We start from the raw sequence: 514821 nt of genomic DNA, 5'->3' as shown, positions 1-514821 counted from the left end.
CACTGACCCAGCACAGACTCAGCTGGTGCAGGCAACTCTCCAGGTTACCCCACGGCAGATCTATGCCTGCCAGCCCCTGCTTTCTGACTCTCTGGCTTTTCTCCCTCTGTTCAGACTTTTCTTTTAATCATGTAAAATGCAGCAAAAGAATGAAAACCTTTTGGTTTTGGAAGCTGATGTACCTGGCAGTGATGGTTTATACAGCGCAGTTCTACCGTTGGGTGTATGGAAAAGGACCCTCTGCCCTCGGGGAATTACCTGCTGGGTTGAATGAGTTGGGTTTCCTTGAGTTTCTGAGCAGATGTGGGTCTGACCGTCTTTTCACGGACACAAACAGAAGTGGTGCTGGCTGTACGGACAGAGCAGAAAACTGTGCCCGGGGCCAGCCTGGCATGCAGGCTTGTCCTGGGTCACATCAGGTGATTCCTGCTCTGGTGGAAGCCCTACCCCTCATGGCAGTCAACAGTTCCACCTTGTACTCTTCGAGGTGTAGTTTCAAACCGTGTACCCAGGATGCCGGTGCTCTGTGCCAGCCCTTCGCCACTCACGTTACCAGTTTCTCCAGAAAGGCACGGTAATGCCCAAGGCTTCTCTGTTCTCTACAGAGGTGTCACCTCCTCGAGGTTGTCTGAAGATGATTTGGAGTGAGGCCGTTCATTTTCGGATGGGAAAAGAAAGAAAACACAGGCTGGGCTAGTTTCCCTGGTCCCCATGGAAGAGGGGGACAACCCAAAGTTGTCGCAGGCTGGATGGTTTTCGGGTAGCAGCAGCTCCCAGGTGCTGCTGCCGATGCCGATGCCCATGCCACTGGGTCTTGTCGCAGCTGCTCAGCGCGCCGGCCCGGAGAGGCCACTGCTGATAGCACTCTCCAGGTGTTCAGCCCGAGAACAAAGGGCCTTTTCAGCGGCTGCTGAGAAGGAAGAAGCCTCCTTGCTGGGTGCAAAATGGCTTTCCTGGATGGCAATATTTGGTTACAGTAAGATCTGTTATTTCAGAAGAAGCCCCGCAGAAGGGAGGGTAATTTGACTCAGGCATGTAAAAAACCATTGTGGGGACTCTTGTCTCCCTCCTTCTTCTCCCCAAAGTACTGAAACAACATTGGGTTGTAATGTTTCATCTGAGCAAAGTAAAACTGGAGTCTGGGACCAGAACGTGTCTCATCTCATTATGCCCATTGACATCAGGGTGAGCTAGTTCATCATCCTGAAGATACCGGGCTTCCTGCAGAGGCACAGTTACTTACCTGGCTGGTTAGCATACAAGCCAGTGTCTTCTGAGCACAAAACCGAGCTGAGAAAAGCTGTGTGCTGGCATGAGCAGAGTCCAGGGGAGAGTTCCGCTCAATCTGTGGACCTGAATGTCAATGCTTGTGTTGGAACATCTTAATCAAATGGTTTCACAGCAAAACCTGCACTGTTTGAGCAGGGAAAACTGAAAGATAACTTGATCGTGTGGATGAGGGGAAGGAGGTTGTTTTGCTATATTTTCCAATTAGATTAGTCTTGGTCCGTGCCCTCTGTGTGTTTTGGCTCTGGAGGGATTTCTGGAGGAAGGTACTGATGCACAGGACCATCCATCGCAGCGTCTAGAGGTGGCGCGTTCTTCCTTCCCCACACAGCCAGCTGCCGAGGGAAGGAGCACCCCTTCTGTAAGCACTGCCCTGAGGTTGTCCATGTATTTTCAAAACCTGTGGTCGTAGCACCAGCTGAAGGCTTTCTGTGTTCTCCTACAACCCTCACCATGGTTATTATCTCCACGAGATACTCCCAGCATGGTCCTTTACTGTGGCTGCTCAGTCTGCCCCTACGTTTTCCCTATACCCCATAAGCTGTTCTTCTCCACAACAGCGGGGAGGTGGTGCCCTCTGATATGTAGGCGGTGACTTATTTAAAATTATTTTCCCCGCTTCCTTCAGGTAGAAGCGAGAAGGACAATCCAAGGAAACTTCCCACACTGAGGAGGCGTTTCCCATCTATGAAAGAAAAACAGAGGGATGCTGTGTTCACCCCAAATGCATGTGCTTAGTGGAAGAGCAAGGACTTCTTTTTTTAATATCTGCCAAGTTCACCATGGCAATTCATACCTATATGTATGTATATATAAAGCTGAACTACTCATTTTAAGTAAGAAGAAGAAGAACAACACTAGCTCAGAAATTGCACTTTTCCATCAAGCAGTACTATTTCCTATTAGAGACAAGGCTATCCAAATTCTTCAAATGCACCAGCTAACATCTATACAAATAATGGGATTTGGCTGAGTGCAGTTAAATATATTTGATTACTTCCCTTTTATCTAGTTCTAGGTTTACTGTACTTTTCCTTGGATGGCAAATAAGAAGCCCTTTTCTTCTAAGTGACAGCAGGGAAAAGAATCAGGTTGCTAATTTACCTGAGACCCAGGAGTGTGTAATGATAGATGTGTGCTGGAAAGTACAGAGTGGGCTTTCTAATTTGGGGGGGGGAGGAGAGAGGGAAAGCGTGAGATTCGTTAATCTTTCAAATTGATTGCACTTTTGCTGATGGACTTTCATGGTCATAATTACATGCACAGCCGGGAAGAAATGCAGTGAGGAGAAGATCAGCTGGCAGGAAGCTGGGACCTAACGAAATGCGTCATACGGGAAGCAATTAAAATGGAAAATCACTGTTCTCCAAACAAACAAGGACACATCATGCTCGTGGGTACTTACAATACCTCTCACAAAGCAAAGGTTAGACTTACCTGCAGTGTTTTAAGAAGAAAGCTCTTCAGCAGTAAGCACGCATGTGGTCCAGGACAAGTTTGGTTAAATAAGCAGAAATCCTTGTGTGGATGTTCAGTGTTGGTCTTCACAGATGACCAACATTTGGGTTCAGGAATCAGAGACCGCCCTGGGGAGCCACAGCCCGCGAAGTGGCTCTGTGCCTCTGCCGTCACCAGGTCTGCGTGTCACCGGTGCTTCCAAGGGCATCTGTTACTTGGGTCTTTGCACGTTAGGAAACGGAGCCTCTCCATCAAAGTCTTCTTGGAGAGATGTGAAGGAAAGAGGCAGGTGGGGAGGGAGACGGGAGGATGGATTGCAGGCAGGCAAGGGTCATGCCTATGGTTTAGGTTTGTTTCAAAATGGATGTCTTATCTGCCCAAGGAACAGAAAAAGCGCAGCACATGTCCACATTTCCATGATGGCCAGCTAAAATGGGCTCAAAGCACAAGCAGCTTTGGGTGAAAAGTCATTCTCTAGATAGGAAAAGGATGTAGCAGACTTGGATCTGAGCCTAAGTAAGTTAGGTTTGTAGTGTGGATGTGCTGTTAGTCTGATTTAGGAGGAGCTTATCTCCTCTTCTCCCTTCCTTTGGCCTTTTCTGGGATCGCTTGTGGACAGGCCAAATTCAAGCCATGCTTTCACCTGGAGAGATGCGTTCACACCGGACAAGGGAAGAGGAGTGCTAGAGGGTGAGATGAAGCGATTCATCCAAGTCACGCAGCAGGTGAGGGCCAGGGGCAGTTCGGGTGATCTGATGCAAAATTATCTAATTTAAAAAAAAAAAAAAGTTAATATTGCCTAGGAAATGATACCTTCTTTTTGTTCCTTAGAAGATTCAACATACTTGTTCTTCCCCTGGCTCTTTTTTAGCTGGTTCAGATGTAACAGTGGTTATACACAAATGCAGAAAAATGCCCTAATTTCCTGCAGGTATGTTTGTGTGTATTCTACGCTTCCAGCAGACCCTATTTCCCTAAAACATCTACGGGATCCCCAAAGCAGGCAAGCAGCTTTTGTCTGTCTTTGTTGTTTTGCAGAAAGAAATCGTATCGTGACTTTCAAGTAGAAAAAAATTAGAGAAATAATAACATGACCCAACAGCGAAAATATTTTTTTTCATGAACTATACCAATGAATTGGAAATGCAAGTAGTAAAACGAATTGCCAAAAGTATCAAATATATGTGTTTTCAATAACTTTTTTTTTTGTTACCTAGTAAAATATTTTCCTGGAGAAGGGTTGTTAAACCCCTCTGTGCAATATAAAGGTGCAGTGATGTATTGTCTCAGAAGTGGTTTAATGGAGTTTTGGGGTCCCATTTTTGTACATATTTTCAACACACGCAGTGCGTGATCAATTTGGATTTATAAAATGCTATATATTTCTTTCTAAGCAATGATCTTAACTTTTAAAGAATGTTGCTTAGTTAGGAGTGCATGTGTGTGTTTGCATTTTGGCAAGGCAGCAAATAACATACAATATTTATGTCATTTGAGAAAAGTATTTTGTGCGTTTGCCAAAAACCAGTCCTTTCTGAGAACCTAAAGGTATTTGATCTGCTCTAAAACATAGTCCTGGGAGGAGGATTAGGTGTGCGGGAGTAGCGGGCAGAGGGAAGGTCTGTCCAGTCTTTGCAGTGTGAAAGGGCAGGATTTTAAACGAACAAGCCGGATCTCATTTCAGCTCAACCTCTTTCAGTCTGTTTCTGTGAAATTATTTCAGACTTACCTGTGGTTTTACTGCCAAAAACCTCGGCTTTTGCAATCGGATTATTAATCCAGGTTGGGCTGCACTGGGTAAAAGTCCGACCCCAGCTCTTCTGCCATAGCTACTGTGAACAACCCGGGGAGGTCAGCCCTCCACAGGGAGCCTTATTATAAAATGTACAGAGCAAAGATGGAAAAAATACGGTGTCTTGTGTTACACCAGCATTTCCCCCTCGGTAGCTGACCCACTTCAGCCATTTTACTGGGAAAAAGCAACCAAGAGCTGAGAGTAGGGAGATGGGGAAGATGGGGGCGTTGTACGACCATGATTTAGCCGTATCCTGATCTCTGTTACTCCTGCTTCCTTTATCCATTGGTGTAACGAAGATCAGGATCCGTCCTTGGCTGCCTGGTATCAGCTGCTGCTTATTCATTTCAAAAGGCGAAAGCCTCGTGCCTTGCTCACACCCCAGCTAGCCATATAGACCCATCGCACTGAAATCTTTGTGCCAAATCCAATGATATAATGTTTCATTCAGAGAATTTCTCCATTCCTCCCCCCCCCCTCTTCTCTTTTGCTTTATCTCTTCCTTCGATCTTCAGCCTGTCGGGACTTTCACATACCTGCGGCTGACAGCTAAGAGATCAAGAACTTTGATGTTGTAAGGGATATTTTATCTCGGGTAATTCTCACCAATTCCTACCTTATTGTGTAGGGTATCCAAGGACTCCGAGAGTGAGCAACGCCTTTGTCTGGTAAGATCAGAGCAATTTGCAAGCTTTTCTGGGAACAAGGTCCAATAAAGGGACTTTAGAGATATAATCTGTCAACCCCATTGAGCAGCACTGTGACAGCAGCCTTATGATTATTGACAGTTTAAGCATCACCCAGGACAGAACAAGGCTGGGGGTACGCAGTTATTTGTAGTAAGACATTGTTTGCTGAGGAAGCAAAGGAAACCCTTTATAAGCGAATTCACCAAGTTTTTACCGAGTTTCTCCCTCACACAAAGAACTGACCCTACTGGGAGCTGCTGCTTTTTGCCAGGAGTTTGGGGGAAAAAAACCTCTCTGAGGTGCAAGCGCTAATTCACAAAGGTGAGCTGATTTTGTGGCACTGGCTTCAAAGGGTCAACCCAGTACAGCCAGTCCTGAGCCTGCAGCCACTGGGCTGCCACCCCAGCGTCCCAGACTGTCACCTGTGCTGCGTGGCTTTGGCATCACGGGCAGATGCAGCTGCGAGGACATGCAAAGCCTTTTTTGTTACCAGTCCTATGGTACGTACCGTGTGGGGCAGTAGTAATGAGGGCTGCGATGCCCCGAGCCCTGTGTTTGAAATCCTCTTCTTCACCCTGCTCCTAGCTCTGTTCCTTTAAACCTCCTCATTCCTGGTGAGTCACGCTGAAGCAGAGGTTTTGCCTGAGATCAGCTATCCATCATCTCTTCAAGCGGCCGTGGCGTGGAGCTCCCTAGAAAATGACTCCTGGGAGATGCTCAGCGGGTCTGTCCTCCGTTGTCTTTGCTACCCACCGGTTGGCTGACCTTACTAGGGTTTCACTGTCTTCACCATATTTGATTCTTGCAGAGTTTCCCCATTATTCAATGTATTTCTGAATTAATTTTTCTCCCTCACTAGGCAAACATTTGCTTATTTTATTTGCAAAGACATCAATATCTTCTTTTTCAATAAACACCCAGCCCTCACATCTATAAACGTATTAACAAAGACCCCAGCTCATTTTCAGTGGCCACAGCTTGGTCTCTCACAGCAATTATTTTGGGATAAAACCTTTCTCCAGAGGCAAGTAATGGGCCTGTATCCATCCACCCCTGCTCTGTATCCATACCCTTGTTTTCTTAGTCATCAAGCTGATGTTAATATGTGCTCCTAGTACGTGTTTAAACTTCCTGAGTAACTGATCTCTGCTTACTGATGATCAGGTAAGTGTGTCAGTGTTGGTCTTCATGCCAACGTACAATCAAGCCTTGGATTGTTCCCCAACCTCCTTTTCTCTTGCCACTCTCCGAAACCTTCGGCCATCCTTCACACCATGTTCTCTGCCCTCATCAAGGATGTTGCTGTCCTCATCTAGCATTTTGAAGCCAACACCTTGTGACCTTGGGGTACAAATCCCCCTGTGGCTCAGCGATGGCTTTGCAGAAGGAGTTGTAGCCCAAATGCTGATGATACCAGCCATGTGGTTTTTTTGGGTTTCCGGGATAAATGCTGAACCCGCTACAAAATGGCTGGCAGGTAACCCCTTTCCACTATGCCTGCAGAGCACGTTTTTCCCAGGGGCAGAAGAGACACCAGCAGCAGCAGATAGTGAGCAGGGCAGGCAAACATCTCACCGTCTGGCCAGGGCAAAGGGGCTGTGAGCAGCTAGACCACCAGAGGACAGGATGCCATAACTGCTGACAGAGGTTGATGCTTCGTCCCAGGATTGCATGGGTGCAAATTTCGTGATTTCAGTGTCTCTGCCCTAGGGTTTCTTTATTCTTGTAATGGGTGTCTTGGGCAAAGCAGATGGCAGGAGGCAGGCAGAAAGCAGCTGTGGGTGGTGTAAGAGGAGAATCCTGCCAGCCCACGTTGGGCATGGATCTTGGCTCCTGCCACCGAGAGAAGAGCCGCTCGTGGCCACAGGAGCGAGGTGCTGGCCGTGCCTCTGAGCACCTACCCCACAGCAGGCTCTTGCAACAGCTCCAACGTGTTTCCTCAGTAACAAATTCTGACTTGTTTTCCCAAATCGCCTCGTAATGACTCAGTTTGAATCTAATGATGCAATCCTGAAGGGAATCATTAGCTCCCCAGCTAGGAGGGTCGGCCGCTCTCCAGCTCCAGCCCACATGGTTGCTGATTGCGGCGTGGTTTCATGCAGCTCTACGTCCCCCGGCTCGGCGCGTGCCAGCTCGCGGGTGTACGTTCTTTCTAGGGATACCCCACCCCATCCCATCATAGCTCATGCCTGGCCTTCCCTCCTAGTCATATAGGTGCAGGACGGAAAATGCCAATCTGTTTTTGATTAGATGAGAGCAAACGTAGTGGTGTTACCACGCTGCTGAGCTGGTGGCTGTTTGCAGTTCAGTCCTTCTTATCAGTCCCTGGTAGGGTCCTTCCTCACCGCAGCTCGAGGACCACATGGAGAAGGGACTCGGGGAGAGTTCTGCAGAGCAAACGCCTCTTCTGCTGCCTGCTGCTCATGTAGACAGAAAATCTGACCAAACACACATAAGAAAAAAAAAAGATAGACTTTTCAAGCCACCACTGTCATCGTGTCTGCATTGGGAGACATACAAGAGGTTCACTGCCACGCGAGATCCAGCCCCGAATTAAAACACCTCTCCAAGCGACAGCCTTTCCCACAGTAGTCTGAAGCAAATCATGTGTGGGCTGCTGAAATGACACTAATTTGCACCTTCCAATTCATTATGCGCTCCAGACTTCATGATCCTATTGAGGTAGCAGCCTGGCAGGGACAACTTTACCGAGAGTTACACGCTGATGTCATTTGTACATTTGTTCGCTGGAGTTTGATGTTCCAGATTGTGCTGCAACTTCAGCCCAGGGTGTTAAACGATTTACTGCAGAGAGACAGTGGCAAGGCCAAGAGTAAAACCCAGGTATCCATAGTCCCAAGATATTATGACAACCAACTGGTGTTAGAAAACACTCCCTGCCGCTGCGTCCCACTTTTATTTATCAACAAAAACAGGTTTATTTTTGTTTATTTTATTCTTAACAAGACACTGTTTCACTGGAGACCACTTGAAATTTATCTTCCTTGGAATAACTACAGACTCTTGCATTTGTACTTCATTCCCCTCCCATTTCTAATCTCATTTCTAATGAATGTATTGTTTTTCTTTCCATTATTTATAAAATGAGATCATTAAAATGAATATTGGAACTTGACAGGTTTGGGGCAGCAAGAACCTTCAGTGCAGATACAACCCAAGTATAATACCTTGAGTTGCTGCAGAGCCTTTCTCAGCTAAATGGCAGAAAATTTATGCCATTTTATCCACGTTTTTGTTTTGACATTTTGGGGACAAATGGAAAAAAGAAATTGTGACTCCTGCAGTCTATGGCACTTTCTGCAAGAGGCAACCCTGCTAACACGATGGCATTTACCTGTGTGGGTACTTCAGAGGATGAGGCTGCTGGGCTGGATTCTTCTGCTTACACCGATGCAAATAAGAGGGAGCCTCCCAGCCGACGTTGCCTTCAGTGCTGCACCTTGGGTGCAGAACCCCGACCCCTGCGAGGGTTGCAAGGCTGGGCTCTGTAGCTCCACTGACTCAGCTAAATCCAGAAATAATTATGTTTTGCCTAAAAATAAACACAGAGTCACTCCCTCCTCTCCCTCCGTTGGTATTTCAGTGGTTTTCTTTTGCCTCTCCGTGGGCTCAGACCTTCCCTAGCCTGATAAAATCCCGCAGAGCATGAGGGGGGGTTTGGGAGGGATTGGTGGGTGTCAGCCCCCAGTTTGCTCAGCGCTGCTGTGCGCTGGGGGGTTCCCGCTCTGCTCCCGACCCAAGCAGCGACAAACCTCTTTCCACTCCTTAAAGAGCAGCCGCTTTTCACCCCGAGTGGGCTGGATGTCAGGGATGGGTGAAGCGACTCCTGATGGGAAGAATCCCGAGGGTCCTCGAGGATGCTCTGTTAATGCAAGTTATTCTCTGACTCTTGGTAATAAAGCAATAGGCACCAGATGCAAAGAGGAGATTTGGGGAGGAGGGTTTTGGGAAACTTTTTTCCCTCATTATACTTATATTTGGGAAAAAAAAAAGAAAAAAAAAGAAAAAAAAGAGCAAAGTCTGATCTAACAAAGCTTAAATCTAGAGTAAATCCATTGCAAACTCCAGCTTTACTCTGGATTAATACTGGTGTAAATTAGGCTAAGATTTGGCTGCAAATCCCAGCTCTCTCCTCATTCCTGAAAGACACAAACATTAAGGTCTAAGCGTCTACAGTTATGTATTGCATAAAATATTTCCTGGCTAGGAAAATCTCATGGGACAATGATCAGGAACAAGATGGTGCAAATAATTAGTTTAATTGAAAGTAAAGGCACACTACTAAAAATAAAGAGATGAAAGCGGTTTTTCCTTTGCCAGTTTTAATACGAGCAATATTAGTAGCAGCTGCATTTCAACCCATTTTGCAGATAACTGTGAGAGGGCCATTCTGAAACCTAAACAGTTTAATTGCATAGGCTACCCTTTAATTTAGGGTGCTGAGAATGATATGAGAGACTCATTAAATTGGGGCATTAACCATGGCAGAAAATAAAGTAGTTTCTTTGTTGCAGAAGATCTCGCTGCCCTACAATCACTACAGTAAATTGTTCATGGGAACCGCGGCAGGGTAGGATGGGTAGATAGAGACATGTTGAGATAGAGGGAAGCAAATGAAAAATAATTGGTACAGTGCTCTGCAGATTGTATGTCACTGCAGACAGTTATTTAATAACTCTCCAATTATTGCTGCCAGCTGGGGCATATTAAGACACTGCGAGAAGTCAGGCCAAAATGCCCAGGGCATGGCTCTAACCCGGTCCCGTGCTTCCTCCGCCGGGACGAGGAGGGGGCACGCCGGGGGCAGGCTGCGGCGTGCCCCACAGGCAGTGCTCTGCTTTTCCCCAGGGATTACGGTGCTTCCCCCACCCCTCCTGCCCGTGGCTGAAAATATGAGGTGGTATAAAGCCAGTTTGGGTTCTTCTTCCCCTGGGACACGGGGCGACTCTCGGTGTTTCCTTTAGTGTAGATGTAATTAAGTGCAGCGTGATGGGCAGTTCATTCAGCCCCAGCACTGGTTTAAGCAAACCACGTCTCCCCAGTGCCCCCGGAGCTGACTCAGCTCTCACAGCTCTGGTCTCATACTTACAAAGCCTGGGCGAGGTGCATCCGTGATGGCAGGGAGAGTGGAGCTCTCTAAACCATCTCACCTTGCTCCTCCTCTCACCAGCTGACTTGGTGCTTTGAATATTTTGCTTTCTTGGATTTCACTGTCCCCTTGTCCTACCTGCTGCAAGAGCTCCACGCCACCCGATTCATCGGTTTATTAGGGGACGGCGAGTCCAGGAATTCATGCACAAATCACGGGCGACCAGCAGACCAGAGTCTCCAGTTGGTGGCCAACGGCTGCTAGTATCAGAGTGGGCCAAAAAAAAAGGCTAGCTGCACTTGAAGCTTGGAGCAAGAGTCCACTGGTCACCGTGACATGTCAAAGCAGCCGGAGGGACAGCAGCACACCCCAGGCAGCTGCCAGACTTTTCTGCAGCGAGCCTCGCAACCTTAGGGGCTGTCATTTAAGCTCTGGAGTCCTGTGATTACATGGCCTTCCCATCCTAAGCACAACCTCAAATCCCACAACAACCACCACTGAAGAAAGCTTGGCATCGTGAACCTCAAGGGCTCAAAAGCCCGGCTGGAAACCGAGAGCCCAAAATACCCGCTGCATTGGGTGTCACCAGCACCACGGCTCCACGCAAAGCGGGTAGCACCAGCCCAGTGGGGACAACTGGTGGGTCGTCCCCCAGGTCCGTGGATCCCAGCCCCAAGGTGGATGTGAAGACGGAGTAACCTTGCCCTTATTCCCCAACAAAACAAAGCCTTTTTAATGACTCCTTCCCCAAGCTCAGGATTGGGTCCATAAAACAGAAACGTACTTCGATACCAAATGAAAAACATTACTCACAGACTGTAATTCCTTTCTGCAAATACCGGAGGAGAATATTTCATTTGGCAAACAATTGAGCCTTACAGTTTAGAGCTCTTAATGTGATTAGGGACAGGTTCTGCAACACATTTGTAACTCCAGGTGATTTTGCTATATCTTTTTGGACTGTGACCAGACATAAAAATGCCCTTTTGCTAGATTTGGATCCAACTAAAATTGAGGAGAATCAGATGTCGGTAAGTCCTTTCCAGTTTGATCTTTACCCAGGGGTATCACAACATGCCTCAGCTATGGGCTGCATAGAGAGCTTTGCAATCTCGGGCTCTTTTTTGCGTTAAGCACATATCTCCTCTGACGAGTGATAATTCTTCTGTAGCACATATTCTGTAAATGAGCACGCGCTACTCCTCTGAATTACCGTGATGTACTTATGGGGCTGGGAGAGAGCACAAGTACTTCCATTGGCTCTATGGACACAACTTCACTTCCTAAATTGCTTCAGAAAATGCCAATCTGGCTTAAAATGAGCTGAGACCAGGTGCCCCCTCCATTTAGAAGAGCCTAACATTCAATCCTGAAAGCAAAGCCGCAGCGTTTTGCAGGATCAGACCCCTCTGGGAAATGTTCTGGTCTCACACACTGTCCAGCCAGCGTTTCTGCCTTGGCTACCAAAGGTGGGGCTGCAAACAAATTAAATTAAAAGCAAAATCTACAGTGGAAGGAGATGGAAGGACAGCACCACAGAGAAAACCTAAATTGTTCTGTACGTGCAGCTAGGAAACAAACCCAAGCTTGACCTTTAAACTATCCTAAGAAGAAAATCCCTAGTTTCTTGTTTGTGAGGACTCGCATGGTGGCTTCACCGGCACCAGTGGTCAGGCTGTTCATCGGCTTCCCCGCGCCCCGCTGGGAACTTCTTGTGGAAGTAACGTCCATTGCTCAATCAGAAACTGGATCAATCCCTTAGCCTCAACCAGCATCCTCGTAAGATGATACTATGGAATATTTATGGCAGCTATAAAGCAATAAATAAAAAAAAAAGCAGGGGGAAAAAAAAGAAAATTCGCATTCTACGAGATTTATCACTTTCTAAGAGGAGGAAAATTGAACTAAGGACAAAACCACATCATTTTACCAAGCAGGTAGGTCAAAGAAGAGTCAGCAATGGGAAAACCAGACCAGGGCTGTGCACATTAAAGCCTTGCTTCCACTAAATGGCCATCACAGCCAAGACACAACACAAAGGAATACGCTTGAAGTGTTTTACGATGTCGTTGATCTTTCTGACCCCGATAGCTCTGCTTTAGTAACACCGAGGGAAAGCAAGCTGGTTTGGGACACCTGAGGTGCGTGCTTCGTTGGGTGGTACTGGCAGCCTGGATATCTGATAACCTGGGGCTCTTCACCTCCCTCAGGACCAGGCAGAAGAAGGTCTAATGGCAGGAATTCGAAGTCAGCAGCGTTCAAATCAGAGAAGAGACATCTGGTTTTGAACGAGGGCAGCCAACCGCTGGAACACGTCAGGAAGGAATGCGGTGGATGCCTCGGCCCTTGCTGTCTTCAAAGCAAAGAGTGAATTTCTCTTCTGGAACGATGTGATCCAGTGCAGCTATGGGTTACCAAGGCCGGTGGGGGAAGTGGCTTGGTCAGCCACTCCGAGCCCATGGGGCTGCTGGCAGTCAGACCGAATGATCAAAATCTCTAAGTGTCCAGCTTGTGCTGCGTGTGTACTGGACGCTGTAAAGTTTCACTGAACAGGTCATATATGTGACTAATTACACACACGTGTATGTGTATATGCATGTGCAAACTGGAGCCGGGGAGGGTTACAGAAACCCTAGCATCGGCAGGCAGAGACAAGCCCAGCAGCACTTCAGTAAATCTAAATAAACCAAATATCTCAGGACTTTGTCCTTGTGTGCTTTTCCAGATATTTTTTTTTTTTTTAAATGCTGTGGGACAAACATTAAGGCCAAAACAACATCTCTGCCCTTTACCGCACTTTCACAATCCAGGCACAGGGCCAGACTGCAAAGCGGGACTGTCCAGGGGTGCGGTTTGGTGCTGCGGCTGTGCCGAGGCGATGGCTGCTGTGACCCCAGGGGCCAGGCTGGATCCTCCACCGGCACCATCCCACGGCACCGCCGTCAGCCCAGCCTCGCCAAGAGCCGCTTCGTCCAGCTAAACCAGCAGAAACCCTTTCCCTTCCTTGCACAGGGCTGGGTTCTGGTCGTTTAGGTCCCTGAGCCATCTCACCCTGGGTCAGATGGGTGATGGACCCTTCAGCAGAGCCGCTGCTCCCCTGAGTTTTATGGCTCAGCAAACCCCAACTACGGTGACTGCGATGACGGCCACGAGCAAGGCTAGGCACGAGCTGTCGCTGCGGGGCTCTCCCAGCCCCATCCCTTGATCCTTACTCCTGCCACCTTCCTCCTGCCAGCATCAAGACTTGCCCAGCCCTACAACAAGCCAAAAACCCATCAGGTTTTGGCGTGCAAGATCATCTCTCAGCTGGATCCAAAGTTTCGCAAGACAGTTTGCCACCTGGGCACTGGGAGCTATCACATTCAGAAGGTTTCCTAGCGCACAGATACAGGATCAGTTTCAGATAAAATGCTGCTTTTTTAATTATTATTATTCCTATTCCCCCCCCCCCCCTTTTTTAAAAAAAAAACAAAACCAGCATTTGTGTTATCCTTCTGTACCATACACAGGCACCAGGGCGCTCAGCTGGGATGTGAGAGATGCGGGTCCAATTCCTCCCTCTGCCCCAGGGGTTCTCTTTCAGCTTCTGTCAAAACTACATCCAAGCGCAACAGGCATGAGAAAAACAAAAAAATAAATAAAAAAGCCCTAAAACAATTCAGTAGGTCAGAAAGCAACACACAAATAAGCCAGATCCTGTGACCTTATGGTCATTCCCAGGAAGCAATAACTGGAAAAAGCTTGAGCAGCTGCATGGCCACGTTCATCCCCATCCCTGGGGTTGAATTCTCTCAGATCCCTTCAATTTGCTCAGGGAGCCTTCGAGCTACTCTCTGCAGCGCCTGGCTTCGGCTACCTGTGTTCTGGGGGAGATTGGTTAAAGTCTCGCGGTTAAAAATATCAATGGAGTGAATCCAGGCATAGCCTTCAACAATAATACAAATATCTCAGAAGGAAAACAAAAGCTCCTCTCCTTCTGGTTCACGCTTTCAAGGGTTTCTTGAAACTTTGTGATAAATTCTTAAGTGGTGTACATCACTTAGCTCTACGTAAGCCAAGAAATTAGTAACTATAATTTAGGATACTGGACCAGTTCTAATGAGAAAAGTATCTTCTGTTCATTCAGTACCATAAAAATAGTTATATAAACCCCACAAATGATCTGCTTTAACGTTTGTTCAATAGTTTTTGATTGTAGTGGGCAAGAAGCTGGGTTATTTTTACTGCCAAGAATGAAAAAATTTCAACTTTTTCAAATATTTGCAAAACCAGATGCCCCAGTAAAAATTTTTAGTCCATTTAGAAAAAACTTATTTCTTAAAAAAACATTTTGCGTTGAAAACATACCAGATGTAAGAAATATTTGAGGCACCACATAAGGACCGCACGCTCCCCAGCTTGGCCCGCAGGCAGGACACCCAGCACCGCAGGGACGGACACGGTTCAGACCAAAGTGAATAAGAAGCTCGGAGAGATGTGCTGAATTTGGCCCGAATCCTGCCGGGTGCTCAGCACCCTCAGCTTGCTCAGGCAGCGACGGTGGGGAGCACTGGAGACCTGTAATGAATATTGGGAGAGTCTGTCCCAGTGGGAGCGAGGAAAATCTGACTGCATCGAGATATATACACCAGCTGTCACATCTTTAATCACCTTTGACATTTTTTATTGCCCTGGCAATTGAAAGGTTATTTGCCAAGAGCCTGTGGAGGAAGATGACCCAGTATCAGAGCGCTGTCCCATCCGTGGCCCTCTGCTTTGAACCATTCCTGGTGTCTTTCGAAGGGATTTGCTTCCCAAGGACAAAACCACACAAGACAAACGTTTTAGATGTGGAAAGGGAAAGGAACCAAATATCCCTAAAGGTGCAGGCCCATGTCTCCGTGTCAAAACACTGTAACAGAACCGACCAGCTCCGAGCACAATTACTTTGCAATCAGCAAAGTCATTAAATTTGCTCCATGTGTGTGCGGGTGCAGGCACACGGCAGGGAGGGAGAGCGGAGGAAGGCAGGGGCAGCCCTCCTCGCACTAAGCCGAGCAATTCCAGTTTTAATTAACAAAAGCTATCGCTAAAGGGGGAGGTCAGAACAACAGGCTAATCACGCAGACAGCAGTCTGCTTTTATTGGCTTCAGAGCGTGACTTCACTTCTCAGTGGCTTGCAATTAGAAGAAATAATTACCACTGAACCTGCAAAATCTAAATACAGAGCAAGAGCTGTCTGCTCCCCACCAGCACAGGAGTGCTTACGGCAAGAGCGTTTCTGTAGCTGTAGCCTTCGCTCCCTACGAGCCATCTGACAGCGGGTGAGGATGGAGGTTACACACAGCCTCTCGCAAGAGACAGGCTTCAAGGAGGTGTTTTATGAGATTTTTCCACAGCTTGGACCCTCTGAGAAGCTTCCAGGTGCACTTCCCCATCGCTGTCTTGGTTCCATGACCGCAGGGGCGTGCACGTGGGCGTATGACGGGGGTGACAAGTAGCAGAGGGAGCTGCTAACCTGAGAAATTCTTCCTCTGACTCAATCATTCACCAGAGCCTAAAGAAAAACTGCTACAGGTCACAAGGGAATCCCTGGATAATGCAAACAACAGCACAAGCGGAGAGCTGCAAGCTCTGCAGATGCCTCTTGCGGGATGCCCACAGGTGGCCAGCACCCACCTGCCCCAGGGTGCGAAACGCTGCCTAAAACCTTCCACCCGCCCTCCCGTTCATTGCCAGCTTCTGTCTTGCAGAACCATTAATTAATAAGCTTCCCATCACTGACGTGGCATTTAAAGGGACACTGTCATGTAATATCTGTTTTCAATCACAAATTTGGGAAGAATAAGGTTTTATATACCTTGAGACCCCAGGAGGAATGGATTGGTGATGATATTGTTCCTTTAAATAGCAGCAGATGTCAAGACCATTTTTCTTCCAAAGAAGGAAGCAGTGACAAAAATAAGATACAAAAAATAAGATAAGCAGTTCATTGAGCAAAAACTGCATTTTCTGCCATTGCATTGGCTCCGTTGAGCCAACGCAAGGGAAGAGCTGCGGACACCGCCTCCCATCACTGAGCAAACCTGAGCTCGCCATGACGGCCGCTCTGCGGGACGTCCCCATCTGCTCAGCTATCAGAAGAGACCCAGCTCCTGGAGCACCATGACCCTCGTTTCAGCCGAGCATCTTCGCTCCAAGACACCTTCAGCCAGGACACAGCCAAACCTGCCCTGTCTGCATCTTCTTAGCAAAGCATGCATGGGCACTTCCCTTGGCGTTAACACAGATTTTAGCTCAAGCTAAATGCTTCAGTGGAGAAAAGCCTTCACAGAAATGAAATACCGTGGTTCCCCAGCATGACAGAGAGAGATGTTTAAGGGCACCTCAGCAGAAGGTCAATGCTTAAAATCCTGACCCTGGCTTAGAGCAATTGGGCACTTATTTCCCAGTGCTGCAGGCCTGGTTCATCTTTACCCTATGGTGCAAATCAAGTTTCAGTGCCGTTCCCTTTGCACAGCCAGAGCTTGGGTTCCTTGGCTTAACAGAAGCAGGCTGCGGGTATTTTCTCTAGGGCATCAGTGTAGATGGGTTTAGATCATCTGAAAACTGGCAAAGCAGCTCAGCAGAAGGGAAAATAAACTAGATCACAGCATGAGTTATTAACTTCTTTCTCCCTGCAAGAAAAAACGGCTACCTTCGTCTCCTGGTGACAGAAGCAGGGCAGAGAGCGTGCAAGCTCAAAGCAACCAGAAACAAAGCCCATGCTCTGAAGCCAAAGCTTTGAGTCCATTTAAGTGACCCTGGGCTTGAATATCTGCTCCTGGAGCCCGTGAGACAGAGCCTGGGCTTTGCCTGCAGCTGCCTTCACCGCTGCGCAGCCCCATCCTGGGGCACCGATCTGGTCCCAAGCGACATCTAACTCCTTGCTAGCAGGAACAGGGTACAGTCTGTGTTCTTCCCCCACCCATCACAGTACTATAATCAAAATGCTTTTTGTTTTGCTGGAGCTTAATTTTCAGTCTATGACTCCAAACTTACCCTTCTGGGATTGGATTTCGAACCCAATTCCATATTGGAAACCACTAATTTTCTTAGTACCGTTTTCGATGTGGTAGAACTCTGCTTTTAAAAGACTTGGGCACAGGAAAACTGCTTATTTGCATTATTTTTAATAAAAAAATTTCAAGAACAATGCAACAGATTTCATCCCTAGTGGCTCTCAACCCCAGATCTAGTTTTGACTCAAGTACAACCCTAAAACTTGACCCTCTATTCAGCCTCAAACCCCAAACCTTTCCACGGGCTCTGGGTGGAAAGTTACTGACCCTGTATCTGAGCCAATTCTCAAAAACACAAATAACTTGCCTGATGAAATTTTTGTAGGGAAAAAAAAATATATATACACACACACACGCATACACACACACACGCTGTATATACCAGAAGGGATTAAATCCTCATGTTGCAAGAATTTAATTTAAAAAAGCTAAGACATTGTAGGAATGCAAAAATATCACCTCAGCCTGGTAACCTTTGGCTTAGGCGTGCACTTCCACAGCTAACAAACGGGAACGTTTCCTTTCCAGCGCTGGGAGGACCGGTGCCACTCAGGAATGCCTGGCTTCAGCCCAGTTAGAAAAGGAAACCAGCAACCCTTTACTAGCGGGGCCTCCGCGGGCTCCCGGAGTCAGCCTCTCATCCCACGGGCTTGTTATAATTCCCACTTTCTTCATCCTTTCCAAAGATGCTGCTAAGGAGGACCAAAGAAGGGTCTTTGCAAAATTTTCCCACTGCAAATCCAGATTTATTATTTATTTTTGTTCTCGGGAGGTAATGCATGATTTGCATCCATACGCTGAGCTCCGAGGCGTTAAAAGGAGAACCGTGCGCGCTGCTGTCATCTCACCAGTGTGAACGCCATTGGGAAGAACAAACTGGTGTCTCCAGACAAGTCCATTCACACCGGAGAGAAACGGTCCTTGGGAAATATTCGGTACCTGCACAGGGGCAGGAATAAGTTCATTTCACACCAAGGTCAAGCATTTAATAGGACCCTGTGTATCAGCAGAATTCCTGGCACGTCCGAGCCTCGTTTAAAAGGTGGACAGGAAACTCTCTGCCTTTTGGTCTGATCTCAAGTTAATCACGACAACCAAGGGACTGACCTACAGGAAACAATCCTCTAGGTACTGACGTTACCCAAATAAAGCTAGCAGTTTCTGTAGTTTATTGGCTGTGTTTTTCCCCCCAGCAGGCTTAATTTATGGTAATTACTAGGAACTATGGATTAAATTAATAAAAAGGAAATTATTAAGGTTTCCTGACCCGCAGGCCAAAGGTAAGTAAAGAGAAGCAAATTGCTCTAGATGGGAATGCTTCCCTGCTGCTTTCAGGGCCAGCGGAGAAGGTCTTTCAGCGCAGCAAGAGAGAGGGTAGGTTTTTGGGAAGGAGCTGTCTCACCTTGGATGCTGGGATGCTGGGGAGGACCATCACATCCACCACCCTGAGGAGCCCTGAACCATCACGGCACAACTATTCCCTGGCAGAGCAGTGGGCTGCTGCCTTCTCCTTGTCTGAGCTATGTACAGCGTACGCAACACAGAGTCATACGCTTTACGTTAGCAAGGAAAGAGAGATCTCTGTCGGATGGGAAGAGACTATAAAAATAATACAATGCAGAAATCCAGCTTAATTCAAACTACACCAAAGTCCAGAGTTCTGTTCTAAATCCAGCTCTGCCAGCCGATCAGAAGAAGTAATTCTCTCCTGCCTGGATTGGAGCACATTTATCACTGCTTATAATTCTTATATACATCTCATACTTTAAATTAGCATTTTGAATGCTCTTACGCTGTTGTCAGACCGTTAGTATTTGCCAGACCTGGCCTCGCAATCTCTGCTGGCCTGGGTATAAATATGAATCACGTTCATCAAAGGCAGAGCAGGGCGTACCGACGGCGGGGGCAGAGGGGATGGGTCCTGCTCTGCTTTCCCTGCAAGATCAGTGCAGAAACAAAGACACCAAGTTTTGCTCTCAGTAACGAACCTTGCGTTCATCGCTCCTCTCCTCTGCCGAGGCCCTCGGTGCGTACGTAGCGCGTACGTAGTTTCTGCAACGAGCGCTTTCGGCTTCGTTAGCTCCGTTATCTGTTCCGTGTCCAGCGTGAAGTCTATCAATGACACAACCTGAAATCCACCTCACGCTCTGCAGCCAGCTTTGGGCTCTGCAGACAGCCTCATCCAACGTGGCCCACGCCCTACCAAGAAGTTTCACAATTTTTAATACCACATCTATCTATCTTAGAGGGAAAAAAAAAAAAAAAAAGAAAAAAAAGTCTGGATAGGCTTTTGATACGAGGTTCAAAAGAATATCTGAAATCACCTCCCTCCTTATGCAGATTACGTAAATGCAGCGCACACCTGAACTTGTATTTAAATACACCCAAACTGTATTCAAGAAAGAACTGCTACGAGCTTGAATCCTGAGAAAGGCAGTGAAAAGCTCCTGGAAGCAGCTCCGGCGGGGCAGGCACGAAGAAGCATAACCAACATTTACAGTGGGCAATTGTTATAGTGAAAACAAGCCTGCCAGATTGTATGTCACTGGGGAGGGATATCGGCGTCTGATCTAGGTAAGGACGGGACACGGGGGTACCTGGAGCCTTGTCAAACTCAATGCTCTTATGTAGTACGTTGAATAACAGAACAATGTTTACATTTCCCCTTGTGCCCTAAGTGGTTTGGAAGCTGGGCACCTGAAAAGCATGAATGATTTTTAAAGCAGCGCCAGTGTCAGCTCTTGATCACCAAAGCCTTGACTGTTCCTTACCAGCATTGAAACAAATAAAAAAGAAAACTAAAAAAACCAAACCAACCCCAAGTTATTGCTGCTTCTGAACCTGGACATCCAGTAAAGACAATATAAATGATGGAAAATTCAGCAGCTAGCTCATACCGTGGGTACATCAGCCACGCGGCACAGTGGATATGGCAACTTGAAATGCAACCATTCTGCTGAGAAGCTGATGGATTCCAGCCAAGAAAGAGTTTTTTTCTAGTTTCTTCCATATTAACACATTGAAACATAATATTGAAAACTTCTCTAAATATGCAAACAAAACAATATCCATAGCTAATGGCAAAAAACATAAATTGAAGAATGTAGGAAACAAACATCCTGCGTGCACTGGAGAGCAATAAACGTTGTTACGGGAAGCTATATAACAAATGCACCCGAAATACGGGGTGGAGGTAGTAAAACCTTTAGAGCTTTAATCAAGAGGATGAGAGGTCACGATTGGGTTTGTCCCTCAGTGCAATGAAAGGTGGGGTGACTTGTCTGATACGTTTATCATTTCTCCTTACTGCTGCCCTCTATACAAAGCATGCCACCTTCTTCCATACTCTTAAGACGCTCTTAAGCTTTCGGCTAGCTCTGATCCCCACAAAGCAGACACCTAGGATGCACGCGGCCTTGCGTCAAGAGCAATGCCCTGGGTCACATCAGTCCCTACAAAATGACCATGCTGAAAAAAACAAAAGAGCAAAACACAGATTAAAAAAACCCACCTAAATGATGAGGTTTCTCTAAGCAGAACCCACTGAGCTAAAGGCAGAAAGGAGAATTTTTTCCTCCAGGAACTGATTTCCCATTCACGTGTCTGCTGCAGTCACCTGAGATGTCCGAGCCCTGAACTCTTCCCACCGCACCATCAAGGCGAGCTCTCCATGTGCTGCACCTCCAAGCTTATTTGATGCAATCTAACAAGGTCTCGTCCAGCCTTGGTCACCACAAGACTCGTTCAGTTCTTCACCCTGATTACCAGCACAGTTCTGCTAAAGGTGGTGACAAATGCTGTAATAAGGATGCTTCAGGCGCTCCAACAGCTATCGAACAGCCACAATTTTCCATCATTGTCAAATCAGGGTGACCACTTTGTGGTGTAAAACTCTATTTTACTATTGCCAGTCTGGATCCCAACACACTTCAAAAGCCAAATTGGTAGTTTCAAACTTCAGCTTCATCAGTCTCTTCTATCATGGGCTCTCCAGAACAGTGAGTCCTAATCCAGCTTGAATTGGACCATTTCATCTCATCCCAGGCTCAAATGATTGTCAGTCCATCAAACGCTTCTTTGAAAACTGATTTCTTGCAGATGACCGTGATTGCTATAAAACAGTATTTAAAAACATTTTAATATATGAAAAGAACTTTCCTTTCCTCTTATATCAACCACATGTTTGAGAAAGGGCCTGGGGTTTACCACTGCTTGGTGAGAAAAATAGCAAAAAAGAGAAAGGATAATGGGGTGATAATGACTGGAAATGTATGGGTTGAATTTGGGACCTATTTAAATACAAGAAGACAATTTGTGACTCGGTGGTATACGCAAACACAGAGAAATGTTTGTGGCTCAAGCGTGTATTTGAATATAGAAAAATGTTTTGCGGCAAACTATTTTTCTTTCAGTGCAGACAAACTGTGACCAAGTTGCCAGCTGCTGGAGCTGCGGTACCCACCCCAGTCCAAGCAGATGGGCTGGGGCTGCTTGGGAATTTCTCAGGAGACTTCCTATTTCAGCATCACCGCTGTAGGATGGTAATGGTTTGCAGCCACGTGCTGACCCCCATCGCATTGCAGATCACAGCCAGGAACAAAACTCCTCCTTCACCTTGTGCCTCCCAACTCCTCCCTCTGTTTGACCTCTTCCAAGGTGACTTTTTAACCTAGCGGTAATTAGCAAAAGAGCCAACGTGAATCTACACTTCAACCAGGAGCTTCACTATGAGGGAATAACTTCAATTGTTGGACGAGGTGATGCATTTGGACATCATTGTAGGTCCCTTCCAACCGAAAATATAATATTCTCCTCTCCTCTCCTCTCCTCCATTTCCTACCCTACCCTACCCTACCCTACCCTACCCTACCAAAAGAAACCATAGAGGAACCAGGTCTGGTCCCACTTGACTCAGGTTAGCGGTATCTCGTTGTCCTTGGAAGGCTCAGGGGTTTCTGCTAGTTTTACAGTGCTGCATTTTAAGGGGTTTAGTGACTGGTGACAACACTTAAACCTCAGGTGGAGTCACTGCCAGACTCCCATGAGTCACATTATTTTGATAAACAGTTTGATTTGCTCCACCGGAGGCAAGGAAGTCAGCCTGAATTTTGCTATTAAATACTATAAAATGTTTTACAAAATAAAATTGCCTGAAAGTGCATTGTGATTCCAGGGATGCTGATTTGTGATCCCTTACAAGAAGTCTCATTTTAAAGGGGGTTCACTTTGAGTAGGGCCTCATGAAGGACTGAACTTGTAAATCTCCCACATGGAAACTGAGGCACATTAAAATGAAAATTTAAAAAAAAAAATGGTGTCTGAAGAGTACATAAAGATGTAGAAGACACACACAGAGCCACTATACAAGATCCTGATGGCTCTCGTGATCATTCCTCGATTCACTTGTTCCTTTTCTCCTTGGTGTGTCCCATCTTTCCAAAAAAAAGATGGGGAGCAGGAAACGGGCCAAGCATGAGAGTACAGAGAGGCTTATAAAAACATTCTTCCCTATTAAGTAACTGGGCTGATTTTCACTGTATTAAAGATGAAGTCGATTGAACAAAATGCTTACCTATACATCTCCATTTCTGATAGAAACCCTAGATTGCCTTTGTCACTTTAGCACATGAGCACGAGGCCAAATGAAACACATGTTTACAACTATAATGAGGATTAGCTTTGCACTAAAAAAGTTGAACTACAGTCAAAATTAGATGGTGACATGGGTATTTGCCAACAGCATTAAATAAGAAATAACGGAGTATGAGGTTTCTGGAATGAATAGAAAACGTATTGTTTAGAGACCTTTTTGGCCAAGTATCAACATATGCCAATACTTAAGACTTCTTGTTCTTATTTACTTACCCCAACAATAAAACAATGGTTGTTTTGTGCCAACAGCCTGACAGACTGGTCCTGTACCTTAAGAAATACAGATTGGATATTATTTCTCGCTTATCAGTTTCAACCTACTTTTCCAAAAAAAGAGATGCAAAGTAATTGAGTCCAGAGGAGAGGAAATAAGTGAAGGAGGTAATCGATTTTAATAACATATAGCATCAACACACATTAAGAAAAATACATAAAACAGAGGGGAAAAAAGTGCTTTCCCATCTCAGAAGACCAGACAGTGTTTGTAGCTTCATCCCGCCCCGGGCAGAGGTTATCGGTGAAGCCTCAACAACAGCAATGATTGATCTTCCCCCAGCGCCCTCCGACAGCGCGAGCCCAGAGCAGTGAGGTAACCACCATTGTTCCCATTATAAAAACAAGCAAACTGATGAATTAAAAACCTAGGAAACGTTCTCAAAACCAGAGAACTTGAAATGTATTTGCAGTTGAAACGTTCAGACTCTTTCCTGGTCTAACCGCTTCTCTCCATGGTATCGCCCGCTGCCAGGCCACCCTTGTGTTCAAAATGAACTCACCTTGCAGCATTTCACACCTAGGAGCGTGCCTCTGTCCTCGTGCCATAACGCTACAGCTGGAATAGATAGAGACCCAAGCCAGAGCTCACTCGATTTTAAAACAGATATTGCTAGTAAAGACATCAGGAAAGCTTTCAATTTTGGAGTGATTTTCCCTAACCCTCTTTAATACACCCAGTCCAAGACAGACTTGCTCAGCTGGTCTTCAGGTGACCTCTGCATGGGTGTGACATGATGTGGGGCTGGATGGGGCGGACCTCGTACGTGGCATAGGGGGATCCTGATGTTTACACTGGGACAAGGTTCAGCTCTGTTAACAGTCAGGGGAAAATGGGCAGAACTCTCGAGTTTTGTCACGTTGTGTCCGGTCTAGTGCTCTGAAAAACTGCTTGTGTTATTGAATAAAAAAAGAAATACTTCTCTAACTTGCAGAGATGGAGTAAATCTTAACTCATTCATGTTTTCAATCAAACCACCAGCAATGGGTCCTGAGGGAATGCATGTAGAAACAGCATTGTTAGTTAACCTACTCTTAAGATTGGTTTGCTCTCTCATGGGTGGAACATTTCTGGCAGAAAACAATTTGTCAATGATCAAAGTGCTCCATGAAAATGTCTATATGGACAATGGTCCAAGGGAAAACAGGCAGGGCCCCAGCAGAGCCCAGGCTGCCACACTGACCTGAGTCCTGCCTGCTGTCCCACCAGACCATCTTCTAGGCAGTCTTACGGGCAGGATGGGAAGCATAGAGCCTATGAGTCCCAGCTCCAACGTTCCCAATTTATAGTGCAGTACCTGGCCCTGGTCTGAACGGGAAAGCAAACTATGGGCCTGATACAATGAGCACTTAGGACCTTCCCTCTCCATGGAAGATAACGTCAGCACTACATGCCCTGCAAATCAAATCATCACACCACTTCTAAGTCCTGGATCTTTGGGATCAACCCTTCTGTGGGTCTTATGAATTGAAGAAACCCTATTTGATGTCAGGAGGATCAACTCTGTAACTTACAACACCTGGATCCTGAAGGCAGGGAGAATATATGAGGTCCTGAAGCAATATCTCGGAGCCTTGCCAGTTATCTCATCTGTATTTAGATTGTGGTCTCACCGCCCAGTTCCCTGTCCTCTGAAAGGGGATGATCTCACACCAGCAGCCCCCCGCCTCCCTCTCAGAAGACACAGTAAGCCAGGAAAATAAGGTTTTGTCTCTTTGTGATCACTTACAGCAACAGAATAGATGAAATTTTGTGTTCTGTCACAATTAACCACCAGAGGACTCTTCCAGTGAAATCTGTGTGAGATACAAGCAATTGCCAATCAAATATTTGAGATTAAGGAAAGAAAGATTTATCTCTAAGAATACGTATCCATAAAGAAAAATATACAGTCTGTGTAGATCTGTAAAGAGAGATGTCATGTCTGGGTATCATCATCATGACAGTACCTGGTTAGTTGCCTACAAGAGCCTGTAGCTTTTGGACTACGTAGTCTAAAAGCCCGTGCCAGGAGTCAGTCCCTTACCCCCAAACTCTGCATCAATAAGGAGGAGAAAGAAACTATTTTCAGCATTTTATAGCCTGAGATCTGTGACACTGGAAGCAGTATATGATTTGTGCCATTTAGCCAGGATCTCCTAAATCAAATTTGGTAGTCACAAGGGCACTCACACTGCTGCTTTACCCATCGCATCGCCCACTCTCCATGACCATGGAGACATGATCACGACCATGATTCAGAGAGGAGCCCCTGCACAGTCTTTCACTAATTGCCCCCATGGCACACGTTGTCCTCTCATCCCTTTAGCACCAAGCCACCACCCTTTGTGTGGACACCTTTTGCTGAACAAAACCTCGCAGTAAGGCGAGGGCAGATGCAGAAACCCAGCCCGGCTCCTTAATGCCTGTGGCAGGTAGAAGCACAAGCAGAGGAGAAGGTATCTTTGCATTGGTGACTTGCTAAGAGGATGATTTATCCTTAGAGATCCTGGTAGCTGGGTACAGACCCTTAAAGTCTATGTAATACAATGCCTACAGCATCCACGCATGAATATAATGTGTCTATAGGGGTTCTATAGGTTGACGTCCTCCCTTACATGAGCTGTCCTGCCGTCCCTTAAAAATAAATAAATAAAGGTATTGATCGCTTACCACCTGCGCTCCGGACTACTATCCTGCAAATGTTTTTGCTCTGGGAACATGTAGCAACATATGTTAGCATTAACTTTTCTGCCTTTTTTATATAGCTATAAACAGACCCATTGACTTCCCCCCCTTTTTAATTTTGCAAAAATAAATGCTTTCCTGGACAGTCAGAGTTCATTACCGAGACAGAGCGCAGCTCCCCTTCTCCTGCCCACAAGAGCCAGAGCGAGGAAGCTCACACGGCACGCAGACCACCCATCTTTGATTGTAGCGGGCGGGGAAAAAAATCTCCCATATTCCATATTTTTTTGAGACTCTTAAGATCATTTTCCTTAGGAGGATTTTTTTAATGCATCTTCCGTATCATAAAACCTGTTTATTGTTATTTCTCTGAGCCATTTTTATTAGAGAGGTCTTTTTACTGAGTTTTATATTAAAGATTCTAACAAAGGCAAATAAAATTACATCTATAACTAAGTGCATACTGTTACAAGCTTGCATCCATCCCCACGCCAAGAAGAGGCTTTGCATAGTAAAGATACTATAATAGAGTCAGGATTTTCAGAAAGGCTCGATACTCACAGTCAGGGCCAGGTCCATGTAGGAGCTCAGTTTCCAATTAAGCACCATTAGCAGATGACTTCAACCAAAGTGAACATGATGTCACCCTCCGCTTTGGCTAGATCCGATCAGCCACAGCTTGTGGTCAGCATCACTTACGTGGGAGCTTTCATTCCCTGCGCCGCACGTAAAGGGAACTACTCCTCAGCATAAGACCAGGGAACGGATATTTATGTTCAAAACCAATGGTCATCAGGACTACGAAGTATGAGGACATTTCAGCTTGCTGGGTAATGCACAATTAAATGAGAGGTGAGTTTGGGTAAAGAAACACAGTGCCCGAAGAGGCCAGCTGAAGCGACCGCAGCCCCTCAGCATCTCAGTCAAGCAGCCTCGGATGAACTTCCAAGGGGGCTACAGGGAATTGCACGCAGCGTTCGCATTCTGCAGGTCCACACCCAACTGTGAAAGCAGCAGGGACAGGCAACAAAGGTGGTCACCCAGGGTAAGGGTTTTTGGGTTGTGGGTTGGGTTGTGGTTTTTTTTTTGTTTGAGGCTTGGGTTTTTTTTTTTTACTTCTTTTCTTCAAAATCTTCACAAAGGTGCCAAATGCTCAGCTACAACGGTGAAAGGAAGGCAGAGTGCTGCTCACACCAAGACCCCTCTGGGGTAGGAACCAGCCCTGGGAGGCTTGACCCTGAAAGAAGCTACTTCGTCCTCCACGAGCTGCTCTCCTCCCACACGCTTGCATCCTCCGCTTGCCTTTTGCCTCAGCAGCCTCCAGAAGACCCCAACTAATCTCATTTCATTCACATTGGGTCAGAGCACAAGCTTCCCAAAAACGTAATTGCCTGGAAAACCCAATATTCCTGCAGCTGGGTCTCCAGGAGGGGTTTTCACACACCCTCTGGTTTTGCAGCAGGGGACGAGGACATGGGACCGGAGGAGGCGGTTACGCAGCATCTCTTCCTACTCAATTAACTCCGTGAGCCCGGAGGAAAGCTCACCATCTGCACAGCCCGTGAGTCACCTCGGGACTCAGGCAGTTTACTGTATATATTAGTCAACAAACAACACAAATCCCTAGACATTAAAAGCCTTTTAAATTTTTCTTTTTCCTCCCTCCCCCAAAATTTGGCTCCATATCTCTAATTATAATTTTCTGGAGATTTTAAAATATTTAATTGTGGTTTCTGTAAACACAAAGATAAATTACTGCATCTAAATCTTGGTTCTCAACAGTACCTAATGCCTCTCAGGGGGCTGCTTTTATTTTACTAAGACAGAAAAAATAAGTTGTAAAAGATTTTCTTTGTCCCTCTCGCTCACCATAGAGGGGAGTAGGGTTCGAAAAGATTCCTTGTAATTGCCACTGAATGCTTTCTAGCTGATGACTTTAGACAGCATTATTAAGCAAACTAAAGGGGAAGACTGATTTCCAAGATGATACATTGTAAAGGCATGAGAAATAAAAGCTTAAGCTTTTATTCCAGAAAATGAAGAGGCAGTAAATGTGATGAAGACACTAAGACAGACACTGTACCACCCACCAGCTCCCCTTTTAAAGTTTCCAAGCTGACTGGCAGACAGAGCTGTAATGGGAAAATATGAAAAGTTTTGGGGCTTGGGTCTGGATGAGCAACACAAGATGTGTGAGCATCCCCGAGGCTTATCCGGGCTGTACGAGCTTCCTGGATCTAACTCTTGGCTTGCAAGATTTACAAGGACATGCTGAGGTATCACATGTTCGCAGCTTCTTGTTGGGTTAAAAAACCACCCCAAGAGCATTGTTTGTTCCTATATTGCCCTGTTATGGCTGCGGATTATCAGTCTGCAGGTATGGATGAAGGAGAAAATGGAAAGTGATAGGAGAACAGCCCTGCCCAAACTTTCCCTGAACCGAAGCAGCAGCGTGGGGCTGTAGCAGCTGCAGTTACACGTTACAGAGTTTGACCTTTTAATGTTAAAAAAAGAAGTCCCTAAAAAGGGCGAATCAGGAACCGAGGATGTTATCAGGAACTGAAGATATTGTGATTGTGTCGCCACAGCTGAAATACCACTGCCGATCCTGCGGCTCCTCCAACACAACCATCGGAGGAAACTGTTTCTGTACCACGCGTGGTTTGCAGCCAGTCTCCTCGGGCCATGTCACGGGTGGGAGCCTGGCTGAGATGCAAGTGCAAGGCATCCCATCCCCAAGCATCCCCGCCCCGAGCATCCCCTCCCCAAGCATCCCCTCCCCTCTTGGCTCACAGCATCCCTCTGCCCTGCCAGCACAGCTCTGTGCGTGGCCGGGCTCTGAACCAGCCTGAGGAACTGCTCTCGCTTCAGAATAACCCCGCAAATACATCCCAATTTATAAGTAACTTCCATGGGTTTTGGTTTTTAATGCCAGATCAGTTCCCTGGCCGTGGCCGCAATGCTGTGCACAACTGAGGAGCGGAGGCTGCAGCTTGGGAGCAGGAGCAGATAGAGAGAGGAGGTGGCACGGAGGTTGCTCGCCCACAGAAACCCATCCATAGAGCACTAACGCGTTACCTCCTCCTCCGTGAAGCAGGTCAGGGAAAGGGATTTGTTTTTTAAAGCAGTGACATTTTGCATTTGGCTTTTACGCAAAGGCTACAGCTTAGCTGTCTTGTAACGAGTTTGCCTGGCCCAAAGAAACCGCGGCCCTTGCTGGGACAGAAAAACATACACGGAGAGGCAGAGCTCAGTGACGGAGGCGACAGGAAAGCTCCGTTTGCCCGATTACAAGCCGAGCGGCAGCCCCGAGCTACCCTGCCTCTTCCACCAGCCCATGGTGTGCTGAGCGCCCTCCAAACAGACCCAAGGAGATGTGGTTCCCACCCAAAACCAGCTCCAGGCTCCAGCTGGGCAGAATACAAGGAAAGCACAAACCACATATACAGCTATATTAACCATACATTCATAGACACATACTAATAATAGAGCCCAGAACTGCTCCCAGGTTACTCATCTTGCATGTCAAGCCAGTCCTCATGGTTTCCACAGGCATAGGGGAGAGGTGGGTGTCTTTCTTGGTTTCATAACAGTGCTGCACGCCGATGTGTAATAAATAAAGATGAAATGGAAATAATCCAACCCATTCCTCTTTGAGCAGAGTTCAAGGAAAATATTGCAGCTAGAGACTATAAGCAGACCCAATAAAATTGTTCCCCCACCCCATTCCCCTTTTGTTATTAGGGTGTGACTAAGACTTAGCAGCATCAACTTTAGGTCTTAATTAGAGATTCTTGCTGTGAGCTCAAGGGATATTTTAAAATCATGTTAAAAATATCATAGGAAGTTGCAGCATGCATGCAGACATGACGCAAACCTGTGAATTGGGCTGGCTGAAATACATAGCCATGGTCCCGGGATTTTTCCTTTATCTTAAGCCTTGGATTCCTCTGGTGCTATATTATCTCCTGTGGATATCGTACCAAGCGAAGACAGAGGGGGTTTAATAGCCTGCATCCAGCTGTCCTCAAATATTTATATCCAAAGGACTGCTTGGCTTTCTTGAGTGAAAAGTGGAGAAAGTGGGGCTGTATTATTTATAAGGAAAAGCTTATTGCCTGGGCCACTGCTTAAGACATTATTGTCTGACTGTGCTTTCCACCCAGCACTCGCTGCAGACGACTGAACTTGACCTATCCACCCATCATAAATTAAATTCTTTGATCTCATCTGTAACAACACAGAGCCCTAGTAACAATAGATCAAACCGCGGCAGGGACAATATGCTTATTCTTTACCAACTAACTTTTAATTAGTAAACAGCGCAGGGGAAGAATCCACCTTTGCAGAACAAAAAGGGAAAGAAAAAGCATTTAGTACTTGAAAGAAATCGCTGATAAAGAGCAGAGGCATGTTTCAGAGCTCTACATCCTTGTTCTGTTCATCTGAAAAACCACATCATCCCCAAACCATTAAAACCAGGATGAATTTCACATTGTGAGAAATTGCTGTGAAAGCAAACATCAAAAGGAGCTGGGGAGGAGGAAGCAGATCAGGTGGGAGAGAAATAGCACCATGCCTTTTATCAACTGTTCATACAGAAACATCTCACCCATTATCTGCCTGTATCCTTGTTTGGGCTGTGCTGGCCCCTGCGGTTTGTACAGTAAGCCCAGCTGCGGCCGAGTCAGGCTCCCATACCTCGCAGGGGTGTCTAATGTTTGCAAAGCAGCTGGGAAAAACCACACGGCTCCCATCGTCCTGTTTATTTTTTGTTTGCGCAGGGTGGATTTGTTATTGCAGAGATCTTCGCGGGTTCCCCTTTACACTAAATAGCTTCAGTTGGCTCATAATTTCCAGGTGAGCTTATCTGCTGCTTAGCAGCGTGGCTTCTTCCAGGCAAACATAAATACTTAAATGAAGTTTTCCTATCAGCAGCGGCACTTGTCGAGGCAGGGATTTTCTGTGGCTATGCGTCTCGGGTCACTTTATGCCAACATAGGAGCAAATTCCAAGTCAAACTTCTTTTGCTGGAGGACCCACGGCGTCTCCCTCCCTGGCATCTCACAGCAGGGTGCAGCGACAGCTCAACTGGTCCCTCGGTGGGACGCTAACACGCACCTCTCGCCTCTGCCTAGCCCTCCGCTTTCACAAACCTTGCAGGTATTTTGCAGACCATAAGGTGCAGAAAGTATCACTGGGGAAGAGGAACGTAAACCAATGTAGATGGTGCACTCACATCAGGCTTGTTTCCTTAGGAAAGCAGGCTAAACCCCCAATGCGGCTTATTAAAACCTGCCTGGCACAGGAAGAAGACAAGCCTAAACCAGCCCAAACCGTTTATGTGGTGTGACCACATCCCAAGCAAACAAACCCAGCCTGCCACAGACCGCGAGCAAGAAGCCAGCCCGTGGACAGGGATACTTCACTGAACCTCTCTGAGCAGTAAACTCCTTGAGTTGAACCTCTGCAATCACCCGCTGTGCCAGCAATGCCCTCACCGGGGCTCAGAAAATACCACGACACTCCACATATTCTCAGCCAGGTTTGATATTAAACCAAATACCTGCTGAGCCAAGGTGCTGGGATTTCATCGGCTGTATGTGTCTGGTTGTAAACAGCTAGCTACTACCTTAAAAAATAGGAACAATCCAATTTTAAAACAATAATTCAATTAAAAAAAAGGAAGCTTGCAAGCAGTGAATAAATAAGCCAACTGCAAACCCTTTTTTCCAGCTGGATGTCAGTGTAATTGAGCTATTTTATTAACTGGTCGTATCAAAAAACCCCACATTTTGTTTACCACTGAAATGCAGCCCCTCTGCATTGCAAGGCTGCAGGAAAAGCAAAGAAAACTCCGGGTTTCAGCAGAAATTATGGGATGAGTTTCATGTAGGAAAAATCTTAATAAGCAAACTGGAATTCAGTCTGGACACCAGGGCAAACACTGGGGCTTTTATCAAATGTCAAGTGACCCTTAATGACTACAAGTGGACAAGCTGGCCTCATTTTTAGCTGTCAGCTGCCGATTTCCAGGACCGAAGACACGAAGCGCGGTACGTGGCAGGTCCTCCCTCCGCTACGTGTGCTGTGGGATGGGAACCAACGCCCAGGCAGCCTCCAGGTGCAGTTCCCAAACCAGAAACATTTAGATTTCCTTTCTGTGTTTTAAAACGTCCACTCTTGCAAAGATATTTCATTTTTACAAGACAGATCGTATGCAGACCAATGACAGATTTCATTAAGAGGACAAAGACGACTGAATACAACTGTGGCTATTTCTTTAGATGAGTTTTCAGTTGTTCCCTTAGAAGTTAAAAAATAAACAAATATGGTAAAGCTTTTCCATTGAAGTCTTTGTGAGCACTGACACAGGATGAAATCCTGCCCACACTGAATCAAGTAACTGGCAAACAAGTCAAAGTTTGTGTGGCACGCATACGTACGTGTAAGCCTTAGGACACAGAAAAAGCACAAACCCCTTTGCGAATTGTGCGGCCACAACACCCAGGAATAACACGAAACTAAAACCAGCAAAACCCACCCAGAGCATGGGCAGGACCCCGCCTTCGGTTTGCTCGCAACTGGAAGGATAAAAAGGGGAAATCCACCACCTCACAGACTTTAAAACCACAGTCACAACTTTACTTTGTAAATTTTAAAACCACAGTCACAACTTGCATCCGTTAATTACTGATACGGTAATAGCTGCCGGGCAGTTCTGAGAACCAGGGGTAGACATCTGGAAGGAGACTGGCTTCTCCTTCCATCGCCACCGCGGACGGTGCCGCGGCCACGCAGCAGAAGTCCATTTTGTTCTTCAGTGGAATAACAGACGGCTTTGCCACCTACCACTACTCGCCGCCTTGTCAAAGCCTTGCATATTGTGTGTGGTCCGGAGTTGGGTCATGCAACCAGCCAAAGCCCTCTAACTCCATTTCCAGTTCACATCACTCTAATAGGCCCTCAGTTGGCCCGAGAAATTCCCAAACATCTCTTTCTACAAACAAGGAATTGGATTTCTTTTGTCTTGCAATCAGGGGAGACAAATTCTCCCCTTAACCACAGTTTAATTTATTCCTTTTGGTTGCTATTGCCTCCACCTAGTGCAGCTGTCTAGACTGGGGTGGTGGTTTTTGTTTTGGTTTTTTTTTTTTTTTCCTTTTTCTTTTTAGTTTAGGATTTTTGGAAGCTGCCTTTGCTTCTTTCCGAAATAAGTTTATTTTTAGTGTCACTTTTTCCATTGGCAAGATATTATGGCTGAGAGAGCGGCTCTCAGAGGAACTGCTCTGCTTTCAGTATGCAAATGAAAAAAATCTCCCTGGTTGGAGGGCAGGCACAAGAGAAGGCAGCCGAGGTAACGGCGAGATGGTCCAAGAGAACAGGGTCCCGCACACGTCAATGAAGGTTGGCTGCCGGCGTTGCTGGCAGCACATGCTGCCATCGGGAAGAGCGCAAGTCCCTTTCAAACCCAAACCTGCTTAACCAAGGAGGGTTATGGCATCTTCTGACACCCTCTTGGACTAATGTCCTCCTTGGACAGAGCTCCACGTGGGAGGATGCCGACAGGACTTGCACCTGCCCAAGCCACGGCACTTTCAACTCTTCTCCTGATGGCTTCCAAGAATAAGTAAACACTTGTCAACGAGCCACCTGAGAGCTTTAAATCAATGGTAACCTTGCCACATGAACCTCCAGCCAGCACTAAACAGTTCTCAGGTGATTTCTCAGGAAAGGGGGTCACAGACAGAGCTTAATTTTTTTTTTTGCTGTGCTGTTTACCACCCTCCAACCTCCCGGCTGCCTTGCTTGCTCCTGCTCTTCCAGATCAGTATTTATCCCACTCTTTCTCCAAAATATGGAGCCCCTCTGATCTTCCTGTGATTTTGCTGGTGCGCATTTTCAGAAAGCTTCAGCTGAGAAAGGGATGGCGGAGTCCAGCCCTGAGTCCCCTTCTCAACTGCAGAGTGTAATCCCACCGCAATGGTCACCTGCTTCATTACCACTAATTTACTACCTTGCAAAGAGTAAGGGCACAAAAATCCAACATTACTTCTGTAAAGGAAGAGGTGGACTTGAAATAATTGGATAAAAATAAGACTGGTCCCTTGTTTTTTCAGTGCCACTTTTCAGCATTCACAGCCCCCAGAGCAAAGGTTTTCTAGCTCCCAACATCAGCCCAGCTTCACTGTTGAGTGCGACACAGCCAAAATACAGCAATACTAAGAGGAGAGAAGGAAAGAAAGTAATATATTTTAAAGCAAATCCTGCAGGCTTTTAGATTGGCAGTGAAGAGGTGGGGGAGGGCATTAAAACACACAAGCACACAAAACCCCAGAATTAAGCAAGCGAGACCATTCCAGTTGAGCTGTTTCAGCCATTGTCTTACAACAACTTGAAACCCAATTGCTTCTTTTTAATGAGGTATTTTCTTCCTTTTAACCACCCAAATCTAATCCATGATGTTAGTCCAACTCAGAGAACTTAAAATCAGAACATTGGGGCCTTCTTAATCCTCTTAACTTGCCAAAGGTTTTCTGATCACACACCTCTTCCTTCCTACTTAAGACTGTTTTTTTTCCACCACCCTTTGTCTTCTGTTTACAGCTGTGAAAAATTAGGATCCAAGCAGTAAAATCTCTACATAACAAATGAGCATTTAGAGATGGCTTGCATGTTTCATTGAAGGAAACCAGGCATATTTTCTTAATTATTTCATCAAATGATATGTATCTAACAGTTTTCCCTGGGCTCAGATACTCAGCATTTCTTGAAGGACATTCTTTAATCCAGTCTTTGGTTCTACTGAACAATTACCTTCAAAAGATAAATCCTGTCTCATGCTATGGTCACTTTGCACCTCTCACATGATGCGGTAGGTCAATAAAGCTATTGCGGTGGGACAGGATCTCGCGTGAAATCCTCGTCCTACACCTCTTACAGGCCCTCCCGCCTCCTAAAGCCCAGCATCTCCGGAGAGGACGCAGGGCTTGACCACTGCTATGGTCTGGTCATTCCAGGGCGATGTCAGGGCCAACTGGACTTCTCATATGAAGAAGAAGGAAAAGCTCTGATCCAGCACTGATTGATTTCAGGGCTCACAATCAGAGGCATATAAATACATCCAAGATCTACCGTCCCCCTAAACTTTGATCATCTTCATCAGATCATAGCTAGACTAGCACAGAAGACTGACGCTATTTGCTATCTAAAGGATACCCTGCAATGAAGACAAGGGAGCCATACTGGAGTAAAAATTGCACATCAAGCTCTAAGAGGAACTCGCTGTCCTTCACGAATTTTAATGACCAGAGAGGGCAGCAGGTGACCTCAGTGATTTTTCCAAGCCTATCCACTTTCAGATTTCCCTTAAAACTTGTGAAGTGTTAGAGCTGCTGGCTGAGCACTGGCTCCTGGAGTCATTTCTTGCTCTTAGACTGCACTGAAGAAAGCAATACATTAGAAACCTTTCCTATCACATCAGCAATACATGCTGGCAGCATTAGCTGCTTTCAAGATGAACTGCGTGATAGCGAGTAGGAAGGGTGCTGAGCAATGCAAGAGCCATGAGTAAGCAATTGTCCAAGGGACAATCCCCATCATGTCCTGGTCCAAATTATGTTTAGAAACAAAAACAACGAGAGACTTCCTTCCTGCCCCTCGCTGCACCGGGCTTCTCGGAGGTATGGCTTTTACCGAGTGGGCCACTGAGTTGAGACAAACTAGGAGCCAAGCAAAGGGTTTGAACTAGAACATGACCTGGCACCTCTCCCAAGTTCCTTTCGAGTTTGGTTAATGTTCCCCACCCATCATTTTTCACGTGCACGTGCCACATCACTTCCTGGTCCTGATTTGCCTGCTCTTTGCCCCACGGGTAGGGTGTTACCCATCACGACTCAAAAACCAGCAAGTAACCCCTCCTCCCCCTCCTCATAAACCCCACACCCATCTCTGAGGGATCCAAGCATCCCTAGCAGGAAGGAGTCCAAGAATTCTTTATGCACATAAGAATGTCCCCTTGCCACATCATAATCTTGTTTGCTACCAGTGCCACACACTGATGGTCTAGGTCAAACTCCAGATGTTAATAAACCTCAGTAATAACTGCTTGGAGAAAACACAGATAATTGGTCTCATATCTACTATTAGAAGAAAAAAAACCCAACAAAATACATGTCGAAAGAAAATGCGCAATAAAAAAAATGCATCTTGGTTGCTTTTAACATCCTTTTCTGAAAGCTAATTTTAGTTCTACAGCTGAAGCTTAAAGGCAGATGCACATCTGGTGTAACCTGCCAGCTTCCATGGGTCTGGCCCATGGCACTTCTTTCCTCCTTTGCTGAAAGTGGCCATCTCAGATGGCTTGGGATGCAAAAACATAGAGGGTTAATTAACGGGGGATTCAAGATGTTTCCCTGTGCTCTTTCAGCTTTGGACAAACTTGGATGACGATGGCCTCACTGTGGTCAGGTGCTGACCGTAAAACAGCTTCCTTCTGTTTCCCCCAGCGTTCAGAAAGTGCTTGGGTTGCTCTGTTATAAAAGCATTAATATTTGGCTTGTTGTCACCAGTTGTTTCACTGCCTTTGCTACTACTGCGAGTTACCTAAATGTCCTATACTCAGAAGAATCCACGAGCAACAGGCAGAAGATAGTGGTCTGGGGTGCCAGCCATGCTATCTCTAGGTGCATTTCTTCTGTCTTTGAATCATCACCATTACCATATATGCCCTTCAAAAATCGTTTCCAGGCAGATGTTTATATTTTGCCATTGGATTGGCTGGGGTTCTGAGAGGATCAGATATGGTCAAATTCTGCTGCTAGTGCAGATAATGCAAATCCCCAAAAGATAAGCAAGGCCAATTATCTGCAATAAGTCACAGGAATTACATGCCAAGCAGAGAGTTTTGCATTAAATCAGGAATCAGAGTTGTATGGGCTAAACTCCCCATTAACCCTAGCAATTGGCAACGCTATTGATGTTATTTCCCAGGGTATTTCAGTCTCTGCTCACTTCCAGTCACGAGTGGTTCACGTTATTGGTTTGCAGGAACGTGTTGCTTATCAAGCTTGCTGCTTCATTGCACATACTATATTAACACGCGGCATCAGGGGCCTGCTAGCTGCTCCAGCAATGATATGAGCTGCAGAACACAAGTTAACAACTTTGGACGCATGTTCCTATGTGGGAATAGTCACATTCAAATACCTGAAACACAGCATCCACTTCACTACAGCTCTTCATTTCCATGGTGTGCAGAATAATTCTGCCCAGGGAGCCTCTGCCATGCAGTGGGAGCTTCATCGGGCACCTGAAGGTGAAGCGAGCAGGTCACAGCATCACCAGCTTTGGTGATCTTTCACAGTGTAACCACACAGGGATCCAGAATTGCCATTAGCTTTTTTGGAGATATTTTTAAAGCTCTTCAGGACAGGGCTCTGGAGATGTGCTTCTGCAAGTTTGTTACCCATGCCCCTCCAGGGAAGGCAGGTAAGACTGAATTTGTGAAGCTTCCTACGCACCTTGATCTCTGAGCAACACATTCATCCGGGCTTTCTCTACCTGCCACCACCTCATTCACTGAGTTTGCATCCCTGTCTCCTCGCCCCAAAAGCTACGTGTCACACCGACATATACAATGAGCACCCAGCAGGCCACACCATGGCCAACGCTGCCCTGCTCCGACACTTGGGCTTTCGCCTGGTTTCCCCTACAACAAACATTCATAGACGTCCGCCTTGTGCCCTTCGATCCATCCTGCCAAACCTTCTCGTTACGTGTTGGGTTTTAACTGACAAAGCTGTGAGCGGCACTTATTTATCATGCTATTCACAGGGAGGAAATTTATAAAACGTGTTAAAAACTTTACAAGGAGAGCAAGCCTTTCCAAAAAACTCAGGAGCACAAACTGAGTTTTGCCAGAATTTGGTTGCTTCACGCAAGAAACGTGGTGTCTGCAGGGTTTCGTACCAGTGAGAAAGGAACAACTTGAAGATGAGGAGTGGTACTTGTCCCTAGTGCACATACTTTGGCAATTAGGACTTTCTCCAAGCTTTTTTTTTTTTAATTTAGTGTCTGTGCATGGCCTGTTTAGGTGAAACAGGCTTACCCTAAAGAGGACAGTCAGATGCTGGAGCATGCAATAACTTCATTTACAAGGAGAAAGGAGGCAGCTGGAGAAGAGGGAGAGAGGATGTGTGAAACCCTGAATCAGGCAGTTGTTACCCCAGCATTCTTCGAGAAATTGCCGTGGTCTGTATAATGTGGGTACTTTGGAGGAGTTGTGCAGTAAATATTTTTCCCCAAGCACTTTTCATGCTTGAGTTTTAAGTTTTCAGAGGGATTTTTTATTTAAAAAAAAAAAAAAAAAAAGTTTTTTTTGAAGGAAGATCAACGACTTAATGAAAAAAGTCTGAGATGCAAGAGCAAGGCTATCGCTTCAAGAGTGCTTCCAGATTTACATAAATAACATTCCTGCTGCATAAACATCTTGGCAAAGGCAGAGCATCTAACCCCCTCCTACTCTATTGGCCTCCACTAAATTCTGCAGAATATTAAAACCCCTTGACGGTAACATGTTCTCGGCCAGAAACAAATCATTAGTTTGGATGAGGGCATCAAACTGCATCTGCTCTCTTCCCTGAAGTTCCAAGTACGAGAGATTTAGTAGGGAGGGGAGAGGATTTCTTTGATAGAGGGATTTAGAAAAATGGCAATTGATATAATTTTAAAGCAGATACAGATATGATGGGATGCGTCTTTTACAGACAAAGACACATGGGAATGGTCTGGGATAATTAAAAGTGGAGATGGGCTCAAGCTGTGGAGCTTGGAGGTGGATCTGAACGTTCAAGATTTTCAGGTCAGAGCTTTTGTTCTGCCCGCTGCACACAGCTAAGATGGTCCATAGATCGATTTTACCAAGAGTCAGGAAGGGGTAAACCCAGGCTCATCTCTAAGCAAAAAGAACTTAAAAAATTGTAAGAAGAGGGAAGCTATGAAATACTGCAGGGGACCCTGCTTGGCTGGAAGAAAGCTGCAGTAAGGGAGCTGCCCTCCACGCTGCAGGGCCAGTCCAGCCCTTGGCATGGAGCTAGCAGAGCTTCGAGAGCGCTCCAACACGCAGCAAAAAGGGGCTCTTATGGTTCTGGCCGTTCCTCTCATTGCCAAAACTCCCTGCGAGAAGGCAGCGAAGAGCGGTACGGATGAAGCCGTTGCCAGTTTTTAATTCACCTCTAGGTTTTCTTGCACAAAAGGAATTATTTTGAGGTCAGTTCTACTCTTTGAAGAAAGCACCACTTGGCCAAAGCCACCCAAAGCAGCTCCTCCCCACCAGCGCAATAAGTGACTGATCCTACCAGAGGAGGAAATCTCTTTTACCAGCAACATTAATGAAAATTAGGGACAGTTGAGGGTCTGTCTTCTTTTCAATCCAGTCTGTGGGTCTCGGGTTCTCTTCCCTTCCAGAAACAGCTAGCTTTCTGCTTCCTCAGAGGTTCTTCTTTAAGCCCACAAGAACATCCTGCGTGGATCTGCAGGGACAAATGATTTCTTGAAACATACTGGTCTTAATCAAACCTAATCTTTCATGACAGGACAGAACAGCCTGGACAGCTATTAGATTTAGCACAGCTACTCTGAGAGCACTGTTATGTCAAAATTATGCAACCTAGGCTTTGATAGGCTTTGGGGATTTTCTCAGTGGTTCCTTATGAGCCTGTTGGTGCCCCTCACATTTCAATGACCACAATATGAACATTAAATGTATTTCCTTTCCCACAGCTGGATACTGTCCCATCTGTTCTGAGACAGCCAAAGTGTCAAGTAAGCCAGACAAGGCAGACAATTTTTCAGGCAAATCTGTTGACTTTAGGATTTTTAAATATATGTCTTTTTAATAACCCACAGATTATCTCACAGAAAAACAGGTCATTTGCAAGAGTTCCTCCAGCAGTCCTTGGCATCGTTAGTGAACATTGCAACGAACATATATTATTCTCAGAAGAAAACCTGGCAAAAGGACAGAAAGAAATGCCATGTCTAGTCAAACTAATGGTTTAGCCTGGGATGTTGTATCTGACAGCACTTGGTCTGGATGCTTGAGAGGGATGCAGATAACTCCCTCGACAACTGCACCCTCGAACCCCTCTCCAGCTGTGTAGCACAGGTGGAAGGGGAAAAACCAGACTGAAAGCATTGCACCAGCCCCAGGCAGGGGGATCAGGACCTTGTCACAGACATGGGCTCATTCCCTGGCACCTTCAGCATCCCTGTGCCCTCCTGTGCTAGGGTGGGCAACTCAAGACAACTCTTCAGACAACGCTGCATGGCGTGGGAAGCAGTAGCACCCACAGAATCAGGTCTCAAAACCACTTACACAAAGCCAAGGAAATAATCTGTTAAATCAACCAATATTACAGGTAGCCAGCTCAGTATAAGCGTAGAGCTCACAATTAATTGAATTCCAAAAAGCAGCCAACCTCACAGCCTAGGACCAGCCGCTGCTTAGTGTGCACTGGGACTCATTTACTCATCAGATCTCTTGGAGCAAGGTAGGGATTCGAACAAATAAAGCGTCTTGTGACTGTGAAACACTGCACCACGATGACACAGAAGAGCCTCTGGGTTTTCAAACCACCATTTAAATCCCCTTGATTTTTAATGAGATGCTGCACAATAAAACAGACTGGAAGAAGAAGCTGGCAAAGCATCCTGCGATGAAAGCCGAAGATGTTAATTGCCTTCCCGCCATACTTTATCTGATAACTTTGCCATCAGTTAGGGATGCAAGACCCCTACCTGGCAGGAGAGGGTGCTACCGAGAGGAGGTTGTCCACAGGAGCTTCCAGCCTCTGGATTTCATGCCCCTTTCCTGGAAGAGCCTGCTCTGGTTGGCACCCAGAGCACACCTGGTGTTACCTGGGGTCTGGTGAAGGACCAAACCGAGGAGAAACAGATACCTACCTCAGACAGACACATCCCTCTCGTTTCCCTAAAACAGATGTGGACATTTGACTAATCCAGGTGCAGCTCATTTTTCCATATTTGAGGGCTGATTTAACAGGGCCCAGAATAACGCTGGGAAGCTCACGCAGCCGGGGCAGAACACTTCCATCCTCCGGAATAACAGGAGGAAAAAGGAACTGGCTGCACTGAACACCTCTAACTCCTGCTAGCAGCTTCTCATGGGGCAGCTCTGCAATCAGAGAGAAGGTGCCTGCCCTTCTAGCACCAAAATTACCCTGAAAGAGGCAGTCATGGGCTGTACATAGAGTAAGAAAGCATCACTTAGACCCAAGGCACTTCTTAGAATGTAGGCCATTCCCCTTTCTCTAACACATGGTTTTCCTGGGAATGGAGGGACCATAGGTCTCTGGGTATCTTGGAAACTTTGCCACTACCTCCAATTCCCTCCTTTAAAAAAAAAAAAAAAAAAAAAAAAAAAAAGCTGATTTTCTGAAACTCTGTTTTAAAGAGTGAGTTTCTAAACCCAAAATGCGTGATGCAGAACAGCTGACTTTATGTAAGACCTGTTATTAGAAACAGTTCATTGCTGGACTGCAATTCCATGAGATGCACCTCGTTCAGAGCCCAGGCATATGCACCACGTACGTACGTACGTGCACAACAGCCTGGCTAAGGAGTGCGGAGTTTGCTGCCTTTAAGTGCCTGGGGCAGATCCTGACTCAGAGATTCCTCCACGTTATTTTCCATGGGAGGCAGCAAGAGTTATTTTGCAGAGGGTCTGAACAAACTAGATGCCAGCTTCTTGCTGGTAAATACCACTTCCAACCTCACTTGCAGTCTCCAACAGATGTTTTTGCTTTTCAGAGTAATGGAAATTTTATGGACCATTTTCTCCTCCTTCTCCTGTTCCCTAGGAGGGAGCAGCAGACCCAAAATGCCCTTAGCAACACAGTGGCCTCCTCCTAAAATGCACTTCAGAGCAGTGTCTCTTGCAGATCAAGGAGACAGAGTCAAACCTCTCAGCTGTAGATTAGGTTCATCTGGAGAACCAGACACCATCAGCAACCAGACAGCTGCATAAAGGTTTCACTTGTCCAACAGCTTTCACTGTCCAACACTTTTCCCTGTAGCCCAGGGGTATGCGCAGAGGCGGGTTAAGAAGATTTGGGAACTGCAGCGTTATTTTTATGGCCTTATTTTCGGTTGGCATTCGTTACAGTTGGAGAAACTGAGGCACGTGAAGTCATTTGTTGGAGGATGCTCCGAATCAGAGCAGAGCTGGGGCTGCATCCACGCGGACGAGGTACTGGTGCGCTCATCATGAGACAGCACTTCAGCGAGAGGAGCCAAAACACGAACAGCGTGATGGGACAGAAAGAGGGAAAACCTTTGTCAATGTGGACAAAGTATGGAATAAAAAGCTCTGATGTGCATCCTGAGAATCCACATTTTCCCTTGCCAGACTCTCATGTCTCTGGGCTCACCCAACTGCGTGCAAACGCCAGCATCTCCCCAGATTGCTGAAATAAACCCTGCGTGTTGTAATGCTCCTTAAGCAAAAACCAAACAAAAGTTGGGGAATCCCACTGACTCACACCTGTTTTAATTATTATTTTTTTAAGGGCCCAGGACTTAGTGAATGAGAATATTATCCCATGGGGATTGAGAACACAATGGAAACAGGAAACTTTTAAAAAGCATTTCTGTGGAGATATTATCTCACTGCTGTAGGACACAAGATTTACTTAATTGCAGCCAAGGAAGTTTTAGATTACGCTTTGCAATGTCTGCACGAAAGTCTCAGCTATCATGGGGAAGGCTCCTTGCATGGCTATTTCTTTTAAGATATGTGCCTTTCCCTGAACATGTTAACTGGAGGGGATTTGGTGATAATGCAAGTAGGTTCAGAATACTTCAAAGCCTTAAATTAGATTCAGAGCATCACAACCCATGATAAAGAATATAAAATTGCTTTTTTAGCAGATGACATCCTGCTTTCTCTCAGTGAAACACAAGCCTCTATTCAATGCCTTGGAGAAGTTTGAGAGGCTAACAATCCTGTTTCTGGTTCTTTTTGTCTGCGTAAATATGACCAAGACAGAGGCAATGCCTCCAGGCGCCTCCCCAGCAAAATCCCTCTTAATTTTCCATGCCAATAGTCCCTAGAAGGATTCAAATCCATAAGAAGCCAAATCTCTCTTCACTTAAATAAACTTATAACAGTAAGTCTCCAGTCCTTTTATGTGACACACATCAGGATTTTCAAAGATGGTCTAACTCCCCATTATCTATGTTTGATTAAGTCCACTTACGGAAAATGGCTATCCTTCCGAGTACTTCATTTTCTGCAGGGTCCCCCGGTACTTGAGCCTTTAACAGTATTTGAACCTAATCCCACTCCCTGCCCCTGCTAAAAAATACAAAAAAGGGGAGAAAATTAAGTAGAATAGTCAGTTCTATACAGCCCTAGATGGGACCAATTTCACCCTAACTGGCATCTAAGAATCCAAGTTCCCCATCCTGCAGGAATGATGGAAACTGATTCAGTGCAGGTTTGTCCCACGTCCCCAGTTTTAACTCCTTACCCTTCATATTCCTACTCCCATTGCCTCTGATGTTCTTGGACCACATGCCCAGGTCACCATAGCTTGCTTAGAGCTGGGTGTGAACCGACCATCTCCAGCATCCCCAGCTGATCAGCATTTGATGGTTGAGGTGACCATCTATGACCACTTGAGCTCCTTCAACCTGGTCTGTGATGGAAACACTACAGCTGGGTCCCCATTATACACTCACTTGCCAATTCTACTGAAATCTGCTAAGGACACAGTACCTTTGGGACCTCCATCCCTTTCTTATGTTGTTGAACTGGGTCCAATCATACTAGGAGGAACTGATGGATAGAAACAAGCCCGTTTGAAATTGCTTTCTTTTTAAGGGAAAACTCAGGTCACCTCCTCAGTTCTGCATGGGAACAGCAATGTGCTGTCTTCTGTTTCAGCCCAACTTCTTGTTACCACCATGTGGCCCCATGGAAATCAGATCAACGACAGCGTCATTCTGCAAGTGTCCTGGCAAGTGACTGTGGCAAAAGGGCAACAATGAATGACTAACCAGGTCTCTCTATACCAGGGGCTTCTCCAGTGGACCAGGGAGAAACTGGCCATACCTCCAACGAAGCTGTGCTGAAAGGTGTTCAAGGTAATAGTCAAAATGGTACATTAACTTATCACAGTAGAAGAATTGATTCTAACACTGAAAGATGCCAACTCCAGCCTTTGGAGGCAAGACATGTTGTTTACTGAACAACCCCAAACTAAGAAACCCAACTTCTTTGGATTTCTATTCATTTAGGAAGGATGCAAGGTTATCAAAACAGCGACAAGATGATGGGTTCAACAGCACAAACCCTATGCACTATAGGTTGCATATTACTACGTTCTATATACAATGGGTCAACAGATCACTAGCATAAGCTCCCAAAATCTCCATGTTATGCTCAAGGAATCATTCCATACCTCTAAACACAATGATTTAGTATTCAGAACTTTAAAAAAAAAAAAAAAAAAAGAAAAAAAGACTAAGTTCCAAGAGAGAAAGTGAAGAGATGTTTGTGTTTAGTTTGTTTTGAAGAAGAAGGCAAAGCTTCCCATTTGTATCCAGTGAGTGCTTCGGGATCTATTATTACATCTGTTCTACCAGATTTCCCTGCAACAGTTCCTCTTCTTTCTCCAGAACAATAAAAACCATGAACTACATGCCAAGTGGTGAGCGTCCCGTGACCTTCTCCAGCTACTAAGTTTGAAGCTGCAGAGAGGTTTCAACAGCTACTACGAAATGATGCAACCAATTATTTCCATGTACTAACTTTCAAGGTATCAAAAGAAGAACCATCTTTCAAGTAACATAAGAAGAGTAAATAATGATTAATTTTTCAGCCTCATTACGTCTTTCCTGCTGCTGGAATAGTGAGCTAAAGTGTTTCTACAGCATCCTCTGTAGATTTCTGTGCCTTTGAATGTACCCTCACAGCACGGTGAGGCTTTGATGCTCCCACAGAGGTCACAGAGACCCCAAAGCATTGCCAGGGTTATCTACCAGTAGTTATCCAGAGCATTGCAGTGGCTATTCACATGTTCAGCTGTGTCCAAAAAGGCACCCTTCCCAGCGGCTGGAGCTCTGAGCTTCCTTTCAAACGGTGGCATCACCAGATCTCAGCACTGGTGGTTCTGCTTCTGAACAGCCCTTTAAATAAATTTCTGAACAGCCAGAGAAGAGTTTCAGTTTCTTTTTTTCTAGGACACAGTCCAGTAGGTTGACTCCTTGAATAACACTTCTGTAAGCTGTTGACTTTCATAGGCACTACAAATGGAGCTCCACATTCATTTTAAGCTCGTTTAAGTGCTGCCTGCTGACAACTCGGGCCTGGCCTCACATCCTCCCTCCCTCCCGCCAGCACCAGATCTTGCACAGTTAGACCAAAAAAAATTAAGCCTAGTGCTTACCAGCCCTCTGATGACCACATGGGTACATGGGGTTTAGTGCTGGCACAAGAGAGAGGGTGAAAATCCATGACTGGGGTGAAGAGGGAAAGTGAAACCTTGCCTTTTGGCAGCGTCTTGCCTTTTTATCGACTTGAACTGCTCACAAAATACCACCTGAGGGACTGAAGTCACTGGCTGCTTTTTGCAAACTCAACCTTCTGCAAAGTTATGCAAACAAGAAGGGAGTTTGAATGGAGATGTAAGCAGCAAGTTCACTTCTCCAAGCCTCAAAATAAACAAAAAATTGTTTATTTTTCTTCACGCTCCAAACCAAGATTCAAAAAGGATCCCCTTTCATCCAGTTAATCCTTCCTTGCTAATATGAGGAGATATGGCCTATGGGAAGGCTGCCCTCAATCAGCATACACAGCCCTTTCAATAATATAACTTTTTAAAAAAAAAACCTAAATCAGAAATACCTGGGCATCCCTACGGGGACCTGAGCAGCTTTGCTGCCCTGGCTCACGGTTGCATGGCGTCTATCAAAATTCCCAGTGGCTTTAGACCAGAAGGAAGACACAAAGCTGTTCCCCCTCACTGCTGACTACCATTGACCGAAAGTTACTGGCTTATTTAGCAACAAGAAAGCCAATTCTCATCATTTCAGTGCATAACAAACCTTTTCAGTTGCTGCATCAACATCATACAAGTTCGCCCTTAAAAACGAAGGACTTTCTATAATACTGATCATTGAAATATCTCAACACTTGAGCATAAAACAGCAGATATATTATTAATATAATCTTCATTTAGAGCTACAATCAGAAATGGTAATAAAAATGTAACAGAGTAGTTGTTCGCCTGCAAATCGTATGTATTTTTCCAAAATAAATGAAGCGTACTGTGCTCGCTCTCTCTCTTTCAGCTTCCCCTGCCACAACTCCCACAACCAACCTCAAGCAGGGAAGAACAAGCCATAATGCAGAACAAAACCAAAATAAAATTGAAACCTGATAAGGCCACATTCTCAGAGAGAAGCCATGTGTGAGATATTTTTGCTTAATTATTTCAAGAAATGTATGGCCCCTTGGCTGTCACCAAGGCCGGCCTTGTCAAGCTAATATCAGGACGAACTATTGTGCAGACAATCACTAGATACTTGAAGTATGAGACCCAGCTAATCAGCTCATGTTTCATATTCTTTTTCCAACTTTTACACTGAAATAGAGCCCTTACTGTTTTGTATCGAGCCCTTTTTCTGCTCTTATCGGTGTTAGAGAAACGTCCAGTTGCAGAGATGTGAGACTTTGTTGCTTTGCATGCACGCACTTAACATCGCTACTGTCACTGCTTCAAAAGCAAATTTTCCTAATGCTTTTCAATCTCACCGGGCCTATGGAAAATGCAGTATGAAGTCTGATTGCAGCTAAAGAGTGATTGTAGATTATGGCTAAAGAAATAACTCAGCAGGAGGGCATTCCAGTGCCCGGGTTTCAGCCGGCCATGCATCAGTGCCTTGTACATCTGGTTGAGAAGACAGGTGCTTTCAGTCCTAAATTATACAGGATATTGAAAAAACACTCACTGACGATATTAGAAAGGGAGCTGTTTGCTTTCCAAATAGATCATCTTTGAGCTGAACTAGGTTTTAATATCTCGAGGGAATAATGACATGATTTTTTCCTCTGTTACACAGTGGAGTACATAACAGACATTGTTTAAGTAACCTGCTGTATAATTTAACCCTGCTTCCATGACAGCTTCGGCACTCTTCCTATGGAGAAGGCAAAGGAAAGCCTAGCTCAAACATGCCAGAACACCTTCCTGTATGGAAAATCTCCAACAAACCAGCTTTATAAATGCACTAGCAATGGCAAAACAACGCAAACCATCTGAAGTCTGAGCTCGTTAATGAGCTTTAATGTTTCTAAGTGGAACAAATTAGAAAGGTAAGGGGTAGGGGGAATCATGGCATTACTGAATGAAACGGCAAAAGAGACTTTATCATTAAGTGAGACTTTGCCACTCACGCAGCTGCATTAAGAGCAAAGAGCACTTATCTCTTGGTGAGTCGGGCAAGTGATATTGCTAAGCTGACCCTGGAAATCTGATGCTTGGGATTCAAAAGTCAAGTTAAATCATGGCTTTAGAGCTTTAAAAATCCATTCAGGAACATGCTTGCTCTGCAGAGGATCAAAAGTCCTGTGGTAAGACAGGAAGACGATTGTTGGGAATGACTGCCTGAAGTCAATCTAACAAAACTACAAATGCCTTAAACAAAAAGTTTGGTTTCCAACCACTGACCCACCAGGTCGTGCACGAACGGCCAAAGGAAGGGAGCAGAACAGGGCAGCCGGGGCAGAAACCCCTCTGTCCACACCAGCACACCCATAAATTACAGCATATAGGTTTCATCTCCAGAACCAAGGGGATGTTATCATGTACAATAGCACAGAGATGCCAGCACAGCTCTTTCTTCGGTCCAAACCTACCAGGGACCTGGATGTGTACTACTGCTCGCTCACCCTAAGTAGTACTGGTTACAGGAGACTTGTCCATAAATGTGTAGCCAGATTTATTCTGGTAACAGAGTGTTATGTGACACTGTCTGATTTTTATTTTCTTGGCTCTCACGGTGTCGCTGTCACGATAACTGCCCAAACTGCTGGGTGGAGAAGCCAGGTAAAACCTAGTTCATAGTACATCCAGAAGCGGGATAAACAAAGGCATGCTCAGCTCTTTTCATAAATAGGCAAAACCCACCATAATAAATACTCATTTAAACCTTATCCCATGACAAAAAGTAATTGCTAGGTGACAACTTGAGTTAGGGAAAATATGCATGAAAACCAGAAATAGGGCATCAACTAAGCTGGCAAACAAAGCCATTTTGGGGTAGAAATCTGAGTTCAATTAAGAAACAGAATAAAAATGTTAGTTTGGGTATTTTCCCACTCTTATAATCACTGTAGACGTTATCATCACTTTAGAGGTAACTGTTCACAGCGACGTCAAAGGTGGCATAGTTCATGAAACTGCCTTAAGATGCTGAAGCTCAACAGAAAGACAGTAACAATACGCCTTTACCGCCACATCTTTTTCATACAGACCGATAACCCTATATACTTGCATTGATTAGAAGGGTATCATAAAGTAAGCTATATCAGAAAAAATACTTCTATTACAACAATAAAAGGACACAACCACTGCATTGTCAGAAGCAATGCCTTAATTCCCCGAGGTATCGCTATGCTAAGGTTGGCATTAGTCCTTAGAGCGGGGCAATACAGGAACACATCGCTTTAGAGTTAATAAGGAGAAGCTGCACAGGGTAACAGCAAGGATGAAATCCCACAAGTGAAAACCGAGAAACTTCAGGCGAGCACAGGAATCTGACAGCACTTTTAGATGGAGAAACATAACAGCAAAATGAAGCTTCAGATGGCACAAAGATCCATCCTAAGGAAAAAGAAAAGAAACAAAAAGCAGCGCGCTCTCCAAAAACTTAGTTCAGCCAGCCCGTTTTGGGGAGGAAACATGCCTTGGCGAAGGGAAGCGGGGAAGTCTGTGGTGTTTACAAACAGTATGTGAAGAGGTAGCTTGTAACTGGGGCGGTGCGGAATGTCCCCCGAGGAACGGGACGGGGGAAATGAAGAAATTTGGTAATTTAACTTCCTGGAATAATGCTTTTAAAATCTCTCTTAACAAGGCATAGATTATGCCTTGTAAAATGTGTAAATAATGCCTCTGACAGTAAAAGGAATATGAATACCAAACTCATTCTTCCTACAAAGCGCTCGCTGTGGCAGCTCCATAGCAGCTGCCTGTATAGCTGCACGCACTTGAAAACAAAGCCAAACACAGCTGCCCTGGGTAAAAATTGCATCCTGTGTTGTATTTTCAACCCAAACATTTAAAGAGGTTGCAGTTTTGTGGACGTATTTAATTTCCTTTGCACCACAGAAGGAATACTGGCATTCCCAACTGATACAATCAAGAAATCAGTCTGGTATCTGTGTTTTGTAAAAACGGTATCCCTGGTTTAATGTAGGAGTGGGCTATATTGCTCATCCTACGGGATTATATAAAGATAATAAATGGATCTTGCAGTTAATCAAAGAGCAAAAGCATCTGTCAACTAACAAGACCAAAGCTTAGCAACTCGGGTAACCAATTCAGCAACTTTAAGCAGCTCATTCAGCTCTGCCTGCGTAAGAGCAAGCAGGCACACGGCAAGACCTCAAGCCGCAAGCACACGGCAAGACCTCAAAAGCTCATGTGCAAAAGGAATATCCTCCATTATATACTGCAAAATTCAGGATAACCAATAGTCAGCCTCATGTCTGAGGCTGCATAAGGTAACCAATTCAGCAACTTTAAGCAGCTCATTCAGCTCTGCCTGCGTAAGAGCAAGCAGGCACACGGCAAGACCTCAAGCCGCAAGCACACGGCAAGACCTCAAAAGCTCATGTGCAAAAGGAATATCCTCCATTATATACTGCAAAATTCAAGATAACCAATAGTCAGCCTCATGTCTTTCCAACATAAGGTCTAAAGTTCTTCTACGCTGAAGCTACTGGCGTCATTCTTTCTACTAGAAGCTGGGATAGGGATATGATGATTACCTTTTTTTTTAATGTTTTTGAGAGTCTTCGTCCCTTAAGTTGAGACTTTCAAGCTTCTTAAATCACACAAATATTCCCACTAAAATGTTTATCCAAGATAAAGATTGATCAGTTGTTTCTTCACTTTGTTTTTAAGGCTTCTTTAAGCTACATACGCTCTTGTCTACCACCACGCTATCAGCTCAAGTGGCCGTCCAGAAACTGGACTGGACATCCAGGCACTTGCATTCCGAACTTCACTCCTTGTTCCGTGTACATGTACTTTTCTTGTTTATAGTTCAAAAGATGAATATCCACCCCAACATACATTTAGTTTGTTTATGAGAAACCGCTTCAGTTTGCATGAATTTCCTTGTAGAAGTGAAGAGGCCCTGCCCTCCTATATAGCCTGCTGAATTGCGAGGGGTTAGAGATTAAATTACCCAAACCCTTCCCATTGAACTCTAACTGAATCAAAACAAAACACCCCACTGGAACAGAGGCAGTAGTGCTCGAAGGAGTGGATGGAGCCCCTGGGTTCCAAAAAATATCTTAGCAACTTCAGTGGCTGACTGTAGCTGATGGAGGAAAAACCAAACACAAAGAGCCAGGCATATTCATCACCAGGAGAGCCCATCCCCAGTAGCTGCTCATGGATGCAGGGAAAACGCCTGTATCTCTTCTGTACCTTCCATTCAAGCACATTGTTCATTGCTCATTTGAATGGCAGCCAGCTCCCAAAATAGCTATTAAAGCCACCTCCAGCAAGCCCTGCTTCTGCCCCTTTCCTGAGAGCTGTGCCACTTGTTTCTGGCTCAAAGCACCTCCTCTATCCCACCGCTTGCTCAGAGGCTGGAAGGCCCTGCTCCACTCTGGTTGCTATTAATCTGGCAGCCCATTCCTTTAATACTGATGTGCTCTTACCAAATTGTGAGAAAAGCAAAAACCTTGGCTTTTGAGGTCACTGAGGATGAGACATTGTGTGTCCACATTCATAACTGGCTCGTAAAAGTGAACACAAAAGGCAATTCATCTTACCAACAGCGCAGAATCCTTCAGGGTATTCAAAACTAGAACCTACTGTGAAATGTTGCAAAAATTTATGATACTGTGAATTTCATCTGCCTTTGTACCACAATGGTAATGCAAGCAAAGTCAACGCACATGGAGAAAACCACGACCGATGCCATACAGACAGTGGTGGTGACCAAATTAGCTATTGCCACCAAGAAAAGAAATCTTACCATTATCATGAGTAATACTTTAAAAATGTTCAACAGCTGTCACAAATGCAGAGGGAACAGAGAATGCAACAAAATAAGTGATGCTATTCTGTTTTGTATATCCATGCCCTGAGCATGGCATTCAGCTCTAGAACTGCCCTTCCCTACACCTCAGGAGTTTGTAGTAAAACCAGAAAAGTGACAAAAAACAGGCTATGTGCAAAGAGAAGAGAATGTGAATGACGACTGGAACTGGAGGTGAAGCACAAAGGCAGCTCATCACATGAATTGACTGGAAAAGATGAAGAAACAATTCACTTTTTTTTCTCATAACATGAAAAAAATTAGGGGAAACCCAATGAAATAATCAGGCAGAAAAGGAAAGTATGTTTTTCTGCACAGCAGTCATTCGACTGTGGAACTCATTGTCATGGGATGTTCTGGATGACAGATAAGGGGATTCAGAAGGAGTAGAGGAAGTAATGGCAGCTGATGTGGTGAGGGCTGTTAAAACGCAGGGATGGAGGTGCAACAAGTTAAGAACCGTGAGAAGGGATCGGAGAGCTGATGTATGCCCTTTTATTTTTCTCTAATAACAACCACTAGCTACTGTCAAAGTGAGATGGGTCTATTATGAGTGAAAAAGATAAATTAAGGAAGGAGCTTCTGGGAAGGGAGCAGGATGTCCATGTCCCCTGCACTTGATCCCAGCCAACTGCAGATGGTGCTTGCAACCAGAAAGCTCAACGGTGTTCAGGGGCCTCGTACTCCTACAACCACCCCCCACCTCCCTTCCAACGGGAAACAATAAAAACTGCTGTCAGTTTTTCAAAACTCTCAGAAGATTCAGTCTCTGTGTTGTCCTGATCAGCCCAAAAGGAGCTGTTGCCTCTTCTAGACCCGCTTTTGTTCACTAACCAACTTACAAGATCAAGGAGCACCTTCACAAGACAGGGCTTTTCTGCCAGTATTTTGCTACTACACGTACTTGCACAGTCTGAAATCTGCAGACTAACTCACTCGACCCTCTGACACATTTTGTTTCATTTTTTTCAATGATATGTAAAAATTCAAAACAACTCTATTTTAAAAACTATTAGCCACATAATCAGGTAGTCTGGTTCTTGGCTTTCTACTTAACACTATTTTAGAAAGCAACATGGATTGTTCCAAAGGTGCTGTCCTGGAATTTAAGTGCCACATACCGCCCTCAACTGCTTTAAAAAGAGAGTTTCAAACAATTATTTGGACATTTTTTCCCCATTAGAAGGTGATTAAACTACTAAGCCATTGCCTGACACGAAGGATTACAGTTTCAGAGTTTGACAGAAGGCTGATTTTAAACTCATAAAGATCAAGGTCCATCCTTGCTGCACTTTGGACACTGCCAGAAACCACCAGCCCTGCCCGTGGCACCCCGCGTTCAGCAGCTGTGCTCTCTAATGGAGCCACCTCACTGCAGGGCCCATTCCTCTGCAGTTTCCAGGAACAGATTTACACATTCAGCATATGATTCCAGATCTTGTTTCCTACCTGCTACCTGTTTTAGGGCAATATGAGCATTATTTACCTTGGCTTTCTTCAAGGCTTTTGCCACATCTCCTTACTCCTTCTCAGAGTGTTGCTCTGCTCCCATCTCCATTCCTGCCTCCACCTTGTGTAATGAGAACATCCCATCATTTACTATTTCTGGGCTCTGGTAAAGGAAACCCACATACCCGAAGATCCTATGTGACAATACAGCTAATTTAGTGATAATGAAGACGACACATGAGGAAGGAGAGGGCCAGGAGGTGCCATCTGCCAGGCAACTACTCAGACTGACAAACAGCTGCTGGTTCGAAATGAAAATTTGAAAGTTTTAGAAGGATCCGTTTTCTTTACACCTGCAACACCTAGATAATCCCTTAGGAAACCAGAAGCAGGGCTCATTGCATGTACCTGCCATCCCCAGGCAAGCTGGGATCCCACTACGAAATACACCACTGGGATTCTCCTGTGTGCAGGTCCCCATCCTTTGGGACCAATTTCCTTTGACATCTAGAAGACCCCAATGTATAACATGGATCATGGGGCTTCGCTTTCACAAAGGTATTAATTTCTCAATAAACAGAATATGACTTGTACTTAGTCCTAACCATCTCTCCATCCTCCCTGACCCACATCCACCCACACTCAATGTCTCCTCATAGGAGACGATTTGTAAACACAAAGTCAAACCAGCCAATATCAAGATAATTAGATACTCACTGTTGGCCAACTGATCTTACAAGAATGAGAAAAGATTAGCTCACGTTTGCCAGATACGCTAAGCGCAGAGTACTATTAGGATGAGACATTTCACTGTGGGGGTGGTGGCATGTGTTTATCTTTTAAAGATCCTCCTACGCACAATTACCTATTAGCAGCCCAGACAGGCGCGTTCTATCTTAACATACCAGCACCTTGATTTCAGCAGCGGGATGAAGCATGTACAGCTCTGATTTATTTTTGTCATTCTGAGGATCACGATGGGAAGTTGTTGGATGTGTTACTAAGGTTCACCTGTAGCTCTCTTCATTTACACTGACATTAAGTGTTCTTTTTGCCTCTATAATCCTAATTTTTTTCTAGTCTCTTTCAGTAGAGGAGCTCAAAACAGCTTGCCCTTATGGGAGTATCTGCTTCAGCAAGAGTGATCCAGGTGCGTCTGCTCATGAGAATACTCATCTCGGTGCTAGAGCAATTCCTCCGTCCTCCAAACCTTGTTGTGCATTTTCCTTACATTTATCGCCAGTGAAGTAGATGTACCAATTCCCTGTCCAGTTTTTGCTTCATTTTACATTTGAAAACAAGCAACTGGCAAGTTGGTCTTGGTCTTCTGAGTTGTCTATAATATCCAGAAAGTCTCTTTACTACCTTCCTATTGATGCTGAGCCTCTCTCATAAGGACTCTGTCCATGTGTTACAACCAAATGTAGACTCAGCAGAAGGTAACTGAAGAGAGTAACCAGAAACCATCTTCCCCGCTACGCAAAATGCAGGAGTCACCCTTCCCAAAAGCTCAGCAATGCAGTCTTCTTCTGAACCACCTGTTGGACATGCAAGTCATCTACTGTTTCCTAATTTTCCCCTCCCTTACAGCATTTTTGGGTGCTTCAATACATCCAATTCACAAGTCTTCCTATAGAGGGGGGGGGGGGGGGGGGAAATCTAAACCTAAACATTCTTGTATTCGATGGTAACACAGCTCAGACAACGCTCTCCACTCCCAAAGTGACAAAGGTTAAACCACTTAGTGACCCCATGTTAAATTTTTCCCACATCTTGACCATAGATCTCAGTCCTCCTCTCTTTCCTTGCCTCTAATTCTTACTGTTGCCTACAGAAGAGTTACCAGAAATCTTGATCTTGAGTCATATCTTGCTGTTACTCATCCTTAATCATGTTACACCTGGACTACTGAAATATCTGTTTAAAATATTCCAGGAACTCTCCAGTTCACTTAAGCACTCAGGGTCTGGAATGTTTTGGCCAGAAACATCTCATTTTCCAGGAAACGGATGATATCATCCCATTATCTGTCAGCTGCGCTGCACTGCCCATCATCCCGAGCTTCACAGCTCTCTGCTGATTTATTGTCTCATCCACCCACTTGACTCCAACATTAGCAGACGCAAGAAGTTACAACAGTTTGGATAAAATTCTGCCATTCTCAAGTATTTAGCTGAAGCCAGCAAAACGTACTCCTACAGATCATCTTTGCTTTCCTCGGAGCAGAGGAAGGGTGAGCACTGACTTCCTTCGGGACTCTGGAAAGGCTGTGGTCCCCCAACGTGTTTGATTGAGCAAATCTATCCACATTTGAATTTCAATAGATTAATTGCAACACGAGCTTATTGCATGTACAGCTGCTAGTCATAGTCATAGTTCTGCTGAGCTAACTTCAGGCAAGGTTTGGGGAGAAAAGTAATAATTTGGGGACTGTTTCTTGCCCTCAAAAAAATTTAAGTCAGACCAATAGGAGCAATCTCTTTCCCTACAAATCTTGCCTTGCCTAAATGCTCAGAAGATCACGACTGGGACCGTACTGCACCAAACATGGTTCAGTGCTTACCTACAGCAATGAAAAGCCTGTGACACACTTAGCAGACGTCTCTTAGTGACTGCGCATTTTGCAAAGCTCACTTTTTCACCCCACCGTAGCCTGGACAGCGAGTAGCTGATACAAGTCACAGGCATTTTCCAGTATGCAAACTCTCTGTAGGGCTGATGCATCTGAAAAGTTTCTGCCAAGAAGGGCTTTTGCAAAGGCACAACTCACTTCCGAAAATCCAGTTGCGAGAAAGGCAAGGACATGGGAACAGATCAGCGAGAGCAGGAAATGGGTTTCTAACTTCTTATCTCACAGGGTTATGGCTTTTGGGGACTAAATAAATAACCAGAGTTTATGCATACTAACTTCAGGACAAATAAAATGCAGTATTACTCACAAGAAAGCCAAATGTTCTGGGCTTTCCTTACCTAGTAATAGCAGCAGCATCTGGATTCTTGCAAATACACAAAATGTCAGGGAATAGAGGGGAAGCCTGTAAAGTTTTTTAATTTATGGGTTTTTTTTCCCCTGCAGAAGTGTGTGTGTAGAGAAAAGCACGCCCTGTGGTTAGGGCAAGAAAGCACTACATGCTCAACCAACGGAAGAGATCCTGAACTCTGGTTTTAGCAGGATCAGAGATTAAATTAAAATACAGCAAAACGTCACCAAAGCAATGAGAAAAATGGAAGCGTCACCAGGCAGCCAAATTGGGTCAGCGGGGCTGCTGCACCTACCCCACCGCCACCCTTCTAGAGAGGCTACGCAGGGCAGGAGGCAAGTCTTGGGAAAGCCTCAGGGAAGGAGCGGAGTGGGATAACTCATTCAAAGCCACATGCTGTGAGCACACAGCGATCAAGCGTACCGAGTTACAGCAGTCACTCACGCAGCCCCTGACAGCTAACCACATGGGTCAGCAACATCTCCAGCGCACAGCTACACATGGCAATGCGATTACCGCAGTGTCTCCTTAACCGTCCTGTTTAAGATGACTGCACAACTATCAACAAATAGCAGACTACCACCATATTTCACAGCACACCTAAGGCTAACGTTAGGACAATCTACCCAGCAGCTGTTTTAAGGAGAGCTCGTTTAAATAATTATTTATGGGTGTATTGCATCCTTCAGTTTTTTATTTCGCCCTTTTGGAACAAATTCCTTATTTATGCTCCTACTGTCCACAGCTTATCTGGAAAGCTCCCCTGCCACTTGAAGCCAGCTGGTGTGACTGTGAGCAAAACATAATGACTCCTATTCTGGATCAGCTTTTACAGTCCCACCCTGGAGGTCTTTCTCCTTTATCTCCAACTCTTCCTTACTTCTTTTCAACATCTGGGTAGCTCTCCTGAGGCTCCAGAAATACGCGCACACTATACATCCTGTTTCTCCACCTCCCATTACATATTGTAATGAATACAGAAAACACATGCTCGAGTATAATTTGTTATCTCATGCAGAGCCATTAGCATCGGCTTCCTTCCCTAGATGGAGTCAAGTCAAGCTCATAGACAAGTTTTCCAGGTTGCACATGCCACATGTCTCCTTGCTCCTTCTCTCCCTCTCCTGCCATCAGGGACCATCCTTCCTGCTTATCAAGCTCAAGGAAAAAGAGCCAAACTTAGGAGATCTCTTGAGATACTGATCTGCCTATCCTATAATGCAAAGCAGCTTATTAGAGTCATTTGAACAACTCAAAATCCATATAAAACCAACACAGATTTCATTCATTCCCACCAGCATTACAGCACCTTGCGATTCCTAGTAATAAAAAGGTAACAGCACTGACGGGACATAGTCTGGAAGCTCTCCAGCCTGTCTCAGCTGAGGAATGGAGCGATTACCCAGGGCTCTCATAGCTCGCACCAGACACTGCAGGCATGAGGGATGGGAGAGAAGGAGGGAAATCACCTACTCTGCAAACTCAAGGAATCACTTCGCTGGGAACCCAACAAATTCGTATACTCCACACAAGGAAACCGAGCTTTGACGCACTGGTCAATATGCTTCCTGTCCTCTTTTTTTATTTTTGCCAGAAGCTACAAAAACTGTTAATCTCTTCCAGTTCCAGCTAGAATGGCTGGTTCTTTCATGCAGGCAGTACAGGCTCAATGTTTTCAGCTCCTGAGGTCACTAGGTCAAGACAGCAGCTGATGCAGATGACAATGCAAGAGTTTCCAAAGCTGGGCTATTCTTTGGCTCTTGTGAGCTGGTTTTATTTGTAACACAGAAAAAGCCTTCCTAATACAGGGAAGCTCCTGGTGAAATCGGAGTGGCTGGTAAGATCTTGCTTCTCTCCTGTCTCAGACCCAAGTCAGAAGCCCACCATCGGCAGTGGGAAAAGCCACTGACTTCACCAGGCTTTGGCATAAAGCCTCAGTACAGAGAACTGATGGGGATGAAGTTTTGGAAGCATGGAGGTAGCTGGCAGATCCCTGAACACAACAAACCACTCACAGCATTTGCATACAAATGCTATTTGCTTGCTTATTGCTTCATTTGCTGCTCGTAAGCCTTTTTAACACACCCCTTAATTCTGTTATTACAAAAACAGTGGATGCAAGTAACTGCCTGAAGTGAACTCAGGCAGGGAACAACCCATTAACCACTGTGCCGATATTCAAAAGAAGTGTTAGAAACCCTCAATAAGAAACGGTGGTTTGAGGGGAAAACCCTTCGGATTCAAGCAGCTGTTCTAAAGATGTGGCCCTGAGTTACAGCAGCCAGAAGGCAGAATTCAGAATGCAAATGTTCAAATTAAAACAGACTGCTAATTCAGAGCAGGCTTCATTATAGAGATTATACATCTTTAGAGACTCTCACTAGGCGCGCACATTTTCATCCTCAAGCAAACTAGCAAGCTACAGTAAAATACTCCCAGTCTGAACCCATTAGTTTCTCATCCTTCCTGACCCTAACGGCTATTACACATCTTTTCTGTTTAGTCTACAAAATTCAGGGTCAGCCTTTGCGGGGGAGCCATGAGAAAGGAACAGCCGTCGCAGGGCCAAATGACAGCGGCCCCGTCCCCGGCACGGGCGAGGACCGTGCGGGCGGCAGCCAGCAGCAGTCTAGCACCGGTTCCCAGGCCTCGATGGGGCTCCTTGTTCTATTTAACAGCATGAGAGCTGCAAAAACAACTCGCTCAAAAAATGCCAAAAGTGACCTTGTCAAAAGATTATCTGCAAAATCTCCCCCACTCCCTGTATTTTTAATGAAAAAAGTATTTTCACTAGTAGAAATGTCAGGTTTTTGGCCAGATAAACCAGCTACAGAGACTGAGTGTTGAGTTTCGTGGGTGCAGACTGGTACATAATTAGGGGCAAGTACAGAAGTTACTTGTCAAATTTTAACCCTTGAGAAATAAACTCCAATGTTGATGTAAGAAAAAGTATTTCTCAAGTCGTGGCCTCATTTTACTCCCGTTATTTGCCTTCCTATTGCTACCTGTTATTTTGAGAACTGTTTAAATACAAGAAACACATAACCAAGTGTTCCATAAAGCAGACCTATCACATGTGACATTATTTCTCTACGACTAAAAATGTCTTTTAAAAACATACAGTTAGTCCAGTGTACAGAAACTTGATGTACTAAAATAACTTGACAGCCTGAACTCAGAGAGCTTTTTCCAAACTTCAGAGAATTACCTTGCTGTTGAAAATTGGGTTTCAGACCTCTAGAACTCATGCCCAAAACCAGATAGATGTCTTTTATAGCCACATTAGGTTGCTCTTTCAAACTTCTCTTTCAAGACAGGACAATCAATCAAAAAGGACAAAATAAAGACCTGCCACATCATCCCGAGTTGTATTATCTGAAGAATAAGCATTCTCCTGGAGAAGCTGGCTGCTCACGGCTTGGATAAGTGCACTCTGCGCTGGGTTAAGAACTGGCTGGACGGCCGAGCCCAGAGAGTGGTGGTGAATGGAGTCAAATCCAGTTGGTGGCCGGTCACCAGTGGTGTTCCCCAGGGCTCAGTGTTGGGGCCGGTCCTGTTCAATATCTTCATTGATCTGGACGAGGGGATCGAGTGCACCCTCAGTCGGTTTGCAGATGACACCAAGCTGGGTGGAAGCGTCGATCTGCTGGAGGGCAGGAAGGCCCTGCAGAGGGACCTGGCCAGGCTGGGTCGTTGGGCCGGGACCAACTGTATGAGATTCAACAAGGCTCAGTGCCGGGTCCTGCACTTGGGTCACAACAACCCCAGGCACCGCTGCAGGCTGGGGGAGGAGCGGCTGGGAGCTGCCTGGTGGAAAAGGACCTGGGGGTGTTGGTTGACAGCCTCCTGAACATGAGCCAGCAGTGTGCTCAGGTGGCCAAGAGGGCCAATGGCATCCTGGCTTGTATCAAGAATAGTGTGGCCAGCAGGACCAGGGAGGTGATGGTGCCCCTGTACTCGGCACTGGTGAGGCCGCCCCTTGAGTACTGTGTTCAGTGTTGGGCCCCTCACTACAAGAAGGGCATGGAGGGGCTGGAGCGTGGCCAGAGAAGGGCAACGAAGCTGGTGAAGGGTCTGGAGCACAAGTCTGGTGAGGAGCGGCTGAGGGAGCTGGGGGTGCTCAGCCTGGAGAAGAGGAGGCTGAGGGGAGCCCTTATTGCTCTCTACCACTGCCTGAAAGGAGGCTGGAGCGAGGTGGGGGTCGGTCTCTTCTCCCCAGTAACAAGCGATAGGACAAGAGGAAACGGCCTCAAGCTGCGACAGGGGAGGTTTAGGTTGGATATTAGGAAAAACTTCTTCACTGAAAGGGTAGTCAGGCACTGGGACAGGCTGCCCAGGGAAGTGGTTGAGTCTCTATCCCTGGAAGTATTTAAAAGCCAGGTAGACATGGTGCTTGAGGACATGGTTTAGTGGTAGACTTGGCAGTGATAGGTTAACGGTTGGACTCGATGATCTTAAGGGTCTTTTCCAACCTTAACGATTCTATGATTCTATGATTCTAAGAAAAACTGTTGGTATCAGCCATAGTTCAGCAGAATGAGTTATGGAGAACAAAGTTTGAATAACCTGTGCAATCCATAAAGCATACAGGGACCGCAGAGTCGGGCAGCCTGTCCTGCCTGACAGCAGCACACAAACACCAGCACTGAAATAAGCAGCTCAGTAGCACAGTTAACCAGGGAAAGGTTATTTATTTAAAAATCGCATCTTGCCCAACTAAAACTACAATGCACCAATTGTTTTCTTCTGCACCAAATCACTCCTCCAAGAGTAAGCACAGCCTGAGCCTACGCCTAATCTCATCTCTGTCTTAATTATTGCTTAACAAGTAGAACTCAGTTTGATACACTGACATTTTTTAACCATTTAGAGGTCTCCAATTACCCTACAGAAGATAAAAAAATGCAGAAACAGCTTTTCCATTCTAGTCTTCAGAGGAAGCGTTTGCTTTTGGATGGGAAAGGTGAAGAAGAAAAGGCTCAAATACTCTTCAGGCTGCGCACATGCAAACCCTGCACTGTGAAGAGGCTTCCCTCTGCATGCACCAATGGGTGCTTTTTGTGTATCTTACTGAGCGACTTAGGAAAAAAAAATCTGATTGCATTTAAAGCCTTACATTAAGGAAAACAAAGATTTTTCAGCTGGAGGAACCAGTACCTTTGCTCAACAACTTCTCTTTGCTCGCACAGTAAGAAAAAGTTCTGACAACCGAGTGTAGACCATGAAGCCTCTTTGGAGCAAGACCACATATCTATGGTTTACACTGAACTCAGAACAGGGCTTGCAAATCTGATGGTAGCTTAAATGTTAACTTTTGACAAGGGCAGCCATAGCTTCTCTTGGCATAAAAAGCCCAACGATGCAATCAATGACAGTTTTATTCATTCAGGCGCACCTATTCTATATTCCTAACATAGCTGTAGAACTGCTGCTCTTGTTTTCAGCACGACGCACCTTTTTCACGTCGCACTGAGAACAGAGAACAGCCATTTTGCTCCTGAAACACATGCAGCATGGGACTGAGAACAGACACATTTTCATCTCTGTATCCGTTGGAGACTTTTGCTCTTCTGAGTTATGCTGTCTCAAAGAAAAAGAAAAAAGGAGAATCTTTCTTCTGAGTACATATGATCACCAATCAACACACTATCAAAAATGAAGGCTGAGTGTACAAATTCTTACTTAGAAGAACATCAGAAATTTTGTAAAGGCACAGGGAAATAAGTCATCGCATTCAGCCGGTTCCTTCTTCTCACCTCCGAACAAGAGTAAAGGAGATTTCTGCTGCCATTTTTTTCAATTAGTTAACAGTAATTTTTCCTTGTATGGTAGAGATTCTTACTATTACTCGAGGACTCAGACCACAGAGCATACCCCCAAGAATGAGTAACGGTCTCATTTTCCATCTGTGATATGGCACAAGAGCCAAGGGCAAGCCACCGACACTGGAGTATTTGGACTGGGAGTTTGAGTTTTGCCTTGTGCTCTTGTCAAAGGGCCACTGTTGAAAGCCTCCAAATAGGACTTTATAAAAGTGGCTTTTCAAGGTTCAATAGAAATTCAAATGAACTTATTTCCTTTGTGAAGGATTTCTGAGTCAACTTTTCCAAGGGAGGGGAGAGGAAATATAATCAGAAAAGGGGGTTATTCCTAGTCTAAAAGAGGGAGCAGATCTACACTAAGTCATCCTTTATCTTGTCATCTTCCTGACCACAGCATTGTGAAAAGCCCACAAGCAGAAACAGCAAACATCAATGAAATACTGTGCTCTTCATATCATTAAGTCCTGCAATGAGGAGGAAGGGAAACCATAGTATCTTTCAACCCTGTCTTTGTTACTCACACCACGCCTTCTGGAAGGGACAATACGTAAAATGTTATGCAAAACCAAGTCATTCCTGGTAGCTTAGGAAGAAGTATTCATTATAAGGCAGAAAACTTTCATTTCAGTGTCTCCTTGTTGACTGAGCTGACAAAACCTGAAAAAATCTGCCACAAGACCACAACTGTCCTCGGGTGGGAGGAACATTACATGGAGCACCAAACAGTCCTGCTCCCCTGTCCCATAAACTTCTTCACCGGGGTACACCGCGGCTCCCAAGACCAGAAAGCTGGATGCATGGGGACATGGGTGGTGGGGTTGAGGGAAGGTTGTACCTAGCCCTGGGTCCTACCAACATGCCAAGAGGCATGCAGCTCAGGCAAAGTCGCACACTCAAAGACTCACCGGTGCCAATCTGCAACAGGTAACGATGTTGCTCTGCACTGGAACCGGGGTTACCTTGACAGCTTTTGAACTCTTCCCTTTAAGACACATTTTCTGGGAATCTGCCTATCTGGGAGCTAGCTATCAATCATCACACCAGATACTGGAGAAGTATAGTGCTTTCTAGTGAAAGTTTAAAAACAAAAAATACACTCTCTCAATAACTGAAAGGAAGGCTTGATTTGAATTTCTAGTCTGCACATTTCCTTTACTTTCCATCTAAAAGAAACAGTATTTAGATGCAAGCGTGTCAAGCGATATGAATCATCTTTAAAGTATTCAGTTTAATTAGACAAGGATAAAGAGGTTTAAACAATGTCACTGAAATCTAATTCTCTGTATTAACCTCTGTCATAAAGCAGAAGAGTGAAATCAGTAAAAGTGAAAAAGTGATGGTTTAGCTAAGCTTATTTGTTACAGCCACTGCTCTTGAACAAAGTGATTTTTATGGCCATGAACCTCCGTAAGAGCAGAAGTCAAGGTCACGATAGCAATACATCATTCTGGGGGAAGAACTGTACTGTAACCTCACAACTGTGCACTGCAGGAATAAAAGGCAGCTATGACTAGCTACTTTGAGAATAAATCCTACTTAAAAAACATGACGTATCTACGCTGCGGTATGTTCTGGTAAGACAGACGAGTCAAGAGCTCACGCTCAATGAAGTTCCCATCTCCTGTCTTTACAAGAGATCACACTACAGAGATCAATAGGAAGCTGTGGAGCTGTATCCAGACTTCATTTACACTCTGTAATAAAAAACCTACATTTCTTAATAGTATACAAACCAGATATTTAGGATTTCAATTCAAAGTAGATTTTTTGTTGCAGAATAGTTGACTTTGCTGATGCTATAACATATTTGGGAAAAGGAGATAGGAGAGGACATGGATGAGGACAGGTAACGAGATGAGGCTTGAAAAACAAGCTGTGCATTTTCTTCTGTGTGGACAGAAAAAGATAGCACTTAAATGCTATTTCAATTAAATACCAGTACAGCTTTATGCTTCAACGAGAGTGTTTCTTCCAGCACCACCTCCGAGTATGGCTTTTACGCAAGGAAAAATTTTATGGGTGAGCAATTAGAGCAACCTCCAAGGTTTCTGCCTACAGGGCACTTTCGCTTGGAGCACTTGATGTTCTCTTGACCTAGGAGATAGTCTGGAAGTGGGGGAAAAAAACCCAAACACCCAAAACCAAAGTCCATACATTTTTAATGTTCTTCTCTGGGCAACCAAGTGGCAATGCTTCTTCATTACTTGACAAACAAGAGAATCCTCCAAAGAAGGTTTGGTTTTATAGTGCCTTGTCAGAATCAAACAGCCTCAGTAAAGAACGGGTGGGCCTACACCATGCAAATGTTCGATAAAAAGCATGGCATAAGAGATGACAGCAACAAAAACAATGTGGGGAGTGAGAGACACAAACTCACGAAGTCTCATTTTAAAGAAGTTGTCTGAATAGTAATCATTTACTACCCCCATGATTATGCAAGAAAATGATTGCATCAGCAAAATGAAAGCCTGTACAGAGAGACAGCAACATTCATTACTTCCCAGGTGAAATCAGAAAGACTCAACCTGGAAACAAAAGCTTCAGCTCCTCTGTGGTAGGGTGATTAAGCACAGAAATGGCTGAAGAGTAAAAGGTTTTGATTTGCCATGATACGGACCTTAAAGGTGCATTCAAACATCTTCCCTGAAGATAAACTTTCATCCAGGATAAATTATTTGGCTCAAGTAGATGGAATTCTGAATTTTCCTTCTGGACTCCCATGACCCGTTGAAGAAAGGGGACCTGTCTGTACGGAGCTCAACATTCCCACAATACTTCTGGCTGTCTGTTAAGAGTCAAGGCCGTACCACCTTTGGAGGTTTAGAGCAGCGTTCTTGTCTGTACAACAGCTCTGTCCACAGCAGAAAGGCCTGAGAAAGATAAGCACGGCACGTTTGCTAGAGGAAAGAGCTATTCCTACTTGGTGGCGAGGTACGGTTTCTGACTGCGAGCCATGGGCAAAGAGTCTTTGTAGTGCAAAGTACAAAGTATGATACAGTCCAGATGTAGCCCATAACAATGACAACCAAATTCTCACCGGAGGGATACAGTTTTACATGGCATAATTCCCTACAAGTGAAAACTATGCAAGCCAAGAGAAAGATATAATCTAATTATCTCTGGTTTCTCAGGACTGAAGGAGAGAAATTTAAAAGCAAACAATGCCGTGTTGCTCAATATGGAATGCTGCAATATAAAGAAGTGAAAATTAAAGCACTGCAAAAAACATGTCAATTTTCAATAGATATGGCACTCACATACATTAATATTTCTGACAAGCCAAGAATGTCAGATTTCTCAGCACAATATGAATCACATTAGAATTAAGAACAGCTGAGCCCGCACAACAGATTATATAAGTATTTATGAAGCACAGGAAATACTCCAAGCCAGCAAGTTCAGCTGTATATACGAGTATAACTAGTAACTGTTATACTACATGGATCTGATAAAAAGCCACTTTATTGACAAGATAATTACAACTTAAAAAAGTACTAGATAAGACATTGAACATCTGGGCAAAATGTAGGGGCTGTTAAAAATGCCCTTTAAAACAAGGGGTCTGCTCTCATTAAAAGCTGTTCTCTTACCAAGACAGAAGGAAGGCCGATGAATTACGAAAGCAATTCAAGTTCAGCAATGTTTTTCTTCGCTCAAAATGGTGGATTTCAAAAATTTTGGCAAAATGTCTTGAGGGGGAAAATAATCAGCATTGTACCCAAGCTCAGGAAAAAGAAAACACAGGACAGAAGACTCAATGAGCAGCAGCGATTACCTGAAGCTATTTACCAGACAAGATTGAAATTGCCCATACCTGGGTCATCTTTCGAAGAAGTCTTATTTGGAATCGTTTAAAGTGTTTTCTAATATTGGTTGGTAAGAGCTGATGAGACTCTTAAAGAAAGCCACTTAATTTAATTCACTTGGACGTGAACAAATTAAAAGCAGAGTTACAGGATATAGTACTAATAACGCAGATATGTCACTATAAGATTTTGTTGCGCCCTTAGTCGGTTTGATCCACTAAAATAGTAACTGGTTGTGATGAGAAATAAGTTTGCTAAGCATTTTTGAATCCTAAAACACCACCACAAGATAAATCAGTGATCTGGGATGAAACATTGAAACTGAAGTAAATGAAAATGCAGGGTAAGACATTTTGGTTTTATGAAAAGTATTGATTCTTTAGCCAAGCAAGCAGATTAAAATAAAATAAAAACAAAGCATATAGGAGTCCTGAGCAGTAGCACAAAAACTAGCACCACATTAGACTTCTCACCGAGATTAACAACAGATCAACAGCAAACTCAGCTCCACTGCAACAAAGGTGCGATCTTGCCCCCCAACCACCGCTCGAGGCACACATTGCAATCATCACTGCCACCTCAGTTATCATCCCCGGTCTCCTCTTCCTCACCACCTTTCCTTTTCAAGCTACTCTGCCTTCGTACGGTGAGGAAACGGTGCAGAAGAGGCTGACGCGGTAGGAAACCAATGCCCCTGAGACGGGCAAAGACAGAGGGGACAGCATTAAGACTGGCAAACTACATCCACAATGTCCCAAAGCTGTGGCGATGGCACGTTCCTCTGATGGAAGAACAGGAGGTGTAAGCTGCCAGACATTTCGAAATGACAACAGTAAATGTATTTCAGACAATATCCTACCTCCCCTTCTCAATCCCGCTCTAGACATCTCCATTTACATTTGCTTTGTATCTGCTTTCACGGCATCCCATTTTTTTAACCACACAATCTTAGGTTTGTGCTCCTGGGTGCCAGCTCAGCTGCCCATCCTACTTACACCCTCAACTTACACAAATAAATATGTATTCATTCTTTTCGGACTCAGCCTAAATATCCTTTCATATGCTTCACCCAGACTTCTTCCCTCTTTCAGATGCCTGCAGAGATCACTCCATCCATTCCTCGGTGGTTCTGAGCACTGCCAAGCACTAGATTTGGGACTACGTGACGCCCGAAATCCCACCATTCAATCCACCTGCCAGGGCTGTCTCCTTCGGCGCGAGGATGGTCTCATTCCCTGCCCTCCTCAGTGCCCTGGTGTGGAGGACAGGTTGTGAAGAGGAAGAGGAGGTCAGCACCGATATCAAAGCAGCAGCAGGCGGGTGCCCATAAATACAACCACCACCAGAGATCAAGGTAAAGGTGCTCAGGGAACCAGAAGAGGTCTGAATTATTTTTTTCCAGGTAGATTACAGATAAGAAGGGACAAAAAACCCCCACAAGCATCAGTTGTTTGTTCACACATTCACAAGACCTAAGGGTGAGCTCCATCCAGCTGGGTACCTGCTTTGAATGACTTTTCAGGGTCAATTTTGGAGATTGTGTAACAGTTTTGTTATGCTCTCTCTCTGTGGCACAATTTTACAAACCTTTAATCACAGCACTAAAAGGTGGGAATGCGAGTGCAAATCCCCATCCTTAATTGCTTTGCCTGGTTCGGAGTGGGAACTTTAATTCAAGTCTTCCACTCATCAGGAGGGTGCCTGAACCATCAGAAAACACAGGGATTTTTTCTGGCTCGCTAACCATTAAATAGCTCACACAAAGTAGAAAAGGAACAGACTCAAATACTCCTGCAGATTATTTTATATTAAGGACATTCAAACTTCTGAGCCCAATAACCCACATACCAAACGTTTCTCCAAGATCAAAAGCCACATTTTCTGCTTTCTCACACACAATCCCGCATCTCCACTTCATCCTCCCACCAAACATCCCAGTCACGTTATTTTCAGACTGACTGCTCTCTAAAAATTGTTTGGGTTTGCTTCGTAACAGCTATATTAAAACCCATTATGAGATGAGCAATATCCAGATAGCTAAGGGACATATCTCACGTTGAGCTGCTAGAGACGGGCATAGCTTGAAGTCACATTTCAATAACCTGTGTCCTGCAGCTGGGCACTCTCTGAGGTTTGAAAATCAAGCACTAGATAAAGCTGAACCTAAATTTCTATTGTTCTATGCAAATGCTATAGTCAGCTAGTAACAGATGAGAACCTAAAAATCACACAGAACTGGCTTGTAGCTGAACAGGACGTAGACAAGGAACTTTTCCCAGCCTCGCTTTAGGCTTAGATATATCAGTGGCAAGGGCAGCTCTGGCTGGTTCAGCCACCAAGATGCTACTCAAATTCACAACCTAGTATTTTAAACACATTGTGAATGCAGACTGCGGGCTGCAGGCTAACATGCTTTCAGGAAAGAACAGAAGAACCTGCTGTTACACTGACATATATCAAATTTAATCTGTAATGGCTTTAAAATTAATTAAGCCTTTAAAATAAAATGAGTTTACATTTCATTGCAGATCTACTTTAATCTGCTGTATTAGAGAATAAGCAGATATGTTAAGTTTCTCAAGATACAAAGTGGACAATCAAACTGAAAAGCCTCTCACCAACTCAGGACTAGATATCAAAGCATTTAAGCAACTCTATCAAAACAGGCCATGTTTTTAGGGGAATTGAAAAAAAAAAGTCTACTGGTTGCTTATAAATTTGGCTCCAACTACAGAATCGCTCTTAGTGCTCCTTCACAAAGTGTTTTGCAAATACTTTCCAAAAATACTCTCCTCATTAGGCCATAAAGCAAGGAGCAGGACTGCAAGCTGGCCACCCAAATCAGTTATTTGCTCTTTCACACTAGATTAAATGTTGAGTAACCACCACCTTCGGTGGAATTACCATGGTGTAAGTCAGAAATGAGGACAGAATTTAGTATAATACTTCCACTAATTCTTAGTTACTTGTGACAGAACAGGAGGAGGTGATCTTCTGATATATTTGGAGAGTACTAGGACTGCAAATAAACTCTATTTCTGCAAGTCAGAACAGAAGAGTTATGGCCAATTTTGTGGTCTTTAACAAAGAATAGATGCTCTTTGCTCTACGTCAGCTGCTTACAGACTTAAATTTTCTCTTAAAAGCATTTACCCTTGTATAACCTACTGCCTATAAACTTGCTTTTCATTCACTTTTCCCAGACCTTTTAGGAATATTTCATGGATGCACAGGGGTCTGCAAAATACTGCAACCCATCAAGTCAACATCTGGGAAATACTCACTCTCTGTAGCACCCATCGCTCTCAAACATGCTTGCTATAAGACTATACAAACTCCACTACACAGAAAAACCTGGCAAGTTTAGAGAAGGCATAGAAATGCTTTCAGACCCTTTACAAGCACCCTCTGTAGATGTGTCAAACATCCTACTTGCAAACATGAAGACAAACCTTAATAGCATTCAAAACTTACCTGGGACCTCACAAACAGCAGTCAGCAGCACTAGAGATCCCAGATGTGGAGGAAACAGCTGGAGTTCCGATTTCTTCACCAGGCAGCTGGAGATTTCCCAATAAAAGTCAACGCAGTTTTCGATCCCAACTTTTCGCTGTTCCAGCTGCATGTTGTGGATCCCTGGGGAATGCAGTGGCTGAGGAATTCCTGGTAGCATGGTTTCATAAAGCAATGTATGTATCTGTTTTGTTTCTTATTGTCATGGGATTAAATCACATGTTGAGCTTTACTTTGGCTAATAACATAAGTCAAGAAGTAGAATCATACAGAAGAGATTCCACAATATGCCAGTGATATAGGAAGAGAACAAACTTTAGCCTTTCAATACTATTCCAGTTGCAAAGAACAGTATAAAATCTTTGAGGTGGTGGTAGCCCCAACCAAAGCAGAGGGGAAAGACTAGAGCAAAGAGAATTTAAATGCTTCAGTCCAGGTTGTTTGGGGAAAGACGTGGCAGAGCCTGTTCTTTGCTCGTTTTCATCACCTCCATTAGTTTTACTTTCAAAGGTACAAAAGTTCTGTTATACACTATGGTAAAAAAAGTGTTTTGACATGTAAAATAAGTATGCTTCCTTCTCGCACACTTATGCCAAGATATGGAAAGACTGTATATTCTAAACATGTCATTTGTCAACAGCTTGTAAATCAGGTTTTTTTAAGTAGTAACATTAGTCATTAATTGTTTTAAATTTAACAAGTGAACACTCAAACAGGAAATACGATACATAAACAGGAACAAAGTCTTTAACACAGCATTCAGTAAATACACCAGTTGAAGTCTGGCCAGTCTGTTAGTAACCATCATCAACAGTTCTAAACACAACTGTTGGTTGTACAGCGTAGGTACTCCCACTAATGTTTGTATAGTTTGCTACCGAGCAAGGAAAAACATATTTTTTTTTTTTTCCCCTACTACCCTTTAGCAGTAATGTCTTTATATCTAGTCTCCTTCCTCTCCGAATTTTTTGGGTCCAAAACCTTACTGCAACTTTTGGTTGTACATTACTCTCATGACTGAAACCAAATGCTTCCAGTTCCCATTTGTGTGCCAGGAATACTCACATACATCCCCCTTATTCAACTTTTATTAGTAGTAAATGGACACCAAACAGATTCAACTGCAAAATATGACCCCTATTTGGTCCGGTTTTGTCTCTTAGTCAGTACATGAACTTGAGGAGGAAAGGTGAACCTTTCAGAAATCCCTGAAGTGGCTGCACTGGAATCTGAGCAGGGAAAGCCCAGCTACCCACAGCTAAAGACCAGTTTGTTCCCCCTTCTGAAGTCCAGCTTCTAGAACGAGTTTTATGCTTCTATTTACTGGTAAAAATTACATTACAATTCATGAGACATCTGAACTCCTATTTGCAGGGGCAAATTTGAGTACCAAACGCATTACCAGAATCGTGTGCACCGGAGAAGGGAAAAGGAGTAGAAGAGACAAACATTGAGAGAAAATGTGTAAAGTGGTATTCATGTTATTAAAACATTACATTAGAAATAAACAGAACATAAACCAAAAAAAAGGTTTTAACCAGGTTTAACTTTTTTTCATTTTTTAAATTCGAATTGACCCAAAGCAAAAACTTACATTGCAAAGGAAGAACAAAATACATGATGATATTGGTAACACAGTGTTGCATGGAAGCTAGACCCGTGGGCAGGTTGCTCTTGTCACAATGTCTTTGGGGGCTCTCGACAGATTTAACTGAGAAAGTTAGGATCCAAATTTTTTCGTCTAGCCCAGGTCCACCCTGGTAAACATGTTACATATTCTCTTTAGCCTCTGGGTATTTATCTGATGAGTTTGTCCAGATGTGTTCTCCTACAATTGCCAACTAGAGCCAGAAAACTGAATGTTCCACGTTATCCCAAGGAAGCCAGAGTTATTCCAAGCATAATGAATTTAAAAAAAACCAAAACAAACCCAAAACAAAACAAAACACTCAAGAGCTTTTCAAACTAACAAGTATTGTCTATAATGTAAATAGTTTAGAAATATGGTAATTAAATAATCTAAAAAACACTCTTACTCTGCTGTACATTTATAAACATAAATATTTACAAAAACTTTCTGCTTTGTTTTAAAGGATGAGGTTTGCAGTTTGTTAATGATCAGAGTCTTTTACTCATACTGATTCTTTGGTGTATTTGCCAATTTTTTAAGGTTTATTAAAAGTGTTAAACTGTGAATTGTAAGGTAATGGAACTAGGCTACATAACAAGTCTATATTATGCACTTCTCCTTCCACATTCTAGTCCGAATGAAAAACAAAAGTTCAGTTTGTTCTTCAAAGTATTTGTGCACAATATTTAAAATAATAATAAAAAAAAGACCAGATTCCCCATTATTGAAATTTGGGTAGGATTAACAATGAATAATCATACTTCGCTCGCACTCGAGCACATGTGTAACTGAAGATCGTGAACGGGACTATCAGTAGGTTCAGACACACAGGTGCTGCGGCACTTTGCTGAATCAAGGTCAGAAAAACCAGCTACAAGAGATGGCTTAGCATCGTAAGAGAGGGTGAGGCCTTCCCTCCACCTTGGGGAGGGGAGAAAGGATAGGGTGCAAATTAATTTAAAAGAAAGCCTTTTTACTGGCCTGAAATGTATCTGTGTTCCCTTTAGATGTCAGTTACCTAAAAGAAATAACCAAAAAACAAACCTCAAACAATAAATAATGGAATTACACATTTCTTCATTAAATAGCATTCTTGTTACCAACAAAGTCTTCCATAATTTTCTTCAGTCACAGCAACAGACAGAACAAATAATTTGCCTTAAGATAGACTGCAACTAAAATATACTCTAGATTACCTTAGAAAATATTACTGTAAAAATTCAGTGGGGAAGGACATTGGTTTAGACCAACTTACAAATGTAGTGAATGATACTAAGTATTTTTTTTAAAAAAAGAAAGCAATTTTAAGGTTCTGATCTCATGTCACAAAGCTGAAGATTCATGCTTAAAACCTGCCAGTCAATTCTTAACGTCTGTCCTGTCTCAGTACTGCAGAGCTTAAAGATCACCACGGCTGATCTTTCTTGCTGCAGTAGGAGCCGACAGACACCATCACGCACACAAGCTCACACGTAAACCCCACCCACGCTCTCCGGTTGTTCCTACTACAATGCCACCACCATTACGTACAACCTGGAGGAAGCACTATAAAGCTCTACTGCCTAGAGGTGACCACCGCACAGACCGCGTGGTGTTAAGGTTGGACATACTTGCTCGCTCGTGCTGCGGAGACACGAACTTTTGGTCACTGCTCAAGCAGGCTAGACTTGAACCGATACAAGTTGGAGATAAAAAGGTTCAACATCCCATTACCAATCCTCTGAGCCATGAATCTCCAAAATCCCTTATTGTTTGGAAACCTGATGCAACGCCAGGCACAACAGGGAGAGATAATCCTCCGTGCTTGCCATAGTTCCAGTGCATCCGTTATCAGCGATAAGGTTCGTGCTCAAGGAACTGCAGTCCAGGGTTACAAGATATCAAAAGGAACTAGCACAGTTAAATAATATGAGTATACCTGCTTCACCTTGCTTTTCATGTTTTTAATATTAAATATTTTGAAAGTGACAGTGTTAAACTTAAAAGCCACCATTGTTCCTTTCATCTTTCCGTTTCCATCGGTATAATTGGTACGAAAGCACTCCTGATATTAGAGAGGCTCTTTCGGAGCCAGTAGGATGGCAAAACAAAAGTAGAGGACACCGGCAAGAACCTTATGATGACTCGGTAATCCCTTGAAAATAAAGCGAATGAAACAACTGCACATTTTGGCCCAATCTTTTTTTGATAGCAAGAACTTAATTTTTTTTTTTTTTTTATGATCAGAAACAAAACTCTTCAACAGATCTTTTTAATACCTAGTATGAAAAACACATTCAGTAGCCAAATTTCAGTACTCCTTTCAGTTGCTGCTTTCAGATTAATTGGAAACCACTTAATGTTTGCAGAATTTAAACTTTCGGTATGAATGGGGCTTTTCTTGTTAGTGCACATATAAAATTCATCTTAATAACTTATGTGCACTTCCCACTTTCTAACCTAAACCAAATTGAATTTCAGAGCAACCAAAAAAAAAAAATTCATCACTGCCTTTAAAATAAAAGGGTTTGGCCAATTTCTCTTCTTTTTTTTTGTTTTTTTTAAGTGGACACAATTTGGCTGAGAACCCGTAGATAAAATTTCAACTGAAAGTGAAATAAAGCAGGTTATACATTCATGAAATTCAGGGAGTAATAACGAACAGCAACTGCCGCATCACTTTAGTAATGTCACATCAACACTACAGCGAGGCAGCAGTTCCTATTCTCACAAATAATGCACTGAGACTAAATGAGGAATAGTGTGGGGCGGGGAATCACACATAAAGGGAAAATACATCAGAAAGATTATTGCACAAGAGGCACTGTATGAGAAACAGAATACATTGGCTTCAAAAAATCTAAATTTGCTTACTCTTATGTTAATGTAAAAAATACAGAGGCTACGCCTCTTTGTAGTGTACTGTCACTGTTAAAAATAGACTTACAGTCGCCTATTTAACAGGGAATGTCAGGAAAGAAGAGGGCCTGAATTTTATGGGCATCCCAACTACAGTAATTAGGAAAAGAATAATATAAAAAGAGCCAATGTATAGACCCTCCAATTGAATAGGGCAACTGCATCTTTTCTTTAATTTCCAAATTATATTCATACAGTACCCTACGACATGTTGATTATCAACTCTTTCCTCTATCCTGCAAAAACATACACCCTGGCAGAGACAAGAGTCCCAACAGACAACAGGGCTCCGGAGGTCTTTCTATCAGTATCCTTTTGCAGGACTGGTGCCTTGATTTCCAAACTTTATTTTCTTGAATAATTGCTCAGCATGCCAATTCAAACCAACCACTTCCCTTGAGAGGCTACCTTCCATCTCCACTGCAACTCTGCACACTTAATGTGAAAACAAACAAACAAAAAACCAACAGCAATTTTTAAAATGTAATATTGTATAGAAAGCTTGGACCTTGTAAACTTGGACCAAGAAACCAAAAATTAAGACCTTCTAGCGTGTGGTATAAAAAACCCAAGGAAGTGTATACCTGCCTTCTGACTTCACAGAAAAATCAGAATTTGCATAGGATATACTTTGTGCAAGGCAACAAGCCTCTTCAGTATCTGGAATATAACTAATCTTGCTCAGAGTTCTTCTCTTCATGGATATCAGATATCATCAAATTTGTGTTTTAAGTAGTCTTTCATGACCTTGGCAATGGGTAGTTCATCAAGTAGTTTTAGGTTTTGAAGGCCTATACACTGACGGATTTTAATTCGGCATAGATCTTGCAAGTTTCTGGGCTGCCCTGAAAAGACAAAAGGAACACATAAAAGTAAAATGATCACATTTTAAACATACTGTAAGAGATCATTTACTCAGTAAAATCACAGATGTTTGCCGTTTTCTAAGAGGCAGAGGGAATGGAAAAATTAAAGAGAAAAAAGGGTGGAAGTTAATACCTTTCTAAGGAACAATAATTCAATGAAATCAAGGGATGAATCCTAAAAACATTTTTACATGCACATAATTTTACTGATACCAGTGTAAAGTGACATTATCCATGTGAGGATTCCCACGAGGTGGCAACAATTGTAGAACAACATAACTCCTCCATTTAAATTTTTGTGGATTTTTTTCTATCCTTGTAACACCTGGGGGAAAAAACTCTCAGTCTTGCTTCTTTTCAAATATTAGGACAAAAACTTCTACATTCAACTGTAACAGGACTAGGCAGTCTCCTTGCAGAGTGAGGCTTTATAAAAGTTATTCAAGGATCGCATGGCACAGTCAAAGATTTTTTTTTTCCCTTCTAATGAAAAGATGAAGCCTTTCGGCTTTGGATGCAGCCACAACCTCGTCAAACAGAGAGATGAAAATATGAGGTAACCACTGTCCAGAGAGGAAAAGCTTTACTGACATCCCACGAACTTCAGAATTTCTGGCAAGGGTTTTCCAAAATAACCGGTTCCTTTTCAAACTCATTCTTAACAGGAAACTGCTCAAACACCTTGAAAAACGGTTCCCCATGCAACATAACATAAGAAAGATGAATCTAGCATTGTATCTGAAAGTCGCCAGCAATGGATCCCAAGGAAGACGGAAAGAAAGAAAGAGCAGAACAACAGACATTGAGAAATCCTGTCCCAATATACCCTTCTAGCTTTCAGCACCGGTGCCTTTGGGCCTTCCTAAACCAGAGATTGCATGCAGATCTACATCTTTAATAGCTGTGAATGGCCTGCCCTTTGTAAATCTGTTTAATGTTTTTTGAACCATTCATACTTTCAGTATCCAAAACATCCTGTGGCAACAAATTTCACAATATAATTAGGCGTTGGCTGGAAAACTACAAAGTGCTTTTATTTATTTGAGATCTGCTTCCTGATCTCTTCATTGCGTGCCTACCATTCTTTAAGTTACAAAAAAAATAACGAGTAATTGTTCTCACGCCAGTCATGATTTTACATACCTTTATGTTAATCTCCGTCCTCCGCTCATTCTTGGTACCTCTTTCCAAAGCTGAAGACATTTGCTCTATTTAATAACCTCCCACCACGGGAACCACTCCAAACCTCTGACCAAACTAGCTGCCTGCCTTTGTGCTTTTTCCTCATTCTGCTATATCTTTTTTGAAATTACGCTAATAACACATGGAGGGTGTGCTGATCAATATTTTGATCATCGACTTAACTGTGTCATAGTCTGGGGAAAAAAAAGCTTACACAGTTATGGCACCTGATGCCCGTCCAAGTCAAAATACTTGGCACCACAAACAATGTAGGTGCTTACGCTGGTATCAAGATAATCTGTCGCCAACGGAGCAGCTTACTGCGGTCTTTTATTATCTGTATAATTATTCATGGTAAAAGACAGTGCTTGCTTTTGCAAAGAAAGGCATGGCAATTTTATTGAGCTGACTGCTTGAATCAATCATTTCTTTAAAAAGCAGTACAAAACAACAAAAGCAACTTTAAATAACTTAGATGGGCGTTTCCAATTAGCTTTCCTGAGCTGCCACCAATTACGGAGGACAGGACGTATTTGAAAGAGGAAATGCCTTCTGTCCAGGGCTCGACGCGGGCAGGCTTTACGGTGGACAGTAGTAGGATGCTGTCAGCTCACCGGGCACAGACCTGTTCGGAGGAGACGGGAGGGTTTTCCTCACCTGAGCCAGCCCCAGAGCTGGCTCCAGAGCCCGTCCCTTCTTCCATCCTCCTCCTAGTCCAGCAACAAAGCTTCCATCAGCTAAAGAGATGCTGACATTATGAGTTTATTAGACTTTCCTGGTAAGCACAGAGTAAAGAGATTATGAAACTATTTCCTCTTTTCTACTTTGGGCATTTTGTCCGTGGTTTCAGTTACCCTTTATAGCGAGTTCCTCCTTTTTTCCCCCTGCATGGGTTTTTCTATAGAAATGGACTGACAGACAGGTATACACTAGGATTTATCTTAAGCACTAAAATTATCCAAGGTAAGCTAGCAGAAGTAATGCACGAAAATAGTCTCAGTCTGTTTTTAAAGAAATTAGACTTGAAATTAAAGAACATAAAAGTTTGAGTTTCCTTCATATAAGCTTAAAATACTTTTATTATACTTATCACCACAGTATCTAAATGTCAATTTATTTTTAATTATATCCTTCAGCCATGACTTAAAATACAGATCATTAGTTACTTTGTCCACTGGTGGTTTCTTCTTAGCAATTTTTTTTTTCCCCCCACTGAAGGAGTGAATTTATACAACTCTGACAACAGCCAAATGCTCAAGCTTCTGGGAAAGAAAAGTTACTTTTGATAAGAAACCAAGCAGAGGAATCTTTACGGTCATAAAGAAATAGTTCTAATGCTTTAAATGTGTATGCAAACAGGGTTCAGAAAGGATGCACCTTTTCAAAAGTTAACTGCAAAACAGCAGCATTAGAGGGTATAGAGGACTACAGATCTCTATGTGTATTTTCTGTAGTAGAGTACACAATAATACAGCTATGAGACATTGATTTCTGGTTTCAGAAATGAATGCCTTTTAATTAACATCCTACGGGTTTTTTGAGAACAAAATGGAATCGACAACTTAAAATACCCAGAAGAAATTGGTCACCAGTTCATTCAAAAAGACCCGATTATCAAATGTATGACATTTTCCCCTGATAAGCCTAAAAATATTTCCTGGGAATGTGTTAACAATGGACATTTCCAGTGTTAAGCACCGGTTGCTACATCTAGTGGCTGTTAGTGTCTTAGGTCACGCCTTGCAAATTCCAGGGTTATTAATGCATTTGTGATTTATTAGAAACGGTGTCTAGAACACTTACTCATTCTTGGTTGCATCTGAATGACAAAGGGAAAAAAAAAAAAAGGATTACAGACTGATGTCAGTGAACCTTGGTTTGGCAAGTGAAAAATGTTATTAGTAATTTGGCAAAGTAAGACAAGTTAAATGATGAATAAAGTTCTATTTGAAAACGATTAGGAAGTAGCAACTTTGGTTATATCCTGCATCAAAAGTTTGGAAAGTTGTTTAGGCAAATAAGCTAGAAAAGAATTAAAAAAAGAAACAAACAAAAACCCACAAACATAAAAGGTAAGATTCACCTAATTACCACTATAATGCAAACCGGTGACATAAAACTATTGATCGCCTTAAAAAAAAAAAAGCCCAACACATCCCTGGTCGGGTCTCCAAGGGACACCTTGGTGACGGCAGTGCTGTTATTCTGGAGCAGCGGGGTTATTGTTAGGCTCCCGCACAACCCCAGTTACCATCGGCAAACACCTGCTGCTGCTGTAGAGCTGAAGCTTTGTTAACGTGCTCACCCGAACAAGTTAGATACTTCAGTCGACTTATTTTGCAGGCTTTATAGCGATTATCAAATAAATTAGAAGTAGTAATGACAGGAAACAGAGATGTATAGTTCATCCTTTGTCTTCCACAGCTCATGCTACGTGCTGTAATGGAAAGCAGAAATCCCCACCAACGCACTTTTTGTGTATAGTTTCCCAAACATGACAGAAAAGTTTCTTCCAAACAGAAGAAGTGTAAAACATAGATTTATAAAATAAAGAGGAATTGCTTTTTGATTTTTTTCTCTCTAGAGGCAGCAGACTTCAGTACGTATAAAATTTAAACATTTTCCCAACTCACTTCAACTAACAAAGTAAGTTCCTGAGCTTTTTTTTTTCCTCCTTAAATAATTAATAATTATTTTTCTTTAAATAACTAAATAAGCCTTTTAAATTATTATTAATACATTGGCCTTCTCTGGTAAAGCAAGGGGAAAAAAAAGCATGTTTTAACAGCAAGAAATTATTACAATTAATCCTGAATTTGCACTCAATACTCCATTCCTTTCCTTTTTGCAGTTTCAAGATTTTTCTGCTAGTCTATCTGGCAGTTTGCTGTTCTATCCCAGAGACAGACAAACCTTACATTTAGGATTTGCTCCCTATACAAAGGACTGTATGCCATCGTTACAACTGCTCCGCAGCTTATGCGTTTAGACCTGTGCCTGCCTGTTTTTCCTATGCAGACCATGCTCCCCAAGAAATAAACCACTAACTCACCTAACAGGTCTATATTTAAGGATCATTATGGCGTAATATTAGACCTAGTACCTCTGATGGCACTGATTTTTAGGGACTCTCAGCCAGTTTTAAGCAAAAGCATTGTAAAGGTGGAAAGGGGGAATCCCTACCAGCTTCCTCCACTGAAGATACAAGAGCACCTGTGCAAAGCAAAAATCATGAACTGACCTGTTCTGTTACACAAGAAAAAAGACTTAGGAGTAACTGAAATTAATACGCTTGTAGGTGGCAAGAAGATCCTTTCTGATGTATTGTTCGACCTACTAAAAAGAAGTTCGTTTAGAAGCAAACAATCAGTGTCATTGGTTTGAAGTGGATAGGCAGTTTCTGAAGAAGCTAAAAAATGAAGAATAACATCAGTGACATATTTCGGAAGCCGCCCACAGTTTTCTCTGCAATATTAATACATTTCTCTAGAAAAAAGCTTACAGTGGTATTTCTCAAACTGAGCCTCTGCCTCCCCTGGGAATTGTGAAAGGCTGAAAACAGTAGCAAGAAACCATTTGGTAGTTTCTTTTTAGCTACAAAGGAAACTTAAAAATAAAAGTTTTGTGAAACGTTAAAAAAAAGTTGAAACCAGGCTGACGTATGGCTGGCAGCAGCTCAGTTCCTCTAGAGTATCAGAATAAGTATTTATATCCACAGCTAACTATTAAATCCATCCCTTATTTCACAACTGTGAAGGAACTCAGCTACTGCCAGCAATTAAATTTAGTTACGATTTTGTTGGCTTGGGGGGGGGGGAAGCGGGGCGAGATTAAAAAAGATAATTTAACTTATCAACTGGAAACTCACACCCACCCGCCGAGAAACACATTGATGAGGATGCACAAACAAACAGGATCATACCGAAAGGATGCGATCACCTAGTAAATGGCTGTGCTGAGCTGAACGGGAATTCAGCTGTTCATTGCAATAGGAGTAGGTCTAACAGTTTAGGAAATGCATTGTCTTGTACTCTGTAAAAAACAACAGCAGAATAACTAGAGAGGATATTTAGTTTTCCAGCATTCAAAATGCCAAAAAAATCCAGTATTAAGAATCTGTAAGTCTGAAATATTAACAAGACACGCAGGGCTGAATATAGAAAGAGAAAGAGAATTACAGAGTGTTCATTGAGAAAGTGAACAAACCCCTTGAATCAGTACCTAGCTCAACAGGACAAAGAGAGCTTTTAATTCAACTGGATATCATGCAAGTTATTTTAAAAGTTCTAGTTTAATTTTGCATTCAGTATGCTTCTGTTAGAATACTTGAGCTTGAAGTATGTTTTCATTGCTGTTTGAAAACTAATTCTCCACAATGAGTTTTAGATGTCTATTAAATTTCCGTATTTCTGGCACAGAAAACACGTACCAAGGAGGAGCGTATTTTGGACTGAAAATTTTTATATGGAAAAGCAGAATGCCAGTAAAGCTCAATGTTAAGTATAACAGGTGTATTTCACAATGAAATTGATTTGAATATGCTTGTATAAGATTTTTTTTTTTTAATATTTTGTAATGTTTCTATAAATTCAGTCTTACTGAAACTGCTATGGAAATTCAGCTAGGAATTTCAATACCGTAATGTTTCTCTATTTTTAGGCGACAGTAAGTAAAGTGCTCTGAACAGAAAGACAGGCTTAAGGTGCATTATTACACTCTTTTTACATTATAACAGAGTACAGCATAGGCGTGCAAATGGGAGTAGGGGGTGGCTGTACCTTACATGCCACGTATAAATTCTATATTTTAATTTTTTTTTTTACATAGGCCTCTTCAATAAACTCTTCCAAAGTATACATCTGTATATACATATATAAAAATGATTCAACTGCTTAATATAAACAGTCAACTGCACTACGATTTAGCAGCTACATTTTTCAATATCACACTAGGCAATTCTGAGTTGAGAGTTAAACAATTATTTGAAAGGTACCTTCCCTTTTTCTAGAAGGAAAGAAATTAGGCTATGTCTTTACAAAGGTATCAAAAACTACACTGGTCTTTAACAAATAGGTACCTGCAATCTGCAGAAAGTAACCATGATTCAGATGGTATTTGTTTACCAATGATCCAGCTAAAATGAAAACTATAAAATAACCCTCCTACCCTAGTTCCCTGCATAACTCTGGATGACAAAGCAGACCACATTCATTAGTGCAAAATTTCCAGCAGCACCCAAGGAAGCAGACAAAGCTTGCAATTCCAGTAAAGTTCTTCTATGTTATAACAAACATGAAGATACTGTTTCCTTTGCAATTATCCACGTAATAAAATATGTAGAAAGCTACTTAATTCACTATGACACTTCTGTATTCATAAAAGTTTAAACTATGCGGAGACCCTTTAAAAAACATTCTTCCAGTTAAAAAAAAAAATCCTAGTGAAAAGTTATCTTTATTTAGCAAAGGAAGAGACAAAGAATGTATAAGGATTTCCTTTACAGGACTTCTGTCTAAATTTTTCTGCACATTTACAGTGCTATATAAATTCTAAACACAAAATTACACTCTAGTCAAAGCCAAAGATTCGCCCTTTGAAAAATTAAAGAGAGGAATGCAGAAGAAATATTTGTAGTTTAATTCATTTGGTGACCTTTAGATCTTGTTCCAGATCTGAAATTAGTTCTTCGATACCTGTTAACACACATGTCATATTACACTACTGTGGCCGTATCCATTTACTTAGCTATTTGCCTCGACACAGACAAGCGACTCGCATAGCTAGTCATAGACTCTCTTGTCCGCTACGTTATCTGAACAGTGATTAAATTAAAGGAGAGCTACGGGGAAAGGCTGAAGCTTTTTTTATTCCCCTTTTCGAGATCATAATTGAATTTCTAGTATCTTAAAGAAAAATACTTAAAGGTTTAAATAAACTAATACTTGCATTTTTTTTCTACTGCCAGCATTCTCTTTATAAGTTTTAATATTCTCAAATCCCATTCAACTTCAGCTTCAACATAAATCATTCCATCCAGGACTGTAATTGCACATTTTAATTCTGTAGACATACACACTACCAAAAAAAAAGTCTATATGTATCTCTGTCTTCATATATACTATATACAAGCATCTATTTTAATTTTGCATTAGTGTATTCCAAGCTTAACCCATTGACATTCCTGAAGAGGCAGGTTCAGATCTCATAAAACTGAAGCATTATACTGAACTGCTCCAAAACAACTCTTTATCAGGTGATCTCAGGCACTATGGTGGTTGCCAGTAAATGTTTTTTTGAGTAGGAAAGTGTAATACAGATAAGGAAAAGGAAGGTGATTAATAAAATCACTGAGCAATTTTCATCTTCAATAGTTTTTTCACAGGGAGACTTTACTCATTTTTGTATTGTAAAAAAGAAGGGAGGGGAAGACACGAGTGACCATCTAAACACCAAGTCAACAGCACACTCATTATGAAAAGTTTTGTTGTTCCTAACTTCTAGCTTCGTGCTTAAATCCTGAGACACAACTACAGAATAACTGCCTTCCTCTTGGAATTATTCTAGGAGCAAAGGAATCTCTGTAACCAGGAAGAATATCAGACCTTCAGGTTAAAACCCAAACCCCAAAATCCAATATCTTCTTGCAGACTCTCAGGGCCAATACTGAGTATTTCTGAGAGCTTCGTTTCGTGCCTGTTATTCACAACCGGGGACCTGGGCTAAAGGTTGCGATTATCATCGATTACAATACCTACCAAAACAAAAAGGAATTCACATATGATGTTTTCTGAGGAACCAAAATTGTACAACTATGTTTTCCGAGTATAGAAAAAAAATAGCTACTTGTATCTTACATGTAGACTGCTAAGTAATATCCCATTTATATGAAGCATGCAACTGCTTTCCCTTGAAGACACAGATCGGTTTGATAACTTTCATAATTCACATATATTAATCTTTAAGCTTAAAAATTTTCATCTATTGCAAAAGTAAAAACTAATTCCTGTTTTACTATCAAATATACTCTTCAAAACTTCAGATGCACATATAAAACTTACAGCTATGGATTTCTATATTAAGAGCTTAGTATAATGTTTAGTATAATGTTCAAATAAACAAACTAGAAATTCCCATTAAGCCCTACGACCAAGGCACTGGTACCAACCACAAGAGAGAATTTCAGGAAGACTTCCACTAGAGGAATTCTCTAAAAATTTTGTAAATTTTTCTTCTAGTAGATACATATTGCAATAGACTCAGAAACAAGATTCTTCCCCGAAATGCTACAGCGTGAGGGCCTCAACAGTTCCCTGTACAGTCTGATCTACTTGGGAACTCTGCTACCAAAATCCCAGCTTGCTCTTTATCCGTTTCATCTCTCCTACACCACCTTATTAAAGTGATTATTCATGAAAACCATGGAAGACAGTGTTTGGATATTTATAATAAGGGCAGCAGAGTCTGCTTATGGCTGTTTGTAAACATATATTCATAATAATTTTGCTCAAAAGCATAAAGCTGAAGTGTTTTTGTCAGCACTGGTCCTCCCTGCTTTCCCAGTTCTCCCTCCATCAGCACAAAACTGGGATCGTTCCCACACTGTTACACTGGCCACAAATTTAAGCTACTTTTTTGTAGCAGAATTTATTTCTCACTTAACACGAAACCCTTAAGGTATGGAATCTGCAACCTGAAAGTAAGCTACAGTACCGGTTTCCAACCTTCTGAATTAGTCTTTAGACATCAAGGAAACACTTAAGCAGCTCATGCTTACCGGTACATTCTAAGACTGTGAAAACTCACAAGTATTATATCATCTAATAACAACGCTGGCGGTGCTGCTATATAGTGAGACGTTTCCAAAAACGAAACCAGAAAAGTGTTTCAATGAGAAGGGGCAGGTGAATTAAAACAAAATCTATTAGTTGCTTGTATTTCTTATTATCAATTTCCACCTTTCCAAAAATTCTCTTTAGATTTCAGATAAAAGCAAAAATAACACCACAAATCATGAAGACAAAAATGAAATTCCAAATGCTTATTTGTGTCAGCTACTGACAACAGATCTTGGCTGATTCACCCCCAGCCCACACTGAATTTCAGGTTTTTTGCAGAGTATATAGTGTACTTAATTCTCTTTAAAACTACCACATGCAAAAAAATAAAAGGAACCGTAGGGGGAAAAAAGGATATATGAAATACCCCACCCTCTGTAGCACAAAGATCATTGGATGACAATTTATCAGGCCATCTTAACATGTTTGAATTAGCAAACTCCTGCTAATTGCTAATCAGCAATTCCTAAATGCTTTAGGCAATACTATAATTATGAAACACTACTATAGCATTCAATGTTGAATGAGGAAGAGAAAACTTTCAGTAGATCTAGTACACCAAAAACTGATAATCAAAAGTGACCAGAACATTACGAGCCTAATACTTTTTTTAAATATCAGAAGTCATGACGAGTTCAAATCTCTTTCATATTTCAAAGACATCAACAAAATCAAATCAAAGCCACACAGCACACAAAACCCCTGCAAGTTGCACAAATAAACTATGCCATTTGGTTGTCTGGTGCAGGGGAGAGAAGGAGAGAAAATGTGGGAGAACACAAAGCAGCAAAAGCTCTTTTCTGCCCTAGTCATAGTGCCAGATGAAAAAGCCAGCAACTGCAGAGTATTTGCACGGCAATTAAAAAAAGCAAAAGACACTAAAAAACCCAAACAAACAACAAAACCCCAAACCCCAAACATCTTATGTGCTAAGGCCATTAATAAAAAGAGATTTTACAGTTCACTTTTTTAAAATGAATGCTTCCTGTAGATATTTAAACAAAACTAATTTAAACAAAATATACTTAACATTAGCACCTTTGCCGAGTAAGAGATTCCCAGTATCACAATCCCTTCACCTTCCCAGAAACTTTCTAGTGCATTTAAATAGCATCAAGGGGCAGAGAGGAAGCATTTTTTTCTGGGGCTAAATTCAAAGAAGGCTTTTAGAGGACATTGTGTCCTGTGATTAACTTCTCTTACATACATACTTGTCACTTCTTGTAAGAAATCCAGACAGGGTCGGCTACTTCCAGAAATACTTATTGAAACAGCCAGTGGGGTCTGTCCTTCATAGTTCCTTGTGTTAGTGTCTGCTCCGTAATTATACAACATTTGTGCACAAAGCACATCATCTCTAAGAGCAGACAAGTGTAAGGGTGTCTGTCCATCTTCCAAGCGACCCAAGTTTGTATCCGCCCCTCTCTGAAGGAACATTCGGCAGTAAGAGTGATTGCTTTTGATCACAGCGTATCGTAACAGGAAACCATTTTGAATGTCGATGTTGGCATTGTGATCCAGAAGGATTTTCACACAGCTTGACCTCTCTCGGATAATGGCCAGCTGAAGCGGTGTAGTACCTTTATCACTGAGCGGATCAACCTCAGCCTTGAACTCCAACAGGAGCCTGACAAATGAGTCTCTGCCATAGTGGGCTGCTACATGGAGGGGAGTCCAACCATCGTTGCTTTTTGCATTAATAATGTCACTTCTATATTCAGATTCCAACATCAAGCGTGCAATCCTCGCTCGGCCATGCATGGCTGCATAATGCAGAGCAGTGAAGCCTCCAATTAAGTCCTTAACTGTGGGATCAGCTGAAGTTAAAATAAAATTAAAAAATAATTAGAAGGCATTACAGTAATCCAGTGCTGCAGAAAAATAATCAAACGGTTGAATGTTAGTCTTTTCAGGCATAGCATGACAGGATTTTTTTGCACTTCAAACTAATTCTTGCTTTCATGAACATGCTATTTTTAAGTTAAATTATATTTAAGAAAGAGTTAGGCACAAAAAAAGACTTCTTTCATATACATATGTTTCCATTTGACAAATAGTTTTCCACATCTTCCTAGCACTCTTAGGCTAATTACTCAAATCTTTCTGTCCATCCAGTTTTCCTCCAGAATATTACATTTCTTTCTCAATGTTCAACTTTTTTATTTTCCCTTGTGTTGCTTCTTGGTCTTAAAAAGAAGCATGTGTAGAAACATCTGCTGTCCCAAATTGCGGATGTTTTGTGGTCTGGCAGGATTGTATTGTTTTTAGGGTGTAATACTGTATTAGGTAAAATGTTTCTCTGTGGTCTGCAGGATTTCCAAAGCATGTAGGATATATGTTATTTTAGATTATCTTGATAAAGTCTGGTTTTAATAGATGATAAATCTGTTCTGAATTTATAGTTTTACAAAAATTTAAGATTTTACAAGAATGTAAGCATCCACGTATGGAAGGAGTCAGGAAAAATATTACTGCAGAATACAAGTGATTACACAGATTATTCCTCCCCCCCCCCCCCCCCCCCAAACACAGCACAAAAACTCAGTCTGATTTATGAATTTAAAAATTAAAATAATCAAATCAAATTTACTTAATTTTATTTCCTCAGTACATCCAGACTTCTAAAGCAAGTGACTACTCCCATGTACCATATTAATTACTGAAAGAAAGGCGCCTGCCTCATTACCATTTCTCAGTTAGAGAATAAGTCAGACTGAAAGATTTCTCTGTCCACCATCCATAGGTGCTGCCTGTTGGACACGAAAAGGTACAAACTACAGTTTGGAAGTTTGAGGCACTTTCCTAACCTAAATCTCTTAGCTGGTAAAGAAAGATACTATCTGGAGAAGACACTAGCCTTAAGTTGACATATTTCCAATACTCCTGTGTATCTATTGAAACAACTACTGGGGTCTGTCCTTCACAGTTGCTTGCGGTGTTGTCTGCTCTGTAATCACACAACATTTGTGCACAAAGCACATCATCTCTAAGTGCAGACAAGCGTAAGGGTGTCTGCCCACCTTCCATAACCTTGACAGCCCTACCCTTGCATCCCAGCACGCTGAATTCTTTTTAAATTTCCTCATCTATACATACTGCATTCAGAAGGAAAGTAGCAGTGGTCTAGAAGGGGAGGGGGAGGGAGGGGAAAAAAACAAAAAGGGAAAAAAGAAAAAAGGGACATTGTGACCACACAGGTTTAAAAACAAACTTGGCTGAAGGCTACGAACACCCAAGGCTCACACACACCGCTCAAGAGGAGCACTTGCTCTCCTGTACCACATAGAGAGGACAGAGTTTTCTGCTCAGTTGCCTTCATGCTCAAACAGGAGAGGGAAAGAGGGTGGGAGGCACCAATTTGCGCCTCAAAATTCAGACCTGCTGTAAGTTAAGTTCACAATACAATATAAATTGCAAGCTAGTTTAGTCTGAACACATCCGAACACACAAAGGTACTAACATAAAACAACAGGAATAAGCTTCTCAATATGGACCTGCTGTTACCATATCCAGATAACACACAGAGACGGACATCGTACCAAAATAAAAGGACTGGCAAGAAAGAGCACAGAATACAGCTGCAAAGGTGATCCAGCAACTTTAAGGATTTTTTTTTTTTTTAAATGTAAAGTGAAGATTGAGGGGAGGAAAACAAACAAAACCAGTTGAACATACAAACTGATGCAGCCTGACTACACAGAGAAATAAAATGTGAGAACTGCCTCTCGTGTATAGAATAGGAACCTAGAAATAATGAGAGAAAGATTCAGGAAAGTTTAGTCCCTTAGTAGTGACAGCCCTCCTAGTCTTCTGTGAAAAGCAGAAGTTTCAGTGCTCTGTAAAGTCACACTAACCTGAGTTAAAGTAAGTGATGAAGCATCCACAGGTTGGCAGGAAAATGAAGGCAGTGACTGAATAGGTGGTTCCTAACCTGCACTACGATGATGTCCAAAGCACAGCAAAGAATCAGTACAATCCACAAAGTCATTAAAGACAAAGATACTATTTCAAAGCGATGCTTGCCGCTCCCAGGGTCTCCTTCTTCACACTGCTCACACTATTCTGTATTATCTCCTGACTAGTGATAAATAAAGCGAGTAGCATAAGCGTGAGAATTAAGATGCAGAGGGATGATACATTCCAAGAGACAGAATTAGGGAGAAAGATGTACATAATGGAAAGGAGACAGCAGCAGCCAGGGCCATTTTTCACAAAAAAAGTTTAAAAAAAAAAAAAAATCCATGTTGTGCCTTCTCTCTTCCACGCTGCATAGGGCACGTCAATCATTTCTACCCCCAACGGAGGTGCGGAATACTGCCGCTAGCCTGTTTAGCCTCTGCTATTTCCAAATTCAGTCACATATGCCCCAGCTTTTGCGTGTACATGTATATGCGTTTTTATACAACTTGTTGTAATCCAAACCCAACAATTTACTTGCAACAGAAGGATGCCCTTTACCTATGCTTTTAAGTACCTTGCCATGTCTTCCCTACTCCCAAAATTTCATTGCTTTTGACCACTAAAGTGAACCAAAAAAATACCAAGTCATGTAAGAGAAGTGTCTCAATAAGGACAGGAAAAAAAGCCTCTCAGTTGGATAACAAGCAACGCAAACAACTAACCTTCCAAAAGTAAACCCGGTAGCAAAACCTCATGATAAAAATATTGTAATTCCTGTTAAGATTATGGGTTTCTAGTGAGCTAATAGTACCAGTCTCCCCGTTGATAAGGGAAGCAACTTTAACAAGACCAAAACGCCTGTTGCTATTCAGTCAATATTTTGCTGCCATCTCCTGGAAAGCTTTTGAACTTCACAATGGCTTTTAGCAGAAGTTGGACTGCGTTACGTTGCATACAATTTCCATCCCTTCAGTCCCTGTGTTCGTAAAAGTAACACTACAAAGCTGATGTTGCCTTAACAACTTGGGCTGTTGTGGGGTTTTTTGTTTGTTTGTTTTTTAAAAGGCTTCAGCATTTGTACCATGCTGTACAGTAACCCTCTGCCCTTGAACACAAGCAGGGTAGAAGTGAATCAGAAATGATTCCCAGCTTACCTTTCAGAATCTGCAGAGGGGTAAAAAAAAAAAAAAAGTACCTGGTACCAGCATATTTAACTAGGAAGGGATGAAGCCAGCACTTGCCAGCATTTTTTTATCTTGCCTCCATCCTGACTGTCAAACAATTATTTCTTTTCAAGCTTCCCATTAATTTGGGGAGAGCAGAATCTAGAAACATGAACAGCTGCATTTGGTCACTTCTAATGTTCTTAAATATGAGGCATGATACAACGGCATAAACCTTAAACTGCTTATCAAGGCTACCAAATTACTGCAATCAAGCTCACCTGAGATTGAAAATTTGCAACACTGAATGACATTCAGATTATTTTATTTCATGTTAAAAGTTAGGCACCTAAGCTAGTCTTTTAAACTCCACAGTTAATGAAACTCTTTTCTAATACTGTAATCTAGAGGATATATAGGTTCCTAAACAACAGTCTAACATTTCAGAGTTTCAATTTGCAGCTCAGTGGGACAGTTTCCCTTCTTTCCTGACACTTTCATTAGGTCACTCTATCAGTCTAATCTGGGAAGCCAAGAAAGCAATGCTTCTGGCTTCATAAAGTACTTGTATTATTTCAGGCTTCCTTCCCCCAACTAGGGCTTAATTCTGACCATAAGGTTTGGAAACATGGCTACATATAGCTTCTGTTTTGAATTTTCTAGGACAACATTGATACAAAAGACCTCCAGGAAAGCATTACTGTTCAGACACAGAAACACTTTATGAGCTGGTGTCAGGGGATGAGCATTTGGCATTCTCCAGTTTCTCCAGGATTCTGCGTGACCTTACCAAAATTTAGATACCTTGCAGCCAAGACTGAAAATAAATACGTCTGTTTGGCTACTTCTTTCTGTTACTCTTCAATTTCTAGGAGCTTTAGCGAATCATTTCCTCGCTTTAATACAAGTAACCAGAAACTGTCCCGCTCAATTAGTATTGAGAAGATATCGCCAAGGGACAGCTAACAACTACACGCTTTCAAGACTTCAGCTCGCTGTAACGTTAACAGTGGTGGTTGGGGATTAAGAAAACATAGTTCTTGTCCAGCATTGCATTGTCTGTCTCAATATGGCATTTTGAAAATAAAAAAAAAAGTACACTAAAGGGGAAAAAAGGTTTGTTATGCAAAAATCCAAGATTACTGAAAACTATACTCCTTATTTTTGTGTTGCTTTCCTGTTGAGCTTGGTGACTCTAGATGGTTTCTATGGATGGAAAGAGCTGGCTTCATAGAATCTTAACTTTATTAAAATGAGCAAATACACTAAGGAAGTCAAATTCACTATTTTTCACAAACACTAGGTTTCTCCATGGTTCTGATCAACTTTCTGCACTTCATCACTTGCTAAAGATTATTTATTGTCTGACCTATTACCTCTGTATCTAGTTGGTATTTCTGCTGGCTTCATCCTTTTGTCTGGACTGGTTTTTTATGCATTTTCCCCATCTATCTGTCTCCTTGCTCAGCAGATGATAAAAAGCTTCCTCCTGTTCCACCACCTCCACTCAAATCAGCCAATCTGCATGCACAACGCTGTCCTCTGGCTCTTTTCTTTGCTGGTGAGCAATGATGGAAGAGAAGGAAAAAAGCAAAAGCAGGAGGCGGCCAGGTCATGACTCCCATAAGAAGCTACCTTTTATTTCCAGGTCAGTGACCAGGTTCCTTCTCAGCTTTTATTAGCCAAACTCCATCTCCATCCCACTACCGTGCAAGACTATGTCAGTAGTCTTCCAGCATCTCAGATCTAAGGCACAGCACTCTACCCTCAACAACAGCCCAGTGTGGCTTTCTCATTCCTGTACTATGAAAATATTCCCAGCTCTGCTAAGCTTCATCATCCCTCTAGACAGCCACAACTATCACCAGTCGCCCCTTCCTTCCCACTAACATCACAGTTCCCTCTCTCCCCCAGAACTCCATCCACTCCCTCTCGCTGTCTTCTTTATTACTAATATATATATATGTCAGTTCAATACTGTTTACCATAAAATTCACACTAGAGAATGACTTTTTCCTTCACCCCAATATCATTTTAGTCCACAGGGATTAAGCATCAACATCAAAATAAGCCACTTCTTGAGAGGAAGAAAGGTGGAGACTGTGTGAAGAAAGGTAGACACAAACCTCTCACTAATGAGGAAGGCATGATTAACTCATGCTTTTAAGAGTCAGCTCATTCACTGCTTAATAGCTCATTTGTGACATTATTATGTTTTAAATACTCATTATCTTTTATGCCTCTGTTTTGAGGGAAAACAAGGCAAGGCACAAAACAGTGCCAATTTTCTGAAGTGAGGCTCAGCTACAGGAAAGCTGCCTTAGATGACTAACCCTCACGCTATTTGTTACTCAACTTTCTAGGCCTGGTGATTAAACGCTATACCGCTTCCAGAACAAGAGTCTTTCATTACAGGCAGTTTTCAGGAGGCATGAGATTCAGCTAGTACTTCGTATAGGAAAGAGTAGCAACAAAAATAAAAACAAAACACTGCATCAGCAGCTATTTAATATCAAAAGCTATACAATCAAAATACATAGGAATACACAAGGGTTTGTTTTTTCAGATCATCTTCAAGTTTACAGAGCTAAAACCAACATATTTTGAGATTTACAGCCTAAAACTTTTGAATTATCAAACTGAACGCTTGAGATTATCCACATGTTACATTTAAAAAGTAGAATTTAGTAGCTTTTCCCCACCTTCCAATAAGGACACGAAGGTTTGCCAATATTATATGGTTAGAATCTGTGGTAGGTGTATCAATGGGGCCCAGTTGTTCAGGCTGTATTTCACTACTGCTCTTAAGGAACATACCATTAATTGTGCAAATACCACAGCCTATTAATGCCATTCAATTTTAAGGGTGATCCATACATCTGACAAATATTGCAACACACATAAGGCCTCAGATACGTAAAGCATCAAAAAGATAATTTCAGTTGCCTTGGGACTGAAAACATCTTAGTTCATAATTCATTTGATAAGAACAGCGCTACAATAGAGAATGCTGTTCTTTAAGAGCACTAATCAGAATGTGGAGAACGTCTACTGATTTTTATTTTTCCTCTCTGGTATCACAGTAAAAGATTAAGACTATCCATTTCTAAAACTTTAGGTGGCCTTGAAAGAAGATATAGCAAAAAGAAATTCTGACTGTACCATTTGAAGGGTAATAATCATCACCCAAGCGAGCATATCACTTAAACCAACAAAACGCAATCAGTTCTTGAAATAAAGCTTCACTACGAACAGATGCAGGAGGTGTAAACTCAACTGGACTAGCTGACACTAAAGTCCTTGCACAAAGTGTACTGTTTTCACAAAGTTTAGCAGACTCTGTTAAAGCCTATATGGAAACCTAGTCTTTAAAGCAACTTGTTAACTTGCTTGAGAATTACGAAACAAACTTCCCTAGGATTTCAATTCAAGGACCTGCCTTCCTCTAATAATACGCCCTAAAAGAGAAAAGCCTATAGTGAGTGCTGCAAGTGCATTTAATTTTATAATGACTCCTTCTGCCCTATTTTCATAATGCTTATTCATTCTTTTAACAATTCCTAGGCAATTCTGCGCGGGGGGGTGGGGGGGTGGGGGGAGAGGTATTAAGATATAAAGCTAATCTATTACCTTATTCACAGAGTATGCATCAGAAGTAAATAGAGATGGGAAAAAAAAAAAAATCAGAAGTAGTCTGATACCTAACCAGTGCTGGAAAGCCCTACAATGGAAACTGGGATAGAAAGCTGTGAGATGGGTATCGAGATTTTTCTCTCTAAGCAACTCACCTCCATGTTCAAGAAAAACACGGACACATCTCTCTTTCCCTCTCGCTGCAGAGAAATGAAGTAAGGTCCAGCCATTGGCATCTCGACCATTTGGAGAATATCCTTGCTCCAGCATCTTGCGCACGGTGTGAACATCGCCAGCAGCAACTGCAGCCTGAATCTGCAACTCTTCCTGTAGTTCAGGGTTTCTCCGACAGTGATGGTGTAACATCCTAGCTGAATCTGGCTTTTACAGAAGCGTCATGAGGTCACACTAGTCACCTTGAATCAATATAAAGCATGAATAAATTACAGCTGGAACCAGGAAAGAGATACCTAGAAAAAAAAGTCAGTACTAATGAAAAGCAACGCTAACATTTACTCTCTATATGCAGAGCAAATCTTATACGTAGCATAAAAAACAATCTCACTGTTGCTAGCAAAATCATAGTACGTGGTTCACATCACTGAACTGCAAAAGAAAAGGACACTTACATGTTATAAATAGTAAACATTGTCTTCAGAAACGACAGCATCAAACACCAGTGCACCATTAAAGCACCTGAGCAATAAGCAAAATGAAAAATCTCCAGAACCCAACATTCATCTAAAAATCACAACATGGTTAATATCACTAACTCCAGAGATACTGGTTAAATAGATGCTCTAAACTGTTGCATGAAACAGCACTGCATTGCTAGAGCAACTGAACTATGATAATCTTTTTTTTTCTAGAAATTTATCACCTCTAAGCTTCATTGAAAATATTTTCATATTACTAATATAACCTTTTCCTGTGACCTACTGCACATGAATATTAGTAACACTAATGTTCAAACTGAAAACTTTAATTTTCTTTTTTCTTTTTCTCCCTTTTTTTTTTTTTTTTTTTTTTTTTTTTTTTAAGAGTCTACTGACTGTATTTTGGCTTGTAGACTTCTTTATTAGTGCATAAAGACTGCAAAGAACTTCTATATTCCAAAAATCAAACACAAAGATGATAATACGAGACCTGAAAACACGTAAGTGCAGGTAATATAGCCCTGTCAAACACCATGAGAACATATACCAGAACGATTCAATTTATAATTACCTTGATACAGTATATGAGAGCTGGGCCAAAAGGCTATCCAAAGTAGCCATTGTAAAAGACCCTAGATACAAGCATACATTGGGAAAGAAAGAACTACTATACTCCACGCTCTGTTTGAAAAGTACTCATCTGCAGTTCTACTTGCTACCCAGCTGGGGACAAGAAAAAAATACAGGTATTTAGGGATTCTTCCACAGTACACAAAGTCTGTTAAGTGTTTACATTTTCACATACATTGTGTATCATATCCCATTAACAGGAATTCCTAGAATGGAAAGGAATATCAGAAGAAAGAGAATAAAAGCAGGGTATTAGGTAATGCTGAGCAATAGGAGTCTCAGAAAATATTCAAAAACTGTTGCAATAGGTAATAACACAGAACTAGAAGATAAAAAAGAGAAAGAAAAATGTATTTAGACCCCTGTAAAGTTAACCAAGATTAAAGTACAAGGAAAAGTTCTAAAGACGAGAATGAATTTTAAGCAAAACATAAAATTTACAGCAACCTTGTTTTATTAGGATGTCAACCCACATCATCACCTAAACCTTCTTTTACGTGAATACCATAAGGATTTCCAGATCCTCATGATTCATAGGTCATTCAACAGACACGGCAATCAACTCCCCATATCCCACTGGGCATTTGTTTTCCTGTGATCCAGATATACACACAGACAAGAGAAAAGTAAAAACATCAATCACTGCCATCTTTCCAGATAAAGCCGCAGATATCTATTCACTCTTCTATAATCTAGTTGTGCCCATTGCAAAGAAGTTATTTATCTGCTTCTTGGAGAGATATAAACTCATAATTAACAGGTAGCTACAATGACCCTACTTACATTGCAAATATGGAACTTACATACAGCAAATGCCTGTCTTTGACATTTATAAATGCTTCTTCAATTTACCATGTATGGCAACAATCACTATTTCAGCATAGGGTTATGAAAGAAGACGTTTTGGCTCAATGGGTTATACGTGGCTTAGGTACTGGCTTTGTTTTGTTTTATAGTATGAACTCCATTATCTGACCCTTCCAGAAAAGGGGATTTACAAACCGTCAACTGCTAACTCAATAGTTGAGCTTTGGCAGCATATTCCAAAATCAAACTTGGTTAATCTGATGACAATGGAAGTATTTCTAATGACTCTAATAAGCTTTTGCTAAGCTCTTTTCTAAACTCCAATTAGCACTTCAGAACACGCTCACCTATAAGACAGTGAGCTTGACTTCATTCCGGATCACACCACTGATAGTACTGTTAATGAAATTCCAACTACAAGAACAAGATCTTTCTTTGGATTTACAGGTGAAAACTGACAGCAGAACCTGACTGATAAGCATGAGCCAGGGGGACATCCTTCAAAAAAAAAAAAAAAAAAAAAGAAAAAAAAGTCAGAGCATGGCCCTCTGGCCCTACTTTCTGAATGTATACAAAAGCAAGATATGAAAACTTTTCTCTCAAACTGAGAATATCTGATCAAAAGTTAATATAAACAAACTTTCTACTGCCATTTTTATAGTCCCTTCCTGTAAAAGACTAATACTTGCAAGATTTCACGTGATCCTGAAAATTAAGGTCAAACTAGTTGCTCAAAATGCTACAGAGATAGGATGACTAAACAGATGAAGAGAAATGGGATTTCTCATTTAAGGGGAACAGCAGTATCCCCCCTGGAAATAACCAAGACAGTTGGTTAAGAAAAAGCAAAGCTCTTTATATCACACTTCTCAGCTGGTGGGTATACTTGTAATGCAGCATTATAAAAAGTTGGCATTGGCCCCATATGTTGCATGTGACTAGCAGAGCTTATTCAAATTAGCTAGTACTAAAGTACATAAGTACTAAAACATACAAAGCAGAAGACAAAGTCAGGCGTAAGCAGCTCCTTTTATCACTTGCACAGTTTCTGTAAATATCTACTCTTCTATCTCATCCCTATGGCAAGCAATGAAATTCAAATTACAAGAATACTTAAATGTAACATTAAAGGTTTCAGGATAGTTCTAGGTACACACCAGCTTTGAGAACATTTTCACTTCTGCCTCACAGATCATTTAAAATTCCTGTTTGCAAATCCCCATTTACACCATCAATCTTCGGAGAAGGAAAGGAAGACTACTGGAAGTCATTAGCCATTTGGCACTTAATATTTAATGTTTTGCAAATGTAATCAATCTCATTCAGAACACAGTATGCATTTGGATTGCTACATATTGGCTTTCTCCATGCAAGTAAAAAAGTGAAATGAAGAAGTAGAGGGGGGGAAAAAGATGTACCTATATATTCTTGGTTTTAATGATTGTATAGTGCTATGAAAATGGAGGCCAACAACTACTTAATTGATTTTGCAAGCACAACAGGATAAATTCAATGTGTTCCTGAATTACCTTATAAGAGGTTGTCACTCTTTGATGGATGTCCCACTCTTCATTGTCTTCACTATTCATAATCTTGTGTGCCCATGTGTGTCAAAACCTGCTATCCCTTTAAAAAAATGATATTTCCTATTAGTTGCAAAGAGTAAAAGTGAGGGGTTTACTTACTTTTACTTTGTGCCTGTGCTAGAATGCTACATTTTAATGCAGTTATGCCAGAAAAGGCCCTGAAGTGTTTTTTCTTTCATTATCAGACAGTCCTCCAGAGGTTGGGGTGGGGACAGTTTGTTTCTGCCAGGTGAGGTAAAGGCTACAGAGAATATTTTATGGAAAACAAGAGAAACGAGAGATGCGCTTCCTCTCTGGAGTAAACCTTGAAGAAATGGTCTAAACTCTTCTCTAAGAATTACGCATATCTGCTCCTGCCATGGAACAAGAAGGGATGCAAAGGTGACAGTAGGTATTTCTGCCTGACTGCTCAACATCTCCCTGCAGGAGTCAGATGCCAGGAAAAACCTTCAGGATCCATTTAGCTCCTCCCAACCCATTCTTGTGGGTTTTTTGTTTGGTTGTTTTTTTATTTCCATCCCATCTACGCTTCCCTATCTAAAGAATAAAACCTGGAAACACAAGAGCATTGACTTCTCTGTCCTTCAGCTGGACTTCTAGCACCACCAGATAGTCATCCCTCCCTCACATGACGGATCCAGCTAACACACACTGCGCTTCACAAACAGGTAAAGATACCTTCACGATACAAGCAATACCACCACCTCAAAAAGCTTCACACTTTTCTTCATATATAAAAGCTATCATTTTAGTATCAAAGTTTACCGAATGCCAGTTACAATCCCTATCCAGTTTCCTCCTTCAGACTAGCCCTCCTTATCCTCCTTCCTTGTCATCTGCAGTTAACAGCATCAGGCCCAACGTTTGACCGCTTCTCACAGCACTGGTGAGAGCCCGTGCTCATCAATGTTGTTTCATTAATTCTTTGTACACCTCTATCTGACCTTTCCGTCACTTTGGCTGCAAGCTTCTTCCGACAGGACCCCTTATGTGTGAGCACTGCAATAATATAATGAATAATAAAAGCATTAATTACTTCATTGTATAGCAGACCACACAAAACCAACTGTGACTTGTTTCTCCTGCAAATGAGTTGCGCCAGAACAATTATGTGAAATGTACAGCTTTTAGCTTAAGTTAAAATTTCTGTCACTTAATGCAACATAAAATCTTGCTTTCCCAATGATAGCTCAGAAGAGGAGGATGAAAAAAAAGCTCTCTTCATCCCTCTTGTGCACATTTTCCAAGAGCTTTGCTTCCCAAGATAAAACATACAAGGTCTGCAGATACGCTCACAGCCCTGCACCAAATTGCACTGCCATGACCTAATTTGATCACATTTCTAGCCTTGTTTTTTTGCATAGATGATCAGTGGTTAGTTCACCTTTTTTTTTTTTTTTTTTAATTTTTGCATGATTTTCACTTTAAAACCCACACATTTTTTATTAGCTGATGCAAATTAGAATTGCACTGACTTCACAGACTACAGACAAGGTAACAGATTGCTCCACTAAAAAAGTAACAAGCTTCTTTCCCCCCAAAGGAAAATTAGCTGCATATGGCAAGAGTAAGATCTGCAACTTTAATAAAAATAAGTCATATTTAGTGAAAGTAAAGCTCACTTAACTCAATGACTTAAAGTTTTCTTAAAATACTAATAATTATAGTAGAAGTAGCACACTAAATTAAAAAAAATAAGACAAACATCTTCATTATCTATTGATAATGTCTCATGTTGTCAAAGAGATCTTACTTTTCTACATGAATGTGTCACTTCATTAAAGTCATTGCAAACATCATGTGGAAAATTAATTCCGACATATGCATATACTTACTTTAAAGAAAGTTCAAGGTTGATACTAAAAGCAAGACCTTATATTACGGTATTTTGCTCATTCAGACGGCCTAACAGATAGACCTGATTCCTAAGCTCTAAGATTACACATCCAAGAGCTGAATAAGGACCAGAATTTACTGATGTTAGCCTAACTCTATACAAGGAAAGCATACCATTACACACAACATTCAATATCTAGCATAGACCTAATCAGTGTAGATCCTAGTTGTCTGTGGTTGAAGTATTCCAAGACATTTAAATCAAATAAACAAAAACAAACAAACAAAAAAAAAAAAAGGCAAGCAAGCCCTGTGGAATAAGGATAATCACATTAGCATGCATTATTCTCACAACCCACTTCTCCCACCCATTTCAAAACTCGAACAAGCTAAATGTGTTCTCACTCAAATGGCATTTTAAAAATGGTCAAAATGTGTTTGACAAAGAACCAAATGCGACTATCATCTTCATATGTCACTCAGCTTCCTATTTCAGGAGCTCTTCAGACAAGAGAGTATGGCAAACAGTCATGTTATTATTTGTGTTCTCATATCACAATCATAAAGTTTGCAAATAACGTGAAATATTAAAATTTCACAGAGCCTTATAATCCTGAATATATTTTCTGCTAGATGTTCTATGCTACATCCCAGACAGACATCAAGCGAGGTATCCAAGTGGCTGAGATGAAAATCACCAAGCAACACATGCCAATTGCTGGGTCTGAAAGCAATGAGTTAACAGTGCATGAATCCAAAGCATCACAGAGGAACTGCTACTTCAAAGGAAAGAAGCCTCCACTCTTCATAAGCGATCATTAGAAGTTGCACATTTCTCGTCAGAGCTTCTGTAATGCCATCTTGTAGCTTGGACATCTACATTTAAAATAACTAGAAGAGTTCATCTAAAAGTCCTCCATCAACTTCAGGTGTTTATGATGCTAGATGATGCTGACTGGTGGTGTTATATACTAATAAGCAGCTGTTGTGTTGTTACATTCTGCAGGTGGCTGAAACTGAAGTACAGAGGTATCATTTTACCAACTATTATGCATTTCACAGAGAGGTTGTGAGGTCTGACTTTTGGGCCTGATGGAGAATTAGTGAAATCACCCAGCTCAAGTAACTTCAGGTCTGCAAACCGGAGAGCAAAAGAAGAGACCTCACCTTCAGAAAGCACTGGTAACGCATCAGCTATTAACCATCCCCAAAATTCCCACCCGTACATTGGCAACCTTAACCAGAAGTGGAGCCCAGTGAAGAAAATACCGTAAATCCTTCCAAATCAAGGACCTCAATGCTAGTCCTAAAGCAAGGCCTTACAAATCTTTTTCAGTAGGAAATGCTGCATCAGGTTCGCACAGCCACAACTCTCCTCCCTCAAGATGTGCGCTGACAAACCGCAGGGAGCTTGTGCTCTGCAGCATCCTTGGAGATCCTCTTGTACCAAGCATAACATACAATCTCTCTTCTAACTTACAGTGGTGCTGTTACTAAGTTTTAAACAGTAAAAGTCAGATGAACGCTTAGCCTTAAAAGTAAGTAATAACTCGTAGCAAGTGTTAACGTGCGAGATTTATGTATTTTAACGTGACGTGCTATCATTAAAGAATCCAAACGCCAGTATTTCATAGAATGACAGAAGCAGAAAACAATGCTAGTTCAAACCACATTAAAGCGGTCACTTCAGCCCTACTACTTCTAGCACAGCTGATGAACAAAATGAGTGCTGCTTATAGAGTTTATTTCATTCAACAATCTCTGGAAGACTTATATTTGCTCTGTATTTGTTTTTAATATAGCCTAAAAGAATCCAAGTGGACAAAATTCACTGGAAGACTTCAGCGGACAAAGTAAGTTTTTCACTGTGGTAGTATCATTCTGTAAGCAAAAGCTGGAACAACAGAAAACAGCCTCTCAGTGTCAGCACATTTCCTTTAAGAGTCCAGAATTCACAATAAGGCAAAACAAAACCAAAATGAGTACACAGCCTGAAGAGAAAAAAAAAATTGGATGCGCAACTTTATCTAAGGGGGTAGCCATACTTGCAACATGCTGCATTTCTTCCAGAGATCAAGAGCAGGACTTCAGCACATTGTTTATCTCTGGTCCTTGTTTTGACCATGTGCAAATTTCTGCCAGAAGCTAATTCCCTGATTCCTGTGAACTCAATTCCAGTCTCTGCATCTGAATCAAACTTTGCTGCACTGGCATTTCAGATTAGGAAGGAGCTTCACAAATAAAATGAAAACTTACATTTCCTTCCGTGAATAAATCCTGAAGACCTTATGACTTATCGGCACCAAGAGGTGTCCTGTTGGAGTAGCTACATTAATGCAAGCCCCGACGTTAGATGCGCCGGATGGGTTGTAAAGAGGGTGTTATAATAAACCGAGTTCGGATGAAACAGGTGTGCCATAACTGCACCGGTAAGTTTGTACCAGTGGACATCTGTCTTGCCTATTAGCATAAAAATCCCTCCTGCAATCACACTGGGCATGTCCACATGTTCCACTATTACTCGTGGTTTTGCAGTATGCTATCAAAATAACATGGAATATTTCTTCCCTGTACTTTCAAAATGCATCTCCAAATGTGTTGCACTTGTGTTACGGGGGGGGTTTCTATTTAATCTTTGACATGTAGCAGCTACTTTTTATCATGTGCTAAAGACACCTATATTAGAAAAATCATCCACCCCTGACCAAGATTGTTGGCAACAGGTACTGCTCCTTCCCCTGCAACTACTGCAAAAAAATAATTTCTTGCTGACAGTGAAAAACATTCTGGTACAGTCAATGACATCTCTGAAAACACGACAGAGACCAGGGGGACCTATATAGAGGATATATTTGCCAAAACAACACAAACTCATCTACATTTGAAACGGATTAGAATGGATTCAAGACAGACACTGCATTAAAAGAACACGCAGAAACTCCATTATTTGGAGCACACTAACAGCAGGATGCAGAAACAGCCTGACTGACATCATTCGCCCCCCCACTCTCTCTCCTTCTAGAACCCATCTCTTCATCTCACCACGTAAAACAAGCAATTCTCCCTACGAACTGCTCCCCCCCGAAACCAAACCCTCCTCCTACCAGCAGGATTCAGTTTTTGACGACTCCTTTCATTTTTTCCCTGAAGCACGTAACAGTATTATCTTCTTCTGTGATCTCAACCCGAAAATAAGTACTTGTAAACAAACACCATCCAATTAAATGAATTTCAATTTCTGCAGCTCCGTTACAATACAAAAAAACCTGACCCACGCAAAAGTTAGGTACGACTAAATCAACATAATACAATTACCACGACCTACTCCAATAAAGATTTTAGAATCAGAGCAGAAACAAACGCAGTGTTGAACCCATAAATTTCTGAAAAAGCTTTAGGAAAAGACCCTTTCAACTACTGAAAGTGAAGTCATTTTACGTGATATTCCTGAGATGAGGAGACACAAAAAAACATTACGTAGCCATTCATAATCAAAATAATGTTTGCAGATTAAATTTAGAAAATGACAAAGCGCTACAAAAAGAAAGAGGAACTGTGCTTCAAATGGGCTTCAGAGCTTTCAAACTTTTAAAGCCCGAAAGCAAGCAGGTTTTAAGGGAACAAAGAAATCTAATGCTACCTATTCAAATCCATCAAAAACATAACAAGAGGCCCCAATCCCAGCCAAACCATGTGTCTAGGATGATTTTGAGAGTCTACAGGAATTATCACCTTTCTGGGGGTTTTTTTTGAGTGCTGTTTTCTCTCTTCTGTCTTATTTTGTTCTTTGGAGTCACAATTTTTTAATTCTCCTTTAAGGCAGCTTAAACCTAAAAAATAAAAGTAGAACTGAGCCACACAATGACATAAAAGAGAGAAACGGAGAACAAAAGTGATTAATACCAAAGCAACAGCAGGTCGAAATAGGAAGAACCTTCAAAAATTAGGAAGGAAAGGGTTATTTACCTAAATCGGGATCTCAACTGGAAAAAGAGGGGCACTCTCTCGGGATGCTAAGGAGTTGGAGGGACAACAACGGCAGGACCGCTACCCTGTCAAGCCAGCTCCTCCCGGGAACTGAAGTGAAAGGCAAGTACTGAAGAATGGGACAGGAAGTAACCCAGAAAGCAGAGCTGCTGGGAAATTAAAATCGCTCCCTTGCAGGAGTTCACGCTTCAGGAACCGTCAAGCGCACACACAAAAAAATAAAAGCCGGCCAAGCCCCGGCGCGGAGTTTCAAGGCCCGGCGGCGGGGAAGGCAGGGCAGGGCCCCGCCGGGGTTGGGGAAGCGGGGGCCGCGCTCCGGAGGGCCCCTCCGCCCGGGGAGCCCCCCACGGCCGGCAGCCCCGAGAGCACGGCGGCGGGCCCGGAGCCTGCCTGCCTACCCCCCGCGGCCGGCGGAGACGGCGGCGGACCGAGCACCCCCTGCCGAGGCGGGGGGGGGGGGAGTGGCGGGGACCGGGGGAGCCCCCTCACAGCCCGCGGAGGGGCAGCGGGGCGGAGCAGGCCGGCGGCGCGCCCCGCCGGAGGGGCTGCCCGGCGGCGGCGAGGGGAGGCCCCGCGGCGGGCCATGGGGTCGCGCCCCCCCCCACCGCCCTTTCCCTTCCCCCCATGAGGGAGCCTGAGGGCAGACGCGGCTCCGCCGCCCGCGGCCGTTACCTGTCTGCCGCCGGCGGGGCCTGGGGGGGCCGGCGCGGGCCGGTGCGCGGCCGCCCCCCGCGCTGGCGGCGGCGGCGGGCGGGGGGAGCGGCGGGGCCGGCCGCGGGAGGGGGCCGAGCCGTGTGGGGACACTTTGCACCGAGCCGCCCCCCTCGGCTGGCGGCGGGGTCAGCGGGCAGGGACTGACCTCCGCCGCCGCCAATCCGCTGCCGCCGCGCTGGGCCCGCCCCCAACCGCTCGCCGCCGCCACGTCTGATTGGGCGTCGGGCTGACGGCGGCCCCGCCCATGGCTCGTCCCCCTTGCCGTAAAGGCGCCGGGGGAGGGGGAGGGCTTTGCGACAGGGGAGGGGAGGGGAAAGGGGGCGGCCGCGGCGGTTCCGGCGCTTTGACGGAGGAGTGCTGGGCCTTACGGCGCCCTGTCTCCCGGGGGCGGGTGAGGCGCGGCGGTTGCCTAGCAGCGGTTGCCTAGCGGCGGGACGGGGAGGGGAGGGGCCCGTGTGCGCGGCGGCTCGGGGTGACTAAGCGGGGCGAGGGGCGGGCGGGGGCGAGGGGCGGGGCCCGGCAGGAGCGAGGGGCGGGGCCTGGGGGCGAGGGGCGGGGCCCGGCGGGGGCGGTCGCTCGTCTCCGGGGGAAGGGGCGGGGCCTGGCGGCGGGCGGGCTGAGGGGGCGCGCGGCTGAGGGGAGCCGGGCCGGGGGGCGGCGGGTTGCCGGGCGGGCTGGGGGGTTCGGCGGGGTGAAGGGGCTGGGGACCGGCCTGGGCGGGTGAAGGAGCGCGGAGCCGCGCCGGCTGAGGGGCGGGAGGGGATCAGAGGCGACGCAGAAGGCCTCGGCTGGCCCTGAGGCCGGCGGCAGGGGGTTGCGGAGGCTGACGGGGCCTTCTGGAGGAGGGTGAGGGGCGGAGGGCCTGCAGCTCTCCGCGCCGGCTGTTTTGGGGCAGCGATCAGACACGTCCGTGCTCCCACCTCCCGGCCCTGTCAGACTGCAGCGTCGCTTTTAGCGAGGTCTTCCTACCGGTAACCCAGGGCGGGCGTTTCTGAAACGCCAGAGTGAGAGGTACAGTAAGGGGCCAGTGAGGTCGGATCGGGTCTGTCCGGTCCTGTCTCTAGTGGCTAAAGATGCTTGCAGAAGAGCAGATAAAGCATCTGGCATGCTTAGGTGTCAAGGATAACAGTCAGGGATTGGGCAGCTCGCAGCAGAGGTTGTTTGCAACCTCTGGAAGGAATTGACATTATTTTAGAGGCGTTTACAGTATTTCAGCACTGAGTGGAAGCATATTCTTTACTGAGAGATGAGCCTACGAAGTCATTGCAGGTACAAGTAGTCCAAAGTATGTTTTGTTTCTTAAATGATTCAACCATTGCATTGTAAGGAGATCCAGAGCCTTCAGACCCATACCCAAAAGTCATGGACTGTGGTTTCATTTTGCTTTATCTGATTTAATTTTTTAATGAAAATAGGGGTTTTTTGGATAGTTTGTTTTCTCCTAGTGGCTACTCATGCAATTAACATTTAAGAGTATATATAACAGGGAAAGACTAATACAGAGGCCTGACAATAGCTCTGATCTTCACTAATATCTCTGAGTAATTGTGTGTCATCGTAAGCCATTTGTGTTAGTAAAAAAAAAGTAAAATGTGACAGCAACAATGTCAGCCCAGTCAAATCAATGCTTTCTATGACTGCGCTAAATTAAGTATCCCACCTTGTAGAAATACACATATTCTATAATTGCAACCACTTAAACTTCACTTGCTTGGTTTATGATGGTCCTTAAACCTTATAGGCTTCAGCTGCCATCTGAGTTTTCATCTCCAGTTGTTTGCTTCCTTTTCCATCAAGTTTCTTCTCTCATTCTGTTTGCAGCTCCACATGACTTTGGTTTTGATTTTAAAGCCTAACTAAAGTAGTCATGAAAATAACATATAGCAAAGTATTTATTTGGGTTTTTTCTGTGTATTTTTCCTTTCTGTCTTTTGCCTGATCAGTCTATATTTAAGGCTTTTAGAACTATTTCCTATTGTTTATGCAGGAGTCTGGCACTGTGAGGCGTTACCATAATTGGTTTTTAGATGCTGTCATGAATAACTCAAATAAATAATACAAGTAAGGGTTGGAGTTTGTCATTTCTTGTGTATGAATATGATTGCTTTTCTTTACTCTTCAGCTTTGAGCTTTTCACTGTGCTCTCTTACTATGCCTGAAAGAAATTTAGGCATTGTCTGACATTTTCCCCTTCTCTGAAGTAAATTTCTTCAAAATAAGCACCCTCACATTTCATTTCCTTTAATGACTTCTATTCATGAATCGTTGTCATGTGTGAGTGAGACATTTCTTATAGATGTTTTTGTAAAGTGTTCTGCAAATTAATGATATAATATAAATGTATTATGGTAGGATCAGGGAAAGCACAACCAATATCATGTGGTGAAGGTAAAATCTCATCGTGCATGTCCTAGAGGAGTTCTAAATCTCCTCTGCCTTAACAGCCTTGCTGTATCGTATGAATTTGTGCGTGAGATATCTGTTCATTTACCATGTAGGATGATAATTCAAGTTGATCTTGAACACAGAAGTAGATGTGTTGAGATAATTTTACTTTATTAGGTATTCATTTAGGAAGAAATAAAACTTTAAGATAGGAACAATAGCTATATAAAATATTCAGAGTGATTTCTGAAGAAATTTTACGAGGTTTCAGGTCATAAATTTCCACCTCAAGTAGAATTCCAAATAGATTTTGCAAACGAAGGAGGAATTTATTGTCTGAAGTATCAGATTTATTCTTAACATCTAAAATGTGGACTATAGGAAAGGATGGGGGAGGGTTCTTAGTTCTATCAGCTGAGGGTGAGGTGAAGAACGTACTAGAACATTTTGGAGATGTCAGGTCAGCCGTTGCTGAAGGTGTCTTTAACAATACCACACCAGAGTGAATTGTAGATCACTCCCTGCAGGCAACTTCTTCTTCTCTAATTTTAGACTCTCTTCTGAAGGAAATACTGCCTGATGGTGGAAGAAGTGAGGAGTCTGGGTAGCAGATCTTGGTCTGCCTCTAATCCTTTGTACTTTTGGGAAGCCATTTTGTCAATGCATACTTCAGTTGCAGTTAAAAAATCAAATTGTAAAAATGAAGGTGTAAATATCAATGTTTGATAGTGTTTTAAAAACTTGTGACGATTACAAACTGAAACAAAAATGCCTCATATACTGAATTTTATAGTTTAATTGTTTTCTAATATTCTGCTAAAAAGCAATAATAATTTAAAATATTTGGTGTGATGATAAATGCAGGTGTAACTGATACATAGATGGGAAGATCTGATGTTCTTAAGTATATCCTTTTTGCTTTCTGGGGGGATATATCTGTCTAGCTATTTACATAATCATTAGAAAATTGTGGGTGCTTAGGTGCTCAAACTTTAAAGAGTTATTTGAATTCTTAGTAGCTCTTCTTTTTAAGCTATAGGGAATGTTCCAGTGTTGTGATTGAAAGAAATGTTCCACTGACATGGTGATGAAGATTTTTATACCTTTCCTGAATATGGTTAAGTATTTTTATTGGCTCTTAATAAGTTTTACACTTTGTTTTTTAAGTATTTTTTAATTTTAAACTTCTCGGTCACTGGGCCCTTGAGACCAGCCCTGTGGCGTTGTTGGTCCTTTGCATTATCTGAAAACCTTTTTTCGGTTTCAAGATGTAGGTGCTCAGAGTAAGAGTTCTGCACATGTAGATGTAAAGGAATTCTTTGCTCCTCCTTACTATATTAAGAGCTCACTTCTCCCCTCGTGTATATTCATGCTACTCGCCTTGAGCCTATGTGCAGCAGAAGACAAGACTTGTCCTTCGGTTTCTGTGTTTTTTGAGAGGTGTTGTCGTATCCAGCCTTAGTGGAGCAATAAACATTGCCAGTTCAGATGAAAGTTTGCAGTTGAAACTTTGTGGCTGCTTTTGGAGGAATCTGTCACAAAAGAAATGAGGTTTTAGTAGTTTTAGCAATGTAAAGAAAGATTTGATCCAAGTTCTCATATCTTTCAGAAGTGGTCCCTAGCAATAGTCAGCCTTGACTGGAACTGTAAACTTCTTCATGGCGTGGTAATTCTGGTATCATTTTGATGTCTCACTGGGACAGTTTTGTGCAACTATCACTCTTGATGTTTTTAAGCAGTGAATTTGTATTTTCAAAATAAGTTGACTAATGGTAGTATTAATGCTAAAAATGCGTGTTGTTCTTTTGTATCTTTCTAGTTATCTGTTAAGTTCAGTAATAGCAAAATATTTATTTCTAGGTAACTTAGAAGAGCAATGCCTAATAGTGCTTCTACTTCTCTTACTGGATAAAAATAACTTCGAAGCTGATTTGCAGTGACCGTGAATAATCAGTGAAGACATACGACATTTTCTGGAATATTGAATGTTCTCATAATGAAGATCTCTCTTCTGCAGCAGATGTATAAGGACGTAGTGGGAGGCATCCCACTAGCAAAGGAAAGCCATCATTATACCTCTTTACTTAATCTGCATGTTGAGCAGTCACCAGAAAGAGATGAATCATGTAATCAGATGCATCTGCCATCTACTAATGATGGTATTAGGAGCCATCAGGACACCGATATGTCAGATGTGGTTGTCCCTACAACAGATGATATATCAAATAGCTTTGCAAACATGAACTCCTCATTCTGTCCACGAGAAGTGATGCTGCTTCAGTTAACCTTGATCAAGATGATGGTTGCTAAAGCAGAGTCCCAGGAAATTGAATTCAATATGAGACAGAAGTACTGTGAAATCTTTATCCTTCTTCTGAAGGAGGCAAAAATTGACTCAAAATTGGTAAGCTTTTATAAACTTTTGAAAGATTTTTGTGAAAGGAGGGGGGAAAAAAAAAAGGAACGTGCCTTAGATACTCTTTCTTTCTACATGTCTGCAGATTTGTCTGCTCGGTAGTGATGATCGGCTGTTATCTCACATGGCTTCAAAAAGTTTAGCATCTCTTGTTTATTTCCAGCTGAAGGAAGAGGTGAGTATGGCGTAACTTTTCACAGCTTAAAAAAATGACATAGTGAATATGTGCCTTCAAGTTGTTCCATTTGACTCTAGAGCCAACTTTTTATAGTGTTTATACGGCACAAAAGCAGTCACTATATGACTACTGTAAAATCGAAAAGTACTTCTGAAGAGGCTCCTTTCCTGAGCAGACCCACAGAGCGACACCAGAACTGCTCCTTTCCTCCATCTGTGGCCTGCGTATCTACTCTGCTCTAGCTCTCTGAAAGGCGCGTCTGCAGTCTGCTGATGTGCAGCGCACAGACTGCTAGTCCCCTCAAAACGCCGCGTGGTTTTTTTGAAGTGCGTTTAGCTCCAGTATCAGGAACAACATGAAGGTTATACAAGATCATACGGTGCGATAGTTCACCCATAAAGTGTGTCTTATGGGACTTTGGGTTGTAAGTGATGGATAGGAAAGATATGTAATAAATATTCCAAGAGAGTATTTCAAGTGTATTAGGAGGGGTGTGGAGTATAGGAGGAAAGGAGATCAGATGTGTAACAGAAGTTTGTAATGTGAGGTGGAATGTCTTTATATATAAAACTCTGGAGTTTTATGAAACTATTTTAAGGTACGATGTGTCTAGAGGACAAGAAATACTCTTTTTGAGGTTGCAATAGAGGTGTTTAAAAAGCCTGATAATCTATGCTATCAATATTTTTACAGTTACTTGAGATCTGTTAGATGATGCAGTAGATGAAAATAGGTAATAACCTATTGAAAGTTAATCAAATGTTTTTCTGTATTTTCTTGTTTGAATATTCCAAATACTTCAGGTTTTTTTACTTGCTGTGTATTTGGTGAATACGTATTGTAGCCTCCATAGTAGCATCTCTGAATATAGATTTCTCTCAGAAATGTTTGTAATACTTCTTGCAAAGTTGTCTGGGTCTGGGAATTATGAGTTCAGATGTGGTCTGTCTACAGTATTACCTGATTTTAGGTAGGTCACGTGACATTAGAAGGTTTGTTTTTCCCTTTCTGGAAAATACGGATAATTTCTATTGCATGCATAGTTGACTTCATGTTTGTAAATAGAGGCCTGCATACTTAAAAGGCACTGGACAGTATATTGTTTCTACCCGTGTTTTGTCTGTGCCTACATTTGAATCTTTTTAATGTACAATTTTAAATCATTGTATTATGATTTAATTTAACTTGCATAGCAATTGTAAAGCATACGTGATTATTTTTTTTTTTTAACTCATTTTCTTAGAACACATTAAATGTCACCTGGCTCACCTTTAGTCTGAAGACTCTTTCAGGATTCCCTGTGAATACCCACATAGCAGAATGTCTGTGGACTCTCACAGCTATTATCAAGGACATACTGAAGGATAAAGTTTTACCCAAAGCAGGTACTGTAGCAATTTTAGGATGGTATCGACACACGAGTGCCCACTAGGGGGGGGAAATGTTACTTGTAATCTCATCTAGAGCAGCTTGTCTAAGGAACACCTGTTTCCTTTTTTATAAAGAGGGTGACAAGGTACTATTAAAAATGTAGTGGTTTAAACATGCTGAAAAACTGAGAATAGTCACAATCACCTGTTTCCTGCTTGTTTGATGATTTACCTGACTGTGTTACACTCCAGCTCCATAATGTTGTTTTTGTTGCTGTAGGTATTTTGAAGAAGTTGTTGGCTCCTCTTGATGCTGTGCTTGAAGGATTTTATGATTCCATTCTGTTCCGTCATTTTGACAGTCACCACTATACTTCACCTTATTCTGAAGCTGCAAACAATTTGATCAGTTTTATAGATCTGCTTGAAGCACTTTTGGCTTCCAGAATTGAACTAGAACTACCGCTCAGATGCCAGAGAGTATTGTTTTTGAAAGTTTCTTATGTCCTGAACCTCATTAGCTCATCAATTCACTATTTAATCAAGAAGTTGTTCATTATGCTCCTTAAAAAATGTGTCCTTTACAAGTCTAGAGAAGATGGTAAAAGTGGATCACTGTTCTTACAAAACCCATCTTCATGTGAGGATATGCTTGCACTGAGTAATGCTGTTCTGCAGGTTGTGAATTTGACTTGGCTTGATCAGATCCCGCTCGGCGAAAAGGCCAGCTACTTTGGAGGCAGTGAAGATGCTCAAGGTAGTTCTGACCAAACTGTTCTCAGAGCCTTAAGTCTGGTTGTGCTTAAAGCACTGGAATTCAAGTTTCAGAACTCTGCTACAGAAGCTGAAATCAAAGGTAATAGTCTCTTTTAGTTTTGTTTGTTAAGCAGCAAGACTTTTAAAGCTTTCAGATGTTTGTAGTCACAGCTCATTAAGACTGTAAATAGAATTCAGCTGAATTAGTGGTGGTGGGAGGGAAGAAAGAGAAGACCCACCCAGGAAACCTGCTGTCACTGTGTCCTGCCTAATTAGCTGTCGCCTTGCATTTTATCCTGTCCATAGCCCTGCAGTATGGGGGGCTTGGAACAGCTGCATTTGGGATTGAAAACTTTTCCTGTTAAGAACATGTGTTAATATTTGAAATAGTTGAGCCAGCTTAGGAACACTAGGCTCTTCTCCAGTTGGGAAAGGAGAGAGGCCATAGCACAAGCGTCTACTCTATTGAGGGTGGAGAACTAAAAGGAACAGCAGATATCTCGTTCTGTTGTCTAATGTGGAGGTAGACCTGCAAGTACCATTATCTTGGTTGAAGGCACCAGGTGTTACCGTCGGACAAATAATGTCAGGGCAAAACCCAGCAGTGGTAGAGAAGATAAAAGTAATGAATCTGTAAAGTAAAAGACAGGAAAATTACGGGAGTTGGTAGAGTATAGTGGTTGCGTTCTTCCCCCTGACTTATAGGTCTAATTCTTTGAATTAGTAGGTGTTAGGAATACTTTTCATACCTGCTTACTTGAGTATGTTTCTCCTACTGAATAGATGAATTGGATTAGTAGCACAGCAGATCTGGCTCTTGTGCTAGAGCTATGCCACAAGGCAGGCGGCGGGGCGGCAAGGGAATGCTGTGTAACTTGCATTCCTGACGCGAGAGGATGCGTTGCTGTGTCAGGTTGGTAGCCAGTTAGTAGTCTTCTCCTGTGCTATATTGAAGTGGTGGGGTGAGAGACACCCTTGGAATCCCATCTTTCCGCTTGCCTCTTTACATCTGAGAGGCACATGATGCACATCTGATGCTAAGCCATGTGATCGTGGACTGTGCAAATTCTATGATGAAAGCAGCGCGCTGTCCCTGGATTACAGGCTTCATGGCAAAAATGGAAAGGCCGTTCTGAAGCAGAGTTTCTAGTCAAATACAAGTAAGAACGGTTGTTCCTTGTTGTGAGCCAATTGATGATGTGGCAAAAAGTAAAAACTAATTTATATTTCTTTTTAAACAAGGATGAAATTTTACAGCATCCTAAATATATGGAGGCATTTTTTATACAAGTTCTAGGTGTAAATGTTATTTTACTTTTTATATTTCTACACTATGTAGCAAGCATAAAATCAATTTTTAATTCATCTGACTGTGCAAAAGAGCCACGGACTTCTGCAAGACAGCTTCTGACACTTTTTCCAGATTTGGAAGATGTTATATTTGTGATGCCAGTTGCGTTCTCAGCATTTTTAAAGTATTTGTAGAGAATATTTTACTCCTGAAAAATATAGAGACACTGAGATTGTCTAAGAACAAGTGAATAGAAAAAAATGTAGGTTAAATCTATTTTAGATGTCTCTATGAAAATTCTTTCTCAAAGAAAAAAATTCTCCTTTCTTTTCCAGATTCATGACACAAAAATGAGTACTTTAATTAGATTCAAATACCCCAGCTGTCAAGAGGAATTCCAAATTGAAAGGAATGGTGCTTCTATTTTAGTGACATTAAATTAAGTGGTTAAAACAAGCACCAAAATGCTTTAATCTGCTAACTTCCCTTCCGGGAAGCTGGTTGATCTTATCTTTTTTTATTAACATGAATTACAGTGGCTTAACTTTAATTCATTTCAATTTTGAGAGTAATTTCCAGATAGCTTTGATTTATAGAGAAGAATTTCAGTCTGAAGAGCAACTATTAATAACAAAGATAATTTGCTGTTCCTATTATTTGCTAAGAGGAAAAGCAAATCTTAAAGTCAAATATTAAGGAAAACCACATAATGATGGGTTCGTAAGTAAAATTGATTCCCATGTTGCAGGAAATTTTTCAAAAGCAGTAGTCACTGTTTATATTAATGATGTAACTGTGCTCTTCGAGCCATAGTGTACTTCCAGCAACATTACAGCTCTTACTTAAGGAGCACCTTAGGGGTAAAGGTATACGTCACTATACTTTTTCTGTTTTCTAAATGTTGAATGTATACTGTGGTACATAAAAAATTGATACCTACATTGAGACGTAAAGAATCTTTTTTTCTTTTTGTAGTATGTCATTAGTATTGAAGAGGTAAGTTTCTTGACTTAAGGGGAAGAGTCTGTCTGTCATATGAATACAAAGTTATTTTTATGAGTAAGCTGCTGCACTAAAATGGCATAAATTTTGAGGTGCTTTTCCCATCCAAGAGTGCAGTGTTTAGAGGGAGGGGAAAAATGAAGATTTGCAGGAAAAATGCTGCTTACATTAATCCTTCCGGCAAGGATTTTAGACCATCTCATGAAGATACCTTTATCCCAAGCCTGTATGTACTTGCAAACGTACATCATTCATAAAGAATTTGTTTTATAAAGAATATGGCTATACCACAAGCTTCATACTCTGTTTTATTGTAGAAATGACAATTTATTCCCATCAACTATAGACCATTGCAGTTAAGTTCTACAGTGAATCACACTGGGGGGATTTAGCTTCAGTCCTATCAAAACATTACAGTTATTTCATATGGGAAGAACTACCTGAGATGAAATCTCAGCAAGGTGCTCATATTGGATCGTTAAATCTCTGGCATTGACTTGATTACAATTCACCTTTCTTCAGTTTGTGATGTGCCAGTGAAGCTACCTAATTGGGCACCTAAAGGAAAGTATAAATCCCAGCTGTGTAGGTATAGTCCTGATATTTGCAAATTTTTGGAGGTATAATCTTGTCCAGGGAGATGAAGAATGCTGTTAGATGAATAAATTGTGTCCTTAAGTTTTATCTGTCTTGGGGGGGGGGGGGGGGGGGGTAAGGGGAGAGTCCTATATATAATGAGTAAATTAATTTTCTGCAGGTTATTTATAGTTGTTAACATTGGCATCTAAACATTGGTATGTTTACAGTTTAATAGAGCAGCCATTCACATTTAATTTAAGGTTAGATAATTGCTTATGGTTTTCTGCAAAATATTTCTTGATTTCTTTGGTACCAAGAAGCAAGAACTAATCTATAAAATTTGGTGCTGTGTTAAATCTGTTGAGCTAAGGAACGATAAATGCATTCATGAAATGTTATCCACTGTTAATGCAAAAAATAAAAAGTGTATGTTGTTTAGTAACAAAAAAATGTATAGCAAAATTCATGGTTACTTCTTTTTTTTCAGGAGACTTTCAGAGTTCCATGTCCCAGCTGTTGATATTCTGGAGGAGTCATATGAAGTCTTCCCCACAGTCTCACCCAGTTGTACATCACTGTGAATGGCTCTCCTTGATTTTCATAGAGCAAGATGATGATATGTGGGAAGCTGCTAAAGCTTTATTACTCATTTATTTAAAATTTGATAGGTTAGTGTACATTTTATTTGACAGAGCTATGAAGAATTGTAATTTAGTGAGGTTATTGTAATTTCCATTGATTACTTTTGTATAAAAAAAAAAAAATTAATAATTAAAAAAACCTCCAAACCTCAGGGCAATGTAATAATGTGTGATGTAAGAGCAGTTAACTTTGCTAATATTTTGATTAAGTGTTTTTTGGATTGAAATGAGGGAGTTGTGCAACAGTTTCCTGTTAAATACGTTATCATATCCTGTAATTCAGAATAATTGACTTAACAATCTAAAATAGTGGTTAGACACAGATAAAAGGTAAGACTGTTTTCTTTCAACACTGAGAGTTTGACAAGAATGGCATGTCATAATTAAACTTTAAGAATTCAGGGACTTCTGGCAAAGTAGCCCTCAAAGGATTGGACCCATGTTAATTCTAGCTGGTTGATAAAAACTGCTATTGCTAACAACTGAAATGCGTTCTTCTTGAATTTGCCCTGGACATTCACTGCTTCGTTGTTGTTTAAATTACCATACAAGATATTATCCTTATTTATAAAAGGTCCCTCAAGCTTCAAATGTGAAGATATTGCAAGCAGTATCTTAGATACGCACAATTCTTCTGAGGCACCGAAATAAAAGTAGGCCACTCTCTTCCAATGTGCTTAGCATCCTGCAAGTTAATCTATGTTCGGGTTTACAAAATATTAAAATAACAATTAATGTATTGTAAGTAACTTTGCTTATTCCAGAATGTTTCCTAAGGAGGAGTGCTGTTTAAGAAGGCCTGCTTTAAAAGCTTTGACTTCCTAATCTGTCTGATCTCCTAGCCCCACCTGCCTTCATTCTTTCTCATTCTAATATAAAAACTTCTTTTTTGGGATTTTACTTTTTGACTAAGTCAAAAAAGAGCAAGAATACCATTTTCTGGACATACGTGTTTTTAAAAAGACTGTAAACTTCCATTGAATTTTAATCCATTTCATGACTTACTTTTCAGGTTACGGCATGATGCTGCAGATAACTTAAGCCAAAAAGAGGAGGAAACCTGGAACTTCCTTACGCATGCAAGTGGATATAATCCTCACTGTATCTTTTTATTTTTTCTAGAAAAAATTGCATTTGATTCCACAGTACTTCTAGATTTTTTGATTTCATCAGAAACTTGCTTTCTGGAGTACTTGGTAAGGTACTTAAAGCTTCTTAGAAAAGACTGGCATCAGTTTGTAGATGTCTGTAACCATTTTGATACCAAACATAGCACTTTTCAATCAGTTTCTTCTGTCAAGCCACCCCATCAAGAAAACCAGAGCTGTATGACTGTCGAGAGTTTGCAAAATGCTTGTTGTGAACCAGAACCACAGACGCCGTTATCTTTCACTTCTTCTCACAATTACTCAGTGTTTACAACAGAGCAGGGTGATAATGAAGTTGCAGAGTCTAACCAGTCTAACTCATTGATATGCACTGATAGTACATCTCTGCTGGGTTCTCTTCAAAGCCTTGTTGATTATGACAGCTCAGAAGACTCTGAATTAGAATCAGAGGGAAAAGAGTGCTTGGTAAACACAAAGCAGGTGCCTTTAAATAATGAGGATGAGACGAGGGTAAGGGAAAGCGGTTGCAGCTACACAGATGATAAACGGAATACACTCAAGTCTGAAGTGTTGCCTCTGAAACAAAAGGGATCTAATACCTCATCCTGTTTGACTTCTATAGCGTCTTCGGATAACATCGTTCCCCTAAGAATAATGCTTTTCAAATCAACAAAATGTTTGGAAGAACTGCAAAAAGCTATTTCTAGGTTGCAGAGAAGAAATCTTTTCCCATATAATCCGTCTGCGTTGTTGAAACTACTGAGCCACATTGAGAAGATCAGTAAGAACGTGAATCAGCAATAATCCAAAGTGTTCTAGTGACTTTTTTTAACTAGTACGCTAGGGAATGTTTCCATGAGATTAATGACTTGTAAAGCTCATGCCTCTTGCACCTGTCAGTGTATTCAACCTGAAACAGGATAAATGTGGTTTTGGTTGACACCTTAAAAATCTGCAGTTGCATTCAGTGATGTGATCCATTACCTTAGGGTCCTGGGCTTCTTCATGGTATGTATGTCAGTGTATGGTATGTAAGGATTAATTGTTAGGTATTCAAAATTTGATAATAAATGACTAATGTGAAAGCATATCAACAATATATGACACTTAAAGTGTTGTCAGTTATACTTAATGTCATTCTATAGATCAAGTCATTGCCAGATTGGTAGTGATTTATGGGCTACAGTGCAGTGTTAATGCAATACTTGACTGCTTAGAGGTTGAGCTAAATAAAATATTTCAGCTGGGGACAGCTCTGGTGTTTATACTGTGTTCTGCATCGGTGCTTTGCTCTAAGTGGACATTCAGGTGTGCTGCCACGATCACAATAATCCATGCCACACTCTTCTTGGCTGAAGTGCTTAACTGATGTCTAGGATGTACTTTTTTTAGCTTTTACTGTTTGCCTGATTTAATCAACAGCGCTATCATTTCACTGAAAATTGAATTTAGTTTTCCTTAATATTTTATGGTATATTCCTTTAATTAAAAGGAAAGATAGATGTGGGACTAATGCATATATTGCCTATTTATAGAGCATTTTAGTGGAGCATGATATCTAAAATCAAGCTTGGGTAACACAGAAGTGAAATTCCAACAGAATTCCTTGCATCCATTACGTATTTTATATAACTATAGAATACGTACTTAATAAAATTCTTAAATCAGAAACAGATAAGTAGAAATTAAGTGTCTGCATTGCAGTGAGATGGATATCGAATTTAAATTCTTACACTTACATCTTTTATTAGGTCTAATTTGAATAACCTGAAAAGTAAGCATCTAAGACTTTGCCTGGGGAGAGTTAGTTCAGAACAGGATCCAAACCAGTGTGTGCGCTTAGCAGGAAGCCACCTGATGTTGGTACGCTTAAGGTGCAGCTTGCAATGATCTTACAAGGGTGAGGCAATGGGAAAGTACAGGTGACAGGGACCATTGTACAAATCTCAGACCTCATCAGAACTGTAAGAAGCGGTTTTCCTTTTAGGATCGCCTGTTGAAGGTAAGTGCTCTATTCTGGTTGAGAACCAGGTAAGTTCTGTCTTCCTTTTAAATAGCTATTTAGTGTTAAATTAAAATAGATATTAAGACGAACAGTCTCTGGAGCAAGTGAGACTGACCCCCAAATCTCCGTGGCCATCTTCTAGATTAGTCTTGAGCTCTGAACTGGTGAATCAACACTGTTGGGAGGGGAAGAAAACTAGGTGAAGCTTATGGGATAATTTAGCTGGAAATTCCAGTGCTTTCCAGAGACACTTGAACGGTATGAATTGTCAGACAGGAAGGTTTGAGCCTCAGTCTTAGTCTTTCAGGATGACAGTTACGTAGGAAAGAGTGATCCCCTTCACTGGCATGTAGGAGATCTGAATATTCTGTGTGTTAGTTGTGCTTTGCTTTCTTCATGAGATAACTTTTGTGTATGGGAGTGGGTGAGAATGTCAATGAATCGAAACTTTTCCATTCATGCTTATAGTTACTTTAGTTAGAACTAACCTCTGAGTTGTCCAGGGCAGAAGAATGCTTGGTTTCTCTTTACTGTTTGAACTTGGTTATGCTCTAAATGCCGAGTTGTTCACTTTGGTCAGGAATAAAATGCCTCTGGGCATGTTCAAAGATGCAACTCTAAACGACTTGGGAACTTTCCTGTTCAAACAAGGGAAGTGCATTTGGCAAAGCAGTTGAGCAAGAGTTTCTCAAGATCACAATTTTAAAAGTAGGTTGGTACTTACATTTCAGTGAAATTCTTTCCACTATCCTCACTTTTTTCTAATCTAGCCTTTGCTGACTAGTTTATTTTAACTGAGGAACTTCATTGTTTTCACTGAACAGTATTGTTCAGCATTTCTTGGTCTATACTTTGCCAGTGGGAAGTATCTAAATTACAGTATTTCTCAGGCACTGATAAGATAAGCAGGATGGGAAAGGTAGAATGGGGAGATAATGTCAGTTTTGTTAAGTGCTAGTCATATTGTCAGTGATTACTGCAACTGTAAAAACTTCGTTGAAGTAAAAGTTTAGACATCACAGAACAGTGTGTAGAATTTAGCAAGAAGTGTAGGAGCCAACTGTATTTAATTCTTCCAGGCACAAAGGTGATTATGTGCCCAGTTGGTTATTAGTAGTGATCATTGCCACATGTTTTGCTTCTCAGAAAGCCATTGTTTTAATTCTCAGAATATTTTAGTGGTAAAAATGGGTAAATGTGTTTGTATCTGGCAACTAGATACCTTAATGTGTTGATATTTTACCATTTATCAACTGTAGGACCTGAGATGGAGTAAAACTGATGTGAGTCAACTTTTTTTTTAATTGCACACAAAATGAGCGTGAGCAGTGAAGGTAGCTGGTAGTTCTATGGCTATAGTCACAAAGTCTAGCACAAAGAAAACACCTTGCAAAAGAATTTGTGTTTTAATCCATTGGCGAGTATGTAAGGTGGGGTGGTTGGAGTTTGTTTGAGGTGGTTTTTTGTTTTTTTGTTTTTGGTTTTTATTTTTGGGCTTGAGTTTTTACTATCTAAAATTTTTAGTCAGGGCTGTTACTTCGTTAGCTAGAGCAAATTAACTCAGCTGCAGAACCTATTACCAGTGTTAAATTAGAACTTAGGAAGTAGGTCGGTTATTACTAGGAGGTTGATGTGCCTTACCTTTGGATATTGATATCTAACAAGTTTTCTTGTGTTATTTCAAAGCAAGACACAGAACAAATCAGGTGACCTGTCTGGAGACAGTTTTCTGTCTGAGGACTTACCCTGAAATGTCCACAGTCTCCATTTATGTCTGTGCAGTTGTTTTGAGGAGTTTACCTTCAACATCAATAGAATAAATTATGCTTTAATGAGGTAAGCAGTTAGCACTAGAAGTTGCTTACAGGATGTGCTTTTTAAAAAGAATATTTTTGAACTTGAATATTTGTAGAGCTTGATTGCAATTACAGCTGAATCCAGGTGGTTCCATGCTTGTGGTTCGTCAAACTGGATTTCATCCAATAGTTTTATGATTGCTTTCCATTCTAGTTTTAAGACTTGTAATACAAGTTTTAATCCTGTAATACAAGAATAAAAACCAACCTTGAGAATTTCTATACTTATGATACTCTTGTAAAACTGGGAATAAGGAGCCTTGGTTGTTCCCTGGTTTATCACTGCAGGATAAGCGTTGTTTGTACTTCTTCCAGAGTCAATCTGGGATGGTGTCTGAAGTTGGTATCAAGTATTTATCACAGCCTTTCAGTGTCAGTAGGAGTGAAAATACTGTGGTCCTTACAACTTTACTTCTGTGTATTTTCCCTTAAAGAGTTGTCCAAATGAATTTGTAAATTCTTGTTGTATTTTGCACAACTCTTTTAGGCTGTCTGGTTCACTCTGGAATTTTGTTATGGAAGCCAGTTGTAGGTGTCAGAATGGATGGTAGGTGGTCGTTTACTATCACTAGCTCAACAGCAGGCATGGACCTGGACTTGGTTGAGAAACATCTCGGGGATTTAAGCTTTTCCAAATCCTCAGGTATATTTGAAGCCTATTAATAATCCTGCTCTCTGTTGTGCAAATGAGTTTACTGCTGATAACTGTCAGATACCCTTAATAGATAAGCTGGCTTGCTGCTGGTTTACATATACCAAGGAAGGAAGGAATGCAACAATATAGTTTGTGGTGAAAAGCTTGCATGAAGAATTACAATATCCTTAGTTATTTCTAGTTCCTACTTACCTGTGCTGCAAAAACTTGAGTTTTGTCAGTTAGCAATGTCCTTTCAAGGGGAAGATTTGAAAAAAATTGTGAGATGTTCGAAAAAGTAGCGCACACAGCCTCAGAAGTAATTGCACTGCTGAATGTTGGCTTCCTTAAAAGGTTGTAGGGAAGGTTTGTATGTACATATCCTGAAACTGCGTCAGGAGTTCTAGCAGCTAATCATAGTTGTGCGAAGATCTGCCCCATCTCATCCTGGTGCTAGAGAGCTGAAACCTGAAAGATTTTCTGTGGAGCTTCAAAGAGCTTCCAAATGTCCGTAGCTACTTTGAAGGAAGTAATAGCTACATAGAAAACAATGGATAAGATTTGGAAGCCTATTTTGCAAAACAGCATGTACTGATGAAGTAAAAAAGATTTGTTGTCAAATGACAAAAGCCTGTGTGCTTATTTCTGCGTTCGCAATGTTCATCCTTTGCTTGCTAGCTTTATCTTCAAATGTAATCTTTCGGAGTTTGTCAGCTCTTAGAGTAACTTCGTTACTACAGACCTTTTATAGCTATTTCATGTAGTGATCTACCTGAAACAGAAATTAATGCTTTCTGGAAACTTACCTCCAGCACTTGGCTTCCTTCATAGTATTTATATTCTTCAAGAAAATCATGAATGAAATGGTGTTCTCTTTCTGCTGACACCACTACAGCTGCTGTGAGAATTAGGCAAAGACCTATTATGAAGTAAATGGAAAACTCAACCAATTTTGGTTTTGTTTAGTTTTTTTTTTTTTTTAAATTATTTATCTCCTCAAGGGAGAATCTAGTACTTGATCATCTTCAGCAGAATATTGGTCCCTCTAAACGAGTGTTTCCTCACCTAAGCTAAAAATATTGACCAAAATGATGCCCGTGTTTTCTGTAATTTTCAATTATGAGCTGATGCAGAGCGGGGAATTGCTGGCTGTGAAGCATCAAAGGGATTCCCTTCCAGTTTCACCAAGCAAATGCTCATATTTTGCACTTTTGTTCTCTGTGGATGGATAAAGATTGACGCTCTGAAAGTCTTCTTGTAATGTAATCAAACAACATTTGCAGCGTTGTCTTACATGCAAGTGTTACAAATTGTTGCGGTTTATTTTCATATGGTTGTTAAACCAGTGCTTCTAGCTCCAAGGATCAACAAGGCATCTTTTTTTGGTCCTATATTATTTGAACTGTTGAAAATGAATTTAAAAACTCTCTGAATGAATTGGTTGAACTAATTGTTAAGTCTCTAGTGTTGCAGCCAGAAGATTTTGTGTATTAGTCTCCTCCATCTTAAGATAGTAATAGCACACAGGGGTATTACTTGCATGAATTAGCAGTGCTGTATTTGGAGTGGAAAGGGTGAACTATAGAAGTCAATCCTTAGATACAGTGGTTCTTGCTAAGATTTTGTGAGTAGCACGCAAGTTTTAACACACTGCTTATTATGAATATAAGCAATCGAAGTTACTCCTCTTGCTAAATTTACTTTTTCAAATGTATTAGAATATACTTAGTGAAATTACCTTGTATAGATATGCAGTTATATTTCAATTGCTGTAGTGTTTCTGGTCATTGGAAAGGTGAATTTGACAAGTATGGACAAGGTGATGCTAAATCAAGGGGAAAGAAAAAAAAGTCTACTCACTGAGGATAATTTAAAGACAAAACAGACTAGGATTTTGCATAAAGAATTCTGACCAAACTGTGACCAGATGAATTCTTCACTAAATCACGCATACACCTCTGTGGCTCTGGATATGAGAGCATTCTTAATTGCTGTCCTGGAGCCTTATCGATATGCTGTATGTTCACTATTTAAATGAAATACAGCCAAGAGTTTGTAACAACTTGAAAGAGATAGCATAATCGTGGTATTCATGTCCCTCAGTTGTTAAGTGTGCGAGAGAAATTGGTCAGAAAGCAGTCCCCAGGTAATGTCAATGTCTTTTCCTGGAGCCTTTTTCCTCAGGTATATTTGAAGCCTATTAATAATCCTGTTCTCTGCATTTTAGTGAAGTGATGGCGGCTTGGGTCAGCAGTAGAGTGTGTTAGTGTTCCTTCACTTCTCTCCACTGTCTTTATCCTTCCAGTATTACTACTGGCATCCCCTTTTTATCCAATTGTCATCTTCATTCTTGTTATTAAGGCCCAGACACTCAAAGTATTGAGTTTTCTAATTCTTATTAAAATTCACAGGAACCAAGTTCTGAAACAATAATTTAAAAAGATTTAAGCATTTTGAAGATTTCAGCCTATGTGTTCAAATTGTGTGTATTCCTGATTTAGTTCTGCAGTGGCATTCATGTATGATAAGTATTACCTTAATGCTTGCTCTGATCAAAATCAGGTATCTAGTCTTCAATTATGACAGATGGCATTATTAATTAATTAGGAATGAACCTCTCCTTACTTAAAACCCTGTATGGATTATGAATCAGGTCATACTTCCTAGTAAGAATGAATATGAGCTGGCAGTGTGCCCAGGTGGCCAAGAGGGCCAATAGCATCCTGGCTTGTATCAAGAATAGTGTGGCCAGCAGGACCAGGGAGGTGATAGTGCCCCTGTACTGGGCACTGGTGAGGCCGCCCCTTGAGTACTGTGTTCAGTGTTGGGCCCCTCACTACAAGAAGGCCATGGAGGGGCTGGAGCGTGGCCAGAGAAGGGCAACGAAGCTGGTGAAGGGTCTGGAGCACAAGGCTGGTGAGGAGCAGCTGAGGGAGCTGGGGGTGCTCAGCCTGGAGAAGAGGAGGCTGAGGGGAGACCTTATTGCTCTCTACAACTGCCTGAAAGGAGGCTGGAGCGAGGTGGGGGTCGGTCTCTTCTCCCCAGTAACAAGCAATAGGACGAGAGGAAACGCCCTCAAGCTGCGACAGGGGAAGTTTAGGTTGGATATTAGGAAAAACTTCTTCACCGAAAGAAGGTGAAGGTAGTCAGGCACCCTGGAGGTATTTAAAAGATGTGTAGATGTGGTAGGTAGGGACATGGTTCAGCGGTGGACTTCGCAGTGCTGGGTTAACGGTTCGACTTGATGATCTTAGAGGTCTTTTCCAACCTAAACGATTCTATGATTTTATGATTCTATAAGAAAGGTCTTGAGGAGAAGGTTTTCGAGAGATTATAAATGGACTTCTTAATCCCTTTTATGTAGGGGAATGTTGGTATATTAGGAGAAGATATGAATTCATGTGAAGAAGTGGAGGTTAGCTTTTAAACTAGATTGCAAGATGATGAGTTATGTTATTGATGTCCTTGAACATGTGACTTGGGATGATGCATTTTCAGATATTTGTTGATTCTTGAGGAGCAGAAAGTATAGGAATATCAAGGGTGTTTTACCTTAATCTTGAAGGAATGCCAGATGGCAAGCAGAGGGGTTTCACTGCTGGTAAAAAGAGAATTCAGAGTCCCAATTATTATTATTAGATCAAACTGATTCCTACTTTGTGTATACATATGACTGAGATTTGATTAACTGTCTGCTGCTGAGATAATCAGTTAGCAAAAATGACTAGATACTAATAGGCAATCTATTTAGAACATTTATTTGTGGGCTCTCCAGATGAATTTTACTTTTTTTGTATAAAGGAAAACAAAAGAAACCCTTAGGTTTTGTTTTTCTTTTTTTTTTTTTTCCTTCCCCTAGCAGGTGCCAGCATAGACAACAGCTCTGATTGTAGAAGTTTAAGATTTAATACAGTCTCAAAGATTTGCCGAGAAGGTTTTCTCTACTGAGAAAGTTAACTAATACTATAATCTTTCTTATGTAACTGCTTAGAAGCTCAGGTGAAAGCTCCCATCCAATGTGTGGATTCACTGTAATTTGTGTGTTTAACTGGCTGGAAAACGGAAAGAAGTGAATTTTGTGATTAATTCTTGTTTTGTTCTAGTATTTTTTTCACTGAAAATTTACGCATAGTTTCCAATGATATGTGAAATAATTATTTGGGTCAAATACATGCCTCCATTATCTAGTTATGTTTAATTGTCTTATGATTGAGTAGATGTTATGCTGCAAGTAAGGAGTAGTAACACTTAGATTTCCCGTCCCGTCCCCCCCCCCAGTGAGATGTACGGGTTAAGGTGGGTTTTTTTTGTTTGGTTTTCATTTTTGCAGCATTCAAATTCAAGATACCTGAAGGATAAGTACTATGAAAGTGCAGCGATAATCAAAAGGTCAGTGGGCAGCTTTGATCAAGAGGGTATGGTTAGCTTGTTATTTACCATGCAATATCCTTAATCTCCTAATAGAGTCCTACGCAGGTGGTGACTGCTACCTAACAAATGCTCCTCAAAAAGTATGTAAAAACATTTTTTTTCCCCATTTTATTCTTTGTAGCAGCCTCGCGTTTGCTCCAGTCACACAAATGTGTTTTTTGCAATTTAGCGTAATAGTGAAGAAATCGTGGATTGAGGCATAAGAAAGAGGTGTTTCTGCCAATTACCTATTACATTACTGGCACAGCATTAGCCAAGTGATATATGAATCAGCTTGCTCTAGGCTTTCCTAATTGGCAAAGTGTTCCTAAATGTTCTGCTTGGTTCATACTAGTGGTTCAGATGTGAAACAGTATGGAGATAATTTAAAGCAACAGCATAGCCATAATACCACCTTTCTGAAATAATCCTTCATGTTTAATATTCCTCTTGTGCATCAGTTTATTGAATACAGCTCTCAGTTTTATGGAAGGACTGAAGACTTGCAATAGCTGTAAAATAGAATACCTCAAAAAGAAAAAAAATAGAAAAAAAAAAAGCTGTATGAACAACCCCAAACTTTTCTCTGGAGGGAAGTAAATGAACAGGACCCAAATATTGCCTAGGTCACGTCTTCTTTTATTGCAGTCTTATGGATTATGATGAAAGTTTCAATATACTCAAAAGGAGTTGGGGAAATTAAGGCTGGGGGGGGGGAAACCTCTCCAGTGTTATTTACATAAACACCATCTGTGGTTTAGGAAGTCTGTGAGCCCCAGACTGAAGGCTGGGGGTATCATCAGTTACTATTTTGTCTTTATTCTGTTCTTGTGCTCTTCTGTGGCCATCTGCTATTAGCTTCTTTCAGAGCCAGTATGCTGGGTGAGGTGAAACTTTGGTTCAACTTTGACATGTCTGTTCCTATTTAATGGGTTAATGTTTGCTGACTGCAAGCAGGAAGAAAGGGCTAATAAGAGGTTCTCTGCTCCTGGCTTGTCAGTGAGGTTCTCTCCTTGCTTTCAAACAACATTAAAGTGTCCTGCCCACCAGAACGCTAGGTAATGCCAACGCTTCTGAATGCTGTTACTTATTATTTGAAACTGGGGAGAGCTGGTGAGGAATGACTTATTCCTTAGTCATGGAATTTTAAAAAAAGAAAAATTAAAAAAATCACATAGGGTTAAGTAAAATTTAGATATTTGTATGGTATCTCTAACAAACATACACTCAGTGTATGTTTCTCTCTGCTTTAGGAGTTTCAAAAATTCCACTTCATATCTTGTGAGGAACTAGAACACTTTCTGTAAGCCATTTAGTTGATTGAAGCTGGAAGTATTCCTGAGGCTGGTCAACAGGAGCAGAAACCTTTCTCTAACTTTATTTGAAAACACATACTTCATCTAATAACGCATCTAAAAATGTCAGTGTGAAGTGATGCGTTTGGGGCTTCCTTGTCTGCACAATCAGGAGACGCAGCATCCTCCCGTGCATATATAGAGCAATATAAGTTGAGACGAATTCTCATCGTGCAACAAAATACCATGTGACTTCAAACATTTCTTCATCTACTATGTCGAAACAAGCGCAAGGGAAGGCGCTCAGCATTACTACTCCTGAGTTTCACCGAGTAGATACACATGACATCAGGATTGCCTTCAGTCAGAAATCTTGAAGTGCAGCTTTGCTGGGTGGGTCTCTGAAGAATTTGAAAGAGTTCTGTAGATAGGGCGTGTTTACCTTTGTCGAAGTAGTGAGCGAAATGCCTCTTCCCTGCTAATGTGCTTATGTTCTCTTTGACTGCAACATCATAAAGGTAGGAATTTCTTTTTCTTTCCTTTTTTTTCCTGTTCTGGTTTGTTGTTCCCCCCCCCCCCCCCCAATCAGATTATGGTCTGAATCATTAGCATGTGCTGGTCTCTAACATAATCTGTTTTATAAGGGAAAATCAGAGTAACTCTTATGATAGTCTTCACATAAAGAGTGGAATTGATATTAATGAGATTTTATATGTTGCAACTAAGTATTCCAACCTATGAGAACTGCTTTTTATTTTAGAGATAAGTAGTATAGTTTACGGTAGTAGTTTTGCTTTTGTACTTCTTGTATTATTATTCTATTAAGTGCTTGTAAGAGCACTTCTTTCTGAACTGGAAGGGAGGAAAATTTATTAACAGGAAAAATAACGCTAGCTAATGATGTAAATGCGATTGCATAAAAAAAACCTTGAATTTAAGTTGCTTGAAAAAGCTAGTTCTAATTTTGTTCTTAAAATGCTAAGAAAAAAAATGTTCTATGAGAAATTCGGTTTAACAGAGTTTTTTATAAGACTTACCTGTTGAAGATCTGAAGAAGCTAGTACTATAACTAACACATTTAAACAAGCTGCCAGAAAGGGGTCTTTCATAGTAACGCTGTAACATTCAGATGGAGGAACCCCATTCATTTTTCCCTCTTACTTTTGGTAATGTATACCTATTTTTAGCTAGCTTGGGTCAAATCTTCAGCTGGGGTGCCGCTGTTGATGAAGAGGCTATGCTGGTACACATTTAGCTGAAGATCTTTCTCTTGCATTTTTTAGGACATGAAAAGGATGCCAAAGAGTGGCTGAAATAAAGAAATACCAGTTACGTTCTGGCTCCTCCTCTAGTTGGCTTTGTGGGTGGAGAACGTCTGGGCAGGTTAAACTGCAAGGGAGGGGATAACCAACAGGAGGAGAACTGAGAACAGTGCAGCACAACAGACCTGGTCTGATTGCTGGTTCAGGGCGGTGTAGAGATCGCTAAAGTCAATGTACAAGCTTGCGCCGCTACGTGTACGTGGTAGCTGAAGACCCTGTTTCAGGAAGCCACAAATAGGACAGTTTCCCAGAGCGCAGATGCACCAGCCCTGTCCCTTTCCCTGCCTCCCAAGGGCTAATTTAAAACCTTGAGTCATCCACTGTGCAGGTGGAGCAGCCAACAACCTTTGCCTCTGCACCCTCAGGTCCTCTCTCTGGTTTCTTACTATTCTGCTGCCTTCACATGTTTTGTGGTACTGTTGTACTTCTAATAATGTGCTTGTCCTGGCCACTGTGCACCCATATGCTGCTCTGTTCTTCTCTGCCCTTAATCCTTATCTTAAATAAGTGACCAAGAAGGCTCAGATCTCTGGTAAAATCTCCATTATTTAACTTAGCATTTTAAGTTAGACTTCAGGTTTTTATTTCAACTAAAATTTTGGTAAGCTACAAAAAATAATAATTTTTGCATCTTTCCCCAATAGAACATTTGAAGAAGAGTGTCATACTTAAAAAGACTTTTCCTTACATTCTGACAAGTGTTAGTAACAAGTTCTTGAAGCAACTGGTGTTGTCCCTTTAGGTCTGTTCAGACTTTTAATGAATTAAGCATCTATTAAGAACCTGTAGTTTGGATAGGGCTTTTTTTTTTTAAGAAGAACTATTTTTTTACCTCAAAATTATTGCAGATATTTGAGCTATTTCAGAGCTCTTTATCCAACTCTATCAATGTTACGGATTTTTAAAGCTTAAAAGCAGACACAGTTTGTGCTGTAAATGTACAGTGTGAGAACTGTATTTCACTTTCCTCAGCTGCCTGCAATCGGCTAAAACCATTTTAGCTGCTCAAAAATGATTTACCTTTAAGTAGAGAGAACATGGTAACTTTCGCCCAGAAAATGAATTATATTTCAAACAGGTCTGGTTCTCTTTTTTTCCCCCCAGAGAACAGGGAAAATTATAAAACTCGCTTGCCACCTTAATTGAGATTTATTCAAAGTGCTATTTTAGCCTGCTACAATATAGTAACCAAGTTACAAGGTAATGTGATAGAATAGTAAAAGAAGTAAAATATGCTAATTGCCCTATAACTGGGCACTTAAACTGTTTACAGCTGAGATTTATACAAGCTGGGGAGTAAATTTGAAGTTAAAGGTCTCATAGCAATCTTAATTCAGCTGTTTTATGTGTATGGAGTATTTCAGTGTTTCGTCGTAAGAACCTCCAAGTCCAACAGCTCTTTTATTCTGCGCTGCCACTGGTTGTGTGCGTAGGCTTGGTGAGATGTCGTTCACGCTGTGGCTCAGGTTGTGCGGAATTTAACTGGAATCATGTTTTCACATTTGGACAAACAAGATGAGAAAAGACAAGATGCAAAGCGATGGTAGCATCAATCCGATATCCTTCATTCAGTTCTCTCCTTCAGAAACCGTAGTTCAAACTCTTTATGCCAATTAGGTGCAAAACTGCTCGATCAAATGCAAAAAGTAGTGCCAAGAAGCAGGAACAAGCAATGTCTCCAACTGGCAGATACCTACAGCCAGCAACTGATGCTTGAATAAATGGGTTTGTGTGGAAGAAAACACTGAAGGTCAGGGTTGCTTTCACTGCCTTAGGGACTAATAATTTTTTAGCATAAAAAAAAATTTTTAGCATAAAAAATTATCACTGGAGAAGCTAATCTGGTGTCACATCCTGTGATTTCTCAAACTTGCAAGTTGCAAGTATGTCCAGAAGATGTATAAAGCAGCTGTTGTAGATTTGAAAGGCTGTATGGCACGATATCAACTGTCAACACTTGCACGAATACTAAACCATTAACAAGTTAGGGTTTGTACATGTGGGGGTTTTTGGATTTTATTAAAACTCACTTTTCTGTAGTACTGGGATTTTTTTTTTTTTAAAGGTATCTCTTGGGTAGTGCTTCTGCTATCCTCAGTAGGAAAAAGGTTGCATAACTGTTAGCAACAAAGTGTAAGTCCTATATTTTTTCACCTGTTTCACGGTGGTGATCGCAGTTGGGATTCTTTAAACAATGTGCTATCTATTTTTAGCAGAACACAAATCTGCTGCTGAAACTTGTGGGTTAACTCTTGCATATGTTACTTAGTCTTAAGCAAAACCGAAAACAAACCCTGTGATATGGTGGATCTGATCTTTATTTGCTCTTTTAAACCACTTTGGTTTAATGCTGATGATTAACAGCCTGGAAGAGCTTTGCTATCTCTTTTAATATCTGGGAGACTTGATTTCTCCCAAGAGTCACTGCACCAGCTTTAGCTGCTCTACCAAATGATGAGAGAAATAGGCGAATTATGTTATTCTTGCTTTTTGCTGATTTCATTCTTTCCCTGTTACACCTCTGGCGTCACACTGAGTAGACAGTCTAATAAGGTGTTTAGAGAAATCAAGGCTTCTTTCACTTGCATGTTTGGGTTTTCTAATTTATTCAGTACGTAAGGATAGGAAATCCCCCTAATGCATCCTTCAAACCTGGATGTCGCCTTCTCTTAGTTCTGGTTTTGGAAATGCAGTTTCTGCAAGCAAGAGCTTTCGTGCGGGGAACACAATCAAAGCTTTGGCTCCGTTTCTTTTTATTCATTTCCCCAGACTGCAGCAGCCAGAAATTCTACTTCAAAGCAGCTCCTGAATTTGTTTTTTCAAAATGTAGCCATGCCACTTTTGTCAAACCAAAATTTGCCCTTTTTTGCTTAACAGCATTAAAAATACAAGATTTTCTTTTTTTTTTTTTTTTTAATTGAATATATCAAGGATCCAAGGAACAGAGCTTTGAAAGAAACTTCATGTTTGTACTTCCCAGCTGTGTAGGCTTTCCTTTAATTATAAAGGATGCAGTTCCTGAAGTAATCATTCCTGATTTTCCTGTTTTGCACTAGCCCATTTAAAACTAGATTAGGCTACAGAGGAGATCCTTCTTTAGCAAGGAGGTGATTAGATTTCTTTACTTAGAATATTTAATTTCTAAGATGCAGGGGAACTTTCCAGTTTTCTAAAATATCTTTATTGTTCAACTGATTTTTAGGACCTTCTAGAGCAAGGGCAACAATACCAGTTTTATCAATGAAAATAATATTGGCAGTGCTGGTGTATGGATAGGAATCGGGGAAGAAGCAGGGTTTTTTGACCCTAGGTTGGACAGAATATGGGTCACTCGGCTGTTGTCATTTCTCACTTGACACATCTTGCTGCTTGCTTGGTGCTGTTATGAGCAGTAAGGGGAAAAAAAAAAAAAGCTCTGAGCTCAGCACTCTTAAGCAATAGGAGGTTCAGGCGGGGTAGGCTTTCAAGTTTCTTGTTAGAGCTGGTCCTAAACGAGGACAAGCTGGGCCTTTGCATATGCCGCCCATTCTTTGGAAGCAGTGTGTGTGAGGGGAGAATAACAACTTGTGACTATTTATGCAAAGTAAAAGATCAGCTGCCTTTGAAATCCAGTCTCTACAGCCTGATCCCAGCACTGGAACTGGTTGCCACCACTTGTGGTTACACTGGAACACCTGCCTTTGCGTGGTCACCAGCTCCTGACGAAAGTAAGTGTCCTCTAGTTTACACTGATGTACTAGGGAAACGAACCTGGGTCCCGAGGACTGCAGTCATAGTGCTTCTCAGAGGCGAAAATTTCTCGGCAGCGTAAAATGAGCCTGTTGCAAAACACACTCCACTCATCCGAGTGATAAGAAACTGGTTCTCCCGTTTCCCACCCAGGTTTCGGGCACTGCATGAGGAAATGCCCGTCTGCCTCGCCATCGCTGCTCATAGCCCCTGGGTGGCAGAAGGGACGGCTGGAACACTCCCACCTATTTATTAGTCCTTTCCACAAGAGGACCCGTGGCGGATGCCTTCCCTTTCCCACTCGCACTATGAGCACTTGGAAGAGGCGTGCTCAGTGTAAGATTGTATGGCCAAAGGGTTACTGGCCTCCCGAACCTGCTAGGATTTAACAAGCTGCCAAAAATCTTTGGTTTAAAACCAAAACTAAACAGTATAGACAACATCATTTAAAATACATGCAAGTGCTTGAGGTTGGTCTACATGTAATAGGCCAGAACAATAGCCCTTGTGGGGGCAAAACCTTTTTGCCAGAAAAAGTAGCATGCAAACAATAACGGGAGAGTTTTCTCTCCTATGGCACAGGCGATGTGCCTTTAAGCTGATGTGGTCTGAAAGCGGAGTTTGCTTTCTCTGGCCATTCAGCCTCTGCCTGGTGAATTGACACAGATGGGGAGTTAAGGGTTCAGAGAAGTCACCATGCCAGAACTGTCCCAGGCAGCGGGTAATGGGAAGGAGGAGAGATTGGCAAATGGCAGCTGTGGTTTTTCTAACAGACAAATCTTGCTGGAGACAAATGGCCTGTGTGCTTTCTCTCTGTCTCTGTTTCTCCATCCTCTGGCCTCTTCTCTCATGATTTACACACCCATTGTTTAGGGTCAAAAGGATTCAAAGTAAATAACTTAGAACGAAGTGGTCAAGCCATAATGAGGAGAAAGCTGATAATGAGGGACAGCGGTTGCTGTAGCTGTGGTGAGTAAAGCGTAGAGCTGGATTCTTTGTATCAGTGATGCTTCAGCATTGAAAGAACATTTTTGGCGGAGGGGATGGGATAGTAGATGGGTTCATCTTTAAAAGTATAATTGAGTTCTAATACTAATTTTAATCAAGGTTTCTAGGAAGTAGCAAGTATGTATTAGTGGAGAGGGAGATGATAAATAAAGCCAGCACTGAGTTATTCCCGGTTAGTTTGCTTTGAGTGGTGCTTCCCGAGATGGAGACTTCTGTCAGGTGTCAGCTTCCTTTTCATACAGAAAAACATACAAAGTACGTGTGGGTTTCGTGAGATATTTCTCAGGAAGCTGAAAGGGCCACAGCTTGTTTGTAGTACAGGAGAAAAGAACCTTGCTTGTATGTGATGTATGTGACAAAATAGTGTTTATGGAGTTCCTGCATGTTTCAGGATTTCCATGATTTAAGGAGGGATAAAACTACTTAATCGCACAGCCACAGCTGCCAGCCATTTAAGAGCAAAGAGGGCAGAAAGAGAAGCTGTAAAATGCTCAGGTCACTGCTGCCCAGGTGTGTTTGGAAGGACTTCCTTGCCTTCCAGGTGCTCCAGGAACCTCATGATGAGAACTGAAGCTGAAGGGAGACAGGAAAAGAGCCCAACTACTTAAACAGCTGCTATTATGAAGATGGAAATCTCCAAGATTGCCTGGGGAATGGCCTGATTTGCTGCAGTGAAAACATAGGTTGGATGTAGGGTGAACATCCAATTTAGGAGTAATGAAACATAAGAATAGGCTGCAGACAGGTGTGGAATCGCAACAGTTTTCTAAGAATTGCTTGGACAATGTTCATCAGGGATTGTCTAATCCCCTGCGTGCAAGGCAAGTCCTGGTACAAATACAGGGGATTACAGAAGAAAGAGGAGTTTTGGAGAAGCCACCTTTCCATGACTCTATCTGGTGTTTGTGAGGAAGGATTCCTTCTGAAATCTGTGGACTCTGGGTCAGACTCCAAATCCCAGAATTCCCTTAAATATTAGATGAAGCATGTGCTTATGAGCTTAGTTTAATAGAGATGTATTCACTAATTTAAGACCTGAAAAGGTAGTCATACGGTAAAGCATCTGTGTGTGGAAGGAAAAGATGAATTAGTGAAAAGCCAAGAATTCAATATGAAAATACGCACTACTCTGTTTTTCTGGGGTTTAAGTGTTCTGGGTGCATATTCAGTTAGAACCCATCTCAGCACAGTCCGACTGTTAGCGCTCTTTCCACTGTGTTAGAATAGACTGGCCTATTTTTATTACCGTTACAGTTCGTGATAGTTTGCAATGCACAGTCTGGTTTAAAAATACAGATATATTAGAAAGCAGAACTGTAATGAGTCTCTCGCCTGGTCTTCTAGGGCAGTTTGTCTGCAAGCTGACCTAAAATGTCATGTTTCAAAGCCCTGCTTCATTATCATGGCGCCTGCTAGCCGTAGTTAAGGGTCTGTTAGCAGCCCCATTATAAATCCCTACTTCCAGGGGTTTATAATTCAGCAGTAAAAAATTGCTCTAGGCTGAAAGTTGGCATATAAAGTCGTGGTGCAGGAACAATTGTGATTTCTCCCCCCTTTATTTTTGCATTTACTTATACACACACAATTCATTCAGTAGGATTTTACTGTCCCCTTTTGGCATTTAAAAAGATTAAATGGCTGGGTTATTAATATTTCAATACTGACTACCGTGCGTGGCCAGTGAATTGATTCACAGTGTCTGTTAACCCAGCTCTGTTTGATGGATACAAGTCACTGTTTCACAGACCTGCTGCAAGGCTTCAGCTCAGTGGGAACAGCCCAGCGTGGACGGCAGGGCTCGTTCGTTAGCTGTTGATTGACGCGGGCGTCGGAGCCAGCCGCGTCTGAATCTGAAAAGCCCGTTTGAGCGCACTGAGCTGGGTGTCCTGATCCAGCACGGGTGGTAGCTACGTGTGGCTGCAGGCGAAACTAAAGTTGTGTGGCCCCTGCTCAACTAGGGAGGAACATGAAAGGGCCTGAGCTACGATCTGTCCTCAGCATGATTTGATCTGATTTATATCACTTGATCCTATATAAATGTATCGCTGTGAGATCTTCAGATGGGATTCTAACGTTACGAGGAGACTTGGTTGAAATACTCCCAGCTCAACTCCTTCCTCATCAAAACTAGGGTTCAGTGAAATCGGTTCTTTCCTCATATTTTTTCTGGTTTATAAGAAATTATAGTATGGAAAAAGTTATTTAAATTTATTAGTCCTAGAAATTATAGAAAGATTACTTATTTCAGCCTTATGGAAAACATTATGGTAACTTCTATTTTTATTCAAGTTTAGAATATTTTTATAGGATATATAACATGTTTCTACTGTAAAGTCCTTACAACTAAATGAGGGACATATATTTCTAAATATATAATGTAGAATGCAAAGCTTGAAAATGAGACTTTTACAAGAATGAAATGTTTTCATTTAAGTGAATTTTTTTTCCCTCAAGAACTGACTTTAGACATTTTGTTCTGATCTAGGATTTAGTCACAGTTAAATCATAGTATTTCTTGCAAATCCCCCAAAAAGCTTGCCGTGCACTGTAATTTTTATACTTGGTCCTGTGCACAGGTGTTTGCAAAATCAGGATCAAGGTATATATTGTCATTAGCATATTAAGCAGCAGTAATTCAGCAGTGAAATGTCTTCATTATCATGGAACTGAGTCACCCCCTGGCCTTCCGCATTTCTTTTCCACCCTTCCACCCACTTATATTTAATTTACGAAGGCGGCCAAGGGAAGATCAGTTCTCTTTAGTATCTTCAGTGTATTGGTATGATAGCTTATAAATTATTATTGTGAAAGATTTGATCAGGTACTAAGCAGTCTAGTGTGAACGATTGAAATGAGACAGCAGATGAACCCCCTGCTGCAGATTTCAAAGACTCTGCATTGGTTTATACCAGCTCAATATTCAGCTGTAGTATTTTATCTTCTGCTGGATTGTAATCCCACCTGCGTGCTCTGAACGAAGGGCTCTTCAACTTCCTGTAACTGATGGTGTTTTCCTCTTTTTTTTTTTTTTTTTTTTTTTTTTTTTCCATGAGAGAACTGACACAATTGCACATTTCACTGGCAATGTCTGTTTGCTCTTGATTTAGTCTGGGACACCCGAGCATCTCTACAGTGCCTGCAGTTTCTCTGTAGAGTGCCTCTGTTGGACCCGCAATATCAGTGCGACCCACGCAGGTCAGGACAGCTTGTTCTTGTGGGACCTGAGCATCATCTGCTATTTGCTTGTACCTTATCTTTAGGAAATGTCCTGCCAGCTGGGAACCACTGTTCTACACAACAAGGTTGAATATGTTTTATTTAAAGCATTTTCTTTTTAATATATTAGGAATAATTTTTAATTGTCTTTTTATTTGCTTAGTATGGCGCACATATTAAAGACGCTCAACAGCTGGTTCTGGTGGGAGAATATCTGGATGCCTATCAATGTCACGTGGGCTGATTTTGTAGACCGTGATGGACTTGTCTTTCCAAAACCACATCAGTTATATGCCACAATACCATATGCTTTTGTATTGCTGATTATCCGATTCTTCAGTGAAAGGTAAGAAACATAAATGCAATTTTATGCTAATGTTAATCCTCATTAATGTTCAAAATTTTTGAAAAATAAGATCTCTTTAGATCAATGTTCTTATGCTTTTACAAAGGAGGATTAGTTGGTGGTTTGCGAGAAAGATCTAGTGCAGATAATATGGCAGGTAAAAAATTGGGAAATATTTTCGCTATTAGGTACATGTGGCTGTGGTCCAATCTAGAAGGAAAATATTTCTATCTAGCTTTTCTAGACCAGTGTTTGGATAATTCTAATTATCTCCTTTCACTAGAGATACAATTAATCCAAAACCATTTGGGTTTCCTTTTGCTTTTTCTCCTTTGGCGGAAGGGTAGAGTTATTTGTCCTCCCATCCAAACCTCTCCTTTTGTTTGGTCCTCTACCAGAAGGCTGATAGATCCCAGGTGTCTAGCTGTAGCAAAACTGGGCAGACTGGAGGGATCTCAAAGGTTCATGTGAACATTTTATGGAGATCTAGTAATATTGATTCTTTTTTTTTTTTTTTTTTTTTCTCACTTTGGCACTGAAAGATGGATTGCTTCTGCAGCTGGAATCTTATGGGACAGGCAGAGGCTGGCTCCAGAGAAGAAAGCTACAAATATATTAAGATTTGCAGTGCTTTGACTTATTTATTTGTGCATTTTTTGCTTGACTTTCTTTTTTTGCTCTAAAGAATATGATTAGTAGGTTTTTGTAATTATTTCAGGATAGAATGAGGAAATTTGGAATGTGGTAAGTTGAACAGACTTCAAACAGAACCAGATAAGATCATTCATGTTAGGGATCAAAAGTAATTTGGATCATATGTTTATAACCATTCACAGTGTCTCCTGAGTAAATGCTTGCCCAACTGTGTCTCACTGCGCTGCTATGGGAAATCGCTGGTGTGAATAACTAGCCCACACATCTGGCCTGCAGTGAATCTGCCCATGAATGAGGAAAACTGACCGCTGCTATGAGTAATAAGGAATCAATTGCTGATATCAGCAGGAGTGAAGGGAGGCTTTTTCAGAAAAGCCTGCCCAAATAGAAGAGCGAAGCGTTTGGCGTGCTCTGCAGCGATTTGTATTGGAAAGTGGAAGAGAAAGAGACGCCTTCGGTCTCTGGGGGAGTTGCTGTGTGCCACAAGCCAGAGGCCGCAAGCCAAATCCAGCGTCTTGGGCACTAGTTGCCCGGTGAAGCAATGTACTGAGTGACTACCTGCCACTAGGAGAAAGTATCCCAGTAGCAATCTTTCGGCTCGCATGGAGAGAGCATCTGTTCTTGTTTCACTCTCCCTTAACTGTTGCTTAACTCCAATATGCCTCTGAAAAACACAAGGACACAAAAATCAGGATCTTTCCTTTAGTTTTATAGTATTTCACGACCACGAACTTGAGTCCTTGGGTTTCCTTTTTTGCATAACTGCTCATATGCTATGGTTCTCTCTTGGGATTAGCTAGAGGGAGATTCTCTCACAGTGCACTGTCGTATCCTATGGCAGATTAAATTGCTTCAGATTTATTTTCTTCATATCCTGGCATAAAAATAGCTAAGGTGTAACTGTGTTGTATTTTTAAAGGTTTTCACGGTATCTCTTTTCAGATATGTCGCTATTCCTCTAGCAAAAGCCTTAGGTATAAAGAATGTAAGACGTGTGAAGCCACAGCCTAATCCTGTTTTAGAGAGTTATTTCCGGGAGTGCTCAAAACATCCATCCCAAGTAAGGATTCTCATTCTTTTAAACTAGTTTTGGTTTTGGAAAATCCCAAGTCTTACTGTTTCAATCAGCTATCAGCAATGACATCATGGGATGAGTTCCAGCTGATTGACAGATGACTTAATTTATTTGGGTTTTTGTTGCTGTTCTGCTGACAAGGGTATATGGCATCCAAAACAGAAAATATGTTTAAGATGTTTAATTTTCTGGCATGCTGTTCTAGGTTAGACTGAATATTATTTCCAGTGAAGATCAGTGTTCCATCTTTAACTCATTTTGCCTGGAGAAAACATCAGCTGACATCTGTTGTGGGAAAGTGGTATCGTATTTATTGCAAGCAATAATATTGGAACGCTGGCATGGAAGCCTTTTGATCCATTATATTGCTGCGTTATATTGCTCAAAAAGCAACCTTTCTGATAGCTTGCTGTTTGTTTTTAAATTTGAACAAGAAAAAAAAAAAGCCAATGTTTACCATCTCAAAAAATGAGGCAACTTGGTTTACCATCTCAAAAAGTGAGGCAACTTGATTGTTGATGGGAAACAGGTACGTTGCTGTGAATGCAGCCTCAAAAGGTTCGCTGACCTAAGTACAGATACCAAACGATGGCGGCATTCCTACACTGTTTTTGAAAAGAAATACATGCTTTCTAGCAATGAGGGATACTGATAATTATTGATATGTGAAACTTTGCTTTCTATCCCTAACTGTCCTATTCTCTAACTGTGTCTTTTGCCTGATATCGTCAGGAATAGATGTATTTGTGTTCACGTCTGAGCTCTTCTCTATCTGGGCAAGTATCCTGATCTCTGTTTCACACCTTCCTTCTGCATGAGTACAGTTTGATGATTAATCTCTGAGAGGAAGTGCAGCATTTTTATAGTTGTCAGTGCATGGGAAAGATTCAGGCTGCCTCCTTTAGGTGTCCAGCGTGGCTCCCAGTGTGCCTAAGAATGCATGCCGAGGCCTGGCTGGCAATTGAGGGCACCTAGGCTCCGTTGTCTGTCAAAACAAAGCCGGTATTCCTGCGTGGCAAGTAGAGAGCTCTCCAGCCAGCAGGATGGGCTGAACACAGAGGCTCTTTGCACTCCTGCCCTCCCCGGCAGCTGAGGTGTCTTCGCTCACATACCAGGGCTTTCCCTGAGGGTAGGAGACTAACTGAACTGGACTTACCTTGGTGGAGGCAGCGCTGCGGCCACCCACTATTTCCATACTAGCCTTGCCGGGAAAGAGCTTCCCCAGGGATGAGTCCCACACTACCTCTGCTCCTGCAGCAGCCCCAGGTGAGGTCAGCCCACGCCTTCTGCACTTCAGGGTGGAGGAGAGGGAGGAAGCCTGCAGGCTGCTGCACGTGGGGCGCTGAGCACCCAGAAACGCAGGAGTCGCACTGCCTTGTGCTTAGCACGTGCTAGCGTGGCTGCGCGGCAGAGCCGCTTCACCTTCAGAGCACACGTAAAGCAGAGACACCCGGCTGGTGCACTTGGATGGCTAGATGCATTTCCAGGCAGTGCTCTAGCCCTAATTTATTTTTAGGTGTGAAAAGGCAGTCTGCATTTTCCTCAGTAAAAGGAATTGACTTGCCCTGTACCACAGAAGTAGGTGGGATTTGAGAACAGAACTCAGGTCACCTTAATTCCAGGCCCGTGTCTCACCTGTGAGACTCATTTAAATATAATCTAATAATTAATTATAATTAGGTAAGATATTAGATGCAATGTCCGCATGTGTTGATACATGGCACTTCCTCCTCCAGCCCAACCTCTTGCATCTTTGACAATAGCACAGTTTCTGGATCTGTACATTTCGTGCCTGCTTTATTTATATAAATTAGCATCTCAAAAATCCAGGGTTTCTGTGAGTGTCACTTACAAATTAAACCAGTAAGCCGGCAATAAACCCTCATAGATAGTTAATATTAGTAATATTTTTAAATGAAGACCTTACAACAGCGGGAAGCTGATCTGTGAACTACAAAATAAACAAAAATTACATTGGAGTACATCTTGTTGCTGACACTGTTCCATTTTTTGCAGTCAGAGATTCAAGGCCTTGCCAAAAAGTGCAACTGTACAGTCCGTTTGGTGGAGAAATGGTTCAGGAGACGGCGAAACCTTGAGATCCCAACAGTGCTTCGGAAATTCCAGGAAGCTTTGTAAGAAAAGACAATGCTTTTGATTACTATGGATTTTACTGTTTTGAAAAAAAATTATTGAGGTCCTCAAGCAGCTTTTAAGGGGGACTCGTTTCCAGAAAGCTGGGTCGGTCTGGCTAGCGTTTCAGTTTGTGCATACACAAACAAATTGAAGGGACCTAGTAGCATTTCTCCAAATGATGTGACTTCAAAAGATTAGGTTAACAGCTTCCCCTGAAAAAAAAATCAAAAATATTTTACAGTTTTCTTCATTGTATAATAATGGACTTATTTGTAGGCTCCTGCTACATAGTGCTTAATGAAAACATGCAGAGGATAAGAAAATATTTTTCTGTCTGCCAGTAATCATCAGGGAACAAAAATGCTTACTCACTCTGTTTATATATGTATCCATACTGTCATCTTGGGATGCTATTATGTGTACAGAAGTCAGTTCAAGAGCAGGAATCATGGCATCCTAACTAAATGGTAGGTGTCACAGCTTGAACATGGGGTACTGGGCAAAACACGAGCTTAAGTACGCTGATGACAGTGGGCCATTGAGCAATTTTGAGTGATAATGGTGAATATGTAAAAAGTTTCGAAACCTCCTGCATATAATTGAAAACTGGAAAAGCATTCAAGAGTATGATTTTTCACAAATGTGTGAGAATTTCCCCATACCAAAACATTTTGGATAACACTGGAATAGTTAAATAGTAAAATCTCATATGAATTGCAAATCCCCAAATGGGCATGGCTTTACTTACATAGCTCATCCCTTTTGGATACTGAAATTAACTGTACCAGTGTAAAAACACTTTCCTAATGTCCTGTGTATTTGGATTTTTGACTAGCGTAATTGCATTGGCAAAAATTCGCATGATTATAATATTTAACGTCTTTTAGTGTGGATTAGCTTAAGGAATGAGGGTTAAAAGTACAGCTACAAAGCTCAAAGTTGAGTACTTTATCAAGATTACTGTCAGTGTGAACCAATATGATAATGATTTGATGATGCCCTCTGTTGGGCATAAATCCAGTTGATAGACATCGATGTGTCGCTCTGAAGCCAAACTGAGTTGAGTAAACTGTCCTGGCAAACGACATTCATGGTTTATTTCTGCGGTTGTTTTATGGATCAGTTAACTTTGTTTTACAAGCGACAAATAAGATTTCCTGCTATTGATAAAAGACCTACTTGCCATGGATGCATGTCTCTAGTAATACACAGCCAAAGACTGAAATTAAAACTTGCTTGGCAGCTCGAGTGAGAATGAAGCAAACAGGTTTCTCTTGTGCAATTTTGTGAACCTTGCTCTGCTCTTTGTCAGTGAATTTAATTGGATAGAATTCTCAAGGCAACAAATGAGGAACAGAGTTATTCCACGCTAGTAGTCAGTGTTATGAGCATTATGAAATTTTTGAAAGCCTGCAATCTCCAGGATCATTCTTCTGAATCACAACGAAAATCTGACGAGCCAGATCTAAACCATACTTAAGCTATTAGTGCTCCCAGTTAAGCAACACTGAGGTTTGGAAAGCCCTTTGCATGAAACCTCCCCTGCCTTAAAAAACTTGCCAGCCTTTAACTTCACCTACTAAATTGTTTTTTATTTGACTCAGTTCAAGAGAAAAGATTCCTGAAGTTAAATCAGAAAATCCTTTTGCATAGCTGTTGTTCAATGCTCTCCCTGGTGGCCAGGTTCAGAGCTCAAAAGGCACTTGGGTAAAATTTGGTGAATTTGGATGAGTTTTACTTTAGTTTTTTTTCACCAAATTCATAAAGAAGCTTGGCTAAATGCAAAATGAGGTAGTGCTCTGGCAGTCTTGCACGTATAATGAGTTCATCTGAAGCACTGAGTGTTTATTGCCAAGTACGTTCAATATATATTTGTAGGGCTGGGGACTAATGGCACAGCCTTGTTAGGTGCTCTGTGCTTTGGATCGCATTCAGAAAACGGCTTACGCTTTACAACCAACACAGAATCAGTCCTGCTCTATCAGCTGGACTACTCGCACCTCCCGTGCTTGAAACAGGAGGCATGAGGGCAGAATCAGCCCCTGTGTAAAAAGTCTGTCCCGCGCCATGGTGGTGGTTTTCGTAGCATCTCTTGGCTAACTCTGAGCCAGGTATTACTTGCGGGTTTCACTCTCCCCTTCCATTTGCTCTCCCAGTTTCCACCCTGTGCCTTTGAATTTTTCTGTCTGCGCAGTGGCTGTTCTGAAGTGTTATTTTCAAATCACCTGAGGAAAGATGCTTTAAAGTTGCAAAGTAGAATGATTGTTTATTGCCAGTGTATCAAGTAGCAATTTTATAATTGTTTTATTGACTTCTTCCGCAGGCGTGAGACATATTATCTTGTCTAGCCTCCACCATTCTGTGTCCTCATCTTTTGTTTGTTTGTTTTTCTTGTAAAATGTTGGCTCGGTCTTTAAACATCTCAGTCTTTCACCTGGATATTAGCCTTCGGGAATGTAGGGCTCAGAAAGGAGGGGCTGCTTTTACCAGACAGGTTTGCACCTTCTCTCATACAGCACTTCATTAATGTTTACCACAATCTCATTTTTATACATCTCTCAGTTCCTTGGTACAGTGTTCTTCTTGAGGCTCTCTCTCCATCTTTTTAGCAAATTTAGATTTTCTGGGAGGCTGCTTGCTCTCCTCCGGGATACCTCTTGTGCTAGAAAATGTTCTCACCGGGTTTGGGCCATGTGCCTATCTCTGTGATCACGACCTTTCTTAGCGTGTGAAGTCCCGCCGTGTTTTCCTACTGATCTTGAAGAGCTGCTCTGGGAAAGGTCAGGCTTGTTCCTGCCAAGGAGAAGAGTGGAAAGGAAGAAGTTTTCCATCACCTGTAGAGGTGGGAGTGGGAATGCTCTGGCTGAGTCTCCAGCCGCACCCAGTCCCAGGGACAATACCTCCCACGCAGGCTCCAGAGTCATTACAACGCTGATTGCTGGCTCCAAATCACAGCATCCTGCTCTGGCATATAGAAGCAACAACACAGTTTCGGTTCGCTAAGATACACAATAACTTTTATCCCTTTGCTGACTTACCAGATCGGTGGTGAAAACCTGAAAGTTTTATCTTCCTTGATAGATATCCATTTAAGCCACAAAAAGCTTAGATCAGGCTAAATGCTGGCAAACCTAGTCAAAGATTGAGGTTTATAGTTAATTCAGACCTCTGTAGTAAGACATAAACTAATCCAGTAGTCAGTCGTTAAAGTTTTGTAGGTCTCCCCTGTTTTCAACAGTCGGTGTTTAGAGAGATCAAAAGAAATGAACCCATCAACTGAAACAAGTCGCGGTTGGTGTTCCCAGTGTTCACGGTGTTTGATCGGATTGGGCAGTATGTGCCACGTGGCTGAAAGACCTTCTGGAGTCAGGGAACTGTGAGATGCTCTTGGTCCAGTGTGAATATTCTAGAGGAACTGATACAGTAGGAAAGGTTGGCGTTATCAAACATTAATTTTTAGGGAATTTATTACATTTGCTGTGACTGTTATCTTGATCAGCTCATGCTTGGCTGGAAGATGACTGCTGTGATCATAATCAAGATATCTGTATCATGATAATGTAAAATAATTTACTACTGTAGCAATTAGTCAAAGCTTAATTATTTAAATATTAATAATTCAGATATAGTTAATATGTGACAACCCTTAATGTGGAGTGTTAAGGACATGTTCATGTGAAGATTGTCTGTGATATACAAGGATTTGCAGTAGTTATGGTTCAGGACAATACCTATACAAAATGTAATGCTTTTGTTCTTATTTTTTCATTTTAATTTTGCAGCTGGCGATTTTCATTCTATCTTACATCCTCCATCGTTGGATTTATATTTCTGTACGATGTAAGTTAATTTTTTGAAGGATTGATATTCTTATATTTTTAACAAAAGAAGGACTGATTTCTAGATCTCCTTGAAGGCCATGGAAAGATTCACTGGTTTCAGTGGCTCTTTGGGTTCAGATCTTCGATGTCTGCAATCTAGATGATAGGCTGCAATATGCACTGAGGTTTTACTTAATTTTTAAATTATCTTTCAAACTTCTATGATAAAGTAATTTATGAGTAATCAGTATTTTTAAGGCAAGTTTTAAGAAGTCACACCGATGGTTTTACAACATGCCTTGTTAACACCTACAAATGTATCACATGGCCATGTTTTTCTCAAAGGAGGCCATAAACCTTTTCTGGCAGCACTTTTGGGGGTCACAACAATGGGGTATTTCACGGCTATTTATGGAGGTGTTGCTGCTGAGTCAGAAGTTGGGAATAACAGAGAGAGTGCTGCTTGTAACGATGTGAGCACTGCCTCGGGTGTCATTAATGCTTCTCCTGAGCAACAGAACAGTTCTCAGCCCGTCTACGTTCATCTGGCTCTTCTCCCCAAACGCTGTTTATTATCATGAACCAGTGATGTGTGTGGCTGGTAAACACAGCAAAATCTAATCACTGTGGCAACATATCTTGAGTAATTGCAGTAATGAAACACACACCCACTGCTTTGGATGATGAAATGATGAACTGGAACTTCTTTTCAGGTGTCCTGAAAAGAAGCCAAAAAGCTGGGACCAATATAATAAATCTGAGATGTAACATCGCTTTAGAAATTGGTGGAGAACAGTTATCGAGACTATAGCTTGCTCCACTTCTTAGAGAAGTTTTCAGTATTGAAGATTTTGAGTTAAGATGACTTGTTGCTCAGTCTCTGAATGATCTGTCTTCCCCAGAAACCTTGGTTTTACGACATATGGCAGACGTGGGTTGGCTATCCGTTTCAGGTGAGCTTTTCGGCATTAGGCCATTGGCCTCGAGGCATTCCAAGTATTTCCCCATTGGAAGGGATAATCCGCAGAAGCGCTTCTCCCTCCCAACGGGCACCACCTAGAGGGGCGCGGCACCAAAGCCTTTTGCCCTTCTTTGGTACCTCCTGACTGTTGCAGGACTTCTCCGTGGTCTGGCTGTGCTGCAACTCAGCCCTCCAGCCAGACCACTGTTATTTCCAACATCCCAGGCTACTAGATGCTATCTGTGTTACGGGTTTCAGTGCCGAACCCCTCAGCTTGCACCAGTCCTGACGATGGCTCAGGGCACTGCGGAGGATTATGCTGAGTGCTGGGTGCCTGCTGGGCCCTATTGCTCAGTAGTGCAGGTGGAGGGAGTGCTGCAGTGATTTGCTTTGGCATAATGCGAGTCCCTGCTCTGGGGATCTCTGCTCAATGCTCTGGCGGGTCCCAAGGGTCACAAGGCTCTCATTTCTTCCTAAAATATTTTACTAACAGTCCCACAACAGATGAATCCAAGCAAACTGCCTTCGTGCCCACCTGCCAGAGGTTCTTCTGTGCCCCCCACTCCTGTTTTTATAAATCTGTGGTCCATCACACTGCCTTCTTATTCCTGTCCTACTCAAGAGACAAAAATAAAAAGAATCCTGCTTCCCAGCTGAGTTTTCCCAGCTTCTCTTACTCGTGGGACCTGATAACCAAGCCTGCCTCCTGCCACCTGGGAAACTATTGAACCAAGGGAGCAGCCAAGCTCAGCATCTAGCCCTAAGCAGATGCATAGGATTTTAGCATAAATAGCTGACATTTTAGTCATGGGATGTGTGAATGTTTGAAATGTTAATCGCTCACCAAAATGGAGGGCTTCATTTATTTGCAGTTGTTTATAATTAAATGCAGAAGCACTCTGCGTGTAGTTCTCTGAGAAAAACAGAAAAAAGCATGCTAAAATTCAGAGGTGGGGGAGGAACTGCAGAAACTGAGAGTTTGGTCTGAGTAAAGGTTAAAATATTTGGCTCCCAGAACATCCTTCTTAATGAAGCCCAGAACAGGGATTTAGCTTAGTTTAATTTTTTAAGCAAGACTCAGCAGAGGAGCAAAAGAAGTGAGGAAAGGAAAAAAGAAGTAATTTCACTTGGCATTCACTTTTTGCTATTCTTAGTTAACTGTGTTTTTCTTCATTACAGACTCTGCTGCCATCCCAATATTGGTACTACATGGCTGAGATTAGTTTTTACTGGTCTCTCTTATTTACACTCGGGATTGACAACAAAAGGAAGGCAAGTGGTCATGCTTGTTTGTAGCTAGCACCTCTGTTTCTGTGAGGGAGGAAAAAAAATGTTTTTAAGGAAAAGCACTGTCCTGGTACTGGATTTGGTGCAGCCACATGAGGGCAGCATCAGCCTGTCCCTGGCACACCTGCACACATCCAGGCTCTCCTGGCTGCCAGGGCATCTCGCTGTGTGTCACTTCATCTGCACCGAGACCCTCAAGGGCTGTACTTGCTTGGTTCTATCTTTTTTTCTTCTCTCCCTCACAGGATTTTCTGGCTCATGTCATTCATCACTTGGCAGCCATTGGGTTGATGAGTGGCTCTTGGTGTGGCAATTATGTGCGTCTTGGAACGCTGGTGATGTTTGTGCACGATACTGCAGATTTCTGGCTCGAGGTAACCCTGCCCTCTGTCTTTTTGTTTGTTTTGGGTTTTTTGTTGGTGTGTTTTGGGCGGGTTTTTTTGGTTGCTGCCCAGGTTATGTTCAGCGATGTTTTAGTCTTTTTGCCACAAGTTTCACACAGCCCCTTCCTATCCCCACAGAGACATGGCTTCACAGAATCATGAATTTTAAGATAAAAAAGAGCTTCTAGATAATTTCAGCTGATACTCTGTTACAGAATCCGTTATGAGAAAAGAGCAGAAGAGAAGTTCTTCAGTACAGAATGGGGACTGGAAATACAGCTGCCTCCCTGGATTATTCTTGTTTCACTGTTAAAATTAGACCAAGCTGGCTAGCCTGTGAACAGCTTGTGATGATACCAATTCTCAAGCAAATTTAGCAGCCAAAATTTTGGCTCCTTCTCCAAACTGCTTAATTTTGTCAGCATTCACACCCCTGTGTGGGCCCAAGGGGTACATCTGCATTATACACTTCTGGCTGGAGGCACTCAAGCTGTCCCTGAACAAGATATCACGGGTATCTACTGGCAGAAGAAAAGTTTCTTCCCCTGGACTGAAGGGGAAATCCCTTCCCTGAACTAAATATCAATGTTTAGAAATGTTTCAGATTAAGAAGTGTCCTATTCTGCACACAGCACTGTGGTCATGGAGACTTGCTACTGGGTTTCTTGGAAGACAAATGCACACTGTGTTTCCTTCAATAGAGTTATCCTGGTCTTAAAACACCAAGATTGAGAGCATAGTTTCATTGCCTCTTTTGGTGGCAGTGCCAGTGTAAGCAGCTCTTGTAGGCTGTTGTCTCTCACTGTTTATTTCTGCTCCTGATATTCTATCCGTTGTATTGGAACAACTGATTGTGGGGTCATGCAGTTGGATTCGTCCAGATTAAATGCATGCATACAGATTTTTGCTGGGTTACTTTTAATCCTGAACTGCTTTGTGGCCCAAATAACTGTGTGGCCTTACGAACAGTTGAGCTGACAACTGGTAGGACAGCACTCAGATGGAAATCGAAGTTGGGTACCAGAATAACTTAATTCAGCCCTGCTCCTCAAAAGTTCATCAAACTGCTGTTTAAAACGTAGGCTTGGCACCTGAAGCTTTGTTCACGCTTGAGAACGGCTGTTTCATTCAACAGTGCCCAGGGTGATTCCTAGACGAAGCACGGAGAGTTGTACACTTCAGCTAGGGGAGAAGCAGTAAATACAATCTTTGTTAGTGGGATAGAGACCAACACTAGGATCTCCAGCTCTCAAAAAGGAGAAGACAGAGGCTGAATTAGGCACAGAGAAGGGTCAGTAAGGTGCATGCCCCAGAATGCCTGCAGATAAGGGGTCACTGCCGCTCCTGAGCGTGCAGATGTGGCCGGCAGCTTCTCTTTGATCCAGCCCGTTTTGAATCTGGTATAGGAATGAGAGATTACCTCTGTTTTCAAGAGCACTTTGTGCTTTCATGACCCTTTTATATTCTGATCGGAGAGCTGTTCTTTAGGCCTTTGATACGGAGTCCTTCCCTTTAAGATGAAAGGAGAAATATAAGCAAAGAATCTGGTTTGATGCTGCTTTATTAGGTATCAGTAAAATGATTGCTTTACATGTCAAACAGGGGGGAAATTATCTTCCTGCTTAGGTGGAGGACGAGTCCTTGTTTATGAAAATGCAGAAAGGAACTTATTTCAGAGAATATTTGTAATATGTTTGCTGGTTTTTGTTCAATGCAGGCAGCCAAAATGTTTAATTATGCTCACTGGGAGAAAACCTGCAACATGCTCTTTATCATCTTTTCTATCGCATTCTTCATCACGAGAATCATCCTGTTCCCCTTCTGGTAAGCAATATTTAATGTAGTCACAGGCTTTTATTTCATTCCCATTTCCATTGAGAGGTTAGTATTGGTTGTGATGGGAAAAGGAGAGGAATGGATTGTACTTTAAAGAGCAGAAGCAGAACTTTCATTATTGTTGGCTACTAAAGGCCAGTGAGAAGAGGTGACAAAAAATGTCATTTTCTTTAAAAATCTAATTTAAGTAAAAACAGTTTTTAAATGAGCCTCTTGAAAATATGCTAATTGAAATAAAGGCTTTTGTATATTATTTAACCTGTTTTCATAAGTTATAGTTAAATGCTATGAGCTCCTGCATTTTCAAGGGGATTGAGCTACTTAACTAGGAGAAATCATTTTCCCTTTCATTCTGTCCCTCCTGCTGTAGCTACAAAGTCAGAGTACAGTGCAATTGCTTTATGATTGTAGTGAATTTTTTGTAGAGCCTTCTTTTTGCTACCTAGTTCTTGGGCAGTACCTCAGTCACGTGAGGAGCATTCAGAAAAGTTAAGGTGAACCAATTAATTTATGAAGTCAACAGAAATCATAACTTGCTGAATACTCGCATGACTTCAGAGTGCTATGATTTAATCTGCTTTGGGGTATCCACATGGGTGCTTAGTGTGCTTAATGCTTAACATGTTTAGCTTTTAAAAAGTGTTTAATGTGTTTCACATTCACAGTTTCATTGACTTGCTCTAGTTTGCCTTCATGCCCCTTCCTGCATGTGGACAAACCCTTAGAGACTCAAGCTGGTTAAATTAATAGTTCTGAACATTGATTAACACAAGGTTTTAATTTCCTGTAGTATTTTCTTTCAGAAATCCTGATGTCTTTTACTTTCTTCTTATTTTTTGATTAACTATACAAGTGATCTCCAATCATTTTGCTTCACTGAGTTTCTTGTTCTTGAGCTTGGAAGCAAAACATGATGAGATTAAAGGGACTCAGAAAGCTCCAAATAATATAGAAGTAGTGAAGTCTGAAGATGGACAAAACATATGATAATTAACAAAAAGCCCCATTGCAAAGCCTGTAGGATTTTCTCTGGAGTGTGGATTTCAGATTAGAAAGAATTTGCATTTTAAAAATGGCATAGAGAAGCTCTGAGTTGCATAGTATCTAGACCACACAGAGTTCAAGATTAAAAAAAAAGGGGGGGGGGGGATTTTTTTTTCTAACCCTATTGTGGTGGACTGACCTTGGCTGGATGCCAGGTGCCCACCACGCCGCTCTATCACTCCCCTCCTCAGCAGGACAGGGCACGGGAGAAAATAAGATGGAAAAAACCTCATGGGTCAAGATAAAGGCAGTTTAATAAAGGAAAAGCAAAGGCCGCTGACATAAGCAAAGGAAAACAAAAGTTTTATTCTCTACTTCCCATCAGCAAGCGATGTCCAGCCACTTCCAGAGAAGCAGGGCTTCCCCGAGCAGTTGCTCTGGAAGACAAATGTAATAACGAATGCCCCCCTGCCTATTCCTTTCTCTTAGCTTTTATTGCTGAGCAGACATCATATGGTATGGAATCTCCCTTTGGTCCGTTTGGGCCAGCTGTCCTGGCTATGTCCCCCCCAGGATCTTGCCCGCCCCTAGCCTGCTGGTGAGGAGGAATGCTGGAGAGACAGCCTCAATGCTGTGCGAGCACTGCTCAGCAGCAGCCAACACACTGGTGTGTTATCAACACCTTTTCTAGCTCCCAATAGGAAGCACAGCACTATCAGGGCTGCTATGGAGAAAATTCACTTCATCTCAGCCAGACCCAATACGCTTCTTTAAAATACTTTCTTGCAAGACTCAAATTTCTCATCTTCTGAAGTCTATATTTCAATAGAGACACGTAATCTAGTTAAGACAGGGCTTGTTAATTAATCTATCATCTTTGCAGAGCTTCTTAATATTTTGTGGAAATAGTTAATTGGTTTGGAATGTGAAATTAAGCATAGAGAAGGATTCTTGCACCATAACAGTGACCTTTATTTTTTAGGATTCTTCGTGCCACATTGTATCAGCCTACATACTACTCCACGACTCCTGTCATAGCATATTTTTTATTCAACGGGCTGCTATTGATCCTTCAAGGCTTGCATTTATATTGGGGTTACTTAATTTTCAAGATTTTGAGAAGGTTCATTTTCTTAAAGGTAAGCAATTTTGCTTCTGCAGAAAGACGTGTGAAGTATCAAACAGATGCTGATACTTCCAATAGATTTACTTGGAATTTCTTATTGTTTTCCTGAACTTTTGTGTCAGAGTTTTTGACAGGGATCTGCAAAGTAGAGAGATGTTCAAATGTGCTTTCTACCTCTCGTTGTCACACCTGAGCTCATAGACCAGAATATCAAAACTTCAGCTAGACCCTTTTTTTGCCTGTATCTGATGTTTTGCTCTGTTAGTAAACGAGAAGTGAGCTCTCCCAGAAACTGAAGCCCTGAGATGGTACAGAACTCTTTAGAAATTCCTGTGTTCCGAGTGAAAGCAGGACTGGACTTTGTAGGGGACATACCAAAAAAGGAGAGGAGGGGTGTGTGATGAGATCTTTAAACGCTGCAGAAAACTCGTAGTCAAAGATCTTCAGGTTTGTCTAAATCTGAGGTCAGCTATACCTGAACGCTGGTTTTGGATTAAGAAAACCATATGAAGCTGATCTGGTGTTATATTATGACACAATGAAATACTGTCATGTTCAACTGGAGTAGAGAAACAGTGCAAGTCTGGTGCTGCCATAATCTGCTTTTACCTTGTAGAGAAAATGCATGTGTGAAAAAAAGCTATAAAGGAAACTTTGCTGCAGTTTAGGTCTTGTTTGATTGTCTGAAGTAGTAACAGTTTCACAAGGTCTCTTGTCGTGAAGTGTGCAGTGTGGTGCAGCGTAGATAAAACATTTAGCAAAAAGCATTTAGAAGAGGACTTTGGAGAATGTCTCTTTAGATTTGCCATAACCATTGATAGATATATTTTGCCAGTTAAGGTGAAACTTAAGTTGTGCTATGGAAAAATGGTGTTTTTTTGAGGATCAAGATGCAAAAACATAATTGAGCTAACTCTGTCCTTTTATCTGAAGCAGTTAATGCTGTGAAGTATCTAAGGAAATAGAAATATTCCTTTCTATCCTTATTAATTGTTGTTTGATAACAGAAACCATCCTGTAATTCTTGGATTATTGGATTCCTTCAAATCTTATGCAAATAGACAGCTGGATATCATAGGGAGACCCAATGTCTAGAAGAAAACTGCAGTTACAAACTCAACCCTTGTTAGACAGCAAACAGCTGTACATAAGGGACAAATCTGTAGAAGAAATAGCTTCTAAAACATGCTCATATGTTCCCTTAGACACTGAGACTTTTGTCCTTCTTGCATGTCACCTACCTCTGTTAGATTAATTAGAAAATTATTTCTGGCCTGGCTTATTGAGTCTTAAAGTATTTTACTTCTCATTTTCTTTTTTGATGTTGGCCTTGTCTCCGCGCTGTTCTCACACAACTCTTCTGACAAAATCAAGAGGGACATCCCTCTGCCTTCCAGCCGAGTAAGAGGAAGGCTTAGGTCTCCATCCACGTTGGTTGAGGTTAGGAGAGTACAATGCAAGAAGGTCTTCAGATACAGCGGTGAAGAGGACATCACTAGGCCAGCTATATAAGGCCATTCTGTCCTGCCTGCTTATATGCCTTTGTAAGGGGCAGAAATGTTTTATTTTGAGATAAGAGCTTTTTTTGTATTAGTCATTGCTAAAAAATGGAAAAGCATCAAGCCTGCATCCCTACCCTGGATTTTTGATTCCTTATACAGCTCTCTGAGAAGTCGGTTTCCAAATAACATTTTAACAGTGGTAGCAGCAGCAGCCCTAGCCCTTTTCAGTCTGCATGACTTCAGCTGGCTTGCATGTGCAGCCTGTTTTCCATAGCGGTGGCAAACTTGGCTGTGAAAGCAGCCAGTGCCTCCAAAGCTGTAAAGGCAACGTTGAAAAGAATGGTGTTTGCAAGGCAGCGTTTTTTTTACCAACATATTTGTTATAGACATACTCCATACAAATAGCTGTTGCTATTTTAGTGAAATACCAGTAAACCATCATCCTTGTACTAGAAGGGTTTTGTTTCTCTGCCCAAGACTTTTAAGTTTTCATTCAGAAAACAGGCACTTTTTGACATTTTTCTTGAAGCGAGAGTTAGCTACTTCAGATGGAAAAATGAAGTCATGATGTAACTGGAAATAGGGACTGATGTTGTTGTTTAACTGAAGGAAGCTCTGCGCATAGCAAGGGTGTAAGGAATTTTTTCAGTGCCCTCTGTGCCTTGAGCCACCCTGTATTGGTGGGGTCACCAGGGAAAACCACTACAGCGCAGCGGTTAACGGCTCCTAGCATCCGTCCAGGGGCAGGTGTCTCCCCTGATCGTATCCTTCTGGGCCGTGGCATCGTCCTGTCTGAAAGTTAATGGGCTTGAATGTATTTATTATCAGTGGGAAGTGCTGTTGTCCCTTGCTGAAGGACAAGTTAAAGGACTTGTCTGGGTCAGACATGAAAGGTGGGACTCAGCGGGGAATGTGAACAGGAGGGCCCAAGTCTCCAGGATGCCACACACCTACGAGGTCCACTTTGCTGCTATTCAAAGGGTTACACAGAGCTGTGTCACAGCTTGCCCAGAGCTGTCGGTCTAGATTCAATACTCTTATCTTCAGATTGTGGCAGGAGGCTTTGTTAAAGGCAGGAATTAGTAGAGAAATGACCTTGAGTACTGCAGCCTCATGAGTTGGTATCTTCTTCCATGCTTTACGCTTTCCCCTCAGGAAGAGATGGCTTTTGCCTGAGACTGGCTGGTCAGAAGCTCTTCATCTCAGGTGTCACCTCCCCTCTGCACCAATAAAGGGGACAAATAATCCTCTGGGATAGCTGCTCAGCCGACTGACTTGCTTCAGCAAAAAAGAACTTGGACTCAAAATCTTGCGGTTTCCCTCCTCCCAAATACTGCAGCCAGACATGAACAAGAATGAGGAAAAAGGAAAGAAGGGAGGAGATGATCTTGCTCTGTCCCTCTGTGTCCTGTTTTCCCAGGCATGGGAGTCTCTGGCACCTGAGCTGGTAGCACAGGGCAGCACTGGTCTGCAGGCTCACGGGACTTGTGCCACCTTTCCCCTGGCCCAGTCCTCCAGAAACGCCCTAACAAGGGGGAATTCTGCATCCACAAGCTAAGCTGTGCTCAGCTACTTTGCATTAAGAAGCTTTTTATTTTCTGTGGGGATAAACTTGAGGAGACAGAGGTATTACATTGTTCAAATCAAAGATTATTCTTACTCCTGGAAAATATAAAAATACTCAAAAAGGAACCCAAATGTCCTTTCTCATATGACATTTTGTGACCCTGCATGTGAGTAAGGCATATGCCTGTAAGAAAAGCCCTTCAAGGTCAGACCTGTAGTCATGTACCTCAGATCAGTTCTGCTGCGAGGAGGAGGAGGACATTCTTCGGTGTAATTTCTTTTCAAGTCAGGGCAGGCAATCGCAGTGTTAGCCGCTGGCTGCCATCTTGATGTCCAAGGCCTTTTGTTGCTAGGAAACTCCGTGTGTTTCTGTAATATTGTTCAATTACATGGTTAAATTACCCCCTTGTATCAAGTTTCAAGCACCACTGAAACATGTCTAGTCATCATGTCTGCACATATGAGAATATTTTAGGAAAATTGAAAAAACATATAGAGAAGTATGTACATATGCACCGATTTAAAATATCTCGCCAGGAAAATCCCATGGAGATTAAACATTTTATTTCCAAGGTCAGAAAAAGGGAGCGAATGACAGCAGCTTATAGCCACATTATTATGGCAAATTAAGATGTAAAATATATGTTAAAACCATTACACACTGAGTTAAGGTTTTGAGACTGCAGTGCTTTAAATCTTGAAAAATATGTGTAAGTTGTAGGAAACGGGCATGATGTCCACATGACTCGGATACTTCAGGGCTGATGCAAAGTCCATCAATGGCAGAAGGTAATGGCAGCTTTTTAACGGGCTGTAACGTGACCAGGAATACGCTTGCTTTCTCTTCTAATGGTTTTGTCACCATCAGACTGCCTTCAAGTAAGGCAATGAGCTTCTTACTAATGGTCACTGTTGTCTAGGAGTCATCAGCTGCAGTTTTGTTTGATTCACCGTGGTTCTTTCCTCTTCCTGAAGCAGAAAAGACCCTGCAACGCTGTACAGCAGGCTTTTGGACTTGTCACTCTTTAAAAAAATTAGCTGGTGCCACCTATATATCCTCAGTATTCCTATGGTATTTTGTACTCAGTAAGCAGGCTTTTTAAAGGTTTTGCTTGGGCGTATCCTTGTCCGTGGTCTGTTCATTCCTTATTTGGTCCAAATTCCCAAGGGAACAGTGAGAGTTAGCGTTCAAAGAATGACTAATGACGGAGTAGAGGTAGCTACAACAACAAGAAAATACTATTTTGGGGTTGAAATGAAAGCCGTGAAGTACTCGTTATGATACTTTTGCTGTTTCCAGCAATCATTCTTCTCCTTTAGCATTTTGTTCTGTCTGAGGATTGCTCTTGTACTGAGAAATCTCTGCCAGTTCGAGTTAACGTTCCTTCCTTCTTTCTTATATACTGATACTGGGATGCCAGTAGAGTCCTTGCCATGAAACGTGGTTGGCCATACAAAGACTCCTTAAATCACTTACTCCCTTTTCTCTACCAGAAGAAGACATACGACTAAAACTGTATCCCTAAACGTTGTGCCCATGGACTAGAATATTTTACGTGTTTTAATATGAATGTGTAGGCAAGGCCTGAAAGTCCCTTGGAACAGAGACATAATAAGCTCTTACAAACCATGCCCTCGCTGCTTATATTGAAGAATAATGATTCTTTACACCTGCAGAGGTGCTGGCCTATGTTACTCTCTGTCTTTCTTGTTGTGAATTTATCTCTTTAGAGACTTGCTAGAACCCTTTGTGTGAGTTTTTAAATTAAGTTATACAGTTCCCAGAGGCCACACTACCTGCTCCTGACAGATGCCTTTAGCTGAGTTTAGTCTGAGGCTATTCAGACTCGCCTCAGCTTCTGCAGAATTTTCCTTCCCTGGGATCCTTTTATTGTTTTTCTTCTTACTTTTTTTGTGCTTGATCTGTTTGCGTCAAACAGAACTTTCATTTTTAATAATTCATTTGAATCTTATGTTTATTTTGTAACCATATGGGTCCTGTGAGTATGGAATTTCAGTGCTGAACTTGGGTGAGAATTTTCTTGGTCATGAAACACAGGCCCACAGCACGTTGTGTAAAGCAATGGGGTTTTTTTGGTTTGCAGGTCCTTAAACATTTCCCTATGGAACTACAGACTTCTGTATGACAAATCTAAGCCCCTAGCACTTGCTTTGCTTTCCTTAGGTACTTTTAGAATCAGATCTATATCCTTTAGAATGAGACCATGGATCCGCAGTGGTTAAAATCTACTGGTTTACCTTTATTAAACGAGAGTCGCTCATCAGCCTCCGTTCACCCCGGAGTGCTGGGACTGCGAACACTTAGCTGTTCCGACAGCTGAGGCGGCACTGACTTTCTCATTGAACTGCGCAATAACTTGAGATATTTAATCCTAAACAGAAATCTTATTTTTAAAACTACAGAGAGGAAAAAAAGCTCTGTGTAACATGAAAGTAGAATGGCCTCTAAAGAGATTACATTTTAAATCTCCTTTGTGGCGAATAGAATTGGATCCAGCGTTCATGTGCTGGAGCTGTGGGCTGTTCGGTGTGCGCTAGACACACCGTAGGTGAGCTGAGCCTGATTGCTCCCAGCTAATAAACTCTGACTTTTAACTTGAGCTGCGAAGGGTCATCGCGTGACCCTGATCATGCACAGCAGCGCTGCGCTTCCATACACTGTGCAATTACTGGGATGTGAAAATGAAGCGTGAAATGAAATGTATATTCAGTTTTGGCATGCACGGCAGTTTATTGGACTCCTCAAAAGTCAGATTTTCAGCTGATTTTTCTTTTTCGTCTTTCTGAAGCAGTAAAAAAATCTATTTTCAGGACATTTATAATCAGAAAATGAAGTTTAATGAGCATTAACACATTCAGTGAGAAGTCATTCATTTCAGAAAAATGTCATTCTACAGGAATTAAACAGAGGACGGGGTTTAGTTTCCTAAAGTAGAGGCACGTAAGTTTTGTTTTCTTTTACTTACGTGTTTTGTTAAGCCTGTACTGCGCCAATGGCTATCAGGGTGCTGATAAAATGGACCGAGAGATGTACTTGTCTTAATTCCAAGTAGTTGTTTTAAAAGCAGTAATGTATTTTAGAGGATAATGATAATCTAGTTGGTTACAATTTCATGACTCTGTGGGACTGGAGATTTTGTGGTTACTTTCCAGACTGGGAAGGTCCAGTACACGCCGATGTCCCGCTTCGGAGTTTGAGTTCTCTGAGTGAAGGTTTAGCACAAACACAGGACAGATTGAGCTAGATTAGTAGGGGTTGCCTTTTCCCCATTTTAAAGGAAAATGGGTTGTGGAGAAGTTGAATTTATTGGTTCTCAACAGATAAATATTTACAGCAGATTTTCTCAGGAGGGTAGCTTATTAGGGGAACCAAATAGGACAAATGAAAGTTTTCCCTCTTAGAGATGAAAACCAGTCTATCTGGGAACCTTCCCAGTTGATTCCAATTATTGCCTTTGGGATGTGAGCTTTTTAATAGCCTGGAGATGGGAGCTAGCCAGCCAGGTCAGCAGCGTGAAGGCTCCTGCCCCAGTAAAGGGAAATTGCTTCCTGTTAGGACTTTCTTTCATCTGCATATTTCCCATTCTGCTACAGCAATCTCGTTAAGACCAAAGCCTGGCTACATGTCTCCCTTTATGCTGCCAAATTCATCTGAGGGAGGAGGGGTGAGAGGCAGGCAGAAGAGAGCATAAAAGAGTAAGAGGTTTGCTGGCTGGTATTTACAACGATAGGCGAAAAGGAGAAAAGCCGCTGCGTGCACGCTGGGGAGCTCTGGAGCCCTACCCGTGCTGGGGATTTGAAGTCAAGGCTGACCTCGGTAATGTGTATTGTCAAAGTGTGCAGCCCAGCAGAGCCTGTGAAAGAGGAAAGCCACCAGTTCTTCTCTACGGCCCAAATGTTATGTGCCAATCCAAGAGCACTGGCTGGTCTCCTTTGCCTCAGCCAGTTTGTTTCCTGGCACAGGAAAGGCAGATTGCTGTTTAAACCTTTACTTTTTACTCCAGATTGTGAAAGGGGTCGTCCGATGACCAATGACTTCCAGGGAGGTATGTTATGCTAAAATATACTTCTCAGGTTTTAAAACAGCAACAATGTTCTTGGCTGGAATTTTTTTTTTTTTTTTAAATAAACTCTGTTTAGAATGCCCGTAATTCCACAACACCTTTCACTTGAATATTGTATAAAAATCAGGTAAAGTTTAGAAAACTTAAGGACTGCTATGACCATTACGGAGGAATGAACTAATGAGAAACTAAAGAAAATAATTTCTGAACATTGGATTGGAATGTGAAGGCTTGTGAAGGTAGGCTGGGGTGGCAGCATTAGGACAAAGTACCCTTCCACAGCCCTGTTATGCACACACAAGGCTATGCAAGAGCAGATTCCGTCCTCTGGCCGTAGTCCAACAAATTGGGGTGTGGATGCTCCCTTTGCCTCTCATGTTAGCTGTGCCGTAAATGGGGCTGCATGGTCTCTTCTGTCCTGCAATAAAAGTCTACTGTTTCCAAAGTTGCTGAGTTTGACTTCAGTAGGAGCTGCAGATGACCACCGCCTCCAAGAACAGAAAAATCAAAACTCTCTGTAACTCTGAAAGCGAAGCTTCCAGCCCTGGCCAGTTCAGCAGAAGTCTGCGGCATTGATACAGGGCCAGGTTCTCAGCTGGTATAAATGAGCACGGCTTGACTTGAAGTCAATGGGATTGTGTTAGTTTTCACCAGCAATGGATCTGGCCAAACAAGCACTCCCGCCCCCCTCTCTGCATGTATGTCTGGCACAAGGCAACTCTACTTTTAGTAAACCCCTGATCTAAAGGACTCTTTTTATGTGAAAGTTCCTAATGCAGATAAAAGACAAATGTTGGTAAAGTTTTTGCTTTAAAATGAATCGATTTACCTTGCTGTTCACAGAAGGGCATTTGCTGACATTTTTTCTGGCTTCCCTTGTTAACTGTTCATATCTTTTAATTTTCTAGCAGGATATTTATGACATGTTCCATTTGTTGCTAGTTTTATGTATATATATACCTATATAAAAACTATATAAAATAGTGTGCATATGTATTTATTTTTTCAATTGCCAAAAAACAATTCACAGAGCAAACCCTAGGCCTTCCACAGAACTTTTGATGCCTTCATTTACTATTTTTAATATATGCTGCAGAGGTTTGAATTGTGACTTTGTTATGAGGTGAGTAATTCTCATACTTTCAGAGGGGCTCACAGTACTGCAATCTGCTGAATCGATTGAAAAAAAAAAAAAAAAAAACCTTGAAATAAAACTAGTTAATGATAGATTAATATCAATTGAGAAAGGAAATTGTCCTATCTTGTATGTAAAGAAAATGTTTCCGTAGGAGGACCTGGGAGTGCTCCATAATCCTTATTACATGCGAAGAAGGGAGGAAACCTTAAAAGGAGCAGTCTCTCCTCCGTAACACAATTCTAATAACTTTTGACCGGGCACAGCGCACCGCAGAGTTCACATCATCAGAAAGCAAACAAACCAGCCTCATCAGTCGATCGGTCTAATCAGGCAGTGATGGGTGTGAAGCACGCGAGGGTAGGGTTGGTTTTGTGTAACTTAAGCCGTGCCTAGCTCAAGTTCAAGGATCCCTCTGTAATCAGTGGGGGACGAGTGGTGTCTCCAGCGAGCAATTCGCTGTGCCCAGTGTTGTCGCCCCAGCAGCGGTGGGGCAGGCCACCCTCCGGGGAGAGCCGTTTCTCTTTGTTGGTTCTAGAGCAGTCCTGGATAACAACCTCTGCGTAGATACCCGACTTTCAGAGTGCTGAGCTTCATCGAAGTAAATCCTCCACCAAGTGACTTAAGCACACAAGTCTCAGGGACTTCTAATGCTACTTAAGAAACTACGTTCATTAGGTACCGCTTGAAGTATTCTATATCCAGCCTTGATATCAGGGTGTTTAGAAATACTGTATTGAAATGATTTTAGGTATTGGATATGAATGTCAAATGAGAAGACATGACTTGTTAGGTGAGTGACTGGAGAATTAGATTGATGATGTTTAAGTACGGAGATAACCTTTAGATACACCACACAAGGAATGGAACGCCTCCTGACAATGAAAATAGAGAAATGAGCACCGTAATGGACGCATCAGACAGAAGTGCCTATCGTTTACATGGTTGTATACTTTGTGGTTTCAGGTTAGTTTAATAGTGCTATTAAGCTGCTGTATGAATATTCTTTAGCAGCTGTGTTGTTTCAAAACATTCATCTTTTAGTGAGGTATGACACTGCACTTGTGAGAAAAGTATGCGGTCTGATCAGCTGTTTTGTAGCCAAAAAAACATTTGTAAGGAATAAAAGTGCATGTTCTGATAAAAGTTCGTGCCACTGAACTCCTTGGCTTAATGCAAGTTCTGTCCTAGGGTAAAAAAAAGTTCACTATACAGAACAGCATCAAATGCCTATTAGATTGTTCTTTGTTTCTTTGCCAACTGTGGATTTAAAATTGGAATAATTCAAAAAGCAGTGGGACATTATGACTCACTCAGTACCTCCTGGGCTTTTGACATTATCGTAAAGCCACATACACTTGAGTGCAAGGTTTAGTTAGTGGATTTCAATAACACAGCTAGCAGACTTTATTGAAACCACAGAGTACCTGATTAACTGTAAATGATGATTTATTTCTTCTGAACAGTCAGGGTATTATAGCTCCAGTTACAGGTGTGTGATGCTGAGTGACAATTCAAGTGATTTTTTTTTTTTTTTTTTGAGGTTAAATTTATTCATTCAATCAAAATCAGGGACATGTTCTAATAGTAACATCTAGTTTTCTGAGACCTTGCTTTTCAATATTTGTGAAATCAGTGTAACTTTTCTTTTGATTTGTTTTTCACGCGTCGTCTTTGAGATCTCTCTGAAAACTCCCAGTGGAAAGCTTGGGGAATGGGTATTCCATAGAAGAGAGAGATTAAATAAGAGGAGTTTTGGCCACAAGATGTCCAATACAATTAATCTAGAAAGTCTGCATCTTCATTTAAAGACTGCAGAAAGCAGAGTCCAACAGCACATCTTCCACTGAAGATCAACATTATTTATGTTGCCTAGTCTGTATAAGCTGAAAAGGGAAGTACATTTTCCAATAAAATCTTCCAGGCTGAAAATATAGAACAGTTTGCTTGAATGCAAATGTATATTGCTTAGTCTCTACAGGAAAGTAAAGACGTATTAAGTCATATGTCAGCCAAGTTGAATTATTGATGTTGAATTAAACATGTTGAACTCGGAGATTCATCAACTTTATAGTATTTGCTAGAAAAGTACCCCCTTCTATCTATTTGGACTGACTTTTTATTATCTCTCTTGTTTATTATCTCTTTATTTGAGTCAGTGGTTGCTGACCTGACTAATAGCTTTCATCTTTGTACTGCAAGCTGTTTCCATATGTGCAGGTGCTGTGGAATTTATTGTCTTTACGTTGAAAAATCAAGATCTAGTCAATATGTTTGTAGATATTTAAATGAAAGTATTCTTAAGGTAGAATTAAGGTATAAGATTTAGGACATTCTGATTTAAATGTAAGAGACATTTAAGAGTCAGGAAATTCTGACTAAAGGATAAAAACAGATATTTGAAAATCCAAAAATCTAAATTTCACCAAATCAGAAAAAAACATAATTAAAATTCCAGACTCAGCTGTGAATTGCCTTTAGATACCTGTGCCTGGTAGAAGAAATCCAGTTAACTGTGTGGGCATAAATTATGCTTAACCTAAAAGGCCCAAATGTATATCCTTAAGCCCTACGGTCTTTGTGGGGGAGACCTGGCTTTCCCTGCGTTTATGATAACCGAGAGGCTACCTGTGGGCTCGGTGATTATGCAGAACCATGCAGTTGTAATCCATATATGGAAAAAAAGGAAGAAATATATATTCTGTGGCACCTATTAATTACAATAGCGTCTTCCTGCATAAGCATATGACCTGGCGTATCTCAGATCCAGAATCATTCTTGGGGTCAATCTGTGAGGAGCTGGCTGACAATCTGTTTTTCAATATGAGGTCTGTTAGCTGGAGAGCGAACAGACTAAGCTGTGGTACACCAAGTCCGCTGGGATTGTGCTGGCAGAGTCAAAAAGCCGTGCTCCCAAACAGGTGCAGTTATGATAGCATGAACGTGCTCAGGGTGATGTAGGCATTGGATCCCATGGAGGCTGTCGCTATCTCTGTAGAGTCATGGTGGAAGGGACCTTTAACCATCATCCAGTCCAACCCCCCACCATGGGCTGGGACATCTTCCACGATACCAGGTTGCTCAAAGCCCCGTCCAACCTGACCCTGAGCACTTCCAGTGGTGGGGCACCCACAACTTCTGTGGGTATCCTGTTCCAGTGCCTCACCACCCTCATCATAAAAAATGTCTTCCTTACGTCCACCCTAAATCTACCCTCTTTCAGTTTAAAGCCATTGCCCCTTGTCCTAATATTTAGTCTACTAGCGTGTGTGGTGGTCTGGATTCTGACTGGTGCCATCAGGGCAGAAGCTGCCATTCATGTTGTGATTTATCTGTCATAGCTGCAGCATTTTCTGTGGAAAAGTTACAGTGCTGGAATGAGCAGATAATGTTTAAAATAAGGGCTAGAATCGAGGTTTATTGAACATATTCAAACATCCTGGCATTTAAAGATGTAGAAATCTAGGCTTCAAGTCTTCTAATTGCATTTTAAAAGCAGTATTATTTATTTAAAAAATACATAGGGTACAGAACTAAGAAATATCATTTGCAACAGTGTAACTGCCCTTTGACTGTGACCTTGGTAGGTATCAGTAAGAGGCAGGATCTTTCTGGTTAGTGCACGTCTGCAGCCGATCTTTTTGTTTTATACAATAAGCAAAAAATGAGGGCATCGGTGTACCTGATAAGGTTCCTCCACACCAAGCTCTCAATAAAGAAACAAGTGATCTGGTAAAAGGCTTGGGATTTAGTCAGTGCTTGTTATTGTAAGTCTATTTTAATTAATGTTTCTGTTCAGGTACACAAACCTCTTGGAGTTGGAATTCTTAAGTTTTTATTCTGAGCTGATTTTAGTTTGGTGGCAGATTTTACTACGCTGAAAATGATGTAGTTCAGAGAGAGTTTGTCAGTCGATACAAAGGGCAGCTTCCATTTTGGTTCCTGCATGACTTCAACTCTAGCGGGTGAAAAGCCGGCAAAGCCTGGGGCAGCAGGCTCCTGGGAACGGCAAGGCACCTGCAGTAAAGGAGAGCTACAGCTGTGCTGGCTGCGTCTTCCCCGCCGGTGTCCCAGAGCGCCCAAGAGGGATCAGGTGTGTTGGTCTGCTGCAGCTAGTGGGAATGGGGAAGCTGTTCAGCAGCCTGTGCTGCCGCTTTCCTAGCAGCGAGCTCAGCTTCCAGGATGCATTGCTTTTAGTCTTGTCCAGGCAGGGGCAAAACTGAAATCTCCTTATGCTGCTGGGAAACCTTGAGTCAGTGTTGGTCCCAGCGGATGAGTTAGGCCGGGTACCTCTCCCACCCCAAATTCAGCTTGAACTGATATGGACGGATCTTGCCTACTTTTGCTTGTGGTAAAGCACAGCAAACCTGTATCATCCTCTCTTTTTTTCAGCTGGCTAGCTGAAAAAGCAAACAAACATTCCCCTACCACTGTACTCCCAAACTGACACCATGAATTTGTAAAGTAGACACTACATTATTGTCTTCATAATGCCAACTGAAGTTACTGCGTGCCTCTTAAAAAGCACGTGCCTTTGTCAGGGAGAAACAGAGAGAATCTGGATTGGAAGCTCATTCATGAAAAAAATGTTGTAGCAACTGAACTTCCCTACAGAAACATCTTCGGCTCGGATGTCTCTCAGCCAGATTCTTTTTCTTTTTCTCCATGCTGCCGCAGTGGCTATTTCTGTTTGGGAGCACGTCATGATAGTAACAGCTTACATTCTGAGACCTCGACTTGACAATCTGCAGTAAGCCACGTTGACCCAATGATGCGTTTCGTAGCAAGTGCCCTTCCCCTTCTGAGAAAGCGGAAGGCATGTTGCTAAGGCTTCCGCACTGTTCATAGGATCAATCCACGTCGCTGCAATATATTTTTGCCTTTTTTTATACTGCTTGGCACTGTCTTTCCCTCTGCTCTTACACTTTCCACTGTAAGTACTGCATAGCAGGTATGAAGCCGTGGCTGCATTGCGACCTCAACATGCGTGTGGACAAAGATGCCGTGTGCCCGGTAAGGGGGAGCAGGAGAGAAGGGTGGTGTCCACCCAGCCCCACTTCTCCACCAGTGAGCTCCAGATGGTATCACCAGCACGCAGGAACAAGAAACCCGCCCTTCCCTCTATTTTTCAGCACAGCCGTGTCCTTCTCCCGCTGCTGCCATCAGCTGTAGCAGAAAGAGCGCAGCGCCAACAGCTGATCGAGAGGGAAGTGATTTCCGAGTGCTTTATTGAGAGACAAACTTGCCTAATGAGGAGTAAATTCTCTGTTAGTTTAGATGGAGATTTGACCAGTGTTTTTCTGCTTACCAGAGGCTGGGAAGTGGCCTATGAAGTTTGTTCATCTCTTAATTTCAAGAAGTCTTTTTCCTTGGTGAAGTATCTTGGAAGGTTCTTTACTGTTCATGTAATAAGATGTGGTGCTAATGACTTGAATGATAGATGTTCTAGCAGCAGTGAAGTGCAAGAAGCCAAAACTACCTTAACAAATACGGTTCATTTAACTAAAAGAGGCAGACTGAGCAGCAGGTGGAAGGGTTAAACAAAAGGAAAAAAGATTATAAAAGTTTGCGGTTTTGGCTTCACTACAAATGGCTCTCTTGCAGACTTTATAGCATTAGTGTTGCTTCTCATAAACCTTGAAACCATTCATCCATTTAGAAAGATTAAATTGGTTAGTCATCCAGAACATAAAATATACGCATCCATTTTGTCTGTTACCCTAAACCATCTGAAGTATAATAAATGCAGTTGGTGCCATTAAACCAAAGCATTGAGTATTAATGATGGCCTCAGTTGTGGTATTTACAGTTTGCCAGCTCTTGTGTTTCTGATAGTATATTCATCTGTTGTTGCTCAGGGACAGTAAGAGCAGAGTCTTTGAGTTGGAAAACACAGCTATAATATATGATGTGAGGGGCTCAGAGAAAACATCTTGGTACTAAAGCAGGGAAAATCCTAGAAATGTTACATTTTTTTGTTATTCTTAGAAGGTCAAAGTTAAGAGGCACAGACTTCACTTACAGTATCTTAATATATTTATAATGGTCTGCTAAACAGTTTGCAAAGACAGGTTTGTTTGGTTTTCTAGTTACAGATGAAGTGATTGCTATTTAAAGTTCTGTTCTGTCACTTAAACAAGCTAGACAAAAATGGCCAGACTCTTCTAAAGCAAGAATTTGTAGAGGCACTTGGTCAGCAACCAGGTTCATGACTAAAATAAAAATTTAGATTTGATTTAGCAGCATTTTTTCTTGACTAATATCAGGATTTCAGATGTAGTACTCTTTGCCAGAATTAAGCAAATTTGCAATGGTTGCTTCAGAATACAAAGAAATTTAATTCCTGCTGCTTTGAAATATGTAAGAGACAATCTCAAATGCAGGGATTTCCAGTGTGCTGGAAAAAACTTGGGTTTTAATTACTACATATAATGCCTTTAATCAGAGCATCCAGCTTGACAGCTTTAAACCTGGGGAGCAAATCCTCTCCGAGTTTCCAGTTCCATGCTGGAAATGCCAGCTCATTCCTATAGGAAGCAGGAATCGATGTCACGTATCGGCTGTCATTCAAAGCAAAGCAGATTGCCAGCTATTCTTAAGCATTTGCTTGAGTACCAGCAACTTCTGTGGGCCGCAATGAGGTACTCGCAATACGCACTCACAACTTTACTGACTCAAGGCTATGCACAGTGAGCATAAAAGCACTCCTCCCCCGTCACTGCCGACGTCTGCGGCCTCAGCCGGAGGCTGCTCGGGAAGGTGAGAGTACTTCCAGGGAGTCTAGCAGATTGCGCATCAGGTGCTGTACGTAGGTTTAGTTTGCATTTTTTTTCTGAAACATTTCTGATGGCAAAAAAACAACAAGCCCCCCCCCCCAACATTTGTCTTTTACTGCAAATACAAATGGCAAAACTACCAGGAGCGAGAGAGGTGATCTGAAAGAGGAAGAACCTCATAAATTGTTTGTGTGGGAAAGGTTGTCTTTCCTTTTCTCTAACTGATGGCATGCCAAGTTTATTTTATAGTATTTACAGTAAGATTTGTTTGTTTTGATACCCTTTGTATGTTGCTAGGAAAAAGGCAAAAGAAAATCTCCAGGAAGTTTATAGTTTCTGATGAGACATAGTTTAGGCTTTAATTTTCTTTCTAGTCCTATACGTTTTACTAGAAGTGTAATATATAAAGGGATATGAGATTGCAATTGGATGAGTTATTACTGAGCCGTCATTTATTTTCTCTGTGTGAATTTGGTGCTTAAGAAAGCCCTCAGACCAGCGGGCTGAAAAGGTGAAATTGTGAGCTCGTTCCGAGAGCAGACCCAGGATGGGCAGGAACAACACTGCTTTCTCCTTCCTGCGTCTCATCTCTGACCTTGGCACATCGCTCCAGGAGCAAGAACGTGCAGGCTCTGCCTGTGCAGTTGAGCTCCAGACAGATGACAAGGAGAACAAAGTTATCCATGATGGAGCGGTCCCCGGTGTGGCTGTACAGGCAGCAGATTGCACGAGGGCTAACGTGCCTGCCTGTTTTGATCCTCAGCTACAGGGAAACTCCTGGTTTTAAGTGAGAGGTGGTCTATTAAATCGTGAGATGTTGGAGGGGGAATGGCTATTGCCCATCTCTTCCAACACAAGAACTAGAGGGTATCAGGTGAGTCTATCAGGTGCTATCAGGGCTACCAGGCACCTTCCAAGTAACTGGAAGAGACAATCAGTGGCGGCTGCTAATCACACAGGAAACTGCTGGAGGTGGAAAAGGTTTCTTAGGTGCCTGCTTTGATCTCATTTGCGGTATCGGTCACCGCGTAGGCAGAAGGAAGCGTTTACTTGATTTACAGCGTCTTTAACTAGAGCATCCTACCCTGAGTCTGCGGAGCAGGTCATCAGCTGGTACGGAAAGTCCTTTCGGGGAGGCAGGCACTGCTCTTGTGAGCTTGTTGCACTGAAAGGGAAATAGTGGTGTTTGGTCTTAATGCCAAAGCCTCAATTGTTTGAACCAAACTTCTGAACACATTGTAGGGTCTTGGGTTGTGGTAGGAGTTGAGAAATAAGAGAGTAATGGTGTATTTTATGTGCCATGACACCTAGCACGGAATTGTCTTACCTCCCCCTAACCTTTGCTGTGAAATACTGGGTAGACACAATGTCTTTTCTCTGTCTGGTGGAAACATTCATTAGCAAGTGCCATGTTTGGCTGTCTGGGGATGAAGCATGGTTGTCAAATGTTAGAAGTTGTTCCTATAGAGCTGGGAAGGGATCTTCATAAGGGCGGACGGTCTCGCTGACCCCCTTTCATCCCTGCTAACAGAGCAGCCGTCCCCTCCTCCCCGGCAGTTCCCCTAGCAGGATGGTATACCCAAGGTGTATACGATACCTGTATAGACATGGCCTCCCCTTTGCAAATGTTGACGTGATGTATACACCGTCAAGCAGGGAAGAATATTTTAGGGTCAATAAGTCTCTTTAAGCAAAGTTAATACCAGGAGATGCTGGCACAACTGGTCGCTGTTTAGTTTACACCTGTCAGAAGCAGACAGCCTCTCAACTCCTATGTTTGGGCGAGTATATTCATCATAATTAGCTTTTATACAATATTCTTTTCATCTTCCCTGCACTTCACAATTGTTAATTAATCACACAGCACCCAGGGATTACTAGTAACGCTTTACAAGGGAAAGCAGAAACAAGCAAGAAGAGGTCAAACGACTGGGCCAAGGTCACGGAAGAAATTTTGTCTAAAGAACATTAGGTTCTGCAAGATTAAAGTGGTGTTAACTGGTCTGTCCTTGGATGTCAGCCTCCATTTTGGGGGGAGGGGTTGTTTCTGGGGGGCAGTTTTGATATTGTCTAGTGTATTTAGAGCTCCCTTTTCATTTGTTCTCTTTAGTACTTTTTTTTTTTCCTGAGGCAAATGGAGGACAGAGGAGTTCTGTCTTCAGAGGATGCTGGGGAATTTCCAAGAAGGGAGAATGTCTCATGTTCTGGAGCTTTTGTACACCATCTTGTCATTTTGCAATTACAAATGGGGGCACCTGACGAGTGAAATTAATTGGTTATTTTTTCAAAGTTATTGCAAAGATCCAGATACCCAATTCACTTTAAAAATAAAAGGCTTGCTTGTCTGGCACCGATAGGCCTTTCCGAAGGGTCTGCACTGATAATAGCGATCCGGTAACTTATCTGACAGGAAATACCGCAAGTACAGAATATGCTCACGGTGCTTTCTTCTCCCTAGGATTTGAAAGATGACCGGAGCGATGAAGAGGAGGAAGATTCTGTTACAGATAACGAAGAGGAGCCCACAAAGAATGGCAACAAGAACGGCTGTGGGTCAAGCAAACATCTCCTAAACAGCAGTCACCACTAGCCCCCTCCTGCCTCACCTCCTGCAGTGATTTCTGCTCTGTTTTTTAACTCAACCTACAGGATAGAATTTAAGTCAAAAGGCTTACGAGAGACTGTGATTGATTTATTGTTGGCTACTGGACCTGGAAGAAAGCCCAGTTTAGAGGGGAGGGAGAAATTGCATAACATGACAAAACGTGCTAATGACCCACTTTCTGAATCGTTGCTAAGTGTTTGGAAAGACGTTTGGACACACTGACTGACAGCGCTCAACAAGGTCAAAGCTCAAGAGAGTCAGATCGTTTACTGTCCCATTGAATCTAACGTTGTTTTTCAATCTGATGTAAGATGTTTCACCGAGCAGTTTAATTCACAGATGTTTTGTGGTAGGTAGGTAGTGTGAACTCCATTAGGAACCAAAGTTACCCAGGGTGGGAAAAATTTGACAGCAGTGTACAGTGACTAGCTTTTTAGTCTTTACTTTTCAGTTTAAACCCTCATCAAAATGGCTATTTTTTGTGAGTTAGATTTCATTTCCTTGGAGGCCAATGGAAGCTAACATGGAGGAAGTCAGTTTATTTGCCTGTGAAGAGCTGGCTTCACAGCAGAAATATAGTCTTTCTCCAAAATGTGCTGTATGATAGATAGCTCAAATATCATGTTCTAAGGTTTACCTGTCAAGGAAGTCACTGTTAAAATAGCAAACCTCGGCCCCAGTTCTCCATTGAGCGCCAGGTTTCACAAATGTCTCTCATCTCAGTCATTTTGGCCCAGTGTTAGAACAGAAGGTGCAGCGGGGAGGGAAGATAGTGAATGAAAATTGGGTCTTCTCACAGGTTCTTTTGCACTTCTTATTTGTCCTCAAAACTGCTGAACACCCCCTGCTGCTGACACATCTACAGCCCAGAAGATTAAAAATAAATCTCGTCCATTCCCTTCCTGTGAGCTTGTCTCACGCGGCGGCGCTGGATGGTTGCCTTCTCAGGAGCGAGTCCGCTAAATTCTGTTTCATGGTTCCTGCGTGTTCACTGCACGCATCAGGTCATTGGGGGAGCGTGGGGCTAGCAAGGAACGTCACATCGTCCGTGCTGTGTGTTCGTTTGATATCAGGATCTGTATTTCCATCTCTGCTCTTTTTGAAAATCGGGAATCACATCAGCTAGAGCCGAACTTGGATGTGAGTATGTGACTTAGGCCACATACTGTTGTTTATGCCGTAACAAGTAGAGGAACAGTGGATGTTTTATCAGCTCCTCTTACCAAAAGTGCCTCTATCCTCAGTCTGCACTTTTGTTCTAACGCTAGTCCAGAGTGCAGCAGCATTTTTAGTCCCGGGGCTTTCCAAGGAGAGCCTGGGCCTTTTAAGCGGGGTGGTACCGGTCTCATTTCCAGATGCGTCTAGCTCACAAGGTCATAAATGATTTGCATCGTAAGTTTTAGAGGTGAGAGGCTCTCCGTGTGGTTCTACAGTAGCTGAGATCATCTGGTTTGCTAAATCCAGTCGCTTGGTAGAGACCAGGGGGACCGCTGCTCAAACAGCCCCAGCGCAGAGCTGTCGGTTCGGAAAGGCTCCTTTCCCCTTAAGGCTGCCCAGGCAGGAACTTGGTGACCTACGGGAAGCACTACACGACCGACTTGTTTTCTCAATATTTCCTTAGCAAAGGAGGATATAATTCAGCGACTGAAGCATTTGAAAGAATGGGAAATGTTTGGGATCTCAGATATGAAGAAAGAAGTGGTTTCTGTGCAGTTACAAGAAACCGTAGGAGTACTTTGTTACAGAGGCTGGTAGTATGAAAATATCAACATATGGTCTGTTGAACTAGGCTCTGCTTAATTTTTGACTTATATTTTGGACCATGTAATACCCCAAATGTTTATGTTTTACCACGGAGAATTACACTGAGAAAGGAGTATGGCCTACAGCTTCTGGGAAGGGCGGGAAACATAGAGAGGGGGGACAGGACTCCCGAACCCGTGGCTGTAGTTCAGTAGTGCCGCTCGGGCTGAGCGGGCAGAATTCCCTCAGTGGTTGTTGTAGAGCAGTGTGTTTCCTTACATAGCTGTAGAGAATACCTTAAATACTGCGGTGTGGATTTATTGGAAGTGTAAGTAGTTATTACATCATCTAAAGCAACTGGTGACTTTGGCAGGGTCACAGTTGCTTATCGGGGCCTGTTTATTGCCTACATGAAAAGAACTGGCCTTTCCTAACAAAACGTAGAAACCCGACGTCTTGGAGGCTTTACACTCCCTTTGAGAGCAGCGGAGACAACGATGCTTTCTGTGAGACATAACGGGGTTTTGGGAGATGGCCAGGGTATTATCATTTGATTTTGGTGCCAGAAAGCTTTCCTGCTATGACTAGGAAAGGAATTCAGGGAAGGAAGCACGAAGAATGATGTTGTCACAGGAGCGAGCCTCTGAACAACTACTGAGTTTTAAACTGGAATTTATAGTCTCATTGAGGCCAAATCTTGCCCTTCCTACTCGGACGAGTCTCCCACTGAAGCCAATTAACTCTATTGGAGTTTTGCCTAGGAAAAATTTTGGATTGCAGTTCTCCAACCTAATTACAAGACCTGTTGTTTTAAATTGATGTGAAACTAGGGTCTTAAAGGAAGAGGAAAAGGTAGATAAATACATTCAAACATAAAACGTTGAGGCAAATTTTGGGTGAATACAGAAGTATATGGAAGAAAATAATGTCCTGAAGGTGAAGATTAAGTCTAAGCACAGTAAACAACCGAATAACTACATCCCATTGCGGTTAGGGGTATGGGAGGAAGGCAGGCCGTGGAAGGCCCTTCCGGGGGGTTACTGTCATGGCCAACCAAAGTGATGAGACCTAAAAGTTCTGAACGTAAACCACGAGGTGCTGGGGATAAATACCCACAGCACAGAAAGAAGTGGGAGCAGATTGTCACGGTGGGACCGGACACGTGTCCTGCGTTAACATCGGTTCTGTCATTCCTGAAGTTACAGGCCTTTCGTTTTCCGCTTGTTACTGGTAGAAACTCAGAAACAAGAAGCTGAGGTCATGGGGAACACAATTCATGCTAAAGAAATTAATGTCATGGTGCTTCAACATTTTCAGTCTATTCAAAGCCCTTAACTTTTTTTTTTTTTTAATGTTATCATGAAAAGAGTCTCAAAATGCAAGTGCAGGGCAATTGTACGTCATGATATGAGCAGAGATGACAGACTCTTATGCATTATTTTGACCTTTTCACAAAATGGGTCCTGGTTTAATGCTTGAACACTGTGCATCTGGTTTTGCTACCTCACTTTGACCATACCAAAATATTTATGATAGAATTACAGAATGAAGATGAAATCTTAGTCTATTGCAATCAGCAGAAACTCTTCTGTTCCATTTAATTCCTCTGAATTTTGTTCAGGTCCTCCTGTCTGTGTAGACTGTGCTGCCTCCGTACTTGTTTACTACATAGATTTACCAATCTACTCTGGATTTGACTTACAGATCTCCTTTACTCCACAGAACTCATTTTGTCAATTTGTATCGTTCAGTATAATTATCTTCTTTTGTTCTTAATGCCACTGAATTTGTCTGGTCAGTTATGCTACACACTACAAATAAATATTTTTTAAAAATAGGTATCTATGTAAGGATTTCCTTGTTTTCTCCACCTTGCAGTCTGCTTTCCATTCCCTGCCAGCTTTCCAATGAGGGCTTCTTCAGGAACTAAGTCCTTACTCTCTTCCAAGTTCTTCCCTCGCCTGGAAAAGGCCGGATGACCCACCCCCTTCTTAAGAGGTAACAGCGATTGCTGTAAATGAACTTCTCTTTTTTTTTTTTTTTTTCCTGGACAATTCATGAACGAAGAGGAACCAAAATTAATGGGTGCCTCATCCATCGTTTGTATTATTCAAGATTTATGCTTTGACTAAAGTACTTGAGAGTGGTCCCGTGTACACTGGGAACTACTCGCTGTAGAATGCTAACACAGTCTTGTATCTTTACTCACTTGGGTTTTGTTGTGCATATTAGGGCTGCTTATGAAGCTACGTGTAGTTGAGGAATATTTGAATAATACATAAATACAGAGATATTTCTTTTTTTTCCCGGGAGTGCCTATGCTCATACATGGTCTGAGGTGCTATTCCCGGTTAGGTTGCCGTGGGATTACGACCTCAATGTCTCATCATAAGCATGCTTGAGACAACTCGGACGTGGCTCTGAAGCTGGCAAAAGCAGGAAAGCTCTACTGAAAGCGAGGGAGCTGTGCTGATTTGTGTCAGCTGAAAAGCTGTTCCATATTTCTTATTCTTTCCATTTCTGCCTCCCTGGTTGGGAAGACCACGGAGGTTCCTACTTATCGTCTCTTCCCATGGGCAAACAAACATAAGGGAAGGTGTTTCAGCCCAAATAATGAACTGTAGCAGAATACTTTGATTTTATTATCTGAATTCATCTTTTTAAGCTTATGAGTAAGAATAAAGTCGATGGAAAACAAATCGAACGGGGGTATGTGAGTTTTGGCTACAAACAACTTGCAAACTGTGAAGAAAAAAAAAAAAACTTGCTGATTTAGAAAGAAAAACACCATCTCCACAGGCACTTCCCCCAGCTGTGGGTTTGAAGAACAACAGATAACCAGTGGGCAGAAATGAAAGTCCATGCTGAGAACAAGAACATAGCCCAGTTGTGAAAAGGCCAAAGCGAGTTGGTTTGATGGCTGTTAGCTGCCCCGGAGCCGGGGAGCCTTTCTGCGTGGAGCGGCAAATGAGCCAAGAATGTCCCTCTGCGCTGATTCCGTCGGTCGTGTTCAAAATCACTGAAAACGTCTGTTCCCGTTTCCCAGTCGGTTTTATGGGCTCCCTCCTGCTCTGTCTGTGCTGTGTGGAGCCAGGGGTTTGTTTCTTGCCTAGAGAGCTTGAGCTTTGGCTGCCCAAGGTGTGCACCTTGAGGAGGATGACACCTCTGACGTGTTGAAGGTCACCCAGGACAGCTGTGTTCCCACTGAGAATGTGATTTCTGCTTACGAAACGTATGAAATCCACCTGATGCCCATGGTTTAGAGACAAAGAGTAACCACGGTGGGTCAGGCAGCAAGGTGGCACTGCGAGCGACCAGCATCATAGAGAGGGAGCTGACCTCTCCAGAGCAGAGCTTTGTGAATAAGGAGAAGAAAAGTCAGTAGAGGGCTTGGCCAACTCATCGCAGAGGTTTTTCTTACAGACGCAGGTGTGAAAAACTCATTTAAAGGCTGCTTTGTCCAGCTCTCTAGTGGGGACCGTTTTCTTTTGCTCTGTCTCCATATTTCTGCATGATGCTGTTTGGTTTATAGAAGTTCCCAAACAAGGTCAGAGCAGTCATCGCTCGCTTCTGAGAGCAGCCAGCACCGAAAGCTTGAGAGGTGGATACCAAACCAGCAGCCCAGGGTGATCCCTCTCCGGCTCTGGTACGAGGCTGTGATGGGTGCGCTCGACCCCTTGAACAGACTGGCAGTGGCTTGACGCAGGCTGCGAAAGAGATAAGGGCCTGAGCTGTAGACGGGCCGTGAATTCCTCCAGTTTCAGTTTGTTTTCTGAAAAGCCACAAAGGAACAGAGCGACTCCTTTATCAAGGAAACAACGAAGTAAGATGTGGGTACAAGGAGCCTCCTGCATACCTTTTCTCTCGTATTTTGACTGCAAGTCAACCACTTGATCCTATAAATCTGACAGCCTGAGTGAGCATTTATTTTGGAGCTGTCCCTGCTAGGCAGTGAGGCTGCATGGCGGTGATCTCCCCCCAGGACACCTCTCAAGGTTGCTCCTCGAGGCAGAGAGACCTTTTTCCGACGACAGATCTTTGGTAAGTGACCAATAGCGCGCACAGCCTTTTCTCTTGGTAACTTTGATTGCCTGCTGAAGTGATGCTAACGAAACCTTATATAAGCTTCGCAGATACAATCCTTTAGATATAAACTGTTGGCCAAGTCTGAGACTAGGACTGGGTCCAGCCACACCCAGACTCCTCTCTGAGGAAGGGGTTTAGAAAGCAAGGGGGTCCTTTCTGAACCTTGAGACTCAACGGGAGGCTTCTCCTTACTCTCTGCATCTTCAGTCTCTCTGTAAATCATTCTAACTCGAGTATAACTCGGTTTCCCTTTGTATGATTTTTCCATGCAGTAATTAATAGAGTGAACCTTGCCATTGAGCTTTGTTAATAAGTCGCACTTTCACAACATCACGTTAAAGCCATTTTTACTAACACCTCTGTCAGTGATTCCTTAAGCGTTATAAATCACCCCTCACCCATTCGCGACAGAGGCAGAGGTAGGTTCGTACTGGGACGTAATGGGGGAGAAGGGAAATCATCAGACAGAAAACTAAGCCTCCTGCAGGAAAAAATACAGTTTCACTTTCTGTCCTGTCCTCCACGTGCATTAAGACCTTAAGCAGCAGAGAGGAGGTAAAGCCCTGACATTAATCCCTTGTCAAGAATGGGATTCCCAATCGAGGAAATGGAGGTGATCAAAGCAATGTGATCTTCACCCTAGCTGACTACAGAGAACTTCGCGTAGGGCTCTCAGAGTTTATTCAACTGAAGTACCCTCTGTGGGATTACTTGAAGTTTCTAGCTTAATAGAAGACAAGGCTGAAAGCACAGGTCTAAGCTTCAACATATGACTCTGCAAATACAAAGTCATAACAACCCATGTAGGATAATGTTGTTGATGTTCCAATAGTCTGAAGATTTATGAAAATATCTTCTATTTACTCAGCTGGAAAGAGCCCTGTTCTTCTGGGGTTTTGTTACCCCATAAAGCATTCAGAGGAGACCCCATAATCATTTCAAAGTCAGAAACATTAAGTGGAATAACAAGTATAAACCCTATCCGCAGTGACTTTGAAGTGCAAGAAGCATGTCCTTGTAGCCATAGAATATTACTCTGCTTTGAGCCGGGGTGGGAAGAAACAGCTCCCAGGCAGTTGTTTCAGGTGGTGAAAAGTCCATATTTTTCCTACCACGAAAGAAGCTGGTCTAAAAAAAGTTAAGCAGTGAAATAGATGATTAAATTCCCACTGAAATTCACAGGAGCTTTTCCCATGATGCTGATGAAAACTGGATCCAGACCTCAAGCGACCAGATAAAATGATACGGGCAGCATGGTGCTGCGTTCTCCAGCCATCAAGAGCAGGGCCCAGCCCCGGTGCTTCCTCCTCCTATAGCCCAGGGCAAAATCCTCCCTGGAAAATGAGATCTTCTGTCTGCAGGACACTCACCTGGACGCAGTTCTGCCTTTGCCTCTGCCCAAACTGGGTGTGTATCTCTTGAGGGATATCCCTGCGAAAGCAGTCCCTCCCCTTTCAAGCCAGAAACTTCACTTTCAGCAAGCAGTCTGCCTCCTGCCCTCCGCGCTGTTCAAAATCTCAGCAAAGCTTGGGTTGCTGATGCTAAAGCCTGCGATCCCAGGCCAAACTTACCAGGAGGAGGCAAATGACGAGCTGTGGTTCTCACAACCACCTTAGCGTGCGAGTGCGCGAGAGGGCTGCCGAGCCAGAGGAGAAAAGGGAGCAGAAACTGGAGCGAAATGGCTGGGGCAACACAGCAACAGTTTAAACACAGAACTGACATCACCAAGAATCACAAAGTGAAGCAAGGCAAGGAGGAAAAAAGCCCCAGGAGAATAAGGAGGAGGAAAAAGACGGTAATACTGGGGATCAGCCCTTTCCAAGCAGCAGAAGCCAGCTTCGTCTGGACTCTGAGATGAACTCTGTAGCCAGGACAACTCCTTTTCCCCGAGCACCAGCGGCTTCAGGTTGAGCCCAGCCGATGAGTTCCCAAGGCAGGAGCAAAGGCAGCAGGATCTGGGAAACACTCCTTCAGAAAGTTCCCAGTATGTGAGTGAGGAGATAGGGAGGGACTCAGCTGGGGCTGGGCCAGGGTGGCCACAAGTGGAGGCCAGCAGACCTGCAGCTGTGGCAATGACCCCGTGGTTCACCTCCAGTGGCTGGGCAAGCCTGACTCCCTCTTGAATCTCAGCGTTGCTTTTGTGCTTTTCCTGGCTGACTGAGACTCCCCGAGAGTCCTAGAGGAGCTCCTAGAAGATTTGTGTGTTCACTTTCCACAACGAAGAGCGGAAGAAAGCTGCTAAAAGGCCTTTCTAGTGCTGGCACGTATGGGTAACTTTCTTGGTTATGCCATGGGCTGCATACAATGCGGAAGTCCTAGTATTTCAGGAGAAGAATCTGTGGGAAGCAGGAGCTAAATCTTATCAGGTTGTGCTAAATCTTATCAGGCTATACAAATCCTACCTAGTTCCTTTGCTATTTTAAAGGAGGAATTATTCAGCAACCAAAGAATGTTTCATACATTTCCCTATTGGAAGGGGCAGTGAGGTCAGATAGCAGTTGTATGTTTGGAGCTTTTTTTTCCCCTTTGAATCCTTTGGATCCTGCAAGGATGGCACTTGAGCAGAGAAGAGGATGCTGCAGCCATACCCCTTTTTGCCTGAAGTGAGGACTACCGTATAACCCATACTATACTGCAAGGCACGCACAGCATTTATTGAACTTGGAAATTGCCCCCCACATCCACTTCTGTGCTGCAGTTTCCCCTCCTGCCCCCAGTTGTGATTCTGCTCTGACATAAAATCCAAGCAAGAGAGAAGCTGGGATGCCTACCCTTCCCCTGCCCCGGCACACATGGCTGACACGAGGGAAATTGTAAACCAGCACCGCCACAGCTCTACGCTGTGGATTGCAAATACGGCTGCTCCATCTCCTGTGGGCAATGATTTTTTTTTTTTTTTTTAACATTTAGGGACTTCCCAAAGCCAACGTCAGAGCTTAGCCATGGCTTGTGAGGTTAGTCCCGCATCCTGACGGACGCAGGGTCCCAGCAGCTCCACGAGGCAGTGGAGCTGCCAGCCTGCAGCTGAGCATCCTCGTGCTGGGCCACGGAAGGGCCACGCTCCTTTCACTGAATGTTAGTGAGAGGAAGACAAATTCCTGCTCTGTAACAGTGTTGAGAAGAGAGAAACCTCTAAGTTTCTCCATTTTATACATCAGAGAGGATTTTACTGCCTGCCGAGCGAATGGACGCTCCTCTGTCCTGTTGCACGATAGAACCGTAGGTGCCAGCGCAAAATGCGCAGCAAATGGTGCTGTTGGTCTCCGGGCCAAGGCAGCCGGCACCGGGCACGGAGGGAATCTCACGTACGGGATGTAAGTATGTCTCGGGCCTTCCCCCCGGTTCTAGCTGACAGCTGCCTTCGGAAAGCCCGGAGCGGCACTGCTGGGCTGTACGTGCAGTGATGAGAAAGCTCAAATACTTTATGCCATCAAAAATGCGTGTATTGGTTACCTGGTTATTGCTGCGAGGGCCCACGAGGTGGCAATAGCAGGACACTGCTCCCGTGTAGCATTTTTGTCCATCTTTTTGCCCTTTAAAACAAAGAGATCCCATTGAAGATTGGGGTGCAAAAGTGTTTCTTTCAACTGGTACTTGCCACTCGGTCGGTCTCTAACTGTGAAACAAGTGGTAAAAAAGCACTACAAGTTTTACTGAGAGCGAGTGTTTGGTACCAGTCCAGAGGACCGGTGTGTCGGTGTCCCAAGGGCTGGCATCTACCGGGGTGTCACCAGCGACCCTTTCCCCGGAGGAGCAGCACTCTGCTGCTGGCTCCCCTGGTACCAGAGCTGTACCTGGTGTATCTGGGTAAGAAAGGATGTTACAGCTTCTCTGACTCTGCTTTACTGCTTGTACTTCTTCGTATTGTCTAGTTAAACTATGAATTTGTCAAACCACCGAGTCTGCAGCTGCTAGTAAGTGAAGCCCCCTTCTCATCTAGATCTTTAATGTCTGTCATGCAAATAAGGATGATGAAACTCTCAGAATAATGAGGGTTTCACTGCCATTCCACCATAGGAGACAGACTCTCCACCCCAAGGGTATGAGGTGTTTTGCACCATTGCCGACAATAAAGCAAAGCTCTAAGGGCAGCAGGGTTTGGGCCAGGCTCACTGTGTGCATGTGCAAGGGAGGGAGCAGTGGGACATCACCTCCCAAACACAAAAGGAGATGGAGACTGAGGAGCAGCCGCATCTCCAACAGGGGCTGAGCATTATGGCCAGAGCAACCCAGGGATTTGGGAATGCCAAGCAGTGGCTTTGTATAAGAGAATAAACTGTGACCGTGCACGGGGAGAGCACCCTGCCCCACGCACTAACCCCAGCTGTGCTCAGGTGCCGTTATCAAGGCAGGACGGGAGCTCCCTGCGGACGGCCTGTGCCCAGAACATGGTCCATCACTATACTGCTGAGTAGGTCAACCAGAGAGAGGGGGAACACCTGCGGTCATGGGCTGAGGGCTGTGAACAGCCCGCCTTGCATCACCTGGCAACATCCCCTCCCAACAATTTTTACAAAGGCAGAAGGATTAATTAATTGGGTACTGGAAAAGACGAGGTACGAGGCAAGCTGCTCAGTGAAAGGGGGCTACCTCACCCTGACAGGTACGATATGCAGGGGCACAGACTGAGCTTTGGGTTTTGTGCTCCAAGGACATTGCCCTAAAACACCTCCAAAACCACCACAGCGCGCTGGCAGGAGGCACCACTGAAGAGTGCTCCCTATAGAAAGCTGTTCCCAAATTTCTTTAATGCAAATAAGTAGTGGTCACTGCAGCCCCAGGTTGAAGCACTCATTAAGCAGTGTGAAATGTTGGACAAACTGGGCTTTTTATAAATGCAGAGCAGAGAGACAAACAATTAAGACCAAAATCTAGCAGTTGTAGGAGTTTTCCCCCCAAGGACTTCTCAGGGCGTAGCTGGGGGCAGAGCGCTTACCTCCTCCCTTAGTGCTGCTGTGGCTGGTTCCTGCCGGGAGCAAGTTTTGGGCTTGGGCTCAGTGACAGGTATGCTGAGGAACTCAGCAGCTCCATAGCTGTGAAAACCCCCGGCTGAAACGGCCCACTGAGCCAAGCAAACAGCCTGCGCACTCCCACGCTCCCCTCGAGTGTCAGCAGGAAAAAGGGATCTGTTGGTCTAAACGAGCTTTTTTAATCCCATTCGGCACAACCCTCGTGATCAGGCTGCGCTCAGCTATGACTGTGTAGAGAGCTGGGAACTGATGTGCTCTGATAGCGGGATGAAGTGTTGCCTTGAGCTCTCTCCATGCATGGCTGTGGATGAACGGGAGGCGCTCGGAAGCTGTAGACTGTGGGTGGCAGCCTCCGTGGTTCCCATCTGACCCCAGCTCTTCTCTAGGTTTCTCTTTCAGAGCCAGGAGGCAGCTGGATTTGACTTGACTGTCCCAGCAGAGACTGCAGCTTCGAGGCTGCCTGCCTGGCACTCGCTGTGCGTGGGGTTTGCCGTGGGCTGGTACCCAGCTGCTGGCGCAGTTTCCTCCATCACAGCTCACAGACGGTGCCGGTGGGAGTCCTCGCGCCAGCAGGTTAACTGAAACGCATCTCCTCTCATTCCTCGTGGGTGTCCAGCCCAGAAAGCCTGAAAGCAGGCAGTTATAAGAGTCCTAGAGTGACGCTAATATTTTGCTTTTATGAACAAATACTTGCAACCAAGCCAAAGTCAATTGCCAGCTCTGTTGGGAGAGAGGATCTAGCATCAGAGGAGGATCCTGATTCTGTTCTTGGTTCAGTGTACGATCTTGCAAATAATGACAATATTGGCCCCAAATGGACTGAGATGAGGTATTGGTGGCTGGTGTTGATTAAAGAGCAGGATGCGTTTCAGACTCCAGAAGGGTTGCTCCCTCCAGACCTCGCGCTGGCCCTCCATCTGGCCGGTTCTTACCTAGTGACTCCGAGCAGACTTTGCTGACGTGGGCAGTCGGGTTTCCTTGCTGGCTGTGGAGGAAAAGGCAGCCCTTGCTGTCGTTTAGAAGAGTGTGACTTGCATAAACTCTGTCAAAGTGCGCCGCATTACAGATGTGGCCATGCAACGGTCACAGCACATCCTGCCTGTCCTGCTCCTTTCTCCCCTGACAACAAAGACGCTTTTGCTGTTTCAGGTCAGCTCAAAAGCCCAAAATATGGGGCTCTTTCCCCAAGTAGGTGCTCCAAGTGACTCCTAGGCTAGACAACTAACATAGATATGCAACATCAGTTGACCAAACGTCCCAGTTTGCATCTCCGGGCTGTGGAGCTCATACTAAAGGCTGTGGGACGGCATGTGCTGGAGGCTGAGTGCCCACAGCTCCCTCCCTGCTGAGGGTGTTTGTCCCCCTGGGACAGCGCTGAGGAATTGGTGACGGGGAGGGAGTGCGAAGACTGAGCAGTGCAGAGGGGGGAACTGCAGAGCAGCCAAGTCTGGGGTGAAGGCTAGCAAGACTGGATTGTTAATTTTTAAAAGCTCCGGGCAGCCAGAGCTTTTGGGCTGTGAACTCTGCACTGCTGCTGACAGTGGCGTTACAGTAATGCTTCTGCACAGCTCTGCACGCAAAATGGGAGCAACCAGGAAAATTTGCACGAACTCAGGTAAAGGATTGGTCCTGTGGGGGAAAGTGAGTCTGAATGCTGTTGCATTGTTGATCCTATCACTGCTCATGGATAAAAGGTGGAGGTTTTTCATTGATGAATTTGTGTAAAAATTAGTTAAAGTGGTTTAAGAAACTTTGAGAGCAGCTTGAGTATGATACAAAAGAAGGGTTAGGCAACAGAAGTCCAGAGCAACGATAACCTGAGCACATGGGCTTGGGGCTGTTTGACTTCCACAAGAGAACAGGGTGTTTTGCAGGCCCAGGCTGGGGAGCAGTGGGGCTGGGGGACCTCGGGACACAGTCCTTCCTCAGCTCCGTGCCACCATCCAGTCATGCGTGTGCTTGGAGGACAGCCCTTTCCACCTTGGCGCGTCCTCCTGCTCGTGGCCCTGCAGCTCCAGTGGGCTGCGAGGAGGGGCACCCCAGCCCTGCAGTGCCTGCTTGTGGGCCCCCCTCTCCAGGGACGGGAAAGTGCCTTGCTGGCTGGAGGAGAGCAGGCTCCTGTGCCGTGACCCACCTCGGAGACCCCGCCGCAGCGCTTGACGAGGGCCCCTGACCCCCGGTAATCCCTGCTCGTGGGGATATTGAGTTTTCCGTTTGCTTTGCAAGTGTAATTGGCCAAGACGCTGTGAAGGGAGGAGAGAGTGCTCAAGGGAGAGGTGTTAAAGAAATAGGAAAACATTATTAAGAGTGTTTTAAGTCGGCAGTTTCCCTTATTAGTACTTTCATGATGGAAGGAAGCCACTTTAGGTCTGTGCAGTTGCACTGGGCCACCATGTCCAGGCCCTTGTAGACATCCACGCAGAAGGCTGTGCTGTTTTGTGCATCCCCTCGGCATCACCTCTCTCTCTCTTCCAAGCCGCGCACTGGCGCCTTGGCTTACAAATCTCCTCTGGCTTCTTGCGCCCTGCTGCAAGGAATATGCAGAGAAGGAGAAGTCTTATATGAAATATTCGGTTTGGTGGGGGTGATCCTCGTCCAAAGCAGGTGTTGGATACAAAAGGAGATGTTTGAGAGGAGAAGGGGAACAGCAGATGTGGGATATGACTGGCTGAAGGACAGCGCCAGGGAAAGAGGGAGGTGGTGCCTGCGTGAAGGGCTCTGCTGTCGTCCACTCCAAGCATTCAGAAAATCTACCTCCACACCAAAAAAGAAATCAACGGCATTGTTTTTGTGAGAAAGGATTATTTTAAACAATCCTATGGTTGGGAACCTCTTCATCTGCTCCTGGGCAATAAGCCTCTAGGATTCTCGCAGCTCACATTTCCCAGCCTGTCATGGGGTCAAACATGAAGTGATGGAGTTAAATGAGAAATCTGTCTCATGATTGCAAGAGCCAAGGCCTGGAGAGGAAAAACCCAAACAAACCATAAAACAGCACAAAAGAAAGTGCCAGCTATTCCCAGGTTCCTGATAACATCATCAGAGGTGGCAACACTGGACTTCATAAAAAGCCTCGATGAACTTTAGGGTCAGCCTCAAACAATGACAGCTCTTTCCTTTGTCCATTTGTTCCCGCATGCCTGGGGAGTGACGTGTGGCTGATTATTATTGCCCGGGTGATGGCTATCTATGCGCGGCTCTCAGATACCAAACAGCCCCCGGACTAGCCTTGTCTGTGTTTAAAAATCCCAGCATGGTCTGGATGGAGGTGGTGGTACACTCTCATTTCCGATCTCTCTACACAAAGCGCTGCCTGCACTGGAGGGAGCGGATTCTGCCAGCACCTTGCAGCTGTGTTACTCAACTGGGAGCATGTTCTTTTATATTCCTGGCTTTTCTCACCCACGGTGGCATGCGTGCGATGTCATTTTCTGCTCCCGACAGTGTCGCACCCTGATCCCTCCAAACATCTGCACCAAGGTAGCAAGATACCCTGGGAGGATTCGTGCGGACAGTAGTGGCACCGCTGCGGGGATGTAGCCGGATCTCCACTCTCATGGGGGCAGGTGTGAAGCAACCTGGAATTTTCAGGAGTCCATTCCTCAGCCCCTACCCCACAGGAATATTTTTCTTCTCTTTTCTCTGTATTCCATGGAAATAGGATGTTTTTCCCCATTGCAGCTGGGTGAAGCTGTGAGGCCCCTGGAGACAGGCGGAGGGGAAGTGTTTGGAGGGAAGATCTCCAGGGAAAACCTCCTGCAATGCACTTGCTGTTTGTGAGACAGATGCATCTCAACCAAAGCAAACTCCCTCTGACAAAAGGGAACCCTTATCAGCCCGTGAACAAAGCTTCCTGCTAGGGGAAAGAAAGGGATAGGTCTCCCGCCATGGACTTACTTACCTTAACTGAAGCAGGCTGCGTGCTCCCGTGAGGACCCGGGTGCTGGCTCGGCTCTGTCCCTGGACACCTCCAGTATCACAGTCACTTTTCTTTTTGCTCCTTATCCCCAGGAACTCAGGAACAGGCTGTCCATTTTCAGCCAGGCTTGACAGAGATGTCCCAAAGGGAGTTTTTCTCTCGCAGGCTTGGGAGAATCCAGGCTGCTGGAAGGAAAAAACCTCTTAAGTGCCTCTTAAGTGCTGCCTCAATGGTACTAGACAGTGGAGACTCCACATAGAATCATAGAATCATTTAGGTTGGAAAAGACCTTTAAGATCATCGAGTCCAACATGAAGAAGCACAGCCTTAAACACCCTCTATCCAGGTAAGAAGCTTTAATCAAACCTCTGGCTCACTGTGAAAAGCTGATCTGTAGGAAACCCACTGCTGGCACCTATAGAACTACTTGTATTTATTTGGTTGATAGTTTTAAATGGCAAAAGAGCTTTTCTTGGTCCCTACTTGTCATTTAAACTGTCTCTGGCTTCTTTGTGGGGGCATTTGCAGAGCTACCAGCAGCACCCGCCAGGTCTGCGCCCAGCCAGCCTGGCCAGACTCTGCAGGGTTGGGGCAGGCGCAGCCTGCAGCGGGGAAGGAAATCCCCGCTGCCCACCGACCGCAGCGAGGCGAGGAGCTGCGGGGAGAGCGGGGAAGGCATCGCAGTGTCCCGGGCAGGAGAGCATCACCCACTTAGGACCAGGACAGGAAGGGTTTGGAGAGGGGTGGCTGGAGAGAAGGGAGAAGGCTGAGTAATGGCCAAGTTAACCCTTCCCATGCTGGCATTTTCCAGGCGGCGAGCCAAATGACTGCTCGGGAAGATGTATATAACACATGTCTGCAGTCTCCAAAGGGTTATTAACTGTGCAATAATGGCCATGAAACTTGGCTTCCTCGACGTACATTTAAAATTGCAAAAAAATAAAACACGAGTTTCAGAGGGGGTGAGGGCTTGTTTCCTAGAAACTGCGGGGCCAAATCCACTCTCTGTGATCGTGAGAGGAGGAGAAACACCACCACCGCCCCCCGGGCTGGGGGCAGGGGAGAAACACAACCACCACAACAGGACCACAGCCCCCTCCTGCCACACGCGTTATCCTTATCAGTAACAATTTCAAGACATTTCTGAAAAGCCCATGGTGTTAAATTAATAAAGAAAGTCTGCGTCTCACTGGAGCTTTGGGATTTGGATTCAGTAAAAACACTGCTGCTCCTAAGACAGTTTCCTCTTTTGTTGTGTGGGTACCTCTGCGGGGACTCGTCCCTTGCTCCTGGCTCCAGCCCTTGCCAACACCAAGGCCTGCCTGTGATGTTGCCCCTGTTGTGGGGCGTTGCAGCCTCTTGGGCTCCTGCCCAGATGCTCTGCAACTCTGCGATGCTCAGCAGGAACCAGCCCTACCCCAACGCAGTCTGTGCCGGCCAGCCCAGCCACTGACAGAGTCCTTCCATGCAGTAAGTTACAGACTTCTCTTTATTAGTGCCCCTCTTCCCCCACACTATTAAATTTATTCTTTCTCTGTATTGTTATTATTTTTTTGGCAGAGGACTTTGGAAGGTGGGAGAAAGGATCTACTAAAAAGTTAAGCAAATCTAAGACCCCTCGTCAAGCCCTTTTGAGGGAAGAGATGAGGCACCAGCTTCCGTCCCTTAGCAAATGAAGATGGCTGGTGGTCTGGGTTTAAACATGACTCTTCGGGTCTCAGGCCAGATTTGGCAGCTCACAAATCAAACTGCCTCTTGGTTCTCAGGAGTGGAGGATTGCCACGGGTGGAAGAGCTGTGGGAGAGCCCCTGCCCAGAGCTGCTCTGCCAGCCGGGGCCCTGGCCTTGGAGGGAGGCACTGAAATTGTTGGTTCACAACAGGTCAGGAGAGAAATTCAGGCTCTGAGGTTTTGTTTAAACCGTGTTACATCATTACACTATTGACATACAGCAAGGCAGTCCCAAACTGAGTTTTTGTCTCACTTGGATGGGTTCTGAGCCAGTCCTTTTGCTTTGGTAACTTCTTGTTAGAGAGCAGACTGAGCCTTGAAAGAGACAGGAAAACAAAGAGCTATTAAATCTCACCTGATCTCATGTTAAGAAAGTGAATTTGAGCCACGGGTCTTGGCTTCGCTCAGATTTTGCCTGCTGGGAGCTGGTTGCAGGTCCTCAGTTTCACTCTTGCTGCTGACCGCTGGTAACGTCCTCCAAGTGCCACCGCACTGGAGAGACGAGGAGCTTCCCCAGGACTGCAGCAGGAGGTGGGACGTCTGCGTGCGCTCGTGCCCGTACGGTGCTGCAGAGGCCCTGCGCAGGGGAGGTCTTGCCGAGGCGTTACACCAGCCCGCCGTGTGCCGCAGGGTGTCCCTCGATGCCCGGGAAGAACACGGCCGGCAGGGTGAAAGGCTGGAGGCAGCTCTCGGATTCCAGCTCTCAGACAGCCTCTCCACTTGTCACAGGAGCAGATCTCAAAGAAAACATGGTTCTTGTTGCCTGTCCAGTGCCTGAAAGAGAGAAAATGGTGTTAACCCGCTCACGTCTCTTACCAGTCCTTTTCCTAGATTCAAGCGGCCCTTGTCTTAGCACTACCCCGCTTGCCTGCCCTCGCAGGGACCAGCATCCAAATCTCATTCCCCTTGCTTGCGACTCAAAGCCGTTACCACTGTCAGTACAACTCTGGACAATTCTTGTGTAAGAGCTGCACTGCGATCTGCCAGAGTCATTCGCACTCTTTTATGGGTCTTCCTTTGAATTCTTCTACAATTTCAGGAACAAAGTTGCAGATTTTTGCAGAGGTTTAAACTCTAGGACACTGCTCTGCGGGGCCACAGCACTTTAAAGCTGCTAACACGTTGGGTCTTTACTGCTTTCCACCACTCATCCATGCCAGGAGCACAGGACCCGATCCAAAGCCCACCGAACGCAGCGGAAATCTTTCTACACTTGGAAATCACCCTACTGCTTTCAGCAGCCCCTGGACCAAGCTGACTTCTCCTGACCCCTGGGCAGCCGAGGACACGCAGGAGGTGGCCCAGCCATCAGGTAGGAGGGAGCTCTTGTGGCTGCAGGATCTCAGTGAAAATGGGAATTGGTTGCACCTGGGCGGGGGTGGGAGCGTCCCCCGCACATGGGGTGGCAAGGGAAAGGGAGCTGGCAGGTAGCTTCCTCTTCTTCTTCCTCACCCAAACAGCCCTCTTAACTAGCTTGAGCAACCTGTCCTCCCAGATTTAGTGTCCCCCTCTTGTCCATCACTGTAAAAATCAATTTTTATATCTCCTGAGCTTTATGAACTTGTTTCTTGTTTTCATCCATCTGATGAATGCTTCCAGGAGCATGTAAGATCATTGCCTAAAATCTTTGTGCGCTCATATATTGCAACCTCATTTTTTCATGGTTTTCTTAGTCCTGGTACCAAGACTTCAGACGGTGGCGGAAAAGGCTGCAGGAAATGAAGGAACGGGCGAATTTTGCAAGCGACCTTCCGCAGCAGTGCCTACATTCTTTTAGTAACGAAGAAAAGGATGTGCAGAAAACGTGAGGGAGCAGACCGCCAGTTGGCTGCATTTAGTCCGACCTCCCGTGCCTCTCGCTGGGGTGTTTCCGACGGCTCCACGGGCACCGAACCGGTTGCGGGTCTCGGAGAACCGGTTGCGGGTCTCGGGGAACCGGTTGCGGAGATGCCCCCCCCCCCCCCCCCGCGATCCCGGGGGGCCCCGGCTCCGGCGGGGCAGGAGAGGGCGCCCCCTGCCGGCCGCCCCCCACCCACGTGCGCCCCTCCCCGCGCAGCCCGGCCCTCCGCCCAACCCTTTCAACTCGCAGCCAATGGAGGGGCGAGGGGCGTGGCCCGGCGGGCGCCCGCACCAATGGGAGCGCGGGGCCGCGGGGAGGGGCGTGGCCGGGCGCCCACCACGCCGGGGCCGTCGGCGGCGCTGATTACTTTTTCCGAGGGCGGGGAGGGCTCACTCGGGCCCGGGCTCCCGCCGCCGCCGCCGCCTCCGCTCCGCGCTGGGCCCCGCCGCTGCCATAAAATGTTTGACGGCTGCCTCCTGCCTCTCGTCTTTCCCTGCCTGCTGCTTTGGGGACTGGACGCCGGCACAGGTAGCGCTTTCCCTCCCCTGGCTCCCCGCCGCCGGCAGCCCCCGTCCCCGGCGGCGCTGACAGCCCTCGCCGCGGGTCGTGGCGGGGCGGGCGGTGGGCGCCGGGCCCCGGGCGGCAGCATGCGGGCGCAGACCGCAGGGCATGCCCCGGATCCCCTGCGTGGCCGCGGTCCCAGTCTGCAGGATGAATCGCTCCAGGCTTTTGTATTTTCTTTTCCTGTCCTGTCGCTGCTGCTGCTGTAACGTTTCATGTGGAAAGCTGCTGACTGTCCTTGGCTGCGGCTTCGGCTTGCTCTGCTTTTCCCCTTCTCCCTGCAGATTTTTATTGGGGTTGGTGAAATGCGATGCTTGTGTCTGAGCTATATATTTTTTTTAATGATACAAGTAGCTTTAGCATTCGCTTTATTCCTCTCTTCCCTGCACATTTTTGTCTCTAATGTATGTGTGTATATATATAGGGAGAGAAATAAATCCCTTTCCTCCGCTGGCCCCATTGTCTCCGCAGCCTGTTCACAATTTCCAGTGCATGAGTATCTGCGCTGAAACCCGAGCGCGGGGCTGTCCTCGCCCCGGCCGGACGGGGCCTCCCCGTGGGGAGGGGGGGGGCCGGCGGGGCACGGAGCCCCCGGCCGCCCGGTCGGGCCGCGGGACCGGCCCGCGGGGGTGCGAGCGGCTCAGCCTCTCTCCTTCTCGTCTGCAGCTGGCGGAGCGGAGCTGGAAGTGGTGATCCCGGAGCGAGTGGCGCTGGAGAAGATCCACCTGCTGCCGCCCGCCCTGCGAGGGGATCGCGGCGGCCCCCGGCGCCGGCGGGCGCTGCCGCGGCAGCGGGCGGCGGCGGAGGCCCTGCTGCTCCGCCTGCCCGCCGCCGGCGCCGAGCTCTACCTGCACCTCCGCCGCGACCTGCGCTTCCTCGCCCGGGGCTTCGTGGTGGAGCAGCGGCGCGGGGAGGCGCGGCGGGCGCCCAGCCCCCGGCGGCCCCCGGAGGAGCGGCTCTGCTTCTACACGGGACACGTGCTGAACCGCAGCGACTCCTTCGCCTCCCTCAGCACCTGCGCCGGGCTGGTACTGCCACCCCGACCCGCCTCCCCTCAGCGCGGGCCGCCTCCCCGACCGCCCTCCCCGGGCTTGCGGCGAGCCCCCTCCGCCGCCCCCGCGGGGCTTTTCCTGTCAGCCCCGGCCCCGGGAGCTGCCCGACCCGCCCCGCTCCCAGCCCGGCGGAGGCGGGAAGCGGCCGTCGGGCCCTGCCCGCCCCTCACCTCAGCGCGGTGCGCCTCCCGCCCGCTCCCCCGCCGTGCTGCCCGTCCCCTCGCCTCGCCGGGCCCTGCCCAGCGTCTCCGGTGTCCCCCGTGAAGACTTTCCTGTCAGCCCCGGCCGCCCGCCCTGGGAGCTGCCCCCGGCCGCCCTGACCCGCGGAGGCGGGAAGGGGCCGTCGGGCCGTGCCCGCGCCTCACCTCACCTCAGCGCGGTTCACCTCCTGCCCGCTCCCGCGCTGTCCTGCCCGTCCCCTCGTCTCCCGGGTCCTGGCGAGCGTCGCCGCTGTCCCCCGGGTGGGTTTTCTGTCCATCCCGGCTCTCCGCTGTGGGAGCTGCCCCAGCCTCAGCCATGCCTGAGGGGCCGAGGGCCTCAGCCGCAGCCCGTCCGCTGTGGATGGGCGACAAGGCCTGAGGACGCTGTGGAGGAGCGTCCTGGCTGATGGACCCTCCTCTTGTCGCTTTACTCATGCCATTTGGCTGCTGGCTGGGTCCCAGCGGGGGGCTTGATCGCCTGCCTGCCCGGGTCCCTCTTTCAGCAGGGGTGCACGGCCTCGGCAGCACGGCCTGGGGCAGCGGGGCTCCTCAGGCCTTCAGCTGGCCCCTTCCCACCCGGCTCGTGCAACCGGTGTTGGCGTGTGAGGGCGTTCCGTGGGAGCTGTGGTGTACGGACACCTCCGGCGTGGTCTGAGGAACCATCCCGCCTGGGGATGCTTTTCCCACCTCAGGTGTCAGGATTTCTCTGCCTGAGGTTGCAGCATTTTCAGGTGGCTCCACAGGGCCTGGGATGTCCTCTGATAAGAAGAGGTGATCTTGCGTGGGACAGCCTTTGTGTTTCTCAGTGGTGAAGACTTACTTAGATGCTTAAGATGATGGCTAGCTTGTAATTATTGTTGAAAACTTGAAAGTACTTCGGAAAGCCACCGGGGCGTTAAGCATAGACTCCCAGTACGTAGTCTTAGGATGCGTGCTTAAATTCTCGGTACAGACCTGTTGATGGAGATTTCATCTTAAACTTTGTAGTGCGAAGCACTTCATGTGCTCTGCACTTGGGGCTTGGGCCTTCATCCCTGAACCATTTGAGGGCGCTGTGCCTCACGTTTAAAAAACAAACAAACAACAAAAAAAACCCCAGTGGCTCTGAGATGCTGCATATTTGAGTGGCACTGTAAATTGAGCTGTATGCCACCGAGATCTTAATCAGAGTTTAAAATGGATATCTTTAGTTCAAGCTTTAAATCACTAACAGCTCTATGCCTTTGTCACTAGGCATGTTTTGTTAATCCTGTTCATGAAGTGCTGGGCTTCCAAAGCTACCTACTCCAGCAGAGCTGAAAAGCACAAACAGGCAGAGAAGGAACCTTTTTAAAAAGAGGAATGTAGAGGAATGGAGGAGGGGGAGTGAAAAAGATTGGCGATATTCCCAGTAGAAAAGTTGGAAAAGAAACAAGACTAGTTAGTCTTTGTTCATTACTCTGCAAATATGAGCCACAATATTGCAATATCTGTTTGTATCATGTGAATTCTAAGCAACGACTAAATTGACATAACTGAGCTAGATGAACTTGGGATCAAAAAGTGATCAGTGTCAAAGCTGCTTGTTTGTGGCACCTCTTGGGGACCAAAGCCAATACCGCCACATGTGTAAGAGGCAGTGGTGGTAAAGCTCTGCTCGCCTTTGCCTGGGGATCTGGTCCTGGGAGTGCTGAGGGTGGTGCGGGCAGACGTGTTGAGAGAGGGGTGTTTCTGCATATTGGGATACTCCTTTCCTGTTAGAGGAATCTCTTCGTTTAGATAATCACCAGGAACGGGAAAAGGGGTCAAAGCAGATGCACGCTACGTATGAGCGAGTTAAGGGTTAGAACACCCTTGTGAACTAAAAACTAGAGAACAGAAAACTGAAGTGTCTTTAGCATGAACCTAAACTTAAGATGAACCTCATTAATTTTCAAATGATTTCATTAAATTGATCTACATCACCATGTAGATAGACCTTATTCTAGTTAACTGGACCTTTTGGCTTCTTAAGTCTGTTCTTAAACATGAAACATATCAGATTTTAGCCTGCTTTCAGTGTTTATGCAGCCTTTTGCAGTGGCCACACTACATCAGCATACCTGTAGTGAAAGCTATGCAATTTAGTGGTAAGATGTTTTCTGGGATTAGGGGAATTAAGAGTTTGCCTGAAAATGTCTAGGAAGTCTTGAATCTACCATGAGCAGAACTGAAATCAGGTGGCTCTAGAGGCCAAATCTTTTGCCTCTTAGTCCGGCAATTTAAAATACCAAGACATGCACTACAGTGGGTTTTGAATTTTCCAGTTGCTTCCTTAAGCCCTGTTTGCAGAGGAAAGAATAAGGCTTTGCCCTCATCAGCAGCACAGGACAAGGCCTGCACGCTGGGCTCGAAGGAAGACCTTGGTAGTGGAAACCTCGCAGCCTGTTTAGCCTGGCATTTGTCTCCTGAGCAGTGCTAATGCTGCAGTGGGAGATTTCCCGAAAACTCCAGTGTGGGAGTGCTCGTTGGACTCAAACTGGATGATCAGGACATCTCATTCAGAAAAGCTGGTTGCTAAGAAGTAGAATAGGTAATAATAGTGTATCCTGATCTCCAGCTGGCTCAGACTTTGTTGTAATCGTGTTCCTCAACCATGCTATAAATCACACAAAAAGTGATATAAAATGATCAGGGTGAGTGAAGTTCTAATAAAAAGAAAATCCTTGACACAGTGGCATGAAAACTGAGCTACAACCAGACTGAGCCATGGCTTCCTGGTAATGATACCAGATTCCCAGTGTAGCATCTAAGGTTGTGTGTTGGTTTTTAAACTCTGCTTGCGGATGCTGCTGTTAACCAGTATGCGGTCTGTTGTAGTTCCCTGCTACAGCTTGCAAGTGCATCGAGAAGGGTGGTCACAATCTGGTAGCTACCTTAGGCCATAACATGTTTAGGACTGGTGTACCTAAGGTCTCGTCTGCACAGCTAAAGTACCACATGTGAGGATGCTCCAACCCTACTGTCCCTCTTGGCAGCCTGGGAATTGCAGCAGAGACAAGAGGTACTATGTTCCTGAAAAGCACTTCAACTTGGCAGGGCTGTATTCCGTCTGGGGAATGCGGTTGTGTAAACACTTGGATTCTGACCACACCGCAGGACTGAACTGTCCTGTGCTGGGGAGACACAGGCAGGAGCAAAGTTCTGCAACTCATCTGATCAGCACTAGAAGACAGCAAGCGGTACAGGAAATTGCCTCTCTTTTGGAAAGTTCCAGGTCTGTAAGGCCACAGCGTGCGTTACCTTGAGTTGTGTAGCGGACTAAGGTCTCTGCTGTGAAGTCTGAGATCGGTTCCTAGATGACGTATGTTAGATCTCCCTCCAGCAAGAAAATTCCAGTTTTCTTGACGCATCTCAGAACTACTCATCCATTGCTTTCAGGTGCAATTTCACAGTTATGTTTTGACTGTTGCTCTCTGCATGCTGCCCTTACCCTCTCTAGCAAAGTCTGGCAGAGCAGTGTTACCTTCTGTAGAGCTTTTTTGATTGCAGCCTGGAGAGCACAGTAGAGGAGGCCCTTTCAGCACCGTATATTTGTGCTGTGATTGCAACAATGCTTTCTCTGAGTCCTAGCAAGGCTTATCAGTCCTGCAGACTCAAGGTAAGGAGATAGGCAGGGTCCTGTGCCCTTTGGGGAGACTTCTTCCCCACTTGCACATTGCAAAATGCTGCCTCAAGCTATCTGCAAAATGTGGGATTCCCAAACACTTTGTTTGATATATTAATTTTTTACTTTTTTTCCCTCATACTAGAGTCACTTTCACGTGCTGAATTGCTGGACTGCTATGCAGTCTGTTGGACTGCAATGTCAGTACCATACAGCTGGTGTAGGCTTTTAATATTTCTTGTACCTAAATTTTTGAAACAGTTACAGTTTTAAGAGGGTCACGGGTTCATGTTAAAACGAGCGTTAGGTTTTGACTTAGAAATGAACTTGAAAACTCCTGTCTGTCCAGGAACCTTACCTGAAAGCTGAAAATCACTGGGATGCATTTAGAGGCAGAGGTTTAACTCGAAATAACTTCTCTTTTTTGTTTTGAAATCTGGAATCTCTGACTTTGGGTTCAGGACTGCTCTTTGGCCTGTCTCTAGTTAAAGTGGAATGTCCTTAAGTGCGATAAGAGAAGAGGTTGTGGCTCCCTCCTGTTCAGGCTTGGTCATTTAACTTTTTCACACCAGATTTTCATCTCCTTTGAATTCAGCGAGACTCCTTGTGCAGACTGGATCAGTGGAAGTGGATGATGTGCATTACAAGGGCTCATGGAATGAGAACAGGGATGTTCCCGTTATAGGATGGAATAGAGTAATTGAAGCTACGCCCTAAGAAATACATACTGGAAGTTAGGAAACCTTAAACATTTTGCAGTATTGTCTCATACAATCAACACAGAAAAGAAAAGGGCTTCTTTTCTTCCAAGCTTCATGTACATTTACCTTCGTTAAACCTCATGCAACTCCTGGTGGACGGATCTTCCAGCCTGCTACAATACTTCTGAATGGTGGCTCCTTGTTTTGGTGTGCCCCTTGCACTTCCCAGTTTGGTACCATCCACAAATTTTGTGAGGGTGTAGATGTAGACAAGCTTTGGCGAGTATGGGCACAGAGAGATGGTAGAGCATCCCTCTGGGCTTTGTGTCAGCCAGGTGTTTCCTTTTTTCAGGAACACTGGGCAGAGATGCCGTAGGTCTGGCAGAGGTGGTAAGGGAAAATACCAATTATTATTATAAAGTCATGACTGTGCATTTGGGTACTAAACAAGCTTAAATGCCAGGAATGTATTTTCCAGTTAGCTGCAGTACCTGGGAAATTCTGCCCCTGCTATTGCCCACATTGCTGTTCCCTGATGATGTTGTGGGACCAGGTATGCTCTTTGGATGCATAGCTGCTTCTAGGGTCTCTGAACTCCCACTGATTTCCAGGTAGGTGTAAGTGCCTGCATAGGAACTGGATGTCTCAGTGTGGTTTTGGATCCAATATGGAAGGCCAGTCAGGGCAAAGAGAACTGAGTAGATTGGACTGCAGGCTCCAGGGAATGAGCAATAACTCGAAGGATTCCTAGTGAAATGGTAAATCATCTCTATCCTTGTGAAAAAGAGGGAGAAGAATACAGAAGGGGCCACAGTTTGTTGGTTTTAAGCCTGACTGGTTATAAAGGGGAGAGAGAGCAAGAAAGATGGGCACTTGCAGAGAGCACTTCCCCTGACAGTTCCTCCTGTTTCTTAGGTACTTTAGATTGGTGAATTGTCCCTTTGGAGGTGTTTGCCTTTCTTCATTGACTGTAGAGGGAGATGGTGCCTGTTTTCCAGCAGATGTCTGAAGCTCTTTGAGCTCAATCCCTGTCCAGCGATGGTGTTTTCCATGTGCAATGGGGCGTTGCTGCCCTTCAGGTGACTGCAAAAGCCTCTGCTGTTATGGGAAGCAGGGCAGTGCAGGCATGCTAGGATTATAAGATGATATGATTTCCCCTGAGGAAACCTTCAGCTCTGCTGGATTCTCTTGTCGGGGAGAGGAGCTGTCTGGCATTCATCCATAGCTGGTCCACGAGCTGAAAAGTTAAACCTCTTAAAATTACCGTGCTGGATTTCTTTGTGCTGGGATTCTTTTTCCCCTTCCACAGTGGACAAAAGGGAGAGCGTGTTGTGGTTTCCTTGTTTAGCAGACTCGGAGGCTGGGGCAGGCTGGAACAGAGGTGCAGTTAGATATTTTGGGGTATGATCTGCTCCCATAACTGAGTGTAAACCTGAATGACATTGGAGCAAGACCTAATTTAAAGCTCTAGTTTTAAATTTGCTTGAATTGCACTTGTAAACGATAACTTAAAGCCGAAGTGTGGTTAATAAGGACAGGACTAAAAGCTGTGTGAAGTTTATTAAACTGTATTTGGGTTGTTTTTTGTTCTTCACTTTAACTTCCTTTTAACTTTGAGGAAATGGTTAAACCAAGATTTACAGTGTAACAGTTGAGAAATTGAGAAGGGGTTGGAATTTGTCAGATGTTTAAAACTGTTCTCTTTTCAGCGTGTTCATGTGTATGTAACTAATGAACACTTAGGAGCAAAAGAAAAAGCTGTTAAAGATTCAGCATTTCACAGATCTCGTTCAAAGATGTTGTGAAAATAAAAAGGGCTGGAAAAACAGTGTAACTGTTGGAGAGTATTAACGTGTGGGAAGGTCCAGAACCATGTGCAGAGAACATTGAAGATTTGGATTCCTGTTCCGAGTTAGCCCTCGAGCTGTTGTAGCTCCACCGGTACTACCAGGGGACAGAGACAGAATAGTGCAGCCAGCGAAGCAGGACGATGTGATTACAAATGAGTGCCAGCACTACCAGTCCCGTTGTTACTGTCGTAAGTTCAGTGATATGGTGTGAGGACCTTCCTCCTTTCCCTGCTGTCATTTAGCCTGAGAAAAGCTCGAGTGGCAAGGAAGATAATGTGTAGAAGAAGAGTGAACTACTGGTGGTACATTGCTCGAGTGACCAATGTATATATAAAACTCTGGATAAGAGCGTGTGAGAATATTTTGGTGGTTTCGAGAACAGGGCCTTTTTTGCTAGTGAGCAATGTTGAGCTGACTTTAAGGAAATGAAATATCCTTAATATGAAAGATATAGCCACTGTTAAGCACAGTGGTGAGTGGGGCTGTAATGAAGTGTGGATTGTTTATTTTAATCAACTTGTCAGTTTGGTTGCTTGCCTTTTCGAGGGTGAAATCATTCCAGTCTTTCGTGTTAGCTGAGCTGCATGATTCTGTCAGCTAGATGGTCCTGTCATATTAACTGTAGAATCCAGGTGAGATTAATAATGCAGATGATGATGAACTTCTACTCCCCTCTGAATTCCTGGGCTCCTGATGACTCCTGTGTCTCAGGTGCTCTGCGATGGTGGGGCTGGGCAGCAGCTGCAAGCAGTACTGGGGTCTGGCACAGTGGCATTCCCTCTTCCTACGGGCTCTCACAGCGAAAGAAGGATGAGAGGGAGTATCCCAGCTTTTGATATGCATCTCCCCAGGCAAACGTGAATTGGCAGATCCGAAGCATTTTATTTAATTGGAATGATTTCCAGAGATGTGGGAAAAATAGCTCCGACAGTTATGTGGTCTTCTGTTTTACTTCTTTATCTTCAAAATCCAGCTTTCTGCTGTCCCTGAACATCACATAGACTAGAGAAGAAAAGCATAGAGTATCTGTCTAGTGCCGATGTCTGATATCTCGTGCTGAGATTAGCGCAGTAGAGTATCTGGTAGTTGGAGGATCTGAGGGAGGCAACATGAGGAATGCATTTCTTATGGAAAAAGCAAAATAATGACCAGAGTATTCAAGTTACCAGGTCCAAAAGATCTCATCTGGGCCAACAGGTTTGAGGACTCTTTAGAACCCAACTGGCAAGTTGGGGGAAAATTTTAACTCCCTAGGACTACTTTACAGGCCCGATCCTGCAAATCCTTCCTGCTTGAAACTCTGCTTGGCTTGTCAGATTAAACTTGAGATTGCTTCTTAACCTATTCCAGGGTGAAGATGCATGGCTCTTTCCCTCCATAGGTTTCACAATTCCAAAGCAAATGTGAAACATAAGTCCTTTCCAATGGTTTAAATTATTTTCACACTTGATGCCAGAAAGTTGGGATAATGTCGGGTGGTGATGAAACTGACTTCTTGCATATTTTTGGCACCAACAAAAATGGTTGGCAGTGTTTCAGGAGCTCTGGTGTGGCTTTTAGTACCATGGCACCAGATTTACAACCCTTCTTCTAAATAATTAAAACCTATATTAAAAAAGGGGGCTGGGGCTACCTCCCAGCTGGAAGGTTGGAACAAGGAGGGGAAGTAGTGGAGAGCATCATAAAGGAGGCTGGAAGTCGCTAGAGCTTTTGCTGTCTCTGAAACAATTCTGACAAAGCCCAACTTTAATTTAAATGAAGAGGCAGCCCTTTTGGAAACTCCAGGGCAGAGTGGGTCTTGTAAACTGGTATGCATTCTATAGGGCCAAGAAATAATGTCAATTTTTTTCTTTATAAATGGGAGCCCTTCTGGGAGGTGTCAAGGCATTTTATACTTAATTCGTGACCTTGCCCCAAGGGCAAGGTCTCTTTTGAAAGACCTCAAAAGAGGTATTGCTTGTCTCTTTTGAGACAGGGGACTAATTGTTAACGCTGTGCTTTCCAGCCATGGCAAATAGAGACACTAATTTTTATTATTTTATTTTTTTTTTTCCAACTACACTTTCAAAATTAGTGACCCTTTCTGAGAGATCTTGGTTTCTCCTGAATGCGGTTCAGTTAGTACGGCTGTCAAAAGAGGAGAGCTCTCATTTCTGTTAGCAGAAATTCCTCTTGCTGGAAATACTAGGCCAAAGGGATTTCCTGGGTGTACGTGAGGACTGAATTTGGCAGGGAGGTGTGGAAATGTACAATATACAGTATGTATGTAATGTATATTATAAATCATATTAGTACAGTCAGCTGTTGAATATATAGTATTTGCATGTACGTGCAGAGCATTTATTTGGATGGTTGCCTGGCTGGCACGGAACGTGGCGGGGGGATGACAAAAAAAAAGGTCTGGTCTCTCTTTATATGTATAGGATGGGTGTTACAGGTATGCAACCTAGCAGGACCCCTTCGTAAGCTCCTGTACCTATAAGATGTACCACAGGCACAATCTGGTGCCTCCTGGCAGGTCAGATGAAGCCTTCTGTTGCTCGCAGGAGAAGTTGGATCAGACCTAGAGAGTTCTCCCAAGGGGGTATATGGTAGAGAGCTGTATTTCGAGACTTTGAATTGCAATACAAATAATCATAGGATTAGTATGATGAAAAGTAAGTCAGAAACCCTCATTGTACATATTCACTTTCTCCAATGTGTTACAACCTCAGCGTTGATTACTAAACCTGGAAGCCTTATTAAGTTTTAAGGTGATATCTTTGCTTTCGCTCTTTTCCTTTCATGCCAGATAAGGAGTGGAAAAGGCATAGAAGAACTTTAAAAACTCTGGGTTGCAAGCATAGGAGGCCTCGCTCTCCTGGGGCAGAAGCTGCCTTCCAAAGATGTTCTTGCCAGCCCTGGTGTAAGGTCTGGACTTGGTACAAGAAAGGCAGGGGTTTAGTGCTCTGACCTGTAGCCTATGGATTCTACTGTTAATTAGACAGGGTCTTTGCCATCCTTTTGTTACTTATTCCAGAGATGGTAGAAAAGCTCGTAACTGGGAAGGTACAACAGTCCATTCCTGGCTTGACCCCTGAATCCCAACCCATGGCTTGCAGGGCGAGCAGCACTTACTATGTGGCCTGTATTGTACTCAATAAGAGGTATTTGGTCCCCATACAAAAAAATGTGGGTGGCTTTGCAAGTCATACTTACGACATCACTTCAATTCACTTAGTGTTGTCTGCAAGAGTGACATACGTAGGTGGTCTCCTGTTTGCAGGCAATTTCACCTCTTTGCTCTACTGAGATAGTAAATGCCATTTAATAACAATGCAATTCTAGCTGGCAATTAGAAAGGTGATCATGAAAGGATTTCTGTTAATGGGGTTTATTTGTCCTCGTGTGAGCTGAGCATCTCATAAGACATACATATTTATGCTTCCAGCTAGAGTGGTGCTCTAGCTGGAGGGAGAGGAAGAAGGGAAAGGAAGGGTGTTGACAAAACAGCCCCCCTCCTTTTTTTTTGTACATGTACAGTGCCTTGCACAATGATGTTTCTAAATAGTGCTCAGTGATATAAAAAATAAATATGAGAAGCCGATGAAGTTCTTTAATCTGTATTATGCAGACTGAACATGATCACGATCACTTTTCATTTCCTCACACTAAATAATGATTGCAGTGAAATGGTCTAGGTTGAGGCTGGGTTGATAGACAAGGTTAGGATACCAAACTGTCTGATGGGGTTTTTTTGTTCTCTTTTGTGGACAGGTTGGCTATATCCAAATTGGATCAGAGCACATGCTAATACAACCAGTGAATACATCAGAGACCTCATTTAGTGGAAAAGAACACTTCATCAGGCGTAGACGATCCACAAAATCAAGCCATCCCATGAAGTCGCACATTCCTGATGAGCACTGCAAGGTTGTAGCAGGTGAGCTTGAAGTGGCTCAAGAGAACAGCCATGCGTATGCAATTATATTTTTAACTGTTGTTCTGCCAGATATGTCTGTATTTTGTAATTCAAGTGTTCGGGCAGCTGGAGCTGGTGAAAAATGGCATGTGTTAATGAATCCTTCTGCTACTTCAGGCAGAAGGAGCCACATCACAAATATAAAAATTGTTAGGACATATGCTGTAACATTCAGTTTGTGAGAAGATAAACTTTGTGATGGGTCAGAGTAAACTTCTCTTTTAACCATGCAATGCGACCGCTGCTCAGGAAGGTAGTCACAACGTTTTTAGCAAAGGCCCAAATTTTGAAACTGAAGTCAGTGCTGAGGGGCGCTCTTTCGTCTCGCCTTTCCGCTAGAGTTGTGCCAAGTAGGCGTGGATAGAATGGTGATCCTTGCATTTCAGAATGTGGAGAGTGTCACTTCAGATGGTTTCATATAATTTGATCAGAAGTATCATCTGTGGAGTCCAGCTCCAGAGATCCAGCTCATAACAGGATAAAAAGATATCTGGAGAGGGGAAGAGATGCACAGTTACTTTTGTAAAACAATCTACTTTCTTTTTCAGCTTCTCGCATGTCATCATTTTTACTTCTGTCTAGCAGAGCACACCATCCATAATAGAGTATATCAGGGTACGTGGTCAACTGGGCAGACTTTGGTTTTTGTTTTGGGGGTTTGGGTTGGGTTTTTTTATTGCTTATAGGCTTAGGTGCATTTGAAACTGCCAGATGTAGTAGAGCAAGGTAATTTTTTTAACTAGGAACTTGATTTTGTTTTTTCTTTCTGGTGTTTGACTCGTCAGACTTAAGCTCTAGCTCTCATGCTGTAGGACTTGTTTCTTTGAGTGACAACTTTCAAATTGTTTGCTTTAAGGTTTTGTGAGATAAACTTTTTTTCCTCTTGCTTTGTGTTAGAGGGAGTGAGTTCATGGAGATAGCAAAGAAACTTTTAAGGTCTTTAGCTTTCCTTGGAGATCTGTGAACCCAAGTTTGATGTCTGAGAGTCCAAAATGTGATATCAACTCATATAGATATCCCTAGGCTAACTTTAATCTCGTTAGTTAGATTGGATGTTGAAGGAGCTACAGCTGTAACAGCAGGAAACCTGTGTGTGTTAGGTGGTGGGGTGCTTGAGCAGTTTTTGTCTGCCATCCTGTTACCCTGGCTGTGGACACAGTAGCAGCTGAAATGCAGATGTGCCTCGTGTGTTTGAAGCTATTCTGGACCAAACAACGACCTCTCAAGCAATTTCTAATGCTTTTCTGCTTAAATAGTTTAGCAATATGAGGTATATTGTTTCAATGGGGTTTCTGTAGTGTAACAAGAGTTGGGAGGTGAACCAGCTTCCTGAGAAACGGCAGTGATTTAGATTTTAATTGTGTGTCTGGCAGTTAATAGTAGACATTCTCTAATGCTCTGGATTCAGTTTCCAGTGTCATGCTGACACACCTGGCCAGTGTTAAGATCCTGGGCTTAAATCCTATGCGTCTCTGTGGGTACGGTATGTGCTGATGGCATGTTCCAGATTGTCAGTCTTCAGTTGTGACCCAGTGTGACAATGTTAAAGTTGTTTTTTTAAATTAAAAGTTATAATCGTGGATCTGACCCTAGAGTCCCCATTGGAATGGGAGACTAATAGTAAGGAGATCCATTTCTTTGGTGACAGTCCTCCTGTCAATATTTTTCTCCTGTCTTTCTCTTTCCTCCAGTCAAGCCACCACAGAAGGTCAGCAGCTTTGCTATATTTTTGCAGTTAAAGAGTGTGTGCCTGTGAGGTGCTGCAAACCTTGCTGATGTTCTAATGCTTAGCAGCTGAAACCCTGAAAAAATGCAGCTGTCTTGCACCTTTTTCATTTTGGGGTGGTTTTTCTTTTGTTTGGTGTTAATAATAAAACAGCTGTTGATATTATTATTTCCTATCATTTTTCAAGAGAAAATGTCTAACTAATCACTGATCATATCCTGTCTTCTATTTTTAAAGCCAAATAGTCAGATTGTCAGCTAGTATAAACTAGTCTAGGTTTCAGCTTCTTTGGAGCAATTGAATTTTATCCTTTCTGGAAATCTGTCTGGGTGGATTGCATAGAGGGTATTTTTTTATGAACTCTGCAAAATTTTTTCTTTAGGTTTCAGTGTGCCTGTGTATTCTGTTCCTTTTATTCCTCTCCTGCCCCATTACGCCAGCAATATTCCAGCTTCTGCCTCCTACTGGATGGGCTGCATACTAAATGGAGGCAGCAGGCCAAGGCATATATGCTGTCTTCTACTGGGCTGCCAAGGGGACAAAATGGGAAGCAGGACTGGCAGGTTTAATGGATGCAAGAATAAGACCCACAAGTATGGGAACAGCTGAGTGGTCAGGAACAAGTGCTGTTGTTGGACATAAAGGGACATGGCAGTAGCCGAAGGCACAAAAGGCTTCCTTATTGGGAACAGCAGTGGAAGCAGAGGTCTGAAGGAACTGACTGGAATAGGCAGCCATGAACTTAAAGTTTGCCTGTATCTCTTGGTTTTTGTATTTAACCAAGCCGTTGTACCAGCAGAGATGACCTTTGCTTGCTCATAAGGCTGCGTCCTAGCTGGCACTGCTTGCTGGTAAATCCTGGAGCCAGGAACTTTATTTTCTCTTGTGTGGAGTTGAACTCTTAGTAGTTCAGCAGGTTTATCATTCTCATGGGTTCAGACTAAGCCAATCTTCTTTTTGATTCTCTGAGTATGAAATCTTGGTTCTGGTTAGAGTTACAGATCCCCTATGTCTCTTTTTAGAGGAAACATCAGAACTTAGCACCACTCTGATTTCCTAGCCAAGTACTGTAGGTGCTGCAGTGCTGTGTTCATAGAAAACGTATTACAAAATTCTTACACTGTAAAATAAGACAGTCATTAGTTAAAAGCTGAATTGAACCAAAATCAGTCCAGGAAATCTGCCCCATCCTCTTGCCACTGAAGCTTTTGACCTTCTGTCTAGGGGCAGGGTGCTGCCTGTCCTTGGCAGAACTGAAATTCCCTCCCTGAGAAGAGGGACTAAAGGAAAGGAAATGGGGGAGACACTGGGTAATTGCATGGGATCACAAATGGAAGGAGGAGGAGGTGAGTGAGTACCAAGGTATCAGAACTGTAAAAATAAGACACTAAAAAGCGACACTGGAAAAAAAAGTGTTCCCAGTAGCACTTACTGCTTCCTGAAGGCTTCTGGGGACCCACTACATGCTGCTCTTTGCTTTGTCCAAAAGGGAATGTGAATAGACCCCACAGTTGCTGGGAGCCTCCCTGCAAGCTTTGTCCTCCTCAGGTTGGCCCAGAGGTGATCGCCAGGCAGGTCCTGAGCTTGGGGCACCTCATGGCATGGGCTAGGTGGGCCCTTGGTCTGACATGATGTGATTGCACTTCACTCTGTCTGTCACCCAAATTAATTACATATCTGTTGGGTTCCATGGGCAGCTTGAGGGACAAGAATTCCCTACTGGAAGCAAAGTTGTTGAAGTTCTCTGTATTTGTTGGGCTAAGAGCACACGTGCACATGCATGCACGTACATGCACACACTACTACTATAGCTCAGCTCATGCTAAGGTACTGGCCAGGCCACTTGGGCTGAGTGTGTATCTGAGTTCTGACGCAGAGGAAGATTGATGGTCTGATGTAAAACTTATTTAAGGCTATGGATCTTGTTCTGTGACTGCATTTTTTCCTACCTGATACTAATTGAGGAGCTAAGCTAGGACTGGATTTGGGGAGAGCAAAGCACCTGACTGCTGCACAGTGGGGAGTGCCGCTTGCTCGTGCAAACAGCCACAGCTTCAAGTAGCCGTGTCATAAAATAATGAAATTGCTCATGGGCTTTGCCACTTAAAGGCAGGGTCCTGAATGTTTTTCATTGTTGCGGGAAAGAAATGTAAGTCATGGCCGATAATAGGCTTAGGACGTTAACGACCTAATTGACTCCTGTCTGGTTTGGATTAACTTCTGTGCACATGGAGTTTAGAAACAAAAAAATTAATCCTCTCTGACACACAAAAGGTCCATTCCTAATGAAATTGTGTGGAAATGATGATCTAGGGGCATGCTTCCAGAGTTTCTCCTGGGAAAAGATGTCTTAACTATGGTACTCACCAACATTGGCAGAGTGAAGGACTGATCAGATTTGTACTAGAGGTTGTTTTTCACTGGCTTGTAATTTGGCTCACCCAGGCTAAAACTTGGCAGGAAAGAATGGAGGTTGTAAATACTTGGGAAATACTCACATGCTAGACATTTTAGGTACACATCCTGTATTGTTGGAACAGCATAGACAGAAAAATACAAGTTTGCGTAAATACAACATGAGTATTTTTCAAAGCCACAGAATTGTCACACTTGGGCATTTTCCAGCCCTTTGCTGCTGTTCTTGTATTTTCTGAACAGACAAGAATCACCTCTAAAGATACTTTCTTCTTAAAATTTTGTAATTCAGCAGTACCTGGAATGGTCTGGGGTTATTTGGGATTCAAATAAAGTAAAGTATCAGATGCTGAATTTTTAATGTTAGCTATTGATCATGTCATAAGAATTTAAACAGGGCAGAATTGTTCAATGGCAAATTTCTATTTGCAGCAATGGTCCTGTGATATATGAACTTAATTGATTGTAAAAAAAGATGCATGTTGATGTAATGACTTATGTGAGTATTTGTAGGGGGAGGAGGAAAGCATTGTAAGAAAGCAAAATGAACTTCATCAGGAAGTGCCATGTGTCAGCGCTACTGAGGGGATAGAGAGCACAGCATTCCAAGAGCATTCCTCTTGTGTTCCACCCAGAAGTGTGGGACTTTCCTCACAGACCCCAGCAGCCATGGGAGAGGGAAACTGAGCTGAACAGTTCCTTGGGGCTAGGTAATGCTAGCAGTCTGGTTTGATAAGTGGTTGTTAAAACCTCTAAAACAACTCCTTTAGTCTAAGTGGTGTAACATGTCCTACAGCACTCAAAATTATTTTTAGAGCTGCAGGAGAACTTTGTGGGAGCCAAATTTCTCCTGGAATAATCTGTATAAGAGGATTAATCTGGCTGTAGTCAGAAGTGGGAAAGTACTTAGGGTCTTGCATGACTGGATCTTTGAGATTTGAATCTGAAAGTTGCTACGAGTGGGTTAAAAAAAAAATAAATCCCAGGTCTGTGGATTCAGGGCTGATGTTTTAATTCCTTTGTTTAAATTCTGAAGTGCTCCAGCAGCAAAGGACAGATCCCATCACCATGGGCCAGGTGCTATTGTTAGTCATATGATATGTGTATACGTATTATTTTTATCACCTGTCATCCAGCAGGAGAAAGAGTTCAAGTCACAATGCACATTTCTGCTCAGGAATGAACATGAGCCCCTGTGAGGCAAACAGAAAACCTATTAAAAGGTTTCCAGGTGCATATGCTGTGAGGGGGAAGGAAGGAAAGGTTGGGTTTCATTTGCTCTGAAGCACGGCGTCATTAGGAGCATGGGAAATAGCTTCACACCAGTGATGTGAAACACTTCTTCAGTTCTCATCTCTAGACCCTGGGCTCCATCTGGGGTACAAACCTGCGATCACACACTGTTCTGATTTTAAAGAACTAGTTTGATGATGTTCTTGTCAAAGGTCCTGGACTAGTGGTCTTCCTGGAGAGAGAATGGAGTCATAGGGAGTTTTGTTTGTAGGTTTTAATACACATAAGTAAGAATTTCTCTACAGGTGAGCCAGGTGGGGAGAGAAAGAGGTCTCTTTTAACACATCATACGTGATTTTTGCAGTGCCCTCAGGTTTGGCCTAGACATCCATGAATAGACTTCCCTGTTTGTGGGGACGACAGGTAGTTGCAAGGCTAATCTGTGTTTTGACAGTATCTGCGATTCCCACCAATCTCTGACCCCATGAGAAGAGCTCTTGACAGAGAGGAAATGGGCAGACCAAGAGGACTATGGGGGAGCTGTACCATCTCCTTTATTAACCCCCTGTAGCTAAGAATGGGGGTAGAAAACACCGGAGATAGGGCTTCTTTCCTTGCCCTGTCTCTCTGCGACCTTATCTATACAATAAAGCTCTTTCCACGTGACGGTATCCACCACACCCTCAGCTGCAGTAAATGGATATGGTTATATTAACTATCGTGGAACAACAGTAGTTTAACTAATTTGCTGAGATCTGGTCACATAGTTTGCATGTTTCCTATGCCATCAAAGTCTATGGATGGGAAAAGTTTTCCAGTTTTTCTTGGTGAGACAAAATATCAATGTTAAAGACAGAATCAAACCATGTTATGAAAGCATAGGAATCTCCTCCAACCATGTCATAAAACTCTCTGTTTCTTTGGGAAAAGTAAGTTCTGTTATAACTTTTCCAAAGGTCTCCAGTGATGTATTAAAGTCCCCTTACATAGAAGGGATTTAATATAAAATACAGTCCAGGAGCATGAGAGAGAGCAGTTTGTCTTTGGATGGAAGGTTGTTATTTCATGTTTATGATATAGATCTCATAAATTACTCTTAAACGTGGGATTGCTTAAACGCTTTTGTCAGTTTAAATGAACCGGTTTTCATTTAATGCAAATGTGCTGCATGGAGAGACGCATGTAGTGAAAAAACAGGAAGATCAACATTTTAAGTCACAAAATAATGCGTTGCTTCTCTGTATAGTTACTTCTCAACCTGTTTTAACAATTGATCAAAGCTGGTAATAGTTTAAATAAGCGCTAGTATGCAGGTATCAAATGTAGGGAACACTTTCCCCGAACAGGTATAAATCCTAAACACATGTTACTGCTACGTTGCATTTCCCCATCTTTAGTCATTGTCTTTTAGCTGTGTTTTCTCTGCAGGTTTGACTTGGCCTGAAATAGCAGTTATTATGGCCAAAAAACATGTGCACTAAAAATAGAGAGATGTAATGCAACCTATATTAGTCCATATTAGGAAGCATCTGTTGAATTAAAGCAAGGATTTTAACAATGGGCTATGCAGAAGATGTAACGTGATTAAGTGTTTGCAAGCATAGAAGTATTCCCTGTATCAGAGATTCAGCCCTTTACCCATGGGAGTGTGTCTCACTTGTGCGGGTAAATCCCTTGTTTTTTCCAGGTCCCTGGTCTTCCAAAGAGGGAGTCTGGATTTTCCCTGTACGTGTGTGATTGTTTCCGTATGGTTGATAAACAGCAGCCTTTTGGAGCAGTCTACCATTCAGAAGTGTCTTTTTCCATCACATGTGGCAAGTGAAGTTTTATTGCTGGTCTGTTCTAGATGAAGCCCTCAGCATGAGGGCAGCATGAGTAATGTGGAGCAGGAGGGACTCCAGTTTCTTCTTCCTCTACTGTCAAGGTGCAAAAAAAGACAAAAAAAGAGAACGGGCAAATAGGCGTAGTGTGTGGATTTCTTCCCTTTCCAGAGCAGCTGCATGCAGTAGAGCTGTACTACTCCTTCACTTGGTTCCTAATAAAACTTAGTGCTAATTTCCGTTGGAACCTAATGCAATCTAAACTGGCAGGTGGTAATGAGCTCGGTTGTCAGGTGTACACTGCCCTTGTCTTGGGATGTTCATGGGTATTCCAGTGGTCATTCCAGCTAGAAAGGCAGACAGGTGGCTCCAAGGAGATGAAGGTACATTGCTTGCCTTTTAGCTGTCATCGTTTTTTCCATATTATCATAAATCATAGCTCAGGGTTAGAGCCAAGAGTTGGGAATTGGGACTCTGTTGGCCTCAGTTCCTAATGTTGTTTGACCTTTGACCTTCAGCAGATCCTTTGGGATCTTACCTATAGAAGTTACCAAGTGTTGGGCACCTACATGTTTGTGTGGCCAAGATGGGAACACGTTGGGGCAGGTTTTGCCTCTGTTCCAAAGCTTTAAGCTTCCTAAGTCATATGTGTCTCAAACTGTGAACCCAAGAGTGAAGGCACAGAAAATCAGAGGTCATTTAGACTATAACCTCTAACTCTCAAGCAGTTTCTTTATTTGCACATTAGGGCTTCTAACTCTGAGCTGGCAATGGCACCGAGAGCCTTTGGATCTGAAAGTTGGTCTGTAAACTGACAGTTTCTTTCTCAGCTGATCTGTTGCCTGAGTAGTTTGACATATCTGTATACATTAGGGATTAAACTTTTTACTTCACTTTGACCTGCTGAGCTAACACCGTTATGGGAGATGAACCTGTATTCTTTACTGGCTTTTGCAAATCACCAGAAGTAAATTGCTTGGCTTTCAAGGAGGTCTGTGCCACCTCTCTCAAGGTATAGGTGTAATGGTGAGGCCCGACTGTAGGTGGGGAGCCCCTGGTTTGGTAAGTCCCTGAGCTCTTCCAGCCTCAGCAGAAGTGGTGGGAGTTCAGCTGCCAAAGACCACGATGGGTTGGTGAGGGCGGTTGTAAAAACATTCTTTGGAAACTGAGCACGTTCGCTAAAGACTCATTAAACTAAAACAAACCTGGAGGCCAATGATGCCATTTTTCACAGTATAACTGCAGCCAGGCATTTTGTAGTTTTTAAAGCTCTGAAGTGGATTAGGACGGTGCTTTGTGATTGGTCTCAGATCTGCTGAGTTTAAGTGATCAAAACTGAGAAGTCCGAGTTCAGAGTCTTATGGACATCACTAGGACCTAATTGTATTTGTGTTACAGGATCTTTCCCCATGGCCCCGGGCAAGTTGGGGTCTTTGTGTGTCTGTCACAAACAAGGGAAATCAGCTTCAGAGAATTTACAGCTAGTAACAGAGCAAATCAAATATAGGATGAGAAACCGAGGCACAGAGGCTAAGAGGGAGTGGCAGAGCAGGTATTTCTATTCCCACTTTAATAGTCTTAACATTAAGCTATGCTCACTGTGCCTGCTTTCTGTACTATTAAATTGTCTCATCTGACTGTCTTACATGAGTGAGTCCTTGTTTCTAGCTGGATGGAAAGCCTACAATGAAGGTGTCCTTTTAAAAGGAGATGAGTGCATATAGTTCAGGTGGTGGCAGTCTTTGAAATCCTGCTAACAAATTAAACCAGTGAGCGGATAGAGATGATAGTGCTTGTCCTGTGCTGTCTTACAGGCCTGCCATTAAAGACAAAGTCCTGATGTGTTGTGTTGATGACTGAGTATGTTTTGCAGAAGAATAGGGTTTTAACTAACTGATGTGTCCAAGCCACAGACTAACTTGGCTAACAACATTTGCAATAAAATCTCCGTAGTGTTTTGGGATGCAGCACAGAGTTCATGACTTCTGTCTTAAATTCTTGTTTGCTGCTGTGCCAGACAAATAGTCATGAACTTGTGATTTGGTATGAAAGTGGCCGTGTTAAAAAAAAAAAAAAAAAAAAAAGGGAGATGGATTATTCTGCTATGCAATGATTCTTCCTACCTGTTGATGCATGATTTTGTCTGCCATTCTAGTCAGAAAGAAATTGGAGGTGCATAACCATTTTGTAGGACAAGGCATTAAAAATGAGAGGACAGCTCTCAGCCTGTAATCAGCTGTGATTTGAATGAGCAACCATTTTTAATTAATGAACTTCAGACTACCTACTGGCATCAGCTAGCTGTGGTAAATCTGAAATTCCAAGCTTTTAGTGGAGGTATAAAAGACCAGTGCACAGGGACATGATTGTGCTGTGTCCTGACAGAGGTGAAGGGGGCTCCACATTCCCATGGCTGGAAATAAACGGGGGAGTGCTGGCTGTGGCAGCGACTCCAATAGTGTCTGTTCTTAGTTTCCTTCTTCAATCCTTGCTTGTGGATGCCACAGGAAAGGTGTCAAGGAAGCAACTGTGTGGAGCAAGGCCCCTGGAGCTGAAGTGTGGTTTCTTCCCTCCCCCCCACTTCAGGAGATCAGTGTTTTGAAAAGAACCTCTCTGTTGTTGTATGGATGAAAACTGCAGCTGCAAGGTAACCAATGCACAGAGCTTTGGACATAAAGCCCACAGGAGGCAGTGAAGGGATGTTTCTGGTGGTGTCCATGAATTTTTGAACTGGCCCCCTTCATGTGCCTGTGGTGATCTCACAGCTCTGAGCTGTCCCGTGATGTGTGGTTGCCCTTTTAACTCAGGCTGTGTTAGCACGTATCCTTCAGTGGGCTGACTTCTGCAGCAAATGTTTTGTCATCCTGGAAGTCTCAGAGCTCTAAACCTGTTCAAATTTGTCTTGCTTCTAACCATGAGCAACTTGATCCCCCGGCTGAGCAAAGAAGGTTGCTGACTTGTACAGCTTGTGGGCATCCACCGTGGTGATGCTGTGCCGTCAGTCTTTTGAAGAGTCCGTTCAATAAATGGTTTGGAAGCAGCTCTGCTGTCAGATCCAAACACAAGGAGTAGATTGATTTAACTGTAGCATATTTCTCTTGATGTGTTTGTAAATAATAAACAGTCTTATCTGTGTTTCAACCCAGCACTCCTTGATTGTAATTCAAACTAAGAAGGAAGCCTGCCTGTATTCTGTTTAGGTTTTGCTTTTGCTCTGGTCCTGGGATGTAAATGCTGCTGCTAACTTCCACTTTCTGTTTCACTTCCTTGCTGGGCTCCACCTTACACCTTGCCTTCTTGATTTGAAATGAAATCAAATCATTATGCTAGATTTGAAAATTTCTCTGAAATTAGCGCAGGTTCTAGATTAAATAGCAATGTCTAAGAGACATAGATACAGTGTCAAGATCGTTTAAACACAGAATTGATAGCCTTTTGAGAGGTGTTTGTATCCTACTACTGGCACCAGAGAAACTTTGTGGCATCCTGCCCCTCTGATAATTTCGCAAACTTGCTCTTCCTCTGTTTGAGATATGGGTTTAGGTTAACTAGTAAGCATATACTTCAAGAACTTCCTTTCTTTACTTTTGAGACTTGGTTTGTGTGCAGGATCTCCTTTTTCTTTCTCTCTCTTTTGCTTTGGAGAGGTGATGATTTTTACTTTTAAGTGAAACTAATAAAACCTGCCTAATGTGAGTACCAGTGAAAGGTTCTCTAGAAACTCCTGGGGCATAGGGAAAACTAGTGTTACCTGTTCGCCCCGCTTGCATACTCTCTTCTCCTTTTTCTGCTGCTGAAGTAACAGCGTAAGGGAAAACAGAGCTACCTCTCCATGTGAGGGTATATGGAGATGTTAAAGGGGTCATGGGTGGAGGGAAGTCAGCAGAGGGCTTCCTGAGGAAGAACCGGAGAGGATTTTTAAGGCAGCAATAGAAAAGGGCTTCTAGGGAGAAATCTGGCCTTGCAGAAAGGACTCCGCAATTTTGCTTTTATTTGTGGCTTTTGTTGAACTGCATCCAGAAACTTTCAGTAGGTTTAACTAGAATGAGGTAGCTAAAATTACAAAGGGGAAGATTAGGGAGAAAAAAAACTGGAAGGCTATAGCAGAAGAGGTTGCTTTTCAGATGAGTCTGGGAAATACTGTTGGAAGGGAGGTAGGAGGAGCAGGAAGGGACTCTGCAGTTAGAGCAAGAATGTGCCAAAACCCAGACAGTGCTAGACAGGGCTTTCGGTGTGTAATGGGAAAAGGTCATTTGGGGTAGTTGCTTCGGAATTGTACATCTGTTGGGTTGCCATAAAAAGCACTGAGCATAGGGAGTTTTCTACTGAGGCTTCAGAAGAGCTCTGTTGTGCTTCTGACTGCTGTAGGGACTATGCTTTTTTTTTTTTTTTGCTGTTCTGAGGAAGGTTTCAAAGACTGCTGGACTATGATATGTGGTATGAGCTGAATGTGATATCATCGTGTTCCTTTCCTAGGTGACTAGCCAAGGAAAGGTAAGAGCCCGTAAAAAAAGCCAGTTAATGAGCTTGTGTAATGTTACATCCATTTTATACTGAGGATCTGGGGGTGTACTGCCCTTCTCCCATCACCTAACAGTCCTGAATTTTGTGGAATTTTTGGCCAGATAGATAAACTGTGTAACACACTGTCAAGGTGACTGGCAAAAGACTAATGTCCCTTGTGCCTAGTCACCCGCAGCATATACGTGCTGTGTTGTAGATTGACTGTTTCAGCTCATATTTCACATGAAATTGTCTGACCTCTTAAGCGGAGAACACCTGACTCCTAAAATAGTGTGCCGTTTGGTTATGTGTGCTCCCCGCAATGTAAACTCCTCTGACAGGCTCCTGCCCATGTTTTATGGCCTCTCATGCCTTCAACACTAACACTTAACATCTGCACCACAAAATTTGTAACATCAGTTTGTTCAAATAAAGAATCCACCAAGCATTTAATCCTTGTTTTAATGGCTGATGTTTATTTTAGTTTGGGGTTTCATGTACTCATGGAGGGATTCTCTGCCCATAGTCCATAAATCACACGGGGCAGGAGTGAGACTTCTCTGTGCTGGCTTGTTTCCTAAGTGAGGCTCTAGAGATGGGTTGGTTGGTTTTTTTTTTTTGATACCTCCATAAGGTTGACTCACCTCAGGTATGAGTTGCAGATGCATTTAATCAGGATTTTTACTATTGGTTTTGGATCTTTTTCTCCTTTTCATCAAATGTCTGTGATATGGGATGTGTGTATTTCTTCAGTTCTCTTTGTGATGGTTCATCCATGCAAATGACAGTTGTGTTTTCTCCATGTGCTTGATTATGCTGGAAAATTGTTTGCATGTGCGGTAGGCAGGAAGATGGAATTAGAGACCACTCTGAAAGTAGCCCCCTGCAAGGACACAAAGAATAAAGAAAAGTTACACTCTAGAGGAGCTATGAACTTAAAAAAGCGTGGAGGGGACATGACACACAACACCTCTGTTCACGTAGTTCATGTTGCTTTGCCTTACCTCTCCTGTAGTGTGTCATTGGTGACCACCTGAGCTCTTTGTAGGCTCCCCTGGGTCCATTACATGTTGCCTGTTTTAAATGCTCAGTAAGCTTACACTTGGAGAATGTGAGGGAGAAGATGAGAGTAAGAGCCCAGATTCTCTAAGTTAGGTCACTTTGGCTGTGTTTCTGGGCAAGCTGTGGGGTGGTAGTTTTCCACACACAACCTCTAATCCCTACCACCCAGTGGAAAGCAGCCAGTCCACAGCTTCAAGTAAAACTCATGGAGGAATGGGGGCCAGAGGCTTTGTGTGAACCAAGACTACCCAGCAATTTGCCAGGAGTCCCTTTACGCTGCTGCTCTCCAGAAATCACACCTTTCAGAGTTTTGTACAGCTGCCTTCTGCAAAGAGGTGCCGAGTGGAATCAGCAAAGCCTCGCCAATTCCTTCATCTGCTTCTTGTGGAGGGACGATGCTGGGCAATCCTATGGCAAATGACCATGGCATGACCTCTTCTCCCCAGAGTGCGAGCTACAGTCTAGCATAGTGGGTGCCTCCTCTGACACAAGTGGCCTCTTTTCCACCAAAAAAGAGATTTTTGAAGTGAAAACCCAGAGTACTCTGAATTTATTTTCTTCCACTTAAGCCTTTTTACACAGTTCATTCAACACCAGGCTCAGACTTATTTGAGTTTAGGCCTACCCCCCTCCCCCATAAAAGCAAATTCTCTATAGGTAGGAGATGTATACCAGCTGAAAACTTCAAATTTATTAGGGAATTACCAAAATAAGAATTTGATGGGGAAGCACTGTTACTTCCAGGAATGTTCTGATTGCTAGCAGCAAGACCCAAAAGATGAGTGCTCTTGCTGGAATAATTTGCCTTCTCTTCCTTTTTCTCTGATTTCTACCCTGGTATTTAAACGGTAACTGTGAAAGTGCTGCAGCTAAAGATGCATGGCTATGCAGGGGGAGGGATGGGTGGATGAATGGAATGAATAAACAAAAAACATGGGAGCTTGTTCACAGAAGTTTGGTGAGGTCATCTCCATTTCATCGTTGGCGAATCAAAGGTGCATTCATTTTTCCTTCTTTCTGGTATAGTCACTCCATTTTATTTTATTGCCTTTCTAAAGCAATTAGAAACATACAGATCCCCTGCTCTGTGGCAGCTTTGTTATGATTGCACACTTTTCTGTAGCTGTCTTGCAGTCCATGTGAAAACAAGCCTTGAAACTTGGTTATTTTCATCTTTGCTGCTGGCACATAGCTTCCATTATTTATGAGCACCCCAAGTTTTCATTTTTTGCTTGTCCATGGGCTCCTGTCTGTCTTTTTAGACCCAGGGGGATATTTCCCAACTCTTTTAAAAAAGATTCAAATCAAACTTCATGGTTGTTTTCTCAGTTTGAAATATGTACCAAGTGTTGACAGTTGATGCCTTGGGCAGAACGGCATGTGCAGAGCTATACTAGATGACTGCTAGACAACTCAGAATAGGGATATGGGATGGACATGTGCAAATGTGCATATTGACAAGACAGAAAAATGTATGAATGAGCAGAAGGCAGGGGGTCCATTTCAGGTGGGCTTTGGGGGGCTTACACCTGATGGAGTTTATCACCCTGAATACAAGAGGGTCAGTCAGGGAAAAGTGATGATCTGGATGCGAGTGCTTTTACCAGCCTGGGCAAGAAGGGAAATTCAAGCTGAATTATGTAAGGGAGCTGCTAAACAGGCTGTGTAAAAACAGGATCAGTGAACGCTAACTCAGATCTGCCTGCTGCAGAATGGTGCTTTGCTAAGAGAGGGTCTCAAGTTAAATCTACAAAAAATTACAAAGCGATTCTCTGCTCTGGGAAATGAGCAGCATGTGTAGTGTGACATAAGAGGTATATGTCTGATCATCCATTATGGTTTATCCTGTGTCACTTTTGCATTGAATGTTGTGTTTATGCTCTTTCAGGACATGTTGTGTGTTCTGCTCCCTTTCTCATTGGAAGAAATCAGCATTAATACCAGTGTCGGTATCTTATCCATAGTATATTGCAGGCTGACCAGTAAGCAGATGTAATTTCAGTGAATCTGGGCAGTTTGTTTCTTATTGCAAAATAAATTTGGTTAATGACTTCATTTATTTTTCTTTCATTATACAATTGAAAACACGAATACATTTTTTGTGACTGCAGTGTAGTGAGTAGATTCAATGTGAGATCTGAACGTAACTTCTCCTTTGTTCATGCCTCAGCTGCTTTGCCCATCTGCCTTTGAGCCGTGAAACACATTTCACCTTTAATTTTAGAAGAGGACAAATTACTAATACATTAGTCCCTTAGTTTGGAGGAAGGGAGGTTTAACTTCTGTGTTTTAATTTTTGTGTTAACAGTAGATGACCACTGCTTCACTTTCTAGTCCTTAGAATGGGTCCTTTTCATAGGTTCTTGTAACTTAAGTTCATTAAGGATCAGCTGGTCTGGGGAGTCCCCTGCTTTTGGTACACATACCGCTGTAAAGAGGCGTGTGAGCTCTGCACGTAGGTGGCCGGTGACTGCAGCTGCTGGTGCTGGCGCTCATGCCAATAGCAATAAATGAGCAAAGAAAGCTTGAGAAGGTCTTATCTAGCCTGACCTTCTGCACTGCTGGGTTTCATCCAGAGACTTCTGCAGTTGGCCAATAATGCATGTTCCAAAACAGTCTGACTTAATTTAAAATGTTTGAGACTCTATCTTGTGCTCTATTACAATGCTCTAGTAATGCTGATAGCAAGTAAAAATGCAACTGATGGAAATCTGAAGTCCAGGAATATCTTACAACTTCCCTGGCTAAGGAGAACCTTCAGAGTCTAGTGTGTATATTGCATCCCAAAGCATGACCTCCTATCCTAAGCTTTTCTTCACCAGATTTTTCCTTAATTAGCCCTTGCTCCATTATAGTGGAATGTTACTCCTTTCAAAAGCAAGATTTCAAATTTCTGAAATTTTTGCAGGAGCATGACTTCTTGGTTTGAATTACAGTTAGTCTTTTGGTTTTCTGGACTTCTCTTTTCCCATCCTCTTTCCTATTTGCATGTAATCTGGTGGTCTCATATGAATCTGCACACAGAGGTACAGATGTACTTGCAATGGAACCTCTTGGTTGCTTCTTTTAATCAGCAAAGAGCATTTTAATTAAAGGTCATCGCAATCTGAATGTGCACAAGAATGTTGAAAAGAGTATAAATGTTTTAATATGATCTGCCAGCCTTAATAAGTATTTTGACTTTTAGAAAAGAAGAGACAAAAGAAAATGAAATCAACCACTGACTGGAGGGAGAGAAGAAACGCCATTCGACTTACCAACGAGTACACAGTAGAAACTCTGGTGGTGGCAGATGCTGATATGGTCCAATACCATGGTGCAGAGGCTGCCCAAAGATTCATCCTCACAGTTATGAATATGGTAAGTAGGCACTTTACTCTCAAAAGAAGTAGTAAGAGTAAATAGATCATATCCAGGGTAGGTTAAAGCTGGCCTCCTTGACAGCTGAAATGGGTAACTGTTTTGACCTTGAGGTATGAGGAAAGGTTTTTGTTTTCTTGTGTTATATGCCTTTTCTCCCCCTGTCTGGGTGAGTCCCTGTATTTGCCTAAGGACATCACAATAAAAAACTTTTTTGAAACTGAAATTGCAAGTTTTCAGTTTGGAAATATTCTGTAATTATTCAGGAGTCGTGTTTTCTACCATGTTTTTGTACTGCTGTGATTTACCTTGGAAGAGAGTATGCCGGAGCGGACAGATGGTTTTGTCTGACATGACGTTTCTTGGGTTCCTAAAGATTTCCATGGCACACCTGTTTCTTAAGAGAGATTTCTCTGTGGGTCATTGTCATAGCAGGCAGCCAAAGTGTTATTGAAGATAGCAGTCATATTGATTTCAGCAGAAAACCTGGCTTTAAGTCAGCTAGAAATTATCTCTGATTTTTACATAATGAAAGTGGCTGCCTCCCTTCCTGTAGGAAACGTGGCAAACTTATCACCAAACTGCCAGCTGATCCCATTCTCTTGACCCAGGACCTCTTGTGCTGGTCGTACCTCTGTATAGTTGATGGAGTTGGGCTTTAGAAGCATTCTAGAAATTCTGCAGAGAATCTGCCAGGAGTGAGGAGAGCCTTTTGAAACTGCAAGCTCAGATGAAGTATGGGTGTTAATTTGTTAGCTGTCCTAGTAGTTAAGCCTTCTGTCTCAGCTGATAAGGGAACACAAAGCCTCTCACCGTGAGTGCTCACTCACTTGTTGGCAGTGCCAATAAAGAGATAATGGCTAAATTGGATGTGGACACTGAAAACTGCTCAGAGGCGGCAGGGGTCCTTCCAGAGGCATTTGCACAAGGAAGTCTTGGAGGAAGCTTGTGTTCCTCTGCCCATGCTATTGTGACATTCAGGAACAGTTCATTCTCCTGACTACTGCTCTGTTGTTGTTCATGAGCAGCAAATTGGCTTGCAAAGAAATAACAGTTCTTAATAGTAATTGACTGGTCATGCTTCCCAATGAAGAGCTGAGTGATGGATGCTCAGTGTATAATCCAGCTGTGGGACAACCGCTTTTTAAGAGGTCTTGTATTCCTTTATCAAGTACTGGTGTGAGGGAGCCCTCCTGTAGTGAAAGGCTTTGCTGATTAAGCGGGGAGTTTGTTTAACTAGTCTTTTCCATTAACAAGCTGCTTTTCTGTGTTCCTTCCTCTACCTTTTATTTTGCCTTCTAGCATGCTGTGACAATAGTCACTTTATTTGGATGGGCTTGTAGGAAATGTCGTCTTGCAACAAAGCCATTCATGCCACCATGACTTCAGGGTCTACTTACTGGCTTTCTTACATTTAAGGATGTGTTTGCTGGGGGCACAAGAACCTTATTCTTCTCAAAGCCATGGTCCTCCACCTTTAAATTCACATACCAGCTTTGCAGTGAGCAGGCAGAACATAAGTCATATTCAGTTCTGAACAAATTTGCTTCTCAAGTGACTTTTTGAACTAACGGAAGGAATGTATGTGTCAAGGCTGAGTTTCTTCCTTATGTCAGATGCTTGGGACATTGAGAGGGGTGATGGGTGCTTTTTATTTGCAGTGGCAGCCCAGAGATCCTCCTAAAATCTGTTCTACGCTGATTCATCAGTGAGATAATAAAAATCTGCCATTGTGCCCCACAGTTCTGCTAGGGCTGGGATAGGGCATTATGGCTGTGAGAGCTTTTAAAACATTTGTCTAATCATCTGTCTTGATGATCCAAGTGCCAAAAGGTCAATTATTTCAGTGTAGTCACTAGTGCATCTCTATGTTGTATAGCTTTATCAGGCTGTGAAGATTGTTAGGGTTGAGTACCCTGATAGACCAACTCCTAAACAAAAGATGGCCATGAATGCTGTTGTCTGTCCAGGCTGAGGAGTACTGCAGAACATCTCAGCAACATCAGCTTGCCAGGTGTGAAGAAAGGAGAGGTGCTGATAGATGGGTTGGGTTCTCTAAATCCATTTATTAAACAAATACTGAAACTTAGTTTCCAATGAATTTGGTTGATGGACTTTTGAGCTAGGTTCTGATTCTGTAGTGTGAGCTCACCCCTTTATTAAACGCTAGAGAGTGCACATGGAAGAGGAGTCTTGGCTGAGGAACACATTTATCTGACATCTCCTAAGGTGCAAAGCCCAGCTGAAATGCTTCCCACTGTTAAGTCATTGCTCCTAGGGGCTCACCCGTGTGGTTGTTCTGATGTCTGACCGGATTTGAATTTGTGTTTCAGCTTTTCAGCCTTCAGAAGAGCACTGACAGAGTGTCTCTCCTTTGTCTGGCCACCTACATGCCCACACTTGTAGGAACGTAATGTCTTTCAGGCCTCTACCTCCCTGAAGAAATTGGTTGTAAGTGGCTGGTGAGATCAGAAGATACTGAGGAATAATAATAATAGGCAAACACATAGATGTCGTCATTGCATAAATCCTTTATTCTGAGGCTGTAAAACAAGGTGAAATCAAAGGGGTTTTTAACGTTCCATTTGCCATAATGAAATCTGTTCTTCATCCCAGCAAAAGAGGTTGAAGAGTAATTCAGAAAATATATTTCAGGAAGAGAGATAGGATGTCATGCTGTTTAGGTAGGCCTTGGCTGAGCTCCGCCCAGCCACACTCTTTGGATATTGCCTGAACCAGCCACAGTGCATCTTTGTGTGGTAGTTTCTCATCTGAAAAACCGTGCTAAGAGGAACAGCACAACCCTAACTCCTTAGGGCAGCATCTGTTGCATCCCTCTTTGGTGCAGGATCGGTTGTGCTCTATGTAACCACACAAATGAAGGCCTCCTGGCTGCTTGGGATCTTTGTTTCCTGCCTGCCTCGATACAACTTCTGTCAGCCTTCCGTGACTGTGGGGGACAGGATTTGCCCCATGATATTAGGCAGTGCTTATTCAGCTACACTGCAGGATGGCGGGCTGCCTCTAAAAGAAACCAGAATGTTAATTTTGGCTTGGATGCTTGCATTTAAGCAAATAGAACATTACTGGTCAGGGGTATATTAACTTAACTCCTCTCTGTAAGCCATTACGTTTACTGTCAAACCACAAAACACGCATTAAGAGGTCTTATTAATGCATTTTATATTTATAGACATTTTAAATAAAGTGATTTGCCTTAAAGTATTTAATATCTATTTATGTTACAAGAATTTCTGAAGGAAAAAAAGTCAGCATTACAAAATACTGTTTTATTGCTCCCTTAGTAAATGAGAATCTTAAGGAAAAAAACCCCCACCACCCTCCTCTAGAATAACAGCTAAGAAACCTTTTGCAACCCAGAAATAACAGGTAGTACTTCATCTAGCAAATGCTGTGTTTTCAATGATGTTCTGTCGTTCTGACCATCCCCCTGAACAGAGAATAGGTTCACACTGAAGGTACTTGTTTTTCCTCAATGTCATTGTAGAGGTACAAGCTCTTCCATTTACTAAATTAATATTTGAAGTTGTAAGACAGATTTTTCCAAGATCATGGAAGAATTTCCCTCTAAGGTACTCCGTAACGTATGAGTAGGAACAAGCATGGCTTCAGGGCTTTGGGTTGACTTTTTCTAAGTCACCACCTCTAAAATGAAATCTTTTCTTGTTTTCTGGCAAGGTATTTGATTCAGTATGATTTTCCTAATGGGTGATTCCTGATGGATTTGTGATAATTTTAAAAAAATAAGGCGATAAAGAAGTTGTCAAATGCTACCATGTACACCTGCAGCCTTAGTGAGACAGTGAGTTTATGGGCATGCTGGATGTAAGGACCTGGACAGGTAGAGATATAAGCAAAATTACAGAAATGCTAAACCAGATACTTAATATAGGTGCTGATTTATTTTTCTAAGTTAAACTCCCTTGTTATTGAGCTTTTGTGCGGTGTTGCAGTGTTTGCATTTCAGTTCTTGTCTCCCCTTTGCATCCTTCAGCTTGAGTGCAACTCCCGTTCATGCCCTTCTTCAGTAGCCACCAGCGTTTAGAACTTCCTCTAAATTCCAAAACCAAGTGCCTTTGTGGTAAAACATGCTTATTTTGCTCACCTATTCTGTTACTCTGTGTCTGGCAACTATGATTTCTGATTGCATTTCATGCATGTGGAGGCTGTAGGGATGGATGTTCTGTTTCTTATGAAGTCCTGTGTTGCTCTTGTGACACTTCATGGCTTCATTTAAACTGAACTTCAGGTTTCTCAGCCAGCCACTAGAAGACCAGTGCATTGGTTTTCTCTTTTCCTCTCCCCTGCGTTTCTGTGTATCTGCTTACAATAGCTGCCATTTTGGGCTTGGTTCAAGAGCAGGTTCCGAAGCATGAGGCGTGCACTGCTTTCCTGCAGGAGTTTTATGCTTTTGTTTCCTCGTGTTCTCTTTTCATCTGAGAGAAATGGCCGGTAAGACAAAAAGGAGATTCTCTGTCCTCACAGACAGGCAGACTGCACTGGCTTCTGCTGTGGCTGGTCTTCATGGCTTGTGCTTTCAGCTTCCCGGAGAAAACTGATTCAAATGATTCTGAAGCATATGGTAAATGAGGTATGAGACCCTTTGGAAAGTCTTGTCCATGACCATAGTGTTTTTAATGATGAGGAGTGACTGGTTTCAGCTAGTAGCTGAACAGCAAGTTGTGAATGTTGGCTCCTTGCGATTGTGCAGAGCTTCCTTTGCAAACCAAGTCCCACTCAGACTGACCCTCTGAGCATTTAGGGACAGACATGTCTGAATTTCCAAGACCACAACGTAATTTAAAAGCTGCTTTCTATGGGTTTGAAAACCTAAAAAAAAAAAAGTTGTTTGTTTTTTCTCTCCCCTAAGTGCATTTTTGGGGGTTTTGGAACAAATTACAACTGTGGCTTTGTTTTTAGCTTGCCTTTTTCTGAGAGAATACAGAGTGCAGGGCTAAGTTACTGTCGTACGTGTTAGTTCTCCTGCAGCTGTTGCTAAGCCATGCGATTAGTGTGGAAGCTCTTTGCAGCAGCAAGCAGTGACTTGAAGTTAGTGATCTTTTGGATGTCATTAAGAGGGAAAATTTTTATGTTGTTCTTTAGGAATAATACTGGTTTACTCTCTGAAGCCTTATTTTAGACTCTGCAGATCATTTTTCATTTTGGATTTCCCCTGTGAGAGTTTCTTCTATGTTAAAGAAGCAGATAAAATAATTTTTATCATGCACGCATTGATGGATTTATATCTCTGTGCTCTTGGGGGCTGGCACATAAAGGCTCCAGAGCTGCCACCAATAATTGGCTCCCTTACCATGATCTGGAATTTTCATGATGGGAACAGGGACATAAGGGAAAAGGATACAAGTATTTGATCACTGTCTACAGATTTCTCTTTTTGCTCCAGCAGCCCTAGCAGAAAGAGTTATGTCAACTGTATCTTAAAAAGAGCCACGAATATGTTCTTTTTCATAATGTTTAATGGGATAATTTGAAAGCTTGGCTTTAGGTGGGTGTTAGAAATCCTATAGCACTTTTCAAAACAAGTGAAAGACAACCTCAGTAACCTGACTAATGCTTCTGCTGTCCAAACGTCGTCCAGCAGCCAAGGCAATGGGGAGGCTCTTGCTTGAGTGCAACGCTTAGGGAAGAAAAAAGGAAAAAAGTCAATTTACCCTCAGGGTTGCTGTTCTGAACTCCAAAACATCTGAAACACACACGTCTCCCTCCCGCCGTGCACCTGCAGAGGAAGCTCTTGAGAATTAAAAAAAAAATTAAACTGATGTAGTTTAGTTCCTCTCTTAGCCCAGTTCCTCATGTCTAGGTTGTGCTTTATGGACGCTGGGGCAGGCCTGGGCAGCTCATGCCAAAACTGCATTTATTCTGTCCCTTCCATGTCAAAGCTGTAAGGAGAAAGAAAGGCAGGAGGAATGCAAACAGAAGAGGAGGAGAGGGATGGTTCAGGCTTCAAGCTTTTCTGTTTTCTCTGGGGCATTCTGTGCAGTACAGCTCTGTCAGAGTAATGCAGATGAAGGAGGGAGATGTCAGAGATGGGCTTTATTATTTTTCTTGTTCTGCACTTTTCTATTCTTCTGTCTGCTTTGTATGACTCTTTACCATACCTCTTTCTGTTTCCAAGCCACATTGACAACTTTTCACATGCCTTCCCTTCAGCCTAGTGACCAAGAACCTCCATTGCTCTTCCAGCCAAGCTGCTTTCTGACAGTGTGGTGATGTCCTAAAACAGTAACCCTTGGATTTTGTTCCACGGCAGAGTGTTAGCGGGTTTCATGCAGCTGATGCTTGTGTTCCCAGCTGCCTTATTTTATTAAAAGGTTCTAAAATACCCCAAATATTTTTACTTTCCCCATGTTGGAAGTGGTCACAGCAGCCGCCTCAAGGGTGTGATGCAATTGCAGGCTTGAGGGAGGGTGGCCCGTGGTACTGCGAGTGCGAAGGGAGGTGCCTGCGAGTCAGTCTCTCTCTGAATGCATGTTGTCCATGCAGCAGAAAATCTTGAACATCTGCACTAGGACTTCCCATTCCTCCTCCCCTGGTACCAGTTATCTCAGCCACCTCACTTGGCACCGTTAGCTCACGTGCCGGCGATAGCCAGTTGGACGTGGTGCCTGAACAGCGTTGACACACCATGTCTGTGGGTGATGGTTTCCTTGTAGGCCGGGTGAAGGTGGTCACTGCCATGAAGGAATCCAATTCGTAGCAGGAAAGACTTATGGATTTGAATTCTTTTATTTTAAAGACACCTGGATTCCGTGATAATGCTTCCTTCGGGTACAACCTACCTTGCACAGTCTGGTTTAACACTGGCTGTGTGCTGCCAAAATGGCTGTGAATAACCTGTGCTGAACTCAGTCTCATTTTTTCATGAAGTCATTTAAGGTCTGGCTGTCTTCTCACTGGGGTTCCTTCTAGCCTTAAGGACCATGATTTGAGACAGTTTGGGTTTTCACTTAAAAGGACAGCGTATTGGGCACAGCTGGCAAGGTGCTGGCAGCGGGGGGCTGCGAGACCCCGGGGCCGCCCTGTGGCGGGGACAGCCAGTTCCAGCCACCTCTGCAGTGGCCCCACCACAGGCCCCCGCAGAGCCCATCAGCAAAGCTGTTGGCTCCTCTGTGAAAACGTATTCAAGAAAGGGCAAAAGGCTGCATAGGCAGCAAGGAAAAAAGTGTGAGGAAAAATCGGTGTGAGCACCCTGGGAGAGCAGGAGGAGGGGCAGGAGGTGCTCCAGGTGCCAGAGCAGAGGTTGCCCTGCAGCCTGTGGAGAGACCATGGTAGGGCAGGTGGCTATTCCCTGAAGAATATTGTTGCCTGTGGAGAGGAGCCTTCACTAGAGCAGGTCCTCCTGACAGGAACTGTGGCCGATGGAGAGGACCCGTGCTGCAGTGGGGGAAAAGTGTAAGGAGGGAGGAGCATCAGAGAGGAGCTGCTGTGGACTGACCACAGCCCCCATTCCCCATCCCCCTGCGCGGCTTGGGGGAAGGAGGCAGAGGAGTCAGGAATGGAGGAGTGAAGTTGAGCCTAGGACAAAATGGTGGGATGAGGTGAGGGGAAGGCGTTGTTTTAATTCGTCTTTGTTTCTCTTGATACAAATTATTTTAATTGGCAATAAATTAAATTTTCCCCAAGTCAAGTGTGTTTTGCCTGTGATGGTAATTGATAAGTGATCTCCCTCTCTTTATCTCAACCCATGAGCTTTTTCATCTTAATTTGTCCTCCTGTCCTGTTGAGGAGGGGTTGTGAGAGAGCGGCGGGGTGGGGTCTGGCAGGCATCTAGTCAGAGAAGCTCAAGTGCCATGTGGCTGGTTGCCTCTCAGACTCCGTGCCTCCATTTCACAGTCCTATGTCTGGGCTAAATGCAAGGGCAAATCACTTGTGCAGAACTGTCTTGCAGTTTGTTTTAATTGAGAAGGTCCTCTCAGGATAGTGAAGAAGGAGAGTATACATCCTGTACTCACTTGGTTAATGAATAATTGCTGTTTGGGTGGTGATATTTGCTTGTCCAGTCCAATTTGCAGGCACACTTTTAGGTCTGTTTTCTTGCTAATTTGCCTGCAGATCTTAGCTCATTTTGAAAGACAAGTTTCTTTGTGGGTAGAGTGTGAACAGTTCCCAGCTAAATCTATGTAGACCTTTCTGTATAAAACTTTACAGGGGTCTTTTTGCTAACTGGAAAAGAAACAGAAGAATCAGTGAAGACAGATGAAGCTGGAGATGTCTCCCCATTCTTCAACTTGGTTCATGAAAGAAGATTGGGGATCGTAAATGTGATATTTTGACAGTGTCCTGCAGCTCTGGAACTGGACCATCTTGAATCATAGTGCTAATGTCCTCTTCAGCTGAGTTTATTATGATCACATTTTAAATCCTGAGAAACAGTGCAGAGTTGTATTAAACAAAAAAAGAAAAAGAAAAAAAAAAAAGATTACTTTTCCTCTGGCAACTGTCTATCCATCTCTAAGAAAAATTCTTAAAATTTCATTAAGAAATTATTTACCCCAACATGTGGGTATTGTTAGCTATCGTACTTTCTTGCCTTTTGCCAGCAATAAATCATCTACTTAGAGATTTGTCTTTGTAGTTAAACAACTCATAAGCACGGCCAGAATATGCACAGCCACTTTTGTTTGCACCACATCTTCAAAATTCTGCACACCATCTATCCTAAAACATCAGGAGAAACGCTTCTTGCTAATACACCTGGATTTGTGCCGCAGCATCCTGTCATTGTCAGAGTCTGGTAGGCCAGCACCGTGGTGTCAGGCAAGCTACAGTGTGTTTACCTGTACGCACGATTGCAGTGGAAGGGAACCAGCCTGACTGCATTGATGCAAGCGTCTGCCTTTTAATCCAGTCAGAGCTCGTGGACTGAGAAGTCTGGTTCAGCCTCTGAGGCATTCAGAGTGGGGGATGGAAGCAGAGCTAGCTGGAGCAGATCTCTGATGAGAAAGGGTCTGTCTCTTCTCTAGGTGAGTTGTGTTTGAATGCTTTAGTTGTATTGAAGTAGAACAGCCACTTGTACCAGTCAGGCTTATTTAGCAGAGGAAAAGGTTATCGTTCCTACTAGGCAACACAAACCACCATGAATCTGGGGCTTCTTTGGGCTCCATTTAAGAGAATAAGCAAACAAAGCTTGAATAAACAAGCAAAGTAAAGCCTCTTTTGCATTCCTAGTGTCTCTTTGGTTTAGTATCCAATTGCTGCTGCTAGCAAGGTTGGGCTCTTCTGAGATCACTGATCTCGGAAGACTGCAAATGCAAATACAAATGCAGTCAAAGTTATCCTTAGGACTCGGAGCACAAGAGGAAAGGAAGAGGGGCTGACAGCTTTCAAAATGACATGCCAAAGTCTCCAGCAGCTGGTCGTTGCTCTGCAAGTTTTGCCAGTAAAAACTACCTTTTGAAGTCAGTGGTGTCTGGATCTCTCTGTGCTGGGTCTGGAGGCAGGCAGCTTGTCTGCTCCGATGGAAAGGCAAGCACCATCGTTCTTTAGGCTGAATGATAAGAACCTCTTTGCTGTACTCTCATTTTATGAGCAGAAACTTTATGCAATGGTCAGAGCTAGCAGTGAGCTAGGCAAATCAAAGGCATCCATCACATGCAAATGTTTGTTAGTCTCTGTAGTGGTACATGAGAGATTGACTTGATCAGCATGATGCCCCATTGACCCTCTCAGCTGAATGTCCAGGTCTCCATTTACACATAGGTCAACTGTCAGAGCCCTTCTCTGCAAGTGTCAAGTTTATCCCCTCAGGTTTGTAGCGAGAGGCCTTAGATACTCTACCAACCTACCCCCGAGCTAAGGAAACAGTACCAGCACTTGTATGTGTTTGTATACCAGCCGCAGGGAAGATAAATGGCTTATTGTGCTCATACTGAAGGTCAGTGGGTCAAATACTGAGTAGCGTCTGTCTTGCAATCTGTGCCTAAATTATGGGAAACATTTACGTGTGTGCTTAAATCCAACCCCAAACACTAAAGAGCTTAAGAACACTCTTAACACTGAGCACATTCCTGAGTATTTGCACAAATAGGAAAGATACCAAGTGTTGAAAACATAATATCCGAAATGTGTTCATGTCTTGAGTTTGTTGTAGGAAGTTAGCTGAGCCTGTGTGATATTTCTAGCCAAACGAGATGTAAGGAATACAGCTTACCTGAGGCCAAATCCTGCCTCCCATTAGTCAAGAGTCTGTCTTCAGTGGTCTTGATTTTATTTTTTTGACTGAGTAGGGAATAGAGTATTAATCCAAAGGCGGTTATGGGGTATTTTAAACCTTTTTAAAATAAACCCCTTCCTCACCTTTTTTGATATAGTCTAGTTAAAGCATTGGTACACAGAGAAATGGGTGGAATAAAATTCTGGCATCAATTAAGATCTTATGTTCTAACCTATAAAAATTAGGTGAAGTATCTGAACTGGAATGCAAAATCTGGAGAAAGTAGTAAGGTAGTTTCCGGTGCTATTTTTGTATTTCCTGAGGCTTGTGTCATTATGTGCTGCCTTATTACTATTCTCTTATATAAGATATGAAAATAACAGAGGGAAATTGCTTTTCCATTCTATTTCCTGAAGTCTAAAACACACCATTATTTCATCTTGCATTCAGATATCTCTGATATTTAAATGCTGAAGATCCATATTAGTTGGATGCTTCATAACGCATCTCCATGTTCTGAGACTTTGGTTTATGTTTAGAGTTCCTTTGGAATATTTCTCTCCTTTCATTTGTTGCTCAGTAACCCTTTTTCTCTTGTTTATTCCAGTTAAAAGTATTTTTCTTTCTATGACTAGCTTGTGTGTGTTTTGTTTTGTTTTTTCATGTTTTTTGTCCTTGAATGCTGAATCTTGCTCAGCGTAGTCTGTGACAAATTGGCCAGGTGGTGAAGCCAAGTGCAGTACAGTAGGAGCAAACATAGTGTGGTTTTGCAAGCGTTTTAGCTATGCTGTAGTATGTGGAACTGTTAGAGTGGTAGCATAGTAGCTCTTAAAAATTCTTTATTTTATTGAATGTAGCAGCACAACCCATTTGGGTTTGTTTTGGCGCGGGTTTTTGAAGGACAAATGTCTAACTTTAGTCACAACTAGTTCTTTCAACTATTACTAGTCTTGGTATTGATACTGATATACTGTGGGTGTTTTCTTTGCATTTTAACAGGTGTACAACATGTTTCAACATCAAAGTCTTGGAATTAAAGTCAGCATTCGAGTGACCAAACTAGTCCTGCTCCGCAACCGTCCTGTGAGTTCTAACTCGTTTTTACCCTGCTGCTATAATTTTACTGTCGTAATCTCACAGGCAGAGCAGGATCCTTGTGCTGGGGTGGGAGGGGAAAGTGGGGCATGTCTGGCCACATGATCACAAATTGTAAGGAGTGCCTGCCACACTACCACGCAGTATTAAAGGTGGGAAGTACAGGGGGCTGTGGGAGTGAAAGGAACTACAGTCCTTTTATTTATCCTTCCTGGTAAATCTTTGTCCACTTACAGTTGCGAACCAGTCTCAGGAGTTAACTGTTACAAAGATTAAAAATTATACGGCTCTGGTCTTGAATATATAACTTCCAGACTTACAAGACTTTTGAGTGTAGTGCTGTATTAGAAGCTTATAACTGCTGCCAGCGGATAGAGTTTGTTCTGTAGATCAAACGACAGAAGTCAGTGTGGATTCCAAAGTCCCTAGTTCACCTGCTCAGATGAAGCTGGTTTCACGCTTTTCATTCTGTCATATCTATATTTTTGAGCCTTTGATATTTCATCAGAGGTCTAATGCTTTATGTAAAGAGTGTGACTGATATTTCTTCTTTTGTATCCCTTTTTTTTCCGAAAAGGCGAAGTTGTCTATTGGGCATCATGGAGAGAGGTCTCTGGAGAGCTTTTGTCAATGGCAAAATGAAGAATACGGTGGGGCAAAATACCTTGGTAACAACCAGGTTCCTGGCGCAAGGGATGACACCCCTCCTGTGGATGCTGCTGTTTTTGTAACCAGGTATAGTGAGGTCTGGTTTATCTGTTTACTTCAATCAATAATGGCCCATAGTCAATGATGGGGTTATCTGGTCTAGCAGTAATCCAAGAAAAAGATCTGGTGATGATGATACATTTGCTACCTACGTGCTGTTCGGATGGTTCACATGACTCGGATGAAAGTGATTTGTCTTGTTTCTGTGTATACTTAACACGGTTGTGCCAAAGCATCTCTCCTCCTGAACCAGAGCGTTGTCATGGTCAGCATACAGGCAAGACATGGCTGTAGCACAGGTGATACTTTTTTCTCACACCAGCTGGTATAAGTGGAAAAAACAGGTGAGGTTTTGGAGCATGAGCCCCTCTTCCTAGAAGAAAGAAGCCATGGAGTTGAGAACACAGCTGAGAACAAGTGCTCTCTGTGTAATTAGGTATGAATCAACTGAACAGTCACAGAGCAGAGACAGTTGGTACCTGCGGAGCAGACAGTGTGTCAGTAGTGGGGAGGTGGTGAGGGAGTTATCTCCTAAAGAAAGTGAGAGATGAATACCATAAAATAAATTAATTTTCTCTCTTGTTGCCCTAGGTACCACTTTAACACCTCTCCTGTATCACAGCTGAGATAGAGGAGGGGTGTCATTCTTAATTTGTTTGTATGTTTGAAAACTGCTGCATTTATTTCAGGCACAAAATAATCTGTGTATGAATACTTGAGCAAAATTCCTTGCAGCCCACAGCCCTGTACCTATTGATGTATCAAACACATCAGATAAATTAAGCAAAAAGGGTCTTGTCCCTATTAATCTGTTGTCTTTTATTCCTCTAACTTCACCACGTGAGCTCAACCTCACAATACCATGCAAGTCCCATGTTCCTCACAGTCATCGTAAATTCCGAGCAGCAAATCCATGGTCTTTTAAGTTGACTGCATACTTTAAGATGTAAATGAAGAATGCATTGTTATAGAAATGATCTCTGAATAATTAAAGAGAGCATAAAAATATAGTGTAAGATGGATGCCGTATGTGCTAGAAAAACACTACTTTCTACCCCCTTCTTTCCCAATTTGAGACAGGAAATGTCTGTACTGCAGTTCAGTATTACTCACCTCTTTCACCTTTTTTTTTCCCCTGCCAACAATGTAAGTAGAAATACATGTTTTTGCATAAATTGCCATTCTGATTGTAGTAATCTCTTGTTTTAATAGTCACATTGCAAACTATCCATGGGATTTTGGCGAGTGTTCAGTAAAATAGCTGGTGAGCGGGGCATGGGGCCAGCGAAGTTCCTAAGAATGCACCTTCACAGACATGTGTGCAGTTCCCCCAAATCCTTCTCTCTCCTCTGTATTCAGTGTAGTCCAACCAAGCACTTAAGCAGATACTTAACATTTTAGACAGGGTGAATAGTTCCTTTGAAGTCAATGGGCTGCACATCCTGGTTATAGTTAAGCATGTGCTTCATTGGATCAGGGCCTAAATAAATAACTAACATTTTTGTTAAACTCATCTGGGCATCCAGTTGTCCTGCATGACAAGTGAGGCATACAGAATCTCTTCTGATGTGCTCTAATCATGGGGTGGAGGGAGTAAGCAGAGCATTTCATCTGTGCAGTCTCTCTGCAGCTTATAAAATTGAATGCATAATGTCAGGCTAAATGAGTTGGACTCAGGCATCTGAGGAAGAATTATAGAAAGAATTTGTAGGAAGCATTTGTAGAAATGCTGTGCATAAGAGCAGCATTTTTCCTGTTTGATAGGCCAGCAGTGTGTACTTGTAGTCTTTTTCCTTCCTTCTTGCTGTGTCTTGTCACCCTTAACCCATCCTCCTTCTGCTGCACAGAGGATGCTGCATTGCTTGGAAGACTTCTGGCCCCAGCAGCCCGATTCCTGCATCAGGGAAGTGAGGTTTTCTACTCTTGGCTTTGGAAGGGGGTGTGCGTGTGTCCCTGGACCCTCCCCAGACTGTACAGATGGACCAGTGGCAGAGGATATGGGAACAACAGCATGTCCAGCACAAGCAATTGCGCCAGAAGAAGCAGAAGCTGAATTTTCAGCAGCTGCAGCTGCTTTAGGACTAGAAACAGATTCTGTGGGGTCAGCCTCTGAAGAAATCCCTCTGGTTCCAATCTGGCTGTGTTCATTTGAAACACGAAGGCACGCTTGCCTTCTGAAACTTCACCTCTAACTGATGTTCCCTGTATACTTATTTGTATGCAAAAGTAGATGACCTAGGTGGCAAATATCCCTCCTGTGGGATTTTCATAGTATCCACCTGATTGAGTTCCAGGTAAGAGGCATACTATGCCTGTGAAATAAGATGTACCATTGGCCAGTTCAGTAAATAAATGAGGCAGTGGGAAAAATCCGTTAGAGCCCTGAAGGTCTGAGTATAGTGTTGTGGTCTCTTTAATCATCAGACTTTTCTTGTTCAAATTCTGGTTTTGAACTTGCACAAATTCAGCTCTCTGGCATCTATGGATAATGTACTTCATATTTTAACGGGCAGCTGACCAGAATAACTTCTGTCTGCAGAATCTGTATCTTAGGGATCTTAGAAGCATGTCTCATTTGAAACACATTCCCCCTCTTGATCTTCCGTCTTCTGCATTCCATAGGAAATCTTCAGACGTTCTGATGTTCTCCCCACCTCCTGGCTGTAGGTGTTTGGGTCACTTATTAGACTATAGGAGATGTGATAGCAGAGCGAAGAATGACACAACACTGATAGGAACAGAATTCAGAGCTGTCCTTAAGCAAAGACTTGGTTTTTTCCTGACATGCTGCTGGTGTTATCCCATTTGCAGCCTGCTCCTCCCTTCCACATTTCTCGAGCCCTTTGCCTTCCCATTAAATGGGCAAATGAAGCAATTCCATGTGCATCAAGGAAACTGGGCACATAGTGCTAGTAAATGTATATATGGATGTGCAAAGAGTATTTTTGGCAGGTTTTTGACTGTACCAGTTTCCTCTGTCCTTCAGCTTTATGACCCTGCAGGGTTAAACTGGTCAAAAGATGTCATTTGAAGGATGCTGGGAAGTGACCATTAAACAGAATACTTATTCATGTTGCACAGTTCAACTACTGTCATTCTTTCTTACAGGAAGGACTTGAATTGCAGAATTTAGCTTAGCACAGTTAGGTATTTTTTTCCAGTTCATGTGAGCCAGATGGAAGAGTGACTGTAGGAGGAGTTCTGAGCTCTTCTTTTCTGGCTATTTTTATTGAACAAAACAACTGACTTGTTGTCATTTTTTTTAGAGGAATTGTTTAAGTCTGCTAATGGAAACACTCTGCACAGTACCACAAGTGATAATGACAGAGAATTTCACAGGTCCATAGAAGATAACACATGGCCTGCTTGATTCAGTCAGTGGCTAAAAGTGAAGAGTGAATTTGCTTCACAGCTACAGCGTGTGATTTCAATATATTATCCAAGACTTAGTGCAATAAGGTCAGATCTTGGATTTGAACTGCAGCTCCTGGACTAAGAGTTTTATTCCAAAGCAAAAAAGATTCTGCTAACAAAACTACGTCTCTGTGATAAGAGACCTCTGCATGTGCAATGAATATTAAGATATGTTTTTTATATTCTTGGAGTATCATTATGGTATCGTTCTTGTCAAGCTCTCACTTCAAAAATATAGACGCAGTCAAGCTCAAAAATGCTTCAGAGAGAGACCTATGGTTGAAACCTTTTTAAAAGCAGATCAGTTTCAGTGCCATGATGGGGCCATCTTGCCTCACTAGTGTGACTGATCCACAGGTGAGGCAGATCTTTCTTAATGGCCTTTCAGTCTTTGCCTCCCCTCTGACTGCCAGGAAAGGACTGTAGGAGTTTCAGTATATAGGTTTTGTGCTGGGGTGGCTGCTTGCCTTTGGAAGAAGACTGAGACCCACCAAGCTCATTTGTGACTAAAGGTTTGGATGTGCTTTTCTGTTTGCCCACAGAGTTTTGGTGTAAAATGTTTATAATAGGTCTGGATGATTTAAAGCCCAGCATCTTGGTACAAGATCTTTGAATACAAGGACGGCGTCTCTTGGACTTGTGTTTGACAGTTTAAAGGATGGGCTGAGGAGGTTTCATACTTGCAGGCCCCCATGCAGTGAATTGGGCAGCTGTGTTCAATTCTTCTTGCTGACCTGTTTCAAGTCCTTCCCTGACCAGACAGCATCACAGCACTCTCTTTATAGACGAGGATTGCTCCACCTCTGTAGGAGAGTCTGCAAGTTGTGCTGGATCATTTACGAGACCCTCATTTTATGGCATGGTGGTAATTTCTCCAGGGAGCTGCCTGAAAGTGCCAGACACCTTTCAGTGTAGAACACAGAGTGCAAGGAGCAAAATTGCTGTGCTTTATTTGCAGAGCTGGCCAGCCTCTGAAGAGAGATGCTTTTCTAGCAGTGGCCTCCTGCCATCTGCTAATAGTTCAGCTATCTGTTGTCACAAGAAAAGCATCTGTTTGATTTACCAGTTTATATAACATAATAAGTCCTTAAATAAACCTCCGTCAAGTTGGCTCTGGGAACTCAAGCAGACGCGCTTGTGCCAGCTCCGTCAGGAGACTGTCATTAGTCTTCTTTGGAAAGGCTGGAATGCCAAGGTGTCGAGACACAGTAAGGCTGCGGTGAAAAATGAAAGCTGGGGCCGGTGTGTGGTCGTAGCTTCCGATTTTGTTTTGTTCCTATCTGATTTTTTAACACTTTGATGGTTGTTACGGTTTTTCTGCCTTGAAGCATGGTTAGTTTTCAAGGTCTGCTTAACAAGAGCTGGTAATAGCTGTTGTTTCTCTCCTTCCAAGCCCTTGACAACTTGATTTGTGACTTTCAAAGGTATTTGGTGTGAACGGTTTGGGTTCATCAGCCACAGTCCTGGGCCTTAAATCCCTTTTGCCATAAACTCTAGTTTCATATTTTTCTTCAAGAAAAAAAAGTATTTTTAATCTTTCTCTATTTCTATCTTAAGTATTTTCTTTTTCTAAGTATTTATATTTCTCTAAGTATTCTCTAAGTATTATCTTTCTCTAAGTATTTTTAATCTTCCCCCTGCCAAACTCTTAAACTCAAAATCCCACCGGGGACTCAGGCATTTCACATGACACACTCCAAATGTACTAATGATTCTCTCACTAGCCTCCCCACAGGGTGAGGAAAGCCATAATGATGGAGATTATGGTTCCTCGGCTTCCCTTGGGTTAAGGAACTTCTGAAATGTTTTAGCACATGTGATGCTTTTCTCCAGCTCCTCTTCATAGCGGATAGCACTGCAAAGCAGGTCTGGTGAAGATAGCTCCTAAAGTTTAGGTCTAAGTGCTTATTGAAATCTATTCAAACCATTAATTTAGTTATAAAATACTTTTCCTCCCACACTTGTTTTTCTGTCATGAGGAATCTCATTTACAAAATCTTCTCACATGAAGTGTCATCACTTAGATGGTGAGCTTCAAGGCTTTTTGTTCTGTTTCTGTTTAATACAGCTCCATGGATCCCTGGTTGATTTGTGGGTGCCAGTGGCATATCTTTTCCTGCCTTGGTGAGATCTGGGGAGACTGCATGAGATGTGGGCGAGTAACAGAGACCAAATGAAGTCTCTTGAACCTCTCTGTGTTGGATTCAAATCAGAAAATGGCAAATCTGACTGTAATAAGTTTAGCTGAAGCCAATTCACCTAGCTGTTACCTGGCAAATCCTGAAATACTTTCTTCTTCCTTGTCAACATCTTTCTCTTTTAGTCCTGCTTCTTTCTTGTCCTTTTCTGTTCCAGTGGAAGAAGAAAAAACCTGAAGAACTGAGAATGTCTGGGTATACGTGATCAGTTCTGTGTCTCCAGGCAGCGTCCACGTATCTCCTCCTCCCACTTTTGATGGTGGTGTTGCATCACGGGGCATCTGCTCCTTTTTGTTACAGTTCTCTTGTGAAAACAGGAGGTTCAATTTTAATCCAGTTGCTGCAGAAGTCTGACATCATAGAGGGAGGCAGTACTCTCTTACATGCTAAATCTTAAGTCTGTTAAATTGGACATGGAGCTGATTCACGTAATTACTTGTAATCTTGCAGTAGCAATCAGTGCTGCTATCTGTGTTGTCATCGTGTAGACTGCACAGCAGTTTTAAAAAAACCCACAAACCTCAACACCCATGATATGTGAGTCATGCATCACTGCTTTTTCCTAGCCTGAAGTCTGGAGGCACAGGATACATTTCACTTCTGTTCTGTTTTTCTTTCTAGGACAGATTTCTGCGTACACAAAGACGAGCCTTGTGACACTGTGGGTAAGTCAAAGAAGTAGGGGAGAGTATTTTGATAGCCACCTCTATGCTAAGACGAGCTTTCTGGGCAATCTGTCATTCTTTGGTTTGCTGTAATGTTGCTTTTGCTATTCTGTATACCTTTGTGATGCAAATCTAGATTAGTTGAGCAGGGTATGAACTATACATAAGCCATTAAATATTAACCCCTGCTAAGCACTGGAGGTCTCTGAGTTCAGGAAGCAATCTTAAGTATTTCTACTTCTTTGGAGTGGATGTAGAATTAGATAATTGGAGATTAGGAAGCTGTCTTTTGGTGTGTCTGTATAATGCTCTTTTCAGTGCTCTCTCACCTAAAACAAGAATTTGCTAATGAATGTATTTCCAATTGTAACAACCTCTGTAACCCTCCCAGATCAAACTGGCACTCAGACACCAGAGAAGAATGCCTCATTGTAGGAAAGCTAAGTTAAATCTTTTCTGCCTCCTACTCCTCCTACTTCCTAACTGCCTTTAATCTTATCCAAACCCTGGATACACAGGGTCCTTACATCCCACACATTAAATACTTTATTTATTTATTTAACTTAGGTAGCGGTAACCTTCACTGTATCTGTTCTCCTGGTATTTTTTTTTTTAATCACCACAGTAGCAGCAGTGTTTGGAGGCATAGCTCAACATCGTCTCTATGATGATTGCATTATTTTTTTAGACTTGCCTCAAAGTCAAGCGGCCCCTTATCCTACATTCTATGTAAACTTGGAACGGATCCTGATTTTCACCTAATCTTACACTCCAGTGTTCAGAGAGACACTCACAGACTAGGGCTTGCTATGCTGACAGTAGTGGGTGGTGAAGAGCATGGGGGAAAGTGCCTTCAACAGGAGCTCTGAAACTACCTACAGAAGTCTCATCTCAGAATGCAGGTCCTTCCCTCTCTGTGGAGCCTGATCAGATGAAAGGAGGAAATACAGAGCTGAAAAACACATACATTTTCTTTTCAAACATGAGCAAGGACTGGCCTCTATGTCCAAGTTCTCTTTCCAGTCGGAATCCCTCACAATGCATTTATGCTGTGTCCAATGGAAAACACGCTTCCACTGAGGAAGGTTTTTATACTGTGTACCTGCATCTGGAGGTGGCTGTGGTGAGATACAATAAAGTAGTAAAAAAAAAAAGAGAGAAGCTGATGGAAGACACATGCTGACTAAGGTCAGAGCTCTTTCCATTTTTAACGACAGTATTGTTGAAGATCTCTGTTCAGGGATTTATATTACCATAGACAGCATGACTAAGGAAATATTTTTATGACTTCTTTTCTGTTCTTACAATACCCAAGTACTTTCTTGTGCTGTGACTTGCTCCAGGCTGTGGCTGCAGTGGAGAAAGTGGAAGATCAGAGCAATAAAGATTAAACTCATTTGTTACTCTTTCCAGCACAGTTTTTCCAAGATATTTAGAAGGTGAATGTTCCCAGGACAAAACCAGTCTGGCCTCTTTGCTCTCTTCAATCCTACTTTTCCTTCCTTCTTTCCTGACAGTTTCATTATGTAGCAGCAAAGCACTAGCATCTTCACTTATGCATTTTCTATGCCCCACTGTTTCTGCTGACTGAACCCAGAGGCAGTGTGCCTTATCCCTGAGTACGGATGAAATTCTCCATCATATGATACCATCTTTTCTTAAATACTGTTGCAATAAGGAAATATTTTGATAACATCAATTTTCAAGCATTATTGCCTGTACCCAAATTGGTGAGTGACTGCAGTCATTTCAGATTATCTACAATTTAGGCCCTTATCTATGTGTTGTATATACTGGCTGCATATTTTGAAACTTTTCTTCAAAACCATAAAATAAGGAACTATTCTGGTAGGGCTGCAATCTGAATGAAGTCCGCCCAAGTTATACCGCACTCTGATATCTCATCTGTCCCTGCCTTGAGATATGCGTCTTGTGCTTAGTGGCTGGAGGTAGAGCATGAAGAAGATAACCAATTCCTCTGGTCATCAGCTTGCTAAGGAGTAATGCAGTGGTGCAATATGAAACTGGAAGCTGGATTTTGATGGATTCCTATCCATAAAACAGATATTTCATGTTTCTGAGTCCTTATGTGTGTCCTAAACCTATAGGATAATGTCTGATGCCCTGAATATATCATATACTTGTGATTTGTACAGAGATCATAGTCTCTGCCTTCTGTGGATGGATACAGAATATTAGCTTCATTCCCCTTTCTCTGCCAAAGGTATTGTATTGGTGATACAACTGTGATTTTTCTTTACTGATGAAAGTTTGCCCATATGTAATCCGTTCATATTACAGATGTTGGACCAGAAGGGAATTTGGCCTTGTTGTGTCATTTGCTTATGTGTCACAGCAGAGGAAGAATAAATTAAGGAATGTACTTCCGTGGCATGCCACTGGTTTGAGAAAGTGATTAGTGTTGGTAGTACTAAATTTTAACTGTGTGAAAGATTCTCCAGTTTTCCTCCTTCATCAGAATAAGGAAAAATAGGTGTCAGTTGTAGAGAAGGAGGTTTTTAATAGCCACCATTCTGTGCCTTGTATATATGTATGTGTATATATATATATATATATATGGCCTTGTGTGTGTATATATATATATATATATGGCTTATATAAGTAGCATGTAGCATGGCATTTACCTGGGCTTAATATGAGTGTAACAATCGAAGTAGGCTGATGCCCATTGGTGTACCGTACTGTCTTATGAAGAATTACGTCGGTGTTTCAGCCGTCTCTATTGTTGCCAGATTCCTATTCCTCACTCCAGCTCCCAGATAGTCCCCTCCAAATCAGCAAGTCTGCCTGCAAAAGCAAGAAGCTAGTCCGAAGAGTGACATCGCATTTGGTCTTGATGGTGATGCTGAGGTTATAGCGCTCCCCAAAGTTCTCTAGAACAGCAACTTGCTTTCATTTCTTGCCTTATACTTTGCTTTTATATATGAAGAACGTGGTCTCAGCACATGCGTGTGTGTTTTTATACCTGCTTACGAATGAAGTTAGCCATTGCAATGTGGTACACTGCCATCCTGTAAAGGAAGGAACACCTTTCTGGTGAGCAGGCACTCTCCTAAAGTAGGAGACTGAGGCTACTGCTCTACATAAGGCAGAGAATCTGGACTCCAGACTCCTGATTTCTATTCCCAGCTCTGGCATTGACTCACTGTGTGACATTTGGCAAGTCACATTCTGAATGCTTCTGTCTACCTCTATGAAATGAGGATTTTGAGTGCAAAGCTACAGGAGATTGCATTGCTTAAGAAGTTCTCATATAAAGCAGTGTGATGTCCTTGAGTATACGATGCAATACAAGTCCAGAATCTAATGTTGCTTAGTCATGTTTAAGAGACTATAAAGAATCTGTTAGATTATGTGTACTGAAATAAGAGGACTCAGAGCGCTGTAGGTAATGGGTTTTTTAGTGATGGTGCCTTGATTTTCTTTACCTTGTGAGAAATATGGAGGCAAAACTTTCCCTGGTGGAAGTATTGAGGCCCAGCTGTTGTTCGGAAGTGGGATTATGAAGTTTAAATGGCTTATAAGAGGTGTTCATTTGTGCTCAAAAAGATCCATATTGAAAAACCTGTCTGGAATCTTTGCCTGCCATGCAGACACATAGAGAAAACAGCAGCAGGAGGTTTGTATTTGTATTCTGGCAGGGGCCCCTCACTGAAACCAGTTGCTCTGGGGACTTCGTTCAAATTTTCTTGGCCCAGCTGCCAAGGTAGTGTGGAAGGTTACATAATGGCTGAAACAAGCTCAAAAATGGTGAAAATATGTAGGTATGTCTTTGTGGGGTGATACCCCACTGGCTGCATCAAGAAGCTGAACCATATTTGTTTAAGAAATAGTTTGTTAATGCTCATTGCCCCACTTGGTTGTGTAAGTTAGCCCTAAGAACGAATGAATTCCAAAGGAGGTGGGCAGAAGGAAAACAATGTGCCTGCGTGCAATACATTTGCAATAATCGTGTTTCAACAGCCTCAGTTGCGGGACCTCCGATACGCTCTGCGGTTTGAGCAGGGAAGGTTTGCTGTGTGAGGCACAGCCTTGTCACACACCAGTCAAAAAGTTTGCAGTCTGCTGCTGCTTCAGACTCATCTCTCGTGATGCGACTCCAACCAGATCTGCCGTTTCCTGCAGAAAAATCTTTGTTCCAATTGAGCTGCCTCTAAGCCAGCCAAATTGAGAGTTTAATGTCTAGCTATTAATATCAGGCTGCAGCTTGGAGCCTTGCACGTTGTCAGAATCCAACCTTTCTGTGACATAAGCAGATTGAGAATGCCCCTTTCGTTCAATATTTCCACTGCTAGTGCCAAATAAGCAGCTTTACGGTTAGTTAGGAATGATCCTGCATATTTCAAGGCAAAGCTTGGCCTTGATTCCTCAGTGTACATGTTACCCCAGATCCAAGCTGAAGCTTCCCTGTATTCAGCTAATAATAAAAGTGGGGGCAGTGTGGAATTGGGAAATGGAAAATGAGAATGTGTCTTAAATATCCTTAAATTGCCCTGGTTAAAAATGTCTTTACCTCTGCTGCAGTCACATGTGCTTGTCTGTGGCTTGATGTCGGGGAAAAGAAAGCAGAGTATAGTGTATATACTGCAGATGGGCAGGTTTTGTTGAAGGAATAGCTGTCTGGAGAAAACCGAGCATCAGAGCAGAGGTGACTGAGAAACATAGTTTTCCAGACTGTTTCCACAAGTGAATCAATGTTTTGTGAAAAACATTCCCATCTCCTGGCTGGCTTTAATTAAAGGGCTCAGAGATAACTTACTGAGAGTCCTGAAGATTATAAATCCTTCCATAATTTGAGTCCTTTTTCTTGAGTCTTCCAAACACTGATATGTGAATGGGGAAATTGGGTTTTGGTTTTGTCGCTGCGCTGCTGGGCGACTGCACGGATGATATCCTTCTGCTGTACCAGCGTGTTCCTATCTTAGTCCTTTCCTTCTTTCCAAAGCGTGTAGAGAACTATGGGTGAAAAGTGCTATCATAGAGCTGCATATTATGGTGCTATTAGCCAATTTCCCTGCCTTTGTAGCTACACCCTGCTTTCTTCTTATGAGTTTCTCATAGTAAAGTGTTTCAAAATATGCCCAGGTTTTGCAAACAAGTCATTTGGTCTATGTCTCCAAGTAGATTTCATCCTTTTTTTATTCCATGTAAAACACCTGAATAAAGGACTGCACGTTGTTACCTTTTCCTTGGCCGTTTGCTTGCCCAGTCGGGTGGCCTCCTGTCCACAGCCAGTAACAGTTCTGGTCGGTCCTGCCTGTACTGTGTGCTGTTCATTTAAATCTTCGTCCCTGTGTAATATTGATTCCAGTCCCCTAACGGTGTCACAACAGAGAATTAATCCCCAAGGAAAGGGAAAAGACTAGCTGGTTTGCTGTGAGTGGAAAAGAAAAGGAATTCTCACATTAAAAACATTTTCCATAGTGGTTCGTGTTGAATGTTTCTGTATATTCCAGGGCGGGTTTTTATTTGATGCCAGAATAAATAGAAATACCTGCTGCTTAAAACAATTCATTAGAGAAGCAGTGCCTGGCTTTAGCAAAACCCTTGCTGGGACTGTCCTTCGGACCAGAATCACGCACACTTTAATGCATTAAAATGAACATACTGTAGGTTAAAATGTCCCTTAAAGAAACACTGTCAAATTGATTTGGTGTTTGTGAAAGAAAGGGACCTCGCAGCATTGCAAATTTTTGTCACTTATGGCTTTGTAGGGCAACGGAGACTCAGGCTGCTGGCTTTATGAAACCGAAGGGAGCCATGGTACAGTGCAGCGGAAGACTTTTTCCCTTGCCTTTTGGTTGCTAGGGAATAAATGCTCGGCTGCACAACCCAGACAGTGCAGAACTGTGCTATTGGGCATATTCATCACTACTATCTCTCAGGCCCCACCCTACCCACAACGGCCTTCCAATTTCTTTTCACCAGCTAGCAATCTCTCCTCTTCCAAATTCCCACTAAAAATCTGTGTGCCAAGTGAGTGTAATATAAGATTGCATAAATTTTAATAGAAGCACTGGGATGAGCACAGCCACTCAAGTAATCAGGAATTCCTGCTGCCGTAACCCTTGCTCTTCCTCACTTCAGTGTCTTGTGTGTGCTTTTCCTTATTTCTTGTTTCAGGGACGTGGCTTCAGCCAGGCAGCTTCACATGTGCACAGCTGTTTGCAGGCTCACAGCTAAAGACCATAGGAAAATCCTGCTTACGCTGGACTCAGTGAGAGTTTCGTTAGTGATTTCAGTGGGGTCAGGATCCTGGTCCTGTTCTTATATGTTGTCTGAGGCATGCAACCCTCCTTTGGGCCTCTGTCAAAAAACTGGCTGAGGTTTTTTCTAGAGAGACTAGGTGGTTTGGGGTACCTGAGACATCTTTGGAAAGCCTGATATCCTGAGGATGGTCCTTTGTACTTTCTGAAAATCAGTTGCCATGTCTATTAAGCTGACTATTTGAGCGTTCAAAATCACTGAAATATTTTAAGGTCTTGCAAAGAAACAATAGTCTGTGAAAGCCAGAAAACGAAACCCAGCAGAAACCACAGTGAAGCTGACCAGTCTGCTTTTGGAAAGACAACTAAAATGGAAAATACAAACAAAGGCCATATATACACAATCCATCCAGTCTGAAAAAAATAAAAAAGCTGGGCATGCCACTGTTAACAGACTACATATATTGTTAAATGCATCAACTTTCTCATTGATTTATAGGAAAACTTAAAATGTGTGCAATGGAGTTGGTTGAGTGAAGTGTTGATATTATTTTATAGAGGCTTATTTTCTGGTTTTATTGTTATGGAAAGTAGAGCATTTGAATTTCATTTGCCTTTGGGTTTGTTTTGCAGCTCAGTAGTCTTGTTTAGGTTTGTCTTTATTCATTCCATATACTAAGGGCAGGGGTGGATTCTTGGTCTCCTTAACTGAGAAATGACTGTCTTTCTGGAAGAGACGCAGTAGCCAAACACAAGATTCTGTCCTTAGTTCAGAGCTTATATGGTCCCGTTGCAAGGTCTTGTAGCAAACAGGTGATTGATCAGTCTGTTCTGTTCTTAAAATTTATTAATCTGTGACTGCTATTGACTGAATTTCTAGTTATCTCAACTTTTTTCTTCATTTTCTCTCTGTTGTTTCATGTCTTGCGGGCAAGAATTAACTTGCATAATTAAAATAAATGAAAGCGTTTAGTGGAGGGAGGGTTAGTGACAGATTTTCTGTACGTTTGTCATTGTTCCCTCTTCCATGTGTTTCCAGTCCCTAGCTCTGAAGTATCACAGGCCCTCAGTTGCTCTCATGATTAACCCCCTTCCCTTGCCTTTTTGCCAAGGGTCTATTTCTCTTTGGTGGTAGTTCGGAGCTCTTAGAAGCTCTTGCTCAATTTTGTTCCTTCATCTTCTCTTTGTTCAGCTGGGCCTGGACACCAGGAGGCTGCTCTCCCCGGAGAGGCCTGGATGGTCTGTCTTCCATCACGCTAACCGCACGGCTTGCCCACTGAGGTCATGGAATTTCCCTACGTTTACTACACTTTGTTCTTCGCAAACCTCCAGCAGTTCCTTGTTAGTTCGTCTCCATACATCATTCTCCTTTTGTAGCCCCAAAATGTGTTTCAAGCGCTTTTATTTTCCAATTATTTATCTGTCTGTCGTCTTAGGAAGCACCCATCCCACAAGATAAAACAATAGGCCTGACAGTGGTGGTGTATGTTCGAAGCTAGCTTGTTCTCGGTAATCTGGAACTAAACACTGTCAGCGGGGAGGAGTAACACGCTTCCTGCTCTGTACCTGGCCTTTCGTTTCCTCCACCATCAAACTGCTATTGGTAATTAATGCTCATAGATATTTAAGCTGGCTTGCTGAAATACATGCATAGTCTTTGTCAACTGTAAGGCAGCATGTCCAAAATCTTCTCATCAGCTTGCCACCCTGCTTTTGTTTGTTAGCGTATCTTCGCTGATCTTAAATCTTGCTTTTCTTGTTGCTCACTCAAAGCCTCCAGTCAGGCTTTATGCCAGAGCTTTTGTCTTCCTTATTGTGACTGGCCCAAAGGTGGTGCAGGACATTTAAGCTTATCTTAGCTTGAAAACTTTGCCTTCTCCCATGGTTTTATTAATGGTTCATGGTAATGTGTTTTGGTAAATACAAGAGAACAACTGTCTAAAATGCTGTGGAAAGGAACCATAGTATTCCTTACCAGGCAACCTATTTCTGAGTAAATATCTTTCAGGCCATCGCATCTTGTTGTTGTAAGGGTGGGTGCTGATTACTATTTGAATGAAAGATATCTTCGGAAAACTCACTGGCTACGGGAATTGTGTTATGGTACTTTCCCATCAGGCATCTAGGACTCCAAACTAAATCCTAGCCTAATATCAAATTGGTGTGTAACAGCTCCTTTCTGTTGCCTTTATTAAAGCAAGTATGTCATGAGGCAAAATATTTGCCATGACTTTGTTGATATTTATTCTGATACTCTCTGACTTTATTCTTTCATTTCAGCTCCATGTCATAACTCCCTTTATGCGCTAAATCATTGTGCAGTTTGACTGGTACGGGTGCAAACATGTACTGCATTCCACTCCAGGGCCATTTATGTCTGTGTGAAATTATATAGACATGTACACAAAGCACCTGGGAATTTCAGTCTCCTAGCTTAAAGGGCAGATACCTGCATCAGATGTTCCCTTCCCCGTCTTTTTACCCCTCACCCCCTTCCTATGTCTGGGGCTTTGACATGCAGCTCGTTATTACTGTTTTAACTAACAGTTCCCAATGAATTTATGTGATAGTGTCCCTCAGAAGCAATTCAGTAAATTTTCCTGTTAACATGGAGTAAAAAACAATCAGAAACATAATTTTCTAATGTTTCTTTTTCTTTTGTGCGACAGGCAGTTCTTATGTTTTTGGTTCACCTGAATATACTATGCTAGAATGTCTGAATTATAGTTTTATCTCCTAGAGAGTTTTCTGCCTTGATTATTTTCTAAATTAGAGATGATTTGTGGGACTCTGCCTAAGAAGCAAGGCTTTGCTTATGGCTAAATACCATTTAATCACAATTTAAAGAAATCTCTGCTGTTTATCTCTGAAAGTGGTCATTGTGTTTGCAAACAGACAAGCTGAAGGCAGAAGCCTAATTGATGTCCAGCTAAGCACACACTGCCAAACAACTGTCAAGAAAAGCTCTGGAACTGCTCCTTGCTACTGTGTGTGTGAAGCTAAGAAACCTTTGAGGCAGACATGAGCAGAACAATCTCATTATATTAGGTCTGTGGACAGACTATTTCTGTCTTCTGGGGTTTGTAGTATTTCTGCTGTTGTCTCTCGCCTCATCCCTGTAAATGGAGACTTGCAGATTGCAGATTTTACATGCTTTCTGCACTGCTTCACTAGCTTCACACCCCAGCTCCATCACTTCCCCTTGCTGAGCATTTGTTTCTCTGGGGGATTCTCACAAGAATGAACATAAAGCAAATAAAATAATCTCTGCTGCTTTCATAGCTCATCCTGCTTCCTCCTTTCTCTTCTATAATATAAGGCTGTGGAAAGAGAAATAATGTTTGTTTTCTACAACGTCAAACCTGCTGTCAGTACGCTATAAATAACCATCGCTTGCTATTATCTGTTCTAGAAATGCTTTCTTTGCAGCAGAAAGCAGGATTTTCTGCTATGACATGCCTCAGACCAGGTGGACAGGGAAAACATGGAAGTCATAAAAGCATTTGCTTGTTGTTTCTTATCCAAAAGCAGGGACCAGATTTTGCACATCCTGACTTCCAGTCCAGTGTCTTACCCGTTAATTCACGGTGACTCCCTGAAAGACCTATGCCATTAAATAATACATTGAGGTTTTTTGCATTTTATTTTATTTGTAAAAAAGAATTTCTTGAGAGGAGAAGGAAATGAATTTGTAAATAGAGCTTTTCCTCAGTAAAATTCAAAGCGCTTTACCAAAGAGATCAGAACTATTATCCCCATTGTACTGAGTGAGGAAATGAAGCCTAGAGACGTGAAGGGACATGCCAAAGGACAGAGCTGGCTGGGGGCTAAGCCACAGCTCTTGAGTCTCAGTCCAGGCCCCTCAGCTGGAGGCAATGCTACCTCTTCTCAGGCCTTCCCAGTGGAAGCTCAGCTTCTTTGGGCAGCAGCCAGTTCTTCAGGTCAGTAAAATAATGATTCAACCCTTTAACAGGCCAGGGGTTTGTGTTTCTTCTTTCCACTGCCTGGGTCTTTATTTTTACCTCTGTTTACACGTTCCAGCCTGGTCACTTTGCTGCAGACTGCAGCCACATATTGTTTAAGAAAGCTGACACGTTTTATAATTGAGAAAACTCTGAGGTTTTTCTTCTCCTCCTGTCAGACATAGATGGCTTTTATCCAGTTGACTGCTTTACAGTGCCTTTATCCTTTGCTGGCTTGAAAACATTTCAGATAGTTTCTATTGTTTTATAGACCCTGTAGCTAAAAAACCAAGCTGTGTAAAAACATCTGTACATAGCTGTGCAATAGGCTACAGACATGTAGGGTAATAAGGCATGATTGCATTCATTGGAGCATTTGCTCCACTGGATAATCAAATAGAGGCATTCCAGTTGCACACAGGATATGTAAGAGTAGAGGAAGGAAATGAAGGACAGTTGCCTACTGTACTTCTACATTTCTTTTGTCTTGCAGCTGCCAAGACTAAATGCAATTTTGAGAGCAAGTTTTAAATAACGTAGAAATGAGATTTTACTAGTGATAACCAAGAAAACAGCACTGGGAAGTGTGCATAAAGCTTCCCCCCTCCGCATCCCCAAGAAGGAAGCTTGACTTGCACCGATTTTCATTTGTTTTTTGTTTTTTCAACTTTGGTTAACCATCTGGTAACATGACCTAGTATAATACCTAGCCTATTTTGCAGGGTGTCTGGTCCTGGAAGGATTTTGCTACCGCAAGTGCACTCAATAGATTGAAATTCGGTTTCAGTCCTTGGAATGGTGTTGGTTTTTATTTAACAGTTTTCCCACTTGCACTGCCTTAGCACAAGCTCCAAGCCTTTCAGTTGTGATTGTGCTACAGATAATGCAAATAGGAATTGGGCACGTAACAGGACTTTGCACCACTGAAAATCTTCCCCGTGTTTACCAGCATGCTGAAAATGCAGTAGGAGGTGTGCTCCAGCTGTGAGCCAGTACAGGCTCACTCGTGGCTGTAAATGTTAATGGCAGATGCTGTGGGAGAGATGATGAAATTTGGAGCTGACCCAGGAACGCGCAGACCATGGTTTGCCATCACGTGTTACAGAGAAGCACCTCCACTTTATTAACAAAATCAGTATTTTACAGGGACATCCCACTTCATAGTTCCCACTTCACGGTTCGGCAGAACTGAGGGGCTAAAGGCAATGACTGCTTCATGATCTGTGGTCACAGCTGTATCTAAGCATCTAAAAATACAGTCTTATTTTTAGAAGTTCTGTCCCACACTTGAGTAACGGTTACAATGCAGCAAATTATAAATCATAGAATTGTATTTTATAGTTTCCTGACTCCAAGCTGATCAGCCGTGACTGTTTTGTGCTATCGTTGTAAATGAAAAAGTGAGTAAATTTCACATACTTGGAGGTCTCAACTGGGCCATTAAAAGCGGTATAAATGCTCTGTTGCCCATAGTGGAAGTAAATGTAAACTTCAAATGCAAATTTATCTGGATACCTAACACCTGAAAAGTCATGCCATGTAAATAAAAATCCAATGTATTTCAGCATGCTCTCTTTTTAATCCTTTATATTTGACTGTTGGACAAGGATTCTGTACGTCAACACTGTGAATCCTGCCGTTTGTTAAATGGTAGATCACAAAACGTGAGTGATCAAGGAGCTAAACTTCCTTTGGTAGTTGTTGCTTGTAGAAGTGGAAAAGTCATTTAGAGAAGCACCTAGGAAGTTGAGAAAGAGGATGAAGCAGTGGCAGAAGACTAAGATGATTTACCATGTAACGTTGCATTAACATGGAGGATCGTGAACCGTGGCAGTTCAGGGGGATACAGGATGCATTTGCATTACAGGGATGGCAAATGTCAGGGCCCTGAGTGCTTCCCCAGCCCTCCTGGAATCTGGCTGCCTGGGCCAACTTAGGCAGTGGTTCGGGTGTCTAGCTTTGAGGAAAGCACTCCAAGAAAGCTCTGCTAAGAACCTCTCTGCTCACCTTGCTTGGGTGCAGTGGGACTGGGCGTTTGTCAGGGAGGCCACTGCCTCTGCCTGCCTTATCGTGCTTGACTTCAGCTCCCCTTCCCTTTTGGAGCGGTGCCTGCCTCGGCTGCTCCCTGACAGCAAACCCTAGAGAGGGACGATGCAGAAAACAGGCAGTAATCATGTCAGCCATCCCAGCTGATTCTTTTACTCCGCAGGAGACTGTGTCCAAAGATAAGATGGTAATTTCATAATTTGCTCAGAATTGATGCCTTTGGGATAATTTTGGTCATCTTTTGGCCTCACCTTAGAACATCTGGCGTGGAGATAATGGTCAGCTAAGGATTGGCCTGCTGAATCAGCAAATGCACATTTCTCTGTTTAATGTCGAGAAAATCCAGAACAATTCTTTTAACCTCATTTCTTGGGAAAGTTTAAGGGGGTAGAGGTGAGCAAACAGGCCTAACAGATAAAAAGAGATAAGGGAAAGCCAACATGGTTTCTAGGAAAGGAAGCAGGATCATGGCTCAGTGACTTGTTGGAATTCTTGAAGACTCTGCCTGCCAGAACAGACAAGAAGGGGAGAAGGGGGAGATGCAGTGGGCTTCACATTCCTAGCTTTTTCTAAATGCTTAGGATGGAGTTTCATTGCAGCAGTTAGTGTCTGATGTTTGCGGTCATGGAACATGAGAAATAACTGGTTTCAGTGGCCTGAAGAGTAAGTAGGAAAAAGTACTGATAAAAGGTCCATTATATTTCTGCCAGTTCAGAATTTTTAGTCAGATACTGCAGGGAACAAAGGTTGCCTCTGGGCTTGTGTCTTTTGAGAAATGGATAGGCTGATGAGGTCAAAAATAAGATTTTTGCATTTTTGCACATCCTAGGGAGGGAGGCAGCATTAATAATTTACAGCGCTGGTATACAGTGAAAGATTCAGATTTTGTAGGATCTTTTGGCTTTTCAGCTGTCTTGCAGATTGCATGGGTTTCTAGATGGGAAATTACACCAGTCACCTTCATTAACCCTCAGTGAATACAATGTGGCACTTGTGATCAGTGGCTCTGATAGGCTTAACTTTTAGCTTTCTGTTTCCTCTGAGCAGTTATTTATTTTGAAGAGGTTGGGGCACAGGCTAGAGAGAAATCGGTCCTCTTTCTTTCTTTGTATTTGCTTCCTGGTTAGATCAATGCAAAAATATGTGAATATATCTGTGCATGTGTTTGCATTTCTGTATCCATTTATGTGAACGTATACATCTTTTGATAATGCCCATTCTGGAAAAAAATTAGTCTCTAAATGCATGGCAGAGTACTTTGAATTTTACATACCTGAATTTGACCAGATCTTCCATGTAGAAAATACTGGGTTTTCCTTACCAAGTTCTTGCCAATTTAGATAGGAAGGTGATTGTAAGAGATGGTGAAATTTTATCCTAATTCTCACTGAGATGTGTGTGTGTGTGTGCATGTGTATGTATGTGTATATATATATAAAAACTGTCCTTTGAAGCCCTGGAATTTTATTTGGACCCAGGGGTGCTGCTATATACACCTTTAAATTTCAGGTTCAGAATCCTATAATCTGCAAGGTGTTTGTGTGAATTAGTTTGACAAGTCTTTTTATCTTTCAGATCAGCTGCTAGAAATATGTTGAACTTATTAAAATAAAAAATTAAAAAAAAAATCCCAGACCCAACCCAACAAATACCTTTCTCCTTCTGTAGTCTTTCAGCATGATTTGTAGAATGCTAAGGACTTCTGTGTTTGCTTAGCTTGGAATTAGCCTTGTATTTCTATTTTAGTTAGTGGTCATGAGCAGTCAGCAGGTTGAAGATATTTGTTGGTTTTGTGTAGTTGTGTCATACATTTTTGTGTAGCCATTTTGCCTGATCTGTTTGCATTAAGGCTCTGCCTGATCATAATTAGACTGCTGGGTACACATTAATGTTCTGCTGAGGATCTACTTGTTGGTTTTAATAATGTCATCCATCAAGCTCTAGCATGTACAGCAATATTTGCGCTGTAGTAGAGAAACAGAGAGAACACTGCAGTTAGTTACAAGAAAACTGGCCAGTAAATTAGGAAACTCTGTGTGGATGTTTTTATTTATTGGAAAGTTAAACTGATGCTCAAAAATGAGTCCATCAGTCTAATCAGACTTTGTTGTTCTTGAAACGAGAGAAAAGTAAAAGATTGAAGTTAGATTTCTATTTAGAACTTATGTATCTGTTTAAGAAACCTGTAGACTCATGTTTCCTATCTTCTGTGTCCTAGTTTGCTTTTCTAGCTATATCTGTGGGTCAGAGAGAAAGTACTATCTCCACCTTGGTCTTGTCTGGGTCCAAGTATGGATGAAATTCCTGACTGCTCCTCTCTCCCGCTATGTCTTGACTCCTGACCAGTTCTGGGGAAGTACTGGTGCTCCTTCTAATCCCTTTGGCGACCTCTTACAAGTGTCTGTTGCCTTGGACTCCAGAAAAGCAGCACTGTTCACTGGAGTTGCTCTGTCCTTCCAGATGGTTTTCCCTCTGATTCCTGCCTGACCTTCTGTATCTGGGCACGTACTTAAGCAGCATCTGAAGTAGAGGTGCCTTCCTGAACCTGAGCCTCAGATCCTGCAACACAAAAATATTGCTTAGGACTATTGAAGTCTGAAGCTTTGTAGTTTTCTGTCAGAGATGTCAGTTGCCTCATGATAGTCTGATAACTTAATTATGTTTCAGTTTCGTGTCTCTTCCTCCCCGTGTCCCACTTCTTTCTTCCATAATGTTCTCTGATTTGCCCCAGTTTTCTTTCTGTGTGTTTATCTGTCTCACTTGGATCTTCCCATTTCCCTTCTCCCTCTGTGGAGCAAAGTGAGGAGAAGAGGTTCTCGGCACAGCCCTCTCGCATGTTTGCATTCTCTGCCACGTCTCTCTGAAACGGAGGAATGGGGAAGGGTGCAATGCTCTCGGCTCAAAGGTCCTGGATTCCGAGAGCATTTGGTCCTTTCCATGATGGGCCTCAGCTCTTGACTGCTGTGGTTTGTGTTGCAGTGCAGAGGTGTGTTTGCTGTGATGGTGAGATCCTTGGGATTTTCTTGTCTGAATGACAGATTTAAAAGTGATAACTTTTGACCAAGTGTCTCAGAACAATCCCTCTCTTTTCTATATTTATCTTTATCTGTGTCGCTTTTTGCATTTTCAAACATGGGAAAACTGTAGTCCATATTTGTTCAATGAACTGCTGTGTTTACAGAGATGCAGAATACCCACTCATGCACCAGTGTCTGTGAGCCATAACATGTTCTAAACACTGAAGTAAAAAAAGCTTTTTGGCTTTACAGTGAAGTAAAAAAGACGAAGACTAGCCTCCTGGGGCTGGGAACTATGGAAAAGAAGCCAGGAAGTGGCTTAATGAGCCTGCTTCAAAGCCAGTGGTAATACTCCTATTAATTTCAGTAAGATTTTGATCAAGCCCATGGTGATTTTGATAGCTGGTACAATTAGAGCGGATGTAATCCATATTCAACCTGTTTTCTGTGAATGCCATGAAGCTGTTTATGCTATCATTTATCAGGTGGCTTTGTTGGGAAATGCATCTCATCACACGGCAGCTGACAGGAGGCCACTGCCACTGCGCACCAAAGCAGGCTTGTACAAAAATATCCTATCTGCGTAGCTGGAAAGTACAGCTGTTACCGTGGCAAATTCTCTCCACGAGCCACTTACTGAGTGGGGCTTGACAGCTGAGAAAACCCTACAAACCATGGTGCAGACACAGCACGTAGTTTTCAATCAGGGGCACACAGATTTGATTCAGAACTGGAAATGTCACCCGGACAGCGTACAAGGAGCTTCTGCGCTTCTCAGGGGTGTTTTATTTAGAAGCGCCTGAGACTAGAAGAGGCAGTTCTCCCCTTCTCGGTCCTGATACTTTAGCACAAATACCTGGAGCAATAACATGAACACGTGCGCATGGAAATGTCCCGCTGGCTCCTGCAGGATACTGTGACAGTAAGTTTCTTTAGTGCTGCCTGCAGGTGCAGTCCCCCTGAGCCTCATGTGCTGTCATTTCTGAATTCAGACTGTAAAGGCCTCAGGACTGGGACTGTGCCTTGGCTTGTGTCTGTGAGGCACCAGGGACATTTCTGGCTGCTGTCAGTCATCGCAGGGAGCTCAGCAATATTCATCCAAATTTGTGTTTTCTTTCACGGGAGCTCGAGTTTGAACATGAGAGATTCCTTTTTATTAAGTGTGAGAAAAGCTCGTGCTGGTCTTTTTCTTAGTGAAAATTTCTCTCTAGCTTGTGTTACTTTAAAGGTGACATTTTATCTTTGAGTAATTTAGAGAAAGAGGTACTAAAGAAAGTAGGTTCAGGACATACTAAAAATACCTCCAGCTACATTACCTCTGAAATTAGCCATTACTTCTCTTCTGTCAGGTTGGTGCTGTGATGTGTTTATGTCTGCGTAAAGTACCGTGGGTCCTTCCCTTCCCGTGGGGCGGCAGTCGGAAGGGACAGCTCTGTTGGGAACCCAGAGCAGGGCCCTTTAGGTTAACAGTCATTTTAACCTGATTTGGTGAGTGTGTGTACGCAATGTGTGTGCTTTGTGCTTATGTCTGTCTACCCCAATGGCAGTCTTTCCCTAATAGCTCTTCAAACCATTGGCCAATCTGAGTCTAATTTGAGGATATGGAGCTCAGAAATATTAGGCTTTTGGAAGTTTTCTGAAAACTAGGAAACTGAGTAGAGGAGAAAGCCCTCTCCCTTTGATGCTGCCACTGAGGGAAAGACTGCGTCACCCACATTTACATCAGAAACCCCAAGTGGAAGTGCAAACGTGTAGGAAATCAAGCCATTATTTTTGCAGTAAGTTTAGGTTGGGTTTTTTTATTATCACCTCCTCTTCCACCATACTATCATCCTCTGCCAGAACAAATGTGCTGACTATGGTACTGTGTGAGGAGAGAAGCAGAGCCATGGCACTGCCTTACTCTCCTCCTCCTGCCCGCTGACATGGAAGGATCGTTTTCACTCCCTACTCCTGGCAGCGGAGGTAGTAGCCAGTGCTGAGGCATTAGGGACCGGCTTCATTCTCTTGCATGATACAAGCTTTTCAGCCCAAGTTCTGACTTCAACAGAGTAACTCAACCCTATTAACGTTATCAGGCACAAACCCCAGGTTTGTCAGTTTTCTCAGGTCAGGCAGGCTGTGAGGTTAAATCAGCACTCAGGAAAGAATTAAAACAGAAGGGCTGAACCAAGAATTGCTAAATACGTTTATCAGTGCGTGTGTTGGCTGGCAGCTTGACAAAGTGAAGCCAGGAGCTTAGACAGCCCTGTAAGTCAGGATGTAGGAGCTGTAATTGAGAAGTATCACAGAAGCAATTTGGAAAAGCATCTGTTCAAAGTTTGATTGCTGTGAATCATCCCGTTCTGCTGGCCTGCTCTGCTAGTCGCCTGAGCTGCTCTTATTTTGCCAAGAGAACAGCTTGACACACATACAGCGCCTAAAATAAAATACACTTTAAATATTAACATGTTTCAAAAGTATAGATTCATTCACTTTTTGTGAGTAACAATTGCTTAGTCATTCTTTAAGAACATGGAAGGAATTTAATTGAGAGCCGTGGAAGAATGCCATTCATCAGCAGCACAGGTGTTCGGCCATCACTAAAACTGTCCCGTTCAGCAGACTGCACTGAAACTCTCCAGACACTGAAACATTGTTCATGATACATTGCTGAACGTTGTTGAACGATTGCAGGACTGATTCTCGCTCATGAACCCACCCCTGACCAACACCACGATGGGCTGAGATAGGCATGGCTCAGTAAAGCTCCTGAAACTGTTAAAAGTGTCTTTTAATTTATTTGAATAGCTTCATGAATTTCTTAGTGTTTGCAATTACAAGAAAGAACAACTGGAACTGAATGCTGGACCCTGACTGTTAGCTCTGAAAGCAGATGCTGTTTGGTACAGAGACTCCAAATATTTTTTCTGATTTATTGCCAAGTCTGACCTTTTCTCTTCATTCTGGAAGGGAGATACTGAGGAATTTGCAGGCTCCAGGATCCCTGCTGCTGAATTCCATGTTCCTCTTTGTTTAGCAGTCTCATTAAAAGCTCTGATTTGATCTTTTTCTTCATTCCCCTTCATTCTTTCTGAACTCGGGCCCTCTGTGGAAGCAGATGGCTCAGATGAGTTGCAGGGACAAACTGACAAATTCAAAACTGGAAGTCACAGAACTCATCTGAAAAAGCAAGATGAAAATAGCCTCAAAGCTGGTTTTGGAACCCTACACAGTTTGCAAAGCTGCAGCTATTGCAAGCAATGCCATGGTTGTTTTTCCATTTCTTGGAAGATTATAACCTTCAGATGGGAACCCATCCCGAGAACAGGATGGGTGTTAGCAGACTAACATAGGCATGTGGCAGAGTGGTGAGCGTGGGACATGGTGCTTCCCTTTCTGGTGGCAGAGTTGTTGTTTTTTTTCCTCTTTTGGCAAGTTATTTATTTCCTGACAGATGCAGCTTAGGGGACACTGAAGCAATTCTTGAGTTCAGGCCTATTCCATCAAATAGGACAGGTCAAAAAGAAAATACTGAAATGTTGAAATAATTTTGATTTTTAGTAACATCTGAGAAAGTGAAGGATGAGATTCATGAAGGCTGTTGAGAGAAGGAACAGGTGGAGCTCGCTCCTCTTGTCAAGCAATCCAGCAGGTGAGAGATGTGGACTCATTTCTATCCCGTGTCTCTCTGCTTCAGCCGTTGAAGTGAAACACAGCTATTCACACAGCTCCACAAATGCTGAATCCAGTGCTGAGTCCTCCTGTTGCCTTGGCAGGTTGCCTGTCATATTATCATGGCAATATCATGGCAATATTTGCATGCATGTGAGAAGCGAAGATCCTGCTTAATTCTACAGCAGGTTGTAGAAAGGACCAGCAGGTTCATCTCTGCAGTGCAGTCTACATCCAGTTAACAAAATGAGGCCACCGGAAGACATTCAAACCCAAATGCCTTTGAGCCCCGGGCAGGGGAGACTTTCAAGGGCCAGAATCCAAGTCCTGATGTACAATTTGGTTTCACAGTTGTTGGTGATTGGTTCTTTTGATGTCACAGTCACATGTTCCTGTAGTCTTTCAAAAGCATCAGGTCTCTCCTGACTTCTGCTGGATCTGATTCCTTTTTGGTGTAAGATACACTTGAACAACCTTGTCCCCTATGCCTGTCTCTCTTTCTTTCAATAGCTTGTATCCCACTGATTTCCATTGCTTGTTTCTGTACCAGTTCTAAAAGCTGTCCTTTCCTTATGCTACGTGCCATTTTTTTGCCCACACTAAGGCACAGGTCTCCCTGCCTGAATACTTCAGTGTCCTCATCAGGCCTTGTTGCAGTCCAGCTCCTACTTTTCCTCAAGTGAACACATGATGCCAGAAACATATGACCCAGGGCTGTAGATCCATTTTTCTCCAGCAGTAAGTACACACAGAAGTTCTCAGAGAGCTCATCTTCCCTTCTGATCTTATCTCCTGCCCTTCTTGACCCCTGCCTCCCACAGAAGTGACTCCCTGCTGCTTATGAGATCAAAGTCATGTTTCTTGAAGACTTCTGGAAAACCCATATTATCTCCATTTGCTACATTTCTGTCCCCAGCTCCTCTCAATCCCTAATCTCTTCCCATCTGTCTTTCCCCCTTGTTCACTAAATTTGAATTATGCCAGGCTTCTGTATACTTCCCAGCACTATGTGTTGACTCATCCAGTCAATCAGTCCCTCCCCAGCTGGAGCACTTCTCTCAGATCCACCTCTCTTCCCCTGCCTTTCCTCTTAACAGGAGTACAGCTGTTGTAATATATCTTACTTGGGGTAATTAAGCCCATGTATTTCTATGTGTGTGCATGAGCATGGAGACTTTCAGCACTGTGTAATGATGTCTATAAACAGATGGTGAATAGCTGCCAGCGTTTGGGAATCTACAGTCAGGAATGGTGGTTTGATTTGGACTAAACATCCAAAACTTCATATTTAACTAGAGAAACAGGAATGCAGACAGGAACTGTGTTTTTGCCTGTTTGAGATCCGCATTCAGCAGCAGCCTGGGCTCCTGTCTCTGGGGAGTGTGCGGGAGAAGCTCTCTGGAATGTGGCTGTTAGCATATCAAAGTAGAGTAAACATGTAGATGATACCCTGCTTCCTCTGCTCCAGTTAATTAAGCCACTCCTCATGTCACATTAGATTGAGAGGATTTATTAATGTGCTGTCATCTAGGAAAGCAATGGTTTGCTGAAAAGGAGGAGCCATGTTAATGGCATAGAGGATGTCATGCTGAACAAAGAGCAGATGTCAAATAAACAGGGTATTTCTTTTTATCTCCTTCTTTGCTGAGGTCTTAGATCCCAGTGCTTTATCGTAAAAGCTTAGAAAATTACGGCTAGAAAGAACTTCAGGTGGTCTTTTAATGCATTCCCTCGCTCCAAGGCAAGATCAGTGATACCCGTGTCACTCCTGATGGATATCTGCTCTATGAAGCTAACCAGTATACTTGTTTCCAGCTTTCCTTGAATTACTATGAACGCCATACCTCTCCTCGGGTATGGTCAGTGTGGTCAATATTTATGCTTGTGATCAGAAATCCTTGTTGAATGGCATTGGAAAGGAATGTGGTTTTCAAAGACGCCCATGCCAAACCTCTGGGGGTTTCCGACGGTTGTCTGCTCTTTGCTGCCATAATGCAGCGTTAATAGCCTGTCTGGTGTGGTTTTGTAGGCCTTGGTTAAAGCCTCGTCTAGGCCAAAAAGGTGTTAGAACATCTGCCAGCTTTCTTCATCTCAATGCATTTGGTATCTATCTGAAGCGAGCTTTTACTAGCTTGGGTGAGGACAATTATCCCTAAATTCATGAGAGGTCTCAGTCTCTAGGGCTTTTCAACTGCCTGGACAGCCCCTTGTACACTGGGAAAGGCTCTGCTTAAATCAGTGAATTAGCACAGTGTAAATCCAATGCAAGTAGCATTAGAGTAAGGCTCTTGACATCTTGGGAAATGTCTGTGTGTGGGCAAGTTAGTAAAGGGACAGATAAATGATTCATCCATTAAACTTAGAAAACCATAGGAGGCTTCCCAGGAAACATAAAAGCCCCACAGAAAGCCTGAAAGCTAAAGCTGAGAGTTGGCCATGCTGGGGAAGGGATTCCACATGTTCCATTAATTGCCATCCTGCAGGGTAATTAAACAAAGAGAAAAAGAAGATAGCAAAAGCGGTCCTTTAAGCTCTAATGATTTGCAGAATCTTGTGTTCTTTGCAGGTTTACCCACATGAAGAGGTCTAGCCTCACAAAGGCCTTTTTATCAGAAAGGTATAGAGTAGGGCAACTTGCATAGACAAACCCCGGTTGGATGTCAGCTAATCGGTTTGAAAACGGGGGCAGCGCATTCCTGCACGGAGTTCGGTGTGGGCTGAAAGAGTCAACTGAGAAGTTCTGCTGAGCTTCAGTGGTGCTGTGGCTAAGATTTGGGTGTACCTGCATGAATTGCAGTCGTTTCACAAAGGCTAAGGCACATGGTTGAAGCTGGCTCTCACAATTAGAGCGCTGGTCTTGTGAAATGTTATACAGGGCCAGGTGCTTGACCCTTGGGCGCCATAGCAGTATTTCAGTACCAAATATCTTTAAGTATTCCCAGTAGTCAGAAAAGTATCCCCTATAAAAGCTATTGTGTATTTCATTCATTTGTGCTATTAGGACCTTGTGTTCCGAGGAGTATTACGTTATCAGCTCTGGAAACATCACGGCTAATATTGTGAATAGCAGGGAAAGATGTTATTTGTTAGTCTTTCAGGGTGTGTGTCATGAAAACCAAGAGATTCAGAAAGTAACTACGCTTTGTGTTTCAGCTATTTATTTTTCTTGCTGGTCTTTTGGGATTCTGACAGCAGTTGTGTATACTGGAAGTGACAGTGTTTTCGGAGTTACAAGGAAGAAGAGATTTTATTGGGCACTACAGGACAACAGCAGTCCCGTAGGGGAGGTGTCCAGCCGCAGAGTACACTGAGTTCTGGGAACGCATGCTGCATCTCTGCAGGTCATGCTGGTTTGGGGGCAAGGAACAGAGTTTTATAGAGGTCATGTTGGAATTCGGGATAAGGTAGGTTCTCCAAAGTAAGAAGAGGATTCTGTGATGATGGGCACATTTGCAACAAGTTGGCTAGGTACAGAAAGTCAGGGTCTGATGTGTATTCTCAGAAGTAGTGGTGACTTCTTGTGTGATCTTACCGGTTATTTGAATGTTGTGTCTTAGCTCACTTTTCTGTAAAGTTGGCGTAGTACTTGCCAGTTTCTCAGTGAGGCAGGGAGGAAAATATATGGGGACTTGGATACCAGTTTGAAAACAGTGTATGAAAACAAATGTGTGCTGTAGAGTCAGAGGAGTGAACCTCATGTGCCCTTAGCTAGAGGTTTCCTGGGATTCCTAGGAATCCAGATCATCCTCTGCCTGCAGGAATGGCATGGGCTTACCAATGCTCAAAAAAATTAGTGCTGGAAACTACTTCCTCCACTACTTTCCTCTACCAGCTGAAAGTAGGGGAGTTGTATACACAATACACCTGCCTGGATGGTATTCTAGCTTAAATTCTGCAGAATTACAGACTCCTTTTGAGGACTTTGACTGTTCCCTTGTTATTTGCGTGCCTACCCAGTCCTGCGTAGAGAGTTGTATTTGGACCAGTCCTGTGTTGCCTTGTTTCCTCGATACGGTTCAACCACCTCCCACCCTGGAGGGAATTTAAACCCTCAACAGGGAGTGGATGTTCTGCCACTCAACAAGGTCGAGTGAATTGAACTAATTTCTTCCCTGGACTCATTTTTTTCTCCTGTATGGTGCCAAGAGAATGAGACAGAGAGTGGGTCATGTTCTCTGTCCTTTGATTAAGTACAAACAGAGGAGAAATGGCGTCCCTATTGTCAGCGTAGATTTCTTTCTCAGGCACATAAGAGATTGAGCTTATTTCATATTTCACATTCCCTTTAAAAGTAAAGACATAGTTATGGGGAGACCTATTTGAAATAGGCTATGGCTGACTTCTTGCCGTGTCTGGGAGCCAGTTCCGTCGGATGGCCCATGGCATCAGAAACTGTTCCCATATAAATACTTGAGTTCAAAATATTGTGACTCGCATTGGGTACGGCACTTGGCATGACGGCTAACTTGGTTTTGTACCTGACTGTAGCTGTCTCCCATGCATTGGATGGTTGTACTATAATTCCTGTACTTGTGATTCATGATGAGTGTATTGTTTCCAGTGTGGTTTTCATTAAATACAGTGACAATGAAAATTATTGCTAAGGAAAACAGTTTCCATACGTGAATATTAAACTTTAATGGAAACCGTGTTGTTACTGCAAGATTAACAGAAATTGGCATCTAGATGACTATCCAGCATTAAGCCAAATTAATCTGTGCCACTAAAATTGCATGTCTGGCTTTGAATTAGCACATTCTCATAAAATGAAGGAACAGCTCACCCTGTTAGCTTCGTCTGGATGATCCCTGTAAACCAAACTTGGAACTGGAGGCTCAGTGGGAGAGTGATGGTAACAACCTTAGCCTCTCTGTCTCGTGCATGCTGGAGAGGGTCCTTCCATGGATACTGTTCTTTTTTCACCTGGATACCGCTGACTTCTTGGGACCTCTGTTTATTCAGCTGTAGAGCAGGGATTGTGTTATTACCTATCTTGGAGGCAGTTTAGTAGCTGCTGCTTCTTTAACGTTTTTTTTTTAATTTTGGAACCTTTTATATGTAGGCTTTATAGAAAGGAAAAGTATTTTTCATTTTTAAGTGTCATAAGCACTGAAAGATTCCCTTGGTGACTGACTTGATGTGTAAATACAGGCAGGGCATCTCTGTCAAACGTATCATTGCAACTGAACGGAAAGGCAGAGCATGAATCACTTCTAGGGTTTCCTGATTTTACTTATGTAGGATGTTAAGAGAGGCTACAGGAGTGTAATTGATGGCAATGTGTGAGCTGCACAAATTGAAAATCGTGGGAGGATGAGAAAAACATCAGTTCAACACCAAACTAGTAATGGTGGGGAATGGGAGGTTTGCTCTCTGCATGTGGATATGCAGTGAGTCTCCATCTGTGCCAAGCAGACTTCAGGACTTCAAGTCTGGCTCCCTTCCCAACAGCAAATACATTGAGAAGAGGAAAGCTAGCCAAGTTTTAATCAAGTAAAAGTTCTGTATCCAGAGGTGGCTGGCAAAAGAAGAGATTAAAGTATTAGGAGTGCAATGAAAACAAGACATTAGAGAGTTGAAAGCTGGAGTACCTGGATAAACCACTTGCTGAGTGAATATTCCACAGTCGTCAGAAGGAAGCCCCGGGTGTTTCGCATAGGATGAAATGTGAACCCACGCACCAGAACTTGTCTTCTTCCAGCTTTGGCTATCACTGTGGCAAGTATGTAATATCCTAATGCCTAGCTGAGCTGGTAGGATAAATGTAATCATTCCCCTTAGAGATATTGCTAGCAGAGGGCTCATTAGCTGGCAGAAAGGCCAACAGCTGCAAACTGTTTATGTATGACAACTTTTTGGATAAATCTGAGTTTACACAGTTGCCTGTGTCCTAAGGTTTGCTGTGGAAGTGTAGATAGCTTTGTGTGTTCATACCCAAGCACAGAAGTTATGGACTGTAATTATGCAATTTCTCATGAGAGAAAGGAAAAAACCCTCACACTTGGTAATAGTAAAAATAGTAATTGGCGTTCCTTTCCCTCTACCACTGATGCTCCTGCTTGACCTTTTTTGATATTAAAATAGATTTGTGGTAATTGCTGGCAGTTAGTACTGTATCTGGAAAGATAAGGACATTTTTTCCCTGAAGAAAGCCACTGTCTGTTTATTTGCATAAGCAAAGGAGAAGTGTGGGGTTTCAAAAAAACCAACAACAACAAAAAGTTTAACTTTGCTCCTTATTTTTCATTTTCACACACCTGTCTCCCAGACAGGGCCAGAAGCAAAATTACCAAATAAGAGAAGTTCCTCTTATATTATTCCCAGCCTGGTAAAACCACAACATGCCAGGATTTTCACAAACATATCTGAATTCATGAAGTTTTCTATTCCAGTTCTGCAGACTTGAAAGGCCCAGATAAAAATCTGGAATTTTAAGATGCAAACAACAGTTTCCATTCATCCCAATGAAGAAAATAAATCATATTAATGCAGCTACCAAGGCATTGTACTACTATCATTGTTGCTTAAAAGTGTATTTTTCTCTGCTTATCAATTACATGGATCATTGTATTGGGTTACAAAAAAGTTGCATTTATCTTAATGGTTCAGATATATTTACTAAAGAACTGTATTATGTTTGCAGACCAATAGCGTATTTGCTATTTATGTTCTAATGAAAGAATTAATGGTAAAATGTATTGGTCCAAAAGAAAATTATAGTCTTAGGAAATAGTTTGATAGAAGATATATATTTCAAAAACGTTTTTGAGGCAAGCTTTTTCAGGCTTAAAATGTTATAACAATTTGTTATAACTGGCTTGCTGTTCCAGAATGACTCTTATTAATAAGCACTCAGCAGTTCAGGAGCTGGACTTCTAACTGAGTTCATACCATGTACTGCATAGTTTTTCTTCTCTCTGCTCTTCTAGGATTATGAGTTTCCCTACCCAGTCCACTTCTGTTCCTATGTTGTCTGATCCCTGGGCTCCACTGCAGCAGAAGTCCTTAGTAGTTGTCATAATAAACTAATTTTAGATGTGTACATTTTTAAATTGGTCATTGCAAATATTACAAAACGGCCACACAGGATTCACATTAAGCATTGAAAATAACTAATAAAAATAAGGTGACTAGGAGTCTGTAACTGAGTCACAGTCACTTTTTCAGCCACTGATGGATATAAAAGTCCTCAATCGTTAGTTTTCCACCTTTGAATAATGAGACTTTGAGCACAGAGCAGTGTTATTGCCAGTCAGTTTCAGTGGGGATTAGAACCACTAAACAAAGACTTCAGAAGAATTACCACCTGAGGTAATGTATTTGACATTTTAATTGATATTTAACCTCTTTTAATATATTTTGCTACACCACATCTCCCAAACATGGAAATATTGTCCCCTTCCATCTCCAAGTGACAGCAAACATTGACTCAGCCTCATTTGAAGAAATTTATCAGAAGGAAATTAGCATGAATCATTTCCAGCTAAACTGGCTCGCCTGATTGACCACTGAGCTTGAGATGCAATACTTCTTTTTTGTTGCTTCTCAGGTAAAAGCTCCTGTGTCAGATACAACTGAGATATATATATTGGCACTGGTTAAATGGAAGATAAAGTTGGAATAATCAGGTTTAGCAACAGGAAAGAAGTGCTTTCAGTAAGAACCCTGCTCTGGTCATTGCTGTTGGCTATACCTAAAACTGCTTAAAGGTAACCAAAATATCTCCCCTGTTTAGTAAAAGTATATTTCGGCTGAATTGGGTCCGTTTATTATGAGCTATGTTTGCCTCATCCCCAAAAGGCAGAAGGATCTCCAGGAGCAACTTCTGAGTAGATGGTAGTTGTGCCACAGGGTCATAGCACACCGTTGTGGGAAGAGCCTGGGCTGAGCGAGCTCATCAGCGAAGGCAAACTGAACAGCCCTCACTAGTTTTCCTCTCTCGCAGCTGGGGACCAGGATTACCAGCAGCCGATGGGCCATCACAGTTCTTCTGGGACAACACAGTATGCTCCAGTGGAGAGGCAGCTACGGAGTGGATTAGCAATTTGGCATGAAACGTCCGTCCTCCCCAGTACCCTATTTCATGTGTTCACGCTGGGAGAGGATTTAAGAACTCAAAAATGCACAAAGGCACGAATTTAAAGAAGCAAAGGATTGGCTGAGTCACCTAATTGTTCCTTTTCATCTTCTGTGACTGAAATATTCAATTTTTGCTTCCCTTTAACCAAAATCTGGCAGTTCCTTTTAGTCTCGGACCTTCTGCTATTGGCTTTACAACAAACTAACATTTTCCCAAGCAGTATTTTCCTTCTGCCAAAAGTATTCCCAGAAATTGCTGATCCCAAGTAGGGTTGGAAGCAAAAGACTGTTCTTGGTGAGGGTATTATTATTTGTAAGTCACCGTAAGGGTGCATGGTAGCAGATATAAATCAGGAGAAATATCTACTTCCCTTCCAGAAATCAACCAGAAATGTTTTGTGATCTTTAAAAGAAACAGAAGGCATGTCCATAGCCCAAGACACACTGCAGACACCTACAGCTGAGATTCTGTTCTATGACCCCTTCATTAGGCCGTCAGGTGTGTGGACTGAGGTTGCAATCTCTTTCTCAACATAACATATTACTTCTTGAGCAATTCCTTGTCGTCCTTATGACTATCCTACGAGTAAAAGGCAAGTCAGTTTAAGAGTGCTGGAATCCAGCCTTCTATGGTCACTGATTTAAAAAGATTAAATCTTGATTTCATTTTTTGCATGTGGTATGAATCTGGCCTTCCACAGTCAGCACTTTTAAAGTAAACAAATGTTAATGTCTGATTTCTGCGCCGCCTTCACTCTCCGCTGCTAGTGCTGAATTAAAAGGCTATTGCCCATCCCTTCATTCCATCCAGAATCCCCCTGGCAACAAATATCCATATCCATATTGTTGTCAAAACTCATAAAAACAGAACTGGACTTCTTCCAGGTCTAAAGTATTACATTGTTTGCACCCTGATAAACACAGCTTTGACAACTCTGCCAGAAGAAGAAAAAAAAAAAAAAAAAAAAAAGAGATCACGTCTCCATTGCATGGTTGTGGTCTACTCATTAAAGGCAGCTAGATCCTAGCTACCCCTCTGTGAGAACAGTACAGTGAGGAAATAGATTTCTTGTTTTCTGTTAAATATAGGCAAATATATCTGCTGTGAAAAAATTGAAAGGCATTTGTGGAAAGTCTTTATACTTCCCCTTCTTGCAGCATGGCAGAAGGACGCGTGAAGTGGCAGGATGAACTCAGCATTTAGGTTGCTTGCATGCTAGCTGGAAATCTTGTTTTGTACGCACACTTGAACTGTTTGTGCGGCTTTTGAAATGCGCCCGTTTAGCAGTGGAGGACTTGTGTAAATAGAGACATCCTTAGGCCCCGTCTCTGTCTTTAATCTTTGTGCATTACTCCCAGTGGTTTAACTGTGGTTTCTAGGTGGCAGATGAAACAAAATCTCATCAGCAAATTGTCCTGTGCGTGGCCTGTGATGCCACCACAGCGTTTCCAAGCACAATGGCACTTTCTGCAGGGGACAGTCTGGATGCAGGAAGGGCATATGAGGACTATTGTTTTTCCATAGCAGAAGTTTCATTCCTTTTGACTTCAGCCTACAACCATTTGTGGTGCCCACACAAACAGGCCTAGAGAGTACTGTGCAATTGTCCGTGGGATCAAATCCTAAATTCCACTAAGTCATAGAAGACTTCTGCCACCTACACTGGCTTTGTGACTCACCGACAGGAGTTTGCCAGCTTTTCTGACTCTGCCACTCTTGCTTTCTTTAAGTATGAAAATAAGGGAAAATGTAAGATCTTTTCAGAGAGTCTCTGCTTTTAGTGTTCTATTCCTTCTCCCCAGCTTTATTCTGAAAACTGGGAGAACTCCATTTAAATGCTTGTTAAGGCTACTTCATTGCATCTTCTAACATTGTAATTGGGGGCATTCATAGACAAGCTTAGATGAATTTTTGAGTCTGTATGGACAGTGAAATACATTTTCCAATGAAAGCAGTGGAGGTGAGTGTTTAACTTGTTTCCTGTCTGACAAAATTCTGGACTGATTTTTCAATAGGATGATGACCAAAATACTCAGATGATTTTATGTGCAAACTACTCTAATATTTTTTATACTGGGCACATTTTTTATCATTTTGGTTGAGTTACTGCTGTATGTTTTGAGTGAACGAGCTGTTTCACTGATTCTGATGGGAACATTCTCTGTCTTTCTGTTGCAGGAATTGCTTACCTGGGAGGTGTCTGCAGTGCCAAGAGAAAGTGCGTTCTTGCTGAAGACAACGGTCTCAATCTGGCATTTACAATTGCACATGAACTTGGGCACAAGTAAGAACTTGTCCTTCTGTTTCTTTCTTTACCGATGCCACTGTAGCATACTTTTATTTAAAGCCATACAAGTTAAATTACTAGCGTGGCATGTTTGTTATGATTTTGTAAATCTAGCAGATGATTGATAAATAACTTAATTTTTAGGAGGCTTATGTAAATATTCAGTTCAGCACACATAAATCTTCTGTTTGGTCCTCCCCTATTTTCCACTCTATGTTTTGATTTTGAGTAGCACAAAGAGGCCTCATTCTCTTAAATGATTGATGGTAATAGTTAGAGACAAATTCTGCTTTTGTTTAGGCTGTAGCGTAGGTCCTCAAAACCAACATCAACTTCAAAATCTTTGAACTTGCTAAATTTCTCCAAAGTTCAATTGTCTATGTATGTCAAGGATTTTAATAGTTAAATACTTTGGTAATGGTTTCATCTCTGCACGTGAAGTAATCTACTGTGGCTGAAACTGTAAACATCAGTATATTGGAAATGCCCTTAAGCAGTATTATTTAATCAACAGAAAGAAATCATATAACTTGATTTATCAGCTCAGTCACAGCTAACTAACACACTTTGAACACTGACTGGAAAAAACAGCAAAGAAAGTGATAATTCCTAGTCAGGCAGCAATTTGCAGAATGAGATTACTGGGTACTTTCTGCAGGTGACTTTGAAGACTTTTTAAAGCTGCCTGTAAATATCCCATGGACAGAAGAACACAAAATTGACTGGAAGAGTCACCTGCATCATCTTAGTGCAGTTAATGAGTTAACCCAAAGGTCGGCATCCACATTCACCGCTTTCCAGGCTAAGTGTAATATGCACTTACTCATAATACTTACAAGCTTTTTTCCCTTACCATTGACATCACTCTGGTTGCAGTGTGTCACAGTTAGACAGTGTAAGGTATAGAATCAGACCAGGAGCAAATTTATCCAGGGGCAAGGGCTGTATCTATGGGATTGTCAAGTACTCCTTCCTTTAGCCTCTCTGGATGGAAGGTGGGAATCCCACCACTGTTCCTTTAGTAAGAAGCTGTGCATAAGTTTTGTCTGCACCTTTACGGACTCCTGTTGTTTGTGTGTCTGTTGTATCTTCCTTTCCTACAGTAACAAGTATTTGACAGCTAAGTCAGAGCCAATGTATCGTGTTCAGATTCTGGCCAATCTCATTCCATGACAAATAATTATTTTATGGCAATGTATTTCAAAGTTGCATGGAGGATATTTAGGTTACTACCAAAAATGACAAGACGAAAATGAATCTCCTGTTCACCCTCCAGTGACACCAAAGGCAGCTGAGCCAAACCGAGGGTGGTTTCAGCAGAAATGAAGGACATTTGGTTTTGGTTTTATTTAAATTGCATGCCAAGATGTTAAACTGAGCCTAAACGTAATAACAAATTAACCTGTGGGTAATGTTAAGGGAAATTCAGCACTCATCTTTGGATGGGCCAAGAGCAGGAGGAAAAATACTTGAGCTGCAGAAAATCCAGCTGTGTAAAAGACTGAGACTGGTCTGGCCTGGTGTTTGCCAAGTTTCCCAGCAGAGCTGTCAAGCCTCCTTCTAATAATGCCTTGCAAAAAATCCACAACATAAATAGGGGATGTAATGCTTTCGGATACAGCTCTCCATCCCTGCAGAAAATAGCAAACTCCATTTTCTTTTCTGAGTGCAATTTTGGTGGTAAGACCATAACGTACTTTCTCTGCTGGTTTTCTTTCTTTGCCTCCATCTTGGAAAACTATTTCAAGAGGTGGGTATGAGGTGTCTAAAGGGGTTGACAGAAGGTGGCTTAGGTTCAATACCCTGGAGGATTTGGACAGTGAGTGTGCTATTGTGCAGAGAATTGTCTGCTTCAGGAGAGTCATAGATCCAGTTTGGGGAGAGATGGAGACCTTAAATGGACGCTGCAGGTGAAGAAGGACAAATGATAAAGGAGACTGCGTTTTCTAGCAGAGCTGCCTCATAAGGCGCTTTACTGAGAGAGAAGGTCTCTTCTCCCAAGGAACAAGTGATAGGATGAGAGGAAATGGCCTCAAGCTGCGCCAGGGCAGGTTTAGGCTGGATATTAGGAAAAAATTCTTCACCGAAAGGGTGGTCAGGCACTGACACAGGCCTACCAGGGAAGTGGTTGAGTCTCCATCCCTGGAGGTATTTAAAAGATGGGTAGACGTAGTGCTTATGGACATGGTTTAGTGGTGGAGTTGGCAGTGCTAGGTTAACGGTTGGACTTGATGATCTTAAAGGTCTTTTCCAACCTAAACGATTCTATGATTCTGTGATTCTAAGAGACTAGAACAGGCTCAAGCAAGAGAGACTAGGAAGAGTACTTGAGTACTGGAGGGGCTTGGAGGGTCTGTAAGAGCCAGTCTAGGGACCTAAGGTGTCTGGGTCTGGGGAACGTAGCTCTGAGAAGGCAAGTGAGCCAGTAAGGCTCCAACTGAAGGAGCTAGCTGGGTTAGGTTAGAGCTGCTGGCAGGATTCTGCTACCACAGGTGTTCTGGGGACATGTTCCAGGTTAGCCTGTTTCACAAGGAGCTGCAATTCTCTGTCACACACTGGAGCAAACCCTCCAGCCCTTCTGCCCCCTCTTCCCTCGCTTAAGCGCAGCCATAAGCATGCATAATAAAACCCTACTGTGCCAACTCAAAACAGAGGGGAAAAAATGCCATCTGTCTCTCATCACCCCACCTGAGCATCAAAATCACCCCTCTATACTGTCACCCACCAGTGGCCTAGTTACTTATTTCAAAGTCTGGTCAATTTACTGGTGCCTTCTGGCCTTGAAGTCAACAGGAGTCTTTTTGTTGACCTTACTAGATGTCAGACCTCTCCTTATTTGTCTGTTATTGAACTGCAACAGGGTGCTCTGAGCAGTCCTGTTTCAGCATGTCTTGTGCAAATAGAAGTATTGTTTGCACACTTTACCTACAACCTTGTAGTTTTTAAGTGACTGTGAAATATAAGGAAACACACTGCAGAGATGAAGACAAAGGAGCTGACATGAGCTTCAGGTTTAAAAATTAAAACCAAGGAAAACTAGGTGCAAGTTTCTTAATTAAAAAAAAAAAATCCAATCAAAATTTACATCCGTACTGGCAAAAATATAAATTTTGGAGAGCCATAATTGTGAGCTTTATTGAAGGCTGGTTTCCTTATGAGTGTAGAAAAGCTGAGATTTATTACTTTTTGCCCTAAGACTAACAAATGTCTGTGGAGATCACAAGCCCAGTTTGGCATTCACAGATAGTTTCTGATGTAGACTTTGGAAAAAGTGAATGGATTACTAATTGATGTGTCAGATTCCTAATCCGCCACTAATGTCATTTGGACTCACTGCAAAAAACACTATTATGGACAGCTGCACTGCAAAAACATGGAGACATCATTAAATAGGTTCATTAGGGTGATGCTTATAGGTCCTATAAAAGTTCATCTTCAGGTTTAACGTATAGAGTTGTTGTTGCTTGATGATGCGGTGAGAGATATAACTTTTATCTGTTGTATTTATATCTTCAAATCTGGGGCGATAATTTTGGTCCATGGGACACAAAGGACACAAAGGAAGCATCCATTTGTATTTAGATACAATTTTTCCTACAAAGAGTCCAGGAGAAGAATTTTGCTGTTACAGAAAGGTAACAGACAGGATAGAGACCATTGAATACATGATGAGGCTGCAAATCGTAAACTTCTTACCATACAAGACAGGACCCTCAGCAAGCCTCATTCCTTCGTTCAGCATGGTCAGTAGCAGATGTCTTTTAAAATAACACACTTCAATGTAACCACAGTTAGTTGTTTTTTCTCCAGAGATTGCTGGGTAGAGTACTGTGTTCTGACCTGCACAAAAGGGAAGACACAGAGACCACAGTGGTCCCTGAAGTCTTAAAAAAATATAAGTCCAAGTTCTTCATATTATAAACAGCTTAATATGCTGAACACTTTCTTAGTCTCATCTTTCCTCAGACTAGGAGGGCAACTCCATCAGCAAGAGCTTGAAAATGCCCTACTGTTGTCAACGGGATCCTGAGCGGTGCTCCCTTCCTCCTCCATGAACTGCACCAGTGTGAAGCTGATCTGAGATTCATACCCCAAAGACCACCCTGAACAACTGTGGCTTTTAGAAAAATAGTGCCACTTCCCCTTCCCCTGGTTCTCCTTTTGCCTACAGCAGTGACATTGTTACCATTTTCAAGTCATTCTCCAAAGAAAAAGGCAAATAAGTTTTTTTAAACAAAAGCTGGGATTCATCCTTATATCCGTTATCCCCTAAATGAAGCGGGTGGGCTGTAGCCAGTGGTTTTTCAGGACAACAATGCCAGCTTTGTTGCCATTCCTGTTTCTTTCAACAGCCTCGGCTTTCCTGTTGTGGGATGGGGGGCAGGCTTGGGTGAGGAGGGAAGATTCCCATTCATGAGCTAGCAGAACCTGGCACTGCCTAGATGCTGAGAGAATAGCCGGAGGTGGTATGGCTGGAAGCCACGCCGTGTCAGATGCCCTTAAGAAAGTGAATCAAAATCAACTGACAATAAGCAAGATGCAGTCTGTTGCCAACAGTCTGAAACCGCATGGCCTCAAACTTGAAGCTGAAACAGATGAGGACAAAAACGAGTCCAAAGGTAGAAAGCCTATAGTGCACAAACCAAACAGCTCTGGATTTGGAATCAGACAAGAGAAGAGTTTATAACCGGCAGGTTTCTGTCCAGTGTGATTATTTGCTTTAGATATTAAGTATTGATAGATGTAGCTTGGTTAAAATTACTTTAGACTGCATAATTATTTGCTGCATAATTAGTATGGCCTTTGTGGTGTGTCTCAAGCAATAGTGGTGTTGCAGGTAAGGGAAAAGCACTCTCTGGATGTTCCCTTCGTGGCCTGATATTTATGCTAATAGACTTGTGATTAAACTTACCTCCCCGATGTGTCTAGTGCAGCACCCAGCCGAGAGACTCTGTCACGCAAATAGCGGTAAGGCAGAATGTGAAAATCTTGCAGGCTGAAGGAGAATGTGTCTTGAGCAGATCCAAAAGGTACAGAATAATGCCCTCTGACAACTTACACTAGCAAAGCCAGGTCAGTGTGGGGCAGGCATACAAGCTTAATTCCTAAGAACTAAACAGGAAATTAACAGTCCCCCTTCTCCCCTGCCCTGCAGTTTATAAAGATTTGGTCATAATGCATTTTAGAAATGAAAAGTTTCATGTGGAAGCTGAGGACCACCACAGTAAATGTGACACAGATCTGAGCAGTCAGGTAGTGCTGCAGAGTGCACGCTGTGCTGATATAAAACTGTTTCTTTTTCTTGAGCAGTCTGTTTTGTGATTCCCGTTAGTGCAGTGCTGGCAGCAATGGAGCCAGCCACCCAAATCATGGTGGTGGTGCAAGGGGAGTGGTTCTGGAAACGATACAAAAACGGAGGGACCTTTGCTACAAATTCTCTCATTTTCCCCTGGGATTATAACATTTAGGTGCAGGATGTGGGAGCTGAAAAGCTGTTTTGAAAGAAAAAAACCCAACCACCCTGTCTTTTTTAGAGCAGCTTACCATAGTCTAGCCTTGAACGCATGGCTCTACCGATGTAGGCAGCTGAGTGTAGTTTCTATGCTGGCAAACTTTAAACACTAACCCTCTTTTGCAAAAAAGCTCCCATCTGAGCTTCTTTTTCTGCTCTGCGTTGCTCTTTTGACCAGCTCCGTTGTAACGACGGCAAATACAAAGATTTCTTCATAGCATTTGTAAAGAGCTGTTTTTTATGAGCAAAGCAACCAGTAGGATCCTTGAGTATTATGGTGCTGACAGCGACATCAGTCGCAGAAAAGAAGGCAGACCTTGCAACTGCTGTTTGAAGTGTAGCAGAGGCGTGAGTTGGTCCCACATTTATCAGGCAGGTTCTGCCCGACCTGAATTTCTGTGGAACATTTTTCTTCATTGCTATTGCAAAAGTACACCAATTAATTGCCAGGAAGCAATCTGTCCCCAGATTACTTCTTACCTCCCAAAAGGCATTAAAACCAACATTACTAAAGTTGCGGAATCAAACATGTCGAAGCCCCAAAGTCTCAGTTTCAGGGTTATCTGGACAACTTCAATTTTAACTCTAGTCCCTCTGTCCTGTAAATGAGGCCAAACTTCTATGCATAGGGTAGTATTTCAGCACATAGTTAAAGACTCTATCTTAACACATTTTCACGGGCATCTTACTCACTCCTGTGCCTGAATGCTCTACCAGAGAGAGACCTTGCAAAGAGGTGCCCATCTTGTGGGCCTGTAGGGTAGTATCCATTTATGGGATGGTTCAGGGATGCAGCCTGTGGCTGACAGGATCTGTCTTGTGGCTGGATAAACCTCTCCAATGACACTGCTGGCCGTTTGGATGTAGATTCTGTCTTGTGGTGGAGAGATGTGGCGCAGTTCCCTCTGTGCCTTTGTAAAACCCTCTGTGGCTGTTATGACCATGCTGCAAAAGACAATGTGTTGGAACTCACATGTCTGCATTTCTGGGGTTGAAAATCAAGGTCAGTTGGATCCCAAGGAGGACTGGAGCCAGAGGCAATCCCATGTAAGCTTTACTCTAGCAAGCTCAGGTACTAGTCACTGTGTTGCTGCACCAAGGCTTCCTGAGTTGCTGGGTAGTTTGATTCAGGCAGTGACTGCCCCAGCTATATTCCACTAGTGCCAGCACTCTCCATTTTAAATCTCACAGGAGTACGTCGCTGTTCCAGTATATTGCAGTCTCAGCGTTACTGGGAGTGACTGGCTGCCGTGTAGACATACCCTGAGGCTGGCCAAAAATGCTGGCAACAGTTCGTACCCACCCTGGAGCTGCTAATTTTATTTTCTGCCATTTGTGTTGCAAATCTGTTGTGGAATGTCTCTCTCTGTTCCCAGGCTCCCTTTTCTTGTTCCCCTCCTCCCAGGTTTCATTCTCCTTCCACAGATAATTGCAAGCACATTTTCACAGTCAAGTTGCCCTTCTCTGTACAAGCCCAAAAGGACATAATGGAACACTGCCTATTTCATCATATATGTTTGTACATCAGAATCACTATGATCTAGTGAAAGCAACTATTTAACAACATATTCTGGTTTTGAGAGAGAACTAGGTATAGCCTAAAATTTCAGGAGATGCTTCTTCCACGTTTGGTAACACACTGAGGGATCTGTTTTAGACAAAAAAAATTATGATGTACCTAAGTAGCTTGATATTAGTAGCCTGATAATAGCTTTCTGAAAACTGTGTCCTAAGTTAGTCAAAAGGAAGCAGAGGTCAAAGACAGATACAGATCTAAACATAATGTAAATTAAAAAAATCATTGGAGACTTCTGCAAGCGTGGATAGTTTGACCTGAGGAAAAGGTAGTGATGGAGCACCACTAAACAGAAGGTGTGTTTGCCCAACATAATGCAGTACCTGATACCTGAGTAAGTTAATTTGAATTCCAGAAGCAGAATATCCCTGTTGTATTAACCTTGTCTGGGCAAGTTGTTTTTGCAATGACAGTAGGATATCACATAGAGAAAGATCACATAAAGAAAATCACATACGAAAATCACATAGAGAAAAAGAAGATTGGGAAGGAGAAATGGAGAGGTTTGAGTAGTGTCATGTGCCAGACTCTGGATAATAGGCCCGGTTTTGGGTGGGTTTTTTTAGTTTTATGTAAAACTGCAAGATATTTGCAGGTGCGGTTACGGAACCTAATCCTAGCATGGTGGTGGGATACCTTCCCTCTGTCATGGGTATCTTTTCTCAATGTTGTATCTTCCAAGTTAGCTAGTTTATTTATGGTATTCGAATGTAACCACATTGGAACTGGGCGTGGGAATGTCCACCTCCCATTGCTTTCTGGACTCTTGTGGCAAGCATTAGTGTGGTTCTGAGCAAGGGTTTCTATGGTTTTACTCTACGCTTTGTGAAGGATGTCTGTGTAATCCCTAGTCAAGCAACATTCTCTTGCAGTCCCTCTAATTTCTTTGTTTTTGAGCATCTTGTACAGCTTTACTTAACATAATAAAACTGCACCAAACAGGCAAACGACAGTCATTTATAAACTCCCAGACAACACAATTTTCGTTTAATCAATAGCTTTGTGGCTTTGCCAGCTATGTCTTTCTTTTTGAAGGCTTATTCTGCTGAGTAAGCCGGGGCCATGTTAAATAGCTGGGCCGTAGTGATTTGGCAAATCTTGCATATGCTTCCTGCTACAAGGGTTCTGGTTTCATACTTCATTGGCTTTGCTGGCAGCAGCCTTGTGCACCCAGTGACCCAAAACACAGGGACAGTACAAGTCCCCATTGTGCAGGCTCTACAGTACACACCAACACAGGAAATATTAGGTTTGCAAGTGCCATTTACCAAATAATCATCTGTTTTTATACAAGGGCAGCAATCTAGCTGAAATATTTACTTTTCCACTAGCAGTTGGGTTCCAATAGCCTATATAACCCATGCTGTCTGCCTGGCCTGCTGAGTTCAACAGGTTCCAGGTGAAAATGACTGCAGAGCTGGGGAAGGTGATAAATCCCAGACTGTCACTTGGAAAAGCCTTCGGTAGTAATTCAGCAGCAGCAACACCCGTGGAAATGTTGTTGCCTCTAAAAATGTGGTTCCCTTTACTGTTATGTCAGTGGAAGGCTGCGCTGTAGTGGAACAAGATTGGCTGCCTCTTGGCCAACAGTTGTGTTGGGGAATAAAATTCAGCAAAAAGAGTTCACTAGACAAATGCAATAAACAGGCCTTCTTTGTTCTCGCTGATCCCTTTCCACTTGCAAAATCCTCCCTACATCAGACACTGGGTCTCTTTCCGTTACTGGATCCAACCCAGCAGGGAGTTTTGTCATCTATGTCTTTACTTGAACCCCAGTTTCCAAAAAAGAGAAGAATAATCCACAGTTTTCTTAATTTTCTGCTTTTGTTCCTGTTTAAGTAAAACAAATCAAAGCAAAAGGACTCTGATCGTAATGGTTTGTTCTCACTTGCTTGAAAAGTTTCCTTCCTGCTGGGCTGTAATTAGCTTAGGTATTTTTTACTATACCTTCTTTCTCTGCTCCAAGGTCCACTGAGACACTCATTTTGTGTGCCAGATCTTATCCATATATGGGACAGTTTGACCTTTCAGAAATTTCTAACGCCCACCCTCTGGTAGCTGGCTCTCACCTGCCGGTGAGAGTCCAAAGCCTGCCTGTCTCTTCCACCTGCTACCTGCTGGGCTCCCTTCCTACCACCCGGTTGTTCGCAAGCATCACTCCGGAGATAGCTAATGAAGTGGCAGGTTTTAAATAGTCACGTTAATTATACACATGAAAACTAGACATGATAAAGAAATGCTCCCCAGAAGCAGTTTGCTTCTTAGTTTAGGTAGTCTTTATACTTAGGAAAAGTATCTTTCCTTCAAAGGAAAACCACAGCTTCCTTTCTTCCTCTAGAACACACAACCGCTATCACCTTTCAATGGGTAAGTTCTTTCCTTTCTAGCACCTCCTTTATCTCAAGTAAAGCTGCTTGCTATGTAACGTGGGATAGGTTTAGCCCAAGAGGGCAGAACTCTTCCCTAGTATCCATCATGAGCCACCATGGTCATCAACGGTCAATTTTTGATAAAAATGCAGATTGCCTGGGTTTAGTAGCTTTAAAGTAATGTGGCAAACTGGGTTTTCCTACAGGAGTATTACAATAATGACTTTGTCTTCTGCTTTCCCACTTGTGTGTGCAAGCATCAACTCCCATCTACTCATTTTAAGTGTCATCCTCTCCATTGGGCATATTTTTTTACCTCTTTCTCCATTATTTCACTCTGTTATGGACACCTTTTCAATACTAATCCAGATATGATCCCGGGGCTTCTCTCCATTCAAAGAAAAAACCCAACTTATTTGTTTACAAAAATGTAGTCATATTTCCTTTTTATACCTTAAGTACTACAATACATACCCACAGCTCATTTTGAAATTTTTATCGTGTTCGTTGAAGTAACCTTACCAAATTTGCCAAATGTGTTATTGCAGGCAGCACCTCTGAGTATAATGAACAGAATCACATGAGAAAAACTCCTATGCCGTCTCCAGAAAGCTGTCATCAGTTAAATAACATACATGCTGCACCTCTTATCAGCTAAAGACCCTCTAAAGAGTTATCTTCTTATGAAGATAATGTTATCTTCTTCTTATGAAGATAACAGGCTTTTTTGTTTCTCTATAATTTGTCTTCACATTAACGTGTTCAAGCCAAAGTTATTCAAAGCAAGAGTATCTCTTTTCAAGTTGCTTTTTACTTTCTTCATGCGGCATTCTTAGGACAATATGAAAGCAAACTTGGCTTTATTAGCCTTGAGGTTTGTAGGCAACCAGGCACGCCCACTACCCAAAGAATTCCACTTCAGTATTGGTCTGAACATATCATTTCCAAATTGCTTTGATACCAAGCCATAATTTGCAATGTTCCTGTTTGATATCAAGTCTCTCCCTGCTGATCAAATGAGTGAGACTAAGTGAGATAGCGTGCTGAGCTTTTAAAATCATTTATGAACAGCCAAGGCCAGATGGTTCTGGGATTATGAATTATTTTCCCAGCTGCACCATTATGAAAAATCCCAAGAGTTTAGGGAGCTGGTACATAGGAGAAGCATTATCGGAAACAAAGTTTCCGTAAAGATGGGGAGCACTCCTGAGTGATGGAAGTGGCTGTGACGAGGATACCACTGAAAATGCCATGTCCTTATAGCAAATGTCTTCAACTGAAGCAAATATCTTCAGCTGAACTACTGCAGACTGATCCATTGCTAGATTATAGCTGCAACTACTGGAATTGGTTCATGCGTTTCCTGTGCAACTTTGTGTCTAGACAGGTTTTTTTTCATTCTTGCAAGCAAAAGAGAGCACACAGGTTTGTTACTGTGCACTACAGTCACCTGCTGTTGGCTGAATCAGTGTAAGAGGGTCACACAGGATGGATTTCTTCTTGCACCAAATCTGCAAGCCCTCAGCGATTTGCAACGTAGACCAAGAAAGAAGAATAAAAGAAAGAGGCTGAAAAATATTTGTGTCTGTGAAAAGGACTTCTGCTGCTCTGGGAACCATAAAGCATGTATCCACTGGCTTGCCGGGGGACTTAAGAAGACTTGATGCTGGTAGAGTTATATATATTACAGTTACTTCACGCCTCTTTGTCTTTTGATGTTGGCCATCTCCTCATTCCCACCTCCAGGAATGGAGAATTCATCTCCCAGTGCAGGGCAGGCAGCCAGCATTCCTGACTCCTGTAGTGCATTCCCCAGGCTGCCCCGCTTCCCCCAGCGCTCGGCAGTGGGTGGCTTCCTGATGGGGTAGAGTGTGGGACATTTGTGGTTACTTGTGTCACACATTTGGCAAATATGCTCCACTGTTTCTCCCTTCTCCTTGCATTTTCCTTATAGGATGTCTCATGTTGCATCTCTCTGTTCAGGTTTGACCCCCAGTCATTAACGTAGTTGACTGGAGGCTTCTACTGGTTTCAGAGGAGTTTTAGGGAAGTGCACGCACGTGACTGCATGCAAGAGCTTCCCCTTAGGTTGGTAACACTTTGAGTGACAGACGCGTCAGCCCTTCTTACTGAGCTTTTGTCTCTCTTTCCTAGTGGGTGGGAAATCCCACCCAGCTATCCCAGGGTTTTGTCTTTTTTCCACCCTACAATTTGTATTCCCTTCTCATCTTCTGAGGAAATGCATGTCACGTTTTCTGAGGTCTCGTTCTCACCCACTTCAGGCAGTGCTGAAAGCAAACAGCTTGTTACCCTTCAGCGTGTTACTTCTGCGATGCACCAGGGTGCTTTCTGCATACAAGGAGCTACAGATGGAGCGCAGCAGCCTCTGCTCACCAGAAGAGAGAAATGAGCAGAGTCTTTCTCTGCCTACCACTGTCTCATTCATAGTCACCGTGCTCCTTCTGCAACGATTCCCTGCTTTCTGAAACCAGACTGAAGCAAGTGAGAGAGAGAGCATTTTTTTTTTATGTCCAAGAAGTGGATTAAATCTTGTGGAGGGCAAGGGAACAGCTCAGTGCATACACTTCCATGGGGACATTACCCTTTGGCCCTCAGATAACTTTATTCTTGCTCTGGGGTGATTATGACAAGTAGCCAGTGTTTCTTCATCGATAGCTTGAGAGAAGTGATTCCCAGTAGAGAGTCACTGACGCATGTTTTACAATGGGTGTTTTTTGGCATATCTGTGTTCACCCCTTCAGCAGGAATTGTACTGTTAAAGCAATCTGTGACTCTTACTGATGCTGTTGTGTCAGGAACCTGTTGCCTCTGTGTGTTGTTGGCATGCAGCAAAGTATGTGAAAGGGTTTAGAAATCCTGAGCATCTGGGTGGATGACTGCTGTGGAGATGGGGTAGTGCTCTAGGAATGTAAAGTGGCCAGGAATCTACATGCTGTCTGATGTTAAGGCCCATAGGAACAAAAAAGAAAGGCTGGAATGGAAGCCATTGTGAGCCCTCATGAACACAAAAGACAGTGAAATTGCTACTGTAAGCGTAAGTGTGCTGAGCTCCGGATCTTGTTGGGAGGGTGTGAGGGCAGAGAAGGAGCATGTTTAGCCCTGGGTGTGTGATTGGATTCACTGCATGACCCTTTCCTGTGCCTCCATTGCCTGCTAGGTTCAGGTGAGTCCCTTCTGCATCAGCACGATCAGACCGAACAACCATGGCCACTTTTGAGTCCTTATGCAGTAGGGGAGTGGGCTGTTACAGCCATTACATGCTCACCCCTGATAAGTGGGATTTGTACCTTAGTTTGCATTTTTAAAAGTCTTCCTTCAGAGAGACAGGATTATGAACAGGGCAGGACCCTGCCTGTGCTGAGAGAGTTGGTACTGAATGGTTTACGCTACGCTGTGTAATCACAGTCCTTTCTGAGTCTGAATGCCTACTGCTGGGGTTACTCTGGTTGACAGCTATCACATTTAGACATTGGTGTTAGATACTACATGGGACTTGGAAAGGAGCGACCATTCAGATCAGAAAGAACAAGGATGTTTTCTTGAGGTAATGCAACCTCTTCAATGCAGAGTTTCCACCGAGATTATTTGTGCATATATTGATCAACTTTAGCTTTTTCTAGGACTTTGTGTTTGGTGGAGCACTCCTTTTTCTGCCACATGGTACGCTACCCTCTGCATTCTCAGAACCTGCTGATTCTTACCAGAAACACTGTGAAGCTTTTTCAGGAAAAGGTTGCTATGCTGGGACCACATCCTAGAAATTAGATGCAGCGGAGGCAGGCGATTGGAACGGTAAGTGTTCAGCTGCATCACGACTAGATTCCTCCATCTTACCAAAAGTCTTGGAATACCTCAGGCAATGCCTGCCCTGCTGTGAATCAGCCACTCTGCAAAAGAGGCAAGGATTCTCGAGAGAGAATCGCATGAACAAATGTCTACTGGAAAAGGTCAATAGTGTGGGCACATGATATTATTGCTGGGGAGAAGATCATAAGATAATTCACCCTGTTCTTCATGGCCCTGGTCTAGCTTCCTTCAAACCGTATAAAAGGACCATCACTGGTGTCAGATGGGTTTGGCCAGCTCTGTTACAGGTATCTAGGACCACGTGGGCAGCAAGCTTTTAGCTGAAATATTTGGGTGAGTAAAAGGCCACGCTGCCTGTTCCTGCCATGTCAGTCTCTCGTGTGCTATCTGTCCCTTGCGGCACAAGCTCATACTTGCTGCCTTCCAGATTCCATGGCAAAAGAACTAATTCTTTTTAAATGAAAACCATATCATAAAGGGCTGGATCTGTCATGCAGCTGAATAAACCACAGCTTTCCACACTGTTATTCACCATAGGCGTTCGTGTGTTCTCACTCGCTGTTGTTGACTTCTTGGCTGTTTGATGAGTAGATAACCATATAAAATATCTGGTTACTTCATTATTGGAGAGTGACATAAACTTGGTTATGGAAACAAGAGTCCAGTAGTCATGGCTCCCTTTAAATGTTGTCTCTCCTGATAAAAAAACCCCAATAGCTCAGCACCCATCCTGAACACCCCTGTTCTAAATAACATTATGTAAATAATGACCATCTTTAATTACTTCAGATGCTTTAAGTAGGGTCATCTCCCCCTCTTCGTCACAGCTCCCCAAAGTACCTCCTGACATATTTCAGCTTCTGAAATAGTCAAGTTATATTGAAGCAACTGTGTTTACATGTTTGAAAAGCACAAGGTGAAAAAGCCTGTTTTTGATTAAGCCAACAGTTTTAGTGACCGTTGTTTTTGTAAGAAGGTTACACAAGCTGTTTCATTGCCTCCTCCCCAGCTCAGCTCACCTCACCGTGTTTCCCCAGCATTTGTTAGTTTGCCCTCCATCCAAGCCTCACTTGGACCCCCTTCTGACCCCTCTGGCTGTCTCTGCCTCTCTTTGGTTGCTTTGCAGATGCATCACCTTCCTAGGTCACTCTCTTAAACTTACTGTCCTCATTTTGCACTGCGTCTCCTATTATAATTCCAGCTCTAATGAGCAACCCCATTTCACTCTGTTACGCCTTTATTCTTAACTGGCTGGAAACCTCGTAACTTGCAAGATATCGGCATTTTATATTGAAATGTTAAACATGTTGAACCAGTTCAGAAATAGGCATCTTTCCAGTGATGCAGCTTCAATTTCAAACGTTAATAAAAATTCCTAGCATTGAACTCGATTTGGGACTGGACGGCCCACAGGCTTGATTATGTGATATACTGTCTCCCGCTTCTAAGTTGCTCGTTCAAATCCAGCCCAAGTCAGTAGCTGCTGAGAACTGTTGACGTACATTCTCTGCTTAGTGACCTATGTTGATTTGAGTTTAATGGCCATGTTTAATGTTCTCAGCTGTCAGCCACACACCCTGTATAACCTCCTTCCATACCAGCATCTTCCTTTGTGGTTGAGATTGGATGGACTATAGAGACGGGACTCCCTTCTCAACCATTCATGGAGACCCGATAGGAAGTGGGAAGGGGGAGGAATTTTGTCCTTCGGTTATGTCCTTCATATGGATAAACAAATGGCATTTGTGCCCACAGCAAGTCCAAATAGCAGGCTTTCTGTGGGGCACTGTTGTCCTGCCCACACTGAAATACCAGAGAGGATAAATTACAGCTCCCCTTCTCCCTTCCCTCTCACACTATGCGAGGATGTTGTCTGGTCTGCCCTCCCTTTGCATTTATATTTCTCCAGTGGGGTTTAGAAAGAAATCTTGTGCTTAATCCTGGCTCTGCAGTTAATGCTAGATTACCTCTGGGTGAGTCATGGCAAGCTGGGTCACGGGGAATGACTTCTCTCATATGCTCTTTTTGAGAAGGTCAGTAGTGACGTGCAGCTCCTGGTACTGCATATAGCTCTTAGCCATTCAGTGTTGCCTTGCAGAAACAGCCTTTTAGAGAACATCTGCAGGCTAAGAGCCTCCTCTTGTAAACACAGGTAGAGAAAACATGCTTTCCAGCAAACAAAGATCAGCCAAGAATGTAAAAACCTTAGTGGCCCCACTGAGCTTTTCACTCGGAGCAAGAGATATCACTGCCTTCTCCTGTCCCCCTTCTGTATTTGCTCAATTCTTTAAGCCCATGTTGTTCCGTAGGGCAAGTGGCCCCAAGGAGCTCTTCCTTTTTAGCGTCTTGCTGAGCTTACACAGTTGCAGCAGTTTGTGAGTTGGTGGTCCTTCAAGCAGACTCTCCCTTGGATTTCTCTGTAGAAGTGAGAGCCAGACCACTGTCCTCGTTTCCTTCTTGGTAGCTGGACAGCCTCGCTGTCCTTTGGAGAAATGGTGACTTTGAGGTTAGTGCCAGTTGTGTGGAGAGCAATCAAGCGTGTGTCGTGCAGGAGTTTAATAAGCAGCTGGGGTGACAGCCAGGTCACCTTGGGTAGCCTTGCTGGTCCTGAGTGTCACTCGTTCCTAAAGTGAACCGGCGTTCGACTCACCCTCAATTATTTGCAGACAAATGGAATGGTTTGGCTTTCACAGGGAGGCTATGGAGCAGCTCTTATTAGCAGCCAGCTGAAGTGCTTATTTGAAACAGAGGGATTGTAGAAGCTCATGGTGTTCCCACTTCTGGGTGTGGTTTTTTCAGGCTTCCCTTCTTCACAATTCTTTTTTTCACTTTCTACCCTCTTTCTGCCTTTTTCTGAAGAAAAGCCCTTCTTTTACTACTGATGGTATTTTCTATCAAACTTGCCTCTTGTCCCTACTTCATAATCTCTCCCCACCAGAGGGGGAGTTTATGATAATAATCCTGGGGATTTCTGAAGTGGTCTGTTACCAGCCACAAAGTTGCAGCTGTTGAAAAAATTTAAAGCATCTCCTAAATCAGTTTCCCCCAGCTCTTGGCCTTATAACTCAGATTTGGGGCTTTTAATAGGAAACCTATTGAGAGCCATAGAGGTTCTGATGAAGATTTGTGTACATGACCGTAAGAACTTGGAGGTGCAATGGACAGTGCACTGAAGGCAGTAGGAGGCTTTCCACAGGCTTTGGTGCTCTTTGGCTCAGGCTTTTAAAGAATAACAGGAAACACTGGAAAACACACCAAGGGTAAACAGAGCAGTTTAGTTACATTAACTGTCTAGGGGAGAAGCTCCCCTAATGACCGAAACAAACAAGGCAAGTGCATTTATTTAGCATTGCTGTGGGAAAACAAATGGCTGTTAATTGCATTTAGCTAAAAAGGGTTACACAAGAAATTGGCTGGCTCAGGCCCAGAGTGTAATTTTGGCGTCCTGACCCAGTTCTGATTGCTGTGTAGACTCTGACGGAGAATAGCGTCCTGGAAAGGAGCACAGACTTCAGGGAGGCCAGGGCTTTGAGAGACTGCATACTATTTTTTATTCACAGCAATGCTACTTTAAAGTGTCGTTCTGCGAAAACCAGCATCAAAGCGATCTGTTGTTGCTGCCTCCCTGTGACTCCTGATAAAACTTGCCTTGCTGTGATTGTGTTAACGGTCAGAGCTCAACCTGGTCAGTCAGCTTGTTTCTGGATTCACATATGATAAGCAACAATAAATATGCTGCAGGACTCCTTTGGTGACGCCTTAGTGTCTTTGATAACCAACGCATTATTTATATTAGAAAAGAAGCTGGAGTGTGAAACCAGAGTCCCGTTGTGCTCACTCTGAATAAACATAGAATGAAAGGAGTTTAAGGGCTGACAGTCTAAGCTGTTCTTGCTTGCCTTTGTGGAAGCTCATTGTCTTCAGGAGGAGAATGTGGTGAACCGAAGGCTGAAATTTACCCTGTGCTTAGAATGGAGCTAGTGGCTGTGGTAGCAACAGCACAAAGGGAAATTGAGTCCTGCTCCTCTGTAATGGCTCTGCTGGCTTTGCTGTGTAAAGGATAACAGGCAGCGTGTGTTTGCTGCTCCTCACAAAACGGACGGTTACGACTTGGAGAGCACAGAGGGCAGTGGTTTTGCAGGGTAATGCGGTGAATGTGGTGCCATTTTGACATTCCTGCTTCTAAACTAAGAGCCATTCTTATCAGCTCTTTTTTCAAGATCTGTTCATGTAAGCATAGAACTCCTTCCCGTGGCAGAATATTTTGAGAGACTGATTATCTGCTTCTAATTCCATGTGAACTTCTGAATAGCAGGTAAGATTAGATGATCACAAAGAAAATGCAAAGTACTGAATCAGCACTTGCAGTGCTGTTTAGTACAAATGCATAATGCTCTGTCCGATTTATTTCTGTTAAAAGGAGGGGGACTATTCATTAGTGAAAAGAATCAGCATGGCATTACATTTACTATGTGTTTAGGAAAAACCGATCCCTTTGATGTAGCTGGAGACCCTTGAACTTCAGAAAAGAATGTGTTAGCATGCTAGGGTATGCCTTAGTCCTGCAGGTCATTTAATCCTTTCCTCAAGTGAGTCATTGTAAGGTAAAGTAGATGCTGGGAAAAGTTCTGTACTGCCAATTAAAACAGGCTCCAAAGGTGTTGCTGGTTTCATTCTACCAGAAACTCATCACAGAGAGGCCAGTAGAGGTTGCCTATGTACCTCGAGGCCAGATCCCAAGCTAATATAAACTGGTGTGGTTCTTTTGACTTAGCAGGGCTCCTTTGCTTTATACCAATAGCTCAGGCTCAATTCCTTTAGGCTTGCAACTTTTTAAAGAATTTCTCTTAAGAAATCAGGAATGATTCAGAAAGGTGTCAATTTCCACACATGTAAGAATTGAATGAATTTCAGAAGAAGCCTGTAAATAACTCTGAGAGGTGAGTTCTGACTCAGTCTTTATAGAGAATACGTTCTATATCTGCCTCAAACACCCTTGCAAAATCAAAGCTGAGTAATGAATGCTAGCCTCAGCATTTCTCCTAGGCAGACATCTTTCATGAGGTCAGGTTTAAAATAAAGTTCAGGACAGGAATGTACTAATTAGTAACTGTTGCCCTTGTTGTTTGCCAACAAAAAAATCCTACTTTCAACAAATTTAACAAAGAATAAATGAAGTTAATCAGAAAGCTGAGGCATTAGTCTTAATTAAGGAACTCTAGACCAAACACTAGTCTTTTGTGGAAGAGATAAAATCAGGCAGCCTAAACCACTTTGGAAAGTCAGGAAGATGGTTTGTTTTCACCTTTTTCAAGTGGAACAGCTGAGGTGCCGACCAGGAGGCCATTCAGGACGCTGCCGGAATGGGAGTGCTGCCAAGTCCCTTCCCACAGAAGCCCTGACAGAGTAGAAATCTGAAGTACGCAACTTTGAGTCTCAGCACTGTGGCAGTCACAAGGCAGGCAAGCTGACAGAAATCTTGGAAACCTGCCTCCTTTCCATTAGAAAAATTAACACGATTGCTGCATGCCCACAAGCCTTCTAAACTGGCATTTTTGGGCAGGCAAACTTTCCTCTGGAAGATTTCCAGCAAGCTTACATACTTTGCTTCGTGGTACTTAGCTCTTCCTTTCCTGACTTTTAGGAATACGAACTTTAGATGGGCTTATTTGCATTGGAGGAATACTGCTGGAACTTTCTTCCTAGCATGTGAAGAGTTTTCTCTGTGTGTAGAAACAACATGGGTAAAATATTTGGAGTGAAATCCAGGCTCCATTGAAGTCAATGGCAAAACTCCCATTCACTTCAGTGGAGCAGGAATTTCACTCTTTACTGTTTTGAAGTTAGAGTTACTAATAGACTGTTAAATTATTCCTGCATGCATCAAACAAAATGTGCTTGTTTTAATGTTTCTGCTGTGTTCAAAACCCACAAAGGTTTAAAAACAAGAATAACTATGAACTTCTGAGTCTAAAAATTATGTTAAATGTAGTTTTGCTAGAAATAATAATGTCCCTGGAGATAAACCTAAAATAATAGACTGCACCATATAATCTTCACTTTAAGCTAAAAATAGCATAGATGGCGGTTTAATCTAAGCCATAATTATCAAACTGCTGAAGCTGGTTTTGGTTCATTGCAACTAGAAATGTATGTCGTGTTTAGGCTTTGAACAGTTGACTCCCAAAACTGGAGAGAAGCAAAGCCAAGAGCATAGTCAGAAAGCAAACAGGAGCCTCTGATTTGTAGAGAAATAGTTTGGATTAAGGAGTCCAACACCATATTTAAAGGGACTGCTCCTGGCTTGCTCAGCCCAGCCAGCTGGAGACCTAGTGAGTTCCTATTAATCTGTGTTTTCAGCCCCAAATTGGTGACTCTTATTTTGCTAGAAAGTGACACTGGCTATATGAGGCACCTTTTGTCTGAAAGCCATTTTCCATTTCACGTTGGAATCAAAGGAAGAATGTTAACCTTTCAAAATGTTATTATTCCGTACGAATTAAAAAAATTATTTTAATGATAATTTCAAAGTAGGGTGGAAAACCTTTAGCTCACTTTTGCTGCCAGGCAGCATGGTACGATGGGCTGAGTGTAGGACTGCCAGGCAGGACTTCTGACATTTCACTGATGTAGCAGGTGAACGTGGTCACATCATTTATCCCTTCGCTGCCACCATGAGGGCTGTTCACAAAGGCTTGCCTCCAGCAGAGGAGTCTCACCTTCCTATAGCAGCAACAGAGATTTACTCTGAACAGTGATTTACTGTAGCAGCCCAATGGTAGAGACTCCACTAATGATACAAGGGTCCTGAGTGGGAAGTTGGATGGAGGGTAAAGCAATACTTTTCTATTTCTGAATACTCTTTGAAATCCTCACCGAATGTATTTGAGTTCCTCCATGTATATTTATACTACACAATCCGCTGTTTGTTTAGATGGTTTGTTTTGCTGAGTAGGTCACCTTCTGTTCTTGCTGAGACTGGCATGGGGCGGTCCTGGTGCTCGTTTGGACAGTGCTTGCAGAAATGGGGGCTTGATTCTGCCTCAGGCTCCTGTCTGAGTGTTGCTGTTGTAGAGTCATAGACTAATTTAGGTTGGAAGGGCCACTGGAGGTCATCTGATCCAACCCACTGCTCAAAGTTTGATGAGAGATTGTACAATACCACAAATTTAGAGAAATGTTTTTCCTAACAAACAGTGGAATTATTCCAAATTCACACTGACACAACAAAATTGGCCTATCTCTAGTATTAATTTGTTGACCATTCTCTTTGTGATTATAGGGACCATACCCACTATATTTGGGAAAGCAATCCAAAATTTTCTACCTTTGATAGTCTAGTAGATATCCTTCCGCTGTGCTAAATCACTTCTCCAGGTTCACTTCTCATGAACCCTCAAATCGTTGTATTTCCTGGTAGCAAAGTCCACAGGAAGCACATCTAAAAGTTTCAAACAGACAAATACTAAAACCTTTGTGAAATTAAGGCAATGGATAAATTCAAGGAACCTATATCATTATATATTAATTAAACAGGCACCCAGAGCAGTAGGTGAATGATTCTGTGTTATTTGTGCAGCCTCTTTTCGACTTGTTGATTGCTGAGAGTGTCATTACTAAGTCCAATGGGAAATGAGAAACCCACATCATAACTTGATAGTTTTTTTGTCTTGTTTTGTTTTAATCAAACAGCATGGGAATGAGCCATGATGATGACCATCAACCCTGCGCAGGGAGGTCTCATATTATGTCTGGAGAATGGGTGAAGGGCAGGAACCCAAGTGACCTTTCCTGGTCTTCATGCAGCCGCGATGACCTTGAAAACTTCCTAAAGTAAGGACTGTGCTGATTATCAAAAATCCTATCAGGCAAGAATCCAATGTGTTATTTGAAAGTGAAAGTCTAAACAATTTTCCTTAAAAAAAAGTGTGTGCATGTGTCATTAGGGTGTGCAAGTTTGAATCTGTCTCCATGCAGTAGCCCCTTTGAAACTGAGGTTTGCAGAGATTCAGAAGGATTATGTGCAGTTGTCAAGGTACTGACAGCTTCTTAAAAACAATCCCAGATCACCTTCATTTTACAAAAAATGCCCTTCATGTTTGCAATGACAGAAATCTGTATGTAGGTGGCCTGAAAATATCTTCTCCATTGAAGGATGCTGCCAGCTTTGTGCTGTGGCTGTTACTGTCATTATTATGACTAAATAGCTCTTATTTTATGGAAACTTTATTTTGCCTGGAGGTAATTCTGATGTGTTTTCTCACCCATCAGTGAGTCTTAAACAGTTCACTATAAACTTCTTTCCCGCTGCATCCATATATCAGTTCATCATGTTCAACAGTTCAGGAAGGATTTCTGTCCTGCTGCTTGTGAACTTCCATGTACTGGAATTGTACAAAGCACTGGAATTGTCTGAACTCTCTAACTGTGGTCTTAGACCTACAGTGCAGCTCTCTGACAAACAGTGTCTGGCACAGTGGCCAGTGCTTCTGTTGTTAGAAATAGGTTCAGCATGGAAAATTCCCCACTCTGGGGATTAGAGGTGGGAGAGAAAGGAAAATAATGAACGAAAATGGGAAATCTACTGTTACATTAAAGGCATGAAGTTGAAAAAGAAGTTGCATCTGAACTCACTGATCACTGGTCCCCGATACAGGGGAGATGACAAAGTGATATTCCAATTTGTAAAAGATTGTTGTGAAGGCAAAGGGAAAAATATTTCCTTTATGTCTGTGATGGAAAAGAAAGGAAGTCAAGGGCTTAAAATTCAGCTAGGCGGATTCAGGTGAGACATGATAGAAGACTTTCTAGCTGTCATTGTAAGGTTCGTGAAGCTTTGGACTAGATAGCCTGAGGGCAGAATTGAGTCTCGGTTAGATTTTTAGGAATAGTTTAGACAAATGTTTAGCTCAGAATAATGTGAATAGAGTCGATTCTGCCTCAAGGCGTGGGGCCAGGGATGAGTTCCCAAGGACCTTTCTATCCATAGTTTTCAATGATTTAGAAGGCTTCCAGATATATACCGGGAAAAATCACCACTGTTTCACATGAGGTCATCGGATTCCCTGTTAAAGGGAGGACAACAGCTTCTCTACAGCAGCGATCTAGCACTCCAGTTCAAAGGTGCTTTCCCTTAAAGGCATATTTAATTCTTGCACTCCACAGGTCCAAGGTCAGCACCTGTTTGCTGGTAACAGACCCCCGAAGCCAATACGCAGTGCGGCTCCCTCACAAGCTGCCTGGAATGCACTACAGTGCTGATGAACAGTGCCAGATACTTTTTGGGACCAATGCTACGTTCTGTAAGAATATGGAGGTAAGAGCTCATGGGGTGTACCCGGAAACAAGGTGGGAAGTGGAAATAAAGCTGTCAGACATTGGGGAAGAAAAGGGGTCTGTACTTTCCTTGGAACTGCTTAAGGGGATTTTCAGCTTGTTCAGCAGTACTGATACAAAATCAGTAGTCAAACTCGCATTGACCTTCATGTCAACAGCACATACTCCTGCAGTCCTCCTCCTCTCCCCACATTGGTCTTGTTCATCTCCTAGAGCAGACCCAGAAGAACTTTTGTTTGTACTCGGTCTTAATTTAGGGGCAGTTCCCTTTTGACACTGTTGTGCTGAAGTACTCAGTAGAGATTTTTTTGCTGGATGTTCAGCTGAGATGAAAGTCTCTTCTCACAAGAGTGCTTGCCTACTTCCACAGACTCAGCTTAGATGACTGTCTGGATCTTTCAGTAGACTTCACCTTCAGACCGTTACAATGTTCTTTGGACCTGACTCTAACTCTATACCAAAGAAATATTAAGGACTGCTTGTTTGATGAGGCCATTTAGAGATTTGTGCAGAATGAGGCCCCTTCCTGTGTATTTTCTAAGCAATATGATGTTTAGTCAGGATTTGGGTGCAACATGGCTTATATATCACATGGTTGGTTGGCAAAATGGAAACACTGATTTTTGGTGTCTCTAGAAGTAGGTCGTGTTTGAGATGAGGCTATATCTGACTTGTGCTCTGGAATTTAGACAGCTAAACTTTTCCTAAGGTCTTGCACATCATTAGATGTCTTCATTCTGACCAGAGTTTGTCTGCATCCCGCTTTAGATAGGGACTGGAGAAATGCTTACTTCCAGTGTGGCCTTGGAGATATCCAGAAGAAAGTCATGAAGCACTGTGTCCTGTCACCAGCACCAGCTGCCAGCATTCTGTCCTAGATAGACAGGCATGAAGCACCAGGTTTCGTGGTGTCATTAACTACCCATTTGTATTTTTTAGTTGTCCCTTATTCCCATTCTGAACAATCTTGGGATCTTAAATCAGTGTTAACAAAGAAAATAATTATCAGTGATAACTGAGGTTTCTAAGTGCCAAATTACTAAAACTGTTGAACACATGCAAGTCCTGGGAACATGCTCTTCGTTTCACATTTGCTGTTTTATTTATTTTGGATTTGGAAACTAGCTCATACAAAACAATAAGAAAAGAATCTGGATAGGTTGTATTTTCCAGCTCCATCAAGAAAATGCAGACCACCAGGACTACTGTACTGGAAGCAAAGTATTAGAATACAGGTCTGTAAAGAAAACCCCAGATCTACCCAGGATGATTCAAGTTCTTCCACTTGTGTGGGTGTCACCCAGCTTGACTGCTGTTGGAATAGATATTTGCTATTTCCCTTGTTGCGATAAAAAACATTCTATTTCTGGATAGTCCAGTGCCTGATGAGAATGTCAGCCTACTGGTAGGTGGTCAGCATTTCTCATGCAGAAATTGCATGTCCAGTCTGGAATTGCTTCAGGGACAAGCTGCTTGCCAGACTAACAAGCCAACAGGCACTGTTCTTTGTAAGATACAGACAGCAGGTGTTTGTGTCTCCCAAGATTTTTCAGCAGTCTTATTATTTGACACCTTTAGAACACCATGAAACCTGTGCTTTCTTTCTCCATCACTCCTTTAGTATCTCCCAAAGAAAAGCACGTTTTGTAAGGACTTTAGTACTTTCTAATGAAAAGCCTTGTGGAACTTCAGCAGATTAAAAACAATTTGCAGTCACTTTTTTAGAAGTATTTTTCTGTTACAGATATGTGTTAAGCGTTAGCATTCACACTGTGAAGCTTTGGATCAATTATGTCACATGCCATTAATTCAGGTAATATTTGCATCCTGTTATGCTACTCTGAGTTGGCATTTGGAGGCAACGAAAGGAAATTCTTTATAGGAAGTTATCAGCTTTAATTTTTAAACCTTAGAAGTTTGCGTTCTTTTCACCTTTGTGTTTCTCATGCCTCATCTGCAGAACGCTTGTATCGTAAGTCTCAAAGCTGTCTACAAAAATATGAACCAAAAAAAAAAATTGGCACTAGTCATTGGCATTAGCTGCAGAAATTACTGGCAAATATAGCTGTCTCCTCTTTTAGCCAATGGTAATGTGGTATTTTTAATTCAATAAAGTATTAAAAAAATCCAAATGTAAAAGTAATAAACATTTGACAGTAAATATTTGTTACAAAAAGGAAATAAACTTCAGGAAATGAGCCTCCTCAATCTTTTTATGATTACATATGTCTACTGTCTGTTTTCTTATTTAATAAAAGAGTTACATTATAACATTTCGTTGGAGATAGTTGAGCTACATAATTATATCAGGCAAACTAGAGGACCTATGTTCAAAAATGCCATACAATCGGGTTGTAGAACAAATTTCAGAGATTAGATGAATCCAAAATTTTGACATTTTTGAGAAACTGCAGAAACTTTCTGTGCAGTAAGCTCTTTCCCTTAAAGGCATCAAAGCCCAAATTTTTAAAGGAATGTAATCTCCTTTGCCTTCGCAGAGAGTCAGGTGCCTAAATGCTTGGCAGCGTCTGGACCTCGGACACTGGTCCAACTAGATACTTAATCCATGAATATTCAACCTTATCAGGATATTTCAGATTGCATCTCCAAAATTCTTCTTCCATATTTGTTTTTAATGAGAACTCAGATGCCCTAGTACAAAATAGTAGCCCTCAGAATTATAAGTTTGCCAAACCAGCTATCCTGAAGCTATTTTGCTCCAAATTTGTAGAACAAAAACGAAAACATATGAGGTAGGCTCAGCTTTACATAAACTATGCCTCTTGATGTTCCTTTTTAATTTGCTTGGACACTGCGTCTACACTTTAATATACCAAAATTTTAAAAAATGAACTAATTGGCATCATGAGCATATGATAATCAGCTTAATCATAGCCTATTGTTGTAATCTATGACCTCCAGGATGTATAATTTAGGATCTGGTTCTGTAACGTCAATGTTAGGTAAGATCTACTAGTGCATGTCACCTGTTTAAGGAGCTGTGGAATCAGGCTTTTAGGCTGGATGCTTGTTAGGCAGGGAACAATCAACTTCTATTTATTTGAAAAGCACCACTTCTGTTATGATACTGTATGAATAATAAATGGCAAGATTACCTGCCAGGCCCTTGAGGGAATGCAAGTCCATTTTGGTGCATGCTCTGCTCATTATTTTATTGGTTTGAGATACATCCAGGTGGCTGGTTTTGGATTGACTTTAACCTGAGTGTTAGATGGGTAAGTCCTTGCTCATCATCAGGAAAGCAAATGTTTTCATGGCTCCGTGGAAGAATTAGTTTTGGTCTGAGGAACTGAATAAGAAGATAGAAGTTGGGCAGTTCTCAAGTGAGATGATTTCACGTACGATAATGAATATCTCAAGACCCTTCAGTAGCTCCCCCTTCACATCTGAGTTGCATAGTTTTCTCCGGTAATATGCAAAGGGATCAAAAGTGCTTTCACATGGTGCTTTCTGTTAATCTTTCCCATTCCAAAAGTTAGGCATTGTCTGATCAACGAGAACGCTTATCTAGCAGGACATACAACTGTGCTTCTACCATGCCAGACATGCTGCCTGTTTCCAGGTGGGAGGCTGTTCAGTCATGCCCCTTGCAGTGCTACAAGAGCTTTTGGCCCACCTAAGAATTTGCACAGTGATCTTTATTTTGAGGGAGGTAAATTGCTTTTAGCAGAAATTAAATAGATGACCATGTCATTCTCAAGCTCTGAGCAAAATCATGATACGAGTTGCGGAAAAAACTAAACAGCAATGCACCTTTGACACTGCATAGTGCATTATCAGTGTACCCCAAACACAGAGATTTTTTGCGATTCTGGTTGCTAAATGTTGACGGGAGTCCAGGGCTAACATGCTAGGTTGTGCAAATTACAGGGAATTCAACCTGTCTGACCCCTGTTCTTCAGATCCACACTGCGCTATGAATCCAGTATTGTGGATTCATTTGACCCCAAAGCAAGAGCAAGCAAAAAGCTTCAACCCCACTCAAGCAATGAAGGCTTCTGCAGAGAGCAGACTTTAACTCTTTGCTGTCCCCTTTATTTAGCCGCGCTGTCAGTGAGAGGAATAGCACAGATGGTTTATGCTGAGTCTCTCGCGGAGCAGGGATGGTGTTTCTCCACCAGAAATGCGTAAAAACGCGTTGTTCATAACCTCACATGGAGGTATGCTGTGTGTTTAATCGGAACACTGGGTTCATTTTTCAGACTGGCATGCCTACGAAGAGAGGCTTTTGCACTGAAATTATATTTATGGAAAAAATGTGATTTCTATCTCTTGTATCCAGTGTTTGGCTTTTTGTTTTATATGCCTTTTGGCTTATTTATTATTAACACATTTTTGCGGGTTTTTACATAACCATTATCTTTCAGTGTTGTTTTGAGTCAAAACTGTGCTTAGGCTAAAATGGCATGTAGAAAGAGATTAGCATTGCTACAGAGAGAATTTTTTCTGAAAAAGGGACACTGTCAACTCAGGTGGAACTGGGAATGTGAATTTTGACATGACACTGGTTTTAGAAAAATTAAAACAGCTAGAATTGGCTCTACTGTTTTTTCTTAAGTTCAAGTTGTTTTCTAACCAATATAGGTATGTCCCAGTATCCACAAGCTGCGGAGCAGCAGCACAGAACAAGGAGGCAAAATTGAGTGTAAGCCAAAGGAGACTGACTAGATTTCTGGGCTAAAACGGAAGAGGAGAGGAACCAAAGAACTAAGTGAAGGAAGAGCAACAATTGTAATAATCAAGTGGATTTTACGTACCCCTTCAGTTTTCATATTTGCTGGTATGGCGGTGAATATAATCAAGCAATTGTGGGTCTCTCTCTGGTCTTGATCTTGCAAAGAGCCTGGCAGAGTGGACTCTTGGACTCCATGCATGGGAATCAATGGGCCTCTGTCTGTTTTTTCTTTGTGGGGTCATTTGCAAGATCCAGACGATGATAGTAAGCCCTATTATTTAGCAACATATAGAATATTTACAAGAACATGGTAATTAGATTGAAAGCTGATTTATCCTGAAAATAATAGGTTGCATTGTCATTTTCTGTACCACCAGTGACTTTGTCTACGTAATTTTCCATTACACACTTTAGCTTCTGTGTAAATATAATAATAATAATAATAAAAAATCTGGAAGAGGATGGGTTCAGTTTTCTTGAGGCTTGCAGGATAGAAGCCTGGCAATTCTAAAATAAAATGAGAAGATTTTCTTTTTTAGAAGTAAAGGCAACAATTTACTTAATTACCGTACTATATTTTATAGTTTTCCTAATGTAGGTTGTTAAAATTCAGACTATTTTCACGTTGCCTGTTTCATATGAAACTGAAGTGTCCTATTTCACTGCTTCTGTATGTTGCAAAAAGACCTTTTTCTCTTTATTTTCAGTGGAAATACTTTTTGTTTAAGAGAGAGAAAGAGAGAGAAGCAGAGTTCCTGCCTGGGCAGCGCAGCCCAGTTTACAATTATTGGAATGCTTCAGAAATTTTTGTACGTGTTTCAGTTTGGAAGATGGTCAAAACACATTCTGGTGCAATGGTTTAAAGAAAAATAAAAAGAGAGAGGGGAACCAAAATAAAATTATAAAAATACAATGTGGAAATTTAAGAATATAAAAATAATAAACTCTTAAAAATAATACAGAGTGCCTATTAAGAATCAAGCACTTGAGCTTGGCAATCCTACATTTCTTATTAAGACACAAGGGGAGGGAGAAAGAATTAGTGTAGCCTTGTGATGTGGCATCTACAGCTGAAGTTTGAACTTAACGAAATTAGCCAAAATACAATTGAGTATCAGCCTGAAAATAGTGTATAACAAGCTTGAAGGGCATTCAGACCTCTCCCATTGGCCTTCTGGGAACTTCCCATCTGCAAAACACTTCAGGAGAAAACTCCCATAATCTTCACAACCACATCTGAACAGTGTGTGTACATATCTATATTTATTTTACTGTCCCTTTCTTCTCTTTTCCCATGGCCAAGAAACACAATACGTGATTTCATTCTTTTAATTTCCCAGGTTTTTGTTTCGGTTTTTTTAATGGACAACACTGCCTGTTGTTTAAAAAAATCAATACTTTTAGTACCCTACAATCAGATGTTAAAGCCTGAGGAGTTCACTGGGAGTTGCTGAGTGAACATTCCTCTCTGTGAAGACAATACGAGATGGATGTTGCAAAGTGCAAGGTCAGAATTTTAGTCTCTAAATTGCAAACAATATTAGATGGAAGTGATCAGGTTGATTGTGAAACTTGCCTGAAGCTCTTGCCCTACCTTCATCATAGGCAGATATCTTCTCCTGAGCTAGATTACAGCATAATACCATGAACTCATAAGCCTTGTCTTCGTGGGGTGCGTCTAGCGTGAACCTCAGAGCAGCACTTAACACGACATGTACAATACGATGCTAATATAGCGGCTGCGGTTGTGACGTAGTTGATGAGCTACGGCTCTTTTAAGCATACTGAGGTAGAAATTGGTAATAAGTCAAAGTACAAGATTTCTAATGTTTAATTCAAAGGAGTGACTCTGTTCCAGTGCCTTGTACCGCATGTCCCTACATCTTCCAGGTTTGACCACGTAAAGATACTTCCGTGATTTCTTCAGCTGATGTAACACGTACTGTTGTGTTCTCTCATTTAAGATACTGAAAACTGGGCTCAGCAAAACTGAAGAGCGCATACTGTGAGAAAGAATTGTGTGTTGGTAGGAAAATGGATAAAGCTTATCTTTTTCTACTTGCATTTCTATATGTCTATGAATCCTAGACCCACAGGAGCTAGTTTCATGAATGCTCTAAAGGCACTGAAAAGATTAGTATTTAGCTTAGGTTGCTTTGCCGTAAAATTAGTTTGTGGTCTCATTAATGCTGTCTTTCCAGTCATCTCCTTCTTTTGACTATTATTTTAATTCCAGGTACATGAAAAAATGAAATAGAACTGGTGCTTTGCAAAGAAATACTTTAGACAGCGGAGAAGGCATTTATTTTGCCTTGAGACCACCAGAAATTGCTAAAATTAGACAGTGTTTTTCTGTTTCATTGTTTGCTTCCCAATGTACAGTTAAAAAAAAAAAAAAAAAAAAGTGTTTCTACTCACTTGTGCCTTCTCTGGCAGTATGGGAGTCTTCCACTGCTTGCCTGGCAGGATCCGTTCTTGTTTATCCAGCTCCTTGTGACCAGCTTCTGTCTAGCCCCTCACATTGGCATTTCTGTGCAGTGTCCCTGCCTTTGCTGCTTTTGTCAGTTTTTCTTTCATCCTGGTGCATGGTTAGGAGGTTCAATCATGGCCTAAATTTTCAAATGAAGTTACAGGTTTGAATGTGTCCGTTTTTTAGCATCTGATTTTGAGTCTCAGGGAAGCTGCGTGGTTTTCCAGAAGCCCTGAGCTTCTACCGGCTTTGAAAGGTCGCCCTCCTTGAAGTATTTCCAATCAGGCCTCCCAAACCACTCTTCACTTCTCAAAATATTGGTTTCTTGTATCTCCCCCAGATTGGAACAATTTCCAGATACTGCATTGCACATTTCCAGTATAAAAGTAAGTAATTCCAGTTCAAATTCCTCACAGGAAAGGGTGAAGAGCTTGCAGTAGGCCAAATCCCTCTCAAAAGAAGAATTTTTATGTTTCTCTGTCTCTTACCATCTATCCCACAGAGCCACTCACAGAGCCCTAGGAGCAGTTTTACGGTGAGAGATGATGGCACACTTGGCAAAAGATCCCTGCTGCATCCGCTCTAGAGAGGTCAGGGCCCATCTTCCTGTCTGCAAGTGTGTTTTGGGCAGCTCTTGAATAGCCTGGTTTTGCTTTTGCTAACATTGTCAAAACATGAGAACTCTGGATTTTTCTAATCCTTTGGCTTTCATCTGCTGTTAGAAAGGCTATTTGACTGAAGATTATAACCAGTTAATTTCATTCAGGCCTTAGACATCCAAATCTGTCTGTGGTGAGCAGTGTGTCATGGTAAGTTACTGTTTTGGAAGGTGTCAGATATTTTGTCTTTCTCCCTGAAAGAAGAAGGGGAAGCATTCATACATTTAATTGTAGAACAAAAAAGCTCTTGGTATCACTCCATCTATATATAAGGGTACATTTCATATGGGATCCATGTGCTGGTAGTTGGAGGAATGCGTATCGAGCCATCTAGCTCAGAGAACCAAACCCAGCGTGACATCCTTCATGTTTGCTGGGTTCAGTTTGTTTTGTTTTCTCTGATACAGAACATTAACAAATCTCGGAAATTACTATGTTGAATTTTTTGTACTGTTCTACAAGGAAAAGAGTAGCACCGGAAAGCAGTTAACTCTCAAGGACCATTTCCTTAAGAGTTCTTTAACTGTCAAGGGCCATTTCCTCAAGAGTTAAAACAATCTTGTTGATTTTGTACACTTGTGTCTGATGTTGGTGACTTTCCACTCACACAAGTTTTGATGAAGAGGCCGTTCATTGAGTTAATGGAGTTACATCGATGAAAAAAACTAATATAAAGGGGAATCAACTCTAAATTTGTTTGTTGGCTCCAAGCAGGCGGATTATTGGTCCTGCTCATCTAAAAAGTGTAATGTTGTCCACATGCGTTTCTCTGTGTTCTGAAGAAATAAAGTGATCATCAGGTAGTGGAAACAGGGAAATGTTTTTTAAGAAACCTTTTCTAGTTGCATCTAAGAAGATTATCTGATTGTTCTTTTGTAATACAGGCTGAGATGCTTTCTGTCCAACAGTAAAGAGATCCATTCTACTTTGTCATTCATGAATAAAATTACACATTATAAATTTGTGGGATTGTTGCCCAGTTTTGTTAATATCGGTAGTGGATATCAACCATTGCCTGAATATTCTAGGATAGTCCTTGTGATTCTTTATCAAGCCTTCCCTTGACTTTCGGATCAGGTCTGTCATTTGGACAGATAGACAGATACTTCGACTATGGGACCTACCACTTGTTCCTTGGAATATCAGCTCTAACAGAAGGTCAGCAGCTGGCCACTGATATGTGTATCCAAGCCTCACAGTTATCTTGTCTGGGGCAGTACACGGCTCCTTTTCAAAAGCACCTTCCAGTTTTACAGGGTTCTGATTTTGAGCACTTTTCATCTAGTTTTCAACAGCAAGGAGCTCCACCTAATAGCAGTGGCAAACAACAGTGCTCGCCTCCCTTGTGATCTGTTGTAGATTGCCAGTTGTTTATGCACCCAAGATTAAAGTTAGCGACAGTGTGGAAATTGTGGGCATTGTTTTTCTCACCTGGTTGTGTAAAGAATTCTTCCTCAGAAGCACGCTGTGAGGCTTCAAGAACGTATACACAGTGTTTTGAACAGGAAAGCGTGTGTAAATTGTGTGTTTATTGTACTTAATAGGTGTTAATTAGGATTCTGTTCATAAGGATGTTTTCTCTCATGGTTAGCTATATGCCAAGCCAAAACCTTGGCAAACTAAAAGAGATCTGATACTTCGTTGAAAGCCAGCCTATTTATAAGTGTTCCTGTGTGTTATGTGTTCTCTTGCTCCTCTTCCTTAAGGATATTTACTCTTTCTAAGTCCTTCTTCATAATCGCTTCATTTTGACAGCGAAATTGGTTTCATGGTGGTTAAATTCTGCTGCTAGAAATAAGAGGTTCCTCTTTCCAGTGGGCAACAGGCAGCAGGAACAAATTCATTCTCAGGAGAAATAAGTGTTTCTTTTTTTGGATGAATCCAAGGGGAGGGAGTGAATATGTAGGGAAGGAATTAGCTTCTGTTGAGTTCTTCCCTAGTGGGAAGGATATCTTTATTCATTGGATTCTCTTTATGCTTTGGAGAGTTGGAAGCTCCCCTTGTAGGTAATAATCTGAGGCTTTGAGACAGAGGTGCATTGCGAGCCCTCTCTTCTCACTGAGACCATATGAGGTCATTGGGCAGAATCGTGCTGATTTTAGTAACAGTGGTGATGCAGTAGCTAACCCAGAAACTAGCAGACTCTAGACTTATTGTCTGTGGGCAAAGAGCTGGCTGAATTAATTCTGGCTTCTCCTCATTTCCAGCTGCAGCACTGAGTTAAAGAACCTAAAATAGATTACTTCCCTAGAGCCGCATGTGAGTGGTCGTAGCGCTTCACACGCTGTGAGTCTGTGCTGCCACACGTGTGGGATGGAGTTACACGTAAGGTAAACACCATCTTCAGAAACAGTATGTTTTGTGAAAAAGCGTGGAAAGCTGTGAAAGGTGGGAAGGCCCGCATCCGGACGTGTTCCTGGGAGTATCCCAGGAGTTGTTTCTGGTTTTACCCTGAAGTTTAGCCAGAGCGGGCAGTGCGAGCCTGTGGCTGTGACACTGCGCAGAGGACTGCAGAGCTCTGAGCAGCGTTTTTCCTTGTCTCCCGCAGACTTTCAGCAAGACATTTCATTCCTTTCTGTTCCTCATCTTCCCACCTATAACAGAGGGATAAAGCTTCCTTTATCTCCAGGCTCCCAGGAGTCTGTTTAGATTGCAAGCTCTCTGACGGAGAGAAAACACCTGGCACAGCAAGGCCCCTTTCCCAAATAGATGCTGTTATAATACCTGTAATCGGAAGCGTCGTTCACCTGCCGAGCAGATATCTCCTAGCTTGGGAGTTTCCGGACTGTGACCGCTCTCAGGACTGGTTTCTAACAAACAGTTGTGCAGACAAGTTTTCCTATCTTCCAGGCGTTTTTGAGAGTCTAAAATTTGCACCTTTATCAAAATTCCATTTTTATTTCGATTTTTAAATTTTATTTTCTGTCTGTATAAATTCCTGAAGGGTTCGGTTGAATAAGCATTTCAATTTAAAAAAAAAAAATAATAAATTTTTATTGAAATATTACTTTTCAACAACCATCTCACTTTTTTTAAATTTTATTTTGCTCTTGGAAATATTTCAAGCTGGGAGCTGATCCAAAGAGGACCTTTCCCCACAGACAGTTTCAACAAATCAATATTTTCCCAGTGAAAAATATCTTTCATTGGAAAATCCTAACTGGCACTTTTTGAATGCTGTAGGGAAGACTTTGCAGGCAGAGACCTGCCTTCTAAAAGCTGGTTGCTGAATTTACAATTAGCAGTAATACAGCTCTTTTGATGGCTTCTTCTGTGTCAGTGTAAGCTCTGAACTGCCACTCATATACAAGCAACTGCCTTTCAAGTTCTGCCATTTCTCACTTTGATATTTCTCCTCAAAGCTGGCTATTTAACTATTAAAAAGTCAGTCGCTGCGACTGGTTAGCTACAGGACTGTTTAATGGGGAGTTTTGTTTGGGTTTCTATTGTAGCTGAGGAGGATATATGCTCTCATTTGAAATGAGCTATTAACACAATAAAACATCTTGGGAACATACAATACCAAAGCTGATGGTTTAATCTTTGCTGGGGTATCTGAATGCTGTATTAAATACAGGGGACTGCACTAATGAGTGTTTGAGCTTTGTAGTGGTATGGCACTAGAACACAGAGCTGAAGCGCAGTTACCAGATTTTTCTGTAACTGTTTCCTGAAATATGCTTTGCATTTAGTGTTCGGAATCAAACACAGGGATACTATAAAAATCCTATGTTTTCCATACCTCAAAGATGGGAAATTTCAGAAAGGTTGGTGTTGCTAATACAGATTTTTCCTTTATTTATCTCCCTATAACTATGCGTGTGTATGCATGTGTGTGCGTACATGTATATATATATATGCATAAACATATACATATATATATGCACACACATACAGACATGTATGTGAGTATTTGCAGCCGCTCCATCCGTAGGCAGGGCTCAGTTCTGTAGCTCTGCTGGTACAGACACACCTGTTTGAGGTTACCGGTGCCCATTGCTTCCCCCAGGCCACGGCTCATACCTGGGCACGTTAGCTGGCTTTATCACCTTCCACGTTCTTGTGGGCTATGGAGGAATTCTGGTTGGCAACTAAAATTGTACAAAAAGCTGCTTCATTTTTATGACTTTCTGTTTCCGCCACCCCCCTTCCCCCCTCCCAGTGTTACATCAAAGAGGAGAATTTAACCCTGACTAATTTACAAGCAGCTTACGATTCAGGGACTTGAAGCTGAACCTTAACAAATGCCAGCCTTGCATAATGCGCAGATATTTAGCAATGGTGCTCGTCTGTGTCTAGAACAACTTCTTTAAGGATGTAGTAAATTCCATTCCATCTTCAGCCAGGACGTCTTTCTGACAGAAAGCAGAAGCAGAGGGTTTCCTTCTGGAACCACAGGGCAAAATTTCTGTCTGGGTTATTCAAGAGATCACGCTGGAGGGTTTCTCGTCACATTCTGCTCTGAAGCTTTGTGGTTATGTGTAAGAGAGGTGCTGAAGCCTTGAAAAGTGAAAATACGTGCTATCTCCACCCTTCATCTCTGAAGCTTCCCTTCATTTTATGTATCACTATTCCCCAGCCACAGTTTGAAAGGAGGCATTGCTGATAATGCTTTCACAAGATCACTGTCCACGGTCATCAAGGGAGAAGAGGCAGTCCAGATTGTCAAATAATTCCTGACCCTGGCTTAACACTAACAACATTTATAAGTCATCAATACAATTATTTGTAATGGCAAAGAAACTGTTAGAGTCTATCGAGTTCATAGACTGCATTTAATTGTGCCCTGTAGGTACACGCAGCACGTCCTGCCGCTGTGGTTAGAACCTCCTATGATACCTTCCGCTTAGGTCTGTGACATGCTTTTAACATATTTTAACTGTTTTTGAATCCTTTTTAGTCATTCATATGTGTAGTCGTAACGTAAAGAATCATCACCTTTAGATCCCAGTGAGTTAAACCAGGTGCAAGGGTGCTGTAGCTTTACAACTAGGAAAACAAGCATCCTCTCAGAGCTGAAAGTTTGGCATTTGGGGAAAAGCTTTTTCAGTTTAAATGGTTTATTGCCTAGATTAGTGTTCGTTCTGTAACACTTCTGGACAGTTAATTGATGTACTTTTTGATTTTAGTCCTCTCCAGGGAAGGTGGGGTTTTGAGAATCTGGGAGTTGCAGTGTGGAACAATTGATTTCTCAGTAAGCTCTGAAATCTCTGGCTTGTCAATTCTTCCTCACTATACCTATCTGTAAAAGAGTATGTGATGTCCTTATGGCTGATCAGCTTAAGTGCTTTCAGAGCTGTGGGTAAACCACTAATTAGTCACAGTCATTTACTCAAAATTACTAAAGTCTGATATTTTCCCATATGCTCTACTAGTTGGGGGAAAATGTCTTGAAAATTCATTGATTTAGGCTTCCCTGGTGTATTTGTTGTTGATTGTTTGTTTGTTTGTCGATGGCTTTTTGTGTTGTGGTTAATACAGATGTTGCTGAATTGTGCTGTCTGCTTCTAGTTGTTGTGAATGTTCTTTCCGTTCAAATAGTGCAAAATCCTCTTTCCAGAAAAAAATGTAGTAATAAAACAGGATGCAGATACTGCTGTGATAACTATTTTGTTTCAGTATGTTCTACATCATCGCGCTTGGTATTGGGATTTATCTCGTCTGCACCCTCTGCCGTACAGATCTATTTTATATAGGCATACCAACATGCATGTACACAAAACACACATGCACCCACAGTCTCTTACATTACATTGTGAAAGAACCATAAGTTTGAAGCGTGTTGACTCAACTGTTTAATGAGGTGCAATAAATCTTGACAAGACCAGCTGGCACTTGAGTCAGGCTTCTCATCTTTTTACCATTACATTGAAACGTGAACAATAGTGGAAAGAAATGTAACTCTTCTTTTTCTTTTTTTGGTACTCAGATCCGTAGCACTGTATTGAAATCATCCACTTTCATGGAACACAAAGCACGGTGGATGCTGTGGAAAATGTTAACGATGTAAAGGCCCCTCTTCCTGGTTCTTTTTCTCAAATTCTGAAAACGTTATTGATCTGACAGATCACGCAAGTGTGGTCAGCATTCATATCCCTGCAACACACATGGGCAGCAATGTTGAATAATGATCCCCGGCATGTGTTTCAAGTCTGGTAGCGAGATGTGCTGTACCTCTTGCTGCTCTTGCCCTCACATCTCACTTTTCACCTTCTCTAGCACATTGGTCTCTAGCAGCTACTTCTCACCACCAAACCGTTACTAACTTTGCCCCTGCCTGTCACCAAGCTCCTCCTCTGCTGCACGGCACACCATGAAATCCTTTCTTCTTTCTCATTCTGCCTTAAGATCATCTTCTCCCAAGGGGCGTAGCTGGCTGATTATAGCTACCACCAGATCCAGCAGGGCTGACTGCGTTTCATCATGCTCAGTTACTTGAGCATCTTTTTAAAAAATACAAGTAATTAAGCAGCTTGGACATCTAAGCATGTGGCATGGTTCCACAGCACCCATCTCGGCCTCCCATATAGGATACTTTTTTAATGGGCCAGATTTATTCTTGTGAAAAGAAATCTATTTAAATGATGCACTTCTTGTTTTGGGTGAGTTTTGTTTCTGACAATGGCATCCATCAATCTCTTTTATGTTCTCAGCCCCACCACTTAATGCCAATCTATCCTTAAAAAATAATTGCTCCCAAACCAGCTAGACGCCTCTGGATTCACTTGAGAAAGACTGCCTGAGCTTTGCAGTGTATCCCATAATGATAGCTGACATCTCCAGAAGTAATAACTGCACCTCGTTGCTTTGTGATTACAGCATTTGATGTGTGCTGGGCTCTGGTGCCTGGTGGAAGGAGATACGTCCTGTAAAACAAAGTTGGACCCCCCTCTGGATGGCACTGAATGTGGCGCAGACAAGGTAATCAAAATGCTCAGTAGCAGTCAGTTTGGTTTTTCCAGCATTGTCTGTGGAATAATGTTTCCAAGATGTTCAGTATTTACCATAAACCCATATTTTTTACTGATTCTGTTACAGAAACTGCTCAATTAACAGCTGGATTGGGTTAAGTCTTTCTGATTTTATGTTACGTGTATTTCAGTAGCCTCTGGAGACCTCAGTAGTCAAGTTCTTGTGGTCTAGGCATTCTACAAACGCTGCAGGAAAACCCCATGCCTCACTCTGCTAAGTGCACAGACGGAGTACCCTGCGAGCCGTCTTAGGTAGTAGCTCGCTCCTGCCACTTCTGTTCATTGCTGCCAGGGGTGTTTCATGAGTGAGGTGTTTTTTCAGTGTAAGCTAAGGTAGTAGTGTTTGCTGTATTTGAGGTAGAAAGAGTGGAGAGCATTTAGGCTGGCATTTGGGGAGTGGAGAAAGATGGGGAAAGAAAAAGAGGCTACATAAAAACTTTATAGTTTCTAAAAGTAGCTCAAAATGCGTTGAGCTCAAATTCAGTGATGTTCAGTTATTTTTGAAGTACCGTTTGCTGTACTGTATGTATATACTCAGATGACTAAGGCATATATGGACTTTCCAGAATCCAGGTCAACGTAGAAAATTGTTACAAGAAACACAAACTCTCAGATTAGTGGATCTCCCTCCAGTGAAAATCACCATTCCAGTAACTGGTTTCAGTGCCATAAGGGTTCCTAGCTGACGTACTGTGCTAACAGCAGTTGACTTAAGTGAATGTTTGACCTCTGAGATGGGCTGTGCTAGGTGGTGTGTGGTTCATAAATGTGTGTGGTTGACTCTCCCAGTGCGGCTGATAACTTGTTAGGCTACAAAGGAACTTGACTGGTTTGGTAACTGCCAGCCCCCTACTTACTGGTTTTGGATTCTATTTTGTGTATGTTGTATGGTTGGGGAGGTAAGAAAGGGTAAAATTAAAAACTTTGTTGCTAAAATCAAAGATTAGAGACCTTTACTTTGCTTGCAAATAAAGATAAACAATGACAGGAAAAGTTGGATCCTGGAAAGCATGACAAGGAAACTGAGACAAAAGATTTTTAGATATATGTTTTTCTAACTACAGGAGTCTGGTGATTCTTTCGTAAGACTGCTTAGCAGTGCTCACTCTATCATATCCTGGACAGAGCAGGAGAATAGGCCAAGTTTGCTGCTTGGTCAGGAGCCAGCACAACCTATTAGAATCAAAGGTTGTTTGGGGCTTTAGCCAAGTTAGGTCCAAAATACCTCAATTATTTTGTACATACTGGGAATGCTGCTGATGAAGACATTGCTTTGGGGTATAATTTCTTGGACTCAGTTTCTGTAAAGAGTGTGGCTTTAAGTCTTAGCACTTAGATAATTGTCTGCTTTATAAAGCAAAGGGCTCAATTCTGTGATTATTTTTTTTAATGACAGAACTCCCTTCAGGAGTTTGTTGAGGGTGGCACTTAATTTCTATGTTTCACCTCCTCCCTTTCTCCTCCTCCCACCTCCATCTCACTGAAGCCTTGAATCTCTAGAAACTTAAACATGGGCTTGTTGTAATCTCTCAGACATCCTTTTAAGTCCACCTGTGCAGGAATGTTTGCAAGATCAGGGCTTCTTTCCAGCCTGTGCTAACACAATTGCATTTCAGTGGTGCCGAGCTGGGGAGTGCGTCAGTAAAACTCCCATCCCTGAGCACGTTGATGGAGACTGGAGCATGTGGAGTCAGTGGAGCATGTGCAGCCGGACGTGTGGCACAGGAGTGCGATTCAGACAGCGGAAGTGCGACAATCCCCCGTAAGTCTTCCCGTCGTGCTGATTTCTTTTTGCACGTAGCACTTAGACCATCCTTGCTGCAAGAGTACAGGGAAGAAATAGGCAGCAGTGCTGTGCAGAGGACGTGAGAGATTTCTTGTTCACAAGCAGCAAGGACCAGGTCAAAATCCTGGAGTGACTCAGAGTGAAGTAGGTTCTGTGGAAGTGGCTTGAAGGGTTAGCATTGGAAGTGGCCCGTTGCAATGATTCAAACATAGATACAATTGAATTAAAAATGTGCAGTTTGGCAGAAAAAATGATGCTGTGTTTCCTCTCCAGCACTGCAGTGAATGTGGAGGGGTTGATCTGGATCTACAGATCGAACTGAGCCAATATGTCTTAGAGATCAGTTTTGCAGGGAGTGCTGGCTCTGGGCTTGGGAAGCGATAGAGCGGCTGACAGTGGTCATAGTGTCATATAGCTGTGTTGGTAATGCACCTTGAGATTTTCTGTACATCAGGATGTGCTGCATATGAAAAGGAAAGTTTTCCCACACACAGAGTGCAGTGGGTGCTCTTTAGCTCCTGCACAGTGACTACAAATAATCCTATGGTCTCTGCTTGGGCTTGGATATTTTTCTGATTCAGGAAGAAACATAAGTGGTGTTATCTCCCATGTGCCATCCTTCGTCGCTCAGGTCAATTGAGGCACATCTGGAAGTCTTTTCTTCTTATGGGAGGCTTCTGAGATGAGTGAGGGTGCTCACAATCTTGAGAGCAGCCCTCCAAATTGTGTATCTCTATTCATATTTTAAGGTTTTCTCCACAGACAAAGCACAGGAAACTTCTTTTTAAATAGGGGCTGAAATTCTGGCTAGCAATATAGTCACTTTGAAGACATGCCTAGATGATGGATAGGCACACACTGGCTGCTGCTGAGCTGTATTCATATGAAAGGGATATTTTTGTTTATTCCTCTCCTTAAATAACGCTGAACTGCAATTGCATGTCTGTGATGTCCAGGCTTGATTTTTACCAGCTCATTTTCCTGAACAAGGGACTGAGCTGGTTTCTTTGCTGTCAGCTACAAAAAGTCTCTTTAACCACAGTGCTGACCAAACCTAAATCCATTCATCATCGTTCCTTAAATTACAGGAAATGCTCCCTCCAAGATTGCACACTGATTTTAAAATTCTCTTGCTCGTATACATTCTTGGCTGGGGATACACACGTGATCTTCTTTTGCTTCAAATTCCTGGCATCAGCCCACTTCTGCAGCTGGTTTATTCACTGTCCAAAAATATTGGCTAAGGGATTTATCTTTTATTTTATATATATTTGGTCTTGGGATTTTTTTTTTTTATAACTGGAATCTCTACTCCTGCCAGCTGACTTGTGCGCCTGTGGGACTATCAGTATTTTTAAACCAGTTGCTTCACTGTTTGATTTGGTTTTTCCTCTCTGTAATTTCTCTGAGTATTTGCATGCATTGCCTCCAAACGGTTGTAAGGCAGTGTGTCATGAGCCAGTTTGCATGTCCAGACTTTTGACTTGTACTGCCTTGTGCTCTTGTCTAGGCTTCGGACTATTGTTGTACAGTGGGATTGAAGAGAAAACCACTGGCTTAAACAGAACATCAGAATGAGATCTCCACCCCTTCTCCAGTCCCCTCTTGTCATGTAAAAGGGTCGCGGTAGTATAAATGGGCTTTGATTTCTTCAGTTCCATTAGTGGGTGGATTCTCTTGGCATAAATACAGTGGAAGATGGCTGTGAAGTTGTCCACCAGGAGATCTCGCACGGTCACTGTTTCAGGCATGTGTCAGGGCGGACTTGAATTACACTGTTTGTTGGAAATCCCAGGCACTGCTAGAGCCCATATTATACAGGGCTTGGGACCTGGGATTACAGGGATCTTTCCCTTCAGATTCTTTTGCAGAATCTGATAGAGATGATGCCCAAAGTCTTGGCCTCAGCATTTGGAAAGCTGGAAGGGACACAAGGATGAAGCCAGAAAAACGGAGTGAAGCAGGAAAAGAAAGGTATATGAACAAGTGCTAGGTGACTGTTTGTGGGAGACCAGAGAGAGTCTGTCATTGTTTTTCTTCATTTTGCATGATGGAAACCCTCAGTATCCTGTTTAAATGTGCCAAGAGGCCTGCAGTACTGAAATACTATTACAGAGGTCAATTAAGTACAAGATTACTGCCAGTAATTCTGCATTCCCTACTCAAACAGCAGCAGAGCAGAACATAAGCGGCATGGCAGAGCTATGTCTTCTCCATTTCTCTGACTGCCTGTCCATGTCTGTTTATCTGCTTGTTCCTGAACCCCTTGAATAGATGTTGTATATTCTACTCGTGTTTTACTAGAGTTAGTCTAGTAGAAAGCAGCAACATACTACCAAATAAAGTATGATGCTGTTGGACAGAGGGGAGCTGAGGTGGGAAGGTCTTGTTGGGTGTATTATTTTTTGTTGGATTACTGGGAGTAGAAACATCCCCCAGATCTGTAGGATGTTTTGTGGCTGATGAGGTGAGGGCATCCAACTCTAATTTTGGGAGAAACTACATCAGGAAGAGGCAGTTCATTTTACTCCTCAATTAGAAAGAGAAGACAGGTCAGGCTGCTGGAGGGCCGAGCAGGTGAGTGCAGGCCAAAAGGCACTACGTTCCTGCAGCTCCCACGGACTGGGAGTGGTGGGTGCTCAGGACATCTCTGTCTCCTCATGGATTTGGCTATTACTTTAGTATTGCCAGCGACCATTATTACCAGCAGTGAGAGCTGCTTGCTTCCAGTCTGCATTGGCAAACTCATAGAAAGTCCCTCACAAGTTAATGACATCTTAAGATTAAAGCCAAAGCAACTGCTGATGAACACAGTAAATAGTAGTCCTGCTGTGTCTCCTGTTCCATGGCCATCAGCTTGATACCCTGCTCTCGAGAGAGCGCTCTGTTACTCTTTGGGTCTTCTGACTGCTTTCTTTTTTGTTTCTTTCCCCCCCGCCGTCCCGTGCATGTACACACAAACATGCACAGAGTCACTTACATTCAATGGCTACATCTCTTTCGCTGTAGCCAAAGAGATGGTTCTGAAACCAAAGTTTGTGGATCTGATGTCTTTATGTTGGACGACGGTTGGACTCGATGATCTTAAGGGTCTTTTCCAACCTTGACGATTCTATGATTCTATGTGCGTGCAGGGTTCATTTGGGAAGAAGCCTGCATCACGCTTCAAGTCATCTGGACTGAGTGTCTGTCTCACCCAGTCGAAGACAGCAGACACGATCCTCCCAGAAGATTTCTGCATCAGTCTCAGCACATCTGCTGCCTTGCAGGTGTCCATGGCAGAAAAGAGGTGTTAGCAGTGCAAGCAGGCATTTGTTCAGGCTGTTCTTCTGGTGACTCTCTGTGATGTTACAGTGTCATTGGAGATCAGCATTTCCATTAAAAAAAAATCCAAAGCATTCTTTCTGGGATCAATGGAGCTACTGTAAAAATTTGATCTAGGCTGAAATTTGGCATAAAGCTCTTCTATGCAGAATCAAATGTTTCTGTTGCACCGAATGCTGAATTCATTAAGTCCAGCACAGCTAGGAAATCAAAGATGCAGTCCTATAGTCCGTGTGTAAGTGAATGGGGCAACTCTTGCTAGGACCACTGACAGAAATAAATGATATACAATGGGGGCCTTGGTTTCTAATTAGCTGAGTGATATAACCTGATGTTCATTGCTCTTCTGGGAGGGAGGGGGGAAGAAGCTTTTGGAATGAACTGCCATACTGCTAAAAAGTGGAATTTGGCTGGAGTTGCTTTTTATAGCCATCTGTTAAAGAAAAGTAAGAACATGACTTTATCCGTCTTTGCTGATTACAGCTGGGGAGATAGGTATGTGAGAAAATCAGGAGAGTATCAGCAAGTAGCTAAAGAAATTATCTGTTAGGATGGCTAAGTCTTTTGCTTACTTGGGCTTTTGTTTGTGTTTTTGTTTTAGTTTGCAAAGAAAATATAGGCTATTGTTGAGAGTTCGAGTTTTTCTTCTTCTCTCGGGAATCATAAATAAGAATAAATAGATTTTGCAGGTGCTTAATCCTGATGTTGGATTAGTGGCCTTTCCTGCATGTTTAAAAAACAAATGTGTAAAATGGCATGGTTTTCATGGATGGAGATTATCTGCTGTCCAGATTTGTTTCTGGACACCCTGCTTAGGGTACAGGTTATAGCTACTTTATGTTATTTTTGTTTCAAACTGCTGAAGACAGAACCTTAGAAGACACGTGCTGAAGAGATGTTTGCTGTGTCCCCATTGCTAAGGGTGTTTGAGGCGGGGGCAAAGCAAATGGCGGGAAGAGAAAGGTGAAACATTCTGGGTGCCTGCCTCTGCCTTGGGTATGTGGTGTGATCCTGGGCACAGTAACATCACCATGGTGCCTCTAGGCTCCCCGTTAAGAATATAAATACTTAATTTTGGTATTTGTGATGGAACCACAAATTATCTTCTGAACTACTTGACTGTGCAAATATAAATAATACTTAGACTTCAGGTGTCATGCTCAGTGCACCTTCCAAAGCCTAACCCTCACCAGTCACCATCAGTTAAGAAACTTGTCCCAGGTCACAGGAAAAGTTAGTCAGAGCTCAGGCCTGATGTCACAGCAGAACCCAAAGTTTGGGAGTGCCTTACTTCAAGTCCTGTTCTGGAACTGCTCGTACACACACTCAAACACACACACATTCTCCCCACTTTTTCTCAGTCATTTGCCTGCTCCATCTGAAAACAGGAATGAATTGCTGTTGAAGTCAAAGAAGAAATTTAGGTCAGCAGTGCAAAATGAGTCACACCCCTTGGTTTGTGACCAGAATACAAACAGTTAAACACTCTGTATCTTCTAAGAAGGCTGCTTAGTGCCCACAGGTGAACAGCATTTTGGATTGCCTCTTATCTGAGGTGTGCAATGTGTAGGCAGCTCCTATTTATTGATCTGTGTATGGGATACTACAAAAGAACATGCTTCTGAAGTACTCCAGAGCATCTGGTGTGATACGCAAATCATAGATCCAGAATGGAGCTTGAATAATTTTCTGTCAGAGCCACTGAGCGTGCGATTTGCCCTCCAACAAGGAGCATCTGAGAGGAAGGATCCTTCCTGCAATTTCAAGAGTTGCCTTGGACAGGGAAAATTAGGCAAAAGTGTGCCCGTGAGAAGCTGTGCTGTTCCTGCTGACCCTGGTTTTTCTTTCCCACGATAGCCCGGGGCCAGGCGGGAAGAACTGCCGGGGAGCCAGCGTGGAGCACACTGTGTGTGAGAACTTACCCTGCCCTAAAGGTGTGCCAAGCTTCCGGGACCAACAGTGCCAGGCCCATGACAGATACACCAACAAGAAGAAAAGCCTCCTGACAGCTGTCATTGTTGACGGTAAGTTTTTTCATCTTCCTCTCTAATTCCTTGCTGTTCTTTTACTGCAGCTTCTCAACCCATCTTGATTTCATCTGCAAGACTCGCATTTGTTGGTGAGAAGGCTACAGTACGTTCCCCTTAGCTACAGCTGAAAGACTAATTACAATTAGTTGTTCTTGGTGCTGCCCTGCTGTTCTTTTAGCCTTCTTAACAGAAGATACGGAGCTGGCAGTTCTTTACTCGTCTTTTTGTAATGCTGGGGGAGAGGTGCCTTAACTTGATTCCCAGTCTAAACAGGCAGGTGTTTGGGAATGGGAGTTTAAACATTAGAAAATTCAAATTAATTTGGAACTGAAAAAAAGGATTCCTTGGGACATTTTTGATGTGTGTCAATTCTGGGCATTTCAGCATGATTGCCTATCCTACTTACATTCCTTTAATGCTTCCTTTGCAGGATCTTGCTGTTCATTTATTATTCAACCAGATGTTGGGGGGATATGAAAAAGGATCGTAATAATGTCCTTTCTGCAGGAACAAACATCTTTTGCTGCACTCTGCTGAAAAACAGACAAGGCTAGTTTTATTTGGTCATCTTACAGACGTGCTTGAACAGAGGAGGGTGGTGTTGGAACTGATACCAGAAGACCAGACATTGGATAAGCCCTTTCCTGTGCTAGCACTAACAAATTAGGTCTGACAGCAGGACAAGCGCACACACAGCATTTCAGTTCCCATAGCAGGCCCTCCAAGAGCACAATTCCTTCAGATGCCCCAGGAGACAGGCTGGTTTTGCTTCTTGTTCCCCTCTGCCCGCCTCCCCAAATAGTTTTGCTGGGTGAACGCACAATGCAGAGCTACTTCCCTGACTAATTTCAGTCACAGAAAACTCTCCCAGTTTTTCCAGGGGTGAGCTGTTTCACTCCTTTCTCCATTTCCAATCAGGAACTATGGGTTGCTGAAGGTCCTGTAAGTAGGAGAGAAAAGAAAAAAGAAATGGATGACTCAATGATCTCCTTTGATCAGTACTGCCAGAATTAGTAGCATATTGCAGTGGGAACTTCCTTCAGCCACAGAAAGGGAATATGCCATTTTTTGGCCACCTGAAGACTGAACAAGCTATTGCTAAAAGATAATACCCAACATTGTTCCTGCTCTCTGGCAAAGCCTCACTCACCTGAGTCATGTTGCCCCAGTTTCCATGAATGCAAATTAGAAACCTCTCCTGCCCTGTTGCAGATCTCGCAGCTGCAGAAAGAGAGGCCGTCCAGAGGCAGTCAGACTAGCAGTGTCCTGCAGAAGCTGCTCTTTCAACAGCTTTCCCAGCTCCTCTGTTCACTCTGCAAGTAAAAACAAAATCCAGCCTCTGCGAATTTGCTCTCCATCAGACACAAGGTGGGGAGTTTGAACATCCACAGGGTATGCCTGTAGTTCCTCTGTCAAGCAAGACAGATGGACAGAGAGCAGCTCAGCTTCACGTCTCAGTGTCACTGTTTCTTGAAGCCTGTTAGAGCAGCCATGCAATGTTCTCAGTATCTTTTTTCAGCATATCGAAGCACCACACTCCGAAGCATTCAAATAGACACAGTTCCAAACCAACCTTGAGCTAATCTCCACTGTGCTTGAACTCTGCTTACATGTGTTAGTGAGGTGGGAGCTGATTGCAGGTTTTTGATTGCATTGGAAACTTAGAAAAGGCCTATGCCACTTAGCTTAATGTATTGGCAAACCCTTTCTCTTGTGTCTGGTGAGTGGAGGTACTTGACTATGCAGAACGAAACATGTTTCCATTTGAATGTCTATAGGTTCTTCCTTGGATGAAGTCTGTGGGTAGCAGAGTCAGCTCCAAAGGAAAAACATTACATTGCCTAAATATCTGTTACTTAAATATATGGCAAATGCAGTCAGCAAACCCTGACATCTGCTGTACGCTGCCAGCTAATAATACAAATCCTTGAAAAAGCTTTTTTAACTCCTTCTCTAGCTAAACACAATAGTAGCTTTTCCAAAGTGAGGTCTAAATATATAATACAACAATTGCCATTAGCATGGATGAAAAATGCAACTTTTCTCTACCGATGTATATCAAATTAATTTGGGGGTTCTTTCTCTAGGTATTCTAGCAGCATAGTTTGCCAACAGAAACGTTTGTAGGACCGCAAATATCAGTTAAGGAAATAGTAGGTAATATGTATGCAAGAATGCTTTAAATTTATGTATACAAGTGTTCTTACTGGCAAACTGATGCAAGAAGTCAGTCCATCAAGAGTAGAAATGGCCTGGAGAACTTGTTCTTCTTAAGAATCACTGGCTGTAGCCTGAATTTTGTCTGAGACACTCACACAGTGACTTGGTCATTCGTATCAAGCTGCTGAATGTTCCCTGTAACAAACATCTTTCGTTCACAAACAGATACATAGAAATGTACTGACTAAATGGTTTTCTGTGTCTTAAAAGACTAATCTCATCAATACAACCCTTTGAATGTTGGTATTTTAAAGTGGGGAAATGACAGGCCTAAATTGAACGGTTCATGTTCCTTCAAAGATGAGAATATCGACAGATACCTTTCCAAATCCATTCATGTAGAGATTGCATCACCATTGCCTCAGACATTTGTTTGTGCTGTTCCTAAAGGCAGTTGCTTTTGTATTTCTTTTTCCAGATAAGCCATGTGAGCTCTTCTGCTCTCCACTGGGGAAGGATTCCCCTGTGCTTGTGACAGACAGAGTCCTCGATGGTACTCCATGTGGGCCTTACGAGACCGACCTCTGTGTACATGGCAAGTGCCAGGTGGAGTAACTTTCTCTTGTTTTATTTCTAGTGTTATGTGTAATCTGGGGCAGCTGCGTACATCCTAGAAGAACAGGCATCCATGTGGGTGGCTGGGAGGCTGTCTCTGAGGTGAGAGGGCAACCCTATTTTATAAGACCCATTGCAAGCGCTCCACAGCCCCGTGTCTTGATCTGAGAATTACGATAAATGCCCGAGGTATGAGATTATTACTGAACAGCTGGGAATGTTCAATGATCACATTTGCTTGTGTGTAGTCACCAATTGGCTTGGGTGGGAAGGGCCTTCTGTGAGGGGAGCAGATGGGAGCGGAAATCTGGCTTGCTTAACTGCTCCATTTTTGCTATTAGAGGAATCACTGAAAAAACACTGATGCTGCAAACTGGATTACAAATTGTCACTAGCCTGTTACAAGTGTTACGTTGCCAGCATCATGATGCTTTTCAGATCTACCTGGTTCCTGCCTATAAATATTGAGGAAGTTTTCAATACCAGTTGCTCCTTGGCTTATGCAGCTGCATGAGCCAGTAGCTTCCCCTGTGTGATTTTTGTTGACCGTATTACTATATAATGCCAAGGTGAGTTACTGTAGGGCCCATCAAAACTGTTTGAAAGGCCTGTTTCCCTTGCAGTAAGAAAAAGGTTCCCTTCTTCCCACAAACTAGGTTTTAAAGCTCCACACAATAGAGAATATAGGTTTAAAGGAGCAGATCCTGCAGCCCAGAGCACAGTCCAAGCTGGTTTTCTTTTGCCTCTCATCTGCATTGTCTTGCTTGGGTCACATAAAGAGCAAAGCAGAGAGAACGTAGGGTAGGCTTCCTTCTGCTGTACCACAATGGGACAATCAATGACCCCTTGTTTGTCCCTGGATGGACTGGCCAAACCCTGAACACGCTTGCTTCCTTCTGTCTCTGGTCAGACAAGTCAAGAATGGAAATGAAGAGGACTCCATTCAAGAGTCTTTGAGTTTGATTCCCTTTTCCTGGAGTGAAGGTGTGATGGCCTAGAACCATTGCAATGATGATTATTTTTCTCTAGCGAAGAGAAACCAAACACATGGAACCAAAATTAGGTGTGGGAGATCTTTGTAATACAAAGACAGTGAGACAGTTCATAATGCAGCACGTTGAATGCTTAGGTAGGCCATCTCTTAGAGCTGGTATTTTCAGAAAATTTAGTGGAGTTGTGTAGACCCATACTAACTGGAGATATAAGGTTTGGACAAGGGAACGGAGAGAAGAAAATGTTTATTTAAAGATAAATTACAGGAAGTCATTCGGAATGGATACTCCTAGCAATGTGTTGCAGTTGGAATCGAGTAATTTGTCACGGACACTATGACAGGGCAGACACTTAGTGTTTTTTCTCTCTCCTGATCATGTAGCATGTGTTCAGAGTTTGCTGCATGCACATTAGTGGTGTGAAAGACAGTTGAGTTGAGCTACTGCAACCTTGCCAGTGCTGGATTCTTCTGGCAGTTCTTCCTCTAAGTTTATCCTCATCTAGATTTGCATCCTATGCTAGGAGTTCCTCTTTTCAGTGTTAACCATCCTGTTGTATCCACCAGAACAGCTTTCTAGCATCACCCTTTACTTCCACTAACTTCCCTGGAGATAGGCTGGTTTGACCTGGGGGAACAAGGTACACCAAATTTGGCATTATTTCTGATTTCTGTGAGCAGCGATTAAGAACTACCAATCTTTATTGCTTTGAGCCTTCCAGGCAAGGAGATAGATGAACACTATATTCACCTGGGTATAAGAGAGGCTTTGGGGCATAATGCAGCTTTACTAACAGCAACGCAACGAGATAAGTGAAAAATCTTTGTCTGGATTGAATTTTGCACTGCTGCAGGAGACACTTCTCACTGTTCCCTGCCAAATGCTGCTGAAGAGACGTGTTTAATTCAGTCCTTCTAATTTATTCAGATGAAGAATCTGAACAGCAAGTTGCTGGGGAGCCAGCAGGAGTTTGATTCTTTATATGCTCTTTAATACAAAGTGCTTTGCATAGAGCCAGGTTCATGGTGCATCCCAAGTTACTTAATTTTTCCCTGTTTTCAGCTGTATCTGAAAAAACTAAAAAATCCATTAATAACCTTTTATAGTAAGGCCAGCTGTGCACCTCCAGCTGTGTGCCATTGACCATTACGCTGGGCTGGCCAGCTTTCCTGCTCCAAATGTTCAGATCAGCCACAAATGGTAAATCAGATGTTATGGCAATGTACGTTTCCTTCTTCCAGTGAGGAGCAGTAGCCAGCTCCCCTCCAAATGCAAACCTTTATGAGCACGGAGCTTTGGAGGTACATCATGAAAAGCAAATTGCAGTCTAAGTCGGGGGCAACTGCCTTTAACTGTGCAGAGAGGTGATGACAGCTGCAGAACATTCAGTCCATTTGTATCTGGCTGAGAGAAAATGCAAAATGATCAATTCAAGCCGAGCAGATTTGAAAGCCTTGTGAACTCATTTATAACACTCTTCTGCCTTATATGCAGTTCAGCACTGAGAATTGCCATATGTGATTGTGTACCCCATTTGCGGCAGATACTTGTCTAACTAGCTGCCTATTAAACCAATTTAATCGGCATATTTATTTAATTACTCTTCTTATTTCTTTACCCAGTGTAGACAAAGCCTGGCAACAAGCATTGCAGGGGCCCTGGAGAAGAGAATAAGTGCTGAAATCAGAGGGTGGTATTACTGTTATTTATTTTCTTGTGTAATCCTTCTAGTTAAAGGCTCTCAAAGGCAGGAATGACACATTGCCAGTGTAACAGACAAATTAGCAGTAACCATTGCCTGTGAACATCTAGTCCAGGAAATGTAATAGCTTTTTTCTCTTCAGCAGTAGATGCTCCTAAATGAAACTCGCGCATCGTTGTTGCATGATGAATGAATGTAGATGAACATGGCAAAGAAAAAAATCTGTTCTTGCAAGGAAAGGGGGGTTTTGAGAAGGCAAGCAGGAACGGATTCTTTGAAGCCTCAAAATACCCTAGCTGCATTTGGGCACTAAGGGAGGAGAGTTTTCCTTCAATTGTACTTTGTGAACTTATTACAGTTTCATCTTAAAGCCATGAGCTGAGCTCCAATCTAAACAGTGTGAATGAAGCCTTTTGGTGTCAGCCTCACTATTGCTGAAGCAAAATCATCATAAGCAGCAGCCTCCCTGTATTTATCACTTGCACCTGAAGGCAGCTGGAATGAGTAAATTTGGTTAATACTTTGGTCATACACAGACGCACCAGAGAGCAAAGTCAGCCTTAAATTTAGCATACAGGTTCCTAAGTCTCCTAGACTTTTTATAGTCCTACTCCTTGTCTTGGAGACAAATCATAAGGTCTTCATTCTATTTTGTCCTGTCCTTGTTTTGAGGCTGAACGTTTCATTCTTGATAGTGATGGAAGTTTGCCAGAATGAGGACAAAATAAAGGCTATGTAAGAGCTTCAGGAGTTGGTCTCAAAAACTGAATGGAGCATTATAGAGTTATGCCTTTAGAAGAAACATTGTGGAGTAACGACAAATGCACTTACGCCTACCATCTTCTGAGCAAACTAGATGCCTTGTTCAATGTGTATATAGATCTTTGACCTTTTCTTCTTGAAATAGTCTTCTAGCAAGGAGAATTTCTTTTCTCCTGAGATCTTTCACAGACAGAAAATTTGTAGCAGGCTGGAGAACAAGAGCAGTCTGATGCATCTGAGGAGGAGGAGAGTGAATGCTCATCTAGACTTTGCAGCCTCTCTCTCTTGCCTGCTTCCACAGTTTGCTTTCTGTGCCGTGGACACTGCGGTCATGGTGAAGATGGGGTAGAGCAGCGCAACCTGCAGCTCACATTGCTTTTATCTTCTCATACTTCTCTTCAAGTGACAAGAGGCTTTCAGAGAGAGGATTCCCTGGGGGTTTTGTTGTTCCTCGGGACTGTTCGGTGTACGTTTCATGAGTCAACATGCATGGAAGCAGTGCACTTTCTAACCTCTTAACAGTTCTTCACTCTGTTTGTGCTGCTGATGTTAATAGAAAACTGCTGGCAGAAGTAGAGCTAAAAAAGGTGTCAGATGTCACACAGCAGCGGTGTGGGGAGAAGGCAAGCTGCTCGGCTGACTGTTATGACGCACATGACTTTGTGCTGGCTTTTCTCAAAGGAGAATTAGTCTGAGACTCATGATAGCATGAGAACTTTCCAGTGGGGACTACAGGTTGTACTTCAGGATATAATCTAAGGTCTCTTTGAAAAGAGAGACCTCCTGTATAGCGGAACCGGGCTAGAGATCAAGGGCAGTCTTTGCTGTGATTTAACAATTTAAGAGGTAAAGATGTTTTGGCTCTATCTACAGTTTTCTCATGAATGTTTTGTCATGTCACATCTACTTTTAACTTGCTGATGAATCCACAGTACATTCAGTGATGACAAGGCACACATTAGGCTGTCCTGGCACAACAAAAATATTTTAGAACGACTTTCTTCCAAAAGCAATTGTCATACAGTATGAAAGGGGAGCACAAATTTGAAAATGGACACATTTTCAAAAATAGTTTTTGGAAATTGGATAGGCAGAGTGTCAGGAGAGGGCCACAGGTGGCAGAGGATAAATTGCAGTTTCCTGCTGGACCTGTTGCTGGCATACAGTTTTCTACATACTCAGCACCCACTTTTTGCATTTGATTGATGCCTGCAGTTCCGGCTTTGCCTCCTCGCTTGAGTCATTTCCACGTATTATTCATATTCCTGCATTACAAACTGTGGTACAAGATGTTCCAGACTGGGTAGCTTGTCTCCAAACAACAACTTGGCTTAGCACTGTACTTTGATAAATTATTTAGTGTCTGTGCACAAAATCCAGAAGGATTGTTTGAACTACAGAAACCTGTTGTATAATTGCCTTTTTTTCAATTTCTGGGTCTGTAGCAATGTAATCTGAGGCCTAAAAAGAGTATTAGGGCTTTAGGTGAATAAGGCATAGTGACAAAAAAAAAAGACTTTGTTGGTATCTTACTACTTTTTTAGTGTACTTTACAGTGGGAAATGAAAAAAAAATTATGCTGTTTCCCCCTGTTTCTCTTCTGTGTTAACCTACAGAGAGCATATAATAGACAATTCATTGTGTTATCTACCTTGGAGGCTTTAGATGTTGCTTCAGCAGCCAAGAATCGACCGGAAGAGAGTCTACAGATATATCGTATACTGATAAATATATATTATTTTCAAATCCAGAACTGACATGATAGATGCCTCCTTTAAAAAACAGGCACTTGATATAAAATCCTCTGGTATCTGCAGCCTGTTGGCATTCGTACAAACCAGGGCAGAGGCAGGGTGGAATCAGGTCAGAGGTGTCAATTCAGATGAAGCTGGTTTGGAAGGATCAGAAAGGGGTAGCTGCAGAAAGTGACCAAAGAACAGAAGCAAAGGAGATCCTGGGAACTTGTATAGTTTGCATGTTTGCTCACACAGCCTGCTCAGCTGCCAGAACACAGGGGTTTTGACGCATAACCTTCAAGCCCTATATGTGAAAAAGTGGTTATCAAGAATAATTGTATCTGGCATGAACTGCTAAGGGATCTAAACACAAAGACAGTGGGCAAGTGTAATTGCGTATCTAATGCAGATAAGGTAATGCTCATTTAAAATAGGCCGTGCATATCTCCTGTTTCAGCAGAGCTGCTCTGATTCAGATAAAATCTGAAGGCTTGGGAAATGACAGGAGGATATTTGCTGCACTGACTTCTACATGGACTCCAGTCCATCACAAAATATTAGTTGTGGAACAGAAATAGAAGTAACTTACAGATGAACTGCTTGATTAGGGATCTAGGCTCACCCTCCTGTACAAATCCTGATAGACATCCGCAATCCTCCACGAGGGCAGTCGTGTTTAAAACGAAGAAAAAAGAATTCTCTTACCCTCAGATCTGGATGTCAGTTGCTCACATATGTACATTCCTCTTTCATGTGGTCCACCCCTGGAGGTATCAATGGACACTGGATATTATGGACAAAAAATTGGCAGTGTAGATGAATCTGTCATAACCAGCATGCTCTGTACATGATTAATTTGTAAAATGGCACATGTTGCATCAATATTTATATTTGATCCATTGAGACAGCTAGTTAGTTCAGCATATGGGAAGCATTACAGTTTTGTGAGCCTACAATGTCATTTCTTACACAGGGTGGGTGTATATAACAGAAATAATTGTGTTTATGTAGCAAAACATACTCACGCAGGCTGTATCAATTGAGCTCTTGCACAGCCATTGAAAATACAAATACAAATATCATTAAAAAATATCCAAGCAATACAGAAAATAGTTCACACAGAAGAACCAACCTCAGAAGAGAAGAAGAGTTTTCCTATGCTGGAGCCAGCAATGACTGAAGCTGAAAATACCACCCAACAAGCAGTATTTTCAGATGCTTAATTATAAAAATGAGAAGAAGGGGGAGGGAGAGAAGGAAGGGTGGACTGAGATATCAGCTCAAAGAGAATGAATTTCAGACCTTTGGCTCAGCAAACGTGCAGTTACCTTCCAATTTAAAGGTCAACGGATGGTTCCAAAACATGGTGTTAGAGTAGGAGACTGCCTGGGTTGAAGATCATTAAGAAACCTGTGGATATAGTTGTGACTGTGCATGCTGAGGACTTGAAGCCCCAAAAGACTATCTTTAAGTTTCTTGCCAGCCCTCCCATGTTTTAATATGGGCAAGGGACTGGCTTTGGTTAAAATCTGCTTCCTCTTTGTCCAACTGATGCTGTTCATAACAGTACTGCAGCACTGCAGGCTTTCAACAGCTAGTACAGGCAGGAGGTGGAACTCCTGGGTGGTGTCAACATCAGTCCCTTTGCCAAAGTTATGGATATCACTGTCCAAATCCATGTCGGATGGTACAGGGAAGCTCCAAGAGTCCAAGAACAGGGCTGACAGTGGCGAATGCTCCCACAGACTACTAAACAGACAGTGGGTACACTAGGCTGGCTTTTTACTTTTTATTCTTCCTTCTGAACACAGACAAGCTCCAAGTGCCCTGCTCACTCCTTAATGGATCATCTTGTAAGAATACAAAACCTCTTCCCTTCTCACTAGTCCATTCAAGACTGATGAAACTGAAAGTATCCAGCTATTGCTGGATGGACTGGTCCATGCACTCAGTCTGCTCAGCTGCAGGATAACTCTTGGGTCAGAAAACACACAGGATGTTATTTGCAATGTTTTCTTTCCTTCGAATGTAAAGCTTCCCCTTTCTGCCTTTCTGACTCTTAATTAAAAAAAAATCACCTTACCTTGGTCAGCATGCTGGACTGTACAGGAAGCAGCACAAAACAAGTTAGAGATGGTAAAGAACAAATAACTCCCTTGAACTATTTGGGTTTTAAGGGTTTGTTTCTGCACTATGAAAACTTGACTTTTGAGCAGTGAAACTTGGGATCTTCCCTTTGCATACAGTTAATTAAGCCCTCACTTTTTTGAAAGCTTTCTTCAGGTTGAGGACAGCTCTATCTATTTTAACGATTGACAATATAATACATACAGCATAATGTCAGTGAGAAGCTGATGATGTACAGCCTCCATAGATCTTCCCCCGGATCTGGTGGGGCTCACGCGTAAGCCTCTGGTCCCCAGTGCTGGAATTCAGAGTCTTTCTCACCTTGGAGAAAGCTGGACATATCTCTCAATTAACAGTCCAAGGAAAGTATCTGCTGGCAGGAAGGGTGGTGCTCACTGTGTTTGGCTTCCTCGCCCTTCCAGTGCCTTTGCACTTGTTTTAAGAGCGGCAGTATTTTCAATGTGGGGAATTTTCAAAGGATCTGAGTGAGCGAGGTGGTCACTGTAATATGTTTCTAAATGACTAAATGGAGGTATTTAAAATTGAGGTTTCTAAATGGAGGTATTTAGAAGAAGGGTCAGCGTGGTGCTCGAGGACATGGTTTAGTGGTGGACTTGGCAGTGATAGGTTAACGGTTGGACTCAATGATCTTAAGGGTCTTTTCCAACCTTAACGATTCTATGATTCTATGACTTTGCAGCTCTTGGAATCCATTGTCAAATCTTAACAAAAGCTGTTTCATTATGTACTGGTATTAAATACACTTTTACTTTGGAAATTATTGGAAGGCTTGGGGAGGGGGAAATTCTAATGTTTATGTAGACAAGAGTAAAGTGCTTCCAAGGTATTTTTCCTCATAAAGTAGCAAGAAAGCACCAATTTTCATCTTGAAGCCAAGAAAGAAAACTGGTTTATTCTCTTAAAGATTTTCCTTTGTAAGAAGCCATTTCCTGGCCCAAATCTGATGGGGGCTTTAATCCTCAAGCCCTGGTTTGAAGGGAAAGTCTGCCCTGTGGATGGGAGGGATGGTGCCATTGAAGAGAAGGCCGCAAGGGCCATTCCCAGCTCCTCCACTCACAGGGAATTAGGGTGAAGATGAAAGGCAAAAAACAGCAAGGGTTTTGGGAGGTATATTTGTGGATTCAGTGGGTGCTCTTCCCATGCCTTCAGAGAGGGTCTCTCAAATCAAAGTGTGTCAGTGATCTGGTAAATGTGGGAGGAAATGGCTTGTCTTGAACCCCAGTGTCAAAAGAGAGGGGACTCATTCTTTCAGAGGCTTTGCTGGCTTGCACTGGTTTACATTATCTGGGAAACTACAGCGTAAATGCAAAGCATGTGATTGCTAACTCCCCATTCTTTGCCTGCCTCCATTATAGTCCTACAGACTCCTTATGTAGCACTGGGAATAAGTGTGGTTCAACACTCATTATATTCCCTTTATTCATTTGTGTGGTCACATAGTGCTAATAACAATGCAGTACAATAAAAGATAGCACTAAGGTCTTAAATTAAATGCAGCCCTTCCAGTATCTCAGCAGGGTGGCAGGCAGGCATATATTTCCAGCTGCCTTTCAGCAACCCCATTAATAAATCATATTTATTTTCCTGGAAGGAGAACTGCTGGGACATCCTTCTGTTTTGGGGGCAGAATCACATTCAATATCCCAAAATTATTTGTTGGACATGGGTGTGAAGTTTAGACTTGAGAATTGCAACTGCCAGAAACTCCATGGTCTTCTTCCTACCTTCCTCTAACTCTCGTTTATACAGGTTTTTTCCTGTCATTCTCGTCCACCAACTTACATGCTGTTCTAGTTAATGAGCAGCATTTTCCTTGTATGTGTTTAGGACGATCATCCTTCCTCAGCATGTGTCTGTCTCTAATGATTTACCCAGACAACCACTGCATCAGAACACGTCTGAATGCTGGCAGCCTTTGATCGCTGTAATACATCTGGACTTAGGCAATGGCCAGTGTCTTCTGAAACAAGGGGAACGTTTGTGCTCAGGTCCAAATCACATTGCTTACACGCAGACAGTCTCAGATAAACAGCCCAAGTTCTCTTAATATTTCCCTGCTTACCCTATTTTTCAAAATGTTTGTTGTTTTGATTGTTCCCTAAGATATCTCTCCAACTTTCCTTTGGCTTTATTATAAGACGGCAAGGAAGGGAGAGACCCATCAGCCTTATTCAAATAACTATTATTAGTGACAGTCCTGCTAACTCATTTGCCAAGAAACTGTTTATCTACAGAGAATAAATCTTCAACGTATTTTTAATAGTAGAATCTCTGCTAATAACTTGCATAATGGCAACTCTTATTTCAGTAGAAATTTATGTTTTAAGAGTGAATTGCTGATTATTTTGAGGGTCTTACATGGACAGAAAACAATTTACATAGAGTAATGACAGTAAGTCTTATCAGCCTCAAGATCTGCAAATGTGGAATGGTCACCATCATAACCTGTAAATGGGTTATGAATAAGGGAGATTACCATGACTATATATATATATATATATATGTATATAGCTACAGGGAGAATACTGTGACTATTCTAGTAATACCTGTCTGTGGAAGCACAGCTGCAGATTTTTATTGGATAAAGTTTAGGTAGGTATAGAAAATCAGGAAAATACCATTTAAAATGAAGCTTTAGGTGAAATGTTAGGGTTTGGGGTTTTTTTTACAATTGAATGTCTAAGCTTAATACAGTGCAAGCATATGGAAAATTTTATAATTGTGTAAGCAATCTTATGGTACGGATTGGCCAAATATGAACCTGACCTTCTTCCATTGAAGTACTTTTGCATTGCAGGTATCTTGAGCTATTTGATTAATGAGGTCTTTTTTCAGGTATTGCAAAAGTGTAATCAGAACTGAATGTTACACTCCCCGTTAAGATCCCAATCCAAAGCAGAGCTCATTCAGTGAGCAGCACTGGAACTTGTAATAGCAGTCTGATTTTTTGTGTGGTGAAGGGCTATGACCAGGATTCTGGTTACTTGGGTTAATTTTCATTTAAGGAAGTGACATTTTTCTCTTCTCTAAACTAAGTATCACAGTAGTGGTCCATTCCTCTGGGATGTCTTTGAGCTCCTCAGATGGAAATTGCTATACAAGCATGAAACATTGTTTTAACCTGTTGTGTTTGAAGGAAGTTAGAGTGGGTTAGTATGAAGTCTATGATGATATCTGGAATAACTGGTGTTTGTGAAACTTTCTTCAGTTAAATCTTCTGAATCAAAGTTCATGCTCTTAGCGTTAGAGAAGGGGGTTGCTGAATAACCAACTCAGCATCGTTCCAAGTGAGTGCTCCCCTGATTCACAGTGTCCTCTTCCCGTTCAGGTGTTCAGTCAGATGTCTATTTTAGTCTTGACCTCAATGTTTAGAGATACTTTAACCTTGCAAACAAAATAATGGGGACCTCTGGTTGTTGTCATTAGAAAATTGGCTGCGATGGAATCATTGGCTCAGCTGCCAAAGAGGATCGCTGTGGAATCTGCAGTGGTGATGGCAAAACCTGTAAAGTGGTGAAAGGCGACTTCAACCACACCAAGGGGATGGGTGAGTAACCCTCAGCAGCATTTTAGTGGAGTGGAGCTTCTCTTAATGGCTTGAGGAGAGTTAAAGAGTGGTAGTAATAGCTCTTCTTGGATAGCGTTAGACTCATCAGCTCTAGTAAACACATAAGAAACACAAAACAAAACCCAGCTCAATTCAAATGTGATATCCTGTCTGCTTCTTATTCAGTTGCCCACATATCAGCCACTGCCTCTGTCTGAAATTCAAAATGAAGTTGTGTTTCTCATTTTGAATGCTACCGGTGCTGTTGATTTTAAATAAGAGACAAAATCACGGTATCTTTTCCAGTGGGAGGGAAGTCTGATTTCAGCACCATCTTTGAGCTCTTTGAGCGCTCAGAATGATGCACGTTGCATGTTGCAGATGATTCGTGTTATAATCAGGATATCTCAGCTAAATGAAAGAGCACTCCCCTCTGAATGTTTTTACTGATTCCCTGCCAGCAATAGTATCCAGTATAGGATACAAGAGCTTCCAGTGAGACTTAAGACTTTGCCCTCTCTTGTTAAACATTAATGTATATACAGCTTGGTGTTTGAATTAGTCTTTGTTCCAGAGTTTCTGTATTGCGCTTCTGAGAAACCTGTTATCACACATCCTAATCAGGCAAAGGGAGGGAAAGCTAGATTCAGGACTTGCAAGCTGCTCCAAGAGGAAGGAATTGTCCAGAAAAAAATTATTTCACATTCAGGGAATACAGAATTGCCATTTCTGTATGGAGAAACACATTCAACACATGCTACTCCAGGACTGAGTTCAGCAAAGCACATAAAGGTTCCCTTTAAGCACACACTTCAATTCTGTTTAGTTACTAAAGCAGCACCAGTGCTTAGCCGCTTCCTTGAATCAAGCTCTCAGCACTGAAGTCTGAGGCTCTGATTTTGTTCATTGACCTCTTCCTCTGCACCCTCCTCCTCCTTATGTGTGGAGCCAGCTGAGATCTGCCACCTCCTCTGAGATGCAGGTAGGATTTCCCACCTCCACCACATCTTTCTTGAGCACGTTTGTGCTGTTGCATTGCTAGGCCAACCTGTTGAATGATTTCCTGCATTATTGCCTTTGACTCTTTTGTCCCAGTTGTTTTCCACCTACTTATGTCAAGGCATTTGCATTTGATGCAAATGGTGGGAAAAGTTTCTCATTTCCGTTGAAAAAAAACTGTTCTCCATTTCTGTAGCGGATTTTATAGCTGTTCATGAACTTCTTAATTGCTCCTGAAGAGTAACTATCTTTTATCTTTTCCAATGAGACTATGAAACATCTTGTGCAGATAAATAAGAACTTTCTGGGTCACTGTCAGGAGGTTGCACCCGTTTCCAACTAGACAGACTGCTTGAGGGTGGTAACTTTACAAGGCTGTAGGAACAGAACAGTTTCAGCCTTAACTGGTTGGCTGCCAGGAGTCTACGGGAGGCTTTCACCCCCAGCGCCCTGTAACCTAATAAGAAGAGATGGCTGACTGAATCATGGTCAGTGTTCAAGCATTTATTGACCTTTATTCTTTGCTGATCATCTCAGAAGCACAAACCTGTCAAAATGTTGCTTTGTCAATGCAATGTTTCCACCTTTACCCATCTCACATAATCTGTAAGGTAATTGTTTTTACAATTATAATCTCATAAACAGTTCTTAGATGTTTTGATTTATTAATTTTGAAGGGAATTAAATTTTATGTGGGAATAGTTTTAAAAAGTGACATCCATGATATGGCAAACAAAATCATCTTTGCTTTTTATTTTTTTAAATTATGCTCTTTTAATGAGCATCCTAGCCTACTAAAATGGGAAGAATATTTACAGCCTTTTAATTGTTCACGGTTCTTGTTTTCCTGCTTTTGGATTTCTTTTACGTTAGACACGAAAAGCAGACTTGTTGGTTTCACTTATGATTCCCAGGCCCAATTCTGCAAACATTTTATGCGTTGTGAGTTACTCCCATCGATTTCTATTCATATACTGCTGTTTTGCAGAATCAGGTCTTCAGGTTAACTTACTGAATCTCATGCAGTAGGCAAAGCTCCAGGGTTGGGTCTGAGGTATCACAAGTGAACATGAGATTACTTAAGAAAAAAATTGGCCTTTTATCTTTAAATTGACATTTAAGCAAATATCTACAAAAATCTGACAAAAGTTGGGGCAAAGGAGAATACAGGATATGACTACAGTGACAGATTCAGGGTTTGGAAATGTAAATGATTGCACAGGTCAGTGGCAAATCCCCACAAACCCGCGGCGATCCAAGTCAAGGCCAACACACTGAGTCAAGTATGCTGATTTATTATTTCAGAAGAGAATACACTTCAAATATCAAGACATTGATTTTTTTGGAGTGGTATCTGTTTTGGGAATTGCAGCTGCAACCTTTGGGACAGATCCTCAGCTGCTCTGCACCTGGGACTCCGTTGACTGCAGGATTGGTCCCTATATGTCCTATGATTGCAAATTATGTTGTCGAGCCCTATTAAGTGAACTAAATCCATGCCAACTCCTTTCTGTTTCTTAGTAACCAATAGTCATTGTAAGAAGGTTTCGACATGTGTGATGGCAAAGGCAAAGGCTATTCCCAAGTGTTTCTCGTGTAAGATACTTGAATGCTTTTTGCAGTGTCAGTGGGTGTTGGTGACATCCTTTGGTGTTGGTTCTTTGTCTTCTTTTGGTTGGATTAGATGGGGAAATTGGTATCCAAAGCCATGGATAAACTTCAAGTCCTTTTACTATTTAGCTTGGTTTGTCAAAGGTATCGAGTACAGATCCTTTCCTTTTAGAAAACGTATCTGCATGAAAGAAAGACAAATTTTCATTAACCAAGTAAAAAGAACCGGGCCTATTTCTTTTTTTTCCAACCTTAATGTCACAGGTGAGGTTCTGCCACTCAGGTGGGGAGTGATTTTGGAACATTCAAAGTGCCTCATAGGAGGTCCGGCAGTTCAGGTCTTGCCGCCTGTGATCCAGGGTGATGCAGCTGTAAATGGATTCCATTTCTCTTTTGGGGAGGAGGCCGAAGGCCTTTATTTGTGATGCTAAACCGCATACACTTGCGTGCCGCTGGCTGCCTTCAGTAGGCCAGCTGAATGCACTGGTTAGACTGAGGTTACTTTTGACTGGCAGCATGCTCTGTGCCTATTTCTACAAAACAATTTTTCAATAATAAACACGGACTTGTTCTGAATTCCATCTCCATCTCCCTGCCACTGTACAGGGGCCTAGAAATAAAGGACAGCTCTTTGGCTTGTATCTGTTGGGTAGCTGATTTATCACTAACTACTTCTGTCCAGACTCCAAGGCTGTGCCTGTAATGCTCAGAGACCTGCATTGAGAATGAGCCCTGCATCTGTCTCTCTTGATTTTTCTCCCTGTCAAGATTTTCATTGCTGCCCTTTGCTTGTGATCCAAAAGAAGGACCACAGATATTTGGATTTTTTTAATGGCAGAACATAATAAGGTGAGATATGCCAGTTGTTGTAACTATCATTTTGGGAAATGAAGAACGTATCTTTGCTAGCAATTTTTCTTTTTAAGATGGTGAAAAAGCAGGCTTTTTATTGTGTACGTTACCTGTCCAGCACATATTTAAAAGAAAGAAAGGATATTTGAACAGTGGTGCTGTAGTGCTGGCTAGGAGCACCTTTAGCCAACACAAGAAACTCTTTTTCTGTCAATAGGGTGTACATCTAAATGAAAATAGAGCCCTAGGGCTAACTCTGGGATGTCTTATAAGGGTTTAAGCAGACCATGCAAGTTAGAAATCCAGGCAACCAACTTCACAGCAATAGTAGGAGGCTTTGAAATCTATCCATGGCTCCCCAGTGAAATGATTTTCTTCCAATGAGCTATCCCATGGCTGGAAGTGGACAGGTGCCGATGGAGGAATTACTCTCAAGCTAATAACAAATGAGAATCATCACAACTATTCAGAAAATGGACATCTAGTTACCACTGGACGTATTTCCACTCCACTGCAACAACCAGCACTCAGCAAAAGGTGCAAAGTGGGAAGGGTCATGGAAACTGAGATGCCCAGCTGATACTTATCCCTAAAATATTAAGGAAGCTGTGCTGGCCGTGGCCAGCAGGTAGGCAGGGCGGTCTGATTTCCTTGGCTTCTGCCTTCAGATCTTTGTTCAAAGCACTTTTGGGCAGTTTGATAATGGGATGAGCACTGTTGACTTTCTCACACCTAATTTTCACGTGTGTACAGGGATAAGATGTGAAGGTACGGTGCCCAGAGATCAGTACTTTCAGCCATGGGATAATTTTTCCTTTACCTCGGAGTCCGTCTTTCATTGCAATGTGAACCAGGAGAATAGTTTTGTAGCAAATCAGTGACATTCTGAACTTCACACTAAACTTTCTGTTCTTTCTGGGAATAATAACAATGGCTAACAATGGATTTTCCTGTGTGAGCTGCTTTCCTCTTGCAAATCTCTCCAGCATTTAAATGAAGATACAGTAGCCACTGTTCACATATTAATCTCCTTGATGACAAAGCCACCTCTTTGTTCTGGTGTCTCTCCTAATACGAGTTACACCATATAATTTGTATCTAGGATTTGCTTCAATCACAGTCTTACATTCCTGAGACACTGATGTAATGCAAATTATCCAGAAAGATTGGTGCGTGCCAAAGTAACTGTTCCCAAGGTGGAGTATACTACACACAGCACTATAAATTATCAAATAATGAAGTTCTCCTGTTGTACTTTCAAAGCTTCATCTTAACAGGCTGATTTATGGGTGAAATTACTAGAAATACTGCCTGATAGTTGCCAAATCTCATCAGTCTTTAACCAGTTCCTCATTTAAAGGAGAACTTTAAGCCCAACCTTGCAAACCCCTGCATTGCAGACAATTATCCTAAGACCTAACAGATCTTTGAGAGTCCTTGACTCAGGGCCAACTCTGAGACTTTTTTTGGTCTTACTAGCTGACACTTGATAATCTTTCTGGCAATCTGCAGTTACAGTTTGCTTAATAAAATGTGCCTGGAAAACAATGGAAGTGTTTTTTGATGCAGTTATCTCAAAGATCAGGAATATTCTGTGACCAGAAGCTTCACATTAGCTCTAAGGACCAGACTGGAGTGGTGGTAGCGATCTGAGTTTGTACCTGTGGCAAATTTGCATGGATGTTGTATAGTCTGTTTGCAATGGGTTTTGACCACTAACTCACACAATATTGCTGGAAATAACGAATGAGAGTCTCAAGACACTCCTGGTGGGACATGCCCAAGAGAAAGGACAGGTCAGATCCATATAACTGCAAAGTGGTTCGCAGTTCACTAGCAGAAGAGTGAAGGTCAGCAGTCAGGTTTGTGCCACATGATCTCAGTGAGTTAGCACAGTATGTTTCTTCTTATTCAGGAGCTGTAAATACAACCCCCCAAAGCCATCCATCAGGATTAGAAATTACATGAGGAGAAAAATCTGGTATAAGACCAAACTAAACAGTCTCCAGAACTAATACGTTATTAATAGCTTACACTCCACTATTTACCATTGTAAAAAGTAACATAGAAGTCAACTTTTCCACGTGGTGTTTCTCTCATGGCACAGTGATGAAATGAGAGCCTATTTATGGCACAAGCATGGCTCCACAGCTCGCTCACCTCTAAAGCAGTGTGACACACTCCTGGCTGCTGCTAGGTCAGGGGACGGATCCAAAGTTCACTGAAGTTACTGACTGGCTTTCCACTAAATTCATATACCTTTGTATCCAGCCCCTCCAGGATTTAGCTCTGGGCATTTGTATCTGGCATGTGATTTAAAAAATTAAATAAGTAAATACTCCCCCAGCAGGTACATTAAATTACCTGAAACTTGGGCATGTTCCAAACTGGCTTCCTAACAGGGGTGTTCAGGTGTGTCATAAGGCCTATTTCCCCATGACGGACTGTCATTAATCACACCTTTGCTGTGTGCTCATGTCTGGTGGTAATTGTCGGTCGGGTTTACGTGCGGATGCATGGGGTGCAGTGAGGATGTTTGATTTCTGAAACACTCTGTTTTGACTGTAATTTGGTGTCTCAGCTGATGAAAAAACAACTCCTGGCAATGTCTAGAATAAAATTCAACATGTGTTTGCTTTGATTTCATAACAGATTTCAGTATTGCCTTAAAAAATTGACCCTGGAAGTAATGATTTTTCCCAGTGAAACCCACTCTATAATAGCGGATGGGAGAGCCACTGCTCTGGCTTCTGTACACAGACATGGTTTGCAGCTCTGCTCTCCCTCTTTCTGTTTTTCCTGCGAGTGACGACGACTGTTTATGAGATATCCTGAGTAAGGGAGAAGTAAGTAAGGAGGAACAAGTGCAAAAAGAACTGAGCTGAAGGGTCACATGGAAAGTGTCATTCAGATACAATGATCAGGGAAAGAGGGAGCGTGTCTAGCCTCGATCAGCTGTCCACCCAGTGCACCTGATGAAACCCAAGAGCTCAAGCTGTATTCATAGCACAACAAAGGGGCTGGGCACTCTGCTGGTTCAGACAGGTAGAAATGAATCCGCCATCTGAGACCCCACATCCCCGTCTCACTCCATGTCACAGTGGCAACAGAATCACTTAGTCCCGAGATGCGTGAGGCTGTCAGCATCCTCCTTTGAGGCCCCCCGTATCAGTGTAACAGAAGCACAGCCATTCAGCTGCACTTACCCCTAAAATAGCTCCCCAAACATTGCTGAATGCTAGAGGAGTCACTGTTCCTTATGCCAGCGCTTCTCCAACCCATTGCTCTAGACTGCCCTTGAGATCCATAAAGGCAGGGCTGACACAGAACAGTTTCACACAGCCCTTTAAAGCAAAAAAAGGGATGAGGGAACATACAGGATAAGCTACTTAACATCTAAAAGAAAGGGGAGAGCAATAACCCAAAGAGGTGCCAAGTTATACACTGCAAAGTAAACTGGGTGGCCAATTAGAAGGAATCAAGTCATGGTTGCGATGAGATTAGTGTCATTCACAGGGACCTGATTCAGAGTCCAATGAAGCCAGTGGAAAAACTCTGCCTGGCTCCCAGACCTTTGAAATGGGCCCTAATGTTCCTCAGCTTTATAGTTTAAAGGCACCACTTCCACCCCATGGAACAAGTCCGTAACTCTACATGGCTCCGTGGTGGGGGAAAATAGGCTACATTTCCTTGTAGCTCCTAATTATTCTTACCGTTATTCTGTTAGTCAAAAGCGGTATAATTGTGTCATATGGCTGGTTGTTGAAGGAAGCATGAAAAGGCCAAGAGAGTTTCAGAAAGATAAAAATCAAGAGAATTCTATAAAAATACGATGGGGCGCTGTAAAACCCTACCATATCAGATGCTCAGATTGTCTAATTTGGCATGTGTGTCTGCTGGCAGCATTTAGAGGTGACTGGTGGTCAGTCCTTGAGAAACTTCCAGCTCTGTCGTTGCACTAAATCTGAGCTGTGGGATTCTGTTTAGCAGCTCGATGCAAGGAGACCGTTTCTATTGTATCCTCCAGAATTTTTGTATAAAGCTGAAGTGTAAGTGAAAACAAATTTTTTTCCCCCAGTTGTCACACTAATTCCCACTGTTTACTTTTAGCATTGTCAAAATGTTTTGTGGAACTGAGTCCTTTCTGATACTGATCACAGCCTCGAGCAGGGTTTTTTTCGGAGGGGAAAGCAGGAGCATCTATTGGAAACTTCATTTCAAGTCACAGATGTCTGCTCTGTGATGTGCAGTGTTGCTCCGGACAGTGACGCTTTGCATCAGCTCAGGAACAGTCCTCATGTGTCCCTGCCAGTACCGCAGGACAGCCAGGGTGATTCGAAGGGAGCAAATCTAATTAGGCCCAAGCACAAGCCTTCAGTCACAATTAAGCAGCACACGTGCATTTCTCTCCCTCTTCTCAGGCTGAAATGTTAGTCATAACCATGCATGTCACAGCAGTGAAACTTGGCTGCCAACGCAGGGGTCTCATTTGAAGTGTTTCCCACCCGTTCCCCGACCTGGGCAGGAGTTGATTTTTTCATGGTGAGATACTGAATGATGGATGCCTCTGGCTGGCTGTGGCATGCTCTCATCCATCTGCTCTTTTGTTGCCATAGGTTACATCGAAGCAGCTGTGATCCCTGCAGGTGCCCGGCGGATCAGAGTGGTTGAGGATAAACCTGCTCACAGTTTTCTGGGTAAAAACACAAAAGAAAAAAATGTTTTTATTCAAAACTCAGCTCTGTTTTCTGTTAAAATGACCCTTCTCTAAATGACCTGTAAGATGACGGGTTTGTTGTTGCCAGGACGTGGCTGTTGATTTCATTCTTGCTGCAATCTCTCTCTGCTTTCATGGCTTGGTTTCATGATGTTTGCTTGATGTGATAGTGTGTGATGTTTACAGGCCCCGTGCAACCTGAAAGGACCAGAGAATACTTTTATATAGACAGACGAGTTCCTAAACAGAACTTGGCACTGGGTTGAACACAGCTGCCAGGAGCACACAACACTTTGGGAGGGAGTGGGAAAGAGAACAGTGCCTTTAGAGAAAGGAATGGTAGAGATACAGATAGAAAGGCGCCCAGCTCAGACTGGAGCAGAGTCAGGGCAGGGCAGCTGATATCCTTCAATAACCTGACCATGAGGTTGCCTGCACCATTTCCTGCAGCAGCGGGTTTTCGCTTGATGCTGTATCCAAGAGCTGATCCTGCACTCTGAGGTGGGCTAGCTGCAGCCTCTAGTCTCCTTGCCTCTACGTTCTCAGGCCAAACAATTTGTTTAATCCTCTTCTCATTTCTGCTTCTGCATTCCTATGGAGGGGAACAGGCTTCCTCTCCTCTTTTCCCTGTTGGAAACAAAGTTTTAGGCATGGGTGATGGGTCAGATTTGTATGCAATGTTGTTGTAGGGCAGAGTCTGTCAACAAATTTGTTGTCCAGTTGCTAATTGCTTAGATTAAAGATTGGAAGGGTATTTGTAAAATGCAGCCAGTCAGCTACAATAGGCATCTGTCAGTCTGGTCTTCTGCCTCTTCTTTCCAATGTTAGGGGTGTTTCTTTTCGTGTCATTACTGTGCAATAGATGAAGGGCTTTATCTCCCATCTACTTCTAGGGAGACCAAGTCATAGAAATGCTAATGCCCCATTGCCCTGAATTCACACAGGAAGCCTGTGGCAGATCGAGGAGTTGAAGGAAAATTGTCCAAGGCCCAAAAGAACACCCAGCACACTGAAACATCCTAGGCACACTCAGAGCTGCATGGCCACACATAAAAGGGGAAATTCTTCTGTCTCTCTTAAGTTCTTTATGCTGTGTGGGAAAAGGAAAGGATAAGAGAAAATCCCAAACTTCCTCCTTTGTTCAGTGAACTTTTGCAGCTTATAGGTCCCTGCATTGTCAAACCTAAGTGCTTCTTGCTGTTGATGAGCTCATTAACACATTATTTTTGTCCTTCCATATCAAACAGTGTTTCAGCCCTTCCACATGCTCATATTCTCATTGCAGTGGTTGGAACAGATGCATGTTCCAGCTGTCCCTTAGTCTGGGAAGTATTAGGTACTGTTTTCACTTGTGCGTGTTCTGCTTCTCAAAGTGAGCTTCTCAGAGTGGAGACACTGCAAAGTTTTAGAAAAGCACTCTGAAAGATGGAATTGCTTCCAGAGATATATCAAGCCTGTGGTAGGAACTCTGAGAGGATTATGGAGCTTACTGCTCTCTGTTTTGCGGAAGGGGAAACGGAGGTGTTGCAACTTGCTCATGGCTATGCAGGGAGTCAGTAGCAAAGCTCAGACTAGGACCCTTGGTTTCTGATTTCCGCGTCTTTCACTTATAATCCTCCATCTCTGCAGCCAAAAGGAGACGCTAATATCCAGTACTGGGATATAGGATGCTGCTGTAAACATTTACATAGTGATTGTGTCTTAGGATTTCAGGTCTAGTGCCATTGGTTTTCTGTCTTGAGATACTACCAAAGTTGGCAGCATCACTGGGAAAGATGCATTTGTTCTCTGTTTTTCATTCTGGATTCAGGGGGGGAAAAAGAGGGCAAATCACATCATTCAGCTGCCCTTAGGTCAAAAGCATTGGCATTTGTGCCACTTCTTGGTAGGAAGCACGTATCACTACTGCTAGTATTTCCACTAATGCTGCAGCCAGCTTGCTGGGAGAGGATTACGCCTACACGTAAGATGCTTGACATAGCAAAGCACTGGTGGAACAATGAGAGCCAGTGTTTCCTTGGGTTTTGCAAATACTCTGCCTTCTGGAAGTGAGCCTTTTTGTTTGTCTTGGTGAGATTTGCACAAGGTTTTTGTCCGGGGCTTGGGCTTTGGCAGATAGCTGCAGCACTGAGAGTCTCAGGTGGAGCTAGCGACTGCCCTTCCTTGTGACCACATAACCTTGACTAAAGCAGATATTGCCCCGCTGGGTGGTGAAGATTAGGATTGTGTATACTTGAGAGCAGGACTTGGCCCTGTGTGCATCACATAAAGGTAGATAAAAATCTGGCTATTTGAAAGCTTCTGAATGCTTTTAGCCCTTTGGTTCATGGTCAGGAGCCAGGAGAATCTCTCTAAGCTTTCCAGGGTTTTCTCTTTCAAGGAACACTGGGCACAAAGAAAAGATACCCGATGTCTTGCTAACCTAAGCTGAAGAATAGCAGCAGGAGTGTTCCAATAGGACAAAAAAGATAACCAAGAAAACAAAATCCAATCATTCTCATAGGCTTCGTAATGCATTGTAAATCTAGGTCTGAGTATGAAAGGATTTTCTATTTCAATTACACTGACAAAGTTGAGTCCAATGCGGTCCTATTTCCACTCAGAACCGGGTACAGCACTTTGGAAATGAGCCCAGCATAATTTGGAATCATTATTCCATGTGCTGGGAGCAATGCCTGAAGAATTTCCCTCTACCTACAGGCAACCCACGCTGGCTGCCTTGGCTGGCTGTAACGCTTAAAAACCACCTTGAACAGGAAATGCCTCGGCAGTTTGTGTCCACAGGCTGGGAAGCAAGCTGGAGGGACCCAAGGTGGAAATAAAGATCCGACCAGATGCCAGGTTTAGAAATAGATTGGTCAGTTCCTGTCTTCCAGCCAACAAAAAAAAAAGAAGTTACGGGTTGTTGCTGGGGTTCGTTTTTCTTTTGCTCTTCTACTGTACAACTTTGAGCCAGAAAAAGCTTAGAGATGTAACAGTGGATTCTTGCTACTGCCTAAATGCACCCACAGTGGGGAGAAGAGAAAGAGCTGTGCTTTGGTACCCTGTTTAAAGCATAGGGTCCCAGAAGAACTGCAGCCAGCTGTCCAAGGCAGAATAAATCCTGTGGGTGCTAGCTTAAATCACCGAGGACTGTTTGGCAAAAAGGGCTCACAACTACTTTCCTGTTTGGGCTTTTCCACCACGGTCAGACAGGTTTTGTCAGAGAAGACTGCGTATATCCTGCTCTCCTCGGCTCCTGCCACTGAGCTCTCAGGGAGGTTGGGAAAGTGTTCTTTGTTGCATGCTTTGCCTAGTCTCTAAAATGGCAGTAAAGATACTTGCTGTCTTGCAAAGTGCTTCTGCGATGCTTGGCTGAAAAGCACAGCATTCAATAAGAGCAAAAGGCACAATTCACCCCACTCAATTTAGTACGGTCACCTCTGGGGCTAGGCAGAGCCAGGCCTGCAAGAGTTGGGTGTGACAAAAGCCATTGGAGAAAGAGCAGTACCCTGTGTCTAAGAGACGTGGGGGGGTTATAGCTGCAGCATTGATCCCTACTGATGAGGCACTTGTGTGCAATGAAGACAAACAGTGGCGAAAACAGTTTGGCCCAAATACTCTGCTGAGTCTCCAGTATAATTCCTGCAATCCTCAAGCAGCACCTTTGGGAACAGGGGTGTTTCCAAACTCTCTGTCTCCTCAGTCACTAAGGGAGCAGTGCCTGCAGCAATCAAAATCAAACCTTTCCCAGAGAAGAGGTCCACAAAGATTAAACATTTGGGTTTTCATCAGTGAGCTATCTTCCTTTGATGATGAGCTGGAAGCAAAGCATAGTTTTAGTCATTCAAGCTCTTATAGGCTGTTTTGAGCGTGTGCTGTGATATCTTTACTAGTCAGCCATAGTGCATGGAGATAGTTTTATCTCATCCGCAGTTTTGATTAGTCATGTTCACGGCTCCTCAAGGCCAGTGTGATGGCTGCTTTGATCTGCCTGGAAGCCACTAGGCTTTGGCAGAGGAAAGCAACCTGCTTCAGAATTCTGTCTGAAGTCTGCAGAAGGTACTTTGTAGATCGAGAAACAAAGCAGGAAGAGAAGTAAGCTGCAGGCAGTTATATTGCTGTAGCACGCAAATACCAGGACATCATCATACCCCTAGTCTGTGTGCCAAAGAGAACTTCCCTCAGAAAAAACACACACACACACCCCCCCTCCTCCTGGGGATACCATACCCGCAGTTTCCCTTCACCCTGATTTTGGAGCCTCTAATGGGACCGTGAGAGCTGTCAGGAAGGTTGTGTGCAGCAGGACAGAAGGATGTTCCACCTTTGTCCAGTAACTCCCCAGGTTGCAGACCCTCAGAAAGGCACACACAGACGCAGAGGACGTTGCAACCTCCACCTGCTCCAGACTTCCCCAGAGGTTAGACACTACAAATGGTGCTCAGTTGGTAAATTGAATGCGCCCTGAAATAATCCTGGGCGCTGAGGCCAATGGTCATGGAGCAACTTGTGTATGGACTCTCAGCCCCCAGTGAAGGGGAGCTGCCTCCATACTGCTTATTGGGAAGGGACTCTGGAAAGTCCTGGGTCCTGAGCAACACTGGGAGTTGTTTGGGAGAATTCAAGTTGACCTGGGCCATAAGGTATGCTAGGGACCATTTTAACAACATAGAGGTTCCCAGGTGCCTGGGAACATGTCTGTGCACTGCACGTGGAATAGTCTAAAAATAGGTTTCCACTGTGAGATGGTGCCCTGGGCTGGAATCACTTCAGGTATCAACTCTTACCTTCAGCAGACCCTCTGGAATCTGTGGAGCCAGGCACTCGTCCTGTTGAGCCAAATAGAACAGCTTTTCAGGAAACCCCCTAAAGAGAAATCTAACAGGGATTTCCTTCCTCTTAAACCTCATTTGAGGAAGGGATGAGCTTGGCCTCTCATTTCTTGAGGGAACCTTCATTGTAATAGCTCTATAAAAGGTGTTAGACATGGCCAACTAGAATAAAGGGAAAGTCTCTGTAGAATAGCCCAGTATCGCTACAAACCCTCCCACAGTAAATTAGACCCAACTGGTAAGTCAGCTGTGTTGTGCAGTTGACAAGAAGTTCAGTTCCTTGTCTCCTAAACATATTAGGCAATTATATATAGCCTAAGCACACCTGGAAGGCTTTGCTGGCTATGGGGACTTGATCCAAAGAGATGACAATGGGAGATTTTCCTATTAACTTGAAAAGGCTTTAAATCAGCTCCTCTTACCTTCTTGCAACACACTTAGTTAAGTGAAAGCCAAGGTTGTGTTTTTTACTGGAAGAGAATAAAATAGGCATGAAAAGCTGGAGGTTAAGAAAACATCTTGTTAAAGGCTTAGCCAAAAGACAGAGTTAACCTTGAACTAAGGACGCCCAGTAACACACGGGCTATTCTGTCTGTCTGACGTCAGAACAAATTTGATCATGGTGCATGGATCTCCACAAAGGAGCCTGGAACTTTCTCTCTGTTAGAACAGGGCCTGCCAATTTTCTCTTCCCTCAATGCATCACACAGACATCTGAATAACTGTGCTTCCGTTCTAATGTAGAAAACACATAAATCCCTAAATCAGCTTGCACTGACGAGTCAACAGTAATGTGATGTCCTTATGGCTGGAGTTGTCCTTCAGTGTTTGAAGGATATCAGTGGAATAGGTTATGCTGGAAGAAAGGACGTGTTACTCCAAGTATCTTTTCTTCTCAATATTCATCTGACAGGGCTTCCTTCCGCAGTAGAGATTTCTTCGTTGTCCTTACTGATGCATAGAGGCTTTTCCCGACAGGATGGATGTGATCCTACAGTATCTGACCTTATGCATGTGCGGCCAGCTCATGGACTCTGAAAGGACGGTGGCTGTGGCAGGCTGTTCCTTGCCTGATGATGTTTTTTATTTGTAGTCTGGTTTCCATCAAACCTAGGGGTAGATCGTATCTCACCTGCTTCTGCCTTTTGAGAGCAAAGAAGGCATCAAGAAGTATTCTGACCATAAGCTCTGCTTATTTCTGATGCTGGAGCTTTATAATGCCTATCCATTTTTTTAACTGGCAAAAAAGCTTCTGGAGTAATTTAGAACGACCTAAAGGCCATTCTAAATTATGCCTGTAGCTAGTGCTTGCAGGTTGGAATAGTCTGCCCTCCAGGCTTGAGCACAAGGGGTTATTAAGTTCATCTGCCACCTTCACATTCGGTCCACTGACCAGTCTTGACTTTGTAACTTGACTTCTCTTTGCAGCTATGACAGCTAAATGTTAACTTGTTCAATGTTTGCATTATGGAGCACACACAAACTCAGAAACAGTTTTATTTTGCACTTGCAAATCTTCATGTGTGTATCAACACAGAGATTTGACTGATCTTTTTCTCAAGGAAAGTTTAGGAAAATAGAGTTTCAAAAGCTAGTTGTGCTTGGAAACTAAAAAGAAATGCAGAGTTGTCTTCCTACATTTGGAAGGAGAGTTCAGAGATAAATGATCTATGAATTTTATGTTAACACTTGACCATCAGAATAGGTTTTCTTACACACTGTCTGAATGAGAATCTCTGAACCCAACTCTTGCCAGACTTTAGTCAGTCTCAGGATGGACAGTCTACATAAAAATATACAGAGCTTGCCTTGCAAACCAGACTTCGGTTTACAGCCACTGGTGCTCTCATACTATTTCACCCCAACTACCAGTTTTAATAGCTGTAAGAGTATAACACTGCAAGTATATAAGTGTTTTACCAGAAGTATCTTCAGGTCATACTCAAGCAGCTGCTCTGTGGTATTAGATTCTTACATCATGTCTGCCAGTTTGGTATATGTGTCCGAATTTATGGTACTATCAGTTTTTCTAAGATTAAAATCTAAATAGTTAGATAATCCTAACTCTATTAACTCTATTAACAGAGAATAATCCTTAAAGTGATCTAAGTGTTAATTTCCAATATATCAGCTATTCCAGGCATGTTCATTTTACACGTATGCCTACATGTTTCCCGTGTAACCTTTGACAAATAATATTGAGATTATTCTGGAAAGAATTATGGCTCTGACTGATTGTTCTCTAATTATGCTCTCTGTTTACAATCTGCACTCTGCTCAGCTTGGATAAGGAAAATGGGCTAGTAAGTTTTGCACTTACCTAGTCGGTCACTTCTACTTTGTGGTTCTTGCTTGTTAGCACAACGCTGTAGTATTTTAGTATTACTTTTAAATGCAAATTAAATCTCTCTTCACTGAAAATCAAAGAAAAGCATTTCAGTTGTGCAAGTTTTCCTTTGCAAAAGCAGAGTTGTATATGTAACTGAATTCAGCAATATGCCATGAGTATGTGTGGTTTTTGGACACGCTCCTGAATCGGGTCAAACTGTGGAAGAGTTCTACCATTTAGTCCTAAATCAGTAATATTTTTTCAAGGACAGTGGGTAGTTACCTTTCCTTCCTTTTATTTCCTTTGTAACTCCTTCTGCACACTCTTTTTTTTCTTCCCTTTAAATTTTCTGGCAGTGGAATGGCACAGAGAATGCCTCAAAGTTTTGAAACTGGAGAACGTTGCTTATTCGGAAAGCAGAACATAATAATTTTGGGTAGTAAAACCGAGGCAAGACCAGTTTATATGACATTATTTTTACTTAATAGCAATGTTAATATAATTAGAAATGCCTTCATCAACTGAAATACAGAATATGCCCAAGTTAGAAACATTATGATGAGTCAGCTATAATTATACTTTTTGTCCTTTGAAACTCATGTCTGTTACAAGGCTACTGCATCTTGTACTTCACGTGGGCTGAGACAGAAGCTCAATAGCCTGTATTGTAATCACAAATTTGCTTACATTTCATTCCATGGTGTTTGATTCATTCCAGCTTTAAAAGATTCCAGTAAGAGATCCATTAACAGCGACTGGAAAATTGAGCTTCCTGGTGAGTTTCAGATCGCAGGCACTACTGTCCGGTACGTGCGAAGGGGTCTGTGGGAGAAAATCTCTGCCAAAGGACCAACTAAAATACCACTGCACTTGATGGTAACTTTATATCCTTTGTTTGTGTTTCTTAAGTGATGCAACATATAGGGTTTATATTCTAGCTGAAAGTTAAATTTTGATTGTTTGCTTCCTCACCAGAGTTTTTTAAAGCTATGCTGTAGTGCCTCTCTTTGCATTCTTCTGCAGCATTGCAAGGGCTGGAGAAACCCGGCTCCCTACTTAAAAATGAACGATGCTCTATTCTGGGAGAACATGCAGTGTCCCAGTAGACTCGTGTCCAGTACAGGACACTCCTGTAATGTGTCGCAGACAATGTGACAGGTCCATTCGAGAGGATGTACGTTTCCAGGGGCTTTCTTTATTTCATGGACATACCCGCTTACACACATGAAAGGATATTTGCCGAAATATCTTCTCAGCTTATGCCAGAATGTACTCTGTATTTAAATACACTGTTGCTCAAACAGAAGAAATGCAGATTTGGCATGTACAGATGACACATGTGAATTTGACCCTCTGTAGTGACTTAGTTAAACACAGAAATGTTCCTTGTTTATATTTTTTTTCCAATTTTATGTATTTTAAGGTGTTCTTGAAAGTTTTTCCTAATATTCAACGTAGTCCTTCTGTTAACCGGGCATGTCATTTTATAAACAGTCATATGGCTGCTGTATGAGAACATGAGTGAGAAGTCCACAGGGGTGAGAAGAACAGGATTGTGGTCCCAGTCCTGTCACTAATGGGTGATGGGGTGACTCATGAGCCAGTCCCTTAATGTTGGTGATAACCTTAACGTTTCTATCTGTAAAATAGCTGTAATAACACCTGTCTCGTATATGTGTTACTAGTAGAAAGTGTATAGAAAGCTTTACAGTTTCTATAGCAAGGTTTGCATACAAACATAGAGTATTTTAATGTATGCATTGTTTCCTGTAACTTTTTTATCCATTTACATTTTCCTGTGTGCTGTTTCTTTTCCTTGTGGCTTTTTACCGCACTCGTTCACTGAAGGCTATCTGTAAGCACTGCTAAAAATCAGAAGTCTCTCCCTTTCCTCACCTGAATTTTTTGGCTTGACAATGTTCGTTGTGCAACATTTCATGACCCAGTTTGAAAAGCTCAAAAGTTACTTGAACTTTTCACGCACACATACAAAATAATAATAATACTCCACTTGGTCAGTACTTTCTCTGTGTCAAAATATGCTGCGTAGGAACATGAGGTGTTTTGTCTTTGCTTTCTCAGACAGATGAGTGAGCTTACCAGGTTCACATATAGACCAGCGTAAAGCTGCATTCAAAGAGGTTACTACTGAAATAGTCAGTGGTGCAGGTTTGGGCACACCTGCACCTTCCTGACCCAGCCATGTAATTCAAGGTCTGCCCACACAAGGGAGGTGTATACAGGAGCCGCTTTCATCATCAGAAAAATCATCTTCTGCTTGACTTTAGCCTTAACACAAGTCTTCCCTCCTGAAACCAGGACTCTGACAAAGTATCTTGTACTGCCAAGGTCTTCCTAACCTCATGTAAGAAAAAGGAGTTGCACAGGTACCGTTTGTGAAGATGCTGCGCAGGGTTCCTTTGCCAGCTCTTGGAACCTTCCAGGGTGTTACCTGGTTGAGGTATACTGCAGTAAAATCTGGTACCAGCATTTTGTGAACTTCATCATCAGTAGAGCTTTGTTTTTAAAGAACTCATTTCCCCTTCATTAAGGAGTAACTAACATAGGAAACTAGTGATTATGAGGTTCTCCATCAGTATCCTTTCCAGGTACAGACTGTCATTTTCAGCAGATATGAGCAGAGGAAATTTTCCTTCTTCACCTTCCCCCCCTTGAAATGATTAAAAAGGAGGAAAGTAAAAGTTACCAGACCATTAAAAAAACATGTGGCTTAAAATCACTGCCAGTCATAAACAAAGCACATGTGAAGTCTTTTCTTCAAATCCGATATTAATCTTTTCCTTGATACAGGGTAGTGGGTTTCATTCTTTCAACACAAGAAAGGCAGGATGGTTACCAGTTACCTCTAAATAGAAAACTGTTGTTCAAACAGTGGTGGAATACACTGGACTGACAAAGAGCCAGAAGCTTCAGTCAGTCCATTGTGACCTGCATTTGAAACCAATTATGCACACATACACACACCCCCCAATTATATATGGCTACGAAATTGCATGAAATTGGTTTCATATGGGCCTTTAGATTCACTAGTCTTGCACCCATATTGAGATAATAAGGATTTCTTTTTAGGAGCTGGTTTTTAATACTTGAGGCATTTCTCCAAGTGCATTACTGTAAGTATATTTCTTGGAGAAATTAATGTTTGTGTAACTAGGCCTGTGCTAGACCTCCTCTTGGCAACAGAGGACAACCAAACACTCCAAGAGCATAAAGATGCTTTAGACAAGACTGATTGATCAGTTCTGTAGAACAAGCTGTTTGTATCTCATGCACTTAAAGAAAGCCAGAGTAGGACTTGCATTCTCTGCCTCTGACTGCCTGGTATTTCAAATTGAGTTAAAAAAAAACACATTCATCTTTGAAACTGTAATGATGGTTGGCTAGTTTCAACGTTGATATTCAGTTCTGGTAGTAAGGCTCCCTCTGTAGCTGAAGCAAAATCATATCTTTGTTCCCCACATCTTCTGGAAGATGCTTTTCTGCCCGGGGTTATGCACTGTGCAAAGCAACTCAGGGGTGCTGAGTTTGTGTAGCCCCACAGTGTTCACTGTGCAGACCTCCAGGTTGCCAGTGGCTGCAAGCTGGACCCCTTCTTTCAGCACATGTGGTTATTTTTTTTTGGTTAAATGAGCTTATGACAGCTTTAGTAAGATTAATGATTAAGTAGGAGTGATTTCTGCCAGTCTGAATGGGAAACAATTATTGTTGGGAGAAGATAGCACTTGCAAATTTGCTTTTTGTTAATTGGGCAGCTGCTTGCTTCAGTTACGATAGCTGTACTTAAAATATCTTATTTGATAAGGTGCTGCTCCTATTTCAGTAGGTGACAAGAGCCAGCGGAATTCACCTGTCTAATGCTGCTGAGATTATGGGATAATAAGTATAAGTAAGTCTAAAGCCACACCATCAGCATTACAATAGTACTCCTATGGCATTGGTTAATAGTGTGGTAACTCAGATTCCATGGACCTCGTACTCCATTGGGTGTCTTCTAGTCACTTCTGACTCAAGCCAGTGAAAGTGAGACCCAAAGGAAGCCCAACATGTAAATCAAAACAGGACCAGAATTGTCATCTACCTGTCATGAAAAATTAAGCATTTTTCTCTGTTCCTCTGCCTTTTTTAAGAGTCAGTGAGTATTGGAGTAATAACACTAGAGGCATCACGTGTGACTCCATGGGAAATAATAAGCCTGCTGTTGGAAGCAGGTTTCACCTTCCTCTAGCAATATGCAGGGTATGAAAATATATATGTTGCCAGCAGCTGTGTGATATGGCTCTTCCTTGGCAGCCTCAGGTTTCTGAGACAATAAAATCCTGCCTCTACAGCTTGTCAGCAGCTTGTCATTCTCACTTTGAGTGCCACATTTCCCAGGAGGCATGTGACTTTTTTTTGCATTAGTTGTTTTTACTTTGAGAAGGATCACCTTGTTCCTTCAGATGTGTCAATAAACATTTCTGCCTTCAAACTATGGACTGCTGCAGTCCAACCCAAATGCAACAGTAAATGCTGCAGCTCGCAGAATCACACGATGGGTGAAGTTGAAAGGAACCCCTGGAGGCTGTCTTGTCCAAACCCCCTGCTCACGCAGGGTAGTGGAGAGCAGGCTGCCCAGGACCGCGATCCATAAACAGCACAGGGTTAACCCAGAACTTCCCCATTCTCTACAAAGGTCCCCAACCATAAGCCCGAGTCTCCGCATGAGGCTTGCAGACAACTTGCTTTCTAGAAAACAAGGGTAGGACAGGTATGATGAGTGATTTTTTAACTCTGAATGCTCATTAAAATAGTTGTTATAAGAAAACTGCTGATTTAATGGTTCCGGTTGTCTTACGATTTCTCTTTAGATAGCCAGTGGCCTGCTGCTCGCATTTGAGACTTAAACAAAGTTATGCACCGAATTTCAGGGTTAGACATCTCCATGACTGTTTTAAATATTCACAAATCATGAGCAGTTATTGCTCCCGCAGATGCCGTGTTTTACCAATACTGCTGTAATTTCAGGTTTCTAGATAAAGATTTGGTTGCCTTTCATGAGGTACTTATATTTTAGAAATATTGGCCTGAGACAGCATTTCCAGCATTACTGTCTCTGCAGTCTGTTGGCTTTCCCAGTACACAGTGTGTTGTAACAGCTTTTCTTTTCCTGCTGAACCAGGTGCTGTTATTTCATGACCAGAATTATGGAATTCATTATGAATACACCATTCCTGTAAACTATACTGCTGAAAACAGAAGCGAGCCAGAAAAGCAACAGGACTCTTTGTACATCTGGACGCACAGCGGATGGGAAGGGTGCAGTGTGCAGTGTGGAGGAGGTAAGGCCATTTGGAAACTTGGTGGGACTTGCCGTACGGTGTTTGCAGAGACCAGCCGTTAGAGAGGTGCCTGCAGAAGACAGTGTTGCCAAAGCGTGAAGGAAACTGGCCATGGGAATGGATGTTGCCATAATGAACTCAAATGAGAGCTCATTCTCACCAGCTCTCCCAGCTATCATCCACATCCCCACAGTTAATTTTCACCCAGCATTTTGGCAGGGACACTGCTTTGTCGGCTCGTTACTGTAGGCGGGAACTGCACCTGGATTAGTGCTCCAGGGATGGCTCAAGGCGCAGCCCCATATCTCAAGCCTCCGTCACATTCTTGGAGCGGAGTTTTCACAGGTGTTCAGGCATGTTCACTGAAAGACACCTCCTTCCCCAGGGATGAAACGGGGGCAGTGCTGCTGTGACAACTCCTGGAGATTGCGTCAGACGCTCTTAATGTGGGGTGGGCTTTCTGGGAGTACGTGAGCACATTGCAAATCACACTTTTCAGATGATCCCTAGGATGTGCTGAGACAGATTTGCTGAAACCCTGCGGGGAACTGATGCCTGTGAAACCAGAGACTGGTTTGTCAGCCACTGTCCATTGAATTTTCAGTGCTGGAAGAAGCAGGTTTTTCCCTGAGGAAAATGGATCATTTCCATGCATTCTGGCCAGTCTTTCTTCACCAGCAGACCCAATTATTTATCATAGTATATGACACAAAGAAAGAGTGCTCATCTTCACATTTGAAGGCTCACTGCCCTCAGTGTACTGAAATCATGGATTTATTTTTTTCTGTAAATAGAACTCATTTTAAAATGGAGACTTACTTTTACTTGTGTTTTAAAACAATAATTTCTTAGAGCCATTAAACCCTCACATGAATGAGTAGGAAATTTTTTTGTGGCTCTTCTGATTTGTGTTGCAAGCCTGCCACATATTTGAATCAAATCAGTACCTGGCAACATGGCTCCCATCAGCAGTAGCTTGGATGGCAATTGATCTCTTATATTTTGGTTGTCAGATGCTTTTACTACTTATCCAAGCTAGGAAGGGCCTTTTCCCTTCCATACAGACTTCTACAGATTTTTTCATAACAGAATTTAAGTTATTTTTTATTATATGCTGCAGATCATGAATAAATTCAATTTGATGCAGACTCAGGGTTAAGAAGAGGCTCTGAGAAACCAAAATAATTAGCAGTAAGGCAAAGTCACATGGTGCAGGGATGGCATTTTCCTTGTAACCTCTGGTCGTTGTCATGCCACCCTGTGGCACAGCTTTCCTGGTGTCACACAGGGGAAGGCTGATCCCTGAGGGCCACACTGCCGCATCTCGGTGAAACTGCTGATGCACAGACAGTGCATGTGAGAAATGCTGACTACTCCTGAGGTGTCTCCTGCTGGCAGGGTTTTTAAACCTGGAGGACCAGAAGATGAGAAATAATTTATTTTGGTGGGTTAATTTCACCTCTGTGAAATACGAACAAGCCCAGTTTATCACTCTTGAAGCCCAGTCACTCCTTTTCAACCTGACTCTTCCTGAATGGAGAGCAGCAGGAGGCAGCTGTCCTGTCATTATCAGTCACTGAGGGGCGGATGGTTGTGTGGCTTCAGCTGGAGCATCTGTCCTAGGTGATTACAGGGCACAGCTACATGTGGAGGAGGAACCAGAAATGAAAGCAATTGTTTTCAAGATCGTTTTCACATTAAACATGAGAAAGAGAAAGCCCAACACGTTGTTTCTGTGAAGCAGTCAATTTCACAGTTATTGGGGGAAGATTTGTAGCTTTTCTGAAAAAAACAACCAACAAAACAGTACAAAGGTAAGACAGAAGTGGCAAATAAGATTGCTTGTAGAGGTGGTAGGTCTGTGTGGATTACATCTTGTAGAGATAGTAGGGAGCTCCTGGCTTTTGAGTTTTGGTTAATGAGTTGACATGGTTTTGTTCTTAGCCACTGGTTTCGTTTTTCAGAGTTGTTTTTCATTTGACTTGTAGGTGAACGGAAAACCATTGTGTCCTGTACTCGAATTATTAACAAGACCATGACACTGGTGAATGACAGTGACTGCCAACGAGTGAATCGCCCTGAGCCCCAGGTCAGGAAATGTAACACACACCCCTGCCAGTCACGGTAAGGAGTTAAAAAATAATAAAACCCAATATCCTTTTTCCTTCACAAATCACCCATTTCCAAAGCCTCCATCTGGTGAACATGGTGAAAACGTGTAAAAGTACTGGGACACATTGTTAGCCATAGTAACCAGCTGTAATATTCATTTCCTTTTGTTGAGCAGGTCAGATTTTCATTACCTCAGAGTCCGTTTAATTTGTGGCCAGTAAGGCCAGATTCCATGCAAGCTGCCTTCATGCACTGTTTGGGGGTGGTTTTCTCTTCCCCTTGGCTGCCTCCTGGGCGACAGAGCAACTTGCAGTATAAAGCTAGAGAAGAGTGCAGTGACTGCATACCAAACCTTTTTTTTTTTTTTTGCATCAGCACAGAGTAGGGTCTGATCAATTGTGCTACAAAAAACCTCACAAACAACCCACAGCCTTTAAGCTACGACAGCTGACCTGCTGAGTTGCATGCCTGATCTGTATTAGCATGGTTCAGTCTGGGAATCTCTAGGCAAGAAGTGTCTCTTCTTCATGTGAAGTTTGTACAGTGTCTAGCAACCTCTGCATAGTTTTCGAGACATACCTGAATCTTGCTGAAGTCAAGAAATTATGATGAAACACATTTTAGATGCTTTCCTCTGTAAGGGTGCTTTTCTGCATCAGTAGGAGTAATTAGAGGTCTAATAGTAATAAGTTCTGAAAATAATAAAAAGTTTTCTTTTTAATTTGGCAAGCACTTTTAGCTGAATTAGTTTTGATCTGCATTGTACAAAAAAAAGACATTTCTAGCCAAAATGACAAAGCACAGGAAGGCAAATTAACTTGTTCAGTTTGCTAACAAAAAAGTTCACTCTTGCTCTGCAGTAATGCTTAGCATTGTGGAGTAGTGTAGATGCTCCACTTTTTATAGTAGTTAGAACATAAAATCAGTTTAGGATAAACAATATCTAAAAAAGCATATGCAAAACAACCTGCTAGCTGTTGCATCTTGTATAATCAGACAAGCCAGGGAAATGTACCTACAAAGCTAATCCTGCTGGTGGAAACAATAGCAAAAATGAGAAACAGCACGCTTCCTTCTAATTAGACCTGCACTCTGATTAAAGTGCCCTGAAGCAGGGAAATCCAGTGTCAGGTAATCAGTCAAAAAGGCTAGGCTGTTTCAGGTTTTGTTTTCTGTCTGCACTGCTGTACAATGTTGTGGCCATACTGCTTTCAGTGGTACTGAAAGGTATAGTGAGATACCCCATGTGCTTCTAAGTGTGTAAGGAGGGCCAAACTCCCAATGACGTCAAGGAAACAACGGTCATTTCCGTGAGGAGGTTTCCTAAATTCAGTGATGCTGGGATTTCTGTCATGTCATTCCCTCAGAAAGACAGAAAGAAGGAGCATCTGCTTGTGTTTCTGCCCTGGCATGAAATATTTCTTCTAGACCTTTTGTGAAGCCATCAGGAGGAGACTGAAGTGAGCCCGGGCAGGTATATGGAGGGGTTCCAAGTGGTAGAGATGAAGAAAAGCAATTTACAAAGCTCTGGAAGAAGTGGGCAGCTTCTGCCTCTACTAGCTTAGAGCAACAAAGGCAGGTCTTGGCCATCGGGTCCATTAGACCCATAAGACCCACAAGACCCACAGTGCTGTTTCTCAATGGGATCTCCATGACCCCGAGCCCTTGGTGAAGTCTCCTCTTTGTTGCACAATTTCACCATGACATTGCTGCCTGTCCAGGGCAGTGACAGTGTTAAATCTCTGTTCCTATATCCAGATCGTGTTCCTTTGGGGATTCAGGTCCAGCCCTTAATGTTATTCCAAGGTATCTCTTCTTCTGTGTGGAGTTACCAGGCAATTTATAGCCACAGTTAGCAGAGTTCTCCCCAGGAGCAATTAGCACTGGCAGAGTGACACTCTCCTTGGTCCATTTTTTTCAGAGCAACGACAGCAAACACCAAATGTGCTTAGTACCCGGAAAGGCCACAAAATCCTTGCTGATGATCTGATAGACCACACTCTCTCACTCCCTCCGTGTAGACCACACTTTCACACTTAACATGCTTTTGACTGGAAACATTTTCAGAAGCACATTCTCTGTGCCTCTGTAGAATTTAAATTTCCACTTGCGTTTGCCCACCCAGATATTAGAAATGCATGCTTAGCATATTCTCTGACCAAGAACATCTTAAAGAAACCATTCTCTTTCACCATGTCAATGCTTTTTTTATGAGCCCTGAATTTGTTTTAGGGTTTCAAGTAAAATTATTGTAGCATCTTGTTACAATAAGGTCCTTTCCCGTTTCCACTCAGGACTAAGCCCTTTACCTGAGTTCAGGAGAAGGAACAATGCTTTCCTTTCTGTAGTAAACCTGCTCTGTTTTGTGCATTTCGAACTACATTTACATTTTACTCAAAATTTAAGAGAATCACCTTACGGAGAATTTATCGCTAGAGAAGGGTCTTATGGCCAGCACGGGTCTGGGTCGCAGGACGGACACTCAGTCTCTGTTTCTCTTTTGGATGTGCTGTGTGACTTTAATTCGCTATCCCACACTGTCCCTTTGCTTCCTCTCTCAATCCATGTATAATCTGGATTGCAAAATCTTTGGGATGGGGTGAGATCATGTTGTATAAATGGAGGAAGAGTAGGAGGCTATTGCTGTTGAGACTGTAATAAAAATAAAAAAATAATAACCCGCATTATATATATAAAGTGATCTGGAGAAAAAAAGGGTACGATATTAAGAAGTGTCTTTCTTCCAGCACGATCCCAAAGTGCTTTGCAAATTATATATCCCTTTGAACTTCAGCCACCTCTTAGGAGAGCCAAATAACGTGGGGCAGGGGACAGTAGTTTCATGAGGCCAAGAAGAAGATTAGAACTCTGCAACTGCAACCCAGCATCTGCAAAAAACAAAGCAGGATTGAAATAAGGATCGGATACACTGACATGTTTTAAAATTAAACGTCAGAGAAGAGAATTTTCTTAAGGGTTTTGTTGAAACTGGCAAAAATAAAAGAATCTTTCATTCTTTATTATTGTTACTCTTTCACCTTTTAAAAAAATGCCTCTTTTTCTTCCTATTTTATTTTTTATGTTCCTTGACCCTCTTTTTCCATTAAATTCTTTACAGCTTCCTTTCCTGTCCCAACTGCACCCTATTAGCACCTCTTTATTCTAATCCTTTGCCTAGCTCTTTAGATATTTTTTACAAAACCCTGCTGTAACCAGATGGAATCTGGATTCTTGCATACGGTGCGTATGGGTTGTTTCCAGCACACTGAACACCAACCCAAATATATAGGCAAACCCAGCACTCATGTTGGCACAAGACTCAGAAATCACAGATCACATCAGCTGTTATTACTGAAAACATAGGTCGGCCAGTGGCCACACACTTCAACATGCATGGTTGGGTCTATGAATATGAAACTGCTCCCCTCTAATGCAGGAAAAGAACCAAAAGCACGTGAAATTTCCCAACTGTTAGACTTGTAATGGCCTGTATGCAAACACTGTTAATTTTCCTCCTCTTTGCTGTAACAGATTTTAATAGAGGTTGAGTTCTTTCAGGGACCTGCCGAATATGTGGTGTTCCTACACAGCTACTTAACAGCAGCATAAAAGCCAGAAATCCCTGCCTTCATCTAGAGAAAACCACAGGAGATCTGAGCCCTTATTTTCACTGTTTAGGGCTTGCAAGTATCTCCTGTGTCCGAGGATTAGTTTTCTGCTACTACCAGCAGCATGTCATAGGCCGCTTTCCATAAACTGATTTTGCTCCACAGTCTCCTTCCCTCACTGGACGGCTCTCCTGTGACCTTGCTGTTCCTGTGGGTCAGGATCTTTTATTTCCAGCCTTAATTATTCATTGTCATTTTTCAGCGATTTGTTCTTGCATCAGCTCTGTTCCTTTGCTTATACGGTGTTTTCGCTCCCTAGCTCTTTGCCTTGGGCTAAGCGCCATATGATACAGCAAACCAGTGTATCTCCTTTGATCATTTTGCTGGGCTAAATCCATTACTTTTCTTTAACTTCTTATTGGATCAGAGACTGTGTATCAATTCTTCATTCCCTTGGTCACCTTGGTCACCTTCTCTACTAGTCCTCTAATTTATGTTATTTAAATTCGTAATTTGAGTGCATAGGTGACCAGAATTGTACGGAGAATCCCAGTCTCAGTCCAGTCGAGCCCTTACACAGTTGCATTCATACTGTCCTGCCTTCATTGGCAGTAACTCTCCTGATGCGTGCTGTGCTTTTTTCATGGCTGCATCATATTTGTGGCTTACAGTCATTCTAGATGTTTTCCTCCTCCTTTGTTTCAACATACGAATCCTACCTGAACACAGAAATGCTTGTTATTAGTCCCTAAGCACACAACCTCGCACTGTATACTATTCATTTTCATCCTATCTCTGTTATTGCAGTACTCAAGGTTATGCAGTTCTTCCTGTATGACATCCTAATCCTCTGTTGCGTTGACAATGCTTCTAGACTTTGTATTCTCAGCATTTTCCTCAATTTTTCAGCAGTTTTCTTCTTTTTGTGCCGAGGTCATTAATGAACATACTAAATTAGATCAAATGCAAGACAGATCTTTCAGGAAGGCCACCAGTAACTAACCTAAAATCCTTTCATACCTGATATTCCTTTACAGAGCTACACCGTGGCCAGCTCTCACCTACCATATGAATTACGCTTTGATATCCATGTTTCCCAGCATATCACCAGTTTCTCCAACTTACATAAGCATTTCTAGTGCAGCAAAAGGAGTTCTTTACTGATAACCAAATAGATTAAATCTACCGCATTTCCTTTGTCTGGAAAAGCAGTTATTTTAATCAAAGAAATACAGCCAATGAGTTTCGCCTGGAGGAAACCTATGTTGCATCCTCTTACCACTATTTCCTTGATTATTGTTTCCCTCCAAATCCGGTCTAAAAACTGGCACGCTGCTGAGGTCGGGTCTGTGGTTACATGGATCGCTTCTTTCTTTCTTTCTTCTATTCCCCTTTCATTTTTCCATCTGTGGACTGGAATCCAACACCGTGCTCTCCAAGGGCTCACGCACCGCAGTGATGCCCGCTGGGTCAAAAATGAAGCCAGTTATAAGAGTCAGCCAAGGCCCCAGCTGGCTCAGCACCTCGCCGACCTGTGCAAAAGGCTAGTGACAGCTCAAAGCATCGTGCCTCAGTGTGTGACGGTTGATAGCGCCCATTGCTTTGATTCCTGGTCTGATTTAAGCTCATGGCACTCTGTATGACCCTTGCCGCCTGAGAGTCCACCTCTCTGTTTAGACTCCACCATATGCCTGTGACAGTACTCTGTTTAACAGTCCAAGAATACAGAAATCAGTCTGTATCCCCGATTCTGGTCTGTTTGCACCATGTTTATTTGTGTTATCATCAGAGGTAGATGGGGAGCAGAACAGTTTTGAATTTATTTTGTGAGGTGACAGTCTTGCAAACAGAGTTTGGGGGGGAGCAGTATGATGGAAAACTCCTTGAGAATGTTAGCAAATTACTTGCAGGGCTGTATGGAAATTATACTAAACTGGAGGGACATATTGGGAGTGTCTGTTAACTGAAGGGACTGAGCTAGACGTTTAATGGTTCCAAATGGGTACGTTCTTTCATTAATGCAGTCAGGCTCTTTTGGAACCTGTACAAATGTTTATCATCCATAAGTTTCAATGGCAACGAGTTCAAAACCTTATCTGTGCCTTGTGCTAAGAAACATCTCCTTTGGTGTGTTTTGAATTTGGTTACATGAAAAAAAGAAAAGAAGGAACAGCCATGGGGAGGGTTTCAAATCATTTTAGCCTGGAAATCTGGCATAAATAGTAATGTTAGCACCCTCTGATCCAAGGAGGCACCACGTAAGAGCTCATTTTGAAGTACTTCCCAAAACTGGAGTTGGGATCTCTAGAATCAGTTTGAGCTTAATGAATTTGCCAGGACTGTGCTGGACACGGTGCAAGACACGGTGGCTGCAGGCGGCTGAGCGAGCGGGTGATGCTGCGCCCTGGTGGCTGCTCTTCAGGGAAACCGAAGGTGGTGGGCAGCTGCAGCAAGCGGGGCTCCGGCAGGTCTTGCAGGAGTAGAAGCCAAATGCTGTAGACCAGAAAGCCTGAGACTCTTCTAGGCACCTTTGTGAGTGGGTGGCAGATGTCCTGTTGTGGGCATGTCTGGTTGTCACCATCCACTAGAAGGAGACAAAATCACAAGCGTTCCGGGTTGTAGGCAGTTCACCGAGTGCAGCAACAATCAGTAGTTAATCAGCTACTGAAAGGCAAAAAGATATTTTCAAGCAAATCCAGCAACTCAATGAAGCAATTCTGAAAGAGGAGTAAGAGGAGGCTTGGGAACAGAGAGTAGAATGAGGAAGGCTTAATGGCTACTGCTGAATGCATTTACATCAAATAATTCAAGATGACTTGCTAGAGCAGAAGTTAATTTGGCATTAGTTTTCACATGGAGTCATGAGACAGGTTTCTTAGCTGTGGTGTAAACACCCAGGCTGGCTTACATCACAGTTTTTCCCATTATGATGTTTGACTCAACAACCTTATGGTTGAACATTTCCTTGTTTTAAAATGTTAAATGATCTGTGCTTTGTTGGTTTGAGGCTCTTCAGGCCAAGTGCAGTCTTTACCCACAAAGAAGGATTAGCAGGATAATCTAGCAAAATATCTATTTGTGAAAGTCACTCCTACTGCTGCCTGCTGTAATGCTCTTCACATGGTTTGCATCCTGTGGCGTGAGCTGAGAAAAAGGCACTGCCTTCCTTGAAAGGCAGGGAATGGAGCTGGACATCAGTTGCCCCATCAAAGATACACCAGCCGTGGATCAGGGTAGGGGTAACTCCCTGCAAAAGGGCTCTGAGGATGCTGATATTCTGTGCCTTAGTGCAGTGGGGCAGCTGCCAGCAAGAAGGACACCTACTCACACCAACGCCATGCTGAGACCTCAGAAACTGAGGGATCTGCTTGATTTGGGGGAGGGAGGAGGGAGAATACAATGTCTTCCATTTAAAAAAAGCTTCCCAAGGTGCATGTAAGTTATAAAACATTGTCCTATGGCTGATCTTATAATTGGTGGGAAATTAAAAAAAAATAAAGCTGTCAAAATGATAATCACTAAAGAAAAAAAGAAACCCGTGTGAGTGAAAGTTGGCAAGTCTGTTAGCAGAATGACTACTGTACTGGAAAATTACTGAGCACTGTTTATAAAGGCAATCAGACAGGAATGTTAGTCTTGGAGTCCTACTTTCGACATCAGCAGCTGTATTATTCTACTAGATTCCTTGTACTTTTTTCCAAAAAAAAAAAAACCTTCTAGTGACTGGGTGTGGCACAACCTGTTCCCAAAAGTCAAGATTCACCTGATTATTTTGACCCCAGTATAGCAGAGACATGGTGGAGAGTTTCCAAAGTGTGTAGGGAGAGAAAGGTACAATAGCAGAGTGTGCGCATTTCATGGAAATCAGGAGTAAACAGTGTTTTCTTGCTTCTACATATTCAAGCATGAACTTCGTTTGATAGCTGTAAGCAAAAAATATCTAACTGTCGATTCCATGTGACTGATTCTCAGAAATCTTTTCCAATTCTCCTTGCTAAAATTATCCAATGTGAAATCCTGGCCCCACTGCAAGTTGGTCTGAACTTTGCCTAACATCAGTAGAGCCACAGTTTCACCCAGGTGCCTCAGGAAACTGAGAGCAACTTCAACATGATTTTGCATCGCAAACTGGTGCTAAAGACAACCAGTGCTAACTAAACATGGAGTTATCCTCACCTGTATGGTAGTGCAACAAGGTATATTAAACTAAAAGGTACGCAATAAAATCTGTTAGAAATAGAACCCTCAAATTACACTGCTTTAGGTTAGTTTCTGTCACAAGTGCTTTTTCAGACTAGCTATGGCTTGTTTAGTAGCAAATTTCCTCTGATACTTTATTCGGAGTAGTAGAGTTGTAGTTAAGAGCCAGTTCTAAAAAAACAGGTTTAATAAAGCCAGAAAAATGTGTGTTATTGCAAATGTGTCTTTGGTCACATCCAAGCTATTATTGTGAAAGCAGGGAAATTAATGTCACTGTAGCATTGGGGAGGGAACAAAAGTAACGCAATCCGTGTAGGTAGTGAGTGCATGTGCGAATAAGTCATGGATGTTTAGTTAGTGGAACAGAAGCAACCTGCAGGCACCAGTCTTCTGCAGGGCTCGAGACAGAAATAACCAGGTGAAATTTAAGGGGCTGCAATATTTACCCTAGGACATGTAATGGCTTTATGTTATAAGAGGCTACAAATCTCTGAAAAGTGATGTCATGTCTTTTGATTGCACTCCTCCACCCCATCCTTCAGCCTTGACCCACTTTATCTTCACAGCATTTTTTCCCAAATCCTTAGCTACAAGTCTTCATTTGCAGACATTCATCTCCCCGGGGTTTATGTACATAGTGCTGTAGACAATTTTTTTCCTAGAAAATGTGGGAGTCTTAAGCAAGTAGGTAGAGTGGATAATTCAAGGTTAATGACTAATCCAGACCATAGAAAGATCAAATGATGAACTGAACCTCCAAAAGATATTTCAAGTTTTCTCCGGGGGCCTGCCAGATGAGTGTTGCCAAAGCAGATTAGAAGAAGAACTCCCAGTTCCTCAGCAGAGATACTGAGAGGTCAGAGGTTGAGGAAGACTCAGAAGACAAAGACTTAAAACAGCCCTCTCAGATTGCATGTCCTGCCCATCCCAGTTTTCTGAGGCTATAGAAAAACACACCCTTCTGGGCATTTTTTAGCTAGAAAGACAGCCACTGACTGGGTTAAAAAATCTGTGCTTAAAAGCTCATCACTTTCTTCCTAAATCTAACCACCAGCAGGGATCGTCTAGCTCTTGAATCTTCTATAGAGGTAAGATTACAAAAAATTACAGAAAATAATAATAAAGCCATCCATATGGATGTGAGGGATAAAGCCATCCCTATGGTTGTGAGAAAGATGGGTGTGTTTGCCACATAAATCAGTGCTTGTTGGAAAAATGAGAGGCTCTCCAGGGCCTCCAGCTAGAGCACTCACATGGTCCAACAGACGATAGGTTATAACCTGGGAGTGAAAGACCGAACTGAAAAGAACTGTGGTGTCAAGCAATCCCTAAGATTAGTTTACAGGCTTAAAACATAACTGGAAGCCAAATGCTCTATATGATACACACAGAGCTTAGTGTACAACAGTTAATGGGCTTAGTTAATAATACGGAGCTAGCCTGGGGTTTTGAGTTAGAACACTGGAATTATTTTTTACATTGTCATAAGAAAAATACTTACCCTTTTTCAAAAAAATGAAAAGTAACTCTCATTCTTAAACACATCCAGGTGTGTTCAAAAGGTGTAATGACAGTGTAGAGAGGAAAATCTGTCTCTAGTGTAATTTAATAGTAACCATAATGTGATACTATTTGTACATCACATTTTTCTTCCCTGTGTGTTTGCAGATAGTAATTATGCTAATACCTTGCTGCACATTCCTTTACCAAAAATGAAACTGGCAGGAATTTTCGTCTTTAATCACTTTATCCGTAAATCCCTTGTCTTTCCACTTTGTTTGTGAACGATGTTGTTGAAATATAGTTGCAGTGGTTCTGTGTCTTACAGGCACTAAAATAGTATTTTCAGCTGCCTGTGAAGGGGGCTTTGGGAGAACTGTGGGGGAAGATCAGGGCACTGCCAGTGCTGCACGTAGGACTTGCGCTTACTTGTTTGCCAGGTCATTTTTACAAGCCGTTGAACCAAGCAGAGACTTCACTGAGAGGATGAAGTTTTGTGGTCAAAGTGATCATCCCCTTGATGCCTTTGAAAATAGCCTACTTTACTGATATTATTATTATTCAAATATTTAATCTGTCACTTTTCTCTTGGATATGAAACTAAACCCACCACTTTAAAATAGCCTTTAATTTCTAAGTATTTTGATTCCATGTTAGCAGCAGTTGTCACAAGTAGGACAGAGTGGGCTGTGAGGTTTCAGAGATCCCTTGCAGCATAGCCCCAGCTTGTTTGTAACCGCTGGGCTCAGGTTAGGGATGGATGTAGTGGATCGGTAGCTGAAGCTGGCCATACAGATGCCACTCTGACAAAAAAGCTGGAGACTGCGTTTCCACCACAGGCACAGCTTTGTATTGATTCCCTGGGTTTTGGCTCAAGCCCTGTGCAATCATTCTTCTCATGATGATGATAATATTTGTTTTTTCTGTGCCAGTTTTCCAGTTACACTCTGTTGTATCTGTGCTAGAGCGAGGGACCACCGAACAGGGTAGAAAAGAGGTGATTTCTCCCCTCCACAAGAGCAACAACATAAAAAAAATTAAAAAGGAATATTCTTTCCTGAAAGGAAAGTCATAACCTTACTTCTTAAGGCATCTTGGAAATAGTTGGCATGCTGCGTGCTGCCCATCCTAAATGCAAGCTCACAGACAGCCTCTGCCAAGAATGTATTTTTATCTTTCTCCTTTGCTTTCAGTCCCTTTCCCTTTTTCTTTTGCCAGTAGCTGTAGATCACAGTGAGAGTACAGTGCTGAAGTGAATATTAGTTCAGTGGAGCCTGTACAGAAACCGTTCCCGGCCCTGTGACTCACATTCAGCTTGTAAAGCACAGTCACTCCTTCCCCCTCCGTGCCCTTGTTGAGCGGTTCCTTCACCCAGATAGATAACGCCCTCCACGTTTGCTCTGACAGGGCAGAGCCCAGCTGATATCAAGGGAGCCTGGCTGTTAATTTTCATGAACACTGATTTCTACACTTCAAGGCTATTTTCGTCAGTCTTTCAGCCCTAGTATTCAATTACCCAGCTGGCATTTTCCCATTCCGTAAGCAAAATACCAAGCACTCAGCCACAGAGATGCACCAAAACTACTGTCTAGAGAAACACGTTTGGTGTCTTGCCAGCTGTTTTAGCCAACGGAAATTCGCAGATGTGTCAACTGCTTTAATGCACAGAAACATTTGAGCGGAGCCCTATTCCACAAAAGACAGGTGGCCAGCCTGCCCCATCCCGTCCTGCTCAAACCAAATGGCTTCTGCCTTCACTGTCAACGCAGTCATCAGTGCTGTCACACCGGCTCATCAGTCACAGCATTTGGCAAATGAATTCATGACAATTGCACCAAGCGAAGATGTTTCTACAAATTGTGCTGAACTGATTTTATCCCATTCAGGAATGGGAAGATGGGAAACAGTTGTTTGATTCATTTAGGAGAAGTTAAGCAGCAACTTCAAAAGAAATGTGGTTAATAAGTTGGCACATATGGTGCTCTACCTGGACTACGGGAGCCTTCAGCAAAATGAAGTAGTATTTCTGGGCAGACTTGTTTTTGAGAAGTCTTACTTGAGCCACTTATCATAACAGACAACCCAGGATTGGGTGACAAGTAAAAGATTCATGGTATAAGGATACTAATCTAGATGACAGTCCTAAATAACAGGCTAGAAGGTCAATTACCTGGTGAGAAAGGCATGATAGCCTTCCGGTGCAGAGCGCCTACACAGTTATTGTTCCAGTCTTTCACTTCACCCAGGAATGCCTGTAATTACAGAGAACATGTTCCTCATTGACAGATTGCAGGAAGCGTAAAGATCGATGCTGCTTGTCTTCAGGAAAAAAAAATCATCCCTCCCTACATACCTCCTAATTCAGATTCTTCCTCGTCATTTTATTTGCTGCCTTGTAGCCCAGCTCTAACCACAGTGGTGCTGGAGTCAGTGGGAGCCTTTCAGCTGGCCTTACACCGAGCTGGAAGACAGCGGGGTGAGGTTGCCTCATTTCCCTTGCACGCCCGTGGCCGGAGACTGCTCACAGCAGCAGCACGTTCCTTACTTTGGAGGAACCCGAACACCTCACAACGTCGTGCTGGGTGTTTGCCAAAGAGCCTTTAAAGACATAACAAAGCAAACAACAAAAAAAAAGGCCATGTATTTGTTCCCAGCACACTTTGATCAAAGGGGAAGGAAATAGCAACTGAAATGTGCTTACAAAGCAAATGAATCCCAAAGGCTCAGAGAAATGATGGGTATAGGGAAATATCCCCCACCCCCATCCAGACTGGGTTATGGCACATCCTTGTAAGCTATGGCAGCTTTGAAACAACATTGTAGGATCCTTTCTATAGGGAAAATCTTGTCTTTTTAAGCACTTCTTGAGCCTTGGCAGTTAAATGCAATTCGCATTTTCTAAGAATGAACATAGCCAGTTATTCTCCACTTTTGAGGCCCCTAATGCCATGAACTTCAAACAGATGAGATTCCAATTAAACACCCTGGAAAGCCCAGCTATGAAAAGTGAAATCTCACCAGCAGCTGTGAGAGGGTGAACTAAAAGTGAGGCAGGAGATGTCTTTGCATTCTAATAGTCCGGGATGTAGAGGATTTGTGTGCTTTGAGGTCATATAATGTAGGGCTAGAGAAGCTGACTGGTCCTGGATGCAGGAAAGCTATGTTGGGCTAGATGTCTGGCCATAGCACCGTCCCGGTTTGTACACAGTAAGAACACGTTCTCTGCACAGCTCTGCTGCACAGTGAAGATGTGCATGCAGATGTAGCAGTTGTTTTCCCAGGTACCTCTCAAAGGCAACAATATTTGTGGGATGAGATGGTCTGCAGACAAGTCTGTCTTTATCTGGGGGAAAAACGCAGCCACATTGTAGAGACTGGGGGTTAAAGGGAGCTATGCAGAGTTTGTGTTTCTGTCTAGCATGGAGGCAGGAATGGATATCCACTTGTATACCAACACTTTTCTGCCTTACACACTTACAGCTCCCAAAGGTGATCAGGTGATCTCAGCGTGACGGCAATACAGCACCATCGAAGAATGCACAAATCTAGGAAGAGTTGCCCATTTCTTACTGTTTTTAAGTGAAGCATAATGTTTTATCCCACCAGATTTTTAACATTCCTTCTCTGGCTCCTTCCCAGGTGGGTGACTGGCCATTGGAGTCCCTGCTCTGCTACTTGTGAGAAAGGTGTCCAGCACCGGGAAGTGACTTGTGTTTATCAGTTGCAAAATGGCACCTACGTTAACACGAGAGACCTCTACTGCCTTGGCAACAAACCAACAACGGTACAAAGCTGTGAAGGACGGGACTGCCTTTCTATCTGGGAAGCATCAGAGTGGTCAAAGGTAGGAACGTGATTCAAGAAAGGAGCCAGACTGCACACAGCTCTGGATACACTGGCCCTAATCCAGCTAAGTGGTTAAAATTAAGCACGTTCTCATGGTCAGCATACTCAGTGCCTCACAGTATTGGGGCACTGGGTAGGACTGGTATTTGTTGAGATGATCAGTTTGGAGCTGAGGTTTGTATTCTGTACCGGATGAGTTATTAAAGCAGGTTTCAGATATCACGCTATAGTAACTATATCTTTCCATCTGAAAACTCTGACCAGCAAGGAAAAACATTTCACTGACCTGAGGCCAGAAGTGTAGTAACCCACCAGGGCTTCTGGCTCCATTTAAATGCAGTATGAAACAAATACCAGATTTATCAAGCATCTGCATGTTACAGAGAATGTACAATCTTTGGGCCTTATCCAACCTTCTTTTGTGTAATTCCAGGAACATACAAAAGCTGGTTATGCTTTGTATAAAAGGTGCATCTCCACTTAGTTGCAGAGTTAAGAAATTAATCTCAGATATTACAAATGCATTTCAGGTATAAATGATGTGGTCTAGACAGCCTGTGTTTTGTTTAGCAACAGAGTGACTGGGAGTATGGCTACAGTTCATGACCAGGACTCAGCTAATACAGGGCAACTTTGTCTGCACCTTGTGAGTAACAGTCCTAATAGGATGTCCATGTTAGTTTTGATATTGTATCTGTTAGGCTCATCTGAATGATGAGAAGATCCTTTCACTCTTGGTGCAGCGCTTACAGCTCTACCAGTCTCATTCCAGACTGGATGTGTTATGGGACTGTCCAGCAACAAGTCACTTCTGTGGAAAGGATCTTTCCTTGTTATTCATCTCTATTTTGAAACAGTGAGCTTCTGTTTAAAACATTGTCGAAGAGCTTTTGCAAAATATTATTGTTAGAAATGTGCTTAAAAGTCACAGAAGCTCAGGATACAAGGGATCTTGCACTGAGGAACAGCGTCTCTTAACACACACAATGTGATTCCATTGTCCACCTTTGGAACAGGAAATCTTTGTTTGGCAAGTGAGATGACAGCAAAGTGAGAGTAGTGTTTCCTTTCAGTAGGGCGCTGTATCTGTTCACTAATGCATGAGATTCATTTTCTTTCCGAGTTCTTTCATTTCAAATGATGTGGAGAAACACAGCAAAGTTTTAGTAAGTAAGTAAGTAAGTTGTCTGGTAGGTCCTTTGTGTGTGATAGGAGTAACCTTTTCAGATGATGCCCTCTTTATTTCTTATAGCTGAACCAGCTGAACTGTTCATATCTGAGACTATTCTTATGGTGCAGTTCCTACCTGTTTTACATGGGAAATTTTTACTTGGGTCTTTTGTTAACAATCCCAGGTACTTCTCTCTCCCTTTTATGAAATACAGTAAGTAAAGTTACAGAAGACTTTTTCCAGAGTGGAAATCTTCCATATTTGTGACCACGTCACATTTGCAAATACGTAATATTTTTAGATCATTTTTTCAATAACTGGTTTACTTTCCCTTTGATAAATTTATTTACTTTTTGTTGTGTCTGTAATTGCCCACTCGTGATTTTAAATCCATTTGTGTTCTGGCACATTTCTGCTATTATGTAGCACAGTTGACTCCAGGACACATTTGATGCTCTGCCAGTTTGAACACTTCTCATAACTAGGACTTTCTTCAGTGGTAATCACTTTAATCCTTAACATTTTAATCTGATGTTGTGGAGTAAATATCACAGTAGTGGTATCATTTTATAAATCAATTTTCTCATGTATGTTTTTGAACTTTTTGGTTATACAACAAAAAATAGTTGACCACATTGATGTCTGGTCCGCAATCAAAAGTGTGTGTTTTCAAAGCAAATTCCAATGCAATCTTCATTGTGGAAAAAATTAAGTTCCCCTTTTATTGCCAAACACTTGAGATTGTTTTGGACAAAGTACTGTTCAACCCATTTTTAATGACAAAAATAGAGACTGTCAGTAAAAGGTGAATGTTTCTACTGTTAGGGAACTAGAGTATAAAAAAATATGAGTTTCCTTCAAATAAAGGAGCTGTGTCTTAACTGCAAAGTTGTGTTGCTCCTTTACAAAACCTCATGGGATTTGAGTAAGTAATTTGTTAATAAAATAAGACCTAATGATCTCAGCTGGACATTCAGGGACTACGCATATTAATTTGTAGACTGTCCTGTTGTGGAATCTCTGTAAAATCTGTATGTTAAGAAATTCTTCATGAAAACAGAGGACTTCAGGAAAGAAAAAAAACTCTTAAAGAGGGTGATTTATATGTGACCACCAAAGATCTGTTGGAAACCTTTTGCAAATGCTGTTTTGTCTAGGAAAGTATATGCAGTATTAATCTGTGAATGACTTAAAAGCTTGTGGGAAGAACAAACAGTTGGTGTTTTTCCCAGACTTGCTTGTAAAACCCACCTAGAGATTTCTCCTACTGTGAAAAATACTCCCACTTCAGTTTGATTTACTTTGAGTAAATTGAACCATTTGAAAGATTTTATATAGTGTGCTTTGTAGTTTGAGATGAACGAGTGCAACCCTGAGGAGTCCACCCTGAGGACTGAGGAAAATGATATATAATTTGAGAAAGTCTATACAACTTGGGGCAAATTCATGGCTTTAAGGTACCATTTAGGGAGCTCCAGCCTGGGATCTCTGGCAAGTCTTGTGCTCTGAGGAGTCCAGCAAAGCAGTTTCTGGAATTCTGCAAAGCCTGGAAGAATTCATCCCTCTATCTAGCAGAACTATACAACTGTGCTTGTTACAAAGACGTTACATCTGTAAGGAGGTCACGCCACGAGCAGCACATAGTAAATTAAGTGGAAGGTTTCCCAGATTTTCAAGAAGTCACTTTGTAGTGCTCTGAAGTATTTAAAGGCATGTCTGTTTGCTTGCCAGCTCATAAACGCTTGTCATTCATGTCCTTAACAAGGCCAGCAGGTCAGAACTGCCCGGATTGTATTTTTAAGACGGTTAGACAGGCATGCTGAGATTTGTCCATTTGATGTAATTTATATCAAGCTGACGCTTGTTTCCAGCATAGACCCCCTGGATGGAGAAGCTTCTTGGAATATGTTCAAAAGACCTCACAGAATATCTCATATCTTCACTATTTATTCAGTGTCAAATCAACTGTCTTTTCCATGCTGATCCCCTGAAGGGGAGAACTTGACATGCTAGAGGAGGTTAGTTTTTATCTCAGTTGGTACAGATATCATTTTTCCACCCACCTGTCCCCAGTGGCTCTTCAAGAAAATTTCTCACTCTTAACCACTGCAGTGGCATGAAAATGAAGAGCAGAGAGGCTAGCTATGCTGTTGTGTAGTGGCATGTGACAGCATCAGCAGATCTGTTACTCTATTACCGAACCGGTTATTTAAAACAGAAATTCTGTTTCAAGTCATGCCAGTGTCATTTTCCCACCTAGTACAGTCAATGAAATCAAGACAAATTCTCCAGTAAAACAGAATTTCCAGCCAGCCATTGGCAAAGATAACAAATGGGTGACCAGATATCCCTGCTCTTTAGGAGCTACCTTCATAGTGACCAGGCACAAAAACATTTGTGGATAATCTCTGCTCACTTGCATGAATGTTCGTTAGAGTGCCCAAATGTTTGAATCAAGTCGTCCTTCAGCAACTGATTCTAGCAGCTCTAGCAGCCTGCTGCTTTCTCAGAGGACTTCAGACAGTCCCTGCTTATGCTTTTGGTGTTGAGAAGTCTGTCTTTCACCCCTGCTGAGGTCTGTGGCTAGCTTGCTGGCCATGGTTGGAAGCTGATCACAACACTGTGGCTCACTGAATAGTGCCTCTCCTCAGCTATCCCCTTTGAACGTTTGAAGTTCTTCGGAACTAACATAGTGATGAGCATATGGCAAATCAAAAAGTGAAGGTCATGTATGTGTTTCACAGGAGAATATGTGTGAGAACTGTGACTTTGCCGTGGTATGTACAACCTGTACTGCAGAGATGTGTTTGTAACAGTGGTCTCATGCTACTGTGATTTAAAAATGCGTTTATCACCATCATTTCACTCCCATGATACATCAAGGGATGTGGCAATTCTGTGTTGTAAATCTCAGTGTGTGCTTTTTCAGTATGAACGATGAGCTTTTAAACACAAGATTTAGTGGGCTTTTTTTATCTGTAACACCAATTCTAGCCAAATGCCAGCTGATATTTTTCAAAGAAGATTTTCAGAATTGCCATTTTTCATAAGTAAAATATTTCACAAGCAGATATCATGCTTTTCAAATTACTCTTTATGTTTGAAAGGGGCTTAGATTATTGGGAGGAAATCTTACGGGTTATCAGTTTTCCTCTGTGTTCATAAAAGCAGCTTTTCCTTTTAGCTATGTTACCAAGATAAAAGTTATCATTTCTAGGCATCATGTAACAGAAAACAAATACCTGTTGTTTTGCAGTGCTCAGCAGACTGTGGCAAGGGGATCCAGAAAAGAACAGTGACGTGCACAAATTCTCAAGGAAAATGTGATGCAGCCACCAGGCCAAGAGATGAGGAAGAGTGTGAGGATCACACAGGCTGTTACGAATGGAAAACGGGTGATTGGTCTAAGGTAATAGTGAACACTACATGGTATTTTCTTTCTAAGTGCAAAGATGTTCAGAGTGCTATGTTTCCATGTGCTATCTGCGTTAATTTTCAGTTTAAACATTTGGAAAGGAAGGGTTTAACTGGTTTTGATTGGAGGTTTTGCTGGGATTTAAACTTTCCCCTTATGCCACTTATAACCCAAACATTGCAACACAGGCTTATGGATATGACCCAGCAAGTTTGAGACAAGTGTATTCCAAACAGGATAGAAATGAGTATTAATTGACAGCTTAACCATCCAAAGGCAACACCTACACAAGATCTCCACCACTGTTGGACTTTTGTCATCAAAAAGCTACTTCATAAACGATGCTGAAACTGCTTTCCATATTTCAAAAAGCAAACTCTGAACAGTTCTGGCTAGCAGATTGAATTCTACAGAAAAGAGTTCCTTAGCAGTATCTTCCAGGAGTGCAGGGAACTAAGGAGGTGTCCCATGCCCAGCCTGGGCAAGCTAAAAAGAAAATAGCAGAAGGTTGGTTTCCTTGAGTGTAAATATGCGTTAAAAATTCGCGCTTTGAGTTAGGAACCTAGTCACTGAGAAAAAGTGAAATCTCACAAGGGGGCTGTGGTGAGAGTTTTGTCTCCCTCAAAGCATCAGTATGGAGCTGAGAAGAGAGCTGGACCTTAGTCTTCTTATCCCACAAGTGATAAATCTGAAGGTTTGGGAGAACTGCTGTTAAACTGAATGCTACTGGGGGAAGCGCGGGGAAGCCCTCGCAGACTCACACAGAAACAGAGGGTAACTGAGAGCACTCGCAGCTGAATTCTGTTCCTCTGCCTCATGCAGGTCCTGCATGCAGTCAGACAGTTTTATTACCACAGATGCAAGACTAGAGCTGTGCAGCTGAATTTCATGCTAGTCTGGGACCTACACAGCATAGTCCAGTCCTAGACTTATTCCAACCACCTGAAATGAAAGCAAGCCATGAATTTAAAGCCAGAGCCAAAACCATCAGTCCCTTCCTCAGGTCTGGATTTTACCTTCACTTAGGCCTGTCTGAACTTAGTTTCTCTAGTGACATCAGTGGAATTAATTCCCAAATGCAGTGGATTAAACCAGAGCAGAGTCTGCTCTGTAATTGCATTCTGATCTTAAAGTAATATGTAGTTTTGCTTGGGAAGGAGGCCTGGCAGTGTGAGAAACTTTATGTTGTTCATAAAGCATCCTTTACATTACTGACTTCATGTTTGCATAAAGAACTAAAATTTCCCAGGAATATTATATTCCAGTTTGGTTTTATCTTATCTTTGTAACTGTACTGTTCTTTAAACAGAAAGCCTACTTTGTGTTCTGGAATGTACGGCATGTGCAGAAACCACTGGGATACAGTAGTTGCATTTTGCTTTCCAAAAACCCAAACTCCAGCAAGCAAAATCCAGTGAAATAGAGGCCCATGATGGGCAAATTGGCTTATCTGCGATTGCATTTTTTTTGCATTGTGATTAGGAATTACAAATATTTATAGATATACTCTGTCATAGATACATGAATTTAATGGTGTCAGTGCTGGAGAATGCATTAAGAACCTGCCACATACAAAAGGTCTGTATTTATGCTGAGCCAGGAATTTGTATCACAGAATGTTTAGAGTATTGAACATTATTTTATTCATAACCTGGCACACAGAGTCCATGCAAGCTGGCCAAAACAAACAGTTCCCGTGTGTTAACAGGTGAAATAACATTATTTATTTATTTGTGGAATTTTAAAACATTTTGGCATGCAAATTGACCCGGATTCTCTTTATAGGGAGGAATATGAAATAATTGTGTATTCACTGATTGCATGGATTGAAAGTTCAGTATTGTATGAATGGTTCCAATGTGATAAAGATCTTGGCTCACTGCTAGAAAGGCTGCAGTCATACTTTGGTCACAGTAAATACTGCTGTTGATAGATTTAGTGTCTGCATGTGAGCAGGACAGGATCAGTCCAAAATTACTTGTTATTTGTAATTCTTAACTCAGGATCAGGGTCCTCCCTGTGCAGAAGGGCACAAAAGCTTATGTGCTGCGTATGTGGCCTGCTTCTGTCTGCAGAGAGCTTGTGCCAGCTCTCTGCTTCCCAGGAATTTCACCCTGTGTGAGTCCAGCAGGATGTTCTTGGACTTACATTTGGTTTATAATGAGCATTTAAAATTCTAGACATATTGGTTAATTCTGACTGGACGCTTAGATCACACAATTAGATTCTTATTCTCTGAGTAGAGGGGTAAACAAAAGGCACAACTGGATTGCTAGAAAAGGGTATGGGTACATACAATTCTTTGAAGAAAATGTATTGTCCCAGAAACCCAGATAGCTAAAATGTTTGGTGTGGAATTCAATTCTTCACAAATCCTGAGCGAAGGATTTTCATCATGAGGATCCAGAAGCTTTAATGCAGGCTCACACGTAGGAGGAGAGCCTTTACAGCTATCTGCAATTCCTTCTTGGTGGTGTCCAGCTTTAAACAGTTCCTCCTTTCAGGAGAAACACAAAGTCTGCGGCAGTTAGATTATAGTGAACTCTTTAAAATTCATACTTCCAGGGTAAAATTCCATTGTAAAACATTTGTTGCCAGTGCTGTAAAAATCGCTGTGAGAGAGCTTTGTGCTGACTAAGATGGAAACTTTTTCTATTAATACAAATTGATCTCAGAACAAGCAACAACTTTTTGCAATTAATGCATTGTGCTTTTGTTACGTATTGTTAAGAATCATCAGGGAAGCAAGATTTAACTCTCAGTAGTAATTATCACAGATTAAAATAAGGGGCTTTGATGCTTTATGTGCAAACAGCTTGCATGCTGACTTGGCCTCCAATCCTTAATTTCCCAAACCAAGATCATTTGAAGATACCAGGAAGCCATGTAAGAAAGAGGCAAAACCTCATTTCAAAAGTCAAGTCCAGATACAACTTGTAAATAGAACAGGCTGTTTGGGTGGTAATGGCAGACTGTTGTTTTTATATTAGTAGTAGTAGTATTTATAGCATACATGGACTCTGTGCATGAGAAGACAGATCACTTCCCTAAGGAGTTCCCAGCCCTGTATAAGTAACACGCGTCCGTCGTGGTTTAACCCCAGCCGGCAGCTGAGTCCCACCCAGCCGCTCGCTCACTCCCTCCCGGTGGGATGGGGGAGAGAATCAGAGCGGCAAAAGTGAGAAAACTTGTGGGTTGAGATAAAGACAGTTTAATAAGTAAAGCAAAAGCCGCGCATGCAAGCAAAGCAAATCAAGGAATTAATTCCCTGCTTCCCATCGGCAGGAAGGTGTTCATCCGTCCCCAGGAAAGCAGGGCTCCATCGCCTGTAACAGTTACTTGGGAAGATAAACGCCATCACTCTGAGCGTCCCCCTTTCCTCCTTCTTCCCCCAGCTCTATATGCTGAGCGTGACGCCATACGGTGTGGGACAGCCCTTTGGGCAGCTGGGGTCAGCTGTCCCAGCCGTGTCCCCTCCCAGCTCCTTGTGCCCCCCCAGCCTCCTCGCTGGTGGGGTGGGGTGAGGAGCAGAAAAGGCCTTGACTCTGTGTAAGCACTGCTCAGCGGGAACGAAAACATCTCTGTTACCAACATTATTCTCATGTTAAATCCAAACCACAGCCCTATACCAACTACTAGAAAGAAAATTAACTCTATCCGAGCCAAAACCAGGACAGCATCTGACAGCGATGGACATGGTTATCCTATATAAGGTCTTAGATCCTGTTGCATTCAGAAGGTGCAAGAGCAGGCAGCAGTAAAAGCTCCAGATCTGTGCTGGACAAATCGTGGGGTTATGTTCTTAGACCCTGGATCCACTTCTGTGTAGAGGAGGTGAGGACTGGAGGCATGGGCATGCTGATCTCTAGCCTGCACCTACCAGCCAAAACCTTGTCCACTGGCCTTAGTAACGGCTCTGCAGCCATTGCCTGTCTATGCTCTGAAGAAGAGGAATTTTTTTTCATTTTTTTTGTCAGGTTTATTTGCAGATGGTCCTTACTATGTACGATCGCTGTGGAAAGCAGTTGGAGCTAACGGAGCAGATTTAGCAGGCAGTCTTGGCTGTGATATTTGTGTATTTCCAATGTATTTGCAGCATATTTCAAGTGTTGCATGAGGAACCGATACATCTAGTTCACTTTGCGAACACATAGGGCCAGTCTGTAAACTTATTTTAAATGTCTTTGAAGTTACTTTTGTTAGTCCAGTGCTTGAGATTAACAAACTGTCTACTGTAATTCTAAAGACAGAGGTTGTTCTGTTACTGGTAACCATGTGTAACCTCCATGACCACTGCTATTAAACTTCCAACTTCTCTGCACTACTGCAACTTCTCTCTTAAACCTCTTATCTTAAAGGGATATAATTATTCTTTTTAGCATTTAACACAAATGCAGCATTGGTATTATGAGCTACATAACTAAACTGTTCCTGGCCCAAGAGTCTTTGAACCTAGCAGGAAGATAGATTGCACAGCGAGAGACCCACTGAAGGTGTTAACCTGAAATCACTTTTTTATTGTTGCCTGGATTCTTCAGAATTGCAATTCATTATATCATTCTTTTTTATATATGATGCAATATACAAACGGGAATCCAAGCCATCTCCCATTCAATTGTTTCTTCCAAAAGGAAATTCCACATCCAGTTTGCATTCAGTTAAAGAAACAAACATCTCATGCACTCTTTCTACTTTGAAATAGCTCCTCCTTGTTTGAAACCTGAGCTGTTAAATGTTCTAGCACTGGAAACATTTTTACATTTTTGTTGTAGTTGTGCTAGTCAAAAGAACAAATTGCTCAGTTTCCCAACACTTGCCTCAGACTCTTAGGCTGCTGAAAATAAGCCTCTGGATGCTTTAGCAAGACAGTAGTTCATTCTTGCAAGATTAATTGTATTTTGCTGACAAACTTTATGTCAAAGATTACATTCCTGTGAAGAACGCAGGCAGCTAGTGAACAGAAGGTGTCTGTCTCCATGTGGCTCTCTGGGAAGCTTAGCAGGGCGCACAGCCTGAGCCTGTACCGTTTGCCTGCTCCAGGCTGCGCTTGGAGGGATCATCGGTGGGACTCCGACTTTGCCTTCAAGGCTACCTTGACTCAACGCCGTTGAAAACGCATGTCCCAAATGATGTGGGGGTGCACTGCTGGCCTGCTGCTGGGAGATGCAGGCTTGATGTGTCGGCTAGCTGTGGTGGTGACAAAGATCGGTTGTGCTTGAAGGTGAACAGCACTAGGGACTGCTTCCTAGCCACCCAAGGCTCCCCCGTCTCCTCAGCTCTCTCCCCTTCTGCTCTAGTGATAATGTAGCAGGGAAAGCGCTCAGGTGCAAATGCACAGACCAAGGCTGTATTTTTTGAGTTCCTTTTCTCCAGTTGACTTTTCAACTCTTCTAGGGTATAACTGAGGAGGCAAGATTATATCGCGGGAGCAATTCTCCAGAAGACTTTTATGGATTTTTCTTCATTTCCAATTTTACTTAATTGTTTCACTATTTTATATGCCTCGATGTGCTCTATTTCTCTCCTGTGACTGAAGTATTGTATTTCGAGCCAATAGCACAGGATGGTTCAGGCTTCCCAGTTTTATTCTTTTGGTTATTCTCCTTTTAATTGGTATTACATCAAGGAAGGTAGAATTACAAGCAAGATACACTAGCTCCATCGTTGGTGCTGACTTTCATAAGGGTGCATTTTCAACTTTGTGAGCAGAAGTTTAAACACGCAACTTCTGTCCCTCAGGCAACAATTTAGCTCATTGACCTATTATATTACATAGCCCAATGAAAAGATTTTTAGAAGACGAAAGATATATAGAAGCCTTGTAATATATTGGCTTTGCCATATTTTTTTCTTTGCAGTTACAGTAGATGCTCTGTAAATACTAAGGCCTATATTAATCTTGGATAACCCAATGTAAATCCAGGGTAACTGACTTTCATTCTTCCCTACAACCCATTGGCCACAAGCCAAGGATCTCACTCAGCACAGTGGGTCAGATATCAGTCTCTCTTACATTAGTGTAAATCCAGATTAATTCAGCCACTTAAGTTAATGCAGGCTTATGCCAATGCCATGCAGATCAGAATCTGACCTGCCAGACTGTGCAAGATCTTTGGGTCTTGTGTAGGAACCATCACAGATTCGTGCTCTCAGGTGAAAACAGAAATATGTGACATGTCAAGCTGGGCTTCAACTAGGAGAGAAAGTAGAGGAGAAATCTTTTTCTACCACTTCACATCTCGTATAACCACCTGGCACAACTTTCACTGGATTTAGAAAGATTGTATACTCCAGAAACTGGAAAGCACTAGTAAGGAACACCTTGGCAAAGTGTGATGTTAAACAATATTCTTCTTGCCAAATAGTGTCAGTAGTGATAAAGCACATCAGAAAAATTACCTATAGCCACCTGCCCTCCCTGGACATCAATAGTTGCCAATTTCTTTACACTGTTTTGCTCAGCTTATGAAATGCTGGCTACAGGTTCTCATCTCAGGAGAATATTAGCAGTAGGGAGGAAAACAATCTAATTTTCTATAAGAAAAATACTGGTTTTGTGCCAGACATTGAGGTGTTTCATAGTGAAGATCAGCAGTCATTCATCACAATGGGTGGCAACAAGGATTTTGTAATTGCAAATTAATTGTTTTGGCAGGATTACAGTAGATTGTATTCTCTAACAGATAAAACCTCTAGCCTTGCAGTACATCAAAAAACATGTTGGTTTGGTTTTTTTTTCCCCCCAAAAATACTCTACAATCTTCCAGTGCCAGGAAGGCTTGTTTTCCAAGTTCCAAATGTTTGGGAACATCAACAAAATCCTCTATACGCCTCACTTTTAATGATTAATTCACATTACGTGATAAGAAGAACAAATCAAGGACAGCTGTGGTTTGAGAGGTATATTCAAAGCTGTTGTAAATATAGAAGCAAACTGTCCTTTGTTCTAACATTCATTACAAATTCATGGCTTGACCCGCCATCTGTTTATGATAAACTATGGACAACTTGTTAATTCTTCATAAAGGTCATAACTAAGTTCATCTTCTTTTACCTTGGAGAAAATAACTTTTCTTGTTGAATTCAGAGAAAACTCTGCAGGAGGGATGGTCGCTTAAAACTGCAGTTGCACATCACAGCTGACAGACCCTTTCCTGCCGCTTAGTCACTTTGGCTCAGCAAACAACTTCATGATTTATGGCTGCTCATGTGCATTCAGCACCATAGCTAGAAACTGATGTTGGAAGATTGTCTGCGGGCCTCACTGATGCAAATCAGTTGTTCTCCAGAAGGTGATAGAGCTGGATTTGACAGGAGAGGACCCAACAAGCTTTAGTATTCAAACCCTTTGCTTCTCTGGTCCTAGGCGTGACCAGAGCCAGAGCATCAGAGTATCCTAAACCTAACTACTGCCCCTATGGACTGCTCTAAGTTGTACTGCTAGTTGTGGTTCCCCATGGTTTGTTCCTCTGGCGCGTGATTACTGGTGTGCAAAGCACAGCCTTTCTTGCCGACAGCTAATCTCAAAATACCCCTGGCTACAGAGGATGAGAACAAATGGCCTACAATTGTTTATAGCAGCCAGGGAAACTCCTCAATTTGGCAAAGTTCTTGCCAGTATCCTAGTAAAAATTTCATGCAGCCCTTTAGGAAGATGAAAAGCCATAGCTCTGCATTGCTGAAATAGAATGGTACCCTCTTGAGTTATGATGAGCTAAAACCATCGCCTTTAGTTTAACCTCCATTGAGGAAATGCATGGAATAAAACAGATCTCTGTGTGAGAGAAAGCTAGTGTTTGTTTTACAATACAGAAACCACCCCTCTCTTCTGCTGCAGTGAAATCAATTTTGTTTATAATACTATGAGCCGAATCGCTGACCCACCAAAGTCCATGGCAAACTCCCAATGACTTCAGTGAGTTAAGGATTTCAGCATAAAATGAAGATTCTGGCACATGGCTTGTAGTTTACATATGACAGAGCTCCAAGGCTATTGGTTATTTTTTTGTCATCTTCACTGTCAGTGCAGGGCTTGCTGGAGTTTTCTCAGTTCCCTTTATGATTTTATTCCACAAACTTAAGGAAAAGGGAAATGAACCGTCCTGAATCCAGAATAAGGGTTCTGAGAAAAAGACTTGGATCAGTGAAGTAAAAGCCTCAGAAGTGGAGACATGAGGGGAGACACCTCCATGTTCCTGCTGCCAGTTCACAAATCTGTTGCCTTGGGCTGCTTAAAGCCCAGCCCAAGGCCCTTCTACTGCCTTGTACCACCAAGAACTGATGGCTCTGTTGTGGACAAGCTTAGAAATATAGTTTTCATACCTCCACTGGAAATATGCATTTTAGGAAAGGAAGGAAAGTTCATATGAGTTCAGCTCGTATTAACTACAGACTTCTGTATGGTCATGGGTTCATCACTTAATTGCATTCACATCACTGAGTCCTAGCCATCTGACAGGTAGGTGCTTTGTTTGAGGTAGTTGTTAGGCTCCTTTTACAGTCATTGTAAGACGGGCAGCTCCAGGTAGTAGTTTTATCTCCTTTCCTTAGTAAAGGCTGAATTGCCCCTTGAAGTGGTGATCTCTCTCTGCAAAGAGAATGTAAACGGAGCTGGTTCAGTAAGATGAATCCTACCCCTTTTGCTCTTTGATATTTGTCCTCCCATCTGTGAAACATCTTTAGCTATGGTCAGAGGTGTAAATATTGTATAATGGGGCTAGAACAAGGTTGAGCCCCTATCTAGACTTGTGCTAACTGCCAGCCCCAGTCGATGCAGCTGTAGTTGGAAACCTAGGCATGGAAAGGGAAGAGATGCTGACTACAATGGTGCCTGGCCATGTCATTCGCCCGGGGACTGTAAGCTACAGAAACCAAGTCCTGCTCCTGCCTTTGAGGCAATGACTGCTCCTTGTTTGCCCAACAATTTACGCAGCTCATCTCTGCTGGAGTGTCTGGGAACATCCATAGTACACATTATTTTGGTGGTTCCTTAGTAAAGGAGAATGTGCTGCAAAAAGACCGTATTTGTCAGTGTTTTGTTTGAAGTGGAGCACGTTCTGTCACAGTGTTACTGTCTCATGTTCCAATACAGCCTCCAGTGATCCTATTAATTGGAAGAATAACTTTTCCTTTTTGATATTTTTTATTTAAAAGCCTAGTTCATTAAGTGCATTTTTTTTTTGATAGAGAATTAAAGCCTCCCACCAAGATCAGTGGATTGGAAACGGAATTCCATCGTGACTATTTTACTCTTTTTTTTTAACGTGAAAAAGAGAAAGCATGAAAGACGAGCCTGTTCAAACATTGGCATTCATTTTCTCTGAGTTACTCTGAGATGTTACAGTGTCTAGGATCATGTTTTTAAAATATGAACAGTAGCTAATTCACCATTTAAAGTTTTTACTACTCATCTGAAGAGGTTTTTGCCCCTTGAATCCTTACAGCATGCAATATGTATCACTAGCAGGGACTGCTATAATTTTGCAGTCTTTCCTATAGCCTTTGAGATTTATAGTGACTACTGAGGCATTAAGGTGACAATCTTCCAGAACATCTTTAAAGAGGAATTAGTATCAGCCTGCTGGTGATCCCTTGTTTGACTGAGCAAAGAGATGAGATGCAGTGTTAGTTCAGCATCATACATTTCAAAGCTGAGCTGCTCCCTGTCTAGAGAATGCTGAGGCAGGACTGAGATGACAGAGATGAGCAGCCTCTTGCTGAAGTTAAGTAACCCTAATGGAGTCCTTAGTTTAATTACTTTTTTTAATAAATTGCATTTAGGTAGCATTGATCATTAACTGATGAATAACTAAAATATGTGTTCAGTGGAGCTTCAGTTCCCAAGATACTCTTTCAGGCTAACATCTGCGACGGGAGTCAGTGTGGGGCTATAGCTCACGTAGCCCATAAAAACATTGCTCAGCATAAGCAGTGCATGCTGCTGTAGAAGCAGGGTAAATTCTCAAGCAGTCAGCCTGAGTTGAGTTACGTGATCCCATGGTTACACAGTTGTCCATTACTATCTAGTTTACTTAAAATTACTTTGATTATGCCTTTTACATAAGGTGTTTTTCAGCATCATTTCCTTGCAGCTTTTCAGGTGGAATAAGCTATGGAGTATTTTCACTTGGTACCTGCCACAGATCAAAACATTGCACACACGCTATAGGTGGCATGCTAGAACATGGCACCCTATAGGCAATACCGTATCATTTCACATCTCTGCCTTATCCTGTTCTTGAAATCCAGTTTGGAAGCTTGTGAGGAGTAAATTCTGCCTGATTGGTATAATGAATTAAATGACATTTCCTCATTGGCATCCACCTGGGCTGCATTGCACAAGTACTTAGGGGCACTGTCACTACCCAGAATATTCATGCATTCAGCTCTTAATCTCTGAACTCTGTACACAATGGAACCTTTCAGGATAGCAAAGTTAAGCTTAATTATGCAGTGAGATGTGCTGGATGCACTGGTCAGGTCTTGTTCCTTAGGGTCATGCAGTTTGAAAGCACAGCTGTAGGCAGTTTGCAAGGATTGCTTTTCTCTTTTCCTTCTAAGATACTGTCACATCAGCCATGAGCATTTTCTGCTATAATTTATTGTTTCTTCCCATACTGAGTCAGAAGGGTATGCATTTTTTCTTGGCTAAATTAAACAAATCAGTCATTTCACAAAAGTTTCCAAATGAAAGATTGTTGTAAGCAAGACCAGATATGTTCTCTTTACAGATCTGGGTTCAAAAAAAAGAAAAAAAAAAGAAAGAAAGAACAAGGAAGCTTGAAAAACAGCTTACAGTTTGCTTTGGGCTAATTAGATCTTATCAGTGAAAAGACAGAAATTTCTTTCTTTGCAATGATGCCATGGTGAAAGTTGACCTGGTGTTTATGAAAGCATATTGCATGCTGCTTTTCAGCTAGAACTATAGAATTTAGAATTAGTGATACTCATAAAAAGCCTGATGTTAAGGTGTGTGGAGCACTGACTTTCAGAGCACACACATGTATACTATTAAGATCTTAGGAACGGGGCAATTACAGGACATTTGTCATTCATCCCAGATGCCGTGTTAGAATGTTATTTATAGGAACTTGTCTTGCTTTCTTTCTGACTTTCATAGAAGCAAGAAATAAGACCCCTGGGGGGAAAAACGCTCTACCCTATCCTAACGCCTTGAAATACTTGAACTCTGAAGTCAGTAAAGCATGACTCTATCTCGGAATATTGGAGCTTTAGCCATAGTGTTATCCTTGGCTTCAGCAACTTGCAGCAAACTGGGGACAAACCAGTATCTTTAAACATCAGATGCCTGCAGACTGATGAATAAAGAAAAAAAACATCTTGCTTCCAGCTTAGTTATGACAGTCAGCTTGAACTATATCTCCCTCCAACACATCAGCCTTCTAAATATTGGAGTACGTTCAGGATTGGCTGAAGGGATGCTATGACCTTCTGGTGGAAAAAGCAAGTGTCTTACAAGAGAAAAGTGACTTTTTTAAAGGTGACACATGGTCTGAATGCATCCCTGCCTAGCCAGCAGCCCTCAGCTAAGGCATAAGCAATGCTGCATTATCCCATTCAATGCTGGACAGATTGGAGCCTGTCATCCACAGTGGGAAATCTGTACCTTTTCCTGTCCCCATCAAGCCTCAACACAGGGCTTGTTTGGACTGGTCTCTCTTATGCCTTCCTCCAGCTGCCCAACAGCAGCCCTGCCCTGGCTTCATTCATTCTTACTCCTCTCTCTTTCTCTGGCTAGCTTTTGTAGATCAGGAGCTGATGAAGTCCCTGACATATCTCAGCACTTACTGTAAATTCATTCTATTTTAATACCTGATAGTCTCCCGAGGCATTTGCTTTCAAAGCAATTAGACATCTGTCAGCACCTTTGGTAGATTTCAAGCTTTCATATCAGTATCCTAAGGTGGAAATAGCATTCCAGTTGAAAAATCATAGCTCGGTCTTAAGGTTGGAGTTTTTCTGTGAGTAAATCTTCTTTAAGCTGATGAATGCAGCTCCTACCTTGACAATTTGTGAGTTTATTTCCTTCTGGATATCCCCACTGGCTTGCATGTTACTGCCAAAGAATGTGAATGGAGGCATTTTTGTATTCCTTTTGCCTTCTCAAGCAGTGTTTGAACTGGGAGTTACAAGGGCTCTCATTAGGCTCACTTGTTGTAACTGTTCATTAACCCCCTCTTTTTTACAGTGTTGAACAATCCTTTGATCTTTGCATGTGGGTGGATTTCCAGTTTACAATGGCTATATTGTCAGTTTAGTGCATTATGGTTGAACTACATGAATTTTGTGTATGCATTTTTCTGATAGTGATATCACTGGCAATGCCTGGTGGAAGGAAAAAAACACTTCTTTGTTTGACCCCAGCGTCTATTCAACCACTTGTCCGAGTCCCCAGCTTCCCAGAGGAGGCAAGTCGCTTGTGGGTTTTCTCTCAGTACTTGCATAGCCGCTCAGGTGGCAGGCAGAGATCCACGCAGCCCCAAACCAGGTTCCAAAAACGGTCCTCCACGTTCACAGATCACTTTACTCCATCGTGGCATCAAAGCGTGTGTATCTTGAGAGTTACATCAATGCTTGTAAAGGCTTTTCCGATTTTCAGGGTATGCTTGTTAATAGCAGTATAAGAACTCAGTATTTGCCCAAAACATCCAGTGTCCATCAACAGCATTTTAAACATGATTGATTAACCCAGTTTCACTGTGCAACACTGGAGCCTCCCAGCGTCCTGCATCAGTGGAACTGTGCCAGCTGTACAGAAGCTGGATCAGGTGCTGGGCTGTAATGGTGCTTTTGCCCCTGCAGCCCAGGCCGCACTCTGCCACAAGCCATAGGCTCGCTCTGGCAGGTGTTGGCTGCCGGCAAGTTCCTCTGTTTGCAGAAGGGCCACAGCACCTTTCCTTACTCAAACTCCTCATAACCTGTGTCCAAGCCTGAGGGTCCTCTATCAGAGGGCACAGAGTGAATCTAGCCCTGAAAATTGTTCTGTGGATATGCTTACTTGCTCCATAAATATTTGGGAACAGAGAGACTGTAGCAATGCATTTAGCTGTCCAGAATAGGAGGGAAGGTATTTATGGGAATTTGCTGTTCAGTTGGCATTTGATTTTTATGCCTCTTTTAATGATGTCCTCTCTTCATAGTGCAGCTTGAGTAACAATTCCCCCTTTGTATGTATTTTGTATCTATTCCTATTTCCTATTGAAATTCCTAGGAAAGAGACTATCCAAGTACAGAGTTGAGAATTTCGTCTTAAAATAAGCCAGATGTCCAACCTTCCTTTAGCTGCCAAGCCCAAAAGAGTTCAAGAAAGATGTTAAAATCTGTCTTCCTGGCTGTGAAAAACTAATTGCATAGCATAGGTGATGATCCCAGTCTCCCAGGAGAAGGAATAAAACTGCTTCGGGCAAAAACTCTGCTGTTATTTGTCTAAGGATTGGAGTTGGCAGTGTCTGTGGAAAAAGTTTCATTGCTTGCCCTCCTTGCTGGTTAACAAATGCAGAGACAGGAACACAGACAAAGGTAGGTGAGTGTTTGTATATCGGTATCTGAAAACCTTATTCACCTTATGAGAAAAATGTTTTTTTCTTTCTTTCTTTCCTTTTTTTTTATTTTTTTCCCCTCTGTTAAGAGCATTCATAAGCACAGGGAGTGCCTAAAAGCCAGAGACAGAGGTTTCAGACTCCCTATATTACAGTCACCTGAAGGAACCCCGTGGCCTGAATGGGTTATTTTATGCCTATGTGATAACAGCTATTCTGTTTGTAAAATGGATGTACAATTCACTCCCTTTGCGAAGAGTTTTGTGTGGATTAAGATTAGTAAAGCACTCTGAAGACTAAAAGTGCCATTGAAATCCTGAGGATTAGAGGTTGCATATGCCTAGTGAAGTGGAAGGGCCTAATAGTGGCATTCATCAGGATAAAAACTGTTAACTTTAAATCCAAATGTAATGGCCATGCCTGACTGGCTTCCAGACTGGTAGAAGTCACTGAGGGCACACAGTGCTGGGGAAGAGCAGAGGGACACCCAAGGCTAATGAAATGCCTACATCTCACTCCAGAAGCTCAAGTTATAAAGGGGGTTTAAATAAGGGACTTTTTAACGATTGCATTTTGGAATAGCTCACTGTAGGGCATACGAGGGAAGGGCTCATTCAGCGTAGTCCTAAATACCATAACCATTGTTGAAGTATTAATAGACAGTGACCAAATTTTGATGTAAATCTGAAAACCTAAGTGCAAAAAATCTGTCATAAACTAGGGTGTTGACCCTAAATTGAAATAGGAAGGATGTAAAGGGGAAAAAACCCAATTATTTATTTTAAAAAAAGAAGTTCCAGAATACATGTAAAATTTTAATATAGCATGACTGCTACCTTCAGAATAGAATAATCAGGTCCTGGAGGGGGCTGCATAGCTGGAAACACAGACGTAAACTGCACACCAGGATGGCTTAGTGGCAAAGTCCAGAAGGAATCTGAGCCAGAGATTGTTCTGAATGGAGAAGTTCGGTCCTAGAGAAAGGCACTGGGAGAAAGAATAGAAATAAAGAGCAGGTGGAATATAGGGGGGAAATGAAGAGAAAAGCAAACACAACTTCAGTGAGTACACCAAATACAAGAAACCTGCTTAATATACAGTTATTAATGTGAGTGACTAAAGAAGAAAATTAGATAAAGAGTCTTTGTTATTTTTGACAACAGGCTTCACTGATCCTCCAACTCTTCCTACCCAGAAATAGAGCTCACATGGTGCAGATGTATTTCTGCACTGGGTTGTGTGAAGCAGGACTCCATCAGCTCTATTTTACATGGTCCTGTTAATCCGAGGCCATTTTTTATCAGGCCTTTCAGTGATTCACACAGGAAGGAAAAGCTCCCTGTGCTCCAGCCCAGAACAAAGCTATACTTCTTGTATCTGATGATCTTTGAGAAGCAACAGGTTTTTTGTGATACTTCCAGAACAAAATGACCACAGCTTTGCTGTGCTCTCCCCCATAGATGGGAGAGGTGAAAGCCTACGTTCATCCATGAGTTCTTCTGCCCCTGGGTCTTACAAGCATCCACACTGCATACACATCCTTGGTGCTTGGACTTCAGTCCAACCTCAGTGGTGCTCATCCTTTGAGCCTCTTCAATGTTTGGCATGCCATTTTTAAGAAGTACCACTCTGAGGCAATAGTGTTTTTCAGGGAGAGAGCTCCACTGCCCTCACTTTGTTCAGAAACAGCAGAGGACAGAAAACATGATCTTTTTACATCATCCTAATTATATCTCTTGAGTTTTCCTCCACCTCCTCCTCTCCCCACACACAGCTTGTGTGTGGCTTTAGGAGAAATAGGAATCTTACCAAAGTCCTGCAACCCATTGTTTCTTTATTTTAAATACAAGGTTCTTTTATTAACTCCAGCTGGTGCACCTCACTGTGCTCACTGTGTTTGCTTTATTAAAATTGAACAGCGTGCAAGTAGGACATTGTAAATCACAAGTGACTGGGCCAGAGGAAGAGGGAGGGAGAGGTAGGGACTCCAATTGTATGACAACAAAGAGAGCATATAGACATGCTGGGCCTCCTGGCTAATAGAAGCCGAAACTCGTCGAGCGCAATTTGCAGTTGCTCCCAGGAGGACAGACAAGGGCCAGACGGTTAGCAGGGGCAGATGAGAGTGAATACTTGAATACCTGATGTGTTCTCCCGTATACTGGAACAGAGCTTCTCTAGAGGTCTGGGCATGCAGTAGGAGCTGCCTGCCTCTGCTGTAATCCTTGGTTTTATCTTGTATCAGTGCCTGGCAGTGGTCATCTTGTCTGTGGAGGAAGCCTTGTTAGACCATCGAAGTCTTGGAGAGGGCTTTTAAACCAAGGCAACTAGTACCACTGGGTCACTCATGGAGCGGGAGGTGGAAGCTGCTCGTCTATAATTAAGCAGTATATGTTTTCCAGCTTTGCCTCTTTGTGGCTGGTGGAGGGAATTGCATCCCTGCCTTCTTGAACCTCGTGGGTGTCCACAGGGACAGTCAGTACAGGTGGACTCAGAGCAAGTCCAGACAGAAAGACAACAGCTTCCTTCCCTGTGCCGGGACAGTTCCTTTGTCACAGCACTCCCTGAAGCTGCGAAATCACCATGGACAAATGCAAGAGCTGTATGAAGGGTCCCTGGCTGACACGATGCCCCTGTTGTTGAGTCCTCAGCACCATAGTGAGCTGCCAGTCTGCTGCACACTTCAGCTTTGGCAGTGATTTTTCTGGTGTATCTGTGTATGTGATTTTGAAGCGACTCTGCCTGGACCATGTCTCAGTGCCTTCTCTCCTCCAGTGCTCCTCAACCTGTGGGAAGGGCCTCCAGTCACGCGTGGTTCAGTGTATGCACAAAGTCACCGGGCGTCACGGCAATGAATGCCCTGTCCTGTCCAAGCCAGCAGCCTACAGGCAGTGCCACCAAGAGGTCTGCAATGAGAAGATAAACGTCAACACAATTACCTCGCCCAGACTTGGTGAGTGAGGGGTGTTGGGGGGAGGATGTCACCCGCGAAGGATCAGACAAAGCCCAGGGTCCCAGTGTGCCCAGTGTGATAAAAGTTGGGCTTCAGAGGATTGCTCAGGGCCAGAAATTAGGAGAGGGCCCCTCAGTCAGACTCTGGACTAAAGGTCTGGTGTGGATACGTCCTCTTTTATCCATCAATCCCTGCCTCAGACTTTGCCCAAGCTGGAGCGCTCAGCAGTGGATAGACCTGAGAGACCAACAGGAGCACACAAATGGTGGGTGATTGACTGATTGATCACAGAGGTGAGGGAGCTGACAGGCATATCTTTCTCCATCACAAACAAACACCTGCACACCCTGCTTTCACTGTGGTGAGTGTAAAGTATGATAATTTACTCATCCGCGCCCCAAGAAAAGTACATGACTTTGACAAGTAGAGCATCACTGGTTTTTTTTCCTTTTCATTTGCTGCCACAAGAATGTGGTTTGATGAATTAATTTGCCCAGGGAGGCAAGAGAACATCCAGCCTCTTTCTGTGAACCCTTTGGTTTTCTGTCCCTGTCCTTCTCCTCACCCTCCCTGCATCCCCTGTGTACCTGGCTGAGATGAGAATATGCTGATAGGCCATCTGTTTCCCGCAACACCTTAACACTTGATTTAAGAAATGGCTCTAGTTAAGAATGCTTCTGTTAATACAAAATCGTGGGAATCCATTATTTTCCACATCATATTTGCTCAGTTTATAAGGGGATAAAAATATTTTTTCCAAACTTCAGCCCTGTGTGTTCAGCCGCAGCTCCAAGAACCAAGCTGGTTTCTTTACATTTCACACATCATCACCAATAAGATGAAGCTAAACTAAGCCATCAGCTACACTGACGCAGCCTCACCGGTGCCTCCCATTACTTTTCAGTACAAGAGGCTGGGTTGTAAACAATGCTGCTAAGAGCTCACCAGAAAGAACAGCCTCCACCCTCTCCGCAGAGCCAGTCTTGTAGGCTAAGAAGCCTCTAATACACATGAAAAGGCAGAGCTGCTAAGTAATAGAGAACCAATAGCACGGTCCAGTATTAAATAACACTTAAACTAGGAGTGGACTTGAAGCTTCTGAACTGAAATTCGTTTCCCAAAACTTTAACAGATGTTTAAAAGAATATGGGAAATTTTATTCTTGCAAATGCAGTCATACTGAGGAGCTTCTAACCTCTTTTGTTTAAGAACATATGAGAATACTTCCCAGATATTTTAGCACTAAGAGCATAGTGGAAGGAAAACATTTCATTTGAGAAGTAAGCCCTTGATACACTGATGAGACAAGAAATCCATCCTAATTCACATTTTAGGACAAAGCAATAAAAAGCTCGCGTGTTTCGAAGACTGAGGAGGCTCATGTCTCTGCTGAAAGTAATCTGCAAGTAATTTGGGATGCTTTTGTCTCTAAAGCGGGCTTGCAATCACCAGGGCCAGAAACAATGGTATTTGATATTAGCAGAAAGATACATCATTGAGTGTTTTGCTCTTCCTGCTTTTAAACAAATTCTCATTGGATTATCTTTAAACAACATTTTCTGTTCTCTGCAATGGAAACCTCACCAAAAAAAATTATACAGAAAAAAATTCCAGTAGTCTACAAACCCCATGCTGCCTTGTCCCCGCTCCAGAATGTTTTTCATCCCGGGTCACATTTTCAGAAGTATCTAAGTGTGCAGTTCACCTCACCTGCCTTTTACATCTGTGTCCAGTGTCCCTCAGTGAAGACACATTCAGAGGGGGTTTGTTCTGTTCCTCAGGCACCTGAGCCGTGTTGCTTCCCAGACATGCTTCCCATCGTACTTCACAACCGATGAGGGACCTTGGAGCTCTAAAATATTAGAGTCCTAGCCTTGTTTGTGGCTTAGTGTCTTTCTGATATATAAAGGCTCTCATCTCAGATTCATAAGGTCTATCTCAGATCTTCTTGCAAGATGTGTAATTGATTCAGCTACATCATGTTTTCTGAGCACTGTGCCTGGTTGGAACCATAGCTAGTGGGGAGTGCTGCAGATCCAACCCCCTCAAAAAGCCCCTCCACTGCTGGCAGACTCAGAAATAGCTCTGCCCTCTCCCTGGTTAGGATGGTCACTTCCACCCAAATTTCTTTCTCGCAATCATTTTTTTTTAAATTGGCTTCATTGTCTTTTTTTTCTGGGACAGCGCAACTTCATTTAATCAGATTCTATCAAACTTTTGCTTCTTGTCCAACTGAACAAAGCTTCAGTGATAAACATTCCTACCGGTTTTGCTGCCATCATTTTCTGGTGCTTGGCGCTCAGACTCACAGCTAAATACAGGATAAGAGCCTTTCCTGGTTTCATCCAGCAGAGATGAGGCACAAGGGACTCAAGATGCTGCTGAGTCAGCACCTTTTGATGTTCTTTAATTAAACCATTTTTTCCCAACCTCGGAGGCCACACACAATATTCATTTAGAAGATTTTCCGATTATCACAGCATTTTTAAGAATGCTACATACAGTTTATAAGTCACATACCATAAAAAGCGCTCACTATATGTGTGCATTTTTATCATGTGTACAGTTTCGCTGCTCTTACTTTTTTTTATAAAAGCACATGTGACTCTTTAATGATATTGTCAACAGATTCAGCAACAGTGTCTTCATGCCGCTTTCCCCCCTGCACAAACCTTTTGTCAGTCTGAGGGAGTTTCGGCCATCCAGCCCCCCCCAATAGCTAATTGTTGTCCTACTGTTGTTGCTACACTAAGAAGTATTCTTTTTACTTCCTATTAATTTAGCTTAACATCCATCAGTCTGGGTTTGATTTTGCTCATCTGTAAAAACGTTTTCCACCGAGAGGATGATGGCCGCTCCCACTCTCCCTGGGAGCACAAAGCTTCCCATTGACTGCTGTGAGGTGTTCATGTGCTTAAATCTAGGCCAATGCTTTAGGCGTTTTGTTCGTCTAGGCCTGTTTGTCACCGAGACAAAATCGGTACAGCGTGAGGAGGCTTGTGCTCCCACAGTCATGTCCAGCTACACCCTTGCAGTAAGCGCTTCCAAGAGCCTGATATTTCAGTAGAAAGAACATCAACTGATCTCCAGTGCCGACAGCGAGGTTGGCCCTTTCTTCCCTCATATGCAGTGATTTTGATCACACCTGCAATGCTATTCTCTGGCTAATCTGCTAGTTTCTCCTTTCTTTTCTTGTCCAAAGCTGCTCTCACGTACAAGTGCACAGGCGACCAGTGGACAGTGTACTGCAGGGTGATCCGGGAGAAGAATCTGTGCCAAGACATGCGGTGGTATCAGCGCTGTTGCCAGACTTGCAGAGACTTTTATGCAAACAAGATGCAGCAGAAGAGTTAATGAACCTGTGCTACTTCTTAGAGTATTACAGCTATTTGTATGTAAATCACGGACTAGTAGGTCTGAGTACTGGAACTTCATGAGTTGCTACAATGTGGTGGATTCCAAAGCATACCTAATAAGACTTGAAACTAATTCTACAGACTGGATACCAAAGTAATCCGCTCATCCACCTTAAAAAAACAAACAGAAAGAGTCATCTCAAGGAGCCAATCATTTTATTGTATTTTGACATCCTTACATTTTTCATTAATGCTTTTTACTTTAATATATTAAATCACCAGCCACTGGATGGCTTGCTACCATTAAAGAAAAGGACAAGAGCTGCAAAGTGATTATGTTGACTAAGGTTATGGGTACCTCCATGGAGGAAGGCCTCTGGCAAAATAATTCAGCAAAGGTAGAGACATTACTTAATCTTTTAATCTTGGCTTTCATCTGATGTTTTCAATTCCCAACAGTTATCCCACTGTGGAGTGGGCTTGAAGGGACACACGTAAATGAAAGGCTTAATTTAAAGAGAGGATTTGCTGTAAAAGCTTTTGAAAACTGATAGCAGAGGATAGACATCTCTGAAATTCCTGCAGAAAACTCAGTACAATTATATCCAACATTCCAAGTCATATTTTTTAGAGCAACTAATAGGGACTGCTCTTCTTTCTAATTTTAAAAAACAATCCTCTCTCTCTTTTCCCCAGAATAATATAGTTTCTTTTATGAAACCTAATTTTTCTCCGAGCTTAATGAAATGGAAGCGTATTAACAGCAGTAGATAGTTATTTTTAAGCAAGAACCATTTACATGAGATGGGAGAAGCCAGAAATCATTTCATCCAATAGAGCTCACTGAGGGATTGCTTCACCTAATCTCTCTCCAGTTTTTAGAAGTCATCAGATAACGAGACTGGATGTTGTTTTTTAAGAGGACCATGAAACTGAATAGGGTTGGTACAGAAACAGGATTTGGAACAATCTTTGTGTGAAGGATGGAGTGGAGAGCAGAACAGGCGTTTCGTATCTCTTGGCTCTTGTCTACATCTGAGGTTATGTAGCCTTTTGAGTCAAAAGTAGTCAGTGATACAAGGCATTCAAAGTGAAACCTTGAGCTTGTTGAAGCCATAAGGCTAAGACTTCCATTGCCTTCAGTAAGGGTTAGGATTTTACTCACTGTATTTCAATGCTTCCTGCCTCACTTTTGTGGTGCTATCAAGTTTGGTGCTATCAGAGCACTTAGCAAGTGCTGCGTATATGATACTCTCTTCCACGTCTCTGCACTTTAAACCAAACTCCTCTCTGAGATGTGAGACTTGAAACAGGAGCTCTACCCAGGGCAGAGTTGGTCCCCTCCGTTAGTCCTACAGATCGATGTCTCTCTATCGTATCTTGCTCCAACATGGATCATTTCCCTTGCCAGGGTCCAAGGTCAGTTGTGCAGTGGTTAAGTTACAGCCCACTCTTCATGACAGGAACAGAGCCGTTGGGATGAATTGCAGCTTTGTACTCGCTCTAGAACTGCGTGTTACTGTTTTATTCTTTGGAGATGAGTGCAGACCTGAGCCCAGCTACTACCCCCAGCCCCTGGGCCAGTCTGGGTTGCAGCCCACACTTGTCCTCAAGTTGTCTTTGTTGCTGTTGTCTCTTTTTTCCAATGCAAGGAGGGATAAAGACTCTTAATACCTAACATATCTTTAAGCAACTTTTTCTTCCCTATTACAATCTTTTCAATATCCAGGACCTCACTGGAATAACTCATTAGCATTTTATTAAGGGCTAAGTTTTTCAAGCACAGGGAGCTAATGTTCATTAACAGACTAATACTGTGTGGGCTTCACATTCGCATCTGTGCTTATTAGTGCAAATGAGCCTGTGTGCACACAAGGGCTGGCCTGTATGCACACAGGCACATTTGCACACTATTTTTCCTCCAGTGCCTGTCTCAAACAGATCTGCTTTCCAATGCCCCAGATGATTTTCTCTATCAGGGAAATGATTCCAACTTGTTTTTTGTTATACTGGATGTTCTTTTGGCATCTTATAGTCAGGATCAGACCTCCTCCTTCTGTTATTCCCACCCTGTAGCCCAAACACAGAGGTTGTGTAACTACTTAGCAAGTAATCAATGGAAAATGTTGCTGGCAGGGGTGACAGGGAAGATTTAGGCAATACCACGGTCGTTTTCAGTTAGGCAAATTAATAGGTAGATGAACTGCTAATGAGAAAGTTCCAAGAGATCCGACAGAGCCCAGAGGACCTGATTTATATCAGTGATTCACAGTGGTAGTTTTTCCCCTTGCCTGCTGTCATACCCTGCTCTACAGGCAGGGCTGTGACTGTCCTTGCTGCCTCCCTGCCACCACAGCCACCTTGCAGCAGTTTGGCCCCTTACATCCTTCACTTGGTTTGGAGTTTGCTGTTTTTCTTTTAATGGGCAACATTTGCCCATGAAGTGACCTGGCCCGATCAAACGCCACCCCTTTGCTGATCATTTTTGGCATTACTAATACTCACGTTGGGCTGCTGAAGGATTTGCCACTGGGCTTCTCTGTTATCTTGGAAGAATAGTATGTGCATTTATTATTAATCAGAATCAAAGGTGCTTTTAAATAGCAGGGGTCATTTTTCCTTCCGGTGCTGATCTGTCACCCTCTCTAGGCAAAATGTGGGCTCCTAGAAAGGTGCATAGGAAAGGAAGGATTTGAATGCTTATGGTTTTCACTAATGATTCACTACTGGCCACTGCCCAGAACAGGCTAGTTAGACATGTGGCCTGTCCCAGTGTGCTAGGTCCTCGACTTCAAAGGACATTTGGGTCCAAGTTCTGGGTCCTACCTAAGGAAACATGAATTTACAAGGAATTCTTTCAAATGTCTGAGCACTGAAAAAACCACCTCACTTGCTCTCACAGCCCACAGATTAGCGTGCATCAACCTTTTTTTTTTTTTTATAATCAGAAACCAACATTAATTAAAAACCGATGGCACAACACAGCTCCATTTTATTACATTCTCTTACTTCATATAGTGACAACCTTCCCATTTTATAATAGCCAGAAAAATAATAAGAAGTTTAATTCTGTTCAATACTCCTGCACTTCTGTTTTGTACCATTTTATAGGAGCTTTACTATGAATTTACAGCTATGCTCTGCCCTCAGTTACTACATACTGGTGAAAAGAAAGCTGTTTGTTTCCATGTATCTATGACAATACTTTTTTTAGTTGTTCGTAAGAGATTGACGCTCTTTTGATTACAGTGGTGGTATTTCCATATTGTAAACAATACTCTGTACTGTTACTAAAGTACTGTACATTTCTAGTTGCACAATTGTGTTATTGAGTGTAGATTCTCACTATCTCATGTATGGTGCTATTTTTTGTTGGTGGAAAAGAATCTTAGCAGTCGATTATTGCTTGATATTTTATTATAATACAGGGATATATTCTCCATGGCAATAATATCATTTAAGTTTTTCATTACAGAGTGAAATGTATATATTTTTCCATTAGCTAATTTGCATATGTACTGTATCCATGGTAATTTTCTTTTTGGTGCTGGTTATAAATAGAAAAGATAAAAACAGTCAAACTGAATGGAACCAGTTGTAAATGAAAACCAAAAAAAAAGAAAAGAAGATCATTCCATTTTGAAAAGATTGAGTATGTTGAATAATAAATTTATTTTTTCCATAACAACTTTAATAAGGTTTCTGAACTTGAAAAAAAAAATACAAAGCAAACCAAATAGCTAGCATGAAAATTGAGAGAAAGGAGTGAAGCTGTAAGTAGTACATTATGCATCTGTCTAATACTGGACTGAGACTGGGATTCGGTTAAGTCTAGGCCAACTGTCTGATAGCTGTGGTAGGTGTAAGAGGTCATTTGTCACTAAAATTCTGGCATCTCAGAGTTCCCAGTGTGCTCACAAATAAAGAAATGATGGGTCTTGTGCTGGTCGGGTTGCAAAATAAATCACATGGGATGTTAATACCTGATTAATGCCTTGCAAGGTCTGTGGTCAGTGACACAACAGCAGAAAATGCCTGTCTGGAAAATGTGAGCCAGGCTCCGTTTGGGGCATCACTGTGTATTCCTGAGCAGGCTGCAGGGAAGCTAAAGCTTATGCATGGGGGGAGGGACATTTTGCAAGTGCTTTTGAGAAAGTTTGCTTTTAATGTATGTCAGAGCTGAGATGAAGTGGCAGCTTGCTGTATGTTTAATGGTAGCTGCTCCACAGGCGCAACCTGATAACGAAGGGTACTGAGCATGTGGAAATTTATATTGGAGCAAAATTATCCCATCCATTGGAAAGGTATCTACATAACCTAGCTGCACACTTCCCTGGTGTGAAATAAACAGAATTACTTCAGTGCCAAGTGTTTTGGATGTCTTTGTTGTAGGCACTAGCCAGAATCTTTGTACTATTTAATTCCCCCCTCAGCATGATGAAGATGTTTTTTGCAGACAGCTGCACACAGATATGCCTGTAGGATCTTCTCCCAGCCTGTCTTACAAAGATGCCATCATCCATATCCCATTCCAGCTCAATTCTTGTTAAAAGGACACTTCTTGGAGATGGGAGCAGCATCTTTCTAAAGCAGCCTCAAAACCAAGCCAGAGTACAGTTGGTGTGAGCGTCCTCCTCCCAAAATGATTTCCAGAAATGGAGTTTATACTTATATTAAAAATAGAGCTCATTTACTGATCTCACGCTGGCTTCTTGGTAATGGCACAACACTGATAGGCTTCCTAGTTTTCAGAGGTAGCCTTAGGAGATACCAGCCCAGCTGCGATCATACATATGACTGTTAACAGCAGCAAAATTGTCGAAACTCCATCCAAGTGTTGCTGTATATTAACACATCATCGTGTTTGTGTATTGCCTGGAGTCAACATATGATTGCAATTGTTGACCTGTTAAACAATAAAAAATAGCTATAAGCCTTTGGAAGCCAAAAGGCTTTACATTAAGCTGGGATATGGCAATGGGTGGGAGGGGTGCAAGGAATGCTGTCATACATTTGGCTTGAAATTTTCCTGGTATGTGCCAATATCTCTTCTATAAATCCAGTAGGCTTATAGACTTAGTTTGCCTATTTTGCATGTAGCAGTTTGCTGTTTTTCTCTTATTCCTAATCCCCATCTCCTAACCAAGAAACCAGATGATTTGAAACCATTGTCCTGCCCTGTGATCTCAGTTGTCTTTTAGTTTAAGACACCTCAGCCAAGATCATTAAAGGCAGGTGGGGTCAGATGGCTCTGGTGCTCTGGCATCGAAGTACCAGGAGGAAAGTATAATCTCTCTTCAGCTTCTTGGAGTTCAGTTCTGCCTCCGCCAACTCCACCCGCTTCCTTCACTCTCTTGCAAGTCCTGGTGTACACGGCAGCCTTAGCTTGCAGCAAGCTAACGGGACCCTGCTTTCTCTGGAAGGAAATTTCTTTCCAAAAAGCTCAATATGGATCACCTTACCCCAGCATCAGCCCCATACATCACCCAGAGTACTACTGTTGGAGGACCTTGCTCCGTTGGTAGAGTGAAAACCGCATGTTCCTTTGTGCTTTCCCCAACACCGCATGGTCCATTGGGAAAGGTATGCTTTCTTCTTATTGAAGAGTGTTGGCACAAACACCAATATGCTGTAGAGTTCCAGGCCAAGAAGAACCGTGCCAGATGCACTCACGTTCAACACACTCACACTTCTGATGGTGTAAGAAAAGAAGCCCTGGTGACCTACTTGCTGGCAAGTTACTTGCCTCTCTTGTTGTCCTGCTGCTGTATGAATATAGTGCACCCAGAAACAGGCAGGCTGTGGGAGCTGCTCCTGAACAGCATTTCTTCAAGTACTTGGGCCTGTGCTGAACATGCTTGATACTACTTCTCCATACAACTTGCACTTCGGCATCTTTCTGTTTATCTTGATTTGGAGGCAGGTCAGTAGGAAGACAGGAGTTCCTCAAATGCTACTAATGCACAAAGACCAGTTAGCTTTTCTGTGTGCATTTTTTTTGTCCTTTTATCATGTCTCTGGCTTCTCTTCACACTCTTCAGAAATGGGCTGGTCTGCCTGGAGAGAGACTTTCCAACAGCATAACTGCCCTGGACAAGCAGGACTGAAGCATCTTCACTTTGGGTGGAAAGAATCGTCTGTTTATAAAAGGAGAGCTTAAACAAGAGAGTATATAAGCAGTGAGGGACCACAAACTCCCCTTAGCAGTAACTAGCCCAGAAGGTAATCAGAGAGTCTCCAAAGCTGACCTCCATGTGTCTTGCATCGCCTCGTCTCCTTTCATGCCACTTTCATGTGACAGACCCCACGAAGAATGCCTGGAGGCTGCACTGTACCACATTTATTATTTTGTCAGAGCTGCCGTGTCTGCCAAATGGTGGCCAGACACTCCGACAGACTTTCCCAATTAGCAGAGTCCTGCAGCTGATGTCTGGGGCTTGCATATGTGTTCCCTGCGCATTACCACAGCCAAGACGCTGGCAAGGTCCACATGGCCTGGGGTGGGTATCCGCCTTGGCCGCTGGGCTGGAGAGAAGCAGCTGGGCTTTCTTGAAAGTTGTGGTTTCCCTCAGCTCCTCTTGTTTGGCTGTGAAAGACTGCTGTTTGGGTATTTCATCCTTTCATCCCTCTGTGGCCTGGGTGGAGCTGGAGCCTCCAGTGTGACTTGTCTGGGTCATGCCACAGGCCTTGGCATCCTCCTCGACTTCAGGAGAGCGCAACTCTGCACGCTTGCCATGGTGGAGCCCGCAGGACGTCTGCGTGTGGGGCCGGCTCCAGGCACGACTCGGTCTCCAGGTGAACCCTTGCATCCTCAGCACCTCCAGCCTCTCCTGAGCCTCAGGGGGTTACAGCAGTCTCAGTGTAACTCCAGAGATGTGTGCCTTGTCCTTCCTCCTCTCTTCCCCACAGACATGCTTCGTGGCCTCACCCTCCCTCCATGATGGTTGTCTCTTTCCCCTCTTGCTCTGCTTGCAGCTGCTTTGTCCCCCACAAACTTGCTTTGCACCCAGCAGAAACTTTGCCACCTTTGCAGTCTATACAAAATGCCTTCCCTCATCTGCTCCTGTGCATTTAATCTCCCCCCTCAGCCCTCTGAAGAAAAATATTTTTCTCATCGTACTCCTGTAGTAGCCTTATGCCTCCCTCACTGTTGCTTTCTGGATGGTTTTTGTTCTGAGGTCTTCTATAATGATTCAATGTTCTTTGTACAGTGGCACTTAGAAGCTACAAGCAGACATGTGGATGCTGGAAGGCCATGCCCAAAGAAATGGTCCTTCTCTCCAGAGCTTGCAGACCACAGGTGGTCCTGGGGAAAAGGCAGATTCCCAAAGCAGCTAACTGGGGTTATTGGCAGCAGCAATCTGAAAAGGCATGGAGATGAGCATAGGCTGCTTCTGAATTGAGTGAGCGAGCCTGTACTGCGGTTACCGCACTGGCAGGGGAAGGAAAGGGATACTCCCCACTGGTTTTATATCCTCAGACACATTTTTTGTTATTGGAAATAGCAAACGGTAAAATTCACATCACTTCAGAGATGCCCCTTAGAGAAACTGGGCTGCAAGATCCAGCCCCAAGCCTGGATACTGCTCAAAATGTGGGCTGGCAGAGAGGGAAATGCTCGTTTGTTCAGCAGGAGGAGAGCGTTGGTAGCACGCCAGTCTGTACGGCTGGCTCCGCTACCCCAAAAAGCATCAGCTGTTGAAAGATCACTGACAGTTTTCTGTAAGGTCACTGCATACTACAACATCATTGTGCAGCCGTCCTGGAGACAGGCAGTGAAACTATTCAGACTGTCGATGAATCGGTGAAAAAGGGGTATCCTCTAACAGAACCTTTAGGTTGCACAAAGATCAGTGCAACCACGGCCTGGCCAGCAAACCCAGACAAGCCATTCTTGGGTTTTGGTTTTTTTTCATTTTCTTGGAAAAGACATTATTTGAACATTTTGCAGCTTCCATTTATTTCCCCAGCTCTGTATTTTTCCCCTTGATTTTGTCTCTAATGGCAAAAAGACCCAACCAGACTGCAGCTTTGTTTGGCACCAAACTTTCCTCCTGAGATGATCTCACAAGAAGTCTTTTATCACTTTGGCGGCTCTGAGCCAGAGCTGCTTGTGGTGGAAGTCGCCGGGACTGTAACCCCAGGCCGTCGTGGAACGAGAGTCAAGCTAAGGCTGTCAGCGAGGCGAGTTGCAGCAGTCGGAGTCCCTGCCAGGACACGTCAGTACTTCTGAGCGTGCTTCCCCCAGTGCTGCTCTCATTAAGGAAAAGGTATGAAATCCACATCTAGATTGAATTAGTCCTTTAAAAAAATTAAGTGTTGTTTAAAATATAAATCCTGTCCAGAATCGTGGTCTAATTCCTTAGGAAATCACTATAAATCAAACCTCCCCTGCTCCCCACTGCCTAATAACAACATGTCACACCTTGGTTTTCTCACAGAGCGGATTCGCCTTCTGTGCCACTTGCACTGCGTTGGCTTCAGCACCGTCACCTCTGCTTTATGCCCAGGTTTGTGTCGAGGAAGGAGGGTCCTGCTGAACTACCAGACTGCTGGGCTCTTCAGCCGCCCTCACTCACGGCTTCTTCCCCGCATCATTTCACAACACTGGCCAACAATACCTTGAGGAGGGGACTGTGACACTGAGCCCAAGAAATGCTGTCAGTCGCATTTCCCAGACGGTAAGGGAGAATCCAGCTGTTTTTTTCCCAGCAGTGTTTTGCTGAAGAAACAATTTTAAAGGGGAAAAAGAAAAACCACATTATTGTGTAAGCAAGATGGAAAACAGCTTTCTGCGGGTTCCCAGGTATTTGTGTGCCGTTCTCTCTGCAACATTATTAGCAAAAACATTGCCTGTGGCTGCCTGACTATTAAGTATGGATGGTTTTGCAACAGCTGTGTGCGCAGTACCTTCCATCGCAAGCAGTGTTTTTGCCCTGGCTGTCCCCGTGGCTCGGTTTATTTGTATGCAAGGCAACTGTGAGGTTATCAAGGCTTTCCATCAGCTGTACAAACTCACAGCAGCATCAGCTGTGTGTGTGTCCCTTTCTGAGAATTATAGTTTTGGGGTAGTTGGGTCTTGGGCAGCTGCTATGGGAGATCTGGTCTTTCTTATGTACCTCTCTAGAGGAATTGCCGCCTATGCTTATACTTTAAGCTATGGAGTATCTTTAGCCATATATATAAGAAAGAAAAAGCATATTTGCTTGTTTGTTTTCCAGTCTCCCTGTATGGTTCTAAAAGCACAAGTATCTTTTGCTATGGAAAAAATTGACAAAAACATCCTCATATTTGTCAAAATTTTCTTAGATGTTTTTCAGGGTATTGCTAAGACCTGCCAGGCTCCTCCCCTTTCCTCCCCTGCCTTACCCCAAATGCTTCCATTTTTGGCTAAAAAATCTCAAGTTTCGGATTTTTTTGACCAACAATGTCAGCCAAAACCCAAGCTCTTTTCTCTAATTTTTCCACTTAATTTTTAAACTATCTTCTGGCAAAACAGAAATATTGTTTTGATGGAAAATTTTCAACCAGCTCTGCTCATTAGTTTCTGCCAACAGTCATACAGGCAAAACAGTGCATCTTCCAAGAGAGGAGACTGTCCGAAGGGCCGAACATGAGGCAGCGATGACTATTGCTTCTCTCCCCCAGCTCTGTGCCCCAGCCAGCACTGTGCTCTTTTGCAGGCCTCAGCCATTAATGAGAGCCATTTTTCTAGAGATGTTTCCAGCCTAACTCTCTCTTGGCAAGTCAGCTCAGTAATTCAGGTACTTTGCCAGGTGAAAGGAAGATGTGGATGGCACAGAAAGGTCTCCTCTGACTGAAGGACCGCGGGACTCAGAGGAGCTGTGTTGTGCATCTCTTATCCACGTTGACTAATATTTGGACCCCTCCAGGCAAGTACCAGTTGGCAGGGAAGGGTGGGAAGATGGGGCCTAGTCCAGCTCACTTTCAAAGCAAGCTTCAGTGTGCTGTTGTTTAACAACGGAGCTGTTTAGATACACCAGCAGCTGAGCCATGCACAGCCACGAGCAGTCTCATGTAACCCTGATGTCCTCCAGGGACAAGATCCTAAAGTGGCTGATGGGCTGAAATGACACCAGTCACATCATTGCTGTGTATCTTATTGCCCGTTGATCCGTGGAGAAGGGGTTTTTCAGACTGAATCTGGAGCGTGAATTCCAGGGGAGCCCAGTTCCTCTTGTTTCCTGAGTTCCTGTGATGAACTGGGAGGCAAAGAAGGAAGATGTTCTTGCAGAGGGGGCAGAAGCCAGATTTCAGTTTGGCCTCTGCAGCTAAAGGAGCATCTGCCCATTGGCTACATGGGCAGTCTCCTCAGGAGATAGCCATCCCTCAGCAGTCCCTAGTATTTGCAAAGTGCTGTGAGATCTTTCAGTCAAAGACCTTTTACATGTGCAGAAGTTTATAGCCCATTGCTGATTTTAGAGGGTTAAGTTAGGAACAGGAAATACAGTGACTAAAGGAAAGCCATTCATATTAAATTCTACCCTTTGCCAGATAGTCTTGTGTTATCTTTGCTCTTTCATGAAATATTTTCCAGTTTTCCTTGCAGGGCATTCATTACAGGGGTAGCAACTGAGGAGCTGTAACTTGGCACATCTCCACCTGCTTTTCTGTAGCAGTGCACATTTGTGCTCTGGGATTTGAAGAATTTCCTTTGACTCTAGAATTGATATGCAAACAGTCAGCTGTACAGACATCCATCTGTCCAGTAGACATGCCGCGTGACCTAAGAAATAATACAGGTGGTCAGCACCATGCTGGTGACTCCTGAATTTCTGGAGCAAACAGACTCATTTCACTATGTCTAGAAGACGGGAGGTCCTGTATACACCCTCCAGTAATGTAATCTGCTGTGCTTGACTGATCGCAAAACACCCACCAAGATTTCCCTAACAAAATTCTTCATTTTTGCCAAGGAAAGCAAGGATTTGCAGGGAATGAGAGCTGTGACCTTGCCACCTCACAAATAGCTTGGAGATCTCAAGATGCTCATCTCAGCAGAGAGATGCTTGTGCCAGAGCAAATGTCGAGGCCTGTGTGGTCAGCACACAGCTCTTCCAGCATCCCTTTCTTTACCTCCTTCAGTAGGCATCAACTCTGTTGTGATAAAAGCAGAAATGGGCCAACTTAGTCTTCCCTTGACTGTTGGCTGTCTTGCTGTAAGTCACACTATCTATAGGTACTGCTATGTAAGCTGGTATGGAATGAGGGATATTAAGACTGAGGGAGATGAGTGTCGCTAGCGGCATAACCCAGCTCATACCATCTCTCCCCCTAGTGATTTCGTCACAGCCAAAAGCTGTGTGCTTGAGCTGCTGTGCACCCTGCGGGCAATTAAAGTCTAAGGGTAAAATTTCAGAGAGAAAGAAATGGGGCTCCAGAGAGCCCCATCGCTCCAAGCAAGTTGTTCTCTGGGGCAATCGCCATTTCTGTTAAAAAGAAGTCTTTCATTTCCCACTGATACTTCTCAGGTTGCAAGGAGAGCCATTCTTCTGCTCCTGAAGGTCCTAGCTGCAGACACAGCCTTGGAAGGGAAGCTTGCTCTCATGGCTACAGTAAAGGAATGGGAAGCACGAGATCTGGCACGAAGTCCTGCTCCCATTGAAGCCAGTGGGACGTTTGCCATTGGCTTCAGGGGAAGCCAAGATTTCAGTCTGCAGCCAGATTTGTTGGTGTGTTGAGCTATGCTGAGAGCAGGACCAGAAAGGGTTCTTGGTTTCCTGATAAAGCTGTTACTGCCTCAGCTCCTCTGCTGTAGATAGCTGGTTTCTCACCCCACATGCCTGCTTGCTTGCATGTTTTCAAGGCTTATTCTTAGGCAGAAAGTCTTTGAGGAAGAGACTGGCTGCATGGTTTATGCCTGTTATATTGTCCCATGACTGGAGCTCCTGGACATCCCCATGAGCAAAATCACCCCCTCCATTGTGGATTATGGACAGTGCAAGAGAATGGCATAAAGTAATAGCACAAGGCTGGGATAAGTGGCTTAAGTGAAGTAAGACATACGAGATTTGCTCCAGGTAAATAACTGTGCCTTTTCCTTCAGGCAGCAGCTTGAAGTAGCTCTAGAATGAACTCTGTGTGGTTCCAGAGAGCCTGAAGAGATTGTAAAGGTGGTCCAGGGCTGGGCTTCCCTGCTTCACACCTTCACACCAACATGAGCTGTTGGGAATCTTGATTTTATAAGCACCCGTTTTTCTCTTGTCTCCTCTCTTTCAAGGTTAGGCAGAAGCCAAATTGTGTTAGTGATGAGCCGTGGTATAGGTACTCATGAGCCTGATAGTAAACCTTTATTATTATTAACCAAATTATTATTGTTCCCCCTGCTAATAAGCCAACTGAAAGGTTGCCATGCTGCTGTAGGGACATAAGTGTTAAGCAATGCGTTATATAGTGCTCCCTGAGGCATTACACGCCCTTGTGCCAGCTCTTGCAGCCCACACAGTGTCCACGTTTGGGCAGGGTTAGTGCCCTCCTCTGAAAAGCAGGTGAAGGAGGTGACCTCAGAGCGGATTGAGATTATTGTGTCATACCAAGCATTTGGCCTATATACGCCATCTTGGCCTGTGAAGGTCCCGTTGTTTTTATTTGAACGGACACATGGTGGAGCCTCTGTATGCCAAGGAAAAAAAGCATTGCAAATAATTGTCGCTCTTATTTGTTTCTCTCTGATCAGGATGTATCTTTCTATTCATTGTGTGGGTTTGGTCTCTACTGCCCCTTTCTGGGAACATCTGTAAACGCATCACCTCTATAAAAAAAGGCATGAAGCTTTATCTCCTGGACAAAGAAGCTGCCCTGTCTTTCCTCACCTCTCCAGATGCCACGTTTGACAGCATCTACTCCTCCTGACTAGCCATAGCTTGTGTTCCCTGACCATCTGGGACTTGGTCTCGTTCCTTGGACATTTCCACAAAGAGCAGCTGGTGGGAGCGGCTTTCTGGTAAGTTGGAACCATTGTGATATATTTTTTCCCCACAAGCAAGGAGTTTGTAAGTGTAGATGCTTAAAGTCAAGGTAATGTTGATCACATAGAGATCGATAGCGAACAGCTTTGCTATGATTTTCTCCAGCAAGTTGAAGCAAAGCTACCCAGAAGTTCAGCACTGGTGCAGGAGTGCACCCCAGTGTTATCTTTTTAGGCACAAAGATTTTTACAGGCAAAAATACTCTTTCTTCTAGTAATAAATGGGGAAAAATGGGGAGGAAAGCAAAGAAAAAGCCCAAACGATGCAGTATGCTCTCCCGATTGCTTAGCTTAGCTCTGCAGCACCATTTCCCATCTATCTTTCACATCATTCTGAGATTGTTCCCCAAGAGTATCTAATCAATAGCTCCTTTCTTAACTTAGTGACTGCTGCTGAGCCAACTTTTTCTTTTTCTGGTTCAGTGACTGGCACAATATTTGCATGAATTCTAAACTATAAACTTGTTGCTCTTCTATTTTCTTTGCTAATATGATCGCCACCAGCTTTCCTGTTTCCTAGGGCAAGCACAACCAAACAAAATGAATCAGAATAAACAGAGAGAATTAGTGCTTATTCTTTCTTAACAACATGCCTGTAATTTTTTTTCTTCATTAGGAAATTCAATCCAGCTACTTTTGCTCATATTAATTCACTGTAGCTGCTATCCACAGGCTCTGGATTGCACGTAACGATGAGATGAGGGGACAGTGCTTTGCTTTTAGCAAGACCTCAGCATTTCTGTGGTTTGAACTTTAAGGAATGGGGCAAAGCGGGGTTACCTGATCCACTGCCGCCTGGTTCTGTGTGGTATTCATTCTGTTGCTGGTAAAGTCCCACCTGGGAACACAAAAGAAAGATGATGCTTTGTACCTTTCATCTGCTCATTTGTCACTTTAATTCTCATAACAGTTCCTCTTCTCCCTTCTTTTTTTTTCTCTTGTACTTGCTCTGATTTCAGCACTCCAAGAGGCAACGCAGGGTCCTGGCACGGCTTCCCCAGGATCGTGGCAGATTTAAAGGCCAAGCATCATGGCCAACATGCTCCCATGCACCCACATACCACGCTGATGGTCCCCTCGTCGGCATGACCCCAGAGCCAGCTTCTCATGGAGGAGACCACGGTGACACTCCCTTCTTGCATCCAGGCCTTCGACCTACAAAGTCGTCCCTGCCAGGTTGGTGCACCCTACATGGACTGTGGGCCTGTGAGCCTGGCCCCCGCCTCCGCAGCTCCCCAGGCTGCCTGCCCATCACCTGTGTGGGCATGCAAAGGGTGAGGGCTCCCGCAGCCATGGAGGGTCAGCTCTGCCCTCGGTCCCTTCGTCCCGGTCTCCTGGCTGCCTGGGCACTGTTCCTGGGCTGGAGACTGGCGCCGGGACAGCCCTCAGCGTACAGCTCAGCTCTGTACAGAGGGCTGCTCGCTTGTGCAGAGCAGGGTGTATGCAGGCATCGCTGCAGGATGGGGCCTTTTTGTTATACGTGAGGTGCGAGCTGTGCTTGCAACTGCTTTGTCTTTGACCCATTCCATGGGACTGTTCCTTTAAGAGAAAGATCAGCATTTGGCCCTTGGCTTTTAGGAGATTTGGCTAGCACTAGCCTCAAAACAAGTGGAAATGCGGCCCTCCCCCTTTGGACCAGAACGCTGTGCCAGAACAAGGGCTATGGGTGGGGGTTTTGTGCTTATGAAGCTTTTGGTGTGACTTTTTTTTCTCCTATCATCTGAGAGTAGTGCCATCCTGGCACTACGATAAAAGCCCCACTGCCCACTGGGGCCCCTCACCTCATGGTGAACGTGGTCCAGAGGGAAGGCGAAGGTTTCCCCAGAAGCACGTACCCATTCCATGGCTCCAATTCGAGAAGATTTGTCTGTGTTTATTGCTAACAATGTTCCTCCTTGTGTTCGGTTCAGCTGGGAGCCCGATTAGTGACTTCCCAGTGGTCTTGAAGCCCAAGGCCCATGTTTCTTTAATTTTGTCCAATCTGTTGGATACTTAGGGAAACAGCTGGGAATATTGTAAAGCAGCTTCTGGCAGTGAAGAGTCCCAGCAAAGGATTGCATGGACTCCTGGTAATTATTCTCAGCCTGTCCATCTAAGGCCTGCCTGCGCAGGGAGCTGCAGCGTTAACCAGCAGGGACACGGCCCACATAGTAAAAGACATTGTTCTGCTCTTCTTTCTTTTCCTTATAAGAAACTGATTTGGCTAGTTGTGCTTTGCTTGGTACCTGGTGATCATGCTGCTAGTGTTTGTGTCACTTTGCTACTGTTCACAGTTTGCAATTGCAGCTTTTCTAAGTCTTTATGGACAGCCAGACACGTCTTTCATCGCTTAATGTGTGCTCACCCCAGCTTCCCAGAAAGCTGGGATCTGGGCTGTGCTGACATGCCAACACGTTGTGCAGCCTCAGGTGAATCACTTCACTTCCCTGTAACTCAGGGAACCACTGTGCAATAGCAGAGGTACCATTATAGCACTGCTTGGCTGCGGCTTTATAAAGCACTTTGAGCTCCTTGGAAGAACAAGGTTAAGTGCAAAACTGTCCTGTTATTCCGTGGTTAAAGGTTGCCTGAGATTATGGTTTGAAGTGAATAGAAAACAACAGCCAACAGAGCAGCTTGGATGTCCTTAATGGTGGTCAGTTAGTGGTTTGGGGCATTTTCAGGGGCTACTTCACAGCCCAGTTACTGAAAGGGCAGAGCCAGCTTGGGGCTGGGACCCCTCTGTTGGGCTGTGTGCAGGAGACAGGAGTTGTATCAAGGCCTTAGCTTTTGCTGTAACAATTACAAGTGATTAAATGTGAGGTTTCCCAATTTTCCTCCCCACAAGTTGGTTTAAAGGGAGTGAAGGCAGATCCTGCTATAGCTTAGTACATTACTAGCCAACTCAAATGACTCCCCACTGTCTTTTCATCTACATGAGACTCTTAATGCCCTAAGTCTTTGCATGTCCTGGCACATAGCCCAATTGAAGCAGGAGCTCCAACAGAAGTTTTAAATTTAAAGCTGTTCTTTTGGCTTCAGAAATTCGCAGATTGAAGCTGAGAGATGCAATTCGGCTGTTTACTTGCAGATCTGCAACAGCCCTGCTGTGCTGTTGCACTCGGCTCAGTCAGGCAGCTGTGTTAACAGCACTTTCCAATTAAAGTAGCAGCCTCAATTACAGCAAATGCTTGTCCTATCTGGGCATTTATCTGGTTTTTTTTTTTTAACTACTCATGGAGCACAGGGCTGTTTTGTTTCGCATCCCTTATTATAATTAATCCATCATCATTTCTGGTGACTGGGCTGGCTTTTGCTGTTTGGGTTTTTTATTTACTTATTTATTGCCATTTCCAGCATCAGCTTGGGTCCGTACTGCTCAGACACCATATTACTCACGCGATGGGGAGCACTGATGTGAGCGGCCAGGCAAATATCAGGTGCACAAGCAACTCCTGAAGTTCTGCTCACCCGGAGCGAGAAAAAAGACGCCCTGTTCTGGAAACAGCCCTGCCAAGAGAATTCCAGAGCCTTGCTATGTAAATTATAGCGACTTCCCCGACTGAAATGCTCCTACTCGGAAAACTTGGCTTTTAAGACCTTCACAGCCAAGATCAAGGCTTTGCCCCGTTACCTGAACATTCAGAGTCTCCAGGAGAATAAATGGTATCAGATGAACCCTGCATCTTTCTTCATGGCGCAGTCAGATAAGAGCATCTTTTTTCATTTCACCTCACTGACAGGGACACGCTGGGCTCCGTCCTGCCTGTAGTGCAACCAGCTCAGCAAGGCTTGTCCGGTGGGATGCAGTGGAATCTGAGCTGAGACCTGGGATTTTCACTCCAGCCATATTTGCCATTGCAGACAATGCTGTAACTGTCTGCCGGTTTAATGTTCTTTGTAACATGAGCACAGAACTGCTTAGGCTGGGACTGCAGGAACTGGAGAAGGACCAGATGCAATGACAAAAGCACAGGTTTCAGTGCTGACACCCTGTCCCATGAGGGCACAAAGCCCCTCTCTCCTACGACATGCTTTTCCATGGTTTGATCAGCTGTAGCTGTCACTCTGCGCTTGTGCCCAGCACAGTGACCCTCAAATCTGGGAGCACCTCAGTTCTGCAAGACCCTTGCAAGGATGCTACAACCACAGACTCCCAGACTGACACGAAAGGAAAGCCTGCTGCTGCCCCCATGTGTTACTTGCTCATTATCGTTGCCACGCACCAGTAAAGATGTGGGAACCCTATGTGGGCGTGAAGGAGAGCCAGGCTAAGCACAGCACAGCCTCTCAGCTACTGAGGTCAAAGATCTTGCATTGGAAGACCCTTCTGGCTCTTCAGTTCCTCCTGCAAGCTCAGGGCCTTCCCTGGGGCACCTTATATTTAAAAAATTGCCCAGTCAGATTGGACATGTTTGGAAGTAAGACGAGCTGGAGACAGCATGGAGGCACATGATACGCAGCAAAGCACAGAGGCCTCATCGTCCCGTTCTGAAAGGATGCATGTGCAACGCTCAGAGACCGCCATGCAATGCCGAACAATATCAGATATCAGCACAGCGCGTTCAGGCTTGTTGGCTCAGACCACGAGGAGCGTAAAGCGAGAGACAGCTCTTGGCAGGCTGAGCTCACATGATAAGGTCATTGGAAAGACAAGTGTTGTTTTCATCAACCTGCCTTTCCCCAGCATCAGCACCAGCTTGAGCAAGGACTCACTTTGCGCTCCTGTAATATACTGTGCTCTGCATGGTGCCAAGGACAACAGCTTCCTCACAAATACATTGAAGTTGTGTTTTTCCAACCAGCGTCTCAGCCCCCAACTCCCATTCTTCTTGACCCTGTCACGTTCCAGTTTTGAACCATTAAATAGCATCTCTTGAAAGAGTTACTCTCCCTCAGGATCAGTGGCAGCTCTCAGGCAGACGGGAGAACCGGCTGTAGTTACTGGCTATCTACCTGCTGCTTGCCAACAGTTATAATTTACCTTTTGGACATCCATTAGGGATCTCATGGTTTTGTCCTTCTGTGTTGGGCAGTAATTTGTTGGGGCTGCACATGCTAATTATTCCGGAGTTTATTAATCCTGGAAGCTGCCTGAAGCCTGGGGTGATAGGTTGGGAGCAGCAGCCAAACTCTCACTGGCCCAAATGGAGCCAGTTTGTGCCTCAGGGGGGTCATGCAGACCAATGGCTCTGACCATCACTAACATGGCTTCTTGGAAAGCCAAAGTCCTTTCACCGAGAGCCTTTTTGGCCCTGGCACCATTAACAGATGGGCCAAGGAGCAATGCCTCAGCTGAACATTGTCCACAGAGCGGCCTGGGCACTGCCTGGAGCTCTCTGAGAACATCTGAAGGGAACAACATGCGCTGGCAGGGCTTACGTGCTCCGGCAATTGGGGATTGCAAACACATGCTTCAGCTATGCAAGAAATCTTTGACTTGTTCTGAATGTGATTCTGCCTGGGTTTCTTCCCAGGAACATTCCTGTTCTTCACAATTTACCAGTTGCAGGAAGGGAGAAGGCGGGGGGAGAGGGATTTTAAGAGTAAGGGAACAAATCTTACAGTGCCTTCCCTAGCCAAATTCCTCCAGAAGGACAGGGTGTGGAGTATGGACTCCAGAATTTGGCACAATCCCACGAAAATATGAACTGCAAAATTAAAACCACTTTTAATTAGTCATTTGTTTTTATATAAGGAATAAGTCTCTGGTTTTCTGAAGTAATTCAGTGTCTGCTATCACATAAACCAGGCAGCGCCTGCCAAGTGGTGCTGCGTGATAGAAGGCAAGCACAGCACTAGGTCTCTGAGCAAAGACACGTTATCTCCTCCAGGAGACGGCAGTGCTGTTTAGATCTGCGTTCTGGTTCCCGAGATAAGAGTCTCATTCCTAAGAGTCACAGCATACGTGAGAGAGTTGCAAATGTAGTCCTCATAGGTGGGAGTAATTTGATGTCTGAGCTGGAGATGAATGATGAAGCTAGGTCTTTATTATAACACCTGCTATGTTACAAACAGGAGAAAAAGCTTGCGAGGGTGGAGGCAAGAGCTGTGCTTCTGCCCTGGAAGAAGCCAGAGGTACAGGGTACCCAGCACCTCACACCCTGACTCAGAGGGATGACAAATCCCTCTTCTCATTGCCAGCAACAGCAGGGTCCTACCTGGGGAGGGCCGCAGGCCACGGTGTCGGCCACATGCTGCGGCCGTTCGGAGGGATGGGCTAGGTGGGGGCTGCCGGGCTGGGTGTCCCATTGCTGCTGGGTCTACCCTTGAATAAGGAAGGCGCAGGCCGTATCCAGGCTGGGTCACCCCTGAGCCAGGGATGTCCCTGCAGATAAGGCGTGAAGCTGGCTGCCAGCCAGCTCTTCTGCACAGCAGCAGACACAGGCTTTGTGCTTCTTTCCAGATGTGACGACCTAAACCATCAGCTTGTTCCTGAGAGCGTTACGTTTCAGCCTCAGACCCTTCCAGGGCAGTCAACGACAGGAGCAGTGCTCCTGTGCAGAGTTGCCCATGACTAAGTCTGGAACCTGCTGAGCTAGACCAGTGCTTTCAACGGGAGAAACCTTTAAAAGAGGCAAGGTGTAACGCGATGCTGCCAAACATGCACTCAGAGTAACCTCCATAGCTCAATTAACTATATTAGTTATATACCTATAATTAATTTAATTTAACTGAGGTTTTCTTCCCTGTGTTGTGTGCCTGCTGTATCAACCTCTTAAACTTGTTGCTGTGTATATAATTCAATCGAATGTACAAACAGTACCCACATACACTTAGTCACTCCAGACACCAAGGAGAGTATTATTTTGCCGTATTTGGCTCATACTTCTGCCTTAACACAGGGGGTAACTTCACTGAAATTGATTATGCAACATTAGTCCAAAACTAGAGCAAAGCCCAGCTTTTATAAATTATTTGCAATAGAGGCATCATAATTTCTATAACGGACATGGTCCTGAATGTGGACATGGTTTGCTACAGCTGCATTCTCAGTCTCCCACTAGGAAACAACGAAATAAAGATAGAAAGGAATACTCATCTTTTTCTTTTTGGTTTGTTTTTGGTTTTGTTTTTGGTTTTTTATAATTCAGCAATATCAGGAATACCAGCAGATTCCTGTTGTCTCACAGTGCTGTACAGGAGCCTTCCCCTGTATATGCTAAACTAAACAGGAATAATTGGTTGATATTAAGAAGGAGATGATCAAGAAGTATTTCTTTAACTTGTGCTGTAGGTAGTGTCAGGACGGCAGTTTGCTACTTGTAAGGGTCCCCTCTTTCATCTTTTATTGACTGTACATTCTACATTTTTACTGTTAATAGCCCATATGGCGAAGGAAATGGGTGAATGATTTCACTCTGTCTTGCTTTTATTAATCCCAAATTATGGATCAAGTCACAATTAATGATGGCCCTGGTGATTTATGAATTGCAATTTTTACTCCCGCTAGTCCTGAACGGTTGGAAGCCATCAGATGCCAGCCTGAGCAGCTGTAGCCTGAGCATCAGTTAGCACCGACGAGCAACGTGTGCACGGATGTGTGAAATGGCCCATCTCTGGGCAGGCGAGTTAATTAATACCAGTGCAAGAGAGACTGGAGCTGCTTTCTGTGAGTTGCACATTAAGTTATTAGTTTCCCAAGGGGAAAAGCAGACTATCACTGAATAAGCCGAAATCCAAACAATAGATTTTATTGCAGAGTTTAGAAGACTGCTTAAAGAGAAGCAAAGACAGACACAAGGAATATGTGTCTGATGCTTCTGACACTTCTGAAGTGAGCCTGAAAAAAAGAAAGAGGGACAAAACCAAAGTGATGAAAAGAACAGGAATTCTGGATCTGAGGAAGAGCTTACATGGATTGCAGGGACAAGGAGAGTAAGGAGAGGAGAGCCCTATTCTAGATTATGCTCTCTTCGGAAAGCCCCAACCGAGACGTTCATTAAAGTTTTGATTCTTTATCAGTGATTAACTGACGTTCCCTGGGAAGGAGCTTGCATCGATGTGAATGCTGGCTGGTGCCCAGCACCATGGACACATTGCTACTTTGGATTAAGCAAAAATGAGCAGACTTTCTCAGTTCTGTTGCCCTCTGCATTGATGTCAGTCGGGGTAGGAGGATTTCTTCCTGAAATTCAGGGGACGTATGACCCTTATGTTCATTGAATGTGTATAATGACTGAGCCATTCAGCTCTCAGACAGACTTCAGTTGTTTGGGGCTTTGCAGCTCTCACAGTCTATCTGCTAACAACAAAAATATTTCAATTATTTGGAATGATGACATCATTCATGCAACTGGCCCAGAGCCAACAGCACCTCTCCTACAAAATGGACCGTTATTTCTTGTTAAGAATTACCATATTCTTCATGCTGACCACAGTTTGCATCGTTTGAGCTTCAGCATGGTGAGGCCGCTGGGAAGCAGTAACATTTGCAGTAACAAAGCCGCTGAGCAGACACATCCCTCAGTTCACTTGGCGACCGGGTCTGACATGATGTATCTGCTGATTGCTCACAGGCCACCGCGTCTCTCTGCTTTGGTTTGAACAAACCTGGCTTACACAAAATGTGGTGGGGAGCAGTCGGGCTTGGAGGACCAGGAAGGATAAGCTGTTCTGAGGTGCAGAGTTGAGCTATTCTGCTGCAAAGTGAAATGGCCCAGGAAAGGCCAGGGAGTCAGCAAAAGCTGTCTGGAAAGGACACAAGGCTGGACTTCAGCTGTTGTAAATGGAAAGATCAGCGGAGGATGCTCAAACTGAAAAAGCCTGGAAAAAGCAGACAGGTATCTAAAACATTTTGAAAAGTGTTCTGTTGTGGTGTTTTTTTCAGTGTAATAAATCCTTGTTGGATTAACTACCTATAGTGAAATTATCCCACTCTGCTAGAGGCAGATTTCTTGCTGAAGTGAGAATAATTATAATATTTTAAGGTACAATACGATAGCTTGAAGGTCCCAGAGGGCAGAAGGGGCAGGGCTGCACTCAGCAAATGGAAACTAATTCCCTGTCATTTCCCTATTCAGGCCTGGTAAAACATATCACAGCTGCCGTGTGAATTTTAGGCCAAGATATCAGGAATCTTGTAAAGTCCTATAGCTCAAGAATGCTACATGTTTAAAGCAGTAAATTCTCGCAGGGACTGTGATCCTTTTGCAGCATAAATTTCTTGCAGACAGACCGCTGGGAGGGAGAGCAGAGTCATTTCATGGGACCACAACAGCAGCAGGTACCTGGGGTCCTGCTGCTACGGGCAAACAGTGCTGCCGCAGTGCTGGGGTGGTTTATGTCTATGTAATGCCTTAGGTCTAGAAACCACCAGAAAATGGACTGGGAGCTTCTCCATGTCCTGCTTGAAGTGAATTTGTCAAGATCCATCTGGGTCCTATTTAGGCACCACTAGAGTTGTATGTCAGGTTCCTGGAAGCAAGAAAGGTGAAGGACCTTTCCATGAACTAGTGCAGAGCTGGTCCCTGCAGAATCTTCCATAGAGAAAAAAAAATCCTGAGCTGTTTTAATTTCCCATAAAAGGCGGGAAGCACATTGGCAGTGTGAGTGCCCATGAAGGCAAAAAAAAAACAGAAACGGGCCTTTCTTCTGTCTTTTCCTCTTGATAATGAAGGCCTGAAAGGCTCTAAATTGGCAGGTTTTCTCCTAAGGCTTTAATTCTTTCTCCATTAGGACCGCTGGAAGACTTTGTGGACAGACAGAAAAGAGGTCAGTATGTATGAGAGACAATAGAGAAACGTGCAGGTTTGTCTGTGCACGGATGTTTAAATCTCGGTGACAGATTACCCATTACGTTGTGTTACAGGGCACGTGTGTGCGAGATAGTCTGGACACCGCACGCATTTCTTCCAGGACAGGACTGCAAGCAAACGTCCGGCTCAGCCTGTACAAACGCACAAATGAGCATGAATTATTTGCCATCAACTGACGCCAGTTGAGTACTTCTGTATTTCCACGTTCACGATTTGTGTAGACAAATCCGAGAAGGGAAGTGATTCTAAGTCCGACTACTAAAAGCTTTTTTGCTTGATTTTCTTAACAGCTGTTTCATCCCAACAGTTGGGAGAAAACCACCTTCTTTGTAAGGATTCTGTAAGGATCTTTCAGCTGTAGGATGAAGCAATTTCCCATCTACATTTCCTGGTGTCTTTCCATGAGATCAATCAATAATTCTCCCTCATATTTTAAAAGTTAGAAAAATAATAAGCAGTAAATGACAGTTAAGGACAAGTAAGCCAGCCCAGACTTAGCTCTGTCAGCAAAGTCTGGTTGTTTCCCCCGCGTTTCCAGATCACCTTAGCAGTTGTATTTTCCAGGTTTGAGCAGGTTACCCTGAGTAACCTGTATTTGTTTGACAAAGCGTGACTATTACTTGTAACTTTTAAACCTCAGTACTCACGGAGAGATTATAAGTGGCTCAGGGAAGGCATTTTGGCATGTCTCATCTAGTCCCCACGCTTGCAGAGCCCTCTCCAGCACACTAAATCCACCGTCTGTTGGGTCAGAAAAGTACGTAAGCTGGCCAAGCCCCAAAAATCATCTGCTCATGAGATGAGCTGGCCCAGGGATGGAGGGAAGGAAATCCTACCACCTGCTCGGAGATGGGGTGCTGGCCGGCTGCTCGGGGGAGCTGGGCTCGGCCACGGCCCTGCCTGGCCACTCGCCCACTGCCCTTCCAGCCCTGCCGAAATCACTCAGCCCCACAAAGATGTGTGGGCCAGCGAGAGCCGTGAGGGAGCACTGTTGCTTAAAAAAATAACATTGATGCTTGGGGAGCCTGCCTTCCTCTCCAGTGTGACATTTATCAACCGATGTTGCATCTAACCTAGAGGTACCAAGAGCTGGAGAGGAAATACTCTCCCCTCTTGCCTTCCCTGTTTCCAGCACCCGGATTGCACGAGAGAAGGCAAAGGGATAGCTGGCAAACGCGCGTAGCTTTAATTTCACTTAAAGGTAGGTTTGTCCATCTCCTTTAGCGCAAAGAGCGCCCAGCTTCAGGCTTCTGAGCAAAGCCCCAAGGCCGTCCCTCGCAAGAGACCCTTGGGGCGAGCGGTACCCGGTTCATTCCTGCAACCAGCTATGAGGAAATATTCCTCCTCTCCCCCCCGCCCCAGAAAAGCTTCGCATGTGGAACTTGTTAAAGATTTGTCCTGAGCTTGTTTTTTAAACACAAGCCCCGAGCGGGGATGGGCCAAGGAAAACATACCAGTGCAGAACACACCTCGTCAGCTCCACCAGCGGCTCTGCAGGCACCGGCTTCGCCGCGGCTGGAGCCAAGCGCGAGCGGCGAGTCCGTGGGGCGGCGCGGCTGGAGGGGGGACGCGGCACCGGGAGCTGTGGCCGTACGCGGGGCGCAGCGAGGCGGTGCCACGTGCTAGCCACAAAACGCGAGGGAAAAGGCTGATCGTGGAAATCACAAACCGCCAGCGCCGCGCGTCTGGAGGCAGCCTGGCGAGCGAGGCTGGCTGGCAGGGGACGCGCCGCGGCGGTACGCGCGTCGGCGCGGGCACGGGAACGGCGCCCACGTGCCCTCGCCAGCCTCGCCGAGCAATGGCGAGCAGCGCGAGGCCCGGACTGGCCACGCCACCCCGCCAGCAATGCCTCGGCACTCCCAAAATGAGGCCGGGTCCACTATAGATGGGATATGTGTGCGTGTGATCGATATATTGACAATGTAATAACTGAGATTTCATTACCCCTGTAGGTACATCAGGGTGAGGTGTGTCACTGCACTGGCACCACACGCGGGGCTGTACAGACGCACGTTGTCTCCCCGCTCTGGCGAGCGCTTCGCGCACCGGTCTCGCCCGGGCTGGGCCCAGGGCCGCGGGCCCTTTAAGTGGGGCCCGCCCTCCCGCCGACACGTTCCGTGCTGACCGCTCAACCAACCTCGCTCCACCGCCTTTCTCCGCCACCCATTGGCTAGGCGGGGCTGAGGGTCCCGCCTTCCGGCGCTGTTAGCCAATGGGAGGAGAGCTGGGCAAGATTCGGGGCTAGGTTGGTGCGTGTGGCCGATGGCCGGCGAGCGGCGGGTCAGTGCCGGGGGCTCGGGGCAGGGTCCGCCACGGGGGACGGGGCCCGGCCGCCCCTCGGGGCGCGGGGGCTGCGGGGAGAGGGGCAGGGACCGCCCGCCGCGGACCAGGGGAGCGGGCCCCCCCCGAGGCGCTGAGGGGAGCGGGGCCCTGCGGGGCGCGGGCCCCCCCTGAGGCGCTGAGGGGCCCGGGGCTCCCCTGAGGCGCTGAGGGGCCCGGGGCTCCCCTGAGGCGCTGAGGGGGTCGGTGCGGGGCCCTCGCCCTGCGGAGACGCTGCCGCCGGCCCCGGGAGCGGTTGGGGGAGCGGAGCGCCCATCCCGGGGTGGGGGTGCCCCTCTGCCCTGCCGGAGCGGGGAGGGGGCGCGGGGAGGCGGGCTCCTGCCTCCCTGTGGTGCCGGCAGCCCGTTCGCCATTTGGGTTGGTGCGGGGCGGGAGCCCGGCCGTCACCCTGCCTGCCCGACCCGGGCTGGGGCGGCCGGAGCCGGGCTGGAGAAGAGTTTTGTCCCTCTCTGGGGGGAAGCGAAAGGTGAAGTGCGGCGGGAGCGCCCTCGGGGGAGGCTTACGGCTTATCTCGAGGCAGGGGTGTCCCACGGGAGCGTCCGGGGAGACCGCGGCCGTCGAGCCTAAGCTCCTCTGGCACAGCTGCGTGCCGTGCTCAGTGCTAATGAAATGGCATCAAATGGTAGTGGTTTCACCATAAGAATCCCTAATGGCTAGACTGAGAATATTAAGGTCAGTGGAGTTCTGTGAGAATGGGGGGTTTTTCTTACCTGTACCTGACTCTGACAACAAATTGTGGAGCTGGGGATTGAAGGAGAAAAGAAAGTAGCTTCCTAATAACTTGCTGCTGTAGGCCTAGCAGTAATTAAAGCAAAGTGCTCAGGCAGGTTCTTGTCTTTATACAACAAAATGGCCTTAGCATTCAGGTTGAAGTTAAGTGTGGCTTGAGCTGTCCTTATTGAAACAAAAAAAAAAAAAAAGAAGTGCACTTCCATGAAATTAAAATGTGGATTCTTAAAGCGTAGAGAATTAAGGACTTCTGGAAAAGTAACGTAAAGGATAACATTGGCCAGTTTTTAATGTATATTGGTAGGAGATCTGATGTGGTGGTTCCAGTCTAATGGCTCCATGGATTATTTTTTTTTTTAACCAGAGTTAAAGACTCTCAGATCAAGTGACTCTGCTGCTTGTTTTATGAAATTATAGAAAGTAGTCTTTAAGATGTGTAGCAAAGTAGAGTTATATAGTGGTTTGTCCACAGGTAGACAAAAAAAAAGTTTGAAAATAATGTGCCCATTGTTGGCAGTTTGTGTACATAAGGTTTCTAGTATTTCTGTCGTTGCTGCTACAGTGGCATCCTTTAGGTTTGCCCCGAGAAGCTCTGGGTAGAAGGACAGCTCTGTGTGTGTGTGTGTGTGTGTGCGCACGCGCAACAAAAAAAGCGCAACAAAAAAAGCGCTACTGCGCTTTTTGTCCATTCCCCCACATCTTCCATGCTAAGAAATAAATACAGGTATTTAGGAAATGAAAAATGTCTGTTTTTTCTTCCAGGTGCTGGTATAAAAGATGAGGCTGAATGAGAGCCGGACAAGATCCTTCCAGGCTCCTGTCACCATCCATAATTACCCGGGCAGGCAGGTGTATGTGTTTCCCAATGGCCAGTCTGATTCAGAAGAGTCATCAGAGGAGGAACTCAATGTTACGGAATTGCGACCGAGGGGCAAGGAGCAGCAGCGGTGCAGCGCTTCTCGCGACAGAGTTGGAGATGTGGTACTTCTGGAACGAGAGATTACAGAGGATGATAATCTTAACAAGCTAGCCCTGCAGTATGGTTGTAAAGTAAGAGCTATCTCTTGTTTGTTTGGCTTTAATTACTTTCGAGGTGTTTTATGCGTAGCTTAGTTTCCAGAATTACAGGAAGGCATGCTGTTGCCTAATAGTTTTGACACTGAAAAGTGTTTGCACTGAGTATTCCACGAATGGTCAATATCTGGGTGAAACTGAGCCGGAGAAAGGCACAAACAAACAAATGAACAAGAGTTCTTCAGCTAAAAGCCTAGGAAGACGTTATCATCAGCCCCACACCCTGCGCGACCTGCTTTCCTGTTTAATTTGGGTGACTGTGCAGTGTAGCAGTCATGATTTGTACTTAGTTATTTAAGTGAGGGCAAAAAGTAGGAAGCTGAGTACAGCAATGAAGGTGAGAGCTGTGCTCTCAAGGAGCATACAGGTTTTGAAGCAAACTGAACAGTACAAAGAAATGCCGCTCCGGTGGGGTCTGGCTTGGGGTTTTTTTTACATTTATTTTTTGAAAGGTATGAGCTTACTTATTGCAAGGAAGGCCCAAGTCTAACAGGGGTGGGCTTGCAGAAGGAGAGGTGCCAAAGCCCGGGTCACAGAGGCCAGGTGCTGTCTGTGCATGTGGGTTTTGATTGCTCGCTGTCGTACCCAGAAGCGTGTGCGGTTCAGCCATCTGCAGGCGGAAGGGAGTGCGTGTGCACGGTGCATTTTCTCTGGAGTTGGAACATACTACAGAATACATTGTCTTTGTTCCAAAGCAGAGAGCTTTATAGAAAAACTGTTGAAAAGTTTAATTACCTGATCTGAACGTTAGAAGTACCCTGTTGTTTAGCAGTTAGAACTGTATTTTTAGAGCCTCCTTTATCTGCGAGCTAGACTGTGATTAAGAAGTTCCATGATGCAAACAATTGGACAGTGACCTGGATGGGGATAATGATACAGTACTGGCTCAACTGCTGCAATACTATTGCAGTCTGCCTTGCTTAACAGCACAGCTGTGCGCTGCAGCTGAAGTAAGAGAGCTTAGAGGAATTGCGACAATTCCTCCCATCCCATTCCCTTAGAAACAAAAACAAAACAAAAAAAGAAACCCTTCTAGGTTCTGCTGACGAGCCTGATGCCTGTGAAGAAGTGAGTCTGGCAGGACTTGAATAGGCCTTGATTGGCACCGGTAGAGCATGAGAACTCAGAGCTACAGCGGTTGACTTTGTAGTCGTATGCGCTCATCTCATCTCTAAGCAGTAGCAATTGCGTTGTTACTGCCACTTACGCCAAATCACAGCAGTTTGGTGAACCCAAAGAAGGAAGATTCTGAACGACTCTTTTGGTTTATGGCATGAAGAAGCCAGCTGTGCCCCCTGTACTGCAACTCAGGAGGGCTCAGTCCTGTCCCTGCCACCATTGCTCGTCTGCCTCCTCTGCTGCCCCGCTCCCACAGCCTTTCGGCCGCAGCGGGTGTGGGTAGATCCGCTCTGCCTGCCCTCCTGAAGGCTGCTGGGCTTGTCCGGTGGGGAAGGCAAGCTGATGGGGAGGGACCGGCTAGTCAATGTTCTCCTCCCATAGGAAAAAAATTGTCCTACGGCCTGCCTCCCTTCCAGAAAGGGCACTTCTGACTTGTTCCAGTTAAATTGAAGAGGTACAGAAATGCTTATTATTGGAGATCTGTGTATTTGTTTGATTACAGACTGGAGCCGATAGATTTCGATGTACTTTGGTTTACTTGCACAATTAGGCAGCTCCTGAAAGGCTACCAGGACATCAGTGAGAAAGATTTGTAGCCACAAGTATATGCAACTGTGTTTAAAAAAATCCAGGATGAGCTTCTCTGTGAAATCAGTGAGGACTTACCCTTGGTTTCAGAATCATCAGGGCCTACTTGGGGTGGGGGTATTAAGACAGTGCAACAAATAGCTTTGTGTGTGCTACAGATAACTTGGCAGAGATGCAAAGCACTTTAAAATTCTCATTTTTACTCTTGACCATTTATAGTCCTGGCCTGCTTTTGGCATTGTTCTTAGCTGGGACAAGAGGAGCTCACTGCAGCCAAAAAAATGAGTACAGAAAATAAGCTTAAATGGCTTGTGCAGCCAAGTGCTCTTGCATGCTTCCCATCAGCTTTGTTTGTTGTTTCTGCATGAGTGCTGCTCCACTTTCTGTTTCTAGATCCTTAGCACAACACTGCAGTGTTTGATTGCAGACACTGAGGGGGATATTTACTGTCCCAATAATTTGCTTTCATTGGAACAAAGCAAAAAATTGAAGCACCACCTCAGTTAGGAGGCTTTGGGTGAGGTTGTTGTTTGTATGTATACTTAGTTAAATAATTTTGTGGGGTTTAAGTCCTGATGTTGGGCAAACTGTGAGGAGTCTGAACCAGCAACTGAGGATTCCCTTCGCCTCGGGGGCACCAGATTAGGATCTAGATTAAACGTCCCATTTTCAGATTTCTCAAGCTTTGCAGAGAAAAGTGCAGGCCCTGGGCCTGTGGGAGCTCCCTGCAGGGGCGGGAGGCCTGCCTTCCCCTTGGCACCTCCTCTGCTGCTGGGGGTCCCTGCCCGCTCCTGGCAGCGGCACAGCCTGCCAGTAGCCCTGAACGTCTGTTGCAATGGCAAAGGAGGTGTTCAGGCTCCCTTCTGGTGTATTCGTGTGTTGCCTTTTAAAAGGAGATCTTTGCCCTGAACTATCGGTGATTTTGGCGCTGAGGGCACTTGCACGTTTGCTGAGGAAGTCAATCACTTTCTTGGGTTTAGTTCCCCAGTTCCGTTGGTAGCCTCAAGCTTGTGAATGCAGTTCATACAGTGATCTGCGAGATTTCTAAAAGAACGAATCAAACTTTTTCCAAAAGTGCAGTCCTCGTACTGTCCTGTGTGATATGTCGCAGGTGGTTAACCTGTTTGTGTTGCCTTTCTCTTAGGTTTGGGGTCTTGCTGTTATCTTTGTTTTGCATCCTCCAGCCTTTCCCTTGAGGTTCTTTCGTGTCTCCTTGGCTGCTCTGGAGAGCTCCTCGCACCCGTTGACAGTCCTGTTTGTTTGTTTTCTTTGACACAGGATTTAGGGCAACTGAGGAGTTCATGTACTGACTTATTAGGTGGTTGTCAGTGCGCACTGTATTAAGCTGTCTTCTCTTTATTTAACATTAAACAAAGAAACGCTGCCTTGCCTTTGTCTTTTCTTTGATACCGGCTGTCCTTGTGACTTGCGCTGTACGTATGGTTTGTTCTTTCTTGCTCCTCTTACTGCTGTTTGCATCACCGAGCTGGGTGGGAATACCAGTCACAGGTGGAGACCCCGCACACGAGCAGCCAAAGATGATCACAGACGCACGGAGGTTATTGCCGTAAGCGCCCCTTCGGCAGGAGCATTTACCAGCTGTGGAGAAATGAGCTGTGTGGAGTGGCCGAGTGCAGAAGAGGGGTGGTGCTTGGGCACCCGAGCAAAGGGTGCTCATGCCTGTGTGGGAGAGAGGCTCGCCTGCTCTCTGCCCGGCTGTGATCTTGCTTTGAAAACTGTGGTACGCTCCAAAGATGGAGCTCTGTTCGCTCTGAAATCGTTTTCCGAGCAGGAGGAGGATTTTCCCTGCTCGTATTGATGTTGTCCTCTCACCTTAAACACTCCTCATGAATTGTTTAAGGTATGAAGACTATCTTTAAAAGGAACTGTTATAAAGACTTTTCTTGCCTTAACTTGGATTAGAAAGTAAGTGAGAGAAGGGTAAAGAAAGCAAAAGGAAGGAAAAACAATATTAAGCAAAATACAGCCTATGAGAGGAGATACAGGAGCACCAGAGGAGGTTGTAGATATTGGTTTAATAGGGGACGTCTCTATCCTGCAGGACCCAGAGCATCCCTGGAACAGCTGGGAAATCTCTGCAAAGCACTCAGCCATTTGCAGCCAGGGCTTGCTTTTATCTTCTGGCTGCTGCTTGTACACTGGTTTTGTAGCTACTGCCTGCTTCGGTTCTGGTAGAAGGCCCGGTTCTCCTGCACTAATGTTCCTGTCCTTTTTGGATTCTGTAGGTTGCGGATATCAAACGTGTCAACAACTTCATCCGGGAGCAGGACTTATATGCGCTAAAGTCCATCAAGATCCCCGTGAAGACCCACGGGCTGTTAACGGAGAACGGCAGAGAACTGAGGCCGCTCCTGACGGCGCCCTCCCAGAGCGGCCTGACGCTCGTGGACTTACCGGACCCCGACGACGGTGCGAGCAGCTCTGCTGATGGCAGGCGCCTGAGCGACTACTTCAAGGGGATTGACAAGAGCATTCAGGACGCGGTGCAGGCGGAGGTCCAGCTAAACGCAGAGTATTGCGTGGACGCGCTGGAGAGGCCGCTGCCCCAGTCCGGGAAGCAGAAGACCAGTAATGGTGCGGACTGTGGAATCCAGTGGTGGAACGCAGTTTTTATTATGCTCCTGATAGGAATTGTCCTGCCAGTATTTTATATCATCTATTTTAAAACACAAGGCCTGGTGGCCCATACCTCCAACACAACACTAACCTCAAATATTTCTACAGATGGATTGGAAGGGAAATTACCACAGAACTCAGTTGGAGAAAAAGAATCCTGAGGGGGAGAGGCAGCCAAATACGGCCTCTCCTCCCGGCACTGCAGCCCGTACGCCAGTGCCTCTGACTCGAGTGCATTCAGGGGGATAACAATGCAAGATGTTTTTTATTTTTTTAAGTAGCTGATGTTGTAATCCTGAACTTGGCTGAAAGTGAGGTGCTGTGATGTTATGGAAGAATAAGGATGCTTTGTTGCTTATAAAGATCATCGGGCAGCTGGCGTAACGTTCGTGAACGCTGCTGAGGGCAAGTATTTTGTAGCAATTTACTCATCTTGGTTGCTTCAGGTATTTCTTAATGCCTTGTCTTAAGAAGCAAATCTTTTGCTGCTGAGATCAAGAGTGTAGTATTAATGCGATTGGAAAGTTTGGGGGTTGTTTGCATTTTAAGGAAACACTTTTTACTTAGAGTAGAAGCGGGGACTCTTCTTTTTCTCTGAACTGGCATTATCTCTTGCAGACCATGGCAGTGTCGGCATACTTAACCCTAAAATGATGACTTCTGCTGTGTTAAGCGAGGAGTGCCGTGGCACCTCACCTTTTCATCCTTTTGAGCAAACGTTTAAGCTGTGTTCATTAGGATGCGTCAAGCCCGCCACCGGGAAGGGTGAGCCCAGCCCGCTCCTCCTCGATGAACTTCAGAGCCTGCTCGTGACAGCCGGGGGCTCTGCAGGCGGCGCTCAGTGCTGAATCCCTGCTTTCGCCAGGGTGCTGCTCCAGCGCCAGTGCCTCAGCGTGACCGCAGACGGCCAGAGGGTATGGGAGGAGGACGAGAGAGTAGCGTTAGGCCTGTGGTACGTAGTACGCGCTTCTCAAAGGCTCGTTTGTTGGGGGCGGATCTAGCCGGTGTTACTTTATTTGGGGGGAAAAAAAAAACAAAATCCGTAATGGTGCATTTCAAACACCCAATTGCAGCCATTGATTTGCGTTTCTGTGTTTGTAGTCTTCACGTGAGAGAGCGTTGCTAAGCTGCACTTAATTTGCAAGGTCCAGGAAAGCAGCCCTGCGTTACCTTAGAGTCATGGAAAGCAGTGTAAATCCTTTACGGAGGGGCCTGGGAGGCTGCTGCAGGTTAAACATTTCTGTGACCTGCTGACGTTTGCATTTAAAAGCTTCTGAGGGTGTAGCAAAGGCCAGTGAGGCTTCGGAGGCTGGGGGGGTCCCGAGCTGTCGGTACGCCTGAGCTCTGTGCTGTTCAGGACGAGTCAGTAAACACCACATCATAGGAGGGAGTAGAAAACGAGGCTTGGGGGAGCTTTGCTGCGTAGAAAAATTTGTCTTAAAAATGTAATTCAGCAAATTCAGGGCCTGCTGGTGGACGTAAACTCTCTCCTAGCACCACACGCCGAGGTATTTTTGCAGCACAGTTGCATGAAACCTGGAGCCCACGGTCCGACATGAGCTGCAGGCAGCTGAGAGCGGCGGGCTCTGCTCCAGCACGGGTCCCAGCCCTTTCCTGGGCCACTTGCACGGGGCTCGGCTGGTCCCCAGCCGCTGAGCTGGCAGCCGCCGCCACTCCTGAGGCGAGGGCAGAGCCGGGGGTGTTTTGTCCTCCAGAGTTCAGCCCTGCCCCGCCGGCGGGACGGGGCCTTTCCCCGGCTGCCACCGAGCCCTGCCGGGGCGTGAGCGAGGCCGGAGCAGCGCTGCCGGGGGGCTTGCGAGCGGCTGCTTGGGGTTCGGGTGGGTTTGGTGTTGCTTACAGCTCCGTGAGCGAAGGCGAGAGCCGCGGCGTGGGCTGGTGTCGCACAGACGCCGTCTCTTCCTGGCCCGAGGCAGAGCAGACGGACGGAGTCTGCGTGGGGAGGGGGAGATGGGATTGAGGCTTCCCGGCCAAGCCGGCAGAACCGTACGACGTCGTAACGATAACCTGTGTTTCCTGCAACTGTCAAAAAAAAGTGCTCAGGAAAGCCTGAGGGAACCTAACTTTTGTAAATGAGGACTCTGAAGTATCTTATACTGAAAAAAAACCCTTGTATTTTTCTTCTGTGAAGGAAATGTATCTCTCTTTGTTCGAAGGGGGGATTATTACATTTTTAAATAAAGCAAACAAATAAAAGCACAAGGGGCACCACCCACCCCAGGCGGCTTGCGCCTGTTTTTTTTTTTTGTCACCACCACGGGCCCAGGCCGCAGCCCCCCGCGCGCTGCCTTCGTGCCTCGCAGCATCCCCGCCTGACGCTAGAAACAGGATGCACGCGAACGCCTTTACTCTACCGGGGTTCTTCTCGGGCGGAGGATGTTTGCTCCCCAGAGCCCCGTCCCGCTGCAGCGAGCTCGCGGGCCGGCGCCGCTTCCTTACTGCAGGTTGCAAAACGCAGAACTGCGGCCGCCGAGGCAGAGCAGCGAGGGGACGGGGGCCGCGCTGCGTGGTGCAACTCTGCCCGCAGCCGCCACCCCGGCAGCTCCCCTCTGCCCCGCTCACCCCAGCGCGGAACCGGGGCGACGGCCGCAGAAGGAGAGGTGAGGGTCTGGAGAGGGGCACCAGGCTGCGCCTGCCCGGGGCTTCTGCACGCGTTTTGTATGCGGTTCTGACGGAGCATCAGGTCTCGGGCTGAACGTAAGCACGGGGAGCCGCAGCCCCCACACGCCCACCCACCGAGTCCCAGAATCGTCGCTGCCGTTGAAAACCAGTGCTGCAAGGCTGAACCCGAGGATGCGCCAGACAAAAACATGCTCTGCAAACACGAGAGAGGCTGGAGTACACAGTAAAAGCCAGTATCTTTACTTTAGTGAATGCAGGATACAAATATTTTACAACAACCTCTAGCATTTTCTTAACCATTTGATAAAAAGTTCACTAGAATATTTATTGTATATTGAAGAAAAAACAACACATTCAGGGAAAAAAATTGAGATTAACTTATTTTTTTCTTAAAAGATTCGTCTCAAGGATGGCAACAAAGTCCAGCTTGTGCCGCCAAACGGCTTATCATCATTAAACCGTGAACAGCTTCTTTGTGAACTGTTGACTACAAACATTTACCAAATACATAAATCTCTTTTAAAAAAGCCATTTTAAATATAGCAAAGCAGTGTTCTCTTGCACAGCAAAGTGAAGAAAGTTTCTACTAAGATTTAAACGTTTACATTTGTTAAGTCTTTCTTTCACATTCTAATTTAACTTCTTCCCGTGGTAATTGTTAGGAGTTATTTTGTTCCTTATTTACTATGTATTTCTTGTGCGCACAGTAATTCGCAAGTTTCTGATGCATTAGTGTCCTTTAAGTGAAAGGAAAGGCTAAAGCATTTTTCTCTGACGAATCCCTGATAACGTGTATTTTTAAACACCATAGCGAGAGCTCGGAGGTGGAGAGGTGATTTGTCACAACAGCAGATAAAAACCTCAAATCACTCGGACGTGAATGGGTTCAGGCTGGGATCGGATCCACTTGCAACTTCAGTCAGTAGAGTTAATTAAAAAAAGTATTTTTTTACCTGTTGAAATGTCTGTGCTCTGTCGTCTTTTTTTTTTTTTTTTTATAAAACATTTTTACAATTCCTAAAAAAGCATGTTCCAAAGTTAGTGACTCGTTACTAAAAATCAGGCCTCCCGTTTACCCCCCCGAGGCGGGAGGGCTGCGAGGAGCCTGGTTCTGCCGGGGCTGGGGCGGGCTCGGGGCACCGCCGCCGCTCTGAAGAACTGGGGGTTTTAATTCATTGGTGCAATTTCAGTACAAACTCTAACCCTTACGTAGCTTTTTTCTTTAAGAAAACAGTAACCGTACTGTTTAAAAACCTGCATAGAAATAAAGACTATTGAGATACAGTCAGCAAAGCCATCTTATAAGGCACACAAGAAAATAGACAGTAAATGTGAATGCAGAACTCCCACTCGGATGTACAGCAAAGTTCATATATGTGCATAAATAATGAAAAAATCACATAACTTCTCAGAGCATTAAAAGGTTCTCTGAAGTGGTAAGTGATTTCAGTCCCTCCGGAAACAGGGCTGCCCTTCGCAAGTCTCCTTTTCCTCTCCGCTTCTGTAACCGACAGCCAACGGCACCAAACGGAGCGGAATTTCCAGGGGCGCGTGGCCGAAGGAATTGAAACCTGGACGTTTTTAAAGTTCCCGTGACCACAGGAGCTGGAAGTACTGACCCTTCTTCAGTCGCGCGTTAAAGCGAGCAGCCCGGGAGAGAGCTGGCCCCCTCGCATCTCCACCTTGCAGTATCATAGAACGGATTTTTTAAATTACAAAAAAAAAAAGAAAAAAATTGAAGCCTAAGCAAAAATTTAATAAATGCCAGGGATAACTTTAAAGGCGTTTGGGTGATACAACAGCACTGTAGTTTCTTCCCCAGAACGACCAGCAGAAAGGTTTTTCTGCGGCTACTTAATTTGGTTCCCAGTAAAGCGCTGCGGTCGCGCGTCCGGGACGCTGGGACGCAGAGCAAGGACCTGGACGGAGACCAGATTTCGACAGGGCAAGAACGCTCCCTAGCGCGGAACGGGCTCCGCCAACCCGGGCTGGCGCAAGCCGGTACGCCGGGGTTCTGGCTCCCGAGACTTTTGTTTGGTGCCCAAACGCGGCTTTTGCCCGCTCCGAGGGACTGGCCCGAGCGGGGCCTGAAGCTCCCAGGCGCGGCGGCCCGGCCCCGGCCGCCCTGGTCCCGGCGCGGGCAGGCTGCACAGCTGAGCTCGAGCCACCGAACCAAAGCACGAACCAAAACCCGCTCCCAGCGCGTGCCGACAGCCGCCGGATTCCTCGCTCCGGGTCACCGAAGCGGCAGAGAGGAACGGCAGATTTACTGCGGAGGCCGAGGCTTCATCCCAAACCACTTACCAACTTAAAAAACCTTTTGTGCTCATCTGATATGTGTTATTTCCCTAGCAGGAGAAATTAGGTCAAGTTTTTCCACCGTTTTTTTTTTTCCTCCTCAGAAGAGGCAGCTTTAAAATGATGCCTTAAAATGTGTCGTAACAGATTTTTTATATTTATGCAGGATGAACTTAACACTGGATTTTTTTTTTGCCACTTTGCTATTTATATACATATATATAAAATGTATAATGAAGCTTAACCATACAGCACAGAGATTACAATTTAACGGCACACATTCACCACCAGTGAGGGGGACAACCCCTTTATACACCCTCTGAAAAATCTGGATAATAATATTAATAATAATTAAAATCCAAAGAAAGTACAGTATATTTAACAAAATAGTAAATATTAAACAGTGAATACTCTACTTAATAAGGACCTCGCCTTTTTTCAAGTTGGCGTCAATCCACAAAAATATACTTTTTAATCTGGTGAACGTACAATACATAGGTACTTACACCAAAGGTGATAATATATTTAGGATGCTATATACACAAAGAGTTTGGCTCAAATTTAAATTTACATATAAGTGTTCATGGCTTATTTTTCCCCCAAGGTTCCGCCTGCAAGTTTTTCCTTTTCATCTTTGAAAGCAAAAACTAGAAAGTCAAAATAAGATAAAACTATACTCTACAAAAAAGCTACAACATACAGCTTTGGCTTATATAAATAATTCATAGCAGAATGTGTTCAAAAGTACTGTATATAACTTTATATATAGTCTTCAATTCATTAGGGTATTGTTTTCTTTAATATAAAATATACATGAGCTAAAATCCGTTTCTATATTTTTCAAAGGTATGAACGTAAAAACAAATTTGTCAAACATATTCCAATTATAACTTAATATATTAATTTTATTTTGTTAATGTTCTATTTTCTAGGCTAATATTTTCTGAATATTTCATGCGAGTTCTCTATGTCTCTCTTTCACTCATTAAAAAAATCACTTCTTTGACCCAATACACTATTTTTATTTTTTTTTTTTTTTTTGCACGTGCAAAACAGGGTTTTTGTTTTTTTTTTTTTATTTCTTATAGCATCAGCCCTTCTCCATGCACCCTCTGCAATAGAGACCCATGCCAGGTTGGGTAATATAAAGGTCATTTTATGTACAGTATTGCTTTCTCTTCTTCCTGCTTTTCTACTGCTCTGCTGCTACAAAGCATTATTTCTTAACTACGAGTAACCATACAGCTTGAATAAAACACACAGGGACGTTACTACAGGCGAGCCCTCTCGGTTTCGGCAATCTAGTGTGGTAGGATTATAACGCGGGTACAATGTTTCCTTGCAAAACAGGTTATATTATTAAAACGACAAGTCCAGGTAAGTGCCAGGCTAGATCAATACCTACAGGATTGTTCTGTTACGTTTTACCATGGGACATCTGCAGCTATACAAGAAGTTTGTCATAAGTGCCTGATGATTCTGTGTATGCTACACACACGAGCACATATATATGCATGTGAAGATATATATATGCATGTATGTATATACATATAAATATACTTATTTCATGTCCTTATTTATAAATTTAGATATGTCAGGACAGTTCATTTTGAGAACACAAAACTGGAGAGGCAACACTGCGAGTTTATGTCACCCACGTGTCCATCCTCATTCGTTTTACCGATGGACTCTCTCTGTCTTCGGAATTCGGTGGCCTTCCCAGCACGACAGGTGAATGGAAGTCGCTTCTCGGGTCTTCCCGGTCGCTGCCGTCGTAGGAGCTGCTGGAGCTGCTGAGGCTGTCGACAGGAGAGCGGCCCAATTCCTGCCGCGACTGCTGCTGCTGCTGCTGCTGCTGCGCTTGTGGCTGCTGTTGCGGGAACCCCGAGGGAGTTACGCGGTCCCGGGGAGGTGAAATTGGTTCAGATTTTATGTTGATGTTTTGGTTGGTGTTAATGGATAAATTTGAACCCTGAGATAGCTGGCTGCCAGTACTGGGAAAGAGAAAACCAAAAGGCAGAAATAAGAAAACACGAAAAAGGAAAAGAAGGCGACGGTTCGTGTGTCTGTGTGATCTTGTGGTTCAGCACCCTCAAAATGAATATGTAAATAAGCGCAACTCACTGAAGCGAAAAAACAAAGTTGAAAAAAGCATCAATTAAAGGTCTGAACGCATTTACAGAAGTTGAAAACAAAGAGGAATCTTTCCAAACATTTAAGATCATCATGGGGGTGACTCCTTGGTAAGAGGCTGGGCCTGCAGGGACACAGCTCGTCGGCTCGAGCGCCGAACTAACTGAAAAGGGGGTGCACAACACGAAACCCGAAGGCTTTTGCAGCCAAGGAGCAAACTGGAAAGGCAACGGACCATCGCCAGCAGACAAGAAATTAAAATGGCCTTGTGCTGAATACCCGCCAGCGCAGGTTATTCAGCCCGAAGTGGCGGAAGCTCTGGAGCGGGCGCGGCGCCGCGCGGGTCCCGGGTACTTACACGAGAGAGCTGAGGGCTGCTGGGCCCAGGTGGTGCTGCTGCCAGGCAGAGACCTGCCCCAAAGACAGCATTCCCGGGGAGTTAAAGCCCTGCAAGGCAGACAGGTCCGCACTGGTCAAGGAGTAATCTAAGAGGGAAAAACAAACAAGAAAGTAGTTTATACATTTATTTTTTATATATATACATACATACATATATATATATAAAAAACCATATATATATATATATTTTTATATATATATAAAAAACCATGTGAGAATGTGTGATACGCACACGTAAATATAAAGGCTTTCTGCCCAAAACAAATAAAGGCAAGTGACCCAAAGCAGTGCAAACATGAAAACTTCGAAGCCTGGGAGGCGTCCTCCTAACTTCACAAGGAGCTGAAGAGGACGAATGACCTCCAAGTGACCATTTTCTGCATTCTGCTTTCTATTCCTACATGTTGCAGTCTCATAGAGCTTCTTCTATACCCACAGGTACAACATATTTACGCATTTTTATATCTCTATGTGCATCTTACAGTAAAACAAGGCTTTGCACTTTGGAAGATTTTCGTCTGCATGGAAATTCCAAAATGAAACCTCACATTCTCCCTCTCCCCGCAGTAGCCTCACTTGTTCCTTTATGTCTGATTAAACTGTCATCTCTCTAGCAAATAAACAAAAGAAACCTCTTTATTTAGAACAAAAAATTGTAATTATGTAGAAATACAACTTAAGTGGATAATAGAAAATACAACATATTCCTCATCAACAGTCAGTGACTGGCTGTTAGTTTTGGCTGGGCTATAATGCTTAGGCAGTTCTCACTTCATTCACACAGGGGAAGTTATTTTCACTTTCTCATTATCACTCATGCTTTTCTTTCAGGTTTTAAAACAAAGCCGCAAACACTCCTCTGCTTTTAATTATTTTGTAATATAGCTTCCTTAAAATAGTTTCTATTCTCTTGAGAATGCGACAAAACGCTAGCAGCCAAACTTGTTTTATACTGCCAGCAGATGAACCAAAAATTCTGCTCAGGCAGGGCTTGTGCTTTGTTTTGTGTTTGGCTTTAGGTTTTCTGGCTTTGTTCTTTTTTGCGGGGAATGGGGGGGTGGTGTGGGTGTTTGGCTTTTTGTTTTTTGGATACTTTCTTTCCCCGTTCCCATCCACCAACTTGTTCGCTGTGGACACCTCCTTTAGCAGCCTGCAGGGGAAGGAGAGCCGGGCGCCAGCGGGGCACCGTCCTTTCCAGAGATGCACGCGTGCAAGAAGCTTCCTGAAGACCCTGGGAAGCCCAGCGGCACCCCAGCAAGCGAAGCTGCTTACGCTGCCTTTTTTCTTTTTTTGCTTTATTTCTTCTCAGTTGACATTTTTATTGGAACTCTGAAAAACCCTCACAAGTATTTCTGCACAGATTCAGAAAGATTTTTCCCAAGCCGATCAATCCAAAGCCCTTTTGCAAGACTAAACTAGAAACTAAAAAAAAAAAAAAAAAAAAAACACCCCAGCCCTCCAATGCCTAGGACACGCACTCATCCTTCAAAGCAGCCAGCCCTATGACAGTGTGCAAGTGTGGTGAATGTAAACCCTTGAGCTGGATGTGCTATTCTGTGCCAACGGGATTTCTGTAAGAGCAAACCTGAAGAAAACATTTATAGGAATTCAGTTTCCATGTATTTTTTCTTTGCAATTACAGCTTTTATGATAATGGACAATTAACTTCTGGTACTTTAGACAGAACGTGTCTGATGACAGGGGTTTGAGATACTTCTCCAAAGACTACACACGCCACTACACAATTAGCTGCATTATCATCTCCCTAAATAATCCTGTACCTGCGAGCAGTAAAAGCAGGACACCAATTTCTATACACGAGTGGCTTGGTGCAAGATGGAAAAGTCGTTCAGACAGGAGAGTGCCTTCTGCGCGCTGGAAACCATTACTGCTGTGACCCTAACAACCAGATACCTTTGAAGTTTGTGCCTTTGCAAAATAACTGACCTACAGCCAGTAAGATAATTTATGGCTAGATATGCTCTGTCAAGTGTAGGTTACTATTTAACTGATCTCTGTGGGTTTTGAATATTTTTTTTTAAATGCCTAGATTGCTTTAGAACAAGCAACTCTGTTCCTTCTGGCCCTTCCTCCAGCAATCTGCAGAAAGAATATTTCTCCAGGAAAACAAAATTTATAGAATAGTGTATCTGTGCAAAACTGATATCCAACATTCTAATTAAGGATCTAAGAGCTGAATCTATCCTTTCCAGCGCTGAAAAAAACCCTATCAATCCAGAAAAACAATTTAGGTATCTAAATTTTATCTTGGTCCTTGGACTGTAAAACTGAAATTGCTATGGAAGTAGTGACTACCCTGAGAATATCCAGGTGACAATTTAGTTTTAACATCAGATTTCTTTTTGCAAATCCCCTGAAAGGCGCAATCTAATAGAGACAATTTAAAAGTGTCTGAAAAAACACTAAAGGCTAAAAGCTTTTCACAAATTATTGCATTATCAAAGGAAACGGGCTGGGTTTTGAAATCGTACCCCCGTGATAACAGCACCCGTCCATTGTGCGGGACACCGGTTTCAATTGCCTTTGCTGCCTCCCGAGACTCAGACCTCGGTCCCCTCGCCCACAAAGCCTGCCTTAGCCATCAGCTTAAAGGTTTTTCTCGATGAGGGACGCGCACAACGCCTCCCGAAACACCGTCGGGCTGCGTGAGAGAATGAAGGGATCGTTCGGTGACAGGGACAACTCAAGGTGGGTCTTCTGAGCAGGGACCAGAACTATTTGTTTACTTTAAACAGCCACTAAATGCAATATATAAACAACCTTTGTGGCAAGTATCAAACCAAGATCTGTATGTCCAGCAAATTCACATTTAAGCTTATAATCCAAGACAAGTCACCAAGCACAACTCCTCGCTCTGCTCATTATACTGCCATTGCAACCCCATTTTCTCCTTCATTCGCTTCTTTAGACTTTAACCCTCCTCAGGGTGGCAATTATTTGCATAAATGTTCACCAGTGCAGTTGGGCGCTACGGCAGCATCGGGATTTACTGGTGCTGATGACTAAAAGGGGCCCTCTCAAAATGCAAACCTCGCACGCACCAGTAACGGCTTGTGCCTCAGGGGCAAACCAAGGCAGAAAGGGGCTGGAGGGCACGAAGTGTCAGGTAACGAGCACATCGATAGAAAAAGATACAAATACAACAAGACGTGAGCTGTTTGGCTGGAAGATGGCTACAAGTCTAAACTAAAGACTGTAGGGAAGGCTTTCAAAGCTAAAACAAGGGGAGAAAATGTATAAAATCACATCTTTTTTGTTGGGAAAATAATTATGAATGGATGGCTACTCTATCCCATCTTTCCACATCATATACCCCCGATTGAGCCCCACCTTGCAGAAAATGAAGAAAATTACAAAAGCTCCGCATCACTCAGGTTTTAGCCGTTTTCTACAAACCTTGAAGGTTTTTTTGGATTTGTCCTGACCTTTGCACAAGAGTAAGAACATTAGGTCACTGACGACAGACCCGCGCAGCATTTTTTTACCCTTTCTTAAATATATTATCAGAGACGCCGCCAGCGCTGCTGCTGGGCTCAGCTTCGGGCAGCAGCAGGTACCTTGTGGAGCTGTCTAAAACGCGTTTTGTCCGACACCGGGGCAGCTCCTGATGTACTCTGAGGGAAGCCGCCCCTGCAGCACGCGTGTCCTCGTCCCCCTTCCCCCCACCACTATCAAAGCCAAGTAAACCTCGCACAGCGGCTCCTCAAGGAAAAGCCATTTATTCCTTCCTAGCGCGCCCTCCACTGCCTCCCGGCTTCCTGAGCATCTCGTGCCTGCCAGCTGCTTGCGTACAGCCCTCAAAGACGATACAGGGCGAGGGGAGAGACGCTGCTGGGGAATCGCCTCTACTGGAGACGTGGATCTTCCTAGCAAGGAGACAATACTACTCTCAAGCCCTTCTGTCTAGCCAAAGAGCCAGAGCTGATCAGCTATAAAGGGAAGCTCTCTCGTGTAGCTCAGTTCCTAAGAGCTATCATTGCAGAAGAGAGAAGCAAGATTTTTTTTTTATTTTTTTTCGAAAGTCTATCAAATGAGACATAAATAATGCCAACACAGTGGTTCCCAGTTCAGAAATTCCTATTTTAACAAATTACAGCACTTACACTTGAATGTCTTCACTAGACTTCATCTAAAACGAACAGTGAACTGGGGAATTATTTCCTTTCTTGTCCTTTTTTAGTTTTAACCAATAGGTATTTTAACTCTGACTTACAAAACTTATTGACGCTTATCTGCAATGTAGTTTCTCTGCAGGTGCATTTGAAAATTAAACTATGCATCGCAGATCAATAATAATCAACCTGACACCATCACGGCTGCAGCCTTTCAAGGAAATGATTACAAAAATTCCTTTACTGATTACGTACAGGGTCTGTAACAGACAGAGAACCTGGAGACTGAAGTTAAAATTATCTCTATTGGTATGGAGACAAAGTAGGAAGCACCACATCACGAACTACTGTCCAAACCAGCAAACCAACTATCACTTATATTACCAAATTCCTTGCATCACACCCATCTTGGATAAAAAGTCATTTTAAGGTCCTTCAGATATTAGAGACTCGCTGAAATGCTGACAGTGCCTCCCCACGAGTCCCCACCTCACTCCCGATAAAACTACTGAGGAGGAGCAGGCCCTATCTGGGCGTTTTTGCAAACTGAAAGCCCCGGCAGCATCCGATTCCCTCCTGCTGTTGGCCCTGAGCAGAGCAGAACGGCAGGGACAGTATGCTCTGAAGTATCAACTATGGCTTAAATGTGAGGCATTTCAGTTCTCAGATAGATAGCTTGAATACCACTGCTCTAAGCAATGCATTTTATTCTGTGTGTCTCTGTATTCAGCTGTGTGCAACCTGACTGAAAGCTTCTTCCTGATGCAAGTCTCAACATTTACACATTTTACAAGCTAAAAGCTCATTTTTGATGAATAAGAGCCTTCATTTGAACTGAATAGGAAAATAAAGTGAAGTGTCACAGAAATGCAAATTTTCTGGGCTTCTGAATCACAAAAGCCTTGTACATCTGACAAATCAAGCCACTTATTAAAAAAAATGCTTACCAGTGTTGTAGGCAGTAGGCATGGCTGAATACACCAATCCCTGCGGAGGCAAGCTCGGAGTTGTCACAGACACCACAGGGGTAGCAAGAGGCTGTGTAGTCTGAGAACTACTTATCCTTTGGGTATTCTAGAAATGATTAAAAATAACAACATGTCTTGTGATATTAGTTAGAACAATGGAAAATCAAGTGCTAATATAAAAATAGCATTCAATTAAAATGTGTTTCTTTGCTTTATTTTTTAGTTACGAATACATCCTTTTTCTCAGGATAGATTTTGTAAAGAAGCCAAAACATTTCAAGACAACCGAAATGGTCTTGGCAAACTGAAATGAAAAATTAATTAAGACTCACTGGTCCGCTTCCCATGCATGCAGATTTCAACAGTGTTAAGAGTTGCAGGACAAAAATAAATGCAATTTCTTAGGGATATACACAACAATTCTCAGAAGTTCTTAAGTGATTTAAGAGGTTTTAGTCTTATTTTTTAGAGGGGTTTTAGTGCAGATGGTGAGGTGCAGTTCCACCAGAAAAGTCTCCCACTTCCCAGCTCTTTATCCAATTTTCAAAATTTTAGCTGCCAGTTTTGACACTGTGCTGACTACACCTGTCCTGAAAGGAACACAGAGATCTTCTGAATTTCTGTTGATAAGACCTCCGTGATAAAATAATCTCGCTGTTCCCATGGTTCCTGAGAAACTGAGAGAGTACTTGTTATAATGCGGCTATGTTTCAAAGCGAATGACATTTGAGTTCACACAGAGCAACTGTGCTTTTTGACAGGAAAAATAGCTAACTAGATTGTCTCAGATTATCTAACTGCAGGCATGATGTGCCTTTTTAATAGCAGTCTGTCTTTCCCATAGACCGGAATGAACATCTGTAGCAAACATATCACTCAAATTAAGCTCTCTAACCAAATTTGCTGTTTAGAAAACCTTGTATGAAACACTGGGGTGAACGACAGCAGAGCTGCTCTGTCACAGAACGTACTACTCTTCATGGAGGCAACTTTAACTCTTTCTTCAAAATATGTAGTTCAACACCATTTAGCCGTGCCAGATACTGTCAAGAACAGGAAACGCTACATTTTTTATTTTTGAACAACAGATACTTAGTTTTACCTACAGAAGTCTTAGAAATACTAGTAGTAGTACAAGTCTCTACACCCTGTATTTCTACATTCTTACAGAACCATTCCCGATTAAGGGAGCTGGATTTCAAACTGCTGAAAATATGCTTTTAAAGCAAGCCTCCCTCCACCTCTGGAAAAAAAAATTGCTACAAAAGTAGCAGGTTTTCATCTCTTTGGTAGAGTTCCATCTCCTAGCTTTGAAAGATTGAAGCTACTACTACTTTTTTCTTATTTCAGACAAATATACAAGTATTTCAGTATCTGCAGCACTTCATTTTTTTTCTCCACTCTGATCTTGAGAGAGTGAGCAATATTAAAAATGCACACTCCCTTTATAATAATGGAATGAGCAGGTACAGAAACATGGCTCTATTCACTTTTAAGCTTAAACTTGCTAAGGTGAATTGAGGGCTATCAATCCTTGGTTTGTATCTTTCCAAGTTAAAGAAAAAACGTATACCACAGCTACCATATTAAAATTAGCCACAAATCTTCCACTGGCCACCAGCTTCTGATCTCTGGTTTTTTTGGCTCCTATTTGAAAGGAATTTGGAGGCTCTTTGGCATTTGCTCGGCAAACGTACCCACTCTGCTTCAGAGCACCCAGATTTCAAAGCCTCAAGTCACAGAGAAAGTCCCACTGATTTTTCTGTCCGATTTATCCCTTTAAATCATTTATGTACTTCTGAAAATCTCCACTAGGCCAAGTTTATCTGGCATAAAGACACGTTATTAGAGCAGATTTTTGTGTCTGTCAGGAATTGACCTTTTTCCAAAGCTTTCTTGGATGGCAGCCTATAAAGTTGGGATTACTGTATAATGGAAAAGTTAGAGGAGCATACTGGGAAACAATCCAGACCAAAGGATTTCCCCATGGGATTTTTTTTTTTTTTTTTTTTTTTGAGTGGCTGATAAAGGTGGTTTTCTGAGGTAATTTATTTCTGAATATAATTCCTCAGCCATAGAAAGACACCAAGAAATTTTTAGAATCATCCAATATTTGTTGTACTCGGAGATTCAGCCAAAGATTCATGACAACTGTCGGGATTTTTTAAATTATTTTTTAAACTGGTGCAAATGATAGCAGTAACAGGAAGAATTCAATATCTTTACTTCATGCGATGCTACCGTTCCTATCTGTTTTTCATATTCAGTGCTCCGTTCCAACCATACAGAATAAATGCTCACAGACGTGATTTGGAACTGCTTTCTAGCACTGGAATTAGCATCAGAAATGAGCATAATAAGAGAGGTAACATTGCAGGTGTACTTCGTATTTCTTTACCACGTCTGAGGAAGACACCACTACATTTTCTTTGTGTGAGCTCTCTCCCCCTAACAGATGAGCCCAGTTTCAATACCACTAGAGGGCCCGCGCTCCATACAGTATCCGCGACCCAACCCGCCTTCAGCAAGTTGCGCTCTTTCACCCTGCAAAGAGCACAGCAATTTTTAGCAGGTAGGAATACCTTAACTCGAGTGCTTTTGCGTAATTCCAATTGCAATGCTATTTTGATTAAGTGTTTTTATATTGAATTAAAGCTCTATTTCTTGCACTGGAAACCAGACGCTCCTCTATAAAGGTGAGAAGAACATGCGTGACAGCTGTTTATAACCGCAAGTCATTCCAATAAACCTTAAAAACTTAAATACTGACTTTCAAAAATAATTCCCCCTTACTTACTTTGGTAAATCTATTGCTCATGTTGAAGGTAAAAATCAACCAACAGCATGCATTCATCGAGGAATTTATCTAAATCACTACGTTTTCCATGCTTTCATGCAATTAGAGCCTCATATTAGCAACAGGTCCATGTTCACAAACAAATCAAGGTATGTCATAGGCAGACTTCTTTGTGTGTCTTTACAATCGCACTCTGATGCAGCATCTTCTGCATGGTTTGTGCTACAGCAGCTAAACAATTTGCAAATTGCTCTAAAAATAAGTTATGAATTATTTTAGCCTTACGTTATTTTCCAGACAGAATGCCAAACGTTAAAACCTTTTGGAAAAAATAGAGAAAACACAAATCCCAAGAGTTTCCTTTCAAAGGCAGAAGATCTTTCCACTGGAAAAAGGTAGAATTATTCATTTGCAATTCTCTATTCCTTTTGGTAAACAGGGAACACCCCTGTGGTTTGATAATCTCACGCAGGATGAAATAATTCTAAACTCCAAAAAGGTGACCTCACCAGCAATGATGTAATCTCCTTGAAAATAAGAGAAGTAATACAGGGCTTGTGTTACAATCTGAAGAACTTCATGAGTGAAGCCACTTTCTAAAAATATTCCAGTCATTTAGGGGATGATAAGTGGTTATTTATATTTTACATAAAAGTCAGTAAATATCCTATACACATGGACAGTTACTCTGTAAGGCTCTTTTCCAATGTTCCCTCCAAGAAAAACAGAAATATTTTCAGGAAAACAAAATAGAAGTTTACAAATGGAAAGCACTAGACTTTGGATATGTTTTCAACTTGAATTGGTCGGGTTTTGAGTTTGATAAAACAAATGTATTTTTGTCTGCTACCAAGGGAACACTGGAATTATTTAAAATATGTAATGAAACTACAGTTAAAAAGCTGTAGTGAGAGACATTTTCAGCATCTTGCTCTCTCTCATCAAACAGTAGCCCGAACTCACCAACTCCAATTCATCCTCCTCCGACTGTACTCAGCAAACAAGAGGGATAACACAGTTACTAAAAATAGCATTGCTTTCAAAAATGAAAGAAAAAGTCACATTTGTGCTTCAGGATTTGTATTTATTTTCATTAATAATATGAATTCGCCACCTGATTCTGTAAATAATAATACGAGGAAGTATAATACCTTATGTAATTTGGGTCAATTAAACAATACCATACTAAAAGAACACACGCTTTGGCAAAATTAGTGCAGAAAGAGCCTAGTAAAAACAAGGACACAGCTACACACTGACAACACATGTAGATATGGAGCACAGCAATTTCTGGCTGGACCGATCCAGTAAACATTCAGCAATTTCTGGCTGGACCGATCCAGTAAACATTCAGCAATTTCTGGCTGGACCGATCCAGTAAACATCCAGCTCAGTAACAAAATATTTTTCACATACAACCATCACACCATCCCAGCATCTCTACTCTGAAATCTCTTTCCAATTTCCTCAAAAAGACAGACAAAACCCAAACTGAATATTATGTTGTGCTTAACACCACAACGGTAAATAGGTACTGTACGCCACTAACGTTAGAACAACTGCATTCTTGTTAACATTGCAATGTTAACTCCTCCTCTTCTTGTATCTATTCCTAATTAATTTAAAAGTGTAATTTTCACTTTAATAATCAGCCAGTGTATTTCCTATGTCTTCTACACTTCAGTATTCCTAGAAAAACCTAAAACTCCAAGAATCATTACTCTGAGGATAATTATAGCTTTTGTTACTTGCATTAATTTTGTATTATTCCTCATGAATACCAGTAACAACTGTAAGCACTTGTGGTATCTTAAAAACAAATAAGAATTATACAGAGAGTACTTCTATTGTTTATATCCTGCTCCTCTTGGTTATGGTTCATTCTTCCATACACATAGATGTTTAAAATTTCTACATGACAGTGAAAGACCAAGACCAAAGGATCTGGCCAACCAAATTAAAGGAAAAATAGAGTAACTCTTCCTGAAAGACCTGTTCTGGTCTCAATGCTGTGGTTGCCTCATGCCTGACACGAAACTTGTGTGCTATTCCAAATCTAGGCCGAACAAACATTACTACCAACATGCCAAACTGCACAGTAGTATTGAAAAGTACACAAACAGGGACTGAGCCTGATCCTCATTACTCTTTTATGCCTTCATTGACGACATGACATCCACCATAGGACACACAAGGTTGCATTCCAGCACACCACATCAAACAAGTGTTTCTCTCAGACCATCATTACCACTGAAGTTACATTTCACATCCCACAACCATTACGACCCAGGAAAAACAGGTACAAGCTGTGCTTTAGGGCATGTTAATACAGTTCACATCACCAATAAGATCAGCCATTCCTCCACAGAACAATGCATAACCCTTTTTAAAACCCACATCCTCCAAACCAACAAAGTTCTCAGTACCAAGTCAGTGAGATGGCATATCAGAACAACAAAATCCCAATCTATGTCTCTAGGATCATACTCTAACCTCATTCAGGTCAGACTGCTATTTTACACTTTAAAAAAAACTGCTTACAAATTTAACTTCTCCCAAGGTAACAACTTATAACTTAGATTTTCATTAGTGAAATTTCAGAATACGAACGCCTTTCTGTTACTGTAACCTACAATAAGCAGATGAGAGAGTTTCTCCCTGTGCATGTGGACAGAACACTTCATTTTTACAAAGCCAGGCATAGAACAAATGTTTGAACTTACCAATGGTGGCATCATACCCTTGCTGGAGGGCGGGATGACAACACGGAGGTCGGGTTTGCGATTGTTCATGCCAAGATTACCTCCTCCAGGTGGAGGTGGAGACTTTGTAGGCATGACTTTGCCTAAACCATTCCCACCAGCAGCAGTTCCAAGCAGACTTGGTGAAGCTCGAGAATTCACAAACCCATTTCCTGAAAGAGGAAAACCAAACGTACCGTAAGACTGAAGAGAAGTAGCAGTACAAAACTTTGGTGTACACACACAAATTACGAAATATTTCTTTTGTAAAACTTCCAAAACCAAACTTCTCACAAGAAGCACAGTATTGAATAATTGAACAAACAAAACCCACTTTCACCAGAAGATCAATATGTAAAGGTAATATCGCCTCAAGGGCACACTGTGGCAGCTTAAACGCTGAGAAGAGCATATTGCCAAAGAACTATTTCTAATAACATCTGCTGTGTTTTTTTATTTTGCCCTTTTAAGTTCCTCCAGGCTGACCTTGCAAAAAAGCGTGTGCTTTTGCACAACCCGCTTCATCCCCACCCCCACAGAACATGAACTATACTGAATTGTTGCCTGTGAGAATAAAAAAAATCAGCTCTTAAAGCCTCTATTTCTAAAATGTATTCTTCAAATACCTTCAAGATCTGCAGGACTCCACTCCCATTTATATTCTCTAATAAAATTAATTTCAGTCTCAAAAATATATACTGTCTGACTATTATATTTAGCAACAATGAGGGGAACAAATCCTTTCCCTTCAAATTCATTCCAAGCTCTGGAGACAGATATATACGTCATTTATGCCCACCGATTTATTTTACACAGGTCTTTCTCTACCTTACTCCTGACACTCATTCTAAATAGAATTAGACAAGCCAAAGCCTATACAGGTCCTGGCTTCAGCACTGAAATCTCCAAGAGCTGAACACGCTCAAGATGCAGGCCTTAGCGTACACTCAAAACAGATCAGAAAAAAATAACAAGACAGTAAAACAGTTAACTGCCCAGTATTCTCTTTTCCTGTACTGACAAAAGCACCGATCATGTTAATCAGAATGTATTTCTCAGAAAAAATTTTAAAGCCACTTTCCAATGATTTTATCGTATTTATAGCAAGAATTCCCAAAATACACACCCCTTATTCAGCTGCAAATGAAAAAAAAGTTGTTAAGCGAGGGGAATTTCGCAACAGGGAACCCTATAGTTCACGCTACAGAACTTGTGTGTGTGTGTCTAAATAAATACAATTCATAGTAAGATTATGTTTATACTAACATTGCAGTTCTGAAAGCAGCCTTTATAGTCACAATTCAGGGAAAAGTCTATTACACAAAGTTCACTGTGTGGGAAATTCTTTTCTAATAGCCTGTAGCGCCATACCGGCATGAATTTTGTATTATTATTCTAATTTGAATAGGCCCCTATGCCCAATCCAATTTTATTACATTAAGTACATATTAATCTAAAAGCCATTAAAATAAGAAAGTTGTCAGTGTCACATTTTACCTTCGTTAGCAAAATTTTTAATGCCCTTAAAAGCTTAGCGAGAGTGAAGAACGATAACATGTACCAGTAACAGCACAACGCTTCATGAAGGTGACCGGTGCTGCTAAGACACTTAGCTAGTCTATGTTGAGAACCGGGGTGTGAATTCAGCGGGATGCTAACGAGGGAGCCTCCTCCGTTACTACTGATCCTTGGACATGGCGAGGGAACGGCCAAATGCAATCCTCACCTTTTCCCTGTCCACCATAAATGGAACCCTCCATATTGTTTTACCAATTAGAAATGGAAAAAGCAAAGATTAATGTAAGAATTATAACAAAGCTCTTGTGATGATCTGAAGATATTCTACCGAGTTTTATGAAGGTCTTTTGGAAAGGAAGTTATTGCTAAATATTTTTAAAGAAAAAAATTTTAAGTAGGTAGAGCTTACTGGAATTTGCAACCACAGTATTCTTGTTCACATATGAATGAGCAGTAAATTCACAACTCTAAAGCCAGGATTTCAAATTCTGGATTTGCTTTCTTTGTGGATTTCCTACTGTGCCAAAAGCCTGACCATACATGGATGATCTGATGTGTCCCTTGAGTTTTTCAAGGTTAACAGAGCAAGGAAGAGTTATTCTAATTTAGTACTTTCCTGAAGCATTTGTATGGGAGGTATGGGAATACATTTTCTGAGAATTCTACCATTTAACTCAGAAGTTATGGGGGAAAGAAGGAAAAGCTTTTTATGTCAGCATTCTTCCTTCTGTATTAAAAACCACAGCAAAAACTCATTTTGTGATTAAAGCATCTACATTCCTCAGCAGAAAAATAGCAGAATTTATTGGGATGCTTCTAGGTTAGCGATAACATTTAGTTCAAGTGGCTGAAAAGTTGTACTAAATATACTCTTGACTGCTAGGAGAAAACTGGCCACAGCTAGGTCACACAGAAAAACCAACCAGCCAAAAAAGAGAAATTAAGTTCTGTGCTACCCCTAAGGTTCCTGAAACTGTGAGACAGTTTTCAGAGAATCATGGTTTTGTTAAATACAGCTATGCATCAATACCTGTCCATTATGTATGAGTGTAAGCAGTAGTTATAGACAGTCTACATAGCATCAGATTGCACGAGAAATCTTGCACAACGGACAGAGTAAAAATTAAGTGGATTTGGAAACAGATTTGAGGGAGGAAAAATTATTAGAAAATAGCATCATTTTCACCAAATTGTATCTAAAAAATTATTACAGCATCTTCCATTTTCAGCAAAAATGCCAGAACATTTAAAGAACTTACTGTTGTAAAAAAGTAAAGTCTGGGCTTTAATCTAATAATAAATAGCATTTTATTACTCACTGGGCTGTCAGTGTTACCTTTCCTATGCCAAAGCTGCGGTGTCCCGAGTTGAATTTAAACTTCAGAACAATAACACTTTGTATAAACAATGGAGTTCTGTACAGCGTTTTAGTCTATCCTATGATACCATTTCCTGTCCTCTGTTTTCAAGTATTTCGGTAGCTCATGTGTTAAATCTGGACAGTGTCTTTCTTCCACACCCAACACAGTCATTTCCTGCAGCCCTTATTACAAGGCTCTGCCAATCCTTCAGAAACATTTCATGCTTTCAGAGGTGCTGTCAAAAACAACAAACTCCTTGCCATTGCCTTCTCTGCAGAACATCATTCAGCAGCAAGGCAGAGTCAAAGCATTTGTTCTGACAAAAGGCTGAGCATTTCTTAAAATGCGTGTTTAGAAAAAATATGTTAAGAACGGGAGAAACAAAAAATGTTCTAAGTGTGCAATACTATGGGTATTAAACCAATAGCAGCCCTTCGTTATAAACAGCAGGCATTGGACATTTAGCAAACACTGGAGTATCTATATTGATTATTTGAAGAATCATATGCTGGGGCTGCAATAAGGCTGTAGAATATTCATTTTTAATACGAAACTTAAAGCCTTTTTTCCTGTTAATAATCCAATAAGAAAATCAAATTACACGTTACGAGTGAAAGGATAACTAAAAGCATGGTATTTCTTAGAGTAAGGTCAGGAGCCAGAAAAAGATAATGATTACAGGATGATGCAACTATACGGCAGTTTGCCAAACTGAGGCTTTAATAACCCCATAAATTCTACTTACTATTTTGTATAATACAGAAATTGTATCTACCCCACCCACTACAGATCTTCCCCAAAGACAATTACTTTACGTTTAAAAACACTATCAAACTGAAAAATGGAAACAGAATATAAAACCCCACATAAGTGTAAAGTAAGACCACTGTTTTTACTTCCATCAGAAGAGTTTTATTTAACTCTCTAATTCTTTAAAACAGACTATGAAAGCATGTTCGAAACACTTCTTTGGCAAACAGACACCAATGCAAAGATGATAAGCTCTCAATTATATGAATAATAATTTAATTAGATTTTATGATAACAAGCATTGCCAACGTACATTAGCCTACTTCTTGTTTAGTCAGAAAATGTTTACTTTTGAAGTAACTTCTTTTCTGAAGCTAAATGTTAAACCCCACCCGTTCTAACTACCGTATATTCTGCCTTCAGAAATGTAATACAGCTTAATCTCATTTGTTGTCCTGCAGCCCAAGACGTAGCATTCAATTACATGAGCCAGACTCAGATTTCACTATATAAATCACATCAGCTGAAACAATTAACACACGTGGCTGGAAAGTACTCCATGTACTTATTACTACTCAAGGAATAAATTACAGTCATTGATGCCATTAATCTTTTTTGTGGTTCACCTTTGGAGAAACTGAACAGTTATACAGAGTTTTGGAAAATAATTGTGGACAAGCAGCTAAGCAATGCAAGATTAAGCAAAAATAAGAACAGTAGTAAATAAATACTTATGCCTCAAATAACATCATACAGTCCAACAAATGTCACATAATTAGAAGTAAGCTGAAAATCGCGTTTGCAATAAGTCATCGATTCACTATGCATCTAGAAGACCAGATAAAAATCTATTGAAGAAAAACATTTACATGTAGGACCTTGGCAGGACACACACACACACACATATTGCCAGTAAATACAACAATAGCATTTCTATGTGCATTAGTTGCTCAATTTATTTACCTTTTTTTTTTTTTTTTTTTGAGTATGACAGCTTTAAGTGGACATTAAAAAAAAACCAAACACACAAAACAAAACAGCATATGCTATTCATACCATTTTCAGCTTTGCACAGAAATCTCTACCGATTCTACCATTATTTCAAAAGGCCTAAGTTCTCTGCTAGCTTTGGAAAGAATTTACTATAACATCTCAAGGAAGCGGAAATAAATGTATTTGCACTTGTCTTTACAAATCAATACTTCTGATAATACTATGATTAGAATGAAAATACACCTTTGACAGTAATATAAGATTTTAAAACGTTTAACATGTTAGATTTATACTTCTAAGGCAGTACTTTAGATATTAAAACACAGCAAAAAATATACGTGACTAAGTGTCAAGGGAATGCTTACTCATGTTACAGAATTAAAAAATAACCTCGCTTCCCAGGTTGCTGGGATTTTTTTGCCTAAAGATACATAAAAGGAGAGACCATTTTCACGGATATTTAGATTTAAATGGATCTTCTTCAAGACCAGGGTTATTATTCGGAATGCAGCAGCAAACCTAAAACAAAGGCATACTGCTTTTGTATCCAAATGTTATTCAACTTCATGTGAAACATCAGCAAGAATCAGATGCCTTTTAGGTCTTTTATCAATTAAACAGTTTACAGTTAATGAAATCAGAGTTCTGCTTCCTGAACTTGTTGATTTCTATGTATATGTATAATGCCAATGTAAAGAATGGTAAAGAATGGATGACAGAAGTGATATGTTTAGAACATCTGAGGATGTGTGGTGGTGTACCCTGGGCAAGGCGGGACTTTAATAAACGTTGAGACTTCACACAGATATGCTGCAATACTTTAATCCAGCTGGGAGATTACTAATTTGTTATAGATGCAGCAAATTCTAACCAGAAGTCTCTTGTACCTCTTAGTAAATCAGAAATTATGGTAAGATAATGAACAAACATAACAATATATGAAATTTCAACTAAAATCTAAGGGTAGTTCAGGGGCTGAACTGACCACATGTGGATGGGTAGTTTCCAAGGAGAAATTGCTACAATTTAAAAAACAAAAATAAACAAAAAAATCAACAAAAAACAAGCAAACAAACAAAAAACCAACACCAAAGAAAACCTCAAATGCTTTCTTCTACCAGCATGTTTTTCATACTGATTTCAGCCAGTCATTTCTTGTGAGCTCATCTGACCAGAGGATGACGGATGGATCAGACTTTGTTACGTGCTGACAATGTCTAGCAAAGGAAAAGGGTTCAGCTTGCACCCTGTAAAACAGCTGGTCTGCAGTCCCCTTTCAGTACTCCTTTTCCTTCAGGAGAGCTTGGAAGCTGGAAGAGTAAATAGGCTGCCCTCAGTGCTGTTCAGGGATCCTTCAACTTCTTTCTTGGAGAAGCATGAAACACTGACTGTTGTATTTACCAGAGTAATCTCAAAGATCAGAGCAAGGCAAAACATTATGCCAAGACTGGTGACATTACAGAGCAAGAACCTTTGGCCACTGCATTTAGCATCAGTTGAACATACATCCTTAAGTCAAACCCCTTTCAACACAAGCTAGGAAGTGAGGAGCTCTGTCTAGTGAAGGACTACCTGTGACAGATACTCCCCATCACACTGAAGAGAAAGTACAGCAGATTAGAAATACCATCAGTAACGCATAACCTTAAGCAGGAATATGCTCAAGGTTTACAGCTGCTTTCCTAAGGTGGTCCTCCACAACACTGCCAAGCTTTTTAGCTGATGCAGATGATACAGAGTTTGAGAGTGGAGGGAGAAGGAAGTTTCTTTTCTTAAGGAAGAGGCTGATAGCGTCAATCCAATTTCAAGCAAAATTACTGCAAGAGGTATGTTTTTCCAGAGTTAGTTGGATACTTCTCATTGGAGTGTCTCTCATTTAATAAACAAAACAACAGGAACAGAAAGGTATGCACAGAAAGCTGTTTTGTTACTGAACGCCTTCTGGTGTACTCTTAAGAATTGCAGCGTATTAGCCACTTGACTCAGACTTGTGAAAGACCAAGCTGAAAGATTCTTTTATCCTCAGACATGCAGAAAAACTTCTCCCAACCAGCCAAGCCCTCAAGACAAAGGGAACCATTTACAGGTGTGGCCTCACAGTTCTCTGTCTTTATCCCTTTCTGGCAATATACAAGCAGTTTACAGGTGTGTGCAAGCTGTCAACTGCACCTCTGAGTAATCCTTCCTGAGGCCAGGATAAAAGATCACACATGATCTAGATTGGCTCTTAACAGAGATCGAATAGCTCACAAGACAGTTTTTCAAGCAGGTACATCCTTCAGCTCTATTCCAAAGAAATTAAATATTCCTAAAGTTATTTCACATTCTCAGAATCTGAAGATTGGCAAAGACATTAGAGAAGATACAGCTCTGGAACGAAGAGGAAAAATTCAGTACTCAAGAAGACTAGATCTTTCTTATCCATTCTCCTGATGATAAAACTGGAAGAGGAAAGATAATTTCCCAGAAGATCAACTGGGTCCATAATCTGCATCACTGATCAGAAGGGCTACTTCACTGACAGAGAAATGTATAGACAGATAATATTGTGTCCTTGTAAGATCATAAAGAGCCTCCACTTCCAACAACAACTTCAAAATCACCTAGGACTGGGAAGAACTTAGGGAACTCATCTTAGTTCAGAGGTCTCAGGGTTTATAACTTTTGCACAGCCTCGGCAATGAACAGCAGCTCAGGTCCTTTGCATGGTTCTAGCTCAATGCCATATGTGAAAGGTATGGAAGAAAAAGTAGAGATTGGGTAACAGGGGTACTTCTTTTGAGCCTTTCTGACTCTGAGAGTCCTCAAGGACAGGACAACTTCACCGGCATTGCACTTCATTGGCAACCTCTAGATGATTCAAGGTATAATACCAAATCTACTGGAACACAGTGAAGCAGACCTCATGACAAATTTGAAGGTGATCCATCCATCAAGTCCTTCCAGTTCAAAGTCAAAGAAACTCTCCCCCGTATTTGGGTACTCAGAGCAAGTGAGGCTATACTTTGCCTAATTAGAATCCACAGGCTTTTCAAAGGAGTAATATAGACACGCGGCATGTGCTTAAGCCATGATGATGTCGACAACAAATAGCAAGTTCTACACACCCTGGCGATACGAGATTCTTGAAGCATATTAGATGCCCATCACAAACTGAACAGGGTTTAGCACTGACCATGGGCAACAGTATCATGAAACTTCTAGCTCCAAAACATTTGATCTAATTAACAGAAAAAATAAATTAGCTCAAAAGCAAACACTGTTATAATGCCGGACGTTTTTCCCCTCTCAAAACTGATACACTTGCCAAGTAAAAATTTTCAGCAAATGTTTTTTATGTGGTGGGTAAAATTATTAAAATATTACAAAATAAAATGCTTTTTCAGAGTTATGACAGCTGCATGTGAAATAAGCTCTTAGTATTATAAAATGATCACAAAATTTTCTGTTCTAGACATAAAAAACCACCTACCAATCTTTGCTACAACATGCAGATATTTTTACTCAGTTATTTCCCACAGAAAAACTGTTAAGTTGGCAGATTGACTGCTAAAGCAAATCATATCTATTCCAATCAAGTTACACAGGACTTGAGAAAAAGACTCGTGAACTAAATATGAGCCATTTTATGCAACGTCTTTGTTTGAACTGGGTCCCAACTATGCAAGATAACATTTACTTGCTTTTTACTCAGAGGTAGAGGTGTATATTTCAATTAAATGAGAACAAAATCTCAAATGCTCAAAACTTCATAATGTCAAGTAAGACTTGGGTTTTTCCTTTGTCTATAAGAGAATATCTGGGAATATGGGTATGCCAGCACTCCATCTTTATCTTTGACATCTCTCCTATAAATTGTGAGCTGTAAATTCGACACATGACCTTTCCCAACTATATCCCTATAGGAGAATTCTCCATTCCTGAGAAGTTTAAAAGAAAGATTGAAAGCTAAAAGAAGAAAATACATTTTTTTAAAGTGAATTCTACAATAAATGCAGCAAGGAACTGAAACCATTGCTCTCCGCAGACATAATTAACTTGATATACACACTTCAACAGCAGCTGTCAAGCTCAAATTGACAAGTTAGCAGATTTACTCAATCTGGTTATGTATGGTTTCTTGATTTTGGTTGCACTTGAGAAGGTTACTGTGCACCTGACAGTATTTAAAAGAAGCCATGCCATATCCTAGTAGAAAGCACAGCTCTGACAACTTAGGGCACTCTGTGGCTTAGCATTCTGATGTTAAATAGGTATTTTGAGTTTTGCTAGAGATACTTCTTATACATGTTCCACTGTTCTTGTATAGCCACAACTCTTACTTGTATAAAGAAAAGAATCTTTCTAGAAGTGAGTATGCATAACACTTTGGGTGTGATGTTCTGGAAAGTAAGAGATAAGCGATTTATTTTGACTTTTCATTAAACTATTAATAAATGCAAGAAGGAAAACATTTTACTGCACTAAATATGTTCACCAAGCTGCTGTATTTCTACAGTTTAATATTCTGTAGCAAGTGCTGTAAACAACTGTTTTATTTGCTTATTGAAAGAAGTAGTTGTAAATCTGAGGCTGCTGTTGCTACTAAAGCCAGATTTTGGAAAAGAGGCCTGAAATGGCTTGATAATAAACTTATTTAGTCTGACTCGAGAAATACTATAGAAATCAACATCTGACCTCCACAGTTTCTAAAAATAGTCATCTTTTTCCAACTGAGGAAGTTTCCTCCATTTAAAATCTTGCTTACCTGATGGAAACCACACTTTAATATTTCATATCTTTGCTGCGCATAGCCGAAGAATAGATGACGAGTGGAAAGTCAATCCTGTGCTTTCAGCCTTGTAGTTGCAGCATTTTTTATTCATAAATTCAATTGCCTGACTTCTTCTTCAAAGAACTTTTTCCCAGTTGCCACACTAAGTAGCCAGTGGGCAAATACTGAAAGGTCACCAGTTGCTTCTCTAATTCCTTGCTATGAACACATACCAAGGAGAGTTATGTGTATTTCCAAAATTGACCTTCAGTTACCAAGACATCTCAAGGAATGGAAGGAACATGAAGGAAGTGGGTGAACTGTCATTTATTTTGTCTCTCTGTGGCATGATAAATTTCAATGGCTGCCTGCCCTCTATCAGAGTACTAAATTTTGTTTAGGGGAGACAAAATACTATTTAAATGAAAAAATGCTATCACATCTTTGTACTGAAGACCATAAAATACTGTGAATTTGATTTTTGGCAAGATCTCGAATTTGTTTTTGAAAGAAATTCTGATCATCTTCCAAAATTAAGACAGAACCTAGCTATCAGCTTCCAAGATTTATTGCCTTCTTTGTATAACTGCTACAAAATAATTAGCAAGATACACATGGCAATACAAACAATACAGTCTGTATTTTCTTCATTTTGATTGACACCACAACCAGTATCAAGCATCCGGGTCTTGTGAATACTAAAGTTGAGAACACAGCTGTTGTCTTTAGTGTAATAGTTTAGTAAGTGCAGTGAATTTTATACAAAGCAAGAAACTTCACGAACATAAGATCTCTTTAGAGTGCTGTAATTACACCTGTAGAGAAACACAAAAGCAAGAGCAGCATGCTACTACTAAAAACCACTGCAATAAAAAAATGCAAATATTACCAAAGTGGAAAGGGCACGGCAGTAAAAAGTTAAATGTCTGAGAAGAATTTACAAGAATTGACAATTACAAGGCAACTAAGAAAATTATGACCTTTGTTCTTCCACAACCACTTTTTCAAAAGAGTCAAAATAAAAAATTGCTTTTGAGTACCTGTGAAACTAAAACCACAATAGTATTTTTCAACAAAGACATGATACCACACTTACCAACTGGACTGGTACCAGCTCCATTTGGCACTGTGAGGTCAGTTGTCCCCAGCATTCCACCTAATGAAAATAGGTGAGAGCATTAAACTAACTTACTCTCATTACATTATCATATCATTTTGTACTTCAAAACTTAAGCCATTAAAAAAAAAAAAGAAAATGCACCAATACCATTAAGAACTTGTTACTTTGTTGTTGTTGGTGGTGGGTTTTTTTATACCCTCTTTTTATTTTTTTATTAAAAGGAAAGCACAACAGTACTGAAATCTTACCTGCGTTGCCAGTGCTCGGTGGTCTCTGAGGGGCCCCAGGTGATACGTTCCGATGCAGGGTGGTCTGAGGTGGGGAGAGCATGGTCGTGTCCGTTAACGATGAACTGGCTGCCAGTGATGGGGACACAAGGGAACTCCCTGGGTTACTGTAGGTTAAAGTGTTGGGATTGGACACTGGAACTGTAACCGACATCGAGAAGTTCTGAGCAGGCAAGCCAGGCTGGAGGAAAGACAACAAGGAATACACACAAGACAACAACATTAGCCTTAACTATGTTTGGAGAAATAGCACATTATAAAAACACACATTAAAGTTTGTCAAGAATTACTCAGGTTTAAAAAAAAAGTTAATTATGTTAGTTTTTAAACTCTATTAAGCATACAATTTTAAAACATCCATTTGTTGTAGAGTATGGTGTTAAACTCTTATACATCATATAAATACAGTTCCAAAAGAATTACTCATAAACTTCTAAAATACTGAAAGTTCAAATACAAAAAAATTGAAGATATTCATATGAATTTGCAAGCTCAGAAATACAACACATTTATCAGTTAATTTGGATTATTACAAAGCAATGACAAGCTAAACATGTCTACAAATCAATGAACTGCTGCACCTTCAAAATGTAAGCATAAACATGCATATTATAAAACAGTTATTACACAAAAAAGAAAAAGTTAGTAATAACATTTTCTATTAATAACCTTGCCAAAATATTGCTACTAATCACTAAAACTTTTTCTTTTTCAACAGACTAAGAAAAGTAAACAGATATTTAGAAATTCACTAAGTTGAGTAATTTGAAATTAAACATTTCAATGATCATTATTCTGAGCTGTGTTCCACAAAACCCCACTCCATCTTGCTTTTTTGCATATCTCATTTTTTTAAATTCTAATTTTTACAGCATTATTTAAAAGGCAACTATTTTTCTGAAGTGTGTATGATTGTTATTCAACAACTCTTTGAATCAAAAGCTTAGATGCCTGCCCATCTATGGTACTCATTTGGTTATGAGTAACTTCTTCGGCCTTTGTCTCATTCCTATCCTTTGACAGTGATGAGTTTCTGAAACAAAAGGGACTATTTTCTTTCACAACTCTCATAATTACCAGAAACAAAACCATGACAGGTACAATTTAAAGGTAAAAATTTGGTAGTATTTATTGACAGAACAGAGAGATAATAGTTTTGATTTAGAGGTCAAATACAGATGACAAACATTCATGACCTAGCAAGTATACTTAAAAAGATGCACTTTTGTCAAGTGCAGCTTAAAATTTACTTAGAATGATACTTCTGTATGACAATTTTGATAATATTAGAAATACAACAATAACTATACTAATTAAAAGAGCATAATACATTTTCTACAAGAAAGAAAATCTCTTACTAGTGCAAGCCAGCGACAGCGTCCCTACTGAAGCATTCCTAAGAACAATTATCAATTTTTGGCACAGATGGAAGGAAAAAGTAATGAAGCATAGCGACGTAATGCTAGCAAATCATTCACAGTATCTAACTAATGACAAGCTGTACTGGTATTTGTTTTCTCAGGACAACTACTTCAAGAAACTACTTAATATCTACCAAAAAAAGGTTGTTTTTAAACAGCATGCTGTCAAGTAAGTCAAACTAAACTTGAAATACCTGAAGTATGCTTAAAACAATGCTAGAAGCTAGAAGCAGTTGGAACATTTTTTTCCTGTAGGTTTCTCAATATAGAACTAATAAATGACAGCTTCCCCCCACACCTTACAATAAAGGCTGCCTCTGCCCATCTATGGACTCATTTGATTATGACTGAATTCTTCACGCTTTGCCTCATTCCTATCCTTTGACAGTAAGGAGTGCACTGGAACAAAAGAGACTATGTTCTTATACAGACCCCTAAGTACTGGAAATAAAACCATAACAGGTCCAATTTAAGCTATAAATACAGAACTATAGAGCTAAAAAATAATGTTGCCTTTTTTATTTACACTGATGTCCACAGAGCTAAAAAATAACGTTGCCTTTTTTATTTACACTGATGTCCACACAGACAATTTAAGGCTGTTCATGAAGACCACAGAAAATCAAGGGAGAGCAATTTAGCTGTGTTGTACTGAGAGATGAGGCCTGAAGAAGATGCCTCAACACAGAAATGTTGGATATCAAAAGCTTCAAAACAAAGCAGGAACAAAAGATATTGGCTTCATTCAAGTACAAAGACCTTGCTAAAAGAAGTGATGCTGGGTGTCATGACTGTCAGTTTGCTGTTAAGTCCCCAGAGATGGCCTTACTGCTCTGAACAATGAAATAATTTCTAGTATCAGCAAGTCATTTGGGGACACACTACTCGATTACCCCACGGTCAGTGCCGATTCACCTAGCCAGTCCCTTTACTTTAATTGATACAAGATTTGCAACGTTGAAAAGTTCAAAGGCTGTGGCAGAGCCCTGTATTAGTTTTCCTAGAAAATACTTCCCCTGTAATACTCAACACTAATTGGTTTTTGTAGATAGAAACTAAATACCATCATGTACACCTCCACGAAAAACATGCAGAATTTACACTACTGTTATCCCCAAGCTTCTTGAGTTCTGGAGCCCAATAATTCTCTTCCAAGTGTCCTTCTCCACTAAATCTTCTTTTTGCCTTAGACCCCCAAATTGAAGTGGATGTATGAAACTGAGGAAAACATGAATAATCTGCCCAGTAAATACATGGGGTTCAGACAATGACAATTTAATTTTTGAATTAGATAACACTAACATGAAAAATGATCCTCTGATCACACTATAGGATAGATCATATCGTTCTAAAGCAGTGAAGTGACTTATGGCTGCAAATGGGTCAGGCACTTGCGACAAAATTTTCAAAGATCTTTCAGTATCCAAGGAAGCATCTGTTAGGATTTCAACAGGAGTAAGACACCAATCTTTTGAGGCTCCCATTGTGCACCAGTCTTTATCTTTAAACGTCCAAGTAACTTTCTACATCCAGTCTTTAGCAAAATAAATTCCACTGATTTGATGACAAAATTAATCCAATTCTATTTGCCTGCTTGTAACATATTGTAAAATCTTGATCAACAGACAGATAAAGAGCTACAAGATGTAAATAAACTATCCTACATCCCACGACAAAATCTATCTTTATAAAAATATTTTAGGTAGGATTAGGCAATACAGCTAGGCTCCTGAAATTTAGAAATGTTACCTCATGTTCACAAGATATGAAAAACTGTGAGTGCAAAAGAGAAGCTAGAGATAAATCTTCTTATTCTTTAAAGTAAAATGTATTTTAACAAGATCAAGTATCAGCATCTCATTTTTCCTCAAAATACATATATTCCGTTCTCAAACCATCACATCCTCTTGTCTTTGCAGTGGTATTCAGTGGTAAGCAAACACTGTGAAAATTCTCATGCATGTAAGAGAAGCACAAACCATACTTTAGTACTCACTGCGATTTTATGATTCCGCATCATATTATCAAACTCTTCATTAATTTTTTTATATTTTTCTTCTGTATGTGGCGTGAGCACATATGAAGTGTCAGGGTCCGGGCTGTCGCACCCTCTGTGTTCCTTCTTGTTCAGAGCCTAAATAATGAAGTTAATAAAAAGGATCAACAAATAAAAAGTAGAGATAAAATAAAAGTACTTACAGGGCCTCGCTTGAAAATAAAATCACTATCTTCATTTAGTTTGCTGAATCTGTCCTCCGATAGTGGACTGTGCTCAAAGTAATCGTCAGCATCAGGGCTCTCACAACCATTAAGGCCTTTCTTTCTTAAGGTCTGAAATACAATTGGAAAATTCACATACAAATCATACTAACTTGCCAAGAAGTTTTGTATACTACTGAATCATTCAGAGCCACTGAAACTACATGAAACTGTCACAGACAAAACTCACTGTTCAACAGACAGGCTTAGTCTTTCAAAATAGCGGCATAGTACACAAACAGAAAAGGTTCATTCAGAGGCACAGACTCTCCCAGGTGCCATCTCATGGGTAACTTTAACCTACACCCACTTCATCTCTCCAGTGTTCCGTGCAAAACCATTTTTAGATACTGGCTGATGGAGGAAAGTTGCCTGACATACGAGGAACATTCAAGCCCATAGCAAAGGAGTTAATGTCATCACTGGTAATTAAAAGCCAGTTTACTGGATCTTTAATAAATTGACTTTAGCATCCCAATTTTAATATTGACATTTTGAAGAGCATACAGTTAAACTCTGAAAACACAGTGGCTAAAATTTTCGATCTAATTCAACAACTGCAGTACATTAATACATGTAACACTTGGTCTCAGTAGTTTATAAAGGCAGGATTTTCCTGCACTTCTGTCATCCTGCATGATAACAAGAACTGCAAAAAACTATAAAAAGAAATTACATAACCCCTCTCTAAAATTACTTAGTTTGCTAAATGTAAGTTTTTTCAGGCTCCTTTAGACTAACTTGATGCAACTGCTTTATTGGGCTACTTCCTGCTTTCTGATGGAGAACTCGCATCAGCATCCCCTGGAAAAAAAACCCAAACTGGTCTACAATGTAGGCATTACAAATAAGCTACTGAAAGAAAGGATGTGAAACTATAGGTCTCGGGACCAAATTTTAAGCGAGATGTGTATTTCTTGTTGGTTTTCTTTTTCACCCTATTACACAATCAGAAACCTTTCTTTGCAAGTTCTCATTTATAACAAACCAAGATTTAAAATGCTACCTATGGAAAAATCTTTAATGTTTTTAAAAAGTTTCAAAAGCAAAGCAATATAAATTTTTTAAAAGGTACACATTAGCAGTATATAAGACAGCAGTAGGATTATGCAGGCATGAGGGGAGGTGTGCGTTTTCTTTTTGCGAGAAATTTATATTCTATTAATTTTACAGTAAAAACCCTAAAGATTTGAAACCTGCACACTGACATTCTCAGCACCATAAAGAAATTGCATTTGTTTTCCTACAGAAGATTTATGTTTCCGTAACACACTGAATTTCTGATTAAAAAAACAAACTATGTTTTAGTTTAGACTATTCATTAGCATTTTTTCTTAGTGCTATCTACTAATTTTTAGTAGAATAAAAAGTACACAAGACTTTCTCACTATTCATATACATGCAAAACATTGACTATTTCTACTCTGGTTTTAAAGCAGTACTTGAAAATTCAATTACGCCGCCTGAAATTCTTTAATACCACAGGTCACCATAAGCTAGAATTCCTTCTCAAGTTTCTTGGCTTGCTCCGCGTATCCCACACAGTATCTGGAACTCCCACAAAAATGTAATCACTAAATCAGCATATGGGGAAAACAGGTGTAGCTTCCTCCAACACCTGTCACGGCACTGATCCTGCTCCCCGAACCAATCAGCTGGGCACGGATAGGGACTTGGCCATACAAGGGCCGGCTGGTCGGCCTCTCAAGGTCGGAGCCTCTTATCCCTCTCTCCCGGCCCTTCCTAACAAGTCAGCCTGCCAGTCGTCTACACTTCGGTATCAGGAGGGAAAATGTTAACACTGTATAATCTGGATCACACTTAACCCCTGCAACCCACAGAATTCTGTAAATAGAATCCAAATGTATCTTTACATGGTGCTCAGCGTCAACATGCATACGCAGTGCCCAAGACACGACTAGAAGCTGTATTTAGACACTACAGAGAAAGACCTTGCAAGAAATACACATACTGTCCAGTTCACCAACTTTGAGAAAAATATTAGAGCAATTTTAAATATTGCAGCATGGCAGTTTCACTAATGCTCCTTTCAATATTCTAAAACAATCAAGTGAAAGCTTTTAAGTATAACGCTGCCAATTCATCCTCCCGGATCTGTCTGAAAATTATACTTAAAGTTCTAACATAGAGGAAGAGATTTAGTTAAATATAAAAATGCATCCTTCCTCTTGGCGACCGGTTATTTTTATGTTTGATAACAATGGGGTTAACTCTGCTTTGACTCATGAGGAAGGAAAATGCCTCAGTATCTCCCGTTTAAGATTCTGGAAACCTTCACTCCAGATGGGGTTCCTGTCATTGTGGAAGGATTTAAGCCACAGTTCACTGTTACAGATAAGAAGTCTGGGTCTGATATCCAAAGCTCTGTCTCCTTATCGCTAAAACACGAACTGCCACTTTGAGGACCTAACCATAAAAAGACTGCCAACTTTATCATTGCCCAGTAACATAATAGTAAAACATTTCTGCTCCGTGGCTCGTACGAGCAAGTGGAATGCTGTAATCTGTTCACACGGCCAGGCGAAGCCTACGCAAGGCAGCCCGGCCTCTGCTTTCTCACAGGCTACAGAGTGAGACACGATAACAGGCCCCTGCTCAAGGGAAAACAAGGCAGGCTGTGACTACTGGGAATCACTGGGGGGACGCAGGAAAGCCAAGCTCCATAAACAAGTGCTGGCTCCACCCTCCAGATTCTCTACAGCTAAAATTTGTTATTCCCCCGATTAATGTAAATAAGTTGCCCTCCCTGAGCTACTTCCAAGATATTATCGTGGAGACTGAAATTTTATTAACTCTGAAGGTTGGGGGGGGGCAGGGGGAAATACCAATTAGTGAGACCAAATAGTATTTGTGCAACATGAAGAGAGTTTTATTTCTCTGCTGTGATACACAAGCTTGTTTAGAATAAGAGGTTTTGCAGTTGAGGCTAATAAATATAGAACATAAATTGTCTTACTACAAGAGGGAAAAAGAACATTACATTTCAAGTTTTGCTATTGGATGCCCACTGCAATTACCTTCTGGTGTTAAGTCTTATTTTCCGGATCATCTAAGGGAACGCGTAGCCTTTTGAGTTAATCTGTATGACTTTCCACTTCCTCTAAGACTTAGCCAAAATTACTGGAAATTGTTCCAACATGTTTGCCAACGCACTGTATTGTGCCTTCAGTAACTGAGACGTGCGGCTTTGACATTAGACTGGATCAACTAACTGATGAGATAAAAGTACTGATTTTTGTCAGAAAATAACGCAAAGTATTTATGAGGAACCAAGGCAAGCATGAAAGCTTTTTTTAAAAGAATCAAGCAAACACAACGATACAGTTGTGTGCCATACAAAATTGCTGTAGAAGTGTTCCAGATAGCTGTGGTCATCTTGATATTGCAGAATGACCCCAAAGTTTTAAACTGCTTTTGTTCCACTGTGTAAAACTGAAATATGCAAATATTATAACTGTTAGTTTAATATTCATTTATTTTAATTTTTTTTGAATGGCAGAGCTCAGAAAACATTGTATGAGAAGAGCTGAACTAGCTATGACAGGTTTAAATATTACATTCAAGCACATGGTACAAGAGCCCCAATATTTTCCTGAACATCCCCACACATATGCAAAGTAATTTTTAATTGCATTGCATTTTGCTAATTTAAGAAAAAGAATCACGCCTTGGCAAGAAGCATCTAAGGAACAGAAGAAGGGCTTCTTGCAAAACAACAACAAAAAATAATTAGCCTCTCTCTACAATTCAACATAAATTTTACGGAAACCGATAATACAGATACCAAGGAGTACAAAAATACAATAAAGTTATTTATTGTATGATCCACGAGGAACAAAGATGATATTCAACCATCACAGTGTAATTATCTCAGCATAAGCTTCCTTCCACCAAACCCAACAGAGAAACATGAAATGCAGGAGCTTTAAGCCCGCTGAGTCTCCACAGCGTGGTATCAAGTCACCACCTTCTCCAAGGCTTCTTCCAGCCCAGCTGCATGCAGCCTCTCTCACACAAACTACACTGCCTCAATATACTGGTCATCAGCAGTTCTGGAAACCAGAAACTCTGAACTAATAAACACAGATTACTGCTACCAGAGATGAAGTTAAGTGACAACCCCCAACTGTCCTCCTCCCCATGAAAGATCCTGGTTTTTTTATATCCGACTCTGAAAGGACATGTTGCTAATGGTTAAAAGAGCACAATCAGCATGTTTTGTGCTCCGATTCAACGAGTGCGGTTAAAAAGCCAAGACTTCTGCTATTAGTGATCTGGGCTCCTTACCAGCTCTGGCAAAACTCTAGAGAACTTGATTATGTCCATTGTCACCTCAGGAAACAATATTTTTCTGCCTTAAAGCAAAAAAGTAGGATGACCTCATATATAAAAAGTGTAACAAAGTGTAAAAAAGTGTCAGTTCATTCAAAACATTTTCAGTGTTGCATTTCTTGTAATATTACACAAAAAGGAAATGGTTGTTGCTATCAATGCTGCTATGTATCATGTTAACAGCTCTATTTTTGCACTTACTATTGGAGCTGGCCAAACAGGATTCTTGTTGCTGTTTCATCCCAAATCACAAGGAAAAACATTTCCAAAATTTGACTAAGATTGAAACGAAAAGTGATTTCCCTTGGAAAAGGCAAACCTTTCACTTAAAACCTGTGGCTAGTTCTGTTTCTGATGTTGCAGCCAGAGAGCAGAAAAGCTGTGAAGCAGCACAAATACTTTTTTAAAAAATTGTAATTTAGAAAAGTGTAAGTATTCCTCAGGCCCGAAGTAACAGAAAGGCTTCACTAGTGCTGCCAAATACTACTGCTGCTCCAATAGGCACGTGCACCATGGTTATCAAAAGAATAACTGATTAAACAGTTTCCCGATGCTCCAGAGGGCTGCCATGCAATACGGGAGAGGGAGAGGACACTGCTGCCACTTGCACCAAATTCCCAAGGCTCCTCACCCACAAATGCAGTAGCCAAGCACTCGCACAGCCCTGTGCAGGAGGGACGGGCCTTGAGCATCATTCTGTCATCCATGATGGGAATAATGATAAGATCGCCAAGGCAAAAGATGGTGAAGTTGCAGTCATACCAATAAAATGCAAAAGCCAGTACCATTAGCCCAGGTTGCAATAGTGCCTTTCCTACCAATGTTCAGGAATAAAGGAAAAATAGTTCCTAAAATAGAGATCCAAGGGTAATTGAGAGCTATTTAGCCATACTGGAGCCTTCAGGATCAGTCTCACATTCCATCTCTGCATAGAGATCCATGCTTTAAGGTTATTTCCCCATGCTTTAAGGCAACTGCTGAAATCTCTGTGGGAGCAGTTTGACAAGCTGACTGACAGTGACAACTTAGTGCCACAGAAAGTGCAGGATCCTAGAGACCACCCTTACACCAACTCTGGTGTTTGCTCAAGCCTGCAGCAAGTCATTTTTTCTTCACTAAAATGACACAAAAGTCTCCTTGGCCATTCTTTATTTCACTTGGTTTTGCTGGGTTTGTTTTCAATTGTAGCAGGAATAAGGTGGTTTTCCAATGGATGAGCTGAGCCCCACAGATACAAAGTAGGCAGAAGGAACGGCCTGTCCTTTCTGGCAGCAGCAAACCCTTGCCCCAGCCACCACTGATAATCACATCCTACTTAAAAAGCCACGCTTTTTTTTCTGGGATAGTCACAAAATAAAGGACAAATACAGTAGTCACAGCACCAGACTCCCACCCCGTTTTCATTCTTGTGTGAAACATCAGCGAGCGAAAACAGGGCATATTCCTTTAATGCAGTTCAGCTCCCTCCCCACAGTGGAGAGAGACTTCACCTGGCAAGAACTACGTGTATCACTACAGACTTTACGTACAGCAAAAAGTCATGCTGAAAGCATGACAATTGCTTTATTATTTGCTTCCTGTTCCATGCTATAGCCAAGAAGTTGAGCCTAAAACCAGGCTGGATTTTTCTTCTTTTGTAACACAAAATATTTCACTTTCATCACCCTGAACAATACTATGGTGTATCATCCTTTACATGGGGTCATTTCTCCCCTACTATGTATAAAACACATTCAAGTATCCAAGGAGTATTTTTAGTCACTTAAAGCTATTTATAGTTTTTAGACTTCCTGCAGGTTAGTTTGGCTTCAGAAGTATCACCATTTCTGTTTCTTTTTTCTAAAGTAACAACATGGTTTTGCAAAGTCGGAGCCTGACCCTGCAGTGCTTGGTATACGAATTTTACCACTGTCTAAAATACAAGCAGGAGTGAATCCTAAGTGCAGCGTGTACATCAAAAGTGAACAGTCAGAGAAAAACCACATAATTCAACTCAGTAATGGTGTTTTGTGTTTGAAGCTCATCAACATTATTTCTGTAGGCTTTAATTTCTTTCGTTCATAGTTAGATGTACTGGATTATTTTATGTAATATTTACAAATTTTGTAAATTTTCCTCAGACTCTATTAATATTCTCAACTTCAACCACTGAAGCATCTGCAAATTTCATTATCAAGCTGTTTTCCTTCCCTTTGAGTCAGAAAGCTACTTAAGTTTAGCCCTAATACTATTCCTTTCAGTACCCCAACACATTTTCAATTACTTTTTGCTATGCTATCAGTTAGCATTTCACATTCTAATTATAGCCACAAATACATACATCCCAAAGCAACACAGTAAAGCAGAGTGATGCCCAGCTTTCAAAACTTCAGTGAAATGCACAGGAGGTCAAATTAGATTATGACAGACATTTCCACGAGCTAAGCAACTTGGAGAGCTTAACTTCTTAAAGAACAAGGCTTCACCAGTCTTTCTGGTAGGCTCCTCAACCAAAATAATGTATACCAAGTAAAATCTGAAAAATTGACATACTCTACTTTTAGCTTACTTGAATAATATTTTCCATACTTGTGCTCAATTAGTAGTGGTATTTCACAAGTAAATAACTGATATTATGCAAAAATATCTAGACATCAAAAATTCTGAGTATAGTACTTTAACAAAGTTTGCTACACTGATTATATTTCTTGGCCAAATATTATAGTATGTTAGGAAAAAAAGGAGGTTTAGGATTAATTACTTATTCCGGGGTTTTACAAACAAAAAAATTGTAAGCCTGCCTAGCAATAGGCCATAAAATACAAGGGAGAGCCCTTTAAGCACTGCTCTGCTATGTTCAGTTTTAGGTATTCATCATTTACAGATGAAAAATGTTCATGATTTGAAATTTTATCAGTGTCCCTGTTATATACCACTCTAAGAAAAGACATGGTCTTGTTTCAAATGTTGGAGCACTTCCAGTATCTGGCAAATTTTAACATGTATCCCTGGCTTGCCAAACATGAAAGCTAGCTGTCAAATTCCTCCAAGATATGATAAAGATGGCACTCAGGATTCAAACTCTCATTTATATAAAATAACACATACAAAAGGTTTTTAGGCGTGATATGGCATGAAGCTGAAAATTCTTGCTTGAAGCATCTTTGCTGTGAAACATTATTTTAAATAGATAAACCACAAGCAATTACTAAAGAATAACAATTTTATGGGCTATAAAATCCACTCCTCACCCCCAGAATATTACACAATGCACTAGACTAGAAAGTATAGGAAGGGAAGCTGCTTACTTGTATTTGTGATTTTAGAGAAACACTATCTGTAAACTCCGGACTTTTTAATGCTGACCTACAAACAAGCTGGATTGCTCATTCCTAAATGAACTTCTTGAGACTGAAAATGATTAGCAATCCATTAGCAGTGATAATACTGTTTCCACAGTGAAAGCTAAGCCAAGCTCTCTGAGTCTGATATTTGATGCATGTCTTTGTTTCACTTTCTATACAATTTACCAGATTATTAAATTTTATATCGCTGACCAGGTTTTCATTTTACCTGTTTCATAGGAAGTGCCACCTACTATATTTTTCCATTAGAGAGTACTAAACTGCCAGTCTAAGTCGATCTTATTCAATCTTTTTATTAAAAACAAAAGACAAAGTAGATCGATGTTCACCTTCAGGAAGCAGAAACTATTCCTTAGCATATAAATTAAATATATTTTATAGTCCTTTCAGGGAATGCAGTCTGCAACAAACAAAATTAATGGTAAAACCAAGCAAAACACAGTTCTTTGTTAGAATGTTGAGAGAGATATTTTATGGTATATAAATGCTTTTTTCAATCCTTACTCAAGTGGCAACATATATAGATGTACATACACATCCCCCCATATATACCTCTTCACATACTTGCAATGGTTAAAATACAAATTAGCAACAGCAGTAGCTGACTGAATGCCTCCTTTCAGCAACAGTATATTGCAGATAAGCCATATGGAACATGAAAAGTTTCCAGTGTAGCAACCCATCTGCATAATATCCTTCATAATCTTTTAGAAGTTCTTTAGTAAAAATATTATCTCCTACTCACAGTTTGCCAAGAAAAATTTTCTAAACTCTGATTACAATTCAATGATATAAAAAGAATGGGTTTCTTTTGGTCTACCTGCCTATGCAGTATTACTATTTCAAACATTTCTTGTGCTGAATTTCTCCTTACAGCTTGAAAATTGGAAAGGATAACAGAAACTATTCAAAGTCTTGGTATTCAGGATAACTTAGTATTATCAAAACAGTAATGACGGCACAAAGAGCAACTATTCCCAAAGAAAATGTTTAGTGGATTCTAAGGATTTGTACAATTGTTAAAATAGCATTCACACGTAAGACTATGGGAACTGGCTACGCTAATGTCTACCAGAACGAGCTTCAATTACCTTCAATATTGGCCTGGAACTGCCATTTTGTTTCACCTAAAGAGGTGTCCAACTGTATAGACAAATAGCTAAAGTATGTGCAGGTACATGTGTGTGCTCGGAACAGGTGGGGGGGGGGGGGTGTGCACACGCATACAGGCATTATCCCAGTTCATAACATTACTGCAGAATATTTACCAAAAAAAAAAAGCTGAATAAGACAACTGAAAGCAGGTACTTGAAAACACCAACTGAGATAAGTATGTACAACAGGAAGCAGCGAGCCTCTCCAGAAATAAAGTAGTAGGGTACAAGCAGATACATCTCTATTTTTACTGAATTAAAATAATTAGAATGTAGGACCTCAAGACACAAAGCTGTAATAAGTATGTCACAACTCATGTTTTGAATACTGAACTTCTCAGTTATGTGTCAAAGGAATATACTTAATATGTTTTCCCTTGCATAACCTTCACTTAGAGTGAATTATTCAAAAGCCAAAGCATCTCTTTGAAGACTGTCCTTACCTAACCTGAAAAGGGGGTGGGAAATCAAAGGTGGGGGGAAAATCAAAGGTGGGACCTAGAGAGGTAGAGAGAAAAGACTGTACAGGAATCAGGGACAGTGAAATATGAGTAAGCTTTGCTCTATCCTGTGTCATTCATGTCAACATTGGATAAAAAGTGGCTCTGGCATGCTTGATTTTTTTTTTTTTTTTTCTTTTTAACAAGTCACTATACTCAGCAAGTACTGAATTGTAAGTTAATGTAAAAAAGAGCACGGCTTTAAATGGGTTTGTTACAGTTAGAAAAGCTTTCAGTGGGACAATGTGTAAGACCTTTGATCTAAAAAATCTTCACAATATTCCCAATGAATTTGGGAGGTTTTAATTAAAAATATATTATTCATTTCCTATTGAAAGTAACTGATAAATAATTCCAGTAAAACATAATTTAAATGTTAAAATTGACACTACTGCCAATTTAACTAACTTCACCAGTGTTCCATAGTCTAATACTATAAATTACAGCCATGTAAGCTCCCACAGAAATATTACATCACTGATGCATTAACAAGATGTAGTAACTATCACTGGCAAATCACAAGATGACATTAACACGACGTGTATTGATTTATAAGTATTCTGAAGAACAAGAATGATATGATATAATAAGGGCTGTTAGGAGATTCATAGGTCTGTAACACAGGAACTACCACCATAAATACTTTGTTTATTCAGGTGATAAAACAGTTACTATGCAAAGCATACCAGGTGAAAGGATCGACATGAAGTCCTTTGTTCCGATGAGTGCTGAGAATGTTACAGCCTAGATGAGCCACACTAAGAGTAAAAGCCTGGCAGTGAACAGACCACGATCTCCACCATATGATCAGAAGTATCACACCCACGTGTCAGTTAGATGACTGGGAGGTTTTATGACAGTATGAAGATCTAGGCCATTTTTTCTTGGAGGCTAGAGACTCCCCCAGCCCTCTTCTGCAGAAGCACCATCAGTTTAAGGCCCAAACATTAAGTTTATTCAAAAGCAAAGTATTAGAAACTTCTCAACAGAAATGCAGCACGTAAACATGCGGAGGTCCAAAAGGCAACTAGGAGTGAAGCATCCTATAGATAACGCTCTCCCTCCTTTTTGACAGTTTATGCTGAAACAGTGGTTGATGAACAGCAACGATCAAGAAGCTAGCACTTCTGCTGTCCCTTCTTAACGATTGGACTCGATGATCTTAAGGGTCTTGTCCAACCTTAACGATTCTATGATTCTTTGATTCTACAAGGTGATTAATCCCTGGCAGACTGGCAGGGTTGACAGCTGAAGACACTACCAAACCCATGAGCTTGAAAGTCAAAAGCTGGGGTTACATTAACTCTCCACTGAAACCAAGAGTATCATCAGAAAGAACAGTTATTTATCTTAGCCTAGTTCCAGGAGATGCATTGTTCTGGGGTCTATTCTTTCCACGCACAGCTTGTGTAAAGTCACTCACTCTTGATTAACAGATGCCATGGTCCTTGCTTTGAAATTGCAAAGTAAAAATATACTCTTCTAACTGTCAATACAGAATTTCAAAAGCACTAAATTCTGCAGCAACACAAGGGCTGCAGAATACGAGACCAGCACAGCCTGAAGAACTTGTTAACACAAGTAAATAATTATGTCTTTGTGTGACTGCCTGCATGAACTCCAGCATTAACAAGCAGCGAGCTGTTGCAGATTTTCTTGGAGTCAATTTTCAAACCTACTTAACACAGTGTCTCCAGAACAGCTAAATCCAGAACCCGATCTTTGATACGCGTTTCCCGAGCAGTGGGTGTGAGAACTGGACTTTGTGTGTCTGCCCCATAAATTTAGAAAAATAAAAACATTCTCCAAACACACTGCAGTTATCAGTTGGAAAACATCACTTGCACAGCTGGGAAATAAGTACAGGACTTCATAACAGAGGAGAATCACTGTTTTTATGTAGCTGACCGGCAGCACCTATTTAAATAAACACTAAAAACAGTCTCCAAAGAAAATGAGAGGTATGTGTTATTCACCAAGAATAAAAGCAATATGCAATATTTTAAAAAATAGCTGGTTTCATTGAGCTTTGATTCTTTGGAATGTGTTATCCAAGTCCGTACTACAAATAAATATATAAACACAGAACCTTAATCGCCCTTTGCTTCTAAAGGAGGATGGCAAGTAAGAGATACAGGATGTAGGCATCACTCCAACAAACCTTCACGGGCCAAAGAAACCCAGATGCAAGATGGATCCTTAAAGAATCTCTCAAAACGCTCTTAATTACTCCAGTTGAAAGTGCATCTTTATTTTAAAAATGTCTAGAACATCTGACACGTTTTAGCTTCTGCAGTTCAAAGTTATATTGTAATAAAGATTTTTGAGGAAGGGTGGAGTAAATATGATACTACTATCCGCTAATTTTGCCATAAAGTCAAGGGTAGTTTTCATAGGAAACACACGAGCAATACTTAGAATAGCCATAACCTAAAAAAGACACAGATTCTACCTAATGGCAAGTTTTACATCTTAAGGCCTCATTCAAAAGCACAACAGCCCAGGTTTTCTACAATAAAATGAGCAAAAGCAAAAGTTTTCTTTATTCAAACCTCATCCTGGTAAGTTACACGGGCACAGTGAAAACAAGTTTTGCTCTTACTGCTTTGGGCTGTTCAATATTTTGAATTATTCCAATTACATGTAGATATTGCACACTGCAAAGGAAAGCACAAAACTCGCACAAACTAAAAGTAGCTAACGTTATGTAATTAGAATCCAAAATAGTCATTATATTCATTAGCTTTGTTAGTTCTATCTTTAACGGTTAATATGTCTGGAGTTCAATGAGACACTTACAAAATTCTTACATCATCCAAACTGAAGCACTAACAACTCATGTTACTACTAGGAACTGAGGAAAGAACCTTTAAATAGTACTACTTTCTGTTTAGATATAATCTACACTTTAGGATTACAATGACAGGCTTCTACCACTGACTGGCAGGACAGGACGGTGAAGGGTCACGCCCATGGTCATGTCTGTCACATCTAAGAACTAGAGCACATCTCTGGGAACTTGACTGATTATCAGTAGCTTGTAGCTACATATGCAGGTAGTGATGGGAACTGAATCAAGCCATGCTTTAAATTGCTTTAAAGAAAATGGTTATCTGTGCTCACAAAAATTGCTACCTAAGTGCCTCAACTAGTGCTACTCCAGCTCTGCTTAGAACTTACATCTTCCAGACTGTGATGATAACAATTCATTTACTACACCTATTAAGCTACATCTATTTGTTGTTATGTTGGGTTTCATGTCAAATTCAGGAAAAAAGTTAACAGCATTTGATGGAGGCAGGAAGGAGAAGGTGGCAGAAAGTTTAATATGTTTGTTACATTTTCTCATCAGATAACTGTAAGAAGGTGGTAAAAAGGGAATAAGGGAAGAAACAATCTCTGGTCCATGAACAGAATTTAAAACACTGGCCAAGCATCTAGCTCACAGGACAATTAACCATTTCATTAGGACAACAAGGTCAAAACACTGATAGCTTGTAATGAGGAAAGGAAAGATTTAGGTATTTTCTTTTTACTAATGATATTTGGAACGGTGATATCATCCATTCTCCTTTAAAGAGAGACAAACATAAATGGGGAAAAGAAATTATCAAAGAGAAAAGATGCTATTACGACCAACTCAAACTCTTGGTGTGTCTCCTAGATGAAACACAAACTTATCTTGGTTCTTAAAACACATCTGCATTACCTATCAGCAGGGTTGCTTCTGCAGAGTTTTCGGTAGACAAGTACTGTACAAAGGTCCTCTACTAGTATTTGACATAGATTTAAGATTCTGGTCCTCACAGCAGCACAGCTTCCTGAAGAGCCATCTGATTCGATTTGAGATTCTACTGAGGTACAGCCAAGTCAGCTGTCATTCTAGTCACAATTAAGTGAATAGCTTTTTCTGTTAGTTTATGAAAAAAAATATGGAGTACATCACAGTGAATTTCATTTCACAGCTTCAAGATAATCTCACTAGTGTAACTGTCATAGGACAGAGAGCAATCTGAACTGGAACCACATAAAACTGCTAGTGGTAATACAACAGCTAAGGACAACCATTATTAGCAAGAGACTTCAGAAACTATATATAAAGATGCATTCTAGAGAAGTCACATATATACACACACACACACACCCCCCATGCGCTTTAATTAGTGACTAAAGCTGGAATTCATCAAAATTCAGAATACCAGTACAGCATGGTAAGTTTAAAACACCAGCACTCTTTTAAAAGGTAGAAGAAATCTAGTATTCTTGACCCTAAAACACTAAATTTAAACACTGTTTTATACGTGAAGGAAGTGTAGCTTTAGATTATTTGCAAGCAAGTCAAAGCTGTTAAAAAAAATTAAGTCTATCCTACTTCTGGCAATTCTTTATACATCAGAAATGAAGGAACACAAAATAACATTAACTATGAACAAAAAACAGTGCTGTCAGCTTTCTTAAAGTCACCAACAATCTGTAATTTAAAAAAAAAAAAACCAAAAAAAAAACCCAAAAAAACAAAAACCCAAAAAACAAAAAAGAAAATAAAAGAAAAAAAAGGCATGTCAACATTAGTCACCAGTATGCCTAAAGCAATTTCAGTATAGCCAAAGAATTAAAAGAAGTAGAACAATATCATCAAATGCAAGAATGGCCAAACTGATAACAGTAAACAGTTAAAATAAAATGACTTTGGGGATTAACTGTTGAACTTAATCTCCCAAATTAAAAAAGAAAGAAGAGACAGACACCATTATATGTGGTAACTGTTCTGCTTAGCACAACATACACAGGTGTCTCCTGTCACTGCATTCAAAATAAACATTTGCTACCTTGACCAGATTTTAAACTTTTCAAGGAAGCTGCTTCTTCCTGAACCCTGAGTGGGAAATAAAACCCCAAAGCATAACCTGTTTACAAGCCAGGTTTATAGTAAACACTTCCAGAAAAAAAAATAGATTCAAGCTACCATATATACATATACACATATTTTTATGTATCTAAGTTTTTGATGAATCATATTCCAGACCACTTCAGTTTTTATGCATTTTCTCTTTTTAAAGTAAGCTAAAAGTGAGATTTTAGTCCTTAACCATACATAAATCCTCCTCAATCACCTCCTTAAAATGTCTCAAAGGCATTTGTGTGCTGTCTCAAATTATTTGAAATGTTATATGCAGTATAATTACATTTACATAATCATTTAGCAAATCAAGTCCAATAATGCCTACATTTTCTCAGCATCATGAGCAGATTACAAAGTCATTTCCTTACTTCACTAAAACCATTTTTAAGCTTTTTCCCTTTTAAAAATGTACACCACTTATTTCCACAGCGTAGTCCATGCTATTTGGAGACCAAAGCAAGCGGTCCGAACAACAAAACCACGACAATACTATTCATAGTACTTATACGTATTCTTCTATCAGCCCAAAGCTTTTTGCTTCTTTTCCCCCCCCCCCCCCTCCCCCAAGTCTAGCCCACTTCTGGCAATTCTCCATGTATCAACTATGAAGGAATGCAAAACGTTAACTAATCAGCATCGTCAACCTTCCTACAATCTCTAGTGTGTGTCTAACCATCAACATTCATGGTATCGCCTCCCAGCACTATCTCAGTTCTATTAAGCTGTGTTGATATTTAAAATCTCCAAATTTACATCAGTCACCTAATATTAAGCATCAGTTTTCATTTTCAACTGAAGCTGGTTGTAGAGCATTCTCTTCCATTTTAAAAATATGTTTAAAAACTTTACCATGTACCTTCTCTTATGAGACATTTCAAAGAAATATATTTTTGAAGGATGTGATCCAATTTCCACCATCTTACTTTTTAGCTTTGAATAGCAAAATACATACAAAAAACCAAAAATAGCCTGAATTCCTTGCCAAATGCATATCTAGATTGGATACACCAGGTATCCACCAAGGAAGGAAACACGATCAATTAATTGAATGTCTTTCTCATCTAATTTTGTATGTGTACATCCATATATGTTGAGATACAACTCCCAGATCTTCAATTTCATATGAAGTTCACCCAAATTTAAAAAAAGAAGCTATGAACCAATCCAAGTGCTACCAAAATACCATAACATCCCACGGTTAACAAACTACTATACTGTATGACACACCAGTAACAGTTCAAAATACATGTTGGTAATCCATAGCCTGGAAAAGAAGCAATGCTGGGGAGGCGGGGAAAACGGGATAAAAAACAAAACCAAAAAGCTTTTGGTTTATAAACATAGTGTTTCAACACCAACTTTTCTGTTTATGCTCCCCACACTGTTACACTTGTCTCTTGGCATATGCTCCATCTGGCTGTGGAGATGCATCTGCTTCTTTATGCTGCAGGCTCTACATGTGCAGATGAGCTCTACATGCTTACTCAAAGCCATGATCTGACAATCGCATCTCTCATACTATATATGTCTATGACTAAAGAACACGTATTGCTCCTATAACAGCTTTTCATTGAAATTTTGTGAAAAGGCAGAGAAATAGAGTGCCCATTTGGTATTTTAATGATGCACTGAACACAGCTTCTCTAAATTGAACTGGCTTGCTTACACTACTGTAAGTAGCAGCAGGTACATTTACCTGCTCTCTGTCAAAACTATGACATGACCACTATCGCACCAAGCCATCACAAACGTTACTTCCTATTCGAGTCAGCATTTCCTGTGTTGAGAGATTTAATACAAACATCCAAATTGCCTGCTGTAACTTAAACCAAGAAACAATTACAATATTCCAATACAGCCATCTTTTCACAAGAGTATGTTTACAGTAATTGCATTATATCATTTAGGATAGGGGTTTTTTTATACGTTTTAGTTATGATTTTTATTACAGATTATTGCATATTTCAAGGACAGCTGTCAATATTTGGGGCATAACCTAAGCCTTATACAGCACATTATAGTATACTGAAAACAGCATTAAACTACACAGCACAGAAAAGGGTCATTAACTGACACCTATCTGAAATTCTCATGGGCACAGATGCCAACCGGCAAAGTAGGTCACATTCTAGATGGGCTCCTAAAAATCAAATCACCTCAGTTTGATGAGGTGAAACGATGGAACGTGCACAACCCACCCACGGCCAAGTGTAGGTGAAATAAACCCTGTTTTGCTGTATCATTCAAGGAACATGAAAACGTGGAAAACAGATAAAAAGTTAAGCTAAACAGGCAAGAAGAGCCTGCCTTCAGCCCTTGACTCCCAGACAAAAGCAAGGCTGGAAGAGAGGGAACAACTGAACGACTGCTGCTTTCTGAGGCCCTCCTGAGGGACAGAAGGACCCAACATGGAAGCGCTACCTTGTAGATAATCTGTAATAATCTTAACACCCCCTACACTAAAGAAGATTGAGTATGAGTGCCTGTTCATTTCTCTCTTTTCCTTTGGATCAAAAAGGGATGAATGCTCAAGGTCTCAAATTGTCTTTCATACATTAAAATATTTTGTTGACCATATGGATAGAGAATCCTGATAAAGCCTGAAATTCTTCCCATTTTACTCTGCAGAAGTACTCTACTTCTTTCTTCAGGAAAAATAATTACTTGCCAAGAATAATGTGTTACAGAAAAAAAGTCCATGAACATTAAAGCATCAAATGCTGTAACACCTACGGCAAGTCCTTCAAATCATAGATAGTACTTCAGTGTAACAATCTTCCAACTGTGCCATTACGGCTTTGTAAAACTAAATACATAATCCTAATATTTCAAGAATTCAAAGCGTACACTGAATGAAAATTTCACTTTTTTCCAATATCCCTATATGGTCCATCTAACCAGTGCAAGAGCACTAGCTTTCACTCAAATAACTACAAAAAAATAAGACGAATGAAACCTTATTGCACAACAGAACAAAACCTCTCTCATCTGATGTGAAAAGGACCACATTCTCCAAGAGCAAGAAACATCAAAAAAATTTTTTGAATTACAATTTATATTTCTGAAATTGTATGAAAATGTTATTTTGGAATTTCAACAGAAGATACATTTTTCCTTTCATTAGGCTTAAAGGAAACATTACACTCTCCTCTCTTCAGCAAATGCCTTTTACTAAAAGGTCAGGAGATCAGCAATCACAAGCAAAGTTTCTCTGTCTTCACCAACATCAGCTGTGTTCAGCTTTCATATTTCAGAAGGATGCAGAAATTTATCTAAAAAACCCATTAGACAAATCGTACCTGATCCTGATAAGCAAGGAAGTTTTTTTCAGAGACCTGTGTATGTTCTGAAGATTTTGAGTGTTTCAAACAATCCCATTTTCCCTCTTCACCTCTTTTTTTTCCAATGCTGTAAAACAGATTCAAACAGCAAAAAACTTGAAGATCACAGAGGCCAAGTCCCAGCTCAAAAATGCCACACAAATCCGCCTTTAAAACTGGTTACAGGCCATCTGTTACAAGATCTTCTCCTTCAATTTTAAAAGTACCAAATGGCAGGGAATGGACCATCCCCAAGCATGCTACTGATAGTTAGAAAACTAAGCTTCCATTAAAACGAAATTCGGTAACTTCCAATTCCAGCTATTCAAAGTCTGCGATTCTGCCAAGATGGCTAAAAAACATATTCTTTACACCCATATCAGTTACTAGTTACCAAGAAGCTACGAAAGAAAAAAAATTCTGACGACAAAAACCCATGGTAAGAAATAAGTAAAGAAGCCAACAATTTATTGATAAGCAGACTGTTTAGAAATTGAAGGGGGGAAAAAAGGGGGGGGGGGAGACACGACAAGGAAGTATTAACAGAAATTAGAAAGAAAAATGGGACCAACACAAACACATAAAAGGGACAAAAAAAATAGAAAAGAATAGGTACAGGACAGCAACAGAGCATTCACATCTACAATAACGTGTACAGTCAAAGACATAAGGGCACGTATCAAAAAAAATTCCAGCATTCATTTAAGATGCCAGTGCTCTCCCTCCTACTATGTTTTCACACAAACGTTCCAGCAGCAACAGAAGATACCAAGCTCTGGGCATATAAAAGCAATTCCTATGCCAAAATTGAACAGGAGGCAACTATAAGTGGAAGATGTCTCATCAATTTCACTTAATCATTTACAACATTGCCATCTACGCAGTACTGAAAATAAGTAACAGTAGATGTCTTTCTTCCCTTATACAGCTTCTGAGCTGTATAGAATTAGCTTTCCTTCTAGCACAGCAAAAAAACCCCTCCTGTCATGCATATCAGGAACACAGTGGGTCAAAGACTAGTTTCACGGTGAGCCTACATCACAGTAAATACCATCTGTCACATCCAAGGAGGCAAGTGAATTACTAAAATGTTAACTAAGAAACATATATCAGCTATAACTCCATAAAATGGAATTACTTATTCTAAATTGGTTTAGTATATATTTGACAGATTTTCAGGGCTTTTTTTGTAATTTGTATTTGTTAAAATAGTATTTCTACATAGGCACAATAAAGAGAAGCCATTTTAAGTTGTTCTTTCAGAACGTTTCCAAAATGCTGGTGCTGTAACTTCACCTCTATCATGCCACAAGCATCTGTCAGTGGTGAAATTACATGAAGCAGTGAGCTTTTGGCAACTTGCTACTGCTAAACACAGGAGTCTTACGCTTCCCCCATCTCATCTCTTCTCCCATGTTCCTCCCTACCTATGCTGTACCTGCCATTGCATCTGCTCCAAAGCACATCATATTCTCCATTGAACCAATTCAGCTCTGTTGTAAAGCAAAAAAGTAGATCATTTTCCACTGAAAAGGAATGTTTTTCTAAATTAAAGACACTATTTACTTACAGTGGGAAGCAAACCATCCAAATGCAACCATGAATGATATCTCTTAATTGCCTAAAGTACAATAGCTAATAGGCTACAAAGTTACCATACAGGCAGAGCAAATCTGAAATGCAATCAGCTGCAAAAAATGAAACTGCAGAGTAGCTCTCTGAAATACTGTACACGTAGGCTTTTTCCTAGAATCCAAAGAGAAAACATCACTCTGCCTTACATGTATCGAGCTTGTAAATATTTCATCCTACCAACTTAACTTTCCCATCCAGAACACAGCTATAAACTTATGAATGTATTTTCCTATTTTCCCTGCAAAAAGGTATACACTCCCCTCTCTGGCTAAACAACTTTTTATTAAGAAAGAAAAAAAAAAACAAAAACATTTCAAGTAGACTAAAGACTGCATAGGGCTAATCTGAAAAGACTGGGAGATGCACTCCTAAATTATACTATGTCTGAAAAATGAGAGTATATGCCACACTAATATAATACAGTAAACCTACAGAGGAACGTTAGAAAGAATCTGCAAATGAGTCCTTGCATGTTCCCCCAGAACAGAAACCATATATGCACTTGGGTATTGACTGCACTTTTTTCATGTAGTTGCCAGGGGTCAAACACTTGACATTGGTAAAAAAAAAAAAAAAAAAAACACCAACAAAAAACCCACAAAAAACCTACAGGCAGCCTTGTGTAGAAATTGTTTTCGAAGAGGTTTGTTCTTAGTCCTCATGATGTGAAGAAGCACTACTGCCACAAGTCATAACACAAAGAGGCCTCAGATGCAGAGCAAAGATCAGCCTGGCTAACTGACTTGCTTGCATCCCTATCTCAAATTCACATCTGTCACAGTCAAAAGCTTATCTTGAAAGAATTAGATTTTCCCTTCCACTGCAGAGGCTCTCTCTTATTTATACTAATCCAGTGACTAAGTAATACTCCTCCAACTCTTCAAAGCTTGTATTATCCATCTCATTAGTACTCAACACTGAAAACAGAATTTGGGGAGGTTTTCTTTCTGATCATAAAAGGCAGTTGACAAATTAGCAGAGAATCTTCTTGGAAAGAAACACAAGGTATTTGTCTATTTCTCAGTTTTGTCAATCTGATTTTTCTTGAAAACTTATTTACAAGATCAGCTAGTATCCTCCCTGTATTCTGTGATGCCCTTGGCAATAGACACTTCAGCTATACAAGGCTAATCACTATTCCTAAATCAGTCCTAAAAAGCAAAGCATTTGTTCAGAAGACAACTTCAGAATTTAAATGAAACACTTAAGTCAGCCACCTGTTTTGGTCTATTTACAGGACTACTGGAGACATGACTCTTATCTGAAATGCAGTTACAGTACATAAAGGCTCCAATTGCCAAGAAAATCCTTGATTTCTACTGCACCTAATTTAGAAATTATGTACTGGAAAGAGTTTCTATTTAAAGCACAAGCATAATAAAAGCAGACAAACCCAATACCTTTGAGTAAATATATTCATTCTATGCTATCACTACAGAAAATGAGGTTGTTCTACTGCTGTTTTAACTGACATACAGAGTGATGGGACAACAAATTTAATTGAGTTCATTTGCTCCACAGATTCATTTTTTGGGGGGTCTTTTTGACAGCACAGGCTGTGGCTGATTTGATCCGTGTGCAACATTTGACTGGTAAAGTGGCTACTACCTCAGAAAAGGGGCCAACGGTAATTGTCTTTCAGGCGGAGGGCACTCTTTGGACCTTGTTCTCCATCCAACTGATTTTTTCTGTGAAAACCTTGAATGCTTCCCCCCACTCCCTCCCCCAGAAAAACAACCATCTTTCACACCTCTATTTCCATTGCCAAATGTGGTTGAAATCAAACATGTTTCCCAGAAACTGGCAGGGGGTGGAGGGCAGATGGGAAAACAACATGGCTGTAAAGACAACTTATTGCCTTAGAGAAACCAGACTAAAAGCAGTAGTTAACATTTTATGACAAGGTTTTCAAGTTATTAAATACATTTGGTTAAAATATCTTTAAATACTCTACATTGCTCTATATTTGAAGTATTAAGGAGATAAGAAAACTGATGTGTCTTTTCAAATTGTTACCTCAACGATATCTGAGTTGGTTCTGCTTTCATGGGGCTCGTTGTATTCTGTGTATTTAAGTAGAACTTTGTCCATATCAGTGCTGGCATACTGAAAGAGTTTGTTAGAGCTGTTAAAAATGATGAGTGCTATTTCACAGTCACAGAGTACACTCAACTCATATGCCTTCTTCATTAATCCAAACTTCCTCTTTGTAAAGGTGACCTAGAGAAGAAAAAAAATAATCATTATTGTTTAACACATGACAAGGGTTTAAAGGACTATAATCAAGCATTCAAGGAATATACCAATGGAGCCTACTCTATTTATTCCTACTAACAAGCGACACAACTGAATATGCGTACGAGCTTAAAAGAAGAACTGCCTATCATATTTGGGTGTCACTTTTAGGGCCAATGCTCTATAGTAGACTGAGCTAAACAGTTATACCCCCCCAACTCTTCCACTGCTATATAACTACCAAGCAGAGGGTATATAACTACCAAAGAAAGTTAAAGTTTGTAGGATCCTCTAACCATATCTCCTTCTGTTCGACCAACATTGACTTTCCGGGTATCACAGTATTTGCTCCTGTGATGATCAGTTATTCCGTAACTAGTTTACAAGTTAGTTACAACCTTAATTCTAGTAAAATGAAGAAAACAGCAATATCAATGGAAGCAACACTGCTACTGTGATTCTATGATTTCTGATTATGCAAAGCTAAGAAATATGCTTATTTTGTTGCTATTAAACTACCTCATCAGATTCACTTATACTTTTAAGCTGTTTTCTACTACTTGGGAACATCATGAAACAATCATTCTGTCCAGTTAGAACTGCTGTGGGGAAATAAATCCATTACAGACCATCACAAAGGAGCATTTGCCCATTGGGGAAGGGGGAAACACACTTTGTTATAAAAATCACCATCAGTTATGAAAAGAGTTTTAAAAAATTATTCCTTTCAAAAGATTTCAGTTAGTTAAGGATATAAGAATACCAATGTATTCGACATCAAGTTGAATCAAACAGGCCTGATGCTAAGGCCAGCTTTGCTTCAAGGACAGTATTTTTACTAAACATCCTCTTAAGTGTCTCAAAAAGGCACTTAATCTACTACTATGAAGTTAATGTTCTGAGGCCTTCCAAATAAACATGCCGGTTTTGGATCTAGCCTTTCAATTCGAGCTTCAGTGTTGAAGGGAACACCTCTGGCTATAGCCCTATTCACACCCCCGCATTACAATTCAAAGCATGTGCCTCTGTGACAGGTGAGTGACCTACACGCCATACATGTTTAACAGACAATAGTGAGAATACTTTTGCAAGATAGGGAATGAAGTAAAACACAAGAAACAATCAAACCTGTTTTATGGGTTTCTATAGTTTAAGATGTTAATTACCTAAGTGTACATCAAGTTTTTAGAAGATGGATGGGAAAATTCTGTGTATACACACCTCAAGGCATTTTTTCCAGAGATGAGTATCTCACGCATGTTACATTTTTAACACTATCCATAATACAAAATATATACTATCCTTCCCAACACATAAATAGTCTCAGAGGGATGCAGACAGACAGACTTAACAACATTATGTAGATAGCATGCTGACAATAACTGTATTATTAAAACAGTATACGCATACTTCGCTTTTCCACCACAAATGTTTGCAAAGGTACTGTGGACCTGAGATTCCTCTCCAGCTACAAAACACTATCAACATCCATTAAAAAAAAAAAAAAAAAAAATCTGTTTTAACATGTGCCCCCATCCACCCAAAAATGCACTCTGCCTATGATTTTTGAAACCCTGGATTGTTAACACTTAGCCACAGTAGGAATGGAGGTAATAAACAGAAGACAGAAAGATGAAAATATGGAATGTCGGGCATTATGATAAACACAGTTCCACCTTTGTTCCTGTGCAGTGTTTCTAACTTAGAAACTTCTTAGGGTTTAAAGATCACTAATCACAGAGCCTTTTGTGAGGCTTGAATAATCTGTGTTCAGATGAAAAGTGAGTACTTACCTTAACTTTTTTATTCAACCCTTTTAAAGCACGTTTGGTGAGAAGCTCCATTAAGACACAGCACTCTCTCTGAAACAATTTTATGTAAGAGTGCTGTAATGCATTCAAGGTTCAACTAGGGGTAAGCAGATCTTTTTAGCTACTGATTGTTTAACAATTACAATACATTAGTGAGACAAGATGACAAAAAAACTGACAGACTTTACCTTAATGCATCTTCTGTTGGTATTTTATTTTCAGTTATCAATTCAACAGGTTGACCAAGTACAAATATAAGTTTTACTGGGATGTACTTTTCCCAAATGCAGGTGAAAATTTTACTATCCATATATAATACAATACAGCTGCTTTTTAAAAACAGATCTTGTGTGAGTCATCTAGCAGTTCAGTCACTTTAAACATGCCTTCTTGCAGAACACTTGGGATTTATTTATCCTGTCTTGGATGGGACATTAAGAATTACTTTGTCTGGATTCCTCTGGGGATTTGGGGAAACTGTGGTGTTTGGTTTTGGTTTTTTGTGTGTGTGTTTTTTTTTTTTTTTTTTTTAAATAGCTGTTGTTGTTCTTTTAGTTACTTCCATTACAAGACACTTAAGAGATTATTACCTGAGTATGAGCAGGTATAGACAGATATTACTGATTAGTTTTTGTCAGAAAAAAGGCATCATAAACAAGATGTGTGCGCACTGTATTACTTTGAGAAGTCATTAAAAGACTGAAGGCTTAGTTCACTGAGGACCCGTATGATCTCGGGCAAGGGATCTTAACCTCTCTACTGAAACGTTCTCTCTCTCACCTCTTGTATGGCTATTTTACTTCTGAGATTTTTCACTTTTCAGCTAGCGTTGATTTCTCACTTTGTGTTTGGACAGTACTTCAGCACAAAGCCCAATACCACTGGAGTCCAAGCCTTGCTTTAATGCACATAGACTATTTTAAAACCAGTTTTTATTTAAGAACTCAGATAGCAGAATCTCTTTTTTTTTCTTGCCATTTAGTGTGTCATTTAGGACCACACTAAAAACAAAAATATATATCTTTATTGCCAGCCAACGGCTTCCTCAGCACTATTCTATTATTGCTTAGCAAAAAAGGACGAGAAGGAGAGAGCAAAGGCAGCAAGATTGAGCTCCTTTGATATCTAATTTACTGTACTTTATTCTCTTCAGCTTAATGAAGATAAATGTCCTACAGCTCATTCAAGCAGATAAGACTGCTTAATTAATAATACAATGACAGTCTCATGACAATTGTAATCCCCAGAGTAATGGTCTATATATTCTGTTTTGAGCTCACATATAATCCCATCAGAAATAAGATGCTTCTGATAAAACAATAGCTTTTCTTCCCACATAAGTTATATGAACTCTATGAAGCTCTATCCCATTCTACTCATTTTCAAACAAAAAAACAAAGCACCATACTAAACATCTAAACAGGATATCATACGCATGTTCATGAGTGACTTACTAACCAGCTACGTATGCCATACAAAACCTGATAGAACACAACTGAACTATACTTTCCGTTTAGCAAAACAACCCCTAAATGCCCTCCTTAATCTGGGTCAATGAAAAAATTCTCAAAAGCAAATTAATACCTAATGAATATCTGTGCATCAGGGCATTTTAGTATGTTAAAACTCTATATACTAGCTACCAAAATCACATGACACCAGTACAGTTAAAGAACACCATCAATACCTCTACACATAAAAAGCTGGCTCCACTAACAAAAGCTATTTAACCTCTTTAAAACCTTTTAAAAACAAGATGCAGTATGTTATCATCTCTGAGTTTCCACAGAAGAAGGATAAGGCAAGCCTAATTCCATTTTTAAATTAGAGCTTAAAGCTTCTTCTTAGTCACTAAAAAGCCCAATAGAGTGCTAGCCAAAAACCAGCCAGAAACAAAACTTAGAATTTGATCCCCATATTTTGATTCAGTCACAGCAATGGTATAAGTGGGCTAAAATTTGATACAAATGTACTAATTCTCCTCCTCTCCATTTTTCCAATCTGAACAAGATGGAGATCCAAAAAAAAACAACTCCCCCTGAAAAAAAAATCCACCACACTAAAGTCAGAGTATAGTATAACGATATTTGTATTTCAAGCAGAACAAAACCACAGTTGTCCAACTTACTCCAAATAAGTTAAAAGAAGGGGGGAGGGGGATCAATTTCCACCTCTCCAACATGCCTGAAGTTCTAGAGCAAGATCTGAAAGAACTGAAGTTATTAATTCATCTACTTTTACTACGTGTACTTAAGACATTTATCTACATCAAACATACAGTCACTGTGTGATTAAAGCTGTTCAAACACAATACTTGGCTTTCTCCCAAACTCCAATAATACTTTTCTTGCTATATATAGTCTTCTCAGAGTTTACATTGCTTTAAAGTGATACAGGGAGAAAAACAATCCTGACTTCACAAATAAAACAATGGGCTTTGAGCTGATATGTCAGCAGCAAGACAGTCTCATGGAATTCTGATGCTACCTCAACATCAAGTTGGTGCTCAGAAGTTAAAAAAGCAAATCAAATACTAGGAAGGGAACAGAGAACAAACATCAGTACACCACTATGTAAGTCCATGTTTTGCAGGCATCTTGAACACTGTGCAGTTCTGGGTCCCTTTGCCACCAAAAATAATGTAGAAATACTCAAGAAGGTTTATGGAAAAGTAGCAACAATGGCCAAAGGTGTGGAATAAATTCTGTAATAAAACAACTAAGTAAGCTAGGATGCTTCAGCCTGAAAAGTTATTTTAAGAGAAAATAAAAAAACCTGGCAGATGTCCACAGCATAACAAGCAAGATGGATAGACTAGATAGGGAGTGACTGCTGCCTCTTCCATACAAGAGCTAAATAACTAGCAGAACCATGACTCAGCATAAATAAAAAGGTGTTTCTTGAAACAACAGGTATAGGAAATCCTAGCCAAAAGATGTTGTAAATGCAGCAACTTTATAAGGGCTCAAAGGATAACTGAACAAGTTCATTGGCCGGGGGCAGGGAAAACAAAAACAAAACAAAACAAAAAATCCATTAATGGTTACTAAATATACGGAAACCACATCCAGCTCAGGAAATCCCTGAGCTAAGAATAGTCATGAGCTGGAAGAGGATTACAGAGTAGTGTAACATGTGCATCTCTATCCTACACTTATTTGCTTATGACCATCGTTGGACAAAAAGATACTGGCCTAGCGGCATCTTTGGTCTGACCCACTATGACTATTCTTAAAGACCCTAAGTCATTCCTACAATACTTTTCCTCAAAAATGGTAGATTCCAGCTACCCCACTATACATTTCAATATCCAATTAAAATTTTATTTCGTGTCTCATGTGGCAATTTAGAAGTTAAGAGGAAACACAGCTTCTGCAGAGAGTCAAATTTTAGTACTTTTCAAGTTCACAGGACATCTCTTTACTAGGGCAAGAGCAATGAAGTAAACAGCTTTCCCTAAAACAGTGCACTTTTGAGTACTTTTCCCTTTTGAATGACAATTTTTAAAGACTGTTGTAGTAAACAGCTCTTACAAGGAATATAATCAATGCTTTTAAATAGAATCATGTTAATAAAATTCATTACTATATCCAAACCACTGTAACTCATTGTCCACAGCTATGTCAAACTCCTCTGTCAAAGAGCCTGCAGCAAACACTTGTACTACATTCTTTCTGAATTTCTCATCCTTTCTCCATCTTCGTTACTAAGTGTTCCTAGTAGCTAGCAGATCAAGTAAGGTGTCTGTTTCAACACGATCCTCCAGTCTACTAGAAGTACAGATTAGGGTACCATTTAAGTAGAATAGTAGTTTTACAGTAAATTTGATTTAAAGTAGTAATTGATATTGCTTATAGATAACAATTTCCCCTACAACAGTAGTAAAACCATTGAGACATATTTCTTATTTGTATTCTGGTAATGCCATCTGTAGATACATGAAGACAAAGCTCTGCTTTAGAAGAGTGAATTAAGATGAATGCATTCAAAGTTTCCATTAATTTTTAGGATTACTGATGAACTTGTTCATGCAGACTCCTTGTTTCTCACCTGCCTGTTCCGTTCATCCATTATTCTTGTGATCTGTATTTTCTTTCTCCCCATTTTCAGCCTCTTCTTTCTTTTGCTTTGCAATCCAGAAATATACTAATCCAAGAAATTTCACTCTTCGGTTTTCTAACACATGATACAGTTTTCTTTCACTTTGTCTTCAGCTTGAGAAAAGGTTCCTATTTCTTCTTATAAACCCCTAAAAAATAAAAATTTTTAAAAATTAGTTTACAAATTAATAAAGAGGAAGCATCACTGAACACCTGTATAGCTGTAAAACATGCGCATGCATAAAATAATTTCAGCGAAGACCCAAGTATTTTCCTTAGTAAAATATTATACTACATATTTTGTTCCAATTAAATAAACTCCAACTGGTTTGCTAGATTCTAAATCTGTAGTTTGTAGGTAAAATGACCAATAATTTCATACACTTCCAATTGGATGCCTTAAAAATTTACAGTTGTCAAAGGGGGTGGTGTTCACCACTCTTAAGCTTTAGGCCTTGAGTGATCTGAGGTTTCAAAAATTTACCCACAAAGTTTTGGTAAACTCCATTCATTATTTTAGGAAACCTTATAGAGAAACTACTTTGTGTTTCCTGTTTGTCTTGTAAAATTATCATCAAAATAATGAAACAAAGCCATGAGAATATCAAGTTTTTGTTCCTCAACTAAATTACATCTCATTTCGTAAGACAGTATTTAGAGTTTCATTGGGAAGCAGGAGGGAGAAGTAAAGAGGGAATATCTTTACTTAAAAAGGATAAAGACCACAGAAAATATTTTTGCAACAGAACTATTTCACAGCTACCAAGACACCAATGAACAATCAAGACATTCACACAATTACTCTCTCCACAATAACCTGTAAGTTGCACATTTGCCAATAACCAATTACCAGTCCAGCGCTTGTTTCAGCTTGGTAAATTGTTTATAAAGATAAGGGCACATGCAACTTGAAAAGCCACCGTGCCATTGTAATATTTTAATCTGGTACTAACACACCAAACTGACTTGTAGAACACTGCTACTTAACAAACTTTAAATGCATTTTTAGTTTAAAAAAAAAAAAAAAAATTGCTAAGCCATATTCCAAACATACTGCTTGAACTGTAGGATAACATTGATACAACCAAACGGAAGAACAATTGAAAAGAAATAGCCTCTAGAATATCAACTGTATACTAGAATGTATAAACATGAAATAGGTACACCTTATTCTATTACCACCTAATATTCATTAAAATGAAAGGGGTAAAACCAGCCACAACATTAGCTTATAACCTCTCTAACTTTCCAACCCAAAATGTCTTTTGAAATCAAGCCTTGCATATTTTAATGTGGGTGTCACAATGCCGTATCCTTGAGGCCATGTGTAGAAAGTGGTGCAACCACATCACCATCAGACAGCTAATAAGTAGAGACAGCAAGAGGCAATTAGTCACAGGCTACACTTCACAATACATTCAATTTACACTAAGGAAACAACCATGACATTCTGATGCAGCTTGGGAGGAAAAAAAAGAGGTGGAGGAACATCACAAAATGAGGGGATGTCATTTTATATTTACCTGATACCAACAAAGGACTGCTTTGGTAAAACATCATAAAATGCCCAACAGTATTTAGAAATACTATTCCATGGAATTTCAGATCAAATCAACACTAAGATTATGTGATGTCCATTGGTCAAAAGGATATGCACTAGACATTGTTTATACATCAAAACACTTCAAAGCATGCATCAGCATTGCATTCCTTTTATTTTCTTCAAGAAAAAAAAAAATTTCTTCCAAGGTGCTGCTAAAAAGGTATTACTAGCTAGCTAGCTAAGGCCAGATGAACAAGCCTCTACACAACCAATAGCACACAGCACATATTTTACATGGAAAGCAACAGCTGGCATATAAATTTATACCTTTTTTGTTAAAAAAACCAAAACCAAACCAAACCCACACCAAGAATATCCACTGGACTCTACACTTCAATTCATAAAACATTCAGGCTTAAGTCAGCTGCCCCACTCTCTTAAAAAAAAAAAAAAAGAAAAAAAACCAACATAACACCACCCTCAGCTCATGCTATGATCACACATTAAATTTAGTTCCACAAAAATTTCGTTGCATTCCTTGAACATACCGAATAAAAGGGTCTCTGTAAGCAGCTCTTAAAATTTGTTTTCTCCTTCATGTATGGCTTCATTTTTTAAATATACCATACATTACTGAAACAGTTCTCTGAATATAGAATTACCAGATTCCTTCCTCTGCTTTTTAAAAGCACTCACCATTGTAACTAGTACATACAAATAGCCCCCACATGTGAGACCAAGGTTCCATCTGGTCCAGCATTTCATCCATGGCTATTAGCCAATATCACTAGGATGGTAAAGGAAGGACATAGGAATAGAATAAGCATATATCACTTAAAAGCAATATTTGTAAAGCATTTTCTCCAGATGTTCAGTGATTTTTGAATCAGGAACTTCTGAAGTCATATATGGCATCTTAGATTTAAAGCTGTTCATCAAATCTTCTTCCATGAATATTACTTTTGAATCTGTGTAAATTTTTAGCACCTAGAAGCAAGGAGTTCCACAGCTTAGTTATGCATCAGAATAGAAGATACGTCCTTTCATTTAAGCCTGATCCTGCTAATTATATTTGGTATCCACAGATTTTTAATTATACAAGGTAGTAAACAGTCATCTTCACCTTTCATGTTAGTCCCTATTTTGATGCCTATATTGTATCTTAACTCAAAACTAAAGAATCCTACTCCAGTCAACCACCTCTTACACAAAAGCCATTCTCTGGCCAGCCATCCTGTGCTCCTCTCTACCCTTTCCAGTTACGCGCTGTTCGTTCTGAAACAGATGGACACACGGTGCGCACTGTATACAAGATATGAGGTATATAAAATTTTATGATAATCTACCATAAATTTATACAGAGGCATAACAATATTTTATATTCTACTGCATTACACATACACCTAGGCAAATTCACTTGTTCTCAGCATTTTCCTAAAGAAACAGACCTATGCTCCAGAACACAACTTTAAAACCCTTACGTGGGACCACACACTTTCTTCATACAGCCCTGTCTCACTCACTCAGCTCTTCCACCTTCTGCAATAGATATTCAAAAGCAAGTCTGTGCAGTGAATAAAATAAGGAGCTCATGGGAGAACAGGGTAGAGAGGAAGAGAAATATGATGCGAGGTTATGCAATATATACACTTAAGGATACAAAATAAGACAGATGCACAAGTGTTGTCCATGAGCTAACAAAAGAAATAACAGCAAGAAAACGCTATTATCTGCTCCACGTACCATCACACAAAGGGAAATGGGAAAACTGACAGTAATTTTCACCAACATTTTGTTATAGTTTTGGGGTGTTATTTTAGGTCTTTTAAAATTAGTACGCTCTATTAGCCATAAATGCATCAACCCACTTCCCTTCTACAACCTCTGCTTCCCCCTCTTTAATCAGTCCACTGCTGCCTCTCATCTCAGGTCTGCTACTTTCTTCAAACTCAAGTGCTTTTCTCACTTAGCAAATTCCAAATTCCTATTTGCACGTCGGTCCCCATCTGGGTCCAGCCTCTCCTCCCTCTCCACAGGTTGCTATGGACACCAGAAACCTGGCTTTGAAACACATTTGCCAAAGGCAACCCAGCTCTGAAACACAGCATCCCTTTCATTTTGAAGTCACACACGAGATGATTTTCAAAGCTAAGAACTGAAACATAAGTTTGGCATGAGCTTAGGGTAGAAAGGATCTTGACACTAACTGCAAAATCAGAGTAAATTGTGCAGTAAAAAGCCACTTTTCATGCGTGCTCAGAACATCCAAATGGGAAGTTACCACCAATGACAAATGCACATTACATTTCTCATGGGAACAATGACTTTCCCTTTTTCTAATCCTTGATCATGTCAGAGTTGCAGCTTTATTTTCCATCCTGACTAGCAACAAAACTATATAAGATATAAGACTGTGCCCACCATGTGGTTACATCAAAAACGTAATAAGCAAAGTTTTAATTCTGCTAAATCATAGTTGCATTGCAAACATACTTAGGTAAAATTCTTAAGTCACAAGCCGTTTCATCTAGATCATCAACAAACTTTTGCCCAAATAAAGGAAAATTAACAGACTTACACGAAGATCAATGCACATTTATTTCTGAAAGTAAATGTGAAACTAATGTGAAGTAACCTTGACAAAGGTAAAGTTGTACTTCCTTAAGTGACAGAATTGAATTACAGCCCCCAAAACTGCTTTACATTACTTGCATTGGCACACAGAAGCAAATTTTTTTTTTCCTTTTTTTTTTTTTTTTAATAAGAATTTCAGGCATGTATTTAAAAAACCAATAAGAGTAAGCAGAGAAAAAGAAGGAAAAAAAACCCCATGTGCTTCATGATAAGCTTCAAACAGAAAATAATGTCAGCTTGCAATAATAGAAGGAAAAATGGTATTTGTAGCTGTCCAAGTAAAAGCCTCAATTATTGTATAAAAGTAAACTTTATCTTAAATTTTCTGGATTTATTCCCTTCCCCAACACATGTGAAAACACCACACTAAATAAAAGACAACAGAACCCTATGCAAAAAATATACCCTCACGACTGCATATTTTCAGCAACTCAGATCAGTTCCATTGTTGTCAAGGTTGCTTATGGTTTCATAAATAGCGAGAGCTATACAATTTTAAAGGAAGGAAACTGTATTTGACCTATTTAAAAAGATTCTTTCAAGGGTTCAGTGGAAACAAATTATATCTGTGCAGAACTCCACAAGGTCTTGAAGCCTTCTGGCAGAACAGGTTAGGAAAAATTGTGTCAGAATTACACTCCTTCCATTTATTTTCCTTTTACTTCCCCCTGCCTCTCTTTTTTTCTGGGAACATCCATTTCACCATCATGCTTACAGGTTACATTTGACAGTAACCATCTCATCACAGCTCATTTACTGCAATGCACACAAAGAAATGAGTGTCTTGACGTCAGATAATTTGCATGGTAACTCTCAAAAGCCACAGCTGCATGAAAACACAGATCTGTATAGATGCATCTTATACTGGTAAGCCTTAGGTAAGGCTTACTAAATAGCAGACAATAATTCTGCCTAAATCGAGCTTAATAGGTCTTTTTCTAGTCTTAAAAGAGCCTGTGCAGATATTTTTGTAGATTGGGCCCCTAAGCATGAACGGATGGGCATAGACTGCACAACCAAATCACGCCCAAACTGCACATTCACTGCTAATTCTAACTAACGTTTTGCATGCTTACCAAGGATCTGACCAGAATATAAATATTCCCATACATATCAAGATGGAGATGAGGCCCATCACCAGGTGTTGACTATTTTACATTAATAAAGCACATAACAGAGTATCTCATTTTTCCATAGTACCTGTAAACATGTAAGTGTCCGCCCTCCCTGCCCCATAACTCTTAAGTGGAAATAGCTAGAAAAAAATTAAGAGTCAAATGATGTCTTCACCAAAATAATTAATCAAAAGGTTAATTAAAAGGTTCTCAGACTCCATTTCACTGTCCAGAAGTGAAAGAACATTTTCTTCTTCATAACCTCAAAGAGAATGCAAACCCATATAAAAGTATGCAACTCTAGACACCTTTTTTCCTAAATCCAAAACTAATTATATAAAATATATTTACTCAGATTTGGATCTGCACTGAAACATGTTGAGAGCAACGGGATGTTATTAGTGAGCTCTAGACATTCTACCTGCCCTACTCCAAAATTCATTGCTACCACTTCGAAGCTAGATTTTAAAATTAAGATTTCAAGCAAAGGGACTCCATCTACCTATATGTTTGCACTTAACAGAGATGACGCTCAGATTCTTGCTGGGGTTTTTGCAGAGGTGTGCAAAAACAGTAACAAAAATGTTTCCTACGGCCACATTTCTATAGCCCTGTCATCATACATTGCTGTAAGTAATGTAAAATATAACTGTAAAACAATAGCACGGCCTACCCCTTCAAAACAAGACTACATGTTGTCATTTATCTCACACTTCTTGCTGTACCACAATATTAGGAAATAAACCTTTTTTCCATCCTCAGTTTAGAAGCCATTCTTCCACATCCAAGCAGAGCCTCACAGTAAATGAGGCTGGCCTCAGAGCTCCAAGGTCCTCAGCTAGCAAGTGATACACAAGCATTGTTATAAAACAATAATACAGCCCTTAGCCAAAATAACTTTTTAAAAAAGTGAGACAACATAAAAAACAGGAAGCCATAAACAATTCTTTATTGATATTCTTTTTCATGCATCATAAAACACTTGTTTCTTTCAGCTGGGAAGAACAATGCACATCTTTGATACCAGACCATTTAAGTAAACGGTACTTCTAAGAGTGGATTTGTGGAGCTTTGCAACTAAACGTGGTCCTCAGTTTCCACATTAAAACAAATCTATTTTTTGAGCTTCTAATTTGTAAGTTGCACAGCTTTTCAAATTAAGTTTTGAAAGCATATTAGAAAAGATCTCAAAGCACTTTCAAAAAATATGGCCTTACTGAAGAACTGGAACTTCTGAATACTATTTAAATATACTGTTGCTCAAAATGGCCTTTTCTGCCCTTCTTTTTCATGCAGTAAGTCTTGTCTAAGGCGAAGTTGAATAACTATACTTTCTTCCAAACAGAACCACAGAAATCTAAGCTGTATCGAAAATGAACTATGATTCAGATGCCTGTTTTTAAAACAAAATTTTATTACTCCTAGAACGCACTTTTTTTTTAAGGAGAGATTTTCCCGAACTGACGGACCAAACAGTTTTCGAGAACTATCAGCATCACCTATGACAGTACATGCACTCCTAGATAATATGACAAATGTGGCCTTGTCCAGGATCAGGGACAGCCAGGAATTCCGCTCTAGTTAGTTATTTAGAATTAAATGGGCTCACATTTCAATTAAACTCAATACCCAAATATTTTTCACTGTTACATTGCTATAAACTTTTTTCCTTGGCCTACTGCTTAAGTCCAAAAAATATGTATCGTCCTATTCTGAGCATTTATACTCGCTAGAAGCGAAACAGCCATTATCAAGCTTTCTGTAAAAGCATACATCTTTACCACATATTTTCAAGTGACATTAAATTCTATTTTATTATTCCCACCCATAAATTTGGTCTTGATATTTTTCTAAACTAATTTATCTTTGCATTCTGAAAAACAGGTTAGAACGCAGTTGGAAAATAGGCTCTGGAAACTGATGAGCTAACAGTAGAGAAAGACCACCACAGAAAGAGAAGTAAACTTTCAATGCTGGATTAAAATCCGATTTTAGATAGAAGTAGAACTTAAAATATTAAGTAATCACAAGAATTCTGTCGCCAGACTTCTGCAAACATTAAGAAAATAATGGCATGACTGAATGGCAGTCTGGAAAACATGCTCTGGAGAGTTTCTCAAAAAACTTTTTCCTAATTTATCATATAATTTGTCAAAAGATGCAACTTTTCCATGGTATACAAAAATAGCCACATAGAAAGATGATTCTGAACACTGTTAACAAAAGAAAACCCAATATTTAAAAGCTACGGCCAGAAAGACTAATTTCCTAGCGAATGAACCATAGGTTTTAGTACAACCATGTCAGTTTGATCACAATTTTAAATCTTTTGACCAGATAATCCTCCTTTTTTTTTCCCATTTACAGCTCTTGGAAAATTCATGAACTAGATACAGAAATCTAAACTTAAGTTTAGATATGATTGCTCCATAACGAAACAAAAGAGCATTGGCAGATATTTAGTTTAAAACTCATTACATGTTTCATAACTTTCACAGTGACAAGCTCGAAGTGCAACTAAAAGCCTTTAAACACAGGTTTTAAACCCATAGACCTCTGTGCAACATAAGCCACATAAAGGTTTCTCTCCTGAAGTAAAATATACATATAAAACATATTAAATGCTTTTCAAGATCAAAAACATCTGCCTCGAGTATATTATCAATCTGTAATGGCTGTGGAACTGAACTACCATGCAGGGGGAAGAAAAAAAAAAGCACATATCTTCTTATCAAAACTCCTTGCTGCCTCAAAAGAAGGAAACCACCAGGATGCACCTTCCAAAATGCTGATAAGAACACATCTACTGGAGATGGCTTTACGTTATACACCATTTCACCCACAACAGAAAGCTGCTACAAGAGAGCTCTCCTCTGTTAGAGGAGACAAAACAGAACCCTGTGAAATCAACTTTTTACATTCATTTGCAGGGGCACACGACCCACTGACACCCTGCTGCTATTCTCAACTGGGAAAATAGTTTCCCTTCTTTAAAGCTATCCTAATGCTTCAGTAAGAATCAGCTAAAAAGACACCTTCACGAGCACTGGTAATTAACTAAATAACAAGCACTTAACAGTGTGGACAATTAAAAGGTTCATTTTAATGTTTTTCTTCATCTTACAATAAAAGAGAACAAAATACATACACAGGACTGTTCAGTTTCCAATTAATATATTTACCAACCAGAACTTTCTCCTGGTTTTGCAACATCTTAACATTTCATCAATCTTCTTCAGGCTCATTGATGCATCTTTAGATAACACTTAAAACGTGTTACATACCGCTAAGTTAAGTCATGGCTTTAAGAAAAAGTATTATCATTGGGAAATCTATTTCCAGAAGTCTTCATATTTCATCAGTTACCACAGTGACACTCAAGCTTTAATTACTGCTATCTTGGCTCATTACTTTTCCCATCTCAACTTCAGTTTATCTGTATTCTTCTGATCTATTGATAACCTTATTTGGCAAAGGTACAGCTCACTACCTGAAAGTTTTCACAATACCTTTGCCCCACTTGTCACACCTATATTTATCTCGGCAGAAGTCAGTAGAGCAAATCGGAGTACGTACAGTGAATAAGACTGGGGACTGCAAGTGGACGGAAGACTGTTTCACAGTTACAACAGCTGAATACTGTTCTAAAGTACTAAATTGATTTGGTCAGATTTCTGTGAAAATCTAGACAAGCTGCATCACCTGTTTTTTTCATATACGTGGTCACTCACTGTTTTCATCATTTTCTAGGTAGTTAAATTGAAAGCTTTGCTCTGCTTTTTAACATGGCTGTGCCAGGCTGAATTCAGTGGAAGCAGCACTTTAAACATAAGCAGAAACATGTCAAAGTAACCTTAAAAATTCAGGTTTCTGGCATTTCTATTTGGACATCCTTATCCATAAGGAGTATTGTCCTTTTTGCCTCTGAGAACTACATGATTTAAGTAGATTTTCTCTTCTGAAGAGTACTGAAGTTTTTAGTGGGTGCTGGGGGGGGCGAATTTTACAACCATTTAGAACCTCAGCAAATAACCTACCTATAAAGAACTGAACATTCATAAACCAAAAACTAGACAAAAATATCACTCTATATAAGTTCTCATATATCATAACTACATCTCACAGCTAGATTATTCAGAAGGGGTGGAGGGGGAACAACCCACACCTCAAAGCAACATCAGAAAACTACAGAGTATACTACTTTTACACATAGTTCAAAATTAAACAAGGTGCCAACTGAGCTAACTCAAACAGCATCCTGACATAAGATTTAAAATTTCTAGAAATGAAGACAGACAGAAAAAATATTCAGAACACAGCACATACTGTAGGGCAATGTTATGAGATTTATTACTCTTATCCTTCAAATACTCTCTTTAAAATTGTATTCAAATTTTGCAGGCTACACTTCAGTTTCCTTGCAGCAAATGCCAAATAAGCAATTCTCCAGTTAAGTGAAACAGTGTCTGTTCCCAGTATATTAAAACTGACGGGTATATAACTGGCACAGTTTCCCAAGGCAAGAGTAGAAACCGTAGCAGATTTTTCCTTAGGAAGTATGTATACAAAAGGCATTTGATTGCCTCTGGTTTTTAGGTTCTTCTGCTGGAAAAAAACAAAGAACATAAATTATGAGATAATCTTATTTAACACTGGTTTTACCTGATGCAGGAAACTGTACTAGCTTGGTACTTCAGCAAACTGATTTTGTAATTTGCAGCAAGACTTCTAAAACTCAGTGAAGTTCTGAACACGTTATCAGTAACTAAACTTTTAGTGATTTTTACTTTTTACAAAGAGGAAAACTGTCCACTCTGCCTACAAAGTACAAACTGTTGAGGTAATGCAACAAACAGCCACATGACAGCAACTTCAACACATGTTACTGAACAAACATTACAGCAATCAAAAACATTTACAGCTGACTTCAGGAATGTAATGGGATACAAAGGCAACCGTAGCTTTCACATGGCTCTGCTTAATACCTTCTCCTACAGAGAGCTTCCTCAAACCAGACTTCAAACTAAAAAATGCCAGATTTTATTAAAGTTCTTAGCAAGGGACAAATGTGAGCAGATGAGAGAATGGAAATACAGGAGGATGATAAACAAGATTCTTCCTTGCACATTGTGCCCTTGCAAGATGGGCCTTCGTTTCCAAGTTTGGCTTCAGTCAACAGCAGTTTTGTGACACAGAGCACCATATGCTCCCATTTTGTACTTAGGAAACTTCTTCCCAAGGTGTAACTCATTCTTAACTCTCTGCTTCTTCCTGATCCTATAGATCAGCTTTTCTTCATGCTCTGCACGAGCTGCAGGCTCCAAGCTTCTTGCCTGACCCCCCCACCCCCTTTTTTTTTTTCCCACCTGCTATGACAGGTAGTCGCCACAACTGTTTCTCTCCGGAGCATACTCTTTCTTACCAAATACACATTTCCAGTCTTCCAGAGGATTCCACATGATACAGGCACCCCCGCCTTTTAATGGGAACAGAACAGGAAAACCAAGAACAAATAGAATAGATATCACACATCAAAGAATCTATAAGAAGATTTAAATCACTGAACAATTATCCAGAAAGCTTTCTTGATAATTTATTTGATGTCTGATTAAATGACAGCATGCAGTCATACTGTTGAAGTGCAACAATTATAAACCAGACAGACACGACAACATAATGCTTCAAACAGCCTGCATGCCTCAGTAAGACATTCAGTAAACCATAAAGACGCCTACGTGTTTCTAACAAAGATTAGCGGTAAGATTCTTCTTCTGTGGCTGCCATAGCCTTTGTTCAAAATTCAATCTCTTCTTTTAAAATTCAGATACACCACCAGTTCAAACTTCTAAATAAACAAAAAAGTTACAATGCACTTGAGAGAGATTAAAACCAAATTTCAGTGAATTATTCCCTTCCCTGAATTCTTTTAAGCAAATAGTCATTTTATATTGAAGTAAAATAAAACACCATTACTGGTGGGGGTGGCTACAGCAGATCATAGGACAGGTCCTTTCCAAACATGCATGGAGACTGTTTCTTTATAATCTAAAGGTTTCAGAATCTGAGGCAGACAGGTGGCAAATAATAAAATGTACAAGTGAGATGAATCCACTCAGCTACATCTCAGGAGTGACATATTGCAAGAAGATTAAATACGGGGAGAATATAGGCAACAACAATGAACTCAGAAAGATGGTGCTAGGCATCCACGGTCAAGAAACGGTCCGATTCCCACAAACTCTCTAATTTCAGCAGCCACTTCTAAAAGCAGCCTAGAATGAAATTCCTTATGATCTAAAACATTTTATTGATTCAAGTACTTCATAACCCTCTTTCTCTCTCCCCTTTCCCCCACCCCCCCAAGGCTGGCGTTACTGCCCTCCATTTGGATGTCTATATCCTTAAAAGCAATCAGAAGCCAAGACTGTCCAAATCAAGTACAGGGCAGGCCATTGAAAACAAAAGTTAACTACATTAAAATACATACGTCAACACCTAAACATACTGTTGTAAACTCTACTAGTTTCTACTAAGAAAAAGAAGCAAGAATATTATCCAGAATATTTTCTGCTCTTGCATATAAATATTTTCCTTTATTGGCAGGCAATGTCTGGTACTCTGGGCATTTGTATGTCATTAACATTAACCTAGCCACTGTGATTCACTTGCAAAAGTGTTACCTAAACTACACTGATTATAGTATACTGAATCTTCAGATAAGAACTGCTCTCTGAACATAAACTGTTCTCTGAATAGAAACCTAATTCTAAAACTAACTTTGAAACTATTTTTTTTCCTTAGCAATGGCAACAAACCAGCATACTATCAGTTAACATGGTTTAGTTGATAAGTAGAAATTCATGATGCTACCGTAACTCCGTTACTTGCTATACCTGCAAGGCAGAGCAAATTATAAAATCTAATTATTTCACCTTTCTTGCAGATTGCTGCAAACAGAAAACTTAAGTCATTTGACCCTAACTAACATTACTGCTTCACAGCAAAGAGACATGATTCAAGTGGTGGATAGCAAGACGTATTAAAATATCTGTTTCAACAGCTTCTGGAATGAAATACTCAATGACTATAAACAAAAGAGAGCTGTCTGACCCGTTTGTTCCCATTATTGTATTAAAAACAGAAATCCTCAAAACTTTGAAAATATCTCAATTTCTCTTCCTGTCAACAAACCCTGACAAACATCTTACATAAATGCAGCCACTAAAAAGGTCTGAATGAGAAGATACAGCTGGCAGAAGTTTAAGTGAAGGCCCAGAAAAATTTACTTAAGGTCCCAAGCAAGAATCAATTAAATGATCCATACGTAAATATATACAAAGCCCTTCTGGTAAACTACTACATGAATAAACTACTGCATCACTGAAGAGTTAAACAAGAGCAAGGAATATTGAGAAAAGCAAGATATTGCAAAAGCTGTATCTTAACATATTTCAAAGGCAGCTGGCCTATTTTCAATTACATTAAGTAGCCAGGAATCTGAAGCAGAAGCCCAGTCAGGCTCAGATTATTGTAGACTTCCCTTATCAAAAACCTCTTCTATTCAAACAAGTATATTCATTTAACTTTAACGTGAAACATTAGACGCAAATGCAAGCTTTTTGAAACTGTAAGGCAGACATCTCTGTCTTTACTACTTAGTCAGCCAAGTATTATCTGATGCAATGACTGCCTAGACCTGATAACAACCAGGATCGGTCAGGAATCAGGGACTATAAATATAGCTGGCCATCCAGACCTGCAATTATACTTTAAAAAAAAAAAAAAAACCCACACACAAACCCCCCCCCACAAAAACACAGTCACACACAGCTTACTATCTTGATCTTGGAAAAGGAAAAAATAATTATCTTCACTATCAAAGAATCTGCCAGAAATGCCAAGAAGCAGCCCTGAAACCACTTCAGAAGGGAAGACTGCATGATCGGCCTCAGTCTCTTGAGCTATTAGACGGTCAAGGTGGACATCTCAGCATTTAATTATTGCATCAATGATTTAAACCTGCTAGGAAAATTACACAAAACAGTGCCCATTTCACACACACTGCTGGATCCCTTCCATCCACGCTGTCTTCTTGTTCTTCTCTGACAAAAACCTAGCTACGAGACCTAGGAACCGTATTTCAGTTGCAAAGCAAATATGCAGCAGTCAGACGTGAATGACTTCTCCTTGAAGGTATTAGTTCTAATTGCTGCACTTAATGTTAACAGCAGTATCTTATTTTGGTAAGAGCAGTTGCATCCCACTATAAGACTTTGATACTGCCTGTAGCCCTGGTAGATGAAAGTGTGCAATGTGCAAGTTCAGACACCTCAGTCAATTTTGAGCTTGGAGAAATGAGTCGTTAAAGCTAGTGTTAAATTCCTGCATGTGAAGTGATAGACTTACTTAGACATAGAAATGAATTTTTTTTATTCTAGCAGTATCATTAGAGTACACAAGGAAGAATCTGCAATCTTCTCCATTCCTTTCTCGTATGACAATAAAGCATTTTGTCTTCATGCAAAACCCTATATACTTATTTCCCCAAGCAAAAAAAAAAAAAAAAGCCAAAAAAACCCCAAAAAACCCCTCATATATTAAATGTATTCATGGAAGTGGATTCTGTTACTAGAATCAGATGCTACCTTGATTATTTTACAGCATCTCATTTTATTCATGCTAAGTAAATAATCTGTGAACATGATTATATGGAGTTCAATATGAACAAAAAAGGGAATCACGGTGAACTGGCATGCAGTTTATGCACAACTTTCAAGAACCTGCTTAGAAGCATTCTTGCACCTGCAAGAAATCTTAACCCCTCTTAAAAAAAGTTATTGTTGAGTACTCGAGGCCTTCAGGACATTGAAACCATCTTTCTTTTACATGCTGACTGGAAGCCTTGCAGCAGCTGAAGCAATAAATATTGACAGCTAGCTGGCAAACAGCAGAGATACCAGTGCTCGTAGTCTCCAATTTCACCTGCATCAGCAAAGACAGAGCCTAGAAGGGACAGCGTAACTAGGGCCTAATACGTTCATCTGTATTACTGCTGCTTTTGCCTGTATTAAAAGCGTATTTTCCCCTCAATAAGACTGAGGTACCTTTGAACATACCTACTTTCATACACCACCCTGAAAACTTCAATTACCTATTAAATCTCATTGCAACATACAGATACATAGTAACAAAGCTCTAAACTCTGGCTAAAAATCAAAATGCAAGAAACTCCCAGCATCCACTTCCACCCTTTCATGCTCTTGCATAGCCCAGCTCCCTCTCCCCTAACGGATGCTTTGCAAATTTTACATGAGCCTACACATTGCTTAACAAAAACTAAACAGTCAACTTACAGCAAACACAGGGAAAAGCTGTATGCCAAAATACGAGATACCCCTGGAATGAGAAACGGAAGAAAGAAATGGAAGAAAGAATTAGTAAAGTGGATTTTAATTAAGAAATTGTATTGGTGACAGAGTTCTACTTTTCTCTCAGTTCTCATCTCATATCCTCTACTTTGAGGCAGGAATACAGAAGCTGTAAGGAAATGCACTCAGACTCGCTTAAAGGAAAGAAAATTAAAAGCAAAGCAAAAAAAGACTACCAATTTCTATCTGTCTTCCCACTAGAAGAAAGGTATCTTTCCAGCAATTCATGCTGCAGTTCAGACAAACTGCAGATTGATAGTTGCTTTTTAGCAGATTTCACCCTGCTGCCAAGCTAAACAGATTTTTAAACCGAGATTTGAAACAAAGACTTCTTAGTATAACCCAAAACGGTGACCACTGAGTTGGACTAGTTCTCAAAACTTCAGCTTATGATTTCATCTGAAGCTAATAGATTTTTACCCCTGCACAGACACACCTATGATTATGGTCTATGTTCAGATTTGTAAGAATTCACCAACATACAGTGTCATCATTTTCTCCAGCACACAGCTTCACTGAGGGGAGGGGTGGAGACATCCTCCACGCCATAAACATTTGCCTGCTTTCAAAAGGAAGATCTGAATCAAAACAAGCTTACCCTGTACTTCCAGCAGGCACTACTCTTAACATGTTACGTAAACCAATACTTGCAGGGATTCTTCCTTCTAGCTTCTTGGAGATTTTTCCTTTCTCTTTGTCTACCACTGAATATATTTAATTTTGATGGTAATATCTGATTAACAACATTAGCAAGCCTTTGTAGATGGCAGGAACTCCCCTTTCTACGCATCACTTACTCAAAAAAAAGCAAACCCTTTAGTACTCCCCATCAGAAGAAGCACCACATAAAATCTTAAGACTACCGTAAATGCACAGTTCAGTAATAGATAAGCATACATGAGCCAGGTCTATTGCCGAGGAGTACGGATCTAGAAAGCAGCAATGCACTGAGCTTTGGTTTAAACAGAGTAAACTAAGATTTCTGCTCTTATGTTTTAATGCTGTCAAGTCAGTCTATCTGTATTATTTGCAAGATGTCAGCTTGGGCATGGAAAAGTACTACTTAGTTTATCTGCCGAATCCTCAGACTCAAAACTGAAGCCAAAATATTCCTGAACAGAATGGTAGTATTCCCTATAGTCTTCCCATATGGAGGGTGAGATAGCTCTCAAGCCACTGCTTGTTCTTTTTTGGAATGAGTCCAAGTTCACTTCAGTGAAGATGCTCACCCCATACAGTTGGAAGAAAGGCATTAGAGAGAAGGGGAAGTCCCCAAAAGCAGAGGGAAAAGTGTGATGGAGGACAGCAGCAGAAAAAGTTAACAATAAGTTAATCTGTAGGGAGTTTTATCTGTGGTATTTTATCCCATTTGATGCCATGAAGCATAGACCAAAAGACAGAGACATGGCTTTTTAAATTTAGTAGACTCAGACATTAAAAAGAAGCTGGTTCTCATTCACTTGTAAGGATTTCACCTTAACGGAAGGTCTTTCAAGGATGCACACAGCATTCTTTGGCCTTCTGAAAGCAAAATCAATTAAGCACAAGACACTGTTCTTGTAATGAAAATTTATTTAGAAGAGCCATGAGAAAAAGCAAGCTAAATCATGAAACTGAAATTAATAAGTATTTGTCAATAGCACTGACAAACCCACTACAAACAAGTGGCAGCTTTTGCTAAGATATCCGAGTTTTCACTGGTGGTTCTGCAGTGTCTCAGATGCAGGCTGCAATGGAAAAACAAAATGCGAACTCTAAAGGGACCTTGTTGTTTTCATATGCTATTAATTCAGGAGCTTGGGCAAGAGCATTATTGATATTTTGAAACGCTTAAAAAGACAACCACAGCTTCCAACACAATTATATTCTGCAGGGCTAGGAAACAGTATGTATGCTAAGGTATATAACTCCGAGCACACAATGTCGTTATGCTTTGTGGAATAATCTTGGTTCTCTACTATGTTTAAGACAATTTAATGCTGCTTTACTATGTGTGTCCTTAAAGTACTCAGAAAAAAAATCCACTGGGCTTCCCCGTAATTTTTCTGCAAATGCAGTACCTACCAAAACTAGATAATTTGATAGAAAATGTCTTCAATCTTTGAAGGAGCTTACTAGTCCATAATGATAGTGTGTCTAGAGAAATACTCTCAAAAAACAAAATCCAACAACCCATTATCTGGAAGAAAGTGCCTACATAGTCTTCTCAACAGGAAGAAGTGGAAAAAGTTACCAGCTGGAAGATGTACAAGCCAAATCACAGCCGGGGGAGATGGAACCCTTTGTTCCCAAGCTTTTAGCCAAGCCTCACTGGCATGACGTGTGACCACTGGACCTGAAGAAAGGAACTCCCAAAGCATTCAGAACCCATTTGAATCTTCAAGCTTAAGGAATGCAATCATGCAAGTCTGAGACTAAGTAAATCCCTTCGCAATGGGTTTTAGAAATACGTTGTCCCATATTCAGTGTTAAAAGTTGCACTCTGGTGCTTAGATCCAACCTAGGACGTTTTTATTCATCTGGGTTCATAGCTGCAGTGCAAGACAACTCCTGCTACCACAAGCTACATGGTATCATGCAACAAACAGGAGACGATGAGCAAGCCATCTCACTCCTTCTGCTCAGCATAAGAAGTCAAAAAACCTTAAACAGTAAACCAACATCAACATCACACTTTCAGCACCAAACTGACAGGGAAAATGGCATTAAACTTTAACAGGATTTTACGTAAGAGAGATTATATTCCATTAAAGAGATTATACACCTCGTAACATTGTCTTGATAGTGGCCTCAGGTGTGCCGCTCTTCCCTGCATATCGTCTCCCAAATGGTGACCTGTTAAATCTGGAGAAGGCACGTAACTGACACGTTAGCTTTCGAGCACAGATGAGACCAAGAAATTCTGACAATATCACAGCATCGCCAAAATCTACATTTGCAGCTTTTCTTAAAGATTTAGTACCTGAGGATCAGATTGCTATTTTCAGATTTCATTTAAAAATTAATCTTTACTTGTCATGGCAGCAGAAAAATGAATCACGTAAGCCTAAAAAACAAACAAAATACTCCAGAAATTATGGTGGATTAAAAAAATCCAACTACTTTTGAATTCTCAGTCCTCTCTTACACTGATCCGCAAACACAATGCTGCAGCATTCCAAATTCTGCAGTTGCTTACATCTCAGTTACAAACTGAGCCTCTTCAAATAGTTTGGTAACATGTTATTTAATTAACCGAACTCTGAAAACATTCAGAGAAATTACAGCTTTTGAGAGTTTCACTGTTTTATTCACTTGCATAAGATCACATGGTTACTAGACACATGCATGCTAAATATATTACATGCTATCATGGCAGCAGGTCAGCTCTGTACAAGCTGCTTGTATTAAATTTCTCCTGTAAGTGACATTAGAGTTTAGCTCTGCTACAGCAAATATAGGAAGAGGCCTCACATTCCAAACAACCATCTGAAGGGAAAAACTATGCCAACAGAGTACTAAGTATGCCAGTGCTACTTTAACCCATTTACTATTTTAAAACACACATGTAAGCCTTGCATTTATGGTATCTATATTATGAATTTTTAAGATTCAAAACTCTGAAGCTAAGTGGTTTGTCTTACCAATGAAAATTTAAGGAAAAGGTCACAAGATTACAATATGTGACATGCAAGACTGATGAAGTCCAAAACAGTACATATTATTAACTAGATAGGATATTCAACTATATTTGAAATGTTTTACTGGTTTATTAAACCAACTGGGTACACAGTAACTACTATAACACATTTTAAATAAGTATCATTGCATACTGTTCTAACAATTTCATAGCAGATGTTTCTATAAAAGATACTGACATATAAAAAAAACCCACACATTGTCTCTACATATATTGACATATCTAGAAATACGCACACTGGCATATAAAAAGTACAAACAAATCTGAGTTGTCAAAATTAATGGAGCGCACACTAGAAATATTTTATCAAACTCTGTCACAATGCTTTCCTATGTCATACTACAAAAGAGGATACCACTACAGATGATGCCAGCCTAATGGGGAAAGGAAGGCAATCTCTTCTAAAAACTGCCTATAGACTAACACAGGGGGACATTTCAGATAACATGTTTCATGGCTTCAGACTGCTGCCTTGCAGAATGCTAAAATAAAAGGGGAATAGACTTGATCACAGAGGTCAAGGGAGATTAGAAAAGTATCTGTATTCTACTGGAAGAATTCACATTTATCCTTTTCTTTTCATAAGCATAGAGGAAAGCCTAACTCAAACTCAAATACTTATCAGTAAGAGTGTAATCACAGTAAGCTTCAGCACTGAAGCTGAAGGCAAGGGGAATCATACAGACCTTTGGTAAATATTTAGGCAACCAGCTCACATAAAAATCTCAGGCTGTGGCTACTCTAGTGAAACCGTATCCAGAGTGGCTAGTTTAAAGTTATCTCATGTACCTGCTTAAGCTGCAATTGCAGGTTTGCTGTATACTATAAGCACATCCTGACACTGTTCCTCTTAAGTGGAAACTTCACGAGATTGCTCATACATCACTGGTCCTCCCTTTCCACTAAATGGGACACACCTGGAAACCAGACAGAATTATCAACGGGTAACTGAGTTATCCATGAGAAAGATATGCTATGGGCATATCAAGAGAACAAAGAGAGGCAAAGGTGACAGGTACGCTGTAATAAATGATTGGATTCTGAGTAGATGATACTTTAAACTAGCTCATTATTCAGAGTCATTTCTTAATTAGTCTGCAGAGAACACTAGCATTTATCAAATAATACACTGACAGAAAGATACAGAATATAACCTTTTTACAGAAGTAGTGTATTATAAAACTTGCAATTTTAGTCACTCAAAGGTTAAGCACCAAACTGTCTGAAGTCTACAGTATGGTCCTGATACATCGACCAGGTTTCATTTTGACATTAGAACTTTGGCACTAGGGGACCACGTTGGAGGCACCAAATCATCTCTAATATAGGAGAGATGTTTTTCACGAACCAGAGAAAGACATATTAGCTACATGCAGAATATATGTACATATAGTGTCACGCATAAGCACATGATTCACATACTTTATCTGATCAAACAGCATCATATTGACTAAGTGCTAATACACAGCAGTACTCTGCCTGATAGCTTCAACATAAAATCTGGGCCATCTCTGCACTTACAGGTTTCTATGCAGCTGCTGGTAAGAATCCCCCACCCCCCAACCCATGGGAGCACAGAAGCTGTCGCTGCAAGGAAGGGGGGGAAAAAAAAAACCACACTCCTCAAGAACCATGCTTCACCTCTGCATAACTGTCAAAAATGTGAGCCTAGCTGAATTATAATGTTCCAATTGTTTACTTCTGCTAAACTTTGCATTTGACTTGCTACTGCTGAAATATTTAAGCTTTCACTTCCTTATCTGCCTCAGACTTGAACCCATTTTTTCATTACATCTTTTTGGAAAATTTTTTTCCATCTTGATGACTTAAGAGTTACATACTATTCTGACCTGCTCTTAGCAAAGTCACAGCATTGAGGAACAACACAAAAGAGTACCAGCACATTGGAAGTATACAACAGTTAACACATTACGAGCAGTCTTATACTGGATTCCTTTTGCAAATTAAAAAAAACACAGAACTAAAAACAAGATAAAAACCACAGAAAAGTAATGAAATAACTGAACCAGTAAACTTCAATATGAAGACAATACTAGGAAATGGGATCAACAAATACAACTTGTCTACAAAAAAACATTTTTCATCCTTCTAGTTAACATCTTTCTGACTGAACCATTAAAAATGTAGCTTCCAAATTTCACCAATATAGTAAAAACTAAAGTACTGCAAGCAAATAATATTAAGGTCCCACAGAGAAAAGTTAGTCTTACAGATCATATGAAACATGCTTTCACTAAGAGCAATAAATGCTCAATATTATACAAAGCATTTAAAAAAAGGCCGATGTTGGTGGAGGACTTGGAATTAAATTGGCTGCAACTGTTTGATGCATTACAGATTACTTTTATTTCAGAAGCAAACAAAAACCCAACAACAACAGAAATCAAAACCTACCTAACATGATTATCAATAAAAGCATAGCTTGCATAATGTAAAACTATGCAGATGCTCTGTTTTTAAGATCAGATAGTAATTGCTTTGTTTCTCCAAAAGTGTTGGTTCATAATTGGTCAGTTTTGGGACATCTATGTGGAAAAAAAAGGAAAAAAAACTGTTCATGTGACATACCCAGCTGACTGATCTGGAACTTAATTCATGAGAGCTTTAGAAGACAAACCAAAAATGGAAGGGATGATATTAAGACAAGTAAAACCGAGATACTTACTGAGAGTAGAATGCACAAGACTTTCTCTTTCTTCCTCAGGAGAAACACACTAGCACTTTAACAGATAAATGTGGCAGAAAACTCATCATCTAACCACTGGGAAGTGACATGAATGAAAGCTCCAAAAAATAGCAGAAAAAGACATAAGCAGGGTGGAGGGGCACGCAGGGAGGGGCACAGTGGAAATACTTCTGGTTTACTTGCAGCTCTCTGTCTCAAAAAAAAAAAAAAAAAACACCAAACAGCTGAAGTCTGACATACTCACTTTTCCAGATCCTCACACCAAAAATCATATGCAACATAGCTTCAATTGTTTACATCACTTCATTTTAGCCAAGTCACATGGCATGCCATACCTCCTCTTCAAAATACTGTTCTGCCCTGTCACACTGACAAAGAACAGGACAAGAGATTGTTAAATTGCACCTAGGCAGGGAGATGAGGATTAGGGCATTTGCACCAGCGTCAGAAAGCAATCAACCAACTTCAAAGGCAAGGCACTAATCTTAAATTTCCTTCAACAGCAAAACACTCAAAACAAGGCAAGGTTTGCCAATAAAAGTAACATTTGCAGCTAAAGAAATGGATTAGCAGACAACCTTTGAGGCACAGAAGTCCTCCAGATCACAATTTAAACTTTTAATTTAGCCTACAGATATCAAATGCAGAACTGAAAACAAATGCAAAACTGCAGCACTCTCACTAAAAAATTATTTCTAATTTTTTATCTTCCATATTTGTAAATAGCGAGAGCTGATGGAAGTTATATTTGGCAGGATAAAGCCCTTAGTTAAAGCTAAGGCTTCTCAAGAGTCAGGCATCCATTTGGTGAGGTAAAATTACAACAGAGTAGAAACCACCACCGTCATCATCGAACCATTATCAACACCACGAGACCTGTATGCTGGACAGTTCAGAAGCCTGTCATACACACAGATCAAAATGAAACAAAATTTTTTACCTCCCTAGTTTTCCTGATTTGTTAAAGGCCATCTGAGCCAAAACTTTCTTCTTAGAAGGGAGGCATCAATCTAGACCACAGACAAATTTTGGAACTACAAGTTTTACTGAAAGCCACAAACTTCATTGTAATCTAATCATCTAAGTGAAATATGTAAACAAAAATAAGATATTTTTTTAAGGATGAGTGATTTAAATTTGTCACACAATTATGAAGAATTTCAAGCCAACTTTTGAAGGCATTTCATGCAGTAAGGCTTGCTAAATCAAAGAATCTCAATATGTTCCCACAATACATAAAAAAATGACCAAACCACATTTAATAAAGAAACAAATGGAAAAAGAATAAAAGTTGGTGGGTGCTGACTGCCATTTGTTTTACTGGAACATATCAAACAGTTTCAGTACTCTTCTGCTAAAGATATGAAGAAAAGCTGAAACAGGAATTCACAGCTACAAACCACACGAGACCACGTGATAAGACATACCCATACCCACCTCAAAATGCAGGTGCATTGCCATACACATCTTGCTAGTGAATAGTCATAACTGAACATAGTAACTCAGTTTCTCAAAGACTTAATAGATGACAAATATGACTCTTAAGACGTGTTCTCTGTTAAGAAACAGGTTTACCCCATTTAGGTACTACAATTAAAGAGCATTTTGTGACACCGTGGATTTTCAAGTGGTAGGGATAAAAATACAAATGCTTTCTCTGCGTGGGTATCCTAACATGCCATTGACTTACACAGCTACATTAAACTAGTTTCAAGGTAGCCTGCGTACATCTATCTACACACATCTGTCACAATATAGCTTTACCTTTGATCTAAGACGGGATCTGAGGAATTCTAGCTAAACAGACTAACAGACTATTTTCCTGAACTTGGTCTCTAATCTGGAAGCCAGATCTAATTAGTAATATTTTTCCCCATCATATGTTGTTTAGTGTGGTACCTCAGCAAGTCTTTCAAGTGTGAGCATTAAGATAGGCCAAGGAAGTTGCTGTATAAGAAATGCAAGTAAGGCCTATAAGCTTCTAACGTGTCTAGGCACACTGCACAGGTCTAAGGTCTGGGAGAACGTTCTGGGTTTAGGAGATTTCTTACACTAATTGCCCGAGACTGGCAAAATAGCACTTCAACCCAGAAACACCTTTTCAAGAAAAATTATGAAAACAATACAGACATTATCTTCCCTCATTATCCAAATGACTCTGAGCATCTCTGGATCCAACACATCTTCCCACGGGCAGAGTACGAACCCTGGGCAGTAAGAGGGCTGAAACCTCCTGTAACAGGCACAGCAGACAAAGCAGGAGAGAAGGGCTGGCCACACGCCGACTGGGTTGGGCGGGCAAACGGCGTATGCCCTTTTCTACCACTAAACTACAGCCAGAGCTCCCTTCACCTTCACCAAAGCCCTGGAATTCCAGAACAGCATCTTAACCCCCTGGTACATGCCGGAAATTAAGAGTGGCAATGAAAGTGCAGATCTAGAGCTACATTTGTTAGATTGAACAGTGAGACTTCAATATTTATTGTGGCTCTCAAACAGAAATGTATAGTTTCACAATAAATGATTGCAGATGTGTTCTCTAAACAATGATAATTAGATTAGGTATCACTCACTTAGACAGATACATTACTTTAATTATGCTCAAATTGTCTCCTATTGCTAAAATAAAAGTTAAATAATTTAATTCAATGCAGGAATACAGCAGAGGGGAAAGAGACAAAGACTTGGATTAAAAAGCTTATGTGAATGCCAAAAAGAAAAAGACAGTTCCCTACACACTCAGGAACCATTAGAACCCTTTAGAATTTTTTGCCAAACATGGTATTATGTATTTTTTTTATAGTGTTTTAGAAAGTTTTGCTAAGGCAACTTGTGTATTGACCATAATACAGCCACCAGGCTGTATTATTAAGAAGACAATAGCAAGATCTGACTAATGTGTATTAAAGAAAACACATTCACTACCATGGGAACCCCATTAGAATCCACCACTATTTCAAGTATTCTACAGCAAGGTTTTCTGTGCTAGACTTCCTCTCCTAATAATCTCTCTACTAATACTTCTAAGACATAAACATTAACAGTATAACGGGGAATAAGCACACAGGCAATGTCGTCAGCTTACAGCATTTACATCTAAATAGGTCTAACAGACACACGGAAACACGGTAGAAAGAATACCAGAATAAGATCTCCACCACTTACACCATCACTACAGCCAAGGATTTAGCTGGAACATGGAAACTAATTCACTGCAAACTCCTTGTAAGCACAGTTAATGAATGTGGGAGAAACAAGAAAAAAAACAAACCAAACCACACACAACACAAAAACCCAAGCGTTACAAGAAACATACCAAATTCAGTTGAAAGCTGATTTCATCTAATCTGGGCTAGAAGATTCACCAGAATAATTTTGTTGTAACAAACTGAACCATACTAAAATGATACCTATACCAAGCTTTTGGGATGCATAGCTCTAACAGGAAGAGAAGCAAGTTCCACCTCCCAATCTTCAGTCATATTGCAACTCTATCTGTATACGTAAGAGCACCAGCAATACCAGCAAAATAAAACTAGAGTTAGTTTAAACATTAACCTACACATACGACTTGCCAAGTTACTGCCAGTTACAGGAAAAGCTCAAGAAATCTTGCAGCATACGCAAGACATTAACATACAGTTAAAACTACTTTTCTCAATTCCTGTGTGGCGGTAGTATATAAAATCCACCTGGAAGTAGAACTCAAACATTATCAGAAGAAAATGTTTTTAACTACATCTTACAGAGTCCAAGTTAGTCTTGCAATGATGGTCTGCAAACTCAAACACTACATAATAAAAGCATCTCTTATAAGTTGTTTTGGTGGGGGTTTTTTGGTTTTTGTTTTGTTTTGTTTTTTTGTTTTTTTGTTTTTTTTTGGTTTTTTTTGCGGGGTATGAGGGATCAAAAATCAGGACCTAAAAATGTCAATATAGAAGTTTTTTTAGACTCCAGAATGAACAGAGTTATCAGTCCAAAAACAGAACAAACTTTCCCTAAAAAGTATTTTGCATGTTGAAATAACAGAACTACATTCCCTGCTTAGTCAAGAGCAGCCAGTATTTTTATGCCCAGCATCAGCTACTAAGGATCTGAACATTTGACCAAATGGCTAGTATATCGCACTAAATGCTGAAATCCATTTTTAATCAACAAAAACCGTGGCAAGTTGGCACATAATTTTGCTTTTTCTGAACTTCAGAAAAAGAGGTACTTTTCTACAGAAATGAAAACAAAAAGATGTCTTCCAGAAACTATGGAATAAATCACATCACAAGCAGCATCCTGAATGTATTGTATATTAAGTTCCTTCTCCTGCATAGTAACAAGAAACAACAAGTATTCTAAGTCCTTGAATATTGTAGCAACTACAATAACAACCTCAGCACAAGCTCTTCCAAAAATATGCAATTTAAATGCAGAGCTTACCCTTCAGAATTAACACATCTACAACAATCTTTGTCATTAATATACACAATTGTTTCCTTGCCCAAATTTGTGTTTCTGTCTAAGGAGACAGAAATGGAAAAGGAATACAAGACAATTATAGAAAGTAGTCAAACCCAGATACACAGTCTCAAGTAAGTAGATACATTAATGGTAGGACACTTCAAAGCTTAAAGGTCAGAAACACTTGTAAGTTTGAAACAAGGAGCAGTTTGAGGTGAGATGGGCTCACTCTCTCTCAAGCATTAAAGTTGATAAATCAAGCCAGACACACTCATGCTACCAACATAAAAAAACAACCTAAGCAAAGGAACACAGGTGGGACTAATTTTGTATCTTCATTCTACTTTTATCTTGGTTTAAAAAAAAAAAAGGCAGCTTTCTAGTTACATTAATTGGCTGCTGTCAAACTCCTGAAGGAATACCTGTAAATCCTAACACAGGTGGACTGAAGCATTCATATTCAAGATCCAGTTATATCTTCGAAAAATTCTCACCTACTCCTTCCTTCCCCCCCCGTGGCCCAAACACTGACACATCTCTGTGGGTGCACCACACGAAATCCAACGATTGCTGGGCTGGCTTTCCCTTTACTGTTCCAATATTGCTAGCGGATCAGACTATTTTAAGATAAGCTAATTATGCCAGTGATGAATCTTATAAGCCATTAAGATTAAGCAGAAGAGACCATGAAGAATTAAAAGCAGTGAAATACAGATAAGACAGAAGCAAGAGTTGTGATCTCAACTATTCAAGATAAGAAGCCTGGAGGATTCCTCGTCAGAGTGCAACTCTGCATTTTAGTCTGTACGTACTTTCTCCTGCTTCTAACAGTTGTAACAAGCACAAAAGAAACTTCACATGAAGGGCTGTTGTTCCTCACACCTTCAGAAAATTAGTCATTCAAGCCTTTAGAAGAACACCACACCAACATCTTTGTGGCTTGCTTGTAGGCATTACCTACATGCATGCAAGACAGACAGCTACAGAAACAAACATAGATGCCTTAAAAGAAATAGATCAGAAGAAAAATCCTCAGATTATAAGTGAGTTTGTTGCACAGGAAGTTTTCAAGAAGTTTATCAGATCATCTCCTCATTAACATTTCATTAAAGGAAGGCACGATGGAAAAGCAGGTTGAAACCTCTTTTGAGAACTAGACAGCCTGTATCTTCAGGAATATGGTGGTAGGTTTTATTACTGAACAATTCAACCTTATAAATACCATGTTTTAAAAAAAAACAGGATCCAGAAAGTCCTCAATAAAACAGAGATATGAGTATCACATGGGGGGTGGGGAGAGGGACTTTAACAAAATTTATTAGTACCTCTTAAGAACAAAACAACATATTCCCTCCACTCTTCTGTTCCTTTTTTTTTTTTTTTTTTTGGGGGGGGGGGGGGAGGTGCAGGGGAGATTAGAAGATTAGACACAAGGTGTTAAAACAGAATAATGTAAATGGTTTCTAGACAAACAGGTCCTCTGACTTCCTTGGATGCCAGTAAACTCCTGCTCCCTCTCCTCCAGAACATATGCATAAGAGAAGCCAACTGCTGTCTAAAACTATATACAATTATGGTCCAAAGCCTGGCAAGGGAAAAGCAGAGGACAGGCAGTTGCAATCACAACCCACTGAGCTTCTACTCCAGATCACAAGAATCAAATCCCGAGTACAAACGCTGCACGGTCAATTCCCTGCACAAAATCCCCAAACCATTGCAGAATTTTGCAAACAGCATCCTGACCAGACTCTCTGGGTACCCACACACTTACAAACAGGCATCATCAAAATGAAGATCTATTTAAGATTTAACTTTATTCTGCTGAACAAATGAATCACAGCCTAATATGACATTTAGATCAAATCAAATACATTAAAAGCAAAGCAAATTAAGAAACTGAAGGCAGTTTTCAATCATCCTACCTTTAAGAGTTTATTTTCATAAAATTAAATAAAAACACTTAAGAAAATAACACTGTTTATTGATATAAGATTAGGGCATTATCAATGATGGCACTAAAACCTTGAAGACTGAACTAAACCTGCTTTTCCAATAAAGTAAGGTTTATGTGATCACAGTCTATTCTCCCTCATTAACAGCTTCTGATTTAATTGGCCAGTTTCAACCAAGTGCAACAGTAAAAGTATCAATTCTTTTTAAGACTTTATAAAGTGCTGTCGAATTTTTGACCCAGAGGTTGCACACAGCCCCCGGGCAACGCACCTGACCTGCAGCGACCGGAGAGGCAGCAGGTTCTGTTGGATCACTCAGGCAGCCAGCAGGCACCTGTACGCAGACTAGCCACAGCTAGCAGGCCGTTTAAGATAGTTAAAGAACTTAAGAGAAATGCACTGTATAGAGGGGATACATGGAAAGATCGGGGAATGACAGAAAAGTCAAAAAATAAGTGAAATGGAAGTTCTGTAAGTTTTGTTACTTGCAAAACCACTACTTTACTGTTACTGTTCAGACTATTTTTAAATTTACTTCCACCATTTCTCCAAGCCATGTTTTAATATCATAAATAAAACAGGCTACAGTACACAGAATAAAAATTTTCATAAACACATTGTCTTTGTTCTTCCTTCTTCCCCATACCATGCTTCATCTGCTCCTCAGCAGCCCAGCCATAAAGCTGGAATCCTTTTATCTCATGCAATCACACTGGTTATGCTTGCCTAGAGCCAATATTAACAGGACAGCCTACAGATCCTTTAATGACTTCCACCTCCTCTTAGACAAAAATGAGAAGGTGAAAAGAAAAAAAAAAATGGCAGCAAAACCCAACAGCACCCATTAGTAACATCAGGTTGGTTGTAGCCTAGGCTTGTTCTGAAGTATTTCTTCAGTCCTGCAGCAAGACCTGATGGTTATGCTCATTCAGAAGCTCAGCCAGGACCCCAACTGCTGCACAAACATGTTTGGATCACCAGAGGGTGCTGCAGGGGCTCAGAACACAGTAAATTTGGGCTTGGATCATAACCTTGTAACATGGGGCAACTCCTTTTCTCAGCTTTTTTTTAAAAAAAAAGAGGTTTTTACTTGGGTCTCTTACTAGTCATAACATTTTGATCCCCTCTCCAATCACCTCTTCTGAAGTGAATGACATTTTCTGATAGAATCTGGTGCAAGTTTTATGTAAGCACCTTGCAGTAACACACTATTCATTGTAAACACGCATGTACTTGACAACAACAGGGTTCATGGACTAATTCTAGGGCATCCTCAAAAGATAACTATAAAACCCAAACATGTCACCACTATGCTTAACTTGACAGTACAGGAGTCCATCTCCGCAGCAAAAACATATGGGGAATCTACAAACAGAGAAAAAAAGACTACAACCCACTGAACTAGAGAAGTCTCATATATAGGGCATGCTAAAAGTATCTGCAGGAAGATTTACTGAAAAGCAGCTACTGGGATAACTGCAGGCTATCAGGTTACATTTCATCTGACTGTGAATCCAAGCCTCCTATGTAGATAAGCCTGTAAAAAAAAAAAATTAAACTAGGAGTCACTAGGAGCATCCTTCAGAATGCTAACACAGTAATAGTAGTTGTAATTTTCAACTCTCCCATAACCCTATTTCATCTCCTGAACAAATCATTAGTCTTTCAAAGTACCTTCCTCCTATTTTGCAGGAAGCACCTAAACGACTCCAGTATTCAGGAACGTTAATCACTTGTTTTAAAATCCAGAACTTTCAATCATTTGAACACCACATTCTACTAGTTCCTTGAAGCTACTGAATTAAGAGTGATAAATAGAAACATTGACCAATTGCTTTTTTTAAAAAAAGGAAAAAAAAATCATTTGACAATTACCTTGTAACTCTTGTTGTTTCCCCTCGCCCCTCAAATTTCAACCCATCTTAAACCCATGACAAAGTCTGGGGGACTTTTTGATTTCTTCTGTGCCCTTCACTGGGAACAAGTGTTCTGTATTTCTATCTGATTTTGTAATACACATCTGGTAAAATAAAATATTTTTAAAATTCCAGTTAGTTCAATTGATAAGTTTGCCATTACGTTTTTGATGGCTAATCAGGTTAGCAGTTTTCATATTTGTGACAAAGAAAATAACAAGCAGCTACTTAAAACTGAAAATTATTCTTTGATATTCAACAATGTTATTACGTGCTCTACATACTCCTTGTGAATTTTTAGAGTATTAGTGCTAACAACTAGAACTTCTGCAAATATACCCATATTCCACATCTCCAATATCCAGTGAATACCTGCCTCCACCTACTGATCACATCTCTCTTCAGCCATGCAGGATTTCGTCTCTGTCCCCTGACGGAGTTCTCGTTTAGCGCTTCCTAATGGAAACCGTTAATACTTTCACTGCTGGCACTTTTTCCATAGTCGAGCCCGACATCTCTCAAAGCAGCGATCTTCATATATGTTTCAGTGACAAAAAGTTAAGACACCACCATTTGGAATACAATGAACAAAGATAAGGAGAACGACGGGAGGACAAAGCAAAACAACAAAACCAACACACAAACCACAAAAACCCTAACGCTCCAAAAGAAACACAGGAGGACATTAAGGAAGTCTCTCAGAGGAAATCCTTCTTCTGCACTCAAAAGCTTCAAATCCCAAAAGCCAACTAGCCAAGTTAATATGTGTATTATCAAACTCGGACTAACAAACATAATTCGACAGCCTGTAAGCTCAAAAATTTTAGCAGAAAGCACTTTCCCTTTCTATACACATCAAGTGAAGCAGTGTTATCTCCTGCCATACGTTTTACTTTCCCCACTTTTATGCTGAAATCAATGGGCTTCTGAGCATAAATTTAAGACACCTGAATTTCAATTAAAACTTCATATCATTATACAATAATTTTAACAGCTTCAAGGAAAAATAAAAATATTTAGTTACTGAAAAATTTAGCTTATCACCCTTACTGCATGACAACATAATACAAGCACAGCGATGACGGAGCATCCCATTTTCTCAAATATTCTCAGAAGACTCAGTGCTTTGAAAGCTCACACTGGAAAAAGCAACAGTTCTGAAATGCTGTATACACCAACTTATTAGCAGTCATTCTTGTCAGCTTACAGTTTTTAAAACAGGATGCATGCAGTCATATCAGGAAGAGGGCAGTTGCTGTGAAAGAATGATACCAAAAACAAGACGTTCTTAATGTTGATAACCTCACACAATGTTTCTGAGCTATACTATACAAGTTTTCCACAACAGTAAGATGGTCAATTAAATACACTTCAAAACATCTGGAGAAAGACGCCCACTTAAGAACACTGTCACTTTTTCTCATATCTGAGGGAAAAAACTGATATAACTTCTTCCTCAGCCTCCCCGACTCAAGTATTGCAGACTGTGTGTGAGATGGGGGAAAAGTCACCTTATCCTGACACCTTTCAACAGTTTCTTTAATGGACGCTGCCAAGGTAAGTCTGTTCTGCATTTTATGAACTCTCACCTTTTTGTATGTGCGTATATACCTGTGAGTCTCTCAAGGTTCAGCTGCTTGCTTACTCTCTTCTCTTACAACTGTTTGTAATTCTTCCATATCCCATCTTTTTACACTTACAATGCCTTCCTACACATCATAAGGGATACCAAAATGATCTCCTCTGAATTCTTTCTCTCAACTCTGTATGTCAATATCTTCAAGTAAGAAATGTTTTAACAGCATAGCCACAGCACAGTTATAGATGTGCCTACATAATTATATAGCTAAAAGTTTAATAATTTATCCCCCTTGACCTTCCAAACATTGTAAGCGATCACAGAAAATTACAAGATCAGGCCTGTGTATATTGGTACAGCACTCAACACTGATACTGACCACAGCTTGCAAATACTACTGCAGGTATCAAGATGACATATCCGCTTTACATATTCTCACAGGTCTATGGTTAGCTTTCAAACAATAAAAATAACATTAGTCCAATCCATGCAATCCTAAATTACAGTGCTGGAAGCAGTCTGGTTTTCAAATGAGGCCGAGTTTCAAAAACACTTGAAGGGATTTAAAGTAAATGGAAAAAAACCCTTCTTTCCCCCTAATTATCATCATAAAAGTATCATGAGCACAAACCCATCCATTCTACACACCACCCTTTTAGGTGATCTCTGACCACCACAGGGAAGGTAAACATATTTTTCTCCCAGTTATTTAGCTATTTAAAAAATAAATAAATAAAAGGAAAAAATACGCTTCGTCATCAATGTCTGGTACACAGAGACTTAAAGCAAGCACCTTTCCACAACTATGCTTGGCTGATAATTCCTCACACTTACATTTTATCTTAGTATACTTAAAATAGGCATGCAACAATACTTAGTAACTACTAGTGAAATCCAGCTGAGCACAAAGCAATACAGAACGCACTTTTAAGTCTCTAGGTTGGCCCATAAGGACTTTGGCAGAATTCAAAAGCTCTTCAGGGACAGAGACAAATATAACCGGGAGACCTACCTAATTAAGCATCACTAACATTTTGAATATAAAGTAGTTAATTCCCTGAAAAATAATTCAATTAATCACACTCTTATTAAGAATGATGTATTTTCTCATCATCATATGGGCACGCTTGTACTGTTACAACACATGGAGAGCAAAAAGCATAGGGCTTTCTGTAGAAAAGGTTCTATATTCCCCTGCATCAAAATTTTGATAAAAGACTGACCACAAAATTTAGCTGTCTTTACCCAACAGTCATTCCTGCCTAATTCTTCACTGCAGCCTCAGATTAAGGAGCAAAGAAGAAAGGAAGATTACCATATATACCATTTAAAATATTCCAACTCAGTGACTGTTTTGGCAGGGGGGAATTCAAATCTCAGGAACAGAGTTGTCTTGCAAGATACTAATTCCTCTTCAGTGTCAAATGAAAATGAGTGTGCACAGTACAAGGGTTTATATTTCTAAAGAAAAATGTATTTGAGTTAAGGACAAAGAAATCTAGAAAAATTCTCACAGAACCATTAAACATATGTCTAAATAATACAGTTGATAAACAAAAATAAGTCTCTTAATATGAGGAAAAAAAATCCTTTCCTTTCAGCTCCATAAGCAATAGCTTGAAAGATCAAGTGTTAAAATAAGAATGCACCATATGAGAGGGGTGGTAAGGGGTGGAAATTGAGATCAGATGCTTACTTGAAAATAAACAAGGCAAACTACACTATTGTGGGCTACAAACTTAACCCTCCACAGTATTATTTATTAGCTGGTATTCTGCCACAGAACACATACTGAGGGAGGGGAGGGCAACTGTCGTATTACACAGTTGAAGTCTCCTTTTAACTCTTAGTAATACTACTTTCTTCATTCATTAGATACTGTATCAATGACCTAAAATGTAATTTGATTAGCTGCCCAGAAAAGTTCCTAAAGTCTTTTTACTGGAAGGTCAACAAAATTAACTTGGGGCGGGGGGGGGGGGGGGAAATGTCTTGCTGTAATCTTACAGACTTCATAAAGACACCAAAACCACCTTGTAAACATTCAGGGGAAAAGTCAGCTATATTTAGTTATTTCAGGATCTGACTGCACCTTTGGAGACTTTATTCATTTCACATGATAGGAGAAAGAGTTAAACTAAACCCACATTCAGTGTCACTTCAGTAACACATTGGCTAGTCCATTCAAATAATTATTGCATTAGCCTTTCAACATTAGCAGTAGAGCATACATGAAAAAAGAGGAATGGGGCATTTATTTTCCCTGCTTGCTCTACCAGAGCTGAAGGAACCAAATCTGAACACAAGACAACAGGCACCAAAATTCACCCACATTAATCAGACAGATTTTGACTTTTCCTCCATTCGATCAACTGAAGAACACATAATTACTCATGTGAAATAATACCTTTTAAATACAAGAAATGTGACAAATAAAGCCACTCTGTGCATTAAGAAGTTACACAGCATACACGTCGCCACATGATGTTCAAATTAATTCAAAGTGAGTTTTGTTTCACTGAGAAGGAAAAGTGTATCCCAGTGTCCTGCACACATTAGCAGGTTGCTGTCATGATGGAATAGGCCCGAAGCCCAAGTTTTACACAGAATATTTAATCCTATGGCCTTTAAAAATAAAAATTAAGAATTTGGTGAATAAAATGTGCTAATGTTAATTTTTAGAAAACATATTTTTTAAAAATTGACCTGAAACATGGACATCTCTCACGCAAGGCATAACAAACTACAGTTATTACAAATTCAAGATATTTCTTATTTAGGCAAAAAACTTAGTTCCCAAACTAATACAGATTTGCACGTTACATAGCATTACACTACACTACTTTTACTGCTGTAAGAGAATTAATCAGCCGTGTTTTGTTATGCACAGCATGACTGAGAGCAGGCAAGGTAGCATGGCATTGTTCACAGACCTGCGTGGTGCTTCTGGTCTCTCCCAAGCAGCGCTTGGGCCCAGAATACACAGAATGACATCAACAAGTTATCTGAGAAACTTGGCTAACATTCCAAAATACACCCCGTAAAAGCTTTGCTGCCCACATTAACCAGTTTAAGGCAAACCGCACGCCCTTCGGCTCAAATAAGGTTCCTAAATAAGATGGGTCTCCTGCCATACTAAGCCATTTTATTCTCCAGAATTATTTCAAGTTTCAATTCAGCCAACTCCTTCTCATCTTACTAGTCCAATTCTGTAGATCAATTTACCTAGCTTTGTAAAATTCAGTGTTCACTTATGTCTTCATCCCTTGTTTTGCAGAGAAAGAAAATAATGTTATGTGAAATTATAAGAATCTAAATCCAGATATCTAGGCATACGCAAAGCATTCTACGGGCCCACTCTTTTATAGAGGTGAGGTGCAACCACATTGGTTTAAATACACACTTTAAAAATGAAGCAAAACAAGCATACATGCAAGCTAAATGCTAATATATGTCTACCATAGCTTACAATCTGTAAACGCCTTCTCACAAATAAATCATTAGAAACGCCAGAATATTAAAACTGGTTTAGATGAGTTGCACGGGCAGAAAGATAGACTGCCATCTACACTAAAATTGTTCTGAAGTAGATCCCGTCCCTCTCATTGAAGGATTCTTCTCGTTTACTGACGATACTCTTCTACTACTACCGGTGGACTACGTCAACTACAGATTTAGAAAAGATTTACGGAGGAGAAAAATAACTAACCAGGGCACTGGGTTATTTTCCTTCCTAAATTCCAAACTGAATGCCCTCAATCAAACAAGGCTCATCTCCAACTGGCCAGCACTATTATAATCCCCTAATATCAAGACAAATTGTTCCATTCTCTCATTTTTGTATTGCTCGCTGAACAAATATAGAATTTTAAAATATCATTCTATAATTATGCCCTTTAGTGACCAAAAGTGTTAAAATTACATCCTTTATTACAATTCTTCTAAATTATGTAATTGAAAGACATGTCACTTTGCACATATTCTAGCACCTAAATGAAAAAAATAGTTTAAAAGAGGAACCTCACACTCCTCCCCCAAATGCAAATCACTTGTTAGAGAGGAGGAAAAAACCAAAGATTACATTCTTACATGTCAGAGGTAGAGATAAACATTTTAAATAATTTTTAAAACAGACAGAATAGATTATAGGAATGTTGCTCTCACACCTTTTGCACAGGCTGTTTAAACACTAGCTAGCAATAACAAGACAATAGAAGTATCTATCAAAATATAGATATCCAGTTCCTAAAAAAATGAAAAAAAGACTTGAATAAGGAACAATTGTGTGTGGACAGTTAACATAATTAAGTTTGAGAGCTTATAGCCTTCCTTATGCTACATAAAAATTTACCAGACTGTGAAAAAGGTTTAAAATAAATACTGTCTGTATTACCAGTTCCATACCAAACCACATTTTTTTCCTTATTACTGTCTACAAATTATTCCTTTTTGTTGCTCCTTTGTACTTCCTAGAATCCCCTTCTCCCACTGTTCCTAATAAATTTAATCTTTATGACTATGGGACACAATGGTTTCACACTAAGCACTAAAAAAAATTCGTAAATTGTCTTTTTTCCTCTATAAAACTCCAGTTTCTCAACTCTGAAATTAATCACCTGTCAAACAAATCACTATGGCTTAGTTTTTCTAAGCAATTCCCTTCTCTTCGCCACCTAGCATCTCAAAAGCAGGTAAAAATTCATCGGAAAATATAGCTCCATCAACTCAAAGAATTTACTGTCTTTCCAGTCAGAAACAGCACAGGCTCTTTCCTTATCCTCATGACTTCTGCACAGAGCTGCTGAACACAAAATCCTACTTGCAGTACAACACAGCCGTACCTTCAATCTTTTCCTCCTCTGGACAAAACATCCTCTAGTTTACACATTAGCGAACAGTTTCCCCTCCCATTCGCAACACACCTTCATGCGATGTACAACTACTTCAACAATTTCTACCTTCGCCTCCTCCCTCCCCGATCGCTTTCGCTAGCGTATACCACCGACAGACTCCTAGGAGGGTGGTTTGGTGGGTTTTTTTTTTTTTTGGTTGTTGTTGTTGCTGCTTGTTTTTAAACGTGATGTTGCTTACCCAACGCGGCTGCCGAGAAGCAGGACAAAAGGTACTTTTCCTCCCCGCCTTCCCAGCCACACGCACCCCGAGCAGCGAAGTTGGCCACCCAGGCGAGGACGAGCTTACCTCAGTGCTCCCCGAACGCCAGGGCCTCGTACCCCACCCTCCCTCCCCGCTGCACCAGCCCTCGGGCAGACTCCGCTGGCCTGGGCCATAAATGTCCATCCTCGCCTGCGGCCAGCGGTGCACAAGTTCTGGAGAGGCCCCGGCCGCCGGGAACTCGCCCACCCGCGGGACCCCGCGCCCGCCGCCCCCGCCCGCGCCCCTCCCCCGCCCGCCCCCCGCACCAACTTCCCCGCCAGCAGCCCCCGCTCCGCTCCGCCGCCGTCCCCTTCCCGCACCGACGGCGGCGGGGACCCTCCTTCTCCCTCCTTTCCCCCGCGCTCCAGCCGCCCCCCTCGGCGGCTGCCCCCGCCCGTCACCCGCTGCCCCTGCCTCCGACCCCGCTCGCTCGCCCGCCTCCCCCCCGCTCCTCGCCGCCGACCCCCGCCACCGCCCGCAGCCACCGGGCTCAGGAAACGCTCCCCCGCCCTCCCGCTCGCCCCCCGAAGCAGGGACCCCCCCCCGCTCACTCACCCGCCCGCGTCCCCTCGCTCCCCGCCGCCGCCGCTCCTGCCTCCTCCCCGCCGAGGCTCCTCAGGAGACACTGACACCGGCGCACGGATACCCGCTGGGCGCTATTTTTGGGAAACAAGGCCCAACCGGGGCCGGAACTACTTCCTCTGTCACACTCTCCCCTCTCTAGCAGCGCGACCGTCTCCCGAGAATATCCTTCCGCTCTTTTCTCCTGGCAGCTCGGGCGTCGCTGAGGGCGCTCACCCGAGCCAGGCAGGGGCGGGACGAGGGGGAAAGCGTGGGGAAATACGAGGCGAGCCTGCGGCCGGCGGCGGGGCTGGGAGCGCCCCGGTTTGAACATCCAGCATCGCCGGATTATTTTGTTTTACCATGGGGAGCGGCCGGGTCTACATTCTTCACCGCCGACCCAATCCTGCGGCGCCGCGAGCCGATAGGGCAGCGCGCCGGAGTGAAGGGGCGGCAGCGCCAATCACAGCGCCCGCACGGAGCAGGGGCGCCGGCCAACCAGCGAGCAGTTGGTGGGCGGGGCGTAATGAAACGTGGAGGCTTTGAGTGACGGGAAGGCGCTCAATCAGAGCGACGGCGAGGGAAGCGGCAGCCAATCAAAGCCGAGCGAAGGAAGCCCTTGGCCGTGCCCCCGCCTCCCCGGCCGTGGCGCCGGCGCATGCGCGCAGCGGCTCCGTCGCTCCGGCCTGCCCCGCCCCTCGCCTCGCCGCCGGTGACGCACGTAGCCGGGCCCGCCCCGCCGGGAAGCGGCGCATGCGCCAAGGCGCCTGCTCCGGTAGGCCGAGGGGTTGCCGGGGGCAACGGGGGGGGCGGGGCCGCCGCCTCCCGCCCTGCCCGCCGCGGGGCCGCGTGCCCCCGCCCGCCATCTCGGGGCCCGCCGCTCCGCGCCCGCCGCCGCAGGGGAAAGCGGAGCGGGGGAGCCCCGCTGCTGCCGCCCCGCCGGCAGAGCTGCCTCCCCCCGCTCCCGGCTCGCCGGCCAGGCAAAGCGTTGCTCTTGGGGTCCACAGCCCTCCCCTCGAGGTAATGAAAGCAGGTCCCAGTGAGCGGCCCCTCGTCCTCGTGCCAGCCCTGGTCACTGGGGGGTGCAGCAGGAGACAGCGCCGGTTACCACCCGCAAACAGCCCCGCTACCTCTCTCACCCCCACAGAAACCACCACCGCCTCACCACTATATATATATTTTTTTTTTTTTTTTTTCCTGACTGGCTTTCTGTAAAAATCGCTGCTCTATGAGGACACGAACTCCATCTTCGCCTTCAGGCAAGGGTGACAGTCCACCTTGGTTCCTCCTCCATCCATCTCCACCTCACGTTATTACCTCTGTCAGAGTTCCCATTAATTTTGCTTTAAGTAGAAAAGACTACTTGGGAATACATAATAAAAGACATAAAATTGGCGTCTTTCTCCTTCACAGAAGGCAGCAGCTGAAGAATGACCCAAAAATAAAATTTTGATGATAAAAAGATACTTGCCAAAAATCATCTGCACTCTACAGCCTCCCCAGATTTATCCTGCAAGATACCCACAGCCTCGGAGTGAAGCGATGGGAGCCATTTCAAAGCACTGAATCACCGACGGAGAGTGCACATCTCTGCTTCAGGACACGAGAATCGCAGGTGCTTTCTCTGGAAAACGCAAATCAGAGTGTGTTCTTTGTATTTGGAAGACTATATCATTAATTGAGTATAAAAAAGTAGCTCCACAAATGGTTATAAAACAGGATGCAGGAAATGATGACAGAAACACCCAACTTGCAGTGTGATAACCGCAGCATTGGAAGGAAAAAGGTAGATCCTCCAAGATCGTTCCCAAAAAATGAATGTCAATTTCTATTGTCTGCTTCCAAACATTTAGCTCAAATGGAAGCAGTAATTCACAGCTCACAGAAATTTTGAAGTTTGGGATTTATAATGTACAGTTTACTTGGGATTTAAATATACAGCCAGTAAATCAGTTGAACAACTTCTGAAACATCTGCCTTTCGTTCAAAGTTCAAAACAGAAGTGCGAGAGTATGCACTTCTTACTGAGATCTAGGAAAAAGCTAACAAGAGGTGCAAAAGACAAAGAAATAACAAAATACAAATAATTGCCATCTACTGTCATAATTCCAAGCTGATTGTTACTGACCTAAAATAATCAGGAAGAGAGTTAAATACATACAGTTTTCTTACAATTCTTAACACGAACTGTCCAAATGTCATTGATTTTTATATGAATATGGTTTATTCTCTTCTTCCTCGCTATACCTATCATCCATAATATCTGTAAGGTCTATTACTAGAATCCAATGGTCAATACCATGAAATCATCTTATAACAGCAATATGCTGAAAAGACGTTGGATAAAATCCTGAATTCTTTCTTTAAGTTATAAAACTCAGTGGGAGTCTGAGTAAGACACCAAAGCAAGGCCTGAGCAAGGACTTCTGGATATACTCGTTAATTATTTTCAGTATGTAATCATATTATTCTAAGCTGGCAAAAATAGAGCAGGAAGCCAAAGAGATAAATAATTGGTTATAATCTGTCCTTTTCAGTGGCACTACAAGAATAAGCAAAGCATGTGTTGCTCAAGGGATTTCTATAGATGCCTTGCAAACAATAGTTAAGGGGTATTGAGCAGCGTCTTTCCCACTGAAATGCATTCCCCCCCTCAACTGAAACACTGCCCTATGTAACAATTGAGAAAAGGAAGTGCAAAATATGGCATCCAATTGAAATTACAGATGTTGTTTTCCATACGCGATGATGTGCTCCTACATCTGCTTCTGCAGACCCCTCTTGGGACTGCTAGTGAAAAAGAATGGGTGGCGAGGAGGTCACAGATGTTCTTACATGTCACAATAGCAAAAATGAAAAATATTCACCCCTTGGGGTGACACGAATAAAATCACAGAAGAATTCACATATCAAAATGACTAAAATCACTACATGACTTGGTGGCCACGTTCTGCATTAGGTTTAATTTCCAGGACAACTGCAAAGGCCAAATGCACCTGCATAATCCAAAGGATGCAAAGCTGTAGGTGATTAAGAAAAATCCACACTACAGGGAAAAAAATTACAATCTTTACCAGAATGTATAAGCAGCAACATAACAAAGCCACAGAGAACATCACACTTGAGTGTCAATATGACAAGTGAAAAATTATCACAAGCATCTGCTAGGATCACACTTGAAATACAAGAGAAGAGCTGCTGAACGCATTTCTGCCCATCTTACGTACAACCCAGAGACTAAAAAGAACCACCTGAAATCTCTTCCCTTGGCCAAATAGCAGGCAGTGTAATTTCCATGATATCCAAGGAGAAATAAACCCAGAGAAACAGCAAATATAAAGAAAAATACGGGAAAGAAAGACTCCAGTATTCTTAATTTTAACTAAATAGCCTCACAGTTGAATAGAGTCATCATCCAGCAGTTGTTATGGCAATAAAGCTTTCCCTTGCATCTCTATTCCAGTGCATTTCCACCCACCCATTCAAGGTATTTTGGAGGCACAACCACCAAAATCGTATCTCCGCTAACTTTTAACTTACATTTTAGGACCTTCTTACAAAACACTCCAGAGATGGACCGTGGCTGTTCCTCAGGCCTCCTTTCAAATGTTCCTTATATTCCAGAAATCATCTTTTTCATCTTATGTCCTGGAGAAAGATTCTTAGTCTCATGCTTCTAAAGATGAACTTTGTATAAAACCAAAATGCGGGACTTTTAAAATTATAGATAAGAGGAGTAGGGGATGTTATCTAGCGTTTGCATATTTGCCAAACAATGAAGTTATCCTTCATAGGGAAGGAGGCTCTAAGAACAAGCTTTTAAGAACAAGGTTTTTTAAAACTGCAGGCCGGATTAATTCCTAACATTGTTTCACTTACAATGGTGGAAATACTCTATGAATGAAGATTTTGTAAAGGACTACTTACTGCAACAAAACCAAATTGTGCTGGCAGGATTTCAGGAAGGGAACTTGCCTTAGAAACAAAGGATGGGAGCAGGGGGGACTCCCACCTAGGGAGCAGGAAACCAGAGAGGAGCAGATAATGGTTCCTTTCCATTAACACTTCGGGTAACCCTGTTAACCCCATAATGACCACTTCTGTACAGACACAGACTTTTGCTCTCAGAAAGCTGGCTTGGAGCAAACTCCCCGGACCTCCCTGTCTGTGGCTGGGAGTATTGCTGTTAGGCTACTATTTGGCTCTGGTGTTCCACTGAAGACAGATATAATCAAGCAAAGATTTCCTTATTTTAGTTAAGTCCGAATTGCCAGACAATGCGTGAATTAAATTCACTCAATCCATTTCATAAACTGCCCTCTGTAAACCACTAATATTTCCACGTCGTTATATGGTACATTCAGTAATCTGATTGCCTTGGGAATATTTGTTTTTCCAGAACTTGTGGCCAAGGTACATAAGATTAGATCAGACACAGCTTGTCTAAGAATGCTGTAATGTGGGTGTACAGTATATTTGCTAGTTTTGAGTTACAGGTAAAAGTTCTCTTTCAAGCTTTTCCAACCAAGGGTTCGGGCTCAGTTATCTGAAGTTGTCGGTTGCAGCGTTTGGCCCTTTTCGTTTTGCTTTGCTGTTGGCCGCCTAATACTGGAGGATCAACACGGGAAATATTTGTGTTGCATGCCTCGCTGACTGCACGCCCGATCCATACCTCAGCAAAACTTGTGATATTTTATAGGTCCTCACAATGACAGAACACAAGTCTCCCTGGGATTCACGCTCTTCTGCTGGGATTTTCTCACCATTCCGCATGTTAACATGAACCAACAGCTGGGTTTAAGAGATCTGATATAAATAGTAACACCATGCTGCGAGCAAGCTTCTTGGAAAGTAAAGAAAATACGTTATTTAATGCACTCTGACATTTGCCTTTCCTCCCCTTATTCCTAAGCTGCATTTCTGTAAACACCCATAATGACAAATGCAAAGAAGTTGACTTCTTCACACAGATATAACAAGTGCTGCCCTGAGCCCAGGAGATTATATCCAGAACAGCCTACCTCTCCCCTTAGCCAGACAGCTGGCAAATTATGCAGAGTAGGAAAAGGAGTCGGAGCGTGGATGGAAATTCCTGCTTCCAACAGCATTCAAGATTACAACCTTTGGTATTTTATTTTCATGGTTGCTCTATGTTGCTTCAGAAACTTCCTGCTTTTGCCATATCTTTCCATTCATTAAAATTGCAGCTTGCAATTAAACATTCTGACATAACATAGCTGAGATTTTTTGGCAGCAGCCTTAACCAGAGGTTTTCAGAGTTTCCTGCAGACGGCTTTAAATTTTCATATCCTCATGAATGCTTGCCACCTTCTTTTAATAACTTGAAAAAATAAGCCTCTCTTAGGAACTTCATTGTTTCTGTATTTCCCCAGCACTCGTTTACTGCTTTTAGAAATGTGTCATGCACATGTATATTTATAGAGAGAGCAAAGTGTACATATGCACGGTATAGTTTGACATCTTATAGAGAACACACAGATTGCTTAGCAGATCTAAAGAAAAATAGTTATGTTCAATATTTTCGTTATTAAAATGTACTTTTCTCTTCTGATGGTATTGTATTATTTTGCCCCTCTAAAATAACAATCATATTCACCACATTATTCAAAAACTGCAGGCCTTCATCTGTTAATACTTCTGTAGCTTTATACATCATATGACTGTCATATATTGCAACACTAAACTATTTTATTATTTTTATGCAAAAAAGTATTTCTTGGGATGGATCTTGCCCTTTTTCCAAAGAGCTAGAAATCACTTAAAAGGATTTTAAAGTTATTTGCATTTTTAAGGTGCAGAATGTATTCTATCATTTGGAGATGTGTTCAAACACTGCTTGCCATTATCTCTAATATAGATTTGAAATTGATTTAAAAGAGGGTCTTTTTAATGTTCAAACTGACCTTAAAGTCTTTTTTCTTCTAACATTACCTGGCAAATAAATTCTTAAAGGGATATTATCAATTTAAGAACTATGCTTTAGTCTGGAAAATTTTCCAAGAGATTAAAGAGAAAACGTCTCCTTTTTTCTGTAAGCTTAATTTCTATATTTGACAGCAGTATGTGTGGTCAGTATCCCATGCTGTTAGGAAACAAAAGGGACAGAAATAGATATAATACCTGAAAAGTCTTTGAACGACTTTTTAAAGTAGATTTGAAGTTGATGGGGCCTCTTCAAGTGACAAAAGACTCGCGGAAGTCTTAAAAGCCAGGGAAGTTGCTCCTGACTTGTGCAGAGCACCCTCAGCTCCCACTGCAATCAGCTAGCGCTGCTCTTAAAATGTAACTTTAAGCATTATTTTTCCTGCATTTTATCTGCTTCACTGTAAACTCCACTGACCAAATTGCACATACGAAAAGGCACATTTTATTGCCCTGATCTCGCAAGCTTCATACGCAGAGCCCACAATGGCTCTGCGTGATCTGTTATAATGTACAAGGCATCACAAAGAAACTTCTAAAGCAGTTAACTTTTATTTCATAAGTTTAATTCTTAAACTTGGGCAGTTCACAAAGTGCATTTTGGGTCTTCTATAATGGTGTCCAGACTCCTCAGTACAAATGTGTCGCTGGTGTATTTCCCACTGATTTCTTTGGGGGTACACGTAGGATGATTGGTCTGTGTCCCACAGGATAAATAACAGACATCAGCTTCCCTGCTCCCTCTGGCCCTTTCAGGTAAAGGGCAAAATGCCATTGATCCTCTGTTGGAGATTTGCTTCAGTTTGGAAAACAAGCCTTAAAAATTTAACCAGAGTGCTAACGTGGATCAACTGGTGCGCATTTCAGAGTTCCGTATCTGAACAGGCATTTGTTAAGGGGTTTATGGTTTTCTTGGCTGTGATTTAAGATTATTGCATACTTTCTCAACCCTTTACTAAAAATATGCTCAGTTCTAACCATGAAATGCGGCAGCACATTTGTTGCAGTCGCTGAGGATGGTTCCTTATCTGTCAAACAGTTTAGAAGACAAACTGGCACTGAGACAGCTCACCTGTTTTCTCTGGTTACTTGGTGATAAACTACTTCACAGACCCTGCTGTTGCATCTAGGACAAGCGTTTTGAGACAAAGCTCTGATACACATGTAAACAGGTCACCTCGCGCTAAAATGCCATTTCATTTCCAAGCCAAGCCAGCTGGCTTTGGACAGAAAGTTCTTTTCTACTTGCGTGGGCAAACTTTATCGCCTTCCCATCCTTTTTCTCTTGCTGTCACATTACTGCAGAGGTGGCGGTGGCTGATAGCAGAGTGAGAAGCAGTGTTCAAAATGTGTCCGTGTTAGCCAAGATAATAATGCCTGGTCCTGCAGCCATGTGTTGAATCAATCCGTGTGATCTCACATAACCTAATCCAACGTCTTTCCTCTCATTATATGGAAGCAGAGAAAGATTAACTGAGATTGAGTTCAAGTTACTGAATAAAAGGGAAAAGCATACAAAGTTTTGGTGTTTGATCCTGTGTTTCATTGGCCCCAGTTATAGTTTGAAAGGGTCCAGACTCATCCTGGGTTTGGAACTTTTGTATAATTTCAGTTTAGCAAATCCTGTTGTGTTCCTCGTTGGAAAGAAGCAAATTTCTTCTTAGCTCTCCCACAGGGTGGAGTAAGAAAACTAGTGTTATCTGGGAGGAAAGCTGACAGTTTGGGATTGTTGGGTTCCTTTTATTGTTCATCTTGGGTTTTGTTTTTGAATTGGTTTTTAAGAAAGATGCAAGTTCATCTTTAAATTAGACTTTAAGATGAAGGGTCTTCAAACTTCTCCGTAAAATACTGCTCTATAAAGTCAATGGAAAGTCTGTTATATTTATTCAAAGGTTTGACCTGCAAAACTGCACCACCTAAGCAAGGAGTAAAATACGCAATAGGTATAGTTTAACTGGTGTAGAAGTGGTTTAAACCTGTTTTATTACACGTTAGCCAAGCTGAGCTGTTCTAAATTAGGTTAAAATCACTACTGCAATGGAAGCCAGGCTCTGAATTTACCATGCTTTAGGTATACCTTCCCCCTGGGTAAAAGAGGACAAGGCTACCTCGTATCACCTAGCGTTTCACACAGGTATGCATATGGAAAAAGCCGACACATAAAGACTCGTTATCCCCACGCTAATTTGTCCGTGTGTCCATATCCATAGTTATACTTCTTTATGTAACACCGGTTTAAAATGATACTTTCAGGGTCTGAATACATGAATGAGTGATCTCATTCACGCACTGACATGCTTGACAACTTACCATGCATCAACTGAGCCGCGGTAATTGACCATGTGTGTTTGCTCTTAGCCTGTGGCGATCTCAGATGGAAGAAACCAGTTTAGACTTTTCTTTTTCTTGGCCCTGAGGTTAAGCTGACACATGGAACCTCACGTTTGCTGCAGGCTAAAGAAAGGCACGCTGCAGTTACCGTGCCTCAACTGATGGGCGGTAAGTCGTTAAGTTGCTGGAACCGGACAGCGTGCCTGTGCTGTTGGTTAAAATGGGATAATTGAGGGCATAAATCAGGTGTTAGTTCAGTTCAGTGCAAGTCAATTATGAATGGATTTAAGGTAAATTGACACAAATCACTCTTAGTCCAGAATAAAAGTGGCTACCCAGCACTAACTTAATCTAACATAAATGGAAAGACTTTCAACCAGCCATAAAAAGCCAAAAATCTCATGTGCATTGCCTAGAGCATGTGCATTCACTTCAAGCAACAAATACAATTGGACACGTAGACAAAGAAAGTGAGC

General features: G+C 42.2%; 6 protein-coding genes and 1 long non-coding RNA gene across 27 annotated transcripts; 5 read left to right on the top strand and 2 right to left on the bottom strand.

Annotated features, from left to right (window-relative positions):
• Positions 1-70489: 70489 nt before the first annotated feature.
• Positions 70490-102302, bottom strand: ASB7 (ankyrin repeat and SOCS box containing 7). Of its 7 annotated transcripts, none has more exons than XR_014229207.1 (7): positions 102188-102302; positions 101261-101358; positions 95636-95732; positions 92169-92429; positions 84529-85134; positions 79405-79514; positions 74196-74279 (listed from the first exon to the last, which is right to left on the bottom strand). XR_014229207.1 is itself a non-coding variant. In XM_082322076.1 (6 exons), the coding sequence occupies exons 4-6, from the start codon at positions 92377-92379 to the stop codon at positions 74226-74228; spliced, it is 870 nt and encodes a 289-aa protein (XP_082178202.1). In that variant the 5' UTR covers positions 92380-92429; positions 95636-95732; positions 101261-101358; positions 102188-102302; the 3' UTR covers positions 70490-74225. The 7 variants fall into 7 exon arrangements, 5 of the variants coding, with proteins under 5 accessions (XP_082178202.1, XP_082178198.1, XP_082178199.1 ...); XR_014229208.1 differs by having other exon boundaries at positions 74246-74279; positions 79422-79514; XM_082322076.1 differs by lacking the exon at positions 79405-79514 and having other exon boundaries at positions 70490-74274; positions 84525-85134.
• A 238-nt stretch (positions 102303-102540) lies between these two features.
• Positions 102541-115198, top strand: LINS1 (lines homolog 1). Of its 5 annotated transcripts, none has more exons than XM_082321334.1 (8): positions 102541-102620; positions 105648-105731; positions 106475-107018; positions 107116-107205; positions 108452-108593; positions 108859-109434; positions 112694-112874; positions 113860-115198. In XM_082321334.1, exons 3-8 carry the CDS (start codon positions 106611-106613, stop codon positions 114758-114760), a joined length of 2298 nt encoding a protein of 765 aa, XP_082177460.1. In that variant the 5' UTR covers positions 102541-102620; positions 105648-105731; positions 106475-106610; the 3' UTR covers positions 114761-115198. The 5 variants fall into 5 exon arrangements, with proteins under 5 accessions (XP_082177460.1, XP_082177462.1, XP_082177463.1 ...); XM_082321337.1 differs by lacking the exon at positions 102541-102620 and adding an exon at positions 102980-103498 and having other exon boundaries at positions 112697-112874; XM_082321333.1 differs by lacking the exon at positions 102541-102620 and adding an exon at positions 102980-103498.
• Positions 114886-165694, top strand: CERS3 (ceramide synthase 3; the record flags this gene model as incomplete). Its single annotated transcript, XM_082321338.1, has 11 exons — positions 114886-114964; positions 133595-133777; positions 135374-135491; positions 137523-137641; positions 141425-141482; positions 142366-142416; positions 143604-143696; positions 143957-144085; positions 145812-145918; positions 147897-148053; positions 165563-165694. The coding sequence occupies exons 2-11, from the start codon at positions 133596-133598 to the stop codon at positions 165692-165694; spliced, it is 1146 nt and encodes a 381-aa protein (XP_082177464.1). The 5' UTR covers positions 114886-114964; position 133595.
• Positions 165695-184454: 18760 nt separating this feature from the next.
• Positions 184455-378211, top strand: ADAMTS17 (ADAM metallopeptidase with thrombospondin type 1 motif 17; the record flags this gene model as incomplete). The annotated part of the gene is made up of 24 exons (XM_082321440.1): positions 184455-184524; positions 185224-185585; positions 195742-195907; positions 211893-212065; positions 223260-223343; positions 223933-224090; positions 230297-230340; positions 259505-259610; positions 280591-280731; positions 282064-282214; positions 296879-296980; positions 298647-298792; positions 303998-304164; positions 306809-306936; positions 317712-317832; positions 320353-320427; positions 325911-325991; positions 333873-334030; positions 338334-338493; positions 340482-340617; positions 353553-353757; positions 358187-358339; positions 374680-374857; positions 378060-378211. The coding sequence occupies 24 exons, from the start codon at positions 184455-184457 to the stop codon at positions 378209-378211; spliced, it is 3417 nt and encodes a 1138-aa protein (XP_082177566.1).
• Positions 378212-399335: 21124 nt separating this feature from the next.
• LOC309594821 lies at positions 399336-401115 on the top strand. Its single transcript, XR_014229163.1, has 3 exons — positions 399336-399963; positions 400859-400894; positions 400992-401115. It is a non-coding gene; the product is annotated as an uncharacterized lncRNA (long non-coding RNA).
• Positions 401116-403132: 2017 nt separating this feature from the next.
• LYSMD4 (LysM domain containing 4) lies at positions 403133-415997 on the top strand. Of its 4 annotated transcripts, none has more exons than XR_014229159.1 (4): positions 403133-403218; positions 404770-405057; positions 409035-410377; positions 415953-415997. XR_014229159.1 is itself a non-coding variant. In XM_082321158.1 (3 exons), the coding sequence occupies exons 2-3, from the start codon at positions 404785-404787 to the stop codon at positions 409584-409586; spliced, it is 825 nt and encodes a 274-aa protein (XP_082177284.1). In that variant the 5' UTR covers positions 403403-403950; positions 404770-404784; the 3' UTR covers positions 409587-410377. The 4 variants fall into 4 exon arrangements, 1 of the variants encoding a protein (XP_082177284.1); XR_014229160.1 differs by lacking the exon at positions 415953-415997 and having other exon boundaries at positions 409035-410190; positions 410291-410429; XR_014229161.1 differs by lacking the exon at positions 415953-415997 and having other exon boundaries at positions 409035-409830; positions 410044-410377.
• On the bottom strand, positions 415267-514341 carry MEF2A (myocyte enhancer factor 2A). Of its 8 annotated transcripts, XM_082321157.1 has the most exons (11): positions 506066-506469; positions 469302-469500; positions 463222-463425; positions 441937-442068; positions 441734-441871; positions 438278-438497; positions 438006-438065; positions 427517-427707; positions 421976-422102; positions 416855-416981; positions 415267-416357 (listed from the first exon to the last, which is right to left on the bottom strand). In XM_082321157.1, the coding sequence occupies exons 2-11, from the start codon at positions 469353-469355 to the stop codon at positions 416009-416011; spliced, it is 1602 nt and encodes a 533-aa protein (XP_082177283.1). In that variant the 5' UTR covers positions 469356-469500; positions 506066-506469; the 3' UTR covers positions 415267-416008. The 8 variants fall into 8 exon arrangements, with proteins under 8 accessions (XP_082177283.1, XP_082177277.1, XP_082177276.1 ...); XM_082321151.1 differs by lacking the exons at positions 441937-442068; positions 506066-506469 and adding an exon at positions 514325-514341 and having other exon boundaries at positions 441722-441871; XM_082321150.1 differs by lacking the exon at positions 441937-442068 and having other exon boundaries at positions 441722-441871.
• Positions 514342-514821: the final 480 nt, after the last annotated feature.

Source organism: Platalea leucorodia, assembly GCF_965183815.1.
Source record: "Platalea leucorodia genome assembly, chromosome: 9".
In the NCBI taxonomy this organism is placed as follows: domain Eukaryota; kingdom Metazoa; phylum Chordata; class Aves; order Pelecaniformes; family Threskiornithidae; genus Platalea; species Platalea leucorodia.
This window is presented reverse-complemented; position numbering and strand designations above follow the sequence as displayed.

Bases quoted from the DNA above. Each gene is read 5' to 3' on its own strand.
- LYSMD4 (XM_082321158.1), top strand. From the start codon at position 404,785: ATGAGGCTGAATGAGAGCCGGACAAGATCCTTCCAGGCTCCTGTCACC. The intron at 405,058-409,034 runs GTAAGAGCTATC...TGGATTCTGTAG, and splicing joins CCCTGCAGTATGGTTGTAAA to GTTGCGGATATCAAACGTGT.
- LINS1 (XM_082321334.1), top strand. From the start codon at position 106,611: ATGAAGATCTCTCTTCTGCAGCAGATGTATAAGGACGTAGTGGGAGGC. The intron at 107,019-107,115 runs GTAAGCTTTTAT...ACATGTCTGCAG, and splicing joins CAAAAATTGACTCAAAATTG to ATTTGTCTGCTCGGTAGTGA. The intron at 108,594-108,858 runs GTACTGTAGCAA...TTGTTGCTGTAG, and splicing joins TAAAGTTTTACCCAAAGCAG to GTATTTTGAAGAAGTTGTTG.
- MEF2A (XM_082321157.1), bottom strand. From the start codon at position 469,355: ATGGGGAGAAAGAAAATACAGATCACAAGAATAATGGATGAACGGAAC. The intron at 438,498-441,733 runs GTGAGTACTAAA...TCTTTCCTCCAG, and splicing joins TGCGGAATCATAAAATCGCA to CCTGGCTTGCCTGCTCAGAA. The intron at 422,103-427,516 runs GTAAGTTCAAAC...AATCATTTCTAG, and splicing joins AGGGTATGATGCCACCATTG to AATACCCAAAGGATAAGTAG.
- ASB7 (XM_082322072.1), bottom strand. From the start codon at position 92,379: ATGTTACACCATCACTGTCGGAGAAACCCTGAACTACAGGAAGAGTTG. The intron at 85,135-92,168 runs GTGAGTTGCTTA...TTTTAACTTCAG, and splicing joins TGTTTTTCTTGAACATGGAG to CTGATCCCACAGTTAAGGAC. The intron at 74,280-84,528 runs GTATGTATGTAA...TTGTCTTTTCAG, and splicing joins TTTCTTACAAGAAGTGACAA to GGCAGCCCAGAAACTTGCAA.